Genomic DNA, 491001 nt, shown 5'->3' with positions numbered 1-491001 from the left:
TCTGTACCTGGAATTTGAGAGGTAGAATCAGTGACTGAAGCAAACCATTATTTACAAATATATTTGTTCCATGACTTACTCCTGTGATTTACTGACTCCTTAAAATTGTCTCTTATTGAAGTCTGGCACAGTGCATAGTAAGTGCTCAATAGTTGGGTGGTTTGGTTTTTTTGGGTTTTTTAGTGATTTTTTTTTTTTTTTTTTTAAGATAGACATTTGTTTGTGAATTTTGTCTTTTATGAAATTTTTGTCACCAAAAAAGGCAGGATTACATTTTTTTTTTTTTACTTCAATTGAGTTGGTACAGTATATTCTTGGTTGTCGAAATATTCATAGCTTTAAAAGTTCTTTGAAATGGTAGGTATTTGTGCTATGTGGAAGAGCATGATATATAGCTATGATCTTAATTACATAAAAGTGGATGCTTAGCTGTGGAAATACACAAATGAGACCTTTGACAAGGACACATCAAACTTAAAAACCTTAGAAGACATTCTTTGAAGAACATTGGTTATAATGACATACTACTGAAGACTTACACAGTTTTGCAGGTTGGTGTCTAATAGTGTATAATAATACTGTGGATGTATTTATGTGGATGTGACAAAACCATTTCAACCTTCACTGGGCCCATGATGTTCTGAAGAAACTCTGTGCAAGAACTTTTCCACTGATTGGTTCCATATCTTTCCAAATCCTTGTCAGCTTCTTTGCCCTGCCAGCACACAGGCACTTTTCTCATGGTTTTGCTTCCTAGTTCATGAAGGATGTAAAAAGCTTTTAACTTTAAGATACCATGTCAATGAAAGTTGCTCAGTTGTGTTGGACTCTGCGACCCCATGGTCTGTATAGTCCATGGAGTTCTCCAGGCCAGAATACTGGAGTGAATAGCAGGGATCTTCCCAACCTAGGGATGGAACCCAGATGTCCCACATTGCAGGAGAATTCTTTACCAGCTGAGCCATGAGGGAAGCCCAAGAATACTGGAGTGGGTAACCTGTTCCTTCTCCAGCAGATCTTCCTGACCCAGGAATCGAACTGGGGTCTCCTGCACTGCAGGTGGATTCTTCACCAGCTGAACTACCAGGGAAGCCCTTTAGATATCATATCTATAATCTGTATTTGTACTCTTCATTACTTTGTATTCCGTATTCAATTCTTCATGGCTAACATCTTTTACTATACTCTGGAATTCTGTGACGTGTGTATGTGATTCAGAGCAGTTCTAGGTTTGCAGTAATTAAAAGGGAGGTACAGGGATTTCTCAGATAACTTGTGTCCCAATACCAGCAAAGCCTCTCCTGTCATAGTCATTCATCATTCACCACAGTGGTGTGTATATGTGTGTATACCATGAATGACCATACAGTGATACATCATAATCACCCAGAGTCTATAGGTCTGTAGTTAACCATAGGGTTCACCTAGATGTACTTTCTAGGAGTTGGAATAAAAGTATAGTGACATATTGTAATATACAGAATGTTTTCATTGCCCTAAAAATTCTCTGCCTATTCATCTTCTCTGTGTCTACCCCTAGCAATCACTAGTGGGTTTTTTGTTCTTGTTGTTGTTTTCATACTTTTACCATTTCCAGAATGTTATACATTGGAATGATACAGTATATAGACACTTAAGTTGCAGTTAAACGTGTTTAAGGTTCTTCCATGTCTTTGTGGATTTTTTTTTAGTGCTGAATAAAATAAAAATACTCTGTTGGATGTACCACAGTTTATCCATTCACTTAATGAAGGACGTTTTGGTTGCTTACAGGCTTTGTTAATTACGAGTAAAGCTGCTATAAGCATCCATGTGTAGGATTTTGCATTGATGTTTTCAACTCCTTGGGAATAAGTATGAAGAGATAATTGCTGGATTGTACGGTAAAATGTTTTATAGATGAATGCCAAACTCTTGCAGAGTGGCTGCCATTTAGCAGTCTCACCAGCAGTGTATTTAGGCTCCTCTTGCTCTGCATCCTTGACATTTGGTAGTATCAGCGTTCTGGACTTTGACCATTTTGGTAACTAGTGGTGTCTCATTTAACTTTGTACTTTCTTCATGTAATGTGGAACATCTTTTCATATGCACGTATCTTTAGTAAGGTTTCTTGTTAAGATCTTTGGAACATTTTTAAATTGGGTGGTTCCCTTACTTGAGCAAAGAGTGAAGGACAGGAGCCTGATGTACTCCTGGGCTGCCATGGGGTGGCAAAGAGTCACACACAACTTAGCAACTGAACAATAACAACAGCTGCTTTTCCCAATTCTCATTTAATGACTCCTCTTTTCCCTCAGGATAAAACCTGAATGATGGAAAGTGGCATAAATGATAGAAGTCAAGGGTGGTACAGAGGTTTTATTTTCATAATCAGACCCTTGCTTATCTTCCTAGTTTCATTTTTCCCACGATAGTCTGTTCAAACTCTCTGCCTGAACACCCTTTTCCTCCTGTCTTGGTTCATGTCCTCATCTTTACACTTAGCAAATTTTAGTTTAGAGGTTATTTCCTCTTATAAATCCCAGAGCCTTCCTGACCTTCATATATGCTTTCTTTAAACCAAGTACTCAACCATTAATGTTGCCTGTGTGGACTGGACTGCAATGCCCTTGAATGCAGGTATGTGTCTTACTCATTACATCCCCAAAACCTAAAATGCTGCATGGTACTTAAAGAGAGGCCTTAATTGCTAAGTTTAATTAGACTTGCCATTAGTGGGTTAGTTCATTTCTTCAGAACGGAAGCAGTCCAGATAGACACGTGCCTTTATCTGAGCATTGTGCAATTTAAAATCTGTCTGACTCATCTGTTTTTTTGAGCAAGAATTTTTTTTTCCCTTTAAACCAGGATCTTTAGAAGGTACTTATTGATTGGCTAAAGAATAACCCTATCCAACAGTAAAGGTCTCTTGGACAAAACTGAGAAACTTGTGCTTTTTTCAGGACGATTGGAAATGTTTTTTTAGAAGTAACTTTTCCTATAGGATGTCTATCAGAATAAAAAAAATTCCCCTTTCCTACATGGTGAAAGATGAGCTCCAGTTTACAGGAGAGGCTGGACTAGGAATTGCAAACTAAAATGCGTAGAAGAACCAGATATATAGTAGAAATGAGTGAGATGAGCCAAATGAAGAGTGTCGAAGTTATGACTCTTCTAAATGAGGTTTATGCACGTGTAATGTTTGATCAAGGTTGCCAGATTTCATTTTTCTAGAAAAGTGAGAAATAGTTTTGAATTTGGCAAAAAGATATTTCTGTTTTAAAAACTGTGAGCCAAACACACCTGCAGACTAGTTCCGTGGGTTACCAGTGTGGGACTTCTTGGATGGAAGCTGATATTTGTGGAGATCTGCCCAACAACTGTCAATACCGGGAAACCCAGGTAGTCCCAGAGTGGAAGGTTTGGCCAAGAAACATGATCTGCCTGCATGGTGGAGCATAATGTCAGAACAAAAGTGAATTACCAGTAATTGGCGACAATGACCCATCTGCAGATTGTAGATGGGAATAAATACAGAAATTAGTGTTCAGCATCAGGATTTTAGTTCCTAGAAGGGTTTTGGCTGCAGTGCAGTACCATAAGAGAGTTGAGAACACAAAAGTAAAACCAGAAGGACCAGAGTGAATATGTTTTGGTGAAAGAAAGCAAATCTTGTAAACAGTCGTAATAAGTAAGTTATGTTACCTTGATTGTTGTTGTTAAACCTCTCATGCACTATGCATAGTGCCTGGCACATAGTGGGCAATAAATGTTTGTTAAGTATGTTCATCTCTCATTTTGTCAAAAAAATCTCTGATCACCATCAGGATATTGACAAGTGTACCTCAGACCTATTTCTCAATCAGTAAATAAATAGTGGTAAGATAAACAACTCCAGAAGTTCATAATTAACAGCATGTAATTTTTTTACCTGATCCTTGGAAATTGATACAGAGTTCATACTATTGCTTTTTTCAACAGTAAATTTTTGTTTGAATTGTTGCTTATCAGTTTTTAAACCCTGTGTACGAGACAGCAAAAGAGACACTGATGTATAGATCAGTCTTATGGACTCTGTGGGAGAGGGAGAGGGTGGGGAGATTTGGGAGAATGGCATTGAAACATGTATAATATCATGTATGAAATGAGTTGCCAGTCCAGGTTTGATGCAGGATACTGGATGCTTGGGGCTGGTGCACTGGGACGACCCAGAGGGAGGGTATGGGGAGGGAGGAGGGTTCAGGATGGGGAACACAGGTATATCTGTGGTGGATTCATTTCGATATTTGGCAAAACTAATACAATATTGTAAAGTTTTAAAAAAAAAAACCAAACCCATGTGGGGAAAAAAAAAAAGTCTAAGATGGATCAAATGAAAAAGCAGTAGGGAATTTCCTTGGTGGCCCAGTTGTTAGGACTTGGTGCTTTCACTGCCGCAGGCCTGGGTTCAATCCCTGGTCAGGGAACTAAGATCCCACAAGCTGCATGATGTAGCCAAAAAGTAAAAAGCAATGGTTCCCTGCCCTACCCCCAGTCACAGTCCCAAGGAAAAACTACTTTTAATAGTATTTCATTTGGGTTCCCCCAAGTATACGTAAGTAACATCCTTCTGCTATTGACATAAATGTTAACATTTGTTGATTTCTACTGGTAGGTAATGATTTAGCTCTTCTCTCATTTTTGTAGTTCTATCAGTTTTTGTTCCACTGGTGGTTACCTCTGTAAAATATCTTTATTCCTTGTTCCATCAATTAAAAACAGTATCTAAAAAAAAAAAACCAGTATCTCAGTCCCTTAATAACATAATCATTACTCTTCCATTCTTTTTCTACCTTTCATTTTTTTACATGTACACTTTTCTTCAGTGTCAAGGCTCAGATATTTGCATTTTTTTTATAAACAACAAGTTTTGTGTATAGATTGATTTTAAAATTGGAAATAGATTTATGACTATAATAAATATTACTCAGAAGGCCAAGAGGTGTAAATTACATTTCCTTTCCAGTAAAGTTTTTTGTTTTACCCGGAGTCAGTCTGTCCCTGTGTGTATGTCTCGCATTTTGTCTACTTTATTATGTTTGTTGGTTATTCTTAGCTTTTGAGGACAGTGTCAATCTTTGGAATCCCTCCTCCTGTTTTTTTCTTGTGTGCCTTTTCTAAGAAAAATCCATCATGCAGTATTTTAAAAGTTTGCTTGCAAATCCTGGGTGCTTTCTGAAAGATGTCTTCATATTAGAGTTGAGAATTGTATTCTCAGCCTCCTCATATGATAAGTGCTGTAAAGCCATGTTAACCTCTTTGTTTCTACAGGAAAACTGAAATTATCCCACAACAGTAAGATTATGTCAGAAAAAAGTATTTTGCAGTGTCTTGTGTATATATATCTAGGATATCTAAAGCATTTAGTTGACAATAATCCAGTGGGAAAATGGGCAAAGGGTATCAACTGGCACTTCACAAAAAAGATGATTGGAATGACCAATAAATGTGAAAAGATGACTCAGCTTCACCAGTAGTCATAAAAATTCAAGCTAAAATAGTAGAATATCATTTCAAAAGTCTGTATCAGTTTGGCAGAAGTTAGGGTCCAGTGGGCTTCACAGGTGGCGCAGTGGTAAAGAATCCACCTGCCCATGCAGGAGATGGAAGAGACGCAGGTTTGGTCCCTCAGTTGGGAAAATCCCCAGACATGGGAAATGGCAACCTACCCCAGTGTACTTGCCTGGAAAATTCCATGGACAGAGGAGCCTGGTGGGCTGCAGTCAGTGGGGCTACAAAGAGTAGGAAATGACTGAACACACATGCAAGGTCTGATGATAAAAATGTTGATGAAGATGTGGAACACCATCTCTTGTGAACTGCAAATGAGAGTGTGTTTCATTAGGATACACATTCTGGTGTTGTAATAAAAATCCAACTATAACATGGTTTAATAAAGTGAGAGTTTTTCCTCTCATAAGAGTCCCAAGTTATAGGGCTGATAAGAGTATTTGTGACACGCTCTTTTCTGTCAACTTTAGTAGGCACCTTTATTCTTTGGTTTCATGATGGCTACTCCAGTATGGCCATCATGTCCATATGCCAATTAATAAGGGGGAAGGTCTGTTTCATCTTTTTAAAGACGTGGCCCAACTTCTATTTTACATGTTATTGGCCAGAACTTTGGCCCATGGCCACAGATAGTTACAAGAAATGATAAGTGATATCTATTCTAGTCAGCTATGTACCCACCTAAAATTTGGAGGATCTGTTATTAAAGAAGATAATATTTTGGACCTGTATAGATGTTGCCACAGAGAAACTAGTTCAGTCACTTGGGAGAGCAATTTGGCAAGATTATCAATAAAGTTGGAGATATACATATTCCTAGATCTACCACTTCCACTTCTAAATCTGTGTCATATAGAAGCAGATGTGTACACAAGGAGATGTACAGAAATACTGTGGTATTATTTGTAATTGAAAAACTTGAAGCAACTGAATGTTCATCAATAGAGGAACAGATCATTTGAATATAGGTAAATACAAAAAAAGTACAGTTGAATTGTCAACATGGATAAATAAAAAGCATGTGATAAGGGGAAGTTGTATAAATATATGCACAATATTATGGCAAATAATGTTGGAAACATGTAACACTATAATATTTTTTCATACAGGTATGTGTAACAAAAGTATAGAGACCTGCATGGGAATGGTAAATACCCAATATAGGGTAGAAGTTACCTCTTGTTGGGGTGGGGGTAAACAATGCTTCAACTGTTCGTTCTTAAAAATCTGCAGCAAATACAGCAGAATGCTGAAGCTAGGTGGTGAATATGTGGATATATATGTTTGTAATATAAGAAAATAGCACATGTTTTCATAGAGCTTACAGTTCAGTGGAAGAAACAATGTTTTCAACAATGTAAAATGTGGTGTAATAGTGTGTTCAAAGGGCTGTAAAAATAGAAGTGGATTATTTCTTAACTCAGCCTGGCAATGGTTGTTGAAGAGAGAAGACTGTATGGGAGTGATACCTGAGCCTTGAAGGATGTTGCACAGACAGTAGATGGAGTGGAAGAAAGGTAGTCCATTGCAGAGAGGACAGCATATAATAATGGCTACAGTTTGTATGGCAAACATTTATGTCATGTCTAAATGAAAAAAAAATTGATCTAAGAAATTCACGGCTCTGTCTTAGGTAATCCAACCACCATCTACCATCAAAAATGAACTCAGAAGAAGTTATAAAATTTCAGAGGCAGAGCTTTCCAAAACTCTTAGAGAAAGCATTCAATAGAGATCAACCAAAAATTAACTTAAAATACAGGATCCTATGGAAATTTAGCCTAGGGTATCACATCTAAGAGTAAAGGATACAGGCCTCACAAAGTTCTTATCCAGTCTGTTTTTGCAAGAGTGAGCAGTGTTTAAGTGTAACTGATTCACATAACTACAGATGTCAGTTTGGCCTGCCAGTGCAGCTTCTGGCCATGTTTCCTAATTAGAATACCAGTAGACCACCCAGAGACTGCATTCTTGATTAGCACCTGGATTATAGCTTAACCTAAATAATACATTTAACCACATTGCAAATACTGAAGTATTTTAAAGTAAATTACAAACACTTTTTTCTTGACTTCATCTGGCCATCCTTAATTTTTTAAAGTATAAGATGCCAAAAACACCAATAATGTGTATTTGTATTTCAATACTCAAGTACTTCCTTGAAGGTTTCATTATGGTAAAGTTAGAGAAAGGGTAAAGAATATTGGTATTTGTCTCATTATTATATCTTCTGGGTTTTTTTTTTTTTTTTTTTTTTCATAATCTTTAAAAATGTGACTGGAAAAAATTGTGACTGAGTTTTTCCTGGGAAGTGTTCTTTATTTTTTTAATGTCTTTTTCTGATTTTGTTTTTTTTTCCCCCTCTTTGGAAAGTGTTCTTATGAAACATAAGAGTCTTATTCTGGGGTTCATACTCTGGCTGAAAACCTAGGTAATAATTTTTACCTTAGTTATTATGCAAGTAGTGTGGATCAGAATAAACTGTGGGAAATTCTGAAAGAGATGGGAATACCAGATCACCTGACCTGCCTCCTGAGAAACCTATATGCACGTCAGGAAGCAACAGTTAGGACTGGACATGGAACAACAGACTGGTTCCAGATAGGAAAAGGAGTATGTCAAGGCTGTATATTGTCACCCTGCTTATTTAACTTATATGCAGAGTACATCATGAGAAACTCTGGGCTGGAGGAAGCACAAGCTGGAATCAAGATTGCCAGGAGAAATATCAATAATCTCAGATATGCAGATGACACCACCCTTATGGCAGAAAGTGAAGAGGAACGAAAGAGCCTCTTGATGAAAGTGAAAGAGGAGAGTGAAAAGTTGGCTTAAAGCTCAACATTCAGAAAACGAAGATCATGGCATCTGGTCCCATCACTTCATGGGAAATAGATGGGGAAACAGTGTCAGACTTTATTTTTGGGGGCTCCAAAATCACTGCAGATGGTGACTGCAGCCATGAAATTAAAAGACACTTACTCCTTGGAAAGTTACGACTAACCTAGATAGCATATTCAAAAGCAGAGACATTACTTTGCCAACAAAGGTCCGTCTAGTCAAGGCTATGGTTTTCCCAGTAGTCATGTGTGGATGTGAGAGTTGGACTGTGAAGAAAGGTGAGTGCCGAAGAATTGATGCTTTTGAACTGTGGTGTTGGAGAAGACTCTTGAGAGTCCCTTGGACTGCAAGGAGATCCAACCAGTCCATTCTGAAGGAGATCGGCCCTGGGATTTGTTTGGAAGGAATGATGCTAAAGCTGAAACTCCAGTACTTTGGCCACCTCATGCGAAGAGTTGAGTCATTGGAAAAGACTCTGATGCTGGGAGGGATTGGGGGCAAGAGGAGAAGGGGACGACAGAGGATGAGATGGCTGGATGGTATCACTGACTTGATGGACGTGAGTCTGAGTGAACTCTGGGAGTTGGTGATGGACAGGGAGGCCTGGCGTGCTGTGATTCATGGGGTCGCGAAGAGTCGGACACGACTGAGTGACTGATCTGATCTGAGGCCTCATCAAGTTAGTGATAAAGATACTTTTCCTGTAATAGATACTGTATATCATCTTATATAAATTTCCTCAAACTAATTATACTTTTAGATAAAACTTAGTGCAAATTCTAAACCAGTGTATTCTTGACCAAGAACCTTCAGGCCTCTGTATTACTGAAAAAAGTTTTTTTTTTTTTTTTTATGATCTCTGTTTTAGGGATAGAGACAGAATTCTGATTTTCATTCAAAAATGTTTATGAGCCCCTTTGCACAGTTAAAAGCTAAATTTGAGGTGTTTTGTTTTCACCTAAAAAAACTTAGAAAAGGTGGGTAGGAAGTAGTCAAAAGGGATACAAATATTAGGAGTTTTGATATCTACAAAATGAAATCTTTGTTAGGAAATTTACTTGAATATTTATCCATATTGCCATTATTCTGCTCTTGCTTTTCCTGGCCCTCTTCACATATGATCTCTTTGGATTGCTTCTCTGATCCAACCTTAGTGTTTTCTCTCTTCAATAAGGCACTATTAAGAAACACTCTAGTGCTGGGAAAGCTCTAGTGCTAGGAAACCCAAGGCACCTGAATTGGTTCTTCCCAGCTACCTGCCAGGAAAGGGAGACACATTTAGCTTGTCTTTAAGCCTAGCAAGGTAAGAAGTTTTACCTTTGGAATCAGAACAGCTGTATCTGATTTGAAGATTGGAATCTTTTTTTTATTATCCTGCTTAAAAGTACTGTCTTTGAAGACCCATAAGATATAGAATTAGAAGGCACCTTAAAGATCATTTTACAGAGATGTAGAGAGATGAACTGCTTGAAGCAGCTATTTCAAGCACATGTAGGATGGGGCAAATTAGAACCTGTAGCCCCCCCAAATTAGTAGCAAGAGTTTTTTTTATTCATTTATTTTGGCTGTGCTGGGTGGGGCTTTGTGGCACTCGAGCCTCTCAGCATGTGTGATCTTAGCTTCCCCACCAGGGATCTGTTGAACCTGCATCCCCTGCATGGGGAGGCAGATCTTAACCACTGGACCACCAGGGAAGTCCCCGCAAGTGCATCTTAGTTCTTTAAAAATATGATATTTTAGGCTACCATTTCTTTAATATGAATATGGGCTTTTTTTGCTGACTTTTAAACATACATATATTTCTCACTTTGTGGTCTTGTTTACTTATTCTTTCTAGAAGTGAAGGAGAGGGTTCCCATGATGGTATGACATTTTTCATCTTTATACTGGTAATCGGTAATGCAAATTTCTAAAACTTTTTGTCATCACAAAGCCCCTTTTCATTCTAGGTATTTTCCTTAAAATTTGTGCATTTGAATTTTATGAAGAATTTCCTGCCTTCCTGAAAATGAACCAATTTATTATACTTCACACACCTTCAGTTTTTTCATTAATTAAACTTTGCCACCAAATGACATCTAGAAATTTCCTTTTTCCTCTCCAACTTAAATAGTGCTGTACTGTTTTTTTTTTTGGAAAGAATTTTTTAAATACCCTTATCTACATACTATACAACTCACCCATAAAAATTGTACAATTCAATAGCTGTAGCATACTCAGAATTGTGCAAACATTGCCACAACCTAATTTTTTTTTAATTGTAGTAAAATATTGTTTAGTCGTTAAGTCGTGTCTGATTCTTTTGCAACCCCATGGACTGTAGCCCACCAGACTCCTCTGTCCATGGGATTTACCTGGCCAGAATACCAGAGCGGGTTGCCATTTCCTTCTGGAAGTGCTATACTTTGAATTTAAGATTTGTGAAGGGTACCAGATAGAATTTTTTAAATTTACATCAGCCTAATAATGTATTTGCTTTAATCTTATTGCTAATAAACTATGTCAAAATGTGAAAGAAAAAGAAGTGATGCAGAAACTTAAATTGTATTGAAATAAGTTTGGTTGTTCCAGTTTGCTCCTAAGACGTCTTTATAATCTTTGACTCTCTCGGGCTGAGACAGGCACTCCTCTATATTCTCATAGAACTTTCCAGTACTTCTGAGTGGGAATAATAATAATTTGATTCAAGATTGTTCTGAAGATTAAAAGGAATAGTTTATGTGAAGTGTTTAAAACTGTTCCTAGATCAATAAAAGTTAGCTGTTTTTATTAATAGTGTTTTGGCTATGTATAACCTATCATTTTTTGAGCAGTTATAGATTTATTGAAGACCTACTTTGCTATATATGGGAAATATAATTGTAAAATACGGTTAACTAAGTCAGAGGCCTAATGTAGTTTTTTTTTTAAGTTTTTATTTTTAGAACTAATGCGACATTTAAAAAAGAATTCATTATTTGTAACCAAAATTGCATATAGTGTGGTATTCATATTTGAATGCTGGATATGGTCAACTCCAAAGTGAGGTCCAATTTTTTTAAAATTTTTTCAACATAACGGCTGACACATGAATGTGTGAAATATTTTTATCATATTTTTGCTGTTTTAATTTTATGGTACATCTACTTATATCTAAACAACACATTGAGTTTTGTTTCTAAGCTTTATAAAATTGGAATCATGGAAATTATCCTAAATCATACTAAGATTCATCCATGCTGTTTTGTGTAGTTGCATTACCTTCATATCCATTTTTGTCTGATATACCAGAATTTATTTATTCATTTTCATTTTGATGGCCATTTAGGAGTCCAGTCTTTCTCCTTTACAAACAGTGTTACTGTGAACATTATAACCTGTGTCTCCTGGTACATATGTATGAAGAGTATTAATAGTGTTTCAATTATGTATAACCTATCATTCATTGAACAGTTATATATTTATTGAATAATTGCTGGGTAATAGGATATTCAAAGATAAACTTCACAAGACAATGTGACATTTTCTAAAGTCGGTGAATTGATTTATACTTCACCAGTGACATATGAGTTCCCATTGATTCATTTCCTTTCTAACATTGAAGATTCTCACACTTCTACATTTTTTTGCCAAGTGTGAATAAAATGATATCCTAGTATGGCCTTATTTTTCATTTTTTAACTAGCTTAATTCTCTCTGCTTTTATTTCTTTTATTTCTCAAATGTAAATAACTATTTTTTGTTCTGATTACAAAATTTACTTACTGATACGCATTTTCAAGAAATATTATGTGCCAGGTATGCTTCAAGGTCCTAGGGGGAGAGATACAGCATTGAAATAGAAGAGACAAGCCCCTCCCCTCATAGAGCTTCCATTCTAGTGTGAGGAGATTAACAATATTCAAAGAAAAAATAACAAGATAATTGAAATTTCAGATACTGATAAAGTGCCATGAACACAAAAAGACAGTAAAATAATAATGATTTGTGGGGATGTGTGGATTGGTTGATAAAGAGCTTCCTGAGGAAATAAATCATATGTGAGCTGTATCTAATAATGAGAGAGACAGCCCTGTAGACATGTGAAATCTACATGTGAAGGACTTAAGCATGTGAAGAAGATAGGTTAACAGTGTTTCAGGTGGTGGAAGGAGTAAGTCCTAACGTCATGTGATGGGGAATTCTACTATAACTTAAAGGATAAGAAGGGAAAAGAACTTAACCCCACCCGGGGACAGCATGTTAATATTTTTGATGCATGTTTCTTCACACATTTCTCTATGCATTTTTGGTATTTCTTTTCATCTGCTGGAAAGTTAAATGGTATACTTTTTTTTTTAAATTTGAAGTATGGTTGATTTACAATATTGTGTTAGTTTCAGGACTATACAGCTTAGTAATTCAGTTGTTTTTTTCTATAATTATATTCTGTTACAGATTAGTACAAGATATCAAAATGTAATTTCCTATGCTATACAGTAAATCCTTGATGCTTTCTCTGTATCTCTTTTTTGTATTTTTAAATAGCATATATTTCTTGGTTCATCAAGGATAAAATTTATTGGTTCACTCTATTAAATGTAAGGAAATGATCACACTTGTATTTCTTTATTTTCCTCCTACTTATTTAACTTTAAGAGTTCAAAAAGTAACTGTTAGGCCTTTCATATCACAAATTCCAAATCAAAAACACATTCTGTTTCATAAGTTGGTTGGCTGGATGATGTGTTCAAGTATGTCTTTCAGAAATGTATAGCTGGTGTATTTCTTGACTTTCTGCATATTTGAGAACATTTTTCTGTTGCCTTCAAACATGACCAGCAATTAATCTGGATAAAGAATTACCATCAATATTCTCTTAAGTTTTGTACCTACGGACATGACGTAGCGAAGAAGGCGACTAAAACCAGCTTTTCCCCTACACCTCTCCATTATAGATAATTTAAATTGACTTTTATCTGTACTTACATGATTTATTTCTAATCTTTAAAGTTCACTAGCTTAACCAGGATCTATGTTCCTGTTTCTCTTTTTTTTTTTCCCCCTGTGACATACTTACACAAAAGAAAGAATTATCAGAGTTCCTGTCCAATCCTTGGAGAATTTTTTTTTTCCTTCTTCTGTTTTTTGGCTTTGCAACATGCAGGATCTGACCATGGATTGAACCTGCACCCCCTGCAGTGGAAGCACAGGCATCTTAGCCCCCTGGATCACCAGTAAAGTCCCCTTGGAGCACTTTTTTTTTTTTTAATATTTATTTATTTGGCTGCTCCAGGTCTTTAGTTGCAGCACGTGGGATTTAATTCCCTTACCAAGGACTGAACCCAGGCCCCCTGCATTAGGAGCTTGGAGTCTTAGCCACTGTACCACCAGGAAGGTCCCCCCTTGGAGAACTTTTTAGCTAGATTGAAGAGGTAGATCCTGGTCCTAAGATTCAACAGTAGGAAAATGGAAAGTTTTCTGCCATTAGTAGGGTCTGCTGACTTCCTGGATGCTATAAGAAATATTGAGAATTATTTTGAGTCCAGCTAGTTTTATTGGGAAAGACCACTGTGATTGAGCCAGACATGACTGAGCAACTGAACTGAACTGTGATTGATTAGTGATGTTTGCCTCAAGTGAGGGAGAGTATTCAGTTCAGTCGCTCAGTCATTTCTGACTTTTTACGACCCCATGGACTGCAGCACGCCAGTCCTCCCAATCACCAGTTCCCAGAGCTTGCTCAAACTCATGTCCATTGAGTCAGTGATGCCATCCAAGCATCTCATTCCCTGTTGTCCCCTTCTCTTCCTGCCTTCAATCTTTCCCAGCATCAGGGTCTTTCCAATGAGTCTATTCTTTGCATTAGGTGGTGAAAGTATTGGAGTTTCAGTCCTTCCAATGAATATTCAGGACTGATTTTCTTTAGGATTGACTGGTTTGATCTTGCAATCCAAGGGACTCTCAAGAGTCTTCTCCAACACTGCAGTTCAAAAGGATCAATTCTTCGGTGCTCAGCTTGCTTTCTGGTCCAACTCTCACATCCATACATGACCACTGGAAAAACCATAGCTTTGACCAGACGGACCTCTGAAAAGAGGGAGAGCATAGTAGTATCTAATATGCCAGGTAACAGACCTCCCTGCTGTCTCTGAGAACTATCTTAGATTGTCCTCAGAGAAAATTAGGAACATTGCTGGAGACCAGTGAGAGCTCTTTAAATCCAGTGATGCAGCAGAAACCCCAAGAGTGCTGAGTTCAGACTCCAGAGAGCTGGTGCTGCTCTCATTATTTTACTTAGCTCAGAAGCTGTGAATAACCTCCTATGGCCTATAGCATGATGTCCAAACCCCTCCTTAGCCTATTATGGCCATCATGCTCCTTCATGCTGTTTGCTATATCCTATGGTACAGTTACCTCAAACTAATTTTTATTCCCTGTACACTTCTATAATCTTAGCATTTGTCTACTTTGCCATGGTATATGAAATGCACTTAAGAATTAGAATGTTAAAGTTGAAAGAAATACTGAATATCCTATCAGTGACTCCCAATCTTGGGTATACATCACAATCACTTGGAAAGTTTTTAAGAATACGTATTTTCAAGTCTTATCCCTAGAGGTTTTTACTTCAAAAGGTCTGGGGAACAGGTTTGCATGTGTATTTTTATACTTCAAATTTTATTTCTGTATATTATGCTTTAGTCTTTGCTCATATGCATGTTTGTAATAGAGCAATTATGTAATAATTTTTATAATTTGCTGTTTGTAATGTTTTTCTGTGTTGCTGCACTATCCACAATTTTTGTCAGAAAGGCTGTATAATAACTTTAGGTTATTGACAAGTTGTTTCCTAGATTTTACTTTTATAAATGACTCTACTGTGTGACTGTCTTCCTGCATATAGCATATGTATTTTTTTTTTAAGGAGCCAAACTGGACATTTTATATAAGAATAACATGAAGCCTAGAGAGGTAAGTGGCTTGCTTCTTGTTTCACAGTTAAGAAAAAGAGTAAACTTGAACCTGATTTTCCAATTCCCAATGCAACATGCCTTCTACCACCCATGCTTTTTACATCTTATCCTTCAAAGCCTTTTTCTGTACAGCCAGATCCTATCCATCTGATAAAAATTTGTGTAAATATCACTTGCTTCACAAAGCCATTCCTTGCTCAGCCACTTGGAAGAAATGTCCTCTTGAATGTCCTTTATTATCTAGAGTTCTTTTTTCCTTTTTCACTTTTGACCTTATATGATGATAATGTGTTTTGTGTGTTAGCTGCTTACCACAGGCAATATGCATACTGGTTAGGATTTTGGGCTCTGGAACAAATTGGAGTTCTAGCTACAGCACTAGATCATAGCTCTGTGAACTTGGGCAAGTTACTCAACCTCTAAGCCTGAGTTTTCTCAGCTTTAAAATGGGATTAAGTGAAATACTAAATGTGAAATACCTTGTACAATATCTGGCACACAGCACACAATATATTTTAATTTTTTGTTAATATTATTGCTTTCATTAGCAATTCATGGGACTTCCCTGTCAGTCCAGTGGTTAAGATTCCATGTTTCCACTGCAGAGTGCACAGGTTCAATTCCTGGCTGGGAAACTAAGATCCCAGGTTTGAGATCCATAATATGGGCTCCATAAATATTTGATGAATAAACAATAAAATTAATATTTAAGGTATGTGACTTCCCTGAATAAAGTAAGAGGCCCTGGGTAAATGTTTAATATGATACTGTCGGTACCCTTCCCAACAATAATTCAAACTCACTGGCAGCCATCCTGACTAGCTAGTAACTTGTCCATAGTGCTTCACCACTCAGAACTCAGCACCTTGGGATTATGTAATAAACAGAGCATTTCTCATCCAGACACAACCTTTGTGAGGCCAACTCATTAAAATTTTTGAAGTTGGTGGAAAGAAACTTAAAAGATGAGCTAACTATATATGGATTTTTGTAATTTACTGATCAATCTCTCAGTTCTTCTTGACTAAGAAATTTGGATCTGAAGTAGATTTTGTTTTGTGCTGCTTTTTTTTAAAAAAAAGTTAAGAGTACCATTGAGTCTCAGTTCAGTTCAGTTCAGTTCAGTCGCTTGGTCATGCCCGACTCTTTGCGACCCCATGAATCACAGCACGCCAGGCCTCCCTGTCCATCACCAACTCCCGGAGTTCACTCAGACTCATGTCCATCGAGTCGATGATGCCATCCAGCCATCTCATCCTCTGTCATCCCCTTCTCCTGTCCCCAGTCCCTCCCAGCATCAGAGTCTTTTCCAATGAGTCAACTCTTCGCATGAGGTGGCCAAAGTACTGGAGTTTCAGCTTTAGCATCATTCCTTCCAAAGAAATCCCAGGGCCGATCTCCTTCAGAATGGACTGGTTGGATCTCCTTGCAGTCCAAGGGACTCTCAAGAGTCTTCAACACCACAGTTCAAAAGCATAAATTCTTCGGCGCTCAGCTTTCTTTTTTTTTTTTCTTTTAATCTGAGTTTTATTGTTGTCTTTTTAATCTAATTATGGAAGTTGTTTATCTAGTTTGGGTAAATTTCAACTGTCAGAAAAGTGTATTGCAAATATATTTTGCACTTTTTTGTTTTTGGCGCTCAGCTTTCTTCACAGTCCAACTGTCACATCCATACATGACTACTGGAAAAACCATAGCCTTGACTAGACGGACCTTTGTTGGCAAAGTAATGTCTCTGCTTTTTTCAATATGCTATCTAGGTTGATCATAACTTTTCTTCCAAGGAGTAAGTGTCTTTTAATTTCATGGCTGCAGTCATGTCTGCAGTGATTTTGGAGCCCCCCAAAATAAAGTCTGACACTGTTTCCACTGTTTCCCCATCTATTTCCCATAAAGTGATGGGACCAGATGCCATGGTCTTTATTTTCTGAATGTTGAGCTTTAAGCCAACTTCTTCACTCTCCACTTTCACTTTCATCAAGAGGCTTTTGAGTTCCTCTTCACTGGGTACATTATTTTTTAATTAATTTAATTAATTTTTGGCTGTGCTGGATCTTCGTTGCTTTGCTTGGGCTTTTTTCTTCTTGCAGTGAGTGGGGGCTACTCTTTGTTGCAGGCATGAGTTTCTCATTGCAGGGGTCTCTCTTACTGTGGAACATAGGCTGTAGGCGCTTGGGCTTCAGTAGTTGCAGCTCTTGGGCTCTAGAGTGTGGTATCAGTAGTTGTGGCATGAGTTTAGTTGCTCTGGGGCATGTGGAATCTTCCCGGACCAGGGACTGAACCTGTGTCCCCTGCATTGGCAAGCGGATTCTTATACTCATTGCACCACCAGGAAGTACTAGGGTACATTATTTTTTAAGTTTTACTCTTTTAAGGTAATTGACAGCTAGGAGAAAATGGAATAAACTTGTCTTTAATAATACCCTGAAGGACTTCACTGACTGTCCAGGGGTTAAGACTGCATTTCACTGAGGGGGCACAGGTTCGATCCCAGGTCAGGGAACTAAGATCTCGCAAGCACAGCACCGCCCCCCCCCTCAAAAAAAAAAACAACTTGAATTTATATTAATATATCATTTTGAATGCAAATTGCTTCATTCTTGAGGAGTTAGGTTTCTATGGTTTGCTGTTTGTGAATTAGTGTTCACTTATAATACTAAAAAGTAAAACTAGAACAAAGCACTGACACAAAGTTTAGTTTCATGTATCTTCATCCATGTTGGTGATAGGGTCTAATGCTCTGAACACATGGACTTACACATATAGGTCCTTGACCTGGTTTCCTTATTTCCACTGCTGGGGCCTCTTAGAGTCAACCACAAACTCATGCCAAACCTCAGGCTTGGGACTGACTTCCTCCCTGCCCTATTCTGTTGAAATCATTCTGACTTTAGTTTTAGTATCTGAGCACATGTCTTATTTCCACCTTCTCTGCCATACTCCGGTTTTCAGAATTGACCCTCTTTCTTGGCCTACCTGACATCAAGTTCACTGAGGACTGCTTTGCTCTCACCACTGCTGTGAGCCTGCTGCCCATGATGCTTCCTCATCTGCTGCCAGTCTTTCATGTGATTCTTAATAAGCTGCTAAACTGCCCCAGTTTCCATGTATATCAAAGGACAGAGCAGACCAGAGACACATAGATGAAGCAAACGAAACTGATATGAAGCAAACCCACTGCCCCACATAGGACTGCCTCCACTGCTCTGTGCAGGGGAACAGCTTCCATTTCATCTCTGATGAGACATTTATATCAACGATTGGATCACTCATCTTTTCTCACAAGTTCATTAGAAGTGACTAAGGATTTGTTTCACTTCTTCCCTTCTGGTTCCAGTAGACCATTTTAGGATGCTGGCAAACAACTGGTTGAAATGGGAAACCATTTCCAGTTTCCATGATCAGAATTTGGCAGTTTCTCCTCTTTGCATCTGTAACTCCAGTTTTTATTTGCCTCTGTTATAGTAAATTTATAGTAAAGAGAGTAAATGTTTAAAAAGTTATTAAAGCTTTATTTTTTTCTAAGAAATGCATTTTCATTTAAAAAAATGTGTAAATAATTACTTCTGATTGAGGTATTGCAAATAGTTCATGCTTCTACACAATTCTGCCTTGAACACTTAATGGTTAAGATAAAAGCAGATCTATTTATGGGACTAAAAATGGAAGAGAAAGCCCTCATAGTGAGTGGGGACTCAGGCTCTGGGTCTAGAACCAGGGTGACCAAGAGCATGACCTCTACTAGTAAAACAGATCTCTTTGAGAGCTCAATGATCAAGACAGAAGATCTAGGAATATTGATCGAAGCCAGGGCCTGGGATAGGTGTCAGCTTATGAAAGCAGGCTGGTAATACTGTTGATTTCCTGCCTGGGACTGTTACTTTTTAAAAAACAAAACAAAACAAAACTAAGCCAATGAGAGTAAATGAGAAAAACATGGCTTTGGGGATTTTTTAAACTAAAAACAGCTAAGTAGCTTCTTGGCTCAGTAACTGGATCTGTGATTTAAGACTATCAAAGTAGGCTCAAAACACTAAGACCTAGTTCTTGATTGGAGACTCTGGAGGAGCCTTCAGGAATAGTTAGAGTGGGATAAGAAAAGAAAAGGGAGAGATTTTAAAAATAAGCAGACAGGCCAGCTCTCCCTGCCTAACAGGAAGTTGGCCCGCTGTACTGGCAGTGACCCCCTCTCTCCATTCTGATAAACTTTATTCTTGTCTCAAAAAAAAATAAAAACAAGCAGACAAAAATTTTAAGTAGAACCTTTCATTGAAAGTTATTGAGAAACTTATAGCTAAAGACTTCCAAAAATAATAATAATTCAGAACGTGCTTTATACCAGCTGAAAATAATTTTTAGGACAATATGATATATGCTTCAAGAGATAAGTGAAAGAATAACATCTGTTTAAAAAGAAAACTATGAAGCAAAACAGGCAGCCATAAAGTAAATTCTTATTAAAAAGAACATATCAGGGATTTTGAATATAGAAAGTGTGATCATTGAAATAAAACAGAAACTCTAACATGAACATGTTGAAAAGGAGAATCAGTGAACTGGGAGATAGAATTTTCCTAGACTGCAGCAGAGTGGATTGATAAGAATGTTAGAGGATTAACTGAAAGACCCCAGCATATATCTAATGGGAGTTCTAGAACAGGGTTTCAGAGTCTTAATACCTTTGCCATTTGGGGCCAAATAATTCTTTGTTGTGGGAAACTGTCCTGTGTGTTACAGGATGTTTAGCAGCATCCCTGGCTGTTTCCTCCTAGATGCTAGTAGGACAACCCCTCCCCCCAAAGTTGTGACAACCAAAAGCGTCTCCAGACACTGCCAAATCATACCTGGTTGAGAGCCACTATTCTAGAGGAGTAGATTTGGAGGATGGCAGGCAAGTAATATTTGAGAAGGCAATCACTGAACTTTTTCTAGAATTCAAAAAAAAAAAAAAAAAAATGCATTACTTTTCAGATTAGGTGTGTAGCCTGAGGACCAGGCAGGATAAAAAGACAAATCCATCACCAGGCACATCATCATTGTGAAATAGTGGGACTTCCAGATAAAGGCAGCAAGAGAGAAGACCCTGTCTACAAAGGGCCGCCAGTTACCCTGTCAGCTGACTTCTCATCAGCAACAGTAGAGGCCAGGAAACAATGTCTCAAATGCTGAGGGCATATATGTCCATGTAGAACTTTATCCACAGCTAAACTAGCATTCAAAAATGAATACAAATTATAAAAATTTTTAGACATGACTTAGTACAAAACCTCACATTAAAATTATTAAAAATACATTTCTGCAAGAGAAGACATGACAGTCAAGTCATGAAGCAAAGTAGTTTCTGTAGTAGGAGAGAATGGTGGCTAAAAAATAATCTGAACACAGTGATTTAACAAGACAGTACATTTAAATCAACTATTGACTGTAGACACTGTTAGTGATCAGATCAGATCAGTCGCTCAGTCGTGTCCGACTCTTTGCGACCCCATGAATCACAGCACGCCAGGCCTCCCTGTCCATCACCAACTCCCAGAGTTCATTCAGACTCACGTCCATCGAGTCAGTGATGCCAACCAGCCATCTCATCCTCTGTCGTCCCCTTCTCCTCTTGCCCCCAATCCCTCCCAGCATCAGAGTCTTTTCCAATGAGTCAACTCTTGGCATGAGGTGGCCAAAGTACTGGAGTTTCAGCTTTAGCATCATTCCTTCCAAAGAAATCCCAGGGCTGATCTCCTTCAGAATGGACTGGTTGGATCTCCTTGCAGTCCAAGGGACTCTCAAGAGTCTTCTCCAACACCACAGTTCAAAAGCATCAATTCTTCGGCGCTCAGCCTTCTTCACAGTCCAACTCTCACATCCATACATGACCACAGGAAAAACCATAGCCTTGACTAGACGGACCTTTGTTGGCAAAGTAATGTCTCTGATTTTGAATATGCTATCTAGGTTGGTCATAACTTTCCTTCCAAGGAGTAAGCATCTTTTAATTTCATGGCTGCAGTCACCATCTGTAGTGATTTTGGAGCCCAGAAAAATAAAGTCTGATACTGTTTCCACTGTTTCCCCATCTATTTCCCATGAAGTGGTAGGACCAGATGCCATGATCTTCGTTTTCTGAATGTTGAGCTTTAAGCCAACTTTTTCACTCTCCACTTTCACTTTCATCAAGAGGCTTTTGAGTTCCTCTTCACTTTCTGCCATAAGGGTGGTGTCATCTGCATATCTGAGGTTATTGATATTTCTCCCGGCAATCTTGATTCCAGTTTGTGTTTCTTCCAGCCCAGTGTTTCTCATGATGTACTCTGCATATAAGTTAAATAAACAGGGTGACAATATACAGCCTTGACGAACTCCTTTTCCTATTTGGAACCAGTCTGTTGTTCCATGTCCAGTTCTAACTGTTGCTTCCTGACCTGCATACAAATTTCTCAAGAGGCAGATCAGGTGGTCTGGTATTCCCATCTCTTTCAGAATTTTCCACAGTTTACTGTGATCCACACAGTCAAAGGCTTTGGCATAGTCAAGAAAGCAGAAATAGATGTTTTTCTGGAACTCTCTTGCTTTTTCTATGATCCAGCGGATGTTGGCAATTTGATCTCTGGTTCCTCTGCCTTTTCTAAAACCAGCTTGAACATCAGGAAGTTCACGGTTCACATATTGCTGAAGCCTGGCTTGGAGAATTTTGAGCATTACTTTACTAGTGTGTGAGATGAGTGCAATTGTGCAGTAGTTTGAGCATTCTTTGCCATTGCCTTTCTTTGGCATTGGAATGAAAACTGACCTTTTCCAGTGCTGTGGCCACTGCTGAGTCTTCCAAATTTGCTGGCATATTGAGTGCAGCACTTTCACAGCATCATCTTTCAGGATTTGGAATAGCTCAACTGGAATTCCATCACCTCCACTAGCTTTGTTCGTAGTGATGCTTTCTAAGGCCCACTTGACTTCACATTCCAGGATGTCTGGCTCTAGGTGAGTGATCACACCATCGTGATTATCTGGGTCGTGAAGATTTTTTTTGTACAGTTCTTCTGTGTATTCTTGCCATCTCTTCTTAATATCTTCAGCTTCTGTTAGGTGCATACCATTTCTGTCCTTTATTGAGCTCATCATTGCATGAAGTGTTCCTTTGGTATCTCTGATTTTCTTGAAGAGATCCCTAGTCTTTCCCATTCTGTTGTTTTCCTCTATTTTTTTGCATTGATCGCTGAGGAAGGGTTTCTTATCTCTTCTTGCTATTCTTTGGAACTCTGCATTCAGATGTTTATATCTTTCCTTTTCTCCTTTGCTTTTCGCTTCTCTTCTTTTCACAGCTATTTGTAAGGCCTCCCCAGACAGCCATTTTGCTTTTTTGCATTTCTTTTCCATGGGAATGGTCTTGATCCCTGTCTCCTGTACAATGTCACGAACCTCCGTCCATAGTTCATCAGGCACTCTATCAGATCTAGGCCCTTAAATCTATTTCTCACTTCCACTGTATAATCATAAGGGATTTGATTTAGGTCATACCTGAATGGTCTAGTGGTTTTCCCTACTTTCTTCAATTTAAGTCTGAATTTGGCAATAAGGAGTTCATGGTCTGAGCCACAGTCAGCTCCTGGTCTTGTTTTTGCTGACTGTATAGAGATTCTCCATCTTTGGCTGCAAAGAATATAATCAATCTGATTTCGGTGTTGACCATCTGGTGATGTCCATGTATAGAGTCTTCTCTTGTGTTGTTGGAAGAGGGTGTTTGTTATGACCAGTGCATTTTCTTGGCAAAACTCTATTAGTCTTTGCCCTGCTTCATTCTGTATTCCAAGGCCAAATTTGCCTGTTATTCCAGGTGTTTCTTGACTTCCTACTTTTGCATTCCAGTCCCCTATAATGAAAAGGACATCTTTTTGGGGTGTTAGTTCTAAAAGGTATTGTAGGTCTTCATAGAACCATTCAACTGCAGCTTCTTCAGCGTTACTGGTTGGGGCATAGACTTGGATTACTGTGATGTTGAATGGTTTGCCTTGGAAACGAACAGAGATCATCCTGTCGTTTTTGAGATTGTATCCAAGTACTGCATTTCGGACTCTCTTGTTGACCATGATGGCCATTCCATTTCTTCTGAGGGATTCCTGCCCGCAGTAGTAGATATAATGGTCATCTGAGTTAAATTCACCGATTCCAGTCCATTTCAGTTCGCTGATTCCTAGAATGTCGACATTCACTCTTGCCATTTCTTGTTTGACCACTTCCAATTTGCCTCGATTCAGGGACCTGACATTCCAGGTTCCTATGCAATATTGCTCTTTACAGCATCGGACCTTGCTTCTATCACCAGTCACATCTACAGCTGGGTATTGTTTTTGCTTTGGCTCCATCCCTTCATTCTTTCTGGAGTAAGCTGAAATAAACATTTAAAGAAAGAAAATTTAAACCAACAGTTTCCAAATGTGTTGGTCTTGTTGTTCAGTTGTTAAGTCACGTCTGACTCTTTGTGACCCTATGAACTACAGCACGCCAGGCTTCCCTGTCCTTCACTATCTCCCTGAGTTTGTTCTAACTCATGTCCATTGAGTCAGTGATGCTATCCAACCATCTTATCCCCTGTTGCCCCCTTCTCCTCCTGCCCTCAATCTTTCCCAGCACCAGGGTCTTTTCCAAGGACCCAGCTCTTTGCAGCAGGTGGCCCAAGTATTGGAGCTTCAGCTTTAGCATCAGTCCTTCCAATGAACATTCAGGACTGATTTTCTTTAGGATTGACTGGTTTGATCTCCTTGCTGTCCAAGGGATTCTCAACAGTCTTCTCCAGTACCAGTTTTGAAAGCATCAACTCTTCAGCATTCAGCCTTCTTTCAGGTCAACTCTCACACCTGTACATGACTACTGGAAAAACTATAGCTTTGACTATTAGGATCCTTTTATACTCTTACAAATTATTGCAGGCCCAAAGACCTTTGTGTGTGTGTGTTGTATCAATATTTACCATATTAGAAATTAGAACTAATATTAAAAAATTATGATTTAATTTACAAATAATAGGCCTGCTATTTTGGAATTTTTTATGAAAAAATATTTCCTAAGACAAATTTAATGAGTGGCATTATTTGTACATTTTTGCCAATGTCTTTAATGTTTGGCTTAGGAGACAACTGGATTCTTATATACAAATTATGTATTCATCTTCATATTATTATAGATGAAACACATTATTCATAAATTCTTATTTCTGAATTGAAATACCTGAGAAAAATTCAGTCTCATACAGACCTGTAGTTGGAGAAGGGACTATATTAATACCTTTTTGCTTGAAAGCCTAGATTCATTTTGTTGCAACAATTACTGATTTGTTTTCCTTGAAGTGATAAGTTCATTTTATTTTCAAGGAAATGACAGTCACACACCAATGTCTGTAGAACCATGGGTTATCTGAGCCTCTCAAGTAAAAATGATGTTCTGTGAAAAAAGTGGTTTGTTAAACAATCACACGAGTGATTCTCCAAGAGAAAACCACTGTATTTCTGTGTGCAGTGAAAGTACTTTATGCATATTTCCTATATAATCACCCAGATTTTTGAAGAGATGTATTCGTGGGTCAAAATTTAATGAAATCCACTTTTACTGCCTCATCAAGGGCACTCTGAACCATAACTGGCTTTTTTTCCCTTTTTTTCTTCTTCTGTGAGTTTATGACAATGAAGAATACAATGACTCCTGGGACAGTTTGGTACCACTGCCTTGATTCATGCTAAGGCACCAGCTGTTTCACCCGTCATTGCTTTTGTATCATCAGTGCAAATGTCAAAGAGTGGGTAAAAGCAACATCTTAGTGATATTATAAAATAGCTTTAACCTTGCAGATTCTTGAATGAGTCCTGGGAAGCACACTTAAAGTACTGCTGCCTAAATAATGAGAGAGGACCTGTTTAATAAGAACCTTTTCATGTCTAGAAGGAAGCATAGCTGAAGAACATTCAGAATAAAGGTTAAGTGTGTCCTTTGAAAGTAAAGAGGAATTATTGAAAGAAAAAGAAGATATCTGTAATTTCCAAACAAGCACAGCTGTGAAAGGGAATATTGACTCTTAGTTGCTAAGTCATGGCTGACTCTTTTGTGGCCCCGTGGACTATAGCCCACCAGGCTCCTCTGTCCATAGGATTTCCCATCAAGAATATTGAAGTGGATTGCCATTGCCTTTTCCCAGGGATCTTCGCAAACCAGGGATCAAACCTGTGTCTCCTGCATTGGCAGGCAAATTCTTTACCACTGAGCTGCCTGGGAAGCCCCCAAAGAGAATATAGAAGCCTATCAATTTAGTAGAAGGCAGGAAAAGAGAAAGAATCAGAAAGAAGGGTAATAGGGGCTTGCCTAGTGGCTCAGTGGTAAAGAATCTGCCTGCCGATACAGGAGACATCAGAGATGTGGGTTTGATTCCTGGGTAGGGAAGACTCCCTGGAGGAGGAAATGGCAACCCACTCCAGTATTCTTGCCTAGAAAATCCCATGGACAGAGGAGCCTGATGGGCTACAGTCAATGGGGTCGCAAAGACTCTGCATGACTGAGCACACATGCAGAATCTCATCTTTTTATAGCAGTGTACTTTTTGTTGTTACATATGTATTTTCATAGAGTTGCTGGGAGGATTAAATGGAGTAATATATAGAGAGTACTTTTTACCTTCTGCTGATCTGCAGGCTACTATCTAATGCAATTAGAATTCCATTAGAATTGAATTGCTCTTCATGGAGTTGCTGTTCTTGGCTTTCTGCTAAGGATCCTAAGGAGTTGGTTTGAAAAGGGAAATTTATAGATACTAGATGAAATAAAAAACCCAGGTGTATGAGGAGTCGTGTGTAAGATCTCTCTGTTTTAATCTGACTGATTAAAGTTTTGAGCAAAGAGAAACTGTGTGATATCAGGGAAAACTGTTATTGCTGCTGCTGCTGCTAAGTCACTTCAGTCGTGTCCGACTCTATGAGACCCCATAGACGGCAGCCCACCAGGCTCCCCCGTCCCTGGGATTTTCCAGGCAAGAACACTGGAGTGGGTTGCCATTTCCTTCTCCAATGCATGAAAGTGAAAAGTGAAAGTGAAGTTGCTCAGTCGTGTCCGACTCTAGCGACCCCATGGACTGCAGCCTACCAGGCTCCTCCGTCTGTGAGATTTTCCAGGCAAGAGTACTGGAGTGGGGTGCCATTGCCTTCTCCAAAAACTGTTACTATTCACTCATAAATACATTTACTTTATATATTACATAATGGAAATGCTACCACCTTGTACCAGAAACAGTTTCTACTAGGAAGATCCATTCTGACAGCACAAGGTTCTTATTTAAAATTTGGACAGATTATCTGTATTGTTGAATTTGCCAACAGAGAAGAGAAATATCCTAAAAATATAGCTTGTAATTTACCAACTTAATGCAGACTGCTTATTTGTCTAGTAACCATGCAGCTCTGTCAAGACTTTGCACATAATGCGTCGGAATCAGCAACATTAGATGCAGCGTGGACTAATGCAGTGAACCTGGGCTAGAAGTCCGAAGAACTGGAAGCAAGTCCTGATGTTATCTGAGACCGAGGGTTCTGTTATATCGATCTTGTTACGGTGGCAAAGCAGTGGTAAATATGGACTGATCGGAAGCATTGTGCAGGATGAAACCTTGCAACTCTGTATCAGTGTGTGTGTGGTGGTGGTGGGGATATGATGGCTAAAACTGACCAAAGCAGTAAGCGCTAATGCATAAAAAAATACAACAGATTCCTTATAATACCCAAAAATAAACGTGAGTTTGAAAAACCCTCCCTGAGATACACCAAACCCTGACTAGACTTCCCAGATCTTAAGATTTTCTTGTGGTTCTGTGTTACTGTATCCTGAAGAAATGGTAAGCAGCTCCTGAGAAGCGAAGGCAGTGAAGAGGTCCTTAAATTTATTAGCTTGCACCAGACTGCCCGGTAAAGTTAGGGCATTTATCTGGCTCTGACTATTCTTCAGAAAGGGACAGTGAAATGCTCTTGAGACAACCCGGGTAACAAAAAGTTCAGGAAAAATTGTCTCAGAAAAGGGACCGAGGAGAAATGGAGACTTCCAGAGAAGAAAAAGCCTGTGTATCAAAATGCCTGCAAGAACACAGGCATTGAATGGTGACATCTGAGTGGCTTTGTTTGTTGGAGTTGTCCTCAGGTGAGGTAAGTTTTTATCTTCTCACTCTCCTCGATCTTTGTATAATTCCCTGGTGCTTTACACTCCGCACTCCATTAGGAGGTGACTCCACAACCTCCAATTGTGTGTTCTGGGCAAGTTCCTTAGCTTTCTCTAAACTAGCCTCCGTTTCCTCAGCTGTAAAACACAGATCTGTGGTGCCTGCTACTAAAGGTGGTTTTAAGGATGAAGTGAAGTAGTATGTGTGAGAGTTTCACTATTGGTTCCTTGATAAGCTCCCTCCTGCTCAGGAGCTCCTGAGATCGAGCCTGATGCCACTTCACTGCTAGCCTCTAGCTGCAATAACGCTAGCACTCTGAGTCTTGTTCTGACCTGTAATCCTTGTTTTCAGTCATTTCACTGCTACCCAGTGGAGGAAAAACAAATGGAGCGTGTTTTAGACATCACAAAGCCCTTTATAAGCGGCTGTGAAGCCAGTAATGATCTCATTCTTGCACAGGATGGGTTTCTGAACAAGCCTCCTTAGTACAGAGTGTAATTTCGGAGGCCCAAGGAGAAGTCTGAGTATTCCTCACAGAGGCAGAAGTGTAAGCAAACAGTTGCTTCTTAAAAAAGGGGGGGGGCATTGAGATAAAGTTCACATACCAGACAGTTGATCCATTGGAAGTGTAAAATTCAATAGTTTTTAATATATTTACAGAGTTTTGCAACTGTCACCACAGTCAATTTTAGAAGATTTTTATAATTCCAGAAAGAAACTCTGTACCCATCAGTCATTCCCCATTTCCCTCCAGCACTCCCAGGCTTAGGGAACAAGTAATCTACTTTCAGTGTCTATATGTTTGCCTCTCTAGACATTTAGTATAAATGGAATCATACAATATGTGGTGTTTTGTGACAGGTTTCTTTCATTTAGTGTAAAGTTTTCAAGTTTCATCCATGTTACAGCACATATCAATACTCTATTAAATTTTATTGTCAAATAATACTCTATCATATTGATAGACTACATTTTATTTATCCATGAATTAGTTGTTGGTCATTTGGACCGGTTCCTTCTCAACTCCCTTTTGCATTTTGTTTCCACAGAGAGTGGACTTTTAGAAGAGTAACTTGATTGTACTTATGACTTAACTGTAAAGGCCTTGATGTGGGTGTTTCCTGTTGGTACATGATTTAATCCATTTCATTAAAAAACTGAAAAATGAAGACTTGAACCATTCCTATTTGAAGATATCAGTACTCCTCAATTCTCTAGTATGTAGAGCAGTAGTGTTGAACTATTTACTGGTCCTCAGATCAGATCAGATCAGTCGCTCAGTCGTGTCCGACTCTTTGCGACCCCATGAATCGCAGCATGCCAGGCCTCCCTGTCCATCACCAACTCCCGGAGTTCACCCAGACTCACGTCCATCGAGTCAGCAGTGGTATCCAGCCATCTCATCCTCTGTCATCCCCTTCTCCTCCTGCCCCCAATCCCTCCCAGCATCAGTCTTTTCCAATGAGTCAACTCTTCGCATGAGGTGGCCAAAGTACTGGAGTTTCAGCTTTAGCATCATTCCTTCCAAAGAAATCCGAGGGCTGATCTCCTTCAGAATGGACTGGTTGGATCTCCTTGCAGTCCAAGGGACTCTCAAGAGTCTTCTCCAACACCACAGTTCAAAAGCATCAATTCTTCGGCGCTCAGCCTTCTTCACAGTCCAACTCTCACATCCTTGGTCCTAGTTGTTCCCAATTTTGGATTGTTTGTTTTTTGAACTTTTCTTTACAATTATAACAAAAGTTAAAACATTTGAAATTGAGAAATGCAGATAGGTAAAATTAAAAATGATCTGTAATCTCAACAGTTAAAGACAACTAACCTTAACATACTTTTGAGAATGAATTTATTTGTAAAAATGATACATACTGATTACAAATTCACAAAAAAGTTAAAAAAATCACTTTGAATTCTACCCCATGGAGAAGGAAATGGCAACCCACTCCAGTATTCTTGCCTAGAGAATCCCATGGACAGAGGAGCCTGGTGGGCTACAGTCCATGGGGTCGCAAAGAGTTGGACATGACTGAGCGACTTCCCACACTCACACACACGTGTTTTCTTGAATAAAAATTAACCATGTTTATATTCTGCAAAAAAAATATAATAATAAATAAATTCTACCCCAGAAGTAACTCTAATAAGTTAAAAGAATTCCAGACGTTTCTACCTTTGTGTGTACATAGACAGAAGGATAGATAGATTGTTGAATGAACAGAGAGAAAAAGAAACATATAAATGAAAAATTACAATGATGACTTTTAATAAAAATAACATTTACCTGAATTTTACAGAAGAGTTTTGGGTCCAAGATGGTGAACTGAACACATCTTGAAACTTCAGTTGTTTTTCCGAAACTCTGGAATTGATAGCTAAGAACATGTGTTTAAAGTATTCATAGATGTGCTCTGAAACAAGACAAATTCTCAGAGGTTGTAAGAAATTCCTGACTAAAGTCAGATGGGATTGAGCTGAAGAGGGATGGCAATCCAATGGGCATGTGGGAATTCAGCATATAATACTGCTACAAGAGGTGGGAGCTCCATTCTCAGATAGGACATGCCAGAAAGAAGCTGGGCAATAGGAGCTGGGTGGCACAGGCATAGCCTCCAGGCCTGTTTTCCCTGTACCATTCTCTCCGTAAATCATGCAGGTGCAACCATTATCCCTAGATGGGAGCAGTGTCTCAGAGATAAGGCAGTGTCTCAAGTGGCTGGCAATAGCAGGGAGAAATGAGGAGCGCTTAAATCCAAACAACTAGCTTCTTTCCTTGTAGCACATTCTACCCATCTTCCAGTCTCACTGAAAAACACATCAGAGCATCAGCCCCAGCAATCACATCTGTACCTCCTCAACATCCCTGACTCCAAGGTCAGCAGCTGAAGTAGAGAAGGTTTCAATCTAGTAGGAACCTTGGTGGAAAAACTGGATCTGTGGTAGATAATCCTCAGATACTTAAGTTGCACTTTGAAATAGAATTAAAAAAAGAAGAAGAACTTTAATTGAGGACACAGAGAATTGGAGAAACCTTTAGAATAAGCCTAATATCATCACAGAGATGTAAGGATATTTCGTCCATGAAACGTGAACAAGTATGACAAAAACGAACCAAATTGGAGATCTTAATGATGAAAACCACACTTTTCAAAAATAAAATGATAGCTAGGTTGAATGGCAGAGTGGGTACACAGAAGAGTGAATACCGTGCTGGAAGACTGGATGGAGAAATTCTCTCAGAACACAGTAGGAAAAGAAAGTAAGGGGTATTCCTGATGGTCCAGTGGTTAAGACTTAATGCAGGGGGTGCAGGCAGGTTCGATCCTTGGTCAGGGGGCTAAGATCTCACATGCCTCAGGGTCAAAAAACCAAAACATAAAACCAGAAGCAATATTGTAACAAATTCAATAAAGACTTTTAAAAGACATCTGCATCAGAAAAAAAAAATTGAAAAAAAAAAAAAGTTGGAGGAATGAAAGACATAGGGGTAGATCAAGCACTAGTTCAGTTGCTCAGTCGTGTCTGGCTCTTTGCAACCCCATGGACTGCAGCACACCAGGCTTCCTTGTCCATCACCAACTCCCGGAGTTTACCCAAATTCAGGTCCATTGAGTCAGTGATGCCATCCAACCACCTCATCCTCTATCGTCCCCTTCTCCTGCCTTCAATCTTTCCCAGCATCAGGGTCTTTTCCACTGAGTCAGTTCTTCTCATCAGGTGGCCAAAATATTGGCGTTTCAGATCAAGCACTAACATCCGTCTAGAGGAGTGACAGGAGAAAGTGGAAAAAACGGAGGGCAGATATGACAATGTTTTTTGTTAATCCTGCAACTGCTGTTCTCTAACCCATCTCCCCTGCTGGCCATGCTATCTCCCACCCTAAATGCTGGTCATGCCCACCAATGGCTTGTCCAGCCACACCTGCAGCTGGGGCATGGGTTTGTGGTCCAATCCCGACCTGTGGGACCAGACAGGAGTTCTGCTAGGAAATTTCTATGCATATTTCTTCACAATACCAAGAAATGCACAAGGAAGAACTGCTTCCTGTGTTTGAATGCAGTTGTGTGAGGATACTCTGTCTGGAGCTCTAGCAGTCATTTTGCAACCACATGGGGATGACAGCAATGCTGAGAATGGATGAACAGAAAAGTGGACCTTGAGTTCTTGTATACTTTAGATATTCAGTTCAGTTCAGTTGCTCAGTTGTGTCCTACTCTTTGCAATCTCATGGACTGCAGCACACCAGGCCTCCCTATCCATCACCAACTCCCAGAGTTTACCCAAACTCATGTCCATTGAGTCAGTGATGCCGTCCAACCATCTCATCCTCTGTCATGCCCTTCTCCTCCCGCCTTCAATCTTTCCCAGCATCAGGGCCTTTTCCGATGAGTCAGTTCTTCGCATCAGGTCGCCAAAGGATTGGAGCTTCAGCTTCAGGATCAGTCCTTCCAATGAACACCCAGGACTGGTCTCTTTTAGGATGGACTGGTTGGATCTCCTAGCAGTCCAAGGGACTCTCAAGAGTCTTCTCCAACACCACAGTTCAAAAGCATCAATTCTTCTGTGCTCAGCTTTCTTTACAGTCCAACTCTCACATCCATACGTGACTACTGGAAAAACCATAGCCTTGACTAGACAGACCTTTGTTGACAAAGTAATGTCTCTGCTTTTTAATACGCTGCATAGGTTCATCATAACTCTCCTTCCAAGGAGTAAGTGTCTTTTAATTTCATGGCTGCAGTCACCATCTACAGTGATTTTGGAGCCCCTCAAAATAAAGTCAACCACTGTTTCCATTGTTTCCCCATCTATTTGCCATAAAGTGATGGGACTGGATGCCATGATCTTAGTTTTCTGAATGTTGAGCTTTAAGCCAACTTTTTCACTCTCCTCTTTCACTTTCATCAAGAGGCTCTTTAGTTCCTCTTCACTTTCTGCCATAAGGGTGGTGTCATCTGCATATCTGAGATTATTGATATTTCTCCTGGCAATCTTGATTCCAGCTTGTGCTTCTTCCAGCCCAGCATTTCTCATGATGTACTCTGCATATAAGTTAAATAAGCAGGGTGACAATACACAGCCTTGACGTACTCCTTTTCCTATTTAGAACCAGTCTGTTGTTCCATGTCCAGTTCTAACTGTTGCTTCCTGACCTGCATACAGATTTCTCAATCCCATATATAATATATATTAGGCATTGCAAATGCCTCCTTCAGTACTGTCACCTATTAACTTTATATGGTATCTTTCATGAATAGAAATAATTTTGATATAATCAAGTCCTTGATTGATTGTTTTCCAGTATTGGTTTGTGCTTTTGACATTTAAAGTTCATCCTTGTCTCTAGGTCACAAAGTCATCCTACATTTTATTCCATTGGATTTATGGTTTTACTTTCATATTTAATTCCTTAACTCATCTGAAGTTCACCCTTATAGATGATGTTAGGTAGCAATCCAGTTTTTTTTTTCCTCCATGTAGCAACCAAGTTTTCCCAACTTCACCTAATAAATGGTCTCTTCTGTCGCCATTGATCTGTGATGACTCTTTTATTGTATACCAAATTCACTTTATAAGTGGGTCCTTCTTAGAGTTCTCTTCCTTATTGCTTGGTCTATTGCACTGATGCCCACCTATTTTTGTCTTGCAATACATTGTAATATCCAATAGAGCAAGCTTCCTTTTACTCACTTTTCTTTTTAAAGATTATTTCAACTATTCATAGACCTTCCTCCTTTATATAAGTTTTACGGTATCTTATTGTTTTTATTTAAAGAAAAACTACTTGAATTTTATTTATGATTTGCAGGTTTGGAGATGATTGCTGAACAGAATAAATAAGAAAAAACCTGTACAGAGTCATGTAATAATGATATTTTAGAGCATCAAAAATGAAAAAATATTCTTAAAGTTATCAGAGAGAAAAAACAGATTTCTGAGAAAAGAATAAGAATCAGATTGGCATCTGACTTTTCTTCAGCAACATCAGACACAAGAATGTAGTAGGGCATGTGGGGAAACCAGAGCTTCCTGCTGTGGTCTTTTCTTCTTTAAATTTTTTTTCAAACTTTAAACTTTTTATTTTGTATTGGGGTATAGCCAATTAATAATGTTGTAGTAGTTTCAGGTGAACAGTGAAGGGACTCAGCCATACATATGCGTGTACCCACTCTTCCGAAAGTCCTCTTCCCACCCAGACTGGCACATAGCAGTGAGTAGAGTTCCAGTTCAGTTCAGTTCAGTCACTCAGTTGTGTCCGACTCTTTGTGACCCCGTGGACTGCAGCACGCCAGGCTTCCCTGTCCTTCACCAACTCCTGGAGCTTGCATAAACTCATGTCCATCAAGTCGGTGATGCCATCCAACCATCTCATCCTCTGTCATCCCCTTCTCCTCCTGCCTTCAGTCTTTCCCAGCATCAGGGTTTTTTCTAATGAGTCCGTTCTTCGCATCAGGTGGCCAAAGTATTGGAGCTTCAGCTTTAGCATCAGTCCTTCCAATGAAGTTCCATGTGCTATATAATAGATCATATAGAGTTCCATGTGCTATGCAATAAGTCCATATTGGTTATCCATTTTGAATATCCTGCTATGTTCTTTTTTCCCAGAAGATTTTATGATGTACCTTTAAACCCAAGCTTGATGGCATGGGGACGCCAGAAAATTGAACTGCTCTCTCTGCCCAGAAATTTTACAGATTATCTACATTGAATGGAAGATGCATCAGTAAAAGAATTGAGACTATTTATTATTTAGGTATAATTTAAATGGACTATAATTTTAGGACTTCCCTCATGGTCCAGTGGTTAAGACTCCACGCTTCCACTGCAGGAGGTATGGGTTCTATCCCTGGTCAGGAAATTGAGATCCCACATGTCACGGGGTAAAGCTAAAAGAAACAGTACTCACAGGGCTAAATGAATAATAATAGGCATATGTTATGAACCAATATTTCTTACATTTGACTTTATGCAATTCTTTAAAACATGTTGTATGAGCTTTGGAGTTAACCCAAACACTGGAGTGATGAGATTTTATTTCACGTGCTAAAAGAAAAGGTTTGATAAAAACAATTCAAGATCTCAAGGAAATATTATCTCTGCCAAGAAACACAGCAAGGAAGGCTGTAATTTATGATAGAAACAGCATGTCAAATTTGACTTCAGACCTTTTACTCTCCCTTGATCAAGTCTCTTTCTTTAGCTGGATGGATTGTAAATATTTTGCATCTTTGTATTTCTTATTGGCATAGAGAATGGCAAGTCATGGGATGTTGAAACTCCTGTGTAAAGTTATTTTTAGGTTCACAAGATTGCATCAAGAGACATATTTTTTTTCATGCCACATTTCTGTTTAAGTCAGAATTATACTTGCCAATTTCACAATTTCTTCAAAGTGCTGAAAGGAAAATAAATGTAGCAATTAAGAACTATATTCCAGCCAAACCACCAGACAAATTTGAGGAGGAAATATAAATATTTGGAGGCACAAAAGGAGCTTAGAAAATTTGCTGTCCATAAATTCACTCTGAAATAACGATTTAGTTACTTTAGTCAGAATTTTTTTTAATTTATTTATTTTTAATTGGAGAATAACTGCTTTACAGTATTGTGTTTGTTTCTACCATACATCAACATGAATCAGCCATAGGTATGTCCTGTCCCATCTCTCACCTCCCGTGGTCATTTTCTGAGGCCTTGCACCCAAGGTTCAGTTTTATCCAGAAGCAAAACGGCTGTTGCCCTAGGGGTGCTCCAACCTAGATGCACACAAAGGATACTGCTACAGGTATGCCATTTTTTAGTCAGTTTCTATGACAGAAGACATGCTGTGCAAGAATGAGGCACAAGAAGAAACAATGAGCAAATGAATGCGTGGAACTTACTGTCTAAACATTAATTATGAACCAAAATTCCAGTTATAGCAATGTGGAAGCACTCAGCAAGAGGAAATGAAAATATGTCAAGGATTTGTAATCCTGTCTTTTCAAGGGGGAGATATAGATATCGACTACCTCTAGATATTATTAGAAAAATAATGTTTAATCATGTGTTTAACAATTTAAAGGTAGCCACTTAGAAGATCAAAAGTTGAGTAGAAAAATTGAATGAAGAAATGACCAATCCAGTGGACGTAAGGAACATAGCAATGATGAGATAAAAAGGAGAAGATAAAACACTCAAAATTTATTTTATAAATTACCATAAAGAAAATGGGTTAAATACACTACTTTTTAAAAAGCTCAGCATGGATTAGAATCATACACATATACCGAAACTTAGCCATATGATCTGTCATAGGAAACAAAGGTAAAACAACATAGAAAACCTAAATATTAAATAGAAAAAGACACAGCAGGCAAATAGTACCTGAAAGACATCTAGAGTAGAAATTCAATATCACTCAAAATGCATGCACACAATGCTATTTTCAAAATGGATAACCAACAATGTCCTACTGTATAGCACAGGTAACTCTGCTCAGTTTTATGTGGCAGCCTGAATGGGAGGGGAAATTGGAGAACAGATACACGTGTATGTGTGGCTGAGTCCTTTTGCTGTCCACCTGAAACTATCACAACATTGTTAATTGACTAATACTCCAATATCAAATAAAAAGTCTAGAAAGCTGTTGTGTAAAGGAGAAAAAATTGTAAGGGGAAATTTTACTTTTTAAAAGGAATCCATGTACAGTTACACAAATAATCTCAACAGGATTAGTATTAGACAAATAGAAAATAAGATACTACAATACTTTGTAGTGAGCCTGTAGAGGGCCTGAGACAGAAAAGATATTAAAATTAACCAAAGAGAAAAGACAGACCGCCTACAAAGGAACTTCAGTTAGACTGAAAAGAGTTATCTTTCACATCCTTGAAATGCTGAGTGAAAATACATGTTAGCATAGGCACTTTGTACCCACTGGAACTATAAGAATAAGAGTAAAATAAAGACATTTTAAATCAACAACAAAGTTAATCACTGATGGAGTTTCACTGAAGGAGAACCATACTGCTGCTGCTAAGTCGCTTCGGTTGTGTCCGACTCTGTGCGACCCCATAGACGGCAGCCCACCAGGCTCCCCCGTCCCTGGGATTCTCCAGGCAAGAACACTGGAGTGGGTTGCCATTTCCTTCTCCAATGCATGAAAGTGGAAAGTGAAAGTGAAGTCGCTCAGTCGTGTCCGACTCTTAGTGACCACATGGACTACAGCCTACCAGGCTCCTCTGTCCATGAGATTTTCCAGGCAAGAGTGCTGGAGTGGGTTGCCATTGCCTTCTCCTGAATCAGCCATAGGTGTACATATATCCCTTCCCTTTTGAACCTCTAATCTCCCTCCACATCCTACCCCTCTAGGTTGATACAGAGCCCCTGTTTGAGTTTCCTGAGCCATACAGCAAATTCCTGTTGGCTATCGATTTTACATATGGTAATGTAAGTTTCCATGTTACTCTTTCCATACAACTCACCCTCTCCTCCCTTCTCTCCATGTCCATAAGTCTATTCTCTATGTCTGTTTCTCCATTGCTTCCCTGTAAATAAACTCTTCAGAACCATTTTTCTAGATTCTGGATATGTGCATTAGAATATGATATTTAATCTCTTTCTTTCTGACTCACTTTACTCTGTATAATAAGTTCTAGGTTCATCCACCTCATCAGAACTGAGTCAAATGTGTTCCTTTTCATGGCTGAGTAATATTCCTATATGCAGGTCAGGAAGCAACAGTTAGAACTGGACATGGAACAACAGACTGGTTCCAAATAGGAAAAGGAGTACATCAAGGCTGTATATTGTCACCCTGCTTATTTAACTTATATACAGAGTACATCATGAGAAACGCTGGGCTGGAAGAAGCACAGGCTGGAATCAAGATTGCCAGGAGAAATATCAATAACCTCAGATATGCAGATGATACCACCCTTATGGCAGAAAGAGAAGAGGAACTAAAGAGCCGCTTGATGAAAGTGAAAGAGGAGAGTGAAAAAGTTGGCTTAAAGCTCAACATTCAGAAAACTAAGATCATGGCATTTGGTCCCATCACTTCAAGGGAAATAGATGGGGAAACAGTGGGAACAGTGTCAGACTTTATGTTTTTGGGCTCCAAAAAATCACTGCAGATGGTGACTGCAGCCATGAAATTAAAAGACGCTTACTCCTTAGAGTGTTCTTCCCTGGTGGCTCAGAGGTTAAAGTGTCTGCCTGCAATGCAGGAGACCTGGGTTCGATCCCTGGGTCGGGAAGATTCCTTGGAGAAGGAAATGGCAACCCACTCCAGTATTCTTGCCTGGAGAATCCCATGTACGGAGGAGCCTGGTGGGCTACAGTCCACGAGGTCGCAAAGAGTTGGACATGACTGAGCGACTTCACTTTCACTTTTTCTCCTTGGAGGGAAAGTTATGACCAACCTAGATAGCATATTGAAAAGCAGAGATATTACTTTGTCAACAAAAGTCCGTCTAGTCAAGGCTATGGTTTTTCTAGTGGTCATGTATGGATGTGAGAGTTGGACTGTGAAGAAGGCTCAGCGCCAAAGAATTGATGCTTTTGAACTGTGGTGTTGGAGAAGACTCTTGAGAGTCCCTTGGACTGCAAGGAGATCCAACCAGTCCATCCTAAAGGAGACCAGTCCTGGGTGTTCATTGGAAGGACTGATCCTGAAGCTGAAACTCCAATCCTTTGGCGACCTGATGCGAAGGACTGACTCATTGGAAAAGACTCTGATGCTGGGAGGGATTGGGGGCAGGAGGAGAAGGGGATGACAGAGGATGATATGGCTGGATGGCATCACCGACTCAATGGACATGAGCTTGAGTGAACTCTGGGAGTTGGTGATGGACAGGGAGGCCTGGTGTGCTGTGATTCATGGGGTTGCAAAGAGTCAGACATGACTGAGTGACTGAACTGAACTGAATATTCCATTGTGTATATGTACCACAACTTCTGTATCTATTCATCTGTCGATGGGCATCTAGATTGCTTCCATATTATAACTTTTGTAAATAGTGCTTCAATGAACAATGGGATACATGTGTCTTTTTCAACCCTGGTTTCCTCAGGGTATATGCCTAGGAGTGGGATTGCTGGGTCATATGGTGGTTTTATTCCTAGTTTTTTAAGGGATCTCCATAGCATCTATTTTTGCTTTATTGACTATGCCAAAGCCTTTGACTGTGTGGATCACAATAAACTGTGGAAAATTCTGAAAGAGATGGGAATACCAGACCACCAGATCTGCTGCTTGAGAAATTTGTATGCAGGTCAGGAAGCAACAGTTAGAACTGGACATGGAACAACAGACTGGTTCCAAATAGGAAAAGGAGTTCATCAAGGCTGTATATTGTCACCCTGTTTATTTAACTTATATGCAGAGTACATCATGAGAAACGCTGGACTGGAAGAAACACAAGCTGGAATCTTGATTCAATAACCTCAGATATGCAGATGACACCACTCTTATGGCAGAAAGTGAAGAAGAACTAAAAAGCCTCTTGATGAAAGTGAAAGTGGAGAGTGAAAAAGTTGGCTTAAAGCTCAACATTCAGAAAACGAAGATCATGGCATCCAGTCCCACCACTTCATGGGAAATAGATGGGGAAACAGTGGAAACAGTGTCAGACTTTATTTTTCTGGGCTCCAAAATCACTGCAGATGGTGACTGCAGCCATGAAATTAAAAGATGCTTACTCCTTGGAAGGAAAGTTATGACCAACCTAGATAGCATATTCAAAATCAGAGACATTACTTTGCCAACAAAGGTTCGTCTAGTCAAGGCTATGGTTTTTCCTGTGGTCATGTATGGATGCGAGAGTTGGACTGTGAAGAAGGCTCAGTGCCGAAGAATTGATGCTGTTGAACTGTGGTGTTGGAGAAGACTCTTGAGAGTCCCTTGGACTGCAAGGAGATCCAACCAGTCCATTCTGAAGGAGATCAGCCCTCGGATTTCTTTGGAAGGAATGATGCTAAAGCTGAAACCCCAGTACTTTGGCCACTCATGCGAAGAGTTGACTCATTGGAAAAGACTCTGATGCTGGGAGGGATTGGGGGCAAGAGGAGAAGGGGACGACAGAGGATGAGATGGCTGGATGGCATCACTGACTTGATGGACGTGAGTCTGAGTGAACTCCGGGAGTTGGTGATGGACAGGGAGGCCTGGCATGCTGCGATTCATGGACTCACAAAGAGTCGGACACAACTGAGTGACTGATCTGATCTGATACTGTCTTCCATAGGGGCTGTATCAATTTACATTCCCACCCACAGTGCAAGAGCGTTTACTTTTCTCCACACCCTCTCCAGCACTTATTGTTTGTAGACTTTTTGAGGATAGCCATTCTGACAGATGTGAGGTGATATCTCATTGTGGTTTTGATTTGCATTTCTCTATTGAGCCATGTTGAGCATCTTTTCATGTGTTTGTTAGTCATCTGTATGTCTTTGGAGAAAAGTCTGTTTAGGTCTTTTCCCCACTTTTTGATTGGGTTGTTTGTTTTCCTGGTATTGAGTTATATGGGCTGCTTATATATTTTGGAAATTAATCCTTTGTCGGTTGTTTCATTTGCTATTATGTTCTCCCATTCTGAGGGTTGTCTTTTCACCTTATTACTCAATATGCCAGAAAATTTGGAAAACTCAGCAGTGGCCACAGGACTGGAAAAGGTTAATTTTCATTCCAATCCCAAAGAAAGGCAATGCCAAAGAATGCTCAAACTACTGCACAACTGCACTCATTTCACACGCTAGTAAAGTAATGCTCAAAATTCTCCAAGCCAGGCTTCAGCAATATGTCAACTGTGCACTTCCAGATGTTCAAGCTGGTTTTAGAAAAGGCAAAGGAACCAGAGATTAAATTACCAACATCCGCTGGATCATCGAAAAAGCCAGAGAGTTGCAGAAAAACATCTATTTCTGATTTATTGACTATGCCAAAGCCTTTGACTGTGTGGATAACCACAAACTGTGGAAAATTCTGAAAGAGATGGAAACACCAGACCACCTGACCTGCCTCTTGAGAAATCTGTATGCAGGTCCAGAAGCAACAGTTAGAACTGGACATGGAACAACAGACTGGTTCCAAATAGGAAAAGGAGTACGTCAAGGCTGTATATTGTCACTCTGCTTATTTAACTTATATGCAGAGTACATCATGAGAAACGCTGTACTGGAAGAAGCACAAGCTGGAATCAAGATTGCTGGGAGAAATATCAATAACCTCAGATATGCAGATGATACCACCCTTATGGCAGAAAGTGAAGAAGAACTAAAGAGCCTCTTGATGAAAGTGAAAGAGGAGCGTGAAAAAGTTGGCTTAAAGCTCAACATTCACAAAACTAAGATTATGGCATCCGGTCCCATCATTTCATGGCAAATAGATGGGGAAACAATAGCAGCTTTATTTTGGGGGGCTCCAAAATCACTGCAGATGGTGACTTCAGCCATGAAATTAAAAGATGCTTACTCCTTGGAAGGAAAGTTATGACCAACCTAGATAGCATACTAAAAAGCAGAGACATTACCAACAAAGGCTATGGTTTTTCCAATGGTCATGTATGGATGTGCGAGTTGGACTGTAAAGATGCCGAGTGCCAAAGAATTGATGCTTTTCAACTGTGATGTTGGAAAAGACTCTTGAGAGTCCCTTGGACTGCAAGGAGATCCAACCAGTCCATCCTAAAGGAGATCAGTCCTGGGTGTTCATTAAAAGGACTGATGCTGAAGCTAAAGCTCCAATTCTTTGGCCACCTGATGCAGAGAACTGACTCATTTGAAAAAACCCTGATCCTGGGAAAGATTGAAGGCAGAAGGGGACCACAGAAGATGAGATGGTTGGACGGCATCACTGACTCAATGGACTTGAGTTTGGGTAAACTCCGGGAGTTGGTGATGGATAGGGAGGCCTGGAGCGCTGTGGTCCGTGGTGTCGCAAAGAGTTGGACACAACTGAGTGACTGAACTGAACTGAACCGGTAGTTTCCTTTGCTATGCAAAAGCTTTTATGTTTAATCAGGTCCTACTTATTTACATTTGTTTTTATTTCTGTTACTCTAGGAAGTGGGTCATAGAGGATCTTGCTTTATGTCATTGAATGTTCTATGTTTTCCTCTAAGAGTTTTATAGTTCAGGTCTCACATTTAGGTCTTTAATCCATTTTAAGTTGATCTTTGTGTATGGTGTTAGGAAGTGTTCTAATTTCATTCTTTTATGTGTAGCTGTACAGTTTCCCCAGCACCATTTATTGAAGAGGTTGTCTTTTCCCCATTGTATATTCTTGTCTCCTTTGTCAAAAATAAGGTACCCATAGGTGCATGGGTTTATTTCTGGGCTTTCTATCTTGTTCCATTGGTCTATATTTCTGTTTTTATGCTAGTACCATACTGTCTTGATGACTGTAGCTTTGTAGTATAATCTGAAGTCAGGAAGGTTGATTCCTCCAGCTCCATTCTTCTTTCTCAAGACTGCTTTGGCAATTTGGGATCTTTTGTATTTCCGTATGAATTGTGAAATTTTTTGTTCTAGTGTTGTAAAAAAATGCCATTGGTAATTTGATAGGGATTTCATTGAATCTGTAGATTGCATTTGGTAATATAGTCATTTTCACAATATTGATTCTTCTTACCCAGGAACATGGAATATCTCTCCATCTGTTTGTGTCATCTTTGGTTTATTTCATCAATGTCTTATAATTGTCTGTGTATAGTTCTTTTGTCTCCTTAGGTAAGTTTATTCCTAGATATTTTATTCTTTTTGTTGCAATGGTGAATGTTACTGATGCCTTAATTTCTCTTTTTGATTTTTTCATTGTTAGAATATAGAAATACAAGTGATTTCTGTGTATTTATTTTGTATCCTACAACTTTGCTAAATTCACTGATTAGCTCTAGTAATCTTCTGATACTATCTTTAGGGTTTTCTATGTACAATATGAAGTAGATTTTTAAAACAATTTTATGGATGGCCAAACTCAATCTCAGAGAGTTTAAGTGATTTGCGTATTAGTTGGTAGTAAAGATTTGTGCTTTGTGTTTGTCCAACTTCAAATTCCACACTCTTTTCCTCAGCATCTAGTGCATTTCACTGGAGTAACTTGAAAGTCATCTTTAAAGTTTATAAACTTAGCCTGGGAACCTGAAGGACTTACCAATTTTCCAATGACAAATGTGATTTTGGAATAAAGAGAAAGATAAGGAAAGCAGATGGTTGGCTACACAGTTTTATTGAAACCAGGATTTGGTTTTCTGGCCCAAATAATAATTTGTCTATTGCAGGTAGCACAGTGGTAAAGAATCTGTCAGCCAATGCAGGAGGTACAAGAGAAGTGGGTTCAGCCCCTGGGTCGGGAAGATGCCCTGGAGTAGGGAATGGCAACTCACTCCAGTATTCTTGCTTGGAAAATTCCATGGACAGAGGAGCCTGGCAGGCTACAGTCTATGGGGTCACAAAGAGTCAGACACCACTGAGTAACTATATATTCCTGACTTTTTCCATGTCCACATTCCATATGTAATGCTATTGAAATTGACCTACTTTGTTTTTCATTGTAACTTTGTCTCTACCTTTAATGGAAAACCATTAGTATTATTGACCATAACTAGAATGTATTCATAAAAATAAAAACAAGGAAATCTAAACTCCATCTAGATAGTGTTGTCTGCTCTCACTTTGTTAAAAAGATAAAGGAGTATTAGAGAGCCAGTAAAAACATAATGACACCTCACTGAACATTTCTACTTCAATAAGAAGAATTGGAGAATATTTGGAAAGGAAACGTCACAGTATTCCAAAAATGGCAAATATGGTCTGGGTGGACCTCATGGGAGAGGAACTAGAAAGGAACTGAGGTGGCCTTCTATGGAGGTTTTTGGATTCCCTTGCATGATATTCCTTCTTCTCTCCACTCATCTACTGAGTTGTCTCTCTCCCAACTTGGCTCTAGTTTGCTCCAAGTGACAGAGTTCGGTTTCTGTTCCCTTGGCTAACTGGCTCAGTGTCTCAATTTTCCAATTCCTCAGGGAGGAATTGGACTGGTCCAGCTCCTCATTTCAGGCCAGCCCCTGTATGCCCTAGGTCACTGGTTAATCTGTGATAGCAGTCAGATTGGCTCAAGTGAATAATCCCATAGTGTAGGGCACAGACATTGAGGGCAGAAGGTTGTGGCAGGACAAATTCTAGCACTTGTCTCGTCATCCAGCAAATATGTATTGGGTGGTTTCTGTGTGTGCACATAGGAGTTGGGAGTATAACTGGACAAGATTGACAAGGTTTCTGAAACTCTGTGGAGGGAGATGAGCTTAAATAGGTGAAATAATAAAATCTCAGACTGTGTTAAGTCCTAGGTAGAAAATAAACAGAGTGCTATGATGGTTACTGGATTGAAAGTATAGGTGCTGATTCTCTCTTGTTGACAGGATCTGTGGGTTCTTGAGTGGCTCCCCTGGTGGACCTCACAATCCCCATTCATTGACTGCTTCCTGAAGTCCATCCTTCCAGCCTTTTATGATAAGTCTCCTCACTCAGATGGCCCTGCTGAGTAGGTTCTTTCAAGACGGCCCTGTGAAATCTACCTTTGCACTTGGCCCCTGCAAGCACAGGAAGCAGAGGCTCTTTCTCCTTGTCCCATTGTGGGGCGTGTTTCTCTGATCTGGAATTCTGCAGGCCAAAAGTGGGTAACTGTCCTCATGAATGCGTATGAAGGCCCCAGACTCCTGGAGAAACATATCAGGTTCACCTCCAGCTTTCATGACAGTGGTTGTGCAGAGAGGAGCTTAAAAGTTCCTGTGGTCAGCAAGACATACCAGCCTGGGAGAAAGGTTTGGCAGACACCCCTTGTCATTTGTAGTACACTCCTCTTTGTAGTGAGGTAAGCACTTTATCCTCTTCTCTGATTTCTTTCTTTTTAATTTTTTTGGCAGCACTGCACAGCATGTGGGCTCTTATTTCCCCAGTCAGGAATTGAACCTGCGCCACTGCAGTAGAAGCACAGAATTGTAACCACTGGACCGCTAGTGAAGTCCCTTCTATGATTTCTTCTAATGAATTCCTTTTGAATTTTTATGCATCCTGCTGTAGGCTGGAAGTGGATGAAGGCTGCATCTTTGGGGATATAACTGGTAACTCTTCTTTAGAAGGTGGGGAGACATGTGGCTTTTGTTCTGAGCTTTGGAATTTATAGCCCATTAACATTCTGGTACAATATTAATTGGGTACCAAATTGAGAAGGGAGGAATACCTTTTTTGAGCAAAGAAAGGCTCAGTTTTAGGAGACATTTAGAAGCCATTTTATCCAATTCCCCAATCAATATCATGAATCCTGTTTACAATCATTTGAACATATCCAGGAACTAGGAACCCATTCCCTAACTCTCAGATCTCAAGGCTGTCAATTACCATGTGAGTTTCACCAAATCATTTAAAACCTTTATCTATAAAGGAGATTTAAATAATATCTTCTTCACAGAACATTGTTGGTAAGATAAAAGGAAATAGACATATAAATTGCCTAACTCAGACAGGGGTCTTCCCTGGTAGCTCGACTGGTAAAGAATCTGATTGCAATGCAGGAGACCCTGGTTTGATTCCTGGCTCAGGTTCCCTTGGAGAAGGAAATGGCAACCCACTCCAGTATTCTTGTCTGGGAAATCTGATGGACAGAGAAGCCTGGCAGGCTACAGTCTATGGGATCCTGACACAACTGAGTGACTAAGCACAGCACAGCACAGCAACCCAGACGCAGGTGAGTCAATGTTGGTTCCCTTTATATTAATAGGTTCCTTTAGGAGGCAGCATGTTACTTTTTCTTTTTGGCCACTCCAGAGCAGCACGCAGGATCTTAGGCTCCTGACCAGGGATCAAACCTGTGCGCCCTGCAGTGGAAGCGCAGGGCCCTAACCAGGGCAATGCAAGGCCCCAGGCTATTGCATTTTTGGATTGTCTTCACCCACAGAAAGATCTTCATGCTGAACTGTCGGTATTCCTTTTTAGTACTTCCTTTAAACTCAACTCTCAGTGGGCACAAAGAATGTCTTTTTTTTCTTCTATTTGACAGCTTTTTGGATGTGTGTAATATTAGTTGAAGGCACTAGAGACATTGGGGAAAAAATCCATTTTTTCTTTATTGAGCTAGGGAGTTGAAGGAGCTGTTAGACTTCTATGTGACCCCCCAAGAGGGATTAACTGAATGAATGGGGCAAAGATGATATTTCACTTTCTAACATCAGTTTTCTACAACACTGGTGCATTTAGTCACAGGCTGGCTAGGATTCTGTAGGATTCTAGCCTGAAAAGTGTGTGTGTGTGTGTGTGTGTGTGTGTGTGTGTGTGTGTCCCTCCCACGTGTTGCCAGACACTTGAAAGCATTTGAATAGTGCTATGAGTTTGAGTGAACTCCGGGAGTTGGTGATGGACAGGGAGGCCTGGCGTGCTGTGATTCATGGGGTCGCAGAGAGTCGGACACGACTGAGCGACTGAACTGAACTGATTCTTTGTCAGCCACACAGTGAGCACTTTATGAGATTGTTTATTGCCCTGAATGAATGGCTGAATGTGGAAGCTACAAAGAAAGCCAAACAGCTTTCACTGAATACCCAAGCGGGTGCTCAAACACTTCTCTCAAGAGCAAGCGAGGGAGTCGGGGTTTTAGAGGCCTCTTGTGGGTGGCTGGGGACTAGTTTCGGGCTCCCAATGGTTAGGCACCGCCTCGTTTGTTCGTGGGTAGCCGCTAGGCGGTGCCGGAGAGCCTCGTTGGTGGGCGGCAAGCTCCCCGGCTCTCATCCTCACCGTTCGGCCCTCCTCCGCGGCCCCCGCGCAGAGACTACAGCTCCCTTCGTGCTCCTGGAGTGGAGGAGGGCGGAGACGAGGGCGGGCCTTCCGGGCGTGTGTTTCCGGCGTCGGCGGCCGCGGCCGGGGACGGTGTGAGAGCGGTAAGATGGCGGCGGCGGCGGTGGTGGAGTTCCAGAGAGCCCAGTCTCTACTCAGCACCGACCGGGAGGCCTCCATCGACATCCTCCACTCCATCGGTAAAGGTCGCCGCGCGCCCTCTCTGTCCCCGCTGGTCCAGCTCGGCCTGTGTCGGTCGGCGGCGGCGGAGCGGGGCCGGGCTAGCCGGCACCGGTGCTGCTGACTCACTGTGTGTGTGTGTGTGTGTGTGTGTGTGTGTGTGTGTGTGTGTGAGTGTGAGGGGGGCCGGGCCGGGGGCCCGAGGCCGCTCGGAGCTCCCTGGAGCCCCGGGGTCCCCACCCCGGTACGAAGCCCCGAGGCAAGCCCGGCGTCCACTCGCCGGCTGCTGACTCACGGTGGGCTCGGCGCGCGGAGGGAGAGTGGGCCGAGCCGGAGCCCCGTCGCTCCCCAGCCTTGTCTCCCGCTCTGGCCGGTGCGGGCTGGCCCGGGACCGGGAGCGGTGCCGGCCGGCAGGCGGGCTTTGTCATGAGCTGGTCTGAGAACCTCCAGTTGAGGGCCTGAGAAACCCGCTCTGGACAGGCATTTCCCGCCCTTGTTGTCAGCCCAGCCTGCTCGGGTGGGAGCGCGAGCGCTCGCTCTTCTTCTCTTGGAGTTTCCTTTCCTCCGGACGCTGGAGCTGCTACTTGTGCCAGCCCACCGCGGAAAGCTCCACTTGCAGGGGCTCTTCCTGAGTATGTTTTGAGACACCGAGGGGGCACACACCTCAGGTTGGCATTTGGTTTGGGGAGGTGGCCGAGAGGTTCCTTTACCCCCCCGTGTAGGGTGTGAGAACCAGATGTTGGGGTGGGACCGCCCGGCCCGAGGAGGTGACTAATCGTCCTAGACTTTCCCGGAGAGGTTTGGAAGAGAGTTCAGAGAGTTAGTTGTCAGCCGCGGAGTTCCGCGAACTCTTTGCAACCTGCCGGCTGCCCTTTGCCGGAAAAAATGAAAGAAAAACGTCTTAGCACTGTAGTATGATTGTCTCACACCTTGCATGCAAATGGGGGAATTGACGTGGGAGCCCGAGCCGGTCGCTTCCGACAGTTTTCTAACTGGGATTCAGGTGTGAACAGAAATAAATTTATGATGATACAGAGGGCTTTTAAATGTTCATCCATCAAGGGTTCAGATAGGGCTAGCTCTTCACTACCCAGGCAGTAGTGATGTTTCTAATGTAGCTGGAGAAGATTCGGATTGAATCAACAAGTAGTTCGAGAATGCACGTGTATGTGGGACCTCCAGGCTATTGACTTTTCAGTTGACTCATCAGTCCGTTGAATTTTGGTACTCCTGACTTTCATGAAGAAAGGACAGTGACAGGATCTTGATGTCTTTATCTTTGGGGCTACTAGAAAAAGGGAAGAAATGGAGGTTAAGATGCATCAGTGAATGGATGATGTTGGTAAATGAAGGCTGTATTTCAGTTTGAAGTTCTGATCTTGACTTAAGTCAGTTACAGTTGCAGAACTAGAGTTATCTCAGTGTTTTTTTTTTTAATGTGTATTTTTATCCTGTGGATACACACTAGTATTTACAACTAATGTGAGAAGCATGGGTTTTATATTTTGTGTGTAGTGCCTATTATATTGTCTTTTATAAAGTGGGCGTTATGGTAAACATTATAATCAGAGTATTTCTTGCTTGCCCACTGTATTAGGAGAGAGTTCACTGAAAGCTTCTTTGTTAGAGTAAGCTTGAGTCATGATGGTTGACAGCCTTACTTTTTCCAGACTCCATCATGGAGTATCAGAATTTTGGTTTTTGTCAAGTCATGATGCTTTGTAAGAGAAGTGATAGCTAGTGATGATTACTAAACTTATCACTACAAGCTTGAAGAGGCTGGCCAGTGTTCAAGTGGTAGAATAGTTACTAACAGTTGGAAGAGGGACTGTTAGCACAGTTATTTAAGCAGTTCCTAAATACCTTAAACTAGCTTCCCTCCTAAGGACCACACTGGAGCTGTGACAGGATTGTTTTTCCTGAATGGCTTTGTAGACCTGTTTATCCCTAACACATCAGTCAGCTGAGGTTCTCCACAGGCCTAAAGTTTATTGAAAGGCTTTTGACTTTATAGTTATCAGTAACTTGGTCATTTGGTTTTAGTTTGTAGCAGGTAAATATGCAGACAGGTATGTTTAATATTTTAACAGCGCCTGGCATGGGGTGTTCCTCCACAAGCATAAAGAACTTGTTTTGTTTAAATTTTGCATTAGCCAAGTGACAGCAACAGAAATCGCCAGTGTATGTGGGTGAGGGAAATTCTAAGTGGTAGACTGAAAAGGCACATTTAAATTCCAAAGAGGAGTCTATTCTGATGAGATAGATACATGGGACATGTACTGCATGATCAATTTACTTTTTCTTGTTTAAAGTTTTTTCTTTTAAAGCTCTCTAGCATTTGTGTTTTGCTAACTGTTTGAGTTTGTATTTGGTCTTGTGAGGGTGAAATTTCCCTTAGTCTTCATTTTTTGTCAGAATTTTAAGAGGGTTTGCATTTTCCTCTCCCAGTGAAGCGTGACATTCAGGAGAATGACGAGGAGGCAGTGCAGGTCAAGGAGCAGAGCATCCTGGAACTGGGGTCTCTCCTGGCCAAGACTGGACAAGCTGCAGGTAAGTGCTCCAAATGGATTGCTTTCTCTTCTTACCTGAGATGCTGCGTGAAGTTTCACTTTTTTGGTTGGAGTGAGGGAATATAGGACTGTATCCACACAGTTTATTGGTAATGAAGTTCCATTTTATCGTCCACTTGTTGAGCTTTAGTTTTCTGTCAGGAAGTTAAGAGGCCTTTAAACTCAGTTCTTTCATGGATGACTTTTGTTCTGCAGGTGAAGGAAGAATCCTGTTTCTGTTGGGATACAGTAACCTGTGGTTTGTTTCTGCTTTGGATTTTCACTGCACTCCCTTACATGTGGGCAGTAGCAGTCTTCGGTGCTTTCATGGATCTGTTCTGATGTACTTAAGGTGGAGAGTACCTAGGCCCCTGCTTTCAAAATGACCAGGGATTTTGTATCCAAGGAAGTGATTTGCTGTCCTTTTTTCCTGATACACAATGAGTAAGACATTAAATGGAGAGAACCTTCCCAAGATTTCTCCACTGGTACCTAGGACTTTGTACCTGTTGTTGCTCAGTCTAGTTGTAATGGAACCATTGACTTTCCAGGCTCCAAGTGATATTCTGATGATGGGTGTGTCCTGGACTGAGAGAGCCCTGTTGGCCAGGAAGGCCTTTGGCCAGTGAAGTGGCAATAGTATCAGAGTAGCCTGCTTAAACTTAACATGGATGATTTTAGTTAACTTTAAAGTGATTTTAGAGCTTATCTCATTAGAATGGATTGAACATAGTTCATCTTGTGGGTTACTTTCCTCCAAATTATGTTGTTATCCAAGAGGATGATAGGTATGCATTAGCAAAACTTGTTGAACTTGAGAACAAAGATCTTTCCCAATTAAGGGTGACAACTAATTATTAGACTTAATCAGTAGAAAGTTGAGTAAAGTTGTATGAAATTGGAAGGATGTATTTATATGTATCTTGCATCTTATTTAAAATATCATTAAAAAGGAAAACTGTTTTTAAGTGCTTACTGTGAACTACCTTAAGCCCAAGTGGGATTTAGCTTACTGAACCCTTGAAACAACTTGATAAGGTAGATACTATTACCCATTTATACTTGAGGAAACTGAGCACAGAAAAGTTAGATATCTTACTTTTACGGGCACCCAGTTAGTACGGGAGAAATAGGATTTGAATCCATGTAGTTCTACTAAGCTCATGACCTTGAGTTATAAAGGCTATTACTTTCCATAGTTATTCACTTATGAGTTATCAGTGGTAGGTGTGTTTTTTTCATTGTATGATGACTTCTATTTACCATGTATATGGATTCCTTTTGCCTGTCAGTTAATGTTGCAAAACAGTTTTAATGATTAGTCCACATGAAATATTGAAATTATTATTATTTTTTTGGCTGTGCTGCACGTCTTCTGAAATCTTAGTTCCCTGACCAGGGATTGAACCTGGACCCTTGGCAGTGAGAGCACAATCACCAGGGAATTCCCTGAAATAATTTTTCTGTTGTTGAACCATTCAGATGTCTACTTTTTCAAGTAGAATGGATAATTAAAAACAGCATGTAGTATAGTCATTGTTTCAGAAAACTTGTCTGAAAATGTTACTGTTTTGCTTGAAATTACTGTTTCCTGCTCTACTCCCCGCTTGTTCATTGCCCCCCACTCCCTGTGATCCATACCTGAGAAGTTTAGAAGTGCACAGGGAAACCTACTGGACTCTTTAACAGGTGAATCATAATAACTTTCAGAACGTTTCCAGGTTACTTATCATTGTTTTCTAAGAAAGACTTTGAGGAGTATGTTAAGGAAGTTTGGGGCCTACATTCATTTACCCATCTTTGCTATTAATAATTGATCAGTTTGTGTTCTTTCCTTTGAATTTGGGGTTCCAGAGAACAGAACATCTGTCTGTTCTGTTAATTTTCAATTTTGTTTTGTTACGTATTTCACATATGGCTAGAATTGTGCTGAGTAGTCTGCTCAAATAGATAGGATCCCTGCTGGACAGTAGACAACTTGGGAATTAGTGAATAAGACTGTCTGATGCATGCTTGTGATTGAAAATTGTGGTATTCATTATTAGATGTGATGTCTCGGCTTGGGACCTGCAGATTCCATAGCCTGAGACTCTTTAAAGGAGTGTGCTGAGTTCTGTGAGGTTCTGTAAAGGAAGTTCTGGTCATACATTTGCAAATAACTTCAGTAAGTAAAGAATGAAGAAGTGAATATGACTCTGTCAGAATTTAAAAAATCATTATGTGTGAAAATGCAAAGAAACAGGGAATATAATCAAGAATGAATAAGAAACAGTAATAGACTAAACTGAAAAATGAACTGAGTCTTTTGGCAACTAAGACGTCATTTGTTTTTCTGTTAGAGCAAAAAGAATAACTTGGAAAAGATACTGTTGTGCTAGCAAGTGCTAGAGAGAAAGGCAGATCCTTAGCTCATGTTTCACTTCTGCCTTTTCCAGGAAGGAAAATGATTAAGAAAAAGATAGAAATAACACCAGAAAGAGAGAATTAAAGCCAAGGTAGGTGAGAGAAGAGAGAGCAGATTCTCTTTTTCAATAAGTTCAAGTTTCTAGGCTCTGACAATTTCTGTCTTTTAATATCAAAAGAATGGTTGTAGCAGATATGTTTATAGAGCCACTGTGATTCTGAGAAAAATCATGGAGGATGGAGAGGTGTAAGGAAAATGAGGAGGGGCAAACATTATTCCACTTTGCAAAAAGATAATGAAAAGAACAAATCTTAGACATTATAAGCTGGTAATCATCGGTAAAGTTCTGGGACAGATTATTTGATTAGGTTTTAATCATATAAAGCAGTGGGTTTGTTAAGAAAAAATTATTCCAAACTCACCCTAGTTCTCTTTGGTTAGCCTTATCGGATCAGATTTGCAGGGCTCTGGGGACAATGGCTTGCCAGCTGTTTTTGTAAATAAAGTTTTATTGGAACATAGCCATGCCCATGTGTTTACATATTACCCATGACTGCTTTTGCACTACAGTGGCTGAGTTGAGTAGCTACTGCTGAGACTGTATAACCCACAAAGTTGAAAATATTTACTATCTGGCCCTTCACAAAAAAAGTTTGTTAACCCCTGGTTAGGAATAATGATATAAACAACGTATCTGATGTAAGCAGAGTTTTTGAACGTTTGGCATGGCAAATGGATCGATTGTTGACCTGGAGGGAAGTCTCTAGCATCAAGCCATAGGGATCTGTACTTGCTCTTCTGGACAGCATCTGGCATATGGCTAAAGCCATAGCAGAAGGTGTGCTTATTTCTGTGGATGATTCAGTACAGTAGAGAACAGATTTAGGATTCAGGGTTGTTGCCAAAGCCAGCAAGACTAAATTGTGTAGAAAGGAAAAAGTTATAGACTCAAACTGTTTATCAGAACAGAGGAACCTGTCTGCACAAAGACGTTATGGACTCAGTCCGAAAAAGAGTGCTGTTAGCAAAAGCAAAACATGCTTTCTTGTGTTACATGTCTGATCAGGAGAACTGAGCCATAACTCTACTGGTCTGACCCTACGTGGAACATTGTTTTCAGTTCTGGGTGCCACAGGTGGTATGTTTGCAAACCAGAATTTATTTGGAGGAGGGCAACTAAGATGACAAGGAATGTAGAAACCAGGGTGTTGGAGGAACAGTTGAAATAGCTAAAGCTATCTAGCTTGGAGAAAGGGAAATTTAGGGAGACGCGTGCATGTGTGCTAAGTTGCTTCAGTCATGTCCGACTCTTTGCGGTGCTGTGGACTGTAGCCCACCAAGCTCCTCCGTCCATAGCATTCTTCAGGCAAGAATACTGGAGTGGGTTGCTGTGCCCAGGAGATACAAGTGATAGTTATCTTCACATATTTGAAGCCATGTGGAAAGAGGCTATAGACTCACGTTTCAGAAAAGAACAATTGAGTTTGACCAAGATTGGAATCATCTGCTTTCTGAATATTTCTGTCACTAGAGATTGTTCAGAATTCTTCCAGGATAATAGGAAACGCTGTAGCAGAAGGGACGTTGCACTCGACTACTTTTAAAAAGCTGTGATTATATAATTGAAGTTTGCATACGTGCACAAAGAATTTGAGGGAGAGAAACAGGTGTAGCCTGGCATTGGCACGGAAGACTCAGTCGGACTTTAGCCGACCTGAAAGGGCATCTAAGCTCTACGTAGGTCAGGGTGACGGGGGTGGATTCCAGGTGGTGGTGCAGCACGAGCGAGGCCTGGCTGCAGGCGCGGGTGAATGGAGTGATAGAGTGGGGGAGAGTCTGAGGCGGTGGGAGTCCCAAGTCAGGACCGGAGAATGGAGGGAAGGGTGAACTTTCCCGCTCTGTATAGAGTTCCTTTTATACCTGACACGGCCCCGTGGTTTCTGTGACTGTGCTGGCAGATGAGGATTTCAAGACCCCTAATTAGCATTCTCTGGAGGGAGAGGTTTGCTTGCCCTGAATTCGAATTCTCAGGAGGATGAGTCTACAATTTGAGGCAGTGACACTAAAGTAATTTTAACCTACATTCCAGGAGTTCTTCCTTAGTTGGTCAGTTGAAATATTGTCTCATTTTCCCTCTTGTTTCTAAAGGTGCCCCCTTAGAATTACTGTGCCACCCACTTTTCTCACACAAGAGGGGAAGAAGCCTCAGTTGTGGTCACGTTTTTTGTCATAGTTTTTGTCATAGTTTGACTTAGGTTTTATAGATGAATGAGGAATTTTAAAAGGGTACAGTACAACTTTAAGGGACAGACACCCTAACTTTCATGTGAAAAACTGATTTAGAAGAGTGCCATGCAAATTACATTGTAAAAGACTAAACTGGGCATAACTTTAGGAAGGGAGGAAAAAAGGAACCTGAAAGTGAAGATCTCTGTTGAGATTTCCAACTTAGACAGTCTTGGAAATTAGAAAAAAAATTTTCTTTTAACTCTATAACCTGATAAATTTGTTGATTGTGGGGAAGTGATTTTGTCCAAGGTGGTTGAGGCATGGCATGTTTCCTGTTCTAGAATACTGCTTTCTGAGAGTGTGAGTACTTTGCTGTACTCATGAGATAGAGAGCCTCGAGCATTTCCCAGGATCCTCACAGTAATCCAGTGGCCAAGTGGGGAATGGAATACAGATTTGGTGTAAGCTGTTAACTTTTTTGCTACTCTATTACCTGCTGAGAATGCTTTAAATTCCTATTAAATAGTTTCCTTTTGACTGCTTCCAGACATAAGTACTGATTTTATTATCTTGGGTCGTCTTTTAATGGGTATTTTGTCCCTAATATTGATGGGTACTTTTTCCTGTCACAATTGCCTTCCACAGAGCTTGGAGGACTCCTGAAGTATGTGCGACCCTTCTTGAATTCCATCAGCAAGGCTAAAGCCGCTCGTCTGGTCCGATCTCTTCTTGATCTGTTTCTTGATATGGAAGCAGCCACAGGACAGGAGGTAAGCTACTTGAAGGACGAAAGAGAAGAGTCTTGTTTGGAGCGAAGTCTTGTTTCAGTGAAGGAAGTGCCTGCCTGCACTGTGGTGGTAATGTGTAAGGGACAGCTGGGAGGACAGCGCAGGACTTAGCACGTCAGTTTCTCTTTGTTGCAGGGCATTTGATACTTTGGGTCTGTTCCATGCTTTGCTTTGTAAGTGGAGATTGTCAGTGGTCCCTGGAATCCTCATTACATCAGGGTCACAAACTGATTCTTGTCTTTGAGGTATTGTATTGCCACACCTTTGTAATGTTTTCTGTGTCTGTGGTACCTCTGTGTCACAGAGCTCCTAGTGAGCGCTAATTAAGTCTCGCGGCATCCCTTCTGGGCGTGTCTTGTATGCATTTATGCCTTTATTGAGTGAGCATCCATCTGTCTGTCTCGTGTGTCCTGAAGTGACTGGTATACCTGTCCATGTCCTCTACGAGTTCAGACTAGACCCTGAGCTGTACTGAAGAGTGCCTCTTTGGAATCACTGAGCCTCTTCCAGTTCTTTTCAAAGAATTATCGTTTGCAATTCCGGAGAAGGAGATGCTACCAAAGTTAAAACTCATTCGGTAAAAAGTGGTAGATTGAAGCAGGGTGTACGGTGGTTGCTTGAATCTGTTTGTAGGAAGAATGTAGTTGTTGTCTTTTCTGTATTCCTCAGCAGTCATTGAATGTGTGCTGTGTTAGGCACTGTTACAGGTGTTAGGGATTCATTTGTAACAGTGTACAGTTACTGCTCTCATGAGGATTATATTTTAATGAGGAAGGCAGATAATGAACAAATAAATAAAATGTCAAGTGGTATAAAGGCAGGGGTAGGCATTGGTAGGTAGTTATATGTCTCATTATTTGCCATGGCCCCTGTGGGTGTAAAAGATATGAAGGGGCTTAGTGGCATATTGAATAAACAATGGGGAACTTCAGAAACCTAGCGCGTGACGGATCTTACTTTGAATTCATGTCCTTTGTAAAATCTGGTTTCTTTCTTTAATGATTCTTTGAAGCCTAGTTTAAACACCATAAACTAACTTCATTGTAGAAAATTTATTTGTAGAGAAGTCCTCAAGTTCATTTGTTTTTCGCAGAACCGTGTTTCATGATAATAGATCAAAAATAGATATGTAGATGGCTGCCTTTTGAACCAAAGCATTAGAATTATTTTTATGAACAATTTAAAAGAAAAGGTGGTGTTTTAAAGAGGTGTTACTCTTTTGTAACCCTGACTTTTAAAAGAAAATTGCATTTGTGCTCATGAAAAAGTGATGCCACATTTTTTGTTTGAATTAGGATGCCTTAGAATGAGCTGACCAGTAAATGTTAGCTTGAAACAGACTAATAAATGTTACTTGGAACATTTTAGGCGGAAAAAATTAATTATCCAAGCTGCTTCTTTGACTGAGCTCTTGGAATTTGTCTCTTCCTGTAACTGCGCTGGCTCAGTGGCTAGAACTGCAATTGTTTGATGGTCGGTTCTCCTCCTGTATCCAAATTATCCAAATCATAATTTGGTGCTCTCCTGTAATTGGCTTGTGGGATTCACTGGCCTTTGTCTTGTGGCTCCATGTCTGGTTAGGCCCTCCTTTTAACTGTGTGTGTACATTGTTATTCTTCATTGTACATTATTTTCTTGTCAACTAGAGGCTTTTCTTCCTTATCCTAGGGTGAAAGGGAACACTCTTACATATTGTGTCTTTTTGTTGTCAATGTCGTATTAGTGCTAAGTAAGACCTGTTGATCTTTCTTGTTTGTTTGTTTTTATTGATTAGTAGTTTAGCTTTTTATCCACCAGCCAGAGTCTTACTCCACTTAGCAGGTCTTTCAGTAATTTTTGTGGATTACAGATTATTTGCTTGGTTTGGAATAAATTGTGAACCATCCAGATGGTTCTGTCTGCACCTCAAAGTCAACATAGCAACATCAACATCCAACCATTTATTAAATTCTGTCAATGCAACTTTCTCCAATCTTTATTCTCCACCCTTTTTGTATTTGTTCTCTGTGTACAACTACCATCTAATTGGGTTCTAATTATTTCTTCTTTTTATTTTTTGGAGGTATTGTTCACATACAGTGAGTTCTAATTATTTCTTAGACTACTGCAAAAGTCTCGTACCACCATTTTGAGAGATATCCTACCCAGTAACCCTCTGAACATCTTATTCCTCTCTGTGCATCCCTGAACTTGAGCCTTCAGTGGCTCTCGATTGCTTGCAGAGTTCGTATTTTATGTTCCTCTACAGTACAGCTTAGCAGGACAGTCTGACCTCCTGGTACTCTATGAAGTGTACCACACGTGCCTGGCCTGTTGGGCACTTGACTGTCTGCGGAGCGAGGCCTGTACACTCTTCATGATGCACCTTTCCCTTCTGTGGTTCCGTGTCCAGTGCCCTCTGCTCTGAGATCTTTGCTTGCTGACGTTCCTATGATCTAAACTCCACAGTGATGCCTGCTGTGTTTGCACATGTTACATCTCTGACGATTGTCTTTACGATGGACGCTTGGACGTTTGCCCTATCTCCTTTCCTGTGATACAGTCTCATTCAGATGCAACCTGCGTGCCTTGTGGTGTCACAGCACCTTTCTCATTCCTAACTCATGGCTATTCCTTGACCACGGCTACCTCTGGCCTCACCTGCCATACTGTTCTTTCTTTCACATTATTTACAGCTGTAACACTGGCTTTAAACTGTTCTAACTTTGGGGCATTTTTATACATCTAATTTTTTTTTGGCCATGTTGTATGGCTTGTGAGATCTTAGTTCCCTGACCAGGGATCTAACCTGTGCCCCTTGCAGTGGAAGCATGAAATCTTAACCACTGTACTGACCTGGCAGTCTCACTCTTAGCATGATCTTAACACAGCCTTTTTTCTTCTTCACATCATTTCAAGTCTTTGTTTCCATCTCGTTTCCTCAGAGACCTTCCTTTATCACCGTATCTAAAATACCCTCTTTCTGCTTTCTTCATGTTTATTTTGCTTATTAACATTCATTTGCTACTTAAAAGATAAATTTCATGAGGATAATTACTGTGTCCTATTCACTGCTGTAACCTCCACACTTAGTTTGGCCCAAAGAAGCTACCTAACTAGTATTTGTCGAAGGAATGTATCAATCATGCCTTCTCCATGGTAGATGCTCAGGAGATATTTTGTTGAATTAAGACTTAACTTTATTGACTTGAGATACAACCATGGGGTATTGTTGCTGCATTTGTCTACGTGACTCAAGACCTCTGACTTGGGAGGGTGGAAAATTCTAGGTTCTTTTAAAATTCTTCGATTGAGTATTGGGAAAGGATAGAGGAGCAAGGCATAGGTAGATCACTCTCATTGAAGTGTTGAGGCCTGGGGCAAAGTACGAAGTTTTAGGACATTTGTAAGCCATGGAATTAAAAGATGCTTACTCCTTGGAAGGAAAGTTATGAACAACCTAGATAGCATATTAAAAAGCAGAGATATTACTTTCCCAACAAAGGTCCGTCTAGTCAAGGCTATGGTTTTTCCAGTGGTCATGTGTGGATGTGAGAGTTGGACTGTGAAGAAGGCTGAGCACCGAAGAATTGATGCTTTTGAACTGTGGTGTTGGAGAAGACTCTTGAAAGTCCCTTGGACTGCAAGGAGATCCAACCAGTCCATCCTAAAGGAGATCAGTCCTGGGTGTTCACTGGCAGGACTGATACTGAAGCTGAGACTCCAATACTTTGGCCACCTCATGTGAAGAGTTGACTCAGTGGAAAAGACCCTGATGCTGGGAGGGATTGGGGGCAGGAGGAGAAGGGGACAACAGAGGATGAGATGGCTGGATGGCATCACTGACTCTAAGTTTGGGTAAACTCCGGGAGTTCGTGATGGACAGGGAGGCCTGGCGTGCTGTGATTCATGGGGTCGCAAAAAGTCGGACACAACTGAGCGACTAAACTGAAGAGATCTAGAAGTGTTGGGGAGTTTAACAGGAAGAGTATGGGGAAGGGATTTTCCTTGCCTTTTTGTATTTGGTGACTCACCATAAGTCAGATAGAGCTATAGCATGGTCTTCAGCTTGCTGTGTTCCAGAAGCTGATGTGATTCAGGTTAGGTTCTGGTCATTTGCCTAGGATGTGAGGCTGTATGGGTGGGGTGGGTGACTGAGGATTGGGATGGTTGGCAAGGAGAAGGGGAGTAGAGATTTAGGGTGAAGAGGGGAGAAAGAAGACTGAACCAGATCCTTAACCAAAGAGTGAGCTCAAATTCCAGAATTGATTTTACCTTCCAGGTATGTCTAGGCAGTTCTTTGGGAGGCCATTTTTTGGTATAGTCTATCCAACTGAAGCACAGTAGCACGTTTTAAGAAAGCTTACATCAAAAAATCCTGTTGAATTAAATAATTATTTTAATGGAAAAGGGGAGTTCGTGCCAGAGAATTTCACACTTAAAACGGTAGTTAACTTTTTTTCCCCTTAGGAATTTAGTGAATAAAAACATATAAAAATGGTTTAGTGTTATTTATTTAAAGCTTAAAAACATTAATATCTAATTTGACTGTTTTAAGCTTTTGTACTCAAGTAAGGGCTTCCTCCAGAAGCATGGACTTCTTGTGTATTATTATCTATCCCCTTTATCTGTCATTGTTAGCATTAACAAAGCACAAAGCCTCTCAAACAAAAGGGCAGTGAGTGGCCTTTAAATTTTTTTTCTGAGAACTGATGTGCTGGTTTCACCAATTATAATTCTAGATATTGCAAATCATGTACCCTGTAACTGAAAACTGATAGTTCATGTAAAAATTCTCTACTGTAGGAAAAATGTCTCTATTGACCTGAATTTATTAAGTGTGAGTTAAGGTTGGGTCAAGTTCTGGTCCCAGTGGCTGATCATGACCTTTGGTGGGTCACTTAACATCTGGACTGTCAGGGAAATGGGGACAGGTAAGATGCTAGGGTAGAACTCAGTGTTTCTTAACTAGGGGTGTACATCAGAGAGGCCAACCTTTCATTCCAGACTACTGAATCAGGAGCCTAGGCATTCATTTCAGCATTGTTAAACTTGCTGGGTAAAACTGTTGGTAAGCGTTTCTTAGTCCCCCAAAACACGGAGGACTAAAGACTTTTATTCTTGTTGCTAAAAATATTCAGCAAAATATTTTCAGTTCCATTCATGTATGAACAGAAATCTTACTTTGATTTTGGTCTTTTAGAACATAACTCAAAACTGAAATTGTGATTGGCCTGCTTTTATTTCAGGTTTTGTAGAATTCATGAGGGTGGTTGAGTTTAGAGTTGGGGATTGAGTAGCCACTAGGGGGCCCCCTCCGGTGAGTTATAAAGTTTTCATTGACTTGCTGATGAATCTTCCAAATACCATGTAAAGGCATTCACTTATCTACTGAGCTTTATTTTACCAGTTAGTTTTCTGGAAAGCTCAGTTTCTTTTTATCTTATGCTCTGATTGTGAATCTTAATATAAACTTGCAGTAACAGAAGTGATAGATGATCTGCAGCACTTAATACGTACTTGTCAGAACTCCTGTGGCAAGGATACCTGATGGCATGTAGACCACCTGGCCTAGAACACTTAAGATAGTTACTTTGCATGGGACATTACTGCTTGGGTAGCAGGTAGAACTGGGAGTTCAGAGTTCTTTTATAGAAAGTTTAAAAAGCCCCTTTAAGTGTTAGGCTAATTTTAATTTCTTTTTACTCACTTTCATACAAGCTAAGTTTGCTGTACTGTGATGAGAATTGTTACTTGCGCTTTGTAAACTCTGGAAGGGAAGAGTCAGCTGGGCCTTTTGAATCTTAAAAGCAACCGTTGGAAGAGTAAGACACTTGTGCCTAGACTGAGAATTTCTCCCCTTTATGACTGATATAGTCATATGAACACATTATTGTTACTATTCAGGGAAAAATTTCTGCTTTAAAAATGTCTCAGCCATTATAGAACTAACTCTACATTCCAGGACTGCATATGTAGTCTGGGTCCCTCCTGAGAAGGTAGATGAGGAATCTTGAAGACAAAGCTCTTTTCCAAAGGAACAGTCTAAGCACAAATATACTCTGTGTGTAAAAAGCCAAGTTGATTTTCCAGTATGCTATACATATTGAGCGGAGAAGGCAATGGCACTCCACTCCAGTACTCTTGCCTGGAAAATCCCATGGGCGGAGGAGCCTGGTAGGTTGCAGTCCATGGGGTTGTAAAGAGTCGGACACGACTGAGCGACTTCACTTTCACTTTTCACTTTCATGCATTGGGGAAGGAAATGGCAACCCACTCCAGTATTCTTGCCTGGAGAATCCCAGGGATGGGGGAACCTGGTGGGCTGCTGTCTATGGGGTCACACAGAGTCGGACATGACTGAAGCGGCTTAGCAGCAGCAGCAGCATACATCTTGAGATACTATGATCAAGGCATGCTCCTGAGACAGTAAACATGGATAGTAATGCATAAGGAGGAAATGACAGCTGTTCTCCCGAGCAAGGCTTGTGGGAAGAACGTGAGGACATAATGTTGCATATACTGTCTCTCCCTGTTGCAGGTCGAGTTGTGTTTAGAGTGCATCGAGTGGGCCAAATCAGAGAAGAGAACTTTCTTACGCCAAGCTTTGGAGGTATGTGCCTGTGTTGGTATTGATCTCAGGTCTCTAGACGTTTGACAGACTGTGATTATAAATAACACCATCCTGATCAAAAGTATTTTCAGCAGCTTTGTATTCTGTGTACCCATAATGATGGGTAGTAGACCTGCTCATGAGAATTGCTCTGGTTGAAGCTTTGATACAGACCTGCTGCTTGGCTCAGAAAAGTAAGCAGCAGCATGGTTTAGTCATTGGCTATAATAGGAGATAATATCATGGGCTAGATGATTTTTTTTTTAGGCTGAATTTGATGCTATCATCGGGACTTGAATATTCAGCAGTAACAGTTCTGTGACTGTCAATCTTTGATTTCTTTCTTTGGCTTTTTTTCTCCCCTTTCCATCAGTCAATGCCTTTTCTCTTTCCTAGGCAAGACTGGTGTCTTTGTACTTTGATACCAAGAGGTACCAGGAAGCATTGCATTTGGGTAAGTAAGCTGGTGGAAGCTAGTGAAGTGTCTTAGCTGGCTCTGTGTATGAGTGTGTGCGTGCGTGCTCAGTCATATCCGATTCTTTGCGACCCCATGGACTGTAGCCCACCAGGCTCGTCTGTCCATGGAATTCTCCAGGCAAGAATACTGGAGCAGGTTGCCATTTCCTTCTCCATCTTAGCTGGCTAAATGAATGTATTCTGAACCTGGGTACTCTTATTAGTTATGTATTAATAATTTATATTCTGCCTATATCTTAGAAGATTTAAAGTGGCTTATAATTACTGAATCTGTCATGGAAAAATGGCATTTAGAAGTTCTAAGAAACTATCAACATTAGAAAACAAAAGGGTGAAACTGCAAGTATTTATTGACCGTTACATTTACTATATCTGTTTATAATTATCATTAAAATCAGTTTTAAAGATCAAAAAGTTAACTGGATGTAAATACATACAGGAAATCTAAAGTGGGCCAGCTAAAGGCTTCTTTTGGCCTTTGCTGCTGCTGCTGCTAAGCACCCTAAAATCTTTGCCTGCTGCTTTTTAAAAAATTAATGGATATAGCTGGACTATTTTCTCCAGGTGGAAGGACATGACTTTCATGATCTATTAAGTTGAAAAATTGCCAGTATGTAATTCTTATCCTGCAGAAGTGCTATTTTCATATGGTTCTAACAAGTAGCATTAAAAAAAAAGAAAACTGCTTTAATAGAGATATAATTCACAGACCATAAAATGCACCCTTTAAAAGTGTACAGCCAGTGATTTTTAGTCTGTTCACAAAGTGCAGTTGTCACCACTATCTGATTTCAGAACATTTTCATCACCCTAGAAAGTAACCTTGTATCCATCAGCTGTCACTTCCTGTTAACCCCCCATTCATCCTCTGTGTGCCCATCATCCCAAGGCAATCACTAACTAGTTTTGCCTCTGTAGACTTGCCTGTTCTGGACACTGCACATAATGGAGCCACGCAGTGTGTGGCCTTTGTGAGTGGCTTCTTTCTCCAGCATGTTCTCAGTGTTCATCCATGTTGTAGCATATGGCAATGCTTCATTCCTTTTTATTGCTAAGTAATACTCCATTGTATCATATTATCCCTTCATCAGGTTGATGGACACTGAGATTGTTTCCACTTTTTGGCTATTATGAATGCTGCTATAAACAGGTTTTATGTGGACATGGTTTTCTTTCGGGTATATACCCAGGAGTAGAATTCCTGGCATATAGTGACTCTCTTTAGCTTTTGAGGAACAGCCAAACTGCTTTTTAAAGTGGCCACACCATTGTACATTCTCACCAGCAGTGTATGAGGAGAGTTCCAGTTTCTCCACATCCTCACCAACACTTGTTGATATTGTCTGTGTTTTTAACTTTAGCCATCTTAGTGCGTGTGGAGTAGTATCTCATATTGGTTTTGATTTATATTTCCTTAATGACTAAATTAATGATGTTGAGCCTGGGGAAGAAGGGGTGTTTGCAGAACGTTAGTATATCCTAATCTCTTTGCTTTCCCCACCAACCCTAGTGCCTCATATTTCTTATGCAGTTTCAGGATTATTGGATAGGAATAGAGTGCGATCAAGTGCCTGTCTGAACTGGATAAGTAATTTCAGCATTTTCTGGGTGGGGATTCCCACTTTTATTTGAATCTTAGGAGTAAGCTCATCACATTCTTGGCTGTAATGTCTTTTGTATGCAGAAAGCTTTCAAAGAGATCTGTGTTTCTCTTTTGGAAGACAACACCTTAGCAGAAAATGTAAATCTTGTGAATAGATAACCTCGTTTTGAGTTCAGGCAGGTTTCTTTATCCTGAGTGTTCTTATAAGGGTGAGAGAGGGAAATAGTCCGGTATTAAAGTATTAAGATTATAGCTAACAAGAGGTATCTGTATTTTCTTTCTCTAGGTTCTCAGTTGCTTCGGGAGTTGAAAAAGATGGATGACAAAGCCCTTTTGGTGGAAGTACAGCTTTTAGAAAGCAAAACCTACCATGCCCTGAGCAACCTGCCAAAAGCCCGAGCTGCCTTAACCTCTGCTCGAACCACAGCAAATGCCATTTACTGCCCCCCTAAATTGCAGGCCACCTTGGATATGCAGTCAGGTAACACCCTTAGAAACTCATGTGATGTTTTCTTAAAGCTCATCTTACCTCACAGGTGGAAGGAATCTGGAGTTGGGGCTGAAGAATAAAATTGGCTGTTTTGGCTTAGGTTTCCTCAGGGAAACCAGTTGGAAGGTTACCCCTCTAACTAGCTGCCCGCCTCCTCTTCACTTGCTATGAACTGCCTAAATAATACTAAGAACCTGCTTATCTGTGGTTGAACAGGCAACCTGATTGTTGGCACCAGCATCCTAGAGAGGTCTCACTTAGGTTTTAAAAAGCTCTTCCTTCTCTTCCATCTTTGTCAGTTACTCAGGATGGTAGCACTCCTTTCCAGGACTGGACTAACCCAAGTCTTTTGACAGTTGGAGACCTTTGTAGAGCATGCTAGGCTTTTCTAAAGGACCTCATATCAAGGCTGAGGAAAGGACCCCACCCCCAACCCCCACCCCTACAGGAGAGTGTAATGAATTGCCTTCTTAAGAAGTGTGGGAACTGGGCTGGGAGGCCATGGAGTGGCAGGAGGATACTTGCAGTCAGCAGCTTTTATTAGTTATGATTTATTACCATTGTTGGAGGGTGTTGGGATTGGAGGCAGAGGACTAGTTTAAGCCCTGATGTTACCTCTTTGCAATCTTTGTTTCCATATAAAACTGTAAGAGGGAGATAACAGCTGCCATGCTTGCCTCTCAGGTATTGTAAATGTCATTTGGCATGTTTTGTCATTCAGGTGACCAGCAGAAGCTCTAGAAAATGGCTTTTCTAGGTTGAAATTTTAGTTTTGCGAATTTCTAGCTGTGTGATTGGGCAAGTTACTTAATTTATCTTTAGTTCATCTGAAAAATGGTGATGATAATTGTACCTCCTTACAGGATGGTGGTGAGGAGTAAATGAGCTGATGAATGTAAGCTCTTCTCACAGGACCTTGCTTTGACCAAAATTGGCACTTTCTTTAAGCCACTGCTCTTCATCATGTTCTTTTTTCATGGTCAGGAGATGACCTTGCATCGTATTTCTCAGAGCAGATGAGGCCATTTTTATGTGTGCTTCCTTTATTTCTCTTTCCTCCCTAGAATTTCTATCACTGTTTTTACCTGTTATCAAGTGTGATCCTTCTACCTGCCTTTATAAAAGTTTTCAGTTTTCCAAGTCCAGTTTTTTGTCTCTACTTGGATCTTCCTCTCAGTCTTTGAACTACCCCAGCTGAAAAATCACAGTCCTCTGTCCTTTTAAAATTGCTGTGTTCTCCTTTTCTGTCAAGCTTATTGGAAAAGCTGGAAGAGTATCGTTACTTTGGTGTCTTGTGATTCGTTTCAAGACAGTTACTCCCCTGTAATCTCTGACTTTCTTGGAGGTTGGACACTGTTGAGCAGTCCAGCCTTCTTTGACAGCAGTGTCTTCTCGGGTCTCCTCCTTGAGTCATTGTCCTCAGGCACTCTTCCCCCTGTTGTCTCTCAAGTGTGGGTGTTCCTCAGTGTTGTTTTCTTAGTTCTTTTCTCTTCCTGGTCTCCCTTTTTCCTGTCTCATCTCATACTCTCCCGTGGCTTTAGTTACTACGTAACACACAAATGGTCTCCTCATCTAGATTTCTGGTAGCTTCTCTGTCCTGAATTCCATACCTAAATGTTCTGTAGATCTGAATCTCAGCACATCAAAAACCAAAATTATTATTTAACTCTTCCCCTCAAACTATTCTATTCTACATTTCCTATTTTCATTAGTGGTATAATTACTGACTCAGGTGTTCAGGCTGTTCTCTTTGGAGTGATTTGGATTCCCTTCCTCTTCTTCACCCTTCATATGCAGTCAGTCACCAGATGAGGTTGAGTCTGTCTCCACACCTGCCTGTTCTTTTCCGTCTCTGCAGTCACTGCTCTCATGAATGCCAATGGACCACTGGCATGGTCTTTTCACTGCCCTAAACGTCACTGTCACTTCCCAATCCGTCTTGCTTACTGGTCTCATTTTTTTGGAAACACACATCTGATCGTGTAAATCCAGTGACTCTGCATTATCCTCTTTAACTGTGCATTCTAAAGGAAGGCACTGTTTTCACGCTTATCTATGGTTTCAGTCCTAGTCACCAAATGACTTCCTGTGTTCCTGCTCTTGTATATTCTCTGCTTGGAATTCCCCTTTCCGTCTTGTCCCCTTGACAAAGTCCTGTGCATCCTTCTAGATCCAGCTTGCATGTTTCCTTTATAAACCCTCATGAGTGCCTTCTTCACTTTGGACTTCCTTGTGAATTGTATATTCTTTGGTGTGTATTACGATACTAATCTCCTTCTGTCTTGATGACTGCTGTGAGACTGTGAGCTGCTTCAGCACCTTATTCATATTTTTATTTCCTCTATAATAGCTATATCAGTGCTTGGCATATGGTGGGCCCTTGTTAATATTGGTGTTGAATGAGTAACAGGCTAGTGTTTTTTTGTTTTTGTTTTTTTTTTAATGTCCTACGCCACTTGCGATGGTTATAGTCCTCATGTGGTCTACATTTGCTAATGTGTTTGAGAATGCAGTATACCAGTTCTTGGGCCTTATTTTACTTTTTTTTTTTAATACCAGTCTTATTTTTCGTCTGGTCTATTCTAGCTTTAGACGGGGAGGAAAGGAAAAATGGGCATTTGTCTCATTGAATTTGGCAGTGTTAATAATAGTTTGTTGGATATTTTTGAGGAAGTCTCCTTGGCTACAGAGGAGGGTGGGTTTTCTTCAGGCCTCTGTGTGCTCAGTTGCTCAGTCGTATCTGTTTGCAACCCCATGGACTGTTTCTAGCCAGGCTCCTCTGTCCATGGGGATTCTCCAGGCAAGAATACTGGAGAGGGTTGCCATGCCCTCCTCCATGGGATCTTCCCAATCAAGGGATCGAACCTTGGTCTCCCTCATTGCAAGCAGATTCTTTACTGTCTGAGCCACCAGGGAAGTCCCCAGGCCTCTGTAGTTAAGTATAAGGGTCTGATTCCTATGGCTGCTGAACGGGAGGCTTTCTGGGTAAAGTAAAAGCCCTGGGTATGGCACATACCACTCAGTAGTGGTTATCAAGTAGAAGTTCCCAACTGGTGTGCCAGGCACACAGGCATATGACAGGTAGGTCTGAAACATGGATCCCCTGGGGTCATGTATGAGCATTTTCATCCTTTTACTCCAGAATACTGAGTACTTTCTTCTGTACCTTGCTGTGAAAAAATTGGGAAGTCCTGAGGTGGACACATGGATGGGGCTGAGGCAGGGTTAGAACTGATATAGAGAGTCTTAGGCTTAGATGCCTTTCAAGCTAGAAAGTACTATTTTTCATGTCATCCCAAGTGATAGCATAGGTTGGTAATAATTGCAGATTCAGTCAAAGTTAGGCTTACTGGGAGCAACTCGGCTTCTAAACAGCAGAGAATTGGTTAGATAAAGTATGTAGCATATTACCCTAAAGAAATACTGCTTAAGTGTGTACAGTTAAGTTCATGAATTTGGCATTATGTGAAATTCATGTATTGACTGCATCACAGCAAAAGTATATCTATAAAATTGTAAATGACCAGTATCTGGAATGAGACTATATAAGAGGTTGGGTTTTTTTTTTTCCCATCTCATGAAAGCTACTTAAAAATGTCAAGCTTAGAAAAGTTATCAGAAAGAAATGGTTGATGTTATTAAAGCCAGTAATTTGGGCAGAGCAGGGAGAGATGTTTGGGTCGCCTTTCTGACTTGTGAAGATAGTGTCATGGAGAGTGAGCATGGCCTTGCCTAGTGGTTCCAAAGGATAGTGGGACTGCTGTGGTGACGAGACGCATGAGGACCATATGTGGCTTTTAGCATCCCCTTTAGTTGGGTCTCTAACTCGTTTGGGATTAATATTGGTAGATGATTGAACTGGGAGTTCAAAGACCTGGGCTCTAATCTCAGCTTTGCCACTAGATGGCAGTGACTTTGGGCAGGTCTTTTATTCTTCCCTGACCACATCAATAAGTAGATGAGGTTGGGATAGATTTTTGAGGCCCTTCCCAGCTGTGATATTTTATGGTTTTGTTACTTCATATGGTTCTTACCCTTTTCTTTTCAATGTCCAGGTATCATCCATGCAGCAGAGGAGAAGGATTGGAAAACTGCATACTCATATTTCTATGAGGCTTTTGAGGGTTATGATTCCATCGATAGCCCCAAGGCCATCACATCTCTGAAGTACATGTTGCTGTGCAAAATCATGCTCAACACGTAGGTGCACGTTAACTTGGGGGTATGAGCTCTCAGGTCCTTGGTCTAAGATTTTCTGCCATGTCAGGATAGCTTGGGCAGGGAGATTGGTCAGTTACAGAAGCAGTGGCTGCCACCTTGTGGGGTGCCTAAGGTGGAGTGGGAGGATCAAAGCTAATCTAGAGCACTCTTCCTTCCTAGTCTTTTAGAACTGAGGAGACAGATTTGAGAAATATCCTTCCCAGCCCCTTGGAACGTTCTCCTCAGCGTGCAGTTCTGTCCAGAGAGTTGCTGAGCACTGGGCAGAGGGCCAGGAAATGGCGTATAGACCAGCACCAGCCACTAGGCCTCCCGGAATGGGGGTTAGAGGAGAGGTTAGGGAAAGGCTTGAAAAAGGGTGACAGCGGCGAGTGTGTGCAGCTCGATGTCTCCATGTTTTATAAAGAATTCCACAGAATTTTTCCATGTTTCTTTTTTGGGAATGCATGAGGTACTGACTGGGATTCTTTTTTGGATCTTGGGATTAAACAGAGCTTGTGTTTTTATAAGATCTGTTATACTGGGATTTGATCTATAAAGTCATTTTGCATAGCCTTTTTTTTTTTTTTGGCCACGCTGTACAGCTTGTGGGATATTTCCCCAACCAGGGGTTGAACCTGGGGCCACAGCAATGAAATTAGGACTCCAAGTCCTAATTATTGGACTGCCAGAGAAGTCCCACTGTGGCTTTCTTCTTTAAGTTCAGTTTTTCTGCTTTTCAGCAGTGAGCCCAGAGTGGAGAAAGCCTGGCTCCTGTGGTGTGAGGAGCGTATGGATTTACGGGTGGGGGCTGATTACTTCTGTGGGTGGAGTCTTTTCACAGAAGAAGAAATTTGCCTAAACATAGAAACATAGCATCCTAGAGCAATTGACCAAGTCTCTCTTTTTTTTCTAGCCCAGAAGATGTCCAGGCTTTGGTGAGCGGGAAGCTTGCACTTCGGTATGCAGGGAGGCAGGTAGGGGATGCCTTGACTGCAGTTTTGATCTCTGCTCACTCTGAGGCAGTGTGTGGTCAGTCACGGTGTTCACTGATATCGTGCTCTTCAGGTCGCCATTCTACTTTTCATTCTGCCCTCCCTCGCTTATGTTTATCAAGCTCCTTTAGTGTAATTCCTGTACTGTTAGTTCTGGGCCCGAAAAGTCAGTGTTTGGTGCTCTTGTGGGTATCAGGTGGTTTGAGGAACTTAACTCAGAATTGAACTGTAGCATTTATAGTGGGTTAGGTTGCATTTGGCTTCAACCAGAAAGTATGTCTCCTGTGAGCTTGGCTTGAAAATTTAATGTATGGAATAATATTCTTTAAGACAGTGGAGCCGGGTAAGGTCTGGTGCACATGTCCTTCAGAGAGGTTGGATTACCTGGTGCAGAAACTAGGATTGATGGCTCACTTGAGGGCTTCTCACGTCCATCATACCTTCCCACTCATTTCCTGAGTTTGGGTGTGGTCACGAAGAGACCTTCGGTGGTTGGTAGCCCTGTGTGAGATGCCTTTTATGCCTGAGCAGGTAAGAGTGCTCTGTGTAAAGGTGATGTCTCAGATGTGTGCATCATCACTTCTTTGTATTTTGCTTGATTATCACTAGGAAGTAAGAGTAATCTTTCTAGGTTTTGAGTGCAGTTGTGTCTACAGAAACATTGGCCATCTCACTGTATCTTTGATGGAATGTCCACTGCAGACGATAGCTTCCATCTATACAAATGGCCCTAATTGACTTTTCATCAGAAGAAGTTTCATATCAGCCCCTCGTTTTGACCAAAAGGATATTGGTTATTACTGTAATGAAAGACTCACTGTCATATCTAGAATTAGAGTTAATGAGGTGGGCCAAGAGAGGTGAAGTGTCCAGAGCACAAGGGCAAGTAGCTAGTACTGGTGAAGTCAGACTTTGAGCTTGGGTTATCTAGCTCTGAGTTTCAGGCTGTTCGCATCATTTTTCAGTCTGTAGGACAGATGCTGGAACAGACTCTACTAGTGATGAGTTTTGCATCATTTTTAAAGTCTGCTGTAGAAGACACTACCATCCTTGTTTAAGTACAGAGGCTGGTACCAGAGGAGCTCCTTCTTGTTCTTTGTACCTTGATGACAGCTTTCAAGCAGGAGTCAGGCCCACCTCTCAGATGATGAATGTTGCAGATTTCTTGCTGAGTGCAGACTTACTAGCTTGGTCAGGTGTCTTGTATAACCAGATTAGAGGTTGCCCCTCAACTGTTAATTATACCTTCATCACTCTGGGGTTTTAACATTCAGTGTAATATGTAGAGTTTTGATGCCTCAATTCCAATGCAAGTAAATCTTGGCTTATGTCCTGCACCAAACCCAGCAGAGTGAGTTTTGATAAAGCACGAAGTGTGATCAAGTCTCAGGGCAGGAAGGCATCCAGGGGTGTAGGTAAGGGTAGGGAGTCTTGGAGGAGGGGAAAGAATTCACACCTCTCTGGCCATTTTCCCTTTTAGCTTCTCATCTTTGGAGAATGCTTTATCAAAGCCTTTCTTTTGGGAAAACTTTGTACTTCCTAGTGTCTTCACATCACTTCTGCTTTTGGAGGGAAACTGGCACACAGTGGTACTCCATTCCTCTGGCTTTTCTTCCCAGGCCTCTGAAGAAGAAGAGTCATGGGGCAGGTTCTTCCTTATAGCCAGGAGTTGTGTGGATGAATCACGTTTCTTATGACTTGTGGAGATGTGAGTGTGCGGAATAGATCACTGTCACTCTTCTTCTCTTTATTCTTAGACAGAAGCATTAAAATGTGTGGCTCAGGCGAGCAAGAACAGATCACTGGCAGATTTTGAAAAGGTAAGCATGGTATTGGGTTGCTAGGGAACCAGGTGGAGGGGAGGGCCATTTAAGTACTTAAAATGTTTTTTCATCTTTAAATGCTTACAGTTTCACAAGAAGTTGTAAAGATAGCACAGGGTGACCCCATGTCCCATTCACCCAGTTTTCCCCAGTGGTTACATCTTAAGTATAGTACAGGATCAAAACCAAGACGTAGAGGCTTCCTTGGTGGTCCAGTGGCCAAGACTCCCAACGCAGGGGGTCCAGGGGCCCAGGTTCCATCCCTGGTCAGGGGACTAGATCTGTGCCATTACAAAGACCCAGTGCAGCTAAAATAAACAAACATTAAGGAACCCAAAATTAAGAACTCTTTTCCCCACCCCCAAGAAGTAGTTAAGCTTTTGTACAGTGAAACTTGAGTTGTGAAATCTCATTTATATACAGTACATTTCAGTTTCATAAAGTTTTGTCATCTGTCTTGCACTTCATTTTTCACAACAAACCTATTACCTACATTTTATGCTTGGGGAAGCTGGGATTTAAAGAGAATGCCTGAGTCGCACAGCTAACTTGCATCAGGGTCTGACACAGGCACCATATGACATGGTCTTAGATGTTCCTTCAGCTCCAGAAATGCCAGGTTTGCATCTCCTCTGTGGACATCAGTGGTGATGTGTGCATCTGGGCTGAAAGACTCTTCCTTAGGATGAAATTCTAGGCTTACTTAGCCTCCTGTGCCTTTCACTCAATGTTTGCGAAGGTTTAGAAAGGGAGAAAAACCTGTCTAAGCAGCAGGGTGAGACTTATACTCTTCTGAGTCTGCTTCCTGTTAATCTGAGTATAAAGACCAACTTAATAAAAACAAACCTAGATCCAGGAAGAAAAATAGAAACTAGACATTGTGGCTCTCTGACTGTCCCCAAGGTTCATCATCTTCCTTGAGATTTCTTGTCAGTTTCATTTCCTTACTTGGCTTGATTTGCTTGCTTCCCTTAACACGTTAAAGCACAGCTAAAATGAGGCGGGATACTGAAGAATATTATTAAAGATAAATAGATCACATACATGAATAAACAAAGAGTTTAGATTATTTTATCCCCAAATTTGGATGGAACATTTCTAGCAGGGGGGATTAAAAAAAAAGACCATGATCAGATATTTGGGAAACACTAGGGCTAACAAAATTAAAAAGGGACTTTGTTTTCTGGTACCTGCAGCTATGTTGTGCTGATATTCCTTATAAAACCCTAAGAGCTAGCTGTGCAATTCAGCATTTCCCATTATTTAGCATCAGAATTCCCCTGCTCCCACTGCCTTGGAGGCTGTGCTTGTTCTGTGAAACACACATTGAGAACTGCTTGTGCAGTGAATTCAGCTTGTAAGCTGAACTGCTCGTGGGGCTTGCATGGTTTGAGTGGTCAGTGTGAGGCTTTCAGACAGAAGCAAGGTGCCTAGGGTAGGCTTCATCTTTCATTTCTTTGTGTTCCTTGTCTTCTGCCTTCATGGCAGCTCCTTCATTTCTGCAAACCCTCCAGGCCTCTTGGGTCGAGCGTGTAATTACGGGGCCAGCACACTCTGTAGGGAGCCGCAAGTAGCCCGTGGCTTTCAGCTCTCCTCTGTGCCCTTCTCTGCTCTCTTGGCAGGCCCTGACAGACTACCGGGCGGAGCTCCGGGACGACCCCATCATCAGCACACACTTGGCCAAGCTGTATGATAACTTACTGGAACAGAACCTGATCCGAGTCATCGAGCCCTTTTCCCGAGTACAGGTAAGAACCTCCTGGGGACTCCAGCTCTTCTCTGGTGGGAGGGGGTTTCTGGCTCGGCTTCCTCACTGTCTCCCCCTCCCTTCCCACACCCATCCAGATGGGAACTCGCTACCAAGGGTGTGCCTGGGATTAGGCAGGAGACCCCCTAAGAGCTTGGGATTTTATGACAGGGAACAAGAGTTGAGGAGAGGGGGGTGTCAGGTGGAGGCTGGTGAGGTCGCCCCTGCCTGTTTTCGGTGCAGCCTCCTCTCCGCTTTTGCAGTCACCATGCGTGTGGTAAATGCTGTCTCCTCTGGGCATGTGGGACAGGAGTGTGGTCATTGTAATGATGCAGGGAAGGCAGATGGACCAGGCATGGCTAAAGAGGATCTGGCCATGACATGCAGCCGGGATCCAAGATACGGCACTACCCTCATCCCAGTATTAGAGGCGAAAGTAAAACTTTCTGTGTTGGTGTCTTTTTACCTTTCCTTTTAGATCGAACACATATCTAGCCTCATCAAACTCTCCAAGGTAAGGAGTCCTGAGCTTGTCTGGAGGGTGGGGATGGGGAAGGGCGCAGGTGGAGGGGCTGCCGTTGACACCTACCAGGCCTTATTGCAAAGCTCCCCAACCTGCTGCTCAGTGGGGACTGGGGGCCGTGGGCTCAGAGTGGAGCTGCAGTGTTGCTGTTTCAAGCCATTTGCCCTGGGACCCTTTTATACAAGACTTTTGTGTCACTTAGCTGTCAGTAGATAGCTGATCCCCTTAATCATGTGCTTTGATTTTAGGCCGACGTGGAAAGGAAATTATCACAGATGATTCTTGACAAGAAATTTCATGGTGAGTAGCAGCCATACAGGCGAGGGTGCTGGTGGAGGTGATGAAGTGGTGAGGAGGCATCATGCTCTTGTTGATGTTGGATGACGACACTCTGTTGTTCCCCTTGGTGGCGCCCTGGGATCCTTGCCCACCTCATCCCTGTGATGAGAGCGTATAATAAACACGCACAAAGGGAACAGGAAGGTGACTATTGCCCCTCCTTTCTGGAGAAAGTGAGGCAGCTAGGGAGCAGGCTGCATCTTCAGTGCTTGTGTGTCTAATCCTTGCTTTTACCTGGGTTCGCTTGTGTTTCCTGCAGGGATCTTGGACCAGGGGGAGGGTGTCTTGATTATTTTCGATGAACCCCCAGTAGATAAAACCTATGAAGCTGCTCTGGAAACAATTCAGAACATGAGTAAAGTAGTGGATTCCCTCTACAACAAAGCCAAGAAGCTGACATAGGTGAGTGCTGGCACCAGGCCGGCCCGGGCAGCGCTGTCTTCTGCCTGCTGAGACTGAACGCCTCCCGGTGGCCTTGCGGGCGGCTTCCCCGATTGACACTGCTCTGTCTTCTCTTGCAGAGTTGGATCTGTAGCGGTCCTTTGGAGAGTGTGTGTGGCGGGAGAGTGAAACCTTTGGGGAAAATGCTAGGAGATTCTTTTTTCTTTCTGTTCTACTTTTCGCTCGGAAAGTTTTTAAATCCTCATTTGGTGCATCTGTATTCCAGCCGATAGGTGTGCCAGTTTTCATGTAATCTTTACTGGCCCGACTTGGGAGTGGGAAAATTGCTTAAAAAAAAAGAAAAAGAAAAAAAAAAAAAGGTTATTCTAAATAAAAGGAAAAAGGCTTACACTACCTAAAGCTGTGCTCTCTGCCTCCCGGGAGAGGGCCGCCAAGCCAGGCGCTCCACCAGCCACCGGGGCTCCTAACCCACCCGCTGGGCGTCACCTTGCCTCCTCTTCCGAATTGGGTGTTTGCCTGACCATCAAAGCAACGACTTTTTATTCTGTTTGTACCGAACCAAAACAAACAACTGTGTATAGACTGCTCTTTTCTTTTTTATTTGAAAATGAGGCGTTTCGGTGTTCTGTCCCCTGCCATACGGCCTGTCCGCCTGCCCTTCCCCAACAGTGGCCCCAGCAGACTGGCCGAAGGTCCCGCCGCCGCCACTGCAGCAGCAGCAGCAGCGCCTGCACGGCTCCGCTCAACCCTGGAAGGAATGGGACGTGGCCGGGAGCTCGTGCCCACCGTGGCCACACGGGGAGCAGTGTGGGCCCTCAGGGGCCTGCTGTGCATGTGGCTCTTTTTAACACAGTAAACTAGATTAGACGTCAGTGTTTTAATTGCCCCCCTCCTCTGCTCTTTTCTGTCTCTCCCTCCTTCCTGCCCCCACCCTCCCCAGCCAGATGACCACCCCATGTCTCCCTCCCTTCCTCCTCTGCCCCCAGGGGAGTCCGGCTGTCTGAAACCCTTCAGCTTCTCTCCCTGTCCCACCGCTCCTCTCCTGCTGTCAGATGGATTTATTCCTTTTTTAAACAGTGAACGTTGGAAATGAGACTGTGGGGTGTGGGTTTTTTTTTTCCTCCTCTTAATTTTCGTTGTTGGGTTTTTGAGCAACCTCATGTCCCCCTCCCAGGGAGCGTCTTTATTTACCTCTTAGAAATGGGACGGATGGGAGGTAGAGCACTGTTTTCCGCATGCTTTGTCTTACGATGAGATTATATAGCAAGGCTTTAATGCCATTTGGGCAGGTAAGCTTCTGCGCCTCTGTTGTGCTCAGCTGTATTCTCTTCTTCCTCTCATTTCCTCTCTCCCCTCTTTTTTCCTCTCCCCTTCCTGCCTCCTTCCTTCTTGCTGCCTTCCTTTTATCTTTCTTTCCCTTTCTCAGATTATCCTTCCAGGTTTTCGTAATAAATTTATATTTTGTAAAAGGATTTTGTTGTACCAGGTTTTGCATCCTCACTGAATCTGACTGGCTTTTATTTTCCTCTCCAGAATCAGGTTTTTGTTCTCACCATCTTTCCCCATCATGTCCAGTCACTGTTTTGGTTTTGGCACCATCAATATCAAATGTACAAACGGTTCTTGCTAACCAACACCAGGTATATCTGATGTTCAGATGAGTTCCAATAAAAACAATTTTTTTTTTTCAAAAAGTGTCCTTTCTTGAGTGCTGGAGGGCTTCTGATCAAGTCCAGACAGGTCAGTGTAGCCCTCGAGACTGGACAGAGCTCTGCTGTCTCAAATTTGCTCCATGGGAGACCTTTAGAGCCAGGGTCATGTGGAGGCCTTTGGGTGAGAAGGTTGGTCTGTGAGGTCTGAAATGGGCACAAGGGCTCAGTTATCTTTGTTTTTCCAAGGTCTCGTGGTCCAGTGAGGACATGGGGTTTGGGTTGTAATATCCTCTGAACCTGTTTCCTCACCTGCACAGCAAGGATGGTGCTTCCTCTGTGGGTAATTGCGGTGGGAGGGTTACATGCAGTTAGCAGAAGGGCAGATGCCTGGAGAATCCTGGCATTCAGTTGTGGTTTAGTTTTAGTTTTTTTGGATCTTGTTCAAAAGCATTGGTTTTCATCCTGCTCCTCAGACTCCTGTGGGACTCTGGGGCCACGGGGAGGAAGGGGTGAGCTCTAGCTGCCAACTCCAGTCCGAGCCACTCTCTGTCATGTTTCAACGTGGTGTCTCTGTGTATAGTTCCACTTGAGGAGTTGTGCTTCAATAAAGGGCTTTAAAAATATCCCAAAGGATCCAGGACCAGAGCAGGCTTGGCAGTCCCAGGAGCTCAGAGCCTGCCCTCCCCTCCCTCAGCGTGTCTGCTGACTCCTCTAGACCTGTGCTGCCCAGTGTGTGGCTGCAGGCCCCGTGCGGCCTTGCAGCCCTTGAAGTGTGGCTCGTTCAAACTGGGGTGTCTTGCAAAAGTAAACAAACCAGAATACTTTGAAGAAGGTGAAAAAAGAATGAAAAACTCATTGCTCAACTTCCTTTTTACATATGTTGAAATATTTTGTGCACTTACTAGGTTACATAAAATATACTATTAAAATTCACCTGTTTCTTTCACTTTTTAAATGTGGCCGCTAGAAAATACTGAGTTAACTCTGTGGCTTGTGTTTGTGGCTCACATTACTATTACTGTTTTTCAGACAGTGCTGCTCTAGACTTCGCAGGACTGCTTCCTTTCCCAGACCTCGATAAGCTGCATCCAGCTGCAGCTGAGAGGGTGGGGTGGCCCATGGGCTAGCCTGGGCCTGGCTCCCTCACTTAGAGGCCCTCCCTGGCACTAGGCTTCGCGGTGCCAGGGCTTCCTTGTGTGTTCATGAGATACTGATGGCGTTGGGAGCGGCGGCTAAGGCCCTTGGCTCTGAAACCCTGCTGCAGGCTAGAGTTATGTAATCTGTGCTGCCCAGAAGGGCCACTAGATGCTGCTCTGTGATGCCTGAGAGAACAAAGCATACTTCCATAGGAGCCAGGGCTCAGCCTGGCTTTACTGGAACCCTTTCGGGGGCTGGCTGACTGGGGCACTGACCTCCCTTCCTTGGGAAGGGGGCATGCAGAGCATGGGAACGCTCCAGGAAGTCCTAGCTCAGCAGCGCATGTCCCAAGCGGGCTGGCCCTTCCGGCAGCTAGAGACAGACTATAGGATAAAGAGGCTGATGGATGGGGGTGGGATCTGGAGCGCTTCCCTGCAGTTCTCTGGTGAAGAGCGGGAAGGAAACAGCTGTGCATCATTCATCTGGGTCTGCCTCCTGGGTCCTTGATTCTGCCGTTGTGGGCAGATGGTTGCTCTTCCTTGCTTCGCATTTGGAGCAGTGATGGGAGCTTGAGGAGGGTGGTGGTGGGCTGGGTGAGCAGAGTGGTGTGGCTCCTCAAAACAGAGCGGGCATGACACGCGTGGACAGCGTCTAGGGTTCCTCGGTCACAACAGCCAGTATGCTGGCAGCACCATCCCGTTCATGCCCTGCTGCACACGTGACTTCACCTCTGACAAGTGTGAGGAGGTTGGGATAGTTCTGCCAAGAGCTCTTTCTGAAGGTAGTAGGTGAGGGCTGACTGGACAAAGGCAAGAGGGGACATGAGAGTGGCCAGGCTGGGAAAGGCCCAGGCCAACGCGAGCTTCCATCATGGTTTGGGAAGTAGGATGGAGTCAAGTGGAACTGCCCACCATGAGCTGAGAATAGTTAGAACTGAAATCTGCAGGTACCGGTAGCAGGCTGGGTCCAGATAGTTATAAGGGGTAGATTATAGGCTTAGAAATCTAAGCATATTTGGGAAAGTGGAAAGCATTTATTCCCTGCTTAACCATCCATAATCTGAAGGGGACACAGGAAAAGCAATGTGGTCACAGGCCAAGTCAGGAGCGGGGCCTCCACTAGGGGCAGAATGAAAAAAGGCTGGGGTCCAGCTTTGCCTTACGAAGTCACTGGGCCAGGGACCCGGAGGAGACTGATGCTAGCTCCTTCTACAGAGCACAGCTCCATTAGAAAAGCAGGTAGGGGCTGTTCCTTGAGCATTCAGAGGGAGGGGCACACCAAGCTAAGGGCCAGCCTTTACCTTCTAAGTTAAAATGACAGCTGCTGTGGATGTTTCTAAAGAGCGCCACAAGAAGTAGCCTGAGTACCGAGCACTGCATTTCCACTATATGGCCACCCAGGCCATTACTGACAGAGAAACCTCTGGGTAGTACTTTAGCAAATTCTAGTACTTTCTGATGATGTAGCATTGTTGTGACACCAGATTTTAATACTGCTCAGGGCAGTAGGCAGAGCTGACACAGGTTGCTGGAGTGGTCTGGGCATCAGGGGATTGGGTATTCTCTGGACTGCCACTTCCTCCTTACCAAGTCCAGAGTGGTAATTGGAAACAGGACATGGTTTAAGTCTCTCTCTCCTCTTTCCCAGGTTAGTGGTCAAATCTGAGTCCCCCATCTCTAGAACCAAACTAAAAGAATAACAAGTAGAGCCGTTGTGAAGGATTCTTGTTCTTTGTGAAAAGAAAAGTTCTTAACAGAACCAGAATTTGACTCAGAATTTAATAATTTTAGGAGCACCGAGTCTTCAAATTATACCCGCTTAGCATGAAAAATAAAGTCGGCAGATCAGAGGCTGGTTGAAGCAAGTGCTTCAGTTGTACTATAACAGATAAAGAGGGCCTGTGGAAATTCTGAGGTCACATTAAGGATGGGCTCAGTATTCATCCGTCTCGGGGGCAGTGACCGAGCCAGGAGCCTCAGGGCCCTGTCCAGGTGTAGTGTGGGAAGGCGAGTAGCTCCGTGGAACGGCCCAGAGCAGCCTACGCCTCTGGCCTGTATTTCTGAGACTTACCTGGTTGGTGGGCATTGACCCGGATGGGACAACAGAGGTCTCGGAGGGAAAAGCACTCTGAATTCATGGGACAGTCCCCTCCGGATGCGCGTGGCACTGAGGCCTCCCCCCTCTCCGCCCTTGCTCCCTGAGCGCCCTAGCTTCTGTCCCCGGGATCTCGGGCATTAAATGGAAGGAGGCTACTCGGGTCCCAGCCTCCGTGGACTGCTTCTCGGGCGGCCGGGGCGCGGACGCGGCCGAGGGTGCCCCCGCCGCCGGCAGCTGCGGACGCCGCGGCGGGAACAAAGGCAGCACGTGTCTGGGCGGGGCGGCGGGCGGGGTCGCTCCCCGGCCCCGCCCCAGCCCTCCCCGTCCGGAGCTCCCTACCCGCCCAAGCTCAGCTGCGCGGTGCGTTCGCGAGTCTCACGCGGCCGGGCTGCTGCTGGCGCGGCAGCGCCGAGCGGGCGGTGAGCAGTGCGGGGAGGGGGCGGCTCCGCGGGGCGGGACGGGGAGGTGCCGCGAGTCCCCGCTGCCGGAGTCTGGGTCCTGGATGGGGCGCGGCGAGTAGAGAGGAGCCCGGAGCTCGCGGCCGCGTCGCTGCCCGCACCGCGCGCCGCTCGTGCTGAGCACGGCGGCGGCCCCAGCTCCCGGGTGAGACCAGGCCCGGCCGGCGCGTGGGCCGCGCGCGCGCGCGCCCGAGAGGGAGGCCGCTGAGGTGCGAGCCGGGGCGGGCGCGGGCGCGGCGGCGGCGGCGGCGGCGGCGAAGGCGGCCGAGCGGGGGGCGGGGCCGCGGCGCCTGCAGAACCTTGGACAGAAGCTCCCGAGCCGCCGCCGCCGCGCGCGAGCCCCGCCGAGCCCCGGGACCGCGGCGCTGAGCCGCGGCGCGCATTGCGGAAGGTGCGGAGCGCCGGAGCCACCTGCTCGGTAAGCCTGCCCCTCGGGCAGCCCGCTGTCCCCGGGGGACCGGGGCCGCGGCCGCGCGCAGTGTCGAGGCGGGGTCCCCGGCCGCCTCCGCCGGCTCCCGCGCCCCCGCGCTGCCATCCGGACCGCGGCGGGAGCGGGTCTCGGTGCCGCAGTGGAGAGGCCGGGGTTGCGGCGCGGGGACGCGGGCGGGGCCGTGTCAACTAGGGAAGGCCCCGGGCGCGGGGCCGGGGCCGGGGCCGCCAAGGCCGGGGCGGAGGAGCGCGGCGCGAGCCCCGCCTGATGCTGAGAACCATCTTGTTTTGCCCCCACAGATCCGGAGGGGCGGCACGCGACCTCGGGAGCGCCCCCGCCTCCCCCTGGCCGCCGCGGCTCGGTGAGCTTCTTTCCTCCAGCCGGCAGGCTGGGCGCGCAGGGGCGCGGGTCCCCGCCCGGCGCGCAGCGGCACCATGGGCACGGTGCTGTCCCTGTCCCCCAGCTACCGGAAGGCCACGCTGTTTGAGGATGGCGCGGCCACGGTGGGCCACTACACGGCCGTGCAGAACAGCAAGAACGCCAAGGACAAGAACCTGAAGCGGCACTCCATCATCTCCGTGCTGCCGTGGAAGAGGATCGTGGCCGTGTCGGCCAAGAAGAAGAACTCCAAGAAGGTGCAGCCCAACAGCAGCTATCAGAACAACATCACGCACCTCAACAATGAGAACCTGAAGAAGTCGCTGTCGTGCGCCAACCTGTCCACGTTCGCCCAGCCCCCGCCGGCCCAGCCGCCCGCCCCCCCTGCCAGCCAGCTCTCGGGTTCGCAGACCGGGGTCTCCTCGTCCGTCAAGAAGGCCCCGCACCCTGCCGTCAGCTCCGCAGGGACGCCCAAACGGGTCATCGTCCAGGCGTCCACCAGCGAGCTGCTGCGCTGCCTGGGCGAGTTCCTCTGTCGCCGGTGCTACCGCCTGAAGCACCTGTCCCCCACGGACCCTGTGCTCTGGCTGCGCAGCGTGGACCGCTCGCTGCTGCTGCAGGGCTGGCAGGACCAGGGCTTCATCACGCCGGCCAACGTGGTCTTCCTCTACATGCTCTGCCGGGATGTCATCTCCTCCGAGGTGGGTTCCGACCACGAGCTCCAGGCAGTCCTGCTGACCTGCCTGTACCTCTCCTACTCCTACATGGGCAACGAGATCTCCTACCCGCTCAAGCCCTTCCTGGTGGAGAGCTGCAAGGAGGCCTTTTGGGACCGCTGTCTCTCCGTCATCAACCTCATGAGCTCCAAGATGCTGCAGATCAACGCCGACCCCCACTACTTCACGCAGGTGTTCTCCGACCTGAAGAACGAGAGCGGCCAGGAGGACAAGAAGCGGCTCCTCCTCGGGCTGGACCGGTGAGCCCGCCAGCCTGCATCATGGCTCAAGGATTCAATTCATTTTTAAAAATTTATTCTTAAATCAGATTTTGTGTACAGTATGTGTTTAGCAAAGCCACCAAGGGCCTCTCCCTTCCCACCTCCCCTCCTTGGGGTTTTCCTCCACCCTGCCAAGAACTCTGGGCGCTTCTGAACTCCTGAACCTTGTGCAACATTCAGAAGATGTATTCAGAGCCACCCTGGCCCCCAACGTCTCACTCTGGGGAATTGAAAGGACTGACTGGCTTCTGCCGCCTGCGCCCTTGCTGGACCAAGGCAGGGAAGGCGGCCCACAGCCAGGCAGCCCAGGGAGGAACTGGAGTTTCTGGTTGGAGGCCCTTTGCTGGCTCCTGTTCTGGGTCGTCTGTTCTCCCAGAGGCTCCTGAAGCCGGCCACCTGGACTGCGCCGCACGTGGGCTTAGGAGGCCAAACGCCCGTGGCCCTGGGACAGCCTCTTCAATCGAGGGGAAGCCGGCCTGGTGCGAAGATCATGTCCTCTAATTTGGCCATGCACGACCCTGGTTTGCTCTTTTTTCTTTTTTAGGGAGAAGGGCTTTCCTTTCATGGAGACATGGAACCGCCCCCACCCCCCAGCAACCTCCCCTCCTTCGTCCCCCACCCCCAGCCCTGTTGGTAGTGTTGGTTAATGAGCTGGTTTGACTCACTAAGTTCTTTCATTTTGGGTCCCGGCTCCCAAGGGGTGGGGTGACGCCAGGGACAACTCCTTTCTTGGGTGAATTTTTCATTTGAATCATGCAGCTTAGTCACCCCGTGGCGAAGGCCAGGGCAGCTGCAGGTGCCCATTGTCAACAGCCTGCCTCCCGGGCAGGTGGGGCTGCCATGCCTGGGACTGAGCCAGTGCCCATGACATTTGCCCTGCGGAGCTGCAGGGATTGGGGCGGGGGTGATATCAGGGACCAGGGTGATGTGGTAATGATGCGCCCCTCCCCTCACCCCCTGTTGATGTAAAGCTGTTTCCAAACAGTTGAGTCTCTTCTGAAGACGAAGCCTTGTCCCGAAAGGCCCAGGGAGACGGCTGGATCTTGGAGACAATTATGAGCCAGGAGCCGAACTCCTGACTGCCTGCTGATTCTCCCGCTGATCATTTGCAGCTGCTGGTTTGGGTCTCCACCTTCAACCTTAGTGGCTGTAAAAAAAAAAAAAACCCATGATGTGTCACTTAATTTTCTTTCTGATTCTCCCAGATCGGTGGCTGGGGGCTTGGGAGAGGACCCAGAGAAGGGAGCCAGCCTTCCGTGATCCCTCTGGCTTTGGGGAACAAAGACTGATGTGAAGGCCCACAGAGAATTCTCTCTTCCAGTCTCAAACCCCAAGGGGAGCTGGAAGGGGAGGCTGGGGGTGAGGGAGGCGGGGGGCCGTTTTACATAGGATTAGCTTCCAGGTGGCTGCCATTTCAGCACAAGCACTACTGAAATTCACATAAAAAAGAGAAAGCTGTGAAACTGAGCTCCCGATTTAACAGGCCCGGCGTCGAGCCTGCGGCCCCGTGGTGCTCGCGAGAATGAGGGCCTGCCCCAAGCTGGGAGCACGGGCCTCAGCTGCGCCCTGAGGCCCACGCCCAGCCGCTCCCAGGACCGCCGGCCAGATTTACCTGCCGCGGGGCTGGAAGGAACCCGTGGCTGCCGGCGGGGACCTCGCGTGCAGAGCCTCTCCTCCGCGGGAGTTGTCACACAGCCTGTCTGTGCAGATTCTGCTGCCGTGTGTGACCCGAGGTAGGCGGCCGGCGGGGGCGGCGGGGTCCCCGGCAGCACACGAGGGTGGGGGAGGGGTGGCGTCCCGGGGCCAAGTGTCAGCAGCCGGGACCGGGGTCTGGAGTCGCTCCTTCGTGGGCCTTGCTGGGCCTGAAACGGCGAGAACGCGCACCCGCGAGATTCCAGTCGTGTGTGTTTCCTTCTCTCTCTCCATATTTATTTTTTTAATTTATGGAGGCGGTGCAAATTTCAGGAATGGTTGGGGACTAAAGAAAGAAGTCTCTAGTTCCATCCATATGAAGCCTGGCGAGGTCTCCTCCTCTTGCACTGGTCATCAGTATTGTGTAAAGAAACCGATATACTTGAGTGTGCAAGCAATGAACCCATTTGACATGCTGCTATGAAGACTACTTTTAGAACAATTAAAAAAAAAAAGAAAAACTAATCTACAAAAAAAACCCCACCCTTTATTCTTTAATTGTTGCTTTTACAGTGATATTGTGCATGCAAACCAGGAGCATTTTGTGTCTTAAGAAAAATAATCTTAGAACAGATGGCTGTGAAAATTACACCCGTGCACAGAACAAGTCACAGGAATAATAGTTCAGGATTTGGTTTTCCTCTTTTTTCTTGTAAAACCTGAAGGGTTGATATATTCTTTCCATGCAGTTATTAGAACTTAGTTTTGTTCTAGCAGTTGTTAAACTTGCAATGAAAAGGAAATGTGCCATTTTTTTTTCCACTTGGAACTATTCTTAGCTGTATATTTGAAACTGCTAATTACACACGTGTGATGTATGTTGGTTTTTAGTGCAATTTCTTCTGTAGCTATTCTTTGACCAAACTGTGGGTATTGTTAATATTAATTTATATTTGTCTCATTTTTGTATGTATGCGTAGCGTGTTTGTAAGTATGTGTGGTTTATAATCTGACAAGGTCATGAAGCTCAGTTTGGCTGTAATTTAATTCCCCTCCCCTTATTTTTATTTATTTTTGTACTGTGCTGATTAAATAAAATGCACTGACCATCCATTACACAGACTGTTTTTTGTGGGCACATCCTTCAAGAGCAGTCTGGGGGCTCATTTTTATAAAGGATTCTTGTGCTCAGAACATAATTGGATTGTGGTGTGGGGGAGGGGAGGAGGGCAGGGTTAGGGGAGAAGGCTTAACAATTGTGTTCACTGTTAAGGTGATTAAGAAAGAAGCCCAGGTGAAGTCAACTTGGGTTTCTTGGTGTGGCCAGGGCAGGAGTTGGTCTCTCAAGGCCCAGGACCTCCGACCAGGGAGGGTCAGGCCCAGGTATGGCCTGGCGAGGGCTGGGCCCCCAAGTGTGCTGGCCCAGGCTCTGCTTGTAGCGCACTGCCCCAAGGTCCCCCGGGCAGCAGGAGCCGGCTGGGTCCATGTGGTTCAGCCCCGCCAGCCTAGCTCTGTGCAGGTTTCAAGAGGAAACTCCAGCTCCCAGATAAGCAGCCTCCCCAGCCCCTAATTGTGGCAAGGCTGGGGCCCCCTACCGGTTGTATTGCCATCGGTCTGTGCTCACTCTTGCCACCAGCCTGGGCCTTGGAGACCTGGTGTTTTGGCCTCAGTCCTCCCCGGGCTCTGCGCCTGGTGGGCTGGAGCTGCCCTGGGCTTTGGGGGCACTTGTTCAGGTTGTGCCTTTGAAGCTGGCAGCCTTTCGATCGGGGCGTCTTCTTTGTCTTCTGAGTCGGAAGCCGTCGTTGCGTGCTCTGGCCAGTGACTGGGGGTTGGGAGCATCCTCTGGCTGCAGCACCCTGGGGTGCTGGGGTTGCCCCATCTCCCTGCAGGGCCTTGCTTGCCGGCAGCTCACCCACCCCAACCAGAGGGCTCAGGGAGGGGCTGACCAGCCAGCCAGGGTGCACTCAGGCCTCTACCTGAGCTGCAGCCCTGGGCATCCGGGCCTTGCGTTTATTCTTTGCGCATTTGCATGCTTCGATTTCAGTAAAGGTGAAAGCAAAGCGCTTTCAGTGTGCAGGCCTCAAAATAGTGGTTAACACCACCACCTGGCCCCCTCCTGACTCCTCCTCCTCACAGCTGTTTTCTATTTAATATTTTTCATCAGAAGCCTCAGGCCAACTATCCTCCATTTTTACCTTACTTGTGCTTAATGCTCCTTTCAGCCTCCGGGATAACAACTGACTTTCTACATGCCCAAATTTCACCATTTTAGATAGTTTTCAACTCAATAAGCAGAATACCTTTAAGAGTAAGATTTAATGCTTTATTGCTCTTGATGATAAATCAAAATATGCTTTAGAAATAAAGTTAATTTAATGGAAAATAGGAATATACGCACCAAACCATAAAACCACATTTAACTAAATCACGAGAAAACACTTCATTGCATACAATCACTGTGTCCCCCCTGCTTTGCCTTCGGCGCCATGATCACACCCGAAATTCTTTCCCTCAGTGACCACACACACTGACTTCTTGCAGGACATCATGAAAAAGTGCTTGTGGACGGTGCTCGCGCGCCGGCCCTCAGCCGGGAGGCGCTGCGCTCGAGGGCCAGAGGCCACACCCAAAGGCGGGAGGTCGGACTCCGGAACCCCCCTCCTCTCCAGCCTCCGAAAGGCACTCATTTGGCATGTTCTGTTTTGGTGTGTCTAAAACATAACGTTTGCATGTATCTAGTAAAGCAACAAGTTTGGGGCAGTAAGTGGAAAGGAGAGGCGATGTTCCAGTTGAGGAGGACCGATAGCGTCAAGGCAGTTGGCAAAGCTGTGGGTGTTGCTGAATGGGGCCCTGTGCGGGTAGCTGACCAGGCTTGGAGGATGAGAGTGGGTTTCAGAGACCAGGATGGCAGCAGGGCTCTTGTGCTGTGGATGGTATGGGGTGTGCATGTGCTCAGAGCCCTGGGGGTGGTGGCAGGCTCTGGGTGTGCTGGGCGGGGCTGGGGTGCTGGGGTGGGGGGAGGGGAGCCCCAGGGGTGAAACAGTTAAGAAAAGCCAGGATGTGTTTCTTGGACACCCTGCCTGGCTCCGCCTGGGGCGTGGGCCCACTCTCAGCGCCCCCTTAACCACATGGGGTGCCTGAGTCTTGACTCTTGAAGGTTCCAGGCTGGGAGCCCCGGGGCTGCCCAGGGGAGTGCGGCATGGTCCCGGGGCATCTGGAGCACACGTGCGCTCTGCAGGGCAGGGACTGGCAGGGCGCCGCTCTCCTGGCTTGGGTGGGCATCCTGGCCTGGCCTGCAGTGCCAGGACCCCTGCTCTCTTTCCTATCGCTCCCCTTCCCCAGGTTCCTCTGGGCCCCGACCCTCCTGCCCCCGGCCTGGTTCTCCACGTGAGTGTGAGGCAGAGGCATTGGAGGGGGAAAACTTCAGACCCCCTAGTGCTCCCCTTTCTTTCCATTTTATTAGTGTTCCTGACACCAGTGTGGCACAGCGGACGTGGTATCTGGTTAGTAACCCTGCTCCTAACTGCAGAAATAAGTGTAAGACAACCACGGCCTGGGCTGCATGGTTCAGTAAGACGGTTCCTGGAGCATTCCCCGAGCCATGCTCTCTGGGCAGAGGGTCAAGGGGCTGGGGGCTGGCTCTGAGTGGGACAGACTGCCCACTGGGCGAGGTGGTTCCTTTGGCCAGGGGCTCCTGGGCTGAGGGGCTGGCTCTCCAGGTGAACCTGCTCACCTGGTGGTCTTGGCGGGCTGCTGGGGAGAGGGGGTCCATGGGGAGTTCCGAGAATCTCCCTGAACCAGGGCGTGGGGTTGCTATCCTTAGGGAGGAGGGGGCACCTGAGCCCAGAGAGGGCAGGGCTACCTCTCCACAGCCGCCCGCAACTCCAGAGGCTTGGTCTGGTTGGAAACAACATCCAGGCTCCCCCAGCCCTCCCCTGGCAGGGCCAGTAGCCAGTCACAGGGCCAGGCAAGCCTATCTGACCTGGCATGGGGGTGGCCCTCACTGACCAGAGGGGAGCTGTTCTGGAGAAGCTGCTGCAGGCTGGGCAGGACACAGGGTCTTTGATTTGTTGAGGGGGCCGTGGACAGTCGGGACAGAGGAAGACAGAGATCAAAGGCAGAAGCCGGACTGGACCTCAGGGAGGAGCCGCAGGGGAGGCAGGGGGCCCCGTCCCAGCCTGGACCCTGGTGAGCGGGCGTCTAGCGGCGGCTGGGCGGGCAGCCCCCGTCTCCCTGCGCTTCAATTGCCGGGCACGCTGAGGATGAAGCCTGAGCGATTCTTGGTGAAGTCAGGCTGCGGCTGGTTGAGCCGTGTCTCCACAGAGACCGTGCACTTCTTCCCGTGCAGGCTGCACTGGACGGGGTTGGTGACGTTGACTTGAAGGTGGCGCTTCTCACTGGAAGAACCAAGAAGACAGGCAGTTAGCAGGTGGCCGGGGGTTGGGGGGAGTCTCCCGGGCCACCCAGGTGCCCCCCAGGCTGGGCACAGAGAGGGTGAGGATGGGAGAGATGGCGCTTGGCTATAGGCCCAAACCAAAGTCATAGGCGAGCCAGGGCCCAGCTCCCGAGAACCCACATGTGGGGCAGGACAGAGCATGGAGCTGCAGCGGAGCCGCGGTCACCACCCTCGGGCCTGAGGCCAAGGACCAAGGCCTGGGCTTTAGATGTCAGCTGGGGGATGTGGCGGCAAGGGGCTCTGATGTGATCATCCGCTTTCTCTGATGCCAAGAGAGAGCCCCAGGGGTGCTGCGTCCAGGGGCAAATGGAGGCTCTTCCCTACCCATGGTCTCCGACAACAGAAATGCCTTCCGTGAGTCCCGGCTCGGCCCTGGCTGTCGTGGGTCTGGCTGTGAGAACCAGTCTGATGCCAGTGGCCCTGGGGTCGGGGGTGCTGCCCCCACATGGGGCGGCTTTGTGGTTGGCAATGTGGCAGGGAGGGTGAGCGGCGCTTCTACCCGTACTTCTGGCAGCTTGTGCGTGTTCCCCAGCCCGGGGGCCATGTGCCCTCCTGGCCCAGCCAGGGTGCCGGGCGGGGAGGCTGTGCACTGCTAGGTAGAGGCAGTGCCCGGCCTCTGGCGCCTTGAGATGTACCAAGTGCACTTCAGGTGCCGTCCGCGTAAGAGCTGGGAGACCTGTGGCCGGCACGGGCTCACCCTGCGCCTTGTGCCTTGCTGGCTTTCTCAGCACCGGGAGGTCTGGACGGGCTGGCCTGGCTCCCTGTGCTGGGCCTGCCTTCAATTCCCCTGGGGCGCTCTTGGGTGTGGTCAGGTTGGGCTTCCTGGGTGGTGGCTGCTCCTGGCATTGGATGGGGGATGCCAAGGGTCCACCTGGATGGGAGGCCAGGCCGAGGCTGGCCCAGGGGAGAGGGAAGCGCTTTCCAGGCACTGCCTGGCCTGGGTGACACCATCTCTCAGACCCTTTACTCCATAGGAAGAGCACCCGTGGGCAGTGGCACGCTTAGCCTCTGAGTGCCCGGAACACCAGGCTGGCCTTTGCCGCAGCACGGAGGGGCAGCTGTGGCCGTGTTCTTAGGGGCTTTCCACATGGCTGTTTCCTACCAGCTTTCTTGTTCAACATGTTGTTGGAGCAGAAAATGGGCACAGGAAGAGACCCACTGTTATTTCTCATGGGCATTAGGTATCTGCTGCTTAATGTCTCGTCCGCTGCAGCTAAAACCTTGGCTTAGATGGCTATTTTTAACCAGGCTTGGGCATAAAAATAGCAGAGCCCATTGTGGGCAGTGCCTTGGGCACCTCTTCACTCCTGCAGGAGCCAGGATGCCGTGCCTGTGGTCTTGGTGAGGGGTCCTTGGACCCTCCGGACCAAGCGGAGCCCTGGCACTGAAGCCCTGCTTGCAGCTGGAGATGCCCCGAGTTCCTGCCTGTCTTTGCAGGGCTGCTGTGGGGTTTGGGCAGAAGAGAGGGGCTTGAGTAGTTACACGTGTTGAGGGCAGGAAGAAGCACCGGCTTTCTGGTCTGAAGAGCTAGGCGGCTAAGCGACCCCTGGCTGATGCCATCCACACTGCCATCAACTGACAACAGAGTAAGGTAATGTGGATTGAGGCTGACTTGTAGAGGAAGAAAACAGAATTACCACACGACCCAGCAATTCCACTTCTGGATATATACCCAAAAGAAAACAGGTGTTCAAACAAAAACTTGTACAGGAATGTTTATAGCAGCATTATTTACAGTAACGCAGAATAAACTTTGGATATAATTCATCCATCTATGATAAAAAACACAACCTCTTCAGATAGTGGGCACAGAGAGAACACACTTCAGTATAATAAAGGCCATATATGTGGCAAACCCACAACTGACATCATACTCAGTGGTGAAAAGCTGAAAGCGTATTCTCTAAGATCAAGCGCCCACTCTGGACACTTATTCAACGTGGTTTTGAAAGTCCTAGCCACAGCAATTGGAGAAGAATGACCATACCGCCCAAGGCAATCTACACTCGCAGTACAATCCCAAATTACCAATGGCATTTTTCACAGAACTAGAACAAGAATTTTTAAAATTTGGGTTTCCCTGTGGCTCAGCAGTAAAGAATCCACGTGCAGTGCAGGAGATGTGGGTTCAGTCCCTGGGTCGGGAAGATCCCTTGGAGGAGGGAATGGCAGCTTACTCTAGTATTCTTGCCTGGAAAGTCCCATAGACAGAGGAACCTGGTGGGCTACAGTCCATGGGGTTGCACAGTTTGGGGTTGCACGACTGAGCAACTGAGCACTCAAAAAATTTTTTTTTGGAAAATACATATGGAAACACAAACCCCCCTGAAAAACCAAAACGATCCTGAGAGAGAAGAATGGAGCTGGAGGAATCGCCCTCCTTGACCTCAGACTATACTACAAAGCTACAGTAATCAAAACAACGTGGCATGGCATAAAAACACACTTATAGATCAGTGGAGCAGGAGAGAGCCCAGAAACAAACCCACACACTTACGGTCAATTAATCTACGACAAAGGAGGTAAGAATACAATGGAGAAGAGACAGTCTCTTCAATAAGTGGTGCTGGAAAAACTGGACAGTAAAAGAATGAAATCAGAACACAACACTATCTAGAAAAATAAGCTCAAGATGAGTTAAAGAAGTAAACATAACACCACATACTATAAAATGCCTAACATATGCCTAGGAGTGGGATTTTAGGGTCATAGGGTAACTCTTTGATTCTTAAACTACTGTCCTCTATAGCAGCTATACCAATTTACTGGAGAAGGCGATGGCACCCCACTCCAGTACTCTTGCCTGGAAATCCCATGGACTGGAGGAGCCTATTGGGCTGCAGTCCGTGGGGTCGCTAAGAGTCAGACACAACGGAGCAACTTCACTTTCACTTTTCACTTTCCTGCATTGGAGAAGGAAATGGCAACCCACTCCATTGTTCTTGCCTGGAGAATCCCAGGGATGGGGGAGCCTGGTGGGCTGCTGTCTATGGGGTTGCACAGAGTCGGACATGACTGAAGCAACTTAGTAGCAGCACACCAATTTACAGTCCCACCAAGAGTGTAGAGGGTTTCTTTTTCTCCACACCCTCTCCAGCATTTAATATTTGTAGATTTTTTGAAGATGGCTATTCTGACTGGTGTGAAGTGATACCTCATTATAGTTTTGATTTGCATTTCTCTAAAAATTAGCAACATTGAACATCTTTTCATTGTGCCTTTTGGCCATCTGTATGTCTTCTTTGAAGAAATGTCTATTTAGGTCTTCTGCCCACTTTTTGGTTGGGTTGTTTATTGTTTTGATATTAAGCTCTATGAGCTGTTTGTAGATCTTTGAAATTAATCCCTTCTCAGTAGCATTGTTTGCAGATATTTTCTCTCTTTCTGTAGGCTGTCTTTCCTTTTTGTCTATGGTTTCCTTTGGTGTGCAAAAGCTTTTAGGTTTAATTAGGTCCCATTTGTTTATTTTTGTTTTTATTTCCATTAGGAGACAGATCCTAAAAGATGCTGCTACAGTTTAGGTCCAAGAGTGCTCTGCCTATGTTTTCCTCTAGGAGTTTTATAGCATCATCCCACTACTGGACATATATCTGGAAAACACCATAATTAAAAAACATACATGAAAAAAAAATAAAAAACATACATGTACCTCGGTTCACTGCAGCACTGTTCGCACGGAAGCGAACTGAATTTCCATTGACAGACGAATGGATAAATAAGATGTGGTACACATATGCCGTGGAATGTGACTCAGCCGTGAAAAAGAATGAAATGACGCCACTCGCAACAATGTGGATGGATGCAGAGATTATCATATCATGAAGTAAGTCAGAGAAAGGCAAAGATATGGTATCACTTATGTATGTAATCCAAAACTTGGCACAAAGTTTAAAATCTTATTTACAAAACAGAAATTGACATGCAGACATAGAAAACAAACTTACGGTTCCCAAAGGGGACAGAGAGGAGGGAGAGAGAGAAATTAGAAGATTAATATATACGCACTACTATACATAAATAAGCAACAGGGACCTCCTATATAGCACAGGGAACTATATTCAGTATCTTCTAATAAACTACGATGGAAAATAATCTGAAAAATAATATATGTACATATAACTGAATCACTTTGCCGTACACTCGAAACTAACACAACATTGTAAATTAGCTGTACTTCAATAATTAAAAGGTAGAAATAACCCAAGCATCTATCAACTGATGAAGGAACAAACAAATGTGGTCCAATAAAATATTATTTAGCCATAGAAAGAATGAAGTAATGATGCCTGCTACAACATGGATGATACCTTGTTAAGCTAGACAGAAAAAGCTACGTTATATAATTCCACTCATATGAAATGTCAGAATAAGCAAATTCATAGAGACAGAAAACAGAGGAGTTGGGGTGTTCCTTTGATGAAAATATTCTGGAACTCATCAGTGGTGATGGGTGTGCAACACTGAATGTACTAATTGTGACTAATGGTAAATTTTAAGTTACGGGTATTTTACCACAATTTTTTTTTTTTTTTTCAAGTGGGTTGATCTAAAGGAAATGTAAGAACTTGCCCTCAAACTGTGTTTTTTTTCCTCAGCATTTTAATAGGGTTTTAAGGCCAGCGAGGGGTTTCTTGTGCTTATCTTGAAGACAGACCAGTGCGGGCGGGTCCAAAAGGCAGATAAGGGAGTGGATTCTCTGCAGGTGTCAAGTGACATCTTCTGCTGGAGCTTCACCACATGGGAAATCTTCATGGAACCAGCGCACGGTCCTTAGTTTTTAAAGAAAAGAGAGCAGATTTTATAGCTGCCGATGACAGCTGTGATGGAGGCTGCTGGCTGTGAGGGGGAGGGGCTTTCCTCCCCGTTTTCTGTTACCGGATTTAATGGCTCAGCAAACTGTGGAATTCGGGTACTTTCATCTCGTTTCATCTGTTCCAAGCCATCATTGCAGACAAATGGCCTTGATCAAGTTACTTTGCTTCCGTTTCCTCCAGTCCTGTGTTCACCAGAGAAATCCATGGGTCAACACAAGACCGGATCCGCGGGCATCCCTTGCAGCCGTGCGCTGAAAAGTCTTGCATTCGGTGTGGTAGCGCCAGTGTCTGCAGGGGCCGAACCAGCCCAGAACTTGTCCCTGCTGTCCAGACCCCTGCCCCGCAGCAGCCCGGGACTTGAGCCACCTTCTCTCTCTCTCTCTTTTTTTAAATTTATTTATTGTGTCTGTGCTAGGTCTTCGTTGCTGCGAGAGGGCTTTCTCTAGTTGCGGTGAGCAGGGGGCTACTCTTGAGCTGGGGTATGTGGGCTTCTCACCGTGGTGGCCGCTCTTCTTGCAGAGCACGGGCCCTAGGCGTACGGGCTTCAGTGGTTGTGGTGCAAAGTCTTAGTTGTCCCTCAGCATGTGAAATCTTCCTGGACCAGGGATCAAACCTACGTCCCCTGCATTGGCAGGTGGATTCTTACCCACTGGACCGGCAGGGAAGCCCCGCCCTCTGTTCTTGAGGGGGTTCCCTGCTGGAGCTCTAACTCCTGCACTTGAAGGGAACTGGGATGCGAGTGAGGGGAAGTGCAGTGGGCTGATGCATGGATCCTCTGGGGGAGTGGCCAGCAGTTCCAGAGACTTCAGGGCTAACGCAATGATCTCTGTGTTTGGTCACAGGATGTGGTGGGAGGAAGCTTGCTTTGCACCAAGCACAGGCAGGTCGTAAAGAGATGCTTTTCGCAGCGGTGAGACATGTAGTGTTTCACAATAAACTTTAAATTCACCAAGACGGGCCACCCTCCACCTGAATGCCTCTGGGGCACAGTGCAGGGTCTCCAGCTCCCAGGGAGGACAATGGTCTGCTCGTTTCTGCAGCTGGTCCCTACATGTTTCGCTTCCTGCAAGAAGGAAGTCCTTTGACACAAGTCCTTCTGCTTATGTTAAACCGCAGAGGGCAGCTTTCAAAATCCTGCTGTATGAAATGCTACTTCTGTTTTTGTCAGGGTCAAACGGACACTTTGACCACGGTCCCTCCTCAAGCAAGTCTGAGAATCCAAGCGCCCGTGCAGTCTTGAGTGTGGGTGTCACATCTCCTGGCCTGCTCGGTCTCTCTGGGTTTGTGGCTGGTGAGGGATGGGGGGGCGGGTGACACCATTTTAAAAAGTTTTTTCTTTTTTTTTACTAACTTATTTGGCTACACTGGGTCTCAGCTGCAGCACATGGACTCTGTAGTTACTCCGAGGCTTGCAGGATCTTATTTTCCTGACCATGCAGGGATGGAACCTGCATCCCCCGAACTGCAAGGCCGATTCTTAACCACTGGACCACCAGGAAAGTCCCGTGACACCACTGGGACTGAGTCATTAATGGTTCTGGGCAGGCAGCATGTCCTGAGGACCCCACGCAGCCTGCATTTGCCTCCTCCACCACACCACCGAATGATAGGCTCCTGGTCTGGTGGGCAGAACCCCTGTGGCCCTGACGCCTCCCCTCCAGGCAGGGACACCCTCCCCCAGGCTCTCCTCTCTCAGCCCCATCACCCGTCTCTCCCCCACCCACTCTCCTCCTCTTGATGGAGATTTACCAAGCACCCATGCTGGGCTGGGCTCCGTCCAGAGAAAGTGAACATAAAGAGGGTAGGATGCAGGTCCCGACTTCAAGGCACCCATTCTTTTTCTTTTTTAAAAAAATTTTTCTCTTGTATGTATGTGGTCGCTCAGTCATGTCCGACTCTTTGTGACCCTTTGGACTGTAGCCTGCCTGTACAGCCAATTAACACTGTTGTGATGGTTTTAGGTTGACAGCAAAGGAACTCGGTCATACATATGCATGTTTCCATTGTCCCCCAAACTCCCCTCCCAATCAAGCGGCCACGTAACACTGAGCAGAACTCCCTGGGCTATATGGTAGGTCCTTGTTAAGGCACCCGTTCTTGACAGGAAGATGGGCAAGCGCGAATGACCCGAGATACGCACAGGAGCCACCGGAGCGTGGGTGGCTGGCCTGGGATGCCAGAGGGGATGACGTCAGACAGACGCCTCGAGAAGCAGCAGGGATCGTGCAGGAGCCTGTTTCTGTCTCCTCGCTCCCTAGATACGTTTATCTTTGGTCCTTTTCATTCTATACACTCTCCCCCAGTGCCCTGCTTCCCTGGTGGCTCAGTGGTAAAGAATCCGCCTGCCAGTGCAGGAGACCTGGGTTCGATCCCTGGGTTGGGAAGATCCCCTGGAGAAAGAAATGGCAACCCACTCCAGTATTCTTGCCTGGAAAGTCTCGTGGGCAGAGAAGCCTGGCAGGCTACAGGCTACAGGGTTGCAGAGAGTTGGACATGACTGAGTGACTGAGCATGCACACCTCCACCCTCTCCTCCAGGGTGTCACCCATAACTGGAGTTTCAAGGACAATTACCCAATCAGTGCCCCCTGTCTCAGCCAGAGGCCCGAGCACATAGGTGCAGCCACCTGCTAGACAAATCCCCTGGATGTGCTGCAGACAGCTGAGCCTGTGTGTGTCCAACCCTGAGCTCATCCTCTTGGCCCTTTCCCCAAACTGCTTCCCTCCTCCTGTCGAGCCTGTCACAGGGAGACGTGTCATCATCCATCCATCACATAGGCTGGGAAGCCAAGCTCAGCCCGGGTCCTTCCTCTGCCCACGTCATTACTGAGTTCTCTCTTATTTCACTTTCTCGGTCTCTCTCCGCGGCCACCCTTACTGCCCAGAACCCCAGCCCCCTTTTCCTACTTATGAACACAGCCGCCTAACCCAGTCTTCTGTCTTCGGTTTGCCCTGCACTCCACTTCAAACATGTCCTCCTCATTGTCATCAGAGAGATATTTAAAGGCACTAAAAGATGCTGTCATTCTGCTGCTAAAAACCTCTTCAGTCATTCCCCAGTGCTTTCCAGAACCGCCTGCCTCCCACTCCCCACCCCCAGACCGAGCTGGGTGCCCCCTGTTCTCTCGAAGCCCCGAGCAGGCATTGGTGCTGCTTCCAACAGTGTGATTGGGGCTGACAAGCTCTGCTCACTGTGTACAAATGTCTTCAACATGAACACGATTCCCCAGGAAGAATATTTAAAATCAAAGTGGAGGTTGCAGGCCAGGAAGGGTGACCCTCCAGGGTCAGGAAGAAGGATGGGGTGGGATGTCAGCGGATGCCAAGCCAAGAACACTCAGGCACCAGGGCTGAGATCAGTGTGAGGCTGCCGGTCACCAGGAGCCTGCCTCCCAGCGTGGCAGAGAGGCACAGAGCCACGGTGTGAGAAGATACACACAAAAAGGGTTTTCCAGTAAAAAAGAAAAAAAAAGAAAACCTCAAGCTTTCTTCTCTTGACCTCTTGAAAAACAGATCCACTGCAGGTTCCCGAAGGCAGGGCAAACCTGGACACCCAGGGCGAAGAGAGACACCGCTTGCAAAGGAATCATAGGCCTGCTCATCCACTAGGAGGGAAAAATGAAAACACAGACTCACCAAAGGGTTTATGGAAAATATCTGTCAACCTGGAATTCTATCCCCGACCCATCACCTGAGCACGGGGCCAACAGAAAGGCTTTCTCAGACAACGAGGGTGAGCCCCGGGGAGCTGGGCAAGCTCAGCTCTCGGGTAAAGAAGGACCCTGTCGTTCGTCAGGAAAGACGCTGAATCCAGAGGGAAAGCGTGGTGTGGGCGATGTGCTGGGAGCAGATCCACCGGCAAGCACGAAGGTCAGTCTCAGCAAGCGGTAAACAGCACTGATGAAGGCGACTGAGCGTTTCAGACCAACGCGGAACAACATCCTGGAGAAGAGCAACGTGAGAGATGGGCTGTGGTCCCAGGAAACTGTTCCAGGGTCCCCGTCTCATCTGGGAGGAGGGTAAGGAGACTGATGAACTTCAGGCTCCACAGACAAGCACAAAAGTAAAGGCAACTGATGGTAAATGAGAAGGTAAAACTGCAATGCGCACGTTCCAAAGAAGCAGAAGGAAGCGGGACAAGACAGTCTGCTTCACTTAATGGAAGGAAGGAAAGGTGAGCACAAGGAGCAAAGAAGGAACACGGGGACGAGAAAACATAAGCCGACACGGAGGTGAACCCCTGTTAACCTCAGAGACATAGTAATACATCTTTTGTTGTTTAGTTGCTAAGTCGTGTCTGACTCTTTTGCGACCCCGTGGATTGGTAGCCCGCCAGGCTCCTCTGTCCATGGGATTTCCCAGGCAAGAATACTGGATGGGGTTGCCATTTCCTTCTCTAGGGGATCTTCCCAACCCAGGGATCGAACCCGCGGCTCCTGCATTGGCAGGCGGATTCTTTATCGCTGAACCACCAGGGAAGCATGTCTTTTGTTACCTGAACTTTACTGACTGAAGTGTTTCAATATTCACTTACATAATAAATTATTGGCCACACTCGTTAATTTCGGCAAGAACCACCCCCACCCCACCCCAGCCCGCCCTGGTCAATAATGTGTTAAAAGGGAGTTCTCAGACTGAATTGAGAAATGTGGCTAGAAGTCTATTTGCAAGAGACCCATCTCGAGCCTACTGACAAAGATAAGTTAAAGGAAGAAACAAGATACGCAAGGCAAATGTTAATCACAAGAAAGCTGGCAGACAGCGCTGCTGCTGGGGAAAGAACTGGTGAGATAACGCTCTCCTTTTTCAAGGAGTTGTTCGCTAGGAAGATCCTCTCCAGAAGACAGCGAATACATTTGTGTGAGACGGCGTGAGATGTGCAAAGATATAATGACATGTCCGCAAATAGTCAATGATGTTAATATACTTTCCCCCCAAACGTACAGGTCTGCAGACAATGTTAAAAGAACATAGACTTGAACCCAATTAATAATATAGATTTGAGCCAAATAAATAAGCTTTGTGTGCTCATCTATATTCAACAATTAGAGAATACACATTTTTTGAAATTGGAGTGTAACTGCTTTGCAATGTTGTGTTGGTTTCTGCTGTACAACAAAGTGAGCCAGCTATATAGTATACCTATATCCCCTCCATCTTGGACTCCCCCCAAACACCCCACATCCCACCCCTCTAGGTCATCACAGAGCACCGAGCTGAGCTCCCTGTGCTATACAGCAGCTTTTCAATAGCCATCTGTTTTACACAGAGTGGTAGTATATATATGTCAGTGCTAATCTCTCAATTCATCCCATCCTCTCCTTTCCCCACTCTGTCCACAAGTATGTTCTCTACATTTGCGTCTCTATTCCTGCCCAGCAAATAGGTTCATTGGCGCCATTTTTCTAGATTCCCCATATATTTGTTAATATATTTGTTTTCCTTTCTGACTGACTTCACTCTATATGACAGACTCTGGGTCCATCCATGTCTCTACAGATGACCCAATTTTGTTCCTTGTTATGGTTGAGTAATATTCCACTGTATGTATGTACAACATCTTCTTTATCCATTCATCTGTTGATGGATATTTAGGTTGCTTTCATGTCCTGGCTGTTGTAAAGAGTGCTGCAATGAAGACTGTGGGACATGTGTCTTTTAAAAAAAATTATTTATTTGACTGTGCTGGGTCTTAGTTTTGGCATTTGGGGATCAAGTTCCTTGACCACGGATCAAACCCAGGCCCCCTGCATTGAGAGTTCAGATTCTTAGCCACTGGGCCACCAGGGAAGTCCTGCATGTGTGTCTTTTTGAATTACGGTTTTCTCAGGGTATATGCCCAGTAGGGGGATTGCTGGGTCATACAGTAGTATTACACATGATTTTAAAGTATACTTGGAATAGGTACCATATCCTAAAAAGAAATTCAATAAATACTTAAGAATTAGCATCAGACTGAGACTATCTGATGATAATACAATATGAATAGAAATCAAATAGAGACTATAAAAACAACAGTAAGTACTGTATGCTCTTTTGCTAAGTGCTTTACAAATAGCAACTCATGAGATCCTCATGACGGGATGAGGTAAGTTCCATCATCAGAAGAGGACATGAGGCCCCAAGAATCTAACTACCTGCCACGATCAGAAAGCAGAGCCAGATCTGAACCTGGGCATCTGGGCCAGAGCCCAAGCCTTAACCTCTGTGTACACCGCTACTAAAACAGTCGCTGGAATATAATCATTAGCTCAGCCCCCTACTTCCTAAGAGCTTCTGGGCAGTTTTCATCCCCTGATCAAGAGCTCCTAAGGGCAGCTATCTGATACAGAATAGGAGTTCCATAACTGTCTACAGAAAGAATGAATTTTTAAGAGAGACATCATTAAGAAAGCAGCTGGGACTCATTTCAATGTCAGACGCTAACCAGAAGACCCAAGGGCAACATCAAGCCTCTTCAAAGCGGGGTTGATGAGAAGTGAGTTGGAGCCATGGGTGAGTAAGGGCTGGGCTCTGGGGCCGCACCTGCCCTCCTGGCACTGCGCTCCGGGGGAGGCGGTGTGGAGGTGTGGAGTGTGATTAAGGCGCATGAAGAGGCCCCGGGGGTGCTCACCGTTCCCGAGATGCTTTTCGAGAGCCAGAGAACCCTTCTGCAAAGTGAATCATTACTTTGCTTTCTAAATCCAAACTCTCACATCCTGGGTGTTCCCTCACCATTGCTGATGACGTTCTCAGGGAGACAAAAATGTTCGTAGGGTGACAGACACTTGGACTGATGGATTTTGGAAACATACATGCAAGGTTGGAGAAGTTCCAGGAATGACATCAATGAACATGTTGTCATCTTTTTTTTTCTGTTTTTCGAGGTTGAATGGAGATGAGCAGACGCTGGCTTCATGCACATTTCTTTTTTAAAGATTAATTTTTGGCTGTGCTGTGTCTTCTTTGCTGCACTTGGGCTTCCTCTGTGGCGAGCGAGGGCTAGGTGCGGTGCACAGGGTCCTCATTGCAGGGGCTTCTCTTGTTGAGGAGCATGGGCTCAAGGACACACAGGTAGCTGTGCACGGGCTCAGATGCCATGTGGCATGTGGGGTCTTTGCAGAACAGGGATGGAACCGGTGTCCCCTTTTATCCTGGCAGGAGGATTCTTAACCACTGGACCACCGGGGAAGCCTTCCATGCACATTTCGCAGTAATCTCCTGAGTAATGTGAGCAGATACTTCCCAGCATCACTTAGCTGTTGGTTGGCTATGGCCGGTACAATTAGCAGCGTCTCTTGTGTAGCTTTAAGAGGGGTTTAGGGGGAAGGGAGAGCTTGACAATCAAAACCATCCACTTATAGGGAACTTCCTCCCATTAGGCACTGCCTTCAACATTTTACCTGCTTCATCTCATTTAATCCTGACCAACACCTTACAAGGCACTGCCATTACTTATGCCCACGCCGCAGACGAGGGCACAGAGGCTTAGCAAAGTCAAGGAGCTCCGCACACCCAGAACGCTATGGCTGTCTCTGAGTGACTGCAGCCCCGTTCCACTTAGTCCGCACGCTGAGGTATTTGTCCAGTTGTCGTATGAGGGCATTATTTCTGCTGCACACAATTCTTTAACATATTGAATCTGGTGCTGTTTGGGGATCTTGACCCATAGCCAGGACCCCCACTGTCACCACCTGTCCTCTGCTTCCTGGACACGCATCTGTCTGTCCATGCATCTGGCTGTGCCTGGTCTTAGTTGCAGCAAGTGGGATCTTCGATATTCATTGCCGTGTGCAAACTCTTAGTTGTGGCAATGTGGGATCTAGTTCCCTGACCAGAAATCGAACCCAGGCCTCCGGCATTGGGAGTACACGGAGTCCTAGCCCCTGAACCACCAGGGAAGTCCCGTTTCTGGACATTTCCCACTGATGTTTTCAGGCTCGGTTGACTGCAGGCCATCAAAGAATGGGTGCTCTCCTGGTGCCTGGAGAACTTGTGTACTTTTAAAACCTGTTGCCTGGTGCACCCAGCTGTCTTGATTTTCCAGCTGGAGTCCCCGAGGAGGACTGTTGCTCTCTGGAGGCTCCTGGTTTCTGGTTTTGTCATCGAGAAGGTTCCTATTCTTCGTGTGCTGGAGGCCCTTCCCTGGCAGGGCAGACCGAGGCACTGCCGGATGTGGCCTGGATGGGCTACATCTTGAGATGGCCAGCGACTGCATTTGCTTCCCTTCCACCAACATCAGGGACCCAGGCGGTGAGGATGCTCCGCTTTGCTTTATGTTCTTGGAATCTGGACTCTTAACAGGCCGCATTCCTCTGTCCCTCCCCAAATGTCCAAATTGATGCTTTCTGCCGGGGATAAAGAAACCTTTCAAAACTGAACTAAAAGGACAAAACCATACTCACCGCTCCCTCAGACATGAGAGAAGAACAGAAAACAGAAGCAAGAAAATAACACGAAGCCAAACCCCTACCACAAAACAAATGGGACAGCAGCTGTGGACAGAGCAGCGTCATGGGCCAGGGGCTGGGGCCGCCCCATCACTTCCAACGAGAGGGCGTTGGCTCTGGAGCCCGAGTGGAGTGCCTCTGTGTCCATCCCACTTTCCCTGCCCTCCTCTCTCTCCTCACCTCTTCCCTCTTCTTTCTCTTGGCCTCCCTTCGCCTTCTCATCTCAGTGATTTGCTCTACAGTTTTTGGGGCTTTATTTTATCAAAATATATCTGATTTTTCCCCCTTTGCTGTGTTAAGCATTTTTTTTCCCCCAACTTTGCTGTTTTCTGCTTTCATTTGTGCTTCTCCTATCCTGACACTTCTGTTAACAGCACCTCCAAAGTTAGCTCTGTCTGTGAACACTGCTGCTGCTTTTCTATTCGCATCATTAATGAAGGTGCTAAATAAGACTGGATTGAACACGAGCCAGGAGCCACATCTTCCTTTGAACAGATGACTTTAAAAAAACAATTTTATTTCTTTATGGCTGTGCTGCTGGGTCTTTGTGGCTGCGTGGGCTTTTCTCTAGTTGTGGTGAGCAGGGGATACTCTGCAGTTGCAGTGTGTGGGCTTCTCATTGCCGCAGAGCACGGGCTCTAGGGCACGCAGGTTTCAGCAGGTGCGGCCCATGGGCTCAACAGCTGTGGCTCCCAGGCTCTAGAGCACAGGCTCAGCAGTTGTGGTGCACAGGCTGAGTTGTTCCAAGGGATGGGGGACCTTCCCGGATCAGGAATAGAACCCATGTGTCCTGCATTGGCATGTGGATTCTTTACCCCACGGGGTCACCACGGAAGTCCAGATGATTTTTAGTGGGTTGTGAGAACATCATTCTATATCTGCCTATTTGGTTCACCATCGTCAAGAAGCATCTGAGCTTCTGTTTGTGTGGGCCTGTGGGTTACTGCACAGGGGAGCTCGCAGGACCCGTCTCTCCATCTGAAAACTGGACATCTCGGGTGGTTTGTGGACGGACACACACACACACACACACACACCACGACATAAATTCTAAAAAGAGAGTCATCAAAGTAAGCAAATATAAGATGAATGACCTCCCTTGGGCTCAGGGATTCCTCAGCATTATCTCAAAACATGCCCTACATCCAATATCTGAGTCTAAGGCTCTGAGATGCAAGATAAATAATAAAACAGTCTCCATGCTCAAGAAGCTCAGTCTGGGGAGGGAGGCCGACTTGTCCACAGATGGCTGCTATATCTGCAGGGTGCACTCGGGGAGCACAGGATGGGGGCAGGGAAGAGTCCCTGCCTGCTCTCGGCCTGGGTGCCACCCCTAGGGCTGTGGGGGTCCTGGCTTTGCTATGCAGACGCATCATGGAAATAAACTGGGCTCTCAGCACCCTGGTCCAGAACGTGACCTGATTTCTCTCCCTCACGCTGCTCCCCATCTGTGTGGAGCGAGGCAGAGCCTCGGGGCGGGGTGCCGAGGCCCCGGGAAACAGGTCCAGCAGCCCTCGCCCACTCCTCAGTCCAGCAGCCGCGCCCAGTCTGCCTGGCATGTCTCCTCCCTCCGACCACATCCCTCCAGGTCTAACTGTCCTCCTTCTCTGCAGCCTACTTGGGCCTCAGCAGCCCAGATCTCCAAGATCCAAAGACAGGAGGTGACCAGCTGCCCCCTGAAGCAGGAGGAGGACAAATGAGATGCCTTGCAGCCTAAAAGTGAAATTGACAGAGGACACGGGGAATGCAAGGGTGGGGCTGTCGTTTAGCACACAACTGTGTTTGGTGACTGTGGTGCGAGAGAGGCTGGGGTAGATAACAGGCAAGGAGGTTAGGCTTAGTTTTGGAGGCAGTGGCGACGTCCTTAAGGATTCTTGAGTGGAGAAGAGAGGGACTACTTTGTCAGTGCCCTTCCGCTATCTGAAATTGATCTATTCGATTCTTGGCTTGTTGACTGTCTTCCTGTGGCGCCCACCCTCTTCCCAAAGATTACCTCCATGGGAAAGGGCCCTCTTCCATATTGCCATGTCCAAGAGTATTTGGCATAAGGTAGATAAATTTAATAAAAGAATGAATACATGAAACTGATAGGAAACAAGTGATGTGGAGGACAGACTAAAGGCGCCTTTTTTTTTTCAATTTTAAAACATTTTTATGTTTATCTTCCTTTTAAACTTCTACATAGCTGAACGCACCAATTTTTTAATTTATTATTGGAGTATAATTGCTTTACAATGTTGTGCTGGTTTCTGCTGTGCAACGAAGCAAATCGACTCTATGTATACGCATATCCCCTCCCTCTCGAGCCTCGCTCCCCGCTCCGCCATTCCGCCCCCTAGGTCATCACAGTGCACCAAGCTGAGTTCCCTATACAGCAGCTTCCCACTCAAAGAACGGGACTTAGCCACTTAGCTATTTTATACATTAGGTGGTGTGTATACGGGCTTCCCTGGTGGCTCACATGGTAAAGAATCTGAGTGTATGTATGTCGGCGCTAATCTCTCAGTTTGTCCCGCCCTCCACTGCCCCCTCACATCCAGATGTCTGCACTCTATGCCTGCATCTCTGTTCTTGCCTTGCCTATAAATTCATCTGTACCGTTTTTCTAGATTCCATATATATGCATTAATATACGATATTTTTCTCTTTCTGATTTCACTCTGTATGACAGAGCGCGGGTGCATCCACGTCACTATAAATGACCCAATTTTGTTCCTTTTTATGGCTGAGTAGTATTCCATTGTATACACATATATACCTCATCTTCTTTATCCATTCATCTGCTGATGTATATTTAGGTTGCTTCCATATCCTGGCTATTGTAAATAGTGCTGCGGTGAACGTTAGGGTACATATGTCTGTTTGAATTATGGTTTCTTCAGGGTTTATGTCCAGGAGTGGGGTTGCTGGGTCATATGGCAGTTCTATTTTTGGTTTCCATACTGTTCTCCACGGTGGCTGTATCAATTTACATTCCCACCAACAGTGCAAGAGGTTTCCCTTTTCTCCACATCCTCTCCAACATTTTACTATTTCCAGATTTTCTGATGACTGCCACTCTGACCAGTATAAGGTGATACCTCATTGTAGTTTCGATTTGTATTTCTCTAATGATAAGTGATGTCGAGCATCTGGTGTGTGTTTGTTTTGGCCATTTGTATATCTTCTTTGGAAAAATGTCTGTTTAGGTCTTCTGCCCACTTTTTGATTGGGTTTTTTTTTTTTTGGACATTGAGCTGTATGAGGTGTTTGTATATTTTGGAGATTAATCTTTTGATGGGGGCATTGTAAAGCAGGCAGATCAGGTAGGAAAAAGGCCTGTGGTTGTTAAGAAGGCAGAAACAGGGCAAGTTTGCGAGATGTTTCAGAGCAAGAATTTGGTGACCAACCAGACCTAGACGGTAACAGGGAGCGTCTTCTGCGTTCCTGGGTGTCAGTGTGGGTGATGGAGAAGGAGACAGAGTGAGTTTGAATCTGGACAATGTTGAGTTTCGCTTCCTCTGCAAGATGATCCTCAGGGTTTTGCTGCATGCCATGAAGACTTACTCGGGAACATATGCCTTACAGCCCTCTCTCCCTTAAAGGAACGTGTGATCATGAGGCAGATCATATATCAAAACTGTTTTCCCAGACCTATTCTGTTAGCAAATTCTATTATAAAACAGGTATTTACATTATTATCCTGGTGCTGTGCTATATTAAGTAAACAAGCCTCGAATTTTGACAACAGTATGTGTGGGCCTGATATTCTCACCCACCTGATACTCTTCACCATGTCTAACTTATAGAAAAGCATTCATTTATTTGGCTGTGCTGGGTCTTAGCTGTGGCTCATGGGGTCTTTTAGTCGCAGCACGTGAACTCTTAGTTGTGGCCTGTGGGATCTAGTTCCCTGACCAGGGGTTGGGCCCCCTGCACTGGGAGCACAGAGTCTTAGCCACTGGATCACCAGGGAAGTCCTACTTTTTACCCAGTGGTCTTCTTTCTGATACTTATCCCACCATTCTTTTCAGGAATTTTTATCTGAACATGCCCAAAGCTAAAAAGCAGCATTCCCAGGAGCAATGATGCAGATTATAAAGGTGGAGTAGAGGGGGGAGGAAAAGAAAGGCCTAATTCTTGCTTTGCAAATAAAAGGTCACATTCTCTAGAATGGTGGTGACTATAGGAAGCCGGAAACTGGTCACTGTCCAATGACAATTGGCACATTATGGTTTACTGAACAGTAACGTTCAAGTCCCCACGTAGGGGCGGTTTGCATGTCAGACTACTGGAAAAAGTAATTTCTTGTGGATGGTAACCAGTCCTTTGGAATTTGGGCTATAACACCCCAGGAGTCTGACATTCCAGCTGGCAACAGCAGCAGGGAAGAGACAGGTCTTCCAGCTTCTGTGTATTTCTAGTAATGTTGCTTAATCAAGACAGGAGACAATAGGCCTGGTGGAGAGAACAGGCCTTTGGAATCTGCCAGTCTAGGGTGTGAATCCAGCTGTATGGCTTTGGGCGATCATATATCCTTTGAAGCTTGGCTTCCTGAACCGGGATAATTAACAGTGGGAATGCTTTCTTCTAAAGGGTTCTGGTGAGAATTCAAGAAAATATCCTTTGACACAGTGGCTAGGGTGATGCCCAGCTCAGAGTAAGTGCCCTTTGAACATCTGTTATGGAGTCAAGTGTTTTTTAAGAATTATTTATGATTTATTTGGCTGCATCAGGTCCTAGTTGCGGCACGCGGGATCTTTCGTTGTTGTGTGTGGGCTTAGTTGCCGTGCAGCACGTGGGATCTTCCTTCTCTGACCAGGGATTGAACCCAAAGGTGGATTCTTAACCACTGGGCCACCAGCGATGTCCCATTTTTTAAAAAAATATTTATTTTTATTATTGGGCCGCACAAGGTCTTGGTTGCGGCATGCAGGATCTTCAGTTGCAGCATGTGGGATCTAGTTCCCTGCTTAGGGATCAAGCCCAGGCCCCCTGCACTGGGAGTGCGGAGTCTTAGCCACTGAACCACCAGGGAAGTCCCTGAGTCAAGTGCTCTAATGATGGAGGTTCTTATGTTAAGAATGTTGGTTAAACAATTGATACAGGGGCTGGAGGGACCCTTGTCCTTGGGCCTCAAGGCCTCTTCACTGGACCACAGATGGCCCTCTAAGAATCCACCTTGCTACCTCCTACCTAGGGCCGTATTGGTAAAAAAGCTTATCAATTCCAGAAGGCCCTTTTCATGTGTTCTTGAGTATTTTAAAATCCCACCTCAGCTGACAAAAGATACTTTTCTCGGGGGCGGATGACACAGTTCCTTTTATGCATTTTCCACCTCACTCTCACTAAGCCTCGCAGCCCATCCAGGCAACCGTAATCCACAGTGCGGGATATCTGATTAGGTAGCACATAGCTGGGGATTCTGTTCTAAGGGGAATTCAACAGGGTTAAAACAGAAGCCACTACCTCATGAACCAACCCAGAACAGTGAGATGAAAAGAAGCAAACTGCCCACTTTCTACCACCTGTTTGAGAACAGAAGGGTTTGTGCTCAGTTATGCCAGCTAAAAAAACAAAAATGTACCCAGACTCGCTGTGGTCCAGAAGCCTTTACCACTTGAATGCTTTGGATGGAAGACCCACCCTGTGCTCCAACAGACCCTTTCATGCTGGTAATAACAGAGGCAGCCCAGGTCCTTCCATCAGTATGTTCTGCACACATCTTAACAGCTCTGCTTTTCCTCTTCTGCATGTGCTATTTTAAGCTAGAACATAATGCATCAATTTTCAGACTCTTACTCAATGCCACCGCTACAGAACTGAGAACTCGGTAATTTTGTCGGGCGGTGCAGAACAATATTCCAACAGATGAAACGTCCCATGCAGCCCGACTTCCCCATCCCTGGGATGTGGCATCTATTTCTGGCGCTGTGATGAGAGAGGAGCCAGTGGCGGTGGTCCAGACCTGCTCTCCCGGGCATCCCACATCACAGAGACCATTCGCTGTGTTGCCGCTGCTGGGAGACACATCAAAAGCCCCGTTTGGGTCCCAAGACCATTCAACTGCTCTCTTGGCTTTTAAGTTCCCAGAAATGGGTTGTTTGGATCTGGGCTGGAGCTTGCTGGCTGGGAAAGCCAGCGTGGGTTCGCTCAGACCACATTTGTGCTTTTTTCCTTGCTACCCTGAAGAATTTCTCTCCACCATCACTAACTTGATTGAAGTGCCCGAGACGAACCCTTAAGACTAACCCTGCCCATCCTGGTCTCCCAAGAGATTTCAAGGCGAGTGTCCCCATGTGCCTTCTTGCCAAGTTTGCCTTGACCTTGGGGGCAGACACACTACTAGTGGAAAGTCAATTGCCTCGGATACGCCGGCGGGCAGTTTAGGCAGATTTCCTTGCTGTTGTGTGTGGACAGCTTTCATGGCTTCTAACACAGGCCTTATTTACTGCCTGCCGAGTTACCTGGGACAGACAGTGGAGCAATCTGCTGCTACGCCTGCTGGCTCGTAATGGGTTAGCCACATTTTCCAGAGATCTACTCTTTCTACCTGGCTGGTATAAATGGGCGGGGCCCCTCCCCCCCAGCCCTCCAGATTCTGCTCATTTTAGCACCTATCAATTACAAAATGGCACAAATTAGACTGAGGGAGTGCATAAGTGATTCTACTGAAAAGTGAGTAACAATAATAAGCCGACATCACGGTGCTCGGTCTAAAAAACAATCCAGTGAGTCAGCCATCTCTGATGGGGACCTTGAATTACTGGCCCAACTTCATCAGCATAAAAACAAACCAAATACGCTCTTCCTCTGGGGCTGGAAGTCAGACACCCTGAGTAATATTTAGGTCACTGCTGCCTGGGCAAGTCTGAAAAATGGTTCATGCCCTGATTAGACAGTTACAGATTTCTTTTAAACGACTGTCAAAGGAGTGGACCCGTGGGCTTTTTAAGGCAAAGAGAGGTTCTATGAACAGTGGTGAAACAACCCGAAGTGGGCTAAAGCCAGTCATCTCTTTGTTCAGCCTAAAGTGTACCAGCATCAGCTTGACAGCTGAAATCGAATCTCTGGGTTTGGTGAGTGTAAGTGTCCCTGCCTCCTCTTGCCTGCATTTCTGGGGTCCCACAGAGCCACACGTGATTGAGCACGTGAATCATCAGAGGAGCATCTGAAAAGCAGTGGTCAGTCCTTGCTCCAAGAGGCTCTGATCAGCTAGTCTGCTTGTGGGCCCCTGGACGTTGGTGTTTTACTCTCAGTTTTATTTATTTTTGGCTGTGCAGGGTCTTCATTGCTGCGTACGGGCATGCTCTAGTTGTGGTGAGCAGGGGCTACTCTCCAGTTGCAGTGTGGTGGCTTCTCTTGCTGCGGAGCATGGGCTCCAGGGCACATGGACTTCAGTGGTTGTGGGGCACAGACTCAGTTGCCCCCTGGCATGTGGGATCTTCACGAGCTAGAGATCGAACCTGTGTCCTCTGCATTGGCATGTGGATTCTTAACTGCTGGACCACCAGGGAAGTCCTGGATATTGGTGGCTTAAGGCCCTGGCTGGTTTTCCTGCACGCCCCTGCCTCAGAGCACCAATGCCTCATCTTCCCTGCAAAGTACTGGGAGAAGGACGGCCTGGCCTTGCCTTGGGTCAGGGCTCCAGTCACCTGCTCAGGACTGGCTTGGCAAATGACAGAGATCCCCTCATTTACGATTTAACTGATTCATCAAACTTTTTATTATGAGGAGTTTCAGACATATTCCAGATACACAAGAATTATTTAGGACAGCTTCCTAGAGGTACTTTGTACAGGGAAGATGGAGCCCCTGGAGGGTCACTAAGCTCACAAGAGATGATGGAGATGGGACCCCTCCTGGTAACCCGGGCTCACCCTCTGGACAGCCCCAGACCGCATCACTGACAGCACCTCTTTCTGGTCCACTTCTTATCTCTTTCTTTATTCAATAGATGTGTACTAAATCCTGCCCGTGTGTTGGCCCCTGAAGATAAGGGACGTGAAAGATAGGTGCTGTTCCTTCCCTCACCAAGCTTATAGTCTGGTGTGGAGACGTACATAAACAAGAATTACCCACTCATCACTATGTATCCCTAATCCTGGGAAGCGCTCTGAATGTAAAAAGTGCAGAAGGCTTTGGAATCACATGGTGGGACCCTACTCTGGTCTCATCTACTTTTGGGGGAATTAGGGAAGAGTTCCCTAGTAGTACTCACAGTTTCACTTACTGTGTATCAGTGCAGGCATCGTTCTGTGTGCATGCAGCCGATACATACATACATATCCATACATATCACTGAGGGCTGACTTGAAAGCAAAACCCCAGCCTTTAACCACCTGAAAGGCTCACTTTTCATTTCATTTCAGATGTGGGAATGATAGTGAAGGTGTGTGATGGAAGCAAGATAGTACTGGAGTGCCACTGACTCACGACCCTGGTAAGAGTGGTCCAAGGTTTCTGGCTGTTACTCGGTGTTTCGTCATTTACACGTTAGGTGTGACCTTCAGAACATGGAAAAAGTCATTCCAAAATATCCTGTTAAACCCAATACCTAACTATGTATTGGATACAGTTCGTGTCTAGAAAATGATTTTTATTTAGCAAATTTGGTTAGACCATGGTGTGTCCTCCTTACGGACACTCCAATAGCGTGGCACCAATCTTTTTTTTTCCCTTGAAGACGAGGGCATCGGTTGCATCGTGAGCCAGTCTGGCATTTCCAGCCAGTGCCATCTGAGCTGCTATGTTGCCTTGAGACAGAGGGATGACAGGAGGGTTCTGGGCTGGGGATCCTTACGGTGCCTCAGCACCCTTCCTTATCAGCTTATGTGGATGCTAACAGCACCCCCCAACTCCAGGCAAGAGTTCATCTTCTGGAAGCCCTGGTAATTCTGCTCTGGGGAGCAACAACCCCATCTAGACAGGACCTCCTGTAGCTGCTGAGTTATTTGAGGCCTAAGGGGGTGAGGCAAGAGCGTTTCCATGACTGTCAGCTTCAGTCCCTCCGGGGAGCGGCGGGGTGGGGGGCCGGGGCCGGTCCTCTCCTGCCAGGGTGACCACAGCGGGCCACGGGCCAGACAGACAGACCACGAGCTGAAGGGCATCCATTCGGGTGCGGGAAAAACAAGTTTCTCTTCTCTTCGTCCTTTTTTGAAAAGGCTGGTTTCAAGTGAGGCATTAAGGTCCCCGGGAATAACAGACGGTTCCAGGCCTGTCAGTGCCGCCGGGTGAGGGGAGCGGCCGGCTTGATCAGGCACCTGCGGGGGGTGCTGAGTCCAGGGGTTCCCAACCTGCGGCTGCTCCGGGAGGGCTGGGGCCCGGGAACGTGGGGGCGGGGCAGGAGGGGGAGGGGAGGCAGGACAGAAAGGGGGAGAAAAGGCAGATGAAGGGAAGAGCGGAGACGAGGGGCGGGGTGGGGGGAAGGAGGATGCGGGGAGCTAGAGAGACAAAGGGAATCTGCACCGCCGGGTGGGCTGCGGCGGGGGAGGCGGCGGCCCGGCTGCCGCTTTTAGCTCCACCGCTCCCGCGGTCGCCATGGCAACGCGGGCTTAGCGATTCCATCTGACATTAAAATGCCGCCGCCTGCCCAGAGCAAGGGCGGGGGTGGGGGGTAGTGGTGGTGGTGAGGGTGTGTGTGTGTTTGTGTGCGCGCGCGCGCGTGTGCTGGGGCTAGTGGGTGGAAAATGTACGCGCGCGTGCACGCCCGCGCGTGCACACACACACGCCCACCCGCCGAGGGGCCAGGCGGCGCGGGCCCCCTTTTAGCTGTAGTTGTACGCATCATTTACCGCGCCCCCACCCTCCCATCCGCCCTCCCTCCTTCCGGCTGTTTTTGTTTGTTTGTTTTTCTAGAGAAGGTGATGATTTGGGGCTTAGATCATCTGCTGGCATATTGGTGAGCTCACCGGGTTGCCGAAAGGGAATGGGAATACGGATTTGGGTTAGAAGGGCGTGTGACTGGCCTAAGACAAAAGGCATCAAGAAACGGAATATCTGGGCAAACAGGCTTTCTTTCTTTCTTGCCTTCCCTAATTTATTTTTTAAAACAGGGCTATGAATTAGCTAGAAATAGTTGAAGGGGAGGAGGATGGGCTACCGTGAAGATAGGAGTGAAACAGGATTAGTGGAAACCCTGAAGACCCAGGCCCAGGGGAACCATCCTGCAGCAATCTGCCACACGTGACAATTTTCCTGCTTCAGATTCCTGCTCCAGAAAAAGAAAATCAATCTGTACTTTTTTTTTTTTTTGGCACTTGAAATTCCACCCCATGGTATTCTCTCTCAAACTGTATTTCAACACAAACAGGGAAAAGCTCATGAAACTGTAACCTGAGGGCAGAAATTGGCCTTAATCACCTTGGCAACTGCTGAGCCCACCATGGACTCGCCACACCCCAGACAAGGGTGATGCCCCAGCCACTGGCACATGGCATATCTGCAGAGAAGGCTTCCCAAGACCAGCCTCCTGTGTCTGACAGGGACCAGGCCCAGAAACATCCGGGAAGCACAATGCCCCCGAGGCCCCGCCATGAAAGCAAAGACCCACGGGTGTGGGTGGGAAGTTTTTGAAAACTCAGCAAAGCGTGGGCAGGAACATATGGCTTCTTATCCACCAGGTGAAGTCTCCCCTGTATGACACATCTTGCCTGGGTCTGGAGCATGACACTTGGTGAGAAAATAAAGAAGGATGCTGATTAATAACAGGCATGTGACAGGCTGGTGTGGGCTGGCAGGAGCTGGCTCCCAGCCACTCTGCGATTCCCAGGAACGAGAGGGCACCACCATCTCCAGCTGAACAGAGCGCCCCTTCCTGACCCACAGACCTGGGTCCATGTATCTGGACAGGCACTGTGTCTGTTCCAAGAGTCCTCAGTCCTTGGTGATAATCTGAGAAGCTGCTCTGGTATCCCAGGGTAGGGTAGGGGGTCTTCTCAACCAGATCTTGCCACAGCCAGGACAGAAACATTATGAATAAAAATAATAAATGCAGACCGTGATCATTCCTGCATCCCAGAATTCTGAGATGACTATCGTCAAAGATGGGGGCAAAGCTCATCTTCCAGGCAGGTGGAGAATAAACAGGGGATGGAAGGACTAAGACGCTGAGAACACAGAGTGGGGAATGAGCCCTCTTGGCTCAGTAAGGCCTCCTGACAACGCACCATTCAGAAGACTGACCAAAAAGACCCAGCCTCGATTCTTGAAGCTGCAAATTCTAGAGCTGGGCCTTGAGAGGGGCTCTGACCTTGAGGGCTGCTTAAGCAGGGAGACATCTAGAATATTCCAGCCAGAAGGCTGTCTATTTATTTCCTCCAGACCTCTCCCTTAGGGACAGATGGGCCGTGCCTCCCCCTAGTGTTACTGCATCCTGACGGTGGAGAAGTTCTTCCAAACCATGACAACCAACCTACTCCTTAGAAACACACCTAAAATAGGGATGCGCAGGCCCAGGCGGTGCACGCCGTCTCTGCAGTCTAAAAGGAGTGCTCTGCTGGCGGGCGTTAGAGCAGTCTCCCTTTAGAGGCCGACTCTGTGTGATAAAGGCCCACAGCTTCCCACGCAATCATCAGCAAACTGCAAAGAACTCTGAGGAAGTTAAAGGAAGAGGAATTTTCACAGCCTCCTATAAGTTGCTCCTTTGCTCAGTAGCTGGTGCTTCCAGGAGTATTAAATACAGACACTAGTGAAATGAATGCCCAATAATTTAAAATGATTTGGGAGAACCTTAATGGGCTTAGACGTGGCTCGTGATTGCTTCTTTGTCCATCGAATTCTAACCAGCCAACCTGGATTAAATAAATCGCAGTTTCCCTGAACTATTTCACATATTCATAATAAAATGTGGTAACCCCCTACTTGCTGTCCCAATTCCCATCTCACCACGGGAGGCCTGTTGTTGTCTCCTATTCATGAGTGGAAAGCACTGGATTCAGGGCTAGAAAACCTTTGGACCAAAAGAAGGTGCCTCGATGATCAGAATAAAGGAATTCTGCCCCAAACCACTCTAATCTCTTGAAGGCCTTCTTAATTTTTTAGATGCTTCTTAAGACGAGTTAGAGCATTACAGGGCTTGGAAGGGATGCTGGGTAAATGTATTAGGAAGATGAGACATACCGTTTGCTAAACAGAGCAGAGTCCTGGGGAATGGCGTACAGAACGAGTACCACGTGATGCCAAGATGGGGTGAGACGGGAGGAGGATGGGATGAACTGGTACAAAGGGCACTGGGGTATGAAGCCACGGGGCAGGATGAGGACACCAATGATGGGAGACCGAGGAAAAGCTAGAGCAGAGGTGGAGACGTCCCAAAGCCAAGACTGATTTATCCTAGACTTCTGAGGAGGGCCAACTCCACCTGTGCCTTCCACTGAGTTACATCATCCTGCTCATCCATCTCCTTATGATCTGAGTCCCTAGACCTCTTGACAAGGATGTGCTCTCACACCACGTCCCCTGCCTCCCCACCGTATATAAGACAGAGGACCAAAGATGCAGAAGACAGAGGGCCTGAGGGCTTGCTAGTGGCCAGGATGAGAAGGAAAGAGAGATGAGGACATGGAAAGACAGGAGGGGTGAGAGGAAAGACAATGGGGGGTATTCAGTACAGGAACAGACCTTCATTAGACTCTTACAGCTTCACGTTCCGGATAAGGAGCCGGGCCCAAAGAGGCCGTGAACTGGGTGAGATCACTTAGTAGGTGGCGGCGGAAGTGAAACTGACACCCAGACCTCAGGTTTCCAACTTGGCGTCCATTCATCTACTTTAAGAGAGGCAAGGAAAGGGCAGAAATACCAAATCTCACCAACAGAGAAAGAGCAAAATGCAAATGAAAAACAGAAAAAGTCTTCACAGGAAATTGAGAAGATTCTAAAAATCGGTCCATTTAGCCTTTGTGACAAAATAATAAAACCAGAGGCAGTGAACTAAAGCAGCGGTCCTCATCCTTTGGACTGGTTTCGTGGAAGACAATTTTCCCGTGGATGCAGGGAGGATGATTTCAGGATGGTTCAAGGGCACTGCATTCACTGTGCACTTTATTTCTAATCTAATGCCGCCACTGATCTGACAGGAAATCCATGGCCCAGAGGCTGGGGAACTGAACTATTCAGAGGACCAGTTCTTCAGTGAGTCTGGTGGGAACAAATAACTGCTTCTCCACTGACAAGCCGTGTGCCTGGGGGCAAACTTCTAAACCTGTCCAGCCCTCAGTTTCCTCCATCATGAGATGGGGATAATAGGGGTATCACCCCGCATGTAGATTTTTGTGAAAATCAAAAAATCGTGATCAGTGGCAAAGAACTTTCTCAGCAGTGCCTGGAGCATAAACGCTTCATAAGGGTTACTATTATTATGAAGACCACGGAGCTAATACAACCAGGGCCAACTTCATTTTTTCTTACCAGAAAAGTGCAGTAAAAAATATTTATGGGTGGTTTCTCTGCATGGAAAAGCATATCTATTTTCTTTAAGTAAATGAGTATCTGTATCTTTTTGAATTTCCCACGATAAAAAAAAAAGCATCCTTTTGCTTCTGTCTCTGGTGAAGCATGCTTCCTTCTGATGTCACCTTTCTCTTGCCTCCACTGGTGAGAAAGTCCCAGTCTCAGTTTCACAACTAAAAACAAAGGGTTGCTTCTTAGCAGAGCTGCACAAGCTCTCTCCACGTTGCCCAGGGCCGAGGTGGAGGATGGGAATAAGGAGGAAGTTACTTATCTGTGCGTTTCATTGCTTTCATTTTCCATAGGAAGGCTCCGGACTTGGATTAGAGCTGAGATTAGCAAGCCTAGGTCTGAAAGGGTTCGGGACGGGGTGGCGGCGGGGGAGCCATATGTTTTTCACCATCTGTGAAGTGGGTACCACAGTGTTCAACCAACTGATCTGGAAGGGGAATGGCGAGGTCCTCGGGGTCTAGGAGTGTTACTTCTTCAGCCACTCAGGTGATGACTCTTCTGACCCCTGATCCAGTGGCCCAAAGACAAACCTCCCCTCTCTCTCCTTCCCCTTCCCCCTGTGGATTTCTCGGGCTAGCTCATTTACAGACCTGACTCCTGAAGGGTTTTACATTCCTGGTTATTTTTAGCCTCATTGAGTCAAAACTGTTCGAACGTGGTCACCACATGGCATGCAGCTGGGGAGAGCAGCTGCCGTGGGTGGATTTCCAGTCAGTGTTACTTGAATTTCTCGTCAGGTGCTCTCTAAAATTCCCTGTGTCTTTTTCAGGTGATCTCAAGAACTCCCCCACCAAACCCCCTGGAGCTGTGGGTGTGACGCCTGAGCTGTGTGCATCACTGTCTTAGCACCTGCTCCAGGTGAGTGTTGAATCCAGAACCCTGCTAGAAGGGAAGCTGTAGTTCAGTTTCCGGGACTGAAATTTCTCTGCCCCAGAACTCTCAGGTCTTGGATGAGAGACAGGGTGGTGGGCTCTGGTTCTGACAGTTTCCTTAAGCCCACCCCTCCCCCAGCTTTCCAATTTGAGAAATGGGGGCCATGGTCTCTTGGGGGGTCTCAGGAAGAAAGCGGGGAGGATGAGGCAGCTTGCCGGGCCGTGGGGAGCCTACTTTCAGTGATACCCGCTTAAACGTACAGGAGGCTGGGTTATTCAGCCTGGCGAAGAGCCGTACTGGACCACATGCTTCCGCCTGCTTTTCTCTCTCTTTTCTCCACCTCCTCCCACCCACTGCTTACCTCCCTGTCTCTGGGTCAGGCAGCTACTCGTTTCTGGGTCCACCCACATACACCCCTCTGCCGTGGTGCTTCTGCCTTCAGGCCTTTTGCACACACTGTTCCCACCTGGAAGGCCCTTGGTCCGTTTTCCAGACCAACTTCTTTTTTTCAAAAGCGTATCTATTTACTTGGCTGCCTTGGGTCTTAGTTGCGGCGTGCGGGATCTTCGCTGCGGTGTGTGGCTTACTCTCGTTGCGTGCACGGGCTCTCTCGGGCTCAGCAGTTGTGGTACTCGGGCTTAGTTGCCCCACAACATGTGGGATCGTAGTTCCTCGACCAGGGATGAAAACTCTGTTCCCTGCCTTGGAAGGCGGACTCTTAACCACTGGACCACCCAGGGAAATCCCCAGACCAACTTCTGTTTGTCATTTGCGTCTCAACGTCAGCATATCTTTTGGCAGTCTTCTCCGATCCTTCAAGGCAGGGTTGTCTCTCTCTGTACTTAAACGTGTTAGATTGTAATCGTCTGTTTCCTCATCCAGTACCCCCCAACCCCACCCCCGTTAGACTGTAATCTAGGGTCAGGGTCTGGTTTACTGCTGCTGTGTCTCCACTTCCCAGCCCAGTGTCTGGCCCAGCACATAGTAGGTGCTTTGTAAGTATTTGCTGAATAATATTTCAGACTCATCAAGAACTGCCTCTTTTTTTCTCCCCTCCTATATATTTTTTTAGACCGTATGAAACTCTTTGTTCCTCAAATCAAGTTCTCTAACCCAGCTATTCAGATGAAATCCTTTTTTGGTTCTGAGTTTGGAAAAAAAAAATCTTCAATTGTATTTATAGGGATGAAATGTGATGCTGTCGACGCCTGGGTAGTGTCTGTGTCTGAGGGAAACACATCAAGGGAAAGTGGAAATGTGGGCGGGATAACTGGTAGGAGCTACAGACTTTGCCTGGGTCTCCTAATCATTCTCCTTCATGAAGCCTTCTTTTTTTGTGGGCTGGTAAGTTTGGAGCCCTATTTTCAAGGCATGGTTCTTTTTGACAGGGAGACACCACAGGTTTTCAACCAAAAAAAAACAAAAAAACCCAACAAAAACCCCCAAAACAGCTCTGATTGATCATGTGGAACTGTTTTCTGTTCCTTTCAAGAGAATTCTTACAGTGGAGAGGCAGTGTTCTTCTACATACAGTCCCCACGAAGGTCCCTTCTCGTGCCCGCCCCACCCTTCTGCTCCCAGCAGATAGGAAACGACGCCAGGGCCGCGATTATCAACAGGGCCACACAGCTTCTCGACGCCGACTTTTCACGGTACTGTTTTTCATCCTTCCACAATGGCTGTCTTTCCCCAGCCCTCACCATCAAATGATAATTTTTACGCAGCAGTATACACGGTGTTTATGGCAACAGCGCACGACTTGTAGAACCGCAACACAGGATTTGGCACGGGATTCAACTTTTTGCCTGCAAAAAGGCCATGGGAACAAGACTTCCGTGCAAACGTAGGGCTTCAGAACGACACCAGTGGCATCTGCAGCTGTGTCTGGTGTCACCAGATCCGCCCTGCATGCTGGTGAGATAACTGGCTGGTGGAGGCCCACCACCACGGGGAGGGGTGTGGGCAAGATGGGTGGGGCCAGGTGTCTAGTGTGTTGAGATACTGCCAGGCCCCGTGGACCAGGAGCCAAGGATCTGCTGCTTACCCTCACTGATTTGACATTCTAGAGATGCCCCGGCAGACACGCAGAGGCAAGGCGTTTTCCTGCGTGAGATGAATCTAAGCAAAAGCGAAACAGCTTGGTTCTCATGGCAACAAATCTGACCTGCTGGGGGGTCTTCCCCAGCGTAAGGCGTGTGCCTGTCCTGCCCCACCAGCCAGTGGTTCAGGGGAAGAGGGGGTCCTGATGGGAGGAAATGTTTAATGTCTTCTGCCCTCTGGAGGGCTGGCCGCAAGACACCCAGGGCCCTGTGGCTACTGCAAGTGGCAGAAAGTAAGAAGACAGAAGGTACGAGGGCAGTTTGGGAAGCTGGGCTCCTCAGCTTCAGGAGGAAGTCGAAAGGCAGGGTGGTGAACCCTGTAGAACCTGTGGGGGTGGTGTGTGTGGGAATATGGGGCTGGGCAGGAGGGCAGTCCGAAGGATGGGTCCACAAAAGATAGCCACACCCCGACCCCTGGGACCTGTGAATGTTACATTCTACTGCAAAACAAGGATGCTACAGCTGTGATTACATAAGGCTCCTGAGATGGGGAGAGTATCCTGAATTATCCAGGTGGATTTTAAGAGCAATCACAAATGTTCTTTTTTAAGATTTTTTTTTTTGGATGTGGACCATTTTAAAAGTCTTTACTGAATTTGTTATAATATTGCTTCTGTTCTATATTTTTGGCCACAAGGCATGTGGGATCTTGGCTCCCCGACCAGGGATTGAACCTGCACCCCCTGAATTGGAAGGCAAAGTCTTAACCACTGGACTGCCAGGGAAATCCCATAAGCGTTCTTTTAAGGGGGAGACAGGGGGAGATTTGACATGGACAGGAGAGAAGGCGATGTGATCAGGGAGGCAGAGACGAATGTGCTCAGATGGTCAGCCATGTCAGACTCTTTGCGACCCTGTGGACTATAGTCTGCCAGGCTCCTCTTTGTCCATGGGGTTGTCCCAGCAAGAAAGTGGAGTGGGTTGCCATTTCCTCCTTCAGGGGATCTTCCTGACCCAGAGATTGAACCTGCGTCTCTTGCATCTCCTTCATTAGCAGGTGGGTTCTTTACTGCTAGCACCACCTGGGAAACCCCAGAGACTGGAATGATGTGGCCACAAACCAAGGGATGCTGGCAGCCCCAGGAGCTGGAGGAGGCAAGGAGCGGATTTTTCCTTAGAGTCTCTGGGAGGAGCACAATCCTGCTGACCCTCTGAGTTTGGGTCAGAATTGTATCAGTGATACTAATTTTGCACTGCTGGTCTGCAGCACTTGGGAAAACGCATTTCTGCTGTTTAAGCCACCAAGTCTGTGGTTATTTATTAAAGCAGCAGGGAGAAGCTAAGCTACAGTTTTAGCTTCTAAGCCATTTGATGAGACTTCTGACTCTTCCAACAAGCATTATAGGGTGGGGCCAGTAGAGAGAACAACAAGCATTTCACAGTATTCACTACATGGAGCCTGTATCAGAATTCTGAACACACACACACACCTCTCTCCTGGATTTGAATGAGCAACTGCTTGTATCTAGCTTTGTGGTGTTACACTGACTCTAGAGTTAATTCACTGCAAACTGGAACAGGCAGCTGCCAGCTGAAAAAAAGTGTGAGATCATCTCCCCCAGCTTAGTCAGGGAGGGTCAGGAGGGCATCACAGATGCACGATGGAGACAAGAGGGGAAGCCAAAGGCAGTGAGGGGAGGCTTCCCTTTGAGGTGCAAGCATCCTGGACAGAAGGGAGAGGAACATGCCCCCCAGAACAAGGAAAAGGAAGGTCCTGCTTGCAGCTCTGAGAAGGTGCTTCCTCAGGAAGAATAAGGGGAAAAGGCAGGCCTGACCCTTTTTCTGTTCTGTCCCCAAACTCTTCCCTAGGGATGTATTATCCTCCTAGGTGAGTGATTTATTTATCACTTTATTTTACTGGAGTATAACTGCTTTATAATGTATCCATTTCTATTGCACAACAGAGTGAGCCAGCCACGTGTGCACCTGCATCCCCTCTCTCTCAAGCCTCCCTCCCACCCCACCCCCATCCTGCCCCCTAGGTCATCACAGGGCACTGAGCTGAATGGGTGATTCAGTTTTAAAAAGAGGACTACGGGGCATCGACCACTGGGTGTGCTATGTGGATGCGACCAGCCCGGGTGATGGGTGAGCTCCTTTGGGTGGGCGGGATCTTTGGGCTGCTGTGGCATTCGGGGTAGGGTGGGTGGCTGCCATTCAGCTTAAGGAACAGCTTCTGGCTTAGGAGGTTAAGGCGTTTCTGTGGTCCCTCCTAGGGAAGACAAAGGGGTGTGGGAGGTGAGAGAAGGCCACTCTCTCCATGGCCTGGGTAGCGATGCCAGAAGCTCTCCTGTGAGAGAGCTGCTCCAGGCCGTGGAGGAAGCCCTGTGCAGACTTCCCAAGGCTCAACAGGCGTGGGAACCAGTCCCCTCACTGTGACTGGTCCCACAGCCCCAGGCTCCCAGCTATACTGACACTTGAACGATAATATGTTAAACCCTTGACTCAGCGCCACTTACTTAGCATGCACAGTGTCCACAGCATTAGAGGAGGTTGCATATAGGTTTGCAGGGGAAGAACAGTGGACCCTTGAACAACATGAGTTTGAACTGTGCAGGTCCACTTATACATGGATTATTTTCCATAGAAAATATGGCAGGACTATACCATCTGAGACTGGATGAATCGTGGATACAGAGGAACAAAGTATATGGAAGGCCGACTGTAAGTTACACCCACCTGGATTTTTGACTGTGTGGAGCGTTGTACCCCAGCCCTGTGTTGTTCAAGGGCCAGCTGTAGATAGCACAGTTTCTATTCTCCGGGGAGAAACAAATACAAATAAGAAGAGCCAAACCAGGGACTTCCCTGGTAGCTCGGACAGTAAAGAACTGGCCTGCAATGCGGGAGACCTGGCTTCAATCCTTGGGTTGGGAAGCTCCCCTGGAGGAGGAAATGACAACCCACTCCAGTATTCTTGCCTGGAGAATCCCATGCATAGAGGAGCCTGGTGGGCCATTATGGTCCATAGGGTCGTAAAGAGTCCAACATGACTAAGGACTAACGCTTCCATTTTCACTTTCACTTCCAGTGGGTAAGACTCTGTGCTGCCAGCGGAGGGGGCCCAGGTTCAGTCCCTGGTCAGAGAACTAGATCCCACATGCTGCAATTAAGAGTGTGCATGCTGCAGCTAAGACCCAGCACAGCCAAGTAAACCAAAAAAAAAAAAAAAGAGCCAAGCAAAGACACAGGTGACAGATGTCTTAAGGCACTGATCCCAGGAGGAACTAGCAAAGGGCCCAGAAGACCTGTGCTCATCAAGCCCTGAGTTCTATGCCTCTGTGATCTTGGGGTTTCAGTCTTTGTGTCCATCTGCAAAGGAGATTTAACGTAATTACCAATGGCTTGGCTTGTTTAAACAATTGAACGAGATAATGTATGTGAAAGCACTCTTAAAGCTACAGTGGTTGTGCCTCAACATACAATATACAGCATAAGGAAATATAAAAACTTACACTCTGAGGGGTAGAAAAAAATACAGACTGTTAGCTTAATTCCAAGAATATACTAATTTCATTATGACTCATCAGGATACTCTGGGACAACAATGAGACACATTATTCAAGAGAAAAGAACATCTTGATATTAAGTACAGCCAACATTGATTTTTGTCTGCCTCCTTCTAGAGAACTGATTCACCCCAACAGCAGCCACAGGCAGAGTTGCCCATGACAGGACCACACACTCCAGCCTCAGGGCTGGAGCCTGGGCAGAGGTCATGTGATTCAGGGTGGACCAATCAGAGGCGTTCCTTGGTTTCCACAGATTTTGAAGTAGGAAAGATTTTCCCTTCCTTTTAGGTTGCTACGCTGGCACAATACAAGCCTGCCACTGCCCATGGCCATGATGTCCTCTGTGTGGAAGAAGCCTGTAGTAAGACAGAATGAGGCCAACGCACAGAGACTCTGGGGAGGAGAGCAAGAGTCTGATTATGGGGAAGAAAAAGGGTCTTGCTTCAAGTGCTTAAGCACCCAGGGTCCTACAACTCTGTGAGTTCTTTTCAGGATATTCGATTTTGGGTTTAAAACAGCTGCTTCATCTGAAAGAGTTCTGATCTATAGAGCAAGCTTACCCAGACATACTAAATAAACCTTGATGAAGGGCAAGTAAGAATGTTGGAAAAAGATTCTACAAAGGTCATTGCTTCTCCTGAAACACATGAGATGAGCTCACCATTTGGAGATATCAATCCCAGTTTTCTAAACCTGGCTCAGCACTAACAACCTTCTGTATTAATCAAACAAAAAGGCCACGTGCATGCACCATGATGAATACCAGGAGACGCATTCAATGAGGGTCTGGCTAGATCATTCTAACACCTGACGAGCATGACCAGCACGGGGAAAGGGATTCAAAATATACGCAGGAAATAATGCTGAAAGGTGGACAAGAATGACTGGGACAACATTTCAACTAGAATATTAACTACCACTTATTATTTTCCATGCTGTTCGCTTACTGAACAGGAAAAATTCATGTTTCAACGGCAGCATCAGGAATCACAACCTTTTACTATCTTCAAGGTCACTAGATGGAAAGCTTACATTTGCTCTTAATGGCCATACCATTATGTGGCTGCAAAACATCATCACCAAAGAACCGATCTGCTGTGGCGTGGTATTTAATCCATCGTGCTCCTGTAGGGTAAGAAGACTCTCAAAGCCCTGCCCTGCACCATCCCTGGCTCCATTATGGTTGCTGAGAGTTCCACGGACAAGTTCCGGCTTAAGCCTGGAGAAGGCAGTTCTTGGAAACAAGTGTCAGAGACAAGGAATGATAAAAATGTGAATCTTTCTTGGAACCCCTTTCTGATCTCCATCTTTTTTCTTTCAACCAGACAAGATCTGTCTTCTCTGTAACCTCTACACAAGTTTATTATTTTTAAAATCTATTTTAATTAACTAATTTTTTGGTTGCACTGTGCAGCATGTGGGATCTTAGTTCCCCAACCAGGGATCAAACCCATGATCCCTGCAGTGGAAGCACAGAGTCTTAACCACTGGACCGCCAAGAAGTCCCAACACAAGTTTATATCTGCTACTAATAGGGCCTACTCAGTGACAAATTTAGAAATTAAGAGTGTTTGTAGCAGATGGAACAGTATGGTGGTGACCTATGGCCTTAAAAGAGGCACCCATGGTAGGGAATTTGGATTAATCTAAGAAGCATAGATGGGCGAATATTCAAAGTCCAAGAAAAACAGTACGGGGTAGAGTAGCGGTTGGTCGTTTAGTTGCTAAGTTGTGTCTGACTCCTGAGACCCCATAAACTGTAGCCTGCCAGGCTCCTCTGTCCATGGGATTTTCCAGGCAAGAATACTGGAGTAGTTTGCCATTTCCTTCTCCAGGGGATCTTCCTGACCCAGGAATCGAACCTGGGTCTCCTGCACTGCAGGCAGATTCTTGACCGACTGAACTATGAGGGAAGCTCCATGGGGTAGGTGGTCTCACTAAAAATTCTATGTGCACCTTAGAGTATGTAGAAGCTGGTGAGTCCATTCTGCCACAGCAGGGCTGAGACCCTCTGCTCCCATTGTTGGGGGTAAAATAATTCTGTACCTTTATCCACATTAAGGATATTTTTGCATGGTGGCACTAAATGGTAGCTCAGTTGGTAAAGAATCTGCCTGCAGTGCAGGAGACCCCAGTTCAATTCCTGGGTTGGGAAGATCCCCTGGAGAAAGGAGAGGCTATCCACTCCAGTATTCTGGCCTGGAGAATTCCATGGACTACAGTCCATGGGGTGGCAAAGAATCAGACACGACTGAACAACTTTCACTAAATGAACGAGAGATCCTCTTTAAGAAACTGGCCTTCATGATGGCACCTTGCTTCCTCGGGTTTTCCAGGCCAGGTCAATGAATTCAGTCAATAGCTGGTTTTCTACCTTTGTTCCTGTCTCTCAACATCCCTGAAGTGCCTGACGTGGTGGCTTTCGAACACTGTCTCACATGGCCTCTGCGGTACAGCATGTTCTCATCTTCCTGTTCTTTTTTTCCCCCTAATATTTATTTATTTGGTTGTGCTGGGTCTTAGTTGCAGCATGTGAACTCTTAGTTTCGGCATGTGGGATCTACTTCCCTGACCAGCGATTGAATCCAGGCTCCTAGCACTGGGAGTGAGGAGTCTTAGCTACTGGACCATGGGGAAGTCCCTTGTCTTCCTGCTCTGTAACCTTCTCCTTGTTCCCACCTCTCCTCTCTTCCTCCATCCATATGGCTTCATTTCTATATGCTGATAGCCCCCAGATCTACACCTCTAGCCCATGTGAACCCCAAGCCTTAGATTCAGCTTCCTACAGGCCATCTCCCCTTGGATGGGTGGCAGCTGGTTTACTGTACACCCACCCACCTGAGAAGCCTGTAGACGCTCCCAGACTCCATACTCACTCTCATGCCGCAGCCATCCATCACCACGTCCTGCATCTTTACCTTTTAATTTCTTTCAAATCTGCCTCTTTCACCCTTATTTCCACTCCACTGTCCACACTTTCATAGCATCTCACCCAAATCACTGTGACAGCTTCCTTTCCATCTCCCTGCCTCCCCTCCAGATGAATGATCCTACACAGATATAAACATGTAAGTTACAAATATGATCTCTGGCTTGAAGCTCTCCTTGAGTCCTCATTACCCTCAGGGACAAGTTCAAACTGTTTCCGGTGTCTCTCTGATCTGCTTACCTCTCCCGTTCTGGCTCCTCACTCGCTCCCGAGCTCCCTGGGTTCTAGCCCTACTCAACTATTTCCAGATCTTCTGTAGTCCTGCTCAGTGTCCCTAGCTTTCACTTGCTTCTCCCTTTGCTAGAATATACTCTTTCCTCATCACCCCCTTCCATATTCCAAGACAGTCCTAAGGAAATAATCTGAAATGCCAACATGTTTCTATTGTGGGATACTCATCACAAAGTACAATAAAAAATCTTGAAAACTACCAAAATGCCAACAAAAACAGCCTTAAAAGGACTGAAGTTTTGTGTTACTAGAAAATGGCTCATCGTATATTAAATGAGAAAACCAAATTATGAAGGTTGCTTTCCATCACAACTTCATAGATACTAAAATAGCAACAGTAGTTATTTCTGCATGGCAAAATCACTGGTGATTTTAATGTTCTTCTTCAGACTTTTCTATATATTTATTTTTAAAAAACTTACCCATGTACATGCGATAATTACTTTCATAATTAGGAAAAACCAGTTCTTTTTTAGAGAGGGACATCCCTGAGCATGTAATAGGAGGGTGGTGGTGATTGTTGTTCAATCACTAAGTCATGTCTGACTCTTCATGACCCCGTGGACTGCAGCACGCCAGGCTCCTCTGTCCTCCACTACCTTCCACAGTTTGCTCAAATTCATGTCCAAATAGGAGGGTAGATGTAGACCATGAAGATTCTATTTCTCAAGGGAAGAGTGCTTTCTATGGAAAGTTTAAATCCTGAACTGGGAGGATATCTAGAAGATTGTGAATGAGTTCTATAATCATCTGTTGCAAAGGGTGAAGTGAAAAAACAGCTGAAGAGGGTGTGTGTGGGGGTAGTTTCTGCTCCCATGACAAATGTTAGGGCTAAGATTAACTCATCTCTGGGATGTGTTTCCATCACTGAATAAATCCCTCCACTCTCTCCTCTTAACCCCCCGTCGATATGGGCATATGTTTTGGTGTGGCTGAACCAGTGGAAGGGCCCCAAGAACTGAGTGAGCAAAATATGGTTAACTCACAGCCCCTCAGCTGCTGTGCTTCAGTCAGCAGGGAGCAACAGGTGGTATCCTTGCCAATCTGTGTGTCCAGCTATGAACGGAGAAGGGAAAGTTAACACACAAACGTTTTGTTCTCCAGAAAAATGAAAATCATTTGGATAAGTCTGTACAGCTGTATCCAGTGGCCACTTGAGTGCTGGCCTGAGAATATTATATATAAAGGGAGTTTCCCACCTAGTCAGACATGTATGCTATTTCCATTAAAGGTTATTTTCTGTCTCAATTAAATCTGGAGTTAGAACAGTACCAGAAGCATAAGCAGAGTTAGAAGACAACGGTGTGCTTTGGGAAAATGAGATCAAACGCTTAGCTTACATGAAAACGTCACCTTAATGCACAAAACTGAAAACACAGCATCTCTGGCTCACTTAAGTATAATTGCTGATTAAATTTTCAGTTAATGACCTAGCAGGGAGCATTTGTTGCAAGGCATGTATTAAATAATGAAGCAATCAAGCAGATAACTGAAAAACATACTTTTGAAACAGAGTTCAACCTTTTGGAAGAAAGAGAAACAATATAATATTTACAGGAAACCCAGTAACATTTAAATAAAATCTTTGAGAATCCACAGGTGTGTTCCCTGCAGAAACAAGTCTGTAGCAACAAGAGGGAGAAGGCCAATTTCTTATGAATCACCCTGTTCCTGCGAAGAGTGTGTGTCCTTAAAGACAGGAGAGACGAGAGACAGAGGATGGTAAGAGAGAGGAGAGCACATTACAAGTTTCCCAGCCACAGACTCTGATTCTGTTATTTTCTAGGTCTGGAAAAAAGGAAACCAGCATGAAATCACAATCTTGATGAGCACAACAAACGAAGATCCTATTGTATCAGGTCATTTAAAACTCCAAATTGACTTTTATTATTACAGCTGGATAAAGTGAGTGAATGCTTATTGGTTTAGATATTAAAATGAACCATAAATATGGCTGTTAGGGTTAAGTGAGTGATGAATCTTACGTCCTGGCTTAATTTCCCAGATTTTCAAATGGATGATTCTAAAGGCAATGCCAATTTATTAGTTTCTCAGAATTAGCTTTAAGTTGGAAAAAAAGATAGCATGAATAAGAAAACATTATTATGCAGTATATATTTCATTTTAAAGTTTGAATTATTTCTTGGAATCAGACCTGGGTCTGATCTGTAGAATTTTCCACTTGAAAACCTTTGTTCTGTGTGTTTAGTTGCTCAGTCATGTTCGACTCTTTGTGACCCCCTGGACTGTGGCCCATCAGGCTCTTCTGTCCATGGGGATTCTCCAGGCAAGAACACTGGAGCGGGTCACCATGCCCTCCTCCAGGGGATCTTGACAGCCTTAAACACTGGCAATATTCCAACAATTGTTACTGACTTCTTTTTTAAGCTTCATTACCCAGGATTTCATTTTGGTGGCTTGAAAAAAAAAAGTCTGATGAATCTCATCCTTTCACAGTTAGAAATTGAAGCGTTCACACTTCTTGTCAGCAGGAAGTGGAGGTTGGGAAGAATTCTATTTTTGGAGTTGAAAGGCCACCTTTGACCCAGAAATGTGTGGTTTCATGAAAGATGTTCCTCTGTTCTGTCTTACTTGATTTACCCAAGGAATGGAGAAATGCTTAAGAGTGTAACTTCATCAGACTTGTTTCCTCCCAGTGCCCTAAGTGCCCTAAGACAACCCTACTGACCATACCTAAAGAATTTTAGATTTTCAAGTGTTTAATTTGGTCTTATGTGATCCATGTCACAGTCATTTAACTTTATGTTATTCAAAACCTTCCATGTTGAAATCTTGACTCTTTTTCTAAGATGTGAGGATGTATTCTTCATCTAGATCAGGGGATAAGAGATGAACAGTCTGAAGCAAGGATTGATCATCAAGAAGCAAAGGGATCCTAGAGAAAGAAGTGAATCCACAGGGAAGGAAAATGTATCCTGGTATACTGCTTGGCTCTGAAGGAAACAATGTTTATAAAGTTATAGTCATATAAAGAGCAGTTATTGGTTTTCAGCTTTAGGGTCAATCAGCAAAGTGTGAAACAATGTAAAGTAAAGTTCTAGGTGCCAGAAGTTCAAGCAAGACACTGTCTTCATCTTCATTCCACGTAGTGGTGTGAAGAGATGGGTCTGAAATTTATGGAGCATGAAAAAGTGATTCTTACATATTTTTGTATTTCACAGATTCTAAAAGCTCACATCTTTCAACCATTAATATATTTTTATATACTTTTAATTAATCAATTATTTCTGGACTGTGCTGGGTCTTCACGGCTACTTGCAGGCTTTCCCTGCGGCGGTGAGTGGGGGCTACTCTCTAGCGGAGGTGCCTGGGCTCCTCGTTGTGGTGGCTTCTCTTGAGGTCCGGGGTGTGCGTCCTTTAGTAGTGGTGAGTGGGCTCAGTAACCCCTCAGCATGTGGAGTCTTCCTGGACCAGCGATCAAAACCCATGGCCCCTGAGTGGGCAAGCAGATTCTTAACCACTGGACCCCCAGAAAAGTTCTAATGTATTTGAAACTGGGATACACCTTACTCTTGAGAATACCTTATAAGTATAATTGGCAATGTTGTTTTCTTTGGTGGAACAGACAATAATGGCACATCTTACATTTGACAATGCAGTATCTTGAGTTGTAAAAAGTAACTAAAAGTAAACTAAAGATAATGAAAAAAAAAAACCACAAAAACTAATAATACTTGGGAGGCAGTGACCAAAGACAGCTAAATAAACCATCATCTCTTAGAATCAAAGGTTAACAGAAAATGTCTAAACCTGATAAATTTTTAAAAATGGCAGCATGAGCCTGTTGTTTATGTATCTTTTCATTTTAAACCCTTCCACTGTTTTTTTTGGCAGGGGGTGGGGGCGGTGCGAGGCGGGGAGCACACTGTGCAGCTTATAGGATCTTAATTCCCCGACCAGGGACTGAACCCAGGCCCCAGCAGTGAGAGCCCAAGTCTTAACCACTGGACTCCTGGGGAATTCCCCACTATTTGACTTTTAAAAAACAAGACTGTATCAGGTTCTTGTCGTTGCTGTAACAAATTACCACAGTCTTGGTGGCTTAAATTAAAAGACGCTTACTCCTTGGAAGGAAAGTTATGACCAACATAGACAGCATGTTAAAAAACAGAGACATTACTTTGTCAACAAAGGTCCGTCTAGTCAAGGCTATGGTTTTTCTAATGGTCATGTATGGATGTGAGAGTTGGACTATAAAGAAAGCTGAGTGCAGAAGAATTGATGCTTTTGCACTGTGGTGTTGGAGAAGACTCTTGAGAGTCCCTTGGACTGCAAAAAGATCCAACCAGTCCATTCTAAAGGAGATCAGTCCTGGGTGTTCATTGGAGGGACTGATGTTGAAGCTGAAACTCCAATATTTTGGCTACTTGATGCGAAGAGCTGACTCATTTCAAAAGACCCTGATGTTGGGAAAGATTGAGGGCAGGAGGAGAAGGGGACAACAGAGGATGAGATGGCTGGATGGCATCACTGACTCGATGGACATGAGTCTGAGTGAACTCTGGGAGTTGGTGATGGACAGGGAGGCCTGGTGTGCTGCGGTTCATGGGGTTGCAAAGAGTCGGACATGACTGAGCAACTGAACTGAACTGGTGGCTTCAAACAGAAATTTACTCTCTCCTAATTCTGGAGGCCAGAAGTCTGAAATCAAGATGTTTCTAAGGCCATGTTCCTTCACAGATTCAAGGGTTCTTCCCCTCTTCTAGCTTCTGGGAGCTGCCATCATTTCTGCACTATGCCAGTCTCTCTCTCTGTCTTCACATCACTGTCTCTGTGAGTGTCAAATCTCCCTCTGCCTTTCTCTTATAAGCACACTTGTAGCACTTAGGACCTACCTGGATAATCTAGGATAATCTCCCAATTTGAAGATCCTTAACTTCAGTCGTGTCTGACTCTTTGTGATCCCATGGACTATAGTCTACCAGGCTTCTCTGTCCATGGGATTTTCCAGGCAAGAGTACTGGAGTGGGTTGCCATTTCCTTCTCCAGGGGATCTTCCTGACCCAGGGATTGAACCCAGGTCTCCTGCATTGCAGGCAGACGCTTTACCCTCTGAGCCACCAGGGAAGCCCAATTATATCTGCAAAGACCCTTTATTCCAAATAAGTAACATTCACTGATTCTGAGTACTATTAGGATATGGACATATCTTTGGGAGCCATTATCAGCCTACTCATGCATTAGTTTGATTTAAAAAAAAAATCCTAAGTTATTCTACAACTTGAAGCTTTTCAGTGACTACCCATAGCTTCCAGGATCAAGTTCAAATGATGTACTGGTTAAAAATATAGTCTCTAAAGCAAAAGCAGAGGAAACAAAGGAAAAATAGGTAAATTGGACTTCAAGATTAAAAACTTTTGTGCTTCAAAGGATACCATCAAGAAAGAGAAAAGACAACACACAGAGAAAATAACATAAATGATAAGAAACTTCTATCTAGAATATACAAAGAGTTCTTAGGACTTGATAATAAAAAGACAAATAACAATTGTTAAATGGGCAATAGACATTTCTTGAAGGAAGATATAAAACTGACCAAAAAATACACAAAAAGATGCTCTCCATCATTAGTCACTTAGGAAATACAAACTAAACACAGTGAAACACCACTTCATACTAGCTAGGATGGTGACAATAAAAAAGACAGATAGTAACAAGTCCTGGCTAGGAACAGAGAAACTGGAACCTTCATGCACTGTTGGTGGGTTATTCATTAGTCATAATATCCCCAAAGTGGAAACAACTCAGATGTTCTTCCACTGACAAACGGATACATAAAGTGCAGGATATCCATATAATGGAATATTATTTGGCAATAAAAAGGAATAAGGAATATGAGACATTGCTATAATATAGATGACCCTTGAAAACACTACCCTAAGCGGAAGAAGCCAGTCACAAAGGACCAGGTATTGTATGATTCCATTATACGAAATGTCTAGGGTAGACAAATCTATAGTGATAGGAAATGGATTAATGGTTGGTTGGGGTAGGGGTCTAGAGGGAATGGGGGATGGGTGACTGCCAATGGGTATGGGATTTCTATTTTTTTTAATTATGTAGGTGTTTATTTTTCACTGCACTGAGTCTTCCTTCACTGCTGTGCATGGGCTTCCTCCAGGCGTGGCGGCTGAGGGCTACCCTCTAGCTGCAGTTGGAGGTGCTTCATTGCAGTGGCTTCTCCTGTGGAGCACAGGCTGCAGAACTTGGGCTTCGTAGTTGTGGCGTGCAGGCTTAGGCGCCCGGCGGCATGTGGGATCTTCCTGGACCGGGGATTGAACCCGTGCCTGCTGCATTGGCAGGCAGATTCTTAACCACTGGACCACCAGGGAAGTCCTGATATTTCTACGTGGGGTGATAAAAATGTTCTAAGTGGACTGTGGTAATGGTCACACAACTCTGAATATACTAAAAACCATTGAATTACCTGCTTTAAATGAGTGAAGTTTATGACATGTGAATTCTATCATAGACAGACGATAGACCAGTAGACAGACAGTCCACTCACTCACTTGGGTCCAGTCTCAGTTCCATGAGAAGGTGTAGGTGGATGAGAGAACATGCACGGAAGACCTCAGCACAGTCCCTGGCACTGGGACTGTAGATACCCTACATGTGACCACTGTTATTATCTGCCTGGCATTTGGATCACTGTGGGACTTGGTCCTGGCCTACCTCTGGCCCCTTTACACCGCCCTTAACCCCTTTTCAGGACAGTTGCCACCCTGCATCCCCTGCCCCCAGCTATGCTACCTCTTAAGTGCCCCCTGAAACAGGCTCAGCACATCCTGCTTTCACTAGAATACTCCCCCCTGCCTGCACCTGGTTAGTTCCTCTTTTCCTCCCCTTCTGTGTTTCCCGAGCCCTTGTCTCCCAGGAAGCATCCCCTACGGGATCTAAGACCGCCTGCCCTTCCCGCCAGGTCCGCTGTGGCCCCCACAGCTCTGGGTACACAGTCTCTCGTGGCACTCGCCATGCTCTGTGGCATCTGTCTGCTGTGTCTTATTCATCTTTCCATGCTCAGTGCCAAGCAGAGTGACAAAAATGTAAGAAGTGAACGTGCTCAATGGCCGCTGGGCCTAAAGAGAATTACTGCTGTGCCAGCAGTAGAGCAAAGTCTCTCCCAGGAGAGAGCAAAGATTTTTTCTCTTGTTTTCCGGGCTGAAGAAGTCGGTTTCTCTGGGGATGGGGTGCTTGGCACGACCAGCCTCGTGCCTTATCTTCCACGTGCACACGTGCAGACGTGCCCGCCGCCTGCTTCCCATGGAGGGATGGAGGGATGGACGCAGGCCTGTCTTGTGACCCTGTCGGTTTATTAGCACTTTACTGAAGTGCGTGTTCAGACACGTGCACTTAATGGAAGGGACAGCTGAAGAGCAAAGCCAGCGTGATATTCACACCATGCAGCATAGGGAAAAATGCATTTGCAAACCCCGTAGGAGGTAATGCTCAAAAAAAGCCCACAGTCTGGGGACAAGAAGGAACAACTCCTTTCTAAATATTCCCCGTAACATAAGCACAGCTGGTGAAGAGTCCAGGGAGGCCTGTGTGAAACCGCCTCTAACCCTCAGAGGTAGTGAGCGCCCTACCCCGGAGGCACCCACACTGGGGAGGGTGCCGTGGGGAGCGAGGAGATGCTGGATTCGGGGACCCTTAGCTCCACTCCAGTGATTAGAAGACATGATGTGCCGATTTGAGTGTCTGGTGAGAATTATCTGGAATATGCGGGCTGCCACTCTGCACAACTCCGGGATGCCCTTTGCGTCACAGTCTAGGTGAGAGGCACCCCCCACCCCCGCTGTACCCCCGACGAAGTGCCGCCCTGCAGGGACTCTGTAGTTGTTATGGGCAACCGGGCTAAATCTTGATTACAGACTCCTGTGTCTATTACAGCAAAACAGGCTTGCTTAATTTCTTCTTTTAAGGTTTGTAGTATCTTTATTTTTTTTTAATTATTTTTCATTGAAGGATAATTGCTTTACAATCTTGTGTTGGTTTCTGCCACACATCAACATGAATCAGCCACAGGTATACCTATGTCCCCTCCCCCGTGGCTTACTTAGTTTTATATGACTCTGGCTTTTTTTTTTTTTTAAAGAACACTGTCTAAATTGTACACACATGGCTTAACGAAATGGTGACATATTTTAAAGGAAACTCCAAACCCAAGGAGGGCTGAGTTGGTAAAAATTTTCATCACTGGTCGCATCTTAGGGTTGTACTCCAAACAAATGCTAGCCACTGTCTCTTGGCCTCAGTGTATGTTGTCGGTTAGTCAGAAAGGCCACTAGCTCTCAGGGATCCTGAGAAAAGATGCCAGATGTCGTGTGTGAAAGCCAGCACATTTGCCCACAGACAAAGCAGACCCAACTACACATTCTGCATGGGTGTCCCGTCAGGAAACAGCTTTTCCTTCTCTTTTTTAAGCCATGTCACACAGCATGCGGGATCTTAGTTCCCTGACTAGAGATGGAACCCAGGTCCCCTGCATTGGGAGCATGGAGTCTTAACCACTGGACCACCAGGGAAGCCCAGGTGTTCCTTCTGTTTATTAAAACAGAAAAGAATCAGCACTGGCATATGCACACACATGTGTACATATGTGTACACACATGTACACACCCTCTTCCTTCCATATATCACATATATTAGAATACTATATTAGATATTTAATACATATATTAAATATATATGGTGGCACTAGGTAAAGAACTTGCCTGCTAATGCAGGAGACATAGGAGACCCAGGTTTGATCCCTGGGTCGGGAAGATCCCTTGGAGGAGGGAATGGCAACCCATCACTCCAGTATTCTTGCCCAGAGAATCCCATGGACAGAGGCGCCTGGTGGGCTACAGTCCATAGGGTCACAGAGAGTCGAACATGATTGTAGCAAGCTACTTGGCATGCATATAAATATAAATTAGTCGAATTTTCTATCTTATTAGTTGATTCAGTAAAATATGTGATGGAAAATAAAATGAGTGTTTTTAGTTCTCCATGGTTTTTCCTTCTCTAAATTTCCTGTTCCTTGTACTGAGCATAGACCTGGGCCACGCGCCTTACAGAACCAACGCAGAGTCACTGCTTCACGTAGGGGAGGGCGGAAGGCGCCATCTGTCCATGTTCCAAGGTCCCCGCAAGCACCCCATCCTCTCGGACCTCTCCCTGCCGCACACGATGGCCTCCCGTCTACTCCTCTCTTTAAAGTGGAGAGTGGGTAAGAACACGGGCTGAGGAGTCAGTGAGGACTGAGCTGAAATCCTGACTCTGCTGCTGACCAGCCGTGGGCACCTCTGGTGAGGGACACAGCTCCTCTGGGTCTCAGCTTCCTCATTTGAAAAATGGGAGCAATACCCGCCCCATTTGGGGTTACGAGAAGCTCAAGGAGAAAAGCTCACGGAAAGCACGTGGCTCAGGGGCAGCGTCCAGCCAGTGGTCAACAAACAGCAGCATCTCCTCTACTGCGCTGCTCTCTGAATGGACTCTGCCCCCATTATCAGGCTGTGAGCCCTCTGAGGGGTCCGATGTTTACTGAATGGGGAAATGGATCTGACAGGATAGGAAAACCACGGCACCTCCTACTGACCTGCTGCTCCTGGAGAATCACCACCATGCCCTTCCTCTGCCCCCCTTCTGCTCCTAATCAATCCGACTAAGGCCTGACTGCTTTACCAGCAAGGTGGTGGATTTCCACCAGCAAAGACAGCAAGCTGTGAATGACTCTGATACATTTTTACTGTAATACATAACCTCTCTGCTCAAATATCATATGCAATTGACCACAGGAAGGACAGGCCTGCTTTCTAAAGGTTATGCAGATGATTTTTTTGTTCCAAGCTAAGTGTCTCTCTTTCTACATTATATTGTATTATAGAATACAAGTAGGCTGACATACTTTCCTCCCTTGCTTCTATTTGTATACAATTAGAATTTAAGGTCTGTTCTCTTTTCTTGGCTTTTTTTTTTCCCCCCTCAAGGACTTGGGATACTTGAGGGTATACATCTGAAATCCTGGGGTAGATTCCTGTGATCATTAATTTCATCAGGCTTGAACAGGGCCAGCTTAGCATGGAGACTCACATGATGCTTTCCTACTCCGAGAATAACAGGCACTGAGGCCCTCACAGGCCACGTGGCTGCCGATTCAGTCCTGGGTTCCCCTACCTTGGAATCCCGCAGGCTGCCTGTATAAGGGCGCTGAGCAGTTATTCATTCTGATGCTGTGCTGACAGAAATGGCTCTCCCAGCTATAGATTTAGGCACTTGGAGGGCTGAACAGTAGCTCATCCACTCTCTAGTTTTTCTTTGGAATTCAGTAATGAACTCATTAAATCACCAACTTGTTGTGACAGGAAGTCATTCAGATGCTGATGCTATTGCCATGGAAACCATCCCTCCACTCCAAGCTCCGTCTCTGCTGAGGAGCACCCCAGCTCCATAATTACTGTCATTCCCCCAAATAACACTGAGCCATCACGGCTCCAAGCAAATCCAGAGCAGAGCATGCAGAGTCTCTATTCTGCTTTCAGACGGATCCTTGTTGGTTTTGGTGTATTTTTAGCACACATTTCTCTTCTGAACCAGTTGTCTTTTAAATGCCTACATGCTGGCTCCTTTCCAACACCTTTCTTAGAGAAGCAGACAAAAGATTTTTGGGGGGATAACTGTCAGGGATAGGGATTAAAGGGAACCCACTGCTTTCCCAAATCTTTGTGCTTCCAAATATAGAAACAAATGAGTTCTTCTGCCTTTTGAGACCCTCAGAAACAACTCAATTCTCTTATAGTCCATCTTTTATAAAACCTAAAGGTTTATGGATAGATGAGTAATGCCCGGATGCAAGTTCAAAGACGCAACACAAGTATGAAGTGTTTGCTTTGTTTTGTTTGTATTATCTAGGCTATTGCTAAATGCCAATACCAAGACACAAAAAGAGAGAAAGTACACTCTTATCCGGAGTAGCAATCAAGTTTTTTTTTTTGAGATAAAAATATTTTACTTATAAACAGGATACAATTTGGTACTAAATACCAAATAACTGGCTGAAAAATAGAAAAATTTCATCAAAATTTTAATTTAGCATTCTATAGGTATGTAAACATATATTAAGACTTGCCATATTTAAGATTTATTTTTCAGGTTTTTTTTTTGTTTTTTTAATTAATTTTTATTGGAGGACAGTTGCTTTACAATGTCATGTTAAATCAAGTCTTTTTTTGAATATGCCATGGCACCTGGTATACAGGGAATTTGAAACATAACCATCTCTTAGCAAATGAGAGACACTGTACCAGGCATTTTGCATTCTGTTTCATGATTTAAATTTATCTGCATGAAAATCCCATGAGGCAGATATTTTTATTCCAATTTTACAGCTCAGGAATGTACAGCTCAGAGCAATTAGGTAAATTAAATAAATTCCACGCTCTTCCATACTGCAGAGGTGTTACCACATCACACGTGCTGTGCCCGCAGGCATAAAGGTGACTTCTGTTGCCTGAGAATCATAGGTGCCTGGATTACAAAAAGCCTTTCATGACTCTCTGTTTCAACTAACCAACCCCTTTTAGGACATCCCAGCTCATTATCTGCTCTCAGCTTGGGTATCACCAGCAATGGAGAATTAACTAAAAGCAGTCTGTATCTGGACAGCTTTCTCAGAGAAGCCTGTTCTGCCCATGAGCAAAGAGCAATCATCCTGGGAGCGTCTACTGAGCGCGAAACTGAGGCCATTTGGTTGTGGCTGAGAGTCCTCTAGGATATCCAGGTACGGGTGGGAGAAGAGGGCGATGAGAAGGAACTAGGTTAGGGTCTGCTTGAGCGCAACAAGAGCATCTCAGCAGACCACTGACTCTGTGACCATTTGCTCTGTGCAGAAGAAACCTGTTCCCCAGAGCCAGTGGGAAGCTGTGTTTTTTTCCCCCTTTCTTTAACTTGGTGACCATTTATAATTTTATTTATGTAAAACCTTTTTTGGAGTGCACTTGCTTTACAATGTGGTGTTAGTTTCTGCTGTACAGCAAAGTGAATCGGTTATATATGCATCCCTTCTTTTTTAGATTTCCTTTCCAGTTAGGTCATCACAGGGCACTGAATAGAGTTCCCTGTGCTACCTGGTAGGTTCTCAGTAGTTACCGATTTTATATGTGGTGTCAGTGTACATATGCCAATTCCAATCTCGCACCCCATCCCACCTCCCCCCTTCCCTTTGGTGTCCATACGCTTGTTCTGTAAGGGGGAAGCTATGTTTTGAGTGAGACTCAAATCATACACACATGTGGACGTATACTCTCAACAAAAATGCATCTCTGTTCCAAACAGAAATACCAACATTTAAGAAGGGCAGTAAGCAGTGATCCAGCTTCTGAAAATGTTAGCAAGGTCAGGGGAGGAATACCACACTGACCTTGCAGCTTCACGAAGTTCTGTGTTTAGTGCTGTGAGGATCATTTCTTTCTGCCCCAGGGAATGAGGTTTACTCCAGAAATGCTCAACTGCCTATGCCTTAGACTCTACACTCCTTGGTGGCAAGTTCTGTAATATGTGCAGATATGTGTTACCTGAATGATCCCTGACAAGCCTCTTTAACCCAAGTGCCTCTCTTTCCTCATCTGTAAAATGAAGGATGCTGCTAATTACATTCTCTACTTTATGGGAGTATGGCCAGATTGAGCTGCAAAGTGCAAAAAAAACCCCAAAAAAACAAACCCTGAGAAAAGCATCAAATCTATAAGAAAAAAAAAACTGTGCCTAGGGACTTCCCTGGTGGTCCAGTGGCTAAGACTGTGCACTCCCAGTGCAGGGGGCCTGGGTTTGATCCCTGGTCAGGGAACTAGAGGCCACGTGTAGGAACTAAAGAGCCCGCACGCCACAGCTAAGACCCAGTGTTGCCAAATAAATAAAAATACTAAAAAAAAAAAATTCCCAACTCAGTATTTGATGAAAGGGAATATGTAAACATAAACAATTCCAAGCTTAATATTTACCAGAAGTGAGATCAAATCTCTTTACAATTATCGTGAAAACCAAAATGATTTTCTAAGCTTGGAGCAATGATTCCTTTGAAGCAATATTCAGCATAAAAATTTTGATACTACAGGGTTGTGATTTGTTTTTTTAGTGTTCACTGTCTCATGACCTAACCTGTTGCAAAGATTAAAGCAAAATTTTCCAGTTAATCACAGAGGATTAGTAAGGCCTCTATAATTCTGCATCAGTAAAAAAAAGAGCAGATCACACAGAGTCCAATGTTTTTAGTCTTTATAGGTTTGTTTTCTAAGTAACTTATAAAGGTACTTGTGAATATACTCTGCCTAATTCTCAAAAGTATCTGATAGCCTACAATAAAAGAAACAGAAATAATAAAAGTGAAGTAATTTGAAAAGAATCTTTTCATCCAATTCACAGCCATTTGTTCTTAATAATACCTATGAAACAGAATTCAGCTAGAGTTACAAATGAGATCCTCTATAGTTTCTGACACTGAAAATATTTTACTCACCGTAACCAAACACAGGGCTGGTAGGAAATGACTTCTGGGCGAGGGGGCGGGCTGGGGTGGGGGGAGTCTGTGAAATGGACTGAACTACGGGACTTGAAGAGAACGAACATGAATACAATTATGAAGTGGATTAAATCAAGATGCAGCGCACGCCCAGATCACGTGTTTTATTTCCATTTGGATGTAACAGCTAGTTTCAGGCAGAATATGCTAAGACAGCCACACAAAAGGGAAATGAGTCATTGACTAAATACCAGAAAAGCTTAGGCCAACTGGCTAGACCGAGACTCAGCCACGTCTTTTTCTGCCTCTGTTCCACTTCTATATCCTGAAAGCGCCACCTTATCATAGGAGGGAAATCTTTTTGGCAAATATGCCTGGGACACATCCAGCTGTACTCTTCCTCCATGTCACACACACACACACCCACGCATCTAAGAGGCTTAGGGATGCATGTGGTTTTTTCCCCAGCAGTCTTACCTCCATAATTATGTTTGACCTAGACTAACATTAACATATTTTGCTCTTCCTGAGCAAGCAGCAATCAGCATGAGGTTCCACCTTCCTTGGATCATAGCCCATCATCCTTTCTCTCTCTTTCTCTCCCCCCATTCCCACCAGCATAAAAGCCCTGGCACAGGAACTCTTGTCTGTCTTGCTGACTCTCTGGTATAGTGCCTGGCATATTGTTGGTACTCAATAAACATTTCCTGGGTGAGCTGAAGAAATACTTTCAGTCTCTCCTAGAAGCTCTCTGCTTTTTCCTCAGCCTAAAAGCTTGTACAAGTCTCCTCATTAAGTAAAAGACCAAAAAAGTCCACCGTTCTCTTCTCCCCACAAGCCATGAAATACCCGCCAATTAAACCACCCATAATGTCAGTGCCCTTGTAGCTCCTGTCTTCTCTCCCATCACACCTTATAGCCAAGCTTCTTAAGAGAGTGGTGGTGGTGGTTTAGTCACGACGTCCTGTCAGACTCTTTGTGACCCCAGACTGTAGCCCCCAGGCTCCTCTATCCACGGGATTTCCCAGGCAGGAATACTGGACTGGGGTGCTATTTCTGTCTCCAGGTGATCTTCCTGACCCAGGGATTGAACCCGTGTCTCCTCCGTTGGCAGGAAGGTTCTTTACCACAGAACCACAGGGAAGCCCCCTCTTAAGAGATCAGTTTCTGTGTATACCATCTTTACTTCTGTAGTGTTCATTCTTTAACAGTATTCTTCTGCAATCCATTTCCCTCCCTCCCTTTCATCTATCCACCTACCCTTTTCCTCCCATCTTTCTTTTTCTCTGCTTCTGTAAATATATATCAATGCCTGCAATGTACTAGGTACTGCACTGGGAATATGTATTGAAAAAGACAGAATCTCCAAAGTGGAAGTGCTCTTGATCTGTGCGAGAAACAGGTGTGTCAACTTGAGAGTCTTAAACTGGGGTCCAACTCCCCTGGCTGTGCAGGAGTGTGCTATACTAAGTGACAACCTGGAACAAACCCAGCGCGTATACAGATGACAAGGAGCCCCATGGGAGAAACTGCTGAATTTCATTTAAAAAAGGTAGATGAGAACAATGGATATACAAAGTTTTGTTTTTTCCCTGGCAAATTGGCAAGTGAAATCCAGTGCCAAGTGAGTAACTTGGTACAGGAGGCGTGTGGATAGTTGTCTGTAAGAGTGTAAAATGCCATAAGCATTAGAGAGCTAATCTAGACAAATGTATGAAAAGCCTTGAAGAATGTATACGCATTGGCCCTACAATTCCACTTCTAGGAATTCCTAAGGAAGCAATCATGGATATAAATAAATACACCTCTCCAGCTGCAGTCCATGGGGTTGCTGAGAGTCGGATACGACTGAGCGTCTTCACTTTCACTTTTCACTTTCATGCATTGGAGAAGGAAATGGCACCCCAATCCAGCGTTCTTGCCTGGAGAATCCCAGGGACGGGGGAGCCTCGTGGGCTGCCGTCTATGGGGTCGCACAGAGTCGGACACGACTGAAGTGACTTAGCAGCAGCAGCAGCAAGGACACTTAGAGAAGCCTTAAGGGAAGCCTGGCATGTTTCAGTCGACGGGGTTACAAAGCATCAGATACGACTGAGCGACTGAACAACAACTAAAGACAATTATCATCGCGTTGCTTATAGTACTAAAAACTGCGAACATTCTAGATGCTCAACAGTTAAGGGTTGACAATGAAACAATATACAGAAATAAGTTTTGGTTCATTTTCAGCATGAAATAACATACAGGTATGCAAAGTTGTGCTGGAGAAGAATACTGAGTGACCTAGGAAGACATTTTCAGAATGTTTGCTCTGCATCCTTAAGGGAAATAGCAATTATAAAACAGAATGTATTAAAAAAAAAATCTCATTTTTGGAAAACTGTATCAGAATGCAAAAGAAGATACGGAAATGTTAACAATAGTTTGCATGTGCGCCTACAGATTTTTTTCTTTAGTGTCTTTGTGTACATTTCCCCAAATTTCCTCATAAAGAGTTACTTTTGTTATCAGAAAAAGTATTTTTAACTAGAGACACAAAAATTCCCTTCTGTTTTGGCTGCCTGTTGTCTACTGGATGAAACCCAAATCCCTTTGCCTGATAAGCGAGGGCTGTCACAATCTGGCTGCTCCCCGGCAGTGTCCCAGCCTGCTCTTCCGGGCAGAGACCCATATTCAAGGCTCCCCAAGTCACATGCTTATCCATCAACAAGCTTTGTCTTTCTAAACCTTTGCCTGCACAGCCACGCCTCTCCTTTCCAGCATGCTCAAAGGATTGCTGAACTCCTCATCCTTCTAAATGGCCTGCCTCTCCAGTTCCTGATCTTCTCACAACTCCACAAGCGTTGGCACCAAAGTCTTTTCTGCCTCAGGGCCTTTGCACCTACCATTTTCCTGCCTGGCTTTGTCTTTACACGACCAGCTCCTTTCCATCTTTCAAACCTTAAATGTCACCCCTGGGGATTTTCCTCGTGGTCCAGTGATTAAGAATCTGCCTGCAATGCGAGAGACCCAGGTTCGATCCCTGGGTTGGGGAGATTCCCTGGAGAAGGGAATGGCTACCCACTCCAGTATTCTTGCCTGGAGAATCCCATAGATAGAGGAGCCTGGTGGGCTACAGTCCATGGGGTTACAAAGAGTCAGATAAGACTGAGTGGCTAACACTTCTGCAATGCAGGGGCCTCGGGTTTGATCCCTGGTTGAGGAATAAGATCTCCCACGCCGAGGAGCAACTAAGCTGATGTGCCACAGTAGTTGTGGCATGCTCCTGGAGATCCTGCGCCACAACAAGAGAGTCCACGTGCCACAACTAAAGGCTCCAAGTGACGTAACCAAGACCTGATGCAGCCAAATAAATGGCTAAGTATTGAAAAAAGATGTCACCTCTGCACTTGGCTTTTTCTGACCACTCCATCCAAAATAGGTCACCTCCTTTAATTCTCTGTCTCAGAGCCCTGTTATTCCTCCTTAGCACTTGCTAGAGTAGAGAACTATTTTTATTCACTTGTTCACTCATTTTAGGGGGATTGCCCCACTTGAGTATAAGCTCCAGGAAGACAGGGGCTATGATCTGACCTGAGGCCTCACACCTGGTAGAACAAAGATCTTTCTGGAATGGACAGACAATGGGAAGGCCAGATGTTCTATATGCATTCCTCTGTCTTCCTGTGGGATGCTGTATGTTCATCTCCACCAACCTTTCCCTATCTGTATCTTTTTTATTTATTTGGCTGCACAGCTTGTGAGATCTTAATTCCCCAACCAGGGATTGAATCTGGGCATATGGCAGTGAAAATGGGGAATCTTAACCACAGGGCCACCAGGAAATTTTCTTTCTATCTGTATTTTTGAAACCACTAATGCAGTTGTTCCTAACAGACCCTGAAATGGACTGCAGGTACTCTGAGATGGAGACTGGATGCAGGGTCAAGGTCCTGTCGCACACTGCAGGTGCTCAACAAGCGTGTGCTCCGAATGAATGGAGGAGGGGCTCCCAGTGGATGGAGGAAACCATTCTTGGGCTGAGCAGTTGCTGCAACTCACACACATGATGAGACACTGCCCACATAAGTCTTACACTTTGGGTGGACACAGGGTTTGTGGTGAAAAAAAGTTTTAACTACATTTTATGAAGAATTCTGAAAGTGAAAGTCACTCAGGCGTGTCTGACTCTTTGTGACCCCATGGACTATACAGTCCATGGGATTCTCCAGGCCAGAATACTGGAGTGGGTAGCCGTTCCCTTCTCCAAGGGATCTTCCCAACCCAGGGATCGAACTGGGGTTTCCTGCATTGTAGGTGGATTCTTTACCAACTGAGCAATGAGGGAAGCCCAATGGAGAATTTTAGCAACTAGTTAGGTAACAATTAATTCTTGAGCTTCAAAAAAAATGAACAACAGAAAATTATAAGATGCTAATGAAAGAAATCAAAGATGACATAAACAGATGGAGAGATATTCCATGTTCCTGGGTAGGAAGAATCAATATTGTGAAAATGACTATATTACCAAATGCTATCTACAGATTCAGTGTGATCCCTATCAAATTACCAATGGCATTTTTCACAGAACTAGAACAGAAAATTTCACAATTCATATGGAAACACAAAAGACCCCAAATAGCCAAAGCAGTCTTGAGAAAGAAGAATGGAGCTGGAGGAATCAACCTTCCTGACTTCAGATTATACTACAAAGCTACCATCATCAAGGCAATATGGTACTGGCACAAAAACAGAAGTATAGACCAATGGAATAAGATAGAAAGCCCAGAGATAAACCCATGCACCTATGGGTACCTAATTTTTGACAAAGGAGGCAAGAATATACAATGGGGCAAAGACAGCCTCTTCATTAACGGTGCTGGGAAAAGTGGACAGCTACATGGAGAAGGAAATGGCAACCCACTCCAGTACTCTTGCCTGGAAAATCCCATGGATGGAGGAGCTTGGTGCAGGCTACTGTCCATGAGGTCGCAAAGAGTCAGGCACAACTGAGCGACTTCACTTTCACTTTCACATGTAAAAGAATGAAATTAGAACACTTCCTAACACCACACACAAAGATAAACTCAAAATGGATTAAAGACCTAAATGTAAGACCAGAAACTATAAAACACTTAGAGGAAAAGAAAACATAGGCAGAACACTCAATGACATAAATCAAAGCAAGATTCTCTATGACCCACCTTCTACAGTAACGGAAATAAAACCAAAAGTAAACAAGTGGGAACTGATTAAACTTAAAAGCTTTTGCACAGCAAAGGAAACTATAAACAAGGTGAAAAGACAACCCCCCAAATGGGAGAAAATGATAGCAAATGAAACAACAGACAAAAGATTAATTTCCAAAATATACAAGCAGCTCATACAACTCAATGCTAGAAAAATAAACAACCCAATCAAAACGTGGGAAAAAGACCTAAACAGACATTTCTCCAAAGAAGACATACAGATGGCTAACAAACACATGAAAAGATGCTCAACATTGCTCATTATTAGAGAAATGCAAATCAAAACCACAATGAGATACCACCTCACATCGGTCAGAATGGCCATTCTCAAAAAGTCTACAAACAATGCCTGCTGGAGAGGGCGTGGAGAAAAGGGAACGCTCTTGCACTGCTGGTGGGGATGTAAACTGGTACAGTCACTATGGAAGACGGTATGGAGATTCCTTAAAAAACTTGGAATAAAACCACCATATGACCCAGCAATCCCACTCCTAGGCATACACCCTGAGGAAACCAGAACTGAAAAAGACACATGTATCCCATTGTCCATTGCAGCACTATTTACAATAGCTAGAACATGGAAGCAACCTAGATGCCCATTGACAGATGAATGGATATAGAAGTTGTGGTACATATACACAATGGAATATTACTCAGCCATAAAAGGAACACATTTGAGTCAGTTCTGATGAGGTAGATGAACCTAGAACCTATTATACAGAGTGAAGCGAGTCAGAAAGAGAAAGATAAATATCGTATTCTAATGCACATATACGGAATCTAGAAAAATGGTACTGAAGAATTTATTTACAGGGCAGCAATGGAGAAACAGACATAGAGAATAGGTTTATGGACATGAGGAGAGGGGAGGAGAGGGTGAGATATAAGAGTAACATGGAAACTTACATTATCCTATGTAAAATAGATAGGCATTGGGAATTTGCTGTATGGCTTAGGAAACTCAAACAGCGGCTCTGTATCAACCTAGAGGGGTGGGTTGGGGAGGGAGACGGGAGGGAGGTTCAAAAGGGAGGGGATATATGTATACCTATGGCTGAGGCATGTTGAGGTTTGACAGAAAACAACCAAATTCTGTAAAGCAATTATCCTTCAATAAAAAAATGTATATGTTTAATTTTTAAATGAAAACAGGCTACTATACTAAATAAAGTTCTTACTTGACTACAAAAAAAAATGAACAACAGCAAATCTAACACTGATGATAGAACTATAAGAAAAGAGAAATATCATAGTGCCTTTGGGTCTGTCAAAAAGTGAAGAATATATTTATTAATCTAAGAAATTATAGGCTCCTTGTGTGGAACCCATAAATTGATGTTTGTTTTACAATGTTCTCCCAGAGAAACATTACAAATAATGCAGGGCATTACAGACAAATAATGCAGGGCACTCACCCCAATTAAGGCAGCTTAAGAGTGAGATGGTTTAGAACTTCCTAGCAGTCTAGTGGTTAAGACTCTGCACTTCCAATGCAAAGGGCGTGGGTTCAATCCCTGGTTGGGGAACTAAGATCCCATATGCTGTATGGCCAAATAAATAAATAAAGTAACTGCTGGATACTTTTAAAAAAAAAAAAAAGGTGAGATGGTCTAATTGAAGTATGCTGAATGTAGAGATGATCCATGACTTGTGGGAGAAAACATTAAATCTGACTAGTGCAGTTATTACTCAGTGAAAAAATGCGAGCCTTTCAATTTGGAAGCCTCAGTCTCTCTTTGTGAAAGTGGTCAAACTGGATGGGTCCTGAGATACTGTGTTGTTAGGGGTCAGTCAAGTTTCTCTCTAAAGGGCCAGAGAGTGACTATTTCAGCTCTGTGGGCCAAACTGTACTGCAACCACTCAACCTGGCTGCTGCTATGTGGATGTAAATGGACAGTCGGTGTTCCCACACAGTTTTATTTGTGGACGATGGAGTTGAATTTTATATAAACATCAGGTATCATGAAATGTTATCCTTCTTTTTGATGTTTTCCACTAATTGCTTAAAAAAATGCAAACCCACCTAGGTGGTGGGCCAGGTTTGGCCCACGGGCCACTGTTTGCTGACCCCTGGGCTGGTTTATGACAGTTTATCTTCAAGGGCAGTAGTGGGACAGTGAAGAGACGTGCTCTCAGAGGCAGAGCCTTGATCTCTGAAGGGTAAACTCTGGACTTCCCTGGTGTGCAGGAGCTGAGATTCTGCACTCCCAAAGCACGGGGCCTGGGTTCAATCCCTGGTCAGGGAATTAGATAACGTATACTGCAACCAAGACTTGGTGCAGCTGAATAAATAAAAGTAAGTATTAAAAAGCTAGGAAAGATTGAGGAAGGAGATAGTGAAGGACAGGAAGCCTGGCACGCTGCAGTCCATGGGGTCACAAGAGTTGGACATGACTTAGTGACTGAACAAGAGCAACGAAAAACTCCACAAAGAGTACATTCCAACACTTGAGCATCAAGGCCCAACAGAAACAGCTTATTTCTGAGACCAGAAAACAATGTCGGGTGCTGGATGGTGAACAGTCAGTTTAAGACGAGGGGGAAAGATTTCATTCTTGGAAGCGAAGCGTGGTCTTTGAAGTTTGATTAAAAGCGTTTCGTTCACACTTTATGGGAGCACATTATATTAGCACCTTTCACTGCAGGATCAACGGAAAAGAAGTAACGTGCCGCCATCCTCACGCGGCTGCACCTGTGGCTGGAAAAGGCCAACGAACTGCTCTCCACTCAAGGGCTCGCTGTCAGAGGATGCAACTTCTGACAATAAGAGAGCCCAGAAACGTCCTTCTTTTCATCCAAAAAAGGCTCCCTCCACACTTCTGACCAGTTTGGTTATAGAATGCATTCCCAGGGAGATGAGAGGAGATGGAGGTCATGTCCAAGGTCTCTTCTGCCCTCTCATTTCCTGTTCTAAAGTGTGCTTCCATTCCAAACAGTTTACTCCTGCTCTGAATAATCTGGGTGCCTCGCATAGGAGAGGCAGCAGCACCTAAGGGTACAAGATGCTGGGGGTGCTTGTCTATTACGAATTAGCTGTGATCTGGGGCAAATTCCTCAACCTCTCTCTGCTTCAGTTTCTTCAGCTATAAAAGGAGGATAATCAGTGCACCCACCTTCTAGAGCAGTGAGGTGTGTGTGTGTTAGTGCCTGTATGGGGCTTTGAATGGAGTCTAGCATGGAGTAAGGACTGGATGAGTGTTGACTATTTTTATTATCTTCTGTCCTATCAAGAAGCCCAGAATGTGTGCTCATGTGTGTACTTTCACACACACACACACACACACACACACACACACACACACACACACACACACACACAATTTGATCCTCAGCTGGCCAGGTATCACTCGCTTTTCACAAGGAATAAACTGGGGTTTAGTGGCTCAAGGCCACTCAGCTATGAATCTTCTTTTGATTATGAACCAAATGGTCCTTCAAAGGCTTTTAAATTATTGAATGTGATCTTCAATTTCCTGCCCTTTGCCTGTTGTGGAAGCTCCTTAAAGAAAAAGTTGTATAAAAAAGTGTTTAAAAAAAAAATCCACCTACTTGTAATCTATATGCAATAGAGGGTCTTAATTGTTGGATGTTAAGTTTATTTTTCTCATATGCTTTATGATCATTACCTTTTTAAAATCATATTTTATTATTTCCATCCCTAATATTCCTTCTCTCTTAAATGTCTCTTTTATTGATCACCTACCATCGATTTCTTGAAATGTACAAAAAAAACTATGTTCGTTCCCAGCCACAGACCTTTAAGTATTTCTTGACCTTTCAGCTTCACCTTCTCTATTTATCACTGCTATGCATGTAATGACAGGGTAGTTATCCCATAGTAACCCTCATTTAACTGCAAAAGAATGGTTGTGGCAAACTGAGCATGTAAAATGTAAACTCTTTGCTCAGTCATGTCCAATGCTTTGCAACCCCATGGACTGTAGCCCACCAGGCTCCTCTGTCCATGGAATTCACGAGGCAAGAATACTGGAGTGGGTTGCCATTCCCTTCTCCAGGGGATCTCCCTGCCCAGGGATTGAACTGAGGTCTCCTGCACTGCAGGCAGATTCTTTACCATCTGAGCCACCTGGGGACCCGTAAGCAAAAGAATGTTCTTGGAAAACTGAATATGCTTGCTGTTAAAAAAGTAAACTATTCTGGGAAAGCCTAATTCCTCCTAAAGCATAAGCTGCTGTTTAGTCACTAAGTGGTGGCTGTTTCTGACCCCATGGGCTGCAGCATGCCAGGCTTCCCTGTCCCTCACCATCTCCTGGAGCTTGCTCAAACTCATGTCCACTGACTCGGTGATGCCAGCCAACCATCTCATCCTGTCACCCCCTTCTCCTCCTGTGTATAAGTACAATATCTAATTCATATGGTCATGGTAGGTCAGCAGAGATACCGTTTCAAGTTTATAAGGGCTGCTGAGACAAAGGCAACCCAGATAAGTAGTATTCCTGGAAACTTGCTGCAAGAAAAATGTGTACGTTAAGGAGTCTTTGAATTAAAAAGAACTGTTAATACCCAGAAACAACTAAAATAAATGATCCATGATATAAAAACTTTCATACCAAAGTTGAAACTCTGATTCTCAAGATTAGTTGGTGAATCATTCAGAGAAAGTTATGTTTTTGAAGATTTTTACAAGCAAACTAACAACATTTATTACTGTCACTGACTCAGTCCTCGGAGAAGGCAATGGCACCCCACTCCAGTACTCTTGCCTGGAAAATCCCATGGATGGAGGAGCCTGGTGGGCTGCGGTCCATGGGGTCGCTAGGAGTTGGACACGACTGAGCAACTTCACTTTCACTTTTCACTTTCCTGCATTGGAGAAGGAAATGGCAACCCACTCCAGTGTTCTTGCCTGGAGAATCCCAGGGACGGGGGAGCCTGGTGGGCTGCAGTCTGTGGGGTCGCACACGATTGAAGCGACTCAGCAGCAGCAGCAGCAACTCAGTCCTGGGCTTCCCAGGCGGTGCAGTGGTAAAGAATCCTCCTGCAGGAGATGCAGGAGACATGGGTTTGATCCCTGGATCAGGAAGATCTTCTGGAATAAGAAATGGCAACCTGCTCCAGTATCCTTGCCTGAAAAATTCCATCAACAGAGGAGGTTGGCAGGCTATAGTCCATGGGGTTGCACAAGAGTTGGACACAACTGAGCGACTGAGCGTTACAACTCAGTCCTCTTATACGTTCTGCACATTTTTTGCTTTCCTTTTTTCTTTTTTTAAATTCTAACATTCATACATGTTCATTGTAGAAAACGTGGAAAATGGAAGAAAGTATAAAGCAGGAGAAACAAAAATTTCCCCATAATACTACCTTGCCATCTCAGGAGAGAATGTTGGTTAATATTTTGACATGTTAACATAGTAACATTGATATTTTACATATCCTTCTAGTGATTAACTTTTGCCATAAAAGTTAAAATGATTTCTTACCATTTTCCCTTGACTGTCATTGAAATAAAGCTAGAAAGCATAAAAAAATTGAAAGAAGAAAGAACAGAATCACTTAGCATTAACCATTTTGGTATATTTCCTTCAACTCCTTTTTATGTCTGTATTTTTTTCAAAGTTGTGATTACAACTGGATATATTTCATATTTAAAAATCTTATATCTTAAGCACTTTCTTTTGACATCAAAAAGTTTGTAAAGATAACTTTTAGTGGCTGTAAAAAATTTCATCATAAGTCTTTACTTGTTCAGATATTCTTTCAAGGTTTTGGCTGTTTACAGTTTTCACTGTTTATAGATAACTGCTATATACATCTTTAAGTGTAGATTTTTGTCCACATTTCTAATTACTTTCTGAGGATATATGTGTTGAAAGGAGACTGTTAGGACAAAGAATATGAGCATTACAAAATCAGTAATGTTATTTTTTCCTCTCTGACTCTAAATGCATGATATAACCCTTGAAATAAGTCCTATAATATTAAAAACTAAATTATATTTCCTTTCATCCCTTTTAAGGGCAGGAGGCTTTTCACGGCTTTTGATTCATGCTTGCAAATGGTTTTCCACATCTGTATCAATTACCTCTCTCATTAGCAATAAACCAGTGCAGAATCTTACTGCATTCTCACTAGTGAAGAACGTTATCCTTAAAAGAAACTCCACTGTGGGAGGTGGGAGGAAGGTTCAAGAGGGAGGGGACACACATATACCTGTAGCTGATTCATGTTCATGCTTGGCGGAAACCAACACAATATTGTAAAGCCATTATCCTTCCATTAAAAATAAATAAAAAAATAGATTCAAATAAAAATATCCAAACAAACAAACTCCACTGACTTGAAGGGAAAAGCAGTATCTTATTGTTTTGTTGATACCTTTGATTATTAATGAAGACATTTTTTCAAATGTGTGTCATTTGGGGTATCTTGTTTTGGGTGAATTTTCTTAACTATCATAGGTATTTCTAAGTACACAGGTAGTGATTAGTGGTGTGTGTGCTCGGTCGCTAAGTCACGTCTGATTCTTTATGACCCCGTGGAGTGTAGCCCATCAGGCTCCTCTGTCCAGGGGATTTCCCAGGCAAGAATACTGGAGTGGGTTGCCAATTCCTCCTCCAGGGGATCTTCCAAACCCAGGGATTGAACCTGCCTCTCCTGCATTGGCAGGTGGATTCTTTACTGCTGAGCCACCTGGGAAGCCCACTGATTAGTAGAGGATGATGTTCATCTAAGACTCATAAGTATGTACCTTAGCCAACACATCTGGGTACCAGCAGGAACCATTTCACACTAAGAGTCAGGAGAGTGAAGCGCTGCTTCACCCACGAGGAAAGCCATGCAGGTCTGTGTCCTCTCCCTCCACCGCAGGCCTGTCAGTCAGTCACACCTCAAACTACTGTATCTCAGTTTAACATGAGCTCCTAAGTATCTGATGTAATGTATCTGATTTTTTTTTTTAAACCCTTCCTGGTATGATGTTATTTTGGTTTACTACCATTCTTGCTGGACTAAAAAGACTACGTGGGAATATAAAAGTAGCGGAAGCTGGTAAGATATATCCACAATTGATTAAAATCTGTTTTGCTTAACTTTATCTGTCAGCATCTGCAAATCAAATTTCCCCCGTAACCACAGTGGCTTCCCACGACAACGTGGGGTTCTGGGCGCTGTAGCTCTAGTGTGGAGGTTGCGAGCAGAGCCTAGGCACCCAAGGAGTGGAAACTCATGCCCCTGCGTTTGCTGTCCCTTCAAAATTGGGTCAATTTTGGGTCAACTGTTCCTGGGAAGGTAACTGTCCGTGAGCAGGTAGGTTTTTCTTATGCTTGCTCTGAAGTGTCTAATTACTCACACAAATCTGGATCTGACATCAGCTTCCTTCAGTGTCACTTAGGAAAATCTCGGTCAGCATGTGGGTCCCTTTCCTTTCTAAGCCGACACCCTATACTTAGCAATGATTGTTAAGTGGCCCTGTAACTGGGGCTGCGGTGCAGCGTACAATCCAGGGTGAATTCCTCTAACAAGAGCCTATCTTTCTTCTGCCTCTTCTCTCCTTTGATGTTTATTTGGTGCTTCCGGTGCTGGGCAGTGGATGACTCAGATGTTCACAGGACACATCCTCTGCTCTTAGGGAGCTTACAGTTTAATGGGGGAGAGAGACGAAGAGCACAGATTAACTAGAAAATGAAGGGAAGGTAATGGTGACCACAGAGATAACAAAAAAAGAGGCATGGAGCCCCCTCTAAGAACTTCACGCGAAGGAATCATCTGGGACTCCAGGTCATGTGACTTTTAAGGGGGAGGGTACAGAAGTAGATTCCAACAAGGCCCATCTACATGAAAATAAATTAAAAAACAGTATATTGAATTTTATTTATTTGGCTGTGCCAGGTCACAGCTGCGGCATGTGGCATCTTCAGCTGTGGCATGCGAACTCTTAGCTGTGTCCTGTGGCATCTAGTTCCCCAGCTAGGGATTGAACCCTGGCCCTCTGCATTGGGAGCCCCGAGTCTTAGCCACTGGACCACCAGGGAAGTCCCCGGTCTGCATCTTGTTGTCACGGTGACAAAGGGACTCTGTGGTCCTTCTAGAGACAACAGACCCCCTATTCTCACAATCACACAAACCACCATCACCTTTGTGACAGTGCTTGCGGTTGCATAATGTATGGAACTAAAAATAATGTCATCATCTAGGAAACATTGTCGTGTGCTAAATCTGTCCCTTAAAGAGACGGTTCTTCTCTGCAGCCACAGGAGGTATCCTGGCAGCACCAGCTTTCACAATGCAGTTCCCGCCGCTGTCTTTCTTAAACCTCACCTGCTGGATCCTGGAGCCCTGACCAGGGCGCAGCTGCTCAGACGGTCGAGTCTATTCAACCTTTAGCTCTCGGTCACCTGCTCTGTCACCTTGGCTCCTGAGAGCAGTTGCTCTTCATCTGGCCAGCAATGGTTTGGTGGCTGAGGACACATCTATTTGGGACCAAACTGAGCTAGAACGTGACCACCACCGAACACTGGCAAGGCAGGACTGTGTCACCAGTGGCGTCTGAACAGGGAGTCCAGCACCAAAGGCCAACTCCATGCACCTGTTTCAGAGTTTCTCATTACGATGAAATACATTCAGTGACGAGAAATAACATCTATGACTTCCCAGTCATTCACTACACAGTTTCTGAGCATCTGGTTCAGAGACACGGTCCTCCCCTTGTGGAACTCCTCACAACTTCCTGAAAGTGAAAGATGCTAATTAACGCATGCACACAAATCTATTATAATTGCGGTGTTGTGAAGGAAAAAAAAAATAGGGTCTTACTAGATGACATGAATACGAGGACTTAAGACTTGTCTGGGAAAGAGGTCATTTAACCTGAAACCTGTAAGATGCCCGAGGGTCCGTTCTCAGCAGAAGGTTGAACACTTGAGACATCTCCCAGATAGGTAGGGTGGGCCCCTTGCTTGAGGAGGTAACCATTGTTCCCAATTTACAATGGGGTTACATCCCGATAAACCCATCGTATGCTGAATATCTCAAAGCCAGAAATGCAATGAATACACCTGACCTACTGACATCCTGGCTGAACCGAGCCCATCTTCAACATGCTCAGAACACTTACATTCGCCTACAGCTGGGTAAAATCATGCAAATCAATGTTTGTTTTATCATAAAGCATTGGACAGCTCATGCAAGTGGTCAAAGACTGTACTAAAAGTGTGCAGCAGACTAGTCCTCTGGGTACAGCGTGGTCTTACATGTGTGTGTCGGTGGCTCACACTCCACATTCCCTGCTCCAGGGGATCTTCCCAACCCAGGAATTGAACCGGGGTCTCCTGCATTGCAGGTGGATTTTTCACCAGCTGAGCTACCAGGGAAGCCCTCGTACAGAGAAAAAAATGATAAGTCAAATGATGTTAAGTTGGGGACCACCTGTGAAAGTAAGTGGGTGTGACCCTGCAGGTGAGGAGGAGCAGAAGGTGCAGATGCTGGCCTTCTGGGGTGTTAATGGGACAAAACTACCGAGACAGCAGTTTCTGGCTGAGGGTAAGGGGACACTGTAAAGGGTAACAAGTGGCAGTAGGGGCAGAAGTTGATAAATCAACACATTACCGACCAGGGGATTTTTGCAAAAACTAACGCCTATGGCGTTAATATGTCTCTGGTCAATAATATGTTAAGAAATGAATGAAGGAGATAGATAATAAGGTCCTACTGTACAGCCCAGGGAAAACTATATTTAATATCCTGTGACAAACCATGATGGAAAAGAATATTAAAAAAAAGAGTGTAGGACTTCCCTGGTGGTCCAGTGGTTAGGACTCTGCGCTTCCAGTGCAGAGGATGTGAGTTTGATCCCTGGTTGGGGAACTAAGATCCCACATGCTACCTGGTATGGCCAAAAAATGGGGAAAAAAAGAATATAAAAATTACATACAATAAAACATGTTGTGTGTGTATGCATGCTAAGTCATTTCAGTCATGTCTGACTCTTTGCAACCCTTTGGACTGTAGCCTGCCAGGGTCCTCTGTCCATGGGATTCTCCAGGGAAGAATACTGGAGTGGGTTGCCATTTCCTCCTCCAGGGGATCTTCCCAACTCAGGGATGGAGCCCACATCTCCTGTGGCTCCTGCATTGCAGGTGGATTCTTTACCACTGAGCCACCTGGGAGCCTGCAGAACCTGTTATAAACAACTGAAAAAAAAAGAAGTGAAGAAGAAAGAAGAGGTATAATACATCCTAAGTAGAAGCAGTGTTAATTTTGCCCATGGCTGTACCCCTGGTGCAGAGGCTCAGCAAGTAATACGTGCACAAAAGTATTCGTTGGGTGGTGGCTGTATTGGGACAGAATCGATTCTGTAATAATCATGATGACAAGCAGAACAGACTCAGCCATCACTGACTGAGCACCTACTATGTGCCGCAGCTGTGCTCGGTGTTGGCTAGGCTAACCCCAATCTACCAACACGGGAAGCAGGTGTTGTGATCCTCACTCACGGATAAGGAACTATCAGGTATCAAGAGGTTAGGAAATGCACAGTGTCTCATCCAGAGAGGCGCTGAAATGCAGGCCAACGTCAGCCCAGAGCCTGAGCCCTTTCTGCCACATCACGCTGCTTTTCAAGCATGAACGTGTTCGTGAGTTGGGCTCCAGGCTCTTCCAGATGACTTGGCTGCTGCAGGGTCTCATGCTGTCACTGTGCTTAGTCACCCCATCCGAGCAGCCCCGTAGGAAGCATCCGTGCCCCGGATGTGGGCGATCACAGACGTCCACCTACAAGATGCATTTACCAAAAGTGCCTTATGCAATGAGGCTGTGCCAGGTTAGGTCAGGGGTACTAGCGAGGCCACTCCTTCAGGTTGGTCTCCAGATCCAATTAACTCAGCTCCGTGGCTTAGCGACACACCTCGGCCCGAGTCATCTGTCTCAGAGAAAACACCTGAGAAGTGTGGGTGGCTTCGCAAAACCTGTTTGCAAGACCAGGAAAGCCATTCAGAGCAATGTCACAATGCAGGCCAAGAACAGCTTCCTATGAAAAGATCATGCAACCTTCCTACCCAAACTTACATGATCAGAGCCCCTCTGCCTTGCAAAGACCTTTTCTCGAGTCTCAGGGCATTTCCTCCTCTAAGAATTTCTCAGAACCTTCTATCAAATATCTCTTTGATATTGTTTTTTTTTAAAAAAAAAAGACAGGTTGGGAGATACAAAGCTAATATAATTTCTGAAAATGACTAAAAATTTAAAAGACTGTTCACATTCAGAGTATCTATGCAGCTTTGATGCTGTTCAAACAACTATAACTGGAGACAGAGATGTTCTTAGAACCAGTATTTAGGCAAGCTTCGCTGGTGGCTCAGACAGTAAAGAATCTACCCGCAATACAGGAGACCTGGGTTTAGTCCCTGGGTCAGGAAGATCCCCTGGAGGAGGGCATGGCAACCTGCTCAAGTATTCTTGACTGGAGAATTCCATGGACAGAGGAGCCTGATGGGCTACAGTCCATGGGTCCCAAAGCGTTGGACGTGACCGAGTGACTTTCACTTTCACTAGGCAAGCTTATTGTTTGGAATATGATCAGGATGCAGTTAGCTTTCAAGGCAAGTGCTAAATTGTTGGCCAAAAGGTTCATTCAGGTTTTTCCATGACATCTTATGAATGAACTTTTGGGCCAGCCAAAGAGCTCTACATTCTCTTTCTCTGCTTCTAGTATCTTCCCTCTACAAACTGTCCTCCTCATGGCTGCTAGAGTTATCTTTCCAGAACACAAATCTGATTAGCTCACTGCTTTATATAACCTACTAATCCCGCTTGTGTTGTGTATATAAGTCAGGTGGTTTTGTGATGGATCATCTGTCTGGGACACTGTTTAGAGTTAAAAGAGGCAGGTCTATTAATTATTATGTCAGGGTAACAGCCATAAACTAAACTGTGACTGTCCCTGGCAAGCTATGAGCTCTGGTCAGCTCACAGAGAAGGTGGCTGGCAATCTGTCCCCACGAGATCAGGCTCTAAGAGGCACCTGCTCTTCCTGTGCTTTCTGGCTCCATACCTCGGCTGTTTCTGCTTTTCAGCTGGAGGGTGCTTCTAGACCAGCTAGGAGAACAGCTCCACATCCCCTCCAAGGCAGACTTAGAGGCTTCAACCTCTACACTTTCATGCACCTTTAACACCGTCCTCACTGGGGCATCAGCATGTGTTTGCGTTCATATTGTCCTTCAGGACCACAAGCTCCTCAAGGTCAGGGATTGAAGCATGTGTGTGGCTACCAGCAATGTATAGAAGGTGGTTTCTTGTGTCTTAAGAGCTCAGTAAATGTTCATTGATGGTAAATCAATCCCATGACTAGAGAATCTGAGTGCTTTTCAATTCCATACCCTGAGGTGACTGCCAATAAATGTTCATGACTACAGCCTCTTATTGCAGAGCCAATGGACTGTCCCGGTATCACAGAAAAACAGTATGACATGAGCAATTTGTTTTCTCCGTGGTGGAGACAGTAAGAGTTATTATTCACTTCTGTTGTTCATTGGGGATGGTGTTGCTCTGGGCCAAAAGGCTGCACCTGGGGAGGGTGATTCATCTCTGCGGTGTTCTGAGCTGTCTCAGGCCCAAAGGCACTCAGGTCTCTCGGACAGTAACTCGTGTGTGGCGCTCAGGCTGCAGACAGACTCTCTGTTGGTATCTTCTACAGCAAAGACTCCTGTGATGTTCCTGGGCAGTCCCTCCCGGTCTAACCTGTCTCTTTACAACCAGGAAACACCCAAGGGAAGCGAAAGGAAGTTTCTCAGACTGAGACCAAAAAATGCCACCTCCCTCTGGGTGAGCAATGGAGTGCACACCCAGTTAGGTGAATTCCCTGTCTCCGGAAGCAGGAATCTGGGAGGGATGAGCCATGACTGGTCAACGATTAGTATATTGAGCTAAATCTCAATTTCCAGTGACTTTATTGAGTTAGGAAGTAGACGCAGCTCCCTGGCCCTCCCACTATGACTGCTTTCCAGCTTTTGTTGATCTTGAGCATGGATAATTTGAATATATTAAAGAGCCAGAGAATAAGACCCATGAATAGAGAGACAGAAGATCAGATGACTATAGGAAAGTATCATAAGGTGAGTCACTAGATGGTGACATCTGTTCCCACAGTCCCTGAGCACAAGAAGAAATTGGAGTGTAGGACATTTGGGTTTAGAAAGAGGACCAAGTTTCCAGACGGATACTTAAGATCATTAAGTACATAACCAAAGGAGGTATGGAATAGATTTGACTGGAGGTCTTTAAAAACAGAGCCAATATTAAGCAGTCACGATGCATGCTGGTCAAACCTGAGCATTACCCAGAACTGGCTGGAATCTTTAGTGTTTCCACTAAAGTGTTTCCCAACATTACAGTGTCACGATCAATTGCCAGTGAGCAGAACCCCAAAGCAGAGGGACCTCAGGAAGTCATCTGATCTTCTCCTTGGCCAAAAAGTTTGGGGCGGTGCGGGGGGAGCTTCCCAGGTGGCTCAGTGGTAAAGAATCTGCCTGCCAATGCAGGAGCCACAGGAGACGCGGGTTCAATCCCTGGGTGAGGAAGATCCCCTGGAGGAGGAAATGGCAACCCACTCCAGTATTCTTGCCTGGAAAATCCCAGGGACAGAGGAGCCTGGTGTGCTACAGTCCATGGGGTTGCAAAGAGTCACACGTGACTGAATGAGCACAAAAAGTTCGTTCTGATTTTTGTAAGATGTTATGGAAAACCTGAACAAACTTTTTGGCCAACCTAATATTTGCAGTCTTTCAACATTTCGTCCATCCCCAACAGCCAAAAACTTGTCCTGGGACTTCCCTGGTGGTCCAGTGATTAAGAATCCATACTCCCAACGCAGGGGGATAGGGGTTCAATCCCTGGGTGAAGAATTAAGATCCCTTATGCCTAGGCCTTCCCAGGTGGCACTAGTTATAAAGAACCAAAGCAGGAGATGTAAGAGATGAGGGTTTGATCCCTGGATGGGGAGGATCCCCCGGAGAAAAAATGGCAAGCCACTCCAGGATTCTTGCCTGGAGAATTCCATGGACACAGGAGCCTGGCAGGCTGCAGTCCATGGGGTCAGAAAGAGTCGAACAAAACTGAAGTGACTTAGCATGCACCCAGACGCCTCAGGGCAACCTAAGCCCTTATACCCCAACTACAGACCCCACGTGCCACAGCTAGAAAGCAGCACGTGCTCCACAACCAACGGCCGGCACACTTCAGTGAAAGATCCTGCAGGCCACAACGGAGAACCAGAGCAGCCAAAAAGAAATGTTAAAAAAAAAAAAAAAATTGCCCTGATGCTTAGTCAGATTTTCTTGTAAGATGAGAATGAGATGGTTTCTTCCTACCAGCGGACACACACAGTAAGCCAAGGTAATCACATTGTTTAAGGCTCTTCTGACATTCCTTGTGGCTTCAAAGCTTCTGTGGGGAAGTCCCAGAAAATCTACCAGACTGGGTGAAATCCGAGTTTGACGAGATTACTCTGTGCACAGATGGATATTATAATGCCAAGCTTCGGGGTCTGAGGTATTACATTAAATATTAAGGGGTTAGGGATGGAAACCGGATGGAATCTAACCCAACATTCTTCCTAAAACACACAGCATCCCCCGGGTGTCCATCAACACCGCAACTATTCTCCCGTGGATATCAGCCCCCCACCCAGTGCGCGTGTCTACTGGGGAGGAGGCGGTGAGGGAAAGAAGTAACAGATGAGTGCTGAGCCCAGGCGATGGAAACGGTGGTCCCAGGGGGAGCAAGGGGTCTGCTCCCAAGGGGTCTTCTCAAGGGAGAAGGTGGTGGGGCCAGAGGAGAAGCAGAAGTCATAGCAATAAATAGGCTGAGAAGGTAGAAGGAAAAGTAAATAAAAACACATAGAGGAAAATTTCTTCGAATAGTAACTCAAGAAGCCTTAAAAGGGTCATTTTCCCATTCATGCTTGAGCAGGTCAGTCGGTGGAAAGTGTGTGCTCAGTCTGCTAGGCTGGAGGAGAAGCAGGAGAGAGGAGGCAGGTGGTGGGTAAAGAAACTCCCATTGATAGGTAAGGGGACAGCGAACTGACCACAAGTCTCCAGCAAAAATATGTCCTGGCAACCCTCCCTGTGACGCTGCTGTCCAGGGTCACTTTTTCAGCGTCTGTTCCTGTTGCTGGCCTCCTTCTGCCCCTTTGCACTGCTTCCTGTCTCAAGTCTTTCTTCTCTCCCTGGGACTCTCCATCCTATTAAGTTGGCCAAATAGCTGAGAAAAACTGCAAATTCTGGGAGGGGCTCAGATGGTTCTCTAGAAGGTGGTAGAGGACACGGAACAAGATTTACATTAGAATTAAGTCAGAATTGTCGAAACGCCTACACGTCAAGAAAGGAACAGACGACTAACCTTTTCTTTTGACACCTAGCAGCATACCCACCTTCTAGAATGCTTTAAAGTGGAAGATTCTTGCTGTAATTTTCGAGAAATAAGACTCTTAACTCCTCCTCCCTCCCCACTGTTCAGTTAATTTGGGGGAAATCAAAGAGTCCCTCCAAGCCATTTGCAGAGAATCTGATTTTGCTGAGGTCATTAAAAACATTACCCTTTTGTTCTTTAACAAAATAACCCACACAGAGGACTGGGGGAAAAACACAAACAAACCAACAGTCCCTTGACCCGCTGCTTCCTTTTTTCATGCTTGTTTTTTAAATTGCTTCCACTTTTAGTTCTTTGGTGGTGAGTTCCAATCACTAAAGACTACGCTTATAGTGTTCTTTCTTTATTTACCAATTTTGGATATTACCCATTGACTTCTTTTTATGACAGATCTGCATTTATATTACTAATAATCTCCTCTTGGGCTTCCCTGGTGGCTCAGATGGAAAAGAATCTGCTTGCAATGCAGAAGACTCGAGATCAATCGCTGGGTTGGGAAAATCCCCTGGAGAAGTGAATGGCTACCCACTCCAGTATTCTTGCCTGAAAAATCCCATGGACAGAGGAGCCTGGTGGGCTACAGTCCATGGGGTTGCAGAGTCAGACATAGCAACGAACACTCACAACCTCCTCTCGCCCCCTCATCTTTAACTTAATCAATACAGTTGTGCACTTTGGATTCTCTTTATTACATAAAATAATAGAGGCATCCTTTGTTCCATCAACGAGAAACCATATTTTTACTGTCCCCAGGATAGGTAAGGATCCTGGCACCTCTATCCTTTAGCATTTCTGCTTCTCTCCCAAATACTTGTACATCCTCAAGGTTGAGAATAGTTCTTTTGTAACATCTCCAACAATGGACTTTTTTTTTTTTTTGGCAGCAGGGCATGTGGGATTTTAGTTCCCTGACCAGAGATCGAACCCATGTTCCCTGCATTGGAAGTGCGGAGTCTTAACCACTGGACCACCAACAAAATCCTTTCAACAATGAACCCTTGTTTTTATCTCCAAAAGGTACTCCCATCCCAAACATCCCACCCTCAGTCAACTCTGCTCCACCTACCAGGTACTGCAGCCAGAAACGAATCCTCACCTGCCCTTTCACCCCACGTAAGTCCTGTCGTCGCTGCCTCCAAAGCACATTTCCACCCTCTCCACTGCTAAGACACTAGTGCAAGTCATCCCCTTCCCTCTCCAGGACCAGCTGCTCTTATCTTCCTGTAAATCTGTCCTCTACAAAAAAGCCAGACTGGTTTTTCTGAAATATAAATCAGATCACATCACATCACTCCTCTTCCTAAAAAGTGATCTCTCTTTCCAACCTCCTCACCATTGCCCGTAAGACCTTCAGTGATCTGATCTGGGGTATCTCAAACAGCCATGCTCTTAAACTCTCCCCCTCATCCACTCTGCTCCAGCTATCTTTTGACCGTCACAAACTGACTCCTGTTTTAGAGCCTTTGCCCTTCTGCTTGGTAACACCCTGCATCTTTTCCTTCTCATCTTTCAAATCCTAACTGGAGTGCTGCTCCTTCTGAGAGGCCTTGTGGGAGCAAAAACACCCTCTTACCCCTTGGTGTGCACTCATGTTATCTTGTTTATCTTCACGCTGTTCTAGACATCACCCTACTTTTATATGTTTATTGTTTACCCCCTGCTTCCAGAATGTGAGCACTGAAAGCTCTTTTGTTCACTGTATCATCTTCTAGAACAGGGCCTGGTACATGGAAGGCATTAAAAAAATACGGACTACGATCAGCTCAGTGTTCTGCAACATTGCTAAGGTTTCCATGCTTAGCAATTGCTTTGACTAAGAATAATTTCAAAAGTTGGAAATCAAGCAGTGTTTTATTATTGCAACCATGTAATTATTATTCACTACTTAAGTGATATCCCAAAATACATTCTCTCTTGAATGTTTTTTTTCCTCCTTGGAATTTATAATTGCCTTTTCTCTTCGTGGTTTAGCTTTTTTTTTTTTTTAATTAATTTTTATTGTAGTATAGTTGCTTGATCATGTTGGCTGTACAACAAAGTGAATCAGTTATATCCTTACATATATGCCCTCTTTTTTGGATTTCCTTCCTATTCAGGTCACCACAGAGCACTAAGAGTTTCCTGTGTTTACAGTAGGTCCTTGTTATTTGTTTTACGTATGTGCTCAGTTGTGTCTAACTCTTTGTGACCCCATGGATGGTAGCCCACCAGGCTCCTCTGTCCTTGGGATTTCCCAGGCAAGAATACTGGAATGGGTTGCCATTTCCTTCTCCAGGGGATCTTCCCGACCTAGAGATCAAACTTACATTTCCTGTGGCTCCTGCATTGCAGGGAGATTCTTTACCTGATGAGCCATCAGGGAAGCCCAATATATACTCTATTGATATTATGCATCTATTTTATATACAGTATCAATAGTGTATACATGTCAATCCCAAGCTCCCAGTTCATCCTATCCTCCCATCCTCCCTTAGGGAGGTCTAGCTTTGTAGGATAGACTAGAACCCACAAATCCCCTCTTTTTCCAGGGACCGTTCACTCAGTTCAGTTGTTCAGTTGTGTCCAACTCTTTGTGACCCCACAGACTGCAGCACGCCAGGCTTTCCTTTCCTTTACCAACTCCCAGAGCTTGCTCAAAATCATGTCCATTGAGTCGGTGATGCTGTCCAACCATCTCATCCTCTTTCATCCCCTTCTCCTCCTGCCTTCAATCTTTCCCAGCATCAGGGTCTTTTCCAATGAGTCAGTTCTTCACATCAGGTGGACAAAGTATCAGAGTTTCAGCTTCAGCATCAGTCCTTTCAATGAATATTCAGGCCTGATTTCCTTTAGGATGGACTGATTGGATCTCCTTGCAGTCCAAAGGACTCTCAAGGGTCTTCTCCAACACCACAGTTCAAAAGCATCAATTCTACAGCACTCAGCTTTCTTTATAGTCCAACTCTCACATCCATACATGACTACTGGAAAAACCATAGCTTTGACTAGACAGACATTTGTTGGCAAAGTAAACTCTCTGCTTTTTAATATGCTGTCCAGGTTTGTCATAGCTTTTCTTCCAAGGAGCAAGCATCTTTTAATTTCAAGTCTGCAGTCACCACATGCAGTGATTTTGGAGCCCAAGAAAATAAAGTCTGTTACTGTTTCCATTGTTTCTCCATCTATTTGCCATGGAGTGATGGGACCGGATGCCATGATCTTAGATTTTTGAATGTTGAGTTTTAATTCAGCTTTTTCACTCTGCTCTTTCACTTTTATCAAGAGGCCCTTAAGTTCCTCTTCACTTTTTGCCATAAAGGTGGTGTCATCTGCATTTCTGAGGTTACTGATATTTCTTCTGGCAATCTTGATTTCAGCTTGTGCTTCATCCAGCCTGGCATTTTTCATGATGTATTCTGCATATAAGCTAAATAAGCAGGGTGACAATATACAGCCTTGATGTACTCATTTCCCAATTTGGAACCAGTCTGTTGTTCCATGTCTGGTTCTAACAGTTACTTCTTGACCTGTATACAGATTTCTCAGGAGGCAGGTAAGGTGGTCTGGTATTCCCATCTCTTGAAGAATTTTCCACAGTTTGTTGTGATCTACACAGTCAAAGGCTTTGGTGTAAACAATAAAGCAGAAGTAGATGTTTTTCTGGAATTCTCTAGATTTTTCAATGATCCAATGGATGTTGGCAATTCACTGGCGCCCTGGATTTGCTCATGCTGATCTGGGTGGATGACTTCACCAAGTCTAAACCACAGCTGCCGCTCGGGCTTCGTTTCCTTCGTGATGTGGATCTGCCACCTCCTGGCTCTCATGTCTTCCTCTTTCTTGCTTTATTTCCTTAGTTTGTGGGAATATATCCTCAGAAATTCTCCAATGAAAGGGTGTGTGGAAAGCCCCTGCTTGTCTGACCATGTTTTCCCCCTTCGTTGTCTGTTTTGCTTTTTAATTTCACACTTGATTAATACTTTGGCTGGGTAAAGAATTACCAGTTGACAACACTTTCCTCTCAGTGTGTGAAAGACAATTTTCCATTGTCTTTTAGCATCTGGTATAAGTGAAGAGAATTCACATAGGTACACACTTTAAGGTATAATCTCAGTCCCTACTAAGATTTCCCAAAAATGCTGTTTATAGAAGACAAAGGGAACAATCGCATCAGGCACTGGCAAAGACTACTCAGGGTGATGAATACAAGAGAAAATTCTGTAAAGCTAGCTAGTTTAAATTACCTGAATCGCCTTGAGTTATAGTATGCTGAGTAAAGAAATTCAATTTTATTTCTTCCAAAATTAGGCAGTTCTCCACAAATTCTTCTCGTGATCAGGGTAAATCAGCAAGGAGATCCAACCAGTCCATTCTGAAGGAGATCAGCCTTGGGATTTCTTTGGAAGGAGTGATGCTGAAGCTGAAACTCCAGTACTTTGGCTACCTCATGCGAAGAGCTGACTCATTGGAAAAGACTCTGATGCTGGGAGGGATTGGGGGCAGGAGGAGAAGGGGATGACAGAGGATGAGATGGCTGGATGGCATCACTGACTCGATGGACGAGTCTCAGTGAACTCCAGGAGTTGGTGATAGACAGGGAGGCCTGGTGTGCTGCAATTCATGGGGCTGCAAAGAGTCGAACACGACTGAGCGACTGATCTGATCTGATCTGATCTGATTCACCCTGTTCACGAGAAGAATTCGTGGAGAACTGCCTAGTTTTGGTAGAAATACTTTCCTACAAGTCTTTTACTAATTTTCTTTTTTTTTTTAAGTAAACCTCTTATTCACAGCATTCCTTAGTTCACCTGCATGGTTCTCAGCACAATTGTAACTGCTTTTTTTGTTTTTAAAATCTATTTGTAAACTCAGTGTGGGAAGGAGGGGTGTCTTTCTGTTTCTGGCATCTAACTTGACTACAGAAGGTCTGGCACTTTTGAATTAGGGCTCACTTTACAGGCTGAAGAAATAAAAACAGCCATACAAGGTGCAATACAGCCTCAGCTCTCTGAAACTCAAGATGCAAGCCCTGCTGAGTTCTGTAGGCTCCCAGTCTTCACACACAGACAGAGATCATGGGTTTTGCAGTCAGAGGACTTGGGTTTGACTCTGACTCTGCTTTGCTACTTATTAGCTGTGAGACATTGGGTCAATCATTTATATGGTCTGAACCCATTTCTTCACTGTAAAATGGGGACAAGATTGTCTACCCTGCAGTAGAGCAACTTTGAAGATTAAATCCTATAATTTATGCAAATAAACAGACATAATAGTAGGACCTTAAGTAATGGTTACTACTACTGTTTTCATTGATAAAGGCAAGAGGGCCCTGCCTCGTGGTCCAGTGGTTAAGAATCTGCCTTGCAATGCAGGGAACTCAGGTTTGATCCCTGTTCGGGGAACTAAGATCCCACATGCCTTGGGGCAACGCAGGCCACTTGCCATAGCTACTGAGCCCGCACACCACAACTAGAAGGCCCAGGAGCTGCAACGAAAGGCCCCGCACAATGCGACGAGACCTTACGGGCTTCGGCTGAGACCCAACACGGCCCTCCGCCCGCCCCCGCCCCCCCCCCCCACCCGCCAAAAAAAGCTATAAAAAGTTGGTATATAGAAATCAAACCTAAAGCATTCATTGCAATGAAAAAACAAATCCAGAATTTATATACTGTTTTATATAGCACTAAGCATGATGATAACACTCTGTAGCAAAACTGAAAAAATGAACAAGTTTCTAAATCTGAGGCTCCTTTTGGTCAAGACCCAATGTCCTTCATGACTCCTGCAGTTCCAACCCTGCCACTTCTGACTGACCTTGTCTGTATAGCTCCATCCATTAAAAAATCGTTAGGCAGGAGCCTTAAGCTACAAAGTCTTACATTTGATTTCTTTTGCATCCTTGTCCTTACTGATGAAAATTCCAACTGAGTGAAACAGGAATAAGTGGCGTTTTACTGTAAGTTATAGGTTTACAATAAATTTTGTTTGGTTAAACAAATCAAATATGCATGTGGTGTAAACAACATGCCACTGAGAAAGGGAATTTGGGGGGTGACTTAGGGACATTGATCTTATTATTTCAGTCATATTAGATTAGATGCATTGAGTTCTCTGTTTGCTCAGGAGGTTTGCTCTTTCCATCTCATGCTCTGGCTTTCACTTACATTTCCTCTGGGGCGGGCTTCTCCTAACTTTGTTTTCCATTCATTATCTTGTGAGGATTCCTGTTTTTGCTTTAGGAGTATGCCTGGATGACTGCTCTTCAGAGAGATGATAGCTAGACTGGGGGGTCAGAATAAGGTCATCACAGACTCCTGAATTCCCAAGATGATTATCTGTTCAACTACCTCTAGGAGCCATCAATCTGGGGTTCAGCATGCCCACAGCAACGGGAAAGGAAACAAGGCTTCTTAAAAGCTAGGCTCCAATTATGCTTATCAGCAAGGGGGCGTCTTTCTGTTTCAGTTTGTGGTCAATCAATGCCCTCGTCTGAGAGATCTGACAACAGCAGAGGTGCACAAACAAGGCAGACAGGAACTTCAAAGCCACAAAAGCCTTATGTTTGATTCCTTTTTACCTACTAAAGGGAATCTGCTAATAGCATCCGAGAATAAAATGGCAATAAATTTAGCTCATTGCTAGGTAGATCAGGGGAGAACCAGGGAGAAGAACAAGGACACTTAAAAAATAAAATCTATTTTCACAAATGTGCAAGATGAAGAACACTGTTGAACAGGCAAGCTTGCTACTCTGCCCTATTTGCTATTTAGGGTCCAGGCGCCATAACCAATGGCTAGTTCTTAAACCATAAGGTTTTACTTTGAAAGGAACCTGGATCTCCTGACCTTCTGACTCTTCTATCCAAGACAGAAACTGAACAAGGGACAGTACATTTAGGAATCTGCATTTAGAGTCACCTGCCAAGGCTTCCCGGTGACAACTGTGACTGTCTAATCTTTTATACAAACGAAGGTGAAAAGGTTTTCTAAACATATAAAACCCTAAAGGAAATTCCATGATACTTATCGAAAGCACCACACACACGCACTTTGGATCAGGATATCAAAACCACCCAGCTGGACTACATGATATGATGGTAGGCTAGGGGCTAAGAAATGTGCTTCTGGGAGTTAATATTCGTATCTTCTCAATCTGACAAACACCAGCTTTGATTTCTTACTGCCTTTCTTTTACAAAGCCTAAGTGACTTAGAACAGGAATCATGTGTCCTATCTAGCAGTTAATCAAGGTCTCTCAGGTGCTGAAACGTTTGTTTTTACATCCTTCCTTTTGTAAAAGGTGTACCTTCAGGTTGGAGTTCCACTCTCCTGAACAGATGGCTATCATTTAACTAACAATGCTGAGTTTGTTTACCAAGGATTTGGAGTCTAGTCACAAAATAGTGAATATGATTTAGCTTCCATCAGTGACAGGCAAAAATAGAGCTTAAATAAGAATCCAACAGATGGGATGGCTTTTAAGATGCAGAAACAAGTTTCAAAGAGACTTTGGAGTTAGCTGTTAGAATGCTTGAATTTATAAAATGCAAGAAAAGATTGGTAGAAATTGTATATAAGAAAGTAGCAGAACATGGTGCTGAAACCTCATATACATAAAGTAAGTTACTTGGTAAAAATATTTCCCTTTGTGGCCTTAAGTTCAACCCATATGAGAGGTCCAATGTATTGCCATGAAATAATAGAGGGTCCCCTGGGATATAGGGTATCAGAACCCCTATGTGTATAAGGTTTGAAAATTGTCTCAGACGGTAAAGAATCTGCCTGCAACGCAGGAGACCCAGTTTCAATCCCTGGGTGGGGAAGATCGCCTGGAGAAGGGAATGGCAACCCACTCCAGTATTCTTGGAGAATCCCATGGACAGAGGAGCCTGGTGGGCTACAGTCCATGGGATTGCACAGGGTTGGACATGCCTGAGCAACTAACTCAGTCACCATAATCCCTATGTCTATAAGGTTTGAAATTGTACCCCAGTCTTCTCAGGATCACCCACAATTTCCCAATTGCAGAATTACTGCTTTCACCTAGTAGCAGAATAACCACTTCAGAACCTTGCTCATCTGGGTGTCAGCGTCGGCCGGTCAGGTTTAGAACATCTACATCCGGACTTTCAAGTTTTCACTTACAAAACAGGTATCTTGAGCTGGTCTTCCCGAACTGGTACAGTATAAAAAAATTACACCTCCAAAGTATAAAGTTATAAAATTTAGAATATAAAGAGATAAGGTAACATTTTACTTCCACTCAATCTTTTTGATTATTATTATTTTTTTCTTCCCACAATTTGGCTTTCACTCTCAACTCGCAGTCACTCAGTTGTGTCTGACAGACAGTCGCCCGCCAGGCTCCTCTGTCCATGGAATTCTCCAGGCAGGAATACTAGAGTGGGTAGCCATTCCCTTCTCTAAGGGATCTTCCTAACTTGGGGATCAGACCTGGGTCTCCCGCATTGCAGGTAGATTCTTTACCATCTGAGCCACCAAAGAGTCACAAAGAGTTGGACACAATTGAGTGACTAAGCACACACACACACACACTCAGCACTTAAAGAAAGACACTTCCTAAGGTCACCAAATCAAAGGGACTTTCCAGCTCTTAATCTCCTTTAACGCTGAGGCATCTGACCATGCTGTCCTCATCTTTCCAAGAGATTACCTCCCTCACATCGCCTGCTACTTTTCTGACTTCCCATCCATTAAACACGGGATTTGCCCAGGGTTCTGATCTGATCCCTCTTTTCACATTCCATGTTCTCGCTGGTGCCTTCCTCTTGCTTTGGCATCAATTCAGACTCATTTACATGGCCTTTAAGTTCCTTGACCATCTGGTTATACCGATGTACTTTTCCAGAATTTCTTGCCACTTAATCTGCACAACCTCTGAGCTTGCCACACCAGACTATTTCTCACTACGTCTCAGAGCAGAACCCATGTATTTTCAAATATTCCCTTTATGGCTTTGTTCATGCTGTTTTCTTCTACCCCAAATGCATAGACCCAACTCACATGGACCACCTTCCCTAGAGTCTAGAGTCCAGTTTCAAGTTTATTAATAGCTTCATTGTGGCATCAATGACATCTGGTAAACCCTACCCATTCAAAGTGTACAACAGGGAAAGTTCGGAGATGTGCATATACCCTGAAAGCATCGCCAGGCTCAAAATATCTGCCACCTCCACAAGTTTCCTTGTGCTCCTTTGTAATCCCTCCTTCTTGACCCCTCCCCACCCATTCTCCTTTCCCAGACAACCACTGATCCGCTTCCTGTTACTACAGCTTAGCTTGTATTTTCTAGAGTTTGATAAAATGGGATCATACAGCATGTCCATTTTTAAGCTGGGCTTCTTTGACCAAAGGGGCTTCTCTGGTGGCTCAGATGGTAGAGAATCTGCCTGCGACGTAGGAGATCAAGGTTCGATCCCTGGATCGGGAAGATCCCCTGGAGAAGGGCATGGCAACCCACTCCAGTATTCTTGCCTGGAGAATCCCATGGATAAGAGGAGCCTTGTGAGCTACAGCCCATGGGGTTGCAAAGACTCAAGATACGACTGAGCGACTACTACTTTCACTTCCTTTGATCGAGCATTCATTTTGAAATGAATTTTGAAATTCAGCCATCTGGTAGCATGTATCAATGGTCATTCTTTTTAAACAAATGTTTTATTTTTAATTGGGGGATTATTACAATACTGTTATGCTTTCCGCCACATATCAACATGAATCTGAACAGAAGCCCACTGTATGGGTACCACAGCTTGCTTATTCATTCACCTGTTAATGGCCATTTGGGTTGTTCCCAGTATTTGACTGTTACAAATAAAACTGCCATAAGCAATGTGGTTGAGTCTCTGTGTGCCTAAATACTTTCATTTCTCCCTTTGGTAAATTCCTAGGAGGGTAGGTGTATTTAACTTTTTAAAAACTGCCACCGTTTCCCAAAGTGACAATACAAATGATCCAATTAATACAATTATCCAAAATGGACGATGGGACAATCCAAAAATTATGCAGAGTTGCTGAATCCTGTCTGAGGGGTAAAACCAATCTTTCACCACTAAACATGATGTTAGCTTTAGGTTTTTCACAGGTGCTCTGTATCAGATTGAGGACGTTATTTTTATTGTTAGTCTGCTGAGAGTTTTTATCAGAAACAAATGTTGGATTTTGTCAAATGCTTTTCCTGCATCTATTGAGATATAATATGGTTTTTTTCTTCTTAGTTTATTTATATGGTACATTATGTAGATTGATTTTTGAATGTTAAATCAACCTTGTATTCTTAAGATAAATCTCACTTAGTCATAATGTATTATTTGCCTTATATATTGTTAGATTTGATTTTTCCTTCTATATATTGCCCACCTGCAAAGTCACTCAGTCGTGTTTGACTCTTTGTGACCCCATGGACTGTAAGCCTGCCAGGCTCCTTTATCCATCGGATTTTCCAGGCAAGAATACTGGAGTGGGGTGCCATTTTCCTCCTCCAGGGGATCTTCCTGACCCAAGGATGGAAGCTGTGTCTCCTGTATTGCAGGTGGATTCTTTGTCCTCTGAGCTATTGGGGAAGCCCTTCTATATACTGTGGAAGTAGATATAATCAGTTTTGCTTACATTTTTTACATCTCTGCTCCCAATGGAGATTCATAATATTTTTGTCTGACTTTGGTATCAAGGTGAGACTGGCCTCACAGAATGAATTGGGGAGATACTTCCCAATATATAATCGAATACAACAATATATAAGACAAATAATACATTATGACTAAGTGAGATTTATCCTAAGAATACAAGGTTGATTTGACATTCAAATATCAGCCTACATAAGGCACCATATAAATAAACTAAGGAGAAAAAAACATATGATATCTCAATAGATGCACGAAAAGCATTTGACAGTCTCCTTTTCAGTTTTCTGGAAGAATCTGCAAAGACCTGGTATTATGTCTTCCTTAAATGCAGAGAATTCACCAGTGAAGCCATCTGGATCTGGAATTTTTTTTTGTGGGAAAGTTTTAACTACTAATTCAATTTTTTTTTTTTAAGTTTTTTTTTTTTTTTTAAATGCAGACCAGTTTTAAAGCCTTTATTGAGTTTGTTACAATATTGCTTCTGTTTTATGTTTTGTTTTTTTGGCCCTGAGGCAGGTGGGATTCAACCAGAGTCCTTTGCATTGGAAGGCAAAATCTTAACCCATGGACCACCAGGGAGTCCCTCAATTTCTTTAACAGACAAAGAACTAGTCCAGTTATTTCTTCTTGTAGAGTTTTGATAGTTTGTGACTTTTAAGGAATTTGCCCATTTCATCTAAGCTGTCAAACTGATTGGCATAAAAAGTTAATAAAAATAATCCCTGTTATCTTTTTAATATCCATAGACTCTATGGGTTTCACCTTTTTCACCCTGATATTGGTAACTTTTGTCTTCTATTCTTCCTTATCTTCTTGCTAGATGCTAATCTATCTTATTTTTGTTTCACCTGTATTTGCTACTGTTTGTTTTTCTGTTATTTATTTCATTGATTTCAGCTCTGATATTTATTGTTTTCTTTCTCTTTTTTTTGCTTATTTTGGTTTAATTTGCTCTTATTTTTCTAGTGGCTTGGAAGTATAAGCAGAACAGCAATAGATTTGAGACTTCTCTCCTCTTCTGTTCTGGGCATTTAGTGCTATAAATTCCACCTATGAAGTGCGTTAGCAGCATTACATAAATTTTGATATGCTGTATTTTCATCTTTATGAAGTTCAAAATACTTTCTAAGCCTTCATTTTAATCAACTCTTTGACCCATGAGTTGCTTTGAAGTGTGTTATTTAGCTTCTAATTATTTGGGGATTTTTCAGAGATCTTGCTGTTATTGATTTCTAATTTCATTTCACTATGGCAGGGATCTTGAAGCCTTTATATTAATTGTTATTTGCATCATGGCCCAGAATATGGTCTGTTTTGGCAAATATATACTTGAAGAAGATGTAAATTCTGATGCTGTTAGATAGAATGTTCTAGAAATGTTAATTAGGTCTACTCAGTTGATACTGTGGTTCAAGTCTTCTGTATGCTTATTTTTCTGTTGACTTGTTTTATGAATTGACCCATATTACTTTGTTACTATTATTTTTTAAACAATTGCCTTTTAAAAAGATTGAACTAACAAGGGAAACAGCTTATATATTTACTCATGTAGCTGTTATTTCTAGTGCTCTTTATTCATTTGTGGAGATCTGTATTTCCATCTGATATATGTATATGTATGTGTGTGTGTGTGTGTGTGTATATATATATATATATGGTATTTACCTAACAGAAGCAGAAGATATTAAGAAGAGATGGCAAGAATACACAGAAGAACTGTACAAAAAAGATCTTCATGACCCAGATAATCACGATGGTGTGATCACTCACCTAGAGCCAGACATCCTGGAATGTGAAGTCAAGTGGGCCTTAGAAAGCATCACTACGAACAAAGCTAGTGGAGGTGATGGAATTCCAGTTGAGCTACTCCAAATCCTGAAAATGATGCTGTGAAAGTGCTGCACTCAATATGCCAGCAAATTTGGAAAACTCAGCAGTGGCCACAGGACTGGAAAAGGTCAGTTTTCATTCCAATCCCAAAGAAAGGCAATGCCAAAGAATGCTCAAACTACCGCATAATTGCATTCATCTCACACGCTAGTAAAGTAATGCTCAAAATTCTCCAAGCCAGGCTTCAGCAATATGTGAACCATGAACTTCCTGATGTTCAAGCTGGTTTTAGAAAAGGCAGAGGAACCAGAGATCAAATTGCCAACATCCGCTGGATCATGGAAAAAGCAAGAAAGTTCCAGAAAAACATCTATTTCTGCTTTATTGACTATGTCAAAGCCTTTGACTGTGTGGATCACCATAAACTGTGGAAAATTCTGAAAGAGATGGGAATACCAGACCACCTGATCTGCTTCTTGAGAAATCTGCACGCAGGTCAGGAAGCAACAGTTAGAACTGGACATGGAACAACAGACTGGTTCCAAATAGGAAAAGGAGTTCATCAAGGCTGTATATTGTCACCTGGTTTATTTAACTTATATGCAGAGTACATCATGAGAAACGCTGGACTGGAAGAAACACAAGCTGGAATCAAGATTGCCGGGAGAAATATCAATAACCTCAGATATGCAGATGACACCACCCTTATGGCAGAAAGTGAAGAGGAACTAAAAAGCCTCTTGATGAAAGTGAAAGTGGAGAGTGAAAAAGTTGGGTTAAAGCTCAACATTCAGAAAACGAAGATCATGGCATCCAGTCCCATCACTTCATGGGAAATAGATGGGGAAACAGTGGAAACAGTGTCAGACTTTATTTTTCTGGGCTCCAAAATCACTACAGATGGTGACTGCAGCCATGAAATTAAAAGACGCTTACTCCTTGGAAGGAAAGTTATGACCAACCTAGATAGCATATTCAAAAGCAGAGACATTACTTTGCCAACAAAGGTTCGTCTAGTCAAGGCTATGGTTTTTCCTGTGGTCATGTATGGATATGAGAGTTGGACTGTGAAGAAGGCTGAGTGCCGAAGAATTGATGCTTTTGAACTGTGGTGTTGGAGAAGACTCTTGAGAGTCCCTTGGACTGCAAGGAGATCCAACCAGTCCATTCTGAAGGAGATCAGCCCTGGGATTTCTTTGGAAGGAATGATGCTAAAGCTGAAACTCCAGTACTTTGGCCACCTCATGCGAGGAGTTGACTCATTGGAAAAGACTCTGATGCTGGGAGGGATTGGGGGCAGGAGGAGAAGGGGATGACAGAGGATGAGATGGCTGGATGGCATCACTGACTCGATGGACGTGAGTCTGAGTGAACTCTGGGAGTTGGTGATGGACAGGGAGGCCTGGCGTGCTGCGATTCATGGGGTTGCAAAGAGTCGGACACGACTGAGTGACTGATCTGATCTGATATATATATATATATATTTTTTTTTTTCCTGCCTAAATGACCTTCTTTAATATTTCATGTACTATGAATCTACTGCTGCTGCTGCTGTTAAGTCACTTCAGTTGTGTCCGACTCTGTGCGACCCCATAGACCGCAGCCCATCAGGCTCCCCCTTCCCTGGGATTCTCCAGGCAAGAACACTGGAGTGGGTTGCCATTTCCTTCTCCAATGCATGAAAGTGAAAAGTGAAAGTGAAGTTGCTCAGTCGTGTCCGACTCTTCGTGACCCCATGGACTGCAGCCCACCAGGCTCCTCTGTCCATGGGATTTTTTAGGCAAGAGTACCTTTGTGTATCTGAAAAGTCTTTAATTCACTTTCATTCTTAACGTTATTACTACTTGGTACAGAACTGTAGGTTGACACTTTTTCCCTTCTGTATTTTAAAGATGTTGTATTGCTTTCTCACTTTCATCATTACTGATGGGAGATCTTCTACAGCCTTATATTTATTCCTTTGCATAAAATGTGACTGTTGCCTTTGGTTACCTTTTAGAATTTACTTCATCATTGGCTTTGAGCATTTGATTGTGATATGCCTTGGTGTGGCTTTCTTCATTATTATTATTTTGGGTGTAACTTCTAGGATTTATGTGTTTATGAGATTTTCACTAAATTTGGAAAGTTTTCAGTCATTATTTTTTTACTTTTTTTTTTTCTATCTTCCCCGTTAGCTGGGGACTTCATTTCCTAATATATTCGACTGGCTGAAGTTATCTCATAGTTCACTCATGATCTGTTCCTTTTTCAAACATTTTTTTTCCTCTGTGTGCTTCAGTTTGGATAGTTTCTATTGCTGTTTTCAAGTTCACTAATCTTTATTTCTGCAACGTGTAATATGCTATCGATCCCATCTGGTGTACTTTTATGTCAGACAGAGTTTTCACTTCTGGAAGTTTGACTTGGGCCTCTTTCAATGTCTTCTATGTCTTTAACTGTTTGCTATAACTATCTTAATGTCCTTGTTGGTTCTTTTTAACTTCTGTGGCAGTTCTGGGTTGGTTCTGATTTTTATTCTCATAATGGGTTGTATTTTCCTGCTTCTCTGCAAGGCTGCCAATTTTTGATTGAATGCCAGACACTGTGAATTTTCCCTGCTTGAGGGTGGCTGCTTTTGTATTCCTATAAATATTCTTGAGGTTTTCCTGGGTTGACGTTAAGTTACTTGGAAATTAATTTGATCCTTCTGGGTCTTGCTTTTAAATTTGTTAGAGGAAAACCAGAGCAGTGCTCAATCTAGGGCCAATTATTCTCTACTGCTGAAGCAAGACCCTTCTGAGTACTATACTTAAAAAAAAAACCAAAAACTTACTCGGCTGCAGTGGGTCTTAGCAGGTGGGATCTTTGATCTTTGTTGTAGCAAGCAGGATCTTTTAGTTGAGGCATGTGGGATCTAGTTCCCTGACCAGGGATCAAACCTGTGTCTCCTGCATTGGGAGCGTGTAGTCTTGGACACTGGACCACCAGGGAAGCCCCTGAGTACTACACTTAATGCCCCGTGGCTTACTGAGAATTTCCAGTCTGGTTGCTGTGAGCAGGTGCTATTCCCCACTCTCTGTGAGTGCCAGCACTGCCACCTCTAATCTTTCTGATTGTTCTTTTGTCCTCTGGTGGTTCCCTAACAACACGCGCTGACCAGTATTCAGGAGAATACTTAACAGGGACCCTTGCGGACCTCCAGTTCCCTGCGTAGCCCTCTGCTCTGTTCCTCTAACCTGGGTGACCTCATTTATTCTGTTTCTCATGAATCATCATCCTTCAGTGATATCCGGTTTCCTGAACACTATTATTTCATATATTTTGTCTGTTTTTTTTGTTGCATTAGGCAAGAGGGTAAATTTCATCCTTGTCACTCCATCTTGGCTAGATGTGGAAGGTCACTTTTTAAACTTCAGAGGTCCCCTTTTAAGCCTGGCACAAACACCACTTCACTTTGATGAAGCTTCCCTAGAACATTTTCCCATCTGTCACCTCTGTCTAAAAATATACCCTAACGTTTGTGCATTAAACCACTTTCTTTGTACTCTTATGAGCTTATTATGAGTTATGCATTTGACAGACTGCAAGCTTCCTGATGGCAGGAGGTGGGTCTTTGTATCACTGTGTCGTGTCTATGTATCAACAATGTCGATAAATTATTGAGCCTCAAGACATATCCCCCTGACCCCATTTCTGTGGTGCTCACTAGCCAATACTTCTGTTTTTACCATTAACCACTTGTAAGCATACAGTTCAGTAGTGTTTCTCACACCTCCAGAGGTTTTTCCCATCATGCAGATAGAAATACATATATATATATATACACATGTATCTTAATGAATAAAGACATTTGGTGAAGGCTTTTAATTTCAACTAAAAAAGGTTGATTTGCTGAAGGGCCTACAGCGAGCTGGTGGTGATGTTAAGACCAGAAGACACACTGCCTGTTTCCTGTCAAATACTCGTTCCTACCAGGTCTGTTAATTCAATGCATATGCTGAACACAGAAGGCCAAGAATCTCCATGCATCAAAGAAGCCTCAGATGTGGAAAGTCAGAAGTTACTAATTCCGAATGGCATAATTTAGCAAGGCTGGGCTTTGTTTTTTTTGTTTTAATTTGTCTTGGTTAGAAAACAATATTCTCTAAGAAACTGTTCCTTGATTTTTTTTTTTTCCCTGACATGGGGTTTTCTGAGTCATCTAGTACTGTAAGGCTGCTTACTTATTCCATTTTATATCAAAATTTCTTTTCTCCATATAGCCTCAGTCCGATTCTTTTCATTTTCTATGATATCTCTAGGCCTGGTATCTTTCTAAGAGCAGGATATATAACTTTTTGTTTCCTTTAGTAATGATTCCATCTCACCCAGGATGCATACATGGGATTGAGCTGATTTTTTTCCACTACAAAAATTTCATGGGAACGTACTGGTTGTTAGTTGCTTTGCTTCTGGAGGAAAAGATATTCTGAAATAATCTTATAACTTTTAAATATGTTTTTCTAGTTATAAATTTAACAACGACGATCACAGAAAATTTGACATTCATCATTTTTTAGGCAAGTTAAAAAGAAAGCCAAAAATAAGACATTAAATGCAAAAACCATTTAAAAAATCATAAATGTCATGTTGGCTATTTCTTTTGGTCTCAAATGTGAAGCAAAGGCGGCTTGGAACAATTTTTCTTCACGTCAAAGAGACGCTGGAGGAAGTAACTGCTATCACCTTTTGAAGAAAGGCTGGAGGATGGGCTCTGAATTCAACAAAACCACCGTCCCCTTTTTACAGAGAAGCCTGGTATCTGCAGAGGGTCTGGCCAGGAATGTATGCCATGTTGAAACAACTGAGCAAAATGTAAGAATTTTGTTTTCTGGTGCAATTTCAGTGTTCTAAGCTCTAGAAAATACCATAGCCCCAGACCCCTGAAAATTCAAGAAAATGGTTCCAATTAACTATGAAAGAATGATCTCTTACTTTCCTCTCCAGCAATGTTTGCATATCCTTAGACTTGTCTCATTTGTCATTACAAAATTCATTTTCTCCAATGGATTCAACCATCTATTATTTTCATTTCAGTTGTGTATTAGATTTTTTTTTTTTTATTTCACCCCTGAGGAAAAATTAAAATAATGCTGGGAAGAATTGAAAACACAATGACAAGAACAACAATGTCCTACTGTATAGCAGAGGGAACTATATTCAATATCCTGGGATAAACTATAATAGAAAAGAATATAAAAAAGAATGTACACATATGTGTAGTTGAATCACTTTGCTGCACAGCAGAAACTAATAAAGCACTGTAACTTAACTGTATGTCAATTAAAAAACACATGGAGACCAGTCTGAATGGAGGAGGGAAAAAATGGAATTACAGCTGTCTGGCAATGAAGACACTAATATAGTGATTAAAAATTCCAAATCACTGATGTCCTTAATTTTGATGCCCAGAGATGAGGCAAAAACTACAACCAACTGGCAGATTTCAAACATTTTCTAAAAAGCTCTGTTACAAAATCAGCAAAGTTAAATTGGATAAAATACAGCCTCACAATATCCATTTATAAAGAAACATCTCTAATACCTACAGAGGAGTTTAACACTCCAATATTTACAAAACAGAGACGCTTGAATAAAATGGCAATCCACTCCAGTACTATTGCCTGGAAAATCCCATGGACAGAGGAGCCTGGTAGGCTACAGTCCATGGGGTCGCAAAGAGTCGGACACGACTGAGCAACTTCACCTTCTTTTCCTTTCAGTATCTTAGGAGGGAGACTAAATGTTGGCAATAAAGTATCAACTATATGTTTTACCAAGATCCAACAACATCTGCTGTATTATTTATTAGTAGATAGCAGTGCATAAAAACTGTCGATTTGTGTAGGGCTTGAATGCATTACATTAGGACTCTTGGACACAGGCTTTCCTGATGGCTCAGTTAGTAAAGAATCCGCCTGCAGTGCAGGAGACTCAGGTTTGATCCCTGGGTGGGGAGATCCTCTGGAGAAGGAAATGGCAACCCACTCCAGTATCTTGCCTGGAGAATCCCATGGACAGAGGAGCCTGGTGAGCTATAGTCTATGGGATTGCAAAGAATCAAGACATAACTAAGTGACTAAACCACACCTCTTGGGTACAAGGACAGAAACCCAATTCCTATAGCTTAAGTGAGGGGGAACTTGTTATGAACCAGGATAACTCACTGAGGAAAAGAAATCTGTCAAATGGTGAACTCACCAAAGGGCAATATGCTGAACAACAAATCTGCATATCTCACAGACCTGTTTTCTGTTTATCCAGTTTTTATTGGATGGATTGGCTGGATGCTTATGGTTCTTGGGCTGTCTGGCTCTTCCTCACCTATCAGCCTGTCCCTTTTGCCCACCCCCAACCCCCAGATTGGCACCCAAATGCATGGGTGCACACACTCTCCTCTCTTCCTCTGTTTCAGCTACTTCCAGCTCCAACAGCAGGGCCAGAAACAAAAGGACTCCTCCTTAAACTGTCATGAAAACTGATCAATTACACTTCCTGGAAATTCTCAAAAGCTACTAATTGCCATCTCATCTAGCTGAAGCATTGTCAACTTTTTATAAAGGGTCAAAGGAACATATTTTCGGTAAACTGGTAAGTTGGTAAATGAGATAAATTAGACAGTTGGGCAAACTTGATGGAAGAATACTAAATGTCAAATGGAAAATAACTGAAGGAAAATTTGAAGATTTAGTATAAGCTAAATTTCCCATAAGGAAATGGTAAAATCTGTGGATTCTGACAGCTGCTTTGTATTTTAAGATCTGGTATGGAAAGTGGGTGGTGCCAGTTTCTAGGAAAAGCTTGAGTCTGGATGACCTGAAATGTAGATGCCTCTCTGTGACAGACCATAGTATCTGATACTGCTATTTGGGAAGGGTCGTATGGGGTTTTGAGGCCCTTAAGAGCACAATGATTATATAAAATACGCTTGCTAGTTCTTTGAAGAATCTAACAAAAGGACACCCTTCCCTAATAGTTCTAAGTAAATGCCAAACAACATATGTGCAAATAGAGTGAAGTCCATTTTTCAGCTAAATTTCATGAAAAGACTAAGCCAATCCGAGACCCTTAGTTTAACTTCAACATGCCTTAAAATGCTGTGACAAGGAATTAATTCAAGAAGGATATTCCTTGAAACCAAGTTTTGGTAACTGCAAATCTTTGCAAATTCAATGAACTGGCCACTTGGCAAATTGACTTTTAGTGAATTGAATTTTTTTAAAAATCTACTCTTAAAAAACTGGAAAAAAAATCCCACATAATAAAATATTCACCTGCCTAACAATTTCCAAGTGCACCTACAGTATGGTCCTGTCAACCACATGTGTGACAGTGAACTGATTTTTGACAAATCAGCCTTCTTCAAATCATACACAATCTAGTGTCAAACAAGGTCATACAGTGTGAAGGTCACAGGGAGGCTGGCGCTGCATTTCAGCCGACATGGGCCCGGATCCATCGGATTCTCCTTTACCGCGGTCTCTGCTTCTCTGTGGGTCAGCCATGCCGTGGTTTTCTTCACCTTTGGAAATGCGGCTGCCCCAGCCCCCGGGTGTCTGGAGAGGCAGTGACCTGTGCGTCTTCTCTGGACTGAGGCCCAGCGATCTCCAGGAAGGGGGAAGTGGTGCAGCACGGGCCACGTGCCACCCCTGCACTATTCATCTTTGCCAGGGGGTCAGGGATGCGAGGATGTGGTGCCGCCGGTGGGAGCCGTGGAGATGAAACACAGGGGACAGGGAGCTCCAGAAGAAGGGGCTGCTGGACAGACCAACGGCCGATGTCCCCTCAACTCAAGCGCCTCCTCCCTCTGTTCAGTGTTACTGCCATCCATCCCTGGAGAAGCTTCTCTCCCTGTAAAACGGCTGTAGAATGCAGCGAAGCTCCTGTAAACCTCTTACTTCCTTGCTGTTCCTGGGGGTGAAAATCTAGGTCCTTCTCATCTTAGGGATTATCTTTTTTTGGCTAATAACTATATATTTTGGGTAACCAAATTAACAGCAGGGAAATTACAAACGCTAAGGAATTTTGGCATGGCTCTTACTCCTTTGAGGACGTTTAATTTCTAGTTTTATTACTGAGAGTCGCACTTGTCTTTCTACCCTCTACCGTACTCGTTCTTTCTCCATTTAATTCATTCTTTTTGGCACATGGGGGCCGCAGATGTATAGCAACTGGCGTCTTCAGTTTTCCATTTCCCTTTTAAGTGGACGACTGTTTTGCCATCCTGAGCATGTTTAACATGGAAGATGATGTCATTTAACATTTAACATGGAAATGTCATTTAACAGGAGAGATAACATGTTATTAGGCTTTGACTCACTGGTGTTGTATATACATATATATATATAAATATTTTTAAAAATTTATTTATTTTTGGCTGCTCTGGGTCTTTGTTGCTTAGGCTGGACTTTCTCTAGTTGCAGCGAGTCGGGGCCACCCTTCGTTGTGGGCACAGGCTTCTCTCTGCAGTGGCTTCTCTTGTTGCAGAACATAGGTTCCAGGGCGCGTGGGCTTCAGTGGTTATGGCACATGGGTTTAGTTGCCCCTCAGCCTGCAGAACCTTCCCAGACCGGGGACTGAACCTGTGTCCCCTGCCCTGACAGACAGAAGAATCACTTAACCACTGGACAGGCAGAAGAATCACTTAACCACTGGACCACCAAGAAAGTCGCAGCATTATATAATTTAATACTTACGTCCTCCCTATAACCTATATGATAAAGTTCAAATTCATTAGCTTGGGGTCCTACTTCAGCTACTTCTTTCCACCAAGCTTTTGCACATTCTGTTCACGTCTCTGGGGAAAATCTTGCCCCATCCCAACTGATAAAACTCCAGCAAGCCTTGGAGACCCAGTTGGATGATCAGTTCATCCCCTGCGCTTCCATGGCCTGGCCCTGTCACAGCTCGCCTCAGGCAATGGAGTGTGCACACCATCCCATCTTCCCCATGAGATCGAGAGCTATCTGAGGAAAAGGATCACACGGTCCATCTTTGTATCCTTTCCACCCCCCACAGCCAGACCTGCAGTGAACGCATGGAGAATGTAGGCTAAATGATGGGATGAAAATATAACAGTGTTTGTTTCAGATGAAAAAACACTTGGTTAAGTAGTTATGCTTCCTATACAGTCGATAAGACTTGAAATAAACACATGAAGATTCTATCTGACAATTTAGGAAAAAATCCCAACAGCACAAACCAGGGTGTGAATTCACGAAAAGTTCACAGGACAATCTCCAGGTGAACACGTATTGCAACGTTTAGGGCTGGGCAAGTGCTCAGTTGCTCAGTTGTATCAGACTCTTCGCGACCCTATAGACAGACTGTAGTCTGCCAGTCTCCTCTGTCCATGGGATTTCCCTGGCACGAATACTGGAGTGGGTTGCCATTTCCTCCTCCAGGGAATCTTCTCAAAACCCAGGGATTGAACCGATGTCTCCTGCATTGGCAGGCGGATTCTTTACTGCTGAGCTGCTGGGGAAGCTTAAGGGCCTTCAAAAAAGTAATACGATTACCCTAAATGTACCATATCTCCCTGCAGTGATGCTGAAAAGATGATCAGTTTTCCAGTACTTTTGGATTTTCTCTTTCAACATGAAAGGGAAAGATGGTTATGTCATAAAGCAAATAAGTATCTTTGATCTGCACAAAAGTCTTCAGTAAATCTCTGTCATAAGAGCAGGTAAGGCTGAGGATGACTGTGCACCCTGCATGTCTTCAGAGAGGGCTTTTGTCCAAGGGCAGCTGCTTCTCAAGACAGATGGCACAGTGCAGGGAGAAGAAATGGGAAGTCGGTGGATGGTGCACCGTCCTCAGCAGCTGATGCACCTTAATGCTGTTTGATTTCGGTCCTGCCTTAGTCATGCTGAAAAGCTTTTAAGACTTTGCTCTGTGTTCTTTTGTGTACAGCAGATGGGCAGGACTGTATAGAAATGGGTTCAGTTCATTCCCTGGAGGCCTGTTACTTGCAGGTGGGGTATCCCATCTGGGAATGGGCAGGCAGGTCTTAACAGCAAACTTTGTAGGGTCACTAAAGACCATTGCTTAGAGTGAGGGATGGCTCTTCCTGGGGCAAGCAGAGGTGGCAGATAGAAGGCTGGTTCTGCCAATTCTCATCTCATTTCTCATCTCCACCCTCCTTCACTCCTCTCTCTGAACCTCAGCCCATTCCTCACCCTGCCTCTCTTCACTGGGGTACGAGGGGATGCTATTGTTGCACCTGATTTGATAATAATCATTTTACAAGCACAAAGGTTTAGTGGTTTGCTTTTTTTTTTTTTTTTTTTTTATGCTACCTTTGTCACAATGACCATATGAAAATATCATGTGTTCATCCTGGCCATTTTCTAAGTCAGTTCATGAAACCAATGGGAATTGCTTGGGTAGCCCACTAAGGGTGTAGATTCCTAGAAATTAGGATTTACTGATAGAAGGGGCCCAGGGATTTCCCTTTTGAATAAGCACTTCCAGGTATTCCAGTGCAGATGCGACCCACACTTTAAGGAACCCTGATAAAGACTGTTATATTTTTTTCATGGCAAATTCTATTTCTTTGTAAGGAAATACCATAATATGTTTAACCATGTCTATTTTGATGGACTTCTACAGTTTCTATGTTTTCACAATGAGTAATGATGCTGCATTGTTTCTTCTGCCCAGGGTCACTTTCTGCTTCTTTTGCGAAATGTTGGCCTCATATATTTCACCACCAAACGTTCCCACCCAGCTCTATCTTGCCCTGTCCCAAAAGAGGTTCTTCCCGTGGTCTTACTGCAGACTTTCATATTCTGAGAAGACCCACTTCTCTGGTCAAAGTGACTGCCCCCTGAGATAGGCATCTCACCGACATGGTGACAATCTTGTTATGCTGACACAGGAAGATTTTCTTCAAGTATGTTTTAAGCTAACACATTTTACTGAATATACGATGCCTTGCCTGTAAGATGCACCCTTGTGTATCCCTGAGATGTTGCCCATTACCACTATAAGAATCCACCAGTGCTAAGTCGCATCCCAACTTCAGAGAGGCCAAAATTTAAAAAAATGTATTCTTAAAATCAATAAAACAAGTCTTAGTTTTGCTCAGTGTGTTTCTCTTTTCCAAGTACACCTATTATTTGAATGTAAACCTTTTGTTCTCTGTCTTCCATATCTGTCAACTTCTTTGTTACTCTACCCTTCCTCTGTAAACCAAGAGACCTTCTTAAACTTTTCTTTCATACCGATTTTGTTTTCTGCAATACCAATTGTGTCACTGCTGGATTTTCATTTAAATTTTTCGATATCTTTTATTCCATTCAAATAATTGGACACTTTTGTTTCTCAGCTTGCCCCTCTTCATCTCAGTCTGTCATGCAATCTTTGGTCTGTTTATGCAGAATCCTTGCTTTCTTAAATTTTATTCAGGCTATAGTTTCTATAATGTGAATTTTCTGTTATAATACTTTTTGGAAACACACTTTTCTTTTTCTTTTAAGGCTGTCTATATCTGTCTCACTGCTACTGACTTTCTCTACAGATCTCATAAATAAGGAGACAGTTCTGGTGTTACACAAAAAGGGCATATGGATTTTTTTGGAGTCTTTCTCATGGTCCACCTGTTTGAAGTTAGAATTCATTTTTCAGCTTTAAAAAAATATTTATTTGTTTCTGGCTGCTGTGGGTCTTTGTTGCTCTGGGTGGGCTTTCTCTGGTTGTGACAAGTGGGGGCTACTCTATAGTTGCAGTGTGGGAGCGTCTCATTGCGGCGACCCCCCTTGTTGCAGAGCATGGGCTCGAGGGTGCTCAGTGCGCTTGGGCTCAGGAGCTGTGGCACACAGGCTTAGTTGCTCCTCGGCATGTGGAATCTTCCCGAACCAGGGATTGTACCTATGTCCCTTATAATCGCAGGTGGTTCTTAACCACTGGACCACCAGAGAAGCCCCATTTCTCAGTTTTTCAGCTGGAGAGCTAGCTTATGGACACAACCGCTAGATGTGGATGTCTTTTACTTATTATGAAGCTGCTATCTCAGCAGGAATCCCTATATCTTGCTTCCTTGTCAGCTTACTGACAAGGAGAGTTTGAAATTATTTCTAGTTATTTTTTTAAGAAATAAGTAAATTACTACTTATATATATATATTTTAAAGTAAATGTAAAGCTGCAACTCCCAGCATACAACATACCCATGGCTCTTTCAGCCCATAGGTCTTTTAGTTGCTAATTTACTATCTTGAAATACCCATTCACTTCTGTAACCAGATGTACTACATTGCTCAGAGTGGTAATCCTGCAGCTGGTAGAAGATGAGAGGTGTTCATAAGGGGAAGGAAAATGTCAGGGCTCTTCCTTTCCTTCATACAGAAGGAGGACTGTTACCATCCTCTGGTGGACAAGATGCAGAGTGGGGGGAAAGGACTAGAAGTATCCTTTGGCCCAAGGGGGATAGCAGTCAGCCTCTGTTTTCACCAGTTATCTCCTGGGAGTCTTCTGAGTGCCAGGAATGTTCTGAACATTAGGGAAACTGCAGTGCTGACTTGGGCTTGTATTCTAGTTGGAATATATACAATAAATAAACAACTAAAGATAGAGTGTCAGATGGACATGAAAGCCACGGGGGAAACAGCAGGGGAGGAGTCAGGGGGCACTGTGGTGGGTGAACTGCTCTTCTCTACAGGATGGCAGAGAAGGCCTGATAGGTGACATGTGAGCAGGTGTGAAGGATGGGCCTCTGAGCAGGCATCTGGCTGAGCAATGTTTCTGGTTTCCAGTACTAGTAAGGCCAGTGGCATCTCTTTCTATGTTTTCATGTATACGTATCTCTATTGGAAAGCAAAGGTGGGCGAGTGGTGGTCACTCACTTTTCCATCACCATGAATCAGAGGACTTTGATAATCATCATTTTTTTCTTTTTTGCTCCATCATGTGGTACAGCACGTGGGACTCTAGTTCTCTGACCAGGGATGGAACCCATGCCCTCTGTACTGGAAGTGCAGAGTCTTAACGACTGGGCCACCAGGGAAGTCCCAATAATTATCATTTTAAATGGCCCCAATACTCTGTTCAGGAGATGGACCATAATTCAATCAACAAATCTTCTCTTTAGCTGACTCTTGAACAACACAGGTTTGAACTTCCCAGGTCTACTTATGTATATGGATTTTTTTTTTCAGTAAATACTATTTGTTGTTGTTGTTCAATTGCTAAGTTGTGTCTAAGTGTTTGAGACCCCATGGACTATAGCATGCCAGCCTCCTCTGTCCTCCACTATCTCCCAGAGTTTGCTCAAATTCATGTCCATTGAGTTGGTGGTGCTATCTAATCATCTCAAATTGTTGCCCCCTTCTCCTCTTGCCTTCAATCTTTCCCAGCACCAGGGTCATTTCTAATGAGGAACACACAATTCCACAGCTGGTTGAATTAATGGATACAGAACTGTGGATGCTAAGGGTGGACTACAGGACTTGAGCATCTGTGGATTTTCCGCCAGAGGGTCTTTGAGCCAATGCCCCCTGGATTCTGAGGGATGACTATAGTTGTCTATCTACATTATTTTCAACTGTCTTTCTTTTATCGGCTCCGCTGATGGCTCAGATGGTAAAGAATCGGTCTGCAAAGAAGGAGACCTAGGTTTGATCCCTTGGTCAGGAAGATCCCCTGGAGAAGGGAACAGCAACCCACTCCAGTATTCTTGCCTGGAGAATCTCATGGACAGAGGAGCCTGGAGGGCTACAGTCCATGGGATCTTTCTTTTACTTACATATTTTTAGTAGGAATATAAACTACTCTGATTAGTAGCCAGGCATTCAAGGAAAGCAGTTTGGGAATACAGATTAAGAGCCAGGAACACGGGTATCCGGGCTCAGGGGCGGAGGAGCGTGGGGAATGAGGAGGAGCAGGAAGGGGTGAGCACTGGAAGCACAGGACAGACAGGGCCAGGAGCAGAGGGCTTTGTGAGCTGGCCTTGCCCCTCCCCTTCACCTCTGCTCAGGAGGCCTCGTCTCCCCCTGCTCCCGTGGCCATAGCCAATGGCCTGCTTATTAGTCTGATTCTACCCATAGTTCAAGTGTGGGTTAAAAAGAACGTAAGCGAGGGACTTCCCTGATAGTCCAATGGCTAAGACTCCGTGCTCCCAACGCAGGGGGCCCAGGTTCAATCCCTGGCAGGGGAACTTGATCCCACATCCTGCAACTAAGAGTTCCTGTGCCACAACTAAAGAACCCACATGCAGATATTAAAGAGACTGCTTATGAAAAACAAGACGCAGATGGCACTGACTCCTGGCTTGCATCCACAGAAATAGAATGGGGAAAATAAGAAGTTTCTGTGCCTAAGACTGGGGTTATACTGAGGTTTCCAGCATCCAGACAGGCAAATGCCTGGACAGCTGCTTAGGGCAGATGGGTCCTTTGACAGCTTAATATTGCAGAGTTTCTGGTGACTCTGTAGTTAGGGCAGCCAACGTGAGGCCATCTGTTTACTAGTGGGCAGAAAAGCTTACTACCAGCAGGTAGTCACTGCTGAGCATGAGATACAAACCAAAAGTCAGGTCAGCCACTTTCATCACCTCTGCAAAGCAAACCGGCCTGGGAAACCACTGGTACAAACACCAGAGACAAAGAAACCTCACCTCAGCGTCATGTGACCTACACAATCGGACCCACGAAACAGTAGTTTCCTAGGAGCTTTTATTTGCATTTATTTCAACATATTCAATGCCATGAGAGAAACCATTTGCTCAGAAAGCTCTTTTGTTCTTTTCTACTTTTCTAAACAGAAAAGGAAAATAACCATGAATTTAGGGCCTTCTGTAATATACCTAAAAAGTAGCATGTTTTATTATTTAAATGAAAAAAACTTAGATAAGTAATACATGTATTTGTTGCAAAAGGTTTATAATGAAAAATAAATAAATCTCCCTCCCATACCTCTTTCTCCTGGTACCCCATCTCCCCTCTCCAGAGACAAACAGAATTACTCATTTCCTGAATGTCTTTCTAGATATGGCTTATAATATACATAATTGTTGGAGTAAGAAATGGCAACCCACTCCAGTATTCTTGCCTGCAGAATCCCATGGACAGAGGAGCCTGGCAGGCTACAGTCCATGGGGTCGAAAAAGAGTCAGACATGACTGAAGCGACTTAGCACATACATTAATTGTGTGTGTGTGTGTAACACAATTTTTTAATTGTCTGTATTTAAAATGAACAAAGCCTATTATTAATAAAAAGCTCTGGGAAGTACTGCAGTAAAGAAACCTATTTAACTTCATCAGGGAATCCTAAACATACTTGACTTCAGGCCCCCTTCTTTTCTTCTTTGGTATAATTTCTGGTCTGTGGAATGTAGCCAGGACTCGCTGGTATGGCTGGATCAGGTGTTTCTGAAGGGCGTCTGTGCTGAATGGTTTCTGAGCCATGCTGGTTGTTAAATATTGTAAATGTCACACCTCAGAATATACTTCATTAAAAGACTGCCTTCAAATGTTTTAGAAAATGTGAAATGTGTGGGTGAGTTCTTGCAGAGGCAGAAATAATGGGTCCAGGTTAAGGAAAGACTGAAGGAGGTGAGAGTAAGGCTAATTTATATTTAGTTGGATTCAGTTTCAGATTAGTATGGGGAGAAATGCCAGGAAAGGGCTGGCTTCAATTTGTGAGAGAAGATGGTCATGAGAAATTCATTAGGTAGAGGAGAAAGCCATAAGCTTCATCATTTTTGTCTTTGTTTTTAATCATGAAATATTTCATACATCAATGTATTTTTCATCTACAAGTTTGATTTGAACCTTTTTTTAAAAAATATTTTCCATGTCTTTAGTTAACTTTTGAACACCTGAAATTTAGTTATAATAACTGCTTTCATGTCTGTATCTGCTAATTCTTACACCTTTGTCAGTTGCGGATTGGTTTCCATTGGATAATGGTTTTCCCCTTGTACTGGATTGCACTGTCCTGCCTATTTGTATGCCTAGTAATTTTTGATTAGATGTCAGACATTGTGAATTCTGCCTTGTTGGAGGTGGATACTTGTGCATTGCTATAAACATTCATGAGCTCTGTTCTAGGACATAGTTAAACTACTCGGTGGCAGTTGATCCCTTTGGGTCTTGCTTTTAAGACTTATTTGGAACTTGAGGGGGATCCTACACAGATCTCTAGCATTCCCTCTCTGTGCTCTTCTTCCCTCTTTGGCAATCTGTCCTGAAAAATTCAGTTGCCTTGATCTTCCCAGACTCTTGTCTCTATCTCCTGAACTCAGGGAGTCCCTTTCCTAATCCCTTGTTCTGATACGTGGCTAGCATTTTGTTCATGGACTTTAAGCCCTAATCCTCTCTCTTTAAAAGTTTTAAAGACACTGACTCCTGTTCAGATTCAGTCTATCAATGGTATGTTTTGTTATTTTGGGTCTTTTCTTCCCAACTTTTAACTAGAGAACTTCTTAGAATGCACTTGAAGGAAATTCTCTTAAAGATAAAGTACTGGTTTGGAGTTAATTTCTTATCGTCTTTGGATTTACAAAATTAACCCAGGGACAAGAAAGATTACATGCCATATCATTATGCTTATAAAATACAATATGATTTTCAAAGTTACAACAATGCTCTGATACTTGACAATACAGAAAAACAGCTAGGAAAAAAAAAATCAAATTAACCTTTTCTCAAGAAGCCAATAGCAAATTAACTATAGTTCTAAATCAAAATTTCCAAGCATGAATTTTCTAGGGACAGACAGAAGGATTTTCCCCCCTCTCATTTGTACTTTAATTCTTAATTCACAGAATTAGAAACACAGGATAAGGACATCAAAAAAAAAAAAGACAAAAAGAGCTCATACAGGTCAATATATATATATAAAACCCAATCAAAAAATGGGCAGAAGAAAAAAAAATGGGCAGAAGGTCTAAAAAAGCATTTCTACAAAGAAGACATACAGATGGCCAAAAGGCACATAAGATGCTCAGTATTGCTAATTATAAAAGAAATGCAGGTCAAAACTACAGTGAGGTATGACCTCACATGGATCAGAATGGCCATCATTAAAAAGTGTACCAATAATAAATGGTAGAGAGGGTGTGGAGAGAATGGAACCCTCCTACACTACTGGTGGGAATGTAAATTGGTATAGCCACTATGGAGAACAGAATGGAAGTTCCTTAAAACACTAAACACAGAGCTACCATATGATCTTGCAAACCCTCTCCTGGGTATATATCTGGAGAAAACAACAGTTTGAAAAGATACATATGCTGCAATGTTCACAGAAACACTATTTACAACAGCCAAGATGTGGAAGCAACCTAAATGTCCATCAACAGATGAATGGATAAAGATGTGCTATATATACCCAATGGAATACTACTCAGCCACGAAAAGAATGAAATAACTCAATTTGCTGCAACATGGACGGACCTAAAGATTAACATACTGAGTGAAGTAAGTCAGATAAAGACAAATACCAATATGCTGTCACTTGTACGTGGAATCTAAAATATGATGCAAACGAACTTATTTACAAAACAGATTTATAGACACAGGAAACAAACTTACATTATCAAAGAGGAAAGCAGGTAAAGGAGGGACAAATTTGAAGTTTGGGATTAATTGATATACATGTTGTATATAAAACAGACAACCAACAAGGACCTACTGTATAGCACAGGGAACTATACTCAGTATTTTGTAATAACCTATAAAGGAAAAGAATCTTAAAAAAATAGGTCTATATGCATGTATACCTGAATCTCTTTGTTGTAAATCTATACATGAGACACTGTAAATCAATATACTTCAATAAAAAATACACATGGAATAATTAAAAAATCCAAGTAGCTTGACAGCCTTCCCTTCCCTCCATTTATACATTTTAAAGACATTTAAATTCTTACATATATTAAAGAGAGAAAGGTATCTTAGACAATATGCTAGGACAAGGAAGTCATTGATGGATTCCACAACTAGATTCACATATTTCCACCATGTGTAGAGGCATTTAACAGGAGTGAGAAATTAAGAAACAAGGACTCAGATTGAGCAAAAATACTTAAATGTCCCAGGCAAAAACCATTTAGTAGTACAGGCATCCAAATGAAAGGTAACAAAGTAAAATCCCTTTTGACTATCCATCTTTCGCTACAACTACGTATTAAGAGGAAATGGACCTGCTTATTTGAGTTATAGACTTTACTGTAGAGATGACTTCTCCATGTCTTTCTCTTACATTCTAAACCCTTCAGTAGTTCTCTTAGCTTTATTTGGCAGATAGGAGGAAATTTTTCAAAGGCCTATATATTTATTGTTATCTTTTGGTAATTCCTCAGTCAGATTCTTATTTTCCACCAGGTGACCACTCAACATCATTTCACTTATACCATTTGAAAGCATTTAATTATGTAAGATATTGAAAGATCTGTTTTGGTCTAGAGCATAAAATAAATGGCCTCTGCAGCTCACTTCTAAAATTATTCTCCATGCATTTGTTAGCAAAAAGGAACACCATAGAATTACATGTGTGAACGTCAGATACTAAATATGCCTTTGTTTAGAGAAAGAACTCCACCTCTAAAACAACTCCAATAAATAACCAGGCAAAAATCCTCTACTTAGAGTTATCCGCTCACTGAACACCATCACCATCAGGATCTGTTGCCTGTTTTTCCTTCTCACATCACTGTTCACTCCATAGACATACACAATCACACTAGGCATCAGCGAGGTTTACTATGAAGTTCTCTGACAATACCGCATTCCCTCATGACTCCATGTTTTTGCAGAGGTAATTGCTTCTTAGAATTCCTTTAGTCTTTGTGGACCCACAAGTCATCCTACACCTGCCTTCTAATTTGTTTATATTCACAGCAGATACTTGAATTGATTATACTCGGGATAAATGAGAAGCCGTGATACTAAGAATGTAAAGTAAGTTTTCTGTCTTTTGGATTTAATTACGTTTGGATTGGCAGTGAAGAAATCGCCATTGGGGAAATCTCTGACTGTTGGTTCAGCTGGAGGCTGGAAAAGCAGAGGATCATTCCTAATCTTGAACTAAGCTGGGATGCTAATTTCGCCTTCCGCGAAACAGATGATTTAAGTTGTCCTTAAGAAGGAAAATAACTCAATATGCTAAAACTGGCATGAAACAAGTTCAGTGAGAATTATGATGAAAGATTTCATCTATTTTAAACTTGCCTTCGTTAAGCAAAAACCAAACTTTACCTCTTGAAATGATTCACCAGGACTCCAACCAGTTCTCCGATTCGACTTTCGTGGGTTGGCTGTTTGCTGAAGAGACAGACAATTAGGTCTTTGTTGTCTTTTGTATGGAACACTACAAGTTGGTCCTTTCCATTGGAGACACTTAGACCGGTCAACTGCAAAGAAATATAGCACAGAAAACTGTTAGGATGGCTCTCAAAATAATGAATTTAAACAGTTTGTAGTGGTTTTACTCAGTAATACTGGTGATGTTAATCTTTACCAAGTTTTATGAAATAAGCAGATGAAAGGAAATAATAAAGATAAGAACAGAAATTAATGAAATTTAAAGTAGAAAATAGTGTAAAACCAATGAAATAAAGAGTTGATTCTTTCAAGAGATAGGTGAAATTGCTAAATCTCTAATTTGAAAGAATAAAAGAGAAAAGACCTAATGACCCATATCAGGAATGGAAGAGGGGCTATTACTACAGACCACATAGACATTAAAAGGATAAAAAAGGAATATCTACAACAACCTTATGCATAAAATTGAACAACTTAGACAAAACCAAACCATTCCTTGCAAGCCACAAACTACTAAAACTCACCCAAGAAGAAACAGATAACCTGAAGCTTACTTTATCTATTACAGAAGTTAAATTTGTAGTTAAAAACCTTTCAAAAAAGAAACTTCAGGCTCAGATGATTGCATTGGTAAATCCTACCAAATATTTAAAGAAGAAATAACATCCATTCTCTACATCTCTTCTAGAAAATGGAAGAAAAGGAACACTTTATAACTCATTTTATGAGCATTGTCCTGAAACCAAAAATTGACAAAAGCAATATAAGAAAACTAAAAACCAGTATCCAATATCTTTCATGAACATGGACTTATTAGACTGGCCAACAAAATATCAGCAAATCAAATCCCAAACTACATGAGAACAATGACACATCATGACCGAGCGGAGTTAATCTAAGAAACGCATAGCTGGTTTTGTATTAAAAATATCAATCAATATAATCCCTCATAGCAACAGAATAAAAAATAAAGCCACATGATTATGTCAACTGACGCAGAAAAAGCATTTGACAAAATTCAACATCCATTCATGAAATAAATCTCTCAGCAAAAAGGATTAGAAGAGAATTCAACCTGAAAACGACATCTTCCAAAATGCCACAGCGGACATCATGCTAAGTGGTGCGAGACTGAATGCTTTTCCCAGAGATCAGGAGCAGTGTCAGGATTTCTGCTCTTACTGCTGCTGGGCACTTTCATACTGGAAGCCCTAGCCAGTGTACCAAGGCAGGTTTAAACAAATTAAAAGGCATACAAATTAAAACAGACGAAACAAATGGCTTTATTTTCAGATGACATGATCGTCTATGTAGAAAGTCCCAAGGAATTTACAAAATAGGTCTTAGGACTAATATATGGGTTTGGCAAGGTCACAAATACCAGGGCAACAGACAAAAATATTTCTATATACCAGCAATGAAAAACTGGAAACAGAAATTTAAAACCAAAACCATCCACAACTCCCAAACCAAAAATACTTGGACATAAATCTAACAAAATGTGTGTAGGATCTGTAAGCTGAGAATTATGAAAGGTTGATGAAAGAAGTCAAACAAAAATGCTGATGACAGGAATAAAAGAAAATATAAATACATGGAGAGAAATAATGTGTTTTAGGTTGAAAAACTCAATATGGTTGGATACTGTCAATTTTCCTCAAATCAATCTATAGATTTAATGCAATTCTGACCAAAATTCCAGCAGAATTTTTGGTAGATATCAACAAGCTGATTCTAAAATATATATGGAAAGGCAAAGAAACTAGAATAGCAAAAGCCATTTGAAAAAAAAAAAAAGTTGGAGGACTCATAGTAGCTGATTTTCTTACTATAAAATAACAGTAATCAAGAAAGGTAATCGTCAAGAAGACTGTCAAAGGAATAAAAACATAGATCAGTGGGAACAGAATGGAGAATAAGATATAGTCCCACATAAATACGACTGATTGATTTTTCACAAAAATGCAAAGGCAGTTCAATGGAGAAAGGATCATTTGAGCATTTGGGTAACTCAGCATTTCTCGGGATTTGAACACCCACATGCCAAAAGAAATAAACATTGACCTAAATTTCACACTTCATGAAAAAGTAATTCAAATTGGGCCATTGATCTAAATGTAAAATGTAAAACCGTAAAACTTGTAGAAGAAAACACAGGAGAAAATCTCTGTGACCTTGGACTGGGCAAAGATTTCTTAGGAATGACACGAAAAGCACAACCCAACAAAGAAAAAAAACTGCATAAAATTTACAACTCTGCTCTAAGAAAGACACTGATGGGAGAATGAAAAGACAGCATGCAGACTGGGGAAAAATATCTGCAGAGACAGATCTGATAAAGGACCTATGTCCAGAATAAAGAACTCTTAAAATTCAACAATGAGAGAGCAAACAAATCAACTTAAAATGAGCAAAAGATCTGTAGTCACTTCCCCAAATAAGTCCATGCAAAGATGGTCAACATGACTAGCCATTAGGGAAATGGGAATTAAACTGCAACAAGATATCATCACAAGCCTGTCAGAATGGCTGAAATCAAAACAAAACAAAGAGGAAGATGAACAGCAAAAGTGATTAAGACTAAATGCTGGTGAGACTGTAGGACAATCAGAGGAACTCTCACACATTGTTGGGAGGAATGTAAAACGGTACAGTCACTGGGAAGACAGTGTCACAGAATTACCACATGATCTAGAAATCTCAGTCCCGGGCATTTAGCCCAGGGAAATAAAAACTTATGTTCGGACTTCCTTGGTGGCGCAGTGGATAAGAATCTCCCTGATAGCTCAGTTGGTAAAGTATCCACCTGCAATGCAGGAGACCCCAGTTTGATTCCTGGGTCAGGAAGATCTGCTGGAGAAGGGATAGGCTATCCACTCCAGTATTCTTGGGCTTCCCTTGTGGCTCAGCCAGTAAAGAATCCACCTGCAATGCAGGAGACCTCAGTTCGATTCCTGAATTGGGAAGATCCCCTGGAGAAGGGAAAGGCTACCCACTCCAGTATTCTGGCCGGGAGAATACCATGGACTGTATAGCCCATAGGGTCGCAAAGAGTCGGACATGACTGAGTGACTTTCACTTTCACCAATACAAGAGACATGGTTTCGATCCTTGGTCCAGGAAGATCCCACATGCCGCGGAGCAGCTAAGCCTGTGCGCCACAACCCCTGAGCTCACGAGCCACAACTCCCATGTGCCTAAAGCCCATGCTCCACAAGAGAAGCCACTGCAATGAGAAGCCCACGTACTGCAAGGAAGAGTAATCCCCACTCACGGCAACTGGAGAAAGCCTGCACAAAAAGCAACGAAGACCTAGTGCAGCCAAAAAAAAAAGCACAATTTGTGTTCACACGAAAACTCACACATGAATGTTTGCACATGTGCGTGCTCGTTGCTTCAGTCGTTATCAGGCTCTGTGCAACACTACAGACTACAGCCTGCCAGGCTCCTCTGTGCATGGGATTCTCCAGGCAAGAATACTGGAGTGGGTTGCCATGCCCTCCTCCAGGGGATCTTCCCAACCCAGGGATCGAACCCACGCTGCCTGCATCTCCTGTACCGCAGGAAGATTCTTTACCCACTGAGTCACCTGGTCTCAGTCATGAGTGTTTAAAGCAGTTGTATTCATAAGTGCTCCCAACTGGAAACAACCAGAATATCCATCAACAGGTGAATAAACAAACTGTGATACAGCTATATGATAGAATGCTATTCAGCGATAAAAAGGAATGAGTTAATAATACAAATCATGGATATGCAACACCAAGGCTTGCTTTCAAAGGCATTATGGTGAGAGAAAGCATCCAGTCTCAAAGGTTACATTACTGGATGACTCAATTCATGAGATATTCTGGAATAGAGCTGTCAGGGTTTGGAGTCAGGTGGAGTCTGACACAAGGAGTTTTGGGGGGTAATGAGATGACTGCATCTTCATTGTGGTGCTAGTTCCAGAAATCTATGCATGTATTAAGACCCATAGACCTGAATACCATCACCACTACCAAATTTTATTTATTATACGCAAATTTAGAAGATATAGCTCCTTGGTTGTTTTGATCACTAGATCTACTTTGGTCAATAAAGCAGGTACCTGAGTGATCTCTCACTCTGTGGTTTGTTCTCTGACTGCAGAAAACACCAAAGTGCCACCTCCTGGCTACCACAGGTGCTGTCGGTTGGTCTGGCAATCAGCATTGACAGGATATCCACTGGGGGCAATGCAGAGTGCCAGGCAGCCTAGGGGTGGGGACGGAAGTGCCAGAGATGAAGAAGGTATGCTTTTCTCTTCTGCGGGGATTCATGACCCAGCTGGATGAGTGGAAGAGACAAATACCCAACAACTGAAGATCTTTTAACAGTTCATACACTTGGAAGACCATTTAGTCTCATGCCCATATTTTACAGATAAGAAAACTGAGGCTCAAAGAAGTGAGCTGATTTGCAGACCTTGAAACTGGAACACAAGCTTGTGGACTGACCCAGATCCATGTTCTATCACAGTAGACTTTTCCAAATATCATGCACAAATGAACATAAGCTGTAAAAATAAGTATCCCTAAATGTCATGGAAATAAATTTTCAGAGGAAGGGAGTTTTTAGGTTGGTTTTAAAGAATGCCGGGGTTGGTACTCAAATGAGAGAGGGGAAAATATTCAAGTAATTGGGAATCCTTTCACAACCTACACAGATCATGGGCTTTTAAAAAAATACTTATTTATTTTTAATTGATTGATGATTGGTTTACAATACTGGTTTGATTTCTGTCATACATCAACATGAATTAACCATGGGTATTCTTTACCACTTCACCATTCTTTACCACTGAGCCACCTGGGAAGCTCCTTGATAGCCACTAACCGTCTAGTCAAGGCTATGGTTTTTCCTGTGGTCATGTATGGGTGTGAGAGTTGGACTGTGAAGAAGGCTGAGCGCTGAAGAATTGATGGTTTTGAACTGTGGCGTTGGAGAAGACTCTTGAGAGTCCCTTGGACTGCAAGGAGGTCCAGCCAGTCCATTCTGAAGGAGATCAGCCCTGGGATTTCTTTGGAATGAATGATGCTAAAGCTGAAACTCCAGTACTTTGGCCACCTCATGTGAGGAGTTGACTCATGGGAAAAGACTCTGATGCTGGGAGGGATTGGGGGCAGGAGGAGAAGGGGACGACAGAGGATGAGATGGCTGGATGGCATCACTGACCCGATGGATGTGAGTCTGGGTGAACTCCGGGAGTTGGTGATGGACAGGGAGGCGTGGCGTGCTGCGATTCATGCGGTCGCAAAGAGTCAGACACGACTGAGCAACTGATCTGATCTGATCTGATCTGATCTGATACCTATAATTTCCTCCCTCTTGGATCATGGGTTTTTTAAGGCCTGTGTAAGAGAATATATAAATCTCTCTCTCACTTAGATGTATAACATCCAGATGATTTTTTGTTTGGTGTACATTTTTTTAAATAAAATAGTTTTATTTTGTTAATTTATTGGCTGCACTATATGGCATGTGGGAATCTTAGTTTTTCGACCAGAGGTTGAACTCACCCTCTGTCCTGCATGGAAGTGTAGAGGTTTAACCACTGGACCACAGGGAAGTCCCTACACTGGATTTTTAGAAAGTTCTTTAAAAAATATTTTATTGAAGTATAGTTGATTTACAGTGTAGTGTTAATTTCTGCTGTACAGCAAAGTGACTCAGTTATACATGGGCTTCCCTGTGGCTCAGCTGGTAAAGAATCCGCCTGCAATATGGGAGACCTCGGTTCGATTCCTGGGTTCGGAAGATCCCCTGGAGAAGGAAAAGGCTACCCACTCCAGTATTTTGGCTTGGAGAATTCCATGGACTGACTGTATAGTCCACGGGGTTGAAAAGAGTTGGACATGACTAAGTGACTTTCACTTTCTTTGTTTTATATATATATATATACATATATATATGTTTTCATTTCTTTTCCATTAAGGTTTATCACAGGATATTGAATCAAGTTCCCTGTGCTATACAGGAGAAGCTTGTTGTTTACCCATCCTATATATATTACTTTGCATCTGCTAATCCCAAACTCCCAATTCTTCCCTTCCCCACCCCAAGATGATTTTTATTTTTATTTTTTTCCAGATGGTTTTTATATGACTAAATTAAAAATATCATTTTCATTAAAAAAACATGCTGTGTCCACGACGCTTCACTCTCCTTTGATTATTTTATATGCAAAAATGCAAACTAGAATTGATGGAGCACTTCACAGGAGAGCTTGATTAAAGCCTAATAAAATGAGAAATCTAATAGCACTAACTTCGCTGGCACATCCCAGCAACATTAACTGCAGGGGTTTGGGGAAAGGGACTGCTGTGCAGCTGTGAATGCTGAAACCATCCAGGGAGAGGGTCCCTTCTGGATGCTGCTGGGCCAGAGCAGAGGCGTCTCTGATGGTTTTCTGAGCCACCTTCCCACCTCAGGGGGTGGGCTTCCCTTCTTGCCCTTCCCTATTCCTCCCTGTCTGTATGACTTCATCGAGCATAGGAATTCCTCGTGTGTGCTCAGGGCTTACGGCGGTGCCAGAGTCTCAGCAGAAAATAGGGCAAACGGCACCTACTTTCCTCTGCTGCACAAATAATGAAAGATTAAGTCCCTGTTGTCATCAAGGCAAGACAAACAGCATCCAGGACATCTCTTTTGTTCTGGGAGACAGGATGGTAGGTGGGGGAAAGCAGCGGAGTAAAGGATGACCTGGGTGTCATCTCCGTTTAGCCATGTGAGCTTGAGAAAATCATTTAATTTGGAGCGCAACTCTTTCCTTTTCTGCAAAATAAGGATTCTACTAGATGCTCTGTTTGCCTCATAAGTTCGTGCTGCTGCTGCTGCTGCTGCTGCTAAGTCACTTCAGTCGTGTCCGACCCTGTGTGACCCCATTGATGGCAGCCCACCAGGCTTCCCTGTCCCTGGGATTCTCCAGGCGAGAACACCAGAGTGGATTGCCATTTCCTTCTCCAATGCATGAAAGTGAAAAGTGAAAGGGAAGTTGCTCAGTCATGTCCGACTCTTAGAGACCCCATGGACTGCAGCTCACCAGGCTCCTCCATCCATGGGATTTTCCAGGCAAGAGTACTGGAGTCGGGTGCCATTGCCTTCTCTAATAGGAGCAACTCGGGCATGCAAAAAAGATAAATAAACAAAACCCCTCTGCCTTTGAGGGTCTTTCCACTCTAAGAGAAGATATGCCAGCCAAATCTGAAAAACTACAGGAGTATCATGCCAAGGGAAGGTACTGTATGCAATTACATCAGTTAGAGAAGGGATTTTACCTTAGAGATCTCTAGGCACCCAAAACACACAAATAAGTTCTCTAAACAAAAGTGAAACTCCTTATCAAGGCTCCCCCTCTACTAGCTGCCTTCTTATTTCTCATAATCCAGGGGATCTCTACGCTGTGATAAATCTAAACCTTCCTCCTCTTTGGTTTTAAAGGTTTGAGCAGGGCAGATACAATCTCTGATGGTCATCTAACTCAAGTCTCCCAGACTCTCTTCCGTATGGATAATCAAATAGTGAACACAACCAGATAAGCAAAAAGAATGTATAACTTTCCAATCATTAGTAAAAAAAGAATCAATAAAACTCGAACAACAACAACTAGACAAGAAGAAGGAAATAGCAGGGAAGTATTAAAAATGGAAAGTGCTTGAATAACACAAATTTAAAAAGCCAAAATACTGTCATTTTTTATAAGAAATGGGATATAACTCCTTTATGGGATGAAGATGGCTCACAGATTAGGTCAAAGACAAAATTTAACTATACTCCATTTATAACAGAGTATAGATGTTTAGATGCATCTAAAACAAAAAGACACAGAAAGATAAATGAAAGGATGGACAAAGACGTGCCAGGAAGAAAGTGAGGATGGGAATAGGAATAATAGGCAAAGCAAAATCCAAGGCAAAACCCACAAGACTTGTTTCTTTTATATTGACAAAAATGTAATAAAAAATGAAAACGATCATCTTCATGCGACTGAATAACATGGTACTGAAACGAAGCAAAAACTGTTCTCACGCAAAAGAAATGGACAAAATCGCGATGTCCGTGGGTGACCTGGTGCTTGGCAGTTCTAGTAGTCAAAAAGCAAATGAGTGTGGAGACCGTCTGAATAATCAACAGATTTGATTTTGTAGTTACATGAAAATCTTATACACATTTATCGTGGTCCCCAGAGCATTTAGAAGGGAGGCCTGGCATGTTGCAGTCCATGGGGTGGCAAAGAGTCAGACACGATTGAGCGACTGAACTGCACTGATTATGAATTGGGCCAAAAGTAACACTCCTCTTCCCAGTTACAAAAAGTAGGATACGCACTGGCCCTAATCACAGTGACATAAAACTAGAAAATTATATAAAGGTTAACAGTAAAACAACCTTATCATTGAGAATTATTTTTTTTAAAGTATCTCTTTAGGCTGGATTAGAGATGATAATTGCAGTTATAGACAATAAAGAAATTAATGAAAAAGAGAATTTTACATTAGTATTCATGGATGCAGTCAAAGCTACATTCAAAAGAAAACACACTGCCTTAAATACTTTTGTTATTAAACAAGAAAAAGGAAGTAAATTAAATACCAAAGTGGAAGTAGTGAAAGTGTTAGTAGCTCTGTTGTGTCCGACTCTTTCTTTGTGACTACATGTCCATGGAATTCTCCAGACAACAACACTGGAGTGGGTTGCAATTCCCTTCTCCAGGGGATCTTCCTGATCCAGGGCTCAAACCCAGGTCTCCTGCACCACAGGCAGATTCTTTACCGACTGAGCTATCAGGGAAACCCAAATTAAATAGATAGAGTAAAACCCAAATTAAATAGATAGATTAAAATCTATCTATTTAATTTTAAATCTAGATTTAAAAACCTAGATAAAGGACTAAAAAAACCAAAGTAAAAATTAGTGACGATAAAAGCAGAAACTGATGCATGAGAAAAACAATATAGATGATAAACCCAAGAGTTGGTTCTTTGAACAGACCATTAAACCACCAAACCCATGGCAAGGTCTAGTCAGGAATAAAACAAGGCAAAAACACAAATATCTAACATGAGGAATGAGAAAGGGATTTAAGAAAGGATGTGTTGTTTTTAGAAATTATGAGAATGACATTTATAATTTTCTGTTAATAAATTAAGTAGTTTGTGAAATGCACGCTTTTATAGGAAAATATAAATTATAAAAATTGACTCAAAGAAAGGTGAAATAATCAGAATCAATTCATAACTAGGGGAAATTGTTTTATGTTGTCATAAAAACATTCTCCTAAACATTATTGGGCACAGATGATGGGACAGGCAAACCACGCCCCAGGTAATTCCTATGCTGTGGAAAATCCTCTAGAACAGAAATGGACAGACACCACCCCGACTCATTTTACTTAATCCTGGCAGCAAAACTTGAGGAATATCTCTTTCACAGACACACCCCCAGAGACCAATCTCATAAGGACAGATGCAAATATCTGAAAGAATTAACAAACTGATTTCAGCAGGATAATACACCATGACCAAAAGGGCATATAGCCAACAGTGTAAGGATGGTTCACTAATAAAAAATGCACCCACACTGCTCAGCTTATTCATAGGTCACATCTATGTGTTATCTGAGTGCTTTTCCCACTAGAATTATCTCCTTGCCTGACAGCTTTCTCTTTAGGCAAGTATGAAGTTTTGTCCTTCTATTGTTTTTATTTTACAATACTCCTTGATAGATAAAACAGTATTTCTCTTTACAGTATATACTAGAATGTACTTAAAAATTAAAAAAAAAAAACTTTTTGTTTTGTATTGGGATATAGCCAATTAACAGACAATGGTGTGGACAGTTTCAGGTGAACAGCAAAGGGACTCAGCCATACATATAGATGTATCTATCTGTTCTCTGCTAAACTCCCCTCCCATCCAGGCTGCCACACAACACTGAGCAGAGTTCCCTGTACTACACAGTAGGTCCTTGTTGGTTATCCATTTTAAAAACAGCAGTTTGTATATGTTGATCCCAAACTCCCTAACTATCCCTTCCCCGATCCTTCCCCATCCCTGCAACCATAAGTTCAGTTCTCTAAGTCTGCAAATCTCTTTTCATGTTGTAAGTTCATTTGTATCATTTCTTTTTTAGATTCCACATATAAGCAATGTCATTGGATATTTCTGCTTCTCTGCCTGACTTACTGTACTTATTATCATATCATCACTACAATATTAGTTTAAAAAATACTTATTTATTTATTTGGCTGTATTGGGTCTTAGTTGCGGCATGCGGGACCTTACTTCTCCAGCCAGGGATTGAACCCTTGTTTCTGCATTGGAAGGTGGACTCTTACTGGACCACCAGGGAAGTCCCACTACAATATTAGTTTTAAGTTTTTTTCTAACCCAACAGTAATCTTCGGCAGCAGAGCATTGTGGATAAAGGAGAGAATATACTTCCTCCCTTGTACTCAGCTGGTAAAGAATCTCCTGCAATGCAGGAGACCCTGGTTCGATTGCTGGGTTGGGAAGATCAGATGGAGAAGGGGTAGGCTACTCACTCCAGTGTTCTTGGGCTTCCCTGATGGCTCAGACAGTACAGAATTCACCTGCAATGCAGGAGACCTGAGTTCGATCCCTGGGTTGGGAAGATCTCCTGGAGAAGGAATGGCAACCCACTCCAGTATTCTGTCCTGGAGAATCCATGGACTATATAGTCCATGGGGTTGCAGAGTTGGACATGACTGAGCGACTTTCACTTTCACTTGTAGAAAAGTATTATCAGGCTAAAACCAAGCATAATGACCAATCCTAGAGACCTTGGCTGGATCTTTAAATAGAATTTTTAAATGACAGAGGCTATGTTAATAGATACTGTCTATTTTTTTTGTTGTTTTTACTACTTTTATAAACAACAGGTAAGAAAATAATTAACTGGAAATGAAAATATATGATTCTATTCACACCAAAACACTCCATACATCTTGACCCATCAAATACTATTTTTAAAAATTGAGGTTTTTACAGTAAAATTAGGAGCAGTAAAATTCACAGATGTTTAAGTGTTTAGGTAGATGATTTTTGACATCCAAATCAAGAGAGAGAATATTTCCATCATGCCAGAGAGTTTCCTCTGAATGTTCTTTTTAAAGACTTAGTTCTATATTTGTAAGTCAAATTGACTTACTTAGCTTTTGAGAGCTAAAAAGATTAGCTCATTACTTAGACCTAGAAAGCCAGAGAGCCACTGTACTAAGAACAAACTCACAAAATACAGAACTTTCCCTTCATCTTTTCTCTGTTTTCATGAATTGTACCTTTAGGATTGTGAGAATTTTATAAAGAAAATAGTTAATCTTTGAAGGTGACAAACCAGGCAAATGCTATAATGGTAATCTTAAAGGAACTAATTAAAATACAATAATAGAATATAGGTTTATTCAAACTGCTTGAAATAGATGGTTTGGAATTTAAACTATATTTGGTGGCCTATATATTCTACTTAATGGGCTTCCCAGGTGGCTCAGTGGTAAAGAATCCATCTCCAATGCAAGAGATGTGGGTTCAATTCCTGGGTAGGGAAGATCCACTGGAGAAGGAAATGGCAACCCACACCAGTAGTCTTGCTTGGAAGATCCCAGGGACAGAGCAGCCTGGCAGGCTACAGTCTATGGAGTTACAAAGAGTTGGACACGACTTAGTGACTAAACAACAATATTCTACTTATTTAGTAAGATTCCTTGCAAGAGAATTTGACTTCATTTGATTTCTTTTAATAGACTGATAATCTTTGGTTTCCAATCTCCAGTTTTCAATAATTAAAAAAATTATGTTGAGGCTATAAACCCACAGTTGTTGGATTAGGTTCAGCCTCGCTTTGTAGGATAAGAACAGGAACAGGGTTAATAATCCCTCAAAGTCCAAGATAACCACCTATCATCTTTTTATCTTTTTTTCTTTAAACATATATCCACTCTGTTAAAAATTCTTGTCCCATATAGGTCGTTACAGAGTACTGAAAAGAGTTTCCTGTGCTATACAGTAGGGCTTTATTAGGTATCTATTTTACACATGGAAGTGTGTATATGTTAATCCCAGTCTCCCAATTTATCCCTCCCCGGCCCTATCACCTGGTAACCCATGTTTGTTTTCTACATCTGTGACTATTTCTGTTCTGTAGATAATAAGTTCATTTCTACTATTTTTAAGATTCCATATATAAGGGACAGCACATGATATTTGTTTTTCTCTCTCTGACTTACTTCACTCAGTATGACGATCTCTAGGTCTCTCTGTGTTGCTGCAGATGATATCATTTCACTCCGTTTTATGGCTGTGTAGTAGTAACCCACTGTCTATATGCACCACATCTCTGTCCATTCACCTGTCAGTGGACGTTCAGGGTGCTTCCATGTCTTGGCTATTGTAAACAGTGCTACAGCCAACACTGGGATGCATGGATCGTTCTGAATTATGCTTGCTGTCTCTCTTGCTTCATATTCCATCTTTATCTCCCTTTCTGCACCTATATGTGGGCATACAAGCTTTGTCACGGAAAACTGTGGGGCCTCAAAATGCAGCCTATAAACACCAGAATCCCAAACAATAATTTCTAGAAGTTGCAGACTTCTGGAGACTGTGGGAATCACGAGAAAAGGCTCTGACACTTTATGACAAAATCTCTGATAATGGAATGGGCCACAAGCACTTTGTGACTTTGAAACAAATTAATCTTTTTTTAAAAACAATATTCTTCCTTTTCTATTCCATTAATCTGCCATTCATCTTTTTAACATTTATGATTCTCCATTAATCTGCCATTCATCTTTTTAACATTACGATTCTAAAACATATCACAATTCCACAAAACTTGCGTTTTCTAAATGTCAACCCTCTAAATATGCATTTATTTGAAAAAAGTTAATCTTTTAAATGGTGACCAACTCCTTTAAAAACCATCCTGGTCTGACCAGGGAGGAGAATGCACTAGTATTCACTCTGGGACCTTCTCTTCCAGACTTACTCCTGGAAAGCAGCTACTCCAAGTCTTTTTGAGTGGGGGTATCTCTTTTCTGTAGTTACTGCTCTCTACATACACCTCTAAGGGACTGCATTAACCTGGGGTCCTCTCACCCCCATCAGGGATGTGATTAACACACAAAGGGCTTTCATAAAATTGTGCTGGTCATTTCACTGCTTCAGGTATTTTCTGTGTGGTGATACACACACTTGGCCTTTGGGATTTAACTATTCTCTACTTCAGTTCTTTGGTTTGACTGCAGAGTTATAATATTTATGCTCTTTTGATCTCAATTAACAAATTGATTTGGCTGCTCAATGATGGAGAACATTCTGTTCATTCTGTTTTCCTTTCAGAGGCTTGGGAGACAGATGCTCTGGCTTTTTGCAGGATGCCTGGTGACTTTATTCCTTGCTTTTGTGTCTCTGCTCTCTGTTCTCCCAGTTTTCCTTTTTTCTCTCCCTTTACCTCTTTCTTTCCTTCCCTCTTCCTTCCTTTCTTTCTCCTCTCTTCCCCCTCTCCTTTGCCCAACTAGCTATAAATCAGAGATCTTAATGATACTGATTTGTCATGGAAATAACGTACTATTTGGGATAAATAAGAGTTTATCACCCTATGAAAGTGTTAGTTGCTTATTCGTGTCCAATTCTTTGCGACCCCACGGACTGTAGCCTGCCAGGCTCCTCTGTCCATGGAGTTCTCCAGGCAAGAATACTGGAGTGGGTTTTGCCATTTTCTCCTCCAAGGGATCTTCCTGACCCAGGGATTGAATCTGGGTCTCCTGCATTGCAGGCAGATTCTTTACTGTCTGAGCCATGAGGGAATCCCAAGAATAGTGGAGTGGGTAGCCAGTCCTTTCACCAGGGGATCTTTCCCACCCAGGGACTGAACCCTGGTGTCTTGCACTGCAGGTGGATTTTTTACCATCTGAGTCACCAGGGAAGCTCATCTTATTCCTCTATGAACAACCATCATTTGGGGCAACAGAGTGCTTGTGCTTTGAGTCATTTTGTAGGAGGGCTGACTATCCCGAGGTCGCTGTGCTGTGAGGTCAGGTGCTGACCTTCTAGTCAGCAGCTCTGGGATGAGCCCTCCCAGCCTCAGCACCAGATGAGTGAGCATATGAGGGTCCCAAAGATCCTCAGTCACTGGGTAACTCCCAGCTTTTGTGACTTCCCAACTAAAGCCCTGCATACTGTGGAGCAAAGGTAAACTGGCCCCATGGTGCCCTTTTCAAATTCTGGACCCACGGATTCCGTGATCAGAATAAAATGGTCATATGCTACTAGATTTAAAGTAGACAACCAACAAGGACTGACTGTATAGCACAGGGAACTTGGCACAATACTCTACAGTAATCTAAGTGGGAAAAGAATCTGAAAAGGAAGGATACTTGTATGGGTATAACTGAATCACTCTGCTGTACACTTGAAACTAACACATCACTGTTAATTGACTATACTCCAATATAAAATAAAAGTGTAAAAAATAATTAAATGGTCATATTTTTTTTTAACTCCACTAAGTCTTAGGGTGGAAGGTAGCACCCAAGCAACAGGTGACTGAAATCCAAATTTGGGAGCTGTGAGGTGCTCCTGTAGCAGAATCCTTAAACAGTTGGCCCTGGCTTTGGGAAGTGGGTGGTAGCTGGAAGAGCCTTGAGGAGCCTGCTGGTGGAATCACGATGGGCTTTAAGGAGGCGGTCACGAGGGCCTGAAGGGAAGCAAGGAAAATATGATCTCAAGCACGAGGCAAGGAGGCTTTTATCATGAAGTGGTGGAAAACTTGATAACCCTGCTGCCTATGGGAAGGCAGAGAACAGAAGATGTACCTAACAAACTGGTGCTCAAGATACGGACTTCCAGACAGGATGCCGGACGTGCCATCTGGCTGCCTCTTGCTGTCTATGAAAACACGTGAGAGGAGAAGCATGCTCTTAATACAGAGCTGCTTGGCTCTCATGCAAAGTTTAGAAGAAATATAAAGGAGCTTGCACTTGCTGGGTTTGAAAATAAAACTGTTTCTTATTCTCAGCTTCTCCAGATGGCAAATGATTCTCAAATTAAGAAATGGTTTCAGGGCAATGATCAGATCCAGAGTGGGTCTGTAAAAATCCTTTGTCAAAACCTCAGAAAGATCTAAGGCAGTACTTCATAGAAATCTCCAGGCAGATGAAAGGCTCTAAAGATCTTCAGGGCATGCCTCACAAATTTTCTCACAATGAGGCTCTGAAAAGTCTTAGGGGTCTTGTCCCATAGTAGCTCATAAGCAACCCAAGAACAGGAGAGCTTATCTTGCAGAGATTTGTGGGCACGGTTTTAGTGGATTATAAATTTTTAAAAAATCAGCTGCTTATTGTTGGCCGTGCTGGGTCTTTGTTGATGTGGACAAGCTTTCTCTGGTTGTGGTGAACAGGGGCTATTCTCTAGTTGTGATGCTTGGGCTTCTCACTGTGGTGGCTTCTCTCGTTGTGGAGTACACGCTCTAGAACACGGGCTCAGTAGTTGTGGCACACAGGTTTAACTGCCCCCCAGCATGTGGGATCTACCGGACCCAGGGATGGAACCCGGGTCTCCTGCACTGCAGGGAGATTCTTAACCATCTGCGCCACCAGGAGGTATAATCATAATAAAAAGTAGCTGGTTGTAAGTTTGGGGTAAATTGTTATGCAGCAATAGTGACCTGAAATCAGAGAAACCTTAATTTTGTAAATGTATCATGGAAAGAATGCAGAGTTCAGGATAACTAAGAGTTTATTCCTTTGCAGAAAATATTACTTCCAACAAATTAAAAAAATTTTTTTTTACCATGTTGGAAGAACATGTAAGAACACAGACTTTCTTAGGATGTTTTCCAGCTTCCTTAAACATTATAAAATTATTCTTTTACTTTCTTAAGGATTCAGAGTTGTTACAGTGAACATTAATTAGTAAATGTGCTTTAAAACAGATATATCTTCAAGGCTACTGGCATTCCTGTGACCACACCCCTGGACCACAAGCTCCAAAAATAATACCAGTGTGTGTAAATAGTACATGACGTTCTACTGGTGAAATAAAGCCTTTTCTACAAAATACAGGCTGTGAGCAGTACCAAAAAAATTGTCTTCAAGCCAGTTTAATCAACTTCAGGCACAAGCACCTAATTATAAGCCTAGTACTACTGATCAATATTATTCAGGCCAACGAAAATAACTGTAATCAACTGACTAAAGGCTTGAGTTTCTATTATTGATTGACAAGGCCCTTCAACCCTTGATTTGAATTGCTTGATGAAGGCAACTGAGCAAAACTCTTTAATAAATTTCCAATACCAATCTATCTAACTGCACTGAATATTAATAACATTTCCATATCAACTCCAAGTTTCTCCAAATAGTCCTCATTTGGACAGGGAATCAAAGGCATCACCAAGAAGAAAATGTGCAACCTAGTCATAATGTTTTCATCACAAATGAACTTCATACTTTATGATACAAATTAATTTAGAGTGAGTTACCAAGGAACCTGGGCCTGCTGTAGCCTCTTTTATTAATTTAAATGCTTGAGTCATTTTTTCCTTTTGGTGCAAGTATCTCATTTGTGGCATACAAATTTGATTATTTATTTGGCTGCACGGGGTCTTAACTGTGGCATGCAGGATCTACTTTCCTGACTAGGAATTGAACCCTGGGACCCTGCATTGGGAGTGTGGAGTCTCAGCCATTGGCCCACCATTGGGAAGTTGCAAGGCTTTTTCATATTTAGATTAAGTTTGTCAAATTCCTTATTGGAAATGGGATTGCTGCTGCTGCTGCTGCTGCTAAGTCGCTTCAGTCGTGTCCAACTCTGTGCGACCCCCATAGATGGCAGCCCACCAGGCTCCGCCATCCCTGGGATTCTCCAGGCAAGAACACTGGAGTGGGTTGCCATTGCCTTCTCCAATGCACGAAAGTGAAAAGTGAAAGTGAAGCTGCTCAGTCATGCCTACCAGGCTCCTCCACCCATGGGATTTTCCAGGCAAGAGTACTGGAGTGGGTTGCCATTGCTTTCTCCTGGAAATGGGGTTCAGTTCAGTCACTCAGTCATATCCGACTCTTTGCGACCCCATGAATCGCAGCATGCCAGGCCTCCCTGTCCATTACCAACTCCTGGAGTTCACCCAGACTCACGTCCATCAAGTCAGTGATGCCATCCAGCCATCTTATCTCATGTCGTCCTCTTCTCCTCCTGCTCCCAATCCCCCCCAGCATCAGAGTCTTTTCCAATGAGTCTTTTCCAATGAGTCAACTCTTCACATGAGGTGGCCAAAGTACTGGAGTTTCAGCTTCAGCATCATTCCTTCCAAAGAAATCCCAGGGCTGATCTCCTTCAGAATGGACTGGTTGGATCTCCTTGCAGTCCAAGGGACTCTCAAGAGTCTTCTCCAACACCACAGTTCAAAAGCATCAATTCTTTGGCACTCAGCCTTCTTCACAGTCCATCTCTCACATCCATACATGACCACAGGAAAAACCATAGCCTTGACTAGACAGACCTTTGTTGGTAAAGTAATATCCCTGCTTTTGAATATGCTATCTAGGTTGGTCATAACTTTCCTTCCAAGGAGTAAGCATCTTTTAATTTCATGGCTGCAATCACCATCTGCAGTGATTTTGGAGCCCAAAAAAATAAAGTCTGACACTGTTTCCACTGTTTCCCCATCTATTTCCCATGAAGTGATGGGACTGGATGCCATGATCTTCGTTTTCTGAAAGTTGAGCTTTAAGCCAACTTTTTCACTCTCCACTTTCACTTTCATCAAGAGGCTTTTAGTTCCTCTTCACTTTCTGCCATAAGGGTGGTGTCATCTGCATATCTAAGGTTATTGATATTTCTCCCGGCAATCTTGATTCCAGCTTGTGTTTCTTCCAGTCCAGCGTTTCTCATGATGTACTGTGCATATAAGTTAAATAAGCAGGGTGACAATATACAGCCTTGATGTACTCCTTTTCCTGTTTGGAACCAGTCTGTTGTTCCATGTCCAGTTCTATCTGTTGCTTCCTGACCTGCATACAGATTTCTCAAGAGGCAGGTCAGGTGGTCTGGTATTCCCATCTCTTTCAGAATTTTCCACAGTTTATTGTGATCCACACAGTCAAAGGCTTTGGCATAGTCAATAAAGCAGAAATAGATGTTTTTCTGGAACTCTCTTGCTTTTTCCATGATCCAGCGGATGTTGGCAATTTGATCTCTGGTTCCTCTGCCTTTTCTAAAACCAGCTTGAACATCAGGAAGTTCACGGTTCACATATTGCTGAAGCCTGGCTTGGAGAATTTTGAGCATTACTTTACTAGAGTGTGAGATGAGTGCAATTGTGCGGTAGTTTGAGCATTCTTTGGCACTGCCTTTCTTTGGGATTGGAATGAAAACTGACCTTTTCCAGTCCTGTGGCCTCTGCTGAGTTTTCCAAATTTGCTGGCATATTGAGTGCAGGACTTTCACAGCATCATCTTTCAGGATTTGAAATAGCTCAACTGGAATTCCATCACCTCCACTAGCTTTGTTCGTAGTGATGCTTTCTAAGGCCCACTTGACTTCACATTCCAGGATGTCTGGCTCTAGGTCAGTGATGACACCATCGTGATTATCTGGGTCATGAAGATCTTTTTTTGTACAGTTCTTCTGTGTATTCTTGCCACCTCTTCTTAATACCTTCTGCTTCTGTTAGGTCCATACCATTTCTGTCCTTTATTGAGCCCATCTTTGCATGAAATGTTCCCTTGGTATCTCTAATTTTCTTGAAGAGATCTCTAGTCTTTCCCAGTCTGTTGTTTTCCTCTATTTCTTTGCATTGATCACCGCGGAAGGCTTTCTTATCTCTTCTTGCTATTCTTTGGAAATGGGGCTAGAACCTACCAATATCAGCCAAATAGCTGGGTATCAGCCAAATGGCTAATTGTTTCCTTTCGGCTAAAAATCTCAGACCTATTGGAGGTCTCTCTCAACTGTCTGGCAGTTTGAATTCCTGGGTTTGCAGCTTAGGACCCAGTAGTTTCGTGAAAAACTGAATTTTAATTCCAAAACGACTGCTCTGAGGAGACAGCTCAAGAAATCACTCCAACAAGTTTTTAATACCAAGCCATTTAGTGGAACTGAACTAAATCTCCTCTGAGCCCTCCTGTACGTTCAGTTTTCATGTACTGCAAACATCAATATGACCGCCTGTGAGAGACTGACTCCCTTTTAATTACTGCTTCAGATTTACTGTTGTGGGCTTGGGGACCAGATAATCAGATTCATCACAAGGGTGCATGATGCAAGATAAATGGCCCAAGAGGGCCCTCCTTTAGAAAGAGCATGCAAAATTTAGTGCACAAACTCCATCATAGTTATTTTGACTATTCAGGAGTTGTTAAAATTTCTCCACTTGTATTCTGTCTATTCCCTCTGGTCCATTTAGGCTGATGCTCTCAAACTTGACTGCACGTGAGAATCACTGGGGACACTCTGGTTTATTGGGGCTTGGAAAGGGCTGGGCATCCATAGTTTTAAAACTTCCCCAAGTGATTCTAATCGCACAAAACCATTGATTTAGGTAAAACTGTTAAGTAACTTCAACTTAGACAAATTATTATTTTACAAAGCTACTTGTTTTACTAATTGAATCAAGTTTTACATGATTTTGAATTTATTTTTTTCCTCTTAAACCACTAACTTACTTAAATTACTCTCCTCACTGGTCTTTTCTTTGAATTAAAATAATTTTAATTAAATGAATAATTAATTAAAATAACTCCAGGCAAGGGAAGAGGTCCAGGTTTTCTACGAGACCTTTGCTGATGGAAGTTGGGGGTTGGGGAGCGGCTGCAACGCTCCTGGGTGTTTTTCTCAAAAAGAACACTGATTGTCAAAAAGGTTTCTGTTTTGCTAGGCTGCCCACTTCCTGTTCCTCTGGCACAAGAGAACTTTTTTGGTCTGTGCCATCTGGGAAGGGGCTTCTCTAGCATGGGATGTACAGAGACCAAAAGAAATCCCAAGGAACCCACTGCCATGTGGCTTCTCAAGTTTCCAGTTAGTGCACTTTCTCTCCATCTTTCAGGAGTCTTCTTAACGTTTGTTTTATAATATGATGTTTATGGTTTTCAGATGTAATTAGTGAGGAGGATGAGGAGAAATGAATCTATTATATCTTGTCCAGAACTGGAAGTTCCAACTTGCTATTTTAGATCACGCACACCAACAGATTAGAAGACATAGCTTCCTCCTTAGGGAGTTTACAATGCGGCTGAGCAGCCAGGAGGCATTCACTGTAGGAGAGGACGACCTGGGTCTAGTGGGGGAACAGGCTGCTAGTTTCCCTCTCTTTAAGACTAAAAATTCTCAAATGTGAACGCAAAACTTAGACCTTTCCTGGAGCGCCAGGTGGGTCCTCGGCCCATCTGGGGAAAACTCAGATAAGAGTTCCTTGGGGACCACTCGTTTGACCTAGCCAAGATGAAGTTCATTACCTTACCTTAATTTATTCTTTGCGGGGCCCTATTTCAATCCAATATCACCAGTAGCACCATGTCCCGAGCCCCCTAAAATATTTACTAGAATGGTATTTATTTCATCAGCCTCTTCCCAGTTCATCCATACTTTGCTAACGCTGTCAAGATTAGCTTCCTAAAAACCAAACCTCATCTTGTCTCCTAAACTTGTCCCTCTGCATTGCCAAAAGCAGTTGTTCACACATCCCTTCGTATGCTTAGTCACTCAGTCGTGTCCAACTCTTTGTGACCCCAGGGACTGTAGCTGCTAGGCTCCTCTGTCCATGGGGATTCTCCTGGTAAGAATACTGGAGTGGGTTGACCTCCTCCAGGGGATCTTCCCAACAGGGATCAAACCCAGGTCTCCCGCATTACAGGCAGATTCTTTACCATCTGAGCCACCAGGGAAGCCCAAGAATACTGGAGTAGGTAGCCTATCCCTTCTCCAGGAGATCTTCCCGACCCACGGATCAACCCGGGGTCTCCTGCATTGCAGGGGGATTCTTTACCAGCTGACCTAAAAAGACACAAGTACCCCATACATAAAAATGCACAAGTGTTTGCACTTATGAACCCCTGAACTGCTTCCTTGTCTGAGAAACCATGTCTGCCCCTCCTCCACGCTTTCTCAGCAAATCACGCCTCTTTGTTTTAGCATGTAATGAGCTGTCCTGGGATGACGTCTGTATATATCTGCCTCACCCACCAAACAATGAGCAGAGACTCTGTCTTCTTCCTCTTTATTTCCAGTACCTAGTACAGTGCCACAGCACCATGGTAGACCTCAGACAATCACAGTGTATTGAATGTGTGGAGGACAGTGAGTAAAAGGTAGAGACGAGGTCCAAGGGTTTATCCCGCCACATTATCTCCATCCCTAGCACATTGCAAAGACGTCTTTATTTAGATATAATACCAATAAAAGAAAATCTTCCATGTGTCTGTTATATCAGAAAATCAGATTCTCCCTGCAGTGCACTAGAACTTCACTATGATGATTCAGTGGAAAGAACCTTAGCTCTGAACCTCAACCAGAAACAAAGAAACAAGCTCCTTTATTTAATACCTAAGAGTTCAGGACCAGGGTCGGACCGTCTCCCAGTGATATGTGACAATGCATGGTGATGTCCGTTACAAGCGATGAGAGTCAGCAAACATAAAGTGATGATCTTACACCACTCTTGTTGAAGGAAAAGCTTCTGCTAAGACTATTTGCAAACGTAAAACCACAGTCAGTACCTTAAAGGTTTAATTTTTTTAAAAAAGAACTTGTAATTTCGTACTGGAGTATGGCCAATGAAGGATGTTGTGATAGTCTCAGCTGAACAGTGAAGCGGCACAGCTGCACATATACGTGTGTCCATTCTCCCCCAAGGTCCCCTCCCATCCAGGCTGCGCTGTGCTTGGTCCCCCAGTCCTGCCTGACTCTTCCCGACCCGGCCAGGCTCCTCTGTCCATGGGGATCCTCCAGGCAAGAATACTGCAGCCACAAGACATTGAGCAGAGATCCCTGTGCTGCACAGTAGGTCCCTGTTGGCTATCCATTTTAAACATAGCAGTGTGTACAGGTCCATCCCAAACTCCCCAACTATCCCGACCCCGCATCCCCCACCCATCCCCCACACCCATAAATTCAGTTCTCTAATCTGTGAGTTTCCTTCTGTTTTGTAAGTAAGTTCATTTGTAACATTTCTTCTTAGGTTCCACATACAAGGGATGGCATAAGATAATTCTCAGGAAGGTTTATTTTTTGGATACATTTCACAGGCTTTTTAGAAAACACACACACACTCTCCCTCTCTGTCATTTTCTCTCCTTCCCTCTCTCTCTCTCTCTCATACACACACACACACACACACACACACACACACACACACACACACACACACACACACACACACACACACACATACATATAAGAAACATCTAATGGAAGAACTGAATTTGGTGGCAAGTCCAACTTTCAATAAATGTTTCCAAACGTGAATCGGCCACAGGGATACACATGTCCGCGCCCTCCTGACCTCCCCTCCCATCTCCCACCCTCTAGGTTATCACAGAGTACCGGCTTGAGCTCCCCGGGTCACACAGCAAAGTCCCACTTGCTTTCTATTTTACATATGGTAATGTATATGTTTCCATGCTAGTCTCTCTGTTCAGATGCAGACCAGTTTTTAAGGTCTTTAACTGAATTTTTTACAATATTGGTTCTGTTTTATATTTTGGCTTTTTTTTTGGTCCCAAGGCATATGGGATCTTAGATTCCTGACCAGGGACTGAAACCATGCCCTCTCCACTGGAAGGCAAAGTGTTAACCACTGGACTGCCAGAGAAGTCCCTCTTCTCTCTTTTTAAAACAGGATCTTAGTTGTATGTGTTATTTATCATCAAGGGAGGCGGTGCTAGGAAGTCACCACCAGGGTTGTGATTCTAAGGGTTCCAGAGTCAAACGAAAGCCAGGGGCCATTCCCTGTGAGCTTTGTGACCCTGGGCTATTACTTTAATTTTCTGAGTGACAGTTTCCCCTGGAGATATAGGTACAATCATCTGTATCTACATGGCTGCCACATGCTTGTGCTGGGCAGGCTGGTTGGCTTCTCTGCTTCTCCCACAGGCCTGTGCAAAGACTGGGTGATGTATTATTTCATTGCTAATGCCTGCCAAATGCACAGCATATAGTAGGCGTTCAAAAATATTGACTGCAGAAAAGGGAGCTCTGATAAGACAGTTGTGTAAAAGGAAGCCTATTCCTGCAAGCTTAGAGATGTTTATTTATGTAATCCAGCATCTTTTGGCTAAAATACATAATGATTGGCATATTTTGGCAAAGGTTTCCCAGGTGGCGCTAGTGGTAAAGAACCTGCCTGCCAATGCAGTAGACATAAGAAACGTGGGTTTGATCCCTGGGTTGGGAAGATACCCTGGAGAAGGGCATGGCAACCCACTCCAGTATTCTTGCCTGGAAAATTCCTTGGACAGAGGAGCCTAGTGGGCTACAGTCCATGGGGTTGCAAGAGTCAGACACGACTGAAGTGACTTAGCACACATTTCTGTAAATGCACAGATCCTTTATGTGTACACCTCTATTCAGGGCTTTGTTTTAAAAGGATCTTGTTACTAACAATCTGACCTCTGGATAAATGAGGTGGTGTCATACTAATTTTCTCATACTTTAGTTTTTAAAGGCTTTGTGTTTCTTTAACGAGATAGCTTTTCAAAGGAATCATGCGTGCGCTCTGATGGTTGCTGCTTTCAGACACTGCTTTGATACATCTTTTACATTTGTAATTGAATTTCCAAGTACAGTACTAATGAAAATGGACTCTACCTTCTGCCCCAAAGCACCTTTTGACATTGTAATTTGGTTTGCTTATTTAGTATGGTTTAGCATAAGCGGTGCTGTCTAACTCATACAACAAAAGACATTTACTTCCAAACAATGTCAGGAAAACAATCAATAGGGTAGCTTTGAAATTCTGACTTTCTTCTCTTATTAAAAAAGAAAGTGAGAGAACCTGGCTAGATGTCCCACTTCTTAGAAGTATTTTAAAACCATGTGGCTCACTCAAATCCAAATATGAAATAACTGAGTGTTGAAAGAAATTATAAGGAGTGGACCATTTCACTGCTAAAGCATCAGAGCAAGAAAAGATTCTTAAAAAAATTAAACTGAAACCCTAACACCTTTATCTTTTAAAATTCTTCTTTCATACAGACATCACAATTTTTTTTTTAAGAACGGAGGTTTCCAAATATCCGATATTGCTAAGCAACGCTCTTTGTTATAACAGGCAAAAATCTAAACGTTTGCATGAGATGTTCGAAATACTACAGCTCGCAGAAACTCGCTGAGAATTAATTAGGAAGGCAAGTTTATTACCCAAATAAATAAATAAACCCAAAGCCACTCAGTGTCTGACATTAGGGGTTATATACTTTCCATTAAAGAGGACTAATAAATATAGTTTAAAGGCTCAAGGGAGGAGTGAGGGGGAGAGGGCTGGCGAGCACCAGCTCAGGCGGTGCCAGACATCAGCTGACTGCCTCCATTGAGATTACCATGGAAACACCTTCTCCTGGGATATAGCCACGAGGGCAGGGTGCTTGAGAAATGTGATGGGGAGCAGGGCCTGAGGCCGATGGATTTTTAGCAGGGTTCACCCCTGTAGCACATTATAAGGACAATCCATCTTTCAAATGAAACAGTATCTTTCCAGCGAGTCACGTCAGATAGAGTAATAAAGCATGAAGCCTGGCATAATTACGATCCATTCACCTCTACAAAACAGTCACATCCTTTCAGATAATTGTCTCTCTTCTCTCCCCTGCCTGCTTCCTATTCTCCCTAGAACTAAAGGAGGTATTTGTGTAAATTAATTGGCTGCTTCCTCAGCCATCAAGCCCATGCTGATAAAAAAGGACTATATCAAAAACAGCCTTCACGGGCAGATTCAAACATTTTTCAAACCCACCCGTCAGGCAAAACCAACACAACTCTGCCAACAAAAGGGTAAGAGGAGTCCCAGCTGAGGTCAGGTTAAATGTTTCAGTTCATGTGGTCTCCCTCGAAACCGGTGAACAGATTTTATGTTTATGCAAATTAAACTCGGTCTTAGCAACCAGCTCCCTGAGCGCTGGCTGGGGAGCACCCATGTCCACAGGAACTCAAAAGGCAGCAGGGCACTGATTCAAGCGATGTGCCTCAGCCATGGGGTGCAATTTCCCCCACCAGTTATAGGGATTTCTAGAATGATGAGTGGAGTTCAAGAGGCGTGATCAAAGTTTTGAACACAACATGACTAACTGTGTGGGCTGTTTCTTGCCTTTGTCTCTGCATCAAGCTGTGGCTACCAGGAGTCTTCCCGCTTTGCAAAACATTCAGATTCTGACCCCACCGTCCCCCATACACATTTTAACCTTTCTTGACAACTGTATTGGAATTAATGTTTTAATTTTATATTACCACTTACAAATGTAGAAAGTGACTCAAGGGGGATGACACTAATTTGACGATAATACAACATTCCTAATCTAACTGTATCTGGAAAGTTACACTGTGGTTAAAAAAGGGATCACTTGTAACTTGAGTATTTCATCCTGACTGCTATGGATAATTATTTGATCATGCCATTTGTGAGAATACTCTCAAAAACCTGTCACGGTTTCCTATTTTTATCTTTCCTGTGAAGAGTGCCTGGAATCTTGATTAAATGATAAATTGATTTTTGCTAATGCAAGGGGAAAAAAGGTCCCTGATTTATCTTGTAATTATATTTTACCTAGGCTTATGTCAAGATCACTTGTCATCTCCTGAACACAAACCAACTAACCACAGAGAGGGGAGACATGATATCTGTAGTTAAAGACTGACTGAGACCCCAATGAGTGCTGGGTTATATAATTTAGGGTAATAGAAAAATAGATGATACCATGACACATCTGTTAGAATGGCTAAAGTTAAAAAAAAAAATCTGATGTAGAACTCTTGATCATTGTTGGTAGAAAAGCAAAACGATAGTCATGTTGGAAGACAGTTCAGTGGATCTTATAAAGCCAAACTTGGCCTTATCACAGGACCTAGAATTGTACTTGAAGGTTTTTACCCAAACAATTTGAAAACTTGTGACTATACAAAAACCTTCATGTGAATGTTTCTAGCAGCTTTATTCATAACTGCCCCAAACTGGAAGCAACTGATATGTTTCAATAAGCCAAAGGATAAACCAACTATGGTACATTCATACAATGGACTCCTATTTAGCAATAAAAAGAAATAAGCTATCAAGCCACGGAAAGGCATATACAAAACCTCAAATACTGATTCCTAAGTGAAAGAAGCCAGAATGAAAAGCATGATTCCAAGCATATGATATTCTAGAAAAGCACAACTACAGTAGAATGATCAGTGGTTGCCAGAGATTTGGGGGAGAGAGATAAAAGTTGTAGAAATACATAAGAAGTATCCATTTTCCCTTCCTGGCCGCCTGAGGAACCACCAGGAGGAACAACACAGTAGCTATCTGGACCAGGAAGTTCCTGACCAATCAGCTATGGAAACAAATGATCACTGATGTCCTTCATCCTGGCCTGGCAACAGTACCCAGGACAAAAACTGGGGGGAAAACCAGACAAAATACATAAGACTATTCTAGCTGTCATCTTCGTACTTGGATTCAGAACCATTTTGGTGGTGGCAAAGCCAACAGCTTTGGTGTGATTTACGATTTATTGGATAATGCAAAGGAAAATAAATCCAAACACAGACTTGCAGAATGTGGCCTGTATAAGAAGAAAAAAAAAATTCAAGAAAACAGTGAAAGGAACACAAGAGCAGAATGCACAAAGTCAGCAGGACTGTAAAGGCCATCGTTGGTGCTGGCAAAAAGGAGGGAAGACTCTGCAGTGATTTTATCTGTGGTGATTGCCCAGATTTTAAATGAGAGGATTAATAAACTATAAAAACTTCAATACGAAAGTATCAAAGATCAAAGCATTGGCAGAATTTTGTTATAAAAAGAGACTGGTAAAATAAAACTGAAAATAACAGGTATTGTTACTGATGGGCAGCTTATTAATAGGTAAATACTTAATGGCCATTTTTATCTTAATTTTTTATGCTAAATTCTAATTGTTCATAGGAAAACATGGGATGTGTTCTATAAGTAATTGGAATTTAGGCTACAGCAAGGCCAACATCAACTCGATGGACATGGGTTTGGGTGGATTCTGGGAGTTGGTGATGGACAGGGAGGCCTGGTGTGCTGCGGTTCATGGGGTCGCAAAGAGTCGGACATGGCTGAGCGACTAAACTCAAGGGCAATATAATAATAGCTTGGCTACAATGAAACATTTCCTAAAGATCCACAAGGCAGTCAGCTGTACATGTGCCTTCTTTACTGACATGCAAGATGTAATCTTAAGTGTGTGGAAGTATAAAACTGAAAGAAAATGAACACTTTCTGGGACTTCCCTGGTCGTCCAGTGGCTAAGACTCTCTGCTCCTAACGCAGAGGGCCTGGATTCAGTCCCTGGTCAGGCAGCTAGATCCCACATGCCGCACCTAAGACCCAGTGCAGCCAAATAAATGTTAAAAAAATTAACATCTCCTGATTTAATTTCCAGCTTATAGGAAATTCAGGGACTAGAAGAATAAGTTAAATGACCATGAGGAAACAATTAGACAAATCCAGACTAGCCCAGTCCTGGATTCTTTAAAAACTCAACATCATACATACCAAGTGTTGGTGAGGATGCGGAGAAACCACGACTCTGACGCTGAAAACAATGCAAAATGGAGCAGCCGCTTTGGAAAACAGTTTGGTAGCTCCTTACAAAGTTAAACACATGCCATGAGGAGTACTTCCATTCATAGATAGCTACCCAAGAGAAATGAAAACACATGCCCACATAAAGTCTCGCATGTGAACGAATGTAGCAGCCAAACGTCCATCAGCTGGTGAGTGGAGAAATGAAATCTGATACATCCACTCAATGGAGTATTACTTAGCAATGAAAGCAGAGAACCAGTGATACTCGGGACATGGATGAACCTCTGAAACATTATGCTCAATAAAGGACGCCAGACACGAAAACAGTATCTACTGTATGGTATGATTCCATGTACATGACGTTTTTAGAAAAGGTGAAAGTATAGACACAGAAAGGTCAGTGACTGTCTAGGGCTGAAACTGAGAGTGGATTTACTACAAATGAGCATGGGAGAACTTTCTCAAGTGATGGAAATGTTCCAAGACTGGAATCATGTGATGTTTGGACAACTGCATACCTTTACTAACAATAACTGAACCGGACCTTACAATGGGTGAATTTTGGGGTAAGTACTCTAAATGTATTAGTTCCAGGGCTGCCATAACACAGTAGCAGAGCAGGTGGCTTAAACAACAGAAGTCTGTTGGCTCAGAGTTCTGGAGGCTAGAAGTCCAAGACCAAAGTGTGGGCCAAGCTAGCTCCTTCTGAGGCCTCTCTCCTTGCTTGCGGGTGTCTGTCTCCCCGCTGTGTCCTCCTGTGATCTTCCTCTGTATGTGTCTGTGTCCTAAAAGGACACCACGTCTTACCAGGTGGTGCTAGTGGTAAAGAATCCGCCTGCTAATTCAGGAGATGCTGATTCCATCCCTGGGTTGGGGAGATCCCCTGGAGAAGGGAATGGCAACCCCATCCAGTATTCTTGCCTGGGAAATCCCATGGACAGAGGAGCCTGGTGGGCTACAGTCCATGGAGCTGCAAAGAGTCAGACACAACTGAGCGACACAGACAGACAGACAGACAGACACCAATCATAGTAGATCGGGGCCCGCCTTAAGGTCTCATTTTAACCTAATTACCTCTTTAAAGATTCTGTCTCCAAACACAAGTCCTATGTTAAAGTACCAGGGGTTAGGACTTTAACAAATGAATTCTGAGGGAACACAACTGAGCTTATCATAGTAAATGATACCTTAATAATGCTGTTTTAAAAGTCAATTTCATGAAAAAAAAAAAAAAAAAAAGCAGGATGTTGTCTCTAGAGGCACAGTTTTGGACTAAAAGATATGTAATGACCAGATCTAAAATATGAACCTAGATAGGATTTTTAAAAAACAGGTATAAAAGACATTCTTTGAACAACTGAGGAAATCTGAACGTGAGTTGACCAACACATAATGGATAATGATTATATATTATGTTTGGTATTATAGAAATATTAAGATTTTTAGATATGAAAATGGTGTTGTGGTTAAGAGAGATGTTCTATTCTTAGGAGAACGTACACAGGGGCATTTTAGCAGTGAAGTGTCATGAGAGAGAGAAAATAAGTATGACAAAAAAGAAATTAAACACTTAATGAACCTAGGTGGAGGGAATATGGGTATTCCTTATAATATTCTTTTAATTTCCCTATACATTTGAAAAATTGTATAATAAAAAGTTGGAAGAATACAATTAGCAGTGAACTCTGAAGGGGTAGAAAGTTCTGTAGAAAAGGCATCTACCTGTATCCAAGGTTTCCTTCATTCTTTTCCTTCCTGGCTAATTGACACAGAAAATATACTCTTCTAAAGCTCACATCCAGTTATAGCTTTTTATAAGTAAGAAATGATTAGTGTTTGTTTCTACTACATAAAATCTAGAATAAAACATACCATAGTTTTAGAGTTTTAAAAATTTGACAGGGAGCTCAGTGGTAAAGAATCTGCCTGCAATTACAGGAGACCCAGGTTCAGTCTCTGGATTGGGAAGATCCCCTGGAGGAGGCCTTGGCAACCCACTCCAGTATTCTCGCCTGGAGAATCCCATGGACAGAGGAGCCTGGCAGGCTACAGTCCATGGGGTCACAAACAGTTGGACACGACTGAAGTGACTGAGCACGCATGCACACAGCAAAGAGGTCACAGAGTAGAGATGGCTAGAGGGTAAAGAATTGGCCTGCAAAGCAGGAGACACAGAAGATGTGGGTTCAAACCCAGGGCCAGGAAGATTGCCTGGAGGGGCAAATGGCAACTTACTCTAGTATTCTTGCCTGAAAAATTCCATGGACAGAGGAGCCTGGCAGGCTACAGTCCACGGGGTTGCAAAGAGTCAGACACGACTAGGCAACTAAGAACTAAGCACATTTAGAATAACAGATGACAAAAGCAGAGACTTTTTAAAATAGGAGCAGCAAACCGGTGGCCTGTGGGCTGACAAGATGTGTTCTATTTGGCTTACATGGCATTTAACAATCAGGAGATATTACCTATAATATAGACTTCAACTTTTCCTGGGTGAATCCAAAGATTTGGCATATGGGTCTCTAGAGAGGTCACAACAGATTACAGTGGTAGCTGCTCCTTGACCAGTATGAACTTCATTCATTTCTAAACCTGACTCCTAAAGGAATTTTACTTTTTCACAGAGGAAATGGGTAAACAGCAAGCTGTCCCTTCCGCTAGGATTTGCTTTATCCTCAGCTCTCTCCTTCATATGGATACAGCTAATGAGAATGTTGGGTTTCCCTGGTATCTCAATGGTAAAGAATCTGCCTGCTAATGTAGGAGATGTGGGTTCGATCCCTGGGTTGGGAAGATCCCCTGGAAAAGGAAACAGTAACCCACTCCAGTATTCTTGCCTGGGAAATCCCATGGACAGAGAAGCCTGCTGGGCCTCAGTCCATGGGGTCGTAAAAGAGTCAGACATGACTTACTGACTAAAAAAACAACAACAATAATGAGAATACTATATTGGGAGGAGGGTGAAATTGAAGTGGGAGATTTTGGAAATTTATTATAATTTTACAGTTCATAAAATCTCTGCCCAATAGTAATTAAAACTGTCATTGGCAGAAAGATAGACAGTAGACCAATAGAACGGAGTAGAGAAACTAGAAAGAGACATATGGCCACTCTGATTTATAACAAATGTAGTGCTGAAGAGCAAGTGGGGAAAGATGGTCTTTTCAATATGCGATGTTGGGCCAATTGTTTATATGGGAAAAAAATAAACCCTGAGCTGTTGCCTTGCACATACAGAAAAATCAATTCTAGGTGGACTGTGAGATGTCAATATGAAAGGTGCAGCGATAAAGCTTATAGAATATGATAGATGAGGATATTTTCACAACCTTGGGACAGAGAATGCTTTCTTAAGGAAAAATAAAAAAGCATCAACCTCAGAGGAAAAAACGGATAAACTGAAGTATACCAACATGAAAAATTGTTGCTCACAGAAACACTAAAGGAATGAAAAGGCAAGTCACAGAGCTGGAGAAAGTATCTATAAGACCTATAACTGCCAATGGGCACATACACAGAATATAAAAAGAACTTCTAAAAATCAATTTTTAAAAGACAGCCCAACAGAAACACAGCAAGAGACATCAACAGGCAATTTACAAAAGAGGCCCAAATGACCAGTAAACACACAGCAAAGGGCTCAACCTTATTAGTAATAGGAGGACAAAGAAAACCCACAATATGTATCTGTCAGTGGATCAATGGATAAAGATGTGGCATACATATATGACGTAGCATTATTCAGCCATGAGAAACAAGGAAATCCCGCCATTTGCAACAACGTGGGTGAATCCTGAGGGCATTATAACTGAAATAGGCTGGATAGAGAAAGACAAATACTATATGACTGCCGTCACCAGTCCTTCTGGCACCGGGGATCGGTTTCGTGGAAGACAGTTTTGCCATGGACTGGGGATGGGCTGGAGGCGCTGGATGGTTTCAGGGTGAATCAAGAGCATTATGTTCACTGTGCACTTTATTTCTCTTCCCTGGTAGCTCAGCTGGTAAAGAATCCGCCTGCAATGCAAGAGACCCCAGTTCAATTCCAGGGTCAGGAAGCTCTGCTGGAGAAGGGACAGGCTGCCCACTCCAGGATTCTTGGGCCTCCCTGGTAGCTCAGCTGATAAAGAATCCACTTGCAATGTGGGAGACCTGGGTTTTACCCCTGGGTTGGGAAGATCCCCTGGAGAAGGGGAAGGCTACCCACTTTAGTATTCTGGCCTGGAGAATTCCATGGACTGTACAGTCCACGGGGTCGTAAAGAGCTGGACTTGACTGAGTGACTTTCACTTTATTTCTGTTATTACATCAACTCCATCTCAGATCATCAGGCATTAGATTAGAGGTTCGGGACCCCTGCTATTGATATCAGTTATGTGTAGAATCTAAAAATGAAAAACTCAGAGAAACAGAGAGTAGAGTGGGGGTCACTAGGGGCTCAGGGGGAGGTGGGGAAAACGAAATGTTGGTCAGAGGGCACAAACTTCAGCTAGAAGATGAGTAAGTTCTTGGGGCCTGTTATACAGCATAGTGATTACAGCTAATACGGCATTACATAACTTGAAAGTTGCTAAGTGATCAGCTCTTCAGTGTTCTTACTACAAAAAAGAAATGGCAATTACGTGGTGTGATGGAGGTGTCATCTAACGCTATGGCGGTAAACATACTGCAATAGATCAATGTATCAAGTCAACACACCTTAGACTTACACAATGCTATGTGTCTGTTATATTTCAGTAAAGCTAGACCCGTCCCCCACATGTGTAACTACCACACCTACCAGAATAGCTAAAATTCAAAGGACTTTCAGCTTTGCAAATAAGATCTATACCATTTTTCTAGATTTCACGTATATGCGTTAATATATGATATTTGCTTTCCTCTTTCTGATTTCACTGTGTATTGCAGTTAAGGGAGAAAGGGCAGGGTGGGAAGAAGTAGATTGGGATTGACATATATACACGACTGATAATGTGTATAGAAGAGACAAGTAATGAGCACCTACTGTGTAGCACAGGGAACTCTCCTCAGTGCTCTGTGGTGACGTAAATGTGAGGGAAACCCAAAAAAGAGGGGATACGTGTATATGTACAGTGCATTCACTGTGCTGTATAGAAGAGACTAACACAACATTAAAAACCAACTATACACAAATTAAAAAATAAAAAAAGACTGTCAGGACCTAGTGTTGGAGAGAAAATGGAGCAACTGGAACTTTCACATGTTGGGGGTGGGGTAGGGTTGTAGACCAGTGTGACCACTTTGGAAAACTGGAATTATCTACTGAACAGCAATTTCATGCCTGGGTACTTGTCCAATGAAAAAGTATGCATCACTTGGGGCTGGTGCACTGGGATGACCCGGAGGGATGGTACGGGGAGGGAGGTGGGAGCGGGGTTCAGGATGGGGAACACGTGTACGCCCGTGGCGGATTCATGTTGATGTGTGGCAGAACCAATACAATATTGTAAAGTGTTCAGCCTCCAATTAAAATAAATAAATTTAAAATTAAAAAAAAACTATAAAAAAAGTATGCATCATACCAATACCAAAACACATGCATAACAATGATTCTAAAAATCTCAAATATCCATCAAGATGTGAACAGATAAACAATTTGTGGTGTATTTGACAAGGAAATACTACAAAGCGGTGACAATGAGCAAACTAGAATTACAGGAAACCACATAGATGTTCCCATGAACATAATGTTGAAAGAAACACAAAAAGGAATACACAATGTTTGATTTCACTTACATTAAGTTCAAAATGGGCAAAATTATGCCTCTGAAAAGGAAAGAAGAGATAGTGACTGGGAGGGGGCATATGGGTTTTTTTTTTTTTTTTTTTTGGAGTCTTATATCTTGATTTTGGGAATGGTCCCAAAATTATACCAAAATGGTCCCAAAATTATCCAGCTATAAAGCTATGGTTTTTCTAGTAGTCAGGTACGGATGTGAGAGGTGTACCATAAAGAAGGCTGAGAGTCGAGGAATCGATGGTTTCAAACTGTGGAGCTTTGAGAAGACTCTTGACAATCCCTTGGACAGCATGGAGATCAAACCATTCAATCCTAAAGGAAATCAACCATGAATATTCATTGGAAGGACTGATGCTGAAGCTGAAGCTCCAATACTTTGGCCACCTGATGCAAAGAGACAACTCACTGGAAAAGACTCTGATGCTGGGAAAGATTGAGGGCAGGAGGAGAAGGGGGCAACAGAGGATGAGATGGTTGGTTATGGCCTATTTGAAGCACTGTTCTCCCACTGGCACTTTCCCACCAGGAAAACCTAATGACTTACCCTCAGTATTCAGCAGGTCCAAATGTGACTCGGGCCTTAAGGACAACAGTCAAAAATTGCAGGGAGAAGAGATCATTTATACCCCCAAATGAATTAGTCATTACTCATGCTATGCTAGGAGAAGTCAGGGAAGACTACGCATAGATTTGCAAATGCTTAACAAGGAGCTGAAGGACCAATTTGGATCGTGCAGAACTGGTTGCCATGGTGAGGCCTCATCAGAGACACTATTCAGTGTCACTGCAGAATGAAACTCTAATGGTTTGTTGGGTTGGCTAAGGATTCATACCTTAGCCTAGCACTGGCCCAGGCTGGATGGCAAGAAAGGTAATTGTTAGATAGGGCACACACAAAGAGGGACTTTCCTGGTGGTTCAGTGGCTAAGACTTCATGCTTTCAATGCAGGGGAGCCCAGGTTCGATCCCTGGTCAGGGAACTAGATCTCTCGTCGAAACTAAGAATTTACAGGTTGCAACTAAAAATCCCACATGCCACAAGGAAAAGGTCCCACGTGCTGCAACTAAGACCTGGAGCAGCTAAATAAATAAACATTAAAAAAAAGAAGACACACAAAGAAAAGTAGAGATAGAGAGTGGCAGAAACTGACACCATCTAAGCATCATTTTGCTGGGCGGGACACAGGATAACATGGTCTCTCAGAGCTGCCTTAAAACCTGAATAGTGCCCTGGGTTCCTATGAGATTTCTTTCCCTTACTACCGTGCGTATCCTTTCTTTAAACACAAATCAAAATAGTACGGTATATGGTCATGTTGGGCCTAGGGCAGGCCCCCAAATATGTATCAATGGCATATTGAGTATTTTGAATTAAAGTTACTTAAGAAGCAGCCAATGCAAAAAGGACACGTTGACCCTCCTCTCCGTTTCTCTAAAACCAGGAAATAAATCTCCCGTATGAAAGGTGCCCTCTTTGGACCCAGAGAAAGACATCAGTAGGACCAAAGACAGACAACTCAGGTCCGAGAAGCCTGTATAAATAAACCTTGCTCCTTCTTCACTAATTTACCTCCCAGGCTCACCCCTTGGCTTAAATTCCTCATAATCATGCCCGAACCTAGTTTCTTTGTCCTTCCAAATCCTCACAAATTTATTGTTTCTTTATACACAAAGATATTAAGTTACCCACTCTTAGACATTCTCTGCGCATCTTTTTACGATCTCCCATTAAAAAGCAGAGACATTACTTTGCTGACAAGGTCCATATAGCCAAAGCTATGATTTTTCCAGTAGTCATGTATGGATGTGAGAGTTGGACCATAAAGAAAGCTGAATGCTGAAGAATTGATGCTTTTGTACTGCTGTGTTGATGAAGACTCTTGAAAGTCCCTTGGACTGCAAGGAGATCAAACCAGTCAATCCTAAAGGAAATCAACCCTGAATATTCATTGGAAGGACTGATGCTGAAGCTGAAGCTCCAATACTTTGGCCACCTGATGAGAAGAACTGACTCATTAGAAAAGACCCTGATGCTGGGAAAGATTAAAGGCAGGAGGATAAGGGGACGACAGAGGATGAGATGGTTGGATGGCATCACTGACTCAAAGGACGTGAGTTTGAGTAAGCTCCAGGAGTTGGTGATGGACAGGGAAGCCTGGCATGCTGCTTCCATGGGGTCGCAAAGAGTTGGAAATGACTGAGCGACTGAACTGCCTGATGCCCATAAAACTAAGTTGGGTTTCCTCCTGTTAATCTGTCTTGTGTCAACTTTATTATTAGTCCAGCCACAGATACTCGAGAGGAACAGAGGGAATCTCTCTCCCCCTTCCCACAATCACAATCTGTTCCCCGGAGCCAGAAAATCTCACTGACACAGGACAGGCAGCTGGGCAAAAGCAGGAAGGAAGAGCAGAGAACGAGAGGAGCAAAGGGTGGGATCAGTAGTTAGGTTTTTATTGATTACCCTTATTTCTGAAAACTTTCCAACTTGATTCTGAAACACAGTGTTTCCAGAGTTCTTTTCCTTCCTGGAATAATTCATAACCTTATGGAACTGGAGAGAAATTAGAACTCATTTGGCACATTAGAAGAGAAAGGAGAAAGCGGAGGCCCAGAAAGAGCGGAGATTTCTTTTTCATTCCATTTCCTCTAGTCAATCTCTTTTCCCCACCATTTAAGCATGATGTTCTTGAATCATCTGCCCCTTCTCCCTCTAGACTGATAATTTCAGCCTCAAATTATACATGTGTCTGCTCCTAAATTTTTATCCTAAGTGCTGAATGCTATGCTGTTTTATACAATGTTAGACTCCAGTGATCGACGGCATGTTTACTTACAAGTGTCATCAGTGTCTGAAACTCAACTTGGTTAAGACTGAAATCTTTCTCCATCTCCTCTCAGCTTCTTCATCCCTGCCATGAGCATTATCATTTTTAAAGCTTCCTTGTCGTAAACTCTTTTTTAAAAGATTTTTTGATGTGGACTATTTTTTAAGGCTTATTGAAATTGTTTCAATATTGCGTCTGTTTTGTGTTTTTTGTTTGTTTGTTTTTTGGCCCCAAGGCATGTGGGATTTTTAGCTCCCCAATCAGGGATCAAACCTGCACCCCTTGCATTGGAAGCCGAAGTTTTAACCACTGGACTACCAGGGAAGCCTCCTTAAACTTTAAAATTTCAAAATATTTCATACAAAAAGGGTAAAGAATAAAATAATATTCACATCCTTATTATTCAGACTTAATATTTGGCTGTATTTGCTTCAGATTGAAGGACATCTTTACAGACGCGGCTGGAAGTCCCCAGCCCCATTCAATATGCTCCCTCCTGAGAGGTTTGATGCTTGGGTGGGGCTGATCCCCTGGAGGAGGGCATGGCAACCCACTCCAGTATTCTTGCCTGGAGAATCCCATGGACAGAGGAGCCTGGTGGGCTACAGTCCCTGGGGTCCCAAAGAGTCAGACACAACTGAAGCGACTTAGTATTATAGCACAAAGGCTGAGGAGCCTCAGGACTGATCCAGGAGGTGCAGGGAGCCAGGGAAGGGAGTGGGGAGGTGGCTCAGGGTGGGAGGGTGGCCAGTAGGGCCCATTATTAAGCAGCTACTATGGTGGGCAGCACAGCTTATTCCTATAGAAAAGCTCCTGCAAATAATGTAAAACACACTTCAGAATTATCATGGACAATGAATGGTGCGGCTTGGAGGATTTATATGCCCACACCCACTAGTCATGTAGGTGGCTAGGGGTGGGGATTATTTCCAGTCAAGGGTCCCAGCAGTCTGTGGGGACCTTTGAACAAAGATGCTGGATATTGGAAGTTAGGCTGGAATGTACAAAAGTGGAAAGGACATCAAAGGGATGTGGGTGACAGCGTCGGTGACAGTGTGTGTCCTGCCTACTGACCTCAATTTACCTTTATGTTTACCTAAACATTGTTACTTTAAAAAAATACATTATTGATAACATTGATGATGATGATGATGATGATGATGATGAAGAGGAACAGTGACTATAACTATACACCAGTCAACATGAAAAAGGCAGAAAATAACTTCAGTTCAAAGACCTGTTTAACTACTTACTGGATTTTTATCATGCACCTGATTGCTCTCTCTTTAGTAGAAAGTAAGAAAAAGAAATACACATTTTACTAGACTTTGACAAAATGTGACCTTCTCCCTCATCTTCCTTCATCTCCTTCTTCGAGACTATGGGGTTAATAGGCTTAAATGGTGATTGATATGAGATTATAGGTCTTTGCTAAGAAGACTACCTATGATCGAGAATGTCTTAGAACATCATTTCCTTCTAAGCTGAAATACATTAGCCTTTTTACTGAAAGAAAGCTGAGCACTGAAGAATTGATGCTTTTGAACTGTGGTGTTGGAGAAGACTCTTGAGAGTCCCTTGGACTGTACGGAGATCCAACCCGTCCATCCTAAAGGAAATCAGTCTGGAATATTCACTGGAAGGATTGATGCTGAAGCTGAAACTCTAATACTTTGGCCACCTGGTGTGAAGAACTGACTCACTGGAAAAGACCCTGATGCTGGGAAAGATTGAAGGCAGAAGGAGAAGGGGACGACAGAGGATGAGATGGTTGGATGGCATCACCAACTCGATGGACATGAGTTTCAGCAAGCTCTGGGAGTTGGTGATGGACAGGGAAGCCTGGCGTGCTGCAGTCCATGGGGTTGCAAAGAGTTGGCACATGACTGAGCGACTGAACTGAACCAACAGGGAGAAAAGTGTGTATGTATGCATATGCAGTGGGGGGACCAGGTGATGCAGTCAAACTTCAACTCCATCGTCAGGCAATAAGCCTGCAGCAATGTTCTAAGTTATTTAGCAAAGCCAGGAACAGCTTGCCTTCCTTGAACCTCACAACCAACAGGACTCCTAATTTAACAAAATAAAAAACTGTAAAACAATATGTTTCCTATTTCCTTTTGCAGAGGCCAAAAGGATTTAAAACAATCTTTAAATAATATTCCTCCTAGATCTCATGATTGGACAAACACAGACCTCTCTCTCTAAGAACTAACAGATAGAAAAATCACCTGAGACATGGAAAGATCCAGCAGTCCAGGGGGATCTTTTTCAAGAATCAGAACAGTTACTTGTTAAGCAGATCCCATAGAGCAGAATAAAAATTTTTTTAAAGTTTCATATTGAGATTCAGGGGCTTCCCAGGAAGTGCAAGTGGTAAAGAATCTGCCTGCCGATGCAAGAGATGCAAGAGACGTGGGTTCCAGCCCTGGGTTGGGAAGATCCCCTGGAGAAGGAAATGGCAACTCACTCCAGTATTCTTGCCAGCAAAATCCCAGGGATAGAGGAGTCTCGTGGGCTACAGTCCATGCGGTCATAAAAAGTCAGACATGACTGCATGTGTAAAAGAGAGGTAATGGTTTCATAAAGTTGTTCTCTACTATTTCTTTACCTGATTCCACTTCCACATAAAAACAAGCCTTATGATAAATCAATAAGGAAATACATTTTGTGTCACCGTAGTTAAGCTCTGAGTAGGATAAAGAAAGGTCACATACAATGCAGAGTCCTACACTTTCAAACAAAATGTGCCTTTGTTATTCTATTTGAAGCTTTGGATACTCCATACAGAAAATTGTTCTTCTGCATAAAATAGGAGACGGGCTGAACATTTCAGGAATTCATGGGCTCTCTAAAGCCCCAAAGGTTCTTGTGATCTGTTGACACCCTAGGGGTCCATGAGAACCAGGTTAAGAATCCTTTGTTTAGAGTGAAGCAGAGAACACTTACGTTGTATAGAGGGATAGTCTTCATCACCTTGTACTGCTTAGTGGGATCCATTTTATACAGGTGACGGTCAGTGACAAAAATTGCTCGATCTTCCACCTTACTAAATCGATTCACCTGTAAGAAAAAAAAAAAAAGTAAACCATAATATCTCATCAAGAATGAAATCAAACGATCTGCCAGGAAAACATCTAGGGGCCGGTACAAGACCTTCTAGAACTAACACCCCCAAAAGATGTCCTTTTCATTATAGGGGACTGGAATGCAAAAGTAGGAAGTCGAGAGATACCTGGAATAACAGGGAAATTTGGCCTTGGAGTACAAAACGAAGCAGGGCAAAGGCTAACAGAGTTTTGCCAAGGGACTGCACTGGTCATAGCAAACACCCTCTTTCAACAACACAAGAGAAGACTCTACACATGGACATCACCAGGTGGTCAATACTGAAATCAGATTGATTATATTCTTTGCAACCAAAGATAGAGAAGCTCTATACAGTCAGCAAAAATAAGACTGGGAGCTGACTATGGCTCAGATCATGAACTCCTTATTGTCAAATTCAGACTTAAATTGAAGAAAGTAGGGAAAACCACCTGGAGAAGGCAATGGCACCCCACTCCAGTACTCTTGCCTGGAAAATCCCATGGACGGAGGAGCCTGGTAGGCTGCAGTCCATGAGGTTGCTAAGAGTTGGACATGACTGAGCGACTTCACTTTCACTTTTCACTTTCATGCACTGGAGAGGGAAATGGCAACCCACTCCACTGCTCTTGCCTAGAGAATCCCAGGGACGGGGGAGCCTGGTAGGAGGCCGTCTATGGAGTCGAACAGAGTCAGACACGACTGAAGCGACTTAGCAGCAGCAGCAGCAGGGAAAACCACCATACCATTCAGGTATGACCTAAATCAAATCTCTTACAATTATACAGTGGAAGTGACAAATAGATTCAAGGGATTAGATCTGATAAGAGTGTCTGATGAACTATGGATGGAGGTTTGTGACATTGTATGAGGCAGTGATCAAGACCATCAGCAAAAAAAAAAAGAAATGCAAAAAGGCAGAATGGTTGTCTGAGGAGGCCTTACAATTAGCTGAGAAAAGAAGAGAAGCTGAAGGCAAAGAAAAGGAAAGGTATACCCATTGGAATGCAGAGTTCCAAAGAATAGCAAGGAGAGATAAGAAAGCCTTCCTCAGTGATCAATGCAAAGAAAGAGATGAAAACAAAAGAATGGGAAAGACTAGAGATCCCTTCAAGAAAATTAGAGATACCAAGGGAACATTTCATGCAAAGATGGGCACAATAAAGGGCAGAAATGGTATGGACCTAACAGAAGCAGAAGATATTAAGAAGAGGTGGCAAGAATACACAGAAGAACTGTACAAAAAAGAGCTTCACGACTCAGATAATCATGATGGTGTGATCACTCACCTAGAGCCAGACATCCTGGAATGTGAAGTCAAGTGGGCTTTAGGAAGTGTCACTATGAACAAAGCTAGTGGAGGTGATAGAATTCCAGTCAAGCTATTTCAAATCCTAAAAGATGATGCTATGAAAGTGCTGCATTCAATATGCCAGCAAATTTGGAAAACTCAGCCACGGCCACAGGACTAGAAAAGGTCAGTTTTCATTCCAATCCCAAAGAAAGGCAATGCCAAAGAATGTTCAAACTACCACACAATTGCATTCATCTCACACGCTAGCAAAGTAATGCTCAAAATTTACCAAGCCAGGCTTCAATAGTATGTGAACTGTGAACTTCCAGATGTTTAAGCTGGATTTAGAAAAGGCAGAGGAACCAGAGATCAAATTGCCAACATCTGTTGGATCATCAAAAAAGCAAAAGAGTTCCAGAAAAACATCTACTTCTGCTTTACTGACTATGTCAAAGCCTTTGACTGTGTGGGTCACAATAAACTGTGGAAAATTCTTTAAGAGATGGGAATACCAGACCACCTGATCTGCCTCCTGAGAAATTTGTATGCAGGTCAACAAGGAACAGTTAGAATTGGACATGGAACAGCAGACTAGTTCCAAATCAGGAAAGGAGTACGTCAAGGCTGTATATTGTCACCCTGCTTATTTAGCATATATGCAGAGTACATCATGTGAAATGCCAGGCTGGATGGATCACAAGCTGGAATCAAGATTGCTGGGAGAAATACCAATAACCTCAGATATGCAGATGACACCACCCTTACGGCAGAAAGCAAAGAACTAAAGAGCCTCTTGATGAAAGTGAAAGGGGAGAGTGAAAAAGTTGGCTTAAAACTCAACATTCATAAAACTAACATCATGGTATCTGGTCCTATAACTTCATGGCAAATAGATAGTGGTCCCATCACTTCCATGGCATCTCATGGAAACAGTGGAAACAGTGGCAGACTTTATTTTTCTGGGCTCCAAAATCATTGCAGATGGTGACTGCAGTCATGAAATTAAAAGACACTTGCTCCTTGGAAGGAAAACGATGATCAACCTAGACAGCATATTAAAAAACAGAGACGTTATCTTGCCAACAAAGGTCCATCTAGTCAAAGCTATGGATCTTCCAGTGGTCATGTATGGATGTGAGAGTTGGACTAAAAAGAAAGCTGAGTGCCGAAGAATTGATGCTTTTGAACTGTGGTGTTGGAGAAGACTCTTGAGAGTTGCTTGGACTGCAAGGAGATCCAACCAGTCCATCCTAAAGGAAATCAGTCCTGAATACTCATTGGAAGGACTGATGCTGAAGCTGAACCTCCAACACTTTGGCCACCTGATGCGAAGAACTGACTCATTAGAAAAGACCCTGATGTGGGGAAGGATTGAAGGCGGGAGGAGAAGGGGACGATGAGATGGTTGGATGGCATCACTGACTTGATGGACATGAGATTGAGCAAGCTCCAGGAGCTGGCAATGGACAGGGAAGCCTGGCGTGCTGCAGTCCATGGGGTGGCAAAGAGTTGGACACAACTGAGCAACTGAACTTATTCTGGTGGTGGAGCCAAATTCTATAATAGATGTTATCCAGCTATGACCACTCTACTGGATGCAAAAGAGATGGAAAAGGAGTAGGTGCTTCCAGATTTGTGGACTTTTACAATGTAAAGGTCACAGTTTTACAATTTATCAGGGAAAACAAGAAAAACGCATAAGAACAAAAAACATGTAACCCAGACAGTACAACAGAAGTGAATAGGCAACCCACAGGAGAAAATTTTTGCAAATCATATATCTGAAAAAAAAACTCTTATTTAATGAATACATTAAGAATATATGTTGTACCTAGAGTACATAACTCAATAATGAAAAGATCAAAAAAATTTTTTTAAATGGGTAAAGAATTTGAGGAGACATTTCTCCGGAGAAGATATACATGTGGCTGTAGAAAAACATGAAAAGGTGCTTGAGATCACTGGCCATCAGAAAAACACACATCAGAACCACAGTGAGATATACCACCTCACGCCCACTAGGATGGCAATAATATAAAAGACGGACAGTAACAAATGCTGGCCTGGGTGTGGAGAAAGTGGATCCGTCATTACTACTAGTGGGGGTCTAAGATGATACAGTCCCTTTGGAAAACAGCCTGGCAGCTCCTGAAACAGTTAAACACAGAATGCCCACCTGGCTCACAAAGTCCCCTGTTAAGATATACCCAAGGGAACTGAAAACACATCCACGGAAACACTTGTGCCTGAATGTTAACAGCTGCCTTAATCATAACGGCTGCAAAGTAGAAACAGCCCAATGTCCATTAACCGAGGAACGAATAAATAAAATGTGATCTATCCGTACAATGGAATATAATTGGCAATAAAAAGAATGACGTCTTGATACCTGCTACACCATGAAAGAACCCCGACAGCATGCCAAGAAGCCAGTCACAAAGGACCGTGTGTTTACAATTCCATTCATATAAAAAGTCCAGAATAAGCAAATCTATACAAACAGAGCATAGATTAGTGGCTTCCCTGGGCTGGGGGAAAGGGGAGGTTTCGGCATGGGGGGACAGCTAAGGGGTGTGGGGTTTCTTTACAGGTTAATGAAAATGTCGACAACTGGTTTTAGTGAGGGGTATTCAACCCTATTCTAAAATCATGCACTTTAAAATGGTGAAAGATATGTTATGTGAATCATTTCTCAATGAAAAGTGAAAGTGTTAGTCACTCAGTCGTATCTGTAATTAAGATGAAAACAGACTCTATGTGGTAAAATAATAACTACTCTTGGTAGTAATGATTTACTTCATGTAGCAACATTTTTTTTGCCATAAAGGAAAACCAGCACCTGTCAGCCTACTTGAAGCAAGGTGCTTGCAGAGTTTCTGCATAGTTTTTCCAAGCTGTTTTGCACAACCTCCTGCGATGCTTTGTGAGAGACAGGGTTCCAAGTCAAACTGGTTTGAGGAACTGCAAACCACAGCCTCCCCTGGGGTGTTCAGAGCCCACCGATACATCAAGTTTCATAGAATTCTGCATTATAAGACCATGTTTAACCCATCATTCCTTGTGGTTCAGATGGTAAGGAATGTGGGAGACCCGGGTTCGATCCCTGGATTAGGAAGATCCTCTGGAGTAGGAAACGACAACCTGCTCCAGTATTCTTGCCTGGGAAATTTCATGGACAGAAGAGCCTGGTGGGCTACAGTCCATGGGGTTGCAAACAGTCAGATGTGACTGAGCGACTAACACTTGCACACTTTTTTCCTGAATACACTTACTTGTAGAATTCTTTAAAAAAAAAATCATATTTAAGGGAACACTGGTTTGTGAAAACCCTCTTGGAGAACACTAGTCATTTGTATCCATCTTAGGATATGGAAAACAAAGAACCTCTAACATGGAATTTGAATAGCAAGTAAAAGTCGGGCTCCTCATCTTTTGTGAGATCACACGGGGAAACAGATTAAGTGTGCTGCAAACGAATATGGAAAAAAACAACTTGTTGCATCACTTCTCAAGGTCACACAAGATTTGAAAAACAGTAGGCCATAGTGCTCAAGTGCAGACTCTAGCTCTTCAGATGATATGTCCATGAGTTAATCAGGAAACCAACAGACAAAACCCTCAAAGCAACAATTCCACTGAAGCACTGTTTAGAAATATTATATTCTTTTTATGCAGAAATGTAATTTCTAAGGAGCACAGGTCGTAAGTCTTTACCTTGAGCTTTAGCAGCTCAAATCATCCTTAATGCATAAATCAAGTGAGTGGGAAGGACATTAATGTAACCAAGGAAAAGCTTTGAGTTGCATAACTTAGCTAAATCAAAACAAATCAAAGACAAATGTTTTCGAAACAAATGTGAATTTATAAATTCAGATTTAAAGTAATTCTAACATAGGAAGGGACATAATTTTTCTTCCTCTTAAATCATAAAGTAATAGAAAAACTTGATCACAGATTCAGTGTTAGATAGGCTCTTATCTGATTTCTTCTATTACCCAAGCTAAAATCCTCAACCAGAGAAAAATCTCTAGTTATCTTGCTCTTGCCTGAACACTTCTAGGGATCTGTCTGTAGGTTTTGTCAGCTCCACAGGGGCCAGATATAAAGTTTCCCTGGAGTCAGACCAGGAGAAAACACATTATGGGTGAGAGTACAACCAGTCCATCCTAAAGGAGATCGGCCCTGGGTGTTCACTGGAGGGACTGATGCTGAAGCTGAAACTCCAGTACTTTGGCCACCTCATGGGAAGAGTTGACTCATTGGAAAAGACTCTGATGCTGGGAGGGATTGGGGGCAGGAGGAGAAGGGGACGACAGAGGATGAGATGGCTGGATGGCATCACCGACTTGATGGACATGAGTTTGAGTGAACTCCGGGAGTTGGTGATGGACAGGGAGGCCTGGCGTGCTGCAGTTCATGGGGTCGCAAAGAGTCGGACATGACTGAGCAACTGAACTGAACTGAACTATTTGCACAGGTCTCCCACCTTAAAGGACATTTTATAGCTGTGTGTGTGCTAAGCTGCTTCAGTCACATCCTACTCTTTGTGACCCTATGGACTGTGGCCTGCCAGGCTCCTCTGTCCATGGGGATTCTCCAGGGAAGAAAGAATACTGGAGAGGGTTGTTATGCCCTTCAGGGGAATCTTCCTGACCCAGGGATCAAATGCATGTCTCTAATGTTTCCTGCATTAAGCAGGTAGGTGCTTTACCACTAGCACCGCCTGGGAAGCCCTTTTACGGCTGTAGCTATGGAAAGCGATTGTTTCAGAAAGAACCAAAACATAAAGAAGAGGACTTGACTAAAATCATATCAAGTTTACCTACATATGTCCTGGACGACTGGAAAGTTGCTAAAGATGACATTATGTAAGCTATGATGCGAAGAAACACAGTGTATTATTTTGCATTGCACTTAGAAATACAGAAGCATGACTAAAACATTTTCCGTTTGTTTTTCTGCAGTAGGACCTAGGGAGACACATGTTGTCAGACATCAAATTGTCATCACTAGAAAGATAGAATTAGGGATGCCAGGTTTTTCTAAGCAGATGATGTAATTCTCAAAACCACCCGGCTCTCTCTGATCAGTTGTCCTGATGACTAATTTGACCGTGATAGTAGAAAGGAAGTATCCCAGATAGTGGATATGAGAATTCACTAAAATGGTACATTCCTTTGTCAAATTAAAAAAACTGGCATCACGGCTTATACTGTTTTGTGTGGGTGTGCGAATCTGGTTAGCAAAAGTCACTTCTTGGTTGTCTCATGAACTCTAGGTATACTGATCAAATAGAATTTCTGGATCTAGAGTTCAGAATTCGACTCTACACTTTGGTAACCAAGATACTACCAGCAAGCTTTCCACGGTGACATTTCATTCGACGTTTAAAACAGGCTGCTCTCTAGTTTGTTAAAAAGTCGGTATAATATTGAGTTGATCTCTTCTTCCACAGAATATCTGAATGCTAACATCCATTAGGTAAGAACACATACACTACCCACTCCTCTCAGCGCCTGGTAATGACAGTTCCACTTGCTATTTCTATTAATTTGACTGTTCCAGATATTTCATGGAAGTGGAGTCAAACAATACTTGTCCTTTTGTGTCTTATCACTTAGATAATATCTTCAAGGTGCATCCACCCTGCAGCATGCATTTCATCCCGTCATGGCTGAGTAGTATTCCATTGGATGGATATGTGTATTCTTTATTCAAATATCTGTTGATGAACATTTGGGCTGTTTCTACCTTTAACTACTGTGAAGAATGCTGCTAAGAACAATGAAGTACAGTCAATGATCTTTTAAAGAGATTTAAGTGATAGGAAAAAGATAATGTATTTACCCATGTAGCTACCACTTTTCCTGTTCTTCATTCTTAGGGGTATGTCCACGTTTCCTCCTGCCTGGAAATATTCACTTCCCTAATTAGACTTTATAGCCTAACCCTAATATTGTAGTCACTTCAGTCATTTCGTCAGTGCTTCACCATATAAGCAGGTAGAGCCTGTGGATGATGTAGCCAGTCATGGACCTCTTGTTCTGTCTCGCTGTGGTCATAGCTAAGTCAGTTTCACCTGAATCAGTCTTTTCTTTCCAGGGAGGTCTGTTTCCAGCCTGCCTTACCTTACGGACGTGACAGGAGAAGAGGACGTTCATGTATTTGTCCTTCCGTTTTAGTTCATTCGCAACGGGCACGAATGTGCCTGAGGTCTGAGGTGTATCTGGTTTCTGAAAGAGACAGGAAACGTGGTAAAAGGTGTGTGCTTAACATTTTAGATGAAAACGTCATCTGTTACTGCTTTATACCTCTGCTCATGTATTTTCACACAGGTCCTTTTCACCTCCCCACCCCAGATGATAAGCTACTAAAGGGTTATTCTAACACCAAAGATCCTAGAATATTTTAAAAATCAAGAATGGGAGAGAGGATGAAATACAGCGCTGGGAATAACTGATACAAAGGTGGGTAATTAAAAATAGTTGCTGAATTATGCAAGAGAAGGTTTAAATGATCAAAGCCAGGTTATTGAATGTACCTAATTCATATGGATAGAAGGCAGAGAACACTCTCTCTCTCTTTCTGGTTTAATATTTATTTATTTGGCTGCATCAGCTTTTAGTTATGGCTCACAGGCTCTCGAGCACGGTCTCAATTATTGTGGCTCAGGGCTTAGTTGCCCTGAGGATGTGGGATCTTACTTCCCCAACCAAGGATCAAACCAGTGTCCCCTGAATTGCAAGGGAGATTCTCTACCACCGGCCCACCAGGGAAGTCCTGATAACTCTCTTTAAAGTGAGGGACATACCCACGTGGTACACTTAGAAGCCGTACAGTCTTTTAGTTTAGTATCTCCCGTAAGATTTAGCTTCTGAAGGTGTCTTAGTCTTTCTATAAATTCCTGCAGAAAACGTCTTCTCTTTCTTTGTTAAAGGAGAGGAAGTAGATTGCACTTGGTTCTCTTGGACTTACCGAAGCAAGATAGTTGCCCTCCCAGGCTCTCTGGAGCCCAAGGTCAGCCCTTTGACCCTTCAACATTTCCACGGCTGCAACCTTTGCTCTCACTTGAGGCAAGTCTGAAGCAGGTATGGTCTTGATAAGTTGGGATGCTCTCCATCTATAAGTAAACAAACAAAATGTTTTAAGACTTTAAAAATACCATCCTATTCATTCTCAAAAATAACTGAAGCTGCCTTTAAGTAGAATTAAATTACTTCCACATCACCCTGAAAAAAAAAAAAACCCTCCAAAATATACATAGAACGTGTTAAACGACGTTTAACAGTTTTAGGTGGAGAGAGATTTTTGTAAAACTTCCTTTGCTGTTTGCATGTTTTGGAAGCAACCAGAACTTAGGGATACATGGACTCTCTTAATATCTATAGTTAGGGCATAAGAACTCTGGCTTCATCATTCATTCACTCATCAAATGTTTTCTAGGCACTTACTAAACTTCAGATGCTGTTCTAGGGAGCAGAGGCACAGCTGTAAACAGACAGACCCTTTCTGCTAGGTGCTGATGTTCTAGAAAGCAGAGTTTAGTGTTAGTTGCTCAGTTATGTCCGACTCTTTGTGAGCCCATGGATTGTAGCCCACCAGAATCCGCTGTCCATGGGGTTCTCCAGGCAAGAATACTAGAGAGGGTTACCATGCCTTCCTCCAGGGGATCTTCCCAACCTAGGGATTGAGCCCACATCTCATATGTCTCCTGTATCAGCAGGCAGGTTCTTGACCACAGAGCCACCAGGGAAGCCCCAGAAAGCAGAGGCAGATGAGAAATAAGCGAGTGAGTAGACACCCAGTGTGGATGATGGAATTAGGGCTATGAAAGAAAACACGACAAGGAACCGGGGAGAGGAGTGCGACAGAGGGAAGGAGCAGAGAGCAGGCGTCAGACACCAAGGCTGGTCTGGAGGCACCCTGACAAGGACAGAGGAGCAGGAAGTGGCGGGGCCCGCTGTATGGATGCTTGGGCAAGAGTGTTTAGGATGAGAAAACAGTGAGCGCCAAGATTCTAACGTGTGAGCTGGCTTGGTGTCTGAGGGGACAGCAAGGAGTCCTGTGAGCCGGAGCAGGAACCTGCGGGAGGGGGACCGAAGAGGGGGTGTCAGGGAGAGAGCTGGGGCCAGAACCCACAGTGCCATGGAGGCCATGTGTTGGGTCAGTCTGTCCCCTCTTCACTGCCCACCGTGGCCCAGGACCGGGTCCACCGCGGACTGACCCCAGAGGCCTGTGGCAAAGAGCTGTGCTGGGGAATTCAGATCTGACCCAACCAACCTGGGGGGTAGGTGGGCGGGGCGGGGGATGAGCACACACTTCTCCTCCTGATCAAGCAAACCTCCATCTCCTAAATACATGCAGCGGACAACAGCTGCTGCCGACAAGCTCAGCAGCCTTGACCCCAGGAAGAAGCTGGGTGCGAGGAAGGCACCCGGCCTTCCCAGGATGAAAAAGAACTGCTGTGAGGAATGAGAAGGTGGCTGAAGCTAGAAGCACAGAGATGTTATAAGAAAACAAGGCCCCGCGATTCAGAGCAAAATCCTTGAACACACTTCTCTCAGGATTCTACAGATCAAAAGTGCAAGGATCAGTTAAATACCATGCAGCAATGAGACCAGGGGTTGGTAAACCACAGCCCGTGCCAAATCTCACCCATGGAGCTAAGAATAGTTTTTACGTGTTCAACAAAACAAAACTATGTGACAAAGACCATGTGGAGCCCATAAGCCCTAAAATATTTACTATCTGGCCCTTTACAGGAAAAGAGTGCCTTTGAATCAGATTAATCCAACTGGCAAGACTGTGTGTGTGTGTGTGTGTGTGTGTACAATCAACACACAGAGCAGATGTATTATTTTCAAAATGCTCGTTGACTGTAAGTCTTAAGAAGGCTGGGGACGGTCTTTCACAGCTTTCTTATTTATCACTGTATCCACACGAAACCTAGGTCAGTGGCTCTGACACAGCAGGTGCTCAGTAAATATTTGCTGAGTAAATCAACTGAATTTTACACAAAATAATCAATTCTAGGCCATACATAAAACCTCCAAGCCTTAAAAAAGAAGACTGTACAGTCTACACTGCAACATTATCAAAATCAATAATTCTTTGCAGCTGCTAAAATTATAACATAGATCTTTATTTACTGTGATGGACAGGTCTCCAAGACTTATTTTTAAGTAAAGTCATACAGCCACACATAGATTCCTGCTTATAAAGAAAGCTGAGCACAGAAGAATTGATGCTTTTGAACTGTGGTGTTGGAGAAGACTCTTGAGAGTCTCTTGGACTGCAAGGAGATCCAACCAGTCCATCCTAAAGGAAATCAGTCCTGAATATTCATTGGAAGGGCTGATGCTGAAGCTGAAACTCCTATACTTTGGCCACCTGATATGAAGAGCTGACTCATTTGAAAAGACCCTGATGCTGGGAAAGACTGAAGGCAGGAGGAGAAGGGGACGACAGAGGATGAGATGGTTGGATGGCATCACCGACTCAATGGACATGAATTTGAGTAAACTCCGGGAGTTGGTGATGGACAGGGAGGCCTGGCGTGCTGCAGTCCACGGGGTCACAAAGAGTCGGACAAGACTGAGCAACTGAACTGAACTGTGGAAATAAAGAGAAGGAAAGAAACCCAGATAGTATGAGCAAACAGTTCCACAGTACTTACTATGTGCAGGCACTATCTGAAATGCTTTATATCTATTTACTCATAATCCTTTCAGAACCCTATGAATGGGTGCTATGATAACGGCCCTTTTCCAGATAAGAAAACAGAGGCACAGAGAGGTTAATTCATTTGTCCAAGGTTACACAGCTGGTCAGTGGCAGCTAGATTCCAGCGTTCACGTTCTTAACCACTATATCATACTTCTCTTATATGGGCATTATATGCTTGTAAATGTATAGACAAAGATTTAGAAGGGTACAAACTAATTGTTAATAAGCGCTTATCTTAGGGGAAAGAAAGAAAAGACAAGAGACAGTGTGGAGGATTTCAACTTTATATCCTATAAAATTCTATATTATGTCCCTTAAAAAATGACATGTATTCAGGTATTGCTTCCTTACTTTTTAGATTATGTAAAAAGTGCAGGTGACAGATGATATAATTCATGGAAAAAATGAATCTGCACACTAAGAAGGCTCTGCTGAGCTTTACAGCTGACAGTTATGGGTCACACTGGACAGTGGAGGGTTGAGGTTCTTTTGCGTTCATTAATTTTTTCCTGTCCTATTTTTTTCTTTGTATGAGCAAACCTTTTTTTTTTTTTGAAAGCAAATGAGATACATATCAAAGAGCTTTCCTCCCTTTTAAAAAAAAAAAAATCTTTTTTTTTTTTTAATCTTTTGATATTTGCCACCAGTTTACATTCAACACATCAATCAGTTCATGGTGTACTTGGTAGAATACCATGATGCCAAATGACCATATTTGAGAACCATTAGCTTAGAGGAGCCTGGCATGCTATAGTCCATAGGGTTGCAAAGAGTCAGACATGACTGAAGCGATTTAGCACAGTTTAGTTTACAGGGCTTCCCCAGAGGCTCAGAGGATGAGCTGGTTGGATAGCATCACTGACTCAATGGACACGAGTCTGAGGAAACTCTGGAAGATAGTGAAGGACAGGGAAGCCTGGCGTGCTGCAGTCCGTGGGGTCACAAAGAGTAGGATACGATTTAGGGACTGAACAACAACGGCTCAAGAGCTAAAGAATCTACCTGCAATGGGTCAGGAAGATCCTCTAGAAAAGGAACTGGCAACCCACTCCAGTACTCCTGCCTGGACGATCCCATGGACAGAGGAGCCTAGAGGGCTACAGTGCTTGGGGTTGCAAAGGGTCAGACGCGTCTTAGGGACTAAAAACATACATACAACTTTGTTTATGTGACTAGATGCTGTATGTAAGACATAGCTAAATATATCTGGTGCATGCTGGCAACAAACAAGCTTAAAAAAACAAGAAGAAAGAAGCTATGAATAACTACAAAGTCAGATTCAGGGAAGTTTATAAAAAAAATGAAGATTAGCTGGGAAGGTATCAAATGTGACACGGATGTTAATTTATTTACTTACTTGTTTTTAAAAATAGCTTGCTCTATAACAGTGTTTTCTTTCTTTTATTTTAAAATCACCCAGGACCTCCGCTTGGGCTGTGCTCCCCAGCACCATTAAACAGGACTTTTCAGAGGTAGGACCTGGGCCTCACTGTATTTTACAAACTTTTTGTGAATGTCAGCTGTGGACAGAGAACCACTGCTCTGAAAGGATAACAGACTTCCTAGTATGAGTGATATGTGGTAATTCTAAGAGCAAAAAATAGAAGAAAGTAGAGACATCATGCTAATAGCTTATCTTAAACATGGCTTGACCTGGGCCTTGTGGCATACCACTGACCACTGCTACAGGAAAAATACGTAGACTGTTCTATTTTCTGAGGGGTAAGCAGATGCCCTTTGACAGTGAAATCATGAAGGTGGAGACACAAGGTAAAAGCCAATGGAAGTGTTAGATGCTCAGTCGTATCCAATTCTTTGTGACCCCATGAATTGTAGCCCGCCAGGATCCTCTGTCCATGGGGTTTTCCAGGCAAGAATACTGGAGAGGGTTGCCATGCCCTCCCCTCCAGGGGATATTCCCCACCCAGGGATCAAACTTGTGTCTCCTGCGTTGCAGGCAGATTGTTTACCGTCTGAGCCACCTGGGAAAAATAGAGCAAACAGCAGAGCTAATATCATGGCCTCAGATTTGTAACTTTATCTAATAAGTGTGCTGTCATACGTGGACGCTGCACATATCCACAGGTTCTTACCTATTAAAAACTGCCTGTAGGACCTCCTCGAAACGGTGAAGAACTTTCGGCGGGGTTGGCCACTGCACGTGCTTGCCGTAGTCCCTCATGGTCTTGATGCCGTGGAAGCGCCTGGCCACCTCGTGGATGTAGGACTTGACCTTGTAGCGACGGTAGTATCTGATAATCGTCAGCGCTGCTTTCGTCCTCTTGTACCGCATGCGGGCCAGGGTGCCCCGCCACACCTTCATGATCGAGGAAAATAAAAAAAGGAAGATGTTGCTGGATCACTTTGAAATCACAGACGCTCCTTTACTTAGATGCTCAACCTGGAAATTTGCATACATCATAAGATCAGCCCAAGCCGAAGCATGTGAATTCTGCCTGCCACCAACAGATGGCGCCAGGAGGCACACCCATCATTTTGACTCAGAGTCTAGGGGGTTTATTATCCACAAAGAAGCGTGTGGAGTCTGAAGCAGAGCCCTGTTCTAACTCTAAGGTCACGAAAAGAAGAAAGCCAAAATACCATTATCCTTGGATAAATATTTTAAGAATGTTGAAAGGAAGCAAGATGAGTCAGAACCCAAAGCCATCAACATCCACAGTTCTTTTATGAAACCTAGCTTTGCACAGACTACACACATCGGCTGCTACTATAATGTTGCAGTGGAGTTACGAACTGATTTATTCACGGTCTGTGCAGCCCCCCTCCCTGGGTGTTATGTAAACTCCTGTGAATTTAGATGTATTCCTGGGGAAAGGGTAAAAAACAGATGAATGATATCACAGAATCTATGTCCAATGTTTGTAGTGCTCAGAAATCAATCAGACAATATGTAAACATTTCAGTGCCTGCTTTATCCAAGCATAGTGAAGTCATAGATTACTTATATTTGTCTCAGGATCCCATCCTTCTCAACCTCTCAAGTAAAAAGAAATATGGTATAATCTTCATCATTGACTCTTCCCCTAACTATGCTATTACCAAATGTATCTTTTCTTGTGCAGTATTTCCAGTATAAATTGCTTTCTATTCCTTTCTGCTACTAGAGTCCCAAGACCCCAAACTTCCTCACTGTTTTCTTGGATAACCTCCTCGGACGAACTGCCACCACCGTCCAGGTGATACTCACTGCTGCTACTTAAATGACTGTCTGAATTCTTAGGTTGATGGTACTATTTCCCTCCCTGTCTCTGGACTCTCAGGACCAAGAAATTCAACCTCTAATTCAAAGCCCACACAGTATGAATTCTCCAGGATTGCTCAGGGTTCTTTTATTTCTTCTTAGATCCCCATCTGTGGCCACCAATTTCTCTCAGAAAAACTTAGGTGATGCCTTTTTCAAAAAATAGTATTTATTTATGTATGTTTGTGCTGGGTCTTCATTGCTGCATCACCTTCTGTCTAGTGGCGAGGGGGGCTCCTCCTCATTGCGGTGCGTGGGCTTCTTAGTGGGGTGGCGTCTCTTGTTGGGAGCACAGGCTGTAGACAGACCGTGCGGGCTTCAGCAGTTGCAGCACGTGGGCTCAGTAGCTGTGGTGCACATGCTTAGTTGCTCCGTGCCATGTGGGATCTTCCTGGACCAGGAATTGAACCCTCGTCTCCTGCACCGGCAGGTGGATTCTTATCCACGGCACCACCATGGAAGTCCTGTGATGCCGTTTTCTTTCTCTATTTTTTTCCCCAGGTGATTAAAAAAATTTTTTATTAACTTTTATTGGAGTATAGTTGCTTCATAATGTTATAGTAATTCCTTGCTGCAGAGCAAAGTGAATCAACCATTTGTATCCATATAGCCGCCCTTTTTTAGATTTCCTTCCCATTAGGACACCCCAGAACACCGAGGAGAGCTCCCCGATGCCTCTTTCATTTAGCCATTTTAGGCTGGTTTTCACAAAGGTTCCTAAACATCCCACGAGGTTGCACTGCCCCTCCTTTCCAGCCTGCTGCACTAACATGCGGAGGCCATTCACGGACCCCAAAGAGGAACTAACGGATCAAGAGAAACCGTGACATGTGAGGGAAACACGACCAGAGCAATTTGTGATGAACCTGGAGCTCATGTATAAGCAGAATATATAGAGACAAAGAGGCAGTGAGAAGTGACTCATGGCTGTGTGTGCCAAGATGCCTTTCCTCCTGTAGCTGAATCCATCACACACGTGGCCGTGTGAGGCCTCCACCCAAGTGCTAAAATAGAGGTCCCTTCTTTAGTATCTTGAAAAACCAAGAGTACAATTACAGGGTGTAAGTGTGTGATTCAATTGCTTAAAGAAAACACATTTTTAAATTCTCATACTGTTTGTTGCTTTTTTTTTTTTTTTTTTTAAGAGAAAGGCTATTAAGACTCCCTGGAGCCACATCTATATAGGAAATCAATCTTTAATTTTTAAGAAGTGTTTTATAGAGGTTTTTGTTAAAATGTTTTTGGTTAGACTCTTCAGTAATCTGAAAAAAAATGTGTAAGTGCTTTTTAAGGGGTAGGGTTTTTTTGTTTGTTTTTGACAGCCTTGGAGATTTCATCTGTGTCTTGGTTAAATTAGGTTTTGTGTAGCTAAAAAATCAAACAGCACAAAAATACTATAAAAAAAGACAGTTGCCCACCTAAGCCCACTGCCTCAGCTTACAGTGTCATTCCATTCCAGCTATTCTAATTGCTTCTGGTATTTACAGATAATACATATAGGCTCTTATTTCTTGGTGAATCTTTTTAGACCCTATCCAAATTACAAAAGTTGGTGAGTTAGCTCTTTCATCATCACTGTTACTATTCCTTTTTCACTCAATAATAATTACATCAAAATTTTAAAGTGTTTCTACTGTTACATGTTATATTAGCTATATTATAGGTTGCATGAATAATTTGTATAATACATGTATACATAATATATGTTATATATGAATTTGGTTCATCACTGTGCTAAGGAGCATAATTGGCTACCATTCCTTTACTTTATTATATAAACTCGCTTTTACAGGTAAAAACTGTCTGGTTTTTTTTAAATGTGCCTTATTTCCTAAATACTTATGCTAATTTTTCCAAATGTTCTACCAGACTCATCAAATGATCAGCAACAATGTTTCCAATTGTCAAGCTCATCACTAGAATGTGTTTTCTTTGATGCTCCCTATGTCCGCATGCTCTTTGAGCTCACTCCACAGTTCCTATTCTGGGACTTTTAAAGGTCTCTTCCACATTAGATCCCTGATTCTTGAACTTAACGTCTTCATCTTGGTTTCCCTCCCTCCAGTAGCTTCCAAAAAAGGATGCATGGCCAGTAAATTTCTATTCTCTTTAATTTCCTTGAGAGTACAAAGCAGTTGCCTAAAATACTTGTTTCCTGGGGTATAAGGGCAGAGGAGCGGAGAACAGGCTCTGGACCAGACTGTGTCAAAATCCTGGCTCACTCCAGCCAGCTGGGTGAACTGGGGCAAACTTCCCAATCCCTCTGTGCCTTTGCATTTTTATCCATAAGATGAGGAGGATAGGACTTCCCTGGTGGTCCAGTGGTTGAGAATCCGCCTGCCGGTGCAGGGGACATGGGTTCAACCCCTGATCTGGGAAGAGCCCACGTGCCACGGAGCAACTAAGCCCATGCGTCACAACTACTGAGCCAACGCTCTGGAGGCTGTACTCTGCAACAAGAGAAACTACCGCAATGAGAAGCCTGGGCACCGCAACTGGAGAGCAGACCCCACTCACCACAACTAGAGAAAGTCCGAGCACGGCAACCAAGACCCAGCACAGCCAAAAATAAAATAAAATTAAATTTAAAAAAGATGTGGATGATGATGGTGCTGATCTTGTAGCAGTGGTGTGAGGATTAAAGGTTTCACTATACACAGGACACTGAAAATAGTGTCTGGCGGGTATCTGGAACTCAGTATGCATCGGTGGGTAGGACTATTTGAAATCTAGGCCTTGTCTTCAGGAGGCTGTGCTACTTTCTTTCCTTTTAAACATTTATTTGTTTATTTATTTGGTTGCACAGGTTTACTTATTTGGCTGCGGCATGTGGGATCTAGTTCTTTGGCCAGGGATCGAACCTGGGTCCCTGGCATTGGGAGCTCAGAGTCTTAGCCACTGGACCACCAGGCAAGTCCCTGTGCTACTTTCTCTTTTTGTTTGTGCAGATTTTCTGCCTCGGTCACCAGTCAGTGTGGCCTGGAAACTCTGATGAATGTGAACCATTCCTCCTCAGTATGCCATTTGCCCTGGATAGTGTTTGATGGTGTGTTATTTTATTCTTCTAATGATAACATGGACTGGGTGTCCATGATTGATATGCCTTATCTGGGCTTTTGGCTGCCCAAGAATGGTGGAGAGAGAGCTGGGGCTGTGGATGACCACTGACTTCTTTCCTTAATACGAATGGAATCAATGCATCAGAGTTTTGCTTCAGTGAGTAAGGGGGGTATCATCGGCTTTTGGCTTGGCTGGGGACACACAGTCTTTCCCTGTGTCTTGTGAAGCTTTTCCTTGGTTTGGCCGTAGGAATTATCCCCAGCAGAAGCTTCCCCTCTTTCATGCCCACTTACTGACGTACCAAAGTCTCGCCCACTTACTGATGTACTCTTCTCGCCTGGTGGGGGTTGGGGTGGGGATCAGTCCTCTTGATGGAAGAAAGGGTTCCTGATGGAGGTGGTTGTACCAACCCTTCTCTCTAGGAACCCTTATACATAAGGCCAGAGCCTTGAAAAACAGTGAGACTTTTCAGAATTCCCTCCTTGTACTTTTCCACATTTCATTCTTGTCTTTGAAGAATACATATATTTCTTTTTAGCAGCGTCTTTCAATTCGGTCCAATTTCAGTTTTTGGATAACACTTCTCAAGTTTATAGTATGAACTTGGGAACTTTTCTTGCTTTCAGGGTTGATGGCGTGCTCTCCTTTATGATCAAAACGAACATTTTAATAATAACCTTTTAAAATGTTACTTTTACATTTTTGTTCATTTCAGCAAATTTAGGGGAGAGGACTTTCATGAGCTTGCAGTCACACCATCAACTTTATCAGGAGTCCCTTAGGCTTTATTTACTTTTCTAACATCAGAGAAAAAGTAGCAATGAGACACTACAGAGACAAATGATTCTATGCAAAAAAAAAAAAAAAAAATTCATGTATTTTTCCTTATAATCAAAGCCTAGTTGGTTTAAACCAATACGCTCCCATAGAAGTTTGCATTTGTGTGGGAAAGGCTGTTGTTAATTTTCTCATCAAGGGTCTGAAGGTTGAAATTTAAGGTATGAGACAGATTTTTCCCATTTCCCTCTTTGTTTAAAGAGCTTAAACTGTGGAGTTCAAGTCATATAAAGAGGACTCCAGAGAGGACTTTGCCTGATGATGGAGTGTCAGAAAGGAGAAAATTAACTGTTATATTCAATAAGCAAATGCTTAATGAGCATTTGAATATGCCTGGAGAGGTTCAGCAACAATCAAGGGAGCCAGAGAGGGCCTCATCAACAACATGAACGCTGAAAGTGGAAACCACAATATACTGTGTGCTTTAGGATCGGACGCAATAGACAGGGAGCCGAAAGCTGAAGGAAATATGACGGGACCTGGCGAGGAAGTTATCAGACGCTGTAAGGCAGAAGGCAGACTGACAGAGGAGAGGGCAAGCAAGTCATTTCTTAGGTGGAACTGAAGATAGAGGTGAAGAGAGTGGCCAACTTGGAAGTTACGACTGAGATATATAAGAAGAGAACATTAGAGCCACAGGGCACATCCCTGCTACCGAATTTTGGACCCAATTCTTCTCTTCAGTACCGTGACCCCCTACAGTCAATTTCATTTTTGTAAAAAATTTATTGTTTCCTTTTAAAACACAATTTTATTGGAGTATATTTGCTTTACAATGTTGTGTTAGTTTCTACGGTTCAGCAAAGTGAATCAGTTATATGCAAACATATATCCCCTCTTGTTTGGATTTCCTTCCCATTTAGGTCAGGCTTCCCTGATAGCTCAGCGGGTAAACAATCCGCCCACAATGTGGGAGATCTGGGTTTGATCCCTGGGTTGAGAAGACCCCCCTGGAGAAGGGAAAGGCTACCCACTCCAGTATCCTGGCCAGGAGAAATTAATGGGCTGTATAGTCCGTGGAGTCACAAAGAGTCAGACGTGACTGAGCACCTTTCACTTTCTCATTTAGGTCAGCAGTGAGCCCGGAGTAGAGTTTCCTGTGGTATACAGTAGGTTCTCATTGGTTAGCCATTTTATACAGAGTATCAATAGTGTATACATGTCAATTTCGCAGCCAAGTGATCCTTTTAGGACCAAAGTCAGATCCTGTCTCTTCTCTGCCTAAGACTCTGCCACTGTGCTCCATCTCTGTCTTGCCTGGAGTGAAAGCCAAAGTCCCTCCTGTGGCCCACAAGACCCACATAGTCTGGTACAATCTCCACGCAGCCCCTCCCACTGTCCTCTCCCTGGCTCACTCCAGCCACACTGGACCCTGCTCTGCCCTGCACCAGCCGCTGGTCTCCGGGCCTTTCCACTAATTGTCCCCTCTGCTGGAAGGATCTTCCTCCAGATACCACCTAGCTATCTTCCTCACTCTCTAGTCTGCACAAATCTCACCTTCCCAATAAACCAGGCCCTAACCATTATATGTAAAAATTCCTCTTGTCTCTGCTGCACCACCCGCCACCCCCCCACACCTCCCCCACCCCGCCCCCAGCCTTGGCAATCCTCATTCTCTGCACCAGGCTCTATTTTTTCTCTTGCCTCCAGCACTTCACACTTTACAACATCTGTAACTTACATATTATTGTATTGTTTATGCTCTCCCTCTACAGGAATTTAAGCTCTGCTAGGCCAGGATCTTTGCCTCTTTTGTTCACAGACGAATCTCTACTGCCTCAAACAGAGCCAAGGACATAGAAGCCACCCAGTAGTATTTGTTGAGTGACTGAATGTTTTCAACTTCATCTTGCAAGCCAGATACTAAATCTTTCATTTTTATCATCATGTTTCCCACTTTTAAGAGCTCATCCTTGTTCTACAAATAGCCCTCTTAAAAGCATGTTGCTCTTAGCACTATACACAATAGGCAAGACGTGGAAACAATCTAAATGTCCATCGACAGATGAATGGATAAAGAAGATGTGGGGGGTGTGTGTGTGTGTGTGGATATGGGTGGTGGACTTCACTACAGGGTGATTAGGTGGGGGTCAACCAGCTGTGGGGGACCCCAGGAACGTCTGTATTTTAAATTGTTTTCTCTTTGCTCCCAGAATTCTGAGTGAAGAGGACTGGAGGGAATCTTTAGTATCTAGACTTTCACTTAATATACTTGGTTTCAATATGGTGCGTAACCCTTCTCCACTGGTTCCTGGTATCCCTAAGCCAGAGCTTTTCTGGTTCAGTTTCTTCAGAGTAAATTTCTTATCTTCTATCAAAATGAGACTGAGGCAGCCCTCAGCTTTGTGAGGCTGGGAGGCCTGGGTATATAACTGCTCTTATACAGATTCCCAGGTGGAGCTAGTGGTAAAGAACCTGCCTACTGATGCAGGGAATGTAAGAGATGAGGGCTTGATCCCTGGGTCGGGAAGATCTCCTGGAGGAGGGCATGACAACCCACTCCAGTATTCTTGCCTGGAGAGTTCCATAGACAGAGGAGCCTGGTGGGCTACAGTCCATGGGGTCGCAGAGTCAGACATGACTGAAGTGACTTAGTACGCACACTTAGAGTTTCAACCAATCTCCCCCTTCAGCTCTACCGCTCTCCCCTACCTACAGAGGTACCTGTTCCTCCCCACCCTGAATCTTCCTGCAGCCCCATGGCGGGGTGATCTGGCTTGCTTGTCCGCCTTCTTCTCTGCAGACACTTAGATTTCAGCTTTCTCCACTGGCCTGGGGGACTCACCACACGTTCACTTCCAAAATTACATTGATGCCTCTTGTCTGCTGTTATTTCCACTATGGTTGTATTTGTCCTTGTGGGTTTCTCCAATTTTCATCCCTTAACTGCTAATTGAGGGGTTCTGAGGGGGAGTGGATATAAACACAGTCTGTCATGTGTAACCAGATGTTTTATAATACCATCTTGATTCTACCATGTTTTCCTCTGGCACGTACTTCTGCGGTGGTCAGGCATTGCAAAGCAACATCTGGCAGTCATTAAAGTACAAGATACACTTTGCAAAAGATATAGGATTCTAGGTTACACTCTATTAAGCAGCAGGTCAATTATATATCTTCAGTTTAACTTCAAAAACAAACATAGATCAGCTTTCTGTTTTTCTCTAGTTCTTCATGTTTTTGTTTTCTAGTCATTATGGGTGCTAGGACCATTCGGGCTGTCTTCAAATAGCCCCCTGTTGCCCTGAATTGGATATTCTCTTGGTTTCTATAACCAGAATCCTTCAAAATTCCAGCTTCTAAGCTTCCCAGGCCCTCTATGCCTAGGGACAACTTTTGGTAGAATCATCTTTCGATTTCTATCTTCCATATAGATTTTCTGGCCAAGTTCTAACAGTTTATGGGTGTCAAGGAGTTGGGGTACAGGAGAATTTATTTAGGTACCAGGCTGAACTTTGACAAAATTGTAGGGTACACAAAATCTGTCTTTGGTATCCATACACCCCATCATATTTAGAATACGACATCCATTTTGGAATATCTCATGATTGATTAATGAAGGCCTGGCCTCTCCAAGAGTTATTTTAAAGGAAGATTCAAAGAAAACATTTTCTGAGTTGTTCCTTTTCAACTCAAATATCTCCATGAGGGATAACATGAATAAAGATCTGATGTGCTATTTTTAAAATGCTAGAGTACCCTTTTTTTTTTTAAATCAGAATAGCAAGTTAATATGTATGAAGAAGAAAGTAAGACTCAGTGAATATAATCTGTAGTTTCTTAGCATAAATTTTAACACAAAATTCCTTGGTTTCACGGATAAGTTACCATTTTCATATAGCTTAAGGGACAAATTAAGCAATAATGAAATACACCAAGTGAAGTAAGTCAAAGACAAATACCATATGATATTACTTTAATTCCACACGTAAGTGAAATCTAAAAAAAATGATATAAATGGATTTATTTACAAAACAGAAACAGACTTAGAAAACAAGTTTGGGACTAACATATACATACTACTATATATAAAATAGGTAACAAGAACGAACTGTATAGCACAGGGAGCTCTAATCAATACTCTGAAAATTCTGTAATGACCTATATGAGAAAAGAATGTGAAAAAGAATAGATACCTGTATGTGTATAATTGAATCATCTTGCCATACACCTGAAACTAACACGGCATTGTAAATCAACTATATTCCAGTACAAAATGAAAATTTAAAAAGAAATGATGAAGTAACGAAATCTTCAGTTAATAAACAGATGTAAACCATTCAACTAAAGAGATGCCCACCCCCCAAAAAAGAGCATGTGTGAGTTTGATCATTATAAATTATCCTGATGAACTTAGCTGTGTGTGTAGGGGTGTATGATTTAGAAACGATCACCCCTGAGCTTTACTTTGGTCTCATGAACCTTCATTTGGGACTCATATGTTTTCTATCTGGCCTTGGTCAGATCCATTAGCCCAGTGATTCTTTAGTGCCCACAACTGTTGCTAATACAACAATGCTGTAGTCTGATAACCTCCTTGTAACTGTAACTTCAAGAAGCAACTGAACCTCCCAGTCAACTACTGTCAGAAGATTAGCTTAACATTAACTCTGTCAAAACTCAAATTGCAATTATTTTGAAAGCAAAATTATTTCAGCTAACAGGTTAAGTCATTCTGATGGGCCTTTCAGGATTCAATTTTGTTCAAAAGTAAACAGTCTGTGGAGTTTACTGAAGCGGCTACTTTCTTCTGTTTGGTTTAAAATCTTTTTTTTTCCTTAAAAGAAGAGGTACAAAGTTGATCATTCATCTTCAAAATCGCTCAGGTCAAGGCTATTTCAAAACTGCTTCTTGACACAGAACTTCAGGGTATGGGTCAAGTGTTTAGGCATTTCAGCAGATCCAATGAGGTGTCTGTTTTAGGCTTGTGTGAAGACACCTGCTGCTTTCTCCACCCACAGAGTCACTGTCATCTAAGACAGAGGTGGCTCAAGAACCAGTCAGGGGACAGGTTGGGCTTTTATCTTATATAACAAATGTTCTGACTTTTCTTCCTTTATGTCTGGCATCTAGAACATGCAGAATGCCTTAAAAAAAAACCACAAAAAAACCTAGTAACCTTTGCTTCAGATGCTTGCAAATGATCTCAATTTTGAATGGTTACCTAGATCACTCAAAAACTCAGACAATAACCGGTATTTGAAAGGCCCAGCCAAAGGTGCACCCCAACATTCTTTTGAGTTTCAAAAGTGAATTTGGGGACACAGGGCCTTTGAAATGCCCCCTGGGAAAAAAAAAAGCGTTCCATTTTCAGTAAGTTCAGGAAGGCTGCATACTGCAATTCCTTTTCAGAGATTCATAACATACATTTGATATATTTAAAGCTCTGAGAAGTTCTATGTAAATAAATCTATTCTAACTTTGTTCAACCAAATTTTTAAAACATATTTAATTACAGAATCCTTTGTACACAGATTACTCATTCATTTTGAAGGGGATCAAGATACACTATCCCCTTATGCCACAGTGTCATAATAAGAGTTACTGAACATTTGTTTGGTCTATTAATATAAGAGCTCTGAGAGATGGTGAAGGACAGGGAAGCCTGGTGTGCTGCAGTCCACAGGGTCACAAAGAGTCAGAGATGACTGAGGAACTGAACAACAACAATTAATAGCAGAATTTCCCAAATTCCTTCTGTATTTAATGGTTTTTATAGGAGAACCAGGAAAAAACGGGAACATCTATGATATTCTAGGGAAAACTACATATGCTTATGAGATAGCTGGAAAACAACTACAACTAATCCCTTAAAAAGTAAGATCTGGTCAAAGTCCACATGTAATGAAGGAAATCTCCATGAAACGAAGCTTGACTTCCTATCACAGTGAGGCTCTTTCAAGGAAGTCAGCACTGCCAGAGGGACAGCTCCCCGGCTGGCTTGGAGTTTGGGGGTGGAGTGGAAAGAAGCTTTCCCTAGAGAGGCCAGCATTCCCTGCATACTACTTTGCAGGCTTCAGATGCTTTATAAGAACACATATTCATATTCTATCACAACAGCTACCGATAACGAACAAAACTTTTAAAGTGTTAGAGGTTCTTTCTGATCCACAGTGCACACACATGGCACTGACAACCAGTATCTTTGATTCTCATCTGGTTATTGTGATTACTCCTCAGACTAGGGAGAGAAAACATTATTCCATTATTATATACCAGGCCTTATGCTAGACTCTGGACATACATTAAAAACAGGTTTTTAGAAGCACTTATATTTGACATATTTTTGTACCTTGCTGCTTTATGTTTCTCTTTCTAATAATTCAACATTAAAAAAGCAGGGCCATACATCTGACGTAAGTTTCTTGAAGTCAAGCATTATATTTTGCTGGCAAATGCTTGGCTTTGAGAAACAGTCATTTTTCAGACCTAAAACTGCTTCTACACAGGGATGCAATTAACATTTGCAGCTCTTGTTAGGAGCCTGGCTCTTGCTGCAGGCAATGGGTGATGGTGGCAGCAGGGTTTTGTTGAGTCTGGCTCTTTTAATATATCCCTGTACCCCAAACATGCCATTAGTCCCCAGTGTCCACACCGATGGGGATACGAGTGAGGATGCTTTCTGGAGGGGAATTTCAGAATCTAGGGAGAAGGAAGTAATCTGGAAAAGGTCCTTACATCAAATATGCTTCCTCTTTCCATTTTCTGTCTTGGCCTGTAATGAATGTAAGGAGGAATCGCAGGATAGGAAGCACACTTACTAAGGACAGATATTTTTTTAACACTTCAAATGTACACAAGTTGAAAATGATATGATTAAATAACTACAAAGATCACTCCTGGTTATTACTCAATGCCAAAGAGAGGGGGGTAAAAAGAGAATACAACTGCACTGTCTGCGTGCATGATTTATCATAATAGTAGGTACCACATGGTCAGAATAATGAATAGCTCATGCTAGAATATGTTGTGGGTGAGACAGAAATGTTACTATTCAGAGAAAAATCTAGAGTAAAATGCTAAGTTTTCTCAGTGATGTTGAGGTTTTATATTTGTGCACACAGCTATCACTATATTACTGAAAATCCAGAAACAGATCTAAAAAATTCTAGTACCTGATCTATTAATTTTCCAAGATATGTTTTATAACATAGTATTTGAAGACTGAAGTTTCTTAATTATATACCAATCAAGTCGGAACAGATTTAAAATGAATCAACAGGAATATAATTTTCCAACTAATATAAATACAATATAGTTTTGTTAAGATGAAATTATTTAATTTTATTTTATATTGGAGTATAGCTGATTAACAATGTCGTGACAGTTTCAGGTGGGCTCCATTCTCCCCTAAACTCCTCTCCCATCCAGGCTGCCACATAACATTGAGCAGAGTTTCCTGTGCTCTACAGTAGGACCCTGTAGGTTTTCCATTTAAATTCCTTTTTATAAACTGCATATTTCCCTTTTTTTCAATCCATTTTCTTTGGATCTTTTTTTTTACTGATTTGTACAAGCTCTATATAAATTAAGGGAACCATTCTTTTGTTATTAGTGTTTTAAATATTTTTTCCAGTATGCCAATGATCTTTTGATACTGTTTGTAATATACTACCATAGAGAAGTTGCTTTTTAAAAAAAATTGAGTGCAGTCAAATGTACTCATTTTTCTTCTTTGGTTATACACATATTTGACACAAAGTTGAGAACACATAATAATCATAAAGTGCTTTGCAATGCTTTTTATGTTATACATCAAGCACATTTCCCCATGTGATCAAATACCTTCTTATAACATGATTCTGAACAGCCTCACAGTACTCAGCAAGAAACATGCATGTAATTCAGTTAACCAGCCTCGTACTGTATGGTACTTGTGGTGTTTTCTGCTTTTTAAAATAGCATTTTAGGAGTATCATTGCACCAATTCTAATTCTAAAGGAGAATTGCTGCCATTACCCATTTCCAACTGCCACATATTTAAGTACTCCTTACCAAACTCCACCATTTGAAGAGCTAAAAAGAATTAACTAAATTGATACAAGCTAACCTACTGTATATGCTATGATTAAATTGCTTTGATTAGGAGTGTTATTTTTAAAAATTCACTAGCTATTTGAATTTTTTCTTCCATGAATTCTCTCTTCATACCTTTTCTTGTCCGTCACATATTCATAATTTCACCTCATGATTTGTAAGGGCTTTTTATATATGAAGTAGGTTAACCTTTTATTACATTTACAAAGACTTTTGGGCGTTTTGCCTTTTACCATGTCCTGGCCATGGCTCTTGGTTCTGGCTAATAAACCATGAGAAGACATTTTCTAGGTGTTTCTGAGAAAGAAAAATGTCTCACTCCTCAGAGAGAATGCCCAAGGACTTCTAGAAGTGAATTCTCTCCTTGAGTAAGTAAATATGGCTGCTGACTGTTAGCAGCCATCTTGCAACCACAAGGGGGAGCCTCACTGAGAGTGAAGATGATCCAGAAAGCTTCCTGTTGTATGAAATAAATCTTTCAACACTCTTCACCAGAGTAAATTAAGGTTTCTTCGCCTCCCCCTCCTCTCTCCTTACCTTCACCCTTCCCTCCTCTTTCTCCCTCCCTCTCCCTGCCCCTTCTCTATCTCTCTCCTGCTTTCTTCCTTCCTTGCAACTGAACACAACTTTGCTACAAAGATATTTTGAGACTCAGAAATTGTAAACGTTTATGCTGTGATATCTATCAATCTTTGCCCTTATGATTCTTCTTTTGCTGCTGCTAAACTCAGAAAGCCCCTCCCTACTTTAAAATCAAATATCTGAGGGATTTCCCTAGCAGTCCAGTGGTTAAGACTTTGCCTTCCAATGCAGGAGGTAGGGGTTCGATCCCTGGTCAGGGAGCTAAGATCCTACATGCCTTGTGGCCAAAAAACCAAAGCATAAAACAGAAGAAATGTTGTAACAAATTCAATAAAGACTTAACAGAAGAAATATTAAAGAATCAAATATGTGCCCATGAAATGAATTTGTTAAGATGTAAATGGTATGGACCTAACAGAAGTAGAAGATATTAAGAAGAGGTGGCAAGAATACACAGAAGAACTGTACAAAAAAGAGCTTTACGACCAAGATAATCACGATGGTGTGATCACTCACCTAAAGCCAGACATCCTGGAATGTGAAGTCAAGTGGGCCTTAGAAAGCATCACTACGAACAAAGCTAGTGGAGGTGATGGAATTCTAGTTGAGCTATTTCAAATCCTAAAAGATGATGCTGTGAAAGTGCTGCACTCAATATGCCAGCAAATTTGGAAAACTCAGCAGTGGCCACAGGACTGGAAAAGGTCAGTTTTCATTCCAATGCCAAAGAAAGGCAATGCCAAAGAATGCTCAAACTACCGCACTGCACTCATCTCACACGCTAGTAAAGTAATGCTCAAAATTCTACACGCCAGGCTTTAGCAATATGTGAACCGTGAACTTCCACATGTTCAAGCTGGTTTTAGAAAAGGCAGAGGAACCAGAGATCAAATTGCCAACATCCGCTGGATCACTGAAAAAGTAAGAGAGTTCCAGAAAAACATCTATTTCTGCTTTATTGACTATGCCAAAAACTTTGACTGTGTGGATCACAATAAACTGTGGAAAATTCTGAAAAAGATGGGAATACCAGACCACCTGACCTGCCTCTTGAGAAACCTACATGCAGGTCAGGAAGCAACAGTTAGAACTGGACATGAAACAACAGACTGGTTCCAAATAGGAAAAGGAGTACATCAAGGCTGTATATTGTCACCCTGCTTATTTAACTTCTATGCAGGGTACATCATGAGAAACGCTGGGCTGGAAGAAACACAAGCTGGAATCAAGATTGCCGGGAGAAATATCAATAACCTCAGATATGCAGATGACACCACCCTTATGGCAGAAAGTAAAGAGGAACTCAAAAGCCTCTTGATGAAAGTGAAAGTGGAGAGTGAAAAAGTTGGCTTAAAGCTCAACATTCAGAAAACAAAGATCATGGCATCTGGTCCCATCACTTCATGGGAAATAGACGGGAAACAGTGGAAACAGTGGCTGACTTTATATTGGGGGCTCCAAAATCACTGCAGATGGTGACTGCAGCCATGAAATTAAAAGACGCTTACTTCTCGGAAGGAAAGTTATGACCAACCTAGATAGCATATTGAAAAGAAGAGATATTACTTTGCCAACAAAGGTCTGTCTAGTCAAGGCTATGGTTTTTCCAGTGGTCATGTATAGATGTGAGAGTTGGACTGCGAAGAAAGGTGAGCGCCAAAGAATTGATGCTTTTGAACTGTGGTGTTGGAGAAGACTCTTGAGAGTCCCTTGGACTGCAAGGAGATCCCACCAGTCCATCCTAAAGGAGATCAGTCCTGCGTGTTCATTGGAAGGACTGATGCTGAAGCTGAAACTCCAATACTTTGGCCACCTCATGCAAAGAGCTGACTCATTGGAAAAGACCCTGATGCTGGGAGGGATGGGGGGGCAGGCGGAGAAGGGGATGACAGAGGGTGAGATGGCTAGATGGCATCACTGACTCGATGGATGTGAGTTTGAGTGAACTCTGGGAGTTGGTGATGGTCAGGGAGGCCTGGTGTGCTGTGATTCATGGGGTTGCAAAGAGTAGGACATGACTGAGCGACTGAACGGAACTGAAGCTCTGGAGTGGGATGGGGAGGGGACTCAATCACAAACAGGGGAAAGCCTTTATTTCACAATTGTTTCATGAATGGCAGGAAACTGTGTCCACTCTAGTAGATTATCCATAATTAAAGATGTGTGAAATGCCCCCTAAAGGCCTGGAATCTTTGAAATACAAATGAGTTACCAGTTTCAGCTGATGAAAATGATGGGAGAAATGTTCTATTTGGATCAAACTTATGTGAGTGGACTGAATCTAAGTCAGATCCTACCTGGTCAGGCATTAAGAAGAGTTAATACTGGAAATCTTTATGGGAATGTCTCCCCTGAAATAGTTGAATAAAAAAAAAAAAACAACACTGGGAAATAATCAAGAAAAAAAAATATACCCACATACATAAAATTATTTGACTACAAAAGGCATAAGCTACAGTGAAAAGGGTATATTCTATATATTTTAATATACAGTCATAATAAATCATCATGCATGCATGCTAAGTTTCTTTAGTTCTGTCTGAGTCTTTGCAACCCTATGGACCACAGCCTGCCAGTCTCCTCTATCCATGGGATTCTCCAGGCAGGAATAAATCAGCATTTTCACACAAAGTCAGAGCAACCATAAATTGGATTTAGAGAATAACTGGAGTGCTTTTCGAATGAACAGTGTTAGACTGTCTATAAACAGCTCGATCTTGCCTGTGAAATATTTTAGGACCATCAAAATTGACCCTTCTTTTTGGTCTTTTTCACTCATCTCAACTGGCTTGTGATCAATATTTCATGGAACCCTTCTATAGCTGCCCTTCAGGTATCCTTCCAAAAAACCCAAACCCAAATTTCAGCTGAAAACTTCACAGAGAGAACTCCTGCTGCACTGAACCTTGAAGGAAGGGATGCATCAGCAACAAAAAGTGACCGAAGCACAGACGCTGGAGTGACAGTTCTGAAAACGCCTTCCGAATGTTCACACCCTTTCTCGCTGTGGAGTTTTTGCTTCTGCGTTTCCCTCAGCTTGCATCTTCTCTCCCTGGAATTTTCCTAGGGTCAGCCCCTTCTCCATCTTTGTGTGTGTGTGTTCAGTCCTCAGTCGTGTCTGACTCTTTGCAACCCCATGTGCTGTAGCCTGCCAGGCTCCTCTGTCCGTGGAATTTTTCAGGCAAGAATACTGGAGTGAGCTGTCATTTTCCTCCTCCAGGGGATCTTCCCAGCCCAGGGATCAAACCTGCGTCTCCTGCATCTCCTATATTGGCAGGCAGATTCTTTACCACTAGCGCCATCTCACTTCAGTGTTACCTCCTCAGAGAGGCCTTCACTGACCAGCTCATTCCCCTTAATCTCTGAATGACTTTCAGTCCTTCCTTTCCTTCATAACTGTTACACAGTTTATAATTATTTGTTGACTTTTTTTGGTCTCACTCCTCGATTAGAATGTATACCCCATGAGGACAAGGACTATTTTTATTACATGTATCACTGTGTCTCCTAAGAGTGCCTGGCACTAAACACACTTGTTGAATGAAAGTATATACATTGGCTTGAATACACTAAAGATCTTTTATTATAAGTTTAAAAAGAAGACTGTGGAAGAGCCCCCATGGAATGTTTCACAGCCAAATAACCTTAGGGCTTAAGAGCCCACGTAAGAGAAACAGATAAGCCATCCTGTTACACAACAGAACAGACAAGCCAGGCACCTGACGAAACATTCAAGGAGAAACACACGGCAGCTGCCACACAGCTCTCAAGTCTTAATGGAATCTCAGAAATCAATGTCAGTGGTTGATGGTTCTAGAGTAGTCTAGCATGAATAAGCACTGACTTGGAAAACGGCTGCCAGTTTGTCAGTGAGGGGCCTGATGCGTGAAAAAGCCTGCTTTTCAGTGAATATTCTACTTACATGAAAAGAGTTTCACTAAAAACACAAGTATTCATCTTAAATAAGTTGGTTCTAACTATGAAAATATGAATATTCCAAATTAAGTTCCCAATTGCTTGTTCATCCCAGTTAACAGGATTTTTCACAAAAAATTTCCCCTTTTGACTCCCACCCCTCTCCCCCCAACCTTGCTGTTTTTGGACAGAAGTCAACACCTCAGTGTCACTGCATTTTATCAAGAGACCAAGGAAAATGCAACCTGTTACATCTTTACTCACTCTTGGAGCCAAAGTGACCAAGAAAGAGCCCATAAAACTCTACTGTGTATTATTCCGTTTATTTCACTGGGCCTGTAGGAATAATCTGATTCCTCTATTACTGGAATGAGAGGAAAGAGGTGGGGAAAACCCTAGACTGGGAAATTCTGCCAAATTCAAATATACAAATATTGTATGCATGCATGCTAAGTCGCTTCAGTCATGTCCGACTCTTTGCGACCCCATGGACTGTAGCCTGCCAGGCTCCTCTGTCCGTGGAGATTCTCCAGGCAAGAATACTGGAGTGGGTTGCCATGGCCTCCTCCAGGGGATCTTCCTAACCCAGGGATTGAACCGGCAACTCTTACTTCTCCTGCATCGGCAGGTGGGTTCCTTACCACTAGCACCACCTGGGAATCCCCACAAATATTATATACTAATTCTCAAATGGACAAAAATCAAGTTACAAGGGATGGATAAGGAACCAGCTCTTGGTCAGACCACTTAGATGAACTAGCTGTTCAGGCTCACAGGCTAAGGACGACTGAGAAGACACCCCTGGGCCACAGACTGGTACCAGTTTGTGGCCTGTTAGGGACTAGGTCACACGGCAGGAGGTGAGTGGCAGGTGAGCCAACGAAGCTTCGTCTGTATTCACAGCCACTCCCCATGGCTCTTCTGTCACCCCCAGATGTCCAGTTGCAGGAAAACAACCTTAGGGCTCCTGCTGATTCTGTGTTACAATGAGTTGTATAATTATTTCATTATAAATCACAATGTGATAATATTATAAATAAAATGTACAATACATATAATGCGCTTGAATCATCCCAAAATGATGTCCCTCCCTGACCTCGGTCTGTGGGAAATTGTCTTCCATGAAACTGGTCCCTGGTGCAAACAAGTTTGGGGACTGCTGCTGTAATTAATGTAGTTTTGGCTTTAACTCAGCAGCCGATAGGTATTCTCTACTTTCCTCTCTCGTTGAGAGGTGATCCAGCAGATATTCTATTCTTCCAAAGGCGCAGAAAACTGTTTTTTTTTCATACGTCCATGGAGTCCACTGAGTCACTACATTATGGCAAAAGGAGAAAAGTAGCTCAAGAGAGTCTCAGAGTTGCCATGTCTGTGGAGGTCTATCCTCTAAACCCACAATCACGGAACAAGTTTTCTGGGATCATCACATTCAAGATTGTACTTATCTGGCCAGGCTAAGACCACAAAAACTCACAGCTCCTTGACTTATCTGTCAAATAACAACTACAGAAAACTGGTTTATTACTAAATTATTTGGCTTTGAACCCTTGATTTTCTTCCTCTTCCAAATACGTATGTTAATGTAGCTGTAAGTTAACTGTCATCTACAGAAAACCCTGAGCTTGGTTGTTACTATAGCAAATTCATTCCTTTCCTCTTCATCTACATGGGTCATCCCACTGATGTGACCTGCTTTGGTCAATGTGTGGTCACCCCATTGTGACAATGTGTGGTGACCTCAACAGTTTGAAATGTGCTTGTGTGGTGAACTGTGCCCTCTTAGGCATTTGCTGTTATCGTGAGAAGAACATGCCCCAGGCTCCACTGACATCAGCAAAAATAAGCTACATGTAGAGCCAATCTGTAGTCAACCCACGGCCTGGGATGGGCTCAGCCAAAAATGGCCAAACCCTGGATGCATGAGGAATAAAGAAATATTGACTGCTATAGCCACTAAGGTTTAGAGTGGTTTGGTAGGCTGAATAATCCTCCCTCCCGCATATCTACCTCTCAGTCCCTGGAACCAGTAAATGATACTTCATCTGACACAAAAAAGGACTTTGGCATTGTGACTAGGTTAATGATCTTGAGATGGGTAGATTATCCTGGATTATCTGGGTGGACTCTAAGTGCAATCACATATATCTATATAAGAGGGGGGCGGTGGGAGATTTGAAGAGGAAGAGGAGATGGCATGTGACTATGGAAGCAGAGACTGGAGCCACAAACCATGGAATTCTGGCAGCTACCAGAAGCTGGAAAAAGCAAGGCACAGATTATCCCTATAACCACTAGAGGAAGTATGGCCTTGATGACACCCTGATTTTGGCCCAGTGAAACCGATTTCAGACTTCTGGCCTCCAGAACTGTGAAAGGATAAATTCCTGTTGTTTTAAGCCACTAAGTCTGTGATAATTTTCATAGCAGCCATAGGAAACCAATATAGGTGGTTTGTGGCATGGTTATGCCAATGGTCAACTGATAGATACCCAAACCAATAATAATAATATTAGTGTTAATAATATAATGTTAATAATTATACCAAACACACAGTAGCTACCATATGCCAGGCACTGATCAAAGTATGTTGAATATATTAAGTCCTTTAATACTCACAACCATACTATACGGTGGTACTCTGATTTCCCTTTTACAGATGAAGAGACAGAAGAACAGAGAAGCCACAGCATTTCATTTTGTAAGTGCTGAGCAGGGATCGGACCCCAAGTGCCTTGTGGTTGACTGAAGCTAAGAACTACCTGCTGGTTAGGCAGCAGTTGAGTCAAGAAATTACACAGAAGTTAGTGATTCTTCAACTCTGGCAGCAGAGTTAAAACTTAAAGGCTTCTTTCCCAGTTGGGAATAACTCTTATGCCAACTAATTACTCCATTTGCTTGGTATGATGAAGGTACCTCATTTCAATGCACACGACTAGCTCTTAAGTATTAATAAACATAACACAGCTAATAGGAAACTTTATAACTCCCAGAGCACCTAGTATTGAATCATGATACAATAATTATATTACTGGCAAAATACCACCCAAGCCACTCTGCAAAGGATATTATGCTGCGGCCCCTGGGTGGAGTACAAACAAGCAAAAGGACACTGCTTCCCTCAACAATTCATCATCTGGTTGAGGAGAAAAGACAAAATGTGCAAAATTACAAATGATCTGCAGACGAAAGAAATCTTAGAATTCAACAGCAATCTTTGAGCTAAAGACCTTTTTTTAGGGTTTTGTGGTTTTTTTTTTTTTAAGTATTTTTAAGTCTCTGTTGAATTTGTTCAACATTGGTTCCGTGTTCTGTTTTGTTATTTTTGGCTGTGAAGTACATGGGATCTTAACTCCCCAACCAGGGATTGAACCCACACCCCCTGCACTGGAAAGAGATGTGTTAGCCACAGGGCCAGCAGGGAAGTCCCTGAAGACCTCAGCTGGGTGGTTCTCTGCCCTGCCTCTTCCACAGAACATCTGGCAATAGTAAGACTTTCTAACAGAAAACATTGCATATAAATAGCCCTAAATTTTCTTTAGTTATAAATGAAGCCCCACAAAGGAATGACTCACGGGTTCCTCCTTAGTCTGTATAATGGACCTGTGCACCTGTATGCACGTGTGTGTGCTTGCACACATGTGAGCATGTGTGGGTATTTCTAGAATTAATGTGGTTAAAAAGAAATCACACTGAATATCCTGTTTTGTAACATATATTCTTATTTAACATTTATCATGAGCACTTCGGAGAAGGCAATGGCACCCCACTCCAGTACTCTTGCCTGGAAAATCCCATGGATGGAGGAGCCTGGTAGGCTGCAGTCCATGGGGTCGGTAGGAGTTGGACATGACTGAGTGACTTCACTTTCACTTTTCAGTTTCCTGCATTGGAGAAGGAAATGGCAACCCACTCCAGTGTTCTTGCCTGGAGAATCCCAGGGACGGGGGAGCCTGGTGGGCTGCCGTCTATGGGGTTGCACAGAGTCAGACACGACTGAAGCGACTTAGCAGCAGCAGCAGCAGCAGCAGCATGAGCACTTGATTAAATTTCTTTATATTGTCTTTGTTAATGGCTGCTTAGTTCTCTGCCGGTTGGATGTATTATAATTTATATGACTCAATGTTTTTCTCCATCATTTTCAACTTTCATGAGAAATACTGAAGAGAAAATTCTTACAACTAAATGTTTACATAAAGTCTCAAGAATTTCCTTACTATAAATTTCTAGAAGTATAATTGCTAGATTAGAGGCAAACCCAACCAAATTTTAGATTTTTTTGGAAACACATTGCTAAACTACCGTCTGGAAAGTTCTCACGTATTTATTCTCTTGCCAGCAGTAAACAAATCCTCAGCAACACTGTGTAGGATTAAAAAAAAAAAAACCTCAAGTATTTGATAGATGAAAATGTTTGCGCTAGCCATTTTCCCCTTCTTATTCTTTTTGGTGGACTGATTGTTTATATTCTCCCTCCATTTTCTAGTATTTATTTCTTTGGAAGGGCCTTTTGTACATTAAAGGTATTTATATTCTGCACATGTTGAAATTGAAAAGATAGTATTTAAAGCCACTCTATGTTACCCCATAAAGAGAAACTGTAGGCTCTAAACATATGCAATAAATAATGATACATATCCCAGAACGTGCTGAATATTTCAAAAATTTTTTATTTTGGTTAGCAAAACTTACTAGTCCAAGCAGAATGTGTTTAAATGTGCCAGGAAAAAGAATACAAGCCATTTCTGACACACTTAGATTTCTTGGTAGTTACGTACGTTTGCCGTAGCAAGAAAAAGCTAAAGTAAACCCTAACATCGCAGCCGTTATGCTTAAACCACACAGACTCTATGATATACCTATCAGGACATTAGAATGTATTTTGCCACCCATAAAGTGTCTTGGTGTTGTTGTTTAGTTAGAAAGTTGTGTCCAACTCTTTTGCGACCCCATGGACTGTAGCCTGCCAGGCTCCTCTGTCCATGGGATTTCCTAGGCAAGAATATTGGAGTGGGTTGCCCTTTCCTTCTCCAGGAAATCTTCCTGACCCAGGGACTGAACCTGAGTCTCCTGCATTGGCAGGTAGAATTCTTTCTTGTTTTTAATTGAAGAATGATTGCTTTACAGAATCTTGTGGTTTTCTGTCATACATCAAGAATCAGCCATAGGTACACTCATGTCCCCTACCCTCCTGGACCTCGCGCCCACCTCCCTCCCCATCCCACCCTTCAGCCTGTCGTGGAGCCACTGTTTGAGTTCCCTGAGTCATACAGCAAATTCCCACTGGCTGTCTATTTCACATTTGGTATTGTGCATGTCTATGTTGCCCTCCCCATACATCTCCCCTTCTCCCTCTTCTCCGCCCGTGTCCATAGGTCTATTCTCCTATGTCTGTTTCTCCATTGTGGCAGGTAGATTTTGTACTGCTGAGCCATGAGGGAAGCCGATGAAGTGTCTTGGCTTAATGAAATATGTGGCAAAAGGATGTACTTTTTGAAAAAAAAAAAAAAAAAGTCAGTTTTGAAAATCACCCTTTTTTTGGGGGGGGGGGTGACATTTTACATGAACTATCAGCATGGCCATTAGATAGTGAATACTCATACTATTTTCTTTGCTGCCTTTAATATTTGTCACCCAATCGTTTCCCAAAGAATCAGAGGGAACTTACATAGGAGGTTACCTAGACGACACAGTCACCCAAAGAAAGAAAGTGAAGTCACTCAGTTGTGTCTGACTCTCTGCGACCCCACGGACTGTAGCCTACAAGGCTCCTTTGTCCGTGGGATTTTCCAGGCAAGGGTACTGGAGTGGATTGCCATTTCCTTCTCCAGGGGATCTTCCCAACACAGGGATCGAACCCAGGTCTCCCGCATTGCAGGCAGACGCTTTACCATCTGAGCCACCAGGGAAGCCTTACACAGTCACCCAACTGGGAATAAAGAACAGGTAGGCAATGAGGGTGGGGTGTCAGTCACACTGGAACCCCCAACTAAGAATAGTTCCTGGATTTGCGTACAAACGCGAATCCTGAGCTAACTGGAAGCTTCAGCAGATGCAAATGTGTTGCCTGGATTTCATTATTTCATGAGATTGGTAATTAAATACTCCCTGCACCCAAATATGCTTTTAATTTTTAAACAATAATGTTTGTCAAGGAGGAAGAAAAATTAATTGCTCAGCAGTGATTCAATGGTATTTTGCTTGATGTGGCTGTCTTCCTCCAGATAAGCTTTTGGTGTACACCTCCTATCTGTAAGATATTTCATTTGAGTCTGGAATGGCAATCCTTACCGAGTTGTTCACTAGTTTTTAATTTAATGTAAACACCTATTCATTGAATCACCTCCCCTTCACTAATTAATTCCTTGCAAAGAGTCAATTTCTTGAGCTTCCAGCAATTAAAAAAGAAAAGTGCCAGGAAAATGTAGCCAGAGTTGGTTGGTTTTTTTTTTTTTTTCCTTCCACCACTTTTAGAGGCCAGAAAATGTTGTCATGGAGACAACAGCTGGTAGATTATGAGGGACAGGTCTCAAGAGAGAAGTGTCTTGGAAAGGGAAGATCAAGTTGAAAAAAGAGTGAGAAAGAACCACTGCAAGCTCCTTCACTAAGCATTGTGGGGAGCTCCGCTGAAAGAGGTGTTTGAGTGAACAAAGAATAAAAGAAGTATTTCCTCCTTTCTTTCAACTAACATAGGAAATGTTTTTCTTCCAAAGGGGAACAGATTTCTTTTAAGCAAATCTCAAGCATATGTACATATCTTGACATAATTACATTTTAAAATTGGGATTCACACTGATGCACCAAATTGGTTGCCTTAGTAATGAGATATCACCCAGGCAACGGATTTGCTGCTCTTTCTCGAGAGCAAATCATCTGCTTGCAACTTACAGGGGGAGAGGGCTGGGGAAGGGGTGGCAGTGGTCGCTTCCTGGCAGTTATCTGAGAGGAGATAAATAAGAAACAAATTCTTTTTGACATGTCGTCATTATTTTCCAAATATGCTTTTATCTTTTTTATTCATCAGTTGGGTGGGAGGAGGACAAGGGTAGGTGGGGGTAGGAAAAGAGAGAGAGAGGGAGGGAGGAGGACGCTCTGTCATTCCAGTGCTGCTGAAGCATTTTTATTGTTCTAAAAGGGCTTTGCATTTGTCAATATGTAAATACTAAATGGCATCAGCTATTGGCCGACATTATAAATCAACAGAAATTTTCTTCACAATAATAAAAATCAATGACTTGTATTGCGTAGTTATTTTAATGACACTGCTTAGTAACACACGTAGGGGTAACGCTTCAACATTCAAGAATCATTTACTAAATGTCTTGCAGATAGGAAATACTCCTTGGCTTCTTCATAAAGAACATCCATCCTTTCCCATACCTTTTTCCATTACCACGACTTACCAACAAATGTTTGACACACTTTCCTGGGGGCTTCCCAGGTGGCACTACCTGCCTGCCAATGGAGGAGATGTAAGAGATCGGGTCGGGAAGATCCCCTGGAGGAGGACATGGCAATCCACTGCAGTATTCTTGCCTGGAGAATTCCATGGACACGGAAGCCAGGTGGGCTACAGTCCAGAGGGCTGCAGGGAGTCAGACACGACTGAAGCGACTTAACACGCATGCATACACACTTTCTTGCTGGAGGATTCTGATAGCGGGTGTTTTTCTTCTCCTCTTATACTTTGCTTTCACCCCAATCATTTTTGACATTCTGGTTATTAATAAACCAGTAGTGATCTCCCAATGGCCAGATTACGTGGGCACTTTCAGCCCTTTATTTTGCTGCATAACTCTGTGTTTGACACTGCTGATCATTCCTTCTTCCTTGAAACCCGCCGCTTCCTTTGCTTCCCTGACTCAAACATCCAACTTGCTGGGCGTCTGTCTTGACTTGAATGTCTCAGAGGCACTTCGAACTATGCTCCAAGCTATTAATTTCCTCCAAATATGCTCCTGCCTCTGTTCCTTTTCTCTCTTTCTCAGTTGTTAGTGGCACCAGCTGTCTAGGAACCTTCCTCTAACATCGAAGGGGCAGTTTTTATATTGATAATCCCAAGGGCTGGACTAATCTGCATTTATTACCAAACACAATATTGAATATTTTTGTTTAAATATTTTTGAATATTTTTCTAGAAACACTTGCTCCTTGTTTTTGTCATAGGAAGTTTATAAACAATAACCATAGTGACAATTAACTGCTATGACACCAATGACCCAACTCTAATGAAATTCAACCTGTACAAATGGTTTATGGAATAGAGATGAAGAGCCATCTTCCCTACAAATGGCCTTTGAGTAAAATGTGAACTTGACAGAGTGGTTCTCAAACTTTTTGGCATCTCTCCCTCATCCAGAAGGGATAGGCTACCCACTCCAGTTTTCTTGGGCTTCCCTCGTGGCTCAGCTGGTAAAGAATCCACCGATAATGTGGGAGACCTGGGTTCAATCCCTGGGTTGGGAAGATCCCCTGGAGAAGGGAAAGGCTACCCAGTCCAGTACTCTGACCTGGAGAATTCCATGGACTGTATAGTCCATGGGGTCGCAAAGAGTCAGACACAACTGAGCGACTTTCATCTTCACTCACTTCATCCGGAAAGCCTTCTCTTCCAGCTCAGGTAGGTGGCTGGTCTCAGCCCACCTGGCAGTCATTACCTACTCAACAGAGTCATAATTACTCAACTGCACTGGTCTGAGTGCTAACACATCACCCTCCTGACTGGCTTGTCAGCTTCCTCTGGGTGAAGCCCTGTCTTGTTCACCGTACATCCCTCTTCAGTAACGAATGGGAAAGTCCGTGTTTATTACTCATTGAAAATGCATGAGTGCCCTTCTCCCACCCGACCACACATCACAGTGTTGGAAAAGGCACTTGCTACCCATTTCTTTTCATCTCCTACTGAAAAGACATATCATCATTTGATCAAGGGCACATTTTTCTTTATTTCTTTCAGTCCTTACCATGGTCAAGCAGCATATTTTTAACCATAAATATTCCCCATGAATAAAGCAGTGAGTGGACTGGCATTGGGGGCAACCTCCCTTATCACCCAGGAAAGCCTCCCCCTCCCTTCCTGTAATTCGGCTTATGCTTTGTCTACAGTCATCCACACACACCTTTCCCAACCTACTCATGGCTTGCAAGTCACTTTTACTACAACAAACAAAAATCTCTTCTCTTGGAGCATGTAATCTCTGTAAAAGAGTCACTGATCATTTTTCATGACCACACACATGTCAAGAGCTGATTCATATAGGAAACAGCAGTTTTCTTCCCACTGTAGTGAAGATATATCTTAGTTCATATATCCAAGAGTCAATGACTCAGACATCGCTAGGTGTCCACCCAGGTCATTTAATAAAGGAATTTTGCCAAATTACCTTCTTCTTTCTCTCTGAGCATGATACCATCATCATCTTTGTGGCTGGTTTTACAGTTTTCTTCAATAGTGTAAGTCACACCTGTTTTTCCTATAGGGAGGGAGTTCACACCGAATGATGCTACTGTGGTCTAAGTGAACCATGGAGAAGAGCATGCATGCAGAAGGCTGGGCCACTGGGCTCAAACCCCAGCTGTGGGGCTCACTATTGGGGAGATTTCCAGCAAGGTACTCTGGCTACTTAGCTGGCTTGAGGTCCCTTTCTTTTTAAATGAAAATAGTGATAGACACTCGTTTACAGAGTTCTTGTAAAGATTCAGTTAATATATATAAAGGGCTCAGAATAGTGCCTGTCAGCCAGTAAAGATTACTGTATTAGTAGGTGTCTTGGTTTTTTTTTTTTTTTATACTTTAAGGGCAAAAGTAATCAATTTCATATGAGAGATAATTATTTTGCTTTTAGTCTGAGAAATCAAACACTTGATTGGTTTCTCAAAGAAGCTGGTAAGCTTTGCTTGAAAAGGAAGTGAGAGCCCCACAGCTTCATGCTACTATTTGACAAAGTTTCACAATAAACAATATATCAAGGAACAGGGCCAAGTGAATAACTACACCCATACAGTCTAGTTTTCAGATAATGATTCTATTCACACTTTTTCTCTGGCTGATTTACAAAATTATTCTACTCAGACCTATACGAATCTTTGAGATTACTTATAATAGTGATGATATTATTCCCAGTTTCAGAATTTGCTGTTTTCATGACACACTCATGTTTTAATGAACCACTTTTAACTCTTCACAAGATCTTTTGTGTGTTTGACTGAAGTGACTTAGCAGCAGCAGTCACTAAGCTGTGTTCAACTCTTTGCAACCCCATGGACTGCAGCCTGCCAGTCTCCTCTATCCATGGGATTTCCCAGGCAAGAACACTGGAGTGGGTTGCCATTTCCTTCTCCAATGCATGAAAGTGAAAAGTGAAAGTGAAGACGCTCAGTCGCGTCCGACTCTTCACGACCCCATGGACTGCAGCCCACCAGGCTCCTCCATCCATGGGATTTTCCAGGCAAGATAAAACAGATAACTAGTAACGACCTATTGTATAGCACAGGGAACTCTTTGAGAGTGATAGGGTTGTTACTAACATTTATAACAGACAACAGTCATCAACCAGGAAGGTTCCAATCAAACTGAGAGATATGGTCATCCTGGTTTAGAGTCAAAGCCTGAATCTGGTCAATCTCTCAGCTAGGTATAAAGAAGAAACACACAGCATCAGATCTGTGACAACAAACCATCCCCCGGATAAGCACTGAGGATCAAAAGCAAGGATCTGGATATACACAGAACAGATGTGGCAAAATAACTTACTACGGCAGACAAAAAACAGAGATCCAACTTTCAAATTTACAAGCTGTCTTAAGAAAGATAACAGAACAGAGGAAAGGCAATATTAAAAAAAAATTAACAGAAGAAAACTGTTTTAAGATGAAACAGAATTTTAAGATTCCACTCCAAAAGTTTTTCTCTGAGTTCTAGGCAAAATAAATGAACAAGACCAACACTTAGAAATATCTTGGCAGTTGGGAGGGAAGAAAAACTTTTATAATTTGCACATGATGTAATCTTTTACCCAGAAAAATGAATAGAATCAATAAATATGAATCAAGAAAGGCTTCATTTTGGATACAGATAAACCAACAGAAGCCAAATCCAATGGACATAGGAGCCTGTATGGCTACAGGCCATGGGGTCGCAAAGCACTGGACATGACTTAGCGACTGAGCCTGCAAGCAAACACACGCAAGCCAATACTATTTCTCTATACCAACACTGCCATGTAGAAAATCTAATAAAAACACAATAATAAAAGCCCAACAGCTACAAAAATAATAAAGTATCTAGGAATTTACCATGAATTCATAAGGTCCCTCTTAAGTCTAAAAGTCAATAAAATGATCTAAATAAGCCTATTCTATACTCTTAAGATGATTGAATATTATAAAAATGTTAACCCTTTCAAATTAATCTATAAATTCAATGCAACCATAATAAACAGTATTGTTGAATTTCATGAACTCAATAAACACACATTAAAATTCATATTACAGAATAAAGGTCTATGTATACAATAATCAACCTCAATAAAGAGTAGGGAAAAAAAAAGTACAGAAGATGGACTTGTCATATACTAAGACATACGACAATAAAAAGTGTGTATCATTGAGTGTAATGAGAGGCAGATATAAAAATGGAATCCCACACAGTGCTCAGAAACAGAATACATGTAATATATATGTATATATAAAAACTTCATACACAATAAAAGTGGCACCACAAATTAATAGGAAAAGAATAGATCATTTAGTAGGTGACACCGAGAAAACTTGCTCATCATATAGAAGAATGTGAAACTGGATTCCTTTAGAGAACCACACACTCAGGTGGATTTTGAATGGATTGAAGACCTAAATATGAAGGGTAAAACTATACAGTTCATAGAAGAAAACACAGGAGAGTACCTTTGTGACCTGGAGACAAGGCAAGCCCTCTTAGACAAAATTCCAAAACACAAAGGATAAGGCAAAAAAAGTTGAAGATTTTCAATTATGTCAAAATTAAGGATTCTCTTCAACAAAGCATATTAGAAAGTTCAATAGAACCCCTACAGTAGGAGAATATATTTATAATGTCTGAAGTGAAAGAGAGACTAATGTCTAAAACAGTCCAGGAATTCCTGCTCATCAACAAACAACGATACTAACTCCAGAAGAAAAGCGGATGAAAGACAGGAATGGGCAGTTTACAGGAAACCCCTGAAAGCAAACACGCATTTAATTAGATGTTCAAGTTTAATGGTAATCAGAGAAAGAGGAAATATAATAAAACAGCATGATCTCATTATACTTAGTAGTCTGGCAAAATCTAGGTACCTGGATGATACTGAAAATGATGTGGGCACATAGTAACCTCTATATGCAAACTGGTGACGTGCAAACTGGCAGGCATCCTGGAGAGGAGCAGCCAGGTCTACACATGCCCAACGACCCAGCCACCCTTCCCTTGACGGATACTCCATTCTCACAGAGGGACATGAATTCTTTTTTTATCAGTTTTTACATTAAAACGTTTCATACAGAAGGTATGGAAATGGGTAAGGGGAATAAAAAGAAATAGTGAGCGAATGAAATGAAAAGGGACCCTGCACAGATCAATAATGACAGGTACCATGATCTTAGGAGCAGTGATAAGTCAGCACTACACACTTCAGTCAAGGGCTGGCAGTGGGTCATGATGGGTGAGACAGCTGGTTTCAAACGAGTTGGTCAAGCTTTTGAATGACAAGACAGAAAAAAGTTTTCTATGCAGTTAAGATGAGGCTAATTCATTTTGATCCAGTTGACCAAAATCAGACTACTTCCAGATCCACAGACAAAAATCAGACTACTTCAAACATCTCTCTGATTCTGAATATCAGAAGACGAAATATCTTTGGCGTTTGGAGGATAAAATTGATTCTTGCTGTTGTGTACTAGAGAAACCAAGACAACATTGTAAAGCAATTATCTTCCAATTAAAAATAAATGTAAAAAGATATTTTAAAAAATTGAACTCACACAGGTAAGTTTTCCATGTGCAAAGACAACAGAAAATACTCTAAGAGATGCATAGATGCAAAAAAATTACATCATTGTGAATATTTCTTGACTCAAAGAAAGTATTCAACTCATTTTTAAGAACATAAAATCAAAGCCTTATCCTCGTATAGAAAATATAAGATTACCTTTTGTAGAAAGAGGACAATCCTTACAAGCATCTGAGCACGGAGCTCTTCCAAGGTAAACAATGTTCGGGGTGTTCGAATGAAAATTTTGGTCTTCCCATAAGCCACATCATCCTGAAAGCCACAGTATTCGACCAGTTTCTTGACAGCCTCTTTGTCTGAGGGGAGGTCATGGTTGGGCCAGGTGAATTCAGAGATCATTTTGTACCTTGATGGGGAAAAACAAACAAACAAACCAGGACATGGATTAAGGGAGAAAAACCATGTGGTATCAATAGAGGCAGAAAAACTATTCAATAAAGTTCATGCTTCACAGAAAGGAAAAAAAAACGTCTTAGCAAACTCAGAATAGAGATGAATTTCATTAGCCTCATAAGAGACACAGAAAAAGGCTTCAATAAAATATAATACTCCTTTAGGATAATAACTCTTACTAAACCAGGGTATTCCTTAATTTAATAAAAGCTATTTGCCAAAAACTTGCAGCAAATATTATCTGTAACATGGCAACCTTGGAAGCATTCTCTTTGCAAACAGAAACAAGACAACGATGCCTCTATCATGGGTTTTTGAAAACATTACTTAAGAACAACATGACTTGTTTCAAAGGAAATCCACCAGATTTTCAGATAAACTATCATCAGTAAAAGAAAACTAAGCCGTGTTTTACATATAAGGTTAACACACAAAAATCCTTTGCAATTCTACATACAAGTAGCCACCAGTTTCTCAATATGTGGGCTTCTTATAAGTTAGTTTACCACACACCAGCTTCTTGGTGACGGTGATCATGAGCAAGACAGAAGTCAGAGTCTCAGCCTTGCGTAACCTAATCTCACAAGCAACATTCCATCACTTTCGCCATAGTCCATTTTGCTAGAAGCAGTTCACGAGGGCCAGCCCACTCTCCTGGGAAGAGGAGTACGCGGGCATGAACACCAGGAAGCGGGGATCAGTGGGACCAGCTTGGAAGGCTGCCTACCACAGTGCTTTCCCCCTATCCTTGGTGCAAAGTTTTTACATGGAGTCAAATTTAGTATATTTTTCACTCACTACATCTGAATTTTAAGTCTTAGTGAAAGAGGTTCTCCTCACACTTAGATTACAGGGTAATTCACTTAGGGGTTCTTCTAGGACTTGAATGTTTCCATTTTTTACATTTGGAGCTCTGATTCATTTGTAATTTATCTTGGTATACGGAATGGATCCAACTTTACTTCTGAAAAAACTCTATTTCCAATATTATTTACTAAAAAGTCGGTCTTTCTCCCTCTGAGTTAATACGCCATTTTATCATATGCTAAATTTTCATATGTACTTTAATTCATTTCTAGGCTTTTTGGTCTGTTTCACTGCTCTCTCTGCCCATCAGTACCACAGGGTTTTATTTTTTTTTTTTCTATAACAATTTTTTTTTAATTAATTTTATTTTATTTTTAAACTTTACATAATTGTATTAGTTTTGCCAAATATCACACATGGTTTTAATTATAGATGTTATATTTTAATATCCAGTGGTCTTTTCTCTTTCTTTTCCTTTTAAAGGTCTTTCTAGATATTCTTGGATGTTTATTTTTCTATATGAACTTTAGAAGTAATTTGCATAGGGAAAAACAATCACAAAACAACAAATCCTTCTGGGTATTTTTTGGGGTTCCCATGCATTAAATTTGGCTATGATGTCCAGTTGTCCCACCCAAGAACCAGGGATTGGTTCAAGTCTACTTTTGCGCCTTCCAGGACTCTTCATATTTTCCTCCTAGGAATTTACCCATTTCTGGTTAAGATAATATGTATCTAAGGGGCATCTGATTCCTCCTTCTTGATATTTCTCTCTTTTCCTAGTTTCTATCTCAGCTTCCGTGGCAGCATGCTCTTCCTGGATTCCTTCTGTCTCTGGATATTTCTTCTCAATCTCATTTTCTGGCTACTGTTCTTCACTACTGGACCTCGAAATGTTGGAGTGCCCCAGGGCTCATATCAAGCCCTCGTCTCTCTATGTACAACCTCCCACATCACCTCATCTATTCCGTCCATTTCATTTTTCAACTCAAGCAATTATTATCCTAAGCCCAGTTCTCAATTCTGAATTTCACACTCACCTATCCAGTGCCTAAACAGACCTTGCTGCTGCTGCTGCTAAGTCACGTTAAGTTGTGTCCGATTCTGTGCAACCCCATAGACGGCAGCCCAGCAGGCTCCTCTGTCCCTGGGATTCTCCACGCAAGAATACTGGAGTGGGTTGCCATTTCCTTCTCCAGGCACTTCAAATTCTTCTTTCAGTCCTTCCAACCACAAAGTCATTGGTTACCAAAGCCAGAATCCTGGGAATCGCATTTGATTCCTGCTCTTCTCTTTCATTCCTTCTCATTCATCATCGAGTCTATTGATTCCACCTCCAAAATATATTTAAAATTCAGCTACTCTCATCTTCACTGCCACAATCCTAAGAGAAGCCACCATCAAGTTTACTACAGCAGACTCCTAAACTGTTTCCCATTTCTTCAATCCATTCTGCATATTCAGCAGTCACAGCAGTATTCCCAAAAGCCTCACAACATTTTTATCTTTTACTGCTCTCCTGCTTTCATTGCTCTGCTCCAGTAGCCTTGGCCTTCTTCAGGGTCTCGGTGTTGTAGTTGCCTCTTTCTTGCTTTGAGGCTTTGTACATGCTGTTCCCACTGCCTGGAATACTTTTTTTTTTTTTTTAATGGAAATCCTGATTTTTTAAAAAAATGTATTTACCTATTTGGCTGTGTGAGGTCTTAGTTGGGCCATGCAGGATCTTCCATTTTACTTGCAGCACGCGAATTCTTCGCTGCGCCATGTGGGGTCTAGTTCCCTAACCAGGGATTGAACCTGGGCCCCCTGCATTGGTCTAGTCTTAGCCACTGGGCCATCAGGGAAGTTCCCTGGAATGCTTTTTTTTTTTTGAAGCTACTCTTTGAAAGGCGGAGACTTCTCATCTTCTAGTCTTTTTTGATTTTCCTCCATCAATCATCATCCCCATTATTCCTAAAACAACCAGTTGTGTTTCTTTTCCTCACACCATTCATCTCAGTTTGTAATCATATTGATTTGCGGGTCTGTCTGTTGAATGTCTGTCTATAAGTACCACGAAGGTGGAGATTTTGTTTTGTTCCTCACTATATGCCTATATGCCACGTGCCTATCATGTTGTCTGCCACACAGTGAAGAGAGAGATATCTGTTGAATAAAAGAATGGAAGAAAATACATTTAAAAGTCTAGTCACTTGCCAGATAGAGACAGAAACCGAAACTGAAGAGTTCTGATACAAAGAGAGAGGGAACGATGTGCAATATCACATGAAAAAAGGAAAAAAAAATTCAAAAGCTTGCCAATTAATTATGAAAGTAGAATAAGAGTCAACAGGCAGTAATGGTGTGTGTTCAAAGTTTTAGGCATTCTGCAGGAACTAGAAGAAATCGTACAGCCACACTGCTCAGCTAACACATCAGGGTAACGGTGCCCTTCCTCTCTTTCCTATGGTTGAGGGCACAACCCCAGTTCTCCAGCAAACCAGCATCCTGAACTTGCAAATGAAAAAGCTGAACTCATCTGCTTTCTGACAACTAGTTTTTAACCTCCCTGGAAGACTTTAGCAGCTTTTAAGGTTATCAGTACCTTTAAAATCCTTCTCTCTCTCTTTTGATAAAAGAATGAAAGTGACAAGAAGTCTAGGCTCAAAGCTAGCTTACAAAAAAAAAAATCTGCAGAATCTAAAAACAAACTCACTGTGGAAATGTTACTTTTTCTCCCACCAAGACTGAAAACATTCGTCCAGTGTCCTACACACTTTTCATCCTACCGCATACAGCACTGTTAATCAGTTCAATCAGTATATGTAAATATTATATTTATAGGAAAATACATTCTTTTCCCTGTCTTGTTAATTAACATTTCTATCCTTCCCATAAACAGCACAAGTCTTTACTTCTCTATATTCCTCATTCCCATTTTAATTTTTGCTGCAAATGATTTCTACTGATATCCTTCCCCGCTCCCCCCAACCCCCCCCCATTATAATGGAAACCACATGTATAGATTTCACAAGAAGTTTTACTGACTTATTTGTTCAATATTGCTTTTTTGCATTCCACATTTCCCTTCTGCATTTATATTCCTTTTTGCTAAAGTACACCCTTTCGAAGATTTTTCAGAGAAGTCTAGGGATAGTAAACTTTCTGAAATTATATATGTCTGGAAATTTATTTTGTTTTTATTTTGCCCACACTCTTTTGTCTGTGCAGGTCTGCACTGTTGCATGTGGGTTTTCTCCAGTCGCAGTGAGTGGGGTCTACTCCCTAGATGCAATGCTCGGGCTTCTCACTATGGTGGCCTCTCTCGTGGGACACAGGCTTAGTTGCCTCGCAGCACATAAAATCTTCCCAAACCTGGGATGGAACCTGTGTCCCTTGCATTGGCAGGCAGACTCTTTACCACTGGACCACCAGGGAAGTTCCCTGCCCACACTCTCGAATGATAACTTGGCATGGAAGAAAATTCTAAGTGTAAACTTCATTCATTCCCCTTCACAGTGCAGATATTGCTCCTTTGACTGTTTACACTGAATGTCGCTAATGAGAAGTCTGATGACAGTATGAGTCTCATTTCCTCACAGGTAGTTTGCCTTTCTTCTTGGGAACCCTAAGCATTTTTCATTATGCCTAGAGTTCTGAAAGTGAACATAACCTAAGTCCATTTAAAAAATTCATATGTTTTACACTTGGTGTATTCTTTCAATCTGACCCCTGGACTCTTCTTTCTTTTAGAGCTCCTGCTAAATGGCTTTTGGCCCTCCTGGATCAAACTTACACTTGGTGTGACCTTTCTTTAGAACGTTCCATCTCTTTCTCTCTGTGATGAGGTCTGGGAGAAGTCTTCAGCTTGATATTCTAGCTCGATCTTCTAGCTCACTAACTCATTTAAAAGAAGTTTAGTTTGAAAAAAATTTTTTTTAATTATGGTAAATTTTATGTATTGTAAAATGCACACATTTAAATACACAATTCAGTAAGTTTTGAAAAATGTGTCCACTCATGAAACTGACATGTCAATCAAGATGAAGATCATCTACATAATCACAAAGAGCTCCCCAATTACCTTTCCCCCTTTCCAGCCAACTCTCAACCGAGAGCAAAGCACTGCTCTGATTTTTATCTGTTCATGAGCTTCATATGAATGGCAGCATAAAGTATGTCCTCTCTGTTGACTCCTTTTCACATAATGTTTTATTCATCCATGCTGTTGGTGTAGTATCAGCTGCTCATTATCTCTCTCTTTCTTTTTGGCCACACTGCATGGCATGTGGGATCTTAGTTCCCTGACCAGGGATTGAACCCACACCCCCTGCATTGAAAAGTGGAGTCTTAACCACTGGACCACCAGGGAAGTCCCTGTTCATTCTCTTTAGTGCTGACTTGTAACCATTATATGATGACACTATAAATTGCTGACTCATTCTATTGATGGACAATTCACTCCAATTGTGCTTAATTTGGTTTTCACTTTCCAAATCCCTAATTGGTTCTTTTTAACAACAACAACCTGTTCTTGTTTTGAATTTCATATTCCTACTTTAGGACTAAAATTCTCTCCTTTATCTCTCTGAGAATATGAATAGGCTTTTTCCAAGGTCTTCTCCTTGCTCTAGTTCCTTGGGGGTGAGGTTTTGCATTTGTCGAGCTTATTGGTTCTTTCTCATTGGTCTGGTCTTTCTCAGATGTTTGATTTTTACCTCATCTCCTACCCTAGAATCCTTCTTCCTACGTGTACGTCTTGGCCTTTGCCGGCCTCTTGTAAGGTGGCTATTTTTGCTTCCTGAATCTTGTATTCCTAAGTATTTTATTCTTTTTGTTGAAATGGTGAATGGAATTGTTTCCTTAATTTCTCTATTTTCTCATTATTAGTGTATAGGAATGCAAGGGATTTCTGTGTGTTGATATACCTATGATGTCTCCCTTGCAGTTGCTCAGGTGGTTATTTGTCCTGGCCATTACGGCAGCCTCTCAGTGCTGCAGCTGGGATAAACTCCAGACTGTAGCTGAGATTCTCCTGAACGCCAGCTGAAGCCTCAGCAGGCAGTCTTTCCTTAAAACTGTGACCTCAGCATACTTCTGGGTCTACATGTCTGCCTCCTATCGTATTTAGGAGTGATTCTCATCTTTAAGGCTCACTGAGCATCCCTCTTTTGATTTCATAGTGTAGCTGTGCCTTTACTTGGCTTTAAATACACATATTTTATATCACTGGGGGATGTTCTGGAGTGGGAATGGGAGATTTAAGATTGTACTCCTAAGACTATCATATCTGAAATTCATAGGTTCTTTTTCACCTTTTCTATTTTTACATGAGTATTAGAAAACATAATCCAATCCTTGTAGCATGTCTTCTGTGCCAAAAAAACACACCAAGCATCTTGAGTTGAAAGTAAAATAAGTAGAGAAACAGACGAAAAGTGAGTAAGGATATGCACTTGCAAAATTCCTCGTCCCCGCCAAATCAAGTTGCTTATTCTCTTACTTCAACTACTCTCTGTGGCTTCCCCTTTGTCTCATGATATTTTTTAGTTAGATAAATACACATTTTAGATAAATAATTCTTTCAGTTCAGCCCCATCCTATAGCTGCCCATTCCCACCCTGTCTTTCTAATACTCGACTTCTGCTGATCTTACATAGCTGACAACACAAAAAGAAATACTACCATCGAGTACTTGCTGGAATTCTGAGTAATGACAAGGGATGAGTAATCTTCCTATTAACATCATTTGACACTGAAATCAAGACAGAATGAACACATTCCTACTCTACAGCCTCAATAAAAAAGAAAAACCAAATTTAAAGAACAGCATGATCTCAATAAAGAAAATGATCAGTTTTGAGCATGACTTTCTGATCAATAAAAAATTGTCTCATTTTTCGAAGCTATTCTGCTATAAAGTTTTATTCATTCCAAGAGTCTCCAATTAGCCTGAATCCCTTTCACTTCTGCACACAAGTAGCTGAACACTGGTGGAGAAGAAAAGCTGACGCTGAGGGGGAGGGGGGTCTCACTATACACTTACAATCTCAAACCTCAAATGGGTGCTCAGGTCTTCCTGGTAGCAAAACCACTGGGAGAGAGTGCGAAAGCTCTCCCGCTCTCTAAAATGAGTATTTCTGTTTCCTTGTCAACCCCCCTCACCACCTCTCTTGATCCTCACTCTCAGGCTCACGACCTTGCCTCATACTTCAAGAAGAAATAGAAGCAATCAGACAGGAGCATTTTCATTGGTGCTATCAGTCGGCCTTCGAGGCTTCCTGCCTTGGTTTTCATATTCTTTGCCTTTCGTCCTGTTGCTAGGGGAGAAGGATCCCTGCTCCCATCTAAAGCTGACCAACCTTCCACTTGTGCTGGGATTTCATTCCTTGCCTTCTCAAGGAGGTTATTATTTCAGTTACCACCCTCCCTTCTGTGTGGCTGGTTTCTCTCTCTGTTCTGAATCATCGCCACCTGCATTTTGAACATTTTCTAGAGTCTCCTTGACTTCACATTCCACTCTGGCTGCTGCTTCCATTCTTCTCTGTTCTCTGTTCACAACACACATCCTTGAGTTGTCCGTGGACATTCAACTCCTCACTTCACTTTCCCATCCTGCTCAAATGGGGCTCTGACCAGCTCTTTCTCCTCTGACTTCTGTGCTGCCTGGTCTAATGGTTAAGCTTCTGCTTTTCTCTTACTGGATGGCATAGTAATATTTAATATAATTGTACTTCTCTTCTTGAAATGCCATCTTCCCTTGGCATCTGTGACCTAACCCTCTTCTGATATTTCTTCTCTCTCATTGGTCACTTCTTCTCTTCTCTTTGCTGGTTCTTTCATGTCAGACCACAAACCTAAATGTTGGCATGGACCTTCTCTTCTTTTTCTATCAAGTCCCAAGACTTTATATATAATCTATGTATCAGTAGACCTTCCCTGGTGGCTCAGAGGTTAAAGCGTCTGCCTGCAATGCAGGAGACCTGGGTTCGATCCCTGGGTTGGGAAGATCCCCTGGAGAAGGAAATGGCAACCCACTCCAGTACTCTTGCCTGGAGAATCCCATGGACGGAGGAGCCTGGTGGGCTACAGTCCACGGGTTCACAAAGAGTCGGGCATGACTGAGCGACTTCACTTACTTACCTACTTATGTATCAGTAACCCCAAACTTCCTATTTCCAGCCTGGAAGTCTTCACAGAACTACAGATTTATATGTCTAGTAGATTATTTAGTATTTCTACCTAGGCATTTAGAACCATTTCAAACCTAACATAGTCAAGAGACAAATCTTGATTCCATCTTTGCCCTAGTTCCGTGTCCCCCTCTTCACACTTCTCTTCCCCAATCTTTCTTATCTCAGAAAATGGTACCATGCTTATCCAGATGCTCAAGCAAAAATCTACATGTTACCCTTCATCCCTCTCTACTCCTCTCTCATTGAGTCAATCCATCAGCAAGTCTTGTCTACCTTCCCCCAAAACCTATCCTAGTGGACCTATCAGTCCACTACTCTTGGATCTACAATAATTCCTTGTTCAAGGCACTCTCACTGAGCTGCCTCTCCTGGATTCCTGCAATAGCATCTCTAAATGTCTCCTTGCTTCCTATTCACACAGCAGCCACAGTGATCTCTTAAAACATCCATAAGATTGTGTGGCTTCCTGCATAAAATCCACCAATGGTTTTTTACCACCCTTGGCCAAAATCTAAACTGTTTAGTCTGGATGACAACGTGCAACATGATCTGGCCCCCGTCCATCTCTCTGATCTCAACCCACACCACTGCCCTGTTGCTCAGCATCCTCCAACCATACTAGATGATGTTTGGTACCTAAAACAAGACACTTATTTCTGCAAGGGAGACTTTTCTCCACTGTTTCCTCTGCTTCACCTGCTCTTTTTCTTTGACTTTTGTATGGCTGACTCCTTACATTCATTACTATCTACTTAGAGACTCCTCACCAACCAATATTTTATGTGTTTATTCATTCATATTTTTGTGAAATCTGTAGTCTACAACATAGGAAATGTTGAATAAATATTTTAAAATAAATGAAAAGATGGGATTTAAAACAGTATTTTTAAGATCTCAGGTGTCAACTAGTATTATTGTTACCAATAATAAATAACAATAGCAATGACACCTTATATTGAGTGATTACTATATGCCAGGTTCCCATTCTAGGTGTTTATTTTATAAATGTTATCTCATTTCAGCCCCAGCAGCCTTATCAAGTAATTACTACTATTATTCCCATTTAAAAAATTAATTTTCTCCATTCTACACATAGGAAACAGAGGCAACTGGAAAGTTATATGATTTTCCCAAGGTCAAAAGTCCTGGTCAAAGCCAGGATTCAATCAGGTAGACTAATTTTAGGGCTTCCATGATGATCTACTTAGTATCTTTTTATTATGATAGTCACTAATATCAGTAATGATAAGCAGCATTAACTGAACTTCTACTATGTGCCAGGCACCTAGGCTTTCCACTTTGGTTAATTTAATTCTCACAACAAAAGCCTTATAAGGTAGCATTACTATACTCATTTTGCAAATGCAGAAACAAAGAAGTTAAATTTCTAGCTCCAGGTCATGCAACAGACGTGTGGTATAGCCAGGATTCCAACCCACCTGTGACTCTAAATCCTTGTTTTTTCTCCTATACTACATGCTTATATTTTCCCAATGAGGAATTCGTTTTTTCCCCATGGTCCATAAACCACAAACTCAAGGGGTCTCCTGCCAATTCTAGGAACGTCTATCATATTTGTAGTTTCCTCAACTCTTCTGTTCACTCAACAAATATTTAGACCGCCTGATACGAGCTGATGCGTTGCTTAACATAGGGAGGGCTCCGTAAGTCTCAGTGTGCTATCGGGTTTCTCTGTTTCATCTGTTCTCACCTGTGAAGAAACTTCTCGTAGGTCTGGCGGAAGGCAAAGCCTGCCCGACGCACCCTCACGTTTTCTAGGAGTCCAAGATACTCTACTTGATGCCGGCAGCGTTCATCATCAAAGATCTGTGGGGATTTCATGTCGTTGGGCTTGATGCAACGTACATAATATGGTTCCTAAAGAAATAAACCAGCAAATGGTAAGCTTCAGTGGAGAAAAATCTCAGACTAGAGACACTAACATGAAAAGGAACGCATTTGAGTCAGTTCTAATGAGATGGATGAACCTAGAGCCTATAATACAGAGCGAAGAAAGTCAGAAAGAGAAAAACAAATATCATATATTAATGCATATATATCTTCCCTGGTGGCTCAGAGGTTAAAGCATCTGCCTCCAACGCGGGATACCTGGGTTTGATCCCTGGGTCGGGAAGATCCCCTGGAGAAGGAAATGGCAACCCACTCCAGTATTCTTGCCTGGAGAATCCCATGGAAGGAGGAGCCTGGTGGGCTACAGTCCACAGGGTCGCAAAGAGTCGGATAGGACTGAGCGACTTCACTTTCACTTTCTTCCAACGCATATATATGGAATCTAGAAAGATGATACTGATGAACGTCTTTGCAGGGCAGCAGTGGAGACGCAGACAGACAGAACAGACTCATGGACACAGTAGGGGAAGGAGAGGGTGGGATGAATTGAGAGAAGAGCATGGAAACACACACATCACCACATGTAAAAGACATAGCCAGTGGGAATGTGCTGTATGATGCGGGGAGCTCAAACCTGGTGCTCTGTGACAACCTAGAGGGGTGGGATGGGGAGGGAGGTGGGACGGAGGTTCAGGAGGAAGGGGACATAGGTATACCTATGGCTGACTCATGTTGATGTATGGCAGAAACCAACACAATACGGTAATGCAATTATCCTCCAATTAAAAATAAATACAATTTTTTAAAAAAGACACTATGACTAACATGTAATTAGTGTTAACTGTGTCAAATTAAGCTTTGTGACTCTAATTTCTCAGGCACAGACTTGTGAAAAATTCTTCCTTTCTCTTCAATTTACGCTTGGAAGTTCTCAGGCATTCTGCTACATTTTTGTATTATTATGTTTTAGGATTCAGCAGGAAGAGTAGAAGTGGAATAAAACTAGCGTGTAAGTAATTGAGACAAGTAAACATCAAGTTTTTGTGTATTTACAGAAACATGATTAAAAGTAACAGAAGTAATTTAATAGAAAGAGTCAGAAACTATGATAAAGATGCATTGCAATGAAGAATATAAAATATTAGGCTCAGCTCTGGCACATAGATGTGCTGGATTCAGCTTTGAATCATTACAGTCCTTCAAACTGGAATAGTTTCTTTGGAATATCAGTGTTTTTAGATGCTTAAATGGAGCAAAAGAAATCTAGACAAAGATTATATACAAAAATGGGCCTCCAATTACTTCCATAAATAGTTTTGCAAATATAATGTTTGGAACAAGATAAAAGTTAATCAGATATACAAGAAACCAAGACAACATGAATTAGAAATAGCAAAACAATATACAAAATAAAAAGATCTGCAGGGGTCCAGATGTTGGGATTAGCAGATAGAAATATCAAAACAACTATATTTAGCATGTTCAAGATGACAAAAGGCAATATTAAGAATGTTTTAAAGAACCAGAACTATAAAAAAGAACCAAACCAAAGAGAAGACCAAGGACTTAAAGATGCAATAGTAGAAATTAAGGACTCAGTGGACCAGTAGAAGAGTACATTGGAAATAGTTCAAGAAAAAAATAGTAAACTAGAAGGAAAGTGAGAAGAATTTTCCCAGAATGGATCATGGAGAGACAAAAAGACAGAAAATAAAGAAGAGAGGTTAAGAGGCATAGAAGACATACAGTGAGATGCTTTAATTAACTGGAGTCCTACGGAGAGGAGACAGAGGGACAGAAGCAATATTTGAAGAGCTAATAGTCAAAGACTTGGCAAAACTGATGAATATCAATCAAGCTGGAACAAACTGAAAAAGTGCTACAAACTGCAAGCGAGATTAAAAAAAAGGTACATCAGTAAGACTTCTGAAAACCAAAGAAGAGCAGCCAGAAGAAAAAAGACTTATTACCTAAAGGAGCAACAGTCTAATAGCTGACTTCTCAAAAGAAACTACGGAATATGGAAGACAAATGAATATTATGCTTGAAATGCTGAAAGGCTGTCAGTGCAGAATTTTACGCCCTAGCAAAACTATTCTTCAAGAAGGAAAACATGTAGACTATTTCCAGGTAAACAAAAACAGAGAATTTGTCAACATCAGGCCTCACATACAAGAGGAGAAAATTCAAACAGAAGAAAAATGGCCCAAGATGAAGGTCAAAAAAGAAGGGATAAATGAGGAAATCCAAACAGATATTAACAGTACTTAGCATTAATAATGGTGATGGTGATGTCATCATCTTCGACTTAGAATTATATACGAACATATTGTATATACTTACATGTATACATAAATGAAATAAGTATTTGTAAGTACATGACTAAAACAGCACATAAGTTGGGAGGAAGACAAATGGAATTAAGATGTTTTATGGACCTTGCATTGTCCAGGAAGGAGATAAAAACACCAAATAATATTAGATATTTATAATCAATAATGACACCGTAATAATTTGAGTAACCGCTGAAACAGTATTATGGTGTAAATCTTCCAAAATAATAAAGTCAATAAATGTAGTAATAAAATATCATTGTCATACTAGTGGTTGAGGGGTGGTACAAGGAAAGGATGCCTCTCTAGGTCTAACTAAACATTCTGACTCAAAAGATTTACAGCCCACACTTGGCAGGAGTCTACTCAGAAGGACAAGAACATGGCTTGCCAGCAGGCAGTGTCAAGGTCATGTGGCAGCCCATACAGCAGTCAGGTGATAGCTTAGGCACGAGATGAGGTCCGTATCAGACAGATGTAGGAAGTGCCCTTGATTTAAAAGCCTCACGCCCCATAGGATTCAATATCTCTCACAGCAAATCTAAAAATACAGCTTCCAGGGTCCTTGAAAGGGACATGCCTAATACATGAGTCACCACACTCAGGAAGCCAGAAGTATGACATTCCCACCAGACATTTCTCATTTTCCCAGTGCAGGTACACTTTATCAATAGGGGTAATTTTTACCCTAGGTGATGTTGCCTAGTAATATGGTTGATGTACATCATGCGTTTAACAGGGGAACAAAGCTAGAAATTTAACTGAGGTTATCAGGCAGAAGGAATAGAATTTTGCTTACCTTTCACCCACAGTAATCAATCAAAAAGGTTAGAAAGGGAAGAAAAAGAAATAGAGAAGAGACAAATAGAAAGCACTAAGGAGATGGTCAATTTGTAAACAACATACAGTAGCTATGTTAAGAGTAAATGCAATAAATGATTTATTCAAAGGACAAAGATGGTCAAAATGGATAAAAAGCCAAAACTACCTCTGTATGCTATTTATGAGTCATACCTGAAGCATAAAGTCATGGAAAGACTGAAAGTTTTAAGGACAGACCATGCAAACCCTAGTCAAAAAAAGAGCTAGTTTTAACTATTTTATTCCTGCAAAAGTGACTTTAAGGCAAAAATCAATACAGAAATAAAGATTTCATAGTGATAAATGACTCACACGCTAGGAAGATATAATAGTTCTAAGTTGAATAAGCTTAATAAATTCACAAAATATTTAAAGCAAAAATGGAAGGCATATTAAGAAGCAGGCAAATTAGAATTACAGTAGGTTTTATCACATTTCAGCACTGACAAAACAAAGTAATTTTAAGAATGCGGAAACGCTGGACACTAATATGATGCAGACTTGACCTAACGACTGTGTACAGACTATTAAGTGCAAATAATTCTAATACATAAAGAAAACTTACATCTCTAAGGGCTGAAATCACACAGAGTATATCCTCTGATCAAATGAGATTAAGTTAGAAATCAAGAGAAAGAAGATAATTAGAGAATCTTAAGATGATTGCAAATTAAGAAATATACTTCTAAATTATCCTTGGGTCAAAAAGAAAATTACAGTGTGAATTAGAAAATATTTTGAACTCAGTAATTTATGCAATCATGTGGGCAAGGCAATCTTAGTACAAGGTATCATTTGAGTCATGTATATAACTTTACTAAACAGAAACCAGTTGAATGGAATTTTACCAGTGTTGACTGATTATGCCCAGAAAGGGGTAACACTCACACCCATCTAAGGGGTGGGGAATGCCCTTTCATCCTGGTTAGTAATATAAAAACCTTCAGATAAGGAATCCAGTGCAAATGCTTTCTCTATATTTCATCAGCATTCTGTTTCAATTTATAAATGCCGCCTCCTCTCTCCTTATAAATATCCAGACTGACTCAACCTAAGAAATCCTAAATTTGACAAATTCCAAGCGTCTTATTAAGGTTAAGTCACAAAAGTTAATAGTGATCTTATCATCTGGCACTTTTAAACCTTTTTCTCCCTATATTTTATGAGAAAAACATCCTTCGACAAAGTACGTGTTTGCTGAATCATTTCAGTCATGTCCGACTCTTTGAGACTCTACGGACTGTAGCCTGCCAGGCTCCTCTGTCCATGGGATTCTCCAGGCAAGAACACTGGAGCAGGTTGCCATTCCCTCCTCCAGGGGATCTTCCCGACCCAGGGATCGAACCTGCGTCTCTTGCATCTCCTGTATTGGCAGGAGGGTTCTTTACCACTAGTGCCACCTGGGAAGCCCTTGCCAAAGTACACCAATCAGTATATATATTAGCCAGAAGATCCTGGATTTAGATATTCATTTACTTAGCCTGTGTTGAACAGTATCAAATAGAGCCAATGGCAAATTAAAGTTCTTTTAATAATTTACTGACCACCTGTTCAGAGTGCTTTATGAGGTATCAGTGAAAGTCACTCAGTCGTGTCTGACTCTTGGCGACCCCATGGACTGTACAGTCCATGGACTTCTCCAGGCCAGAATACTGGAGTGGGTAGCCATTTCTTTTTCTGGGAGATCTTCCCAAGCCAGGGATCAAACCCCGATCTTCCTCATTGCAGGTGGATTCTTTACCAGCTGAGCCACCAGGGAAGCCCATGAGGTATCAAGAGAGAGAGAAGATTAGTAGAAGTCATTCCTTAGATTCTAAAGACTTATAATCTAGGTGGCAATGAGACACGTGTTTAAAAATACTATGCGTTATAGTTAATAACACTATATTGTACATTTGAAAGTTGCTGAGAGAGTCTTAAAAGTTCTTATCACAAGAAAAAGTTTATGTATGGTATAGATGTTAATTAGACTTATTGTGGTGATTATTTTGCAAAATATACAAATGTCAAGTCATTATGCTGTACACCTAAAACGGATAGTTATATGTCAATAAAATACATGAATAATTAAAAATTTTTAAATAAAAAAAACCACCATGTGAACTCAAAAAAGTAGGAGTTAGGGACCTTCACTTCCAGTGATGAAGGACTAGGCAATTCCTATCAACCTTCCTGAGAAAGTCACTAGGAAAAAAGTGCTATACAAAATTATGGGGGGATGGGAGAAATCTTCATTGCATGAAGAGCTAATAACATAGCCAAGATGAGACAAAGACTAAAGTCCAGGGAGGATAAAGCTGGCCTTGAGGTCTGCTTCCATTTTCGAGGCAACTGTCTGCCGATCTATAGAGGCAGCCATGAGGCTCAGCACAGCTGCTGGCAGCCTTGAGGGGCCTGGGGGATGAAAGCTGGAGCCTGAGTCCTCAGACACAGGACTCCACTCTGGTCTGGAATCCTGAAAAGTTAAACTCGGGAGTTATAAGCTGAATGGAAAACAGGTTGGCACTTCCAGGGAAGGCAGACAGCTCACTGCTAAGCCCCTGTAGGTCCTGAAATTTGATTAAGGTGATTTCAGAATGTCAGAATTTGCCTGATACATCTTTTAAAACATAAACTTTCAACTTTTCTGTTAGGATTAGATGTCATTAATAAGTGGCAATGTATCTGTTGTTGTTCAGTCGCTGAGTCGTGTCTGACTCTTTGCGACCCCATAGACTGCAGCACGCCAGGCTTCCCTGTTCTTCACCATCTCCCTGAGATTGCTCAAACTCCTGTCCATTGAGACAGTGATGCCATCCAACCATCTCATCCTCTGTCATCCCCTTCTCCTTCTGCCTTCAATCTTTCCCAGCATCAGGGTCTTTTCTAACGAGTCAGTTCTTCACATCAGGTAGCCAAAGTACTGGAGCTTCAGCTTCAGCATCAGTCCTTCTCAGGATTGATTTCCCCTAGGATTGACTTGTTTGATCTCCTTGTTATCCAAGAGACTCTCAAGAGTCTTCTCCAACACCACAGCTCATAAGCATCAATTCTTTGGTGTTCAGCCTTCTTTATAGTCCAACTCTCACAGCCATACATGATTACTGGAAAAACCATAGCTTTGACTATATGGACCTTTGTTGACAAAGTAATGTCTCTGCTTTTTAATAATGCTGTCTAGGTTTGTCACAGCTTTTCTTCCAAGGAGCAAGCATCTTTTAATTTCGTGGCTGTAGTCATATCTGCAGTGATTCTGGAACCCAAGAAAATAAAGTCTGTCACTGTTTCCCCATCTATTTGCCATAAAGTGATGGGACTGGAGGCCACGATCTTAGTTTTTTGAATGCTGAGTTTTAAGCCAACCTTTTCACTGTCCTCATTCACCTCCATCAAGAGGCTCTTTAGTTCTTCTTCACTTCTGCCATAAGAGTGATGTCATCTGTGTATCTGAGGTTACTGATTTCTCCCAGCAATCTTGATTCCAGCTTCAGCCCAGCATTTCACATGATGTGCTCTGCATATAAGTTAAATAAGCAGGGTGACAATATATAGCCTTGATGTACTCTTTTCCCAATTTTGAACCAGTCTGTTGTTGCATGTCTGGTTCTAACTGTTGCTTCTTTACCTGCATACAGGTTTCTCAGGAGGCAGGTAAGGTGGTCTGGTATTCCCATCTCTTTCAGAATTTTCCACAGTTTGTTGTGATCTAGTGTAGTCAGTGAAGAGGCAGATGTTTCTCTGAAATTCTCTTGCTTTTTCTATGATCCAACAGATGTTGGCAATTTGAACTCTGGTTCCTCTGCTTTTTCTAATGTGTCTGTATTCCTTTTCTTTAATTTGATTTGACAATTTTGTTCCATTTACATTCACTGTACTTATTAATATATTTGGATTTTTCTCTAACATCTTAATTTGTCCCAGTTTTCCTATGTTACTCTGTCTCCTCTTTGCTATGTTTTTTAGGACTGATGATTCTTTTCTCATTCTGACTTCCCCTACCCCCAACTACTAGCTTGTAAGTTAAAAACTCATTTCTATTATTTTAATGACTACACTAGAAAATTTTACATGTACTTATAACTCATGAGAGTTATAAGCTAATCAATACATTTATCCTTTTCCTGAACAACCAAGGACCTTAAACACTTGAAATATAATAACTCACCCTCCCAGTTTATATGCTATTGTGCTATTTAATTCTAACCTGCATTTTAAATCCAATATAATATTATTTTATAGAGTCAGTTGATTTATATGCATCTACATATTCACCAATTTCTTTGCTCTTCATTTTGCATTTCAGACCTTCATTTAGTAATCAGACATCCTCCTACCTGATATATATCCTTTAGCATTTCCTTTTTCTTTGCTTTGTATCTATTTTATTTTTTAAATTATAAAACTATGATAACACATTTATAGGAGACTTGGAAAATACAGAATAAAGTTACATATATATTTCCATATATATGTACGGAAATATATTTACATACATATAGTTCCACTTTATATTACAATTTTTTAAGTAGATAAATTAAGATTTTCAGTTGGAGTTTCAATATCAAACTCTCAGAAATTAATAGAATGAATGTACAGAGTAGTAGAAGAACATAGTAGACCTGAAAAGCATTATGAACCAATTCTACATAATTAAGATTTATACTATGGTTTTTCCAGTAGTCCTGTATGGATGTGAGAGTTGCACCATAAAGAAGGTTGAGCACCAAAGAACTGATGCCTTCAAACTGTGGTGTTGGAGAAAATTCTTGAGAGTCCCTTGGACTGCAAGGAGATCAAACCAGTCAATCCTTAAGGAAATCAACCTATTGATGATTATTCATTGGAAAGACTGATGCTGAAGTTCCAGTACTTTGGCCACTGATGTGAAGAGCCAACTCATTGAAAAAGACCCTGATTCTGGGAAAGATTGAAGACAGGAGAAGGGGATGACAGAGGACTGACTCAATGGACAAGAGTTTGAGCAGGCTCTGGGAGATGTGGAGGACAGGGAAGGCCGGCGTGCTGCAGCCCCTGGGGTCACAAAGAGTTGGACACAACTGAGCAACTGAACAACAAGATTTATATAATTTTCACACAACAGTAGGATATAAATTCTATTCAAGTTCCCACTGAATTTCCTTTAGTGTGGTTCTAACTCGGTTTTTATTTTTTCAGAAAGATTCTTTGTTGTTCATGAAAAATAAATTCTCTCAGTATAGAATTTTGATTTATTTTCTCTAGGCCTGTTACTCCTTCAAAGCTAATCTGCTTTTAAGGTATTTTCTTTGTCTTTGATATTCTGGGGTTTCACTAGAGGATTGGGGGCAGATTTCTTTTAATTTTTCTAACTTGGGATACACTGGACTTCCTGACTATCTCTTTCATCATTCTGGAAATTCTTTTTCTTTTTCTTCAAAAATCGCTCTGCCCATTCTCTCCTCTCCATGCACATCAGACCTTTTCATTTTATCTTCCATGTTTCTTAATATGTCTTTTATAAGTTTCATTTCTTGGACGAAGTGAAATTCTGGATAATTTCTTTGATTCTGTCTTTCATTTCCCTATTCTCTCTTCAGCTTTGTCTTAACCAATGTTAAATCTATCCACTGAATTTTACATTTTAATTATTTAGCTTTTATTTCTATCAATTACCTAGTCACTTGCTCTTAACTACTAGTTCTCGTATTTTTAGGACTTTCATTTCTTGAAACGCATTAAGCATTCTGGGAGTCTTTCTGATAATTCCATATAAGACATTTTCATGAGGCTGTGGTTTAGTCTCACCTCCCTTGTGTCCTGTCTTGCTTCTTTATATGTGTGGTCGTCCTTTACTATGAACTGCTTTTTTTCCCTAGAACACCATCTGTGGAAGTTCTATTTCTTTAAGGTCTGGTATGAAGGTGGTTTCCTCTCTGCTCTCATCAGATGCCCAGGGGTAATACCAGACCTGGATGGACCACTTTAAATTGTTGGCTTCAGTCTTTTCAGGCCACCTAGGTATGAGTTTGGACTGCAAATCTCATCAAAGCGGCTTATGATTATTAATTCTCAAGTGAGGTTCACTCACCCCACTTGGCTCAGTGCCAAACTCCAAGGCAGTTTTCCTTCCCGACAGTGAGGGATTATTTCCGGAGCTAGCCCTTAGAGGAGGCAACCCTCTAGAGACCTAGCATCGTGCAGCTGGTGTATACATACTTGTGAGTGTTCACGTGGTTTGTAATCCCGTATGAGTCACCCTACTCTGAGCAGACCCTGGCCTTCCCTTCAAGGACCCAGTCTTGGACACCTATACTCAAAGGTACCCGCACTCAAAGGTACCTACTTCAACAACTGCCCACAGGGTGAAAGTGGCATGGTGCTCTCCTCACTTTCCCTTCACTCAGTTAATTTCTGCCTTCCCTCAGCACCCGGCCTACACATTCCTTGCTTTCTTGTTAGTTCATGACTGTATTTAGGAAGTTGGTTTTTTATAATTTACCTAACTTTCTGGTTGTTTTCAGTTGGTATTAAAGGCCACTTTGTTCACCCTATTGCCATCAAATGCATTGCTGCTGCTGCTGCTAAGGCGCTTCAGTCGTTGTCCGACTCTGTGCGACCCCATAGACGGCAGCCCATCAGGCTCCCCCGTCCCTGGGATTCTCCAGGCAAGACCACTGGAGTGGGTTGCCATTTCCTTCTCCAATGCGTGAAAGTGAAAAGTGAAAGTGAAGTTGCTCAGTCGTGTCTGACTCTTAGCGACCCCATGGACTGCAGCCTACCAGGCTCCTCCATCCATGGGATTTTCCAGGCAACAGTACTGGAGTGGGGTGCTATTGCCTTCTCCCATCAAATGCATTACTCACATGTATTTAAAAAATCTTCATGTTTATGTTCCTATGTGAAACTCACCTCTAATTTAATTTTTTTAATGTTAACCTTGTACTAAGGTCATAGTAATCTCATAAAATAAATCGGGTAGTGGCTTCTCTTCTTCCCATCCTCCAAAACCATGTATGTATGATAGGAATTACTGGCTCCTTGAAGGATTTATAAAACTTATCTATAAAACCATCTGGGCCTGAAGTTCTTGGCAGAGTTGGAAGAAGGCAGACTTCTGATTAGTGATTCAGAATCTCTAAGGTTACTGATTCATTCAGGGTTTCTATTTCTTCTTGAGTGAATTTTGATAACATTATTCTAGAAAACTAGTGCTTCCCAGATCGTGCTAGTAAAGAATCCTCCTGCTGATGCAGGAGACACAAGAGATTCGGGTTCAATCTCTGACTTGGGAAGATCCCTTGGAGTTGGAAATGGCACCCCACCCCAGTATTCTTGCCTAGAAAATTCTATGGGCAGAGGAGCCTGGCAGGCTACAGTATACGAAGCTGCAAAGAGTTGGACATGACTGAGCATGCACACACATTCTATTATTAGAAAACTAATTGTGAAGATTCATTGGCATATAGCTGTTTGTAATACTCCGATGCTTTATTTTATTTATTTTTTTTACTCTTTTTTTTTTTTACTCTGATGCTTTAAAAAATCTCTGTAATATAGAGGTTGTAACCTATTTTCATTCTGAATATTGTTTTCTCTCTTTAAAATCAATTTTTTAAAGGTCTAATTAATTTTTTGATCTATTACTTTTAGTTTTTGCTATTTAAAAATTATTCTCTCACTTTCTTTTGATTTTCCTTGGATTCCCTTTACTGACTTCTTGAATTGTATCTTATCTCATTTACTTTTGATCTTTTTCTTTGTTTGTTTGTTTTTAATAAAGGCATAACAAGTGGGCCGCTTTAGGAGTGTTCTACTGATTCTGATAAATTCTTTGTCATACAGTTTCACATATTTTGTAGTTTCCATTCAGATTTCTTCTTCAACCTGTGAGTTATTTAGGAGAACACTTTTTTAAAGTTCCCAAGCATATTAAAAAAAAAAAAAATTTTTTTAAAGGCTGGTTTTTATTTCACTTGCTGTGAGGATGGAGAATACATCTGTGTATATATTTGTTAAAACAGTGAGACTTCCTTTGTGCTCTAGCTTATGGTCATTTCTTAAAAATGTTCTATGTATACTTCAAAGGAATATGTATTTCCTATCCCCTGGGTACAGAGATCTTTTGATTAAAGTTTAAATTTGGTTTTCAAAGCTTCTTCACTCTTGCTAAGGTTTTTGCTTCATCTATCAGTTTTTGGTAGAGGTGGTTTAATATCTCCCTCTAGAATTGTGAACTTGTCAATTTTGCCTTTTTCGCCTTTTACATTTTTCAGGGTCGTCATCTTCTTTTTTTTTTTGCTTTTTAGAATTTAAGTACCATCATGGCTGTATTGTTAGGTACCTAGTTCAAAATGGCTTTATTGAGTATTTTCTTTTTATTATTACTAGTCTATCTGTATTTAATAGATTTCCCCCTTAAATTTTATGTTCTCTCACATTAATATTGCCTTCACCAGTTTTCTTGGGGGAGGGGGCTTGATATGTGTTTATCTACCTTTTTGTTCTTAATCTTTCTGCAGAGTATTAATTAGCTATAATAACTCCTATGAACAACACGGCAAAACCTTGGTCTTATTGCAGGTTAAGTTCCAGACCACGGCAGTAACATGAACACAGCAATAGCGTGAGTCACATGAATTTTATGGTTTACTGGCTTTCTGGACTGACGGGTTGTCTCTATTCTTTGGCTTGTCCCTGCTCCCTTTCTCATTCCCTACCACTATACACACAGAGAGTGGGGAGCTGTAGCAGAGACTGCTAGGCTAGTTGCCTACCTCATATACAGTACATTTTTCCTACTTTGAAACGGAATACTTACTTCTAGCTGGGAGCAATGCTAACCAGAATGAAAGGCACTTCCCAGCTTCCCTGGCAACTAAGCACACCAAATGAGATGGAGCTAAAGTACTGTATGAGGCTTCCAGGAAGTCTCTTTAAAAAGGAAGAAGCTCCAGCTGCCATCTTGGACCAGGAGGACAGATGCCAAGCATTAAGATAGTAGAGCAGAAAGACAGAAGGAACCTGGATCTCTAACAACCTTAGAGCTGGGATACCTTCTTCAGCACTTCATTTACACAGACAGAACTAAATGTCTCTTCTGTTTAATCCACTAATTTGGGGGTGGGGTGGGGTTTATTTGTTTAGCAGCTGAATGCAATTCTCCATACAGAACTGATAAATGGTCCTAGAATTTTTATTTAAAAAATGTAACCCTGGGACTTCCCTAGTGGTCCAGTGCTTAGGAGTCTAGCTTCCAGTGCAGGGGACATGGGTTTGATACGCGGTCGAGGAACTCAGATCCCACATGCTACAGGGCAGCAAAGCCCATGCACTGTGACTGCGAAGCCTGCACTCTAGAGCCCATGAGCTGCACCTGCTGAGCCCGTGCACCGTAACTCCTGAAGCCCATGTGCCCCAGAGCCTGCAGCTCCAGAGCAAGAGAAGCCCCTCTGTGCTGCAACTAGGGAAAGCCTGCATGCCACAACGAAGAGCATCTGCATGCTGCAATAAAGACCCAGCACAGCCACAAATACATAAATGTTAAAAAATGAACATTTAACTACCAAATAGTGAAAATAAAAATGATTCTTTTCTAATTAACTTGAACATATTTTACAAACAATATATTACAAGGAATGTGTTTCATAAAGTACATTCTATAAAATTCGGCGTGCGACTCTCTTTCTCGTGTCCCATGCCTTTCTTCTAGGTTTTTTCTTGCTGGATGACGCAGGTTGAAGCTGACTTGCAGAGAAAAGCTGAGGGACAAGAGGAGGGGTCTTAAGGGTATTCAAGTCTACAGCCCTGGTAGCCTTAACCCTCTCTGCCTTTCTGGAGGTTTGATTATACAAGCCAACACACTGTTCTTATTTGTTGTCACCTGAGGTCAAAGAATCCTGACGAAAAGAACAGAAAGCTACTGAAGAGATGTATTCTTATGGCATTTGCCTAATTTATCCACAGTGAAGTAACCAAAAATAATATAGATTTAAATTTTTAGAGAGGAAGTTGATTAAAGAAAAAAAAAAGATAAAAATGAAGAAGAAAAAATACACTGGAAAAACACCAGGAGAGAAAGATAAAAATGAAGGAACTAAAAATAATGAGCCCCAGAATGCTGCCTAATTTATCAAACTCATCAACAGCAGCAGTTAAGAGTAGAAATCTGTTCTTCAAGGGGAAAAAAACCTCAGACTAAAGTTATCAAACAGTATGAGGCCTCAAAGGAACAATAAAAAGCAGAAACGACTGCCCATAGTACATCTTTTCATTTCAACTATTAAAACAGCCTAAGGGCAACACTTAAATACTAAACTTCCTCTTACAGCTCTATCTGTAATTTGTATTCAGATACAACATAAGGATGGTACGTGACAATTTAACTCAAGATTTTTTTTTTTTTAAAGCCAGGCCTTGTCCTCAGCACAGGGCTAAAATTTCTTTTATCAGGCACATACTATACCTGTAGTATACTGTTTTTATTTTTTTAAGATCACATATAAGACTTTCCCGTTGATGACAACAATATAAAAGGCCTAAATTTAAGATCATTCATCTGGGACACAAACAACTGTTTCACCAGGCCATGGTAAAAAACAAACAAAACAGTATTAAGAATTACTATAACATTCATTTAAAATACATGTTCTTCAATTTGATTTACTATAGTTACCTAAAAAGCAAATACTATACATACCTTTCTCATTAACATATGTCAAGAGAGAATCCATGAAATAAAACGGGTATTTTAAAATGAAAGTAATTACCTTTGATGCAAGGTTGTCTACCAGAGCAATCATAGAATTCTTAAATAAGGTGGCAGCGGTCAGTGGTCTCTTGGTCACCTCTGTAATGCTCAGTTTGCCTTCAGGCCACATATTCTTCAGCACAGGATTTGAACTGAGAAGCACAGAAAGAGTGGCTTGAACGTTACATTCAAATAAGTGGATTAAGAATTGCTAAGCATTCCTGCTGAACTGTATCCTGGGAGCCACAATTGCACTGCAGACGCAACTCACTAGGCCTGATTGAAAGAATGATTTCACCTGGAAAATCAGGCTGAGAGTATAATGGCAGATACCACACCACAAAATGAGAAGATGTGTCTAAATCACGCCACCTTCGAAAAGTTCTTTAAATTTCTTTAAATGATTGCGTTGTTACTATTACGTAGGATATTCTGATGGTTTACACAGCTCTATACCATATACCTAAAATCAAATGGTTTTGGTGATTCTTACAAGAATGAGAACACATCATAAACAGGAAAATGATCTTCAAGGTCGTGTCAGAAATCAGGAAAGGGAAAGCATTTTTTAAAAAACTGGAGTATAATTGTTTTACAATAATGTGTTAGTTTCTGCTGTACAACAAAGTGAATCACCTATATGTATACAGATATCCCCTGCTCTTATACTTCCCTTCCACCCCAGCCCCATCACACCCCTCTGGTCATCACAGAGCACCAAGCTGAGCCCGCTGTGTCACGCAGCAGCTTCCTGCCAGCCAGCTATTTTATACACACGATAGTGTATGTCAGTGCTACTCTGTCCATTCATTCCACCTTCTCCTTCCCCTGATGGGCCCACACGTCTGCTCTCTCTGCATCTCAAGAGAGTAGCTTTTAATTGACACAAACATGCATACAGTATACATCACAAAAAGCCAGGTCTCTCAAAAAATACAGATAGGAACAGAAAATAACCACTTTTACATCGTCTTCTCATAAACCCCTTTACTGCAGTTGAATTATGATCACATTTATAGGTAGTGCTGGCAGCTCCAATATTTTATTGATGTGACACTAAGATGGCTGCAATCCAATTCTTAAACTTCAGGCCAGTTTTCAGGCTAAAAGTGATATATTCCTTACTTGGCTCTGTGGAGATCTTTTTATAAACATGTACGGTGGTCTCGGCTCTGATTTTCTCCCTGTTTCATATGGGTGCTTTTGATTTTTTAAAAATTACTTTTTATTGGAGTATAGTGACTTACAATGTTATGTTGGGATTGACATTCACACACTACTATCTGTAACATAGATAACTAACAAGGACCTACTGTGTATAGCACAGGAAACTCTATTCAGTGCTCTGTAATGATCTATAAGGGAAAAAAAGTCTGAAAAAGAGCAGATATACGCATATATATAACTGATTCACTTTGCTGTATACCTGAAACTAACAGAACACTCGGTGCTTTTGATTTTAAAGTAATTGGAATTCAAAATGTTGCTTGTTTTCTGAAAACTTCTCTCATCAGACTTTTTTCTTTCTTAATGGGGGTTGAGAATAGAAAAAAAAAAAAAAAAACTTAACATGGATCTTTTCTGCTAATTGTGTTTACTGCTGTCATCATTTTGCCCACTTTTCTTTCCCTGGCATAAAATTGAGAACACTGAGTTGGTTCCCCAAACATCTAGTAAACCTCTATACATAGAGGTTCTAAACATTAGTAGCAAACTGCCAGAAAGGACAAGAGCGAAGAAGATAAACAGTGAGGTGAAGACTGGCTAGGCTGTGAATGAAGGCAGAGAAATATTCCTGACCCTGACCGTTGCCAGCAAGCTGTGCCAACTGCCATCAAAATGCGGCTATAAAATAATGCATGATCTGTGGTTCATGGACCCAGTTTTACTACGTTATAGTCCTATTCCATAATTTTCCAAAGATAACATGCCAATAAAAATGACCACATAAATGTATATTGCTTTCCCTTAACTTTACCATTCCAATCTTTAGCAGAGAGAGAACTTGAGGCAATGGTTCTCAGTTTTTGGTGCCCATCGTGCCTGAATGCCCTTCTAACACCAAAGGAATATTAATAGAATTTTCAGGAAGTAGAGTGTGTGCACTTTGAAAATCCTGATGCATGTCAAAGACAGAAAGTCACTGTCTTTGGTCTATGCAGTTTCTATCCCCAGTTCCACTCTGCTCACTTTTGGCCTTGTTTAGACACTACCTAATGAATGAAGGGTGGCGTGAAAGTTGGAAATGAAGGAAATAAGATGTTTATTATTATTTCTTTATTTGGCTGTGCCAGCTCTTTGTTGTAGCATGTGGTATCTAGTTCCCTGACCAGGGAACATACTGGGCTTCCTGCATTGGGGGCAGGGATTCTTAGCCACTGGGCCACCAGGAAAGTCCCTATTATTATTATTATTATTATCATCAAACAGTAGAATTGATGTGTAATGAATCAAAATAGACAAGTTCAATTGTTTTCAAAGAGAAAGAACTTTGAGGTTGGTAAGTCAACATAATTTTCAAATATTTAAAAGAGCTTTTTCCTTAAAGGGGAAGCTTATTTATCCAGAAACTCAGTATGTGTAACAGAGAAGGCAGAACTTAGCTGGCTAATGAGAGAGAGGGAAGAGTGGCCTGTGCACCTGGCATGCCCCCTGTCTGCTTCCTGTCTCCTTCCCTTTACACACACACGAGCAAGCATACATGCATGTATACGCTCCAGAACTAGAGATCCAAGGATCACTCTTTAAACAGATATAAAGAAAGGATTAAAATTTACGGAGGTCATTTAGCCATGGAAGTATCAAAAAGTATCCAGAGGCAAAGGCAGCCCATTTAAATACTAAGAGGATAGTTTTAATCAAAATTATTTCAAGACTTTGCATCCCACTAGCAAGACCTTTCCTACTATGGCAATATATACAATAAGCTGCAACTGTTTTATGTTTTTATACCTTTGGCAAGACCATCCCTGCTGTGAAATGTCTTTAATTACTAGACTTATCTAAGTTCCTTTGTTCTGATTCCAGGCTTACCAAGCAACTAAGCATCCTTTGGATGATATTTTTCACTGTCAATTAATAAACTAGAGTTCTATTTAATTTCCCAGACAGGTTTCCAATAGGGAAGAAGAGCCTGGTAAACCAATGCAAGTGTTTCATATCACAAGACCCTTACGACTGTCTGATTGCTGGAAGTAAGTCCATTCGCTCTGTTTCTGTGTTAGTCCTGTGAGCCGGGATTACCAGAATTCACCGCCAGAAGGTGGCGCTGCTCTCGGTGAGCTGAACCTCTGGGCTTCCCGGGTGGGGCTAGTGGTAAACAACCTGCCTGCCAATGCGGGAGACGTTCAATCCCTGGGTCCTGAAGATCCTTTGGAGACGGGCACAAAAACCCACTCCAGCACTCTTGCCTGGAAAATCCCACGGACAGAGGAGCCTGGTGGGCTGCAGCCCATAGGGTCGCAAAGAATCGGACATGACTAAAGCTCCTTAGCACGCTTGTAGACAGCGAATGGCACCCTGTACAGCCTCCTGGAACACAGCCCGACTGCCTCCTCTGGGCAACATGCCCTGACTTTGCCCCTGGACGACTGAGGCCGTTTTTCCAATTTGACTTTTTGACATTTTTTATACAGAGCAATGCCAGACTCTTTGGTTTCTCCCTCAAAATGAGTGCATCGTACCTGATAAACCACTTATTGAAACTCCTCTCTGAAAAGTCTCTCCTCCCCAGATTGGTTCTTACATGGATTCCCTCTCAGACCCCCACGCCTCTGTGCCTTTCTAGTGTTGATGGCTCTATCTCTGCTCCTGGAGGCTTCATCCACATAGACGAACCACTTTATAGCAAAACCTTTTGGAAAAAACGGTTGAAACCCACCGTCGCCTCATTCTCATTTTCTGTCTTCTCTTGACCCACTTCTGTGAGACATCTGTCTTCATGACACTGTAAAGTCAGTGTTGTACTGACCTTCATGTTAGCAAATCCAGCGGTGAATCTTGTTCCTCACGTTACTCTGCTCTTGATAGTGTTTGCCACAGTTGATCATTTTTCCTTGGCCTGGCCACCCTGACACCGGATTCCTGGCTTCCTTCCTAACTCACAGGCATGCTCTCAGCTTCCTTTGCTAGTTCCTCATTCCCTGCTTGACTCAAAATGGTGGAGTGTCTCAGGGATTCATCCTCCAATCTCTTCTCTCTTTCATTTTTTGTCTATGCTCACCCTAGATAACCTCAACCAGGACAATGGCTTTTAGTACCATCAACAGATGGGCCACCATGAATTTATTTCTCTGTTCCCGCCTTTACTCTTGAGTTTCAGATGCACGCGTACAATTGCCTATTTGGATGGATGTCCAGGACACACCTCCCACAAAACATATTCGAAGCGGTACTCTTTATTTCCCCCCAAAATGAGCACCTCCTCTGTCTTTCCCACAACCAAGCATCCCGTCCCCCTTGTCTTTGACTTCTGTTTTTTTTCCCCATCACACATTCTATCCATCAGCAAATCTTGTTGGTTCTACTTTCAAAATATCACCCACTTGGACCATTTTCCATTTCTGTCACCACCATCCCCATCTCAGCCTGGATCACTAAACCAGCCTCCTGCCTGGTCTCCCCAGGTTTACTCCCGCCCTTCACAATCTGGGTTTTACACAGCGCTTCCAGTGCTTTCTTTAGAACAGACATCATATCATCCATTCCAATGGCTTCCCATTGTGCCTGGCTCATGGACTCTCTCTGAGCTGGGCCTGTGGACCTCTCTGCAGTCATTCCTGACTGTTCTCCCCTCCCCTCACTGATTTTAGCCACACTGACCTTCCTGCGGTCAGCACACCCAGGCTTGTCTCCACCTGAGCATCTTGGTGAGCTAGTCTTTCTCTCTCTTTGAATGCTGCCCCCCATACTCATGGTTTGCACCCGCACTTCACTCTGGGCTCAGTTCAAATGACCCTTCTTTTAAGGAGCCTTTTCCCACCACACTACCTGTAACACCTCCATGGCCCTTCTTGGTCTATACCCGCAATCTCTCACCTAACTTTGTTTTTCTTCATAGCACTTGACACTAGCTTAAAGTTCCATCTTTTATCATTAACTGTCATCTCCACTAGAATAAAAGACCTCAGGAGGGCAGGGACTTTGTCCAAGGTTTTTCAACAGCTGAATCCCAAGAGCACAGGGGAATGTGTGGCTCAGAGGAGCTCCATATATCTTTGATGACCTACTGGCCAGTGGGCTGAGCTGACTTAATACATGAGCAATGACACTTTAACCAAAAGAAGCAGTTGGCTAGGAAGCTTCTCTTCTTCATGAGCCTTCTTTCCAAAGAATCTGTACCAGATGTGAATTTGCTGTCCTTTGCTTGGCTTTATTTTTCCATGACTTTTTCACGTTTTCTTGGGTTGTGAGAAGATTCTATCCACTCTGCACTGATCACCACTGACGTGAGAGCCACTCTGTTATTAGGGTGGCCCCACGGCTGGAGGCAAAGACACTGTAGTGGGAATCAGAGTGTGTAAAGCTTTTGGCTGGTCCAGAGCTTACCTGACACCCTCCCATCACCACTGACCTGGCCTGGAGACTGCTGAGTACAATGGCAGGGACAAGAAGGATGGCAACAGTAAAGAGAGAAACCGAGGAAATCCAAGGGAAATTGAGGAACACTGTTTTAGTAACAGGGTCCCTGCCCTAAGTTTACAGATTTTATCATCATAAAGTAACAGATGATTTCACTAAGTATGATCAAACAGAAGTATACAAATTGCCAGAAAACTCTTAAAACTGTCACACAGAAATAATCATGTGCATACATATTATGTAATATATGTCAGCAAGCTAAATATAAATATTAATAAAATTTTAATCCTACCTGTTATACATGAGGCGCTTGAAATCTTGAAATAAAGTGTCTTTGTTTTTGTCAATAAAACCAACGACAGAATACCTAGTTGAGACAAAAGAAACACGGAAAACACATTATTCACCAAGCAAGAGCCATTTCTAAGCTTTTCTAGAAGTCTACAAGCCTTTCTACTGTTAAATAATGCCATCAATCATGTATAAAGCTTGTCCACCCAGTTCTGAGTTAAAGAATATCAAATTTACCTACTCTGTGGACAGGGTGATGTTTCTGTCCCTCAAAAGGAGGGCAAACATCAGTGCCATCACTATGACTAAGATCATCACTCCACTGGTTTGTGGCTTACCTCGAGATGCTGACTTTTAAAAAGACAGCTGTGTGCGCCATCCCACATTCCTAAGATAAAAGCAAAACGGCAACGTACAGGATCTAAGAGCCTCATCCGTGGGGAGGTGAGATGACTTGCCTAAGGCTCGCTCACTGTGTTCAGGGTGGGAGAAAAGATCCAAGGAGAACTGCAAAGGATGGTAAGATTGGGATAAGCAGGAGAGAAAGAGGAAGGCAGATTATCCAGGGCAACATTAAACGAAGGCGTGGAAGCAGGCACATGCACGGAGTTGTTGGGAGGAAATGAAAAGGTCAGTGTTCATGGTGTGGAGGGTGGGATGTGAGTAAGGTCTCAAAGCTAAACTTGCAGCTGGTGGGCAAGGGCTGCCCTGCTGCAGTCACTGGCATGGATCCAGAGGGAGTAAATCATGCGGAGCGGGTCACAGTACAGGGTGATTCTGTGTGATCAAGACAGGCTAAGAGGTTAGGGAAATAGTAACTCAAGAGGTAGCCACTCCCTATAGCTCTCCTATCTCGCCTGACTGTATCTTCTTCCTGGACAATCACATCACTGTAGACCAGCGGTCCCCAATCTTTTTGGCACCAGGGACTGGTTTTATGGAAGACAATTTTTCCATGGACTGGGGTGAGGGTGGGGGATGGTTTGGGGATGATTCAAGTGAATTACATTCATTGTGCACTCTATTTCTATTATTATTACATCAGCTCCACTTCAGATCATCAGGCATTAGACCCCAGAGGCTGGGGACCCTTGCTGCAGACAATTCTCCGATCTCTAACTCTGACGCCTCACCAGTCTTATATTGTTCCAGCCGCTCATGTTTCATTCTGCAAGAAAGTTTTGTGCTGCCCATGGGCACAGTTTTAGGCCACCAGGTCCAAAATAATTTCCCTGCCTCCTCCAATCTTGGTCTTCTTCCTACTACCTTCAAGTCACTTTTGACTGAACCCTTAAAGTCACCTGACTCTTAATATATCATCAGACCCTTACAATTCAAAGTCCTTATTCTGACCTTTGAGACTCATTGTGATTTGATCTCAATCTACTTTTCTAGGTGTCTCTACTTCTCTATGCCACCAAAAGGATACACTCCAGTCAAATAGGCTAAGGTGATAGTTCCTGAATCTTTCTAGCATCCTTCCCACTTTTTCCTAGAAAAATAATTCCTAGCACCTAATGATCAGCATCTGCCTATCTGGGTTTATCACACACAGTTAAAGGTATTTGCTTATTCTGAAAACACATGTTGTTACTCATACAGAAATTATTTTCAACCATCTTTTGTTGTATCAATATATATATATATACAAATGTGTGTATGCATATACATCTACATGGGGCTGCCCTGCTCAGCTGGTAAAGAATCCGCCTTCTAGGCAGGAGACCCCAGTTTGATTCCTGGGTCGGGAAGATCCTGTGGAGAAGGGATAGGCTACCCACCCCAGTATTCTTGGACTTCCCCAGTGGCTCAGATGGAAAAAAATCTGCCTGAAACATGGGAAACCTGGGTTTGATCCCTGGGTTGGGAAGATCCCCTGGAGGAGGGCATGGCAACCCACTCAAGAATTCTTGCCTGGAGAATTCCCGTGGACAGAGGAACCTGGCGGGCTGCAGCCCATGAGGTTGCAAAGAGTCAGACATGACTAAGCAACTAAGCACAGCATATATATATATATATATACATACATACACACACACATACACGTGTGTGTGTGCTAATACTGTGTGTTATTACACACACAACCCCACACATGTACGTATGCATCTTACATGGAAAGCTCTTTATGGGCAGGGACCATACTTTATAAAGTATTGGGCACACAGAAGACACCCAGTAAAAACCTAGAAAAGGGTTGAAAGGCTTAAAGAGAGACAGAAGGGGAATCGGCGGCATCACATATTCCTCTGTGGGGCTGGCTAGCTCTCTGGACGGGGAGTCTGGACACCTAGGTATTGTCTCAGCTATTCGGCAAGCTTGCTGTCTGATGCTGGGAAAGAATGGCACACACTGCATAAATGTCTTCATCTGTGAAACAGTGGCTGCCCCGCCTGGCCTCTAAGTCCAGCTCTGCAGTTATGCGGATCCGAGGTGTAAGAGGGCACCCGGTGAGTGTGGCCTGAGTGATAGGAGGCAGGCATCTGTATATCACTGGGTCTACCCTCTTCAGGATTCTGGAATCTGGAAATAGCACCAGAAAAAGTGGAATATTGTGCCATCCTGGCGCGAACGGCTAGTTTGACAGACGGGGGTAATAATTTTGAGCCATATTGTTTTACGATTCTAGAGTTGTTTTTTTTTTTTTTAATTATTTTTTTAACTTTACAATATTGTATTGGTTTTGCCGTACATCAACATGAATCCGCCATGGGTGTACATGTGTTCCCCATCCTGAACCCCCCTCCCACCTCCCTCCCCATACCATCCCTCTGGGTCATCCCAGTGCACCAGCCCCAAGCATCCAGTACCGTGCATCGAACCTGGACTGGTGATTCGTTTCACCTATGATAATTTACATGTTTCAATCCATTTCCCATATCATCCGCCCTTGCCCTCCCCCACAGAATCAAAAAGACTGTCCTATACATCTGTGTCTCTTTTGCTGTCTCACATAGAGTTATTGTTGCCATCTTTCTAAATTCCATATATATGCGTTAGTATACTGTATTGGTGTTTTTCTTTCCGGTTTACTTCACTCTGTATAATAGGCTCCAGTTTCATCCACCACATCAGAACTGATTCATATATTCTTTATAATGGCTGAGTAATACTCCATTGTGTATATGTACCACAGCTTTCTTATCCATTCATCTGCTGATGGACATCTAGGTTGCTTCCATGTCCTGGCTATTATAAACAGTGCTGCGATGAACACTGGGGTACACGTGTCTCTTTCCCTTCTGGTTTCCTCAGTGTGTATGCCCAGCCGTGGGATTGCTGGGTCATAAGGCAGTTCTATTTCCAGTTTTTTAAGGAATCTCCACACTGTTCTCCATAGTGGCTGTACTAGTTTGCATTCCCACCAACAGCGTAAGAGGGTTCCCTTTTCTTCACACCCTCTCCAGCATTTATTGCTTGTAGACTTTTGGATAGCAGCCATTCTGACTGGCTTGAAATGGTACCTCATTGTGTTTTTGATTTGCATTTCTCTGATAATGAGTGATGTTGAGCATCTTTTCATCTGTTTGTTAGCCATCTGTATGTCTTCTTTGGAGAAATGTCTCCAAATGTCTTAGTTCTTTGGCCCACTTTTTGACTGGGTCATTTATTTTCCTGGAATTGAGCTATAGGAGTTGCTTGTATATTTTTGAGATTAATTCTTCGTCCATTGCTTCATTTTTTATTATTTTCTCCCATTCTGAAGGCTGTCTTTTCACCTTGCTTATAGTTTCCTTTGTTGTGCAGAAGCTTTTAATTTTAATTAGGTCCCATTTATTTTTGCTTTTATTTTCCAATATTCTGGGAGGTGGGTCATAGAGGATCCTGCTGTGATTTATGTCGGAGAGTGTTTTGCCTATGTTTTCCTCTAGGAGTTTCTGGTCTTACGTTTAGATCTTTAATCCATTTTGAGTTTATTTTTGTGTATGGTGTTAGAAAGTGTTCTAGTTTCATTCTTTTACCAGTGGTTGACCAGTTTTCCCAGCACCTCTTGTTAAAGAGATTGTCTTTTCTCCACTGTATATTCTTGCCTCCTTTATCAAAGATAAGGTGTCCATACTCACGTGGATTTATCTCTGGGCTTTCTATTTTGTGCCACTGATCTATATTTCTGTCTTTGTGCCAGCACCATATTATCTTGATGATTGTGGCTTTGTAGTAGAGCCTGAAGTCAGGCAGGTTGATTCCTCCAGTTCCATTCTTCTTTCTCAAGATTGCTTTGGCTATTCGAGGTTTTTTGTATTTCCATACAAATTGTGAAATTATTTGTTCTAGTTCTCTGAAAAATACTGTTGGTAGCTTGATAGGGATTGCACTGAATCTATAGATTGCTTTGGGTAGTATACTCATTTTCACTATATTGATTCTTCAGATCCACGAACACGGTATATTTCTCCATCTATTTGTGTCCTCTTTGATTTCTTTCACCAGTGTTTTATAGTTTTCTATATATAGGTCTTTTGTTTCTTTAGGTAGATATATTCCTAAGTATTTTATTCTTTTCATTGCAATAGTGAATGGAATTGTTTCCTTAATTTCTCTGTTTTCTCATTGTTAGTGTATAGGAATGCAAGGGATTTCTGTGTGTTGATTTTATATCCTGCAACTTTACTATATTCATTGATTAGCTCTAGTAATTTTCTGGTGGACTCTTTAGGGTTTTCTATGTAGAGGATCATGTCATCTGCAAATATTGAGAGTTTTACTTCTTTCCCAATCTGGATTCCTTTTATTTCTTTTTCTGTTCTGATTGCTGTGGCCAAAACTTCCAAAACTATGTTGAATAGTAGTGGTGAGAGTCGGCACCCTTGTCTTGTTCCTGACTTTAGGGGAAATGCTTTCAATTTTTCACCATTGAGGATGATTCTAGAGTTTTAATTTAAATCAGGAACAGGTATTAAGTTTCTTCAAATGCCTCTTTGGCATTTAGAGAGATGATCATTTTCATTTTTTGTTGTTTAATCTCTGCCTGTAATGGGTTATGTGAATAGAATTCCCAGCATCAAAAATAAGGAGAAAGGAAAAGAGGGGACTTTAAACAAAAACCAGATAATAAGCAGTGTGGGTAGACAAAGCACGCTAAGTGTAGCAGACTGAAAAATGCCTCCCTTGAAAGACATGCTGTGCTGTGCTTAACCGCTCAGTCATGTCCGACTCTTTGTGAACCTATGGACTGCAGCCCGCCAGGGTCCTCTGTCCATGGGGATTCTCCTGGCAAGAATTCTGAGTGGGCTGCCATGCCCTCCTCCAGGGAATCTTCCCAATGCAGGGATCGAACCCAGGTCTCCTGCATTGCAGACAGACAGATTCTTTACCATCTGAGCCATCAGAGAAGCCTTGTCAAATTCCCTGGAAATTGTGAATATTACCTTGTATGGCAAAAGATGTGATTACATTGAGGAACCTGGGAGAAGAAATTCATCCCGTGTTATTCAGGTGGGCCTTAGATGCATTCACAAGTGTAGTTTTAAAACAGAAACAGAGGGAGATTTAATACAGACACCCCAAAGAGGAGGTGGCAATGTGACGATGGAGGCTGAGACTGGACTGATACAGCCACAAGCCAAGGAAAGCAGGCAGCCACCAGATGCTGAAGAAAGCAGGAAACAATCTTCCTCTAAAGCATTCAGAGTGTGGCCCTGCCAGCACCTAGATTTCGAACTTGTGGCCTCCAGAATGGGGTGTCCCTGATGGCTCAGATGGTAAAGAATCTGCCTGCAATGCAGGAGACCTGGTTCAATCCCTGGGTCAGAAGAGCCATGAAACAATACATTTCTATTGTTTTAAGCCACCAATTTGTGGTCGTTTTTCATAGAAACCCTAGGAAACTAAAAGACTAAGGAAGTTATATGTTTTTAGTTTTATTTTCTTACCAATTTCTACTTTTATCATACTGTAGCCAGAAAATGTAGCTTGTGAGAATTTTACTTTTTTGAATAATATGTGAAAAATCATATGGGAAAACTGGTTTTTGCTCATATAGTTACCCAACTACCAGTAGTTCTTCATGTATAGTGATGACTCTCACTTCTGGGCCTGTATGCCTGCTGTCTCTCTGCTTGGAATGCCCTCTCATCTCCTTCTCTTCCTAATTCTGTCTTCCAACTAAGCCTCTTTTACTTTCTAGACTCATCTGGAATATCACTTCCTTCAAGGCTTGGCTACACTCCTCACTCTGGGTTAATTATTCTTCCTCAGTGTTCCCACAAGGCTTTTCCCTGGTGGCTCAGTGGTAAAGAACCCACCTGCCAATGCAGGAGATGTGGGTTCAATCCCTGGGTCAGGAAGATCTCCTGGAGAAGGAAATGACAACCCACTTCAGTGTTCTTGCCTGGGAAATCCCATGGACAGAGGAGGCTGGCGGGCTACAGTCTATGGAGTGGCAAAGACTTAGTGACTAAACAGCAAACAGCAGTGTTCCCATAACGCCTTGTGTTTCTCCAGTTTAACCCTTTCCATTCTTCATTATAATGACTTATCATGTATCTGCCTGTATCCTCCACTAAGCTGCTAGCGTCATCAGGGCATAGTCCATGTTACTCATCTTTCTATCCCAATTCCTAACATACTTCCATGGTTTATTTAACCATCAGTTGATGCTGACCGAATGTCAACTATGCCAGAAACTGTGGATGGCCACACATGATGTGTCTTTAACAAATGTTTGAAAAGCAAGGAATGAATGAAGCTATGCCAATGTTTTAAATGAAGAAATTAAAATATATTGGCATCAGAAATGGCTGGAAAATGCAAACGAACAGGAAAAAAATTTCTATTTCCCTTAACTGTATCTTCTGCAGTGAGGCTGCATGCAAACCACCACGTCAGGCACCAGAGTGAGATACTCACACCACGTCCCCTGCATAATGTCGAATTCGAAAATCTCGATCAAACTCCAGGATTTTGTCCGAGGCGCAGAGCTAAGAAATCAAGAAGGAAGGAGATAACCTTGAAAATAGACATTTTAAGTTTTCTAAAACTATATTCCAACTTAATAGGAGAAGTTAATCATGTCACAAATCACGATATCATTATGAACGAAGTCCCAGTGTGTGGGGGTTTATTTAATTTGGCAAATGTGGTAAAGATTGAGAACTTTCCCCCCCAAAGTGCACAGAGCCAGACTGCATTTCCTGGCCACCTTGGTGACTGGGAATGGCTAGGTGACCAAGCTCTGCACAATGGAAGGTGAGTGTGAGGGGATAAGGCTCTTCAAGGTCAAAGCTGGTAAGAAGCGGGTGACTCTCCTCTGTACTTTCTTCTCAACTCCCACTAGTTGGATGCAGAGAAGGATGGTCCTGAGGGGATGGAAGAGCCTGAAGATGGGAGAAGTCTGGGACCCTGGGAGAGAAATAGACTTCTGCTGTCTATGACACTTAAATCTCCACTGTTAACACAGCCCAGCCAACCTTGACTGATAGAGCCTCTCTCCTCCATGTCCCACTTAAAGAAGACCATTTTGAGGATTTGCCATCTTCTATGCATGGATATCTCATTCAATACTCACAACTGATATTTAAACTAAGGATTATGGATTCTCTTTTACATACATGAAAACTAAGCCTCAGACAGGTTAGGTAACTGGCCCAAGGTCCTGTAGCTGATAAGCAGTAGCTCTGGGAAGAGTTCTTGGGACCAAATGCCATGTCTGTACTCTGCTATGTATACGTCAGCCTGGCTCACCGTCTTCTGCTAAGCTGGGACTCCAGGTCTACCACTTCACAGAAGATCAACCTTCTGTAGCTGTTTCTCACTGAAGAGGACCTCTCTGAGAAGGCAGTTTTTATAGAGCCCTGGATCTCTATAAGTTTCTGCAATTTCCTTATTACAGAAGCACGTAGATTCTTTGAGCACCCTATAAAGGATCACTTGATATCCTTTAGGTTCAAAAGCGGATGTTTAAGAATCCATAACTATTGGGACTTCCCTGGCAGTCCAGTGGTTAAGACTTCACTTTCCAATGCAGGAGATGTGGGTTTGATCTCTGGTTGGGGAGCTAAGATTACACAGTGCCTCACAGCCAAAAAACAAACAAACAAACAAACATAAAACAGAAGCAATATAAAGACTTTAAAAATGGTCAACATTAAAAAAAAATTAAAAAAATAAAAAGAATCCGTAAGCATTGAGTATGGTTACGTAGAAACATCACTTGGCTTGTCATGCTAGATAACAAACAACCCCAACCAGGATGGTGGGTTCTCTATGGATGTAGACTGTTAAGGGAATAATTAGTCTATTAATTCAAATTAATAATTAAAGGAAGTTAGAGTCAGACTTCTGAGGTTGCAGTCTTGTCTCTACCATCTACATGCTTTGTTTCCTTCAGTAATCACTTATTGTAGAGTTGTTCTAGAGGTTAAACCAACTGTGGAGAACAAAGCATCTAACATTCAGAGGGGTCTCTGAAATATTTAATTCCTCTCTCCTTCCCTCTCTCTTATCAACCACTTTTACAAAACCCTTCTACTTATAAAACTCCCAAAGGAAAAAGACTCAAGAGACATCTATACTAATTGAATATTCTTACATTTAGATACTGCAAATTCTTAACTGATCTAAACATAGAACTTTTTAGATTTTTCTTTACTTTAAAAAAAATAAAACCTATTTATCATTCAACTTTACATGTTAACAATACTTTTAACAGTAATTTTATAGTTTATTGGATCTGTCTGCCTCTGCATGATAATTTTAATACATGACAAACAGTTTAGCCCCTAAATAAACACAAGCCAGAAACCTCTTCTTTAACCTGCCAATAAAAGTAGTTAATCATTAGTAATCAATAATGAATTAAAATACCTGCTGTGACATACAGGATAATAGCATTTATTTAACAGAAAGGTTCACAGTGATGAAAATATCCTGACAGCTTGGTTATTTCATTTCTTTCATTCATTAGGCAAAAATCCCAGAAAAGAACACAAAAAATTTCCATTTCAAGATATGTCTGAGAGATGCTGCTGCTGAGGGAGAAAGGAGCCACCTGGTCTGAGAGTTGGGAAAACCTGGGCTCCCACAATAAAAAAAAGAAAAGAAAATTTCCATCTTCACAGATAAATTACTACTTAGCCTTTCAAGTCAGTAGTTAGTGCTTAAAAGTACTGCATGAACAGCTTCTACTTTAAATATTTGGTTGATACATTCAGGTACATAAATGGCCAAGGTGAAACATAACAAAATGAAGCGATTCCTCATGTGAGAATCATAGTTGTTTATCTAATCATATGGAGAGTTGCCTGTTTTAGTTCAGAATTCAATATTTCCTAAGATTTTTTTGGTATGATCATGACCAATTCAATTTGATAAACAAGGATTGTCTACCATCTGGTAGACATAATACAAGGCGAATCTCCAAAGTCTGAATTATTATTATAAAGAACATTTTTTACCCAGCCCCTCAGAGATGGGACATTTGCCCCTGTCACTGTGCCATCTTTAAAAGTATCACTCTAAATAATTCATGTGGCTTCTAACTTTGCTTACTGTTCTGTCCCCAGCCGTCAGGATTGTACCTGGAAAACGAGAGGCACTTATTCAGTATTTGTGTTATAAACGGGAAATGACTGGAGGAATAACTGTAGCTGGAACCCTAATGTCAAAGATCAGACTATAGGGACTTTCCTGGTGGCCCAGAGGTTAAGACTCCGTGCTTCCAATGCAGGGGGTGTAGGTTCAATACCTGGTCAGGGAACTAGATTCCACATGCCACGCAGTGCAGCCAAAAGTAAAAATTAAAACAAAGATAAGACCATACTATCTGAAAGCTAACCTACAGCAGGCTACACATTAGTCTTCAGTAACAGACCAAAGAGAATGTCTTGGAAATAAACTGGTCTAAAATAAATATCAGCCAGTAATCTATTTCTTGACGATTTATGCTTTCTCTAGTTAACTGTGGAATCTTACTGTTCTAATTACATAATGTCGAAAGGGACAAAGTTAGAATATAGATTTATTCATACTAAAAAATGGCAGTATGTCATAGATTTACACGGAATTATGGAGGAGCAGAAACGTTTGCCTCTTTCTTCTTGGAAGCGAAGAAGCACAGGGCCTGTTTCTCCTTCAGCTTATGGTTGCTGGACAAGCCTGTATGTATAGGGAACACCTGGGGATGATGGTGTGTCTCTCCTAGGACAAATATCATGGCGAACATATCATACGCAAGGTGCAGCACAAAGGTCTGATAACCACAACTGCCACCAGTTATCATAGAAGTATGATCTGTTTGTAACATTTTTAGAATGTGAAAAATAGGGAGTTAAAAAGGTCACCCATTTATTTAAGGAATGAGTGTCCTTGTAACATGAGAATTTCAGCTAGAATTTCTCGTTTTCAAGAAAGTCACATAATCTGAAGAACCAGAGCAGAGCACTCATACTATATTTTTATAACTGAGGATTACAGTAAAAAGTCATGGACAAAAGCTGTTTTCAGTGCCATAGTTATCGGATGCAGGGGCAAAATTCTAGCACATGAACAAGGTCTCTGTACCTATTGGTTATAAATGACATCATGCTTTCTAAACAATTGTGTTCATTTTTCCTATTTCTAGCAAATTGAGTAGTCTAGAGTGCCCTCTCCTGGACATTATGATTTTTATCAATCACACCATCCCATAAAGAAGGCTGAGCACCAAAGAATTAATGCTTTTGAACTGTGGTGCTGAAGAAGACTCTTGAGAGTCCCTTGGACAACAAGGAGATCAAATCAGTTGATCCTAAAGGAAATCAACCCTGAATATTCATTAAAAGGACTGATGCTGAAGCTCCAATACTTTGGCCACCTGATGCAAAGGGCTGAGTCATTAGAAAAGACCCTGATGCTGGGAAAGATTGAAAGCAGGAGAAGGGGATGACAGAAGATGAGATGGTTGGATGGCATCACTGACTCGATGGACATGAGTTTGAGCAAGCTCCGGGAGATGGTGAAGGACAGGGAAGCCTGGCGTGCTGCAGTCCATTGGGTCGTAAAGAGTTGGATGTGACTGAACAACAACAACATCATCATCCCAGTAAACCAGAGAAGCAGAATTTATCCACAGCAATACATCATTTCAGGGATGTTTACAGCCTTTCATATTCGTGTGGACATTCTTGTACCCCAACATAAAAATTCATTTGATTCTGTCAAACAATGAGGAAAATCGTACAGATCAAAATGAGAGGATGTGCTCATTATACACGGTACCTTGCGGCTGGAAAAATGGCCGTGCTTGCCCAGTTTGCTGTTAAGTGCTTCTAGGAACATTTCATCAGTGACTTTGCCGACGTTCATGCAGGCGTCATCCAGGATGGCAATGATCCCCTTGTGCTGCTGCTCCACCAGGTCCACAATGATCTGATTGTTGAAGTAATCAATCTGGAGGACACAGCAAAGAGCCAGTTACAAACGGGACGGGAACCAGGTGCAACACCAACGCCTCCACGGGTATCAGGAGTTCAAGTCACTCTGATGTCAAATATGTAAATCACAATTAATGAGGCTTCCCTGGTGGCTCAGACAGTAAAGAATCTGCCTGCAATGCAGGAGACATGGGTTCGATTCCTGGGTTGGGAAGATCCCCTGGAGAAGGAAATGGCAACCCACTCCAGTATTCTTGCCAGGAGAATCCCATGGACAGAGGAGCCTGGCAGGCTATAGTTCACGGGGTCACAAAGAATGGGACATGACTGAGTGACTAAAACCTTCAATGCTAAAATGAGTACATGTTTTAGCAGAGGTTTTTTAAAAGATGCATTTATTGACTTTGTATCATAAAACATTTTGTCTTGGGAGTTCCCCGGGGGTCTAGCGGTTAGGATTTCGCACTTTTCACTGCCATGCCCCTGGTTCAATCCCTGGTCAGGGAACTGAAATCCCACAGGCTGCAGAGCTTGGTCAAGATTTTTAAAAAATTGCCTTAAATGAACATAGTAAGTCCCTTACAAATGAATGAGTTCCATTCTCAGAGTGTGTTTGTAAGTCCAAAAAAGTTAACCGAGGTACCCAGCTAACACAATCAGCTATATAGGTTGTACTGTAATAGGTTCATAATATTCTTCACATAAATACTACACACATAAAAAAATGAGCAAACACAAAAAATAAAGATTTTTCACCTTATAGTACAGTACCTTGAAAGTATAATAGTACAATAGCTGGCACACAGGGGCTGGCATGAACGTCTGCATTTTTAAAAGTTTGCAACTTGAAGGTTTGTATGGAGGGGACTTACCGTACAGCTCAAGGTGAAAATTATAAAGTAGATAATGTTTCTTCCTTCACCAAGTCTTATTTTAATCCTGTCTTCATACACTGCACCTAACCTTACTCCCCATACTCTCAATCTGTTGGCTGTTAATCACAAGACCCATATTCCACTGTGCTGTGCTGAGTCACTCAGTTGTGTCCCAACTCTTTGTGACCCCATGGACTGTGGTCCGCCAGGCTCCTCTGTCCATGGGGATTCTCCAGGCTAGAATACTGGAGTGGGTTGCCATGCCCTCCTCCAGGGGATTTTCCCAAGCCAGGGGTCGAACCTAGGTCTCCCGCATTGCAGGCGGATTCTTTACTGTCTGAGCCACCAGGGAAGCCCCCATATTCCACTGCTGCTGCTGCTGCTAAGTCACTTCAGTTGTGTCCGACTTTGTGCGACCCCATAGACGGCAGCCCACCAGGCTCCACCATCCCTGGGATTCTCGAGGCAAGAACACTGGAGTGGGTTGCCATTCCTTCTCCAATGCATGAAAGTGAAAAGTGAAAATGAAGTCGCTCAGTCGTGTCCGACTCTTTGAGACTCCATGGACTGAAGCCTACCAGGCTCCTCCATCCATGGGATTTCCCAGGCAAGAGTACTGGAGTGGGTTGCCATTGCCTTCTCCGCCATATTCCACTCAGTCAGTTCAGTTCAGTCGCTCAGTCATGTCCGACTCTTTGCAACCCCATGAATCACAGCACGCCAGGCCTCCCTGTCCATCACCAACTCCCGGAGTTCACTCAAACTCATGTCCATGGAGTCGGTTATGCCATCCAGCCATCTCATCCTCTGTTGTCCCCTTCTCCTCCTGCCCCCAATCCCTCCCACCATCAGAGTCTTTTCCAATGAGTCAACTCTTTCCATGAGGTGGCCAAAGTACTGGAGTTTCAGCTTTAGCATCATTCCTTCCAAAGAAATCCCAGGGCTGATCTCCTTCAGAATGGACTGGTTGGATCTCCTTGCAGTCCAAGGGACTCTCAAGAGTCTTCTCCAACACCACAGTTCAAAAGCATCAATTCTTCGGTGCTCAGCCTTCTTCACAGTCCAACTCTCACATCCATACATGACCACAGGAAAAACCATAGCCTTGACTAGATGGACCTTTGTTGGCAAAGTAATGTCTCTGCTTTTCAATGTGCTCTCTAGGTTGGTCATAACTTTCCTTCCAAGGAGTAAGCGTCTTTTAATTTCATGGCTGCAGTCACCATCTGCAGTAATTCTGGGGCCCAAAAAAATAAAGTCTGACACTGTTTCCACTGTTTCCCCATCTATTTGCCATGAAGTGATGGGACCAGATGCCATGATCTTAGTTTTCTGAATGTTGAGCTTTAAGCCAACTTTTTCACTCTCCACTTTCACTTTCATCAAGAGGCTTTTTAGTTCCTCTTCACTTTCCACTAGGTGCCCACAAATAACCTGGAAGTAGTACTTGATACCTAACTTGATGAAGTTAAGGTACTACACAGAACTTGCATTTTTAGTTACATGACCCTGGCTGACCAAAATGCAGAGTGTCTCCTCCAGTTTCCCAAAAGTTAAAAAGCATATATGGATCTAACACAGTTTTTCAGGGTACAATATAAAAATTTTAATTATCAGATATAAGGATCCATAAAGAGTAAGAATACACTTTTCATTTGCTTCCACAAGCTGAAAAAAAAGTTATAAACAACTTCTGAATCTTTCTCTACTTCAAGACATACAAAGTATGTATAATAATCCTCTTCTACACCTGTTTCTTCTGATCAAAGTGTGAAAGTGTTAGTCACTCAGTCATGTCCAACTTTTTGCAACCCCATAGACTGTAGCCCACCAGGCTCTTCCGTCCATGGAGTTTTTCAGGCAAGAATACTGGAGTGGGTTTCAATTTCCTCCTCCAGGGGATCTTCCTAACCCAGGAATCGAACCTGGGTCTGCACTGCAGGCAGATTTTTTATTGGCTGAGCCACCAGGGAAGCCTGTTTATCCTGACAGCTTGCAGCATATTTATCACTAGACTCCGAGAGAAAGCACGCATGGGCCTGACTCAGGCAAGCTGTGCATCACGTGAAGATGGGCAGTCTATGCACTTTAATCCCGTGTGTTGATACGTCCCTGATCATTCAGGAGGTACCTGATCTGAGAGTTGTTTCCATTACCCTCTCTAAAATTGACACACTCACAATAGATGAGAACTATGTCTCATGGATTCCTGCTCAATGGTATTTAAAAATCCAAGGGCTCGTGCCAGCTGTGGTTTTCAGCTCCACCTCTATTTCCAAGACCTCCTCTGCATTCCATGAACTCAAAGTCTGCAAACTGGGTGGCTTTTACTTTTTTTATATTTTTCTGGTTTGTCTAAATCAGCAATCGGAGAAGGCAATGGCACCTTACTTCAGTACTCTTGCCTGGAGAATCCCATGGATGGAGGAGCCTGGTAGGCTGCAGTCCATGGGGTCGCTAAGAGTCAGACACGACTGAGCGACTTCCCTTTCACTTTTCACTTTCACGCATTGGAGAAGGAAATGGTGTACTCCAGTGTTCTTGCCTGGAGAATCCCAGGGACGGGGGAGCCTGATGGACTTCCGTCTATGGGGTCGCACAGAGTCGGACAGGACTGAAGCGACTTAGCAGTAGCAGCAGCAAATCAGTGATACTCAATGGGGTGTGACTTTCCCCGGAACCCCTAGGGCATCTGGCAATGTCTGGAGACGTTTTTGATGGTCATGACTAGGAGGAGGCCAGGATACTGCTCAACATCCTACGATGCACAGGACAGGCTTGGTACAAAATGTTAGTACAGAGACAGATTAGCCCTGGTCTAAGTATGTACTTTTATTGTGGGCACTTTATTACATTTCTCATCAGGGAAAAATGTTATTTGTATCTTTGGAAAAAATATTTTAAAAATGTTCAAAAAGTAGGAACTCTATATTAATCAACATAGCTGAAATCTTAGACTTTTCAAGTATGGAATTAAAGACTAAGCCTTTTGTCGTTAAGGCCAAAAGAATTAAGTTTCCCAAATTCCAGCTGGCTATCTACAAGTAATTAGTCTTTGCTGAAGAGTCCAGTAGCTTTCGGTTCACAATTTAATGCTGCTTTAAGCATTGCCTAAAATTGGGGTTTACAAATCAGATTCTTCCAGCCACCTGGCATTCCCAAGAGGTTTCTTAGGGGACACAGGAGATAAAGAGATGGGATGGAGTTTTTACTTTTTATTTAAGTTAATTTTTATTGGAGTAGAGTTGATTTAGAATGCTGTGTTAGTTTCTGCTGTACAGCAAAGTCAATTAGTTGGATGTGTGTTAGTCGCTCAGCTGTGTGTGACTCTTTGCAAAGTCAATCAGTTGGATGTGTGTTAGTCGCTCAGCTGTGTGTGACTCTTTGTAAAGTCAATCAGGTGGATGTGTGTTAGTCGCTCAGCTGTGTGTGACTCTTTGCAACCCCATGGACTGTAGTCTGCTATGCTTCTCAGGCCATGGCATTCTCCGGGCAAGACTAAATACTGGAGTGGGTTGCCATGACCTTTTCCAGGGGATCTTCCCAACTTAGGGATGGAACGTGCATCTCTTATGTTTCCTGCATTGGCAGGCGGGTTCTTTACCACTAGTACCACCTGGGAAGCCAAAGTAAATCCGTTACATACCTACATATGTTCACTCATTTTTAGACCTTTTCCCATATAGATCATTACAGAGTACTGAATAGAGTTCCCTGTGCCATACAGTAGGTCCTTATTAGTTATCTGTTTTATATACAGCAGTGTGTCTGTGGTGCTAGAGAAGATTCTTGAAACTCCCTTGGACTGCAAAGAGATCAAACCAGCCAATCCTAAAGGAAATCCACCCTGAATATTCACTGGAAGGACTGATGCTAAGGTTCCAGTACTTCGGCCACATGATGGGAAGAGCCAACTTACTAGAAAAGACACTGATGCTGGGAAAGATTGAGGGCAGGGGGAGAAGATGGCAACAAAGAATGAGATGGTTGGACGGTATCACCAAATCAATGCACATGAGTTTGAGAAGACTCCAGGAGATAGTAAAGGACAGGGAAGCCTGGCAAGCTGCAGTGAAAAGAGTCGGACACGACTTATCAACTGAACAACAACGAAAAATGTGTCTATGTCAATAAGTTTGGGGGTTTTAAAGGAAATACTTGCCCAGAATAGGAATTCTAATTTGGGCATTCGGCCTGTCCTCAGTAACTGTTACCCTTAAGAGAGTCTTCTGTTTCCTCTAGGACATATTTCTCTTGGTTTATTTCACTAAGAATTGTTTTAAAGGGCTTTTTCCCTCCTTTTTCATATGTTTGGAATAGCCTCCTGCCATTGTTGACTTTTCCTTTTATCAACTATGCCTGTGGAATTTGATGTTCTGATTGTTACAGGATATTTTTGACCAGTATCTCTGAACCACATCTGAATAACAAGTTTATGATTAAATTTGTTATAAAAACCTAAACCCTAGTTATAATTGTGTATTATGAGACACAACAGATTCATTCTATAAAGTTGCATATTAACTTTACTGAATTAGATGTTAAATATGTGATGAGAATTCACTCTTTAAATCAAAACTGTAGGCAATCCTATTAGAAAGTAATAATACACCTGTGGTTTATTTATAAATAGGTAATATTTATACTAATATATTTGAACAAAATTTTTTATGGTATTCTAATATATAACACAATGGAAGGCAAAGAAGCAATTTAAAGCAGGAAAGCTAATTATTATACCATATATACACACATATATAAGATATAAAATATGCAATTATATATAATATATATGTATGTTTCCAGTATCTACTTTTCCTGAATCAGAGAAGATAGCAAGTAAGAAGGTGGGAAGGAATATAAAAGTAATTTAAATACAGCATTTCAAATAGGTTTTTACTGCTTACACTGAGTATCAGAAAACAAATATGGACTTCATTGTCTATACTTGGCAAAGGATAAACACAGAAATAAAAGGAAACTCAGAAGTTTTTGAATTTTTAAAGTCTGTTCGCAAAATTGTTTAATAATAAAAATTTCAAAGAAAATGACAAGGTCCCACTTCTTTCATGAGCAGGAAGTCTAACGGTCCTGGTTTTAGCTGTGATCTGTGGGACTGCGCCCTGCATCCGTCAAACTGTCTGCCTACATCTTATTAGACCAGTGACAAATACAAAGTTCCCAGAGAGCCACGCGAAGAGAGGTGGAAACTCGTGTGACACAACAGAGACTGAATGGAAATCAGTCATCGCAGCTGTCTTCATGCGCTGGTTTCAGGGAGTATGGACTTCCCTGACCAGAGACGACAGAGTGCCACTGAGCTTACAAAGTAGAGGAAGAAAAAAGAGGAATAAGACCAAAAAAAGGAAAGAAGGAAGGAGAAGAAACTCTACTAGGAAGCCAAGTTCTGTCCATTGAAGGCAAAAGCTGCTGCTATGAATAATGTATAAAGGATGCTAAAGTCAAACAGACAGATGTGAATCAAAAAGCCATGCGTTACGGTCTAGCACAGACAACTGGATTCAATATTCTACGATACACCATAATGGGAAAGGATCTTTAAAAAATGTACATATATATATGTAGAACTGAATCACTTTGCTCTATGGCAGAAATTAACACAACATCGTAAATCAACTATACGTCAACGTAAAATATTTTTTTCTTTTCTTTTCTATCTATATGAGACGATGAATACTCACTAAACTCATTGTGGTAATCATTTCATGATGTGCGTTAAGTCAAATTGCTATACTGGATAATGTAAACTTACACAGTGCATGCGAGCATGCTCAGTAGCTAAGTCGTGTCAGACTCTTTGTGACCCCATGGACCGTAGCCCACCAGGCTCCTCTGGCCCTGAAATTTTCCAGGCAAGAATATTGGAGTGGGTTGACATTTTCCCCTCCAAAACTTATACAGTGCTATATGTCAATTATACCTCAAGAAAATTAGAAAGAAAAAATAAAACAAAAACCTACAGGGTATCAGCAATCAGGTGAACATAAGTTTACTGATTTTAACTCAGCCCTTTCTGGGTCCCAAACAGAGAGTTGATCAAATTAGAGAAACCCCACCTGTCAACCCTGAAAATGAGTTACAACTCATTTTCATACAACATACCCCAAAAGGAAAGCTAAGGGTGCTGTGTTTCAAGCACCCAAGGAAATCAGCAGACCCCTAGGATGCTAGAAGTTGGCTTTATCATGAATCCACTCACGTGCTTCCAGGGGATCCCTTCCCGCTGGTACTCCTCCTGTTCTTGCTTCAGGACCAGCTGAATAAACAGCTGCTGGAGCTTCTCGTTGCAGTAATTGATGCAGAATTGCTCAAAGCTGCAAGAAAAGGAATCAATCAGGCTCAAACAAATTTTAAAAGAACAACAACAAAACAATAGGGTTTTTAGTATCTTCTCTGGTTTACCTGTTGTTGTCGAAGATTTCAAAGCCATAGATATCCAAGACACCAATAACAGTGTTCTTGCCATGGATGGTGGTGTCTGAGTTCTTGACCGCAATAATATCATTGATGCGGGAGACAATCCAACAGAAAAGGCGCTCGTATATGGCCTGTGATGAAAATGACCTCGTAAATTCTTGCACGTTGGAAATGAGTCCTCTGTTTGGATTTTTTTTTAATTATATTCATTTATTTATTTTGACTGTTCTGGCTCTTTGTTGCTGTGTGCGCTTGTCTCTATTTGCAAGGAACGGGGGCTCGTCTTTGCTGAGATGTGTGGGCTTCTCATTGCAGAGCCCCCCCGCCCCACCCCACCTCATTGTGGCACAAGGGCTCTAGGGCACATGCGTTTCAGTAGCTGAGGCATGTGAGCTCAACAGTTGCAGCTCCCAGGCCCTAGAGAACAGGCTCTATCGTTGTGGCACACTAGCCCAGTTGCTCCACGGCATTTGGGATCCTCCTGGACCAGGGTTCAACCCACGTCTCCTGTAATGGCAGGTGGAGTATTATCCACTGCGCCACTAGGGAAGCCCTGGATTTGTGATACGTTTTAAATTCTTATTGACCTCCTCCTTAGCATTTAGCATAGCTGTTAATCCTGTAAGCTAAAAAATGAGAAATACAGATCGTTTTCTAAAAAATGATGTGACGTTTGCATGATGTTTGGATGGTGGTTATTATTGGTCACTATGTGAGCTATATTTCAACAAAATTCCTTAGGTGTGTCTCTGTGACCTGGTAACACCAATAATTTGCTTACTATCTCATATAAGTCACTTTGTTGCTTTATTTTAACCTCATCAACTATAAAAAGCAGAGAACTAATGAGTTCTATATTCTATGGATTCTAAATACACAAACATTGACTTATAATGCTAAATAAAGATCTAAGCCAAAAGGACAGCATTTCAAATTCCTTGAGGTTCAAATATACATTCAATGCCCAAGAACACACACACCAACACGAAAGGACGAAGGCACCACACACTCGCACACATTCATATCCTGATACAAATGTGTCCTGCAATGTCTTTCCTTAACATCTCCCTCCAGATACCTGCTCTCTCACCTATACACGTCCAGACACACAACCTCCACTATTCACCTCCTCTTCCAACCACTCCAGTCTTCATTTTCTCTCATTTTCTTTCATTTTCTCACTGAAATGGCTCATCAAGGACCCCAAGCACCTCTCTATGGACACTTTCTCGTTTCTCCACATGGACATCTTACCCAGATCCCACTCTTGCCTTGAAACTTTCTGCCCTCTAATTCATGACATCGCACTGTATTCATTTGCCTCTTATTTCACCGGCTATTCCTTCTTGGTGACCTTTAGTAGGTCTTCTCTTACTGTTCCTCAGTCACTAAGCTGTGACCAACTCTGCAACCCCACGGACTGCAGTACGCCAGGCTCCTCTGTGCTCTGCTATCTCCCGAGTTTGCTCAAATTCATGTCTATTGAGTCAGTGATGCTATCTAACCATCTCCTCCTCTACCTGACCTCTAAAAGCTGGAGTTCCTCCTGGTCCTCTTCTCTCCCTATCTCCTCTTTTCTGTGTCATTTCATATGACAATAAAGAACAGTGATATGATGTTTCCCCCCAAAAGTACTGTCTGAACGCAAGCTCTCCTCTGAGCTCCAGGTCCCATGCCTGCCTGCCTGCCTGACAGCACTCCTGGATGTCTCACGGCCATCTCAAACTTCTGTCTTGTCTGGACTGCTGATCTTCCTACCTCCCCCAGACTTCCTTCATGTTGTTCAGTCGCTAAGCCACGTGCAACTCTTCTGCAACTCCATGGACTGTAGCCCGCCAGGCTCCTCTGCCCATGGGATTTCCCAGGCAAGAACACTACAGTGGGTTGCCATTTCCTTCTCCAGGGGATCTTCCCCACCCAGGGACTGAACCTGGGTTTCCTGCTTAGCAGGCAGATTCTTTACCACTGAGCCACCCTACTTCTAACCACGAATAACTAGAAACAGAAACTTAGGGATTCATTAGAAATTTTGGTACCAGAGCCCTTACAACGCCAACAGGCCGCCGGTTAAACTCCCACCTTGGCGAAGGCATCCCTTCCGTAGCTGGCTTCCTGCTCTGTGTGCTGCTTGTCGATGACGTCGCGGCCCGTAGCCACCGTCCGGTAGAGGAGGGCTTTCTCCACCATGTCCGTCTTGGTGGACAGCAATTCCGCGATGATAGATACAAGCTTGCCGTCCTCAATCAGAGTAGTGTCACCATCCACTACAAACTTTAAATTCCCCTGTATCAGAAGAGAAAAACCAAGACACATCATTTCCACTGAGATTCTGAAAAACGATGTCAGGGAACGATTTGCCAGTGTGAGAGAATTCCCAGGGACCTTGTCTGTAGCACCTATCTTCCTAAATACATTAATATCTCAACACATAAAAATTGAGTGCTTCATCCATTTCGTCCTTCTCCAGACACTCCTCTATCTTTCAATTTTCAGTGTATGGTTTTGATGGATGGAAATTTTATATTTTTATGTTGTCAAATCTATGAGTCATTTGCTTCAGGGTTTCTCTTTCTTTGGTGTCATGCTTAGATCATTCCAACTCTGAAGATTTTATGAATATTTAATAGATTTTTCTATTCCTTTTACAGTTTTTTCCCTCCTATTTAAGCCTTGAGTCCAGCTAGAAGGTATGTCAGTATAAAGTAAGAATCCAACTTTATTTTTTCAGATGATTACTTGCTCCAACAGCATCAACTGAATAGTCTAAGCTTTTCCTCCTGATTTGAAATATAACCTTTATTACACATTAATTTCCACCAATTTTTTGAGTCTATTTATATGTTACTCTTTCCAGACAATAAATATTAGCCAGTTACCAAGTGTCCAGCACATGAACTAGTCTGTTGATTAATCTGGTGCTGAACTTATGCACCAAGTTTTAAAGCACTGCGGCTTTTACTATCATTTTAAATGGCTGGAATTAGTTGTGTCTCTTTCCCCCAGCTCCCCCTACCCTACTATTCTCCTTTAACACATTATATTCACTTTTAGTATATGCTTATTGTTCTAGTAAGTTCTAGAATCATTATGTCAACTGAAAAAAGAAATTCTTCTTTGGATACTGAAGCATTATTGTCACACCGTATTTATAAACTAGTTGAAACAACGAAATAATTTAGAATGTTAAAGTCTTCCCACTCATAAACATTTATTTAAGAGATTGTTTACATGCGGCTTTATAATAGTTTTCATATAGGTCCCGAGCATTTCTTTCTTTTTTTTCTTGGGGGGGAGCCCTCCACTGAGTCTTTGTTGCTGCGTGTGGGCTTTCTCCAGTTGCAGGGAGCGGGGGCTACTCTTCGTTGCGGGGTGCGTGCTTCTCACTGCGGTGGCTTCTCTTATTGGGGAGCATGGGCTCTCGAACGCAGCCTCAGCACCTGTGGTGCACGAGCTTAGGTGCCCCGCGCATCTGGGATTTTCCTGGACTAGGGCTGGAACCCATGTCCCCTACATTGGCAGGCGGGTTCTGGACCACCAGGGAAGTCCCAGGTCCTGTGCATTTCTGATTCCCTTAGGGTTACTCTCTCCACAGGAAAGTGCAAAGTCATTTTTATTCCAGATTTGCATTCATGTTGTCACTCATTCACCAGGAGGCCACAGGTTCATTATGCTTTCAAGATCTCTAATAAATACAGACAGTAATGAAAAGACTCCCGCTGACAGTTCTTTACTTCTAAGTTTAGTGTGATGTGTGGAACATAACTTGTGCTGAAGTGGCCAGGGTGGCCCATGGTACTGGCTGCAATGAACTGGCTGTGCTTTTTTGGGGGTGGGGTGGGGGGTACTTTTAAGCCAGTCATTCATTTCCAATCTATAAAATGAGACAATAAAAATCTAGCTCTGTGATTCTGGTTCAAATGCCATTAGAAGTTGACTCTGTTCAAAAGATTTGAGCTTACTTCATGGGTGGTCACATCACTGCTGAATTCTTTTACCTTTGAAAATAACCAGTCCAAAGCCTAACATATCAAGAAGACAGTGAACGAAAGCCACAGTCTCAAAACCTACAGTGGCTTGGAAAATCCCTCATACTATTATAAAATGGTGGAGGAAACTACAGATACAATAATTTCTTCAACATGTCAGAGAAATTTTCTCTACATAAATTACTTTTTTACAAAACCCCAAACCTTCTGAAAGAACATCCGAGCTCCACAGGGAGGCAATAACTTCAGAAAGGCGTCCCCACTCACCAAGTGAAGAATAGCAGCCAAGATTTTATACGCTGTTTGAATCTCCTCGGGTTTGAAGCCAATTACTTTCATGGCATCGGCTACTACTTTGAATTCTGCAGCATCATTGATAGACGACTGGGAATGAAAACAGGAAACCGAGGTCACAGACATTTCATTTGAACATTAACATACAAAACCAGGAGACTAAATTTAAGTGTAGCCAAGGTCCTGATGCCTTTGGAGTAAGTCATTGAAGGGATGGGGAGTATCCAGAGAAAATACAATGATTTCAGGGGTAGCGATATAAGGCAACATCCACAAGGCCCACTTCTGTGTGAGAGCCGCCGTCTCTCATAATAAGCACCAGGCACTTCTCTGGAAGCTTCAGTGAAGGAGCAAGTCCTGAGTTGGCTCAGAGAAGCTCTGGGATGAGTGGAGGAAGTGGCATGAGATGTGAGACCACAAGTGGAAACTCTGACTGAAGGAGCCTCCGAGACACATGCCTAGCTATTGTCGTCTGTGGCTTTTGGTTCCACAATTAGTCTTGTCCAGGCTGGGAACAACGCTCCCACGCTGGTTTGGTCAGGCTTCCTACTTCAAAGGTGAGGAAGAACACTCCCCACCCCATCCCCAAAAGCCAAGTGGCCTGCCTCGATCATTTGGCTAGCTGGGAAACGGTCCGGGAATATGACCTCACTTTTTCAAGCATTCTGTAAGCATTCAGGATGTCAGAGATTCTCGCTGTACAAGAGGGTTCCTGTAGAAGGAATGTTTATATCTCTCCCCCGAGTCTCCTGGGAGCTCCCCAGGCGGTGCTAGTGGTAAAGAACCTGCCTGCTAATGCAGGAGACATAAGACACACGGGTTCAGTCCCTGGGTTGGGAAGATCCTCTGGAGGAGGGCATGCCAACCCACTCCAGTATTCTTGCCTAGAGAATCCCATGGATGGAGGAGCTTGGTGGGCTACAGTCCATGGGGTCACAAAGAGTTGGACATGACTGAAAGGACTTAGCACACACACAGGCCGCTACTTGAGCACCTTGAGTACCTCACACTCAAGTTCATATGTTGAAATCTTAGCCTTCAAGGTGATGGTGTTAGGGATGGAGCCTCTGGGAGGTGATCAGGTCTTGGAGATGAAGCCCTCATGTTCGGATGGGTACCCTTAGAAAAGAGACCCCAGAGGTCTGTCAATGACAAATTGGTGCTTGCCAAGGGAGGGCCTCTGCCATCTGCCTCTGTGCGGACTGAACTCTGCGCAGCTGCAGCTGTTGACCTCTGCCATGCCCTGAAGGGAGTTCAGGGTGGACAACAGGGATGGGGCACCTTATGCTCCAGGGAAACTGGTGGAACAGGTCTTTACATAGTTATTTTCAGGAGCTGATTTCACGATCCCAATTGTTGCATCTCCTCACATCAAAGAGAAGCACTAAAACCCTTCATGGTGACATCAGCTCCTCATGACCAGCAGAAAACCTTTTGTAAGATACTGACTTTCCCCTACTACCTCTTCGGAGCAGCTTCTCAGAGCTATCTCCTGGGAGGCAGTCCTCATTTTGCCCAGATAGAACTTAACTCACAATTCTCACGTTGTGCATCTTTTTAAGCTGACAGATCCCTGGTCCTTCTGCCCTGTGAGGACATGGCAAGAAGGCACAACCCTTGAACCATAAAGTGGACACAGACTCTGCTGGGGCCTTGATCTTGGGCTCCCCAGCCTCCGGAGTTATGAGAAATCAACATTTCTCATATGCTTATGGTATTTTTGTTGTAGCAACCCAACTAGACTAAGACAAGGGTTCAAAGACTAACTGCTTGCCTTGATCTGTAGCCCATTGGAAATACAAGGGTGTCAATAAAATTCACAGTAAAGCAACGGTAACTGCCCATCTTAAGAGTTTTTCCAAAGTAGTGGCTGCGGGGAGTCCGATCTTTCCTCTGTGAGTTTCTGCCTTGGCTGGGACACAGAGACCTGGCCTGATGCTCACCTGCTGAGGAAGATCAGAGGAAGGGGTCCCCTCTGCCTGATGAGCACGTGTTCCTTTAATTCCAGGACTCAACCAGGCAAACTCTTCCCCTTTCCAGCTCTCTAAGATGCTTAACTTTGTTGAGGCTCAATTTCCTCATGGGGACAAAGGGCATAATGGTACCTTTCTTACATGGCTATTGGAGAAGGAAATCAGAATTTACATACAGCAGCTTCCTTTATATACGGGTCTTGCCTTCAGTCTTTCCCAAGACCCTGATGCTGGGAAAGATCGAAGATAAAAGCAGAAGAAGATGGCAGAAAATGAGATAGTTAGGTAGCATTACCAACTCAGTGGACATGAATTTGAAAAACTCCAGGACATAGTGAAGGACAGGGAAGCCTAGCGTGCTACAGTCCACGGGGTTGCAAAGAGTCGGACACAACTTAGCAACTGAACGACAACAACAGTTCCTAGCACAGTGAAAGTGCCCAACTATCAGATTATTATTATCAAAAGCCGCCACAGTGTTGAAACTGCAGAGAAACCAGACAGGAAGTCTACATGTCCTCCTACTGAGGGGAACTGTCGGCTGCCTACCCAAGGGGCATTTTCCAGCCCTACTTCTTTCCTACTGACGAAACTCTGACTTGTTCACCCCTCGCCAAGGGCATGTGTTCTTCAGGACTGGTTTCCCCTCACCTTAGGAGGTAAATCTTCATTGGTCTAAACTAATCACAGGGATCTTTTTCCCCTAACCAAGTGATTGGTCAGTCATGGGCATGAGAAGCCATTCTGGCCCATAAGACATGAGGCTTCCCTAGCTTATCAAGGGTTGTGGCCAGGAGCATTTTCTCTGCCCGTGACTGCTGGAATTGCCACTGCCATTTTGGGACCATGAGGAAAATCAGCTTAAGCAGACCAGCCAAATCCAGTGACGATGGCAAAACTGTAAGTTGGAGAAACAAACAAGCATCTGGGTCTCTTACTGACATTGTTAAGGCACTCAATTAACCAACTCTGGAACTGCCCCATCCTGGGGCTTCTTGTTATGATATAATCAAGTTCCTTATTGTTTTTGGAGACTTTTAATTGGGTCTTACCTGTAACCCACAGTATCTTAATTGTACATGAGTCCTACATTTTAGGATGGCTAAGTTATGAAACATAGAGAGTAATACTTCATAGTTATTAAAACTGTTCTATTAATTTATATTTGTTTACATAGAAAGATATTAATGATTATATTATAATTTAATAAAAGGTTTAATTAGGATTTATTGTATTATTCCATATATAAATATATACATATATATACTGCTGTTACCAACAATTATCTCTGAAAGGTGAGCTTTAGTATATTTTAATTTCCTTTTGGTTCATCTTTATTTTAGGTTTTGACTATGATCATATATTACTTCTTGGTTTTTATTGGGCAGAAAAAAAAGGAAGGGGAGGAATAGGAATGAAAATTGTTGATGAAAAGGGAACCTAAGGTAAATTTAGTGTTGAAGAAAAGACTTAATGTTCATTTAATATTTGCTTTTTGTGGGTGCTTTACATGACCCAGTCAAGAGTCACTAGGTCACGAGACAATTTGATTTAAAAAGAATATTTTCAGTCACTGTTCTTTTAAGTGTTGATTTTACAATCTTTTATACATTTTGAAGTACCTCTGATCTATTCTCAAAAAAGTTGGGGTGTTGCCCTCTGTTGTTTTGCTTGCTTCCAATTAATTTTCAGCCAAACATCCTGTTCTTGGGTGACGATAAAAGTATAAAACTTGTGCAACTTAAATGTCAAACAATGGAAAACTGATTGCAAAACCCTAAATATCATTTATTTATATGTGTGATAATAAAAATATCACTAAAACCACTAATACAGGTATAATTAGCTTAAGATGAATCACAAAGAATTTGAAAAAAAGACATGCTTCCCACATCTTGGAGTCTTTCCTTTTAAAAAGTGTTTTATTTTCTCCCCAAACTACAAATGCAATGCATCTTTAATTATAGAAGAAATATTAAATATGGAAAAAGCAGAAGAACCCAAGTATGTATAACTTTATATACCCAGAGTAAACAAGTAAACCCTGGTCTATTTCCCTTCGGATCTTATTTCATGTATTTATACACCTTCCCCAATGAAACTATAATTACTCTTTTATAACCTACCATTGGCAAATCACTATATTATTAGGATTAGCTACAAATTGGCTAGCAGAAGTTAGATGTATAGCAGAACACGAATTAGAAACCAAAGGGCAAAAGGATCGGTGTTACGTGTGTGCAAGGGCTTTACATGCAAGGGAAGGGGGAAAAATGTGAAAGCTGAATAGAAATGCTCCAAGGATCACAAAACTATTTCATCAAAATCATGATTTGAAAAACGAATGAATGGCGATCTTTGATATTTTTCAACCACAGTGCTTTTCAGCTTTCTTTTGTTATAACAACTTGCCTTTGGCCAAATCATATCCTACTTCTTTTGCAGTGGATTTCCTACTTGTAACAATGTTTTTAGAGGGTCAAAATAAAAGGAATGGGATTAAAAATTAAAAACAAAAAAACCCACAAGATCACAAGAGAAAAACTTCTTTCCTGTCAGATGGTGATAAAATATAGTAATGGGTTATTAAGCAAAGTTGTTGCATCAATAATACATTGAATCTCTGTCCTAGAGAATTTTAAAAATAGAATAAAAGAGTCATTCATTTGCCTTAAGGTGGCAGGCTGAAACCGATAATTAATTAATGTCCCTTCTGATTCTTTGATTCTATATCTGAATCATCTCAAAAAGGAAACGCTTACCTTTAGCTGGGCTCCAACATGGATGTAGCTGTAGGATGACAAGGATTTCTGGAGGTGCAGAGAACGTAGCATCTGGTCCGAACCTCCTTGCAGCAGCTGAAAAACATCGAAATAAAAATAAGCTATCAATATACCCACTGAACCCAATATACCATGTATTCTAACTTACTGGCACTCAGTCCCTCAGTCACGTCCGACTCTTTGAGACCCCATGGACTGCAGCCCACCAGGCTCCTCTGTCCATGGAATTTTTTAGGCAAGAAGACTAGATTGGGTTGCCATTTTCTTACTCCAAACTTAATGGTAAACTAGCTGTTTTTCATCTTCTGGGTTAATTCACTCAGGTCCTCTGGCTTTGAAGATTTATTTTTTATCTCGAGGGGAAATGGCTTCAACATCATCAGAGATGGAGAATGTTATACACAGTCAGAAGGAAAATTACTTAAAAGTTCTTAGCCCTTTCCCAACATAGCTGGCATGAAAGGTTCTTGCTTGGACTGTAGCTGTTTGTGAACCGGGAGCCAGTGCTCTATGGCAGTCATGTGCTTATCAACCTTGTTATCTAGACAGTGTGCAGTTGTGTTTCGAATTCAGAAAAAGTCAATACTGCCTTCAATCTAAAAGGCATCAGCAGCTAGTCATATGTTGAATCATACTGGAAACAAACAGCTTTTCCTCCTCAAACTCCAATCCCAGGACAGGACAATTGGGTAGCCAGGACTGTAGTATTGGACAAAGACAAATTTTAACTTTCACTCAAGTGCAGAAAAAGTTACAGGTTCTTTTAAAAAAAAAAAAAAATTTAAGTTATTAATTTAGTTGCATCGGTCCTTAGTGGTGGCATGGGGGATCTAGTTCCCTGACCGGGGATTGAACCCGGGTCCCCTGCATTGGTGTCTTAGCCACTGGACCACCAGGCAAATCCCAGTCACGGGTTCTTGAAATAACAGAACTCCTATATTTGGCAGAAAACTAGTTTATTGAAAACATGGTGAATATCAACAAAAACACAGACACAATACACGTCGTCCTTCTCGATAGAACATGAATTTCAGAAGGCACTATGTTGAAATTCTGTATGTGAAACTGCACACTTTGGTTTACTGAAAAAAATGTAACTATCAGGTTTTTTAAATTGATTTTTTTTTTTAAACAAAAATAACCTGAATTTGTATTCCCATCTCTGGAGTGCTGCAAAATGGGTACAATAGCTCCAACTGAAAAATAAAACTAATTTACCATATTCAGAATGTATCGTTTCAAAAGCCTTTAGGGTCATTAAACTGTTATTACACTGCAAAGAGACAGAGGGAAGCTCAACCAAGGCAGTCGTCCGGTTGGTTAACTACCTGCTAACTTCTGAGAAGAGCCATGCTCCTCAAGTCCCTGAAGAGCCCCGTGGGGGAGGGTGTATGCATGTGTGCCCATGTGTGTGACGTGTCGCGGGCCGACGGAGGCGAGGGAGGCACAAGGCAGGGGAGGATCCCCAAAGTAAAAATCCATTTCATTTCGTGCACGCCTGAACAAATGGACGATTATCTGCGCGAGGGCTTACTAACCTGATAGAAAGAATGAAAGCTCCTTTCTCCTGGCTGTTGCACAATAACTCGAGACTAAGGGGGGAAAAAAGAAACGCATTAAAACCTGCGAATGTACTGCTAAAACAAAATGAGAGCCACTCTCCCAGAGAACCCTGTACCAGCACTGCCCTGAAAGGTCGTAAGGACCCCAAGGATGGGACCAACCCATGGAGCTTTCTGTGCAATCTTTCGATAATTCTTTCTTAAACTTTCCGAAAATGAAGCTATTTTGATGTTTTTTAAAACCTGGAGCCTAAAGATGGAATTTTCAGGGGGAGGGAATTGGCAGCGGGGAGAATAGGAAGGAATGTTTAGGGAGGAATACTCTCAGCATTCCCTTCCTGAGGATCTGCTGGTATTTCCAAAAGCACCACCTTACATCCTGGACTGAAGTCAGGCAGGCGAACAAGATCCGTCCACAGATTCCTCTGCTCGAGAGGGTTTCAAAAAGATTGCTCTTAAGAGAGGACTCAAAATGTAAGGGGATTCTTTTGCCTGAATATGTACATAAAGTGAAGGCATGAAACATTTTGGGAAAAAAAACAAACAGACTGATAATAACTGGCATTTCCTGTCCTTTTCCAACTGACTCTGATAAAACACTGTTTCCTGAACAGTCTGCCTTCAGCTTCACAAACAAAAATGAAGGTTAAGACTGCATTCTGCTGCCATAAAGGTTGCTATGGTATGACTGGGATGGAAAGCCCTTAACTGAGAAGGTAGGTCAGTTCATCTCTGAGTACAGTTCAAGGCAGCGACTTAACTTGGTCAAGCTCAACCTTAACTACTGTAACCAGGCAAATCTACTCCAGATTAGTTAGGACACAGCCTCTCTAGCAGTCCCAAGAGGAAAGTTTTGACTGGACTCTTCTACAAATTGGATCTTTCACTCATATGGCAGATAAAAACATACTCAAAGTTTTCACAGACCAAATGTAGTATGCCTCACAATTAGGCTATAAAACCACAAAGTACTATATTACTATATAAATATACATATATATATGTTACTATAAGGCAGTGAACAAATAGAAACTGGAAGAAAGGAGATTTCAAATTAATTAAAATACAAACATGGGAGGATGTGTAAAAAGAGTAGAAGCGATTAATCCTAGATGGGTTTTTGCTAACCCTCACCCCAAAGTTTGCACATGTTCAATCACCTCCCTTCACACACACACCTAAATCATTATCTACAAATGCTATAACTTTTCCCAACTTGACATTGTAATGCTAATAAGAGAACAATGAAGGAGAACATTAATGTCACAGAACAGTAACTGAGGGGCAGGAAGGGATGGAGAAGAGGATTAAAAGCTACTTTGGAGCAGTAAAAGAAATTCTACAATCACACATACAGAGAACAAACAGTGGTTGTCAGAGAGGATGGTGTTGGGGGAGGGATGGGTGAAATAGGTGGAGGGTATTGAGAAGTACAAACTACCAGTTACAAATGCGGAGGTGACATACACACAGGGAATATAGTCATTGACACTGTAATAAGTTTGCATGGTGATGGACGGTAATTGGTCTTAGTGAGGCGATTATTTTATAATATATAAAATCACTGAATCACTGCATTGTATACCTGAAACTAATATTGTACATGAACTATAACTCAATTTGAAAACGCAATTCTAGTGCTCCCCCTCAAAAATTCAGCATTTGCAAACATGACCCTCAGAAACCAAGCACATTTTACCTTCTCCAATAAGTAGTTATTGATGTGTCCACCAATCGGGTCTCCCTTGAAATCAAAGTTGATATCCATGTATTTTCCAAACCTGCTTGAGTTGTCATTGCGGTTGGTTTTGGCATTTCCAAAAGCTTCCAGGACACAGTTAGACTTAAGCAACATATTCTTCACTCTTTAACACAGATAAAGGAAAGTCACTGAGAGAAATTTCAAAGACTGGACGTTTTAAGAAACTAGATTTCATGAAAAGACATGCAAATATGTCTACAGAGAAGCTGACTGTAGCATTGTTTGGACCTTTAAACAACAGAAATGTCCATGAAGAAGGATGGATGAAGATAAATTTTTGTTTCCTAGTACAATATATACTTACCTAGAAAGAGGTCCAGAATATATTAATGAATGAGAAATTAAGTTGCAAAATAATATGTATTACAAAATAGTATGATCTTTGTGGTGTGTGTATGTGTGCACGCACATGTTTTACTGCTGCTGCTGCTGCTGCTAAGTCACCCCAGTCATGTCCGACTCTGTGCGACCCTATAGATGGCAGCCCACCAGGCTCTGCCATCCCTGGGATTCTCCAGGCAAGAACACTGGAGTGGGTTGCCATTTCCTTCTCCAGTGCATGAAAGTGAAAAGTGAAAGTGAAGTCGCTCAGTCGTGTCCAACCTTCAGCGGCCCCATGGACTGCAGCCTACCAGGCTCCTCCATCCATGGGATTTTCCAGGCAGGAGTACTGGAGTGGGGTGCCATTGCCTTCTCCGACATGTTTTACTAAATGCTTACAAATCTGGAAGGGACAACATACTTCACTATGGTTACCTAGGTTAATGGGGTAGGTAGGTGGAATTTCAGGGAACTTTCATGTTCTGCACAATGATGTAATTTTTAGTTTTTCTATTAAATGAGCATATTTTATTTACATAAATAAAAATATTAAAAAGAGATGTTCTGAAAAGAATGGGTGATACGGACAATGATTCCATTTTTTAAAGTATTTGCTTACAAAGCCTAGTGAAATTTATTGCACTGGTTAATATATCATCAATGTGGTCTTGATTAGTTTAGAAACTGCTCATCATTTTGTTTAGAGCTGTATGGAATCTTTCTTTGGTATCAGGTAGTTAAGTCTTTTACTTCCAGGTACAATTTTTAAATAAAGATAATTACAAAAGACGTTAAGTCAGTCTTTATTGATGAACACTAGTTCTCTATCCCAATGGATACATTTTAACTTCATTCTAGGTCTCGTCTTGGTTTCTATTTCACTGACATACTTGCTCTTATATGGGCATATTACTGAAATAACCTCCCATCACTACTTAAAAGTGACCCTACAACCTTAACTCCTCACGAATGAAAGTAGGCGTTTAAGTGGGGCAGGGGAAACTGCTTTGCTATGGTAAATAAAGACAAGTGTTTATAAACTACGGTCAGATATGCTCTTAAAAGGCCAGTAAATGTAAACATGCCTTACTTTACTGCACCAACTGGGCTTAGACATTAACTCTTAAAACAAACTAAAATTTAGTTCTCAGCCAGTTACTCTCCTGAGATTCTAAGGAAATTCTAAAAACTTACTTATATCCTTGTCCTTGTCATATTAGGTTGCAAAGTCAGAATCACAATTGGGGCTGTATCGCTACTAAGAAAGATACCTCTTTTGATGTGGCAATCGAGCCCAGTTAACAATGAGAGAAGAAAGCCCATGTAGGGTAGTCTAGTCCAAATTCTCTTCTTTTGTACCAATACAACTTCCTTTTTCTCTACCCATAAAACTGAAGGCTGAGACGTATAGACAGAGTGCAACTGTCCTGTAAATAAATACTGAGTTTCAAACTAGCAACTTTGGATTTTTTTTTTTTTTATGTGGACCATTTAAAAAATCTTTACTGTATTTGTTACAATACTGCTTCTGTTTTATATCTTGGTTTTGTGGCCAGGAGGCATGTAAGATCTTAGCTCCCCGACCAGGATCAAACCCACATTCCCTGCATTGGAAGGTGAAGTCTTAACCACTAGACTTCCAGGGGAGTCCCAAAGTAACAACTTTAGAAAGTTGCTCTTTTTCTCTTCAGAAAGTCCACACCACATAAGAAAGTCATGTTGCTTTAGAGCCAACTTTCTAAAAACAAAACAAAAAAAACCCCATCCCTTTACTCCTTAATATTTACTAAGTAAAGAGCATGTACCAGACACTCTACTGAATGCTGGGTCAGTGCACACCAGCTTCACCACTCATCTTGCGGTGAGCGGAGAACGATGTGGTATGAATCCTATTCGGAACTGCTAATACCAAGGTTCTGGTTGTCACAGAGTTGGGCAGCATGCATCTGCCTCCCAGAGCCCCCTTTCAGTCTAGGGAAAGTAGAGCACAGTGTAGAAAAGATGCTTGTAGAAAGAGCAAGAAACCTGTGCGTACTTGAACAATACAAACTCCCAGGAGACTATTACATGTAACACTGAAGGCGGCAGATGCAGACTGGAATTACCTTAGCAGTATCTTTCGATCAAAAAGAAATATGGAAATAGAAGGATATAAATGAAAGTACAGAGAGGACTTCCCTGGTGGTTCAGTCGTTAAGAACCTGCCTGCCAGTGCAGGGGGACACAGGTTCGATCCCTGGTCCGGGAGGATTCCACATGCCGTGGGGCAACCAGGTCCATATGCCACAACTACCAAGCCTGTGCCTCACAACGAGAGCAGCCACCGCAACGAGAAGCCTGCGCGCCACACCTGGAGAGGAGCCCCCTCTCGCCACAACCAGAGAAAACCTGTGCGCAGCAACAAAGTCCTAGTGCATCCCCGAATGAATACATAAAATGTAAAAGTAAAGATAACCCAAGTTATTAAAAAATAAAAGCACAGAGATCTGCAGGAAGAGAATCAAAGTAGTTTAACCATCAGTAAATGCCCAATGCATATCAGAGTGTAGGCCTAACCTAGTCCAGTCTGTATAGAAAATGAGGCTCCAGCGAGAATTTTCCCGCATGCTTAGACGGCCCTTACCTTTCGATCTCTGCTCTCTGACTGGGGTTGGTGATGGCTGCAATGTACTGCATGATGTACTTACTGGCTTCTGTTTTACCGGCTCCGCTTTCCCCTAGGGGGAGAATTTAAAAATTAAAAAAAAAAAAAATTGGAGTATCGTTGCTTTACAAGGTTCTGTTAATTTCTACTGTACAGCAAAGTGAATCAGCTACATGGACACATATATCGTCTCTTTTTTAGATTTCCTTCCCTTTTAGGTCACCACAGAGCACTGAGCAGAGTTGCCCTGGGCTGTACAGAAGATTCTCATTAGTTATCTATTTTATTCATAGTAGTATATATATGTCAATCCTGATCTTCCATCCATCACACCCCCTTTTTCCCCTTGGTATCCATACATTCGTAAAGTTTTTTGAAAAATATTTATTTTTATTTATTTGACTGTGCTGTCTCTTGGTCGCAGCATGTGGGATCTAGTCCTCTGACCAGGGACAGAACCTGAACCCCCTGCACTGGGAGCGTGGAGTCTTAGCCATTGGACCTCCCAGGGAAGTCACCATTTGTCAAGGTTTTATGTAATTCATTTGAAATCTTTTATGTTTCTGTTCTTTTTTTTGAGTTATTTCATTCTATCTTGATATGGGATTGGTTCTAATGGATCTGAACATGGTAAAAAGTTTAAAACTATTGTAGAAGCAAACTAACAGATGTAAAAAATATCAAGGGGTAAAATGTGGCACAGTAATCCCTTAAAGTCTTAGTACTTGGCGGTGACTCTGAAGTCCAGTGGAGGAGAAACAAGAGAAGTGGCAAACAGTGGCTACAGTGAAATTCATGTAACTGTTTTTGCTACAGCAGAGTTTTTTAAAAAATTTTTAATGGGGATGAAATTTTCTTTAATTACATCAATTTTAGTGAAAAACAAAAGCGCAAGCTCCAAACATATGGTGTCACAGAAAAAGCAGGACAAATCACATAAGGAGGGGAGAAGGGATAAGTTTATAATTATCTGCCCAGATTTTTAAATGTTTATCCCCTGTGACCCAAAATTCCACGTGCAGAAATTTATACTCTAGAAATACTAAAAATACAAATATAATCAAATGATAATCTTCAAAGGTTTTAAGGCTGTTTCTGCAGGCTATTCTATGTATTATCACTAAAATCTGCAAGTAATATGCCCATTATTAGAGCATTGGGTAAATAAATTATGGTTCAACTATTCAACGTCATCCTACACAAAAACAATATTTCTCAGAGACTATACTACTTCTATAGGTTTTCCAGTGAAAAGATATCCACTACACATTGTTAAATGGAGAAACAAGTTATGTAATAGCAGTGATAACATAATTCTATAATATATGTTTACAATTAAGATGCATGCGTGACTATACGTATTTGCACACACAGAGAAAATGTATAAAACGAGAAGTGCTTTTGGGACTTCCTGGAGATCCAGTGGTTAAAGACTCTACTCTTCCAATGCAAGGGGCATGGGTTTGATCCCCGGTCAGGGAACTAAGATCCCACATGCTGTGTAGTACTGAAGAAAAAAAAAAGGATAAACACTTTATTGTTCACAGGTGTTACACAGGTGTTATTGTTCACAGGGATTAGAAAGAGACTTCCTGCTTTCACTTTAAACATTTATAAAACTGCCTCCCTCCTGCCCCCTTTTTACAATCAGGCAATATTGCCTTCAAATCTTGTTTTAATAAAGGCTGTCCCAGAATATAACTCTGCCATCTATGGATGGGGTTGCACAGAGTCGAACATGACTGAAGTGACTTAGCAGCAGCAGCAGCACTAAAGCTGCCTCGCTTCTCTGACCCTCAATACTCTCATCTGTGAAGTAGAAACACAGCTGTCCTACGTTCCGATCAGAGAGCAGAGCTGACAACCAAAATGGAATACAGATCGCAAAAGGGTTTTTAAAGTATAAAAGCCACTCACGCGAATATGAGGTGTTATGAGCATCGAGAGGAAGTCCCACAGTTTGGGAAAGGCCACCCTGGGCCAGCGGGCAGGTATTTTCTTATTTCCAACTCACTCACACGATTCCTTGAAGTGCTCAGTTTTACACAGAGAGCTCGGCTCCTGTTCTTGGGCACCCAGGGTCTGGCACCTGTTTATCCTCCCGCAGGCTTTTCTAGCTCCAGCCCCCAACTCTGAGCCCATTTCCAGCCCCCATGCCTCTGTATGTCCCTTGACACCAGCTCCATCCTGTTCACCAGTCTGACTTGGAGTTCATTCTTTCTTTTTGATAGGACCTTAGGATGTCATCTTCCTGGTTTCATTCTCTGATTATCTAAAATAAACTTTGTTACATCTTTATCCAGTAGTTCTATGCATCTGAGATGAGAGGACGAATTTCCCACGTCAGCTCAGTCTACAAAATTGACCAGAAGTCCTTCCAAACGTAATATATAACGTGTAAATGAACTGAGACTAGTGGACGGTCAGAACGACAGAGATGATCTGGCATTTAATGTTGGTTACATTTCTTTCTCCTACAAAATTATTTAAGCTTTTAACTTCAAAGAATATCTAGTTAATCATTTGGACATTTGAGAACCCAAATAAATTAAATACGTGTTGACATTGGGAGCACAGGGATCTCCTTAAATACCTGATATCACAATGCAAGTGTCTTTCGATCGCCTCTTCATAGCCTTGTAAGCAGCGTCAGCAATGGCAAAAAGATGCGGGGGTCTCTCGTACAGCTCACGCCCCTTGTACTGCTCTATTGTGTCTCTCCCATAAATGTTCAGCGACTTGTAGGGATTCACAGAGACGACGACTTCTCCAATGAATGTGTAGATGCGTCCTTTTTCAAATCTGCACGCAAGTGGGAGAAAGGAAGACATGGCTGTGGTTATTGTCATTGTTTAGTCACTAAGTTGTGTTCGACTCTTTGCCACCCCGTGGACTGTAGCCTGCCAGGCTCCTCTGTCCATGGGATTTCCCAGGCAAGAACACTTGAGTGAGTTACCATTTCCTTCTTCAGGGAATCTTCCTTACCCGGGATCGAACCTGTGTCTCCTGCAGTGGCAGGCAGATTCTTTACCACTGAGCCACCAGGGAAGCCCAGGTATGGTTAAGCAGAAATGCTATTTCTTTCCTACAAGTCTCTTATTTCCAAGAAAATCCAAATATCCCAGGAGCAACTTGAGAACTGACACTTCACGATTCTGAGTTTACTTCTGGAGTTAGTGCTTGAGGCTGTGTCCCTGTGGCTGCTGCTGATAGAAAAGACCAGTAGGGGTTATCAGCCAAGAGAGAAGGAAGAATTTAATACCAGAGGCTGAGAAAACCACTACAATATATTTTAAAGTAATTAGCCTCCAATTAAATAAATTTATATATTAAAAAAATAATACCAGAGGCTGGAGATCTTCTAATTTCTAAAATACAAAGGAGTAAGGAGGAGAAAGAAATAAAAATGGCTGGGATAATAGAAGCGCTCTAGGAGGAGAAGATACAGAAGTTAAGCAGGTCTTGAAACCCATTTAGCCAGATTTTCAACTGTAAAGAAAATTGTCCAAATATATTTATTTCTTCTCCCTCTTGAAACCCCATAAAAATGTTAGTAAAGGAATAAAAACAGTAACATCCATACCAGAGAGAACAGTAGAGGAGACATTTCTGGCATAAATCAAATCCACATTTTTTTTTTAATTTTATTTTGTTTTTAAGCTTTACAAAAAAATATGGAACGCTTCGTGAATTTGCGTGTCATCCTTGCGCAGGGGCTATGCTAATCTTCTCTGTATGGTTCCAATTTTAGTATATGTGCTGTTGAAGCGAGCACTCAAATCCACTTTTTTAAAAAATGACTACCTAAAATTCCATGGTGCAGATATATATTTATTTATTCGATTACTCCACTTTCTTCCTGCTATCGTGAGCAATATTGCAGAAAATACTCTTGGCACATAATCTTACAAATCAGTGCTTTCATTTGTGTGAAACGGATCTCCAGGAATAGGATAGCTGATTGAAAGTATGTCTATTTTAAAAAGTATAACAGGATCCCACCACTCACACATATAAGAGGCTAAAAATCCACTCTCTATATGTATGTGACAGGTACCTAACTGTGCGTGCGTGGACTTCAGTCATGTCCAACTGTGTGTGACCCTATGGACTGTACCCAGCCAGGCTCCTCTGTCCATGGGATTCTCCAGGCAAGAATACTGGAGTGGGTTGCCATGCCCTCCTCCAGGGGATCGTCCCAACCCAGGGATCAAACCCACGTCTTTTATGTCTCCTGCATTGGCAGGCGAGTTCTTTACCACTAGCACCACCTGGGAAGCCCATATATAACTGTATATAAATACATTTTGTAAATGGTTACATGAGCATGGAAAAATATGGAAGGCTGCATCATGTTATGTCTTATGTATTTTAAAACACATATAGTAGGGTGATGAGGAGGAAGGCCATGTGGGCAGCTGGAAGAAAGCCAGAGGAACTAAGAAAAGAAAAAAGAGTAAAAACCCCCAGCACATATGATATGACTCCAACTGTGCAAAATCATGCATCTATATCCGCAAAGAAAAAAATTTAACATAAAATTTAGAAAACCCATATGTATTTACCACTGACACATTAATTCATACTTATAAACACATATAAGGCCAACACCTTATGGACATTTCTACATTGGTACGACATACTCCACCTGCCGAAAGGCTCATGCAGACAGAGCTCATGTCCAAGAGCTGGAAGAAGGGAGCGCCAGCATGGGAGGATGCTGGTCCACGGACAGTGGCTGGGTCTCTGAGCACTCCTGCTGTCGACTAAGTGCAGCAAGACAATAACTAAAGCCTAACTAGAGACCAGAGGGCAGGACCCTTAAACTCCCTTTGCACTGGAATGAAGGCTGTCGGCTATAATTAGGAGGGGAAACAAACATGCTGATAATGTCAGCAATAAATTAATTCCACGATTTTTATCAAGCAGTTGGTATATGCTTAAATGAGAGTTATTGGCCACTTTCAGGTTTTCTGTGCATTTTTCTCCTGTGGTTTTCCTATGCATTCTTCCCATTGTTGGACAGAAAGTTTCTGTGGTTGCTAAACGCACCAACCTTGAAGCCCTTGATACCTGGGTCCAAAGGTTCACATGCAAATTTAAGAGCCGAGAGACTGTGAAAGCTGCTTAACCTCCGCAGGTTTCAGCTCCTTCACCTATAAAATGGTGATAATTATATCCTTCCCTCCCTCCAGCATTGAGTAAGTACTTAAAAAAACGGCAATTAATCTTATGCATCCAATTATGTTCTGCATGAAGGAGATTTTTAATAAATGCTTTTATTTTATTAACATTGCTACTAGAAGCACAGCCATCCCTCCACACAAGGAATTAATGCAGTGATCATAATCTGATCCCCTGCCTCAGCTGTCAATCAACATAAGTCACAAGGAACATGTCCACATAACTCATACTGAAAGACCCACAAAAGCAAGGAGCAGCTAAGATTCACCGCTCAAGCCTTTCTGGTTTAACCTGTACGTTTGAAGGACACACTCACCAGCTTTCTTCAAAGATAAGAACTTTCTTCAAAGATAAGGACAAAATTCTTTAGTTTAAAAAACACTGTCCAAACAGAAAAAACAGAGAGGAGGAGGAGGATGTTAGAAAAAAAAATATTACCTCATGAGTCTGGAACTCTGTGACTAAGAGACAGCAAATACCATATGAGATTAGACTGTTGTTCTAAGATTCCAGGTCTGTCCAACCCTGCCCTTCCTCTGAAATTCCATTTTATTTCAAATAGAATGTCTTGTTTATTAAAACTTGAGAGCATCTTTGTAAAACACAATTATAAAACTTCCAATGAAGTTGAAGACAGTGGCAAAGGCTGAACAAGATATAATACGAAATCCAACGCTTCAGGAAGAGTTTGGTGATGAACGATGAAACTTTCAATTTGGCCAGGTATTAAAACGACCACTAGATGGTGCCAACACACACCTTAACACCAACCCAAGAGTTCCACTTGTTTTGGAGAGCCGCAGGGTACGAAGTCTGCCAGCACTTAGGTAATCCTCACCTCTCTGGTTGTCTCCAGGAGGAAAGGCAGGAATCATCCTCGATGACAAATGCCTGACACCATCTCTTTCGAGAGACCAAGGAAGGCATTTCTACAATCTCTGTGTGCAAACCTTTGATGATAAACTTTTATCATTATTCTATCTGAAATATTTCACATTTCAGAAATTCTATAATTCATTATTCAAATATCAACTTTGTGCCAGGCGCTGGGCCTGACTCTGGGGATTAAAAAAGGAATAAAGAACAGGGAGTGAGTGAGTGAGTGAAAGTCGCTCAGTCGTGTCTGACTCTTTGTGACCCCGTGGGTATAGTCCATGGAACTCTCTAGGCCAGAATACTGGAGTGGGTAGCCTTTCCCTTCTCCAAGGGATCTTCCCAACTCAGGGATCGAACCCAGGTCTCCCGCATTGCAGGCAGATTCTTCACCAGCTGAGCCACCAGGGAAGCCCGAAGAACAGGGAAGTATCGCAAATAAATAATAATGATAGAGTGTGATAGTAAGATACTAAAAACATGTACCATGGTGGCAAAGATGATCACAACAAACGCCTTTTGATATGGAACTCTGAAGGGCAATATACAAACCACAGCAGGGCACACGTGTGTTCTGGCCTCCATGATTCTCTCCGTTTGACTCTCCCAACTCCCGGCAACACTTCCACCCACCCGCCCAGCCCATGTCACTCTTGCCCTCACATTAATGAGCTACTTACAGTTCCCAGGGTCACCAGGCCTGCGTGGTTTGTCCATGGGGTCCATTCTGCCTAAATACCTTTCTCCACCTGTCTCTTTCCATCATATGCTTGGTAGATTCCTACTCCTTCAAAAGTCCAAGCATCAGCTCCTTTGGGAAGCCATTCATGGTACCCTATCTCTGACTCTACGACTATATGGTCTTTGTTCTGTTCAGAGTTTTTTCCCTCTTTGAAACTTCCCAAATAGTGAAAACAGCTTAATAGCAACTGATTTTTAAAACAATTTTTTAAAGGAATTTATTTAAAATATTTATTGAATGGGCCAGATATTTTCACTGCCTTCTGAATGAAACAGAGAGGTACTAAGCTTTTGAATTAATGAATAGCAATGGAGACAATACGAAGGTTATGTCTTGTACATGAATTCTGAAACATTTTTAAAAATACAGACGTCTTTAAACTTTTTTTTTTTTAAGAAAAACATGGCCCTGTTAATTTGCATGTGCTTGTACAAAAGATCACCTACAACAAGAAGTCAAGATGTACGTAGCTCGCTCAGATCGGACACAGACAGACTGTGGGTACACCATCACTGGGGTGGGGAACCCACGCAGAACGACACTAAAGATAATGACGTGCTCACTGTGAACACGAACCCAAGCAAGAAGACAGAACCATGTGGCAAGATTAGCAGTATGGGAAGGAGGCTGGCCTAACCAGAGCAAACAATCAGGCAATGTTAGAGAACAACTGAGAAAGCAGGAGGGAGTCAGATTTGATACGATATGATGGGCTTTTCTTTTTTAAAAATTGAGGTATAATTGACATACAACATTATATTTGTTTCAGGTGTACAACATAAGGGTTCAATATTTGTATATACTATGAAACAGTCACCACAGTAAGTCTAGTTAAAATCTGTCCCTATCCATCACTACTTTCGTGCGATGAGAATTTTTAAGATCTACTCTCTTGCTGCTGCTGCTGCTGCTGCTGCTGCTGCTGCTAAGTCGCTTCAGTCGTATCCGACTCTGTGCGACCCCACAGACGGCAGCCCACCAGGCCCCGCCATCCCTGGGATTCTCCAGGCAAGAATACTGGAGTGGGTTGCCATTTCCTCCTCCAAGGCATGAAAGTGAAAAGTGAAAGAGAAGTCGCTTAGTCATTTCCGACTCTTAGCGACCCCATGGACTGCAGCCTACCAGGCTCCTCCATCCATGGGATTTTCCAGGCAAGAGTTCTGGAGTGGGTTGCCATCTACTCTTTTAGCCACTTTCAAATATGCAACACAGTATTATTAGCAATGCTGTATTATGTAGTATTATCACCATGCTGTCCATTATATCCCCATCACTTATGTATCTTATGACTCGAAGCTTGTACCTTTTGACTCCCTTCACCCATTTCCTATCCCCCACCCCAACCCCCATCTCTGGCAATCACCAATCTGCTTTCTCTATCTATGAACTTGGGTTTTGTGTTTTTGTTTTCCTTTTTTTTTTTTTTAAGATTCCACATATAAATGGGATAGTATGGTATTTGTTTTTTGTCTTTGACTTATTTCATTTAGCATAATGCCCTCATTTTACAAACGGCAAGAATTCCTTCTTGAGTCTTCCATTGTACCACACCTTCATCCATTCATCCATTGATGGACATTCAGGCTATTTTCTGACACAAAGGCTTTGAAACCTAGGTTGAGGAAATCTAAATTGAATGTGACTGAAAACAAGGAAAAAAGTGAAGACTCTTCTAGCTAAAGAGATCAATAAGGCAGGGTCTCAACGGAAGGAACAATAGTAGAAATGAAGGAAAGATAAATTGTTTTAAAGGGATAGTGGGCAGAATTTGAACATACATTGAGTATGAGAGACATAAATATATTTAACCTTTGAGATGGGTGGAAGAGAAACAGGAATTTATTTTGGATGATGAGATTCCAAAATGCACTCCCATGGACTTAAAAGCTCTCCCACTAACAGAATTCAGGGTTACCCTTGATTGACTTCTTAAACTATTAATTATCATCAGGAGGAAAATTCTCTGCACACTTAATAAAACAGGCACTTAGCCTACTGTGCACTTAATAAAATTTTTACTCATGAATAAATACTATTTATTTCATGAGAACATACGTTTTCAAATAGGTGATACTTAACCACATCAACTGGCCTGCTTTCTTTCCCTTTTCAATGTGAAGGAAATCTTAAGTTGCTATAAATAATGTTCATACTTCTCAGGATGGGAGTTTGCCTACACCTATACCTGCCATTTTTTTGTCTTCTATTACCTCCTCAACCACTTTCAATTTGGGTTCCTCTCTAGCACCTCAGTAAACCTGGATCAACTTCCCAAAGTTAAGTGAAAGTGAAGTCGCTTAGTCATGTCCGACTCTAGGCGACCCCATGAACTGTATAGCCTACCAGGCTCCTCTGTCCATGGGATTTTCCAGGCAAGAGTGCTGGAGTCAGTTGCCATTTCCTTTTCCAGGGATCTTCCCAAACCAAGGATCAAACCCAGGTCTCCTGCATTGCAGGCAGATGCTTTACCGCCTGGGCCACCAGGGAAGCCCTCCCAAAGTTAAGTCCCCAATGAAACTGCTAAATCCATTGGCTGATTGTCATCATACTGGCTTCTCAGGAGCATCTGACATTGACTCCTATTTCCTCCCTACATTCCTTCCTGGCTTCTGTGCATTCCTGGGGTTTCATCCTCAATCTCTTTGCTGGCTCCTCTTTCCTCACGATCTCTAAACACTTAAGTTCTCTAGGGCTGAATCCAGTATCTACTCCAAACACCACCTAAAGCAGGTGTCCCCCACCTCCAGGATCTAATGCCTGGTGATCTGAGATGGAGCTGATGTAATAATAATAGAAATAAAGCATACAATAGATGTAATGGGCTTGAATCATCCTGAAAGCATAGCCCAACTCCGGTCCGTGGAAAAACTGTCTTCCACAAAACTGGTTCCTGGTGCCAAAAAGGTCGGGAACTGCTGACCTAAGGCACGCCCATTTAAGGAGGCTGGAGTAACGATATCTTAGCTCTACTCTACCCTCTGAAAAATCAACAAGAAGACAAAACCAGAAAAGAAAACTTTATCTAGGAGAAAACAGAAAACTAGCCACAACTCAGAAATACAATCCATGAAGAGAGGGTGAGAAGCACTGCAAAATGATCCTCATGGAGAGGGGCTGCTAAGAGTGAGTATGCGCTTCTGCAAAGTCCAGGCATGGGAGCAAGTCCTCCAGAAACAGCTGTAGCTCTCGAATGGCCAAACCAACTTTTTTTTTTTTTTTTTGGGCTGCACCACATAGCATGCAGGACCTTAGTTATCTGATCAGGGATCAAACCCACACCCCCTGCATCGGAAGCACAGAGTCTTAACCACTAGACCATCAGGGAAGTCCCCAAACCAACCATCTTTTGATAAGCATGGCAGGGTCTGGGGACCTGACCCTTGTTTTGCAAGTGGCTGCAAAACAAGAGGTCCCATTTGACACTTCTGAAGAGCTGCAAGGTGGAGATAAATAAAGACAGGAGTGGAAATTATGTTTTTGCAGAAAAAAAAGGAGGTTGCCAGAATGGTGAGGAGAAAATGAAAAAGTAGGTACAATTGTTCTGCAGCAGGTGATCTCTGTAAATGCAGAGCGGCCATGCTAACTCATCTCCCAGAAGTCTCACACGTATGTATGGGACCTGCTTGCTAGACGGGCAAACTGCCTGCCATATCCGGGCAGAGTGTTAGTGAGAAAAGGTCTGGAAGTAATGGATCCCAAACTTGGAGATCTACAGATCCTTCTGCACACTAACTTTCAGCAACTAACCAACCCAGAATGGAACATACCTATTCAAAGTTGGCAATAATCTGAAAGTGAAAGTGAAGTCACTCAGTCGTGTCCGACTCTTTGCGACTCTTTGCGACCCCATAGGCTGTAGCCTACCAGGCTCTTCTGTCCATGGGATTTTCCAGGCAATAGTACTGGAGTGGATTGCCATTTCCTTCTCCAGGGGATCTTCCCAACCCAGGGCTCGAATCCAGGTCTCCCGCATTGTAGACTTTACTGTCTGAGCCACCAGGGAAGTCCCAAATAATCTGAAGTGAACCAGAAAAGAATGTATGTATGTGCATAACTGAGTCACTTCACTGTACAGCAGAAATTGGTACAACAGTATAAGTCAACCATACTTAAATAAAAAATAGATGAATAAAAAAGAAAAAAGTGAATCAGAATGGCACCCTTGTTCAGATGTTAAAAGGAAAAGAACTGTACAGACAAAAAGCAGATCAAGAATACCCGAGGAAAGTAAGGATTCACCACAAAGGAGAAAAACTATGAAAAAAATATTCGTGCATGAAAGCAAAGAGTGTAAAGAATATATAGCCCTATCAACCAGGAGATCAAAGAGAACATCATTTTTTAAAAGAGCTTTCATATTTAAAAATCATTTTTAAAGGAGATATACCAAAAGAGCTCAAGAAAAGAAAAACCCACATAAAGGAAGGTCATATTAAAAGATATAAAAAGAGGAATGGGCACTGCTGCAAAAAGCCAGGGACAAGAAGAAGAGGTGGAGACATGTAAGCAAAAGGAAATGGAAAAACAAAATTAAAGCAGAAAGAAGGAAACGAGAGAGGCAGGAGGTACTGGAGGTGACATAATGAGGGTTCCTGAAGGGTTCTGTACATGATAATGGGGACATTTCAAAACAGCAATAATACCGATAATGAATGTCCACAGTGTTAGAAATGAGCTAGCCACCTAGGGGGGAAAAAACACAACAGATTACTAATGAGATGGCTTGAATTGTGTTCCCCCAGGAAGGTATGTTGAAGTCCTTAGCCCTGGTAGCTGGGAGGGTGACCTTATTTGGAAATGGGGCTTTTGCAGATGTGATCAAGATGAGGTCACTGGATGGGCCTTAAGCCAGTGTGACTGCTGTCCTTCCAAGTAGAGGAAAATGCCTGTGAAGACAGATGGACAGGGAGGATGCCCCGTGATGACAGAGGCAGAAGCAGCTACAAGCCAAGGAAGGCCACGGTCTGAGGGTCATCACTGGAAGCTAGGAGGAGGTGGGGAAGGACTTCTCCTCTTCAGGTTTCAGAGAGAGCATGGCCGGCTGATACCTTCATTTTGGACTTCCAGCCTTCAGAACTGTGAGACAGTCAATGCCCACTGCTTTAAGACACTTTGCTTGTTGTAATGTGTTACAGCAACTCTAGGAAACTGGTGCAACTAGTTATACCAAAATAAGTTCCGTGAAAACATGTTTCAATTTCACTTTTCACTTAATGAAATGCAAATCAGTGGTACCATTTTTCACCTATAGATCAGGGGTTTTATAGTGAACAAGGTTAGCAAGAATACGGAGTCACAGGGGAAGTGGGGGTGGGATGAATTAGGAGATTGGGATTGACACATACATACTACTATTAAATAGATAGCAAGAATCAATCGCATAGCACAGGGAGCTCTACTCTGTGCTCTGCAGTGACCTACATGGGAAGGAAATCCAAAACACAGGGGACATATATGCATAGCTGATTCACTCTGCTGTACAGCAGAAATAAACACAACATTGTAAAGCAACTATACTCCAATAAAATTTTTTTTAAAAGAACATGGAGTCTTAGATAACCTTCCCATCACAGGTATCCTCTTAACTGGTCTGCCCCATTTCAATCTCTATACAGCAGGAGGCATGATCTGAAAACATAAATCTAACTATTTATTCCTATCCTGGTGGCTACTACTTCCCTGGTGGCTCAGACGGTAAAGTGTCTGCCTACAATGCAGGAGACCCGGGTTCAATCCCTGGGTCGGGAAGATCTCCTAGAGAAGGAAATGGCAAACCACTCCAGTATTCTTGCCTAGAAAATCCTATGGATGGAGGAGCCTGGTAGGCTACAGTTCATGGGGCTGCAAAGAGTCAGACACGACTGAGCAATTTCACTTTCACTTTTCATCCCTATCCTTAAATCTTTTCACTGGAAAATCTCAATGTCAGGTCAATCTGATATTGAGCTATTGGCTCATCTCATGCCAACTAGGTATCCCTGGTCACTGTGGACTCTGGCTGAGAAGACTAGTTCTTTTCCCATCTAAACAGCTCACCCCCATCATCCCCCACTTGTTTGTTTCCTTTATAATAATTTGCCACAAGCAGGTTCTTGTTTACTTGCTTATTGTCTGTCTCCAGGGGAATACAGGCCATATCTACCTTGATCATTGCTGTATCTTCAGCATGCAACATGGTCCTGGAATTTATATGGGGGTGGTTAAATAGTTGATGAGTGAAAAAAATAAAGGAATGAATGCATGAGTTCCCTTATCCCACGTCTACCTGCTCAGAAAGACTGAGGTCAGGAGGAGAAGGGGGCGACAGAGGATGAGATAATTGAATGACATCAACTCAATGGACATGAGGTTGAACAAGCTCCGGGAGTTGGTGAAGGACAGGGAGGCCTGGCATGCTACAGTCCATGGAGTTGCAGAGTCAGACATGACTGAGCGACTGAACAACAACACTCTCTCAGAAAATGGTTTTGCATTCTACTTACAAGAAAATGCAGGCTATCAGGTATGCAAAACTTTAAATCACCTGCCATCATTACCATTTTTCCCATTTATATACTTAGTTTCACTGAGTAAACTTCTCTTATTTCCTTGTGACTTTCAAAAATTGGGGGTAGGGTGGGGAGGAAGTATTAAATAAAGCAAGATGTCACTCTGGCTAAAAATAGGTCATATCCTCAGGATTCAACATAAAAAAGTCTTTCATGTAGGAAACTTCAAAAAATTTAGATACAAAGGTCGGGAAGATCCCCCGGAGAAGGGAATGGCAACCCACTCCAGTATTCTTGCCTGGAGAATCCCATGGACAGAGGAGCCCGGAGGGCTACAGTCCACGGGGTTGCAAAGAGTTGGACACGACTGAGCGACTAACACTACTACTACTAGCAATTTTTATTCCAGGAAAATATAATTGAATGGCACCTACTCCAATCAAGACAGGTTTTTCACTGGCAGAGAAGTTACAAAATATGTGGGGTTGACTTAGAATTGGAGAATTCAGTACAAACTTATGGCTTATGGGGGATAAACGGAGGATGATGTATAAACACACACATTTCCTAGTTCCATCTGCTGAGAGAGCTTAGAAGCAATGACACCCAGATGTTGGCTTGTAAATGTTATCCTTCTTAACTAAAAGGACCCAGGGTTCCTTGGAGAAAAACTGACTCCAGAGCTTGTACAGGAAAACAGAAGATGAGCCGGAATACCATGTTGTGACAGAAAGCAGGGACAGAAAATAGTACTCAAGGAAGGAGAGGGAAAAGTTAAAAGGACGGGGGAGCCATCAGGTGAATGAATGGTTCCCTGATTAAATCTGGGACCATGTGAACATTGAGATAAATAATGCCAGGAACATTATAATCCTTTGAATACAGTAAGCATCTATGCATCCACATTAATATAAAAAAGGAATAAATAAGAGAAGGAAAATCCTTTTAGAGTGGAAACCCACTTAAGAAATATAGAAGGAATGATGTGAGTTAGACAACGATTTGTGTATGCTGAGACGAGGAGTTAAAAATATGACAAGGAAGAAGGTATTTACATGGACTCAAAGGATCTCCCCGCAAATCACTTCTTAATTACAAAAGAGAAAGACAATAATTTTACAGTGGAGAAACCTTACAACCACTTAAACCAACTAAGTAAAATTAGTATCACCCAATATTTGTTTCACCCAATGAAACAAACTATTAATAACATATGTGCCTGAGCTAATCAGTTTGATGTGTCAAGTTGACTGGGCCATCGAGTGCCCAGATATTTGGTCAAACATTACTCTGGGTGTTGCCTTTTTGGTTAATTATACTACAATCAGTAGACTGAGTCAAGCAGAGTGCCCTCCCCAGTGTGTGAGCCATCAAAGGCCTGACTAGAATTAAATGGGTAAGAAGGCATCCTTTCTGCTTGGCTGTCTTTGAGCTGAGACATAGGTTTCCTGCCTTTGTACACAGACTCAGACTAGAATTTATACCATTGGGTCTTTTGCTTGCCAACTGCAGGTGTTGGACTTCTCAGTGTCCATAACTGCAAAAGCCAAAAGTTTCTGCACACACACACACTCACTCACTCTCATTTTGTTGATTCTGTTTCTCTGGGTAACCCAAACTAGTGACAGACTTTGGTACCAAGAGAGGTATCAAAGGGACAGAATTTGAGGATGAATATTCTGAACCGACTTGGGGGGTTCTGGAATTGGGGCTATCTGAAATGATTAGATTTAAACCCACTATGAGTCTATTCTGGTAGTAAAGAGAGCACCAACAGCCTAGGGTGTGTGATCTGACCCCTGAGATACATCAACATCTCCATCGGATGCTCCCAATCAACCTTTGTAGGAAGCAAGGAGCGGGGTGATAAGCCATGATACTCTCAAATTCTTGGAAAAGTAACAGGAATAGGAAGTCAGCCAGGAGGTGCTAACATCCCTGGACAAAGCAGTGAATGAAAAGGATGATATTGTACCATGAAATGATGGGAAAGCTTCTGTGTGTGCCCTGGAGGAGAGCTGTGTCTCCCATAGCCATGGGGCTAAGGACCCAGAGAAATGCAGAGCCTCCTCGTAGGAGGCAGTGAGGACTCAACCATCACTTCTGTGGCATCTGCCAGAAACACATGACCTGAACCTAATCAGAAGGAAACGGAAAACAACCCTAAATTGAAGGATAGTCTACAAAAGAAGTGGAAAACCTCACAGTCAAGAAAATAGACAAAGGCTGAATAACACTCAAGATGAGAAGAGATTACAACAACTACAGACGCAAGGCACACTCCTAGGAGGCTCCTTGTGGCATTCTTGCAACTTGTCTGTAAACCTGAAATTATATCAAAATTAAAAGTTGCGAATAAAAATCCAACTGTTAAACTTCCTTATATAGCAGGTTTAAGTTTTAGTAATTTATTACTTTTGAATAGGCAATATAGACTCTCAGTAAAAGAATCAAAAGATACCAATGACTAGGTAGTGAAAGTATTTCTCTCATCAGAAGTAATCACTGGAACTAGTTTCCTGTGAATTCTTCCGGGAATAGTTTATGCACACAAACACACATGCATTCACATAGTATTTTTTAACAAAGATGACTTTTTTCTAATTAAAGAGATATGTATCTTGGCTATGGTTTCATGTAAGTAAAAAGAGAAAGGCCTCATTTTTGATGTCTTTAGAGTACTTCATTTCATGGGTGAATATACAATGAAATATTTAATCGGTTATTACCAATCACTTGTTACTATGAACAATGCAACTATAAAAACAGCTTATACTTCTTCGTGCATATGTGTATATATACTTGTAAAAGACATTCCTAGAATTGAAACTGCTAACTGAGAGGACTGTCTGCAATTTAAACTTCTGAATGATCGCCAAATTATTCTCCAAAGAGGTTGTAGCAATTTACACGTTCATTTACAATCTATGAGAGTTTCTGTTTTCCTGGGTGTGGGTTTTTCTCAACCAATGATGCTGGCCCGTTTCGAAAGGACAGCCTATACTGCAGTTTTATTTTTAAAGTACACAAAACTTTGACCCCTTTCTTTACTGGTGCACCAAACTTATGCAACACTCATTAGCTTACTGCCAACTGTCATAAGGCTCAGTTCACCTTCCCCAGTTCTTGGAGAGGAATCTCTCCCAAGGCTGAAGGCATCTTATCTCTGTTTCTGGCAAAATCATGGTCTCCATGCGAGGCAGTCAATTTGCTTTATCCCCTTTGTTAGACAGTATCTTCCTGAGACAGGCAGGGACTATGCTGGAAAGATTACGAGATGGAGAGTCACACAGCCCTGGAACCCTGGGTTTGAATCCTGCTCAGCTACTTGCTGTCTGTGTGCAGTCATGCACATGTGAGTAATTAATAAGTGCCACGTACCAGGCACTATGCCAGGAGTCTGAGTTTCAAAGAAGAATAAGGCATGGCACTGTTGCAGTAGAAGGTTTACAAAGACAATGTCATGTAGTAGAAATAAGGAAAGAGGGTTTAAAAATTACAGATTCTTTTTTTTATCATTCCCTTCTTGCTCCCATTTTCCCTCCCTCCTCTTTCTCTCTCTCACACACACATGCTGTTTCAGAAAAAATCTAAGGCAATAATAACAAGAAAGAAAGGATGCTATGGAAGCTTAGAGAAAAGATACCTAACCCAGCTCTAGGAGTGGGAAGGCTCAAAGAAGGTATCCTTAAAATTAAGTTACTTGACAAGTTATTCATGTGACTTGACACGACTGAGCGACTGATCTGATCTGATCTGATACAACTTCATATAGGTAGTTGTAAGCACCATTTGGGTTTACAGCGCCTTAAGAGTTTCTGAAATAGGATGCTCTATTTTGACTTTTTATTAATACGCTGCAGCCTTGGCAGAGAAGGCTCGAGTAGTTTCACCGCATCCCGCCAGTGACTGCAGTGCACGAGGCTCCCTGAACCCTCAGAGCAGACAAAAGGGCATGGTAAGAACGTGCTCTCTGCAGATGTAGAGAATGGACGGTGGACACATGGGGTGGGGGGTGGATGATGGGGTGAATCGGGAGATTGACATACGAGCTCTGCCATGTGTAAGACACAGCTAATGGGATCCGGCTGTACAGTGCAGGGAGCTCAGCTCGGCACTCTGTGATGACCTACATGGGTGGGGTCGGGGTGGCAGGGAGGTTTGAGAGAGAGAGGAGCTACGTATACCTATGTCTGATTCATGTTTGATGTATGGCAGAAACCAACACAATACTGTAAAGCAATCAGCCTCCAATTAAGAGGGAGGGGATATATGGGGCTTCCCTGGTGGCTCAGAGGTAAAGAATCTGCCTGCCAATGCAGGAGGCGTGGGTTCAATCCCTGAGTCCAGAAGATCCCCTGGAGAAGGAAATGGCAACTCATACCAGTTTTCTTGCCTGGGAAATCCCATAGACAGAGGAGCCTGGCAGGTATAGTCCATGGGGTCACAAAAGAGTAGGACAGGACGTCATGACCAAACAACAATATTGGATTCACTTCATTGTACAGCAGAAATTAACACATTATAAAGCAACTATACCCCAATTAAAAAAAAGAAGAAAGAAAATGTGCTCTGGAACCAGATGGCAATTTAGCACCAAGTATCAGACACGACTGGGCGACTTCACTTTCACTTTTCACTTTCATGCATTGGAGAAGGAAATGGCAACCCACTCCAGTGTTCTTGCCTGGAGAATCCCAGGGACGGGGGAGCCTCATGGGCTGCCATCTATGGGGTCGCACAGAGTCAGACATGACTGAATCGACTTAGCAGCAGCAGCAGCTCTACAATTATGTGCAAGTGACCTTCTCTCTCTGCTAGAGAGGTACTTTCTTCATCGGAAAGGCGGGACGATGCTAGTATCTACCTCACAGGACTGTGATAAGAAATGCGACCCCGAGACACACTGCTGACACGTGGTAAGCCTGCAGAAGACCAGGTCCTGTTTTTACCATGAGCAGCACCGCCAGCCCTCCGAATGGCAGGAAGCGTCTTTTCCCCATGCAGGTCCCATTGCCCCACTCACTGCAGCTGCGCTGAGCTGTTTATCCTCAGGCAAGGGTCACTTTTCTAAGCTGAATGGATCATGATCCAGCCTGGCGTCGTGTCTGGAAATCATTCTAGGACAGACCCTCTTAAGCCAAAACCCCTCCATAAAATGTCTAGGCTTTTCGCAGGACATAGGGAACAGGCTAGGGCCACTGGGAGTGGTTTTTATAGACTTCTTGAGTCCATCTCTTGGTTTTCTCCAGAGCAACATCTCTTCACGTGAGCAACACAAGAGGTAGTCAACCAGAAAGTGTGGTCAGGAGATGCCTAGCTGAATTACTTACTCACTCATTCACTCCTTCCTTTCTTCCTTCCTTCTTTCCTTCCCTTTCCTCCCTCCCTCCCAGTGAAAATAATTTGCTTTTGATATATACCTTTTAAGGGCTTCCCTGGTGGCTCAGATGGTTAAGAATCTGCCTGTAATACGGGAGACCTGGGTTCAATCCCTGGGTTGAGAAGATCCCCTGGAAAAGGGAATGGCTACCCACTCTAGTATTCTTGCCTGGAGAAGTCCATGGACAGAGGGGCCTGATGGGCTACAGTCCTTGGGGTCCCAAAGAGTGGGACATGACAGAGTGACCAACTCTTTGACTTTCATATACCTTTTAAGGTAATGGTTACTTTTTGGAAACACATTTCTATTATATAGTAAGGTATGCCTTATAGAGAAAGAGTCATTTCAAACGTTCTTATTGCTGTCTTTAAATTTTTTTGCATTCGCTCATTCAATACATCATTATTACGGCCCACGCTCCATGCCGGGAACTGTGCTGGGAACCATGTGGGGAGGAACGAACAGACAGAGCCGTCTCCATCCTTCTGCACACTAACGAGAGGGACGGCACTTGACAAGGGCTCGGGGAAGGGGCAGGAGAACGTGCATTGCCCGGTGGAAGGGGGAACACATGCCTGAGGACTAGAGCAGGACCACATGACCACCTCACAGCAGAGACAGCAAGGGGACAGTGACGTCAGGGGCGTGAGGGGAGAGGCTAGAGTGTGCAAGCCCTGCAGGTACATTGTGAGGATCTGAGGATTCATCTCAAGGGCAGAATTGTAAGTACTGATCCCATTGGCTTTTTTTTGAAAGCCCCCTCTGATGGCAGGGTGGAAAGTGAGGAGGCTACAGCATTAGCCCCAGGAAGGGATGACCAGGGCTTTGATTGGAACAGAGTAGTGGAGAGACGGAGCAGTGGACAGGCTGGAAGAGCAGAAACAGAACTGATGAGACAGGATGACTTAGACGGGATGTGGGAGGTGAGAAGGGGCGCAGAGGGGTCGGGCTTTCTCACATCCACAACTGAGCAGACCATGATGCTGCCTGTGAGTGAGAAGAGCGGAGGAAGAGAAGAATTTTAGGAGGTGACCGGGATTCTGACAGGCTAATTCCTGAGACACAGCCAAGGGAAGGTGTTCCTTTTCTTTCTCTCATAAGCTAATTAAATCTGATCCCTTGGACACAAAGGGAATAACACAGAGTATTAAGCAAACAGAGAGGGCAGTCAGAAATCTTTACCTGGCATGATGGTCAAACCTTGTCAGGGGACCACATGCTCCACTGTCTAATTTAAAATCAAGAAGATATTAAAGACATAGTAGATATGGGTTCTACTATAAATTTTTCACTATCTGAATTTGATCATGTCAAATTACTCCGTGATTCTACTTTCTTGGTGTAAGAAAATACTAGACACAGTCCAACACCCTCCTCCATAAAGGCTATATACTGAGGTCCCAGGCAATGTGGTTAAAAATAAGAATATGATGACCAGCTCTCAGTACACTGTCTAAACCCCTTGGCTAGGAAATATCACAACTCATTGACCTAGCAAAAGGAAACAGAACATTTTAAGGTATATTTCAATGAAAACAAGGTAAGTCTTGAGGCTATGAAACATAGTCTGTCAAACACAGCAGCTGGGGCGACATGTGTAAGTGGACTGCTTTTCAGTTTGTGCTGTTTTCTCTGCTGGGGTGTCTGGAAGGGTTCACATTTCAAATCGATCAACATCATGGGAAGGATCCTGCCCACTCACGGGGCACTCAGCCAACCACCCTCTTTACAATGGATGAGTGTCTACTACTGCTGGTGTTAGGACATGTCTATGCTGGGTAGAGAATCACTATTAGGTTGGACATACTGTTGAAAGTGAATCTGAAATGTTTAGGTTTTGATGCTGCAGAGAAAACTGTTCTTTCTATGAAATCATAAAAGGTCTGTAAGTTTACCAAACCCACGTCATGGAATGCACATCATCTGCTTGATCATCGTCTGCCACCTTATACATTTATTTAAAAAAAAATTTTTTTTAATATATTTTTGAAATGTATTTGGCTGCACTGGGTCTTGCAAAATTCTGTTGCAACATGCAGAATCTTTAGTTGTACTATGCGAACTATTAGTTGCGGCATGTGGGATCTTAATTCCCTAACCAGGGCCCACTGCACTGGGAATTCAGAGTCTTAGCTTCTGGACCCCCAGGGAATTCCCCCTCCCTATAGCTTTTCCATAGTATTTGAATATTTCATTGACTGATGTTCCTCAAATCCTAGTAGAGGAAATATAAAGACTGGTGAACTGAACGCACAGTAAAGTAAGGTAAAGGAAAGGAAAGGAAGGGACTGTAAGAGTCTGCAGAAACTAGAGAGACTCTCAGACCACGAGAACAGATATTTAAATATTCATACAATATTAGGAAAAACAAAAAACAAAATGAACGAAAAACTCCTACAAGATGTTAGATATTTTACAATGTTAGCGTATGACTAAATCACAACAGCTTTATTTAGCCATGAGATGCTGAATGCCTGATGACAGGCATGAAGATCTAGACCAAAGACAAAAAGGAAACTGTCCTATGACACAATATTTTCTCTTCCAATTGACAGGTAACAAATAGAAATTGTCCAACACAGGGCTCAACTCTTACATATTTATTCCTCTGCATCCATTTCATTTATAAAAGAGTTTTTATTTCAGTAACCGTTTGACTATCTGGCATGATTAGATAAGTAGTTAACTGCATTTCACCTTGCGTAAGGAGTTAACCTATTTATAAACATACTCTGCTCAGGAAAATGAACTGGAAAATCCTTTGACAGGAATGCACAATCATATAAATGGATAATGATTATGCATTTTAAATAATACTATAAATCACTTAAACTACAGTACTGAACACTTTTACTTCATTTTTGTTTTAATTTTTTTAATTGCAATATAGTTGATTACAATGCTGTGTTAGCTTCAGGTATTCAGCAAAGTGACTCAGGTCCTTGTTGATTATGTATTTTATATACAGTAATGTGTATATGTTAATTCCAAACTCCTAATTCATCCCTCCCCACCCCCCACCACTTTCCCTTTTGGTAACCATAAGTTTGTTTTCTATGTCTATGGGTCTCTTTCTGTTTTGTATGTCAGTTCATTTGTAGCAATTTTTTTTTAGAACTGCACACTCTTTTAAAAAACAAATACAGTTTAGAGGGGTGGGATGGCGGTGTGGGAGAGAGGCTCAGGAGGAGGGAATATATGTATACTTACAGCTGATTCACTGTTACTGTACAGGAGAGACTAACAGAACATTACAATTATACTCCAACTTAAAAAACATGAAAGAAAACCAAATACATAAATGCCAGAGATGTCCGAGGACTGAAACAAAGTAGGAAAAACAGGATTTAAAAAAAAAATGCTGTTATTAAGCATTTTAAAATTCTCTTTAATTTTTATTTTCCTTCTTTCTTCTAAAAATAAAAATTTTTATTTTCTTTGGAGTATAGCTGATTTACAATGTTGTGTTAGTTTCTGCTGCACAGCAAAGTGATTTAGTTACTATATTTATATATATACATACCCATTATTTTTTCAGATTCTCTTTCAAAATCACAGAATACTGAGTAGGGTCCCTGTGCTATACAGCAGGTCCTTGTTGATGATCTGTTTAACAGATAGGAGACTTGGGATTCTTATCCTATCTACCCTCAGATTTTTACTGGCAGGAAGCCCCACTATCTCACCTGTACCCAGGTATCCTGCTGCTGGGTTCTCTAGGTGACAGGAAAGCTAACAAGTCTTCACTGTCACTTTTTCACAACTATGCCCAACTTAGTAAATGACAGAACACCTACTCAATATACTGTATCACTTTTTAAAAACTATAGTTCTTTAACCCGGTTTTCATAAACACATGAAGGCTTTGCTCATCTGCCTTGGGACCACCAGGTAGGCAGCTTTTGGGTACAAGTTGGGCGACGGCTGTGAGGCAGGTGACACTGTAGCCAAGTGAACAAATTCTTTCCTTTGCACTTTACTGTCAGGACACCTGTTTTAAGTTCAATAAACAAAGTCACACTCAATTTCTATTTATTGTGTGCCTATTGTACAAGAATTACGTTGGATATTTTTCATGTATGTTGCTACTTAAACATACATTTTCTGTTTGAAATATTAATGGAAAATCTTCCCAACCCTCCTTTTGTTGACATTACATACCCAATTACAGGTAAGAAGGAAATCACCGTGTATTTGAAACCATCACCTAACCATTATCTCCACTTAGACAGATGTGAAACACAAAGAGAAGCAGCTTTCACTGGCCTGGGAGGGAGATCTGTTTCTACTACAGGAGGAATTTCCTAAGAGCAGAGAAACTGGAAATTTGCCCAGATGCTCCTAAGTTATGTGTTCAGTGATTGTTTCTGGTGGGCTGAGCTAGTAGCTGCCACTGAGCAGAGGATTTTAAAACCAGCAAAAATATTTACTGAGTGAATGAACGAACAGCCAGAAACTTTGTCGTCTGGCTCTTTCCTTGGCTTTCTTTGTCAGAAATCTGCAACAAGGACTTCCCTAGTGGGCAGGTGGTTAGGAATCCACCTGCAAATGAGGAGGACACAGGTTCAATCCCCGGTCTGGAAACTAATATCCCACAGGCTGCAGGGCAGCTGAGTCTATGCACCACAGCTACCGAAGCCTGTGCACCCCGGAGCCTGAGCTCTGCAATGAGAAGCCTGCACACTGCAATGAAGAGTGGCCCCCACTCTCCACAACTAGAGAAAGCCCAGGCGAAGCAATGAACACCCGGCACAGCCGAAAAAACAAGTCTGCAATGTCAATTAAGGCCACATCGCCTCATGTAAAGTTTTTAATTTTGCATAATCCTCATACTTGTTATATTTGGCAGTATCACTTGGCTTGCTTTTTTTTTTTTTTTTAAATACAACCTTTCTTGTGCCTAAGACAGAGGGAAGGGTGCACTTCCTTTCCCTATCAGTGGTGTAGGGTGTAAGTTGTGTAGGCAGCCTGACTTCAGTGCTGCCGACAGTAGCCTCAGGGGAAGGAGGGAGGTCAGGCTGGAACTATCCCATGTTCCAAGTGTCTGGGGGCGTACAGAACTTTCACAGTGCTAATCTGCTAATACTGTAGCTCCTCAGATGCCAACAAGTCACAAAAGGAAATCAAGAATGTCAGATGGCATCTCCAAGTGAAGTATCAAGAGCTGCTCACCAGAACTTCTCAATAATGACTGTTCATTTGGGGATAAGGTCATTATGGTAAGGAGAAGTGACCTGACTTTGGAAGGGTTTAGAGCAGTGGTCCTCAACCTTTTTGGTACCAGGGGGCCAGTTTCATGGAAGAGAATCTTTCCATGGACCGGGAGGTGAGGGGAAGGTTTCAGGATGATTCAAGGGCATTACATTTACTTTATTTCTATTATGCACTTTATTTCTATTATTATTACATCAGCTCCACCTCAGATCATCACAGGCATTAGATCCTGGAGGTTGGAGATCTCTGGTTAAGAGGAGCTATTAAACTCAAAAGACATTGACTCTTACTACTCAGCAAAGGGTTTTCATCTTTACATGATATTTGAGATCTTGTATTTTACAGCTGTATTCCTAAACTGTAATTAAGTTCCCTAAGAAATTAGAAGGCAGCTTTTTAAAAAATTATTTTTACTTATTCCTAGTACACTGCTGTGGGACCCAAGGGAATTCTTACTAAGAGAGGACGGAACCTGGCACCATAAGAGATTCATTATGAAAACTGCCAAGTATTAAATGGGCCCATATTCAGATGATAAAAATCCACACACTCCAAAGCCACAGAGACAATGGATAATCAATGATTCCACTTGATCCTCCTTCACTTGTGAAAATCACCAAGTGCTGTCTACACTCAGGAGCACAGACATCAGGAAGTGAACTAAGAGAGGAAGAATGTGGTGGCAAAGAAGAGAGTCAAAAACTAAAAACAGATCAAATACACCAGGAAATGGAAAAAACAAATAATTTTCCCTATTTTGTCTTAGTTCCTAAAGCAGAAAAAATTCTTTTTTTTTTATGGCTAGATCAAACTGAGAAAGGAATTTATGTGAGTCGACTGGTTGCCAATGTAAGACAAACACTGTAATATTTACTTTTTCTTTAAGTGTGCCCCCACCAACCAGGCCAACAGGAATAGCTCTAGCTGTCCTCAGAAGGCAGCTGCTCTTCAAGTTCAACCTTGCTCACTGAAGCAGCACAGTTTCCCTAAGTGTCTGTTAATGTCACATTTCAAAAAAGGAAAGAAAAGATAAGTCTACTTACAGATAGCATTATTTCCAAATGTTGACTGCAGTAAATGCCCTTGTCCTCTGTGAATGAGAACTGAAACCATGTGATTGAATAATGAAAAATATTAATCCTCTTATTTTCCAATTTCAAGAAACATTCTGTCTCAAGTGTTTGCTTATAATTCACCTAAGTTTAAAAAGTCAAGGGTTTGGCCAGCACGGCCAGTGTACTTGGCAGGGCCAGGATGGAGGACTCAGCTGGCTCGTTGATGTGTGGTGGGGCCAGGAGAAGATCCCACCAGTGCAGCTGGGGTGTCTGGCAGTGGAGAGGCCAGGGAGGTGGCTGCACCGTGGGGAACTTAGTTACATATAGGAGGCTTAAGAAAATAAACAAACAGGCTGATGATGATGGGAGCCAGGTTTCTCACTTCTGCAGAAGGAAATTACAAAGATAGAAGGGAGACAGCTAAAATAAACCCCAGGGGTTAGGCTGAAATGGGAGGTATCAGGACAAACTCATGATATTTAACCTAAATTGACAAAGGAATGGAAATGCGTGTGTGTGTGTGTGTGTGTGTGTGTGTGTGTGTGTGTGTGTGCATGTTCCCCTGCAGACTGTGCTGAGCAAGCCTAGAAGCAAGGACACCCTGGCAGCAACAACCAGACCTACTACCCAAATCTTGATTTTTAAGAGCCACGTGGCATCAACAGGAACCAAGGCTTTTTGGAGAAATGACTGAATCCATCACCAGGCCAGGGAAAGCACTAGATGTCCCTGGAATCAGTATTACGGAGCTGGAGAATAAGGAAGTTCTCCAGGAATGACTGGGACCTGTCAAAAGGATACTGTAGTCAGCAGAAAGAGGCTTACCACTACCCAATTCTGGGACAAATCGTCTGGTTTATTTGGGTTAGTAAGGAGAATGAACTGGGCTTCCCTGGTGGCTCCAGAGTAAAGAATCTGCCTGCTAATGCAGGAGACACGGATTCGATCCCTAGGTCAGGAAGATCCCCTGGAGGAGGGCATGGCAACCCACTCCAGTATCCTTGCCTGGAAAATCCCATTGGACAGAGAAGCTTGGTAGGCTACAGTCCATGGGGTGGCAAGGAGTCAGACACGACTTAGTGACTGAAGAACAACAAAGGAGAATGAATTTGGTTGTTGATGATTTATCTTTGTTCTCTGCTGGGGCCGTGTGCACTGGTATCCTAACCAGTCTTCTAGGAGAGACACAGAGCTGATGAGGCCAACATGCCCAACTAAACCGGCACAAATTCATCACCACAAATGAACATGTTGCTCAAATTCTGTGCCCTCTTGACAGCATGGTTGCTTGCTTAAAATATGTAATATGTGGATGTCTACCCATCAAAAATATGGATATTCTTTGCTAATAAGGTCCTTATTTGGATACAAAGAAGCCTACATTTATTTCTGCTTTGAGTGCTTTCTTAAGTCAGGGAACTAATGACTGGAGAAGGAAATGGCAACCCACTCCAGTACTCTTGCCTGGAAAATCCCATGGACAGAGAACCCTGGTGGGCTACAGTCCATGATCACAAAGAGTCACACATGACTGAGCGACTTCACTTCACTTCACTAATGATTAGATGCAGAGACAAATTGTTTCAGTTTTTCACACATACAAAAAAACCCTTTTTTTCTAAGTTTTGATATGAGGAAATATGATTTCCTCATATCAACTAGAGGAAATATTTGTTTTTCTGGAAAATAACTTGTAAGACATGGGATCAATTAGGTTGGCCTTAAACGTTCCCTTTCCCTAAATTCAGACTACAAGATTAATCACTTAGGGAAGAAAAAAAAATCTTTCTCACTGTTGACAAATCTGTGGTTGAGAGCTGGCTTTGACATTTAAAAATAATTTTCATATTGAAATAATTTCAAACTTAAAAGTTGGAGGAAGAACATGAACAAGCTCCCAGATATCCTTCACTCAGATGACTGATTTCTCATTTGTTATGTTTTCAGATGTGTCTTATTCTCACATAAATGTGTGTGTAAATATCCGTATCACACAATATCTGTTTACACATATTATCATAATCTATTTCTGAGATCAACCAATTTATTTCAACCACAGATTTACACATAATTTTATCCTTCAAATGACACACAGGTCAGGTTAGGAAAGGTAGCTGATGGAGCTGGTGAAGCTGGAGGTTTTATTTTGGAGTGGTTTTGAACTCTGTGGGTAAATCATGCTCTTACACACTAAGTCCTATGATCAAACCAAGCTGTCTGTGAAGGCCAGGTGGCAAAGAAGACAAGTGAAGCAGGAAGACAGTCCACTGGCACAGTGGGGACTAGAAGAGCATGCGCTCTATATAAAGGGTGCATCTATTACTTTCATAAAAAACTAAAGTGTTAGTTGCTCAGTCGTGTCCGACTCTTAGTGATCCCATGGACTGTAGCCCACCAGGCTCCTCTGTCCGTGGACTCCTCCAGGCAAGAATACTGGAGTGGGTTGCCATTCTCTTCTCTGGGGGATCTTCCTGACCCAGGGATCGAACCTGGGATTCCTGCACTGCAGGCAGATTATTTACCACTGAGCCACTAGAGAAGCCCTATCTCCAGCTTTCTGAAAGTCTGATGAACTGCCCTTGATTAAAATGAAAAATTAAAAAGAATTCTATTTGAAAAAAAAAAAAAATAGGATACCATTCTGGTGCAACTGAGTCTGAATTTCAGAGTAGGAACCATCTATTACTTTCAGAAGTTCTGATGTTTCAAGAGAAGGTAGAAATTTGGATTCTTTTAGGAATAGCATCCTATTTTTTCACTTTTTTAAACAGAACACCTATGAAAGGAGAATCTGCTTGCCAGTGCAGGAGACACGGGTTCGAACCCTGGTCTGGGATGATCTCACATGCTGCGAAGCAACTAAGCCTGTGAGCCGCAACTACTCAGCTTGTGCTCTAGAGCCCGGGAGCCACAACTACAGAAGCCCTTGCCCCCTAGATCCCAATCTCCACAGTAAAAGAAGGCCGAGCACCGCCATGAAGAGCAAGTAGCCCTTTTCATCACATCTAGAAAAAGCCCATGCAGCAACGGAGACCTAGCGCAGCCAAAAATAAATTAAATTATATATATATATATATATATATGCCAGAGAAGAGCTGGATTTCATATAAGTTTTATACCATGCCTCCTACACATATTTCTTGATCTCAGAATTATTTAAGATTAAAGAAAAAGAGATCAGAGCATCACGTCACTGAGACTAGTCCTGGAAAGGAGCTGGCATATAGTAACCACTTGCAAAATTCCTGTTGACTATTATAACTGAAACTTTTTTTTGATAGCACCCTATTTTAAAATGGGACTAACGTTTAAAAATAATAGTGGTCTGAGAAAAAAAAATCATCTTTAACTTGTGTGTAACTCACCACACTTCCAGTTGACAGGTGTAATAATAACTCCCATTTAATTTTTGGTGATGACTAATAGAAAGGTATGATTCCATAAAAAGGTAATAGACAAAAACAATGAAGAAAATGACCCTACCCTCAGATCCTGTAGTCAATTCCCTGCAAAGGATGTGATGCAACAGAAACTACATGCAGGATAAATAAAAAAGGAAGACTGAGCTGGCAAGAACTGATCCCATATTACAAAACAACATCTGTGAAGCAGAGCTTTTTAAAAGGGACATTACAGAGTAAGAATCTGGTTCAAACACAGTAATTACCAAGAAATTAGTAATGATTCAAAGGAACAAAGACTTTTAATTTATCTCTTCAAAAAAGAACACAAGCAAGAAAGTTTCCTTTGTATTCAAAGGCTGACAGTAAGATTCATGCAGTAAAATCAGTATTTATATATTACTAATTAGTATGACTAATGTTTAAGTTTCACTTTGGGCTTACAGAACAACTCAATTAACTAATCAAGATACTACAATGACTAAAATAAAACTGATCTGAATTATATTTTTAAACATCTTATTATCCTTTAAGAAGTATTTTAAGTCCCACAAGTTCCATAAGGCTCTCTCCTTGACACTTCTAGCCTGAATGAGCTTCCTCTCCACTGGACACTTAAGGATTTACTGTCTCTACAACTTATTTGTGAGTTGATCATGGCTGTTCAGTCACCAAATCGTGTCTGACTCCTTGTGACCCCATGGACTATAGCACACCAGGGCTTCCAGTCCTTCACCGTCTTTCAGAGTTTGCTCAAGCTCATGTCCATTGAGTTGGTGAGGCCATCCAACCATCTCATCCTCTGTCACCCTCTTCCCCTCCTTCCCTCAGCTTTTCCTGGCATCAGTTTCTTTTCCAAGTGGGCTCCTTGAATTAGGTGCCCAAAGTATTGGAGCTTCAGCTTCAGCATCAGTTCTTCCAGTGAATATCCAGGGGTGATTTCCTTTAGGATGGACTATTTGTCAGTTAACTGGACGCTGCACTGAGGCCTTTATTACCTTTTTAAGCTATTGAATTTTTATTGCTATTTAATATTTCAAGTGCTTCTACATTTCCTTATGTTCTCCAATACTTGCTAGAAGTGTTACTCAAGTGTTCTAGTCTGCAAACTGTTTGTTGCTTGGTCTGTGATAAGTATGGAAACAGAGCATTTAAAAACTCTTCATGGCAATCTGACATTATAGTGACAGCCAAGAGCGAGACCAGTGAACTCATTTTGTTCAACAAAGTACAGACAATTTTGGATGCTGTTAAACTCTTATGGTGTGGTCAGCAGGTTGAACAGTGTGACACGAGCTGGATATTTGTCATCCACAGCAGGACCAAGTTACAAAGTGTAACACTTAAAAATAGTTTATAAACTCTAACTCAAAAGTACATAAAAATCTCAGAAATGTAAGCATGTATTTATTTTTATTACTTGCCGTGTTTACAATTGTTTAAATATTTAATCAGGCCTGGTTTTGAATTTATAGTTTAGCACTATTAGCTGTGTTAGGAAAGTAACATTTGTATTATTTATTTTTAATCCAATTTAACTTAAGCCAAATCCTGGGCCAAACAAGCTTCAGAGCCTTTTGTTCCGTTTTGTCCAGAAAAAGACACATCTTTTCTGAATGTAGCAGTTAGTGAACCAAATGATGAGAGTGAAAGCAAGTCCAGAAAAATGGAGACCAACAGTACTAAATTCACTGAGAGGTATGAATTCCTTATTCATTGAGTCTAGTTTTGAAGCCACAGCTGATGGGGAGGTATGTTAGTGGCAGAGATGTGAATATTAATACAGCCATGTAGACATCACAATGAGGCAGCTGCTGCTGCTGCTGCTAAATCGCTTCAGTCGTGTCCGACTCTGTGCGACCCCATAGACGGCAACCCACCAGGCTCCCCCGTCCCTGGGATTCTCTAGGCAAGAACACTGGAGTGGGTTGCCATTTCCTTCTCCAATGCATGAAAGTGAAAAGTGAAAGTGAAGTCACTCAGTTGTGTCTGACTCTTAGCGACCCCATGGACTGCAGCCTACCAGGCTCCTCCATCCATGGGATTTTCCAAGCAAGAGTACTGGAGTGGGGTGCCATCGTCTTCTCCAATGAGGCAGCATTTACAAATAAAGAAATAACTTCAAAATCAAAAGTATTATTTGAAAGAAAAAGCTGATATTTACAGGATACTCTCAGCCTGGTCAAAACAATCCACAAGGACATCAAGATAGGGGTTTGGCAAAGAAGCCTTGGCGATGGACCCGATCCCAGAAGAGCGATTCCAGAGGCTGCAGGCGCTTGCCTGGGGTTTCAGAGACCCTCCCTGGTACACGCACAAGCTCAAACCAGATGATTCTTTTCAGGCCATAGGCACCTTCAGGGATTACACTGTCCTCTGAGAGTTTGATGAGATGATTATCTAAGAAACCTAAGGCTACTACAGTTCAGTTCAGTCGCTCAGTTGTGTCCAACTCTTTGCGACCCCATGAATCGCAGCACACCAGGCCTCCCTGTCCATCACCAACTCCCGGAGTTCACTCAGACTCAAGTCCATCGAGTCGGTGATGCCATCCAGCCATCTCATCCTCTGTCGTCCCCTTCTCCTCTTGCCCCCAATCCCTCCCAGCATCAGAGTCTTTTCCAGTGAGTCAACTTTACGCATGAGGTGGCCAAAGTACTGGAGTTTCAGCGTTAGCATCATTCCTTCCAAAGAAATCCCAGGGCTGATCTCCTTTAGAATGGACTGGTTGGATCTCCTTGCAGTCCAAGGGACTCTCAAGAGTCTTCTCCAACACCACCATTCAAAAGCATCAATTCTTCGGCACTCAGCCTTCTTCACAGTCCAACTCTCACATCCATACATGACCATGGGAAAAACCACAGCCTTGACTAGACAGACCTTTGTTGGCAAAGTAATGTCTCTGCTTTTGAATATGCTGTCTAGGTTGGTCATAACTTTCCTTCCAAGAAGTAAGCGTCTTTTAATTTCATGGCTGCAATCACCATCTGCAGTGATTTTAGAGCCCCCCAAAATAAAGTCTGACACTGTTTTCACTGTTTCCCCATCTATTTCCCATGAAGTGGTGGGACCAGATGCCATGATCTTCGTTTTCTGAATGTTGAGCTTTAAGCCGACTTTTTCACTCTCCTCTTTCACTTTCATCAAGAGACTTTTCAGTTCCTCTTCACTTTCTGCCATAAGGGTGGTGTCATCTGCATATCTGAGGTTATTGATATTTCTCCCGGCAATCTTGATTGCAGCTTGTGCTTCTTCCAGCCCAGCGTTTCTCATGATGTACCCTGCATAGAAGTTAAATAAGCAGGGTGACAATATACAGCCTTGACGTACTCCTTTTCCTATTTGGAACCAGTCTGTTGTTCCATGTCCAGTTCTAACTGTTGCTTCCTGACCTGCATATAGGTTTCTCAAGAGGCAGGTCAGGTGGTCTGGTATTCCCATCTCTTTCAGAATTTTCTACCGTTTATGTGATCCACACAGTCAAAGGCTTTGGCATAGTCAATAAAGCAGAAGTAGATGTTTTTCTGGAACTCTCTTGATTTTTCCATGATCCAGAGGATGTGGGCAATTTGATCTCTGGTTCCTCTGCCTTTCCTAAAACCAGCTTGAACATCAGGAAGTTCACGGTTCATGTATTGCTGAAGCCTGGCTTGGAGAATTTTGAGCATTACTTTACTAGTGTGTGAGATGAGTGCAATTGTGCTGTAGTTTGAGCATTCTTTGGCATTGCCTTTCTTTGGGATTGGAATGAAAACTGACCTTTTCCAGTCCTGTAGCCTCTGCTGAGTTTTCCAAATTTGCTGGCATACTGAGTGCAGCACTTTCACAGCATCATCTTTCAGGATTTGAAACAACTCAACTGGAATTCCATCACCTCCACTAGCTTTGTTCATAGTGATGCTTTCTAAGGCCCACTTGACTTCACATTCCAGGATGTCTGGCTCTAGGTCAGTGATCACACCATCGTGATTATCTGGGTCATGAAGCTCTTTTTTGTACAGTTCTTCTATGTATTCTTGCCACCTCTTCTTAATATCTTCCGCTTCTGTTAGGTCCATACCATTTCTGTCCTTTATCGAGCCCATCTTTGTATGAAATGTTCCCTTGGTATCTTTAATTTTCTTGGAGAGATCTCTAGTCTTTCCCATTCTGTTGTTCTCCTCTATTTCTTTGCATTGATCGCTGAAGAAGGCTTTCTTATCTCTTCTTGCTATTCTTTGGAACTCTGCATTCAGATGCTTATATCTTTCCTTTTCTCCTTTGCTTTTCACTTCTCTTCTTTTCACAGCTATTTGTAAGGCCTTCCCAGACAGCCATTTTGCTTTTTTGCATTTCTTTTCCATGGGGATGGTCTTGATCCCTGTCTGCTGTACAATGTCACGAACCTCTGTCCATAGTTCATTAGGCACTCTATCATCAGATCTAGTCCCTTAAATCTACTTCTCACTTCCACTGCATAATCATAAGGGATTTGATTTAGGTCATACCTGAATGCTCTAGTGGTTTTCCCTACTTTCTTCAATTTCAGTCTGAATTTGGCAATAAGGAGTTCATGATCTGAGCCACAGTCAGAGTTTTGCAAAGAGAATGCACTGGTCATAGCAAACACCCTCTTCCAACAACACAAGAGAAGACTCTACACATGGACATCACCAGATGGTCAACACCGAAATCAGATTGATTATATTCTTTACAGCCAAAGATGGAGAAGGGTACTACATCCGAGGTGTTATGCTGTTTTCTTCAATCAGGTTTGAAATGTCTGTTTAAAGTGTACACTGAATATATACCCCATTTGAAATGAAAATGTCTGGTTTTGCAGAAAGGGCATTAACCTGTAAAAATGAACCTTGGTGTTTTGAATGCCTAAAGAGATAAAGGCATTTTAAGATATTTCTTGTAGGAGTAATCATTACTGTATTTTTATAGCTCACTGGGTGTTTGGCTTTCCAAGGCGGTGTGAGGCAGTTCCTTGCTCGTTCACAATGAATGACTTGCTTATTTCTTTGCCTGCTCTTTCATTCCAGCATATTCAGGAAAGGAGTGGTACAGAGTAAATGGTGAAGGGCATTTCCCATTTTCAAAAACTGGCATCATGTGAGGCTTAACTACAGAACACAAGGAAGTACAAATGTGGGTGGATTTTACTATTCTCTCCACTGTTCATACTATATACACACATGCATGTTGGAGCTATATGTTAATTTCATCTAAGGTAATTTAACAGTTGCATAATTCAGATTTCTCAACGTTGAATTTTTTGTTTTAGGAAGCATTTCCTGGAATCAATTTAAACCAGCTTGAAAAACAACCACAAAAATTAGTATCTGTGAATTTCACTCTCAATATATATTAACAGAAGGTAAAGACTACACTACAGAGTTGAAGGCAGTTTAGACATTTTCTTGTTACACTGAAAATATTAAAAATAATGGTTAAAAAAAAATCTAACATGGTAACCTCAATCCTGCTCGCCAGACGTTCCTATTGTTAATAACTCCTTTTTTCAAAGTTTATTCATCCATTTTTGGTTGCCCTGGGTTGTCTTTGCTGCGCGCGGGCTTTCTCTACGTGGGGGCTACTCTCTAGGTGCAGTGTGTGAGCCTCTTGTTGCAATGGCTTCTCCTGTTGTGAAGTACGGGGTCTAGGTGAGCCGGCTCAGGAGTTGTGGCGCACGGGCTTAGTGCCTCGGAGACATGCGGGATCTTCCTGAATCAGGATGGACTCAGGCCCCTTCATCGACAGGCAGATTCTTAACCACTGGGCTGTCAGGGAAGTCCAATATCTTCTCATATATCCTTCCAGAAAACTTTATGGACCTATGCGCCCTAGATACACTGATTTTTAAAATATGTGTGTGCATAATATATAAAACATACACAGACACTATACAATCTGATCTATGCGTCGCCTTTTAAAATTCGTATTCTCTAAATAATATTGCCAAGGTGGTTGGGCCCCAAACCTTCCATCAGTTCTGCCACACCGCAAGCCCCTCTTGCGGTCAGCCACGTGCTCAGCTCTGGCCAGTGGGCTGTGGAAGGCCCACAGTCCTGGGCCGAAGAGCAGAGAAGCAGCGTCCACACCGCCCTGGTGACAGAGGGAGCTCTGTGTTTGGGATGGCAGAGCCACAGGATCAAAACGACCTGAGTGCTCAACGGCTGCCTGCTAAGTCCTCTGGACCCACAGGGTTTTTGTGAGTCAGACGGACTCCTCTGTTACACTAAGCTGCTGGACCGGGGGGCTGTTTGCGATGGCAGCGTAACCTACCCCATCCTAATTCAGCACTCTTTGCATACTAGTCTACGTGCTTTTTCTCAACCACAGTACAGGCTAGTACAGTCACTGATGTGCCAGGCCCCACGGATGGGCTCTGAGGTTGTTCCTACCTTGTTTCTGTTGTTCTGATAGACACGCCATCACTGACACCATGTTATGTGCAGTTTCCCTAACAGACACACAAATATTTCTGTGGGAGCAAGTCCTTGAAGTAGAAGACTGGGCATAGCATAATACACTAAAAATATTATTTTAAGTAAGTAGTACTTCAATGATCAAACTTCAAAAGGCACACAGAAGAATGCAATAAAAGTCCCTTTCACACCCTATCTCAGCGCCTACTTCTGATTATAACCAATGCTATCAGTTACCTATGTATCCTGAAAGTAAAAGTGAAGTCGCTCCGACTTCAAAAAAGTGAAGTCCTGTCTGACTCTTTGCGACCCCATGGACTGTAGCCTATCAGGCTCCTCCATCCATGGGATTTTCCAGGCAAGAGTGCTGGAGTGGTTTGCCATTTCCTTCTCCAGGGCATCTTCCGGACCCAGGAATTGAACCCGTGTCTCCCCCATTGCAGGCAGACGTATCCTGAGAGATCCTGAGAGATCTCAAATATATATTTATAGGAGAAGGAAATGGCAACCCACTCTAGTATTCTTGCCTGGAGAATCCCATGGACTGAGCAGCTTGGTGGGCTACAGTCCATAGGGTCACAAAGAGTCAGAAACAACTGAAGCGACTTAGCATACATATATATTTGTGTGTGTGTGTGTATATATATACATATATATGCAAAATTGTATAGCTCTGCATGGATATATGTGTATGCATATATAAAGATACGCATGCACATATGTATATTTAGGGTAGATTCTAAGAGATGCTTCTAAATTGCCTCTCAATGAGAGTGCCCGTTTCTCCACAATCTTCTATGGCTGTCTAAAATAAGAGGCATTCATGCTGTTTCTGTGACAGCAATTATAACAACTGCTAATATTTGGCAGGCCTTTTACAATATTTTAAGAGAAGAGGCCCAACTCTAATTGTCAGGTGACCTTGTAAACTGTGCAATGTTTGCCAAATAAATTCACAGCAATCAAGCTGCATCAATGGCAGCTCAAACTATTTTCACAGTGCTAAGTCGCTTCAGTCGTGTCCAACTCTGTGCGACCCCATAGACGGCAGCCCACCAGGCTTCCCCATCCCTGGGATTCTCTAGGCAAGAACACTCGAGTGGGTTGCCATTTCCTTCTCCAATGCATGAAAGTGAAAAGTGAAAGTGAAGTCGCTCAGTCGTGACCGACTCTTAGCGACCCCATGGACTGCAGCCTACCAGGCTCCTCCGCCCATGCAGAGGATTTTCCAGGCAAGACTCTACCTAAAGGCCAGACAAATGGGCTAAGCAAAGGATGGGGCTATCACAGGGCAGGTGGGAAAAGGCAAGAGCAGTGGCCTGCAGGAGAATGAAGAAGTCTGACTGGGAAACAGCAAGGAGACTGATGTGGCTGAAAGGGGTCTGCAAACATTGCAAAGAAGTGGTGGGACACAGAAAGTCACTCCATTGTGTCCGACTCTTTATGATCCCACAGAATGCAGCCCATCAGGCTCCTCTGTCCGTGGAATTCTCCAGGCAGGGATACTGGTGGGTAGCCGTGCCCTCTCCAGGGGATCTTCTTGACCCAGGAACTGAACCCGGGTCTCCTGTGCTGCAGGCAGATTCTTGACTTGTCTGAACCACCAGTATGATGTATTTCAAACACAGTAGCAGACTGAATGATCTCAACCCACATTCATTCCCCAACCCTTTCCTTTGCCAGCAGAGCCCTGGATCTATACAGGTGTTCAGTGCCCCACTCCTGCCATACACACACACCCCCTCAGACTGCTCAGGGCTTGGAATTCTCTCCTCAGCTCCAGGAGAATGGATCTTGCTGAGTGACAAAACTGCAAATTCCAACCCTCTTATCAGTGATCAGATAGGAAGGTCTCTCCTTGATCTGAGCAAAGATAAAGGGGAAATCCTTTTAGAATGTTGCACAAGGTTCCTAGATTTTCATCCTGAAGTCAAGGGAGCCAGCTTAGAAGAATAAATGAAACTGCTAAGGGGATAGAAAGAACCTGGGTCTCTGAGGGCATGATTGAGCAACTGGATTATCCAACCTGGGATCTATCCTTCTGGTGATAGGGGAAAAATAACTTGCCTTGTTGTTGAAGCCACTTTTATTTGGGTTTTCTGTTACTTGTAGCCAAAGCATCTTGCTACAGATAACAGTTTGATAAGCTTAGCTATGAATACAGAGTCTCGGTTTACTGTGGGACATCCAAGTGGAAACAAGATCAAAGGATGAGAATGGGTGAGAGGAGATTCAAGGACAGAAGGGGCACTTCCAGTCACATGAGAGCAACTGCAGTCACCAGGTATGGTTATGACTAATGATGGCTAACAATGCTTCCTGTGGACTGGACCCCGTTCCAAACGTATTATTAATAAAAGAATCTCTGTCTTATCCTCACAACACACAACAATGTAATTTTCCATCTCCACTTTATCTATGGCAGAAGTGAGCACCAGAGAGGTTTAGGAGGTTGCCAAAGGTTACAAAAGTGGGGGGTCAGTGCCACAGTTGGTTCACACCCAGCAGGCTGAGGACAGAGTCAATCCACTTAACTCTCTCTGCCATGTTGCTGCTGCTGCTGCTAAGTCGCTTCAGTCGTGTCCGACTCTTCAGTCGTGCAACCCCATAGACAGCAGCCCACCAGGTTCCCCCATCCCTGGGATTCTCCATGTTACCTATTCTTAAATCACAGGAAGAGAAAACAGTGGAGTCATAAGGAGCAGTCATCAGAGAACTGAAAACAAAGTACAAAATGTCTAAAGGAGCAGCTTCGACAGGAGGAGAACCATGAGGGTAACAGTAACAAACTCTGAAAGTGAGGGAGCCGGGGAGACACCAGAGTCCCAGGTCAGGCGCAAGGTCTGGTCTCGAGACACTCTGCGGACACAGCCTGCACAGGACAGGGAAAAAGACTGCAGAGGTATAGGTGGAGGCCGGACCCCAGCTGCACCCACGAGGGCTGCACACTTTGGCCAAGGAGCAGTATGCCATAATGCGTTTCATTTTCTCGTCTTAACAAGATACTAAGTCACTGACAAGCAGGAAAGTAGTATTTATGAGCACTTGGCTAGGTAGAAACTTTATATTATTTACTCCTCACAATTACCTTAATGATAATTGTGACATTATCTTTTCATGAACAATTTCACCAATCAAACATAATGTACAAGCCCGAAGTCCTTTACATCCATCAGCAAATCTACCTGCAAATCCTATTAGTTCAACCTTCAAAATATGTCTGGAATCGATCATTTCTCCTATAACCTGTCTTCAGCACCAGCAATCTCCCTATATTTGGAAAGATACTCTGCCACTGAGTTATCCTTAGGAGATCCTCAAATATCACTTCGTAGACAAACTTGAAAAAGACTGGAGTCTTATACATCCTATTACTCATTTATCCAAGTGTTTATGGTGCTACACAATCTTTTAAGGGTTTATACACAACAGTCATCAATATAATCATGGCTTGAGATCCTCCGGACAGCCTAGTAGGTGATTAGATTATTTATGTTACAAGTAAGTAAGTAGAAAACACAGGAGCTGTTATGATACAGGAAATGCAGGAGGATCTTGGAGTACAAATGCAGGGCAGTTAATCCAGACTTTGAGGATCTGAGAAGGGGATCCAGGAAGTGACATCTATGTTGAGAACTAAGGGATGGGTAGGAATGATCAGGGGATAAAGATGGAGTGGCGGGTGGGAAAGCAGTGCTCCAACACAGAGGGCGCAGTTGAGAAGCTGAGAACCAAAGTTGGAAAGCTTAAAACAAAGGAAGGCATGCTTAAAGAAAGAAGTTCCAGAAGGCTAGGGCACAGGGTACAGGAAAGACAGTGCAGGTAAAGGGAAGCAAAGACAGGGAAAGAGAAGAAAGGAGAACTGATTGCTGATGACTCAGGGCCTTACAAGTCCTGTTACGAAGTTTAGGCTTAGGACTTCCCTGGTGGTCCAGCGGTTAAGACACTGCACTCCTGATGCAAGGGACCCGGGTTTGATCCCTGCTCAGGGAACTAGGATCCCACATGCTGCACAGCACGGCCAAATAAATAAATACTCATCTGCTTACAAAAAAAAAAGTAGTAGTAGTTTAGGATTTATCCCCAAAGCAAGGGAGAGTCAGTGAAGGATTTCAACGCAGAGACATAGGTGTTGAGTTATGCATTTTAAAAAGAAAATTCTGGCTACAGCATGAAAGTATTAAGACAGGACACAACTACAAGGCCAGTTAAGAGACGGCTGCACCCAAGGGACCTTAATAGAGACCTAAACTGGACCATGGGGGAGGTCGATTCAAGAGACACTTAGGAGACTGAATTGACCTCAACAGGTTACCGAGTAGAAGCAGGGGGCAGAGATGGTAAAAAAAAAAAAAAAAAAAAACAGATGAATCAAAAACTACCAGATTTCTGGCTTGGTCACTGGGTGGAAGGCTGAACACTGAGCAGCTTTCACATTCTGGTAAATTTATCAAGGCAGCGACACGTTTTAGAAAAGGGACCTGCCAGAGCCTGTGTCAGCCACATAAATTATACTTTTGTGTTGACATTTTAAATTTATTCCTTCTCTTTTTCCTACTGCACTTGTAAGCAAGAGTAAATGCTCTCTGGATTTGTAAACACAGAATGTAACCTTATAAAATGGGGTGAGGGGAAGGAGGATAAACAAAGAGCCTACTTAATCCGAGCAGCCATTAGCTGGCAGTTTCAGGGCGAACCAAGTGGTTTGGAATAACGAAAGACTAAGATTTAGCAGATTATTTTAAAAGGAAGCTGTTGTTTCTTCTAAGTTACATTACAAATGAAGACATAAGCTCATCATTCTCAAATGTGAAATATTTACTCTGAAAGTGCTATATGAGCTATGAAACATTGCCTTAGGGTGATGCTGGTTGCAACAGTGAACTCCAAGCTTCCCAGCGGCTTAACAAGAGAAGTGTATTTGTCATTCACACATTGCTCCAACACAAATGTTTCTGGGGAGAAGGAGTGGGCCTCTGCTCCAGGCAGTCATAGAGTGACTTGTTTACCACCCTTTCATGCCCAGCTGGCATACCAGATAGTACAGTTTCTGGAGAAAGATCCTTCACTCACAGCACCAGTTACCAGGGGGTTAATAATATTTTGGTCCCAAACATGTAGTCAAAAAGAGGTCACAGGCCCTTGGGGAGCTGAAAGAAATATTGAAAGTGATTGATCCTTGACAATTTGTTAAAATCCAAGAACCTTTGTTTAAACAAATTGCCAAGTGTGTATCTAGCCCCACATTCAGGGCTATCGTGGCATCAGTGTACACTGTGTTGAAAGGCGTGTATGGAAATAAACAGCACTATGTGTGATGAGCTGTCAGCCTTGTAGGAGACAGGTCATCAGCAGGAGAAAAAGAAAGAACAGAACGTGAAGGACTGTGGGAAAAAAACTGGAGGATCCAGAGAGGTCTTAGCTGTGACAGGATAATTCCAACTTACTGAAAACAATGACAATGACATTACTAACCTGCAGAGTCACACATTTATGGAGTCGGAGACGCAGCAACAGTTTTCTTTACTGTGCAACTTTATAGTAGAGTTCACATTTGTTTCATTATTACAACAGCACTGTGTATACCTGTCTCTAAGTAAAGGACCAAAAAAAAAAAAAAAAAAGGACTTCAAAGTCTAGACAACAGATGGACTTCTCAGAGCTTGGCAAACATAATCATTGTTCTACCTCTCTTAAAAAAAGTAGTCTTCAAAGATCTGTCAATGATGGAGAAGAAAATGGCAACCCCCTCCAGGAGTCTTGCCTGGGAAATCCCATGGACAGAGAAGCCCCTAATGGGCTACAGTTAACGGAGTCATAAAAGAGTTGGACAGGACTTAGTGACTAAACAACAGCAATACATACACACACACACACACACAACTTGTTGCAGTGGAAAAAAGAATCTGTCGATGAAGTTGCTGTTATAAATTTCATTATTGGGAGTTCCATCTTCAGCTCATGATTTCCAGGTCACCATAGGCATGGATGCCAAAGCGGGCAGAGTGGAGAATAACACAGAGGAAGAAGCTTTTATGAGCTAGACTTGGGAGTGGCTGGATCTCAGGAGTTTCAGTGGTGAGAACTCGGTCACACGCCACTTGGACCTGCAAAGGAGGGTGTGTCCACAAAGGAAAGGAAATGAGTTTTGGTGAATAGTTAGCAGTCTCTGTCACAGATGTTTCTGGTGAATGGTTAGCAAAATCTGTCATAGATGGAGCAGTTCTGAGGATAAGACATCTGACTTGTTCGTCTTTGCAAAGTGGCCAAGCCTAGCTGTATCTCAAAGAGAACTGGAATTCAAGTACTCAAATATAATTCAAGTACTCAAATATAATTGTTAAAAAATACTTTATGAAAAATATTACCTTGTAAGAGATCCATATTATGGATAAACTGAAAAGGAAAGTGTCAGTCACTCAGTCATGTCTGACTCTCTGTGACACCGTGGACTGTAGCACCAGGCTCCTCTGTCCATGGGATTCTCCAGGCAAGAATACTGGAGTGGGTAGCCATTCTCTTCTCCAGGGGAATCTTCCCAACCAGGGACTGAACCTGGGTCTCCCACATTGCAGGCAGATTCTTTACTGTCTGAGCCACAAGGGAAGTCATATATTATGGCATAAACTACTGCTAAAATAACTCTCAGGTACATAAATTGAAGGAATGTAGGATAAAAAATTCCTAAGATTTTGATTTACAGCAGTTGCTCATTTCAACATGAATTTTTTTCTCCTTCGCCAAGAAGAGACCAAAAATATTAGAGGAAGAAGCCATCCCATGGACTGCAGCATGCCAGGTTTCTCTGTCCTCCATTGTCTCCTGGAGTTTGCTCAAATTCATGTCCATTGAGTTGGTGATGCTATCTAAGCACCTCATCCTCTGCCACCCCCTTCTCCTTTTGCCTTTAATCTTTCCCAGCATCAAGGTTTTTTCCAATGAGTCAGCTCTTCGCATCAGGTGGCTTAAGTATTGGAGCTTCAACTTCAGCATCAGTCCTTCCAACGAATATTCCAATGATTTCCTTTAGAATTGACTGGTCTGATCTCCTTGCTGTCCAAGGGACTTTCAAGAGTCTTTTCCAGCACCAAAGTTCAAAAGCAACAATTCAAAAGAATCAAATCCCATGGACAGAGGAGCCTGGTGGGCTACAGTCAGTGGGCCACAAAGAGTCAGACATGACTGAGAGACTAATACTTTCACTTTGATTACTATTAATACTATTAAAACTAAATTTTAAGCTATGTGGTTTGGTCAGTCCAATTTGCAATAGACTACAGTTCTTTAACAGTATCTTCAAAGACTAGGGGGAAGGAAACACTTGAATGCATTTTTTTTTCTTTGAAAATACTTATACTGTTTATTTGCGATTAGTGGACCATGAGTTAGTTCTGTTTTAGATACTGTTTTATATTTAAAAAGTGGTCTAGGACTTCCCTGGTGGTATAGTGGATAAGAATCCACCTGCCAATGTATGGGACATGGGTTTGATCTCTGGCCTGGGAAGATTCCACATGCTGAGGAGCCTCTAAACCCATGCACCGCAACTACTGAGCCCATGCTCCAGAGCCTGGGCTCTGCAACAAGAGAAGCCCCTGAGATGAGAAGTCCATGCACTGCAACAAAGGGAAGCTCCCGCTCGCCACAACTAGAGAAAGCCCGAGCAGCAACAAAGACCAGCACAGCCAAAAATAAATAAATTTTTTAAAAAGTCTCCCTCTTTTAAAAAAAAAAAAAAAAAACGAGGTCTAAATCTAATATATGGATGCTCTTAACTGCAGACACTGTAGAAACTCCCAGATACAACATTAATTATGTGTTGAAAATGCATTATTAAAACGCTAATAATCCATCTTGATCATAAAACAAGATTCAATCTTTCTTCTTCAAATACAATACTACACTGTTTGGGGATTTTTAAAATAATTTTATAAGAAAAAGGAGAAAGATATAGCTAGAGAAGCCACAGCACAAAAGTTTTCTGGAAAGGAAAAATGATCAGAACTTATCTGTATATAATAACTTGGACAAGTGTGACTAGGGCTTCCCTGATAGCTCAGTTCGTAAAGAATCCACCTGCAGTGTGGAGATCCTGGTTCAGTCTCTGGGTTGGGAAGATCCCCTGGAGAAGGGATAGGCTACCACTCTGGTACTCTTGGGCTTCCTTTGTGACTCAGATGGTAAAGAATCCACCTGCAATGCGGGAGACCTGGGCGCGATCCCTGGGTTGGGAAGGTCCCCTGGAGAAGGGAAAGGTTACCCATTCCAGTATTCTGGCCTGGAGAATTCCATGGACTGTATATAGTCTATGGGGTCACAAAGAGTCGAACACGACTGAGCGACTTCACTTTCACTTTTCACTCTCATGCATCGGAGAAGGAAATGGCAACCCACTCCAGTGTTCTTGCCTGGAGAATCCCAGGGACGGGGGAGCCTGGTGGGCTGCCATCTATGGGATCGCACAGAGTTGGACATGACTGAAGTGACTTAGCAGCAGCAGCCGCCTAAAATTAGCCTAGTACCACCCCCTTCGGGAGATGGTAAGGAACAGGGAGGCCTTGTGTGCTGTAGGCCACGGGGTTGCACAAGTTGAACAAGACGGAGTGACAAGTCTAGTATTATTTCTAAATTTCCTTTCAGGTCAGCCTATTATGAGTCTAAATGCATGTGGTATTTTTAGTACCTGCCAAATACCAGTCTGTTAAATTTATGTGTAACTCCGTCCAAAATAATCACCTGGTAAACTATACATTATTGTATTTTCTAAGTTTGCACAATATGTACATTGCACAATAATAATTGTACACTGGTACAATTTATACAATAACTGGTAGTCTTAGTACAAACCAAGACTACCACTTTACATGGAAATGTTGAGAAAAATAAATATGGCCCAACACAAATCATGTCATCTATGAGAATGAAAATACTTGAAAACTGTTCATCTGGGTAATGAATCAGAAGAGAGTTTTCAGTTATTGTCTAAAATCAAATTTTGGTATATTGCTATCAATAAAATAAAAATAGTATTCACCTGCTAGCCAATTCATAGTAATGTTTTAAGAATGCATTAAAAAATTTATGAAATGTTTTCGGTCCTAAAAGATATTGACACTGAAGCTTTCTCATTCTGCTGAGGATCAGGAACATCACAGCCATATTATTTAACGGTTTAGCAACAAAAAAAACTTGGAACAAGAACATATTTTTACCTCTCTTCACGACAGTCATAAAATGTAGGTACATTTTCTGCATTCTGAAATGAATATTTCACATTCATAACATGACTGTAGTTTTAAAAACTGGTCTTGTCAGCTCAACACTGGTGCTGCCATTTTCAAGGAAAGTAATTCTTCCCTGTAATGTTACAACTTGTTTTAAGTTACAAAACTTTTAAAAATTAACCAAAATACAAACGAAATCTAGTGAGAGGCAATGTTACCTCTTCCTGTTTCTGTAGACCATTTTCAAGGAGTATTCATAATAATGGCCAACATCTGTTGAGCATGACCATGGCAGGCCCTGTGTGAAATGGCTTAAATATTGATCTATGGAGTGTGTGTGCCCAGTCGTGTCCAACTCTTTGCAGCCCCGTGGACTGTAGCCTGCCAGGCCCTCTGTCCATGGGATTCTTCAGGCAAGAATACTGGAGTGGGTTGCCATGTCCTCCTCCAGGGGATTTTCCCAACCCAGGGATCAAACCCGTGTCTCTCCTATCTCCTGCACTAGCAAGCAGGTTCTTTACCATCAGCGCCACCTGGGAAGTCCCTTTATATATTGATACATGACTCCATTTCATCCTCACAACAATTCAACGTATCACATACCTCTTCTGTTATGGATAAAGAAAACACAACTTTGAGAAGCAGTTGATTCTGGTTCAAGGTCACACAAGCATCACAAACAGAAGAGCTGGGATTCACCCAAGCAGTCTACTTATAGAGCCACTGCTCTTAACCACTCCTACCTCCTGCAAGCACTCTGTCGTCAAATATTATTCAGGTCATGTTCCAGCTGGACACTGCTGTCCCAGCAGTCTGACCATCCTGCCCACCCCAGTACCGCCTGGCTGTGGTTCCATGCGCAGGCCACTGTATACAAGGAAGGTTGACCAGATCTCCAACAGCAGTTCCAGCTCAGTGGGAAGATTTTTAATTGGTAGATATTTCATTGCTTTGGAGGTAGATGGTCAATGGCTACGTTCAACAACCTTCCAGCTCATGGATAAAGAAGTGGATACTATATAGGGCTCCCTTGGTGGCTCAATGGTAAAGAATCTGCCTGCCATAAAAGGGGACACAGGTTCAATCCCTGATCCAGGAAGATCCCACATGCCATGGAGCAACTAAGCCCATGTGCCACAACTACTGAGCCTGTGCTCTATCTAGAGCCTGGGAGCTGCAACTACTGAGCCCATGAGCTCAGTGAAACCCACGTCCCAGAGCCTGTGCCCCACAACAAGAGAGGTCACTGTAATGAGAAGCCCGTGCACTGCAATGAAGAGTAGCCCCCTCACACCACAACCAGGTAAAAGCCTGGGTGGTAACAGATACCCAGCACAGCCATGAATAAATAAATAAAATTATCAAAAAGTGGGTACTGTATATTTCCAGCCTTCTTGTCTAGAAGAGACATTGAAAGAAAGAGCATGTTGAGGGAAAGAAATGTAAAATAAAAGCCTCTCTCTTCTCAGAGTTGTAGGGCCAAGAAGGCATTATAATGTGCTTTGTAGCCAGAAAGACCTGGGTTCAAATCCTAGTTCCACCACTTGCTGTATCTTTGATCTCGGATAAGGAGTTCATCTCTCCAAACCTGTTTCCTCATTTGTAAATATTTCTTTATTTGTACCCCATGAGGCTGTCATGAGGACCAGATGAGGCAAAGTGTGCAGTAAGACACTGGGGTCCAGTTTCCTTTATTTAGGTAAGTAGTGAGACTAGAAAATCTAAAATCCTTTCCAGCTCTAAAGACCGCATGAAGTTGTGCCCCATTTTCAGTTCAAAAACTTGCAAAGATTAACCAAAATAAACAAAGAATTCGGCTGAAGAGGTTGATGTCACCCTCTTCCTTGCTTCTTCCTTAAACTGGAATATTACAAAATAGGATACGCCTGGAATGTGTTCAACCTACAAAAAAGGAAGTCGGCAGTTGCTGAAAAGTCACAGCAGCTGGTTATTCACTTTTTTCCAGGAGCACAGGCTGTTGATATAATCACACCACAGGAAAACTTCATCATGTTGGCTAAGAGCAATCTGCGATGACACGGCAGTAATTCTCCATCATGTAGAGGTCGGCGTCTTCACTGCTCTTGTCTGGCTAATTGGGTTAGAAGACGTGAGAACAGGGCCAGCTTGGTTATATCCCAGGCATGAGAAGAAGGGCAGGGGTCTCAGGGGAAACCGGGGTGTGGGGGCAGGGAGAAACTGCAGGACTGAGAACAAGGAAAGTCTCCTGGTTTCTGTTGCTCTTACTCCGTCCCTCTCTGCCCTTTATGAAGCAGCTCCTTGCTTTGATGCATTTCTGTTCCTTCATAAATCTGACCTGCACGTGGCTTTGACCTGCCAGAGCCCCTTTCCTTCCTTTTTCAAATGAGCAGTGCTCAACCTTGACTTTTCATGTCTGCATGTGTCCCCTTCTGTAGGGAATTGTCCATGCTTTCATCAGATTCCTCAAGGAGGCAATGGCCCCATTAAGAGGAGGAAGGAACTCTGTTCTCATGACTCCACAGCTTCAGTTTCTGCTGGTGACTCTCATTCAGTTCCCTAACTCCAAATTCCTAGTAGGATAGCAAGAACGGCCACCATTTATGCTGTTTTGAGTATGAGCCAGATCTTGTTGTATGAACTTTAAGTGAATTAATCGGAGAAGGCAATGGCACCCTACTCCAGTACTCTTGCCTGGAAAATCCCATGGATGGAGGAGCCTGGTAGGCTGCAATCCATGGGGTCGCTAAGAGTTGGACATGACTGAGCGACTTCACTTTCACTTTTAACTTTCATGCATTGGAGAAGGAAATGGCAACCCACTCCAGTGTTCTTGCCTGGAGAATCCTAGGGATGGGGGAACATAGTTCTCAGAACATTATATATAAGCTAATGTTTTATAAAGAGAAACAGACACACAGTAAACCCTGAGTGAGGTGCTTGGGGTTCCACAACTAGTAATTGGCTCAGCTTGAATTTCATCCTGGACAATATACATATTGCTTAAAACGGGTTGAGTTAAATTCTGCATCAAGCCACAGGTTGTTTGTAAGACCGCAGATTGGCCCTCTTTGGGTCAAAGTCCTATCCCAACTGTGGCAGGGTGAGAGTGACGGGAGACAGGGGCATCCACTAGCTTAAAACACAGCCCCTGCCTCAGCCATGTCATAGATAACTGGTTACTCTTAAAGAGAGAAGGCAATGGCACCCCACTCCAGTACTTTTGCCTAGAAAATCCCATGGACGGAGGAGCCTGGTAGGCTGCAGTCCATGGGGTCGCTAGAGTCAGACACGACTGAGCGACTTCACTTTCACTTTTCACTTTCACGCATCAGAGAAGGAAATGGCAACCCACTCCAGTGTTCTTGCCTGGAGAATCCCAGGGACGGGAAGCCTGGTTGGCTGCTGTCTATGGGTCGCACAGAGTCGGACACGACTGAAGCGATGCAGAAGCTTAGAGAGAGAGGAGGTGGTAGGCAGGCACATTAACACTTCACATGTCTAGCATAACCAGCACTTTCGTTGTTTGTCTTCTAGGAATATTTCAAAATCAAATAACTGAAATTTACCTTTAAGAATTATAAGTAAAGGAAGGGTAATATAAACAGTAGAAAAATAAGATTGGGGCAGGAGCCTATCAGCAGAAGAGAAATAAAACTAAGTCCCCCACAAATGTACATACACACACACATACACACACACCCCTGATTAACAAGGGGCTTCCCTGTGGGTCCAGGACAATTGGGTCCTGGCTTAGAACTGAATGTCCTGGGCAAGTCTAAATTTGAAGGACCAGTTATGGTACCTTATTCTCAATCCCTGGCTCACACAAATAGCCTCTATCAAGGAAAAACTCCTCTTTTTTAAGACCAAACACAGAAAAATATTGGGGGATGGGAAGGGGAGGGAGAGGGAAGAGGGAGGGTAGAAAGAAAAAGGAGTATGTATGTGAGAAATAAAAAAGAATATATACCAGCATAATTTTGCAAAACTAGGTAAAAAAATCTTGACCAAAGACATTACTTTTATTTATTTTTTATTGAAGTACAGTTGATTTACAGTGTTGTGCCAATCTCTTCTGTGTAGCAGAGTGACTCAATTTTTTACACATATGTACATTCTTTTTAAAATATTCTTTTCCATTATGGTTTATCCCAGGAGATTGGATATCATTCCCTGTGCTTATAGGACCTTGTTGCTTATCCATTCTAAATATAACCATTTGCATCTACCAACCCCAAATTCCTGGTCCATCCTCTCCCTCCGCCCCTCCCTCTTGGCAACCACAGTCTGATCTCTATGTCTGTGAGCAAAGACATTACTTTTAAAATGACCTTTGCGGTAGGGCAGAATTATGCCTCACTCTTACTCCCAAAGATGCCTGGGTCCTAATCCCTGTGCATCTGTCATCTGACATGGCAGAGGAGACTGAAGGTTCTTAATCAGCTGATTTTCAATTACAGATTGCCTGGGGAGGGGTCCAATGGAATCACCAGGGTCCTTAAAAATGAGAGAGACACACAAGAGAAGGGATTAGAGAAGGTCAGAAGGTCAGTGCTGTGCAATGTGAGAAGGGCTTGACCTGCCTTTGCTGACTTTGAAGGTGGAGGAAGAAAAGCCTGAGTCAACCTCTAGGAGGTGGAAAAGGTAAGAAACTGCAGAGTCTCCACCAGAGCCTCCACAGAGGAACTGTTAGGGGAAGCACACTGACAGAAACCGCCCACCCTGGCCAGGAACCACAGTAACCATCCGCCTACGTTGTTTTACGACAGAAGGTCCTGGTAAGGAACATGGAACAAATAAGCCACCACCAATCAGAAGAGTTCAAGAAAGGTCAAAAGGAGACACCACGTGTCCGACCACCTCCCAGAATCCTCCTTGCTGGCATCCATCTTGGCTGAGCAATGCGTGCGCCACCAGGAAGGACTCAGAATGATTGGCTAAAGACAACCTGGAAACAAACCCCATCACCATAAAACCCGAGGCTGTGAACCACGAGGCAGAGCCGTTCTCCTGGGTTCCCTTACCCTCCTGCTCTCCACCCGGGCGCCCCTTCCCAATAAAGTCTCTTGGTTTGTCAGCACGTATGCTTCCTCGGACAACTCATTTCTGAGTGTTAGACAAGAGGTCCCCCTTCCAGCAACAGAACCAGCCCTGTTGACATCATGATTACAGTTCACTGAGACCCACGTCACACTTCCATCCTCTAAAACTATAATAAAACCTGTGTTGTTTACTACTAAGTTTGTGATAGCTTGCTGCAGGTAATTTTTAAAGGCTTTATGAAACAAGGGCTTACAACAAAAACTAAAATAGCTCAAAAAAGAAAAAAAAATGATACAACTAAAGGTGGAGAAAAGATAGCAGAGCTCAGAAAGGAAAGTAAGAATAAAAGTCATCACATTAAAAAAAGGCCACACTGGAAGCAGCAAAAAGGAGCAAAGGCCCTGCTGAAAATGCATCTGGGGCCAAGGAAGACAAACCTGAGAAAAGGGGGAAAATGCAACAGAAAACAAGGATTCAATGGAGAATCAACATACTCCTGGTTGATATATCTGAAGAACAAAGAAATGAAAAGGCTCCAAGGGATAATACAAGAAATTCAAGAGGTCACCTTAGACAGTTACACTGAAGAACTAAAGTGAAGTGTTAGTCACTTAGTCATGCCCGACTCTACAACTCCACGGACTGTAGCCCACCAGGCTTCTCAGTCCTTGTAATTCTCCAAACAAGAATACTGGTGTGGGCTGCCACTCACTTCTCCAGGGCATCTTCCCAACCCAGGAATCAAACCCCGGTCTCCTGCATTGCAGGTGGATTCTTTACAGTCTGAGCCACCAGGGAAGCCCTTACACTGAAGGGCTACCTATGTCCTAAGATAAATTAACAGAGATGAACAAACATCAGGACATATCCCAGTGATATGGTACCCAACCCAGAGGCCATAAAGGAAACAGTTGATAGATCTGACTACATAAATATGAAAAACTTTTATTTGGCAAGAGTTACTACACACAAAGTTAAAAGAACAAAATGAAAAATATTTCTGACTTACATAGTAGAGAGCAGTAATATCTGTAAGGTTACTAAAATCAATAAGAATATAACAAATACTCTAATAAAAATAGGCACTTTGGAGCATATAAATAGCTAATACATCTAGCAAAAGACACTCAACCCCACTAACAATCTAGGAATGTACCATAAAATGACATAGCATTTTTCACCCGTTAGATTAGCAACAGGTGAATTGTTTTTTTTTTTTTTACAACGGCAAAACCTAGTGTTAAAAGGATAATGTCTTTGGTTAATAGGTTCAAGTATTTGAGAGAGCAGTTTGGCAAAATGCATCAAAGAGTTTTAAATGATGAGTGCGTGCATATGCAAGCAGCTCAGCAATCACCGTTTGGGGCATTTATGCTACAGAAATACTAGCCCAAGTGGGCAAAACTACACACACGAGGACACTCACTGCAGTATGTTCGTCATGCTACACATCACAAACAATCGTGACTTGGGAAATGATCACATCCAAATGATGACAGATGACGTGGCCAGTGGAGTGAGGCAGGCCCCTCCCGGCGGTCCAGTGGTAAAGAATCCACCTGCCAAAGCAGGGGACGTGGGTTTGGTTCCTGGTGTGGGAAGATTCCACATGCCACAGGGAAACTAAGCCCGTGCTCTGTAACTACTGAAGCCCGCATGCCCTACAGCCCAAGCCCCGCAACAAGAGGCCACCGCAGTGAGAATGCCACGGACCACAGTGAAGAGCGGCCCCCGCTCACGGCAACCAGAGAAAGCCTGCACACAGCAACAAAGACCCAGCAAAGCCGCACAAGCGCACAAGAGGGAGGCAGAATTCAATATGCTAACACTGAAAGAGGCTAGAGACACATCGTAGTAAGTAGAAAAAGAACCATACTACAGAACATTATTAAGGCATGATCCCATTTAAAGTTTTACTTGCTGTTTGTTCTTATGGAAACTTTATTCCATTCCACAACATTCTATTACTTTTTAAATTTGAAACCATACATGTATGTACACATGCCTGAGCACAAGCATACAGAAACATACTCACACAATCTCTCTCTCCCCCTCCCCTTCCTCTCTACCACCTCTTATGTATATAACCAGTTGGTTGTCCAAATGTTGGCATGCTCTGGAAAGAGATTCATCAAGCTCCCAGTGTTTACTTCTGGGGAGTAGCGCTGGGGGTAGAGATGGGAGGGGGTAAAAATCACATTTTACTTCATTTACTTTGGTTTGCTGGAAAGATGTTTTTCTTTAGTAATTAAAAAAAAATCAGTATAAAAAAGTAAACCAAATTAAAAGTAACTAAGATGTAAAACAAATTAATTAAAAGAGAAGGTTAATCCAAAGAATGGCATCTTTGTTATCCCAGCTGTGGCTTCTTTGAAAATTGTGATATTACCAATACTTACTGAATTGAGTTAGCTTTGTGTGGAACATTTTCTCATCCAAATGAAGTATGATTAAAACAAAAAGATCCAGATTACATTACTCTGTAACACAGATCATTTCATATCTCAGGGTGAATTTTAATTAAGGTACATGCTCATATTCACAGGTTTTGAAACTCCTTTGGTATTTTTAAGTACCTGAGTACATATGTGTGTGTATTAAGTTGCTCAGTTGTGTCTGCCTCTTTGCAAACCCAGGGACTGGAGCCCAGGAGGCTCCTCTGTTCATGGATTTCTCCAGGCAAGAATATTAAAGTGGGTAATCATTCCCCTCTCCAGGGGATCTTTCCAACCCAGAGATGGAATCTGGGTCTCCTGCATTGCAGGCAGATTCTTTACCATCTGAGTCAGAAGCTAATTGCTCCTTCCTTAACAGAATACTAGTAGGGACTTCCTGGTGGTTCAGTGGTTAAGAATCTGCCTTCCAATGCAGGGGATGCGGGTTCCACCCCTCATTGGGGAACTAACAGCCTGTGTTCCGCAACAAGAGAAGCCTGCATGCCGCAAAGAAGACCCGCACAAGCAATAAATTAAAAAAAAAAAAAAAAAAACTTAAAAAGCTCCAAACCAGAATACTACTATATTACAAAATTATCAAAATGGTATGATGCTGGCATAAAAACAGACACAGATCAACAGAACAGGATATAGAACCCAGAAATAAACACATGCATATATGGTCAATTAATTTACAAAATTAATTAATTAAAAGACACTTGCTCCTTGGAAGAAAAGCTATGACAAACCTAGACTGCATATAAAAAAGCAGAGACATTACTTTGCCAACAAAGGTCCGTCTAATCAAAGCCATGGTTTCTCCAGTAGTCATGTATGGATGTGAGAGTTGGACTATAAAGAAAGCTGAGTGCTGAAGAACTGATGTTTTTGAGGACTCTTGAGAGTCCCCTGGACTGCAAGGAGATCAAACCAGTCAATCCTAAAGGAAATCAACCCTGAATATTCATTGGAAAAACTGATGCTGAAGCTGAAGCTCCAGTACTTTGGCCACCTGATGCAAAGAGCCAACTCACTAGAAAAGACCCTGATGCTGGGAAAGGTTGAGCGCAGGATGAGAAGGGGACAGCCAAGGATGAGATGGTTGGATGGCATCACTGACTCAATGGACATGAGTTTGAGCAAGGTCCAGGAGATGGTGAAGGACAGGGAAGCCTGGTATGTTGCAGACCATGGGGTGGGAAAGAGTTGGACATGACTGAGAGACTGAACAACAATTTATAACAAAGGAGCCAAAAATATACAATGGGGAAAGGATAGTCTTGTCAATAAATGGTAATTGGGAAAACTGGACAGCCATGAGCAAAATAATGAAAGTGGACTCATACCTTAAAACAAAGACAAAAGTCAACTCAAATATAAGATCAGAAGCCACAGAACTCCGAGAAGAAAACAAAGGGGTAAGCTCGTTGACCTAGGTCTTGGCAATGACTGTTTTGGATTTGACACCAAAAGCAAAAACAGTAAAAGCAAAAATAAATAAAGGAGACTACATCAAACTAAAAGGGCTTCTGTAAAACAAAAAGAAAAATCATCAACAGAATGAAAAGACAATGCTTAGAATAGGAGAAAATATTTGAAAATCATATATCTGATAAGGTGCTAACTTCCAAAATAAACAAGTAACTCATAAAGTTCCATAGCAAAGAACCAAATAACCCAATTTAAAAACAGGCTGAGAAGCTGAATGGGTGTTTTACAAAGAAGACATACAAATGGTCAGCAGACACATGGAAAGGTGCTCAATACCACTCATCCTAAGAGAAATCAAAACCCCAAGGAGCTATCACCTCATACCTGTTAGAACGGTGACCATCAAAAAGATTAGAGGTAATAAATGTTGGCAAGGATGTGGAAAAAAGGGAAGCCCTGTGTGCTGCTGGTAGGAATGTAAATTGGTGCAGCCACTATGGAAAAAAAAGTATGGAGGTTCCTCAAAAAATTAAAAATAGAACTAACGTATGATCCAGACATTCCAAAGGAAACAAAATCACTATCTTGAAGAGATATCTGCACCCCGAGTTCACTGCATCATTACTTGTAAGAGAAAAGATATGGAAATAACCTAAGTGTACATCAGTGGATGAATGGATAAAGAAAATGTGGTTATGTGTGTGTGTGTGTATGTGGAGGTGTTACTCGCTCAAGTCGTGTCCAACTCTTTGTGACTCCATGGACTGTATGTAGCCTGCCAGGCTCCTCTCTCCATGGGATTTCCCAGGCAAGAATCCTGGAGAGGGTTGCCATTTCTTCCTCCAGGGGATCTGCCAGATCCAGAGATCAAACCCGCGTCTCCTGCATTGGCAGGCAGATTCTTTACCACTGAGCCACCTGGAAAACCCTTTGAAAAGTTACCTGTAGAAAAATATGCATCTCTTTATTTGCTACTACTAAAATATGAAATCTATCAAAACTCAGTATTTAATAAAACTGGACACAATGTAATCTACCTAGGTGATAACACACACTAAAACTTCTGGGCTGGGTTGGAATACAGTGGACATTAGATCTTCCACACTCTTGCAATAGTAGAAAATTTCTATTTGAGGGACTACCCTAGTGGTCCAGTGGTTAAGACTCCATGCTTCCATTGATCGATCCCGAGTCAGGGAAATAAGATCCCACATGCTAGGAGGCATGGGCAAAAACAAAAAAATTCTATTTGAATAGAAAATAACTCATACCAAACAGTAAACTAATTTGATGGTGTAAAGGTATCTTGAGAAAATATGAAAAAAGTGCACAATTTAGCTATGCATCCCTCCTGCTGTTTCACAATTTCCTGCTAAATTCTGATAGAACCATCGTTGGAAAGGTATATATTATTTATTTAAAAAAATTTTAAAGTCTATATAATTTGATCAGAGGCTATGGGGATGTAAGATACAACAGCCAATTGTGGAAGACAGTATGACTGTTTCCTCAAAAAATTAAACACAGAATTACCATGTGAACTAGTGATTCCAGCTCTAGGTATACACCCACAAGAATTGAGAGCAGGGAGTCAAACAGATATTTGCATACTCGTGCTCATGTGCTGCGCTGGCTGCGTCACTCAGCCATGTCCAACTCCTTATGACCCCATGAACTGCAGCCCACCAGTTCCTCTGTCCATGGGATTTCCCAGGCAAGAATCCTGGAGTGGGTTGCCATTTCCTTCTCCAGAGGATCTTCCTGACCCAGGGATCGAACCCAGATTTCCTGCACTGGCAGCTGGACTTCTTTACCACTGAGCCACCTGGGAAGACTCTATTTTATCACAATACAAACTTAGGAGGAAGCATTTCATTATTTTTAAAAAACAAAAGTTTTTCCTTACTACTCTATATTTCCAACCTCCAATCTATTCAACTGGGAACCAAAAAATTAAAAAAGTAGAAAAAAAAGACATCATTAAGTTTAAAGACAAACTCTCTAGAATCTGCAGCCCACAAAACAGATGGTCAGTGACTGTGTACACAAGGAATTGTCTTTCATGCCAAGGCAATGAGGGAAAAGTGAACTTAAAAAGAAATTCTCATTTCAGCAAAAATTTGCAAAATGCTTTCAGAAGTCTGGGTTGCAGGTAAAAGATGATGCCTGTGCTCACTTACTAACTACATTCTCACCCAGGAAAAAGAGGGATAGCACTATCAAGTTCAAAATAACTCTTACGAAGTCAGAACCACACCACTGGCAAAAGAAAATGACCACTAACCGCTACTAAATACCGGGCACAGAACAAAACACCGAACTTGGGAGAAGCACACTGGAAAACATGTCAAGTTCAAGACTCAGCAGATCGAGCTGACGTGGAAGCCAGTAATACAAATGGCAGGCGTTAGTTTCCAGAAAGCCTCTGGGTAAGAGGCAGTTGTTCTGTTTAAGTCAGACTGTTTTTGTTCTTCTGGGTTATTCAGAGGAGAAGACAGGAAACAGGTGCATACGTGGACGAGTCCATCAGAGAACGAGAAGGCTCCTGGCAGCGGGACGCCGCGTTCCAGTGTCCTATTTAATTCTGCATTCAAGGGCAGGGTAGGGGTGGAGGCAGGAGAGGTGGAGACAGGCGTGTACACCACTGGGCAAGGTCAATGTCTTCCTATTACTTAAAGGAGTGCGTGTGCAAGCTCAGTCGCTTCAGTCATGTCTGTCGCTTTTCCACCCTATGGACTGTAGCCCGCCAGGCTCCTCTGTCCATGGGATTCTCCAGGCAAGAATACTGCAATGGGTTGCCAAGCCCTCCTCCAGGGGAGCTTCCTGACCCAAGGGTCAAACCAGCATCTCCTGTGTCTCTTGCATTGCAGGTGGATTCTTTATCACTGAGCCACCGGTGGAAGGCGCTAGGGATATGAGTTAAGTTCTGAGTTCTGGCCTTAGTTGCTACTTTCTATATAGTTTCCTCATTTGAATGTCATAATGACCCTCCCGGGTTTTATCCTGCATTCTGGGCTCTTTTGATTCTGCATTATGATATTCCGATTTGGCTGCCGTGGAAAGGGAGGCAAGTTGGACAGACTTGCTTGAAGCCACACTCTCATGGTAAGTGGTGGAGGCAGGAGGCACACCAGGCTCTGACTCTGTGGCGCAGGACTCCCTGAGCTGCGCAGCCGCAGCTGCACACAGGCGGACACAGCAATGCAGGAGCAAAAATGGGAATGATAGACGGAAAATGTGCTCGAGCAGATGCCAAAATAAACTGCAAAACATTTACTTTTAAGATGAGATCTTGAAATAGTAGCAAAAGAGAGTCGACTCACAGGGAGGGGCGGGGCAGGCACAGAACAGGGAAACTGGTTTCTCAAATACATTTTTGAGAAAGGTCTTCTCAGGGCACATTTATGTCGTTCTGCGAGGGGCTGATGTTTATCAGATGATCTTATTTGCAAAGCAGAAATAAAGACAACAGACGGAGAGAACGAAAGTATGGACACCAAGGGAAGAAAGCGGGGGTGAGGTGGATTGGGATTCACATATATACACTATTGATGAGTTAGATAACTAATGAGAACCTATTGAATAGCACAGGGAACTCTACTCAATGTTCTGTGGTGACCTAAATGAGAAGGAAATAAAAAAACAGAGGGGATATAGGTAACATATAGCTGATTCACTTTGCTGTACTGTAGAAACACAGCACTGTAAAGCCACTGTACTCCAATTAAAAGTCAATTTTAAAAAAAGAACACCAGACATACCCATTTTCAAATGTATAGATAAAACGATGTTCATCAAAAATCATCTTTTCCACCTTGAATTATTCGCATGTACACTCTGCATGAATCCTAGAGCCATAGGCTTTGCCATCATTCCTGAGGTTGGACCCCTGTTCTGTATCACTTGCTAGGAGCGGGAACGTGAGTCGCATGTTTTTTAAACAATGAGGAAATGGAGAGAGAGACACAGACAAAGAAGATGGAACACCTGCCTTGGGGATTCTGCAAAGTGGTAACGAAAAGGCACGCACAGGATCCATCATCAAAGGTCTCTGCATCTCCCTCACCGTCGATCAAACAAACATGTCTTCTCAGGACAAGAGAGTTGACTTAATAGGTGTAGTTACTTTAATTACAATATCATCAAGTTTTCTGAGTAACTGAAGCCCCTAATTTCTAGTGTATTTAGTCTCAGAGTCATATCTAAAATTAGAAAAAAAATGTCCCAAAGAAAGGCCTGCGACGGTCCCCTAGAAATGAGGTGACTTGATTACAATATCTATTTTAGCTTGCATGAAATAAAGTTTCCTCTCCTCGCCTCAACTGTGTTCTAAGTAACCGAGGTAAATAAAGTGGTAGTACTTATTATTTGTTTGTTTATTTCTGGCTGTGCTGGGTCTTCACTGCTGCGTGGGCTTGTCTCTAGTTGCTGTAAGTGGGGGCTACTCTCCAGTTGCAGGGTGCGGGCTTCTCACTGCGGTGGCTTCTCTCGTTGGGGAGCACCGGCTCTCGAGCACAAGCTCAGTCGTTGTGGCGCGTGGGTTTAGTTGCTCCATGGCACGTGGGATCTTCCCAGACCAGGGATTGAACCCATGTCCCCTGCACTGGCCAGTGGATTCTTTACCACTGAGCCACTAGGGTAGCCCACGTGGTAACACTTAAATCAAGATATTCGGCATTAAAGCAAAATATCCCATCCAACGAAAACGGTATTAGCACAACATAATTATCATTTGACCATAATACTAAAAATGTGTAACAGCCAAGTACTCCCTAGAACTGCTATGGATTAAAGTGAGGGTGACTAAAAGCATGCTAGGCAGAGGCAAGGCTTTGAAACAGAATGGAGAATGAACCTGATAAAAATACTGCTGATGAGACATTTTGGACTGAGAAAAGAAAAACGTTTTTAAAAAGTAATAAAGATACGTATGGTATAAATCCATTTATATGTTTAAAAATCACATAGCCATTTCTCTTATCTGTATATCTATACACGGATGAAAACGTCTGGACAGATAAACACAAAATATTAAGACTGGTTATGGAAGAATTACAGTTTTTTTTTTCTTTTTCCTAATACTCAATTTCTATTTTCTACTACAAAAGAAAATAGTTTTTAAAAGCTACTGACATGATTGTAAAAGGTAAGCAAACATAAGGTTTTCATAAATATATTACTGACTTGTGATCAATATACAGAGAGAAGAAACAGTGTCACAAATTAAAAGGAAAATAGAATTTGGCACAGCTCTAAGCAGTAATTTGGATAGGGTTAATCGGAGAAGGCGATGGCACCCCACTCCAGTACTCTTGCCTGGAAAATCCCGTGGACGGAGGAGCCTGGTGGGCTGCAGTCCATGGGGTCTCGAAGAGTTGGACACGACTGAGCGACTTCACTTTCACTTTTCACTTTCATGCATTGGAGAAGGAAATGGCAACCCACTCCAGTGTTCTTGCCTGGAGAATCCCAGGGACCGGGGGGCCTAGTGGGCTGCCGTCTATGGGGTCGCACAGAGTCGGACACGACTGAAGCAACTTAGCAGCAGCAGCAATCTAATCAGAAATGCTTCAAAATTCTGACAAAGAGAATAACATTTTTTCAAAGCAAATAATTTTCACTTGGAGGAAAAAGAAATTGCTTTTTGACTTTTTATTTTTCTGTGTTAGATCATGCTGAATTTTTATGCTGACAATCTCTAAAATGTACCCTCTACTAAAGGCACCCAGGGAAATCCTCATAGATGGAATTTATTTCACTTTTGTTCAAACTAACCTGTGAACATTGCTTAGGAGAACCCATGCTCATAGAGAATTAAGTGCTTTCAGATAATGAAATATTTATTAATCCCTTTAAAATATCTGTTTAAAGAGGAATGTCATCATCAGGCTTGCATTAATTTGTTTTTAAAATGAAGGCTTAGGATCATTTACAATGTAACACATGCTCAACTCTAAGTAAACAAGGTAAAAAAACAATGTAATTAATTATTGATGCCATGGAAATGAATAACCGGAATTATGTGCAGTCAAAAAAGAAAAACTGTATTGCATATATCAGCTCAATTTGTGCCCCCAGAAAATTTGATTATTTTTTAAACACTTCAGATAACTTATTAACTCAGCTGGTAAAGAATCTGCCTGCAATGCAAGAGACCCCAGTGTGATTGCTGGGTCAGGAAGATCCCCTGCAGAAGGGACGGGCTACCCACTTCAGTATTCTTGGGCTTCCCTGGTGGCTCAGAGGGTAACGAATCTGCCTGCAATGCAGGAGACCTGGGTTTGATCCCTGGGTTGGGAAGATCCCTTGAAGGGGGGCATGGCAACCCACTTCAGTATTCTTGCCTGGAGAATCCCCACGGATAGAGGAGCCTGGTGGGTTACAGTCCACGGGGTCACCAAGTCAGACACGACTGAGCAACTAAGCACAGATGACTTAGGTTGGGATATTTATACTCAGGTTTACATATTATTCTTAAACAAATATTTATATAAGTTCATGATGACCTGCTGCTTTCTTTTTCTGGGATTTGAATTGCTTGATAAGGTAACCAGGCATGCCATGATCATCCCACATAAACGCAAGGCATCTTTCACCATCTCTTGACTTTTTCTAGCTGCAGCAAAGCAGAGGCACAGATTCTGAGCCAGACTTGAGTCCTTGTCTACCTGTGTGATTCTGGGACTTTCCTGGTGGTTCAGTGGTTAAGAATTTGCCTTCCAATGCAGGGGATTCGGGTTCCGTCCTTGGCTGGGGAACTAAGATCTCACACGCCTAAGGGCAACTAAGCCTGCATGCTATAACTAGAGAGTCTGCCTGCCACAATGAAAACCCAGCGTAACCAGAAGAAAGTTACAATCTCTATATATGGTAAAGGATTCATTAGATGAATGTATATAAGGCATTCAGCACAGTGCCTGGCAGAAAGGAAGTACTCAAGAGTGACAGGTGTTTAGTTTCATCGGGGCTCTATCAATTAGCTATGACGGTGAGCAAGTTATCTCTCTCTCTGCCTGTTTCCACAGGTACAAAGACAGAGCACCTACCTCAGTAGGGCTGCTGCTCAGAGGTGATACATGTAATGGGCTTCAACTGTGCCTGACACATATGGTTACCTGCGTGTCAGCCGCTGTCATTACATCACGGATGTGCAGCTGAGTAGACTCCCTGCGGCTACTGCCTCTCCAAGTTTCTCAATTCTATTTTAATCCCCATCAGAGTACTTCTGTTGTATTGTTTTCTGTTTCCAGACTAGCTCTTCTACATCTATTAGATTAAATGAAATGCCTGAAACAGAGAAGGCTTAGAAGAAAGAATGAATAAAGCCCCACACCTTCAAGCTCTCTATTTACCTTTACAAGTGGTGTCTGAGGGCAACTGCCCCAAACCCAGACAGGGCCAAATGCTTTCCACAACAGATACACTTAGTAAATGTGAATTAATTACGTGTGGAAGGCTCAATATTAAAAGGGGAAAACAGTTCACTAATAAACAAATTCTCATTTTATGCCACTATATCAAAATAGCTATTTTTCATAATTTCTTACTAAAGTAAAGATTGCTCAGGGACCTCAAAGTAATCCTACCATAAATAGAATATCAGTGTTTATACATTATAGAGAGTTTAGCTACAAAAATGCTTAAATAAGACTTATAACTGTCAATCTTCTTACAGCTATCATTCATAAATTAGGGAATTCAGTGTGGTATACTCTGCACTATTTTCTAGTTATATTAGACATTTGTTAAAATTAACTTGCAGTCTGTGAACACACACTTAGAAGAAAGGGATGGATGTTTAGGCTAAGGATGGCAGCAACACACACCTAAAACTGTTCATTTCACCAATTTTACTGACTTGAGAAAGAGGCCTGTTTTATTTTAAAAATGAAATAAAACTCAAAAGCAAATGTAGAGAACAGAAGTTACATGTGATTTAAGAAGGCACTTTCTTTAAAATGCAAATAATTTTTAACTTGGGTACAAGTCAGCAGCTTAGTTTCTCTGATCTATATAGTGAAGTGAACGCCACTCAGTCATGTCTGACTCTTTGCAACCCCACAGACTGTAGCCCACCAGGTTCCTCTGTCCATGGGGATTCTCCAGGCAAGAACACTGGAGTGGGTTGTCTTTCCCTTCTCCAGAGGATCTTCCCAATCCAGGGATCGAACCCAGATCTCCCACATTGTAGGTGGATTCTTTACTGTCTGAGCCACTGGGGAAGCCCCTGATCTATATAATGTGCCCACAAAACAGAGTCTGAAGTCGTCCCAAGGGACATGCCTCTGAAGTGGTGTTGTGGGTGGTGCTCCCCTGAGTCATGGGTGTTCAAATCATGAACTATACTGAGTATTCATCTCTCCATCCTGGCTTCCCCCCTGAACCTCAGAACAGTCTATGTAACTGCAAGTTAAGCATCCTTTAGGATGATTTCCAGATGAGAATACTGAAACTTAAGAACATGCGGTGACTGGTCCAAGGCCACACATCATTCATTTTTCAGATTTTTTTTTTTTTTTAAATCAGTGAGAAACAAAGGAGGGCCTATTTATGAAATGTAGTCTGTTGAATTTGGACTTATGTCTAGACCTCTGTTGGCTTCCCTGATGGCTCAGCGGTAAAGAATCCACCTGCAATGCAGGAGATGCGGGTTTGATCCCTGAGTCAGTAAGATCCCCTGGAGAAGAAAACGTCAGTTCACTCTGTTATTCTTGCCTGGGAAGTCCCATGGACAGAGGAGCCTGGAGGGCTACAGTCTATGAGGCTGCAAAAGAGCTGGACACAACTTAGTAACTAAACGACAACAACTGGACCTATGTAACCGCCATAGAGAATGATCATTTAGGAAACTTTCATCACCCCAGAAGGTTTTCTTGAATCTTCCAGTCAGTTCTCCCACCCAGGGATACTCTTCTGACTTTTCACTATCAGTTAATTTGCCTGTTCTTGCATCATATAACTGGAAGTTTTGTATCAATTCCTTCTGCCTGTCTGCTTTTGTTCAAGATAACGTCAGTGAGATTCATTCATGCTGTCATGTACATCACTAATTTGTTCTTCTGTTCCAGCTACACAGTACTCCATATAGGAATACACCACAGTTTATTAATCCATGCTCCTGCTCTTAGGATCACAGGGGTGGTTTCCAGTTTGGGGCTAGTTTGAATGAAGCTGCTTTGAACAGCCATGTCTATATCTTTACACATGACATACGAATCCATTCTCCTGAATATATACCTGGGAGAAGTGCTGGGTCATAGGACAGGTATATATTTAACCTGAGGAGATACTGCCAAAGAGTTTTCCAAGGTGCCTGAATTAATTTATAGCCTCCCTAGCAATAGGTTAACAGTTCCAGTTGCTTCAAGCTGACATTTTATTTTTGCCAGTCTTTAAATTTAGCCACTCTGATGAATGTGTAATGCTACTTTGTGGTTTTTAGCTTGCATTTCCATGATACTCAGTGATATTGTGTGGACTTTTTTAATGCTTACTGATCATTTGGCTATTTTTAAAGTGCCTGCCTATTTTTCTAAAAATTGGGTTGCCCTTTTTTTTTTTGGTAGTTCTTTACATGTTCTGGCTATAAGTCTTTGTCAGATAAATGAACTGCAAAAATCTTTTCCCAGATGTGGTTCATATTCACTTTTAATAGTCCTGATATTATTCTATCAACTAGATATGTCATTATTCAACCATTTTCCCACTCTTGGACATTTAGGCTATTTCTTATTTTTACTGTAATCAAACATGTTAATGACCAACTTTTATAGCTTTGTCTGTATTGATACATTCTTCCTTAACCTAGATTCACAGAAGTGGCTTTACTGAAACAATGCATACGATCATTTGGTATTGGTGCAGACAGACAAACTGCTTCAGGAAGAATTCTATCAGTTGATATTGCTACTTATCAATGCATGAGAGCATCTACTCTCCATGTCCTCACTGACTCTGGCTTTAAAAAAACAATCTTTACCAGTTTGACAGGGAAAAAGTCAGTATTTTACTGTTTTAATATTTGGTTCTAGGACTACCAGTGAAATGGAAAACATTTTTGCTTAGCCTTTTCACTTCTACACATGGTCTGTTCATTTTGTATGTGTGCATTTATCATTCACTCAAGGTATTAAGTCTTTCTTTTCTTTTACATACTATTCTAATGTATTTTTATTTTATTTTATTCTATGTTTACTGCAATCATTTTCCAAGAGGTAATGCGCTCTGCCATAGACAGAGAAGCCCGGTGGGCTATAGTCCATGGGGTCCCAAAAGAATCAGACACGACTCAGCCACGACAACAATAATTTGCTTTTTTTTTTTTTGCTTGTTTTGAACTTTTTATTTTGTACTGGGGCATAGCCGATTAACAATGTTGTGATAGTTCTGGGTGAACAGTGAAGGGACTCGGCCATACATATGTACATGTATCCATTCTCCCCTAAACTCCCCCTTTAAAAATTTCATGTAGTCAAATCTGTGATCACATCCAAGCTTAGAAATATCTTTTCCCTATAATACTTCCTATTCAGTATTCTCCAAGGTGGCGCTAGTGGTAAAGAATCTGACTGCCGACACAAGAGACGCAAGTTCGATCCCTGGGTCGGGAAAATCCCCTGGAGTAGGAAATGGCAACCCATTCCAGTATTCTTGCTGAAAAATTCCAGGGACAAGAGGAGCATGGAGGTCTGCAGTCCATAGGGTTGCAAAGAGTCGGACACAACTGAGCACACGCATACATACATAAATACGAGTAGTTCTCTATAAATATTCACACCCATTTTCCTCTAGTTTTTAAGAAGAATACTTAATTCCTTAATCTTTCATCAACCTTTTGGGCAGTACTGTATTGAATTTATCTCTAAATCTTATCCTTTTCTAAACTGATAACCAGCATGGCAGTACCATTTATCCAACAAAGACTCCTTTCCTCTTTGGATTTGTGATGCATACTTTATCACTTATTAAATTTTTTATACAGGGAAGCATCTCCTTCCCGGCTCTTTTCAGTTCCACCAATTAGTCTGTCAGTTCTTACAATGCCATCATATTGCTTCCATTCTTGTAGCCTTATAACTATTTCATGAGACCAATATTCTTTGAGCCCTGCGTTGTGTTAGATCCTAAGGTCAAAATGGTGAAGACACACACCTGGTTCCTGTCATCATGGCACACAGGCTAGTGGGGGGATGAAGACAAGTCAACAGGCGGTGACGACACCCTGTGATGTGTATGACAGGAGACACAGGGAGCTGAGGGCCCCTAACCTGGACTTCAGGAACGAGGAGGTGATGCCACGGCTGAGCAGGAAGTCTGGAGACAAGGTCTGGAAGTGCAAGAGAAAAGAGTACTGGAGGTGGAGCAGGGGTGGGAAGAGGAGTGTGACAAGAGCTGAGGCTGAAGAAGCATCAAAGGCAAGACCACTCGAGATTAAAAACAATTTTGTACTGAATCCTGAGGGCAAGGGAAGCCACTCCAGAGTTTAATCATGGAGCAAAGTGTTCAGACATGCACTGTATTTTTTTAGTTTTTGGCTGCACCACGCGGCATGCGGGATCTTGGTTCCCCGACCAGGGATTGAACCCACACCCGCTGCACTGGAAGGTGGAGTCTTAACCACTGGGCCACAGGGGAAGTCTCTCATATATGCATTTTAGAAGGACCACATAGGCTGAAAGAGGATGCAAAAATGATTTACTAGAGGAACTCAAGAGAACAGCCAAAGAGCCTACTTGGAGTACTGGCAGTAAAATTATACACGTGTATGTATGTGTGTGCTCAGTCGTATCCGACTCCCTGCAACCCTGTGGACTGTAGCCCTCCAGGCTTCTCTTGTCCGTGGAATTTTCCAGGCAAGAATACTGGAGTGGGTTGTCATTTCCCACTCCAGGGGATCTTCCCGACCCAGGGATCAAACCCACGTCTCTTGCACCTCCTGCAGCGGCAGGCAGATTCTTTACCACTAGCGCCACATTGGAGAATACTAAAATTAAAATTAAGTCCTGACTTAATACTTCTTTTTCAAACTTTCTATGCCATATGACATACCTGTTTTCCAGATAAATATGGAAATTATTTAGCCAAGTTCCCTCCCATGCACCTGACTCCATTCCAAACCAACTGTGACTTTATTTGAAATGACAGGAAATGTTTTAAATGAACTGTTGAAGAATAACTCCATATGTCATGTCCCCTATAGTTTTGAAATGATTGTGGCTAGGCCATTTCTCCTTTCATCATACATTTTTGAAACATAAGACTTTGTGCTAATTATGGTCTTCTCCTTCACCTTTTTATCTGGGCAGATCGTAATTCCTTCATTCCAGAGATGTTTGCTATGCTCAAGGCACTGGGAGCATCATGATGAAAAAGCAGATGCACTTCCTGTCCTCCTGGGATACAACAGGGTATAGAGACAAATCATTAGACAATTAGAGTACAGGGTGCAAGGTATTGCTGGAGCACAGGGCAGAGGCATCTGGGGCCCTGAGGAAGTCAGCTCAGAGGAACTGAATCTTTGGGAAGGTTATGTGGTTGTACATGGTTGTTAGCAAAACAAAAATGAAGGGGAAAAGGTGGGACAGGAGAGCCTTAATCTTGACCAAAAGCAAAGGAAATGTCAAAAACCAAAGGGAGAAGTGCAAGTCGATCAGTCGTGTCCAACTCTTTGCGACTCCATAGACTATACAGTCCATGGAATTCTCCAGATCATGAAAAGGACTAAGGTCTAAGCCAAGAAGAAAGAGCACGCTGCTGGAGAGAGTGAGATGGAGTGTTTTAAACTTCAGTGTTAAATACAGGTATGCCTAGATCAAAATGAAGAGGCTTATTTTCCCCAAAGTCAAGGAGCGAATAAAGAATAAAAAAATTTGACCAGAATTCAAAGCATGCCGGAGTTTTACTAAAATAACTATAAGCCATAGCAGTGGAGTCGAGGAACCAAAGCAGCGAAAGAGACCCAAATAGAGACCTCAGGTGCTTCAAAACTCTGTGTGCGGGTTCTCCTACTCAGTTCCAGTCTAGAGTCTCTCACACCAAACTCAAGTGGAGCGACAACCTGGAAACTGGGTGACAGGTGGCAAACTGGGGCTAAAAGCCTTCCTCCAGAGAAAGAGAGGAAAGTGAGGGAAGCCAGAGAAGTGCGTCCATCCTGTAAGAAAGAAACTATGCCTTCCAGCACTCTTCAGGATTGCTAAGGATGGACACATCCTTCTGCCAAAGGACAAAACAGAGAAACTGCCCATAGTTTTCACATCTATATTTATTCTCAGGATTTTTAAAGGCTTTTCTTTTTTTTTTTTTCGGTCATAAGATATTTGTTATTCTGAAAGCGGTCTGGTGGTGCTAGTGGTAAAGAACCTGCCTGCCAATGGAGGAGACACAAGAGATGTGCGCTTGATCCCTGCGTCGGGAAGATCCCCTGGAGTAGGAAATGACAACCCACTCCAGTATTCTTGCCTGGAAAAGTCCATGGACAGAGGAGCCTGGCAGGCTACAATCCACAGGGTCGCAGAGTTGGAGACGACTGAGCACGTGGAACAGGTATGTACTCTGTGGTCTCTCTCTCTCTCCCCAATTTGAACACCATGAAGTGTAATTCAAGTCAAAATATGAGAAACTGAAAGATTTCAGAGTCTGAAAAAACTAGATCGAGAATGACAAAAAGACACAGTTATTATGCACTTTCCTTTCCAGGGCTCACAAAGTTGTGGTTGTTAGAAAGGATAAGACAATCTTCTCCTTAATTGTTTTATCTGGGCCAGGAATAATTCCTTCATTCCAGAGATGTTTACTACACCCAAGGCACTGGGGCCATCATGCTGAAAAGGCAGATACACTTCCTGAAGCACAGGGGAGAGGCATCCGGGGAGTTCAGGAGAGCAGCCCGGAAGAAGTGAATCCATGGGAAGGTTATGCGGGTGTCCCCCCAGCTGGGACCCAAGCTAAGACCCGGAACCACATACTGGATCAGGGCAACCCCACCTGGGTGTGGGTGACAGGTGTGCCCTCTCAGAGCACTACAGAATACAGCTTCCTAACCTGCGCTCAGACCACAGGTGGCCCACCAACCACAAGCACAGCCTTACTCATTTCCCTCAATGGGCAGGACCGAGGTTATCATTTTCTATGAGCGTCATGACATGGCAATCACTGCTTTTAAAGAACTCAAGAAATGCTGCTTTTGTCTCTCTGTTGTAATTCTTTCAAATTCATTCATTCATATTCTATTACCTCATTCTTCTTTATTATTTTTTCTAGTCTTCAATACTCACGCAGAATTCAACTCCCAACTGTTCCAAAATATATACATTATGAATTTCAGCCAACAAAAGAGAAAAATGATTTCATTTTTCATAGACTCATTTGATTCATATGAATCATATGATTTATTTTCATAGAATCCTGGTGAAGAACTATGATTGGTCCAGCTCGAGTCAGGTGTCCTCTCCTGGACCAATTAACAGTGGCCAAAAAGAGTCTCTTGTATTTAAATTGCAGCATGCAGAGTTACCATTAGAGTAGACTAGAGGGAGGGATGCTAGTTAGATTAAAAAAAAAAAAAGATAGGTGTTCACTATAAGATCTGAATGCTGAACAGAAATATCCAGGAAAGGGCAAGGATGACAACTCAAAAAAGCAAAATGATAATTAGAGAGGTCCATGACCTTGTGGGCATGAGAAGAGACAGGACCCCTGGTAAGGCTGGTGGGACTGGCCTTCCAGAGGAGGGACAGACAGGAAGGGAGGAGGAAGGAGTGGGTGGAGGTATGGAGTTTGGATGTGCCAGCAGGAATGGTACAGTTCAGGTCTAAAGAAGTATTTCTCTGAGAAGCAGGAAGGTGATGCAGGAGGGAGCGGGTAGGATAGAAATAGGAGATCAGTGGAAAGAACATGAAATGTGAAATGAGAAGAGAGCAGCTTAAGGAGAGCACAGGAGGAATGCCTGGCAGTTTTACCACCCGAGAGAGGGTGGAAACTAAATTTATTGAAACTTAACTGTCCAGTAACATAATTTTCTCCTGCAAGTCTCAGCAGCCCCAGTATAGAGTCTATATAGTACACAGTATAGAGTCTGTCATATACAGCATACAGTCAATATCATATACAGTACAGAGTCTATATAGTATACATCATAGACTCTATATAGTATACAGCATAGACTCTATATAGTATACAGCATAGAGTCTATAGAGGCAAATAAAAAGAGCAACTTGGTAGGCCTAGGCTGAGCTTTTGCAGCTAAGGGCCCCTGAAGGACAGTGGGACAGTGCAGTTAAGGTTGAGAAGACAGAGGTGCTTGGGTTGAAAATTCCAGGTCAGAAGGGAGAAGGAAGCAGCAGCATGAGAACAAGAAGACAGACGACACTTGGGGAGGGGATCAAGACCACAGGGACGGGATGCACGACCAGTTTAGTTGGCTGCAAGGTTTCTGGGACAATTAATCCCACCCATGTCCCAATGGATAGGGATCTCTTAGATCTCTTAAGAGTCAGATGTACACAGAACTGATGGTTTCTCTGATATGTTGCCTGGTCAGAAATAGCCAGTTATTCCTCAAAGCCTTTTTATACTTTATACACTTAAGGAAGGTATACACATCTTTCTCTCTAAGCTACCTTCATTCTTTCTTAGATTAGGTTATCTACTCCAATCAGAGAAAGCAGCATGTGATTTCCAAGATGCTTCTGGGACTCAACCTTCCCCCCATGGTGTTTTACACGCCTTCTCCTCACTCATTCAGAACACACACTTCCCATCCCATGAGCCCGGACTGCAAAATCTCACCACCTTTCAAAACCCAGGTAAATACCCAATTTCTCCAAGTTTCTATTTCTTCTAATACGCAGATTTTGTGTGTGTGTGTGTGTGTCATCTGTTTTTTTCTCATTCTCCTTTGGGACAGGAATTCTTCTTAAATTCAATTTTTAAGCCAAAGTGTGTGTGTGTGCACTTGGAGCCCATACTCTTGATTTAAAGGACTCAGACAGTCCAAGATGTAGACAACTGTCATCTTCTTAATCTAAAGCCCATATACCACACTGAGTATCTATAAAGAACAGACTCCTGTGACTAAAGAGAAAATGGGGAAGTGTGTTTATATAAAATGTCTTCAAGGCTGCACAACAACCTGCCAGATTAGTAATGGCATGTTGAATGAATCAAGTGGAATGCTTAGTACTGACTACTGGCCTTATGTTTCTTAGTCACTAAGTATTTTCTGCACGGTATGCCAAGGAAATCCAAAGTCACCAAGTTTTCCATTTCCCTACCTTTTAGGGGAATAGAAAAGATAGAAATGAGGGAGAAGAGGTAGTTTACAGATGCAGGAACCCGGACAGAAGGAAAAGCAGTGGGCTTCATCAAGGCGCTGCCGGCAAAATGGGGTGGGGTGCCTTACAACCCCCTAAGGACATGTGCACATAAACTCATTCAGCTCCATTTCAACCTAGGACTAACATGAAGAAAACTCATTAACAATAATACAGCTTTTATTTTGCTCCAAATGAAGATGGCCATATCCATTTTGAAGACACTCTCATGCTCTGTTGAATTAACACTTTAATTATAAAGCAATCTAGCAATAAATATAAAAATGCCTGCGGTACATACACTTTGACCTCTTATTTTACTTCTAGGAATCTATACTAAGGAAAAAAGACACTCACACACACACACAGATATTCATTAGCACAAATCACATCAGTTATGTCTGACCCTGCGACCCTGTGGACCATGGACTGTGGCCCTCCAGGCTCCTCTGTCATGCAATTCTCCAGGCAAGAATACTCGAGTGGGGTGCCATGCCCTCCTCCAGGGGGTCTCCCCGACCCTGGAATTGAGCCCATGTCTCTTAAGTCGCCTGCACTGACAGGTGGGTTCTTTACCACTAGTGACACCTGGGAAATCCCACATGTATATCTACTGACATGTAAAAATATCAGTAATACATTTTGTGTGAAAAATGTAGGCTAAAGCAGCATGTCCCCATATTTGCGTTTTATAAAAAGTTACACACACGCAAGAAAAAGAAATCTGGAAGGATACACCCAAAACTCAAAGTGACTTTTCTGGAGGTGAGATTTGGAGTGATTTTTACTTTCCTCTCTGCAACTCTGTCTTGACTCCATTTTTTTAAAAATACATTTGAATCAGTTCTAATGAGGTGGATGAAACTGGAGCCGATTATACAGAGTGAAGTAAGCCAGAAAGAAAAACACCAATACAGTATACTAACGCATATATATGGAATTTAGAAAGATGGTAACGACAACCCTGTATGCGAGATAGCAAAAGAGACACAGATGTATAGAACAGTCTTTTGGACTTTGTGGGAGAGGGCGAGGGTGGGATGATTTGGGAGAATGGCATTGAAACATGTATAATATCATACATGAAACAAATCGCCAGTCCAGGTTCGATGCATGATACAGGATGCTTGGGGCTGGTGCAGTGGGATGACCCAGAGGGATGGTACGGGGAGGGAGGTGGGAGGGGGGGTTCAGGATGGGGAACACGTGTACACCTGTGGCAGATTCATGTTGATGTATGACAAAACCAATACAATATTGTAAAATAATTTCCAATTAAAATAAATTTATAATAAAAATAAATAAAATTCGTAAAAAAAGATCATATATTATTTTTATATATAAAGTTTTCATTAAAAAACATCTGTCTTCACCTAAATGTGTATCAACAGATTAATGAATAAGGAAGATGTGGTACATACATACAGTGGAATACTACTCAGCCATAAAAAAAGAATGAAATGATACCATTTGAGGCAACATGGACAGACCCAGATATTATCATACTAAGTGAAGAAAGACAGAAGAGAAAGACAAATGCTACATGATATCACTTATCTAAAATATGATACAAATGAACCTATCTATGAAACAGGAAAAAAAATCTGTCTTCGTTTTTCATTTTCAAACCCTTTTAAGAGCTAATAAGGTTCACAAATAGTTCAACCATAACAAGTTGTTTTAATTTTGTTTCCTCTCTGTACTTACACAATAGACTCTAGGTTTATCCTCACTAAAAGAAATAATCAGTAATATAACAGAAGTCATAGGACAGAGGTAACCAACAAAAGTGGCTGCTTCCAGCTCTGCTATGAAAAACAGACAGAGGTGCTATAATATTGATAATGTCATTTTATATTTTCAATGACAATTGGTAAAGCGCTTTTATATCCGCAGTATTATCTGGTCCTCAAGTCTATGTAAAAGGCAGGCAAAGCACAACCCTCACTTTTCAGGTAAATAGCCTGAGTTAGGAGAGGTGGACGGAGAAGGCAATGGCACCCCACTCCAGTACTCTTGCCTGGAAAATCCACGGACAGAGGAGCCTGGTAGGCTGCAGTCCATGGGGTAGCTAAGAGTCAGACACGACTGAGCAACTTCACTTTCACTTTTCTCTTTCATGCATTGGAGAAGGAAATGGCAACCCACTCCAGTGTTCTTGCCTGGAGAATCCCAGGGACGGGGGAGCCTGGTGGGCTGCCGTCTATGGGGGTCGCATAGAGTTGGACACGACTGAAGCGACTTAGCATAGCATAGCATAGGAGAGGTGGAGGGATGTACCCAGGGTCTCAGATTGGTGAATAGTGCTAGCTTGCACAATCCAAGATGGTAGCCACTAACCACATGTGGCCATCTAAGTTGATTTAAATGGCATACACTTTAACATTCAGTTCCTTAGCTGCACTGGCCACATTTCAAGGGTTCAACAGCCATTTGTGGTTAGTGGCTACTGTGTTGGATGGTGGCAGATAAAGAATATTTCCATCCCCACAGAAATAAGGCAATTTCCATACCAATAACATTTTCCACTCATGTGGTGGCTTTCTACATCCTTGCTTTGCCCCCTTGAAAAAAACAGGAAGTTATTATTTGATAATCCTTCCCTACAAGACATGAATCTCTGAAAACTCATAGAAAAAAAAAAACCTGTGCTGAATTAGAATAACTGAAAGGTGGCTGGTACAGCTGGAAAACAGTGAGTAGTGAAAGAAGGACACAAGAAGAGCCTGAAGGTGGCCCAGTGAACTCGGGGGGCACCTACTTAGCACCTATGCACTCTCTTCTTCCTTTGCGATAGAGCTAGGATTTTGTTGAGGGGTCAACCCCGCCCCTACGGCCTTTGTGCCTCCGAGTGGGCCTGCAATGCAAGTTGGGCCTGACGAAACAAGACGAGAAGTGAGCTAATAGGATAATACCCTCCTGTGCTTTGGTCTTGACCTCTGAAAGGTCAAACAGCTGAACGCCTACTTAACATCATCTCAGGGATTACCCAAAAAGTGGCCATATACTATGGGATCACACACATGACTGTTTAACTTATATCCGATCAGCATCCGAGTGGGCAATATGGACAAAGCATACCATTCAGACTTACTAATATAGGCCCGGCTGGATGGCATCACTGACTCGATGGACGTGAGTCTCAGTGAACTCCAGGAGTTGGTGATGGACAGGGAGGCCTGGCGTGCTGTGATTCATGGGGTCGCAAAGAGTCGGACACGACTCAGCGACTGATCTGATCTGATAGGTAAACATGGGCTTCCCAGGTGACGCTAGTGGTAAAAAACCCACCTCCCAGTGCAGGAGGGCATTTTCCGCCTCCAAGAATACATACACTCCAGTTTTTTGCCTGGAGCATACCATGGGCAGAGGAGCCTGGGGTGCTACAGTCCATAGGGTCAGAAAGAGTCACACACGACTGAAGTGACTTGGCACACATGCACATAGCTAAGTATCTAGATGTATCTTGGGGCAAAAAAATCTAATTTTGTACTTTATGTGTTGAAATTCCATCATCTAAAATAGAAATATAGCCTTGCAAAAAAGTAAGTTATAGTAATTAGTGGTAGTCTAGAAAACTGTTAATTTTATGTATAAAAACTATCCAAAAATTTCAAATTATTAAATTTAAATAAGGGGAACAAACTGACAGTATAAACATTAAGAGCACATGCATAGGTAAACTTTGGGAAGAACATTATATCCTTTTGTAGCCAAACATTTATAACAGTTTCAACAACCAACACAGGATACAGGGGTGAGATGACAACCTAATTTCTTATCTTCATAAAACCATAACATTAAATAAAATAACCCTTTAAAAACCGCTGCAGGGAGCTCAGCTTGGAGTTCTGTGATGATCTAAAGAGGGTGGATGGGAGCAGGGGAGGAGGGCGGCTCAAGAAGGAGGGGATATATATACACACACACATATAGCTGATTCCGGAGAAGGCAATGGCAACCCACTCCCCTGTTCTTGCCTGGAGAATCCCAGGGACGGCGGAGCCTGGTGGGCTGCCATCTATGGGGTCGCGCAGAGTCGGACACAACTGAAGCGACTTAGCAGAAGCAGCATAACCGATCACTTTATGTACAGCAAAAACTAACAGAACATTGCAAAGCAATTATACTCCAATAAAAAAATTTAGGTCACACACAGAAACTCCTGCGGCTCCCCTGGTGACTCAGTGGTAAAGAACCCACCTGCCAATTCAGGAGACATGGGATTGATTCCTGGTCTGGGAAGATCCCACAGGTGGTGGAACAACTAAGCCCCTGTGTCACAACTATTGAGCCTGTGCTTCAGAGCCTGGGAGCCACAACTACTGAAGCCTGCTTGCCCATCGAGCTGGTGCTCCACAACGACAGAAGCCACTGCAACGAGCAGCCTGCGCGCCGCAACCGGAGCGTAGCCCCCACTTGCCGCAACTAAAGAAAAGCCCGTGCAGCAGAGAAGACCCAGCACAGCCAAAAGTAACTAAATAAGTAAAAATTCTCTTCTTTTAAAAAAACTGCTGAATTTCTTAATTATGTGGTTCTCCTGGGGCCATGAGTCTTTTACGGAAGATCTCAGTTTGGAAATTCTTTGTATCTTGTGAGAACAAATTCTACACACTTTGTAGAATGAAACATTAGAAAACTGTCATGCAATTTTCAATGGAACAAATGCAGTAGAGGTTATGAGTGATTTTGGAATCACAAGCATACGCTGCTTTGTTCATAAGCTCCAGAGAGTAATTACAGACCAACTGCTGGCCTGAAGCAGAAAAATGATGGCTACCTGTCATCTTTCCTCACCAAAAGACAAGCTGCAAGACAGAGTTTGGAACCGTCTCACCAGCAACTTACATAAAATGTTCAATGGGATGAAACAGCAGCTCTCACATGTTAAAAAGACAGCCTTGAATGAGAGAAAGCTCAGTACTGTACTCAGCACACAATGGTAACTATACAGCAAGCCTTCATAAGAACCAGCGGTGGTTTGTGCAGAAAGCAATTCACCTGCTGAAAAAGGTACTGGGTCATGAGCCCTGAACACAAGTATTTCCTACATGAAAGCTGCTCTGTACAATCTCCTGTCACTCTGCTTCAGAAAAGATGTTGAAATGGATATGCATGCACCAAAAGCATGCGATGAAAATGTGGTCCCCCTTCACTTCGCTGGAAACAGCTAATTCATTTAAGATTAACTGAACTCAAAGAGATGTGATATGAATCCTGGACCAGGAAACAAACAAAAATTGCTATAAAAGACATTATATTGGGGGCAATTGGCAAAATCTAAATATGGACTTTGATACCAGACAATTATCTAATCCAGGGTAAAAGTTCCTGCTTCTGGTATCTACACTGGGATTATATAGGAGACTCTCCTTGTTCTTAGAAATATACACTCAAGTATTAGGGGGTAAAGAGAAGGCAGTGGCAACCCACTCCAGTACTCTTGCCTGGAAAATCCCATGGACGGAGGAGCCTGGTGGGCTGCAGTCCATGGGGTCGAGGAGAGTCGGACACGACTGAGCGACTTCACTTTCACTTTTCACTTTCATGCACTGGAGAAGGAAATGGCAACCCACTCTGGTGTTCTTGCCTGCAGAATCCCAGGGACGGGGGAGCCTGGTGGGCTGCCATCTCTGGGGTTGCACAGAGTCGGACACGACTGAAGCGACTTAGCAGCATTCGGGGGTAAAGGGGCATGGTGTCTGCAATTTTCTTTCACATTATTGGTAGATGTGATGATAAGGCAAATGCCAAACAATTGATGAGTCTGGGTGAAAAGTACAAGGGAGGTCCTGTAACTTATAAGAAATTTAAAATTATGTTGGGGACTTCCCTGGTGGTCCAGCAGTTAACAATTCATGCTCCCAGTACAGTGGGGCCCAGGTTCAATCCCTGGTCAGGGAACTAGACCCCACATGCCGCACTAGACTCCACTAAGACCTGGCAGAGCGGAATAAATAAATTATTTTAAAAATGATGTCAAAGTAAAAGATTACTAAAAGAGTTAAATCACTTCTCTCTTGACATTGCCTTCAGAAAACAAGTGGTTCTGTGGTGGTCAGGTCTTGCAGTGATCCAGGAGATGAAAAGTTCTGGATGTTGCCGAGGCCTTTAGTTCCCTTGAAGGGCCCACCGTACTCTGTCCCTAGCTCTGAGGGTCAGGCTGGATCCAGAAGTGATTCAACTCCTGATGGCAGAGCACGCGGCTGTTTAGTGGGGGTCATTCAGTGATGACTGAAAGTGTGAATTCCTGGGGTAGTTAGTATGTAACCACTGTCTCCTGTACCCTTATTGTCACAGTCTATAGCCGGGCTCACTCACCCCAGCAGCCCCAAATCTCATGCTTGTTCCTCAAAGCACATGGTTTAAGAGAATAGCCCTGTAATAAGGAAACTCCTAGATGACCATTTCAAAGGCAATGCCAAGTTCCCTGACATTCCTACAGACCCAGGAAAAGTCAGATAAACATACATTATAAAATAAGAGAACAAATATATAGTGAGAAATAAACATTCTGAAGACATGGACACTTAAACAGTACCTTAAATATTAGGTGTGCTCATCTTACAGCTGTAAAAACATGTTTGAAGCCTGAACTGTGGCATTTCGTGTACTTTCTACAGTTTAAAACAAAACCCAGAAGGAAATACACTTTACTATCATGACATGTCATCCGCAAATTATACGTCTAACCCTTGAGCTTATTTTAGAAACTTTCCTCACTAATTTGCCTGTGTTTTTGAATAGCAAGTAATATGTTTTCAATCAGGAAAGGTTACAGGGAAATTTTTGTGGTAAAAACTGGCCTTCCACTAGCATAAAAATCATCCCTCTTTCTTCAGTCCTTTGGGAAATAATATTTTTTTTCATCATTGTCAAGCAGCGTTCAAACCAATTTTAATAGCTACTGTTGCAGAGAATGGTTGTTTACATCCATCGAAAACTGCTGTCACTCAAAACCATGTAAGAGGGGAAAAAAAGGCAGTCCGTTGGATAAAGAAATGATTGTTTCTTTATAATATTTGAAGACTGAATTAAACTCCGTGAACTTTTATCATAAACATAATGCTAATTATCCACTAAGGTGTAAATGAACAATTGTCCATCCTCTAATACATCACACAATTAGCCCTGAACTACTGAGTTGCTCTTTTTGACCTTTCATACAGCAATATTACCATAAAACATAGCTCTTTTACTCTGAACTGAAATTGTATTAGAAGTTACTTTTTTTATGTATTTTTCATGTAAAATGTCTTGTTGTTTAATCGCTAAATCATGTCTGACTCGTTGCAATCCCATGAACTGTAGCCCACCAGGCTCCTCTGTCCATGGGATTCCTCGGGCAAGAATACTGGAGTGAATTGCCACTTCCTTCTCCAGGGGTAAAATGTCTGGGCAGTACAAAAATTAAATGGCTTCTGTGAGTGCTCTGTTTTCTTGTCTTTCACTGTTTCTCTAAAACTTCCAGGGACTAAATAATTACTGCACCTCCAATAACATTTAGGAATTTTGCACAGGAATAACATAGTAATGCTGCCTTTTTTTTCTTTCTCCTCAAAATATGTGCCCTGTTTTTTATTTTTCTAAGATCTAGCATACAAGGATATGCCAATTTTTCCTTTACCAATCCTTTTTTTAAAAATAATAAATAAATAAAATTTCTAAAACCTAACTACAAACATCAGTGAATTTTAAGGGAACAGAGTAGTTATCAAGGTCTGGCTAGAGCTTGATCACTAGCTTACCATGGGAATCGATCTGTTTCTTTTTTCTTGTTTATGAGAGAATAAACCTCCCTGTACTCGCTTTAAAGTTACTTAAATATACTTGCAAGGGAATTTTTTTCAGAGTACCAACCGATTAATTCTCCCCTGCACCTAGGTTGCTAAGTGTTGTTTGGTTACTAAATTATGTCTGACTCATTTGTGACCCCATGGGCTGTAGCCTGCCAGGCAAGAATACTGGGGTGGGTTGTCATTTCATCCTCTAGGGGATCTTCCCAACTCAGGGATCAAACCCACATATCCTATGGCTCTTGCACTCACTGGCAGGCAGATTCTTTACCACTGAGCCACCACAGAAGCCATGGGCTGCTAAGTATTGCCAGAGAAATACCCTAGATCGACAGAGGGGGGAAATGCTACAAATTTGTGGTTTTCAGCTTCAGGAGAACCTCTGACACTGGTGAAGGTTCAACTTGGTGATCCCCCACAGTAGTCCTCAGACAGCTCCCCAGCCTGAGCTGCGGTCACCTGGATCAGAAGGCAAACCCGTTCACCCACACCTCATCACTGAGCTAATGTTTCTCCTACTCCGTTCACTCTCAGCCAATGTTGTGCCTTCTCTTTCACAGAGAAAAGGAAATCTATTACAGAAACTCCTCCCACTTCCTCCTAGCTCACCTGCATGCCCTCCCATCCTGACCTCCTTCCCTGAAAAAAGGTGGCTCCAGAACTCTGGGCCCCATCCCCTCTCACGTCCTCCACTATCAATTCCTGCAAATATGCATATGTCACACCCATCTTTCAGTTCAGTTCAGGTCAGTTGCTCAGTCGTGTCTGACTCTTTGCGACCCATGTATTGCACCACACCAGGCCTCCCTGTCCATCACCAACTTCCGGAGTTCACTGAGACTTACATCCATCGAGTCAGTGATGCCATCCAGCCATCTCATCCTCTGCCGTCCCCTTCTCCTCCTGCCTCCAATCCCTCCCAGCATCAGAGTCTTTTCCAATGAGTCAACTCTTCGCATGAGGTGACCAAAGTACTGGAGTTTCAGCTTTAGCATCATTCCTTCCAAAGAAATCCCAGGGCTGATCTCCTTTAGAATGGACTGGTTGGATCTCCTTGCAGTCCAAGGGACTCTCACGAGTCTTCTCCAACACCACAGTTCAAAAGCATCAATTCTTCGGCGCTCAGCTTTCTTCACAGAACTAATAATATAACACCTTCTATCAATTCTGCAGCTCCTCAACCTAATAACTCTCTCCTGCCCTTCACAGCTATGATTATGGAACAAATCATATCTACTTCATGCACCTGTCAGCTTACCCTAAAGCTACAACTTACCGTTACACCAATGCCTCCAGGCACCAAACCCAATGGATTCGTCCATCCTGTGCTTATGAGACCTCCCTACAGCATTAACTAATGTTGACCCTTCTTCCTAAGAATTCCTCTTTTATTAGTTTCTCTCATACCACTGGGCTTCCCAGGTGGCTCAGCGGTAAAGAATCTGCCTACAATGCAGGAGATGCGGGTTCAATTTCTCAGTCCCAAAGATCTCCTGGAGAGGCAAATGGCAACCATTCCAGTATTCTTGCCTAGGATCCCATAGACAGAGGAATCTGGTGGGCTACATGGGGTCACAAAAGAGCTGGACACGACTTACCATAGTGTTACTTTCTGGTTCATCTATTTCTTTTATTAACTCTTTCTCCAATAAAACCTTTAAATGTCAGAGCCAGCTGTGAATGGGAGTAGGAATTGAAATAAAGATTTTGAAAAACACTTAATAAAAACTGTAAAGCTTTACACTGTTCCCATCCTTTAACCCACTTATTCTACCTCTAAAAATCCATGTTAAGAACCATAAATAATGAAAGGAGAAATAATCCTTGCACATAAACATTAAAAGCAATATTAAAATTTTAATAAGATGACACTATGCTTAAACTAATGTTAAGTGGGAAAAAATATGATGTAAAACTGTTCACACAGTGGTATCTCAACGGTGTGGAAAGTGTGCACAGGAAAAAGTCTGGAAAGAAATATTCCAAATGTTGATGGTGATTTTCTTGGGAAATGAGAATCGCATTATTGGTGAATCTTATTGGCTTTATATATTTTGCACTTGCCAAGTTTTTCACAGGGATCATTTGTATTTTGAGAGGGGAAAAAAATCCATGCATGAAAAACAATTCAATAAAGGGCCCAGACTCCTTTTCTGAAAAGGTGATATTTGCCTTCACTTCCCCTGCCCACCCTCCAGCTGGTAGTCTCATGCCCTGCAGAAGCAGGAAATGTCACCACTTAAAGATGACTGACACCTTGCCAGTACAGGTCACTCTTCTAAGCTCCAGAATTGTGCTTGCACATGGCTTCTAGGCAATTTCCTGTGACGACTCATAAAACCCAGAGCACCAACCTCTTGTCTTAGCCTCCTTCACACACTCCGCATCTTTACCCTCTGGTCTTGGTAAACAGCCCCACTCTCCCCAAACTTCCCCTACTTCGGGTAATAAGGTGGGAACAACAGGATGAATTAACAAATTACGGATTTTTTTCCCCCACACAACTGAATCAGTGCTCTAAGAATCAATATATGCAAGATGGAAAATTTACTCAATAAATAATGATAAACAACTAATAAGTTCAACATATGAAGTGTGGTATCTGCCTTAAGTTTACATAGCTATTTTGTAGTTATTTTGGAAAGTGTACAAGGTTTAAAATTAATAAGAATCTTTCTCGACTTGTTTTCTCTCTTTCTGAGGCACGTTTGAAAATCACCTTTCAGAGCTACTGATTTCCAATGTAGGCAAAAATTATCTTAGCTTCCTAAAAACAGAAAAAAGTCAAATTATTACCAGCCATATCAACAACAGGAATCACATTGAAATCAGTCTGAACTAAAGAGAAATAGAGTCTCCATTTCACTTCACGGACAGTTTTTTCCTCCCTTCATTCCAAACACATGCAATAGGTAACCCATGGGAATTTAAATTTACTAATCAGAATTTTCGTGAAGATCTAACTCATAAGGGGTTGTGCTCAGTCCTCAGTTGCTCAGTGCTGTCCAACTCTATGGGATCATGTGGACTGTAGCCCACCAGGCTCCTCTGTCCATGGGATTCTCCAGGTAAGATTTCTTGAGTGGGTTGCCATTTCCTCCTCTTCCCAACCCAGGAATTGAACCTACATCTCCTGCGTCTCCTGCATTGCCAGTGGATTCTTTATCAATGAGCCACTGGGGAAAGCCCCTAAGGGGTTATGAAAACATAAAAATAACAATGGATCCTGGCAAAGCAGAGACTATTGAAAATTATGAAACCCTAGGAAATGGATCTCTTCCTTGCTTAACTACTCACAATTCCTCACAAGTGAGTCACCCTCTTCCAAAAAAGCAAGGTTCCACCTGAAACGAACCTGCCTGTGAAGGAGCTTGCACATGGAAGCGAAACAACTGGGTTTTTCTCTGGCCTGAAGCAGGAAATTGTGGATGAAGCCAACTGCAAACAACAAATAATCCAAAAGTAATTCTGCCTCACTTTGGAATACACTCTACACTTTACGCAGTGGGGACAGATTCCATTTTCTTTGACAAACTAATATTAGAATCAGTTTGCACTTTCAGCACACAGGCCCACTGAGCCAGTGAAGCAAGGCTGGGGATTCAAAACATCCCCTAAACGTATGATTCTTGAGGGCCTCTGAGACTCAAGATGAAATCAGGAGGTGATCTGAAGAGAAGCAATCAACAGAGGGTAAAGGCTGAAGAAGCCCAATAAAATCTGTAATGACAGCCGTGGCACTCGCGAACTGGAGGTGGAATTAGGATGCTGTGCTGGGCGTGAACCCACTGGCAGAATCCACGCCCTGTACTGAGGACCTGCACTGTGGTCTGAGACACAACACCTGGTATACAAATGTGTACACGTGAATCCCACCTCACACACGTGCCCAGATGCCACACCTGGCAGCTGCTCTTCCAGTCTCTGCAAAGCCACTGCAGTCATGCCGCCCCTCGGCTGGCCTGATAAACCGATGGTTAATACTGGCGCCCTCGAGATTTATGATGCTGTTCGTAAGGTCAAAGGACTTCCACCAAGTCTGAACTGCACGCTGATTTATACACTGATTTTATGCCTTTCTTCACTGTGTTTAAAAACACACACACACACTTCATTGAAGTGTAATATGCACACATAAAAGTGTACAAGTCATGTGTTAAGTATGATGAGTTATGGAAGTGAACACACCCATGTGACACTCCTGTGTCAAGACACTCCTTGGTAGCCCAGTGGCTAAGAATCTGTGCTCCGAATGCAGGGAGCCTGGATTTGATCCCTGGTCAGGGAACTAAAGTCCACAGGCCACAACTAAGAGTTTGCATGCCACAACTAACTTGGTGCAGCCAAGTAAATACATAAATAAATATTTTTTTTTTAAAGACGATGCCCAGCAGCCCTGGAAGCCTGCTTTATCCTCCTCCTAATTCTTTGGAAGGAATGATGCTAAAGCTGAAACTCCAGTACTTTGGCCACCTCATGCGAAGAGTTGACTCATTGGAAAAGACTCTGATGCTGGGAGGGATTGGGGGCAGGAGGAGAAGGGGACGGCAGAGGATGAGATGGCTGGATGGCATCACTGACTCGATGGACATGAGTCTCAGTGAACTCCGGGAGTTGGTGATGGACAGGGAGGCCTGGAGTGCTGCGATTCATGGGGTTGCAAAGAGTTGGACACGACTGAGCGACTGATCTGATCTGATCTGAATCACCACTCTCCCTTTCCTCTCCTCAAATTCCCATTATCCTGACTTCCGACCCCTCAGATCAGTGATGCCTGGCTTTGAATTGTATATAGACAGAGGCACAGAGTAGGGCCTGTTTTGTGTCCAGCTTCTTTTGTTCAATGTTACAATTGTGAGATTCATTCACATTGACTCGTGGAGCTGTCGTCCCTTCCTTTCTGCTGTTATCTAGTCACTCTATTGTATGAATGAGTGTGTGTATGTATCAATCCATACTCGTCCCCACCCCCACTCAATCTGTGCTCAGTAATGTCTGACTCTTTGCTACCCCAAGGACTGTAGCCCCCATGCTCCTCTGTCTATGGAATTCTCCAGGCAGGACTACTGGAGTGGGTAGCCACTCCCTTCTCCAGGGGATTTTCTCAACCCAGGGGTAGAACCCAGGTCTCCTGCATGGCAGCCAGATTCTTGACAGTCTAAGTCACGAGGGACACTCTACTGTATGAACACCACCATGATTTTTCCATCCCACTCCTGATGAAAACTTGTGGTCTTCCCCAGCTCTGGACTCTTAATCTTTCTTGCATTTTAACATCTAACACGGAGGTCTAGCACTTTTCTTTTCTTTTTTGCATGCTTTATTTATTCAAAACAACTTTTGTTAGCTCTTACACATCAAAACAGTTCTCCAATGAAATGGTGGAGGATGAGGCCACGACAGAGAAAACGCTATGCGTTGCAGAAGATAATTCAGCCCTGAGAAACACGGCCTAGAGTCCTTCGGAGGAGGCTGAGGCCCATCCAAGGTCAGGCTGTCCCAGGCTGTGGTCTCTGCAGGCTCGGCTGTCTTGGCCAGAGTGTATTCACTCTCATTTCCTCATTCTCCGTGGACACTCCTTTTTTTTTCAAACTGGCTGAGCTGTGTCTTAGTTGCGGTGGGAGGGCTTCTCACTGTGGTGGCTTCTCTTGTTGCAGGACTCAGGCTCTAGAGCTCAGTAGCTGCAACTCACGGGCTTAGCTGCTCCCACAGCATGTGGGATCTGCCAGGACCAGGGATTGAACCCGTGTCCCCTGCATTGGCAGGCAGACTCCCAAATGGACCACGAGGGAGGTTCCTTGGACACTCATTTTTAAGGAAGCTATTTAGGAACAAATAGTGTTATAAGATAGCACTGAATTGAGCCACTTTAAACAGCACACACCTTCACTGCCCCTCATGGACCACGTGTTTTGGAAACAGCATGGACCCAGCAGCTGTGGTCAGCAAGGCCACCTTGCATGCGCACACAGAGACTTCTGGTGTGTGTTGGGGCGGGACGGTGGCGGTGGGTATGGAGGCAGGCAGTGTAGACGATGAGGATGGTGCCTCGGCGCACCCCATCCTCCCCATTTCCTCAGGGATCTCACCTTTTTCATCAGAACCTCTCTTCTCAAACCTCTCTCTCTCTCACCCTCCTCCTTTCCATCATCATTTACTTTCTCAACTCTCCAGGCTTAAAAATAAGAGAAGAGCAAAACCTCACCTACCACCTCCTGTACCTACGGGCCTTCCCGCCCTCTGTTCAGAGCAAACTTCCTGAAAGCCTGCTGGCCTCTCTCGGATTCTAGTTCTCCACCCTTCCCACTCACTGTTCAACTCATTTCGATTGTTTTCCACTTCTGCCTGCAAACTGAGACCCGCCTTTGGTAAGGTCCCAATGCCCTCCGCAGTGCTGGGTCTGAGGGACGCTCCTCTACCTGCATCTTCCCTGACATTTCTGCCATTCTCAACTCCCGCTCCTCTGGACTCCTGTGACGTCACCCTCCTGGTGACGTCCATCCTCCCTGGGTGCTCTTTTTCAGGATACGGTGGGGTGCTGCTGACTGTCCCTTCCACTGCCTTCTGACTGCTCCTCGGGGTTCAGTCCTTGGCCCTTTGCTCACACTTGGTGCTCTTTTCCAATAACCTGCATCTCATGGACACATTCCAAGTGCATTTCAATCTCAAAGTGACAGAAAGTACTGGGATACATTCTCCTTTTTCTAATATTCTTTTCAATATTCTGCACACACAGGCAAGCACGCCCAGCCTCTATTCACAAGCAGCACTGCCCTCTATTCCTTTCCATGTGTAAGAAGCAGGCAGGGTGGCAGGAAGGGTATGGGCTTTGAAGACAAGCCAATCTGGTTTCAGATTCAAACCGCCTCTTAAAGCAACTCTGTTTTCAAGAGAGAGGAAATGACTCTCTCCAAGTCACAATGCTTCACATTTGTATAATGAGTGCAACACCTATCTTGGAGGACTGAACGGATCGAAAGAGAAATGAATGAATTAATTAATTAATTAAAAACCATCTAGGGACTTTTTTCTCTGGTGGTCCAGTGGTTAAGGATCTGCTTGCCAATGCAGGGGACACAGGTTCAATCCCTGGCCCTGGAAGATCCCACACGCCTCGGGCGGGGCAACTAAGCTCGTGCGCTACAACTACTGAGTTCACACTCCAGAGCCCGTGCTCTGCAGCGAGAGAGGTCACTGCAATGAGAAGCCTGCACACCGCAACCAGAGAGGAGGCCCCACTCACTGCAACTAGAGAAAGCCCATGTACAGAGACAAAGAGCCAGCAGAGCCAAAAATAAATAAAAGTAAAAAGTAAAAGTAAAATTTTTAAATGGAAAATTAATTTTAATTAATTTAAAATTATTTTAATTAAAATTTAATTTAAAAATGAACGTTTTAAATTAATTTAAAAAATTAATTTAAAAATTAAAAGTAAAAATTAAAACTATCTAACCCAGTGCCTGATGTCCCAATTATCAGCTTCCTTTCCATATTCCCTGTTATGGCAGTCAGTCCTGTGTCCGTAACTACACTGTATTTAAAGCAGTGCTCTCTATAGGAAGTCTCCAAACCTGTCAGACTAGTCCTCTCATTGTCCCTGAACACCACACGCCCTTCACAGGGGCACCTCTGCATGGAATGTCCCCTCTCCACTCTTACTCCATGCATACCTAAGTCTTACGCTCCGACTCCTAGTCCCATCCCATACCTCTATAAAGGCCTTCCTGAAGCTCACAGAAACATCCCCCAGTCTGAAATGTATAGACTATTAACACCAAAGGTCTGGTACACACTACCGAGTTCTGACAGCATATGTGTAAGTCCAATTTGTTGGTAAGTCCAACAAAGTTAGCCTAGGTACCAGGCTAATACAATCGGCTATATAGTACTGTACTGTAATAGGTCTGTAATACTTTTTACCCAAGTGATACATAAAAACAAACACAAGAAATAAACATATTAACTCTTACAGCATGGTACTTTGAAAATACAGTAGTACAATACAACAGCTGGCATACGGGAGCATGTTTGCATCTTTGACAGTCTGCAACTTGAAGGTTCATATGTAGGGGATTTACTGTGTTTATTATATACTACTGTATGGGGGTCATCTACTTTTTATGTCAATGCCCTTTTTACCTAATGACATCACTAATGTTTCTTGTAGGGAGCTATATACAGTCTTCAGTATACACAGTCTCTGTAGTATATACATTCTCTAGCCAAGAGTTTTTTAAAAACACCTGCTGATTGGTATAAGAGGGCAATCTCCTTTGATCTGTAATAACTGAAGGCATAAACATCATTTAGTAAATCCAACTATTACTTTAAAATACATATACAGATGGGCTTCTCTCATAGTTCAGTTGGTAAAGAATCTGCCTGCAGTGCAGGAGACCCGGGTTCAATTCCTGAGTTGGGAAGATCCCCTGAAGAAGGAAATGGCAACCCACTCCAGTATTCTTACCTGGAGAATCCCATGGATGGAGGAACCTGGCAGGCTACAGTCCATGGGGTCGCAAGAGTTGGACACGACTTAGCGACTAAACCACCACCACCACCACCATAGAGACACCCAGAATCTTAGCATTTGGGGCTTCAGAGGCCATGTAGACCATGCACAACATCCCTTTACAACGGCCTCAATGAGTGACCTTCCAAACTCTGTCTCAATGAATCCGCACAACCAGAGGCTCACTATATTCCTTTCAAGCCGTGTGATGTCTAGGTATCAGTTACTTTAATCAAAAAAAGAAAGCAATCTCAAAGTTGTAACCAAGAGTTGCAGGTCCCTTCTTTCTTCCTTAACAGCTTGAGAATAACCTGATGCACTGCCGCCCATGCACAGGAGCTTCACACAGTTACATTCTCCTAGGTAACCACAACACAACCATCAGGCTCAGGAAATTAAGACCTGATACATTTACCCACAACAAATCCTCAAACTCCATTCAAATTCCACCAAGCGGCTCAATAATATCCTTGACAGCAAAAGAATCTGGTTCAGCATCATGCTTTACCTTTAGTTGCTATATCATTCTAGAATAGTTCCTTGGGCTTTCCTTGATTTTTAGGAATGTGACATTTTTAAAGATTATAACTATTCGGTCCTTTGACTTTCCCAGATGTTTCCTCTGATTAGACCCAGGGCATGCATCTTTAGCAGGAATGTCTCAGATGATGTGATGCTCTGTTCTGACTGCATCTGTTCCTATGGCATGCGATCTGACTCACAGCATTACTGATGCACTCCTTTCTGCTCACGTATTAGGTGGTGCCTACCAGGCTTCTCCACTGCAACAGTGCAAGGAGATCCAACCAGTCCATTCTGAAGGAGATCAGCCCTGGGATTTCTTTGGAAGGAATGATGCTAAAGTTGAAACTCCAGTACTTTGGCCACCTCATGCGAAGAGTTGACTCATTGGAAAAGACTCTGATGCTGGGAGGGATTGGGGCCAGGAGGAGAAGGGGACGACAGAAGATGAGATGGCTGGACGGCATCACTGACTCGATGGACGTGAGTCTGAGTGAACTCCAGGAGTTGGTGATGGACAGGGAGGCCTGGCGTGCTGCGATTCATGGGGTAGCAAAGAGTCGGACACAACTGAGCGACTGAACTGAACTGAATGATATTTTGTAGGGAGATGCTGAGATACTAGAATGAGATACTTAGATCTCATTCCTCATAAAATTTCAAGTTACTAGCTTATTAGTTTATGTAAGTATGGACTCAGGGTTTCCCAGGTGGCTTGGTGGTAAAGAATTCACCTACCAATGCAGGAGACATGGGTTCAAGCCCTGGTCCAGGAAGATCCCTTGGAGAAGGAAATGGCAACCCACCCCAGTATTCTTGCCTGGACAATTCCATGGACAGAGAAGCCTGGTGGGCTACAGTCCATGGGGTTGTAGAGAGTTGGACATGACTGAGGACACACGGGGTATGGGTAGGGGGGAGTATGGACTTGTGCCTTCTCATTTCAAGTGGATGCTCAGGCTGACCCAGATTTAGCCAGAGGGAGCTCCTTCAACCTGGTTTTCGTATCTTTATATTGTCCATCATTCTCTGAGGACTTCTTTCATTTCTGACACAGCAAGAAATGCTGTGCCAGGCTGTGCCCCAGGCTCATCTTGCTTTTTATTTTTGTTTGTTTTAAATCAGGAAGGGATGCCACTTACCTCTCCCTTTACAAAAATAAAATTATACCATCTATGTCATTAAATATATCATATATCATGGCATACGTTTGAGCCAATACATATATACAGCCATATTCCTTTAGCTTGATCTGTAATATTCCAGAGTGTGGATAGGCAGAAGCTCCTGTGCCCAGGATGCTTCCTGATCTCAGCCTGGCTGTTCACCTGCGTCCTTTATAATCGACTGGTAAACAGAGGTCAATTGTTCTCTGGCTTCTGTGGGCCACTCCAGCAAATCTGAAGAAGGGGTCGTAGGAACCTCCAATACACACAACTGGTTGATCTGAAGCACAAGTGACGACCTGGACTTGCTGTCTGAGGAGGGGGGCAGTCTTGTGCGACTGAGCCCTTAGCCTGGAGAATATGTAGATAATAGCAGAATGGTGCATGTTAAATTTGTCAGATTCCCAGCTGGTGTCCACTGAGAACTGGAGAACTGCTTGGTCATGCTGGAGAACACACCAAAGTTATCATATTCCCTGTCATTTCATTTTTAAATTAATTTTTATTGGAGTATAGCTGATTTACAATGTTGTGTTAGTTTCTCCTGTACAGCAAAGTAACTCAGTTTTATATATATATATACATAGTAACTCAGTTTTATATATATACACATATATCCACTCTTTTAAAGATTCTTTTCCTGTATAGATCATTAGAGACTACTGAGTAGAATTCCCTGTGCTATATACAGTAGGTTCTTCTTAGTGATCTACTTTATATAGAATAATGTGTATATGTTAATCCCCGTCTCCCAGCTTATCCCTCCGCCTTCATTTCCTCCTTGGTGACCATAAGTTTGTTTTCTACATCTGTGACGATTTCTGTTCTGCAAACAAGTTGACTTGCATCACTTTTTTTTTAAGATTCCACATATTAGTGATGCATTTGTCTTTGTCTGACTTTCTTCACTCAGTATGACCATCTCTAGGTCCAGCCATGTCACTGCAAATGGCATTATTTCATTCCTTTTTATGGCTGAGTAACATTTCATTGTATATATGTGCCACATCTTTTTCATTCACCCATCAATCGATGGATATTAGGTTGCTTCCATGTCTCCTTCAGTTACTTTAAAATGACAGTTTCATTTACCCTCATCACACTAGGCATTCGTTTCTGAATTAACATCATTCTGTCTACACACTTTTATAGTGTACAGAGGAGATTCTCTTGGTTGCCTATTCAATGATTGTATTCTCCTCCTAAAAGAAGCATTCCTCCCTAAAAGAAGCAGATTTTGTCCTATCTCATCCCTTCCACATAACCATGCACACTCTCTAAATCAATCATGATAACCTCATTCCTCAGAACCAGTGATGGATTTAGTAATTTGCATGTGAGCAAATGCAGACCAATGAAACACAAGGAAGTCTCGGAGGGACTTCCTAAGTAAGCAGCAAAGACAAGCAGATGGTCCCCTCTTCTTCCTTTGGAGAGTACTGAGTCTGGATGAGAGGCACAGAATTGCTGTAACTATCTTCAACCAGCATGAGGACAAGACCAGCGCTCGGACAAGGCTGAGACCACCTCAGACCAGAGGAGCCAGAGCCCTTAAGGACTAGCCAGAGCTCCTTTTATCACTGACTTCTGATTGTGTGAGATGACATATTTCCTTTTGGTGGAAGCTGCTCTGATCAGGGTTTCTTTTAGCAGCAGCCAACAGCATTTTACCTGATACAGAGCAGTGAGAACTACACAGCCCTCCAGGGGAGACAAGATGAGCCAGAGTAGCACTTTCAAGTCCCTTTTTTTCCCTTCCATAGAGCCCAGGTGGATACTGATGCATAATAAGGCTCATAAAACCCTCATCTTTGGCATTCCTAAAATGTTATTTTGTATTTATATCATTGCCCTTCAGTAAAAGAACTAGCAATTTACTGCATATTTAGGTAGCTAACTTCTTCATTGTTGTAACCTGCTTAGATCTTTTTAAGTAAGTCTGTTTCAAGTGGGGAAAGAAAAAGCAAGTTAAAGCACTGCTACTTGATTGCAAAACACCAGAGAGTAAAGAAGAGAGAAACAAAAGAACAAATACAGAGCTAGGACATCAGAGATTTTTGCTCCAGGAATAACAGTGCTACTAGACTATTGGAGAATCTTGGGGGAAGAAATCACATAATTTTTTATGTGACTTATGTGAGTCACATGTGTTTCTAACTTCATGTATCTGTAACATCAGTAAGAGAACCTCCAGGTTCCCTTCTGGCATTAAAATTCTACACCCTAGAGATTTCATCAGGGAAATGGTTCAAAATTCCCTTCTTCTCTTGCCTGAAGCATAAAATCAGAAAAAGCAGCTCCCAAAAGTCAGCTGTAGTCTATTAGTCATTAGTGAGATTGATTTCAAATCCACAGCACTGCTTTCGAGCTCCTATTCCAAGAAACAGCTCCGCTATATCCCACAAATCAAGATGGAACTGTATATGTGTTTACTATTGCTGAAGGCAAAGCGTAGAAAGTAATTGCCAACTCCGCAATCCATTCACCAATTTGACAAAAATAAACATTCATAACAGCCACCAGACCTGGGGAGTTTTGGCAGCTGAACCCAGAGACTTAAAAGCCTGCTAACAATCTGAAGTGACTGCAGGATGTGGGAAGCCCTTCAGGATTTCCCAGTGCCCTTCAAGTCTGAGCCCTTCATTCCCAAGGCCCTTTACAAAGTGTAGTCCTGACCTTCATTGTTACCTGGCCCTACTCTGTCCAGAGACTCCAGCCTTACTAAATTCCCTTCAGCTTCACCACGGGTCCATGTGTCTGTCAATGTCTCATACTCTGCTCTCGTGATTCATTCTGCCTGGCCTAAACCACCCTTCCCTCTCTGATTTCCCTTCCCTCTCTGATACCCCACACCTGCCTCCCCTCACCCACCCCCTACCCCAGATTCCTCTTCCTTCTGATTCCACTTAAAGTCAACTTCCTCATGAAATGCCTTCTCTGTGGCATGAACACACACCACTGCTGCTTCCCCTGGAAAGGAAGTCTGCCCTTTCCTTCAGAGCGCTTATTACTACCTGTAATTATTCTTTTGTTTACCAGTTTTGTATGTCTCTGCGGCTGGTAACCCAGGTGGCTCAGTGGTAAAGAATCCGCCTGCAATGTGGGAGACGTGGGTTTGATCCCTGAGTCAGGAGGATCCCCTGGAGGAGGAAATGGCAACCCGCTCCAGTACTCTTGCCTGGGAAAAAACCCCATGGAGAGAGGAGGCTGGCGGGCTACAGCCCATGGGGTCACAAAGCATCAGACACGACTGAGTACACACACACCACACACTGGACCATGAGGGAAATCCCCGTCATATTTTCAGTAACAAGCTAAGGACATGGAAAAATGCTGAAGACACTATAAGAGAAAAACTGTTGACAAAAGATTATCTTGTTTAAACAGGAAGATACCAAATTTTAAAATATATACATTTACATATGCATAAAACAATATAAGGACATATATCAAGGTATTAACAAGGATGGTATGGTTATACTTTTTTCGGGTATGGCGAATCTGGTGACAGAAAGAAATAACATATATACTATTTCTAAATATGCTAAATTTCTAAGTATGCTAAAAGTAGACAATCACAAAGCTAAGAGCAAAAGAAAATGTACAGATGAAGAGTAAAACAGGACTACCAAATAATTAAATTGATTCAGTAATCACAACGGAGCTAAGAACACTGATTATTTGGAAAAGGTTTGATACATTTGTTAACATACCAGTCAGTTCACATCCCACATAACATCAACAGAACACAACTGTGGATGCAAAACCAGTAGCCTGAGATTGCAGTCCATAACCCGGCTGCACTTGAGAATCACCTGGGTATGAATGAAGCTGAAAAAATCCACGTCTCCAGGAGGCAGAGTCTTGGGAATCTGGATATTTTAAGAGCTAGGAAATTCTGAAACAAAGCTGAACTGGAGAATTACCAAGCCAGGATAATGAAGTTAAAGAACAGGTTTCTTTTCAGTAAAGCTTTCAGATAAACCAGGAACCTAGGAGGCAGAGATTCAAATGATAACAGATTCTGCCAATAGCTACCACCTCCTGCAAATCAACAATCAATCATAAAGTGCACACAGTGTGGAAAAACCCAGGCAGCATGGTTAACCACACACAAACACCAAGGACGGGGGTAAGTCTTGGAGTAGCAGCTTGTCTACGACTCAGAACTCAGTCTTGACGTCACACATCAAAGCAATTAAAAAAAAAAAAAAATCTGAGCAGAGAAGATACACAGACATCTCAAAACTTGTGCTCCACAACTGAAACACCCAAGACAGCCCCTCACTCTTCATTAGAATTTAGTTAACTTCTCTCTTTCCCCTTCCATGGGCTAGTCCCAGGGCGGATCAGATTTGTGGATTAAGAGGGGACAGAGAATTCACAGGGAAGGCACACTAAGGGAAGCTACAGAAACTTAACTGCATATCTAATATGTTAAATGATTCAGAACCATTGGGTGGGGAACAAAACATCACACATACCTCAATAAACCCCAGAAGTGTGAAAACAGTTATTCGTAACTATAATCATCACGATCTAAGTTCTTTAGGAAAGAACTTACATTCTTACATTTAAGGAAACAAAAATGAGAGACCATTAGACTTGAGCACCCTCGATATGTTTAGAACAATAAATAAGCCACTTATGACCTCATTTTATGAAATAACCTTCTAATGTAGGGATCATTCCCATTTTAAAACCAGACAGTAGAGGCTCAGAGAACCAAAATAAATTGTTTTTGTCATACTGTATAATAGTATAGCCATATTTAAGTTTGGATAACTGAAATATTTCCTTGGTTCATGTCATACCACAATGCCACTTTTAAAGTCATTTTGGTTGGAAATATTTCTAATTTTGTGCACGTGTGTGTATGTGTTTGCAAGGTAAACACCATCTGGAAAACAACCACTTAGAACAGTGCTTTTCAAACTGGTTTTTTAATATGATAGCATTTCTCCTCAAACAAAAAATTCCTTGGTCACACAGAGAACAACCATGTGATCCCACTGGGAAGAGGGAAAAGGGGAAGGGCATGACAGGGGAAGGAAGGAAGAGATACCAATGTATAAAATAAATAAGCAACAAGGATATATTGTACAGCATAGGGAAATATAGACATTATTTTGTAATAATTTTAAATGGAGTATAATCTATAGGAATATTGAACGGCTTTGTTGTCCACCTGAAACTACCATAATATTGTAAATCACCTATACTTCAATGAAAAAATAATTAGCTTATCAAGGAAAAAAAAATTCCTAGGACTTCCCTGGATCAGGAATCCAGTGGTTAGGAATCCACCTTCCAATGCAGGGGACTTGAGTTCGATCCCTGGCCAGGGAACTAAGATCCCACATGCTGCGGAGCAACAAAGACCTGATACAGTAAAATAAATAAATATTAAAAAAAAAAAAAAACCCTGGGAACCCCAGTATGTAAATACAGAGCTGCTCTGTTTGAAGGGCGGGGGGTGGAGGCGGGCTGAAGCCCTACTCCATCCCTACTTGGCCTCCCTACCACTCCATCCCTACTACGGCGACTTCTCAGGCAGCCCCATGGCCGAGGACACCAGGGAATGCAGACTGAAAGAGCACCAATCTATGTGATCTGTGTCACTGGACTTGCTGTATAAAACCATGTCCCTTCAGTGACAGTCAACAGATGATACAAAGTTATATAAAGGCATCTTGATGCTGGTCAAAATTTAATCAACTTGCTAACACCAGATGGGCTCGATAAAGGACAGAAATGGTATGGACCTAACAAAAACAGAAGATATTAAGACGAGGTGGCAAGAATACACAGAAGAACAACTGTACAAAAAAGATCTTCACGACCCAGATAATCACGATGATGTGATCACTCACCTAGAGCCAGACATCCTGGAATGTGAAGTCAAGTGGGCCTTAGAAAGCATCACTTCGAACAAAGCTAGTGGAAGTGATGGAATTCCAGTTGAGCTATTTCAAATCCTGAAAGATGATGCTGTGAAAGTGCTGCACTCAATATGCCAGCAAATTTGGAAAACTCAGCAGTGGTCACAGCACTGGAAAAGGTCAGTTTTCACTCCAATCCCAAAGAAAGGCAATGCCAAAGAATGCTCAAACTACCGCACAATTGCACTCATCTCACATGCTAGTAAAGTAATGCTCAAAATTCTCCAAGCCAGGCTTCAGCAATAAGTGAACCGTGAACTTCCTGATGTTCAAGCTGGTTTTAGAAAAGGCAGAGGAACCAGAGATCAAATTGCCAACATCCGCTGGATCATGGAAAAAGCAAGAGAGTTCCAGAAAAACATCTATTTCTGCTTTATTGACTATGCCAAAGCCTTTGACTGTGTGGAACACAATAAACTGTGGAAAATTCTGAAAGAGATGGGAATACCAGACCACCTGACCTGCCTCTTGAGAAATCTGTATGCAGGTCAGGAAGCAACAGTTAGAACTGGACATGGAACAACAGACTGGTTCCAAATAGGAAAAGGAGTACGTCAAGGCTGTATATTGTCATCCTGCTTATTTAACTTCTATGCAGGGTACATCATGAGAAACGCTGGGCTGGAAGAAGCACAAGCTGCAATCAAGATTGCCAGGAGAAATCTCAATAACCTCAGATATGCAGATGACACCACCTTACGGCAGAAAGTGAAGAGGAACTAAAAAGTCTCTTGATGAAAGTGAAAGAGGAGAGTGAAAAAGTTGGCTTAAAGCTCAACATTCAGAAAACGAAGATCAAGGCATCTGGTCCCATCACTTAATGGGAAATAGATAGGGAAACAGTGGAAACAGTGCCAGACTTTATTTTCTTGGGCTCCAAAATCACTGCAGATGGTGACTGCAGCCATGAAATTAAAAGACGCTTACTCCTTGGAAGGAAAGTTATGACCAACCTAGATAGCATATTCAAAGGCAGAGACATTACTTTGCCAACAAAGGTCCATCTAGTCAAGACTATGGTTTTTCCAGTGGTCATGTATGGATGTGAGAGTTGGACTGTGAAGAAGGCTGAGTGTCGAAGAATTGATGCTTTTGAACGGTGGTGTTGGAGAAGACTCTTGAGAGTCCCTTGGACTGCAAGGAGATCCAACCAGTCCATTCTGAAGGAGATCAGCCCTGGGATTTCTTTGGAAGGAATGATGCTAAAGCTGAAACTCCAGTACTTTGGCCACCTCATGGAAAGAGTTGACTCATTGGAAAAGACTCTGATGCTAGGAGGGATTGGGGGCAGGAGGAGAAGGGGATGACAGAGGATGAGATGGCTGGATGGCATCACTGACTCGATGGACTTGAGTCTGAGTGAACTCCGGGAGTTGGTGATGGACAGGGAGGCCTGGCGTGCTGCGATTCACGGGGTCACAAAGAGTGAGACATGACTGAGCGACTGAACTGAACTGAACACCAGATTGCACTCAAGTACATTTCCCCTTGTTATCCAATGACAAGCTCCACATGTCTGAGTTCTACAAGCCTTAGAAAAGAGGAAAGAAAAAAAAAACCTCTACCATTTCACAAGGACCCCAGACATATTTTAGTGCCTTTTTTCTCCCCCAAGAGTAATGGTAGTTTTTATTTTTCTATCTTCTCAAAGACTGGAATTACAAGAGAAAAATCAGATTTTTAAATCTGCAAAATGCAATCAATACATGAAATATGGAAAATATATAGTTCAGGCAGGAATCAAAGATGTGAAGATATTATGCATGCATTTATTCATTCACTTATAGAAGTGAAAACATCTTGTTCTTAATGCCTGGGAATAAGCCTTCAGAGATAAAGAAGATAAAGTTACTCTCAGGACTTGCTAGAGATAGGACACAAACGTGAATTGACAGCACAGGTTGAACACAACTGAAAAAAAACCCCCTCACAGTTGTACTTACATTTAAACTGCTCTAGAGATTGGTAAATTTGAGGATTTTTTTTTAAAAGGTTTTCTTCTTAATTACAAGTAACATAGGATGGCAGATACAGACTTAACTCAACCTCATGATCAAAAGACTATTCTTACAATAAATGTTAAGTGACAGAGATGTTCATAAAAGCCCAAATGAAATAAAACTGAGTTTAGGGTGATCCAAAATAAACGTAAGTTGTTTTTTTTTTTTTTAATGGAGTTTGCCTTTTTTTTTTTTAATTGACTATGACATTTTTCTCGACTTTATATTGAACACAAAGAAGCAGTTTGAGATTCCTTTGGGATCGCCCTGACCCTGCTGCGGACGATCCTCTATTGTACAACTTACTCAAAGCCGACTTTGTGGGCAGAGGGGGAGAAACTGTCTGAGTGTCTCTTGGTGTTTGCTTCATTGTTTTAGATGAAGCCATTTTTGGGGACTAACTCACTGGCTTTTAGCGCTTAAGGGATGCGGGTGTATATAAGTGGTTATTGCCCCCCCCAAGTCTTAGTAATATGACTGTGGGAGATAAGTGGAGATAAGAGGAGGAATGAAAGCAAAGTTGGGTTTGTTTCCTGATGCACTTTTCCATCTATTCGAGAAGTTTGCTTGTTTTTGTTGTTGTTTTTGTTTTAATAGAAACTTGAATTGGAGAAAGCTATGCTCAGCCGTAGGCTTCCCTGATGGTTCAGGCTGTAAAGAATCCGCCCACAATGGGGGAGACCTGGGTTCAATCCCTGGGTCAGGAAGACCCCTTGGGAGTAGAGAATGGCTCTCCACTCCAGTATTCTTGCCTGGAGAACTCCATGAACAGAGGAGCCTGGTGAGCTGCAGTCCATGGGATCGCAACAAGTCAGGCACGACTGAGCTACTTACTAACACTTTTGCATACTTCACATTCTCAGCAGTAAAAATTTGTTTTATTAAAGCAAAACAGCTTTACTAGAATTAATGCTTTAGTCTCACTAAAGTGAAATCCACTTCTACATTGTGCACCTATGAGCAGAAACAGGGGGAACGAAGATGGTCTCATTGAGACTTAAAGTAACTACTCCTCAGCGAGCAGCTCTGTCCAGATCAGAAACTGGGACATCCTCAGGGTGCAGCTGAGACAAGGAGGAGATGGGGAGGTGGCAAAGTTTCAAAAAGGAACCAGTGGAGGCTCTCAAATTCCTCTTCCATAGATTAAAGTCATTTATCAGAACCCTGTCCCTTCCAAAAGTGGGCCATTCTATTTCAGCATTAAATGTTGAAAGCTATGACGAGAGTCACAGGCTGGCTCACTATGTCTCTAACCCACAATGGAATAACAAGAGTCTTTACCACACAGTCTGGGTGCTGAGTCCTAGAAGTTCTGTCATTAGGCATAAAATAAAGAAAAAAAATTTTTTTTTTCCATTTCCTCTTCTAGGCTCAAAGACTGTGTGTGTATGTGTTCAGTCACTCAGTTGTGTCTGACCCTTTGTGGCTTCAGCATACCAAGCTCCTCTATCCATGGAATTTTCCAGGCAAGAATACTGGGTTGGGTTGCCGTTTCCTCCTCCAGGAGATCTTTCCAACCCAGGGATCAAACCTGCATCTCTTGCGTCTCCTGTGCTGGCAGGCAAATTCTTTACCACTGAGCTACCTGGGAAACCCAGTGGAATATTACTCAGCTGTAAAGCGGAACGAAATCGGAAGAAGATTCTTAGCCTGACTCAGTCTTTAGTTGGGAGAATTTGAGGCAGCATAGGACAGGAGTGTCAATCATGGTCGGGGGAGGAGACATTTTTGAGCAGTGGAAGCTGGTGAGTGGCACGGCCAGTGTACTGGTGCTGAGAGTGGAGGGAGGCAGAGAGGGGGCTAGGATGTGGGGGCCCAGGCGACAGGGGTGCCTCCCGATGAGACTCTTCTTCCAACAAGGGTCTGCTCACGTTCTACCTGTTCCACAGGGCACAACCTACTCCCAACCCCGTTTTTTCTTTTTCTGAATTCCCTGAGAACTCCAGTACATAATATATAAACAACTCTTGACTACACTGTCATCAGTTCTGTTTTTAAAAAATTGTGGTTCACTGGTTCCTTCTCTCTAGGAAGCCCTTAGAACAACTGTCTGTCACATTCATTTTGGTTCAATCATTTTCTACTTGATGTTGATCTATGTATAAAGGTATCTTTTACTCCCAGTTAAGCTACTCCCCCAAAGAACAATAATTTTTTTTTAAGTAGCCCCCACTGAAGTGCCCAACAAAGTGATAAGCACACAGCAAGAATTCAAGTAGTTGTCAGCTCGAAAGCCAGGTGATTATACTAAAAGTACATAAGGTCTCTAGTTAAATAAGGAAATAAGTTAGAGATTAAAAAAAAAAAAAAAAAAGACTATTTAAAAGCTCATCACCCAGCTATAGTGCTTGGGGACTTCCCAATGTCACCAACATTCAGCAGGGAACAGTAAACACGAAGAATAAAATATTTTGGAACATTTATGAATAATATGAACAGCTGATCTCCTTTCTCAGAATGCTTAAAACAGTTTCCAGGAACTAAATAGTGGTAACCCTGAAGGGAGCAAGGTTATGTGTGTGATAGTCATGGAGAGAGTTGGGAAGCAGCATGGGCACTCAGTCCACAGGGCTGCATTGACAGGGGATGCAGAGGAGAGAAAGAGGACCATCTGCTGAGCATCTCCTGGTAGTATGCTATGGGTACCATGCTGGAGTGTCTGACAGGTGGTAGAACTTTATCTTCACGATACCCCTTCATCTTTACAGATGAAGAAATTGAGGCTCAGGCAGGTGAAGCAACTTGTCCAAGGCCATGGGCATAGCAGTAATGGACAGAGACAGAGTGAAAGCCCAGATCTATTTGTCTCCAATGCTTTTGCTCTCTCCACTAGGTAACCCCAACCTCTTCTAGAACACCTTTCATTCTTGCCCCCCAAATAAAGCCAAATGGTTTTGTCTTTGTGAGGAAAGAAGGTAAGAACAGCTAGCTCTTCTACAGTTACGGAGTCAGGGCAGGATTCCGAAAATGGAGTTAATGTTAGTTGAGAGGGAATTATGAACCAAGAACCATATAGGCACCTTTTACACATCACGTGATTTCACCCCAATAACCCTAAGAAAGGGAACTTGAGGTTAACATATACGAGTTAATTGAGGGAAGTTAACTTACCCTAAGGCATGATGCTAAAAAGAGGGAAAGTGAAGAGGGGATTTGAACAGGGTCCATCAGGTCTCAAAGCCTCTTTCCACTGCCCTCCAGCATGCACTCCCATTTCTTCTTCCCATAAATGCCCAAAACTAAAGTTTGGGAAATACCACCTATTAAGAGATCTGCCCAGTAATTACATAGCAGTTGAACCAAAGGGAGCCTGCATCCCACAGGAAGTAAAACTATCATCTCAACCAAGGAACTGAGTAGGCAGAGAGAGAGAGATTTGCAATGTGTATTTAAAACTGCTGCTACCCTCTGAACCCCTGTGTGAATCTAATGGACTTTTTGTTAGTGAGGTAACATGTTTGTTACCACGTCAGTGAGGCTCATCACCAAGTTACATCCCCAGTGGGGATGGAGCCACTGTGGACAGCAGATCCCACTAGATAGGCTTGACCATGGCTGGGCAATGACACATAACCCAATCCAGTTCCAGCAGCAACACAGTGATGGAGGCCAGAGAGTTATCATAAGATGAGGTCGGTCCATGAGATCCGGTCCTTTTTGCTGAGCTGGCTCAGACTCAGGTGAACATGTCAGCAAACAGCTCTCCACATCAGGATAACTCACAGCGCTGACAACTTACCCATGAGTCACTAAGCAAACACACTTCTATCTCCACCAGCTTCCCCATTTTCGTCTCCAAGTTAAGCAAAGAGCCAATCTCTTTAAAAAAGATGTTAAATCCTCGGGACCTGCGATGAAACGCACCAGTAGCAGCTTCTGAGGTCTCGATCCCACCCACATCTGGCTCTGTTTGGGAGCTAAATTCAGCAGAAGTCTCCAGGGTCAACCAATGACCCCGAATAAAAATAGTCTTGGAAATCTGTCAGGAGCAGGAAAGGAAACAAGACGGCAGGGTGATTCACTCCAAATGGCAGCTCCGAAACCCAAATTCTCATTTTTTTGTCCCAATATGAAGCCAATGTGCAAAACAGGCCCGGAGCAAACTGTCCTTTTCCGAAGGCCTCTAAAAGTGGCTGCCAAAGAATTTCACATGCAAGCCAAAAAGATTTAGTGTGCCATTCACCTCTCCTGTGACTCTAACTACAGCTACTTTGCAAGAGAGCTCTGAACCAATCACAGGTTGACCCATGCTTGGGGACCACCAGGGTTCCTGAGGTTTTGCCCCAGTAAACAAGAGGGGCCGTCTGTCTTATCTAATTTTCTGTGTGGTCAAACAGCCGCAGAAAGGGCACAGAGGCTGTGTGGCAAGTGAGAGAGAGAGAAATAGCGATCACCTCTTCATTGCCTTTCTACTAATTCTAAAACTCACTGCTCCAGCTCCTCTCCCACACACTAAGGTTGTCTTAAAATTAGTACAATATTTTGAGATTATTGTATGCTTTTTTTTTTTTAGTTAAGAATTCCACGGGCTTCAGCCAACATTTGATGGCTTAATTCACTCATTTTTTTTCTTTTCTTTTTTATTTTATGGCCGCGCCGCATGGCTTGTGGAATCTTAGTTCCCGGACCAGAGATTAAACCCAGGATCTCTCATCAGTGAAAGCGTGCAGTCCTAACTCTAACCAGGGAATTCCCAGTTCACTCATTTTAAAATGTATTGAAGGCATAGATGCTCAGTCCTAGAGCATGACAGAAAATGCAGAAGGACTAGAGGTGGGTTTGTTTCACAGCCACTCACCTGTGCTTGCCCCTTCCAAAGCCCTGTATCTAATGTGACATTCATAATGTATACTTTTTTCCTTAGAGGTGGTCCCCCCTGCCCAGCTGAATTTCAAAAGACCACACAACCTGGATCCACCTCTGGACAGGCCCTGGGGCTTTGGGGAATCTCACAATTTGGTGGGAATGAAGGCATGCAGAGAACAACAGAACATGATAAATCCTAACAGCTACCGTCAAGCGCCCACGTACCCTGGGTGCACAGGTGAGGGCGCGGTTAACCTGTGCCTCGGAGGACTGGGAAAGACTTCTCAGAACTGGTCTTGCAGAACCACTAAGAGTGTGACAGGCTGGGAATGAGGGCAGGGAGTAGGGGGAGGACACTCCAGGGACTGAGAACAGCCCAGGTCAGGGGTTCTCAACTGGGGCCAATTTTGCCCCCTCCCCCAGGGGATACTTGGTAACATCTGGAAACATGTTTGGTTGTCATCTGGGAAGGGAACGGAGCTCCTGTCACGGGGGTCGGGGGGAGGCCCGGGGGCGACCCCACGGACTCTCACCCACCAGGCTCCTCCTACCATGGAATTTTCCAGGTAAGAATACTGGAGTTGGCTACTGTTTCCTACTCCAGGGGATCTTCCCAACCCAGGGATCGAACCTGTGTCTTCTGCAGCTCCTGCACCGGCAGGCAGATTCTTTACCACTGCACCACCTAGGAAGCCCAGGTAGAGGTCAGAGATGCTGCTAACAAGTAACAACACACTGGACAGCCTACCCCACCCCCCCCCCCACCCTGCCCCAACAACAAAGCCTGACCCTGCTGCATTGTCAACAGCACAAAGCAGGCAGAAAGTCTGGTCTGAGTAAAGATATGAAAGACCCTGTGTTATACTAAAGGTGAGAAGTTGCCTGCAGCTTTGGTAAACACAGTGCTTCAAATCACTTCTTTCATGGAAGAGAAAAACCAGTAAGAAGAGAGGACATGTTAAATTTCTAAAGAGCCAAGACATCAGGCTGGGCAGATGCCTTATTCTCAAAACAGGAATCACCACAAAGTTAGACGCTGGAAGCCTAAGGAGGGTTTCCTGCGATATGAAAAGGACGTCTCAAAAGTCCCCAGGAACAGCCATCCACATTCCTCCTTGCTCGAGGATGGCTAAGGGGTGAATGAGAGCATGGTGAGGCCCCGATGCTCTACATGGCTTGGACAAAAAGGAACTAAAGGCTCCAGAGAGGAAGCAGCTATGAAGAAAGCAGAAAGAACATGGTGGGGATGCCGTGGATGAAACTTCAAGTGGCCATGTGGTGGGTTGGTGGGAACCAGGCCTGCCCATGAAGGCAGGACGCGCTTGTGCAGGCATCTTACTCCTTGACAGGACCCTGGAAGTGCAGTGAAGAGGCTACCACCACCACCAAAGCCGCCGACACCTCTGCCTCCACTCAAAGGAAAAGCAGGGCTTCCCTGGTGGTCCAGTGGTTAAGAATCCACCTTGCAGTGCAGGGGGACACCGGTTTGATCCCTGGTCCAGGAAGATCCCACGTGCCGTGGAGCAACTGAGCCTGTGCGCCGCAACTGCTGAGTCTGCGCTCTAGAGCCCACAAGCCACAAGTACTGAGCCCTGGTTCTGCAACTGCTGAAACCTGCACACCCTAGAGCCTGTGTTCCAAAATGAGAGAAGCCACCGCCATGAGAAGCACGAGCACTGCAACTCAAGAGTAGCCCCCACTTGCCACAACTAGAGAAAAGCTCACGTGCAGCAACAAAGACCCAGCAAGGCAAAAATAAATTAAAAAAGGAAAAGCAAATAAGTAGAACAAATCTCCCCTAGCAAGAGACTTGTAGGAGGGAGAGAAGACAACCCTCAAGATAATAGTTTTGGGTATAAGGGTAAAAAAACACAAACTGAAACCCCTTCTCAGATACATTCAGTTCAGTTCAGTTGCTAATCCATATCACCATTTGAGTCTTGCCTCCTCCAGACCCACATGCACAGACACATGCCTACATTGATTTTTTTAAATGATAATAGTCAGGGGAAAGTGACATCAATTGTATAGATGTCTAAAATAGAGCATTTACCCAAGAAGAAAAAGAAAGCTGGACTAGTATCAAAATAAGATCATTCTAAATGGACAATGTCACAAAAGCTTCAAAAAAAAAATGTTGTCACAATGGGTGCTACTGTCAGAAAAATTAAAATTCGGTTTGGATGACACAGACCCCTGATACAACTGTAGCTGTAAGTATGTAAATGCACATCACAGGCCATAAATGAAGCAAAAGGGCCTTGAAAAAAGCCAGACAGACAGCAAAGGACAGGACATTCCAAACAGAAGAGGAAAAGCTGCAGCCTGGGCAAGGCAGGAATGATGGAGTGTGTGCACACATATCCACTGAGAGATGAAATACACTCAAATTTCACCTCTCTACAGCCATAAATATACACTTAGGACGGACCAACTAGGCGTCCCTGGTGGCCCAATGGCAAAGACCCCATCTGCAATGCAGGAGACTCGGCTTCGATCCCTGGGTTGGCAAGATCCCCTGGAGAAGGAAATGGCAACCCACTCCAGTATTCTTGCCTGGAGAATCCCATGGACAGAGGAGCCTGGAGGGCTACAGTCCACGGGGTTGCAGAAGAGTCAGGCATGACTAGCAACTAAACAAGGAACCAACCGCCTGTATTTTGGGAGATGAAAACATTACATGGCATATTAGCACCTGGCTGTACAGTGCATTTCCGGTCACATTCTTCAGAGGGAAACAGAGCATAAGCCCAGGAGTCCACACAGCTAAACACTGGAATAGCCTGGAGGGACATCAGGGTGGTAGGAAATCCAATCAGAAGGAGGCCTGCTTTCCACCTGGATAATCAGGATTTACAGCTGGGGAGGAGGCGAGGGTTTGACTACCCTTTAAGGACTCCTGGGAACCAGTCCTCCCAACTTGTAAGTAAATCATCAACAATCACTGAACCTGTGCGCTGAGAAATTGCAGCCAATCCTCAGAGTGGTCGAGTACACACACAAGTGAGAAACATATAACACCTGCATGTTGACTGACCCAGTGACTGGGAATAAGGTAGACCTAGAAACCTAGGCATTAGCCAAGGTCATGCTAATCAGAGCTGATTCCACCCACAACTCCCCAACACCTACTCCTTTGCTCCAGACAGCTCAATTCACTATCATCCAAAGATCAAGCGTGGGCATGCTCAGTCGCTCATTCATGTCCAACTCTTTGCGACCCCATGGACTGTAGCCCGCCAGGCTCCTCTGTCCATGGAATTCTCCAGGCAAGAATACTGGAGTACGTTGCCATTTCCTTCTGCAGGGGATCTTCCTGATTCAGGAATCGAACCCACATCTCCTGCATTGACAGGCAGATTCTTTACTGCTGAGCCACAAGGGAGGCCCCATCACCCAAACAAAATCAGCTTTTAAACCTCACTCCTCTGCTGGCCACTTTATCCATCTGGAATGTTCTCCACCTACACCAATCTGATGCATCCTCTGCAACTCCTCTCAACCCCTCCTCTCCTCCTCTGGAAGGTGTTTCTGAGCCAGCCTAAGGCATCTCTCCCTCTGCTGAACTCCCAGAACAATTAGGTTGTCCAATTACTTGGCAAAGAACTATCTCCACTCTACAAAGCTTTAACTCATCTGTTGTTTTCTTGACCTATTATTTAAATGAATAGAAATTTTCACTTTGCTCCCTATCTTTATTAATACATCACATTGTTGAAAGGTAAGGACACACGTGGTAATTCTTTGGACCCTCCCATCTTACCTCCTGGAGCAGTGTTCCTCAATCTTCTTGGCACCAGGAATGGGTTTTGTGGGAGACAATTTTCCCTTGGGCCGGGGAAGGGCGGGGGTGGGCGGGAGGGTGGGCGGTGTTGGTGGTAGGGATGGTAGTTTCAGGATGATTTAAATGCATTACATTTATTGTGCACTTTACTTTTATTATCATGGTGTCAGATCATCAGGCATTACATCCCAGAGTTTGGGGACCTCTGTCCTAGAGTATCCTGCATAATACAGAATTAGATTGCAAAGTTCTAAGTTCTCTTCTGAGCTAAGTTATGCTCACGTTAACAATCTTTCTTAACAGTCAAGTCTAACAAGGCTTTGCAACCAACGATATGTGAAAGCAAAAAAAAAAAAAATGTTAATTCAGAAGAATCTTGGAGATCATTACTTCACAAATTAGGAAACTCAGACATGCAGACTGGCTCAAAGTCCTTTGCAGTGGTGGGTGAACACCGGTTTGGGTCCCTGCTCCTTACTATGGCACATAATGAAGCCTGGCTAAGAGCAGATGATGACTATGGGGACTGCAATTTTGAAGATTAAAAAAGTTTTAAAAATTCTTCAAGTTAACACCGGAATTTATATTGAGAAGTGGGATTAGTTGAGCATCCTAACCTAGATTAAGGTTTTCACAAACTTAGCACAGCACAGCATGGAGTGATATTCAAATCGTACAAGAAATGGTATCAGGACTTTCAGGAAACACAAACACATACACACACTCTCTCCCCTAAAAACTCAGTTTTGAAACTCCATTTACTGTAATTTTTTTTTAAGTCAAACTACTTTAAAGCTCTGCTTACATATATTACTCTCTCAGGAGTGTAATAATCACACGTAAAAGCCTTTCTAAAACAAATTCGCCCTGGAAGCCCATTCCAGGGCGTTGAGTTGTGACTACATTCTCAAGGATGTTAGTAACACAAGGGCTCCATCCACAACTCCTTGAGGAAAAAAAAAAAAAAAAACTGAAACCATGAATGCCTTGTCAAATTCAGACAGTTTATCTTGGCACTGGCAAGCAGAGCAGTCTCTTCGATGTCTGGAAACGTGTCTAATTACGTTTTTAGAGAGTAACTAAAAAATAGCCAGCGTCCCGGAACAGACGGCTCAGGGATCACTCCATAGCATCCTGAATGACGTGATGGAACCACGCCAGGAAAAGATAAATAAATAAAGGAGAAGACGAAAGCGAAAAAGAACCAAGTGTGAAACCACGATGAGACCCCCAGTCTCTCTGCAAAACAACCCTCCAGTCTTCCCAGGGGCTTGAGGCCGCCAGGACTCTCCCGAAAGTTTTTATTTCCCTTTACTTTTGTTTCCATTAGGTCACCCGGCCCGCCCACAGCATTCACCTGGGGGCTGTGCACCAGCCTGCCCGGCCCCAAGCGCAACCTCCAGCTCGGCACACCCCCGATACCCACTCTTCCGTCCGGACGGCACCCAAGGACACCCCTTACTCTGGAACGCGCAGCCCCGGAGCTCGGCACGCCCCTTCCACTCGGATGCGACCGCACCCCGGTATGCAACCAGCGAGCTTAGCGGACCCCGGACACCCCCCGCTGCACCCCGAATCCGGCCACACGTCAAGGGCGCCCCCTCTAGGCGCAGGCTCGCGGCACTGCGCACGGCCGCTCTGCCGCCCTCACCTGAGCCGGAGGTTGGCCATGAACTCGGGCATGGAGACGGTGTCCATCAGCACGAAGTCCGCCTTCCCGAACTCCAGGCTCTCCTGCTCCGCCATGGTGCCGGCGCACGGGCTCAGGTGGGCGCGGACGGACTCAGGTAGGCGCGCTCGGACGGCGCGGGGGGCCGGTCCCCGGGGCGTGCGGCGAGCTCGGGCGGGGCCGGGGCGGGGCGCGGGGAAGGGGGCTCCGTGGCCACTCGGAGGGATCTGGACCGGACGGAGGCCGCCCCGCGGCTCCTCGGCGCGCTCTGGGCCGGCGCGGCACACCCGGCAGTTTCCGCTTCTCCCGCGGCGGCGGCCCGGCGCTGTGGGGGGACGGGACAACGAGACGGAGACGGCGGCGGCTGGTCCCGCCTCTGGCCTTGGTCTGGCCCCCGCCCCGCGACCGGCCCGCCCCGCTCCGCCCCGTCCTGTCCCCGCCTCCCGGCCTCCCCGCCTCCCCGCCCCGCCAGCCGAGGAGCCGCCCCTGCCGGGGCGCAGGCCGCCGCCTCCTCACCTGGGCGGCGCGCACGCGCGGGGCAGCCGGCGGGGGCGCGCCCCGGGCCCGGGCCCCGGCGGCTGGGCGGCAGCGCCCTCTGGGGACGGTCGCTGGGCACTCAGCGGGGCGGTGCTGAGGAGTGCGGACGTAGGAGGTGGGTGGAATCAAGTTTCCAGGATTGCTGCCTCCCGCCCGGGGCTTGATTCAGTTCAGTCACTCAGTCGGGTCCGACTCTCTGCGACCCAAAGGACTGCAGCAAGCCAGGCTTCCCTGCCCATCACCAACTCCCGGAGTTTACGCAAACTCACGTCCATTGAGTCGGCGATGCCCTCCATCCATCTCATCCTCTGTCGTCCCCTTCTCCTCCCGCCTTCAATCTTTCCCAGGGGCTTGGTAGATGCCAACAAAGTTAACAAAAGTAGCTCGTGGAGCTTCTCACGAGGATGATTCATGATGATTCTGACACTCGGCTGCGACGTTCTCTCCTGATCTGCTCACATCCTCTCCATCCTTCAAATGATGGTTCACGCTCAGACTGAAATAGTAATAGTAATTAGCTTGTTGAGGGGATCAAAAGTGCTCAGAGTTTTTCTGAGGGACTTAGAGAAGTTAGTAACTTGCCACAGGCTGCTTAAGTAGTGGGGAAGCTGCAATTTCATCCAGGTCATTTGACTTATGAGCCCCAGCGTTTAGCCACCTGGCAGATTGCTTTCCTTCTCCATTTCCTTCTCGGTGTTCCCTGATCCATTTTTCTCTTCCACCTACCTAAGAATGGCTTTCCACTTGACTCAGCGGTAAAGTGCTAGCCTGAGCGGTAGCGTGGCTCAGTCTCCACCTGCCAATGCAGGAGATCTGGGTTTGATCCCAGGGTCGGGAAGATCCCCTGCAGAAGGCAATGGCAACCCACTCCAGTATTCTTGCCTGGAAAATCCCATGGACAGAGGAGCCTGGCAGGCTATAGTCCATGGGGTTGCAAAGAGTCAGACATGACTAGCAACTAAACAAAACAATGACAACTAAGCTTGTCATCAAGTATTACCTTATATTGTTGTTTTTCATCTATCTATGTATCTTCTCCCTGAGATTGTTGTAGGCTTCTTGAGCATGGGATGGTGTCTTAAATTTTTCCATCTCCCCCTTGGCACCCACCAAGGAGCTGTTGTACTGCCTTGCACACATACTTATGAAATGCACAGTGATCCAGTGGGATAGAATGTGTTTTAAGTGGTCTCCAATTTATAGGTGCATTGATCCTGGAAAATTCTTTTGGAACCCAGACTGCATTTTCTCAGTGAAAATCTATCATAAATGGTTTCTAAGGCAGCTGCACTGCTTCGGTCCTGTGTTTCTGTTAGGACCATCTACAGTAAGTCCCCTACATTCAAACCTTCAAGTTGTGAACTTTCATAGATCTCCAAGTGTGTTCCATCAGTGTCAGGCATAAGTGAAATTGCAGCTTGCCCTCCATCTCCTATTGCTGACTATCCTTCAGCTGTACCATCTCCCACCTCTTCTCCCACCTCCAGTCAGTAACTCTTCTTGTGCATTCACTCAATGCCAGCCCCTGTATGCTGACTGTTCTGATGTACTACTGTACTTTTCAAGGTACTGTACTATAAGATTTAAAATGTTTTATTTTTTGTCTTTGTTTTTTGTGTATTATTTTTGTGACAGGTATTATAAACCTATTACACTACAGTACTATATAGCCAATTGTGTTAGTTGGGTCCCTAGGCTAACTTGGTTGAACTTACAAGTTGGACTTACAAACACACTCTCAGAATGGAACATGTTTGTATGTAGGGAACTTACTGTATTTCAAAGCCTCCTAGCAAATCTGCTGCTGCTGCTGCTAAGTCACTTCAGTCGTGTCCGACTCTTAGCGACCCCATGGACTGCAGCCCACCAGGCTGCTCCATCCATGGGATTTTCCAGGCAAGAGTACTGGAGTGAGGTGCCATTGCCTTCTCCGCCTAGCAAATCTAGTAGCCTCCAAAGACCTGGCTGGACTCCAACACTATGGCTGAATGTGAAATGAGTAAACCAGACCTAAGGACCCTGCCTCACTGTCTGCTTCAGTTGCCAAGAAATCACCCTGGCCAAGAGACAGAAGTGGACAGCTTGATCACCTCCCAAGGGAGCATATCTGCCATCAGAAAGTCACCCCAGTCTCAGTCACAGACAGAGCCTAGTCGCAGTCTGAGTACCATAAGTAGCTCCCCATCTTCAGAAGGCACCTCCCTGGATCTCAGTGTCCTCATTAATGGAGTAGGACCTCTGGGCTAGGTACTTTCCAAGGTAGGACTGGCCTTTGCTTGAGTCATTTTTGTGGGTGAGTTAGTAGCTAAGCAGGTGATTGCAGAAAGTATGATACATTCTTAAAATGTTTTCACTGGTACATTTTAACATAAAATAGAATTTTTTTTAAAAAAAAAAAAAAAGAGGAAGAAATCCCAAATTCTGTGCAATTGGGAGCAACTCTTGCCTGGAAAATCCCATGGACGGAGGAGCCTGGTGGGCTTCAGTCCATGGGGTCGCTAGAGTCAGACACGACTGAGCGACTTCACTTTCACTTTTCACTTTCACGAGTCAGAGAAGGAAATGGCAACCCACTCCAGTGTTCTTGCCTGGAGAATCCCAGGGACGGGGGAGCCTGGTGGGCTGCCGTCTATGGGGTCGCATAGAGTCGGACACGACTGAAGCGACTTAGCAGCAGCAGCAGCAGCAGCAGGGACTCATTAGAAATGATCACTGCAAAATGAATGGCTGTGTTTTCCCTGAACCCTGGCATTGTTAGAGCAAAAGTGGTTAGATCTATGGGAGGATATAGCTGTGGTTTTCAAAAGGCCAAGGCAAGGAACTGCTGTATCTATCCGTGTCTTATACAGGAGCTGAATGTATAAAACATACACACAACATATGCAAAGGGTATTTTATCAATTTCAAGCCCCAAATTAGTATATAATCAGGCATTGAGACCAGTGAGGCTCTCCTGATGAACACAGATCTGTCCAGTGGGGCTCACCGTCACCTTAAATCAGCCTCAGGATTTCAGTTTACTTTCGTATGGATGTTTTGGTTGTACGTGTGTGTTAGTCGCTCAGTCGTGTCTGACTCTTTTGCCACCCCATGGACTGTAGCTCACCAGACTCTTCTGCCCATGGGATCCTCCAGGCAAGAATACTGGAGGTTCTCATTTCCTTCTCCCGGGGACCTTCTCAACCCAGAATCAAACCCAGGTCTTTCACATTGCATGCAGATTTTTTTTACCATTTGAACCACCAGGGAAGCCATTCAGTTGTACAGAACCAAGAAAATGCTAATTGACAGGGCTAATCAGTAATTTGTTACTGGTACAGTTTACCATCCATCTGTTTAAAAGGGCAGTGCATGCCTACAATCTCATTTATTAGTGACACATTTATAAGAAGTTCCATTATACTTAGAAATGGCAGGAGAAACTGAACACTGCGGTCTGCACTCATATAAGGTACTGTAGAGCTAATAAATTCGCTCATTATTAATCTCCTTTGTGATTAAAAATTTGGATATAAACATTTGGATGTATAGGTTTGTATTACAGCTTAAAATGTACTAAAAAAAAAAACAAAATAAAAGTTAACACTGCCAATTGTTTAGTCACGTTCAGCTCTTTTTGACCCCATAGACTGTAGCCCACCAGGCTCCTCTGTTCACAGAATTTTCCAGGCAAGAACAGTTGAGTGGGTTGTCATTTCCTCCTCCAGGGGATCTTCCCAACCCAGGGATCAAACCTGCATCTCCTGGATTGCAGGCAGATTTTTTTTTTACTGCTAATTCTTAACAGCTAACTTCTCTTCATTCCTCCACTGTAAGCTGTAACATCACTTCCTCCAGCAAGGCTTCCATGATCTTCTAAGTCAGGTCGGTTATCCCTCCTCTGTGACCCCCCAGCACCCTGGAAGCATTACCCTCATTACAGGCCGAATGCACCCGAATGAACCTAGTATTGTCCATATCTCTTACTGGAGTGTCCGGACCTTGAGGGCTGGAAGCTGTGCCTGTCCTGTTTTGGAAAGTAGCTCTGACCCCTAATAGCACGTGCTTAGCATGTGAAACTCTAATAGACTATTACTTGATGAGTGGACAGGGAATGGTCTGAATCTGTGGGTTATGTGAGGTTGGAAATCCACCTTCATTGGTAGATTTTCTGCATTAAAAATCTGTTCTTTAGGACTTCCCTAGTGGTCTGCTGACTTAAGAATCCGCCTGCCAATGCAGGAGATGCGGGTTTGATCCCAGGTCTGGGAACTAAGATCCCACATGCCGAGGAGCAGCTTAAGCCCAGTGCTGCAATTACTGAACCCTCACCCTGGAGCCCGTGGTCCACAACAGAAGTGTGCACCGCAACTAGAGAGTAGCCCCCGTCTTCACAGCTAGAGAAAGCCTGTGCTCAGCAACAGAGACCCAGGGCAGCCATAAATAAATTTTAAAAACTTTTAAAATCTGTTCTTTGTGCAGCATTTATCTTTCTCATCTCCTGTCCCTGGCAGCAGGTCTCAGGGCTCTGTTCACTTCTCTCCCGGAGCCAGGCCTGAACGCTTCTTGTTCACACTGAACAAAAAGCCGTTGTCCAAAAAAAACCCTTCGGCTTTTGCCACCTGCTGCAGAGGATCTGTTCTGGGTTCTCCCGAAAAATCAGCTCTGAGTTTTCCACAGCACATATTTGCTCTCCTGGTCTACTTTCCCGGAATGCTTCCAGGCTGCCCCACCTTCTTCCTCTTCACCAGGTGCGCTGTGTCCAGGAACACTGCTCACCCACAAGACGGAAGCAGGAGGACCAGGAAGAACGCAGTCACACAACATAGTCAAAGGGCATCTTATAAATTTATTGCATTTGCGCATGCATACTAAGTCGCCTCAGTCGTGTCTGAATCTTTGCGACTCTATGGACTATAGCCCGCCAGCCTCCCCTGTCCATGGGCTTCTCCAGGCAAGAATACTGGAGCGGGCAGTCATGCCCTCCTCCGGGAGATCTTCCTGACCCAGGGATCGAACCCGCCTCTCTTATGTCTTCTGCATTGGCAGATGGGCTCATTGGCGCCAGTTGGCAAGACCCAAGTTTATGGTTTAAGCCCCAATTATTCTAAAGCAAAAGTAGAAAGGCAAATTTATGTTGCACAATAACTTCATAATACACTTGCAACTATATGGAAATGATACGAAGCTTGCTAGTATACATATTGGGTTGGCCAAAAAGTTCATTCGAGTTTCCCATAACTACTTTGGAAAAGTCCAAACGGACTTTTTGGCCAACCCAACATTGCCCAAAGCATATCCCAAGTTAAGAACCCTTGCGAATTCCCTAGGGGACCAGTAGTAAGACCTTGATGCTTTCACTGCAGACGGGGCCCAGGTTTGATCCCTGGTTGGGAAACTAAGATCCCATAAGCCTCGAGGCACAGCCAAAATTTTTTTTAAAAATAAAAAGGAAGAACTCCTGAGCTAAGGGAGGTTCTAATCATTGGGAAAAGGAGAAGTATTTAAGCAAGCCATCACTGTCAGCATCCCGTGAGTCACCAGACAAGGGCTGTCCGAAGAGCGCATCCCCTGGAGTGGGCACAGAGCCACATATTTAAGGCCTCAGGAAAGACAAAGTCAGCTGGTAAAGGAAGACACAGCCCGAGACTGCCTCCAGAATTTTCCTTGCCTGCAATAACATAGTTTCTGACTGTAAACATTTCACTGGAATGTATCCTTTTTGCTAATTATAGAAGTGCTTATCACATGGAGTTGGCTTCCAGGCATGGCCCTAAACCCCCTAGGACAGAGGCCATGCCTTATCTTCTCTCCAGCCCTCAAGCTGTGCCTGATGCCCTTTAGATATATACATATATTTATTTTATTTTATTTTTGACAACGCTGGGTCTGTGTTGCTGCTCAAAGGCTTTCTCCAGTTGTAGTGAACGGAGGCGACTCTCTAGTTGTAGTGTGCAGGTTTCTCACCGCAGTGGCTTCTCGTGCTGAGGAGCACAGGCTCTAGACCATGTGGGCTTCAGAAGTTGTGGCCTCGGACTCAGTAGTTGTGACTTGGGGGACCGAGAACCCGGGCTCAGTAGTTGTGGTGCACAGGCTTCAACGCCCCGAGGCATGTGGGATCGTCCTGGACCAGGGATTGAATCTGTGTCTCCAGCATTGGCAGGTGGATTCTTAACCACTGGGCCACCAGGGAAGTCCCGATATTTCTTGAATCAAGTAGGTGAGTTAATTAGTGAGCTAATTTATTTGTAAATGGAGTGTGTTGGTGTAGGATTAAATGTTAGGGAGGATGTGGCATCGCTCTATACTCTGTGCCAGAAAATCACTAACTTGAACTCTTTGGGCCATTGGAAGGAGTCCTAGAGCTAGAAAATTTGGGGATGTGATAGGAACCCACAAGAGGGAAAACAAACAGGCAAGCCACAATCAATTCATGGACTGATGGCGTCTTAAGGCAGCATGTCTCACATTTTAAGGCAAATAAGAATCACTTGGGATCTGGTTAGAAATGCAGGCTCAGGTCCCACCTGAGTAGGTCTGAACTCACCAGATCGCAGTCTGCCTGTTAACAGGATTCCCAAGTGATGCTGCTGCCGCCAGCCTGCTGATCAGACTCTGAGTAGGAAGATAGGAAATAGGAAGCATAATGGCCATTAATCAAACATAAGCAGCCCTTTACAGATAGGGAAACTGAGGCCCAGGAGGAGCTGCTGACTTTGAGTCAGAATGAGGCACTGGTAGAGCGGAAACCTGAACTTACGTCTTCTGATTTCCACTAGTCAACATGAATATTCACTCATAAAACAATGTGTGTGTGTGTGGGGAGGGAGAGTAAAGAAAAGAGACAGCAGCACCCTAGATCTCCTCTGGGTAACCCCAGGGCCTCCATACCCCATTTCTATTTTTTAAAAAAATTTTTTGGTCACCCTGCACTTTGTGCGATCTTAGTTCCCTGACCAGGGGTCAGACCCATCACTCCTGCAGAGGAAGCTTGGAGTCTTAGCCACTGGACCACCAGGGAAGTCTCCCTACCCCATTTCTAAGTGTGTTTGTGTGTGGGGTGATGCCCTCCTTTTCCCCTGATGCTCCTTTTTCTCTTTCTTTTAGAAGCTTGGAGTAGAAGCTGGAAAAGATATTGCTAGGGTCAGGAAAAGTCCAATTCCTTTCTTCCCTCCACTGGACAAAGTAGCAAATAGTACAGATAACATCTACCATTAATATCTGGTTAGTATCCATAGAAATGACATTCTGGAAAGAGTGTGACATCATACTCAAGTGACAGCTTCTAATCTACCTCCCAGAGCCCCTCTCCTCCCACCATTCACCCAAGTGAGCTGTGGCTGTACCCCTCTCCTAGAATTAAGAGCATGAAATAAGGTAATGTTAAAATTAAAGTGTGACCCCCTGACTTTTTCTAGTCAACTGGATTAATTCTTCAGACTGTCTAGAGACAGAAGTCTGGGATATTACTCAGCCATGAAAAGGAACGAAACTGGGTCATTTTTAGAGATGTGGTGGACCTCGAGTGTGTCATACAGAGTAAAGTAAGTCAGAAAGAAAAAATCAAATGTATATTAATGCATATATGTGGAATCTAGAAAAACAGTACAGATTATCTTATTTGCAAAGCAGAAACAGAGACACAGAGGTAGAGAACAAATGTATGAATACCAAGGGGGGACGGTGGGGTGGTGGGAGGAATTGGGCGATTGTGATTGACATATACACACTATTAATACTATGTACAAAATGGATAATTAGTAGAACATATTGTGTAGCACAGGGAACTCTACTTAATGCACTGTGGTGACCTAAATGGAGAGGAAGTCCAAAAAAGGGAATACATGTATCTGGATGGTCGATTCACTTTGCTGCTCAGCAGAAACTATTAATAATACAATGTTGTAAAGCAACCATACTACAATAAAAATTAATTTAAAAAAAGAAATATCATGAGTAGTGCTTCTATCCTAATTCTGACAACCTGAACTCTAAAAAAATCGAGGCAGGAGAAATTTTTCAATGATTTCAAAGTAGAACCCACAAGACCTGGGAGACCTCAGAGGCCATGTGATCCAGGATCCCACCCAATGCCTGAATCCCCTCCACCATACGCTGCAATGCCTGGATCAACCTGGACCAGCTGACTCATTAGGCCTCTTCTGCACCGTGCAGACATCACCATACAAAAGTAAGCTCTCTACCCTCTCCCTCAACCTCACCCCTGAATCACTGCCCAGACTCACTCCATGCCACGTATGCCAGCCTCTGCTCAACCTCTGCTTGTGTTACTCTCCCCATGTATGAGCTTGGTTTGCCCTTTGTATCTGTTCTTCCACAAAGAGAGGACCAGGATGTGGTGAATTGTAATCAAGGGGGGTCGCCAAGGTCACAGCCAGTGAAAAGAGGAGCCTCCTGTTTTTCTTGAGCTGACCTGCCTTTTAGAGTTTCTATCCAGAGAACCCTATTTTCTCTGATATCTTTGCACTCTGCCTTCTCAGCGTTAGGGTCGGTGTTGGACTGTGCTGTCTCTTAGCCATGTCACAGCCACTTTCTCCCACTGTCCCTCGCCTTTGCAAGTCTCTATTTAGCCTTTCTGTACGGAATAGGATGGGCTTTCCAGGTGGTTCTAGTGGTAAAGAACCCACCTGCCAATGCAGAAGACATAAGAGACACAGGTTCCAACCCCAGGTTGGGCAGATCCCCTGGAGGAGGGCACAGCATCCCATTCCAGTATTCTTGTCTGGAGAATCCCATGGACAGAAGAGTGTGGCAGGCTACAGTCCATAGAGTCACAGGGTCAGACATGACTGAAGTGACTTAACGCATACACACACACACACACACACACACACATATGGAATAGAGTAGAATTATCCCCACCCTCAAGAGGCAGAGAGAGAGGTGCCCAAACTTTAGATACCTGTACTGGTGGCATAGGATATGGGCTGGGGCTCTTCATTTTAGTAAGCAGCCCAAGAGATTCTGCTGCAGGTGGGCAGGGAGCCCAACTTAGAGAAATATTGATGGGAATTTTGGTGTCAGACACACTGGCGCTCAATTCGTAGCTCGGCAACTTGCCATCTGTGTGACCTTGAACATCTTAGGTCATCTTGATAAGCCTCAGTTTCCTTATCTTGGTTAAAGAGATGAGAAAACCCATCTCCAAGTGTTAAAACCATGAAATGAGATCATGTCTATAAGGTGCTTTATATAATTCAAGGCAGATAGTAGGCACTCAATAAATATGAGCTAGCATGGTGAATTCGGGCTTCCATGGTGGCTCAGAGGTTAAAGCGTCTGCCTGGAATTCAGGAGACCGGGGTTCGATCCCTGGGTCGGGAAGATCCCCTGGAGAAGGAAATGGCAACCCACTCCAGTACTCTTGCCTGGAGAAGCCCATGGAGGGAGGAGCCTGGTAGGCTACAGTCCATGGGGTTGCAAAGAGTCGGACATGACTGAGCGACTTCACTTCACTTCACTTCACTTCACTTCCTTTATCTTCAGAATAGGGAAATGATTTAGCAGGTAATCATTGATTGCAAGTTCTTTTTAGCAGACTGAGATTTCTAATAGATGCTGGTGGGTCTTCTGATCACCCCCTGGTGTTCCTCTGTGTGAGTTTTGTGATCCCATTGGTAATTTTTTACCATAGCCATGCAGAGCCACAGGTCTGACACTTAGTAGGGTATTGAAATTTGCCCAGTATTTTGCAATGAGAGAATGCCATCTGGCCAGGCCTTCTGTGCTACATTCCCATGGCAACACATCTGATCTTCTCGCCCTTCCCTCAAATGCTCTCCAGCATCTTAACATCATGACACTGATTCAGTTCCTTCCTGGCCTGACCCTTCCTGCTCCCCAGCTCCAGTGAAGAGTGTGTATGTGTTCAGTCTTGTCTAACTCCTTTGCTACCCTATGGGCTGTAGCCCATCAGGCTGCTCTGTCCATGGCGTTTTCCAGACAAGAATACCGGAGGGGGGGTTGCCATTTCCTCCTCCAGGGAATGTCCCAATGCAGGGATCGAACCCACATCTCCTGCATTGGCAAGTGAATTCTTTACCACTGTGCCACCTGGGAAGCCCCCCGCTCCACAGCGAAGAGTCCCATCTCGCAAAGCCTTGATGATACTTGCCAGTTTTTACTTACTTTTTTGCATTAAAATATCCAATTCACATCATCCTACAATATATGCTCTAGACATATATTATGTTTTTAAATAGAGAAATGAGAGAGGAAGATGGTGAAAAGCAAGGAGGTGTTGGAGGGGTAGGTGGGATGTGACTCTGACAACCAGGTAAGAGGGAACCGGACATGACTTAAGTGACTTAGCACGCACAAGAGGGAACCACTTTTCCTTTCACGGAAGGGTTCAATTTAGCTTCCATCGTTATGGAATGATTAATTCAGAAGAATTGAGCCTACACTATGGATAAGTTACATCCCAAGTTCTCCATCAATGAAGGATACACGCAGCAAATGCACAAAGCACACACTGGTAATAACAAGGGTCGTGGGACTCTGGTGTTCAGGTTTGGAAAGTGGCAGAGCGTGGGGTTAGAAGCAAAGGTTCAGGGGCTGATTCTGAGACTGAGGCACTGATGTGGCCTCAGGCAAGTCACATCAGTCTCCTGAGTCTCAATTTCCTCTTCTGTAAAGTTTGAGTAATCCATACTAATATCTTACCATGTGATGTTGCTAGGGTAATTAAGCGAGATGAACTACCCCGAGCACCTAGCCTGGGGGTCTGGGACATAAGGCTCAACACAGGTAGGCTGACAGTACTTCCTACTCGCCAGTCCCTCCACTGAGGCTTTGACACCGCTCATAAGCAGGTGGGAGTGGGAAAAGTGTTCACTTCTGGCCCTTTCCGTCTTTAGAATGCTGGTTCTTTGGGGTCCTCTTATCTGTTGCTTTGTGTCAGGCTGGTCACGTCCTTGTAGCTGAGCTGATGTACTAATTTCAGGGAGTTCACGGCCTCTCTATCTACAATTTCTCAACCTTCAGTTTTGAAGCTACAGTGACTTGCTGGCTTTCCCCATCCAGGTTTTGTCTCCTGAGTTCCTGATCGCATTTGCATAACCGGGCACGCACTTGCCTTTTAAGAGACACTTCTCTCCCAAGGCAGATACAAATATATACACGGAGCCTAAGCATCACGTCGGTGAAGAGTTTCTCCTCCAACCCTGGCTCTGCTGTGGTTGCTTTAGGAAGGCCTTATAGACTAGTGGTCCCCAAGCTTTTCAGTTCCAGGGACCAGTTTCGTGGAAGACAATTTTCCCATGGACCAGGGATGGGGAGATGGTTTGGGGTGATTCAAGTGAATTATATTTATTGTGCACTTTATTTCTAATCTAATTATGCCTCTGATCTGACAGGAGGTACCGGCCCATGGCCCAGAAATTGGGGATCCCTGCTATAGACCCATGAATCCCAAATCTGGCTGCTCATTGGATTCACCTGGGATGCTTTAGAAAAACTAGAAATGGAAATTTCTAGTCTTTTTGAATTGAAATCTTCGTGGCTAAGAAATAACTGAAGTTGGCAGGTTGTATGACCCTAAATGGCCTCCCTGGTGGCTCAGCAGCAAAGAATCTGCCTGCAATGCAGGAGATTCAGGTTTGATCCCTGAGTTGGGAAGATCCCCTGGAGAAGGGATTGGCTACCAACTCCGGTATTCTTGCCTAGGAAATTGCATGGACAGAGGAGCCCAGTGGGCTACAGTCCATGGGACCACAAAGAGTCAGACATGACTGAAGGGACTTAGCACAACTCAGAACAACAATGATCCTAAACATGATAAAAATCATTGAATTGCATACTTTAAATGGATGGATTTTATGATATATGAATTACATCTCAATAAAAATTTGCTTTAACTAAAAAAAAAAAAAAACAAAGAATAACTTCTGAGACAAGCATTGCCTGGTTAATGGATGGCTGTTACATCAAACAGGATGCTATCTTTCATGTGGGATAGAGCCAAAGAACGCTTGGAGTTTCCCACCTCACACTCCTTCAGAAATGTAACCCATGCCAGCTTCAGACCTCAAGGTCTAAATATATCTAATAATATCTAATAAAGGTCTAATAATGTCTCTTGAGGATTTTGAAAGCCTTCCTCTCTTGCAGGTGCAGTCACTAATGACCAATTTTGTTAGTGCCCTCCAGCACTTCCTATAAAACCTCTTTGGAACGTGCCCTTACCTACAGCCAGTGCTCTGAGCTACCAGCGTCAGGATAAGCCTTCCACATGTACTTCATTTGCTTACATGGCCTACAGTTCCCTAAGAGGAAGCTCACAATTTATATCCCAGCCAAAGAGAAGGATGAGTGGGTCCACTCTGCCACTGGGAAGAAGAGGAGGAAGAAGAAGGAGACATATTTTAATTACATGGGGAAACTCTTAAAGCAAGTGAGTTGGGACTCCGTTTTTGGAAGCTTAGAATGGTCAAGACGGATATCATGCTAGTGGCCCTGGGTGTGACCTTGACCTCACCTTCTGATACAGGAGTCCTTCTTCACACATTGAGTTCCTGAAAGGCCGGGTGCAAACAGCTGCTATAAACTGGATCTGCAGATGGCTGCTATCTGTTTCTGCTTGCCTTTCTTTCTGTTGGCAGCAACTCCGAACACCTGAGCTCTTGGTGTCTCCTCTTCTTGTATTTGTTGACAGCCAATCTGTAAATTGATTCTCAAACGTCCCCCGCCCACTCCGCTTCCGCTTTTCCTGCAGAGAGGGGATCTGCCACCTTCTCTGTTCTGTTGCTTTGAAGGGTTGCAAATAATCAGGTTTTCATTAAATGGTCCTCTGTACTTAGAAATTTCTTTTTAAAATTTTTATTTATTGGGCTGTGCCGGCTCTTAGTTGCAGCATGAAGAATCTTTTTTTTCTTAGTTGTGGCATGCAAACTCTTAGTTGTAGCATGTAGGATCTAGTTCCCTGACCCGGGATTGAACCCAGGTCCCCTGCATTAGGAGCACAGAGTCTTAGCCACTGAACCAGCAGGGAAGTCCCTGTCTTTATAAATTTCTTTAAGTGTGTAGACACTCATTCCTTTTCTCCTGCCCACCCATACAGGAGCTCCTGGCATACAAATTCTAGAAAACGAAGTCAGCAAAGTCTTCTCCTTAAAGAGAAGTTATAGGGAAGAGAGTAAGGAGATTCTCTGAAAGATGTGTTAAGGCTTGATTTGGGATATCACGTCTCTTTTAAAAAATTGTTTATTTTATATTGGCGTATAGTTGATCTACAATATTGTGTTTCAGGTGTATAGCAAAGTGATTTAGTCTTACATATATCGTATTCTTTTTCACATTCTGTTCCCATGTAGGTTTACAGAATACTGGGGAGTCCCCTGTGCTATACAGTAGGTCTCTGTTGATTATTTTATATTTAGCAGCAGCACTGTGTATATCAGAGAAGGCAATGACACCCCACTCCAGTACTCTTGCCTGGAAAATCCCATGGACAGAGGAGCCTGGTAGGCTGCAGTCCATGGGGTCGCTAGGAGTCAGACACGACTGAGCGACTTCACTTTCATTTTTCTCTTTCATGCATTGGAGAAGGAAATGGCAACCCACTCCAGTGTTCTTGCCTGGAGAATCCCAGGGACGGCAGAGCCTGGTGGGCTGCTGTCTATGGGGTCGCACAGAGTCGGACACGACTGAAGTGACTTAGCAGCAGTGCATATATGGTAATGGGGTTTTGCTTCTTCGTGCCAATGAAGCAGGGCTGAGTGTTCATACCTGTGATTGTACCGACGCCCCCTATATTCCAGGAGTATCATCTGGAAACTGTTGTTTATCATGGAAGGAGGGAAAATGAGATTAACGAAAGACAGGAAAAGGAGAGAAGGTGTGTAGTCAGAACAGGGTTCTCGACCTCAGCACTGTTCACAATGGGCTGGGGTCTGTCCTGTGCACTGTGGGGCATTGAGCAGCACCCCTGGCTTCTACCCACTAAATGCCAGGATCTGCCTCCCTTCCGGTTGTGACAACCAAAAGTGCCCACAGATCCTGCCCAATGTTGCCTGGAAGGCGAAATCACCCCCAACTCTGAGCTCTTTGCAGGAGATCATGCATTGGGCTGGAAGGGTCCGGGGTGGGAGAACATGGACTAAGCAGTCTGCTGAGCATTTGTTTTCCCTTGGCTTGTCCTTAACCTTGTGGGTCTGGCAGGCTGCCCTGCTTCTTCAGGCCTCCAGAGATTCAGGTCTGTGCCCTTGGGTCGGCCTTTCAGGGTGCTGTGAGGGTAAAAGCAGATGTTGGTTGGGTAAACCTATTGAGTGCTTGCTTAAGTGCCAGCCAGGCCTGCTGCAGGAGCTCAGCTGAACACAATGGAAGTTCTGTTGGAGAGGTGCTCACCTGTTGCATTTCACAGCCGTGACTTTGTGGCTGAGAGGAGGTGCTCCAAAGCCAGATGGCCTGGGTTTCTACCCAGGCTCTGCCACTTACTGGCTGTTTGACCTGGAGCAAATTACTTTCTCTGCCATGGTTTTCTCATCAGTAAAATAGAGAACGGAAGTACCTCCTCTATAGGATATCTATGGCTAATTGAGAAAACCTCTTTAAGACCCTTAGAATACTGCCTGACATATAGTAAGTACTCAATAAATGTTATGTTTTTTCCCCTAGACGAGAGGTTCTTTAACTTTAGACCCATGGACCTTTGCTGCTGCTGCTGCTGCTAAGTCGCTTCAGTCATATCTGACTCTGTGTGACCCCATAGACAGCAGCCCACCAGGCTCCCCCGTCCCTGGGATTCTCTAGGCAAGAACACTGGAGTGGGTTGCCATTTCCTTCTCCAATGCATGAAAGTGAAAAGTGAAAGTGAAGTCGCTCAGTCGTGTCTGACTCCTAGCGACCCCATGGACTGCAGCCTACCAGGCTCCTCTGTCCATGGGATTTTCCAGGCAAGAGTACTGGAGTGGGGTGCCATCGCCTTTTCCCATGGACTTTTGAGGGGGGTTCTATGTATGGATTCTAATAGGTCTAGGAATTCCCTGAAGTTATATGTAAAACTGGGTATCTGTCTCTGTGTGGGTGTGTGTTGTGGGGGGCATTGAGGAAATACCTGTAAATTATGAAAACTAGGAGAAACTTTTAGAATCCCACCTTAAAACTTCTCCTTTCTCAAAAAAAGAAACTGAGGCCCAGTGTGAGACTATGACTTGCTTACCTGACTTCTCATGTCCAAACAATTAGGATTAGAGCCCAGGATGGCAGATTCTCAGGGTAGCACTCTTTGGACTGTTCCTGCTGCCTCTGTAACTTCAGACAAGGATGCTGATAACATAGGCAGCCTGTGACACAGGCTCTGAGAACAAACGTGCTCTGGTCCTCAGTTGGCAGGGCTCGGGGGTGGTTGTGTGGAATGCAGATAAGCCAGAGGTGAGAGTTGGGGCAGAGTCTTAGAAGAAGGATGGGATTTGAAAGGTGGCGTTGAGTGTGGGCCTGGGACGTAGAGGTGACAGATACACAGTAGCACCGGGCCTGGAAAACTTAGCGACGCACCTGAGGAGGGGCGAGTATTCCCTGCTAGGCTGGAGAGACTGTTGCCATAAGGGAGTAAGGCTGAAAATTAAGAAGTGTTAAAGTTAAATGCTTACTAGTATGACTATAGAGTTGGAAAGTATTGCTGTTATTGCCCAGCCGTGTCTGATTCTTTTTGACCCCAAGAACTGCAGCACCCCAGGCCTTCCTGTCCCTCACCATCTCCTGAAGTTTGTCCAAGTTCATGTCTGTTGCATCGGTGATGCCATCCAGCCATCTCATCTTCTGATGCCCTCTTCTCCTTCTGTCCTCAGCCTTTCCCAGTATCAGGGACTGAGTCAGCTGTTTGCATCAGATGACCAAAATATTGGAGCTTCGGCTTCACTATCAGTCCTTCCAACGAGTATTCAGGATTGATTTCCCTTAAGATTGACTGGTTTGATCTCCTTGCTGTCCAAGGGACTTTCAGGAAAAAGTGAAAGTCTACTGGAAGCTAAAACTGTTTCACATCTTCAGAAGGCATTGGGTGTTAGCTCTGCTTCTATTAGGAAAAATCAAGGCACGAAAGTTGAAGTGACGAGAGTTAACTGGTATTATCCAGACAAAAGTTATCTTTCTCACATACCTACAAATCCCCCTCCCTTGATCTTTCTCAGAAAGCCGACAGTTACAATGGCTTAGTTTCCTTCATCACATCCCTCCCATTGTCCCTCTGGGTGGTTTGTATGGTAGAAGCCGTGGGCGCATGGGTGCGGTGTTGGAGCATACGTTCCTGACTATGGGAGCCTTGACTTCTGTGTCTCAACATTATGCTGTTTCTGTCGCAGGTCCACCCAGACTTCAGTGGGTGCTCCTGGATCTTGGATGCCCTGAGAGTGCTGGAGGATTGGCAGCTGGAATGGGTTAGCCTGGAGGCGGTCAGATTGTCCCTCTACAACCACAGAAGAACAATCACCAGCAGAGAGATCCTCGAAGCAGTCAAGCAGAGATGCTCTCAGAAGAGCTTGGGAATAAATGAAGTGGATCTCCATGGCTCTGTTGTTGAAATGATTGCACTCGTCCAAAAACAAAAAATTGGGTCTTTTGGAGGGTTGAGTTGAAAGACAAAGTATCTGAAAAGTACCCACTGAAGCAGGGGTCTTGGTGTGACACACTTGTCTCTGATCTTATGTTTTTAGCCCCTGATATAACCTGTGGGAAAAAAAATAAAGGAAAGGCACTTGCTCTTGTGTGTGTGATGCTTGTTTATGGTTTAAAATTTTTTTCTCCGTGGCTTTGAGCTTAGTTATTGTATTTTTGGACACAATTCAACCTCTTACACTCTGGACTCACCATCGCTCCCTCTACTCCAACTCCAGGCATGGGGATGGGGGTGCTGCTGCGCTGATAGGAACTGAAATATTTTTGTCTTAATTTAAGCACCTGTACTTTGACTTATGGAAACTAAAATATAAAGGAAAAAGGAGTCTGTTTGCTCTTTGAATATAAGACTCATGATGCTGGTTATCTATGTAGCACCTAGAATAACAACATAGGTAATGTGTGGTTTGGAGTAAGAAATGGCACCCCACTTTAGTATTCTTTTAATTTCATGCAGCCATGAAATTAAAAGACTCCTGCTCCTTGGAAGAAAAGCTATGACAAACCTAGACAGTGTATTAAAAAGCAGAGATATCACTTTGCTGACAGATCCTTATAGTCAAAGCTATGGTTTTTCCAGTAGTCATGTATGGATGTGAGAGCTGGACCATAAAGAAGGCTGAGCATTGAAGAATTAATGCTTTCGAATTATGGTGCTGGAGAAAAGACTCTTGAGAGTCCCTTGGATTGCAAGGAGATCAAACCAGTCAATCCTAAAGGAAATAAACCCTGAATATTCATTGGAAGTACTGATGCTGAAGCTCCCATACTTTGGCCACCTGATGTGAACAGCAATTCGTTGGAAAAGACCCTGATGCTGCAAAAGATTGAGGGCAAGAGAAGAAGGGGGTGACAGAGGATGAGGTGGTTGGATCGCATCACTGACTCAAAGGACATGAGTTTGAACAAACTCCAGGAGATAGCGAAGGATGGGGAAGCCTGGAGTGCTGCAGTTCATGGGGTGGCAAAAAGTCAGACACAACTTAGCAACTGAGCAACAACAACCAGAATTCTTGCCTGGAAAATTCCATGGACAGAGGAACCTGGTGGGCTACAGTTCATGGGGTCACAGAGTCGGACATGACTGAATGACTGAGCGCTCAATGTATCGGTGAAATGTATAAGCATTTCACCAAAAGTATAAGCTTAATCATTTCACCAAATGTATAAGCATTTCAACTAAACAATTGCAGTAGTTCCAAAAAAACAATTATTTAGGAGCAGAAAGAATAAATGGGCTGGTACATTTTAGACATCATGGTCTGGGAAAGCCTGTGTAGCTGATATCAAGGAAAAGAAGGGGAAGGGGCTGAGGAAACGGCATGAGCAGAGGTCCTGGGGCCAGCAGGAAAGCTTTTAGCTTGTTAGAGAAACTAAAGGGAAGTCAGGGCAACTGGATTCCCATAAGCAAAGAAGTACATTAGAAGATGAGGTTGGAGAAAAAGCCTGGGGTTGAGTCATACAGGGTTGGTCTGCTATTCCAAGGGCAGTGTGAGGCTACTGAAGAATTTTAACTAGGGAATCAACATCTCGTTTGGGTTTTCATTGTTGTTGTCATTTTTAGTTGAGGTTTATCCTACAGTAAAGGACACAAACTTAAGCATAGCTCAAAGTTTTATATATATGTGTATCTATATACTCAGATTAGGATACAGAACATTTCCTTTTCTGTTGCTGCCATGTTAAGAACAGATTGAGAGACTTCCCTTGTGGTCCAGTAGTTAAGAATCCACCTTGCAATGCAGAGGACGAGGGTTCGATTCCTGGTTGAGGAACAGGAATAAGATCCCATACATGTCAGGGCAACTAAGCCCAAGCTCCACAATCACTGGAGCCTACAGGCCACAACTAGAGTCTGTGTGCTACGACTCCCACGTTGGCAGGCAGATTCTTTACCACTGAGCCACCTGGGAAAGTCCTGTCAAATAGGTAGGAAGAACCAAAGATACAAATTTGGGAATCTGCATAAAATAGGGACAAATACATCAGCAGGAATATGTGCTATTACCTAGGAAGATGAAATAAAAAATTAAAAAAAAGACGGTCTGTGACTAAGACCAAAGAAATTCTAATGTTTACATTTAGAGAGTGGAGAGCAGATAAACAGAACCAAGGAGGAGAAATCTGAGAGGTTGGGGGAGGGTGGTGTCATGGAAGCCAGGAAGGGAGAAAGGGGTCCGGTCCGCTGTGCACCATCCTGGGGAGAGTGTTAAAAGGAGATGCCCATGTCTGTTGCTCCTGGTGACAGGGAGATCATGGTGACTTTGAAAAGTCAGCTCACTGGAGCAGGGTGGGTATCAGCCAGCTTTGAGCAGGTTGAAGAGTGAATGGGAGGTAGTCAGTGGACACAGCTTTTCTGATGGTGTTGAGACACAAGGAGAAATTTAGCTTGTAAAAGGAACAGAGACTTAGGCTGGTAGCTGGAGAGTCACTGGGCACAGAGAGATTTTGAAGATAATAAGGACTGCTGCTGCTAAGTCACTTCAGTCGTGTCCGACTCTGTGTGACCCCATAGATAATAAGGACTGGAGCACCATTATTGACTGATGGGACTTCTCCAACATAGAGGGAGATATTAACTCAGAAGAATGTAGAAAAAGGTAAAGGACCAAGGACCTTGGGGGTGGGGAGGGGGAGGGCGGGATTCAGAGAAGAAATGAAAGAAGAGAAGACGTGTACAAGTATGGGAAGTTTAGAGATTCGGGATGAAAAAATGAGGAAATAAGTACTTTTCTTCTTTTTTTTTAATGAAACAAATGAAAGTGGAGGAGGGGCATGGGAAGTCTGCAGATAAGATATGAGACTTACATGCAGATAAGTTGTTGAGACTTCCCTGCTCCAGTGGTTAGGGCTTTGCCTTCCGACCTGACGGGTGTGGGTTTGAGCCCTCTCTGGGAGCTAAGACACCACATGACTTGTGGCCACAAAACCAAAGCATAAAACAGAAGCAGTATTGTAACAAATTCAATAAAGACTTAAAAAAACTGGTTTAGTCTCTGTATAGTTCATGGTATTCTCCAGGCCAGAATACTGGAGTGGGTAGCCTTTCCCTTCTCCAGGGGATCTTCCCAACCCAGGGATCGAACCCACATCTTCCGCATTGCAGGTAGATTCTTTACCAGATGAGCCACAAGGGAAGCTGGTCCACATCAAAATAAATACATAAATAAAAAGATATGAAGTTGTTTCTCAGGAACTAAGGGTGTGAGGTTCGGACCTCTATGGACAGATGGTTCACCAGGAAGGTCTGTGATTGTGAGTCGAAAGCAAAGCCAGTCTGGCCATGGGACCTTCTCCACGGCGTGTGCCTGCTGCAGTGCCCGTCTGCAGAAGGCAGAGTGTGGGTTCTAGGGAATGAACTAGGAAGGCGAGAGAAGCAGGGGAGCTTGTTTGGATGGACTGTGTCATCCAGGCCAGCCAGGAGGGGTGGGGGATGAGCACGGCAACAACCTCGTGGGATCCACAGAAGGCAATGAAGGCTGAATCTCAAAGGAGTCCTCTCTCTCCGGCACCCTATGGTGTTCAGATCTGATCAGATCAGTTGCTCAGTCGTGTCCGACTCTTTGCGACCCCATGAATCGCAGCACGCCAGGCCTCCCTGTCCATCACCAACTCCCGGAGTTCACTGAAACTCACATCCATCGAGTCAGTGATGCCATCCAGCCATCTCATCCTCTGTCGTCCCCTTCTCCTCCTGCCCCCAATCCCTCCCAGCATCAGAGTCTTTTCCAACGAGTCAACTCTTCGCATGAGGTGGCCAAAGTACTGGAGTTTCAGCTTTAACATCATTCCTTCCAAAGAAATCCCAGGGCTGATCTCCTTCAGAATGGACTGGTTGGATCTCCTTGCAGTCCAAGGGACTCTCAAGAGTCTTCTCCAACACCACGGTTCAAAAGCATCCATTCTTCGACACTCAGCCTTCTTCACAGTCCAACTCTCACATCCATACATGACCACAGGAAAAACCATAGCCTTGACTAGATGGACCTTTGTTGGCAAAGTAATGTCTCTGCTTTTCAATATGCTATCTAGGTTGGTCATAATTTTCCTTCCAAGGAGTAAGCATCTTTTAATTTCATGGCTGCAGTCACCATCTGCAGTGATTTTGGAGCCCAGAAAAATAAAGTCTGACACTGTTTCCACTGTTTCCCCATCTATTTCCCATGAAGTGGTGGGACCAGATGCCACGATCTTCGTTTTCTGATGTTGAGCTTTAAGCCAACTTTTTCACTCTCCACTTTCACTTTCATCAAGAGGCTTTTGAGTTCCTCTTCACTTTCTGCCGTAAGGTGGTGTCATCTGCATATCTGAGGTTATTGATATTTCTCCTGGCAATCTCGATTCCAGGTTGTGTTTTTTCCAGTCCAGCGTTTCTCATGATGTACTCCGCATATAAGTTAAATAAACAGGGTGACAATATACAGCCTTGACGTACTCCTTTTCCTATTTGGAACCAGTCTGTTGTTCCGTGTCCAGTTCTAACTGTTGCTTCCTGATCTGCATACAAATTTCTCAAGAGGCAGATAAAGTTGTCTGGTATTCCCATCTCTTCCAGAATTTTCCACAGTTTATTGTGATCCACACAGTCAAAGGCTTTGGCATAGTCAATAAAGCAGAAATAGATGCTTTTCTGGAACTCTCTTGATTTTTCCATGATCCAGCAGATGTTGGCAATTTGATCTCTGGTTCCTCTGCCTTTTCTAAAACCAGCTTGAACATCAGGAAGTTCACGGTTCACATATTGCTGAAGCCTGGCTTGGAGAATTTTGAGCATTACTTTACTAGCATGTGAGATGAGTGCAATTGTGCGGTAGTTTGAGCATTCTTTGGCATTGCCTTTCTTTGGGATTGGAGTGAAAACTGACCTTTTCCAGTGCTGTGGCCACTGCTGAGTTTTCCAAATTTGCTGGCATATTGAGTGCAGCACTTTCACAGCATCATCTTTCAGGATTTGAAAGAGCTCAACTGGAATTCCATCACCTCCACTAGCTTTGTTCATAGTGATGCTTTCTAAGGCCCACTTGACTTCACATTCCAGGATGTCTGGCTCTAGGTGAGTGATCACATCATCGTGATTATCTGGGTCGTGAAGATCTTTTTTGTACAGTTCTTCTGTGTATTCTTGCCATCTCTTCTTAATATCTTCTGCTTCTGTTAGGTCCATACCATTTCTGTCCTTTATTGAGCTCATCTTTGCATGAAATGTTCCTTTGGTATCTCTGATTTTCTTGAAGAGATCTCTAGTCTTTCCCATTCTGTTGTTTTCCTCTATTTCTTTGCATTGATCGCTGAAGAAGGCTTTCTTATCTCTTCTTGCTATTCTTTGGAACTCTGCATTCAGATGTTTATATCTTTCCTTTTCTCCTTTGCTTTTCCCTTCTCTTCTTTTCACAGCTATTTGTAAGGCCTCCCCAGACAGCCATTTTGCTTTTTTGCATTTCTTTTCCATGGGGATGGTCTTGATCCCTGTCTCCTGTACAATGTCACGAACCTCATTCCATAGTTCATCAGGCACTCTATCAGATCTAGGCCCTTAAATCTATTTCTCACTTCCACTGTATAATCATAAGGGATTTGATTCAGGTCATACCTGAATGGTCTAGTGGTTTTCCCTACTTTCTTCAATTTCAGTCTGAATTTGGCAATAAGGAGTTCATGGTCTGAGCCACAGTCAGCTCCTGGTCTTGTTTTTGCTGACTGTATAGAGCTTCTCCATCTTTGGCTGCAAAGAATATAATCAATCTGATTTCGGTGTTGACCATCTGGTGACGTCCATGTAGAGTCTTCTCTTGTGTTGTTGGAAGAGGGTGTTTGTTATGACCAGTGCCTTTTCTTGGCAAAACTCTATTAGTCTTTGCTCTGCTTCATTCCGTATTCCAAGGCCAAATTTGCCTGTTACTCCAGGTGTTTCTTGACTTCCTACTTTTGCATTCCAGTCCCCTATAATGAAAAGGACATCTTTTTTGGGTGTTAGTTCTAAAAGGTCTTGAAGGTATTCTTATGGTGTTAGCCGACCCATAAAGGCCCTCGCCTGAGAAGCAGGGGCGACACCCAGTGGCCACTCCTTGAAGTGCACCTTCTCGGTTGTAGGTTATCAGCAGACCCCGGCGCCGCCTGGTAGGAAGTGATGGGGGTGGGGGGGCGATCTGCTCCACTAGGGAGGTATTCAAGTCCTCCCCGATTCTCTCCATAGTGGGACCCCTGGCTCTGCGCTCTCTAAGCGGGTGGAGATGCTGCTGCCCAGGTGGGTAACTAGACGTGGACAGTCAAGGCACTGCAGGTAATCTGGGGGCTGTAAACCCAGACCTGGGCCTCCCTGCTCCGTGTCTGCTCTCCTGGGGATCCAGAACAAGCATCTGAGGGTGGCTTTGGGTATGTCCCAACCCTTAGGGTGGAGACAAAGGCCAGGTAGTGACACAAGCCTCTTCCAGCCCACAGCTGTCCTGGGGAATTGTCATCCTAACTGACACGAGCTGAGAGGGTTGCCTGACTCCCCCAAGACTCGCCTGCCCCAAGCCCCGGGATCTGCTTTAGTCTAGATGGAAGCATGGCTTCCTTCCCTCCACCAAATCCCATCACTCATCACAGCTGCTGGCTGTGACTTCTGGGCTAGGGAGCTGGGTGTCTCTCAGTTAGGGGCTGTTCTATATACTCTTGGCAAAATCATTGAAAATCATCAAAAGACTTCTGAAAGAGCTCTGAAGACAGATTTCACAGCCTTCTTCTTTTGTTCATTCTAGCATTTTACTGCCCCTCTTTATTATCTTTAAAATTTATTTCCTGTTGCGGTAACATTGGTTTATGACATTGTATAAGTTTCGCATGTACATTACCGTTTACTTCTGTATACACTGTATATTTCTGTAAACACTGCAGTGTCTCACAACCCAGTTGATTCTCTTAACCCATTTCATCCTCCCCTCTCTGCCCTTTCCCCTCTGATAACTACAACTCTGTTCTCTGTGTTTGTTTTGTCTGGTTGGTTTGTGTTATGTTTTTGTTGTTGGTTTTTGTATTTCACATATGAGTAAATTCATATGATATTTGTTTCTCTCTTGTCTGACTTCTTTCACTTAACATAATATCCTCCAGGTCCATCCATGTTGTGGCAAATGGCAAGCGCTCATCTTTTTTTATGGCTGAGAACTATTTCATTGTATACAAAGTCCACAACTTCCTTGTGCGTCCATCCACCGATGGACACTTAGGCTGTTCTCCCATCTTGGCTATTGTAAACGATGCTGCTATGAGCCCAGGGGTGCACGTTATCAAATTAGTGCTTCTGTGTTCACAGAAAGAGAACCAGGACAACACAGCTAACTCTCTTTGCAATGACCTAAGTTACTTTTATTATTCTAATTACCTTTTCTAGGACCGGCTGTTTACCTGTCACTTGAAGAGGTTAGCCAACAGGTTTTAAGTCCGGTTACAAGCAGGTGAAGTGAGGGCGTGTCACTGAGGCATGACCCTGGAGTGGGGCAGGTGAGGAACAAGGTTTCAAAGGTGGTCAGGAAAGGGAAGAAGACTGACTTATCTCTAACCCTCTTCCCCATCTCTAAGCTCATAATCACCAGCCTGATCTTGACTTTGAACTTAGGGGCCGCCTGGTGTCGTGGCAAGAGCCTGCACTGAACTTTGCAGTCAGTCTGTTTCCAAGTCTGTAATATACAGATGATAATGCCTCCTGCATACAATTGTGGTTAAAAGTCAAATTCAATAATAAACATGAAAGTGTTTCTTATACTGACAGACTATAATTTCCCTTGCTCCTTGCCCCCCATTGCCCACTACCCAAGCCCTAATATCCCCTGAGGGAAATCTCTGTTAATGGTCCAGTTGTCTTGACTTAAAGAAAATGCAAACTTGGCTTTTGTTCCCAGGGAGGTGGCGGCCCAGCCCTGCCCTGCTAACTCTCAGCCTGCTTCCTCCAGCCCTCTTTCTCCCTGCTTCCTCCAGCCAGTCCCAGCCATTCTTCGAGTTGGCTCCCTTTCGCTCCTGCAAGGCAGTCTGGCTTCCCTGTGGTGTCTGTCCACGCCCACAGCTCAGAGGAGGCCCAACCTGCGTGTACACAAACCCCTCCCTGCTGGCCTCTCCTTGGAAAGCTGTTCACTAGCCCACGAAAGTGCCAGAATGCTTCAAACAAGCATGAACTCAGAATCAAATTGGGGATTTAAAACTCAGACTTAAATTCAGATCAACTTTCTTTCTCTCCAGTGCTGGTGGCTTACCCTCTGTTTCCCATGGGCTTAACCACCTGCCTTAAGTTCCCCCGTGGCTGCCACATCCCAGGGGACTTGCGAGCACTGGAAATGGGTCCAGAGTTCCCATCTCTGCTGTAGAACGACGGTGACAATAGTAAGCTTTATGTTCATTCCTTTCACAAGTGTTCATTGAGCAGCTACTAAATGCCAGGCATTGTGCTAGAACTGGGGGTCAGTAAAGTATAAGACAGTCAAGTCCTGAGCCCCATGGCATTTCCATCCTGAAAGGGGCATGTATGCTGAAAGGGGTGTGTGTGCTAAGTTGCTTCAGTCATGTCCGACTCTTTGCAACCCCACTGACTGTAGCCTGCCAGGCTCCTCTGTCCATGGGATTCTCCAGGCAAGAACACTGGAGTGGGTTGCCATGCCCTTCTCCAGGGGATCTTCCCGACCCAGGGATGTCTCTTACGTCTCCTGTGTTGGCAAGAGAGTTTTTTACCACTAGTGCCACCTGGGAAGCCCTCTGAGAGGGGAGAAGTAATAAATATCTAATGCACCATCAGACAGTAAAAGTACCATTAAAAACAAACAAACCAACCCCACGTCAGGGCAGGGGAGTGTAGATGACGGCAGGTGCTCCTTCAGATGGGGGTGATCAGGGAAGACTTCTTGGTGGAGGTGACTCTTGAGCAGACACCTGAGCAAAGGGAGGGAGGGAGCCATGGGAACAACAGCATCAAGGAGTCCAGGCCTGTAGGGAATTTTAAAGAAGTGAGTCCACTTATTTAGCCAGCACATAGATGGAGAGAGAGAGAAATGGAGCGTGAATCCTGCCCTCCCAATGGCAATGTGCATGCTGACTTTGGAGCAAAGCCCAGTCAGGATGCGTAGGGTGAGCTGGGCATGTTTGAGGAACGTCAAAGAGGCCCCGTTTTTTTTTTTTTTTTTTAATATCATACTGTGATAAATATTTTTTAAAAAATTGTGATAAAATATACATAAGCTTGGCCACTTTATTTTTAAGTATACTGTGGTCACGGTGTTAAGTGCATTCTCGCTGTGTAACCATCAGCACAATTCCTCTCCAGCAGGTTTTTCATCTTCCCGTATGGGAACTGTACCCATTCAAGAGTAACTCCCCACTCCTTTCTCCTTCCAGCCCCTGGTAACCACCATTCTACTTTCTTTGCGATGAGGGTTTTCAATGCATCATCTCCCTTAATCCTCAAAGCTACTGGAGACCGTGGGTTTTGCTGTCACGCCCATTCTGCAGATGGGGACACTCAGTGGGAACTAAGATCACATAGCTACCAAGAGCACGAGACAGGCCTGGGAGCGCATTTTCCCTGGCTCAGCTCCCTGCCTGGTGGGGGTGACGGATGCCATTCTGCCGTCCCTCTGAGGGCCCGGAGGTGGGTCAGGAGGGTTTAGTGAGGGTCACAGGCCATGTGAGAAGCTGTTCTTGCTGGGGCAGGAGGGAGTTTTCATGCCTCAGTCCTGCTTGTCTGGAAGGAAGGGGCTGTTGCCTAGAGCTATGGGTTGAAGGTTGGAGGGGATCAACATCTATCTGCTACACTCCTTTCCAACGTTGGTCTTCAGGGCTACCTTTTAAGAGATGCTCAGCTGCCCTGAGTGGATGAGCATCTTAGGTGCTTGGCATCCAGTCTGCCAAGCAGTGCTACCCCCACCTCTTATCACTAGGACATAACACAAGACTGCTGCTGCTGCCAAGTCGCTTCAGTCGTGTCCGACTCTGTGTGACCCCATAGACGGCAGCCCACCAGGCTCTCCCGTCCCTGGGATTCTCCAGGCAAGAACACTGAAGTGGGTTGCCATTTCCTTCTCCAATGCATGAAAGTGAAAAGTGAAAGTGAAGTTGCTCAGTCGTGTCCAACCCTCAGAGACCCCCATGGACTGCAGCCTACCAGGCTCCTCCATCCATGGGATTTTCCAGGCAGGAGTACTGGAGTGGGGTGGGTGCCATTGCCTTCTCGGTAACACAAGACTAGGTGCTGCAAAAAGGGATCACCATTTTTTTTGAGCATCAAATGACACATACAGCTCTGTAGCTGGCATCAGAAGGAAGGAAACAAAGAGAAAGGATAGCAAGGTGGGACAGGCTCACAGCCAAGACCAGAGGACGTGTATTTTTGAAGATGAGGTGCATACAAGCTTGGGACAAAGGGGCTCTGGGTGTTGTAGCCATCACTGCGGCCATGGCAACCTGCCCGGTTTCAATACCCAGGTCACCAGAAGAGCTGCCAGTTTCCTGGATTGGGTGGTCTGGGCTTTGGTGCCAGGGAGTCTTGAGTTCCACTCTGGTTTCACCACTTGGGAGCCGGAAGAGCCTGGGTAAGTTGCCTTACCTCTCTGAGTCTATTTGCTCCCTTGCAAACATAATCATCCCATCTATTCAGGGCTGGTGGGAAGATCCAATGAGATAAGGCATGCAGGATGTCTAATCAGTGCCTGGTACATGCTGCTGTTTAAGTCATGTCCAACTCTTTGGCAACCCCATGGACTGTAGCCTGCCAGGCTCCTCTGTCCATGGGATTTTCCAGGCAAGAATACTGGAGTGGGTTGCCATTTCCTTCTCCAGGGGATCTTCCTGATCCAGGGATTGAACCCACATCTCCTGCATTGGCAGGCAGATTCTTGACCACTGAGCCACCTGGGAAACCCGCCTGATACACAGTTGGTGCTCAATAAATGTTCACTCCTTGCCTGGGTGGAGTGCAAGCTTGCAGCCACTGGCCAGGAACCAAGCCTTACACAACTTGATGCTCAGACTGTGTGGGGAAAGGGCTATATTTAGGGGCATTTGAATTGTGGGGAGCAGTCTGGCAACACTCCCTCTTGTATTCATTGAGGGGACCCGGCCCTTGTGTGCACAGATATTGGAAGGCAGGGCTCTGCCTGAATCTCACCTCCTGCAGGGCAAGCCAACAGGGTGAGGTCCCACCCAGGACTTTGATTCCGGAATAAAGATAAAGTTGAAGAGAAGGTCACGATCATTTCAGGGAGGTGGCACTCAGCCCTTGGAACTCCCTGTGGTGCCTGCCGACTTCCTAATCCTGGTCTTCAGTCTCCAGCTGATGCTATGGGCATCCCAGATCCTTTCAATAAGACCCCTTTCCACGTGGGACAAGCAACCAGTTTCTATTGCTTGCAAGTAAGAACACTGAGTACACACAAGGTCTTCTCAGGTCAATCTGGAGAGACTTCAAGGGGCACCGAGATGGCAGGAGTGGCCAGAATGAAGGGACACAGCTGGCTAGGAAAGGCACTGGTTCCACCTTAGCACCACCCTCTTCTCCCCGCAGTTGGGTGGTGGGTGGTTAACTGGAGCATTTGCACTGTCAGCTCCGGCAGCAGCTGAGATTTTTTTTTTAGTTTGGTTGCTTTTGTTTGTGTTGGTAAGTCTTTTCCATTTATAACCCCCTTTACACAAGCTTAATGCTTTTTTTCTTTTTACTTTTTTGGCTCTACCATGTAGTATGTGGGTCTTACTTCCTTAACCAGGGACCCTGCACACATCCCCCCCACTCCCCCGCATTGAAAGCATAGAGTCTTAACCACTGGACCACCAGGGAAGACCCAAAGCTTTCTTTAAATATCTCTCCTATAGAGTCACAAGTGTCTAAACCACCCAAGACAAAAACAGCACTCCATTTTTCTCAAGCGTATCCCCAAGACATGGGGATGCTGATTGTTCCCAGTCACCCATTCTGATGTTCGCTGCTTTGCTGTCGGTCTGTTTTCCTTACATGGAATGCAGGTTTTCCATAAAAGCCTTTTGGAGGGTAATAAAATCATCACTCAACCCTCTGGCCCCAGAGTGCCAATGGTGGGCAACCTGAGCTCTCACATGGCCAAGGCCTTAATAGGGTGTGAGGTGTGAGGGTATTTGCACCCAGCAGGGAACAGGGGTGGGCCGGGAGGGCAGGCCTGGAGATTCACCCACCCCTCTCTCATGACTCTTGCAACCAATGGTCTTATGAATTTTCCAGAGAGGCAAAAAATCTAGAGGTATCTATACAGTTCCTGATTTTTAAAAATGTTGGCAGCTAACTTGGTCTTTTTAAAACTCTAAGCCAAAACAATACTGCTGTGGGCTGGACATAATCTAGGAGTCACAAGATCAAAGTGCCTTCATTAAGCGCCAGGGGCCTAGTCTGAATCCTTCACCACTTGTCAACAGTATGGCCCTTAGACTGGTCAACTGGGTCCCAGGCTTTAGTTGGCCCTGCTCGGGTCCTGCAGAGTTTGAGGGCCAAGGAAAGGCCACAGCCCGTCTAGACATGCTCCTCGGACTCTGGACTCCGGAAATCCCTGCTCACACTATGCACAGCCTGCTTCCAGGGCCTTTGTGGACATCTGTCCTTCCAAGGCAGCCTGGTGTAGGCATCTTCAGGCCTGAGGGATGGCCCACTGCAGGGTGGGGGCAGTGTATGCACTGTGGGTCCCCCTTTAGTACAGGATGGAGTAGGGTTTGAACGGAAGGGACAGGACCCCCAACCCCTGTGGTGTATTCCTACCCTTGTCCCTGACAGGCGATTGGTAGGGACGGGGCTGCCTGTCACTACCCAGTGGGGCTCAGTCTATCATAAGAGCTACTACTGATTCACCACTGATCCTGGGCCCAACATGGTCCGCATCTGGACATTTAACTCAGGATGCTTATAAGTCCTGGTCCCTTTGGCAGAGGAAGAAACCAAGGTACCCGCTAGGTGTACAAGCTAGTGTACAAGCTAGTGAGTGGCAGTGTGATTGTGCTTGGTTGTTCAGTCGCGTCCGATTCTTTGCGACCCCGTGGACTGTATGTAGCCTGCCAGGCTCCCCTGTTCATGGGGATTCTCCAAGCAAGAATACTGGAGTGGGTTGCCAAGCCCTCCTCCAGGAGCTCTTCCCGATCCAGGGATCGAACCCACGTCTCCCTCATTGGAGGCGGATTCTTTACCGTCTGAGCCACCAGGGAAGCCCAGTGAGCCGCAGAGCCAGGATGTAAACCAGCCAGCGAACAGCGGAGTAGACCCGCTCCGGGACCAGCCACAATGCGGGGCCGCGGGGCGCTCCCCAACCCCAGGGGACGGCCAGTTCCTCGGCGCCCCCTCCCCGCCCCGCCCGGCCCCCGCGGGGGTGCAGGGACCGCCCGTCGGGTCGCTGAGCGACTGCCCCGCAGCTGCCCGGGGCCTCTCGCGGCCCCAACCCCCGGCCGGCCCGGGGGCCTGGCGGTGACGGCGGCGCCTGGCAGCGGGGGATTTGGATGCTCGGCCCGCGGCTCCCCCGCCCGCGCCGCCGCCGGGGGCTTGGCCGCCCGGACTTATCTCCGCGCCTTCCCGGCATGCCCCGCTCGCCGGCGGCCGCCAGTCCCGCGCCCCGACTCGGCCATCGCGGGGGGCCCGGCCGCGGGAGCGCCCCCGCCTGCGTCCCGGAGCCGCAGCCGCAGCCGCAGCCGCAGGTGGGTGAGCCTGGCGCGCCGCGGAGCTGGGGCCCGGGGCTCCCAGCCCACCGCCCCTTCGGAGCGGGGTACGCGGGGGTGGGGGGTGGGGGGAAAGGGTGCGGCGGGGGAGGGGAGCCCGGCGCCCGCGAGCGGGCTAAGTTGGAGCCTGCGCCTCGGAGCCATCGGGCCCCGCGTGGCGCGCGCCGGGGCGCGTGGGGTTCCCTCCCGACGACCTGGGTGTGGGGTGGGTGTTCTGGGTCGGGGCGGGGGGCGGTGCGCCGCGCAGAAGGAAGGAGATGGGGTCTTGGGTCTTGTTTTCTCCTTGTGGATTTAGAACCCACTAGAGGGAAACAGAATAACTCATCCGGAAACACACAGAAAATAACACAAAGAAAAAGGGAAACACACGAAGAAACACTCACGCAGACCGATCGCGGAGAGAGACCGCAACGACTCGAGAGAAAAGCTGGTGCACGCAGAGAAACACACCCGAAACTTCGCACTGGAAGAGAGGAAACAAAGCGGGTGGTCTTTGGAGACCCAGGGCGGGGGGAGGGGAAGGGAAAAGCCGAGAAAGCCTGAGACTAGGGGAGGGGAAAAAGAGCCGGGAATGGAGCGGAAAGCTGAGCGAGGGCAAGTGAAGAGAGTGAGAAATGAGAGGGGAAGGAAAAGAAAAGGGCTGAAGGAGGGAGCCCTTTAGGAGGGACAGTACAGAGAAACACATCCACGGTCACCGAGCAGGACACCCCCACGCCTCCTCCTAACACAATCAGAGATGAAAAAGGTAGAGCTCAGTCTTCTCACCCTTGTGGGCAAGTGCACAGCCAGGTGGGACAGCAGCTCTGTGAGTCCTCTGAGCCGGCTTCATTGGCACTTTGAGCCAGCCAAGTCCACCCGGAAAACTCCTATTCAAGCGTCAAAACCCAGCTCAAGCATCACCAGCTCTGGGCGAAAAGCCTTCCCAGAAAGTATCTTGCAAACACTGGTACTCTCTTTTCATGTACTTCTGGATGTGGCACATGCACACTAAGTTGAAATGGTTTGTCTGTCCTGAGTCCTGGAGTTAGAATTCTATGTCAAAGCACCCTTTTTTACAGGTGCAGAAATTAAAGCCCAGAAAGGGAGGAAGACTGGCTCAGAAGGACACAAGTGGGAGACCTACAATGAAATAACATTGTGAATACATACTTCTCTGAGATGCCATTGCTTCTCCAGCCTGTGAGGTTAAAATAGGTGTGAAATAACCTCCTAAATGAAAACAGGCAATAAACAGACGACAGACAGTTTAATACCAGTTGTAAGTTTCCAACGGGACTTCCTTGGTGGCTCAGTGATAAAGTATCCACTTGCTGATGCAGGAGACATGGGTTCCATTCCTGGATCAGGAAGATCCCCTGGAGAAGGAAATGGCAACTCGCTCCAGTATTCTTGCCTGGGAAATCCTATGGACAGAGGAGCCTGGCGGGCTACAGTCCATGAGGCTGCAAAGAGTCAGACACAACTCAGTGGCTAAACAACAGCAACATTTCCAAGACTGAAACTCAAGATCAAAACTTACCCTAGAATGTTTAGAATCCTCTTTTCTCCTTAGAAAGGACAAGGCAGGTGATAATCCGTCTCCGTTTGAGTGGATGACTTTATGCTTCCTGACTACATAGACTTGGACAAATTACTTAACCTCTCTGGGCCTCAGTTTTCTCAACTGTAAAATGGGGATACTAACACCGTCCTCATAGGATTGTTAGAAGGATAAACACGTACCACCAAGTGCCTGGCACAGACAGACCCTCAGTGAATACAGTCCCGCCCTTCTTCTTAGGTGGGTGTTCCTTCTGGTGCCTGGTGTGGATACGGAAACAGCAGCGCTACTGACAGTATATCCTTTTGTCCCCGGCCGAAGAGGCCATCCTGCTCCAACTGGGGAGCAAAGGCTTTGATTCGGTTGGCCAAGAAGTTCATTCAAGTTTTCCCATAACATCTTCCACAAAAACTGGAATGAACTTTTTGGCCAACCCAGTAGTAAAGGAAAAGATAACATTTGGGGCATGACCTAAAATGTGTCTTGATTCTGTTCAGGCCCTCGGGTGTCCACAGGTGGAGCGGAAGGCAGGTAAGACCCCACTCTTTTGCTGCTGCTTCACCAGGCTGCTCAACCCTTGTGTCTTGCCAGCTTCAGCCCATGAGGGGGACTGACCAGGACTGAGGGAGCCAGCTGGAAGCATGGAGACCGTGGTGATTGTTGCCATAGGCGTGCTGGCCACCATCTTTCTGGCCTCCTTTGCAGCCTTGGTGGTGGTTTGCAGGCAGCGCTACTGTCGGCCTCGAGACCTCCTGCAGTGCTATGATTCCAAGTGAGTGGCCCAGGGAGGGAAAGGACGAGAGAGGAACTGTGCCCTGAAGCGCCAACAAAAGAGAAAAGAAGTTTGGTGCTGGGCAACTGTCACTCAACTTTTATCTCGAAAATGGTACCCTAAGGCTGTCATTCCCAGTAAAGATCTCAGAGCCTAAGAATGTTCCATAAGCTCCCCAGCATCCTGAACTGCCTTGGACTCTGTCTGTGAACTTGTTCATCTAGCACCCGTCTATCCCCAGCTGTCCACTTAACAACTGAGCAGGCCAAATCATGGACAGAGGAACCTGGTGGGCTACAGTCCAGGGGCTCGAAAAGAGTTGGACACAACTGAGCGACTAAGCACAGCACAGCACAACCCCTTTCTAACCAACCTCGTGCGTCCGTGAGTGCTGAGTCGCTTCAGTCGTGTCTGACTTTGCTTGACCCTGTGGACCAGAGCCCGCCAGGCTCCCCTGTCCATGGGATTCTTCAGGCAAGAATACTCGAGTGGGTTGCCTTGCCCTCCTCCAGGGGATCTTCCTGACCCAGGGATAGAACCTGGGTCTCTTATGTCTCCTACAGTGGTAGGTGGGTTCTTTACCGCCAGCACCACCTGGGAAGGCCCCCAACCAACCTCATAGGAGCAGAAATCTGATGCCCTGCACTCCAAGCCACACACTGAAGCAGTAGACACTTGGGGGTTGCAAAACCCCAGCATAAGATCATGTCTCATCTCTGCGCAGATTTCTTCATGATGTTCTTCACATGAAACCTACTTGGTAATCAAGATCTTATTTTCAGGTTAGGGATATTTTAATTCCTACATCCCAAGGGACACTGACCACTAAACCCTGAGTTTCTCTTACCCCTTTGTTTGAATCCTATCAGCATGTCTGTCGAGTGGTCATAATTAGTAAATGCCCATTTGTGTGACCCAGGAAAGCTCTGCGATGGTGTCTCATGTTTTCAAGAACCCCTGTTTTAAAGTAGGAGGTGTTTTTACATCCCCCTCTTCTCTAGTATAACTTGGAGGGGGTAGGATCATGCGGGTGGACCAAGGTGGCTCCCAGAAGCTGATTCTACAGAACTAGTAGGGGGTGCAGGTCAGTTTGGGTAATAGGAACTTGAGCTTCTCCATAAAAGGTAGGCTTGAAGGGGAAACAAGTTACAAATGGATGTTTTGTCCTGAAAAAGCATCCCTGTGTAGGATATCTTTGTGATGACTATGGTTGTAGCCCTGCCTTTCTCTGAGCAGCTCTTCTTGTTGTGTGTCGTTTTTTCTTGTGTTCCTGTGCCCTGCCTCCTTGACTCACTCCCTCACCATGTGCCTGGCCCGCACCGAAGTCCCACTCACCTTCGGTTTGGATCTAGAACAAGTTCTTGCTTTCACTTACTCATTCCACTTATCCTTTCAGAGGGTGAGTGGGCCTTGATGAGGAGAGAGTCGGCAGGAACCCACTCACCTGGGCTCTTCCTTCCAGGCCCATCGTGGACCTCATTGGCGCCATGGAGACCCAGTCTGAGCCCTCTGAGCTAGAACTGGATGACGTTGTCATCACCAACCCTCACATCGAGGCCATTCTGGAGAACGAAGACTGGATCGAAGATGCCTCGTAAGGCCTTGGGGACTGTTCGCTTTTCTCCAGCCGCCAGTGGGTGGCGAATTGGGCTCCTGGGTCCCCTTTCCTGGCTTCCTTTGCCCGAGCTTGGCTGAGCACCCTGGAGCACTGTGTCCATTGCTGCGTTCCCCTACCCTCACTGTGGGGGGACCTAGAGTGTGACACCACGGTGACTGTCCTCACTTTCCCCATTTTGCAGACCCAAACACTGAGGCCTGTAGATGTGTGGCAGAGGTGTTATAAAGTCACCGTGATGTGCTTGGGTTATCCTTGAGGTGCCCGTGAATATGGCCCTCAGGCTCCAGGGATGCAGTCTTTGTCTCTAGGGTCCCTCGGGGATCCCTCCACCCCGCTGCGGGTTCAGAAGTGTGTGTTGCCCCCTTCCCTGTCGCTCAGCCCTTCATTCACTGGGTGGGTGTTAACCGGTGTGATGTGCAGGCTCTGGGCCAGACAATGCAGCTTTGAAACTGGTGGTGGAGACAGAATTCTACTAAATAAGACTATTTTGGAAATGATGGAGGGAAGGGGTGGGTCTCTTCAGGTGCAGTGAGCACACGGAGGAGGCGGCGTCTATGAAGTTGCTGGGCTAGAGGAGCGGGGTGGACCTCTAAAGGCTTTCCCAGAGTGGGCGCCTTTCGTCCCAGGTCTTTTTGTTTTCCATTTTTTTTTGGCTGCATTTGCAGCATGGGGAGCTTCTCTCCGGCTCCTACTGGAGATAGAACCCCTACTCCCTGCAGTGGAAGCTTGAAGTCTTAATCGCTGGACCGCCAGGGCAATCTCTTCAGGACTTGAAAGATGAGTTCACCAGGCAGAGGATACGGGGAAGGATTCCCTGGGTGGAGGGAACAGTCTCCGAAGCTCAGGTTGTGGCACTAGCTGGAGGAGTCTGTTGGGTGCTGGAGGGGAAAGGGGAAGACAGGGGAAAGAAAGGGCTTCCTGCTTTAGCTCCTGGGCTTGTTCATTTTACCGCTGAGGTGTCCCGGCTCTCAGGTGGTGTCCAGCCGTGCCTGGGGGTCAGAGCTGGAGGAGGCATGGAGGTGGTGGCTGGAGGGAGGTGGGCCTCTCTGGAGAAGCCCTGACAAATGCTTCTTGTCTCCCCAGGGGTCTCATGTCCCACTGCATCGCCATCTTGAAGGTAATACTCTTTGATTTCCCCAGGAGAATAAGGGGGTGGTCACCAAAGCATCTGGGTGCACAGACTGTCCAGGAGGAGGGACTTTGGGAGGAGCACTGATCCCTGCAGGAGGCCTCTTGTAACTCTTGGAGTTCCTTCTGTTCATTTCCGCTTCTGGTCTGTTCTCCTTTGAATTCTGGAGGCCCTTTCAAAGGCTTTACTCCACCTGATCCTCACAGTACAGTGGCCGGTGGAAAGATAGCAGAGACAGTCACCAATCACATGTTCACTGACCAGGCAGAAAGCTGTGTGCAGAATAGCAGAGCAAGACCGCAGCCATTTGGGGGAAGGGCAGTTCTCAGCTTCTCCTGGACACTTGCATGAACTGAGGGCTCAGCCCTTGAAGCGAGTTGAGCTCTGTATTAGGGCATCTCCAGTTACTAGAAAGTTCCTCACCAGCCCTCTCTGTGACAGTGGTCAGCCAGACAGGACGATCAATCAGTGTTAAAAAATCCAAACCATGATACTTCAGCCTGAGAGCAGACTGTTTTTTGTTTTAAAGCCAACAGCCTCCAGGACAGGGTGGAGAGTTGCATCCAATTTGCATTTAGGGCAATTTTTACAGTTTTGTGTAATTTTTATAGTTTGGGGTAATTTTTATTGTTTTGGGATAATTTTTACAGTTTTAGCATTTGCTTACCAGTTCTTGCCTTACATTCTCAGACTTATTAGGACAATAATAATATTGAAGTGTTTGGCCAGTGGCAAATATTGTTCATTTCAGTAGTAGCCTGGGAAACCACACTTTTCTCTCTTTGTCTAGCAATTATTCAAGATCTCAAAAAAGGCAGCTTTTTTGAAGTGTGTGAAGTGTGTCATTTGAAAATGACACTTAAGTGTCATTCAGTACAAAATATTAAAAAGTCATTTGTCGCACTTCTTCTTTAGCTATTCTTTTAGGGGACAAAGAAGTGCCTGGGAAGATGTTGTCCCAGAGTCCAGGCTTATTGTTGAGTTCCAAGAAGCTCTTTTTAAAAAACTTTATTTATTTTTAATTGAAATATGATTGCTTTACAATACTGTGTTGGTTTCCGCTATACAGCAACACGAATCAGCCATAGGTATACATATGTCCCCTCCCTCTCGAACCTCCCTCCCACCTCCCACTTCATCGCACCCCTTTAGGTTGTCTCAGAGCCCCGGTTTGAGTTGCCTGAGTCATACAGCACGTTCCCACTGCCTGTCTGTTTCACATATGGTGATGTGTGTTTCCACACTACTCTCTCCACTCATCCCACCCTCTCCTTCCTCCCCGCGCTGTATCTGTAAGTCTGTTCTCTATGTCTGCATCTCCCTTGCTGCCCTGCAAATAGGTTCATCAGTACCGTCTTTCTAGATTCCGTTTCTGTGCGTTACTATACGATGTTTGTTTTTCCCCTTCTGACTTACCTCACTCCGTGGTTACAGATGGGGATGGACAGGTCTAATGACTGGAGCGGCGATGCCACATTACGTCTTCCTTCTCCCAGCCGGGATGTGTCCTATCTTTGGGTTTTGTCCCCTGCCCTTATCTGTTAGAGGAGGGGGATGAATGGCAGCTGAGGTGCGGGATAAATCAGCCGTAAGGAGTCTTACTGGGCTCAGTGGTCCATCCTGAGACCCTCTCAGCTTCCTCTTGAGTGCTCGAAGCCCTGCTGCTTGGCCACCTGCCCTGGAGACCCTGTGGTGGGGCCTCGAGGGAAGGGCCTGGGCTGTCCCCTGGGTGGGCTCTCGGGCTTCTTTCTGCCTCTCTTCCAGCCCCACGTATATGTGATGAAGTTGATGGAAATTCTTCCCCAGGGACAGAAGCACATCCAGGTTCTGACACTGTGGGGGGCACGACAGTGAGGAGCAAAGCTTTAGGGGTGGCCGGCGCGCTGGTGGATGACGAGAAGGAGGCCGTGTGTCCCAGTCTTGCCATTTTCCTTCCCGGCCCCCCCCCCCCACGGCCCTTTTATCATCCTCATGACAAACATGCTAAAATGTTATCCCAGAAAATTGTTGATATAAATTCTGCTTATCTGGCCATGTTTCTGAGGATGCCTGCAGAGATCTTTATCATTTTGGAAGACAAAGCCAGGAGGTGAAGGAATCGAGAGAGAAAATAGGTTTTGGCCCTGAAGGGAGAGGATGAAGTTAGAGCACATGATTTTTCTTAGGACAGATTATTTCAGCTCAGACTTCTCTTAAGCCGAGAAACCCTGGCCCTGGTCTGAGGTTCCCACCCCACCCTCCTTACCCGGCCGTGTCCTTGGGTTTGCCTCTTCCATCCCTCTCATCTCTGCATGCTTTTCACTTCAGTCTGTCCTTGAGGTTAGGGGGGCCCAGCCGTGGGATGGGGGGTGGTGGTGGCGTGTTTGTCTTCGTGGGATGGCAGAAACCCTTGGGGGCTGGGTCCCCGCCTCATCACCTCTCTGCTCCCTGTTGCGGTAGATCTGTCACACTCTGACCGAGAAGCTCGTTGCCATGACAATGGGCTCAGGGGCCAAGATGAAGACCTCAGCCAGCGTCAGTGACATCATTGTGGTGGCCAAGCGCATCAGCCCCAGGTGAGGTCCCCACACTCCAGGGTGGCGGGGGGCCAGAAGTGGGGGTGGGGGAAGGGACAGGCTCCCCTGAGCAGCTTCAGGGGCAACTTGAATGGTTTATGCCCCACACATTCCCAGAGAGCCCAGGAGGGTTTAGAGGCTGGGAGACTTTTCAGGCTAGGGTGGTGTCACAGGCTCCCCTCCCCTCCGGCGTGACCCCTCCCATAGGTTTTTTGGGAAGTGCCAGCATATGACTAGGGCCCCCCAGCTCCCTCTTCCTCAATCCCATGCCAGCTGGGGCAGCTCTCCTTCCCCTGGGCACACCTTCCCGGGCTCTGGGCCAGCAAGTGCACTTGCCACTGGTGCCCACACCCCAGTGAGCAGTGAGCTTCCCGTGTGCCCCACCCCAGCTGATATCTGTACTGAGACCAGCCCCGGCCCCATCCATGGCCAGGCCAGCAGCCCCCAAGCCCGGGTGGGAGGTGAAGGGATCATTCATATCTCCCAGATTCCAGGCTGTCTGCAGAATCCCACGTAGGAGGCAACCGGCTGGACTGCAGGCGACAGCAGCTCCACCCCTTCTTCATCTGGCCTCCGTTTTGTGAAGAAAAGAAAGCTCTGTTTCTTAGAGGGAAGGGTGGTACTAAGTTGGGGCTGCCATCTAGTGGCTGGTATGTGGATGTGCCTGAGTCAGGAGTTTTTTCCCCCAGTTCAGGAGGTTTTCTTAAATCAGCCTCCTGAGTTCCAGGGGTCCTCGCTTTCGCCTGTGGGCTGGGATGGATCTCAAGGAACACTAATAGTCCTCGGAGGGAACGTGAAAGAGTTGGTTAAAGAGTTGGTGCACTTGAACTCCGTCCAGGGAGTTCAGTGAGTTGAGACAGTGGGAGGGAGATAATCCAGAAGGATCTGAGCTGTCCCGGGCGGGTGTGGCTACAGGAATGGGATCAGCCTAGGTCGGCCCCTGGCCTGAAGTGGACCCAGGCTCCGAGCAAGCACCAGCCCTTCCTCTAGTATATGCTGGACTTCGCTCATACTTCCTGTCACTTCTAAGAGCCGTCCCAGGTCCTGGCAAATTCCTGTGACGCCAGGATACAAGGCATCATCACCGGGGGGCTTGGAGAAGGAGACAGAGGGCGATTTCTGAGTCCCAGTGGAGTCCTGGGGGGTCAGGCCTAGCAGCGGTGCTGGAGCGAGGGTGTGAAAGCGCTCAGAGGGTGGACCTCACGCGGGGCGCTCACTGGCCCGTCCTACTGAGCACCTTGGACTGCTTCCAGAATGATCCCTGCCATAAATCAGTCAGGGTCCTTGCTCTCTCTGCCCTCACACATCTTTTATCCCCATGGCTTTTCTTATTCTATTTTGTGCAGTGTATTGATAGCATACTAGTTTCAAGAAGAGTGGCTTCAGCTGCTGCTGCTGCTGCTAAGTTGCATCAGTTGTGTCCGACTCTGTGCGACCGCATAGATGGCAGCCCACCAGGCTCCTCTGTCCCTGGGATTCTCCAGGCAAGAATACTGGAATGGGTTGCCATTTCCTTCTCCAGTGCATGAAAGTGAAAGTGAAGTCGCTCAGTCGTGTCCAACTCTTAGCAACCCCATGGACTGTAGCCTTCCAGGCTCCTCTGTCCATGGATTCTCCAGGCAAGAGTACTGGAGTGGGTTGCCATTGTCTTCTCCTACAGGGTAGGAAAAAGGGCTGGCCAAATTGGGCACTGAGTGACCATGCACCTGCGCTTCCTCATCAGCCCCTCAGCCCCAAGACAAGGACCTTCAAGGCTGTTTGCAAGTGCTTTTGGAAATCAAACAACTCATTGTTATTTTTTGCTTCTTGACTAAATGGTCCAGGAGCAAGAATTTGAATGAAAACATTGAATCATGCAAATGAGGATGAATAAGTAGTTCCTTCTTGAATTTGATTTTTTAAAAAATTAACTATGAACTGTATCATGTGCTGCAAGAAATCCAGTGGAGCAGTTTGAACCCAAATTAAACTTGGAGCATTTTTTTAGTGTTCTGAATATCTACCTGTAACTATTTTTAAAAAAAAATACAAAAGTAATAAGCACTTGTAAAAGTTAAAAATTGCAGAAATAGAGAATCTGAAAAGTGAAGGGACTCGCCACCCCCCAGTCCCACCCCATCCCAATTCCTGGAAGTAATCAATCACTGTTCAATGGTAAGTATTTCTGCAGACTGGTCCCTCACTTCCTGCCAAATGTCATAGCTATTGTTTATTCATTTTTATGCAAATAGGATCCATCAGACTTTATATCTTGTTTGGCAGTTTGCCTTTTTGATGTAGTAGTATATCTTGAACATCATTTCACATATGTGAACTTGTACTTTTTAATCCATTGGAACTGAAAACCAGAAGAAATATTCTCTAAACAGAAGTCAAAGTCTTTTTAATTAATTAATTTTATCTATTTAAACTTTTAAAATTTATTTTCATTTATTTGTTTTTAAAAGATTTAATTTTTCACTTATTTATTTGGCTGCACTGGGTCTTTATCGTGGCATGTGGGATCTAGTTCCCTGACCAAGGATCAAACCTGGGCCCCCTGCATTGGTAGCACAGAGTCTTAGCCACTGGACCCCCCAGGGAAGTCTCTAAAGTCTTTCTGTTTAAGTACCTGTCCGAGAATGCAGTTACAGAAAGTCACTAAAGGCTGGGTCTGGAATGTCTAAAGAGAAGCTTTGGGGTGAGGAAAGGAAGGAAGGAGAAAAGGCCATAAGAAAAGGGAAATACTGAAAACCTTTTGCCTCCCCTCAGAGTGGACGACGTTGTAAAATCCATGTACCCTCCGCTGGACCCAAAGCTGCTAGATGCCCGGTGAGAGGGGTGGGGTGGTCGTGTCTCTTTTCACGCTGAAAGCTCCCCATGTTACCAGATCTGTGAGGTTGGCTGTTTTGGTGGTGGTGGAGAAGTCTGCTTTGTTGGGTTCCCAAGACTGCCCCAGCTTTGGGTACCATTCACTTCACTGTGAAGGGTCAGCCAACCAGTGAGCCAGGCCTGGCTGGATGCTCGTGGCCAGAGTTCTTCCTGAAACCCCAGAGGAGCAGGAGGAAGAAACAGTCTTAGGTTTTGAATTTTCTGTGATGAAACGTCCATCCAAGCTAAGTCCTATCTGCACCTCCCCACCCTCCGATTGCCCCCATGGCTCTCTCTGCTCTTTGGACCCCTGAAGCAGACACGCCTCAGCTGTGAGTACTGCCCAGTGGGTCGCTGGTGTGGGTGGTGGGCAGGAATTGAGACTGGAAGTGACAGGTCAGCTAAAGCTGTGCTCACCTTCTCAGTACATGCCCAGGAACCCTGTCTCATGATCGGCCCTTATACACAGAGCATACTTACGCTTTTGAGATTGTTATGTTCCTCTGCCAAATGCAAACCCACTTAAAAAGAAACAAAACAAAGCATGTTCCTTTGTCTCTCAGATTTATATGACTGTTTCACAGGCCCATTGTGTAATAATTGCCAGACAGGCTGTGGGTCACAGCAATTCTGTTGGTTTCTCTACTCTACTTCTATTACTGCCCAGCTGTGTTCGTGGGCTCGTCATCTGTAATGCATTCCCAAATGCATCATGCGTACTCACTATTTAGAAGATGCTCTACAGTGAATTTTTCAATACTGAAAAAGCAAGCCACCTCCTCTGTTTGGTTTGCAGTTAAATTTTTTGTGAGAATGTGGTAAACCAGCGCTGGGTCTTATTGATTCAGAATCAATACATGATGCCCAAGGTGGGGTATGAAGATCCTGTCTTTAAGTGGGCAGCAGCTGGAGATGTGCTTATCCCATTGACTAGACCCAGACTGTCCCACAGAACCCTCTTCTGGGAGATGTTATTGGATGTGTTGCAGAACGTGGGCTCCCAGTCTTAAATAAGTTAGTGAGACTCAAAGAGTATTACATTCTTTTCCTAGAACTTAATCGTGTGCGTCATCTGAGAAGGGCTTCAGTTACCTTTGTTTAACGCAGATGTTCACAAATTTATTTGAGCATGGAACCCTTTTAAAATTACATACCTAGCCACCTCTTGAGGACGGGACTCCAGCTTGGGGAACCCTAGTCTAGACTCTGTCCCTTTGGGCTTTAGGGCAAAGTCCCTTAGATCCTAGGGAAGCTGATCCTGTTTTTTTTTTTTTTTTCTAGGACAACTGCCCTGCTGCTGTCTGTCAGTCATCTGGTGTTGGTGACCAGGAACGCCTGCCACCTGACCGGAGGCCTGGATTGGATTGATCAGTCGCTGACAGCCGCCGAGGAGCACTTGGAAGTCCTTCGAGAAGCAGCCTTAGCTTCTGAACCAGATAAAGGCCTCCCAGGCCCCGAAGGCTTCCTTCAGGAGCAGTCAGCCATTTAGTGCCTAACTGGCCAGCAACTGGTCACAGGGGCCAGTCTGCTGCCATGACTGGGTGGCTCAGCTGAGCCTTCCGCTTCTTCCTGTAGAGTTAGTTGCTCTCCACGGCTGGGGAGTCCAGCTGTGTTTGTGTAGTAAAGCAGTTGGTGCCTCTGTTGTAGTTACAAATGGCAGCTGGTAAGTGGCAGTCTAATCCCACAATTAGGGGAGATGACAGTCACCATCTGTACAGCTGAGCTTTGAAAACGGGAGGACTGTAAGCTGTATTTAGCTCACCTAGTGCTTTTAAGAAAATCCAGCCACCGTCTTAAGCATCAGGAGGTTTCACATTAAAATCAGAATTTCTGGCTTCTCTCAAACAATCAGAACATGATGAAGCAGCTCTGATCTGCATTTTCCAAAGTGGACAATCAGTTGGAACTAAAGAGGAGTTGCCTCTCTTGACAATACTTGTCCTCTCTCACTTGGCCTTTTTCGTTTATTTGTGTTGCGTGCCTGGTCCCTGAGGATCTGAGTGCCTACTTCACTTTATAGGTTTGGGTTTGAAGGTGAGCAATGTAGAGTTGATCATTCCCTTATCATTATGCCTGCAATTTTACCTAGCTACCACTAGGTGGAGAGTAAATACATTCTTAGCTTTCCCTCCAGCGTGTGGTTATTGAGTCAGATGCAAGTGCGTGGTGTGGTGGGACATATCTGAGAACTGAGGGTGGAAGGAGAGGGGCTGTGACTCTCGAGGATGCCTTGTGGGTCTGACTGAAAATATTCAGAGACCTCCTCCCCAGAGTTCAGACAGGTGAAAATACCACCAGGCAGTAGTTTCCACACTAGGAATGACATCCACAAAAGATGGGTTCCCATTCCTTTGGTATCTGTTTGGCAGTTATTGAAAGGTGAGGACCATTTTTTACGATTTGAGACCTTTGGAGGACCCAGAATCACAATTGCCTAATCCAGTGTGTGTTAGTGGCTCAGTCATGTCCAACTCTTTGCAGCTCCATGGACTGTAGCCCGCCAGGCTCCTCTATCCACAGAATTCTCCAGGCAAAAATACTGAAGTGGGTAGCCGTTACCTTCTCAACTTAGGGATCTTCCCAACCTAGGGATCAAACCTGGGTCTCCTGCTTTGCAGCCAGATTCTATACCATCTGAGCCACCAGACATGCATCCAAATTTCATCATTTCCATCACAAGCATATAGGAACACCTGGAATACTTTGCTTCCTCCCGGGATCTCAGAGTCAACCTCGCTCTTTGGAGTGGGCACTGGCTCAGGAGCTGCCTTGGTTCATATCCTGTGCTGTTAAGCATGTTTGGAACTCCATGTCTGTTCCCATTTCATTTTCCGTGCCCTAATTCAAGTCAGCAAATCCCTCATCCTGATTTTAGAGAACCAAGAACCCATCATGGTCCCAAGCCCAAGATCGGGACCTTGCTCATCACTGAGATGTGTCATCCATACAATTTCTCCTAAAAAGCAAGAGGCTTCTCACTAGCACAGTACATGCCAGTTCCCCACTTGAGAAGATGGATTCTCAACAGGGAAGCTGGGGATCAACTCTCATAGAAGGGTGGAAGGATTCCTGATGACGGGGGGCACCTTATTGGATTGTCTGCTCCTATCAACGCTGACCACATGCTGGGTAACTTTCCTGTCTTGCTGGTGAGCTGTGAATGGGAAATATTCAGAATTACTTTGACTTTTCTTTCTTATATTTTTAAGATTTCTTTATATATGGACCATTTTTAAAGTCTTTATTGAATTTGTTACAATATTGCTTCTGTTGTTTATGTTCCGTTTTCTTGGCCGGCCGTGGGGCATGTGGGATCTTAGCTTCCTGACCAGGGATGAAATTCGCACCCTCTGCATTGGAAACCTGGAGTCTAAACCTCTCCCCACTTTGACTTTTCTATCTGTGGGCTCCATCATAGGTATCCAGAGTCCTGTTTTTGTCCTTTTCCCTCCCTTTCAATACCTGCTTTTGTAACCAGATTGGGAACCACCACGCTAAGGTTGCAGTGACCGCCACAGCTGTCACTGTCCCTGCATTTCAACCCAGACCAGAGCCCTTAGCCAAAGAGAGCCCTTAACCTCTCAGACACCATCCACAGGTGTGGGGTTAGAAGTGGAGAAGTTTCCCAGCATCTCTTCCCGTCTCTTCTCATTCCCATCTCTTCTCTGAGCCCTGGCAAGTCCTGGACCACCTGCTCCCCCAAGCCCTGAGATCCTGATCCTTTAGTAGTGAGGTTCCTGAAGACCTTAAAAGCGTCTGCCAGGCTGCAGGATCTGCGATTCTGCTCCTGTATAGTCTTCCTTTTGTCTCTAGCTCAGGACAAATACGTCTCTGGATCTGGTTGCTGTTGGCGCCTGGTGGATGAGGTGGAAGCACCGTCTTTGGGGTGGGTCTCTTCTAGCCCTTTGGGAGTTGGCGGAACTTGCCTCTTTTCTTGGGAGGAGCTGGTCGGGGAGCTGGGGATCCAGCCAGGTCTCAAATCCAGAGGACGGACACAGCCCAAGTCCCTAGTTCACTGGTGTCTTCGTGTATCGTCATAGATCTTTTCTCCCATGACCCCTACCCCCACCTCCTACCCTGGAGCAGGAACAGCAGACTCAGATTCTGAACGAAGAAGAAACTAGGGATCGGAATTGAGTATGAGATGAGCAAGCGCTTTGAAGTCAGACAGAATTAGATTCAAACTTGGGTTCAGTCATTGTGTGAGCTTGGACAAGTTTCTTAATCTCTCTGGTCCTAAGCTCTGTCATCTGTAAAAAACCAAGGTTGCTGCCTCACTGAGCCTCTCAGGTGGCTTAGTGGTGAAGAATCTACCTGGTATTGCAAGAGACAGAAGATGTGGGTCCAGATGCTTCCCTGGGTCAGGAAGATCCCCTGGGGCAGGAAACGGCAACCCACTCCAGTATTCTTGCCTGGAAAATCCCTCAGGGTTGGTATGCCAGTTAAATGAAGCAGTATATGCAAAATGCCCAACTGTGTGCCTGGTACTCATTAGCCAATGTTAACCCTTCTCTCCCCAGAGCTCCTTGTGCCCTGGAGCAGCTGATCAAGATGGTGTCACCCCAGTTACCATAGCTCTGTCTAAGCAGGAGCTCGGGAGCCGAGTAGCCAAAAGTCCGGAATCCACTGCAGTAGGGAGAGTGGCCCAGCCTTGTGCCTGCCCCACCCCAGCTGTGTTCACAACAGGAAGGCAGTCCACGCTCCTGGCCTCTTAGCAGTGTTCCCAGGGTTGACTGCCCAAACCCACATTCCTTCAGAGCGCAGCCTGGAGCCTCCTCCAGCTTGTGAAATCTCCCAGACAGAACACGTGTTCTTGGCATCCAACTTGCCCTGGTGCTTACCCTGACCGCCTCATTCCAGGAGTTCCTTCTCTTCAGAGACCCTTTCCACTCTGCGTGGCCACACAAGCCTGACCTTAACAAAATGACTTACAGTTCAAAGCCCCTGAGTTGCGTTACGACCTTGGACACTTTGGAAAGGTGTCAAGTGAAGAATTTCCATCTATTTCCTCCTTCACTCCCTCTGTCCTCCTCTCCCTCCCTTCTCATTTCCCCCCTCCCTCCTCTTCTCCCTCCCACCCACAAGTACTGTTTACTTACTCTGGAGGAAGCGTAGTGCTAGGTGCTGGGAATATGAAACCAAAGTCACAATCCCTGGTCTTAAAAAGCAGAGACAGGGACTTCCCTGACAGTCCAGTGGTTGAGACTTCACCTTCCCATGCAAGGGACTAGGGTTCTATCCCTAGTCGGGAAACTGGGGGTTGGACATGTTGGCAGATCATGGAGGACTTTATAGGTTATATTAGGGAGTCGAAGCTTCATCCTGAGCATAATGGGGACCTAGAAAAGCTTTCCCTGGGAGGTGACTTGGTCAGATTCGCAATTTACAAAGAGTCATTTATTTCATACCCTAGGATGTTAGACTCCAAGACCCAGAAATGTCCTGATGTCACTGTTACATGTTTCCTGCCCCCTGAGTCTCAGAGGCTCATGACTCAATCACAGTATAAAGGCAGGGTGGGCAAATGCGTAGGGATAGAGGAAGAGAGGGGCTGGGGCTGGAACAGGAAGTGCCGGGGTAATGACCTAATCCCGCTGGGTCTGATCCTGGTAGGTAGCTACCGTGTCTTTGTATCAGAAATGCTAATGGGCAGTTTTGAGAATTTGCAACATCCCTTGGTTCTTACTGTTTAATTCTACGTCTGTTTTATCATCCCCATTTTACGGATCAGCAAATCAAAGCCTAGAGAGAGAAGGATGAGAGAAGGGGGCATTCCCTGGTGATCTAGTGGTTGGCACTTAGCACTTTCACTGCTGTGGCCTGGGTTTAATCCCTGGTCGGGTAACCGAGATCCTGCGAGCCTTGTGGCACGGCCACCCCTCCCTCCCAGGAAAGAATGAGAGCGGGAACTCCAACTCTCCACTTTGTGTTCTTTAAAAAAAATTTATTTATTTATTTATTTATTATTTATTTGGCTGCACCGGGTCTAGTTCCCTGACCAGAGATTGAACCTGGCTCCCCTGCGTTGGGAGCTGGCAGTCTTAGCCCCTGGACCCCCAGGGAAGTCTCCTGTGTTCTCTACCTACTGTGTTCTCTACCTACTCCTGCCTGCCTGCGTTCAGTGGGTGGGGAAATCCATAACAAGAAGGAAACAGCAGATACCAGAGTTATTCTATTTTCTTCTAGTATTTTTCATTAAAAATGGTGGTCACGACCCATACATTAATTTCATGGCCTACTAATTGGTTACAACCCCCAGGATGATAGAACATGGGCACTAAAATGAGAGCTGGGGCATGGGTGAGATAGTCTCTCTCCACTCAAGATGACTTAATTTTACCCTTTTTAAGTAAAGCATGCATTTACCAGAATAACAGCAAAAAAATTTATGGTGCAAAATGGAATAATTAATTTATTACGTGATTAATTAGTTCAAAAGTCATCTGTGGACTCTCTACACTGGATTAAACCCTGGGATGCAGGAATGAATAAAAATATAATGCCTCTCTTGAGATGCATATGATCTAAGGTGGAAAGAAACCCATAAAGAGTGATTTTCAATCTGTTAATAATTCGGTTAATTGCTGGATAAGGGACTGTGTGTGTTAGTGGTAGCACAGAGCAGGGGCAGCAACCTCATCTCGCGAGAGAGTTTCTAAGAGTTTCCCAAAGATGATGCTGTCTCAGAAGCATTGTTAAGGAGGACAAGTGTTAGCCGGGAAAAGAAGATTGCATGAGATCTAGGAGGCGGTGGTGGTGGAGGAGAACAGAGGCCTGGGGAAGGGCAGTCTGTGCAGCCGACATCCCATGCTGGGCTCGGGGAATTACTGTTTTAATTGTCCTGAAGGAGGGTGGGGGTAGGATGGGGGATAAGAAGGGGGTGGGGGGCATGATGGGAGATCAGATGGGAGAAGAGGCATGGACCAGAGCCTGGGGTTTTCTTTTAGGTGGTAGGGAGCTATTGAAAGTTTAAAAAGTGCTTAGTTTTTTCTTGAAGAACAGTCAAATGATCTCTGTGCCCTTATCTGCCTTCAATGTTACTCGAATTTGATAAATGCACTATCGTTTAGCGTTATGTTAATTTGTGTTTCGCTGAGTGCTGGTGGAACAAAAAATTTTTCATGTGTTTATTAGCTCTTTGTACTTATTCACGTCCTTTGCCCATTTGTCTTCTGGGATTTTATTATTTTTCTTATCGATCTGTATGAGCTCTTTATATATTAAGGATAACAACCCTTTGTCATATTTATTGCGTAGACTTTCCCCAGCCTTGTCATTTGCCTTTTAGTTTTGTTTAGAATGGTTTCTGACATCCAGCCGTTTTAAATTTGGTATAGTCAAATGTATTGATTTTCTTTCCCTTAGTGATTTCTCTTTCATTGCTTTTATGCTTAGAAAATCCTCTCTCATCCAAAGATCAAATAAATATCATTGAAATGTTTGGAGCAGTGATGTGCCATGGGTGAATGATTATTAATAATATTCACAAGTTAGATGTACTGGTAAAACCAACAAACCAACCAACCAACCAACCAAGCAGACTGGAAGAAATCAACCCTTCCTTTATTCACCCCAAACCCAGCTCAAAGTTAAAGGTGGGAACCATAAGGGATCAAAGAGATGGATGAGGGTGATGAGGAAAGGCAGAGAGAGTCTTAAAGGACTAGCAGGAGGTGGTCAGTGTGGGGAAGAGCTCCATATCCTAAGTTAAATATGAAGGAACATAGCATGTTTGGCTAGAATCTTAGATGAGACAAAGCAGGGATGGGAGAGTGGGTTGAAAAGAGGATTAGGGAAAGGCAAAGAAAGAAAGTGAAGTTGCTCAGTCGTGTCTGACTCTTTGCAATCCCATGGACTGTAGTCTACCAGGCTTCTCTGTCCATGGGATTTTCCAGGCAAGATTACTGTAGTGGGTTGCCATTTCCTTCTCCAGGTTATCTTCCTGACCCAGGGATCGAACCCAGGTCTCCTGCATTGCAGGCAGACGCTTTACCCTCTGAGCCACCAGGGAAGCCCAGGGAAAGCCAAG

At 43.3% G+C, this 491001-nt stretch overlaps 6 protein-coding genes, 1 long non-coding RNA gene, 1 other non-coding gene and 1 pseudogene across 13 annotated transcripts; 6 read left to right on the top strand and 3 right to left on the bottom strand.

Moving 5' to 3' along the window:
- Positions 1 to 46329: 46329 nt before the first annotated feature.
- Positions 46330 to 75319, top strand: PSMD11 (proteasome 26S subunit, non-ATPase 11). 2 transcript variants are annotated; one of them, XM_070772695.1, is made up of 14 exons: positions 46330 to 46487; positions 48916 to 49017; positions 54295 to 54419; positions 60958 to 61029; positions 61426 to 61483; positions 63396 to 63590; positions 67655 to 67799; positions 68713 to 68773; positions 70549 to 70611; positions 72237 to 72362; positions 72840 to 72875; positions 73133 to 73184; positions 73483 to 73625; positions 74295 to 75319. In XM_070772695.1, the coding sequence occupies exons 1-13, from the start codon at positions 46397 to 46399 to the stop codon at positions 73623 to 73625; spliced, it is 1269 nt and encodes a 422-aa protein (XP_070628796.1). In that variant the 5' UTR covers positions 46330 to 46396; the 3' UTR covers positions 74295 to 75319. The 2 variants fall into 2 exon arrangements, with proteins under 2 accessions (XP_070628796.1, XP_070628795.1); XM_070772694.1 differs by having other exon boundaries at positions 46331 to 46487; positions 73745 to 75319.
- Positions 75320 to 78863: 3544 nt separating this feature from the next.
- CDK5R1 (cyclin dependent kinase 5 regulatory subunit 1) lies at positions 78864 to 83519 on the top strand. 2 transcript variants are annotated; one of them, XM_070772696.1, is made up of 2 exons: positions 78864 to 78930; positions 79699 to 83519. In XM_070772696.1, exon 2 carries the CDS (start codon positions 79834 to 79836, stop codon positions 80755 to 80757), a length of 924 nt encoding a protein of 307 aa, XP_070628797.1. In that variant the 5' UTR covers positions 78864 to 78930; positions 79699 to 79833; the 3' UTR covers positions 80758 to 83519. The 2 variants fall into 2 exon arrangements, with proteins under 2 accessions (XP_070628797.1, XP_070628798.1); XM_070772697.1 differs by lacking the exon at positions 78864 to 78930 and adding an exon at positions 79237 to 79387.
- LOC139177715 (protein FAM246C-like) lies at positions 78887 to 79504 on the bottom strand. The gene has a single exon (XM_070774270.1). It carries the CDS (start codon positions 79502 to 79504, stop codon positions 78887 to 78889), a length of 618 nt encoding a protein of 205 aa, XP_070630371.1.
- A 1188-nt stretch (positions 83520 to 84707) lies between the features above and the next one.
- On the bottom strand, positions 84708 to 442055 carry MYO1D (myosin ID). Its single transcript, XM_070772692.1, has 22 exons — positions 441657 to 442055; positions 338893 to 339101; positions 336279 to 336372; positions 333272 to 333437; positions 331549 to 331602; positions 329990 to 330085; positions 325228 to 325344; positions 323054 to 323257; positions 320960 to 321105; positions 320757 to 320871; positions 313507 to 313677; positions 309160 to 309230; positions 302315 to 302389; positions 296462 to 296594; positions 282404 to 282570; positions 272456 to 272663; positions 241693 to 241916; positions 236849 to 236993; positions 236002 to 236106; positions 228442 to 228555; positions 189058 to 189212; positions 84708 to 86803 (listed from the first exon to the last, which is right to left on the bottom strand). Exons 1-22 carry the CDS (start codon positions 441749 to 441751, stop codon positions 86647 to 86649), a joined length of 3021 nt encoding a protein of 1006 aa, XP_070628793.1. The 5' UTR covers positions 441752 to 442055; the 3' UTR covers positions 84708 to 86646.
- On the top strand, positions 113537 to 136800 carry LOC139177511 (uncharacterized). Of its 2 annotated transcripts, none has more exons than XR_011561926.1 (3): positions 113537 to 118601; positions 119101 to 119177; positions 119545 to 136800. It is a non-coding gene; the product is annotated as an uncharacterized lncRNA (long non-coding RNA). The 2 variants fall into 2 exon arrangements; XR_011561925.1 differs by having other exon boundaries at positions 113545 to 114399; positions 115907 to 118601; positions 119101 to 136800.
- On the top strand, positions 210410 to 216075 carry LOC109573137 (small ribosomal subunit protein eS24 pseudogene; annotated as a pseudogene).
- On the bottom strand, positions 339968 to 340074 carry LOC139177795 (U6 spliceosomal RNA). Its single transcript, XR_011562264.1, has one exon. It is a non-coding gene; the product is annotated as a U6 spliceosomal RNA (small nuclear RNA).
- An 11998-nt stretch (positions 442056 to 454053) lies between the features above and the next one.
- On the top strand, positions 454054 to 458895 carry H2BN1 (H2B.N variant histone 1). Its single transcript, XM_070774404.1, has 2 exons — positions 454054 to 454605; positions 458513 to 458895. Exons 1-2 carry the CDS (start codon positions 454444 to 454446, stop codon positions 458783 to 458785), a joined length of 435 nt encoding a protein of 144 aa, XP_070630505.1. The 5' UTR covers positions 454054 to 454443; the 3' UTR covers positions 458786 to 458895.
- A 13170-nt stretch (positions 458896 to 472065) lies between these two features.
- Positions 472066 to 485099, top strand: TMEM98 (transmembrane protein 98). Of its 3 annotated transcripts, none has more exons than XM_019982368.2 (7): positions 472373 to 472487; positions 474640 to 474820; positions 476283 to 476414; positions 477522 to 477555; positions 480007 to 480122; positions 482874 to 482933; positions 484254 to 485099. In XM_019982368.2, the coding sequence occupies exons 2-7, from the start codon at positions 474690 to 474692 to the stop codon at positions 484459 to 484461; spliced, it is 681 nt and encodes a 226-aa protein (XP_019837927.1). In that variant the 5' UTR covers positions 472373 to 472487; positions 474640 to 474689; the 3' UTR covers positions 484462 to 485099. The 3 variants fall into 3 exon arrangements, with proteins under 3 accessions (XP_070628791.1, XP_019837927.1, XP_070628792.1); XM_070772691.1 differs by having other exon boundaries at positions 472374 to 472487; positions 474646 to 474820; XM_070772690.1 differs by lacking the exon at positions 474640 to 474820 and having other exon boundaries at positions 472066 to 472487.
- Positions 485100 to 491001: the final 5902 nt, after the last annotated feature.

This window comes from Bos indicus, chromosome 19 (genome assembly GCF_029378745.1).
Source record: "Bos indicus isolate NIAB-ARS_2022 breed Sahiwal x Tharparkar chromosome 19, NIAB-ARS_B.indTharparkar_mat_pri_1.0, whole genome shotgun sequence".
Lineage (NCBI taxonomy): Eukaryota > Metazoa > Chordata > Mammalia > Artiodactyla > Bovidae > Bos > Bos indicus.
Note: the sequence above shows the minus strand (reverse complement) of the source record. Positions and strands in the feature narration are given on the sequence as shown.

What these genes read in the sequence shown, in the direction of transcription:
- MYO1D (XM_070772692.1), bottom strand. Translation starts at nt 441,751, where the DNA reads ATGGCGGAGCAGGAGAGCCTGGAGTTCGGGAAGGCGGACTTCGTGCTG. An exon ending in GAAATCTTCGACAACAACAG is followed by an intron (nt 320,872 to 320,959) that starts GTAAACCAGAGA and finishes CTTTTCTTGCAG; the next exon opens with CTTTGAGCAATTCTGCATCA. An exon ending in GCCATTTTTCCAGCCGCAAG is followed by an intron (nt 309,231 to 313,506) that starts GTACCGTGTATA and finishes TTGATTTCTTAG; the next exon opens with CTCTGCGCCTCGGACAAAAT.
- CDK5R1 (XM_070772696.1), top strand. Translation starts at nt 79,834, where the DNA reads ATGGGCACGGTGCTGTCCCTGTCCCCCAGCTACCGGAAGGCCACGCTG.
- LOC139177715 (XM_070774270.1), bottom strand. Translation starts at nt 79,504, where the DNA reads ATGGCAGCGCGGGGGCGCGGGAGCCGGCGGAGGCGGCCGGGGACCCCG.
- PSMD11 (XM_070772695.1), top strand. Translation starts at nt 46,397, where the DNA reads ATGGCGGCGGCGGCGGTGGTGGAGTTCCAGAGAGCCCAGTCTCTACTC. An exon ending in TCTTACGCCAAGCTTTGGAG is followed by an intron (nt 61,030 to 61,425) that starts GTATGTGCCTGT and finishes TCTCTTTCCTAG; the next exon opens with GCAAGACTGGTGTCTTTGTA. An exon ending in CCAGGAAGCATTGCATTTGG is followed by an intron (nt 61,484 to 63,395) that starts GTAAGTAAGCTG and finishes TTCTTTCTCTAG; the next exon opens with GTTCTCAGTTGCTTCGGGAG.
- H2BN1 (XM_070774404.1), top strand. Translation starts at nt 454,444, where the DNA reads ATGTACTTCATTTGCTTACATGGCCTACAGTTCCCTAAGAGGAAGCTC. An exon ending in TGGGGAAACTCTTAAAGCAA is followed by an intron (nt 454,606 to 458,512) that starts GTGAGTTGGGAC and finishes TTTCTGTCGCAG; the next exon opens with GTCCACCCAGACTTCAGTGG.
- TMEM98 (XM_070772690.1), top strand. Translation starts at nt 472,081, where the DNA reads ATGCGGGGCCGCGGGGCGCTCCCCAACCCCAGGGGACGGCCAGTTCCT. An exon ending in GACTGGATCGAAGATGCCTC is followed by an intron (nt 476,415 to 477,521) that starts GTAAGGCCTTGG and finishes TTGTCTCCCCAG; the next exon opens with GGGTCTCATGTCCCACTGCA. An exon ending in GCCAAGCGCATCAGCCCCAG is followed by an intron (nt 480,123 to 482,873) that starts GTGAGGTCCCCA and finishes GCCTCCCCTCAG; the next exon opens with AGTGGACGACGTTGTAAAAT.